Source organism: Lutra lutra, chromosome 12 (genome assembly GCF_902655055.1).
Source record: "Lutra lutra chromosome 12, mLutLut1.2, whole genome shotgun sequence".
NCBI classification, from domain to species: Eukaryota; Metazoa; Chordata; class Mammalia; order Carnivora; family Mustelidae; genus Lutra; species Lutra lutra.
In genome coordinates, this window is record NC_062289.1 from 75938563 (window position 1) to 76476350 (window position 537788).

The 537788-nt window shown below is 46.7% G+C and overlaps 2 protein-coding genes and 2 long non-coding RNA genes across 6 annotated transcripts; 1 reads left to right on the forward strand and 3 right to left on the reverse strand.

Moving 5' to 3' along the window:
- Window positions 1-9845: 9845 nt before the first annotated feature.
- On the reverse strand, window positions 9846-15702 carry LOC125081607 (uncharacterized). The gene is made up of 4 exons (XR_007121762.1): window positions 15619-15702; window positions 12855-12963; window positions 11964-12105; window positions 9846-9886 (listed from the first exon to the last, which is right to left on the reverse strand). It is a non-coding gene; the product is annotated as an uncharacterized LOC125081607 (long non-coding RNA).
- Window positions 15703-81897: 66195 nt separating this feature from the next.
- Window positions 81898-336232, reverse strand: MYO18B (myosin XVIIIB). The gene is given in 47 exon segments (XM_047697085.1): window positions 81898-82109; window positions 84376-85624; window positions 109979-110116; window positions 111477-111518; window positions 121202-121332; window positions 152400-152585; window positions 155199-155336; window positions 156303-156386; window positions 158698-158814; window positions 160073-160186; window positions 175543-175695; window positions 182176-182280; window positions 186604-186714; window positions 190457-190657; window positions 191450-191573; window positions 195603-195757; window positions 201333-201457; window positions 204988-205096; window positions 205413-205532; window positions 218707-218796; window positions 219832-219975; window positions 222199-222327; window positions 227044-227109; window positions 250132-250241; window positions 253573-253725; window positions 253728-253782; window positions 254565-254603; window positions 254606-254710; window positions 254712-254747; window positions 256833-256996; window positions 262560-262707; window positions 264739-264819; window positions 268436-268628; window positions 270486-270576; window positions 273770-273943; window positions 295601-295745; window positions 304660-304723; window positions 305047-305147; window positions 305947-306089; window positions 307419-307617; window positions 312235-312411; window positions 313654-313766; window positions 314466-314532; window positions 315085-316347; window positions 318665-318823; window positions 320539-320643; window positions 336057-336232. Coding segments are annotated over 45 exon segments (7638 nt in total). The 5' UTR covers window positions 320578-320643; window positions 336057-336232; the 3' UTR covers window positions 81898-82109; window positions 84376-84387.
- A 6381-nt stretch (window positions 336233-342613) lies between these two features.
- GRK3 (G protein-coupled receptor kinase 3) lies at window positions 342614-466195 on the reverse strand. Of its 3 annotated transcripts, XM_047696477.1 has the most exons (22): window positions 465982-466100; window positions 453508-453650; window positions 442479-442555; window positions 409137-409210; window positions 398111-398212; window positions 395867-395941; window positions 394804-394865; window positions 390755-390806; window positions 388730-388821; window positions 385490-385589; window positions 378126-378204; window positions 376323-376453; window positions 374081-374175; window positions 369750-369857; window positions 363249-363315; window positions 362226-362326; window positions 359307-359373; window positions 358142-358237; window positions 354963-355125; window positions 352617-352753; window positions 349407-349520; window positions 342614-348533 (listed from the first exon to the last, which is right to left on the reverse strand). In XM_047696477.1, exons 3-22 carry the CDS (start codon window positions 442540-442542, stop codon window positions 348372-348374), a joined length of 1941 nt encoding a protein of 646 aa, XP_047552433.1. In that variant the 5' UTR covers window positions 442543-442555; window positions 453508-453650; window positions 465982-466100; the 3' UTR covers window positions 342614-348371. The 3 variants fall into 3 exon arrangements, with proteins under 3 accessions (XP_047552433.1, XP_047552432.1, XP_047552434.1); XM_047696476.1 differs by lacking the exon at window positions 453508-453650 and having other exon boundaries at window positions 465982-466195; XM_047696478.1 differs by lacking the exons at window positions 453508-453650; window positions 465982-466100 and adding an exon at window positions 465392-465413.
- LOC125081723 (uncharacterized) lies at window positions 465438-469995 on the forward strand. The gene is made up of 3 exons (XR_007121784.1): window positions 465438-465566; window positions 468365-468451; window positions 469168-469995. It is a non-coding gene; the product is annotated as an uncharacterized LOC125081723 (long non-coding RNA).
- The last annotated feature ends 67793 nt before the right edge of the window (window positions 469996-537788 follow it).

Consider the following 537788-nt stretch of genomic DNA (forward strand, 5'->3'; position numbering starts at 1 on the left):
GGCTTGTAGACCAACTCTCCTAAACATTAGCCATTATTAATATTATTATTGCCGGGGGACTGGCCTCCAAACGTATTTGTAGAAACTGTTGACAGCCACAGAATCCAGATTTCACTGGTCTGAGAGAAGGAGGCTGCATAGACATTTTGCTCTGAAAGGGGAGTGATGTTGCCCCGAGTCTCCGTGGAACTCTGTGAGGAGTAAAGATGTGTGGCTGAAGCAGTGTCCAGGCAAAGGGCCACCCTCTTCACCCAGGAGCTGCCAAGGGTGTCTAAGAAAGGGTTTGCATCATATGGGCTCATGCAGTCACTGTTGTTGTGGAGGAGTTGTGTGGGAGAAAAATGCCCAGTGGGAGCCACCGTTACCCTGGCTGGCTGAAAAGCACAGGTATTGGAGGCCCATTGCCCCTAAATGACAAAAGTGCAGTTCAAGTTCCCTCAAAGTAGAGACCTGGTTGCCTTGGTTGCTTGTTCCCAGATCACAGCCTGTGCACAGGAATATTTAACATCTTGCAACTCTTGGGAGAAAGTGGGCTCCCAAAGTTCAGTTTGGGGGTCCAGATTCTTCCCCTCCATTCCCCTGCACTTTCACAACTCCGCACAAGCTGTTTCCTTCCCTTTAAATGTTCCCCCCTCTGCTTCTACCTATTGTGATCCCCTACCCTGCCTTCAAGTCTCGGCTCAAATGTCACCGCCTCTGGGAAGCCTTCCCTGAACACATCGCCCTACAATTAATCACCTCTTATAGATGATGACTTTGTACATTACTCACTGCTTGAGGGACACACACCTCTCTTATAACCTGTGCCGTGCTTCTCCTTTGTAGCTCTTGTCATAACGTATGCTTATATGTACCTTTTGTATATACCCTACACCAAAAGAATTTATTATGGTACTGTCTAATGTCTCTCTGATGTCACAGAGAATGTGTCTCTCTTGTCACATGGTTGTTATCCTTAGCATTCAGGGCATATAGCAGCTGTTTGATCAATAGCGAATAGATGAATGAGTGAAGGAATGAATGAATCAATGAATCAATGGATTTCACCTTCACTGTTCCACAATTTTACCCACTCCACAGAACGGATTTTCTCAGTCAGGGCTGGGTTTGTGTTGTTCTTGGTTGCTCCCTCTCCTATGATAGGCATGGGGGATTCACTGCCCAGATCCTTCTCCCTGTGCTGTTGGCAGAGAGCCCTCTGTCCTCATCCCCTTTGGGGATACCTCAGCTGCAGAGAGCCATCTTGCCCAAAGTCATGTCCTTCGAGGGGTGGCCCACACCCAGTGACTGAATGATGTGCAGAATAAAGGCCTGGTCATCTGGACCCCATTTGGGACAAGGTTGGAAGATCCCCCAAGCTCCAGGGTCCCTCATGCAGTTTGCCTAAGCCTGCTGTACCTGGCTTCTCTTTCCTCCACATCTTTCTTTGCTCTTCCATAGGTGTTCCTCTCGAGAGCTCTCTTTACTGCCCATGAACTAGGTCTCAGGGTCTGCTTCCTGAACATGACCTTCAGCATTTTCTGTCCCAGCAGTTTGGGATTGAAGCTACTTTGGGGAGTCTGGAAGAGTTACTAAATATTTCCCGAGTGAATAAATGAATGGATAAAACCCGTGTGAACGAATGGCTGCTCTCTCACTCTCTCCCACTCTAGACTGTGAGCTTTCCATGGGCGTGACTGCATCTTTCTCATCTTCATAACCTCGATAGCTAGCACCCTGCCAGGTATATAGCAGGTGCTCCATAAGTGTTGGAGGAAGGATGAATACATGAACCCAGATTTGGGGGAGAGAGCATGGCTGAATCAGCATAACCCTGTCTCCGTTTTCAGACCTTAAATTTAAAAAACTTCTCTCTCCCTCATGTCTTCCTCCTTTTCCCCTCCTCCTTTTTCTTCCTCTACCTCTTCTCCTTCTTCTCCTCCTTCTCCACCTTCCCCTTCTCTCTCTCAGCAGCTGCCTTGCAAAGGTGGGTTAGGAGCACCATTTCCAGAGTGGTCAGTTGGAATCGGGGCATTTTCCTCCTCCACTTGCCTTCTCAAAGGCCCTTTCAACACTTACTTGAGGAATAGAGGCTGGCTTGGGAACACAGCTGAGGTTGGCAACAACAATAAAGTCCTCTTTAAAAATGAGTCCCATTACCTGTGGCCAATTTGAGGCTTGCAGGCCAAAGAAATGGGTCTCAGCAGCCTCCTAGTCTTGGGGAATCAGCACAAATTGATTCTAGCAACTAACACTGCAGTTCTCCAAAGCACAGATCTGTGAGAGGGTGCACCTCCCTCCGCAGCCTGAGCCGGCTGGTCCAGCAACAGCCAGGGAAGTAGATGGCACCTGGGGTTCGGGGACAAACCATGGGCCATCTCCCACCTGTGTGATCCCGGGCAAATGACTTCACCCCGCCAAGCAACCCTCACCTCCCCTGGGAAATGGGGCCACTCCATGCCTCTCCCAGGCCAGAGAAGAGCTGGAGCCATCACAAGCTAAATTCTGAATTAGATAAATGGGGTCTGAATTTCAACATTGCCAGTTGCCCCGCTCTGTGACTTGGAGCAAGACACTCACCCTCTCTGAGCCTGAGCTATTTCATCTGTAAAATGGGACTAATAATGCCTTTTCTTAGAAGTCATTGAGAGAATTAAGACTCTATATAGCACATTTAGTGTTCTGCCTGACTCTGAGCGCAAGTTTAGTATAGGTTTGCTACTGTAATAATTTAGGTTATGGATGTGGTTCTGTTGCTGAGGTAATTATTTTGGAGTCTCTGTGGAGTCCACAAAGTGGCTGACAGAGGCTGTACCACATTCCCATTGCCGGCTGGCCCAGTTACTCCTTACCAACCTGCAACATTTCAATTTTTTTTCTTATATATTACACTTCAATTTTTTTTCTGATTACATAAGTAACACATGTTCATTGTAGTATATTTGGAAACCACAGAAAAGCACAAGAAAGCAAATAAATATTACTCAGAGATAAACACTGCTAATATTTTAGCTTATTTTCTTGCTGTCTATATTCTATGCTGCATTCACTTACACCTATGTATGTCAATACTACTGTATCCTCCCTTAAGTTGGGTCACATGGTGTCATAAATCAGGTTGCCACCTGCCTTTTTCACTTAATAGATTATGGACATTTTCCTGTGTGATAAAATGCCCTTCAAAAACATGAATTTTAGTCATTCCATAGATTCTATTTTATGGATGTATCTTGTATATTTAACCATTTTCCCTATTAAGGTTTTTCCTCCCGCAAATGTCAACTATTGGAAACAATATGGTCAGGAACATCTTTGTGTCTAAATCTTCCTTGACCCATTAGATTACTTCCTTAGTACAAATTCTTCAAGGGAATTCCAAGGTGGGAAGATATACATATGTTTAGGCAGGATTTATGCATCTAGGGCTCCTGTATAATTTTATTGAATTGCAACAGGAGAGGTGCCTGGTGGGTTCCGTTGGGAGAGCATGAAACTCTTGATCCGAGGTTGTGAGTTCAAACCCCACAATGGATATAGCAGTTACAAATATATATATATATATATATATATATATATATATATATATATATATATATATATACAATCAACAGGACCTCTAACTAGTCTGTTGCCATGATGCCTCCCAGAAAGGTTTACTAATTCGTACACTTTCTAGCTAGTGTATGAATATACTATATCCTCAGACCCCGCCAACATTATAAATAATAAACACAAAGATCAATAAGAGCACAAAGATCAATCCATACTGAATTCCAGCACAAGCTTCCTGGGGGACCATGGGCAAGCCATGTCCCTTCTTTGGGCTTCAATATCCTTATCCATCAAATGAAGATGTAAACTCTCATAGTATTCTCTCATCGCAAGTGAAAGAAGGTAAACTCCACTGGGTTAAGGCAATAATAACCATTTATTGGTTCTTGTAAAGTTTAGGGAGTAGGACTTCAGGTACAGCTGTCTCATACTCAAATGCTGTCACCCAGAATTGGTTTCTTCTGTCTTCCAGAGGTTTTGTTTTGGCTTGCTTCTTGGGTGGGCTCTCTCCAGGTAGCCCCCTCCAGCACTGCCAAATCTGACAGGGTCCCAGCTAAGCAGCACCTCTTCTGTGATAAAGTCCCAAAGTTCATTCTGATTGGACCAGCTTGAGTCACGTGCCCTTATAAACCAATCACTGTGGAGAAGGGGGCTGGACTAGGCTGATTGACCAGATCTGGCTCTTGGATTCCCCTGCAGGTGAGGCAGGATGGCTCCCCATGTAAAGTCCGGGGAAGGGTGTCACCAGAGCAAGTGGAAACGATGCCAGGGGAGCAAATCAGCCCAGACAACCTCTGAGGACCCTCTGATCCCGACACTATGGAAATTTGGGAAACTCTGGTTTCCCCTGGCACATTTCCTGAAGAGTTTTTGCACACCTGGTTTCTCCATGGCTAATGTATCCTGCCCATTAAACTCATGGGCCCCTTGTTTCAGTTATCTCTGCTTCTAGGGGCACTGGAACAGAGGGGAGGGTAATTACCATATAGATTTATGGACCTCTGCTCAACAAACAGGCCCTTTCCCTGCAACGGCACAAAGCCAGCCTCATAAATATTAATCAGAAGGAAACTGCAATCAACCCAAGTGGGAGAGGAAATGGTAAATTGCTTTTTCCTCTGTAGGACATAAAAGCAACGTTCATTGTTGCACAACCTGGGGCTGTCCAGTGGGTTGCCTGTGTCTCCCAGCTCTCAGTAATAACAATAACGATAATCATAATAGGGAACTACATGAAATGTGGTGCTTCACGTACATGTATTTTCACTCCTATTTTACAGATGATGAAACTCAGGCTCTGGCAGCTGCTGCCCAAGAAGACCACCAACGTGAAGTGAAGTCAGGATTCAAATCCAGTCTGCCTGACCTCAAGGTCTGAGTCGTTTCTGTTCAATGGACTGGGTCGGGTTTCTCCAGGAGGGAGGAACTCGACTGGCCTTTGAGTTTGGGGGACAGCATCAATCACGTTTCTCTGTTATGTCTTTGGAGCATCAGGGAGAGTAGCAAGGGAGATCCTGGCTGCTTTTGTACAAAGTCATCAAAATGCAGACACGCAGGGTGAAGGCTCTGGAAAGATGTACTCTATCTCCAGCTTTGGGCAGGAGCCAGATGCCAGGGTTTGACACTTTGTCCACATTCATGTCCCCCACAACACTGTCGCTTAGCCAGCCTCAGGCCCATTTTATAGGCAAGATATTGAGGCCGGTAGGGGTGATTTAGACTAGATCTTGATTTTCATTCATTCATTCAATGAACATTCAACTAACTGTTTAAGTAAAAACTGAGTCTTAGCCAACATCCTCTTAGCCAACTTACCTTGTTTACAGGCTCTCATTCACTATGTAAATCATGATGACCAACGCCAGCCACCCCCTGATGGCGAGTAGACCTCTCATTCCCTCTCCAGAGCCCTTGGCACCCCCAGCAAGCTGCACTCTTATTCCAAGTCAGTGGTGTCTGTTCCCAAACCTGCTTACGCTAGTTGCCCTTGTTCTTATAATTATACAATTTAATTAAGCAAACTGATTACATTAAATGTAGTGTGAAAAGAAGGGGCAATGTTTCTATGCACAGGAAAACGAATGGGATACCAAGACTCATTGAAAAGGAAAGTTCCGGGGCGCCTGGGTGGCTCAGTGGGTTAAGCTGCTGCCTTTGGCTCAGGTCATGATCTCAGGGTCCTGGGATCGAGCCCTGCATCAGGCTCTCTGCTCAGCAGGGAGCCTGCTTCCTCCTCTCTCTCTGCCTGCCTCTCTGCCTGCTTGTGATCTCTCTCTGTCAAATAAATAAATAAAACTTAAAAAAAAAAAAAAAGAAAAGGAAAGTTCCTGGAATTAAAAAAACAACAAAAACAAAAAACACAAAAATAAAACAAAACAAAAACCCAAAAGAAAAAACCCAAAAAACAACAACCAAAAAACCCAAAAAACTCCCATGATCCAATTAGGTGTGACAGGTGACCGTGAAGATTCAGAGTCAGTGCCTGTCACACAGCACTGGCTTTGTGAAAAAAACAAAACAAAACAAAAAAAAAACCTATGAAACTCCAGTAGCAAAAACACACTGAGGGAAAAATCCTCACCTTCCACCGTGAGAGTAGCAAATGTGTAACTGAACTCAAGGGTTTGGCTGCTTGGGGTGCATGAAATTGAACACAACCCAAGGAGGTGTTGAAATCAAGAAGTTTTTATTAGTTGTTACAAGTAAGGAGACTGAGAACTAAGTCCCAAAGCACTGACTCCTGGTGGGTTAGTGCAGGAAGCTTTCATTCAGTGTATTAGAGGGTGGGGGTGGGGGTGGGGAATTTGCATATACATTAAGGAACTTACATATACTCTATTACTTAGGCACAATGTTTCAATGGCCCATGCCTAGCAGGTCAATGTGCTAGCGCACACAGGGTGTGTTCAAAAAGATGGCAGCAAACCCTACCCGAAGGAGATCTTAGTATTATAATGAGCTAAAGGTGATTCAGGACAGCTTACAAGAGCTTCTGCACAGATCCTCGGCTCCAAACCCTGTCAAACTGGGGCACATAATGGGCTCTCAGGCAAAACCCCCAGCTGGGTGTCTCCTTGGCCAGCACTGTTGGTTCTATAGAACAAAACACATTCCTTCTCTGCTTTTCTCCCTTCCTCCTACCCCATCCTTTCCACTGAGAGCTTTCAGCCCTCTAATTTGAGTAACCTGCCCTTGCATTCTAACTAAAAAATCTGTGCCCACATCCTTGAGTTTATAGAAAAAAAAGTGTTAAGGGATCAATCATTTTCATTTTCAGCTTTAACCATATTCCCTTTCCTTAGCTGCCTAGTCACTTGTCCTATGTGGACGCCTCTGTATGCCTAAGATAACCAATGACAGAAGGACATGGGGAGGCAGGCAGATGAAGGAAATCAATACATCGGAAATGAACTTTTATTTGTCCTACTTCCGCCATCACAAACACTTTCTTCCTCGGGAAGGAAAACTGGTATCTAAAACTGCCAGGATGCCTAAGTCAAAACCAGGCGTCATCAAACTCAAAGTCAAAGCCAGGTGTCATCACCCACAGTAAAAGTCCTGTTGATGTCACCTCTTGACATTCCCCCAAACCATTCTTCCTTCCCGCCAATCCCATTTTCCTCCTTTTCCTCCTTGCCCTCTCATTCTCTCTCCCTTCCTCCCTCCTTTCCTGTCGGTCTCCCTTCTTCCCCTCCTTCTGCTTGCAAATATTTCTGGAGTCTACCATGTACCAGCTACTCAGTTGACTCTCGGGAAGCGCTAGTTAGCGGGGTTGAGGTGGTCCCTTCCCTTAAGAGGCAATAGCATAGCAGAGCAGACTAAAGGAATAAATAAGCAAACCAGACAATACACTAATAATTATAAATTGCGTTAAGAGCTACAAAAAAAGGAAAGTGGATAGTGAGCAAGATCAATGGAGGGGATTGTTCTTGAGGAAATTAAGCAAGGCTTCCATGAGGAGGTGGCATTTAAGCTGAAACGGAAATGATGAAAAGGTGACAACAGAGAGAAAAGTGAGGGAGAAAACATACTATGGAGAGGGGAATGCCATAGAGGAAGGCTTGAAAAGGGTGATAAATAAAATGAAAGCTGCTAGAGTGGCTAGGGTCTGAAGAATGGGGCATCATGGGATGATTTGGGCAGTCAGCAGGGCCTGAAGGCCAAGACGACGAGAGTTTGGATTTCATCACAAAGTCAATAGAAAGCCTTGGAAAGTTTTAAATAGGGAGCCAATGTTCTTTTTTTGAAAGAAAATTATTATTATTATGTATTTATTTTAGAGAGCTGTAGGTTCACATGCTGGTGTAAGAAATAAGACATCCTTTATCCCGTTCCCCCAATGGTAACATGTTGCAAAACTGTAGTGCAATATAACAACCCAGATACTGACATGGACACAAGACACAGAACATTTCTGTCACCACAAAGACCCCTCTTGTTGCCCTTTTTAGGTCACATCTGCTTCTCACCGGCCCCCATCCCCTCCTTCACCCCGGCAACCACTCACTTGTGCTCTGTCTCTGTCATTTTTGTCATTTCAAGGATGCTATATAAATGGAATCAGATAATAACCTTTTGATGTTGGCGTTTTTTTTCCCCACTGAGCATAATTTCCCGCAGACCCTCCGAGTTGTGACCATTGATAGTTCTTTCTTTTTATGACTTAGTACTATTCTGGATGTGGACAGACCATCGTTTATTCAACCACTCACCCGCAGAGAGACATCTGGATTGTTTCCACTTGGGGTTCTTGCAAATGCAACTGCTATAAACATTCATGTACAGGTTTTTCAGTGGGCATAAATTTTCATTTCTCTGGGACAAATCCCCAAGAGTGCCATTTGCCAGATCTTATGACATTTGCCTACTTAGTTTTATAAGGAACTGCAAAACTCTTTTCCGGAGCGGCTGTCCCATTTTTTATTCCCACCAGCAACGTATGAATGATCTAATTTCTCTGTATCTTTGCCAGCGCTTGGTGGTATCACCATTTTTTTATTTTAGTTGTTCTGGTAGGTGTGTAGTGATATCTCATTGTGGTTTTAACTTAACATTTCCCTGATAGCTAATGATGTGGAGCAACTTTTCATGTGCTTATTTGCCACCTTTATATCCTCATGGTGAACCAATACTCTTTGACAAATTTATCACTCTGTTTTTACTGAGAAGACCCTTGCCCCTAATAAGACCTGAGAGCAGGACCTGATCGATGGAAGATGTGAATAAACACTCCTTGGATGAACAAACTCAGGACCGGGGCCATCGTTGAAGTCTGGACATGGCTCAACCTGGGTCAGTGCCCCTCTTGTGGCACCGACCCCGCCACCCATGGCACAGATCTCACCTGCTCACCAGCACGCAACTGACGGTGTCAGTAAATCCCATCCAGAAAGGATTCAATGCCCAGAGACTTGCACTTGCTCTATAATTAGGTCTAGCAAAGCTTATGAATGTAGTCCCAGATTATAATCACTTTTTAATTATATTTACCTTTGTCTGCAGAGAGGTGAGATGTATTATTGGCTCTGGGAGGTAACAATTCAAATCTTCATCCAAAGAGGCAGGTACCCTGAGGAGGAGGTACAGGCAGAACCAAATAAATTAAAATAGATCTGCAGGCACAAAGCTCTAGCCTTCCTACTGTGTCTGGGATTTGGAGGCCAAGAGTTTTCTATTGGGGGGGGGAGTGGAGATGGGGACTAATAACAGAATTCAGTTCTTGAGTGCTGACTATGTGCTAGACACTCTGCTAAGTACTTTCCCTAAGAATCTTATTTAATTTGCAAAAGCAACCCTGGGGGGCTAGATACTGTTGGTATCATTCCCATTTTGTAGAGGAAACTAAGGAACACAGGCCAGTGGCTTAGGTCCCACAGCCAGGAAGAGGCAGGGCCAAGATTCAAATTCGACTCTGCCAGATGCTACAGCACTTGTAGGGAGCCCTGATGTTGTAGAAGGCTATGACCTTGCTCTCCTACAGCCAGACACTCTGATTACAACCATCCTTGGAGTTCCTAGCCCCATCTGCTCTCCCTCATTAGCTCAGAAAGTCTGGACAGGTCTTCCTGCACCCTCCTCCCTCCTCCCTTGCACAGGGACCACAGCAGAGAATATAGCAGGAGACACAAAGTCATATACTCCCACAGTGGCCTTCTTGGATCTCACCATCTTGGCTGCCAGCAAGTTCTTCCCAGAATGTTCTCAGCCCATAGGATCATGCCATGGTGATGATGATGATGGTGACAAAATGATAAAGCTGACAACAATAGTCACTTATCAGGCACTTTCCATGTTATGGAGGGCACGTACTGCATGGAGAACTGGGTGTGGTACATAAACAATGAATTCTGGTACACTGAAAAGAAATAAAAAAAATAAAATAAATGCTTCCAACCAACAGAGAACCAGAGTACCTTCTGTTATATACACATTTCATTAAAAAAAAAAAAGATTTATTCATTTGTTTGAGAGAGAGAGAGAGAGCACGGGAAGGGTCAGGGAAGAGGGAGAGGAATCCTCAAGCAGACTCCCCACTGAGCTTGAAGTCTGATGCAGACTAGAACCCATGACCCCGAGATCATGACCTGAGTCAAAATCAAGAATCAGACACCCAACCAACTGAGCCAGCTATGTTCCTCGGTGTGTATGTCATTTTTTCTGCTCCGGTAAAGAATGTGTTATGGGAGAGATGGTATGGGTGGGTTGGGTGATCTTCCCTTGCATGGTCTGGGCTGTTGAGGACTGACTCCTGCAGTTGCAACTCAGCAGAGACTGTCAGTTGATGCCACTAAAAGCCAGCTCAGAGTGAACTCCCAGCACAAGGAGAGTGGCACCCGTGCCCTTAGCATGCACCCCTGTCTACAGCTGATGTGAGGGCTGGGGTGTCAGAGCTGTCAAACTGGCTTTCTTATTTGAGCAGTGAATTCCCAGCAAATGGGGTGTGTGTATATAATTATGAGAGATGTAGATCCTGACATTAAAACAAACTGTCTCGAGCCCCCATCATCTCTAAGGATGGCAGTTCGGGAGGAAGGTGGGGGTAGAGCTGACATGTCAGCAATGATTAGGGAAGACATCTAACTCGGCACACCAGGGAACGCGAACAGCAGAAAAATAGAGGAGGAATTTAATAGTGCAGATTGTTTTTAATTACTTTAGCAAACGAACTGTCCTCGTGCTCGGGTGGCGTTGTTGGAGAAGCCACCCCCGGTGTTCCCAGGCTGCCTCTGAGTCACCACCAGCACGGGGGCTGGTCTTGAGGAGCCAGAGAGCTTTCAAGGCAGCACAATGCAACTTTCAAGTGATGTCTTCTTCCCAGGGAACTTTTTGCTTCAACTGTCTATGGGACATTCAGATGGGCCATTCACATCAGCAGCATGGTCAAGAACACAGATTGTGGAGCCAGCCTGACTGCACTTGAAGTGTGGTTCCACTATTTATTAGCTGTGTGATCTAGGCTAAGACAACTGTTAAGGACTAAATGTCCCCTCCCCAACCTCCAAAATTCATATGTTGTAGTCCTAACTCTCCATATCTCAGAATGTGGCTTGATTTAGGAATAGGGTCATTGCAGAGGTAATTAATTAAGATGAGGTCATGCTGGAGTAGGATGGGCTCCTAATTCAATGTCACTGGTGTCTTTATCGAAAGAGGAAACTTGGACACAGACACACAGGCAGAACGCCATAGGCAGATGAACACTAATCAGAGTGCTGCTTCTACAAGCAAAAGATTGCCAAAGTTTGCCATCAATCCCATAAACTAAGGAAGAGCCACAGAACAGGTTCTTCACTGCCCCTGGAAGGAACCCTGGAAGATCGAGCCAGGCATCTTGATCTCAGAGTTTTAGCCTCCAGAACTGTCAGACAGTATTTCTGTTGTCCTGAGCTACCCAATTTACAGTACTTGGTTACAGCAGCCCTAAGGCATGAACACAACAACTTTTCCTCTCTGTGCCTCTGTTTTCTCATCTGTAAAGATATTGATGGTATCTCGACCTCATGGTGATGTTTGAAGATTACATGCAATTTATATAAAACATGCCTACCACATAGCAAGCTCTCAATTACTATCAGCTGTCAATGCTTGAAAATCCTTTTGGAAGGGGGTGTTTTGAAAGGGAATTAGGGGGCCCACAGGTGACTCAGTCATTGGGTGTCCAACTCTTGACCTCAGTTCATGTCTTGATCTCAGGGCCAGGAGTTCAAGCATCACCCAGTGTGGAGCTTACTTTAAAAAAAAAAAAAAAAAGGTGGGGGAAGGAGAATTAGGAGAAGAATCCTACCCTAGAGAGGGTACCTACTGTTTAATTGGAGAGCCTTTCCAGACCCCTCATATGCCTTGTTTCATTTGCTATTTAGAGCAAGAAGGCATTTTAATCCCATTTTGCTGACAAGAAAGTTGAGGCTCAAGGAGGTGAGGTGACATCTTACCTAGAATCGCACAGGTTGTAAGGAGTGGATGAAAGATATGAACCATGGACAGCTAACTTGGAAGGCAGTAGCCACACCCTCTATCAGCTTAGTCAAGGGTCTTAACCATGGGCATGCAGCACTGAATACATCACTTGTGCTCCTGGGATAAGGGAAAGCAGGAAGTGACAGTAAGGGAACAAGCAGCACAAATTCTGAGAAGCCACTGAGGGTAAGGGTGCAGATCTGGGTTCTGGACTCAGGGCCAACACTTCCTGTCTATCTGACCACAGACAAGTCACTTCCCCTTTCCTTGAGCCTTAACTTTATTATCTGTGAAATGGGAACCATGATGGCTACATCAAAGGAGTCTGTAGCAATGTAGATGAAGCTCCTGATACATGAGAGGTACCTGATAAATCCTTATGTTACAAGGATCATTTGCCAGCTGTTTTATGGACTTGGATGTGGGTCTCTGCTTGATCATTTCATGGGCAGTCTCTCTGGGCTCTGTTTCCTCATCTACAAGATGGGGTGATTAGTCATAATCCTTCCAGGTGGTCACTTTTGATATTCCCATGTTGTTGATGTGTTCTGATTTTAAAGTCTTTGCTTAGAAAGAAATGTGAGGTCGATGGCCTCCAAGACCAAATCCTGTCCATCTGCAATTTCTTTGAGCCTCCACATATTTTTGTTCCAGTCTTGTTCGAGTTGTTGTGGCTGCAAAGCAAATTCTCCCAGAACTCAGCGATGGAAAGCAATGGTGTGTAAGCTCATGGATTCTGGGGGGTTGGGAATTCAGACCAGGGCACAGCAGGACTTGCCTGTCTTTGCTTTATGGTGCTTGGGGGCTCAGCTGGACTTGAAGGTTGGGGCTGCACCCATCTGCAATCTCATTCATTCATTACTCACCAATCTGTTGATGCAGATGATAGGTTGCAGCTTCTGCTCTTGTCTGAATGGTTTCTCTCTATGTGGTCTCTCAGCATTGGCTGGTTTGGGCTTCCTCAGAGCATGATGGCTGGATTCCATAGTGAAGAGAGATGGAGGGAGAGAGAGAAGTGAGGAACAAGAAGAGGGAGAAGAAGGAGAAGAAGAAGAAGAATAAGGAAGAGGAGGAGGAGCAGCAGCAGCAAAGAGGAGAGGGAAAGAGCAGAGAGCTCAGGGAGAGTTCCTTGGTATCCTTTTCATGATTTCACCCTGGAGGTCCCTTTGCATGTCTTCCACTTCCCTCTACTGATTGAAGCAACCACCTGCCCCTGCTAAGGTTCAAAGGAGTGGACATAGACCCCCTTCGAAGTGCAAGGAGTGTCAGTCACAGTATAAGAAGAGCTCATGGGAACACATATATTTTTGTTCTATGGACACACACACATATATCTATTTTTGGAGAATACAAGCTGCTCTTTCATCCAAGCTCTTTCATGGCTGTTGGGTTAAAAAAAAATCTCTCATCAAAGTTCCCTACAAAAGGCAATATTTGGATAACGATGGGCAGAAACCATGTATGTTTGGGCAACAGAACATTATCCCCCTAGGACCCAAACTCCCATGGTCTTTGATGGCAGGTGACCCAAAGGAGTTTATAAGAGGCAAACCATAATAGGACAGCTTCCTCGTGGCCCTAGAAGAGAGAACACCATGGGTTCCCTTTCCCTGATTATAATCAGTCCAAGGGAGGGAAGGACCCAGCAGCCCATTCCATGTTAGGTGGAAAACACTTCGATATCTGGAAAGAGAGAAGAGTAACAGCTCACAGACCCCCCACTGGACCTTCACCCTGTCCCTGCCTAAGGCCACTGAGAATTCATCCATGGAGTCAACAGACAGCTCTCCGCTATGTGAGCTCAGGCTCAGCCTACAGGAGCTGAGACTACTAGGGCAGCTTGGGATCATGTTGGGTAGAGAAAGTGTAACTCGATTCTCAGATACCTCCACCATCACTGTAGTGCGGACCCATATATTGTGACCTGGAAAACTCCAAGCTGGAGAGCAACTTGGTATGGCTGTTCCTGAGAAAAGGAGTAGGTTGAGGAGGCTTTCTGGAAAATCATCCAGAATGACACAATCATACTTCACTGGGGGCAGAGAGCAATCTTTTCAGCATTCATCTAAACAACAACAGTTTGAGGGGCTCCTATGTGCCAGGTCATGGAAATAATGGGGCAATCATGATTTGGCATATTGAGTGCTCTATTGGGGGAAGCAGAGTCCAGAGGAGACACCTAATTCAGTTGGGGGATCAGAGAAGGCTTTCTGGAGGTGCAAATGTCTAGGAAGAGTCTTGAAGTCGGAGGAGGAGTTAGAAAAGGGAAGAGGAGGTAGAGGAATGACAGCTCTAGGCAAAGGAGCCCACATGTGCAAGGTCCAGAGCCCCGGGTGACATGGGTCTTCAGCCCTCAGCAGAAAACACAGCTAAGCTTTTGCTCTCACCCCAACCGAGAACATCATGCCAGTAAGAGATGGTGGTGCTACCCGGTGGTAGCTCTCTCTACCTGGCTGGAGGCGGCAACATCTCCCCTCCATTAAAGAAGACTGGGGCTTCTGAAATTCCCTGGCACTGGGGTGGGACAGTGGGAGGCTCAGAAATGGATGGAAAGGAAACTGTCAGCTAGAAATGTGGTGGTGGGTGTGGAAAGGATGCCAAATTTTTCTGAGGCAACTGGCATGAGTTAGAACAGAGAGGCGAGGCAGAGAGGATGGAGGAGATGCAGCTGTGAAGAAGATGGAGGGAGAACCAGCTGCCCCCAGGATGTGTGCCTGTGTGTGCATGTGTGTATGTGAGTGTGTGCATGCAGCATGGGGGTGTTCGCTAGATGGGGTTCAGGTGCGCATGCAGTGCACACACGTTTCTCATCAGTCATTTCAAATGTGCAGGAGGACCCTTTGCTTCAGCAAACTGTTCTTTTTGTGGCTAGGGAGATGACCCCAGTTCTCAACCCAGCAAGACCATGGGGAGATGCCTCAAGCAGAAGGTAAAGAACAGGTCTGTACTGTTCCTGGGATTAAAAATAGGTAACATTTATAAAGCACTTGTTCTGTCCCAGGTGCTGTGTCAGTGAGTTTCACAGTTGTCTTGTGATCTCTCCACAGACTCCCAGGTGGGGCATGGACTGGCTGGAGAAGATCGCATCCCATCCCCTGCACATGCTCTATGATATTAGACCTCTGTCCTGAAACGGAGGGACCTGCCAGGTCCCTGAGAAACTTGTTTCTTATGGCCCTTTGACCCTGTCTTTGGTGCTTATGTCTCCTTTCAGACAAAACCTACACAGTCTATGCCCTTGCCAGAAAACTCTTATAGACACCTGAGCCCCTTCTAGCTCTCAAGCAAACACAGCAGCAGCCTTAGATCCAGGCCACACCTGGGAGGAGAAGGTTGATCAGTGACCAGGTGAGCTGGGACAACCTCTTTCCTCTCTTCTCTAGTAACCAAGAAAGTCCCTGCATCATTAGAAAAGCCCTGTGAGAGCAGGTGATCCTGTCATCAGAGCCATTCTGTAAGTGGGGATGCCAATGGTCAAAAAGGCAAAATCACCTGAGCATGGTCACACACAATTAGTAGTAGTAGAAGCTGGATGTGGACCTGGAAGTTCTGAGTCCATAGTCCATGTTCGCCTCCAGTGCCTTAAACAACACAATGTAACAAGGTTAAATTCAAGAAGGAAAGGAGAACCTTGGCAGTGACTAAAGCAGGAAGCAAAAAACCACCCATGGCTTTAGGATGGACAGGACTGTGGGGCTGGGTCTTCAAGACTGCATGGGAATTTGACTGGAGAGTCACTGTGATCAGGGGAGGAACAGCACATGCCAAAGTGTGTTACTGTGATGACGTGAATTGGAGAATTTGGTGTGGCTGGAGAGTGGGGTGAATGGGAATAAGATGAGGTAGGAAGCAGAGTCTAGGAGATGAGTCAGGAACCAATTTTAAAGAATATGGATGCCATGTTGAAGTGTCTGTGACACATGAGCAGCAAGGACCCACAGGAGTCCAGGGAAAACAGTGACTGATCAGGCTGGATTGCTGATGGGAATCAGGTTGTTCAATGGTTTGGAAGCTAAGGAACCAGCCTGCTGCATTCAAATCCCATATCCGTGTCTCTGAGTTGTGTATTCTTGGGTAAATTATGCAGCTTCTTTAAGTTTTGCTGTCTTCATCCATAAAATGGGGAAGATGGTAATAAAAATATACAACCTAGAGTTATGGAGAAGAGCAGATGATGTAATCCATGCTTGACATTCAACGGGGTGTCTGGCACATGGTGAGTGCTCAGTTAATATGACTGTCATTATTATTAGTGAAGGCAGTCTCTGGAGGCAGCATTCAAGTGGCATGGACAGGTGGATAGACAGGGGAAAGGGGTTTGGGGAGCTGCAGCAAAAGTGTAGACCAGTGATCATGAAGTCTGGTTCAAGGATGCAGCTGTGGGGACAAAATGTGGAGGGCAGAGGGAGGACTGGTGAGCATCATTTAAATAGAGGATTGAATAAACTAACATATATGGATGGGTTTTGTAAACTGTACATATTTGAGTATGATTACAATTAGGGCTATTTTCATCAACTTTATTTCTGGGCTCATCAGCTTCAGTTCTCTAGAGAGAAGATGCCATTTAATTCTCCCAGATCAAATATTTAACAAACACAACACTGAATAAACCCAGACTTGCCTATTTAGCATGCACTCAGTATTTTTAGTTGCTAAATACAACTCCAGAGATTTACCACCTTGGCTGACATGATTCTCTGCCTGAGACTATTTATCTGTACCAGGGACTGTAACACATTGTCATGGCCAAGAACACAGTTCTGGAAGTTTGACTGCCTGGGATTGAACCCAGGCTCTGCCCTTGGGTGAGCTACTCAACCCGTGTCCCAGTGGTAAAATGAAACGAATAGAATTACCTCATGGAGGTACTGTGAAGATTCAGTGTGATGGTAGAACAGGATCTGGAATGTGCACATATTCATCATTACCATTATCATAACCATCATCAACACCATCACCACCATCATCATCACCATCCCCATCACCACCATCATCACCACCATCACCATCATCATCATCACTACTACCGTCACTGTTACCATCATTATCACCATCACCACCATCATCACCATTATGATCAATCACCACCATTATCACCTTCATCATCATCATCATCACTATTACCATCACTATCACATCATCACCATCACCATCACCATCACTGTCACCATGATTATCACCATCATCACCATCATCATTATCATTACCACCATCACTGTCACCATCATCATCACCATCATCACCATGGTCATCATCACCATCACCATCACCACCATCACTATCATCATTACCACCACCATCATCATCCCCATCACAATCATCAGTGCCACTCCTTTCAGAATTTCTTTTGATTATGCAAAAATAGTTACTCTTCAGTAGAATATGTTACATTTATTAACTTGTAATGGGTTTATTACTGTTATTTGTAATTTAATAAATGTTTTACAAGGGTTTCTGATTTTAACTTTTAATATAATTTTTATTGATACAACTCATATACACAAAGCTTTTTGGGGGATCTTCAATTATTTTTAAGAGTATAAACAGTCCTGAGACCAATAAGTTTAAGAAACAAGAAGTAGTTACAACGTAACAGGCATGGAAGCCCTTGGAATTCCTCCTGGGTACCTGAGGTCAGAGGGCAGTGGGTTTCCTCACCCCACTCCAAGAGTGAAGATTTCCAATCCTGACCAGATGAGGCTTCCGCAATCACAGCTGAGTGGGCTGGATGTTGGGAGGCAGGCTTGACCCCCTCTGCAATCAATGACTCCAACACTGTGGGTTGAATGCCCTCCAGAAGCCACAGGCTAAACCTAAGAGTTGCTGCACCACTTTATAGGCCATTCATCTCCCCAGCGTCAGGACAAAGTGCCTGGCTTGAGTCCATGTGCTTGTCTGCTCTGGGAGTTGCTTTATTGTCTCTTTACTTTGGCCCCACAGAGCACCATTCTCCTAATTAAAGCAGCCTTATTCCAGAGGTCTCTGGAGAAGCAACACAGAGTTATGCCACAGCCTGAGGCTGATCCCTCCTCTTCATGGTGTCCTCTCTGGGAGAATGGTGGAAACAAAAGTTATCTAAGTACCTACGGGAAGGGCTCAGTCCTGACATATCTCTATGCATGAAGCAGAACACAGACCTCAGAGTCAGTTCTGGATGCTGCACATGAGTGGTATGACCTTGGGCAAATCACTGCACCTCTCTGGTCTGAAGTTGTACAGTGCAATCATTGTCACACCCGCTGTTGTAGGACTGTAGTAAGGGCAGAAGGAGAATCCTGTCTGACGGTCCTTAACATGCACTGGCACCTCACTCCCCAGTGCCTGATACTGTCCCTGGTAATGGACAATGACCACTACCTTTACAAACCTTCCCAACAGCCCCAAGGGTTAGGAAGAAGAACACAAAGCTTAGAGAGATGAAATTAACATGCCCAGTCACTCAGCTAGAAAGTGGCAGCCCTGGGATTTGAACCCAGGACTAATTCCTAAGCAGAATCCCATCAGTGGCTCTGAGTAGGATGGGGGTGCCCTGAATCTAGGAGTCGATAAAGCAATCTGCTTGGTGACCTCCTGCTGTTTCCAGCTAAGATCTCATCTTTCCTCTCTTTCACCTTGAGGCAAGTTGCTAATATTTGATAGGAAACTTGAGGAACAAAGCCGTGAAACACAGGATTTGTGTAATGATTTTGTCTCAATTTATTATTTTTCTGTCCCTGAATGGTGAGGAGGGGGTTTGCAGACAGTCTTTTTGACTAGAGCAACAGTCCTGTTGCAAACAGCTTTAAAACGGCCAAAGTTAATTCAAATAATTAAGAATTTTTTTCCTGAAGGATATCAACTGTAAGGACAAGGATTTAAAAAAAAAAATAACCATCCTATTTTGATTTGCACTGAATGAAGGGATGATATTATAGGAACCAGGTGCAAAATGAATAAAGGGGGAGAAGTGTGGGAGATGAGGCCTGGGAGGGACAATGGAATGAATATTTCTAAAATCAAGCTGCTGAATTAAGGAATCAGGAAAATGCCCCAATTATGGTAATAAATGGAGGGAAGAGAGACGTGAAACTTACCTTGAAAATGAACAAGGTAGTGGAAAATTTAACACCTTCCAGATCAAGAGCTTCCACTTATTTGGAGAGTAAGAGGTGCCTTTATCTCCCTGATATCACTTGGGAAAGAAGAGAAAAACTGTTAGATAAGGGGTGTGTGTGTGTGTCTGTGTGAGAGAGAGAGAGAGTGCACAACATACCGCAGAAATACAGAAAGAGGGAGAAAACCATGGACAGAAACAGAGGGACCAAGACAGAGAAAGAGAAAAAGATGGATTCTGTGAATGAACTGGGTCCAGTCTGGACAGGTGTCCGAGGATCTCTAAGCTCTCCCCCTCTGTCTCTCTTTCCCTGGCCAGCCAAGCTGTCCAGATAAGAGGCCCAGTAACTACCATCAGTATGGAGGTCCCTGACCCTCATCTCCTGCTCTCATCTGGGTATCCAGTCTGTATCTATGGGCCAGACTCCTGCCTAGAAAATGAGCAGACGCCCACCTGCCACCTGAAGGAAAGATATAGTGGTCAGGCCCGGATGAGGGAACAGAAGGTCCAAGTTCAGACCCAGCTCTGAAGGGGTTGCTCTGTGATCTTGAACAAACTTACTTAACCACTCTGGGCCTCAGTCTTCCCACCTGTAAAATGGGAAGGGTCTTTCGTATCCTTCCCCCCTCCCAGGGCTGGTGTGGGATTTCAATGAGATCATGGTTCTGAGCATGCTTTTTTTAATGCTTAAGAGAAAAAAGATACAAAAGTGAGAAATCCTTAAATTTTATCTGTGGGGGTGAAAGCCCACTTTTTTACATTTCCTGGATGATTCTCCAGTTCTCTTCTTCACTGTGAGGAGTCAATCTGGCCAGAAAGGGGATCATTGTGTTTGCAAGCTTGCAGGAGGAAAACGTTCAGAGAATCTATGTCTTGTTCCATTCCATGAGGAAAACCCCTTATAACACACCATGAAACTCAACAGGGAGAAATAAGACAATGATAATATAATAGTGATTACTTAAAAATAAAAAGGGGGTGGGGAACAGAGCCACTCAGATCAACTGGAATAACATACAGCTGAGAGAAGTGCTGTGTGGTTATTTCTCTCCCTCAAAACTTCCCAGCCTCATCCCGCTCACCTTCTTCTGACCTGGCCCATGGCCATGAGGTGATTCCTTTTGGGAATGGTAGACGGACACGACCTTCCATTTCCATCACATCCTCGGCCCTCCTTCCTCTTTGTCTGGAGATGGATTCTGCAGCTCATCAGGACACTCCCTTATCTTGCTTTGCTTCTGAGGCTGTTAGGAAACAAGCCCAGGGAATTAGCCAGTTGGAAGGAAACCCTACCAGCACCAACACGGTGGCAGGAGCCAGTCACCCCTCCCTGTCAGGACCATGGACAGCTGGTGGGCAGCCTGTGAGCAGCAGCTCAATAATGACTTACTAAATCAAAGAAGTAGATTCCTCCGAGAATCTTCTTCCTTACTGCCTCGAATTCCCTAGACACCGGAAATGGAATTGCTTCAGGAACTGGAACCTTCTAGATGAAACAGCTAAATTGAGATCAGCTGGGATCCAGGAGGCCCTGTGACCCTGTAGGCACATCTAGCAATAGTGTTCTCATCTCGGCTAGGCGGTCCCTCTCAATCAGTCCTCACACCTGCCCCCGCACCTTGACAGGTGGAGCCTGGAAGCATCATGGCCACATGGAGAAGGTGTGGGGGGCTCTGGAGGTGGAGAGATGAGGCGGGAATCCTGCTCCAGGGATAGACCTGTGTGTTGCACAGATCAGCCTTAATTTTCCCATCTACAAAATGGTGCAAGGGATTTCTACCTAGTTTTGTAGAGAGAAAGTGTATGCAGAATTGTCTTACCTTGTATAGGAAGTAAACACACACACACACACACACACACACACACACACACACACCAAAGATGACTACCAGTGACCCTTTTTATCAGGGGCCTCTGAGAGGTTTAGTGACTTGTCCAAATAAACAGGGTGGGAATTGGGTTTGCAGACTGGTGTGTAGACAAGAACCCAGGGTTTTCTCAATGAGGTGTGTATCCAAGCAAAGTCACTAACATTTCAGTGAGAAGTGACACTCTGTCTGTCTCCTGAGACCTCATGTGTGCACCACTGCCCATGCTCCCCAGAAAACATTTATTGCTGAAGACTGAGGTTCTGCCTTCATCCCCTTCATCAACCCTTAGCTGACCAGAGCCCCGTCCCTTGGAGTTCACCTGTCAGTCTTCTCTCCTTACAGCAAAATCCAGAGCGTTCTTTACAACCCAGTATCGACATTGAATAATGACAAAGGCAGGTGCAATGAATGTGAGACACGTAGATACAAGACATCAGAGAATACCAGGTCTGGGGCAAATCCCAGCTACTTAAATTAATGATCCCAGTGAAAAACCAAAAATATAATGGTCCCAAGTTAAAAATGTTTTGAAATGTAAATGCATTATTTAAATAAATGGTTAAAGATTAAACAATGCATTTAAATATATTTGAACAAATGGTTATTGTCATTTAAAAATTATTAAAGATGAATTATCCCATTTAAAAATCAAAAATTCAATTGCTCCAAATTAAGAATGATTTTAAAATGTAAATGCATTTTTTAAATAAACAGTGAGAGGGTTGCAGGAGAGGAGGGGGTGGGAAGGATAGGATGGCTGGATGATGGACATTGGGGAGGGTATGTGCTATGATGAGTGCTGTGAATTGTGTAAGACTGATGAATCACAGACCTGTACCCTTGAAGCAAATAATACATTATATGTTAATAAAAAATAATTAAATTTAAACATATTTGAATTAATGGTTGGATTTACTGTTATTTTAAAATTATTAAAAATGAATTATCCCAATTAAAAATTAACAGTATTTAACAGGGATAAAACATGTCTTGGGGCTCCAAGGGGCTCACAGACCACTTACGATTTTTGCTTTGGTTCAGCCTCTATACCAGGCAAAGGAAAATACAATTTGCCTATGGCAATAGAGTTGAGAAAGTGGCAGAAACCACAGTGGTTTCAAAGCCTTATATTTCTCTAAAAAAAGTCCAGTACTTTTTCTGCTCAAAAGGCTAACTAATTCACACTATTGTGTTAATGACTGACTGAGACTTTATGTTACTCTTAGAAAGGTAAGAATTATGGGAGAAGTCTATTCCCTGTGACACTATGTTGAGGGACATTTGAGAAAAGAGGAGCTGGGTGGCCGGTGCCATGTTACGTGTCATCCCCACAGCATGAATACATTTATTTCCAGGGAGAAAGGAGCCTCCTTACTGCCCACAGGAAGTATCGATGTCCATCACTTCTTATTCGTTCTTGGGCAAGAGAGGCTTCTCGAGCCCTGTGATTCAGTTCTGGGGGTGCAGCTCAGCAATTCCCTGCCACCCACCCCCTTCCAGGTCGTGGGCTTTCTCCCAGCACAGGAACGGACCTTGTAATGGATGCAAAACAAAGCAATTGGGATTTATTATGCTTTCTGCAGGAGAGAAGGAAATGCCATGCCCTCACTTTACTTCAATTCCACGAACTTTGCAAACACATGCTTGCTTATCTGGTCCTTTTGCAGAGGAAAATGCAAAAACCCAAGCTGGAGGAAAGTGTGAGGACTCCCCCCCTTCCCCCCCACCCCCGCCAAAAGTTTCCCTTGGTTCTGTCTCAGTGGCGTGTGTTCAAGGAAGCCAGACCCTGTTCTCAGACAGACATCAGTTTGTACAATGCATAGGTTTCAAGGAACATCTGTCTTTCCCTCTCAGACATGGAAAGAATAACATGATTCCCAAGAATCCATGCAAAGAGAGAACCAGAAAATGCAGCCCGAATTCCCAGCACAGTGCCTCCTTGGAAGGAGCTCCCTGCAATGAAGGGCAATGCTGTGAGTATAAAGCTTCATTGGAAAACAGCCGTGCCCATTCATTCAGCTACGATGGAGGCTGTGTCTGTGCTACAACCATAGAGATAACTAGTCATTGAAAAAATGTACCATCCAGCCCTTTGCAGAAGGAGCTAGATGACTTCCAACCTAGTGGAATCAGAGAGGTGGGCTCATCCTTAAGGAACAGGTTGCTTTGCTTCTCCTGGCCTCAGTTTTCCCATCTCTAAAATGGGGATAAGTAATTGAGCTTTCTTGTAAGGACCCCGTGAGGAGTCAAGTAGATAGTTCAGGGCCTTAAATATTGTTTCCCTCTCTCCCCGCTGTCTGTAGCCTCTTGGCCTCAGAATGAGGCTGAGGCTTCAGTCTCTCTCCAGAGATCTGGAGCAGGCCAGGCCAAGACCAGTTTTTCAGATGACAATACAAGAGTTGCCATTTGAGTTGTGGGGGAAATGAGCCTGGTCCTCTGCCAAACCCTTGACCTGCATGAGCACCATTCTTCTGTGTGGTGGTTCTATAGGTAAAGACATGATGGTTGGAGAGGTAAAGCCATACAGTGGCAAACCAGCCATGACCTTGAGCGAGTGCACTCTGATGCCAGAGGCAATAGTGTGTGGGTGGGTCCAGGGGTGGCGAGGGTGGGGAGGCTGCTCTGAAGCCGGAATGGGCAATTCACTATGGCGTATCAGCATTGGAAGGAGCTTGCAGATTCTAGATGGGTTCAACCCACCCATTGAGAGATGTGGAGGATGAGGTCTTGAGGAATGAAGGCAACTGTCCAAGGGGAGTCAGCGCCATGGCAGGACCTGCCAACAGCCCAGACTATGGGCTGCTCCCTCTGGGCCCTGCCCAGCTCTCTGCCTTGCTTCTTACCAGCCCAGCCCAGCCCAGCCCTCATTCTGGGCAGATGGGGTTTATCATCCCTCTCACCTCCGCACTGGCACCAGCGAGCTCCCTCCGCCTGGTCACCCTTGATGTGTGTATCACCACCCAAGAAAGCCTTCCTGAGCCTGCCAGGCTGGGCTGGGCCCTCTTCTGGTCTGTTGATGCCCCTGTGCTTCCCACATTTTGTGTCATGACGACCCATCTCCCCCATGAATGTGGTGCTCACTGTTTGTTGACTGACTGACTGACTGACTGACTGAACAGATGAAGGAATGCTGCCCATAGACCCCTCACCGGGCTGGGAGGAGAGTGCTGAGGTAAGCAGACAAGAGTTCATAAAGTAGGGACTGTGGCTAGCTTGCTTCCGTGCCTGCAGTCGTCCTTCATGCCTACGTCCTCCCACCGTGGAAGGGACACTGGAGAAGGGACACTGGAGAAGGGACACTGCCACCCACCCTCATGGAGCCTTGCACGGTGCCCTCCCTTCCTTGGGCTTGGGGTTTCCTCACTAATGAATCCCAGGGAATGTCTGCCTCCACCTTGCTGAGGGCTCCTTAGCAGGGGAGAACCAGCCATGCACTTCATCCTGGAGTGACTCTGGAGGGAACCACATAGTTCCATTCCCTCCGCTCTCCTGTTCTCCATCCAGGACTGCAAGGAACCGGGGCTATGTTCCCAGAGATAGTTTCCTAGGATTCCCCATAATACTATGGGAGAGGAGTAATAAGGTAGTCGAAACGCTGGCACCAGTGACCAGTGATGACCGCTCAGCTGACTCATTGGCCCTGGGAACATCTCACTGAAGGCTGAGACCTGTGGCCAGGACTGGGAGAGCTGGGGAGAAGGTTACATGGGCTATGCCTCTCAGTTACCTAGTGTGTGATCTATCTTCTCTGTGACCCAGCTTCTTCCTCTGTTAAACAGAGATGATAGTGATCATATTGTCAAAAGGATTAAGTGAATTACTCTTTGTAAAATTCTCAGAGCACTGCTGAAATACAAGCTCCCTAAAAGATTTTTCAGTGAATAAGGTAAGCGTTCTTGGTAGTACTAATGCTAAGTAGTAGTAATGCTGCTTAGTAGTAGTGTTTAGTAGAGTAGTGCTTAGTGGTACTAGTAGTGTTTAGCAGCAGTAGTGCTGTTTAGTAGTAGTAGTGCTTAGTAGTAGTACCACTACCAGTGGAACTTAATACTGCTTGCACTTAGTTGGACTATGAATATTTGTTGGATTGAATAAATGACTATAATTGATATTGGTAAAGGACTATATATAAGCTGTTTAGCAAATGCAAAGAGGCTTTCCACCCAAACAAGTTGAGCAATATACATTGTAAAGGAGAGTGTCTTAGGAGAGATGATGGTCTTTGTGGGTAATAAAGGTGGCAAGCACATTCATAACGCTTACTGTACTCTAGGCACTTTACACAAATTGACCTATTTAATCCTCACAACAATCTACAGTTACTCTCATTTTACAGATGCAGAGACTGAGTCAGAGAGGTTGAGTCACTTGCCCTGGGTCACACAGCAGGAAAGTTGGTGGAGCCAGACTTTGGACCCAAGTAATCAGGCTGCAGAGGCTATGCTTTTTACTACTGCCCTATAAGCTGCCTCTTTCAAGACACACCTGAGGAATTGTGGCTATAAACAAAACAACAAAGAACAACCAAATTTAAAAAACAAAAACAAAAAACCACAATGTCCCACGAAAATATCTATAGGGAAATGCTTGGAAAAAATACAGTCCCTCTTTGTCTCAGGACATGTAATTGGGAGAACACCAGGAAACGCTCCTCCCTCTATTTGGTCCTCAGTTACCCCATCTGGAATATGGGGAGGAGATTTCCTCCAGGGTCTCTTTCCTTCTGGGATCCTGTGTTTCTGCACAACTCCTCAGCTGCCCACTGCAAAGCTGGGAGCCTGGAGCTCCCATGAAATTTAGGTCACACAGGCTGAAATGCGCTGCTTGTTTTCCAGCAGGACCTGCTTCCCCACAGGCTTCCCACGTACCCAGCAAAACGGAAACCAGAGAGACTGAACCCTTTTATCAAAGGAGCAACTCTGGAGAAGCTCGGAGGCTGTGAAGCCTTGGAAAGGCAAAATCAAAGGCAAACTTTGAGGAAACACTTTGTGAAGCAGAAGAAAAATTCCATCATGCTTGCAACCGTGCTATCGACTCTACAGAACGTAATTGACTTGGAACAGAGAGAGGCTGTGTCTGTTCATGTCTCCATGCTGAAAAAGCAGACCCAGAAGGGAAGTCAGACAAATACCCAGGCAGTCTGTTTGTCAGATAATTGGCATAAAAATGTTGCATTTCCCTCACCTCTTGAATTATTTGGGTGCTTCAAGAAAAATCCTCCATCCTAAAATTTTATGTGGAAACGCAATTGTAAAGAAAGGTTCTTTCTCTCTCCCTCTCTCCCTTCCCCTCCTTTCCTTTCTCTTCCTTTTTTCCTTCCTTCCTTTCCTTTCCTTTCCTTTTACCTTTCCTTCTTTCCTTCCTTCCTCCCTTCTCTCCTTCGTTTGTTCCTTCCTTTCTTTCATCTATGCATCCATCATCTACCATTTTTTATCTATCATCCTTCTTTCTATCTATCCATCCATCTTGCTTTTTAGCTATTTATATAAATATATATTATATTCTATCTATCAATCATCTTTCTATCCATCCATCCATCCATCATCTATCCATCCATCAACACATCTACCCAACCAACTATTTTGCTATGAAACTATGTATTTGGATATATATTAGAAATATATTAGATTCTGGGATCGCTCTAGACCATGGTCGCCAGCACTGCCTGCATCGCCGCCCAACGTCGGCCAGTTCTCACCAGCTTTCTGCCCAAATACTGAACTGCGAACTTGTTTCCTGCGGTTTCCTGCAGGGCATCCGCCTGGACCTGGCCCGGGGTCCCGAGTGGTCGTAGCATGAATTCTGCGAGTACACCCTCTACAAGTCAGGCACATGCGAGGCCAACGCCTCCTGCTTCTCACCCTCTGGGGTTCCCACCCCAGTGCTGGCGGTTTGGGCCTGCTATGCTACTAGGCGCTGGACCTAACCCTCGCTTGGGTTTTCAGTGTTTCTTCCCCAGGGGCCTGCCCTTCGAGCTCTCAAATTGGGAAACCCTGAGTCACACCCCATGAGTCCACCTGCCACCCAGGAGGAAACTGTGCCTTTCGGAGCTATGGAAAACCCTCAGAGTGAGAGAAACCTGCATCGGCCCCCCCCTCCCAGGCCATCCCCAACCTTCAGTGCCAACACCCGCCCAAAACACGGAGGCTGATGCCCAACCAGAACCCCACCCTCAACTCTGCTCCTGGAAAGCTCCCCTGTGCTGGGGAACCTTGGGGGAGCCGCGTGGTCACGGCTGCCTTCCCAGATGGCCGAGACACGCACCGAGCGAGAAATCGCTCTAGACCACGGGTGACAGTGAGCCGAATCACTGCCCAACTCTGGCCAATTCTGTGTGGCCAGCGTTTTCAGGCCAATTCTCACGAGCTTTCCGCCCAAATCGATATCGACCCTGTGTGGCTCAGTCAGTTGGGTGTTTGACTCTTGATCTTGGCTCTGGTCATGATCTTGGGATCATGGGATCCAGTCCCACATAAGGGGGGAGGGAGGTCCATGCTCAGTGGGAGGTTTGTTTGGGATTCTCTCTTTCTCTCTTCCTCTGCCTCTCCCCCAACTTATGCATTTCCTCTTTCTCCTAAATAAATAAATCTTTAAAAAATATATTATACAAATTGAGGAAGACACAAAGAAATGGAAAAACATTCCATGCTCATGGATTGGAGGAATAAATATTGTGAAAATGTCTATGTTATCTAGAGCAATCTACACTTTTAATGCAATACCTATCAAAATACCATTAACTTTTATCAAAGAAATGGAACAAATAATCCTAAAATTTATATGGAACCAGAAAAGACCCCGAATAGCCAGAGGAATGCTGAAAAGGAAAACCAAAGCTGGTGGCATCACAATTCCCGACTTCAGGCTCTATTACAAAGCTGTAATCATCAAGACAGTATATGGTACTGGCACAAAAACAGACACATACATCAATGGAACAGAATAGAGAGTCCAGAAATTGACCCTCAACTCTATGGTCAACTAGTCTTTGACAAACAGGAAAGAATGTCCAATGGAAAAAAGACAGTCTCTTCAACAAATGGTGTTGGGAAAATTGGACAGCCACTTGCAGAAGAATAAAACTGGACCATTTCCTTACACCACACACAAAAATAGACTCAAAATGGGTGAAAGACGTCAATGTGAGACAGGAATCCATCAAAATCCTTGAGGAGAACACAGGCAGCAACCTCTTCGACCTCAGCCACAGTAACTTCTTCCTAGAAACATCGCCAAAGGCAAGGGAAGCAAGGGCAAAAATGAACTACTGGGACTTCATCAAGATAAAAACTTTTGCACAGCAAAAGAAACAGTCAAAAAACCAAAAGACAACTGACTGAATGGGAGAAGATATTTGCAAACGACATATCAGATAAAGGGCTAGTATCCAAAATCTATAAAGAACTTATCAAGCTCAACACCCAAAGAACAAAGAATCCAATCAAGAAATGGACAGAAGGGACGCCTGGGTGGCTCAGTTGGTTAAGCAGCTGCCTTCGGCTCAGGTCATGATCCCAGCGTCCTGGGATCGAGTCCCACATCGGGCTCCTTGCTCGGCGGGGAGCCTGCTTCTCCCTCTGCCTCTGCCTGCCATTCTGTCTGCCTGTGCTTGCTCTCTCTCCCTCTCTCTCTGATAAATAAATAAAAAATCTTTAAAAAAAAAAAAAGAAATGGACAGAAGACATGAACAGACATTTCTGCAAAGAAGACATCCAAATGGCCAACAGACACATGAAAAACTGCTCCACATCACTCAGCCTCAGGGAAATACAAATCAAAACCTCAATGAGACACTGCCTCACACTAGTCAAAATGGCTAAAATTAACAAGTCAGGAAGCAACAGATGTTGGTGAGGATGCAGAGAAAGGAGAACCTTCCTACATTGTTAGTGGGAATGCAAGCTAGTGCAACCATTCTGGAAAACAGTATAGAGGTTCCCTAAAAAGTTGAAAATAGAGCTACCCTACAACCTAGCAATCGCACTACTGGTATTTACCCTAAAGATACAAATGTAGTGATCCAAAGGGGCATGTGCACCCAAATGTTTATAGCAGCAATGTCCACAATAGCCAAACTACAGAAAGACCCTAGATGTCCATCAACAGATGAATGGATAAAGAAGATGTAGTATATACATACAATACATACAGCCATCAAAAATTGAAATCTTGCCATTTGCAATGACGTGGATGGAACTAGAGGGTATTATGCTGAGCGAAATATGTCAGTTAGAGAAAGACAATCATCATATGATCTCTCTGATATGAGGAATTTGAGAGGCAGGGCGGGGTGTTGTGGGGGTAGGGAAGGAAAAAAACAAAACAAGATGGGATCGGGATGGAGACAAACCATAAGAGACTCCTAATCTCATGAAACAAACTGAGTTTCTGGAGTAGAGGAGGGTGAGAGGATGGGGTGGCTGGGTCATGGACACTGGGAAGGGTATGTGCTATGGTGAGTGCTGTGAACTGTGTAAGATTGATGAATCACAGACATGTACCCCTGAAACAATACATTATATGTTAATAAAAAAGGAAATCTGAAAAAAATAAAGATAAAGATATAAAAGAAATATATTAGATTCTATCTATCTAACATCTTTCTATCCATCCATCCATACATCAACCCATCCATCTATCTTGCTATCTACCTATCTACCTGAATGTATAGTAGATATATATTCAATTCTTCCTTCTTCTTCTCTTCTTTCTTCCTTCCTATCTGAATATATATATTTCTATCTTTTTTCTTTTCCTCCATTGTCTACCTATAAAATCTAATATGTATATATAATATAAGACGATCTAATATTCATCAGAGAGAGAACAAGAGACAGAGCAAGAGGGAATCTATGTATCAGGCCCTGTGCTGGGCTCCGGGGATTTAGTGAGGTATGAGACAGATGTGATGAGGAAGAGGTGATCTGGCCTCACAGAGCCTATCATCTAGGGGATTATAGCCCAGCTGTGATATGCTCAGTTGGAGAAAACATGGAGGAGGGAAGCTGGGGGACCACAGTGGAAGAACCAAATCAGCCTAAATGGCTGGGAGAAATGGTAGTGGTCAGGGAAGGACCACTGGAGAAAGACATTATCCTACAGAGAGCACTGGACTAAAATTTAGGATCACCGTCTTGTGGTAATGTACATGTCACTCTAGTGACCTGAGAGTCCTCATACATAAAATCAACTCAACATCTCTCAAAGTATGTACCACAGAACGCTTGTGTTTTTGTTTTTGTTTTTTTTTTTGTTTGTTTGTTTGTTTTTGTTTTTGTTTTTTGGTGACATTTTGTGAAAGATTAGATTGCTGGTTAGCCAGGTATAGATCGCTGGCTAGCCAGGTATGAGATACTCACATGGGATCTTTATCCACTGAGAATGAAAACTACAGTTTATGATATAGTAATGGCTCTGACAAGTCATGCAGTTTAAAAAAAAAATTGAATTTAACTCTTCTTCCAAAATTTCTTTGATAATACATGTTTTTTTAATTTTGTTCAGTTAGCCAATGTATAGTACATAATTAGGCAGACTCTCAGTAGTCTATGATTCCACAGGATGTTTTTTGCAAAATGCAGAAACATAATTATGTTTTTAAGAACGTCTTGTGTGGGGGCGCCTGGGTGGCTCAGTGGGTTAAAGCCTCTGCCTTCGGCTCAGGTCATGATCTCAGGATCCTGGGATTGAGCCCCACATCGGGCTCTCTGCTGAGCAGGGAGCCTGTTTCCTCCTCTCTCTCTCTCTCTGCCTGCCTCTCTGCCTGCTTGTGATTTCTCTCTCTGTGTGTCAAATAAATAAAATCTTAAAAAAAAAAAAAAAAAAGAACATCTTGTGTGTGCATATTATTCTGAGTTTCAAAAGCATTTTCTTCATAATGCCCTGCTTAACTCTCACAAAACTTCTGGGAAGGTGATATAATAGCTCCTTCCTTTCTCTTTTTCTCCCTTCTTTCCTTCTTCTTTCCCCACCTCTTTCCTCAACAAATGTTTCTCTCTGCCTACCTGTACCAGAACTCACCAATTATAAAACACAAGGAAATTGAGGTCCAGAAAAAAAGATGATCAGCAGAAACTGGAATTAGAACCTCAGCAGTGTAGCCCAGGGGAACACCTGAGAAGCAACAGGTCAGAGCCAGGGGCCCACATCAGTGATGTATCCTATGGTCACCCCCTTTCTAAAGCCATTCCTGACTCTCTCTTCCAGGTAGAATTAACCCTCGACTTCTTTGTATTCCCCCCTTCCAAGGTTTATTTATTTAGAGAGAGTGTGTTCGGGGAGGGGCAGAGGGAGAGAGAGAATCGCAAGCACATTCTGTGCTGAGCATGGGCCCAATATGGGGCTTGATCTCACCATGCTGAGATCATGATTTGACCTGAAATCAAGAGTTGGACGCTCAACCAGCTAAGCCACCCAGGCACCCCACTTCTTTGGACTTTTATCTTACCTTCCTAAGAAGGATCACTAGCTGAAATCCCCCACAGGCTAGGGAGGCAGCCTAAATAAGCCCAACAGGTGTTCACCAGGTATAGGGCAATAGGGAATGTTGGGGACTGGGGCGGAGTGGAAAACTGAGTTCTTCCAGGAGAGGGTGGTTCTTACTCAGCTCTAGAAGATGGATATTGTATAGAAATCCAGGCCTGGTGTGGCCACATCTTTTGATTTTTCATGGGGAGCTCTAAATCTAGATTTTTCTGTGAAACCTCTTAACAAAGAGCCACCAATTCATTTTTTGTGAAGGCCTCAAAATATGCCACTATGCTGGATTTAACTCAGAGTCCACCTGCTAGAAATTCTTCCCCTCAATGAATATACTTCCATCCTAGCCCTTGGCACCCCTCATTATATTTACTAATTTACATATCTATTCCCTTCCCCACCCAACTGGGTTGTAACCCCCTTGAAGGGAGGGATTATGGTTTAATCATCTTTCACATCCCAGTGCCCATCACAGGGCTAGCACATAAAAGGGGGCACAGCAAACACTTACTGAATGAATGCTACCTTCCCTCCCTCTACTGCAGCTGAAAAATAAATATATAATAGTTTTTAATTAAAAAGAAACAGGATGAAATATGCATGAGAATCCTGTTCTTTGACAGGAGGCAGCATGTTAAGGAGAAAGATTTTCAAATTATGTTTGCCAGTGATGCTCCCAAAAGACTAAAAAAGTTTTCTGGGCATGCGGTCTCGCTGGCAAAATCTTGTTCTCCGTTCTGCATTGCGACTAATGCTCCCCGTGTTTAGATAGTTCTCAAGGCGCAAAAACGTTGCTTGTTAAAACCGGTTATCACCCTGTGGGCTATAAAGATCCCCGGGTAAGGAATTCAAACACCCCTGGGCTCACCCCTCACCAAATCTTCATCCCTTCGGGGAAACTCTGCAGACCTCTAGGGTTCTAAGGAACATAGTCCACAAACCATGGATGTAGTCTACAAACCACTTCCCAAGATGTGAAGACTGAGTTTCAGGTGGGGGAGAGATTTCCTTAGCACACACAGGGGTGTCTTCTAAGAAACCAGGACTCAGGTCCAGGAAGCTGGTCCTACAAAAAGATCAACAGGGTGGAGATGAAAGTTAAGGGCTTTGGGATCTCTCCAGCTAGGTTCCTAGCCTGGATCCATCCCCACTATCTGGATGACAATGAGTGTGACACCTACCCACTGTGAAGCTGCTTTTCCCCTTTGTAAGATGGAGGCAATGATGAGTACCTAATTTGCAGAGCTATTATGAGAAATAAATAAGATAACATACATAAAAGCACCAAGCAGGGTGCCTGGCATATAGTTGACACAATACCAAAAACTAATAATAAAAATAATAGAGATCATTGTCACCATATTAATAATGCCTTGAGCCTGTACAGAAATTCACAGCTCACAAAGGGCCTTAATACTCACTTTACCCTTAAAACCACCAATGAGGGAGCGATTATTCTTCTCATTGTACAGACACACGCCTCCCCGCCCCCAGCAAGAAAAGAAGAAGCTCCAAGGGATCTTGTCATTTGCCCAAGCTCACATGGTAGTTCAAAGGTGGAGATAGGATTTAGATTCTTCTCGCACAGGTCTGGTGCCCTTTTGCCTTAGAGTAACACCCCCATCTAGCTGGATTGATAACGCTTTCCACAAAAGCATCCTCGATCACAAATGCCTGATACATGGCATATGTGCCACCATTCTCCACTTCCGTGTTCATGGTGGACATCGTCAATTCATCGAGCCTCAAAAGCCTTCCCACAGGGCTATTATAAATGGGCAGCCATTTCCAGCAGATCAGTGTTGGGCTCAGAAGCAGCCACTCTGTGGCCATCCTGTATCCTCCGTCCCCTACCCTGGGCAGTCATCAGCCTGGAACCTGGGCTGCTATGCCATAAAGAACTTGCAGGTCTCCACGTTGTTTGGGTCACTGGGACATCTTCCTTTGTCCTCTGGCTCTCTGCCAGCAATGCCTGAGAAAAGGAGCAGCTATTATAGGAAAAAGCTATTTGTGCTTAAAAAAATCCTTTATCTAGGTGTTGAATCACATAATTAGGAGTCCTTCCCAATGGGATTTAGCACTCCCACCTGGATTGGTGGCCATTGTCCACACTCTCCCTGCTTCCCAGCTGAATTTAGCTTCCTGCCGGCTGCCTGTCCCCAGCAATTTCCTGTACTTGAATTAAACGCAGATGAGAGTCTGCTTGTCCCAAATGGGCCTCCTTGAGATGTATGCCTCTTCAGGGCAGGAGGAGAAAGAGAATTATTCATGACCCCTCGAGTACCAGAAGTTTTGTTTTAAAGACATATGGGCTTGGGGGAATGAAAAGAGCAATCTGAGACACACACTTCTGGGTCGGTGGTGGTTGTTCCCACTTCCTCCTTCCCTGATGCTCACAGCTTTTCTCTGTGTTTATTGTCTGGTTTGATGGGAAAAAAATATGATACGCTGATGCAGAACAAATGCAGACGTCACTTTAGGATCAGAACAGACGCAGTTCACTTCACAGTTACGGAGCTGTCACACGGCTGACAAGTCTGTCGTATTTCTGGGAGTTACAAACACCTTCCCCCAAGCCCCCTCAAGGTGTCTAGGTGTGTAAATATGTGTGTGTGCATGGGTATGCATGTGTCAGAGAAAGAGAGAGAGAGAGGGAGAAAGAATGCCCATTGTTATAATCACTCCTTTGCATTCAACCGGAATATTCTCCACCTCCTACCCTTGTCGCACTCACCAGGCAAAACTTCAACCCAGGTGAAGTCTAAGTGCTGGCCTTTTCTGCATTTGTGGCTACATAGGTCTGCGTGTTTGGAGAGAAACCATAGTGGACTTTCACTTCAATTCATGCTCACTAGCCTCGCCATCCCTCTGCATTTCCATGACCCGAGAGGCTTGAGGCCACGGTGCATAGTTCGTCTGCAACCGTGGCACCTGCCAACCTTCCCTGGGTGAACCTGCACGCCTACCCCTTCCGGTTCCCCTGGATGCCCCGCCTGGACCTCGGTTCCCTGCTCATACCTCACTAAGCACACCACCCCAGCAGTCCGTCCCTTTCTCTCCTGCATCATCAGGTTTTCTCTTTCTACCGGGTCATTCCCATCAGCAAGCAAACTTGTTGCAACAGCTTCCTTCCTAAAACAAAACAAAGCAAATGAAAATAACAACCACAAGAAACTTCCCTTGAGCCCACATCCCATTTCAGCCACCATCTGTTCCCTTTAGGAAAAAAACAAAAATCACTCCGAAGAGTTGCCCAGATTCTGCTAATTCTCTCTCCCTTGTTCTGCCTTGAGCCCACCCCTGTCAGGCTACACTAAAACTACTTCTGGCAAGGTCACATTGATCTCCAGTTTGCTACAGCCAAAGGCTATCCTAGGTGTTCATTCTATTTGACCCGAAGGAGGTCTTTTTTGCAATCAGTTGTGGCAATCAGTATTTGTTGCAAGAAGTTACACTAATTTTAAAATGGTTTCTTCTGTTTGTTTGGTTTTCAGAAAAAACAAGCTTCTGGTTTTCCTCATCCCTAGCTCGATGCACGATCCCCATCTCTCTTTCTCTGGTTCCTCCTTGCCTGCATGCATCTCAGGACTCAGGACTCTTCCCTTCTTGTATTCACTCCTCTAGAATCTCCTTCAGGCTTCACATACCAGCTCAGTCCACCCTGACAACTCCTACGTATACAGATCTCCAGCCCCAGTCTCTCCAAACCTGTTGGAGTCCCGCTCAGCATCTTCACTTGACACAGAATAGCATCCAGCCCAAGGGATCCACTCTCCCCACAGCTGCTCCTCCCCCATCTCACCCGTGGCAACTCCATCCCTCCCACTGCTCAGAGTCAATCTCATTGCTTCCCTTTTTCTCACTGTTCACAAATCCCTCAGGAAATCCCCACCTTCTAAATAATCCAGAAAATGGTGACTTCTTAAAACATCCACTCTGACTATTCTAGATTTTTTTTCCCAGTTTTAATGACATGTAGCATTGTATAAGTTGAAGGTAGGCAGCATAATTATTTGACATGTATATTAAAATAAACTCTTTTAGCAACTTTCAAATTTATGATACAGTCAGCATTAGCTAATTACAGATATCATATTGTACATTATATCCCCAGAACTCATTTATCTTATAACTAAAAAAACTTTTTTTTTTTCCTTTTGACCACCTTCACCTAATTCCTCTATCCCCACCCCATCCCCATTTTGGCAACCACAAATCTAATCTCTGTTTCTATGTCTTTTTTGAGATTTCACATATTAAGTGAAATCAGACAATATTTGTCTTCCTCTGACTTATTTCATTTAGCATAATGCCCTCAAGGTCCATTAATGTCATTGCCAATGGCAGGATTTCATTCTTTTTTATAGCTCATCAGTATTCCTTTGTATATATATACCACAGTTTTTTTTTTTTTAATCCATTGATCCATCAATGAACAGTTAGGTTTTTCCCATATCTTGACTATTGTAAATAATGTGGCAAGGGGTGTAGACTTCTCATTGGGATAGTGATTTCAGTTCCTTTGGATGAACGCCCCAAGATGGAATTGCTGGATCATATGGTAGTTCTATTTTTTAATTTTTTTGAGGATCCTCCACACTGTTGTCCAACAAGGCTGCACCATTTTACGTTCTCATCCAGAGTCTCACCGTGTCCTGTATTCTCTACATCCCTGCCAACAGCTGTGATCTGTTGACAGGTGAGAGATGACATCTCACTGTGGTTTTGAGTTCCATATCCTTGGCAATGAGTGAACATCTTATCATGTGTCTGTTGGCCATTTGATTTTTTTTTTTTTAATATCTATTTAGGTCCTTTGCCTATTTTTAATTAGGCCATTTGGATTTTTGTTTCCTATTTAGTTGTATGAGTTCCTTATATATTTTGAATATTAACCCCTTATCAGATACGTGGTTTTCAAGGATTTTTCTCCCTTAACCTGGATTATTGTAGTAGCTTCCCCCCTCCCCATGGTTCTCCTTGCTTCTGTCCCTGTCCCCACCATCTGCTGTCCACCCAGCAACCAGAAGGATCCTTTTATTTATGTTTGTATTTGAAGACTTATGCGTTTATTTATTTGAGGGAGAGCAGGGAGAGGGGAGGGAATCAGCAGAGGGAGAGAATCTCAAACAGACTCCCCACTGAGCACCAAGCCCACAGGGGGACTCAATCCCAGGACCCATGAGATGATGACCTGAGCCGAAACCAAGAGTCAGACACTCAACTGACCAAGCCACCTAGGCTCCTCTAGAAAGATCCTTTTTTTTTTTTTTTAAAGATTTTATTTATTTATTTGACAGAGATCACAAGTAGGCAGAGAGGCAGGCAGAGAGAACGAGACGGGGAAGCAGGCTCCCCGCTGAGCGGGTCTCGATCCCAGGACCCTGGGATCATGACCTGAGCTGAAGGCAGAGGCTTTAAACCACTGAGCCACCCAGGCACCCTAGAAAGATCCTTTTAAAACAAAATTCAGATCGTGTCATTTCTTCAATCAATATTCTCCAATGATTTCCTACCTCATATGGAGGCCGAGGTGCTATACCTGTTAAGAGATTTCTTATATACCTGCTTACTTCTTCCATTCTGTTACCTCTACCTCTTAGCCAAGTGCCTACTGCACTTTTTTCTAGAGATGCTTATGTCTTTTCTCACTTCCAAAGCTGGAAACTCTGCAGGCTCACTGCCCTTTCTGACTCAGTTCTACACCTTCTAATGTCTTTCCTACCCATTCTGGCTCTGAGTCCTTTCTTCTGGTACGGGAACTTTAAGGCACTTCTTTTTTTTTTTTTTTAAGATTTTATTTATTTATTTGACAGAGATCACAAGAAAGCAGAGAGGCAGGCAGAGAGAGAGGGGTGGGGAGAAGCAGGCTCCCTGCTGAGCAGAGAGCCTGATGTGGGACTCGATCCCAGGACCCTGGGATCATGACCCGAGCCGAAGGCAGCAGCTTAACCCACTGAGCCACCCAGGTGCCCCTACTTTTTTTTTTTTTTTAAAAGAGCCCACAAGTCCACAAGTAGGACCACAAGTAGGCAGAGAGAGAGAGAGAGGGGGAAGCGGCTCCCTGCCGAGCAGAGAGCCCGATGCGGGGCTCGATCCCAGGACCCTGGGATCATGACCTGAGCTGAAGGCAGAGGCTTAACCCACTGAGCCACCCAGGCGCCCCGAGGTGCCCCTACTTTAAGGCACTTCCTCCCTTAAGGAAAGCAGGATGGTGAGCACCAAGCCCTTTCAGTCAGATGGGGCTCAGGTTGAGTCCTGACACTTCCTAACTGTATCACCTTGGGCTGGCAACTTCTTCTCTGTGGGTCTCAGTTTACTCACCTGTCAAAAGGGGACAGGGATGCTCCTTCTTTCCCAGAATCTTGGAGGAATCTAATGAGATTTGAGCATAAAGGAGATGGATTTTTAATCAAATCCTGGCTCCATGGGGGGGATTTTTTAAAAAATGCCATTCACTGTGTGACCTTGGGCAAGTGTCTTCACATTTCTGACCCTCTGTTTGTTTAGTTAGAAAATAGGAATAAGCGTGAGTACTTTACAAGGTTATTGTTGAGAATTGCAGGAAAATATGCATATAGAGTACTTGGCTAAGAGCCTGGTACCTAGCAAGTACTCAATTATTATCATTATAATTTTTTTAAAGTTTTTGGGTTCAGAAGTCATGATACAATAACAGTCACCAAGAATGCTGGACAAATCCCTGGAACACCTGAGAGCCTGAATGACATGTGAATGGTATTAATGATAAAATCTTAACTTGGAGACATTACACTTCTGGGGCTTAGAATCTTCTGTTCTTCTTTGGGCATTTTGCTTCTCGAATAGCACTTCAAAAGCAAGCCAGACTTTTTCAGTTGTGAAGAAGGCAACCGCCAGAGAGCCTAGGGTAAAATATGAAAGCCTTTCTCTTCACGCTTATCCTGCCAGCAATCTTAAAGGGGGCAACACACCGCCCTTTTATCTTCATCTGTAGATGAATGTAAAGCACTCTGCTTGGGGCATGATGGATGGGGCAGGCTGCAGAGCACATCAGCTCCTCTCCAGAAGGCTGAGGCCCCCTCTGTTGAAGGCAAATACATCACTGAGAAGCTTGCAGAAAGGGCTAGATTTCCGCCTGAAGGGGGAGGAGAAAGAGGCTGAGCCTTTTCAATAATTAATTCCATTTAATCTTTTAAAAATTTTATTGTTCAACACATCGTACATACAAAACAGTGAAAATCTATACAGACAGTTAAAGAATAATAATTGCATGGAAACCAGTGTACTCACATCTTGGCTCGTGGAACAGAACCTTATTTATAATTTAGAAGCTCCTTACAGAAACCACTGCTCTAAATTCTGTTTTAATCATTTCTCCGCTCTGCTTTATAGCTTTGCCGTCATGGGCATGTTCCTAAATAATGATAACACCACAGTGGTCATAACAACAACAAAGGCAAAAATAACGGTAAGAGCTAAAACATTTGCAGATGTTTGCTCCATGCCAGACACTCTTCTAAGACTTTACACATATTCATTCTTTTAATCTTCACAAGAACTCTTTGAGGTAGGGGCTGTTGCAGTCTTCAAGAGCCCACAGAAAGGTTAGGTAACTCACAGAGGTCACACAGCTAGGAGAAAGGGATGCCCACTCATGAATCCATTGTTAGTTCCAGAGTCCATGCCTATGCTATTCTGTCTTTCAATAAAGCATTTAGCTTTGCTTGTTTTTGAACTTCATATACATGGTCTCAGAGGCTATGGGTTTGTATGGGATGAGCTCTTTGGCTTCATACGAACTTTCTGAAATTCATGGGTATAAAGGCACGTAGCTTCATAGCTGCCTCTAGCTTCATGCATTCATTTTCATAGCTGCGTACTATTTCAACATACCCATTTTGTTGATGGAGAGATGGGTTGTTTCCAGTTTCTCAATCTCTTTAGAAATCTGACCACAGTCTACGGCCATACCACCCTGAACGCGCCCGATCTCGTCTGATCTCGGAAGCTAAGCAGGGTCGGGCCTGGTTAGTACTTGGATGGGAGAAATCTGACCACATAGAATAGAATAGGATCCTCTTGGTTTTATAGACAAGGAAACTGAGGCCCAACGAGAAAAGAGGCTTTCCCTGGATAGAGCTGGCAGGCGCAGAGAAAGGCTTCAAATCTGGAACCGTCTGCCTTCCAACCTCTAGCCCTTGCTGCCATTCTGAGTTTAGACTTCCTTTGCTGAGCACAGATTGTCAAATTTGAATCTGTGGGGTTATGTTTAGCTCCCGCTTGCCCAGAGGAAGAAGCTCTAAAGCTTCTGTTGTCTTCCTTCTGGGAGAAGCGGTATTCATACATACAATGTGAATGGCAAATCCTGAGTCGAGTTTTGTGGATAGAAAGATGAATAAGGCACAGTTGGCTTTGGGATTTCTCTGATAGCAGAGAGAGAACTCAGAAATTCCTAACAGTAGTTAACATGTACCTTAGGTCTTAAAGAAGAGAGGAGTACAAAGAGATCTAAGATGAAAATGAAATCAGGGAAGACTTCCTGAGGAGGAAACTTTTAAGGCCTTGAAGACCGAATAGAATGTATTCTGTTGGGTGAAGCGGCACTTTTGATGGGAGAGCAGCATCAGTAAAGGGTCAAGACTTTGATGAGGTAGGAAAGTCATGGCGTATTCAGAGAGCAGGGAGAGCAGGGAGAAATTTGGGTCAGCTGTGGAAGAAAAGGGGTCCTGAAAGCTTGATGGTGAGTGGTCTTGGATGCCAAGCTAAGGTGTTTAGTCATAGCCTTATGAGTAATGAGGGTGGCTATCACTGAGGTTTCAAGGCGCGGGAATGGCACAACGGGACAGTTCTTTCAGAATAATCTCGTATCCAACGTGGAGGTCACTCTTGGAGGATAGTCACAAAGTTTCCCTTTAGAGAGAATGGAAGTCAGGGACCCCATTCGCAGAAGTGTTAAGGATCTAGAAGGGACTTCATACTTCAAATTCATACCGTATTCTCTCCCTTCCAGTATACTTACCTTCCATGTGTTTCGTTCCTACTCTGTTAGCCGTATGATTTGCAGAAAATGGTATCAATTCTCTGTGTTGTGGCTTCCTGTCTATAAAATGAGCATAAGAAAATCTCCTAATAAAGTCAGAGAGTTTTAAGACAATTAAGAACTCATATATGTAAAGTAGTTAGAACAATGCCAGGTACACAGTTGCATTAAAAGTTTAACGTGATTATCCTCTTCCTCCTCTTCCTTGTCTTCCTCTTCTTCCTCCTCACATTTTCACAAGACTTTGAAATACATTTAGTAATACTGAATATTTTTAATAGCTCTGTGGGATGGGTAGCATAAGTATTTTCCTCCACGGACAGATTACAGGTCTAATAGGTTGAGAGAGCTGACCAATATCACCAGAATCAATAATGGGCTTGCAATTTCAATCCGTGCCTTTCTATGGATTTCCAGTCATGACCTCTTACACCCACTCTCAAACTGGGGCATTGCCCCATGCCCTACCTAGAATGTGGCAATCCTTACAAATGACCACATGTTTGAACTCAACCACAGCTCAGTCAGCACATCGGACAGTGGCATAAATTCTTAAAGAATCGAGCACTTCAGCAACAGAGAAAAACATCCCCTCAGTGTTCATTCTAGCATGACCACCATCAGGCTTGCAATGAATTAAATAGCACCTTCGGGGGAGCCCGGATGCTTTCTTACTCACTTTATAATTCCGTAAGTCACCCCCACCCCCTACACTCTTACTTATCTTCGGGGCTAATTCTTTGCTCTGATCACAGTGGGAAGCCTGCGCCCAGTTCCTGAACAGTTAATTAAGGTCAAAACTCATTTCTACAAAAATAGCAGTGAGATTGAGGCTGCAGAGTGTACTGTATCCTCCATTATTCACGAAACGAGTACGTGTGTGAGAGGAGCCAAGGGGAAGATGAGAGAGGGAAATGGAAATTATAGGACATATTGGCAAACTCACAGTTTGGACCATTGGATTATAACTGCAAAAATTCTTAGTTGGGATTTCTGGGCCAAGAAATGGGGGGCCAGGATAAGCCCAGCTGGTGACAAGATCAGAGGACCACAATAAGGTCTGCCAGTGACTCCACCCCACCTCTACTGATTCCAGAGACTTTTCCTTAAATGTCTTTCTCTGTGGGTTCACAAGTGAGCAGTGTAAATGGAGTGATTTCTCTCTGCTTCTGCTTTCACTATTCTTTGGGATTTGGACCGATTCTGGCTACCAGGTTCTTGTTTGGTTGTTCCTGGTTGTCTAGTGGAAAAGGATCCTGAGCTGGAGGCTGGAGACATGGATACGATGTCAACTTGGTCTGGTGCATGAATGGTTCTTCCTCCCCTCTGGGCTTCAGCATCTGCATCTCGAAGAAGGGTTCTTCAGTGGATGGTGTGAGTCCAAGGGCAACCAGAGATAGAATGGTATAAGCACTTTGAAAAAGTAAATCAACACAAGGGAGTTCAGCTCCTATGCTGAGTTCTAATCATGAATAACTTAGCAATTACCCATATGTGTCTTTCTTTCTTAAATGAAGGTGAGTGCCTTGAGGACAGGAACTGCATCTCATTCATCCTTGACTCTTTAGCACAGAGCAGCCCTCCTTTAATGTTTGTGGAACAAGAGGCAGGATGGCCTAGCTGGTAAGTGCATGAACTCTGCTGTCAGAAAAACAGGGTCATGTCTTGGCTTTATGACATCCTAGCTGTGTAACCTTGACCAAATCTCTTAATATCTGTCATTCCCAGTTTGCCCATGTATAAAAGGCTGATGACTCCTCATTGAGAATGGTGAATAAGGCCAAGAATATAAAGCATTTGGGAAAATTTCTGGTATCTACCCGGTGCTTAACACGCCTCAGCTAACCTATTTATCTTCTGTATTTGAATTCTTTTGCTGTGGACCACCAACCGTTTCCATGAGGGACCCTATAATTGCTAAGAGGGAACTCTGTTGGTTTTGTGTGGCTATTCCAAATCTATTGTAGTATGAATGATTCATCAGCCAGTAGATATCCAGAAATAGCCAGTGAGACTCTCCAGAAATGGTAGAAAGGTAGACAGATCTCTGTTAGCTCTGCCGCTCACCTGCTGTGTGGCCCCATGCCAATTGATTTTCATTTCTGGGCTTAGTTTCCCTACAGGTAAAGAGGTGGCCAGGATTGACTTCTAAGCCCATTCTGCTGTACTAAGCACCATGAATAATCTCTGTGCTAAAAGGAGGTCATCCTTTCAGAAACCCCAGCAGCTGTTTCTAGGGAGGAGTGGAACCTAATAGAACAAGGAATGTTTGCTTTGGACAAAGCCAAGATGATCTTATGGGCATCAGCATTGATGAAGTGCCTGAAAGACACAATTCAAAGCAGAAACCGGAGACTAGTGTCCCACATTTCATTTGGGGAAATCTGAGGCTTTGGGCTCTCCCGGATCCCGCCCTCTTCCTCCCCACCCTTCCCTTCCACCTATCCCCTCCCCTGGCCAAGGATTCATTTCACTCACATAACACATTTCCCAAGCTGATCACTGCCTTTAAAAGAAATCATCAGTGACTGGATTTCACAAGGAGATCATTGCTGCTCTACTGAAAAGCACATGGAAGCCATTTTCATTCAGGAAGTGGAATGCTTGCTTAGGGAATCAAGAAAAAAGGTGGCTTTTCCTTATCCCCATTGAAAATTAGAGATAGTATGTCAGTCTTGGCGTTTTAGCCATAGTGGGAACTGGGGCTGCCTTTGCATGACCTCACCAGGAGCAGAGACTACACCAGACAAGACTCAGGAGACTTGGGTCAACTGTGCCTTTACTATTGATAAGCTGTGTGACTTTGGACTAGCGCTTTCCCCTCCCTGAGTCTGATACTGCCTGCTTTGATGCTGGCTCTTTCTGCCCAAACACAAAAGTAAGTAACAGAAATTGTCCGGGAGGGGTCAAATGTTCCTACTCCGAGTCCAGCCCTGCCTTGGATGCTGGGGATACAAAAAGATATAGTCTCTCTTTTTCCACAGCTGATGAGTGAGGAAAGCAGAGGTATAGAAAAGTAGTAGGTAATTGATTTACCATGAAACAATGCTGGGGGTACAGGTAGAGAAAGTACAGGTGCTGGGGTAGATTTGGGAAGGAGTGTGTGTGTGTGTGTGTGTGTGTGTGTTGGGGAGAGTCAGAGAAGCATTCCCAAAGGATGATGAGTATCTACATTGAAACTTTAAGAAGAATCATAACCACCATTTTTTGATCACTTAGTACATGACGGGTAAAGGGTGACCTCATTTAATCCTTAAAACATTTTTTCTGAGAGGGGTAGTATTATCATAGTCCTCATCTTAGGAACAAGGAAACTGAGGCTCAGAGAAGTTAAGACATTTGCCCAAAGCTGCACAGCTAAGAAATGACAAGGCTGGGTTTGAACCCAGCCTACAGGCTTCTGAGCCCATGCATGAACTGGCCACCACCCTGCCTCTCATAATGGAAGCTGGCCAAGCCACTGGGCAGCAAGAGGGAGCTCTAGGCGGGGCAAGACAGTGCATGAAAAGGTCTGCAGGTAAAGAATAGCAGTTGGGCTGAGGAACTGAATGCTGTGTCCACTAGCTGGAATGTAATGAGACAGAGGGGAGGATTAAGGCAGCAATTGGTGGTACCTGTTGTGGCCTGAGAAAATATGGTAAGAGGTGGAAACTTTGTCCTGATGCAAAGAGAAGCCTAAAGGGTTTCAGGCATCTGAGAACAATAGATAGAAAAAAAAAATTGCTGTTTTGAAAAACCATTCTGGCTGTTCTGCTGAGAACAGAGTGTCTGGTGCCACTTGGTGCAGATAGCCAGGATTTTGCCCAAGAGACAGTGAGACCACTGCCACAGAGGAGAGTGGTGTTTACCCATCGTCTCGGTCCCGTCGCTCACTGTCATCTGCTCTCCATGCATGACCCAATGAGCTTCTGCTGCAGCAGCGCCTGGTCAGACCTGAGATAGGAGGCCAGGGTTCCATGGAAGCCACAGCCAGAGGCCCAGGGGTGTTCAGTGGGAAGGGTCACCTGCTATTTCCCAGCCAGTCCCAGTCATGTTTGGGAGGAGTCCACTGAGAAAGAACTGGTGACAATGCAGAGAAACACCAGAGGGCAGCCAGCAGGCACTCCATGGTTTCAAGCTCCATCATTGTTTACCTGCTAGAAGGGTTGGTGTCAGCTGTTTGGAGCCTCAGTTTTATCATCTGTAAATTGAACTGGTGAAAGAAGGGCAATGTTTTCCAAAGTATATTTTTTAAAAAATGGATTTAGAAGGTGCTCCATGGGAAATAGATCTTGTAACCAAATACTTTTGGGAGAGGCTGCCTGCCAAGATCTTCTTTAGCAGACTCATATCACATATCAGCACATTAAAGGCTCTGACAAGTCCTGCAGGAAAAACATTTACGTTGTTTTGCTTGCTTGCTTTCTTTCTTTCCTTCTTTCTTTCTTTCTTTTCTCTCTCTCTGTCTCTCTCTCTCTTTTTTGCATTCTGCAACCATTTATTTAGCCAGTTAGTTGGTGAGTTAGTTGGTTTTATTTTAACTCCTCTGTAGTTAACATACAGTGTTACTTCCAGTGTGTCTGCCAATGAAAGGAGCCAACAAGATCTTGGGAATAAAAGGTAAGTGAGCTTGGGGTTTATTTTCCTGGCTCCCTCCCTGACATGTCCCTCTGAAGTGAGGCTGTTGGGGAACCCTTTCTGTAGTTCTACCATTTGTAAGTTTTACTGTTTCACTCTTTCTCTCTTTGCTGCCTTAGGCCTTGGAAGTAACATCCCCCAGTGTCCCTAGCCCCAGATACTACATGATATCCAGTAGGCTTCCTGAAACCATTCCTTTAAGCCCTACATTATAATGTATCCCCCATTCTAAATAGCCCCTCTTTATTAAAGTCTCCTGATACAGTCCAGTTTGAACATGCATTTGTTTTCAACCGAGACCCTGGCTAATAATACACAGTGTGACCCTGGAGAGTGGTGGGGACATGGTCGAGGCAGGGAATCAACCCTTGGGAGAGGAGGAGGAGGATAAGTAAAGATTTCACAGAGGTGGGGGCATTTGAGCTGGGTTTTGAAGGCTGAATAGGAGTTGTCTAAGTAGCTGTTCTTTTAGGAGGGATAGGCCTAAACAAAAGTAAAAGGATAGGATAGGAAGACACATAGTATTTGGGGGAACAGCTAAAACTTAAACGATGCTAGCTAGCTCTTCCTTAAAATCATCCTCCCATGCCTCTGAAACTGACACCTTAGAAGCTGTAGAGGCAAGCTATGGTCAGAAATTCTTAAGGATTTAGTGACAAAGAGGTTGCAGATAAAGCCTGGCTGCTCAGAGTTTGCAAACAAACAGCCTGTGTATCAGATCAGCCCCTTGAAGATCCATTACACTCACCAGGATCTTTAAGAAAATGAGCCAACACTTAAAAATTGAGAAGCTTTACTTTAAAATTCTGGTTTCTCTTAATTAAAAAAAAGAAAAAGAGAGTGTCTGGCAGCCATGTGCCTACCTTCCCACCTGTCAGCAACAGTTGGAGCTGGTAGGGTTCCTTCCCAAGGCCAGGAATAGGAGTCTGGGTTTTGCCACAGTCCTCACCACTCCCTACTGTCTCCTGACCAGGACTTTCTTTTCCTCCTGTCTCCCAAAGCTCTGTGAGAATCATCCACTGAGTGCTTTAAGAATTTAGACTGGTGACCCAGACTACAGAGGGTCCAATGGCACCTTCAAGTTGTCTTCTCCTGTTGCTACTACTTAGTTCAATAAGAAATTTTCAACACTCTGATCTGCCTTTCTTCAGACTCAGTGCCTGGGAGATGCTGGGGCGTGTTTTCGCCTCCTGTTTTCTGTGCAGTGTGCACACAGCCTTATTTTTAAGCGGGTGGAGAGTGGGTTTGATTTGCCTCTTATGATCAGAGCTGGTGGGATTTTAACAGACTGTTCTGGAGAAGAGCACATGTTTTTGATATACAATGCCATCCCCAGAGGTACTCAGAGCATCAAAGACAGCCCCCTCATGTTACAGATGGGAAAACAGATGGAGAGAGTGATAGGAGTCACACAAGGGCATGTGGGGAGTAAGAGGTGGGCTGGGGAAGAGAAAGGACCAGGTGCTTCAGATGGGACGTTTGTGTTCTTTTCACAATTAGGTAGATAATTGTTAATTCCCTTTTACAAGTGGAGGGATGAGTGCTTGAAGCCAGGGGTTGGTGTCAGAGGCCACGTGGCCAAAATATTACAATGGCTCCTAACTTGGGACCCCAGAGTCAAATGGGCACAGGTACAAATATTAATTCTTCTCCCTACAAGAGTATTAGGGTTCCCCACTGACTCGTCCCAGAGGAATAGTCCCCCTTTCTCAACTCACAGAATAAAGCTGTTCCGGACTTGAGAGGCTTATCTCGATGGGGACAGCATCTCCTCCCTGGAAGGGAGGCTGGTATCATGTGACAAATGCCATCAGACAAACATAACCACTTTTCTAGTTACTAGCCTTGTATGCTTGGTTAAGCCACTCCACTTCTCTGAGACTTAGCATCCTAATCTCTGAAATGAAAACACTGTTCCCTTCACAGAGTGGTTAAGAAGATTAGGGCAATGAGATCTGATCAGTGGTTCCAGGTTCTTGATCTGGAGGGTTTACCATTGCAGTGAATGAAGCAGGGGCTCTCACCATGTACCCCGAGGCGTCAATGGGTTTTAAAATCAATGGATGGAAGGGTCAGGCAGACAACAATAAAAAAGTATGTCAAGTCCACGTGGGCAAGTGGGGGTGATGGTTATGGTGAACTGGTAGCAAAGAGGAGTGAGTGACCAGATCTCTAACTTCTCAAAAGAAGGCAGCAGTCTGGATTGTATATGAAATTTCCTTATTTTAAAGCACTGTGCTGGCCAAACCAAAACATTTTAGCCCACAGGTCACAAGTCTTCGGCCTCTACACGAAATATCTACCAGCCCCACCCTCACCCCCAAGCCAGAGTTGCCAGAATTACCGAATCAAATATAAGATGCCAGGTCAACTTGAATTTCATTTCGTATTGAGATACAATAAATAATGTTTAGTATAAGTATATCCCAAATATTGCATGGGATAAATTTATGTTAAAAATTATTATTGTTAAATTTTTTGGTTTGAAATTCAAAATTTACTGGGGTTAGGGTTAGTGTTAAGGCCAGGATTAGGGTTAGGGTTCAGATTAGCAGCCCTGTTGTCAGCCAGCCCATTTAGCTCACCCAACAGAGAAGAAATGAATTGGCTCCGTATCTATCTCCTGGCTCATCCAGGACTTGTGCTAATGCTGCACTTTCATCAATAAACCCTTGATGCTTAGCCCCCTGTTCCACTTGGGACCCATCCTGTCCCCTTCTCTTACTGCCTTTGATGGATGGGAACAGCAGAGGCTCAGTGGAAGCCACCAGGACAGCCTGCCGTATAGTAGCCGCTCCCAGCCTCTCAACACAATGGCAATGCCCTGAACATCATCTGCCTTTTGATCCTCTGAGAGGTGAGGAAAGGCTCCTGTGCCTCCCAAAGCCAGAGGCTCCCCTTCTCTGGTGCCCATTAGAGATTCCGGAACAGGCTCTTTGGGACCTAAATTCCCCAGGTCACAGATAAGATGATAATATGATAAGATGTCATCTTCCTGGGATGCATTGGCTAGGAGTATCCAAACAGCCCAAGGCAAGGTTTTCCTTTCTCTGCCCAATACATACACATGCTCCTGGTTGCAAAAAGTGTTCTGTAGGCAGCTGGGTATCCTTCTTTCTTCTAAATGTCCTCTCTGGATGCCTCTGAATGCCCCGCCAATGAATGGTCCATTGTCAGGGGGAGATGAGCAGATAGCAGGTTACTTGTCTCCACTCAGTTTGCTTCCTTTGCAACTGATGACACATCCGTCCTCCCCACGTCTCCAGGGAGAAATCCAACCAAATGCCCCTTTGCACCCAGAACAACGTGATCAGGACTTCCAAAACTGCTTCTGCTACTGGGCATCTGATCATCTCCTCTTCCTCTATCTTGTTCCTCTGGCCCCATGAATCTGCTGCTTTCCCCCAACCCCCAATCCCAGACAGTTTCAAGTCTCTGCACAGAGTCTCTGGCCTCTTCTGCCTTCCATCCAGACTCAGCTTTGGCTGAGCCCCTGCACAGACCCTAAGGTGGGAAGAAGTAATCTGCCCCGAATCTTCATTTGTAATAAGCAGGCTCAAGTGACCCTAGAGCCCTACACTCTAAAACTCCCTGCCTCTCTCCACCCACAGAGTCCAGCAGGACCCAGAGCCAAAGACCGTTTGTTGGATTATCCACATGTTAGCTTCCAAAACTGTGATTTAATTACAGCATGGATGCCAAGGGCTTTGAAAGTCCCAGACTAGGTGTTTAAAGCACAGGAAGTAAGAAGGGCTTTGCTGTGCCTCGGTCTACCTTCAAGAATTGCTCCCAGGGACACATCAAATCTCCAACCCCCTTTCATCTTCCTTTTGCTTCTCCAGCTCTATAGCCAAGAAGTGGTGGTTTTTTTTTCCCCCAAATAATTATTTACACAGAAGGAGAATAATTAGCAGCCCAGGAAATGCTTCTTTGTTCTCAGCTCCCTGCCCCTGCCCGCCTCTCTTGTCTGAAGTGGTGCCGCTTGGAAGAGGGACATCAAAGCCTGTGGAGGAGGCTTTGCTCGGAGAGGGATTTTCTTTGTCTGCCTATAAAGCAAAGGAAGACAGTCTCAGCTTCTTTGCCTCTGCCCCTGACTGCTGCCATTTCTCTGGGCCTGAGGACCTCCCCAGTGACCCTGGAGAAGTTAGAATAACAAACTGCTTCTTCCCAAGGATGGTGGGTGTTTTCCTGCTTGGGTTCAGTCTATTACCCTGGACCCCGAAGGGTGTGTTCTACCTTCTTAGAAAACAGTAGGAAAGTAAGAGAATGGTTGGTCTGGAAAACACATACTCAAATGTCTTTTGTGGCCAGCAGGTCAGGAGCTGAGTGAAGCAGGCAAGTACAAGACGATGGCATCTGGGGTGACTCAGAACACATATGTCCCTCCTAAAACCTGTCTTGTCATTGCTACATGGCAATGGGGGCCAAGACAGGTTGACTTCCCATTTTTCTAAAGGAGCTGGATACTTGACTTTTCAGATGGAAATTTCTGGATTGCAAAACACTGTGCAGGCCAAATGAAACACCAAAAGGAACGGCTGGATCTAGCCCACGGCCCCCCAGTTTGCAATAACTGCTCTTCTTACAAATGAGGGAAACTGAGGCTCAATCAGTAGCAATGCCTTACCCTGTAGTACTAGTAGTACCAAGTACTTCATGACGATTTCCAGCACTTAACAGAATTTAACATGCTTGACACATGGTAGACACTTAAATAGCTGCGAACAAGATAATTAGTAACAATATTTACTTGACATTGATCACCTAGGATGTTTTAACAGTAGCTGGATGTTATAAGTCTCAGATGCACTCATCAGGACCCTTATTGCTGCAAATGAGAGAAACTGACTCAAAATAGTTTAAACAAACAAGGAAACAAAGATGTATGAACCTCCATATGTACAGGTGCATGATTTTTTGATGTGGCTGTCTCTAGATGTCCACTCCAACTGTCAGTTTGTTTTGCTATCCCCAGTTCTCCTTTCCTCATTGTACTTTTCTAAAGACAATGTGCTGATTCCACCCCTAGATAGCTGCAAGATGATAAAATCCACCACAGACAGCTTTAGGCTTGTTCCTTTCCAGCTAGAAGCCCTAGGAAGCAAAAGAGTTCCCTGCCCCAAGAATTGGGCAACAGTCCCATGGCTGACTCTCATTGGACCCAACGAAGTAATGCTTTATTCCTAAACCAATCCCTGTGGTCCCAAGGATGGGGTGCTCTGATTGGCTACCTCTGGGTCATGTGACCACACTCAGCGTGTGGATGGAAGGAGATGAAAGGGAAGTACATCAGCCCCCTCCAAATTCATGACCTGACAGTGGGAGTGGGGGGGGAGGGCTTGCCCCAAAGGAACATCAGTATGCTGTATGGGGAATGAAGACTGGACAGGCAGAAGCCACAGATGCCCATTCTATCAGTGTGAATCTTTACAGCAGCCTTGTGAAATTGATACTGTCCCTGGATCCATGTGACTACCCTTGAAGTGAGACCTGGAACACCTAATAGGTCTCAGTTCAGGGGAAACCATGTGAATTTCCTGAAGCAGAGGATCTCAGCGGGGGGCAATTTTGGGCAACAATAGGAACATTTTTGACTGTCACAACTGGGAAAGTGGTGCTCCTGGCATCTCACCAGGAGAGGCCAAGGATGCTGTTAGACATCAAATAATGCGCAGGACAGCCCCTACCACTAAGCATCATCCAATCAAAATGTCAATAGTGCTGCAATGGAGAAAGCCTGTTCTAAGAGTTAACCATGACAGAAACAGTAAGCGCATTTTTCAAAGCATCTAGACATGAGGAAGCCATGCCTCCCCTGAGACTTTTCCATTTCCTTACAGTAGGGTAGGGCAGAGGGAAGGAGCAGAGCTAATCTGACCTCCTGGAGGAGGCATCCAAATGGCAGTGTCCAAAGCAAGTTCAAGGTGGCAGGAAAAGGTTGTCATTTATGGGGTCAACTCAAGTTCTAGCAAACATGATCTTTGAGACTCCAAAGTGACTCACTGGCACGGTGCTGGGAAGACTAGAGAAATGGGGATCAGGGGAATCCATTGCAGGGCTCAACCTCTTTGCTGGGGTCCAGAGCCCTAGAGGGACTGGACAGACCAAGACAAGACTAAGGCATCTCAGAGACAGAGATTCAGGCCAAAGTTTATGGGAAGAAGCAGGACACTGAGCAGAGAGGGCAGAGGGCACAGGGAACAAGGCAGAGGCACGGGTGAAAGACTGGGTCAAGGGAATGGGTGCAAGAGAGTCTTAAATCCCATCCATCCACATGCAAGGTGGTTCCTTTAATCTGAGGCAGGAAGGGGCATAAGCAGAAGTCAAGTAGTTATAGATATGAGTGGAGCAAACATGTGAGGGTCAGCCCTTGGCATATCCTGACCAGCAGAGACCCAAACCAAAATATTTTTTTATAATATCTTTATTGTGACAAAATATGTATGACGTAAAACTTACATATCTTTTTTTTTAAAGATTTTATTTATTTCACAGAGAGAGATCACAAGTAGGCAGAGAGGCAGGCAGAGAGAGAGATAGAGGAGGAAGCAGGTTCTCCACTGAGCAGAGAGCCCGACACGGGACTCGATCCCAGGACCCCGAGATCATGACCTGAGCCGAAGGCAGAGGCTTAACCCACTGAGCCACCCAGGCGCCCCGTAAAACTTACATATCTTAACCACATTTAAATGTATGGTTCCGTGGCAATAAGTATATTGTGCGACCACCGCTGCTGTTCGCCTCCAAAACTCTTTTAATCTTGCAAGATTGAAACTCTGTACTCATTAAACACTAACTTCCCACTACCCCCCCCGACACACATAGCCCCTGGCACCCATCATTGTGCTTTCTGTCTCTGATTTTGATCACCCTGAGCAAATAACAAAAACACAAATACTGGATAATTTCACTTAGCATGATCTCTACAAGGCCCATATACTGTAGCTTATATCAGAATTTCTTCCTTTTTTAAGGTTGGATATAGACCGCAATTTGCTTATCCATTTATCTGTCAATGGACGCTTGGATCGCTTCTATGTTTTAGGTTTTGGGAATAATGCTGTTATAAACCCATGTACAAATACCTCTTTGAGATCCTGTTCTTAATTCTTCTGAATGAATACCCAGCAGTGGAATTTCCAGATTATGTAGTAATCCTATTTTTAACTTTTTGAGGAAACTCCATACTGTTTTTCATAGTGGCTACGTCATTTTATATTCTCACCAGCAGTGTATGAGGATTGTAATGTCTCCACAACCTCACCAACACTTTCCTTCCGTGTGTGTGTTTAGAGAAGTCATTCTAAGGCATGTGCGCTGATTCCTCACTGTGGCTTTTATTTGCCTTTCCCTAATGATCAGTGATTTTGAGCATCTTTTCATGTGCTCATCAGCCATTTGTAAATCTTCCCTGGAGAAATACCTATTCAAGTCCTTTGCCCATTTCTGAGTTGTCTTGTTTTGTTGTTGTTGTTGAGTTTTGGGGGGTTTTTTGAGTTTATTTATTTATTTGACAGAGAGAGATCACATGTAGGCAGAGAGGCAGGCAGAGAGAGAGAGGGAAGCAGGCTCCCTGCTGAGCAGAGAGCCCGATGCGGGACTCGATCCCCGGACCCTGAGATCATGACCTGAGACGAAGGCAGAGGCTTTAACCCACTGAGCCACCCAGACGCCTTAGGGGTTTTCTATATAGTTTAGATATTAATCTCTCATCAAATATAGGATTTGCAACTACTTTCCCCCATTCTGTGGGTCACCTTTTTACTCTATAATAGAGTAAAAATCGATGCACACAATATTTAAATTTTCATGATGTCCAAATGTCTGATTTCTTTTTGTTGCTTCTGCTTTGGTGTCATATCCAAGAAGTCATGGCCAAAGCCAATGTCTTAAGGGTTTTGTTCTGTGTTTTCTTCTAAAAGTTGTATAGTTTCAGAGTCTTGTGTTTAGGTCTGTGATTAATTTTGAATTAATTTTCATATGTAACATTAGGTAAGGGGTCCAACTCTTGCATATGGCTCTCTAGTTTTCCCACTGCCATTTGTTAAAAGTACTGTATTTTCCCCATTGAATGGTCTCAGCATCCTTGTTAAGAATCACTGAACCATAAATGTGAGGATTTATTTCTGGACTTCCTAGTCCATTCCATTGGCAGATATGTCTGGCACTAGGCCAGTACCATATTATTTTGATTACTGCAGCTTTGTAGGATATTTTGGGGGAAAAGGATGTGTGAGTACTTGAGTTTGTTCTTCTTTATCAGGATTGCCTTGGCTACTTGAAGTTTCTTGAGATTTCATATGAATTTTAAGATGAGTTTTTCTATTTTGGCAGAAAAAAAATCATTGGGATTTTGAAAGATATTAAAGCTGTAGATAGCTTAGGGTTGTATTTAAATCTGAACAAAATTAAGACTTAAACATATATCTTACATGAATATATATACCTATATGTATGTGTAGGTGTGCGTATGTTTGTGTCTGTGCGTCTGTGCAGTATGTGTGTTTGTTGTGCACATTTTTTGTATGTTTGAGTGTTTTTATATTTGTATCTTGATATAGTCTGAAAAGAATATTAAGTTGGTCTCAATCAAAGATAGCCCTGGCACACAGTAGGAAATAATAACTAATTTGCCAAGTTACTCTAAATGAGCAGAGAGCTCATTATTAAAGTTCAGAGGCTGATGTTTATCTAGGGTCAATCAATGACTAAGTTGTATTTGTGCTGATTTGATTATCTCATCTTAATGGTTTACTTATTCATCTAATCAATATCTTATTTCCTTGTTTAAGCTTTTAGCATGTGCTCAGTATTATACTATTGCTAAGGATATGGAGTGATCAACAGGACAGGCACAATTTCCTCTGGCATTTATTGATTTGGGGAGAAAGACACCAATGAAATGATAGTTAGCAATTTAGCTGATGGCTGCTGTCCTTACTAAGGACTGTTAGCTCATCTTAATGAAGTTGGCTGTATCTTTGCAGAGTGATAAAATTTACTTACATCCACCATGTTTTCAAGGATTATCTTTGGAATATTTTACCCTCTTCCAGAAAAAATATTCTTTGATTTGTTAAAATGTCATAATAGGCCTTAGTCAACCAAATCAAGAAATGAATGACTGAGAAAAAGAAAAGCCTATGTTGCCATCACCTTAGACTCAGACTCTGACCCTTTAAGGTTTGAGTTGGGCTCTTATAGTCACCATTTTCACAGGTGACAATCACAAAGACTGGAAGGAAAACACAGATATTCAAGCAAATTGGTGTTTACAGTTGAGGATAAACTGTAGACTCAGGGTGGGGGTTAAGGGCAGATGTATTTATCTGCTGATTTGAAAAATGGGAAATAGAGTCCCGCATTGACCACAGATGGGCAACAGCAACACAGTCCTGTGGGACACTGTGTAGAAAACGTGATTAGTACCAGGATCCCACATTCAAGTCCTGACTTACCCCCTCTTGCCATGTGAACTTTGTCATCTCACTTCATATTTTTGGCTGCCTCCATGATCTCCTCTGTGAAGTGGGGCTCATCATCTTTGCCTGCTCAGAGGGCAGTTTGAATCTCAACACAATTTTCTGCGGAAGTTCTTTTCCAACTTTGAGTGGCATTGGACATGTAAGGTGATACGTTCATTGTTCTCTTTGCACATTGGATTCTTCTCATTTCTGCTGCTTGTTTACACCTGTATTCTTGGCGCTTCTGCCATTCCACATGAGTAATTTCCGAATTAAATCTGCCACTCAGCTGGAAGGGTTTGAGTCTCTTTTTTATTAATCTGAATATCTTTCAAGTCAACATATGTTGTTTTCTAGTTGCACCAAGTGAATTATTCCAGGGCTAAAAATCAATGATCTTCAGTGTTAGAGCAGTGTCACAGCAGAGAATGCAGAAGGTTAGAGGAAATGTAGAATCATGGCATAGTCCAAGGAGAGGCACAGGACTGGGAGACCATGCCCTAAAAACCTACCCAGTGGGTTTGCATATGACCAATGCCTAGAATGTTGAGAACTGTGACTTGGCATTAGAAAGATGAATTACTGATGGAGGCTATGCTGTGTTTTTGCCTTGGGCCATCTCTCTACTCATATTCAACCCCTTGCTTCTATTCAGTCTTCTCTCTGCAGGGAACCTGGAATGGGTAGACCAGAATGTCAGGCATGGAGCAGGGAGTTCTGACCCAGTGTGGCATGGCACATACATTGAACCAAAGGAGGCTGTGTTTTCTCCAACAGCTACATTTTATTTACAAGAGATAAAAAGCAAGCTCAAACTAGCTTCAGCAAAAATAAAATTTAAAATGGGGTAGTGAGATTTTTTTTTTAGCTTATGTTGTTAGGAAGTCAAAGGAATGGAACCAGATTCAGGCTTGACTGGGGGCAGTGCTCTAGAAATATTTTTAGGGCTCTGCTCTCTCTGTCTCTCAATTCTTCCTTGTATTGGGTTTCCACTGCAATAGTTTCTCTGCATCTGATGGCCATTTGACCCCTTGGCCCACCAATCACCTAACAACTCAACATCCCCAGTGGAAAACAGAAGTTTTTCTTGAAACCCTTGCCAGGAAAGTCCCAGAAAGAACAGTGATTTGTCCAGTTTAGATCACATTCTCAACCTCAGCCAAGTCCTGTGGACAGAACCGGGCCACATCAATCCTATTGCTAGAAATGGTGGCACTGACCCCATGCTTACACTGAATGGGAAAGGTCAGAGATGTATCCTGTCACCAGAAGAAGGGGGGTAAGGGAAGAATGGAAGCTGGACAAAAATGACAAACATTCATCAGATCAAATAATGCTTCATGGATCCCAGATCCCATGAGATGATCCACACAATGCACAAAGAATAGTCGCATGTTCAAATCAGCTTTGAAAACATTACAATCTCTACTGCCTGTATTTTAAGGCCTTGAGGAGTCAGAGGGAAGAGATGTCTTTACATTTGTCTAACCCAGCATCTCCTAAGATGGTGTGACCACAGATTCTTCCTGTTTGTTTTCAAAATCAATTTTAAAATCAGCAACCAGATGGGCTAGGGAGGGCCAAGATTCAAATGCTAAGAGCGTTAAAGCCAAATTGTCTAAGACAGGAATGAAGTTGGTGTGATAGTACCAAGAGGACAGAGCTAGGCAGAGGCACGTTGAGAGTCAGCAGCTCAGGGAAAGTAAAGAGCATCAGATGGATGACCTTCCTTGGATGGTAGAAACAGAGGGCATGGGTGTGCTAGAGGGGCCAGGAAAGCTAGAAGCCAGTAGCTGAAAGTGACGCCTATTTGGGGGCCCACCTCACCTTGGACAGGAGAGCAATGTAGGAGAATGGAGCTGTGTGGTCCTCTGGGGAGAGTGAAGAGAAACCGTGGTCCTAGCAAGGACTCCTTAGCTGATGGAGCTGTCTGCTTCCAACACATGGCAGAACAGTCACTGAGAACTCAAAGCAAAACTCCAACAGCTTAATTAAAGCCAATTCTAATGGGACCAGAATTCAGAATTAGGACTTGTATCTGTCAAGATGCAGCCAGGAGAACAGAAAAATTGTATGGGTGTGAAATATGGCCTTGGTCCAAGGAACTGGTTATGCAGGTGAAAGAGGAGCTGAGAAGCTGGACAGGCTGTGGTGAGATATTCCTGAGAATAACACAGCAGGAAGCCCCAGCCTTTCCTGGCTGCATGTTCAAACTGGGGAGACAGTATTACCAGAGCCCAGGTTTGGGGCACCCCGCAGAAGCTGCCATCACAGTGGGCTAGTTGAGCAGAATCTGGGGCCACAGAAGGGGACCGAGTTGCCACTAGAGATGCTGTGTACATCTCCACATGTAAATGACCCTGCTTTTCCCTCTTCAGTCTCCCATCAGTGCCAGCCATTGCTGGACCCAGACAGAAGCCCCCTGACCCAGATGGTTCAAATGCACCGAATGTATGCTTCTTTGCAATTTACTGCTTTGCTGAACAGAGCAGGAAGAAGATGAGAGAGGTCACGGCCCAGCATAGGACCCTAGCTTCAAAATACAAGATTCTGTGGTTTCCTAGATGTTCACTTAGATCAAGGAATCAGCCAAATTTTCCTGTTAAGGGCCAAGTTGTTAATATTTTAGGTTCTGCTGGCCTTTAAGTCTCTGTTGCAATGACTCCACTCTGCTGTTACAGAGCAATTTGTTCCAATAAACTTTATCTGTGTAAACAACTACAGGCTGGATTTGGCATGCCAGGTTGTATTACCTGCGAATGTATGAGAGACAGTGATCATCTTAATATGTGACACCCACAAGGTGAAAGCTTGCCTCTCCCAATAGGAACAGAATCATGGGGCTAATAAAAGAACTGTTTAAAAATATTCTTATGTTTAACATTGTTTCTCTGAGGAGTCTGACATATAAAACTTTTAAGAGGCTGTCACAACAATCTACTACTTTGTTGCCACATGTGTCTTTAAGATGCCCCAATATGTTGCAACCTGCATCTCCACACCATCTCCAACCTTCTCTAGGACAACATGTAATTTCTCTTTCTAAGAGCCCCAGGCACAAGGGAGGCTGGAACGGCAGGAGGTTGATTTCCAATTGTACATAATGAACCACCCATCTAGAGTGACTCTCTCATTGGTTTGAAGAGGCTAATTCTGTCTCTGGAATCGTGAGAATAATTTTCATATACACCCCCTCTTGGAATTTGTGGATGGATTTAGGCAGGCAGTGGCAATGCATTCAAGTTGGAATTGGTCCAAAGTGGTGCAGACTCAGGAAGGCTGGACCCTCCCCCAAGCTCAGGGTGCAGCCATTGCCCAGCTGGAGCTCCCTTGCTTGGGGAAGAGGCTTGGTCCTACACTTTGACACATCCATGAAATCAAATTCCTGCCTTGAAGACAAAGTTCTCTGGAAAGTCTTTGTTTCTTAGCATTCCAAATATAAATAGAGCTACTCATTTTGGCATTCATGGACACCATCTCTTTCCAGCTCAGGCTGTTTTAGACTTGATGCCCCATCATCTTCATCTCCTTCCCCTCACATTTCAGCCTGTCTCCCTCTGTTCTTTTGATATCCTTTGTTAATACCTCCAAGATCCATCACCCCAGTAGCGATGGTCCTCAAGAGAAGTGTGTAACAACCAGTAAAATAGACTTGCTTGGTTGGATGAATCTTGGAATTTGTTGGCAACGTGACATCTACCACTCCTGGAAGCTAGGAAGTATCCTTGCCTAAGCCAACTTCAGAGAGGGAAACAGTCCCAAAGACTTTGTGAGGACCACTATTACATTCTCTTCCCTCTTAATGCTATTACCCTCCCTTTGACCATGGCCAGCCATATGAAGGAGGGGAGGACTGAAGAGAAGAGCCATCTTGTTTAGAAGTCTTGAATAGATACAACAAATCATATTTCTTACCCGTCCTATCAATCTTCAAATCTCAACTTTGTCCCTGAAACCCAGGATATCCCACCTTCTCTCTTTGTTTTCAGTTTCCTCTTTCCTCCTGTTCAAATCATATTTCCCCCCACTCCTTGGTTTCATGCACTGACAGATTATTGCTCTCAGGTTATTGTGTAATTTTTTTAAAGATTTATTTATTTATTTGAGAGAGAGAGCAAGCAAGTGGAGGGTGGGATGCAGAGGGAGAGGGTGAGGGAGAGAAATCCTCAAGTGGATTTCCCACTGAGCATGAAGTCTGACACAGGGCTTGATCCCAGGACCCTGAGATCATAACTTGAGCTGAAATCATGAGTTGGATGCTTAACTGACTGAGTCAACCAGGTGCCCCAGGTTATTGTGTTCTTATATAGACTAGCCTTCCAGCTACCAACTTCTCCAACTCACCTCCAGTCCCCTCATGGTTGTCCCCATCCCTATTCCCATCATGGTGTTTCTTGACCTTGAAGCAGGGTGGGGCATCGACTTTTACCATTGCTTATCTGTCTCCAACAATCACCAGCATTGAAATGGATCTTTCCTAGTACATTGGAAGAAGTTATTTTTGGACTGAAATAATTTTCTGAAAGCAATACAATTTTCAATAGCAGATACTCAATTTTTGCTTGTTTTGTGTCATCCTTGAGGGCCTTGAATAGTGTTGTGCATGGTGACAACAGTAAATAGATCCTGGAATTGCCAGATCCAGTTGATCCGGACTCTGCAGGAAAGAGTTCTACAATCGATTAATAATGTCTGCAGCAGGTGTAGGCTGGGAGAGTAGGGACATATGTGCTACTTATCTATTGTCCCTATGGTAGGTGTTCAACTATTAGTTTCTGAAGCTGAGGGAGAATATAAAGAGCTCAGAACCCTGAGTTAGAAATGCTAGGCTTTAAAATTAGCATTGCTGCTAATTAGCTGGACTGATATTGGGCAAGTTTCTAATCCACTTTGTACCTCCACTACCTTAGCTATTAAGGGAAAAGTTCAGACCAAAACAAAAGGATTTAACCTGGAGCCTCCAATCTTGTAGAAGCTTGTGAAGAAATTGATGGGCATTCCTTAGATGATGGCCTATGTTTCAAAAAGACTAATGAAAGGGCTGTAGCATGTAATGGTTCCAAGTGACTTTGTGGTCAGATCAACCCAAGTTTGGAGCCTAGCCGGGCAAGTTATAGAACTCCTCTGGGGCTCAGTTCCTTAACTGTGAAATGAGGATAAGTTAGTGACAGTCTAGTAAGGATTAAATAAGATAAGGTTTGTAAATCCCTTAGTTGGGACCCAGGTGGTATCCAATAACTCCTATTATTATTATTTATATTATTATTATTTAAAGAGATTATTTATTTGAGAGAGAGAGAGCGAGCAGGGGGAGGGGCAGAGGGAGAGGAAGAGAGAGAATCTCAAGCAGACTCCATGCTGAGCACAGAGCCCCATGCAGGGCTCGATCCTGCAACCCTGAGCCGAAATCAAGAGTCAGACCCTCAACTGACTGAGTCACCCAGGGGCCATGGTATTATTATTATTTTAGATGGAACAGGCCACTTATCTTTTAAAGGCGTCACATTAACTGAGTGCTCACTAGTTCTATAGATCCACGGTTATTCTCCAGGAAAATACATCCCTTTCAGATAATCAGAGCAGTTTAGTTTGCTGGCTGCATCCTTTAGAACATGAGACCCATGGGAAGGGGGAACATATCAAAGAGCCCTCTGATGTGGAAAAGGCTGGGGCCCCCAAGGATAGTTGCCCTCCAAAGCCCTTTCTTATTCTAAACCTCTGCTTTCCTCCAGGTGACAGGAAAACATCTCTACAGGGCTTGGCACACAGGCAGCCCTCTTGGCGGGGGGCAAAGCCATTCTGAGATTTTTTTGTGCTATTCCAACTCGGTGTACAGTTTGTGTCCCCTGTTGGGCCAATTACCGACTTAAAATGTTGTTAGGAAAAGGTAAGCTTGTTCATTATGTAGTGGCTAGCCCACAGGCCCTGTGGTTTTCTATTTATGCTGTTTGAAAAAACCATTCTTTCCCAGTCTCTTTGTGTGTGTGTGTCACCAAAAGGTCTCCAAATCACAGAGTCTTCCTTGGTGGCTGCCCATCTTTCCTCCCCATGCCTGTCACCCTCTCCCGCTCTGCAGGGAGTGGCCAGGAGCAGAGTGGCAGGGGACGGACTGTGGAGTGGGGGCTGTGGTGGCTGGGGGCCGAGATGCCCAGCATGGTAAGATGAAGGGAAGCCAAGAGCAGGGAGGTAACAATTGATTTATGGAACCAGCATTCTGTGGCTCAAATGGAGGGGAAATCTCATGGGCCATTGCCATGGGTAAACTCAAGGAAGACACTTGAAACCATCAAATAAAGCAAGAGCTCTCCTTTTGTAACAGACAGACAAGACTAGGAGCTAGGCTATCTGGGTCTGGTTATGGCCTGTTTGACCTTGAGCAAATAGCCAGTTCTTTCTTGCTCCCAGTTTTTCCTTCCACAAATTGAAATTGTTTGGTAAGATCTTCATTGTGCTTCCATCCAGCACCTTCAATCTGTGGGTTTACGATTCCCTGAATAAGAGCCAAGGGAGAAACTGTGTTCTTTGGTGGGTTCCTATTTTAGCTTCATAGAGACCCAATCTCAATACTTAAAAACAGAACCTCGATTTCCCAGATCTCCATACATCTTAGATAAATCCAGATCTCTTAAAGTACAAAACTCAAATCACTGACCCCTTGGAATACTATTTACTCATGTGCTCAATCAATCTTTTTTATCTTGTGATAAATATTTTATTGCAAGAAATGCATATGTAGGCACTTATTATTAATCCAAGTCCGCTATCAATCAGGGAATAGATTAATGCTTTCACTTTACTTTTACTAAGCATGCAGAATGAGCACATCTCAGGGGTAGGATTAGCTCCTCCAGGAGCATGGATTGCTTTCTACATCATCAGGTCAGCTTGACATCTGAGTCCTTGTCTCATAAGAAACCTGCTTCGTCAACCCAGCTACAAAGAGGCATGTATGTATCCTCCCCTAAACTGGATTTCCTAATTTTGTTTTTCTTTATTTTCTATCGCCTTTAAAAAAAAAAATCACTTGTTCTAAAGCACAGGGGTGCAGGTTTCCAGAGGTAATCTTATGGAGCCCAGATTTTTTGATCAGCTAAAAGATTACTATGGGGTTTCTCCAACTCCCCTGCCTCTCTTCTAGGCTCAGGGTGATCAGAAACATAGAGAGGGGCCCAAGTGCTTTGATCCTCTTGGAAAAATGAAGGCAACAATGTCCATGATGGCTTTTCCCCTTCCATCTAAAGGGAAAGATTTTTCTTTCTCCAAAGAGCAAGGCTCTCCTCCCTAGAATCACCAGCATCTCAGTGTTTACTGAGTTAATATGACAATGGTCTCCTTAGCAACCTCACTATCACAGGATTAGAGGAGACAAGCCCTTCTTCAATGCTCTAGATTACAACAACAACAACAACAACAACAACAACAACAACAACAAAACCAACCCAGCCTAGATCAGGACACCGCTCCTTCCAACATCAGTAAACAGAAGAAAATGAGGTTACCAAAAAAAGCCAGAAATAGAAGATATTTCCTCCCCCTGTAGCAAGGAAGTGTTATTATGCTATGGAATTGTTCTCTGTAACAAAGGGCCTGGCCCACAGAGGATGGTCGGTCTCATCTCTAAATGAATCTGGTGTTCTAAAGAGACAAGATGTTGGGTTTTATAGAATGCATATCTCTCAGCTTTTGACTGAGGCTCACAGATAGTAAATGAAAACTCCTAGCATGGAGTCTGGCACACACCAGGCAGTCACTAAGGATGCCTGATGGGTGTGAAGAGCTTATAATTTACTAGACTATATGGTCTAAGAAGACAGGGGATCAATCTGCCTTTTTCAGCAATCGATGCTTAGCATGAAGCCTGGCACATGGCTGAGGCTCAAAAGTTAGTGTTGCTTAAATACACTTTGCGTGTGTTATTACATCATTGAATCCTCAGTTAACAAAGGAGGTAGATCATACCACCACCTTACATTTTAAGAAGAAGAAAAATGAGACTCTGAAGCCAAGTTTCTGAACTCAAGTCCTATGATAAGTGGAAGAGCCAGGCTCTGTCCCCACATCCAGTTGACATTGGTGCCAAAGCTCTTATCTCTACGACACTGTCTCAGCAAACAGTTGCTCTGTCTCTGGGCTCTGAGAGGAACAGAACAAGGTTCAGTTTCTCACTGGTGCTCTCAGCCCTGTTTACCTGCCAAGTTGGAAGGAACAAGTGTGTTGTAGGGATTCCCCTCAAAGAACTTTATGCATTCTTGGTGTTTTGAAATTCCACAGCTCTGTCTGCCCACTCTCTCCGCCATCCCATGCCCCCTGAAAGTTGTCTGCAGATTTGATGCTTGAGCGATCCAGTTTCAACGCAGCTCATTCTAATTCATCCAGGAGAGAGCTCCCACTCTGTGTTGCTTTTCCAACATATGTTTATCCAAATTAATCATAGTAACAGGGGATCGCATGTCCCTGGCATGGGGCTCTGCTGCCTGGGCAGATTTTCCTGGCAAGGAACCTGAACACACAGAACTCCGGGAATGGGGTGGATGCACAGCTTCTTTTATTGTGCCCTGGGAAGGTGCTGACAGCCTCCTTGCATAGAATAGGATAACGGAAGAAGGTGGCAAAAATGCAGCTTTGAACATCTGGGCTAGGCAATGTCATTCATGACACAGGATGTTCCCTGAGAACCCCCAGAGAGAAGGTGACACCGTGAAACTGTCCCCCAGGGCTACAGAATTTGTGTACGACCCTGGGACTCCCCATTCTGTGCTGATGCTAATCAGTGACCTGGGAAAGCAACAGTCACCCAGACTAAAAGCTCCAGAGACATCTGGAGATTCTCCCCTTTCCCAATCTCCATGTCCAATTAGTTTCTGGGTCCTTTTGTATCACCTCCTCTCTGTCCAAGTTCACCTATTATCATCTCTTTCCTGGACTTTTGCCATAACATCCCTACAGCCCCCAGCCCTTCTTCATGCCCTTCTCGGATATATTATGTCCTTTGCAGCTGGAGTGATTTTTTTCTTTTAGTAGGAAAGTCTACTCAAAATCCCACAAAGGCATCTCACATCTTTATCATAAAACCAGATCCCGTAGCCTGGCGTTCAAATCCCTTCATGAGCTAGCCCCTGTCTAAATACGTGGTCGCACCTTTTTATACCTGGATTTACCCTTCCCAAGTCTCAATAGACTTCCTTATCTCCATGTTTATGCCCACGTGATTCCTATTATCTGTCATTGCATTCTAGCCCTCTGCACCATTCTTAAGAGTTGACACATTGCTTACCCTCTAGGGATACACTCCAGCTCCCCAGAAAAATTTAAGGTGACCATGAATCTGAAGTTTACTCCCACAAGGTTCAAAGGCTCATCATGTATACCCCTGCATCAACAGGAATATGATGCTAACAAGAATGATAGGAAATTAGAGCATGGACTTTTGATATAGACACACACAGCTGTAAATTCCAGTGCTGGCACCAGCCAAGAGACCACTGGCAAAGTGCTGAACCATGTTGAGCTTGGATTTCTTTGCTGCGAAGTAGGGCTAGGAATATGATCTACCTTCTTGGTTTTTAAAAATCATGTAACACATCTATCACTGTCTCTTGTTCACAAATGTGTTTAATAAACAGCAGTAATGATTATGAGGATAGTTGATGATGACAGTGACAAGAGCATAACCCGATTATATCTGGGGGCACCACATGGTCCAGTTTGAAGTAGCGTGATATTCAAAGAAACACAGACCAGCAATCAAAAGCTACTAAAAAGCAATTCCAATATTTATGCATCTCTCTTGGGGTCTTCCAATTCATAATCACAGCACCATGTTTAAAACACCTTTCCCCAAATTCTCTCACTCTCCTATTTGGTAGTTGACCCAAAGGGCGTCCTTCTCTAATTGCCCCACAAAGCTCAGCTCTAAACCAAAATTCAGCACCCAGGCCGCCAACTTGTCCTCTTCTTCTTTCTTTCTTGTTTTGCTCTTTTCCCCCTCCAGAAGAAATCTTTCCAACCCCACCTTTTTTGGTTCTCCCTCAGCTGCGTTCTTATTCTTTCTGCATAATGCATGTTTGGAAGGTAGAGGAGGGAGAGAGGGAATGCAGAGCAAACAGTGGCAAAATTTTCCTTATTTGGTGAGGGGAGGGAGTGGAGCTGATAATATACACCCATTATCCCCATGTTTCCTCTTAAAACAGGAGCAGGACAATAGAGGACACGGTAAAAACTATGAATCAGTGAATTGCCACCTCTATATTTGGTAACCAACTCTGTAAATGGAGATGACCTTTCTTATTCTATAAGAAGATAATGTGTGAAATTTATCAAAACCATCTCAAAGCAAACTGCAGTCAAGCTGGAAGGATTCCTAGCCCCCAAACCATGCCTTTCACCCTAACAAGACAACCTCCAGCATAGTCCACAGTGCTGAAGAGTGTGTGTGTGTGTGTGTGTGTGTGTGTATGTGTGTGTGTGTGTAAGGGGTATCTAGAATAGTGGAAGACAATACCAGCTATAGATTTTACCAACACAGACTAAAATAAACCAAAAATGCACTTAATCTTTCAGTTTAACCGTAAAAGTTTATCCTACAGGGGCGCCTGACTGACTCCACAGGTAAGGCACATGACTCTTGATATTGGGGTCAAGAGTTTGAGCCCCATGCTGGGCACAGAGTCTACTTAAAAAAGAATTCATCCTACAAAGACCTCAAACATGTATCTAGTGGTATATTCTAGGATATTCATTACAACATTGTCGAAGCAATGGCTGGAAAGAAGTTAAGAGTCCACCAAGGAGGAATGGTACAGGAATTTGGGCTGATACAAGTAAGCTTCCAAGGTGTATTTTTAAGTATTAAAAAATAAAAATACAGAAGCACTTATTTAATATGCTCTAGCTTATATTTTTATACATTTAAAATGTGTGTGTGTGTGTGTTTCAGGCATGCTTGCCTATGCTTAAAAAAATATTTTGGGAAAGATGAACAAGAAATCAGGGGGAGTGGTTTATCCCTGGCAAAAGGACCAGGGGTGGAAGTGGAAAGGAAACCTTTCTCATTGCATATCTTTTGGTACTTATTTTTTCCACAGGCAGATCTTACTTTATAATGAAACCTTTTCTTTTTTGGAAGACAACTGTACTCACTTGTAGAGAGACCTGGCTTCAAATCTCCTCTTTTTACTGATTAGCTACGTGACTTCAGCAAGCATGTCCCCCAACAGACCTCTGTTCTTAGTATAAAATGGGAACTGTGATCTATTTCTTGCCTGATCTGAGAATGAAGTGTTTGCCATGTACTCACAATACCCAGCATGCAGCTGGGAGATAGTAGACGCTCAATGCACTGAAACAGTCTTTCTGTTTCAGTCTGTCTCCAATCCTTGTTAATGACACAAGTGCCTGGCACTCTGTGTTCCCAGGCCTTCCATTTTCACCTCCCCTTCTCTCAGAGAGTACACTGCCCTTGAACTTAATAGCTATCCAAATTTACCTTCAATGAAACTCTCCTCAACATGGTTGTAATGTCCCAGATACTTTTCTACCCAACCTTAACCAACCTCGGACCCTACAATGAGCCCATTAGCTGCTGGACCCTCTCAAGGCCTGTTTATTACTACCCATGAGAAAAAACAATAATATCTGAAGTTTATTGGGCATTTTCTATATGCCTAATGCTGCTCTAACATTTGATTCATGCAAATACCCAGGGAGGTAAAGATCATCATTATCCTCATCGTGTAGATCAGGAAACTAAGTGTGGTGCATCGTGAGGTTGAGAAACTTGACAAGAATTGGAAAGTGGTGGTATTGTGTTGTTCTTCTGTCTCCTGAATTCCTACTGTGCCCTGTCCAGAAATGTGCAGATACGAAACCTGGAGATCTCCACCCCATCACTACCTTTTAGCAATGCTTACCCATTCAAATAGATTTGTTATTCTCTTCCTCATTGTCTTTCCAGCCAACACCTGCAGAAAATGTAGCTCCAGAAAGCAACCTTTCGCAGTTTCTCCAGACTGATGAGATGTGTCAGAGGTCTGAGAACACTTCTGGTCCACAGTCTACACACCAAAACTTCCGAGGAAGCAACCCTGTCCCCATGATGCCACAGTTCCAATCGGACTCCTGAGCCTGTATTGCATACTTGTGGTGTATAATTATGATACCAACAGCACATCTGTGAGCCTGTCTTCAGCCATGGATAAATGGCTCATTTTACCCTCACTGCCAGCCTGTGTTTATCCAGTGGTTCCGCAGGAGGGATTGTGCATTTGGCGATGACCCATCCATTTCCGTGTGCCCATTGTCCTGGTCTGATGGGGAGGTGTTCACCCTTGTTTGTTTATTTCATCATCTAACTTCCAACCAACAATAACTGGAGCTGTTTTTCTGAAGCTGTTTCTTGTAAGAATTGAAATCAACTCAAGTATTGATTCCGAATCACTTTGTAGAGACATCTGTGCTTTAAATTCAGAAGGACCAGTATGTTTAATCTAGATTTGGGCTTTGCAATGCAAAAGAGGATCTTCCATTGCTGGCACTTGCTGTCTACCAGACACTGCACTTACTACCTAACATGCATTTCCCCCACCGAATCCTCAGGGCAGCTTTGAGACAGGAACTGTTGTTATAGACAAGGAAACAGACAGGCCCAGGGCCACTTTGGAGATGTGGTCAGAACACAAACTCAGGCCCCTGGATTCCCAGCCCCAAGAGGATTCACATGAACTTCATTCAGTCACTCATTTCTCCAAAACGAATGCATTAGTGTCTCCCTGTGCCGGGCACTGGGGATTCAGCCTTGAACAAGACAGTCACAACTCTGCATTATGGAACCTTTATTACATTTAGTCTGGAGCATATTACGCTTGCAAAATAACCATCACCTTTTATTTGCTGAGCGCTTTAAAGTTTACAAAATGCATTCACGCCCATTATCTCATTTTGAATGAATTTACTGTATTCCCCGATGCTTAAATAAATGGTAAATGAGACCCGTGGCTTTGAAGTGGCCTGTTATTGACAGCATGCTCTCTTCCACTCAATCTTTCCTAGACCAGAGGCTTGTGTTTACTAGACAGAGGCAATTGCATTTAAATTAAATTACTATCCCTCCTTCATTCACGTCCCGCTTTGCTTTCTGCTGCTCGTAAAATCCTCCATGGGCCTCCAGATTAGTGACTTTGTTTTCTTTTGCCATTGCATTTGGACAAACATGTAGTTCTCCTGGTCCTGGACTGGGCATCACCTGAGAGACCTACAGAGTTCTGTATGACAGCTCAGAACAGCCCCCAGAGCCATCAGTCCCCCTCTCAGAAGTTTGCTAGCCCCCTCCATGTATATACCCATTCTTTCTTTTTTTTTTTTTATAGTGGGAGAAATAACAAACACTCCATCAAACAGTTGTGCATCATCGATGTGTCCATAGCCCTGTAAACCATGATACAGAATGGAGATTCCTTTTCTTACACAGAGTAATATGGAGCCATGGACTGGTGGATCCCTGCTACAAGTGTCTGTCTGTGTCTGCATTGCTTTCCTCTCTGCCAATGGAGAAGGACCCTGAAGGCAGATGATAGGAGCCCTGCTCTGCACTTTCACTCTGTTCCTGAGAATTCCCTCCAGATCTTTAATCCCCAACTAATAATAATAACAACAACAGTAGTAATATTACTACATGTAAATTGATGCCTTGATTTTATAATCTGGGGGATTCACCATACATTTATCTCATTGCTCTAGAGTTTGGGGGCGCTCCTTCAGCCTGCGCCTCAACGTCTTTGTAGGGCATTAGTCTAGCAATTATATTCTGAGTGCCTGCTTTACACCAGGAAAGCATTCCTATCCTCATGGATTTTACTGTAGTGGTGATACAGACGGCACACCAGCAGACCAAGAACTAAAGCACAGCCTAGGATTCAGGCCATAATGAAAATAAACAGGGAGCAAGGTATGAAGTCACCATGCCAAGCCTACTTAGGCTCTGCGAGAAGGGGGCATTTAAGTGGGGATCCAAGCGATGAGAAAGAGCCAGATGCATGGGCTTCCAGGGGTAGAGCATTCTGGGCACAAAGAAGGGCCTGCGAAAAGGATCAGACATAAGAAAATAACTGACAAGAAGCCAGAGCAGCAGGAGTTGGTGACTGAAAAAGTGATATCAGGTGTCAGAGAAGCAGATGGGGGCTGAAGAAGGACTAACTTTAAAATTTCTGGGTAGTCCAAAGAGTAGAAAGAAGCAGGTGATACTAATTTCATTAATAAATGTGATTTAACCCAACCCAACCCAAAAAAGTTATCATTTCAATTGGTAATGCACATAAAAAGTGATTAGTGATATATAATGTCATTATAACCTGGGATATATTGTAGGCCTATAGCATGTGTCAACTTGGACTAGCCACACTTGACATGCTCAGTAGGCATATGTGACCAGTGGTTACCATATTGAACAGAGCAAGGCTAGCTTGTGAAAGGTCTTGGTGGTGGTCAGTGATATTGGTGACTTCCCCTCCCTACCTGCAATAGATCACACTTCTCAGCAGTCATGCCCTTCTGTGGTTTTCCCCCACAGTAAAAAAGGGCCAACTGATAGAACACAACAGAAGTGATGCGGGCCTTAAGAGTTTGGCTTCAGCAACCTCTACCATCGGCTCCTGCTCTTGGACTTGGCCACCATACTGGGAGGAAGCCCAAGCAGCTGTGTGAATAGGATCACATGGAGGAGAACTAGGCACCTAGCTGATAGCCCTCACTGAGCTTCTGAATAGCACCAATTCTAACTGCCTGCAAGGCAAATGAGATCATTTTTAGACCTTCCAGCTATCCCAGGGTCTCTCCCATCCCATGTAAAGCAAAAGTGCACCGTCAACCCACAGAATTGTGAGAAATAATATACAGTTATCTTAAGCCACTAGCATTAGGATGGTTTGTGTCCTAGCATTCGAGAAGCAAAACACCTTGGTAATGATGTTGGGTTTTTCTGGGAATGAGCTGAGGAAACCTGGAAGAATCTTGAGCAGATGTGAGATTGGATCTGACTTTTTTTTTTTTAAAGATTTTATTTATTTATTTGACAGTCAGATCACAAGTAGATAGAGAGGCAGGCAGAAAGAGAGGAGGAGGCAGGCTCCCTGCTGAGCAGAGAGCCTGATGCGGGGCTCGATCCCAGGATGCTGGGATCATGACCTGAGCTGAAGGCAGAGGCTTTAACCCACTGAGCCACCCAGGTGCCCCGGATCTGACTTTATTTTGAAGCAGATTGTTCTGCCTGTTGGGCTAAGGGCAGACTATGAGACAAGAGCGGAAATATGGGATTTAGGTAGGGAAGCTCACAGCATCTAGACAAGAGATACTGGTATCTCTGACCAGATTGACAGTGGGGGAGGGTGAGAAGAATGGACTTATTTGAGATTGTTTTTTAATTTTACTATGTTATGGTAGTCACCATACAGTACATCATTAGTTTCTGTTGTAGTGTTCCATGATTCATTGTTTGAGTATAACACCCAATGCTCTGTGTAATGCGTATCCTCCTTAATACATAGGCAGTAACCTCTTCGACATCAGCCACAGCAACTTTTTTCAAGACACATCTCCAAAGGCAAGGGAAACAAAAGTGGAAATGAACTTTTGGGACTTCACCAAAAAACTTCTGCACAGCAAAGGAAACAGTCAACAAAACTAGGAGCCAACCACGGAATGGGCGGATATTTGCAAATGACACCACAGACAAAGGGCTGGTATCCAAGATCTATAAAGAACTTCTCAAACTCAACACCCAAAAAACAAATAAGTCAAAAAATGGGCAGAAGATATGAACAGACACTTCTCCAAAGAAGACACACAAATGGCTAAAGAGACTCTGAAAAAATGTTCAACATCATTAATCATCAGGGAGATTCAAATCAAAACCACATTGAGATACCATCTCACACCAGTTAGAATTACACAAGCAAAAATTAACAAGGCAGGAAATAAGTGTTAGAGAAGATGTGGAGAAAGAGGAACCCTCTTATACTGTTGGTGGGAATGTAAGTTGGTACAGCCACTTTGGAAAACAGTATGGAGGTTCCTCAAAAAGTTATTTGAGATATTTTGATGGTAGCATCAAATGACCCTTTGATGGTTTGGATAAAAGACATGATCTACAGCAGAGAGATCAAGATGTACGTGGGAAACGCTTTATAGAGAGACTTGAAGGACAATCCTGAGCCTTTCCCAGCTACTGTAATGCCCTACTTCTGGATAATTCTGAGCTTCATGCAAGATGGAAGCTGAAAGTACCTCCTTTCTTCTTCTTAGGCTGGCCTTTAGGGCATTATCCCATGTTTAATGAGCCAGGCCAACAATGCCCAGTGCCTGCTGCCTCAAATGCGTAAGTGGATGAGCCTGGGTAATTAGTAACACCTCGCCTAATTTTTTTTTTTTAAAGATAGCAATTTTTTTAAGATTTTATTTATTTATTTGACACAGAGAGAGAGATCACAAGTAGGCAGAGAGGCAGGCAGAGAGAGAGGGAGAAGCAGGCTCGCTCCCTGCTGAGCAGAGAGCCCAATGCGGGGCTCGATCCCAGGACCCCGAGATCATGACCTGAGCCGAAGGCAGAGGCTTAACCCACTGAACCACCCAGGCGCCCCTCCCCTAATTTTTTGATAGTCGCTGTATTTTAGTGGCTGAACAAAACACTCCCCCCAGAAGGCTGCTAAAGAACCACGATGGTGTTAGTCATTATAAATTGATACTCAATGAAGTCATAAGTACAGACATTATTAACTGGAAATGGGTTGCCTGGCAGAGTCAGGCACACTCATGGTGACCAAGCATTTTAAAATCTTTTTAATGGATTTATTTGGCTGGAACAGAGTCTTCCTCTCCCCAGGGAGAAATGAGGTACCCAGCCGTTGAGAGCAGAGCTAATTTATTATATCAGTTGCCTACTGCCACTATAATGTTGCATGACAAGCATCCACAGAGGTCTACAACAGTGAGTGTTTATTGCTTAGTGCCTGGGGTGATTGGCTGGGTGGCTCTGCTCTGCAGGTCATGGCTGGGCTCTCTCACCTGTCTGTGTATGGCAGTCATTGGGGTGCACTGCTTATATCTGGCCTCTAGAAGAATGTTAGGTTCAGCTACAAGGAGTACCATTACGTGATGACGTCCACCTGCTGGGAAGTTTGGGGTATCCCTTGGCTTTGAAGCCAAGGCCACATACATCCAGGACACCTTCAGATAATGACTGAACACAGTAGAGCCTGGCTATTTCTGCCCAATGCTAGACTCCATAAAGGGAAACCTTTGCTGCAGAGCTCCCTTTGAGGTTGGTTGGGACTTTATATGATGTGTATCACGATCTGAGTCTCTCTGCCCAATACTGCTTCCTTCTCTTTTTACATTCCGCAGGTGACACCTCTGAAGAAACACCTTACACTCGGAACTCCGCTTACGCATCTGCTTCCTACATGACTCAGGTGACACAGTGGGGGCTGGCTGGCTAGCTGTAGGCTGGTGTTGGATGGTCTTAGCTAGGATGGGTGGGGTGACTTGGCACTGCTGCATGTACCTCTTATCCACTAGTGTCTCAGTCTGGGCGTGCACCCATGACAATGACAGAGACATAAGAGAGCAAGCAGAAACATGCAAAACTTCCTCCTATGGACTGAATGTCTGTGTTCCCTCAAAGTTCTTATGTTGAAGTTTTAATCCTGACATGACTATATTTGGAGATGGGAATTTTACAGAGATAATTCAAGTTAAATGAGGTCATGAGGGTAGGGCCCTGATCTAATAGAACTTGCGTCCTTATAGGAAGAAACACCAGAGAGCTCTTCTCTCTGTGTATGCACGAGAAGAGACGGTGACCACTTACAGTCCAACAGAAGAAGCCCCAGAATGTCACCGCCACTTTGACACTGGATGTTGTCAGCTTCTAGAACCATGAGAAATAAATTTTTACTATTAAGTCACCCAGACTGTGATATTTTGCAAGGGCAGCACTAGCTAAGACACTTCTGGAGATCTAGTCTCAGAAGAGGCACACTGTAGTTTGTGCCTCATTCAAACGCCTAAAAAAAAGTCACATGGGGAAAGAAGGACTTTGCATGGAGGGAAGGAACTCTGAGGTTGATGAAGCAAGGGGATAGAGAGAAATGAAGAAGTGGGGCCATCAGTACAATGCACCAGACTCATTATCATGGGACAAACCATCCCAGGAAGAGGGAGGCTAGCCTTGAGCCTTTGCCCATGAATTTCCCTTCTTCGTATCTTTTCTTCTTCTTCTTTTTTTTTTTTTTAAAGATTTTATTTATTTATTTGACAGAGAGAGATCACAAGTAGACGGAGAGGCAGGCAGAGAGAGAGAGAGAGAGAGGGAAGCAGGCTTCTTGCTGAGCAGAGAGCCCGATGTGGGACTCGATCCCAGGACCCTGAGATCATGACCTGAGCCGAAGGCAGCGGCTTAACCCACTGAGCCACCCAGGTGCCCCTCGTATCTTTTCTTCTTGTACTCGAACCTTTGTGTCTTCACAAAGCCCCTTCTTCTGTGAAGTCCTTCCTGGTCACAGTCTCTGTGTCCTGTGTGCCCTGGATTCTCTCTGGGCAGAAATCGAAAGTCTTCAATGTACAAGTCAAGTGCAAATTCAAAGCAGGTCTTCCCAGGTCCAAAATGAATCTCAGATAAATGTTTGTGAAACAAACCACTGAATAATGATTGAAATACAACAAGAGAGGTAAATAAGAGTCCTCCATGTGAAAATGGAAACAATGTTTCTGCCTAATGCATGGAATTGCTAAGTAGAATTAAATAAGATACTCCATGTTAAGCAGTTGACACATCTCTGGTGTATTATGAGTGATCACAGCCCTAAATAGAAGAGCTAAAACAAAAAGCTGCTAGTAGGGAAAAAAAAAAAAAAGTAAGAGAATATCTTGATGACCTTTTCAACAGGCAAAGGTTTCTCTGAAGTGGTTTAGAAAGTATGAATCACAAAAAGGAAAAAAAAAAACTGAGCTTCACTAAAATTAAAATTCCTACTTATCCAAAATACACCTTTAAGAACATAGATAAGCAAGCCACAGACTGGAAGAAAAGACTGCAAAGCATATCTGATGAAGGACTTGCATCCAGAATATATTAAGAATTTGTACAACCTGATAATATGAAGACAAGTGATTCAATTAAACAAAAATGTGAACAGACACTTCCTACAAGAAAATATGCAAATGGCCAAGAGGCACAGGAGGAAGTGCTCACTGTCATTAGTCTTTAGAAACATGCCAATTAAAATCATAATGGGGTACTGCTACACTCCCACCAGAGTGGCTGAAATTAAAGGACCAGCAACACCAAATGCCGAATGCTGGGACCCTCCCTCGCGGCTGGTAGGAACGTGAAATGGCACAATCGCTCTGGAAAACAGTTTGGCAATTTCTCTAGATGTTACATGTACAGCTCACCAATCCCTTTCCGAGGCATCTATCCCAGAGAAATGAAAACAAGCGTCCAGGAAAAGCTTTGAAGACAAATGTTCACAGCATCTCCTTTCATAAGAGCTCCCCAAAGGGAAACACCTTAAATAGTCACCTACAAGAAAATAGATTAAAAAAAAAAAATTGTGGTATATTTAGACAATTAAATATTACTCAAAAAAAAAAAAAAAAAAAGGCCCATAAATGACTGGTTCATTCTGTAACATAGAGGAATCTCAAAAATGACTTGCTGAGAGAAAGAAATCCAAGCACAAAAAAGTCTGTTTTGCATGATCGCATCTATATGAAATTTGAGGATGGGCAAAACTGACCCTGTGATGATAGAGATCAGGATAGTGGTTGTTTGGGGGCTGGGGTAGGGGAGGGGGAACCTGATCAGGAAGGGGCATGAGGAAACTTTCTGGAATGTCTAAATGTCTCCTTTTGATAGGAATTCCTCAAAACAGATTGAACAAGATACTTCAGATCTGAGCATTTCTCTCTATGTAAAGTCAATCTCAATTACATAAGAAATATGAATTATCCAGCTGCCTGGCTGGCTCAGTCAGTTTAGAGTCTGCCTTCGGCTCAGGTCATGATCCTGGGGTCCTGGGATCAAGCCCCACATCGGGCTCCCTGTTTAGCAGAGAGTCTGCTTCTCCCTCTCCCTCTGCCCCTCCCCACTCTGGTTTTGCTCTCTCTCTTGCCCACTAGCTCTCTCTCCCTCAAATAAATAAAATCTTCAAAAATAAGAAATATGACTTATTAATATTATTGTCGTTATTGCTTTTCTCTGCACCAGGCACCTTGATTGACATGTTGACATCTTGTCTTGTAGTCAGTGAGGCCAGGACCCCATCCTCTTTGCTCCTGCTTGGCTCACTAGTGCCCAGCTCAGGGCCTAGCACCAAATAGATGTTCAGTGAATATTTGTTAAATAAATTCACGAATGAACAAGCAAGTGTTTGCAGAAGGAGAGAGCAATAGCAGAAGGAATGTCTGGCTTTGGAAAGCAGAGCCGGGAGAAACAGAGTTTCTGATATTTACAACCCTCCAGCCTCTCTGTTCTGGTTTGCTGGACAACTGGGGGCTCTGTTAACACTCATATCTATGTATTTACAAGACAGCCTGGAGGCTGCTTGGGAACTAATTCAGCATCTCAAGGAAATTATTTGCCTTTAGAAAAGAAGATGTAAATATTCCCCACTCGGCTGAACAGAATGGCTCCACTGGGCTCCCAAAAACAGTCCTTAAGAAAGTCCTTTAACTCACTGCCAAGGCTGGGAGAAGGATTCTAGGAAAGGAAGAGGAGATGGCAGCATCAAGAAGTCGCCGCACATCCCCACAGATTGTCTCCTTTACTCCTCATGATGATGAAGCCAACCAGGGTCACTGTCTCCATTTTGCAGATGAGAACATGGAGGCTCAGAGGTGTCCCAGGTGAGTGATGCTCTGCTGGCGTTAGCACTGAAACCCAGGCCTGCCTGGTCCTTGGTAGAGCTGGAGAACCAGGTGTCGTCCTAACTCTCACTCTGGATTGCTGTGTGCCCGGGGTCGTGGAGTTCTCTGAGCTTCGATTTCCTCATCTGTAGAAAGGGGTCCATGCCTTGCCCTCCCATCTAGGAGGAGGTGAGGCTGAGAGGAACCCCAAGGAAGGCAGAAATGGGCCTACTTCTCATCCCACTAGGGGACTGGGCATATCACCTGCTGGGAGGTCACCACAGGGAATGGGCACTTCTCTGTCAACCCTCTCGAGCTGCCTTCTCAATCTATTTAGAAGATCTTCACTCTGCACCACCTCCATGGCCACCACTCTGGTCTGAGGCACTTGCAGTCCCTCACATGGGTTAGAGGTCTCCACGCTGGTCTCCCCGACTCTTTTCCTTTGAAGTCTATTCTCCACTCAGCAACCAGGACGATCCTTATGAACCCGATGTCGGTTCCAAACACTGGAGTGGTTCTAAGGTGACCACCTCATCCTGGTGCACCTGGGACTTTCCTGGTTGGAGCCCCAAAAGTCCTGTGTGCCGGGAGCCTCCTCAGTCCTGGGCCAGTTGGGATGGTGGATCACCCTAATGGCTTCCAGATCTTTCTGAGTTAAAGCCAACATGTTCACAAAGTCCTCTATCACCTGGCCCCCATCACCTTTCTGTCCTTGTCCACCATGACTTTCCCCCTTGCTCACCCCACTCCAGCCATGCTGGCCTCCTTGCATTCATGCTGCCACCCCGGGGCCTTTGCACTGTCTGTTCCTTCTGCCTAGAATGTTCTTCCTCATTTTATGATTGGTTCCCTCCTCCTGTCAGGTCTTTGCTTCAGTATTTCTTTCTCAAGGAGCCTTGCTCCCCTCATTCCTTCTAAAATATTCTCCACATCCCTCTCAATGCCTCTCAGACCTCTCCCCTGCTTCACTTTTTCTTCCTCCTCACACTTTTCATTATCTAACATATTACATAGGTTACTTTCTTCTCTTGTCTACCATTTGCCCCTACCCCCGACTAGAATGTAAATCCCACAAGGGCATGGATGTCTTTCCACGTTCATCACAGCTGTATCTCTGGGGCTGGAACAGTGATTTATAAATCAACACACAGCACGTGCTTTATGAGTCCTGGTTGAGTGAATGAATTGCCTTAGCATCACCCATGAGTTGGGTCTCCAAGCTCCCAGTTAGGTGACGGAGACCAGCGAGTGTACAGAGGCTTCAAGCCGGGCTATAAGGGCAGAGGGAGACACAGGGGTGTGAGCCTGTGGCAGAGCCCCCCAACCCTTCCTGGAAGTCGGGGAAGCCTGAGAACAGGAGGAAGAAGGGCAATAAGGTGGTGGCCTGCCAGCAGCATCTGCTCTGCAGAGAAAGTCCCCGCATGCCCCTCCCCCCACTTCCTGCCATGCAAACTCCAGTCAGAGACTTAAGCAGTAGCTATGGTGGGCAGCAGTCCGGGGATCATGAACTGCATCCCTCACTCCGAACCATGAACTCGCTCCGACTAAGGAAGCTGATGAGCCACCAGCAGCAGGAACGATTTCCGTTCCCTCTCCCGTCTGGAAAGGACACCTTCAAGTCTGTATGGAGGCTTCTCATGCTGTGGCAATTTGGGATAAGCCACTCCACCCATTAGGCATGAAACTGGATTCCTTCCAAGTCAGGAGGGTCGGCGGGGCCCCCCGGGAAGCAGTTCCCCCCAGCCCACGCCACCTTCCAGGGAGCTGCTTGAGATCAGAACTGACAATAGGGGTGAATGGTTGTGATTGCTCATGCTGGGACCTCGCTTAGGTGGTCTCTGCCTGGGTCAGAGCCAGAACATCCATTCAGCCTCTCCCCACATGGGCCAGACGACCAGGCCATGGGACTGGGAGGAGGTCAGGGAGCACCAAGCAAGGGAGCTCTGAACTCTGATCCCAGCAACTTCGCTGCTAACTCTGTCAGTCACTCGGGCTTCCTGAGCCTCAGTTTTGTCATCTGTAAAATGGGCTCAGTGATCCTTGTGCTGGTGCTTCTGTGGACCAAACTCCAGAACCAGGGTTTCCTCTCACACTACTTATTATCCAAGGCCTAGAGGGGTTTAGTAAACTGTTAAGGTCCCAGCTTAAAAAACGGCAAAGACAGGACTAAACCCAAACCCGTTCTTAGTGACTGGGTGCATGACCTCCAGACGGAGCAGGCAGGGCTGAATTTGGCTAGAGAAAGATGGAGCAAAGTAAAGTGATATTCTCCATAGGCCCTGTCTACCAGCTGACCTAGTAGGAAGGCATTGTCTACACAGCCAAGCTCGTCCCAGGGTATCATTACCCAGAATGCCTGCCTTGGGTTCAAATCTCAGCTTCACTTGTCTGTTCTCATGTTCCTCCTGAACCTCAGTGTCTGATTCAGGAGAAGGACCCTTAAACCCTCTCTTCTGATTTTCACCTTCTCCTAGACCCCTTGTTCCTTTCCCTGACTCCACGCACTAAGCAATGAAGAACTGTGGTTTATTTAATCTATCAGAGACAGCCATAGTCTGTGGACTCAGTTTATCGGGGGCACAAGCCCACTGTGCCTTAAAGAATTGCATGCCCCAGCATTCTTCCACCTCCAGCTGTAGATCTCTCAAGGACAGCTGGAGACACAGTGAGGCCAAGGGCTTTGACAAACACAGCTGTGTCTCCTTCTACCCTCTGCGGCCAGCCTGAGCAGGAAGACCACAGACTTTCGATGACAGGAGGTGGGAGATGGTAGGATTGACATAAGCCACTCCACTGAGCTCTACAAGCTGAAGGCACATGAGATGAGCACGATTTTACCAGAGCCCAGAAGGGGCTACTGGGCCTTCATGCAGCTAGTCATAAAGCAGCTGCTGAGTCATTTTTTATTTTTTCTTGCACGTATGGAAAGGGCAGGGTGATTGATGGGGCAGTAGACCCCCAACACCTGTCTCAGAAATGATGCTTAAATATCACCGAGCACAGCACCTGGCTCCTCATTGACAGATGAGGAGTGGAAGGTATGGGTGGTTCTTAACAGAAGGTGACAAGGTCACCACCTCACCTTGTCCCCAGGGCCAATGCTTAGCATCTGTCACTATGCTCTGAAGGTAGCTGCCCACACTGACAGGTGAATAAGCAACCGAGACTGGGCGGGGTAGGAACAGAGCCTCGGCTATCCTTTCCTGAAGACAACAGCAGGAGCTTGGCTAAGCCATTAATCACATCTAGAGCCTTCCATGGTTATATCTGACATCCTCCAGCATCTGCCTCTCTCCACTGCAATGTCTTCCTTGTTCTTCCCACCTAACGATCCTTGGGATTTGGAAAGAATGGAAATCTTCCATTCCTCCACCCCAAACCATGCAGTCGGCCAAGGGCTTGGGGACAGAGCTGGGTCTCTGGCGGCCTGCCAAGGGTCCAGGCAGGGAGAGGATGGTGTAGACACAGAAGGATGACCCGTCACAGGTGACACGGGCACAGCTGATACATAACTGCAAGTTTATTACCCGTCTTCTCTCGTAAGCCATAAGCTTCATGAAGGCAGCCCTCTGCCCACCCCAGCCTCAGCTGGAAACAGAGCCCAGAACGTGGGGTGGTGGGAGGACCCATAATTATTTCTTAAACGAAAAAATATTAACTGGGTCTTAAACTCTGATCTGCCTTTGGACACATCTTTTCCCTCTCTGAGTCTCATTTTCCTTTACTATAAAATTACCCCAAGTCTCTCTTCTCGTCGTGGGATTCTAGGATTCTTTTAAGATCTGGGAACACTGGGGCGCCTGGGTGGCTCAGTGGGTTAAGCCGCTGCCTTCGGCTCAGGTCATGATCTCGGAGTCCCGGGATCGAGCCCCGCATCGGGCTCTCTGCTCTCTCGGGGAGCCTGCTTCCTCCTCTCTCTCTGCCTGCCTCTCTGCCTGCTTGTGATCTCTCTGTCAAAAAAAAAAAAAAAAAAAAAGATCTGGGAACACTGTTAAAAACAGCCTTGGGGCCCAGAAACAGGAGGAGACGTTTGGGATGGCTATTTAACCCACTTGGATCCGTAACTTCCAACACTCTCACCTCTCAAATAACTTTGGTTCTGCTGGCAGGGAAGCCAGCGAAGGGCAGGGCGGTGCAGGTGAAGCCTCAGCCTTGGGTGTGGGAGAGCCAGGTTTCTGAGCCCAGAGCTCAACGGAGCCACTGTTGACTGTGAGCTGACTACATGCCGGGCACTGAGCTCAGCGCTTTGGGAGACCGTGGACCTCGCAAGAGGCCAGCAGGCTGGTATGAGTCCCAGACCCATTGCACAGAAGAGGGAAGGAGGGCCCAGAAAGAAGGAAACAAGCTGAGCTCACACAGAGAGGATGGCATGGCCCAGGCCTTGCAGAAGTGGTAACTTGGGTGGGGCTTATTGCCCTGGGTCCCAGGCCGAGCAAGATGCTGATGTGACCTCATGGTCCCCCTGAGGATTTCTGCAGTTGGCTTGCAAGGAGGAGGGCCATGCTGGGTCAGTATCTTCTGCATCAGCCTGTGCTGAGTTGGGGGATCTGAGGGGCAAGGGCTTTCTGTTTCCTGCACAACAGTGAGGGAAGCTTTGCTGTTGTGACTTGACTTTAACCTTTATGGATGCACCGTTTTGCACATCCTTGAAGAATAATGACAGGTTTCTCCTTTACCCCAAGGTACTTCATAAAATAAATGTCCAGTAAATTTTGAAGAGGGAACTCATGAGATAATTTCATCTTTCTTTTTCCTTATCGAGCTTCTCATTCTCTGATACTGTATTTATTTTCGTGGTTACTGTCTGTCTCCCCAGGTAGGATGTTCCCTCTAAAAAAGCAGGAGGGGTCCCGCCTGCTCGCCATGGATCCCCCACGTGGGGAACACTGCCTGGCGGGTAGCAGGTGCCCCACGAATATTGGCTGAATTGAGGAATCCTGCTGGCACAGGAAGAGAAGCTCCTGGAAACTCACAGATTCCAGGCCCTAAAAATGTCGGCAAATCTCCAGCGCCAGGAAAGCAGCGAGAATCTGCTCTCGAGTTCTGTAACTGCTTTCATTCGGGGACCAAGCTGGGAGCTCGGGACGTTATTTACCTGATCGCTACATGAATAATGCTCATGATTAGCAAATTAAATTACCACCTACTTTGCATAGCACGTGTTACGGAGCTGAATTACGATCCCTACAAAAGGTGCCTGGGGAAGCCCCGAAGCCCTGATGCTATATTGACAGATGGGGTCTTCAAAGGGGCGATCATGTTAAAGCTAATCCGTTTGGATTGCCCGATCTGATCTGACCGCCATCCTTATAAGAGGAAATATGGACACACAGAGAGACAAGCAGGGATGTATGCAGAGAGGAAAGACCATGGGAATGCCCAGGGAGAAGGCAGCCATCTATGAGTTAAGGAGAGACCTTCGAAGGAACCAGGCCTACCAACATCTCCTCGGGCTCGGTCTTCAAGCCTCCAGAACCATAAGGCGACCCCCAAATCTGTGGTGATTTGCTACAGCAGCCCTAACAAGGGAGCACACAGAAGGAGCTCTGATTGGCTATCCCAGAGGGGCCCTGGGGACAGACGCACATTGAGGGCAGAACCTAGCCTATGCTGGTGGGAATCTAAATAGGGACGGCATCACCATTCTTCATGCGGACATAGCTAGCACAGCCTTTGCAAATAGGGAATAATAAGTGCATAAATAAAAAAAATTAAAAGTGCATTTATCTTTCAGGACTTTTTCTGAAGTTGTGGTGTGAGGCTCCACGTACAATGCTTCGCAAGGTGTCCAACGTAGCATGTGAATAACAAACACCAGCCTACAGTTTCAGTATGACTGATACTTCAAGGGTTTTTGGAGAAGCGGGTATCCAAGCTACAGACGTGCCTAGGCCAGTGGAGTTTGTGGCACACGTGCATACTGGTGTGGGCATGGCAGGGCTGTGTATGCGAGCAGGGGTATGGGGGGGTGCTGTGAGCAGATGTTCACAGGCGCTTGAATGTGGATCTGGGTGTACCTGGGTGGGGATGTCTTCATGTCAGTGTGTCACATGCATCCAAGGAATATAGGTTCCTTAACTTTTTCAGGGGCTTGTTCATCTACTCATCTACTCAAGTTTCTTGAAAGCTTGCCTACACATATGTGCACAATGTAGGTGAGTAGGCAGGCAAGGGGACTAGGATAGAGGTAAATATGGGAATTGAGGGAGAATGGAGAACGAGCACTTATTGCCGTTTGATGTATCATGGAGGACTTCCCAGAGAAGGTGGCACTTGAGTTGATGAGGTCAAATGAAGAGGAGCAAGGCCCTCGCGTGGAGTTATGGAGGGGGAGAGAAATAACAGTGTGTACTCAAAACTATAAACATTTTGGGTTGATGCTGTTCCCTGGAACCCTTCTCCCCGGGCCACCCCCATCAAACCTCCAGGGTCCCGTGATCACAGAACAGACAGGAAGCACGGAGGTCAAGGAGCTATCACTTTATTTTGTATAGACCAAGCATGATGGGATCCCATGCCCGAGGGATATGCCTCCGGCTGGACCCCTCTGGCCACTCAAGCACAGCCATGCTGGCTGGCTCTGGACTGAGGGCCCCTGGGCAGGCCTGGCCCGTCCCTCTCTTTCTCCAGACAGTGGTGGAGCCAGGAAGTCTTCCGGGGCAGTACATCTCAGGAGGCTGGAAACAAACGTAGGTCAGAGTTAATCAATGGGATGCAGGAAGGATGTTTGGGGCGGGGGAGCGGAGGCTCTGATGTCCCCTGTCTCTGGGGGGCATTCCTGCAGAGACACCACCCAGAGGAATGAAGGAGCATGGGCAGCAGAAGGGGAATGAGTGGAGAGACGCTTGGGACGGAGCTCCTGAAGGACCAAAGGGCTGAGTGCTGGGGCGCCTAATGCTTTCCGCTTGCGGCGGGTGCTGGGCCCTAAGCTGGAGATCCCTGGCATTTACTCACAGTGTTAATTTGGGGGATGGTGTTATCAGCTCCAATTTCATGCTGTGGACACAGGGGCTTGGCAAGGTCCCATGATTTGCCCCAGGTCTCACAGCCAGATACACGGAAGGTGCTAGCTTACAGGGATAGGGGTGGGCTTACTTGGATCTGAATCCCCTAATATATTGCCTCACAGGGGATGGAGCTATACCTCTATCGTTCAGTTCAAGCCTCCAGTGTGGATGTCAGGGTGGAAGATATTTTTTTTTGGCAGAGGCTCTGTTACCACGGTGAGCACTACTGGATGGGGGAAGGACTTGAGTTAAAAAAAAAAAAAATGGCAGAGACAAGATGTTCTGTGATGACTTCTGCTAAGAACTGTTCTCCTTATGGACGTGTGCCCTTTACTTGGCCTTTGAAACTGCTTTCTGTGTCCCCGAGAGCATAATAATGTAAATGAATATCACATCTCTTCCCGGTAATTGAGAGCAGAGAGGCCGTGTTAAGTCAAATTAATTTGCTCTGATACAGTCTGAGCCCATCTCCTCGGAAGGGGCAATTGCTTTTTGATGGGCTAAGGGTGCCTCTCAAAGTAGGAGGTCTATGGGTGTGGAGGCCGGTGGCTCGTTTGAGTCCAGGAGGCCTCTGGAAGGAAGGCTGGGGACCGAGGCAAGGCCTAGGCTGTGCACCTGCCTGCGGCTGCCCCATCCTGCCAGAGCCTACAGCTGCTTCAAGTTCAGTGCCCAAGAGTTTCCCGGAGGCCACATGCCATTATATTACTCAGTAGGACATTTGCCTTGTGTCTGAACCTGGAGGGAGGGACTTAAACCTCCTCCGTTGACGTCCAGCCTCCCCATACTGGCTTTGCCTTTCAGGGAGGAGTCACAGAGTGGAATACCCAGGACCCTAAGGCTTGAAATGTGCTCTGGGCGGGGTTGTCAGGGGCCAGCCCAGCCTCAGGCAAAGAGCACCGAACTGGGGGTCAAGGCAACTGGGTTGGCAGCCGACTCCCCAGGGAAATCTTGATCTTGAGGGTTCTCTCATTTGTTTTACCAGTGAGGTCAGAGTCGGGAAGTTCTGACATCCCTTTGAGTATAGATGGTCGGGGTGCCAACCTCACTATGGGCTGTCAACACAGGCAACTTCTTTAAAGATCCTGCTCTGTCACTGAGAAGACCCTGAGCTTATCCCTGATTGTGCTCAGGATAGGTTACCAAGGAGAAGTGTTACAGACACAAGTGGCGATTCCGGAGTTTCAAATGCCATTCTGCCTGGCTGACATCCTACAAGGGGCTTAACCTCTTTGACTCTGCCAAACTGTAAAATAGGAATCAGTCATCCTAATCACCTATGGGGATCCCTGTGGATACTGACTTGTTGGATATGTATGCCCAACAATTATAAGCCATTATGAGCAATGGATTCCTCTTCCTATCTTTAGTCCGGAGAAGTCCAGGATTAGCTCTGGGGTAGGAGAGAGGGCAGAGGGAAGTCCTACTTCTCTTCTCCCATTTGCTGCTCTGGGAACTTTGCACTGGCTCCCTGCTGCCGCCCACCCACGCAAGGGGGCCTCCGTTTCTCTCTGGATATGTAAAGCAAGAGTTGGATCCCACTCTTCCCAAAGCCCCTTCTTCCCCGGCCTGAGCCTTCCCCATAAAATTTGCCATCGTTAAGTGGACAGAAGGCCACCATGGCTCCTCTAGCTCCAGGCAGAATGGAGCCTCAGAAAGACAAAAAAGCCCAGCACCTTCTCTAGCACTGTCCTACAGGACCCTCTGCTTTCCGATGGGTCCGCATTTTAAAATCCTAAGGAACCAGGGGCACCTAGCAGAGAGCTTTGCATCTGGCAACTCATTACTTCCGCAAGAATCTCTAAAACCCATCTTCTCTAGAGAAATCACTCACAGCGAGGAAGGCAGTGGCAGCAACAGGTTTTCTCCAGGCTGCCAGACCTGGGCGGGCTGTTTGGTTTTCATTTTCCCAAGAACAGTCCCCGCCTGCTGCTTTTACCTGCACTGGCTCCTACTTCTGGAGATATTTCTTCATTATGCTCTCAACGTCCTCGTCTTTGCTCCCTGCCCCCGGCTCCCTGTGCTCAGGGGACGTTTGCTCGCCACCATCACCCTCCAACCGTGGGATTCGTGGTCGGCTCTTGATGCTGTCGGCACTTTTGAAGGACACGATGGAGCTGGAGGAGGAGGACGAGTCAGAGAGCTGAGCGGGGTCGTCCTTGGACTCCGGACTCTTTTTCAAAATGGTCTTGATCCCTGAGAGAAAGGTCCGGTCGGCCTCTTCTGTCTCAAAGTGGATGCGTGAGCGCCGCGGACTGTCTTGACCCTCTTTGGGGGCTCTGGCCAAGGACACGGGAGACTCAGGCTTCCGGATGGCTGGGAGGAAGTCGTCGAAATCCACTTTGGTCTTGCGTTCATAGTTGAGGCTTGGGACCTTCCAGGTGAATGGATCGTTGTCCAGGGGTTCCTCCATGAGGTGGGCAAACTGGCGGTTCTGGAAGATGAGGGGCTCCTTCCCCAGGTCTGGACAGCCTGCGTCGTCGAGAGAGGACTCCAGACAGCGCCTCCGAGGCCGCAGCGTGGGTGACAAGAGCAGGGACCTGGATGAGCTTGGGGAGCTCAGTCTTCTGCCGGAGCTCTGCCCCGATTCGAACAGGGACTCGCAGGAGCTGAACCGGGTCTTCAGCTTCTCAGGCGGCTGGGTGGTGCCCTCGGTGCTCTGGGAGGAGATGCATTTCAGGCTGGTGGACCGCAGAAGCCCACCTGATGTCCCAGAGGCACCCTCCGGTTCCAGGGCTGACTTTACCCCAAACCCCAGCGAGAGGGCTCCCTCGTCACTGCCCGCCCTGGCCCTCCGCAGCACGGAAGCCCCGGTGGTCTGGTAAATGGGAAGGGTGGGCCAGTCCTCCAGCCCCAGAGGGGAACCCCGGCCCCTCTGAGCTCTCTTCCTCCGGAGACCTTCCACAAACTCCGACAGGGCTGCCGAGGGACTGGGCAGCTTTTCCCTGGATGCAGGGGATGTGTCTGCACTCCGAGAAGCTGGGGAGGAAGACCGTATCCCCAGTCTCTGCGCAGGTTTTCTCTGCCCACCACACTCGTCCCCATCCCCTGGATGGTAGTACTTTGGCCGTCGGAGGCAGAGGGGAGAAACAGACTTGTCCCCCGAGGTCTGGCTCTGCGCGGTCCGGGCTCTGCTCAGGGCCGACGCCAGCTGGGACCTCTCTGCATCTCTGGACTCGTCCTTCATCCTGCGCCAAGAAGACACACGCGGTCAGTAGAAACCACGGCATTCACACGGTCTGGTGCCATCCGTGTGAGAGCCACTAAGCACAGGCACTAACACTATTTTTCTTTGGACACACCATCCTGACTACACTCTCAAATGAACCGAGTGATTTAATGGGCAAATTCGAGCCATGTAAATGATTTCTTGTTGCTTTCTGAAATGTAATTTCTGCCTATAATTAAACCCAGCTACATACGTGTGACTGGATTAAAACGGCAGTTAGGATGGCTGACATATCTGACATGATAGGACCTACCACACCAGGGCCTGCTGCGAAATAAGTGGTTTGCTTCTTGGAGACTTGAGGGGGACCTGCGGGGGGTTATTTATTTATTTAGGGCTCAGCCCAGAGGAGGGTCCCACCAAGTAGGGCTTCTGAGAGTCAGTGACCCAAATACGTCTCAGTGGGATGCTCTTTGGCGCCCCTGATTGATTTATGGGGTAGAGGTAAGAACTCTGTCCACCCCCCGCCCAAAGAGAAAGATTTTCATAAAATCGACACGAAACCAAGTCTAAACACAAGAGGACAGACGGTTTCTATTCTGGGACTATACCAGGCTTGGCTTTCATACAGAGGCATCTTGAAAGAGCTGAGCCAAAAACACTCCCCCTCTGAAAAGTAGGAGCCTCACGGCGAGGCAAAATTATAGACTATAAAATAAAGGGCATTTTTACAGGAGAGAGACCAGAGTCCATCAACTGTTCCTTTAATAAATAAAATCTAATTGTCCTCCCCTTCGGAGAAATGACCCCCTGCTCACCCATGGCAAAGTTATAATTTATGAAAAAGCGAAAGGGGTGTGAACATCAGAGCCTTGGCAAGCACACATAGCCAGGGGATGGAGCCTGAATATGACCAAGGGCCACGTGTATGCAGGTTTCTAGTCATTATTCTGCTTCTCTACACTGTTGCTCCAACTGTGGCAATGGGATTCAGCCCTCTACATAAGGGGGTGGGTTGGGATTCTGGAACAAGACTCTGAGGAAGGCTTCTTGCTCACTGAGGGGTGATAGCACCCTGACCACAAGGGACAGTTTAGAAGGAAAAGAGAGGACCGTAATGAACTAAAGGGTTTTTGAACTTGTTATGGAAGCCTGGTCAGTGGTCCCCGAAGGAGATATCCAGAGGGGGAGGAAGGTACAGATAAGGGAGCGGGAATCAGGATCATTTCTAAGGACATGTGTAGGGACCTAGACTCTGCTTTCCTGAGCTCCTGGGGTCAAATCTTCAACCATTCCATATGCTTCTCTCTTCTGGGATTGGCAGGAGCCTCTCCAGATCCTGGATCTACGGGAGGTCACCATGGCAATGATGCTTGGTCAAAGAGCTCCATGAGTGATAGTCACAGGCCTGGCTGTGTTCATCTGCTTCTGCTTCCCTTGGTCAGCTAGGTGGAGGGTCAAGGTCATGGTGGCGGTGGTGGTGGTGGTGGGACCACAGGCACAGGTTGGAGGCAGTGGTATAGGTGAGCTACTTCTGTCATCCACTCTCTTCCCCAGCCTCAGTCCTTCTCTTGTGGGGGCAAGCTCCCCACTCCCTTCCCAGCCTCCTGCTTTGAACTTCCCTCTTGCTCACTGCCCCAGCCACCCGAGTCTCCTGGTGCCAAGCCCTTCCAGCTTCTGATGTGGAAGAGAAGCACCCGCTCATGGTGCTGACACATGGGGAAGTCACAGGAATGAAAGAAAAGCTTGGGGCACGTGACTGGCCCCTAGCTTCTCAAACAACGGGAGTGAGATGAAGAATTAAGAACCAATAATAACTAATGGTTGTGCATCATTAATAACCAACAGTCCGTACTGATCCTAAATACACCTAGGAATCTTGGCATCTGGAACCTAACCCACCACTGGACTCCATGAAAGCCTCAGTCCAAGCTCCAGGAGGGATGAGCAGAGGAATGAGTGAGAAGGTGGCCTGGCAGCCATCCTTCTGGAGAAAGCTTGGTCCCCATGCACTAAGACAGCACCCATAGAGCCTCTGCCTCCTTTCCCATTTCTTGACTATCACCTTCCATCTCTGTCACTTCAGGACATGGTCTGGAGTGCCCCCTTTATGAGGACCTCGAAGTGTGTTGTCAATGTCATTACCTTAGAATCCCTTCCTGAGCACACGGCAAGGCGGATTTCTTGCTCCTTGCTTTTTTTTTTTTTTTTTTTTTTTTAAATAAACAGCTCGCAACTGCCAGGGGCAGTGGGCTGCTGCCAGAGCTGGCAAAAGTCATCTCCACCCTGTCTTGGCCCCAGAGGGAGGTGGATGTGATGTCTCAGGTGCTCAGTTGCATCCATTGACTGCCGTGTGGGGGATGGTGGCATCAGAGCTCCTGTCACTGAGTTTCCTGGGATGCTGCCATCCTGCACACCCCAGCTCCCATCTCCAGTGCTGGCTGTGGATGCCGGGGCAGGGCATGGGGAGAGGGTGGGAAGAGAAGTTAGGAGGAGGAAGAAGGGAGGTGGAGGAAGGTGGAGAGGAGGAAAGAAGAGGAGAAGGAAGAGAAGAAGAAGGAGGAGAAAGGAGAGGAGGAGGAGGAAGCAGAGGAGGAGGAAGGGAAGAAGGAGAGGAGGAGGAGGAAGTGGAGGAGGAGGAAGGGAGGAAGGAGAGGAGGAGAAAGGGGAGGAGGGGAGGAAGAGGAAGTAGAAAGAGGCAGAAGGAGAGGAGGTGGGGGGAACCCCTTCCCCCCAGCCCTGCTGTCAAGACCGTGCAGGCTGTCATCCCTGTACCGTCTGACTTGGCACCAAGCCCAGCACACAGCAGCTGCTCAGTAAATTTTGTTGAACTGAGTCAAGTTTAGCTTGGAAATAGGTTCACAAGGAAGAGGACCTAGAAGAATGGGGGAAGGGGAGGAGGAACAGAGGGAAGCGGAGGGGGGTGGGGGAAAGGAAGCAGGCAAGTGAGCAGCTGCAGTGTGAAGGGATGGGGGCCTGGAGAAGAGGGGGAAGATGGAGCTGATGGAGAGGGGAAGGAGGAGGGTGTCTGGGAGCAGAGGCGGGGGGTGGGGGGTGGGGAAGGGGCTTAGGCTGGCAGTGGAGGATCTGTCCTCCCCATCTTTGATCCAAGGCAGGATAGGCTAGGGGTCACAGGAGGCTGTCAGCAGCCCAGGAGTAGGGGTCTGGAGGTGCCAGGCGGTGAAAGCTGGTGTCCATGACACAAGCCACAGGCTCACTGGGGCCCACCTGTGGGATTCTCCGTCTCCACCAGACCTGACAGATCTGACTGCCTTCCCAGAGGCCCACCAGGAGCAGCACCTTCCATAAGGGATGCAAGCCAAAATGTCCCAGGCTTGGGGTCACTGAGCTCTGCTGAGGGGCCCAAGAGCCTGGTGCTCTGGGGGTAGGGGGGGATGGTGGGCTTGGTCCCACCTTCCTGGAGTTGTCTGGTGTGTTCAGAGCCTCAGCTGGTGGGCTTGAAACAGGAACATATGCCAAGATGTGTAAACTCCTGGGTAGCCAGACAGGACAGATGAGGAGAAGGAGGTGGGGGTAGAGCGAGAAGGGAAGCAGGAGCCATGGGATAGGGAGGGCCAGGGTAGCAGAAGAAAATGAAAGGAGTCATGGCTGAGTACTGGCTCCTGGATTTGCCACTCAGAAATCCACCCACACCTCTGCAACACCAGCATTTCCAATCCAAGTAGGAAGTTGCTTGCATCCACTGCTTTCTGTGTGCAGACCACAGAATTTCATGTGAACACAGACACCTCTTGCAGGTTTCTGGGGGGAGGGTCACAGTTCTGCCCTTTGAGTCAGATGATCTCGGTTTCTGACCCAGCTTTGGACATTTCAAACCAGCCTGCTGTTTTCATCCTGGTACCTGGGAAGACTCATTTTTCCCCCAGCTATCCTTACTGGACAGCTTGACTCAGGTGGAACTCTCCTCCATCAGCATCGCATGAAGGATGGCTGGCAGATAATCAAGATATCACTGTGCCTGCCTCCTAGAACCTTGGCCAGGGAGAGCCCTAATGGATAGAAGTTTCTCCCAGTCACTGGGAGACAGGTATGGACAAATGCTAGGCGGGGACACCCTGCTTCTCTAAGGAGAGACTCAAGTAATGTCTTGGGAACTTCTGCTGTCTGGCTTTAGTGCATCTGAAGAGGAATAATTCTCTAGCATACCTACCGAAAACCGCTAGAACTGAGCTTCTAGTCACAGAAGCATTGGGCTGGTCCCATAACTGAGTGGAGGGGTAAGTCAGTTGTCATTGAAACAGTTACCTCTAGGCTGGGCACCTGCTGTGTATCAGGCACACTGCTGGGTGTCCCGCATACAAGGCAGACCAAGCTGATGGGCTTCCTGCCCTCGTGGAGCTGATAGCCACGTTCGTTCATAATCTTTACAGCAAGTCCAGAGACAGGAATTAATGACCTCCAAACACTGCAAGGGGACCTGGGGTGACCTCCGCAAGCAGACACAGGCGGAAATGATAGAGGTAGGGGTCCAATCTCAGGAGAGCTGACCCCACAGCCAATAGCACCATTCTCTGCAGACTCCCTTTGAACCCTGTGATGTGATACAGAATTAACAGTGTTTCCTATGTTACCTTGTCCAGATAATATTTATCACCTGAAGCTTGGTCTGCTTCTGCCACTCATCAGCCTTGGGACAGTCACCTGTCTCTTTGCCTCAGTTGTCCTCAGCTGTGAAATGGGGGGAAATCAGATCAACCTTGGAATGTTGTGGAGGTAAGAGCTCCAAGGGACAGCAGTTTTGTCTGTTGTATTCACTGACATACTCTAGCGCCAAGAACAGCATCCTAGCACATAGTAGCTGCTCCACAAACATAGGCTCAATGAATGAGTGAAGTGTCAGTGCCCTGACACTTAATTAGTGTGTTTTGGATGAGTGGGTGAAGCTCTAGTGTCCGCCACCCACTAGGTACCCGGTTGATGTTTATTAAGAAAATTGATGAAGAGAATAGACATGAAAATACTCTAAGTATTGGTGGCTTAAACTTCTGAAGGTTTATGAGGGAGATCAGGATATGAATATCCAGAAATATGGAAATTTGCACCTTTTTACCTCCCAGGCTAGGAAAACGGGCTTCAGAGGCAGATGGGTCCAGGTTCAAATCCTGCCTCTGTTTGGGCCCAGCCAGGTCCCTTGTAGAGCTGGAACCTGCTCAGCTGGAGGAGTGGGGATGATAAGGCCCTGTCTCACAGGGATCTGTGAGGAATTAGAGAGGGTCTATGTGATGGGTAGAGTCCGTTCCTGCGAATGTCACCCTGATCCACCTCCACCTACCCCCCAGCACTTCATGCAAGGTGAAGGGTGATACACTTCAACGTGCTTGTATTACTTATTCTGATCAAAATGCTACTCCTAGCAAATGTATGTTTAAACATCTTAACGCTTGTTTGATTGTTTGTTTTTTTTTCTTAATGGCTCTGCCCATCATGGCTAGAGAAGGCCCCAGACTAAGGGTAAAAGTTCCAGAATGAACAGTTGCTATATATAACCACACTCTGAGCAGCACACGAAAAAGACAAGGATATCAAAGCAGTCTGTTAGGTGGCAGAATGAGCCAGCTGCTGGCTGGCTCGGACTTGGACTCGGACTCGGCATGGACCACACCCCTGCCCCCGCCAGGCTGTCCTGTGAACGAGGCTCCATCATTTTACCACATGAGTAGATGCTCCATGAATATCAGGTGGAAAATGAAAAAGTCACCTCTATACTCATTTAATTTGTATGCACAATCTCATCAGGATCAGAATCCTCACCCCACCTTACAGATGAGAAAATGGAGTCTCCTTCATGAGAAGCCATTCGCTCAAGGTCACCGGCTCAGTGGCAGAGCCTGGACTTGAACCTTGGTGGCCCAGATCTGTATGTCCTGCCTTTCCCTTCCACAACAAACCACATCCTCCAGGTAGAAAGGCGAGTGGAAACCTCAACCGGCTGAACTCCTATTTACATGTCTATATATTTCAACACCCACTGGGACTTAATGAACCAAAAAGGTGAGGTCCAAGTCAAGGAGAGACACGGGATTCATGGGCATTTGACATAATTACACAGCAAAAATAATCCCCCAGTCTGAGTCTGGGCAGAGCCTGGGCCTACTGGAGCTACAGGAAACTCGACACAGACTTAATGACACCATGAATCATCCCCCGAGATGTGCTGTCACCCCCATTCTTCATCCGCACCCTGAAATTCAAGAGGAAATTAAAAATGTATGGATGTTCTAATACTGGCGAGGCCCAGGATGGGAAGCCAGATATGCTTTTAAGTTGACCTGAAGGTTTTGTGACCAAGGCCAACACAACAATGGATAATCTGTAATAAACCTTGATACAGTGCCCAAGACTGCGTAATGTGGTAGGATCATGAGACATTTATTAAACCCCAACAGGGTGCAACTGAATTCTGCATAAACACTGCTGTATATTGTGCCTTTAGGCTTTGCAAGACACTCCTTGATTTTTATCTTTGCAATAGTCCTCTATTACAATCCACTATCATAATCTTCCCATTTCACAAATGAGGCTCAGAAGGATACATAATTTGCCTTATAATCAGTGGGAGAACATGGATTTAAGCCAAAGAGTCCAGCTCTGGGATCCATGCCTTCTAACTGCTCTACTCTCCTACCCTTTACTGCCCTATTTTACAGATGAGGAAACTGAGGCTTTGGAGAGGCACGTGGGCTTGCTGAGGAAGTAGCAGAGCCAAGGCTGTCCTCTCGGTCTGGCCATATAAGATGGCAGGCTGAGCTCCAGGGAGCAGAGGATGTGTTGCCTTTCCCTCCTGGAGAGCACACAGTAGGAGTGGAGACTGGATAAAACCATGAAGAAGAGTCAGCAGGGCAAAAAGTTCTGGATAAGTTGAGCCTTAGACTAAGTATAGCAGGAGGTTGGCAAAGGAGAGAGGTACCAGAGCCTGGGGGCTTGGCCTTTCTGGAGGACATTGGTGGTTGAGTGAGGCTTTTGGAAGGGGGATAGGGTTTGGGTAGGGATGTCAAGGAGGACATGCCAAGCATAAGAAGGAGATCCCCATCCCTCCCCCACCACCTCCTTCCTACTAGTTATGAGCTTATTTCAATATCCAAACCCTTGGCAAGTAAGGGCTAATAATCCAAATCTTGGATTTGGCAAGGAAACCAAGGCTGAAAAAGGCCATCCAGCTGGAAGACTCAAAGCAAGGAGGAAGCCATGGGGTGGGATAACCAAGGAAGCATGTTCAACCACAGTGAACCTTTTTACTCCTGGCCAGAAAGTACAAAGACTTGAGTCAGGAAACAGACTCTGTAAATACCTTATATTCTTGATAATGTAATGGTTTCTGTGAGACAAGATAACCCCCAAGTCTTCCTTGCCATTTGCTCTGATCTTAAGTGGGTGATGAGTCCTTGACACATGGGCAAAACCAGTAATTTGCCCTCAGTAGACACCCGTCCACCAACCTTCTGTACATCAGCAGACTTTTCCTTGGCCTCACCCATACATTCTATTGGGTGCTAGGTGCTAGGTACTAGGTACTGGGTCCTAGGTCCTAGGACAAGCAGTTTTTGAATGCAGTTGCCCATCAGAACCACCCCTAAAACTCTATTAAACACACACACACACACACACACACTTCAGTGCGATGAGGGGGAGGTGAGGGGACCATTCTACTTTCAAAGGAAATAAAGGCTAACCATAGATGTGAATAAAAGAGGGAAAACTGTGTGGGAAGAGAGGAGGTATATGGGAACTTTCTGCTTAATTTTTCTGTAATCCTTCTAAAAATTTCCCCCAAAATAAACTCTACTAATTTTTTAAAGAGAGTGATTAAAGAAACAAAACAACAAAATGCAATGGATATCCTTAAGAGAATACAGTGATACAGACAATTTTAGGAAATTGGGGGTAATGCGGGTGTTGGGATCTTGGATGTGTGTTAATTTTCTATGGTGCACGAGTGCTATGGTAGTTAGGAAATGTCCTTCTTAGAAGAAAGATGGAAAACTATTTTAGGGAAAACTATTATGATGTTTTCAACTTACTTTCACATTGTCCAGCAGAAAAATAAAAAATGTGTTTTGATGTGGATAGAAGTAGGAAGGGAGCTAAAGACAGAAATGAAGTTGACACACAAAACACTGGTCATTGTTAAATTAAGGTGGAGGCTAATAGAATGGATGGTGCCCAGATACTTCCGGAGTAGAAAAATATAAGAGGAAGAAAGAAGAGAGGAAGGACAGAAGGAGAGAAGAAGTGGAACTTACAGGTGATTTGGAAGAACCACTGTTCCATATTACAAAGAAAGAAAGAAAGAAAGAGAAAGAAAGAAAGAAAGAAAGAAAGAAAGAAAGAAAGAAAGAAAGAAGCAAAGAAAGAAAGAAAGAAAAGAAAATATTTTATTCATCCTTCAATGCTCAGCCCAACTGTAGACTCCTCCAGAAAGCCTTCTCTCACCTCCCAGACTGGATAGGGTGTCTCTTTTGGCTTCCACAGCCCCTGAGCTCCCCCATCATTATGTACTGAAACTGCCTGTTGACTTATTTGTAACCCCCAACAAGATTGCTATGAACTAGTTCCCATTGTTCTTCTATGAATCCTGGGTATCTAGAAGGAAAGTTTATAGGATAGAAAGAATGAAGGGATAGAGGGGTAGAGATGGGTGGGGGGTGGAAACATAGAAAGAATGAACAAAAGGGCTCCATCCAACTCCTCTGGCTGGTTCATTCACACCTTAGCAGCTCTGCTTCCCAGCCAGCCAATCCCACATCTCTGAGCTTAAAAACAATAGATCCCAAGCCAACTTCCGGCACACAATCTGGAGCAAATGTTTCATGTCTAAACCCAAGCCAAAAGGCTGGTTTCATTGCTACAGAATTCCATCAACTTCTAGAATAGCAGAATGGAAAGGGAGCTGAAACCCCAGCTGTCTTGGATGCCTCATTCTACACCTGGAACAACAACGAAGGAAAGAGAATATCTCAGGTCATATTCTGATGAGACAGTGAAAGTACTGGGTTTATACTTCTTTACCTTCTTCTCTTCTTTCTTTTTTTTTTAAAGGGAGAGAGAATCTCAAGGGAACTCCTCATTGAGCACAGAGCCCATCATGGGGCTTGATCTCACAGCCCTGAGATCATGACCGGAGCCAAAATCAAGAGTCAGATGCTTAACCGACTGAGCCACCCCGGTGCTCCTATACTTCTTTACCTTCTGATACAATTCCTATAGTGTTTGGAAAGAACAAACTGGATATGTAAGGGGATGAAAATCTCTAATTGGATTGGAGATTCAACTTGGGTTAAACATATTTAAATAAATTTTCAATGCATTCCTTCACTTTTCACAGACATTGCCTCAGTGAAACATGGTACAATGAAAATAACCATTAAAAAAATCCCAGACTTAGTCATAAAAGCACCCAGTTCCTTATGAAAATGCAGTTTTAAGTGAATGGAAATTATCTAACCAGCCATCCAGCCATCCAGCCACCCCTCCTTACATCCATCCAGAGTCATTTACTGAATCCATGATCCCAGATGCCATCAATACAAAGATCAATAGCCCTTGCAGTACAGAAGTCTCAAGTCTGAAATGGAAAGTAGATTCACCAAGTTATGACTGGAAGGAGATTTAAGTGAAGCATCATATCCTCTTAGGCATTAAAAGTAAGGAAAAATGTTTACTTAGCAAAGGGAGCAAAAAGGCTAGCTTAACATTTAATTTCTGGCTATGATAGATTAGCTTTTCTGGATCAGACAGACTAGATTTTCCATAGAAAATCTTCACTTAGCAAAGCTAGAAAAGCTAAGTTTACATTTATAGGCGTTGGAAGGCACCAAAGCAGCCAGGAGTTGAAGGGTCAAATTTTGGAAAGAGAGAAGTATGCTGAGGTGAGCCCGGTACTGTGGCATTTTTCGTCTGGAGTCATTTGCTGGTCTTGAGGAAGAAGAATTAATCCAAGGAAGATACACACTCAGATATCAAGACTTACATATAAAACTACATTAATTAAGGCAATTTTAAATCAGCTCAAAGATGGGCAAGTAGAAAAATGTAAGAGAACAGGGTCTAGAAAATATATAAAATCACCTGATGTACTGGAAGATGACATGGTGGTAAAATGTGAAATATATGATGTCTTTTTAAAATACATACACAAGACTAGTTGGGTATTTATATGCCAATGAATCTTAACCCCTACCTCACACCATAAAGAAGAATTCCTGATGAATTGTATATATAGATATAAAAGTTAAATCAATACACTGTTTGTCAAAAAACACAGGGGGATGTTTTCATAATTTAGGAGTAGGCAAATAAATCTTCAGTGGAATAGAAAAAACATCAACTATAAAGGAAAAATATTCTAAGTTCAATTACATTAAAATTAAGAATTTCTGTTCATTGAAATGAACTGTAAGAGAGTGAAAAAGACATTCCATCAAATGGATGGCTCAACATACCAAGAAAGGACTTATATCTAGAATATATTAAGGATTCCTACAAATTAATAATAATAGTAATAATAGAAGAGAAGAAACCCAGAAGAAAAAACGTAAGGGCAAAAGACTTGATCAGACCTTGCACTGAAAAGGATATCTCAATGAGCATATAAGCACATGAAAAGGTTTCTTCATCAGGAATGTGAAAATTAAAACCAAAAATATGGTTCCTCAAGTACAGATCCTTTACCTCTTTAGTTAGGTTTATTCCCAGGTATCTTATGGTTCTTGGTGCTATAGTAAATTGAATCAATTCTCTAATTTCCCTTTCCATATTTTCATTGTTAGAGTATAAGAAATCAACTGATTTCTGTATATTGGTTTTGTATCCTGCCACATTACTGAGTTGCTGAATGAGTTCTAGTAGTTTGGAGGTGGAGTCTTTGGGTTTTCCACATAAAGTATCATGTCATCTGTGAAGAGAGAGAGTTTGACCTCTTCTTTGCCAATTTGAATACTTTTATTTCTCTTCGTTGTCTGATTGCTGTTGCTAGGACTTCTAGTACTATGTTGAAAAACAGTGGCGAGAATGGACATCCTTGTCGTGTTCCTGATCTCAAAGGGAGGGCTGTTAGCTTTTCTCCATTGAGAATGATAATTGCTGTGGGTTTTTCATAGATAGCTTTTATGAAGATTGAGGAATGTTCCCTCTATCCCTATTCTCTGAATTGTTTTAATCAGGAATGGAAGCTGTATCTTGTCAAATGCTTTTTCTGCATCAATTGAGAGGACCATGTGGTTCTTCTCTCTTCTCTTATTGATTTGTTCTATCACATTGATTGATTTGCGAATGTTGAACCACCTTTGCATCCACCTGGTCATGGTGGATAATCTTTTTAATGTACTGTTGGATCCTATTAGCTAGGATCTTGTTGAGAATCCTGGCATCCTATGATCCTGCAATTGCACTACTGTGTATTTACCCCAAAGATAGAGACATAGTGAAAAGAAAGGCCATCTGTACCCCAATGTGCACAGCAGCAATGCCCATAGTCACCAAACTGTGGAAAGAGTCAAGATGCCCTTCAACAGACAAATGGATAAAGAAGATGTGGTCCATATATACAATAGAGTATTATGCCTCCATCAGAAAGGATGAATACCCATCTTTTGTATCAACATGTATGGGACTGGAGGAGATTATGCTGAGAGAAATAAGTCAAGCAGAGAGAGTCAATTATCACATGGCTTTGCTTACTTGTGGAGCATAAGGAATAACATGGAGGACATTGGAGATGGAAAGGAGAACTGAGTTGGGGGAAATCGGAGAGGGAGATGAACCCTGAGAGACTGTGGACTCTGAGAAACAAAGTAAGGGTTCTGTAGGGGAAGAGGGTAGGGGGTGGGTGAGGCTGGTGGTGGGTATTAAGGAGGGCATGTATTGCATGGAGCACTGGGTATGGTACATAAACAATGAATCATGGAATACCGGAAAAAATTTAATTTAATTTAAAAATGAAATTTTAAGAAAATATAAAAAAATGTGACCCTATCAATATCCACCAGAATAGCTAACATATTTTTTTTAAATGACAAAACCAAGTGTTAGCAAAAATGCAAAGCAACTGGAACTCCCATTCACTGCTGGTGGGAAGGTAAATTGGTATCACTGTCTTGACAATATTTACTAAAGTTGAAAATACACCTATGGCCCAGCAATTTTACTCCTGGGCAAACACCCAACAGAAATCTAAATCCATGCCACAAAAGATGTGTACAAGATGGCCCATAGTAGTGCCATCCATGATAGTGTTAAACTAGAAACAACCTAGGGGTGCCTGGGTGGCTCAATTGGTTAAGCACCTGACTTGTGATTTCAGCTCAGGTCATGATCTCATAGGTTGTGAGACTGAGCTCCACGTCGGACTCTGCATTCAGTGAGGATTCTGTCTGAGGATTTTCTCCCTCTGCCCCTAATACCACTACTCCACTCTAACTCTCTCTCAAATAAATAAATAAATCTTTTTTAAAAACCTAGAAACAACCTAAATGACAATTATCAACAGAGTGAATAAATCATTATTATATATTCCTACAGTGGAGCGTTATAGACCAGATTTTCTCAATAGTGATGTAATTGACATTTTGGACCAGATAATTTTGTGTGGCCAGTTCTGTGCATTGTAGGGTGTATAACAGCATCCTGGTCTTTTACAGTAGAACCTGTCTCTGTTATGATGACCAAAAATGTCTCCAGACACTATCAACTATCTCCTGGCAGAGCTTGGGATGCAAAATTGCCTCCAGTTGAGAACCACAGTTATGGACTACAGAACAAAGAAAACAAGGGAATTACCCCTACATGCAACAATGTGAATGAAGCTCATAAACATAACATTAAATGGGGGTACCTGGGTGGTGCAGTTGGTTAAGCCTCTGACCCTTGGTTTCAACTCAAGTTGTGATCTCAGCCCAGTGTCGTGATCTGAGTTCAGCATGGAGTCTACTTGGGATTCTCTCTCCCTCTCCCTTTGCCATTCCTGATCATGTTCTCTCTCTTTCTCTAAATTACAATAAATAATATATTTTTTTAAAAATCCACATAGTATTAAAAGAAAGAAGCCAGGTGCCAAAGAGTACTACTGGATACTTCCCCTTATATAGAATTTTAAAAAAACCAGTCATATCTAATTCATAGCATTAGAAGTCAGGATGGTGGTTACCTCTGAGGAAGGATGAGGTCATGACCTGAACAGGCTCAAGAAGGTTTTAGGGGCACCTGAGATGATCTGGTTTTGCTTTTGGTAGTAATTAAACGGGTAGGGCCAATTTTTGAAAATTTCATAAAGATGCAATTTCCTGGATGTGTATTTCAATGATAGGTCCATGTCACCAAAATAGAGCTCAATCTGAGAGCCACAGATACTTTAATCCAAATGGTTCTTACACAAACTTGCAGCTAAATTAGATGAGCCTCGAAGCTCCTGAGAGACCCACATATCTACCATCCAAGATCTGGAGTTTTAAGTAGAAAACAGCCCTCCTGCCCATGGAAACCTGTCCAGGACACATGCTGGCTCCAAGGCTGATTCCTGGGCAGAGCCAGACTTCTGGTTCCATTTGCACAGGCCTGGGTTCTGTGGTAAATATGTTTGCACTGACATTTTCATGCTTTCAGTTTCCACTAATCTTCCTAAGATTGATAAAACTGAATAGCACCCCTTTGTCTCAGGAAGACATAAAACCATATTCATGAGAGGTCTGTTCATTAAGTATCTTCAGGATGGATTAAAATGATCCTGAGCTCTGGTTCTAAGAATACAGAGACCAGTAAATAAATGTACTATTGAAATAAGATTAGCTGTGAATGCTTAACCTACTTTGAAAACGACCTGTTTCTAGCACTAAGTACCATCCATTCACATTTGCGTAATTAATGAACTAATTACAAACGCTTCTTATCTAATCATTTAAGCAGGCCTCGTGTGACCCATCCTTGCCTTCGCTTCTGTAGTAGACTAATTGCACTTTCCTGAAAGGCATACAACTTTATTTTAAAAACAATACCCTGTAATTTAGACCTTTTTACTAATTCAAGCCAGCCTCATCCTACATAAAAATCAACGGGGGGCGAAAGGAAGTTGATGTCTAAATCTCGTCCTTTTTAAACCAAGAACAGCAAGCCGAGAGTATGGGGCTGCAAATGTTTACAGAAAGCAAATTTTCCCCCAGAAAAAGGAAAAGTTGTAATGCCATCGTTTAGCCAAACGAACAGCGGTTGTGTTAAATCGGCACCAAAGCAAATGATACATACAACAGTAATTAGCGAAGATTACACAGTAATTAAAATCACGATGATTATGTGAGTGAGAATAATTTATACAATAATTTCCATGCTCACATTGCAATATGGTACAAGTCCAATAGCAACAGCGGAGAGCCATGTTTGGTAATAAATTCAAATCACAGCATCACTAATTACGTGGTGATAGATTGGTCATTGAAATTTAGGGATAAATAAAGTCTCTGACCAGGACACACACAATTTTATTTGGGCTTCCCAAGGCTACTCAGTGGGACCTCAAACACTTGAATATGTTTTTTCTTTTCTTACTGTCCTCTCCTTTCCTACTTTACCCACCTCCCTATCCTTCAACTCTGTATGCATAATTTTGTCCACTCCCATAATTCAGTTTTCCCCTTGGTGGAAAACATTTGCTTTGCTTATTTGTTTTTTATCTACTCATTATTATTCTGCTTCAGGTAATGTATCCCCTTATCCTTTGAGGAAACCCTTCCTCCCCCAGTGTTCCTGTGGTTTGGGCAGGAATAACTCCATCTCCCAGAACCAGGTGAGAACACCAACTTGAGCCTAAGGTAAGAGACTCCTTTGTTCTCCTTATTCATTCTGACTGGTTCAGAACAGACATGTGACTCCCTTTGGGCCAATAAAAGTCAAGCTCAAGATTCTGGTGGAACTGTTTTGAAGAGAGAAGCCCACTTTACTTTTGAACTCTGAGTGGTACAGGCATGAGCTAGAAGATCTTGGCTGCCATCTTGCTACCTTGCAAAAAAGTCAGTGTTGAGAAGAATAGGGCAGAGAGGTTGCTGAGGGATCAAATCCCCATGATCATTTTTGAATCCCTGGGTCCAATAATGCCCGAAGCTAGATCTACCTTTGGTTTCTAAGCTGCATGACATAATACTAGTTTTCATTTTGTACAAGCCAGGTTGAGTTGGGTTTTATGTCATCTATACCCCCCCCCCCCCAGCAAATCCCAACATTACACAGAGAAGTCCTGGAATCTTCATAGATCCAGCCCAGAGTTCAAAACCTCTGGATGATTCGACTTGAACATCCTCAAACACATCAGGTTCAACATATGTAACACTGTTCACTGACACTCCACTTTCACTGGCAAGGGATTCTTTGTTGTGCTCATGGTTTTCTGCTGCAAGTCTGGCTCACTTCCACAGTCTCTGGCACATGGGATTATTAGAACCCAGACACAGGTTTCCCTAGTCCTGCCTGTCAGTATCCCTGCCTCCCAGAACAGCACCACCTAGCCTGGCCAGGGAGGAAGGAAGGAGGGTGGAAGGGAACTCTTGCTTATTAAACACCAAGTTCATGTCAGGGATTCTACCAGCCACTGCTATAGCTGTTATTTCTTCTTCCTGCAAAGGGGATATAAGCCTGGAAAAGGGGTTGTCAGGTGGCTAATAACTTGGGATTGGAAACCAGGTCTACCACACTGCAAAGTCCATTGTTCTCACCTTACCTCTTTTGAAATGTGTCTTTAAGATCTCTGCCTGATCTGGCTTAACACTCACCTCTGCCCTCAGTCTTTATTCTGGGGGAGCTGCTGCCCAGTCCTTGGGTATCCCCCACTATATTCCATCAATGCTGGAGAGAGTCGAACAGTCTGGCAAGTCCACCCATGGTGTTGATATCAGCATCATCCTTCAATCCACACATCTAACTTCTGTCCACTGTCATTCATTTGCTCCATGAATATTTATTGAGTATATGCTGTGTCAGGCACTGTGCTAGGTGCTGAGGTACAAGAAGAAAAGGATAAGATTTGTTCCCTTAAAAGACTCACAACCTCATGAGGGAGAAAGACACCTGAGCAGATAATCTCAGCATTATACGGTGAGCACTATGGGGTCTGTAGGACTATGTAGTCACCTCCTGACCCAGCCAGGGCATCGGGGAAGCCTCCTGAGGCAAGGAATCCATGAGCTGAGTCTTGGAGGATGAGTAAGAGTTAAGTGAAGAAACAGAAGGGTGTCCAGTCAGAGGGAATATCATGGACAAAAGATCAAGGAGGGGGCAAGAGTGTAGTGGATGAGGGAGAGCTATAATCCATATGGGGGACCAAGTATGAAGAAGGGATGGAGGGAATGAGACCAGAAAGGCAGGCAAAAGCCACATCACGTAGGGCACTGTAAGCCTGCTAAGGTCTTGAATTCCATCCTGTTCTATTCCAGAGGGCAGGGATCACCAAAGTTTTCCTGTAAAGGGAAGACGGCAATAATTTTTGGCCTGGAGGCCATCTGGTCTCCATTGCAACTACTCATTTCTGCCATCACAGTGCAGGAACAGTGAAAAATAATATGCAAAATCAAAAACAAAAACGTGGACATGGCTGGTTCCAATAAAACTTTATTTATAAAAACAGGTCAAAGGTTAGATTTCGCCTCTAGGCAGGAGTCTGTTGACTCTTGAGGTGAGATGGGAAGCCACTGCAGCAAGACTTTTACTTTAAAGGGATCAGACGGGCTGAAGTGTAAAGGATGGACTGAGGGAGGATGGTATTGGAAGCTCTTTGTCAGCGTCTAGGACAGAAATGACGGCAGCCTGACTTACAGGTGTTGGCAGTGAGGATGGAAGCAGAGAGAGCCAAGAGTATTCGGAGGAGAGAAGAATAAGAAAGATCTGGGGATCTGTTGACTATGAGGATGAAAGAGAGGGGTTGATAGTCTGAGAAGACCCAGTTTGGGTGGCTTTATGAAGACCCAGTTTGGGTGGCTTTACCTCCAAATGATACTGATAACACAGAGTGGACGGGAAGGCAGAAACTTCCTCCCAGATATGTTGAGTTAAGACACCAGGGAGAGGCCATCTCCTCAGTGCAGACAATTAGATATGATGTCTCCATTTAAAACCTGGGAGAGCTTAAGAGCTAGAGGTTTAGACTGGGGTTTGCCCATTTACAGTGGGGGATGTAAAATCACACGGGGATCATCTGGGATCAGGTAGAGAGCAAAACAACCAGGTGAGGGCATTACCCCATGACCCCCCACATTTGGGGGCTGGGAGTGGGAAGGCAAAGACCAGGAAAGAGGTTTGAGGAGCCCCAAGGAGCAGAAACATCTACAAGGCTGAATGAACAGAGACATGTTTGACACTTTGCTAACTTCTCAGTCCAGAGAAAGACCAAGACCAGAGAACATCCCCGCCCCCTGCCCCATCTGTCCCTTCGGAAGCTGCTGACATGGTGAGGAAAGTTTCATGAGTGATAGTGGCCAGGCTCTCGGTGGCAGGAATGGGGGAGGGTATGAGTGCAGACAGTGTGTGTGGAACCCCACTTTGGAGAAGACTGACTCCAAAAGGGAGGAAAAGGAAGACCACAGTGGGGCTGCAGGGTGAGGAAGAGGGTCTACAGTGAAGGAGGGAAAGCCTGATGTACTCTGAAGATAAGGAGGAAGTGGGGGAGAGGTCCCCCACTTTCACACTTCTCTAGCAAGGGCAGAGGCAGGAGAGGTCAGGCACACGGTGGGGCCCAAGGTGAGCGGACCCGTCCCTGGATGGCCCTGGCACCACCTGCTGCGAGAGGTTAGGAGAGAATCTAAGCCAAGTGTGACTGCTACCACCAACCCCATAAACTTCTTCTCTGGGGACCACAAAGGTAATTTAGTGTCTCCATCTCCAGAAGCTCTTGCATTTATCAGCAGCAGCTGCATGGCTCCTGGACTGTAAATCATAAGGCTTTAGGTGTATTTCTCTTGGGTTGACGGCCCCTTATAAATAATGCAGAGAATGCTTTTATTTTTTTGGCAGAAGACTGCTTTCTCTCTCTCTTCTGTTTTTAAAGTGACCTTCTTTCTCAGTCTAATTTGAAATGTCCAAGAGAATCATTTATTGAGCCCTATGAGGTGCCAGGTGGCATGGGGCTGGGGATACAGGAGTGCTATTCTCTCCTAAGCAGAAAGGACACAGGGATGATCTGGTAGCATCCAGCCAAGTTTAAAGTGCAAAAGCCCTTAGACCCACCAAATCACGCACCCCCGTGCATAAGAGAGTGTGTGTGTGTGTGTGTGTGTGTGTCTGTGTTTTAAAGGCTTACAGGCTCAGAGTTAATACCAAGAAAATGCTGAAAGTGAAAGAAGACGACTTTAATGAAATAAACGGTAGCATGACTTGAAGATCTTTTGCGGGACTGGAAAAAAATGAGACCAGCCTAGGCGTACTGATAAAGAAAGATTGCTAGAATATACTGTAGAGGGAAAGAAGCACAGGGTAAGAATTTATGTGGCACATAAGGTACATCCTATGTGCATTGATATCTTTTAAAAGCCCACAAATACGTTCTATATTCTAGAATATATGTATTATACAACAAATGTACTACTGGTGCACATATGTTTAAAAATCCACAGGAAAAAATGTGGAAGGGTCATACCGAACTGGACAGTAGTAGATAACTTTAGGAAGGGAGCTGAGATTGGGGGCATGGTTAAGAGGATTTTAGCTTTAGGGGTACCTGGGTGACTCAGCTGGTTAAGCAACCAACTCTTGATTTCTGCTCACGTCATGATCTCAGGGCCATCAGACTGAGTCCCCATCAGACTCTGTGCTGGATGTGGAGCATGCTTGAGATTCTCTCTCTCCCTCTCTGGCCCTTACCCCTCCCCCACTTGCATGCATGTGCACTCTCTCTCTCTCTAAAAATATAGGATTTTGGGCGTGCCTGGGTGGCTCAGTGGGTTAAAGCCTCTGCCTTCGGCTCAGGTCATGATCCCAGGGTCCTGGGATCGAGCCCCATGTCCGGCTCTCTGCTCCTCAGGGAACCTGCTTCCTCCTCTCTCTCTCTGCCTGCCTCTCTGCCTACTTGTGATCTCTGTCTGTCAAATAAATAAATAATTTTTTTTAAAATAAATAAATAAATAGGATTTTAGTCTTTTCTGTTATATTTTAAGTTCTTGAAGGGAGGAAGAATTCATAGATGATTTGTGCAGTTAGAAAGAGCTAGAAGGCACCTGAGCTCTAAGCTCAGATTTCCTACAAATTTGGGTAAGATACTTCCCTCTGCAGACCTCTGTGTTCCCCATCTGCATAATGAGCAAAGCGGGTCAGATAATCCCAGTGGTTCCTTCCCACTCAGAAGTTCTCAGATCTTTTTTTTTTTTCCAAGATTTTATTTATTTATTTGACAGAGAGAGATCACAAGTAGACGGAGAGGCAGGCAGAGAGAGAGAGGGAAGCAGGCTTCTTGCTGAGCAGAGAGCCCGATGCGGGACTCGATCCCAGGACCCTGAGATCATGACCTGAGCCGAAGGCAGCGGCTTAACCCACTGAGCCACCCAGGCGCCCCAGAAGTTCTCAGATCTTAAAATTGTAAACATGTTCCAAGGACAGTGCTCAAAAATTTCAGGGCTTCCTGCCGTGTGATCTGGCACTCAGTAGGCATCTTCTGGATTGATGCTGAGTGTTGAATGATAATCCTCATGCAGTTTTAATATTAAGAACAGTTGTTTGCCAGTAAAATTTGCAGGATAAATGTCAGAGAGCCATGGTAGTGCAGGAAATCCAAATACAGGCTTTGGAGGGATTTGAATTTGGGCTTGAAGACTGGCTTTTCTTACCTTCTGTGGGACACTGATCAGTTACCCACCCTACATGAGTCACAGTCCGTGCTGAAATGTGACCTCAACTGGGCTCCACACTCAGAAATCCAATGTAGGGCTTCATCTCACGACCCTGAGATCATGACCTGAGCCAAAATCAGGTCAGATACTTTACTGACTGAGCCACCCACGTGCCTCCTCAACAGACATTTATTGAGCACCAACTGAATGCCAGCCCCTGGCAGGCAGACCTAAAGAAAACAGACAAGGAGCTTATGGTCCCTCCTTGCCTGGTGCCCCATCACTGTACTTGGTGCAGGCACCACTGCTCTGAGGTGTACTGGGCCAATCCTGAGGACTTGGAAAAGGAATAGGGAAGGAAAGGGGGCTAAGCTCTGGACAGGGCTGCCTGCAGGTGCCGAGGACAGACTCTGTCCAAGGCACAGCTATAGCAGTAAGGTAAGGCTGTGGGGCTTAGATCCCTCTTCTGTCACATGGGGGTAATGTCCATCTCCTGGGGTTCCTCTGGACATCAAGTAGATACCAACACTAACAAAGCAAATTTTCTTGAACTTGTTCTAGGTGCTGGGGGTGCTGAGTGCTGAAACATTTGTGCATCATCTCATTAACCTGACAACAACCCAGGGTTATTCACAAAGAAACATGCATAGAGAAGTTAAGAAATCTCTCCCCAAATCTCGCTGCTGTAAGGGAGCCAGCGGAGGGGAGAAATCCACCTGCTGTGAGCTCAGCCCATGTACCCAAATCCCCACAGACTCCCATCCCCCACTCAAATGGGTGACGAACAACTTAGAGCATAACCGGAAGGCTAAGGATCCTAATCATGCATGCTACCGCAGGCATGCCTTGGAGACGTTCGGGCTCCATTCCAGACCACCGCAATAAAATACCTCAAAAAAGCGAGTCAAATTCATTTCTGGGCTTTCCGGTGCGCATAAAGTTCTGTTTGCACTATCCTGTCGTCTGTTAAATGTGCAATAGCTTTGTCTTATTAAAAAAGCATAATTAAGTACGAACCTTAGTGAAAAGATACCTTGTTGCTAATAATGCTATCATCTGAGCTTTGAGTGGGTCATCTTGTTTTTGCTGGTGGAGGGTCTTGCCTCCAGGCTGATGGCTGCCGACGAATCAGGGGTGGCGGCTAAAAGTTGGGGAAGGCTGTGGCAGTTCCTTAAAATAAGACATCACAACTTTTGCCATGTCAATGGACTCTCTTTCATGAAGGCTTTCTCTGTAGCAGGTGATGGTGTTGGATAGCATGCTACCCATAGCAGAACTTCTTTCAAGATTGGAGTTTGTCCTCTCAAGTCCTGCCACTGCCTTATTGATGGAGTGCGTGGAACATTCTGAATGCTTTGTCGCCATGTCAACACTCTTCCAGCATCCTCACCAGGAGCACTTCCCATCTCCAGACACCACCTTCTTTGCTCATCCACGAGACACAAGTCCTCACTGCTTTGAGTTTTCTCAAGAGTTCTGATCCCATGTTTAGGCTCCACATCTAATTCTAGTTCTCTTGATTTTCCTACCCCATCTGCAGCTACTTCTTCCACTGAGGTCTCGAACCCCTCCAAGACCTCTACAAAGGTTGGAATCAACCTCTTCCATGCTCCTATTAACATTGCTATTTTCACCTCTCCCTGAACCAGGAATGTCCTTAAGAGTTATCTAGAATGGTGAACCCCTTCCAGAAGGTTTCGTTTACTTTGCCCAGACCCATCAGAGGACACACTATCTATGGAAGCTCTAGCCTTTCAAACGTATTTCTTAAATAATAAGGCCTGAGAGATAAAATGACTCCTTGGCCCACAGGCTGCAGGAATGGATGTTGTGTTAGTAGGCAGGAAAACAACATTAATCCCGTACATCTCCACTCTATCCGAGCTCCTGGGTGACCAGGTGCACTGCCAATGAGCAATGGTACTCTGAAAGGCACCTCTTTTTTTTTCTGAGCAGCAGGTCTCAACGGTGGGCCTAAGATATTCAGTAAACTGTGTTGTAAACAGAGATGCTGTCATCTAGGCTTTGCTGTTCCATTTACAGAGTGCAGGTGGAGTAGATGCAGCATCATTCTTTAGGGCCCTAGGGTTTGCAGAACAGGCAGTGGCTTCCAGTCAGAGGCACCAGCTGCATTAGCCTCTTATAAGAGAGTCAGCCCATGTTTTGCAGCTTGGAAGCCAGGCACTGACTTCTCCTCGCTAGCTACCAAAGTCCTCCATGGCATCTTCATCAGATAGGAGGCTCTTACATCAACACTGAAAATCCGTCATTGAGTGTAGCCACCTTCATGAATGATCTCAGCTGGAGCTTCTGGAGAACTTGCTGCAGCTTCTACATGAGCACCTGCTGCTGCCCCTTGTGATTCTGTGTTATGGAGATGGCGTTTTTCCTTAAACCTCGCGAACCAACCTTGGCTACCTTCAGACGTTCTTTCTGCAGCCCCTCACCTCTCTCAGGCTTCAGAGAATGGGAAGGAGTCAGGGCCTTGCTCTGTGTTTGGTTTCAGCTTCAGGGAGTGTTGTGCCATGTTTGATCTTCCATCCAGACCATGCATGCTTTCTCCAGATCAGCAAGAAACCTGTTTATTTTCTTTATCAGTCGTCTGTTCCCCAGAGTCATGCTTGTCATTTCCTTCAAGATCTCTTCCTTTGTGTCCAGCATATGCCCAAGTGTTTGGCACAAGAGGCCCAGCTTTTAGCCCCTTGGAGCTTTTGACATGCCTTCCTCACTACGCTGAATCATTTCTAGATTTGATTTAAAGTGAGAGACGTGTGATTTTCCCATTCCCTTGGACACTTAGAGGCCCCCGTAGGGTTATTAATGGGCCTAATTTCGATGTCGTTATGTCTCAGAGACTAGGGAGGCCCGAGGAGAGGGAGAGAGATGAGAGGGACGGCTGGTCAGAAGAGCAATCAGAACACACACATTTACTGATCAAGTTCACCGTCTTATATGGACATGTTATCCGTGGTGCCCCAGACTAATTACAACAGTAACATCAAAGATCATTGATCACAGATCATCATAACAAATATAATAGTAAGGAGAAAGTTTGAAATCGTGCAAGAATTACTAAATGTGACACAGAGAGGCAGAGCAAATGCTGTTGGATAAATGACACTGACTGAGTCAACAAACCTCTGGTTTGTAAGAAATGTGATATCTGACCATGCAATACCATGAACACAATAAGGTGAGGTATGTTTGTCCAACTGTTAATTACACAACTCAAATATTGTGTTAATGATCATTCCCATCTGGTTACAGCCACCCCCAATGCTGTTTCTGTTGCCTTCTACACTGGCTGATGGGGAAAAACAGGGGTATGTATTTATCAGGAGAGAAAAAGTCCTCATTCTTTGGGGTTCACAGAGGAGATGGCCCTTTCTCCATACAGGCCTTTGTTTTTAATTAAGAGCAGTAATCAGATAATCTTGCTTTAATTAACTCCCCAGATGCAGCCCCACTCTTAGAGCCTCTGATATTTTCAACGTCAAATTTTTCAGCCTAAGATTATCTGCAGGCATGCGTCAGACATTTGCCATTTGCCGAATATGCCCAAAAGGTTAGCGTGAACTTCCACCCCCTTCTTTTTGTAGAGACAGTGCCCCCACCTCCTTCAGAGCACACACATTTCAAGTCAGGAAGGGGTTGTCTGCATTTGTTCCTTGAGTCTGGGACTTCTTTTTCTACTTTATCACATTGGTTCTTCTGTTATCACAAAAGCAGTGTGCATTTCATCTTAATTATGCATCTGCTTAATCCATAATTTCTGATTTGTGGCCATTAGCTCCTAATTACAAGAGGGCTGCCCTTGAAAAGGAAAACCAAATGAGCTGAGAGAAATGAAGCTGGCAGAAAAACAAGAGTGAAGATGGATTTAAGTCCTAAACTAAGAGTGGCTCCCAAGGCCCGGTTGTCAGAGGAACCTATTGTTGGCAATCCTACAGATCTGCAAGAGTTTCATCTCAATCCGTAACTGAATCCATCTCCCTCTGTGGTGGGGAAATTATAAAACCTTGACATTCAGAACAAAACTAAATCTCTGAGGCAGAAATCATCCAGCCTAACTGTCTTGATACTGATTTGCCATTAAAAAAACTCCAAAATACAGAAATACTTAAATGAATAGATTTACAAAAGAAAACTTTAAATCCAGAACAATCTATAAATTGTAGACAAGTAGGACTTGCTTTAGATAGAAGGCAACTATAATAAATCCACAGTTATTTTTAAAAATGTTCACCACATGCTATTTAAAAATCATCCAGAGAACCATGCTTTAGGGAGGGGGGCATCAGATCCTCATCATTTCAACAGTTTAGAGCAGTAAACAGAATTATATTTCCTGTTGCCCAGATAAGGAAATGAAGGCTCGGAGAAGATAACCAACCTGCCTAAAGCTGTTCAGCTAAGAAGTGGCAGGGTCATAGCTCACACTGTCTGTGGCCATGTTTCTCCTTGCCTTAGCTGGAGAAGATGGAAGACATGAAAAACAACCTTCAAAGTATGTGATTCTTCAAGCTACCAGCCATCCAGAGGCAGCAGGGACATACTCTTACCTGGAGCTGAGGATGGGGCTACTGCTGGCTGACTGTCGAGAGGGGGTCCTCATGGTATCTGTACCCAGGGACAGAGTACAACTCAACCAAGACTGCAGACTGCCCTCTGGCTGGGAGCTGAGGACAGAGACGTTATCTCTGGAACCAAAAGACAGGATGCCGTCAGCACGATGACAACCACAGTAACAGCAATAACTAGATAGTCACCCCTAAGCTTCAGCCAGGCATGTGCTAAGTGCTATATATGTAAAAACTTCATCAGTGCTCAGAGTACCATCCCTGAGAGGTGGGAGCCAGTGCTGTCCCCATTACATAGGTGAGAGTAACGGGATTTGAGGAGGCCAACTTGGATCTTGCCAAGGTCACCCACTTAGCCAGTGATGAAGTTAGAATGCAAACACTGGTCTCTGTGATTCCAGTGCCCATGATGCTAACTGCTGCTCTTCTTTGGGGAGGTAAATACTCTGATACAGATGTTGAGACAACTCTGATTTTATAGTAAAATTTGGCATTGAATTTTACACCAAATGACATGTCCATGGACTATGTCAAGGATTAACTCTCTGCCTGCCCTAACCAGAATATCTTTATAGACAGAGACTTTACTTTTATGTTCCCTAGTTCTGAAATAAGGCCTTGTGTGGGCCTGTCATAGATGTGGGTACTCAATGATTATTTTATTTTCTGGTTTATATACTCATACAACTGTATCTATTGATATCTATACCAATATTGATATGTATATCATTATCTTTACCTATACCGTTATTTGTGTCTGTCTATAAATTCATTTGCTTGTTTATAGAACACTCTATGCAGGGCACCAAGGGAAGGAGCTGTAAACATAGAACCTAACATTGACCCTGTCCTCAAAACTCCATCGTAGCAGAGTACACACCTATAGAAATAAGCATAAAATAAAGGTGAAAATTATCAATACCACAGAGAGGGACACAAAGGAGGAGGATAAGGAAGGAGCATTGTTTTACTCCTTGGAGACATAAGGGAAGGCATTAAGTAATGATAGTTGAGTCACAACTTGTCTGAAGGTTCAGTCTTGACCATGAAGGACCTGGAGAAAGGAATTTGAACTGGAAGGAACAGCATACACATAGATATGGAGGTTGGAAAGGGACAGGGCATGGATGATATGGAAGAAGGAGTCCTAGATAGAGAGGGAAGTAAGGATCAGATATGTGTGGGTCTCAAATGCCAATCTATAAAGTCTATTCTGAGGCAATAGGGAGCCATTGAAGGTATTTGAGGGGGATGGTGGTAGGATATGTCATGGGCTCCTCTCTCTCTAAAACAAGTTGCACCATTCAATATCATGTCCCCAGTGCCATATGTTATGACCATGGAGTCTGAGCTATCATGGGCATTGCCAGTAATTCTCCAAGTGGGCATGAATGTTCTCTCTGCACACTGGACACAGAGAGCCAGGGGCTGGTTCTTGACTTTAATGTTAACTGTTCAGTTCTCCTCAGGGTTAACTTACATCTCTTTTCTGCTGCTGCTACAGTCCACTGCTGTCTGGACACTAGAAGGAGACACAAAAAAGAGCCTGTCATTCTTGTGCTGCCAGGGGAAGAATGTGGCCTTTGGTGTCAGACCAACTTGGGCTTGAGTCCCATTTCCAACCTTTGCTGCTGTGTGATCTCAGGCAAGTCACTCGCCTTCTCTGACCCTCTATATTCCTTCGTAAAATGTGTTTAGGAATGGGGCTGAGTGGTGGAGCACATGCTTCCTGTGAAGCGAGATAACCCCTATCAAGATCTCAGCATGGTTCTTGACAAATAAATAGTGTTGCTTAAAAGGCAACAACCATTATCTCTGCTCTTGCTTTAGGACAACCCGTACTGCTATTATTAACAGCATCATTACTGTCAACAGCACTGTGTTTGCCTTATGTTCTTTGTGAGTGCTAGCAAATCAGACAAGAGGGCAGGAGTCCAGCTTTCCAGGGCTTTCTGGGAAACTCCAAGACTAATTACAGGAGTAGCTATTCTGGAGGGAATGTCCCTTCATTCAACAAATACGCTTTCCACAAGATCTCATCTAACCATCCCGCCTAGGTCCATTTAGGGAACAAGGAAACTGGCACCCTTGTTCAAGGTCACACAGCATTGAATCCCAGGTCTGTAAGAGCTATTAACCTCATGCTCTTAACCAGAAAGTGGATGCCCAGTATGCAGGTGTAGGCACCAAACCATGACCTCAGATGCCTTAGATGCCTGAGACCTCATTTGAATCCTAGGTTCACAGGCCAGGGCCTCCCAGATTTATTCTTTGTGTGGAATCCTGGAGGATTCCTTCCTTAGAAAACGTGATCACTTCTCCAAGGGATGTACCTGTGTCTCTTTGGTCCCTACCCTCAAGGGCCGGTCAGTCTCGGGGCTTCTATTCATAACTGTCTGTCCCCACCACGACTGCAAGAGGCCCTTATGAACCAAGAGCATGTCTTATTCATCCTTTTGGCCCCAGGGCTCAGGCCAGACCAGATTTTCTCTCAGATAATGCTTTGAGAATTCAATGAATTTCAGCCATGGGCCAAATCCAACTGACAGATATCTTTATAAAGTTTTATTAAAACACAGCCACAGTGACTCATTTCCATTTTGCCCATGACTGCTTTTGCTCTACAGTAGCAGTGTAGTTGCAAGAAAGATCACAGGGCCCCCCAAAAATAACATACCACTTAGCCTTTTTTTTTTAAATTTTTTTAAAAGATTTTATTTATTTATTTGACAGAGAGAGATCAAAAGTAGGCAGAGAGGCAGACAGAGAGAGGAGGAAGCAGGCTTCCTGCTGAGCAGAGAGCCCGATGTGGGGCTCGATCCCAGGACCCTGGGATCATGACCTGAGCTGAAGGCAGAGGCTTAAACCCACTGAGCCACCAAGGAGCCCCCCACTTAGCCTTTTAAAGAAAAGTTTGCTGTGTCCTCTCCAGTGTCAGAAAAGCAGCTTTTCTGAATGATTCTAGGAGAGGAAGAATAACGACCCCCCAGAGATGTCAACATCCTAATCCTCGATCCCAAGATTGTTATGTTCCTGTAGCTGACTTTGATGATAGAAGGGTTACAAGTCAAGGTGTGTTAGTATTCTCTACCAAGTGGAAAAGGGAAGGAAATTCAGTCTCCCCCTAGAGTCTCCAGAAGGAAGATATCCCTTCTGAAACCTTGATTAGCCCAGGGAGATCAGATCCTCCTTGGGCTTCTAATCAACAGAACCATAAGGTAATAAAATCTGTGATGGTTTAAGACACTAAGTTTGTGACAATTTGCTATGGCACCTCCCCGCCCAAAAAGGCAATAGGACAAATGTGTCTTTGATGAGTGACCTTGAATCTTCTCAGGGATCTATGTGCCAAGTGTTGATGCGGTTTTTAACCAACTTAAGAACACCACTTCATGAACTGAAACCATCCATGGGAATAGGACCAAACTCTGATCCTGCTGGAGACCTGGGTCTTTCTATGGCTCTGCTGGGTGGGGGTTGTGGACAGAATAAGAGACGGAGGGAAAAGGCAACCAAATCCTAGAGGCCTCTCTGGGTGGCCCAGCCTCCCCTCCTTCCCTGTCTGGGATCTCAGTCTCCCCATCTGTGAATTAAAAAAGTTTAGGCCATGAGCTAAGGCCTCGTCCAGCTTGGAAAGAGAGCACTTGTCATTAAGGGAGGAGTCCTGGGGCTTATTTCTAAGGATCTCTCTTTTTTTTTTAAAGATTTTATTTATTTATTTGACAGAGATCACACCCACAGGTAGGCAGAGAGGCAGGCAGAGAGAGGGAGGGGGAAGCAGGCTATCTGACGAGCAGAGAGCTGGATTTGGGGCTCGATCCCAGGACCCTGAGATCATGACCTGAGCTGAAGGCAGAGGCTTAACCCACTGAGCCTCCCAAGCACCCTTCTAAGGATCTTTTATAGGATTATGGAACTTCTACTTCTGCTTCTCTGAATGCACACTGACTCAAATTTTAGCCCAATACCTGAGAGTTCATGGTATCACCTAGACCTTAAGCCTGGACACCCCCTCCCTTGAACTACTTGGGCATAGACCCCAGGCTAAGGACACTGGTTCCAGCTGACCAGAGAAACTAAGGATGTCCTTAGCCAAGGAAGCTAAGGACAAGACCCTTGGGAAGCAGAGGGGTTCAGTGAATAGGGTTCTATCTTCTAGAATGTTGATTGAAAAAAAAGAAAAATGGGGGCACCTGGGTGGCTCAGTGGGTTAAGCCTCTGCCTTCAGCTCAGGTCATGATCTCAGGGTCCTGGGATTGAGCCCCGCATCGGGCTCTCTGCTCAGCGGTGAGCCTACTTCTCCCTCTCTCTGCCTGCCTCTCTGCCTACTTGTGATCTCTCTCTCTCTCTGTCAAATAAATGAATAAAATCTTTAAAAAAAAAAAAAATGAAGACACCTGTGGCCCAAGCCATTGCATTGTAAATGGTGTGTCTTAATAGAGAGGCTTAGTTATACCCAGAATAAGTTTTCTCATGGCCATAGGCTGGGAAAATGAGCAAAGGCTGGTGGCAGTAGAGGTGGGATTTGGGCATGTTGTGGCGGCGGGGGGGGGTTTGCTTCAAGCCCATTTCCCACCCCAGGATTCCAGGACTCTGGATTAAAAGAGGCTGTGCTCACAGGTCCCTAATAGGTGTCCAGGAAACCTAACCTCTCCACAATCCTAAAGCAGCTTGCCTTGAGCTCTGCAGTAGCGAAGCTCTTTCTGACATACTTCATTTGACTGAACAACAATCTTTAATGCAATCCAGCCCAGAAAAGTCTTTAATGGGAGAAGATCACTAATCAAAGCACATACTGGTGTTAATTTGTGACCCGCTAGTCACCCTGGCTGATTCCATACGTGTGAGCCCCATGGCTGAAGTTAGCATTTAAATTCATCCCCTTCTGAAAGGGCTCTCCCCTCACCCCAGAATAAAGAGGCATTCACTTTGAGATGTCTTCTCTCTGCTCCTTCCCACCCACTTCCTGCTGTCCCCTTTGCTATGTGCCCCAGAGGCTGATCTCTATGGGCCACATCCATGGGGCCACCCATGTGTGGCCAGTAGGGAATTAGGATAGCCACTGGAGGGGAGGAAGGAAGAGAGGAACCTGGAGTATTTATTCTACCTACTGCTTCTCCTGGCATTGGCTCTAGCCCTCAACCAAAAGCCAGAGCTCCCCCTGCCCAACAGCCCTTGCTGGATATTCCCGGAAATGGCTATGAGCCCCTGAGTGCTGTACCATGTTTGGTGCCTCCTACACAGGGCCCATATCTTTGCAAATAGTCCCTTTATTAGACCCCCTCCTTTGGGACGTGTCTGGGGCTCCTGCCAGACTCTGACTATTGCAATAGCTAATCTCAGTGCTGGTTTCTGCCTTCACAGAAAGCACTGGGTTTTCTGAGCCTATATATATATATATATATTTTTTTTAACATATATATATGTGTGTGTGTGTGTGTGTATTTTTTTAAAAATGAGAAATGAGCAGACAGCAGGCGTGACCCATCACTGCTGTATCAACGATTATACCCTTTATCACCACGTGGGGAAAAAATGGTGAAGAATCTAAAGAAGCAATCTTGTAAGAGCCTAAGATTATCAGCAATCCTTATAAGTGCCTTCCAAGCCCGTGACTCTGGAAGAGAACCAGCCATGAGAAATAAAAAGATATCAGTATAAATGCTTCTTGAAAATAATCCTACATTTCTATAGACATTTTAATCTGTGTACCGGTTGCTTTTGCCTGTGAACCCATGTCACTGAATTTTCACAGAACTGCTGAGGTTAAAGTCAAGGTCTGCTGGGCGTTCTGCTTGTCAGCTTCTGATCTATTACCATCCAGGCTGAGGGTGGTGCCTGGCCCACACCCCATACCACCCGCCATCTTAGAAGGTCTCAACAAAACAGAGTATGTTTAAAATAAAGATGCTGGGTTGAGGAGGGTTTCTGGAAACCACATCACACCTTATAAAATGCAGAAGGCACGTAACAGCTTTACCTGTGGTGGTCTACAGCTTGGAGGTAGGGGGAGGGGAAAGGCATTCAGGCAGAAACAGGAGTTTTGTTTGGCGTGATCCTAAGACTCACTGAACCAGATGGGTAGAAATCCCCACCAGAGTGACTTCACAAGTCACGGATTATTATTGGTCCTGGTAGACACTGGAGTTTGTGCACCATGGTCTAGAGGCCTTGTGTTCTGGGAAACCTTACAGGGGCTTCCAAGGGTTTAGGGAAAGAGCCTGAGTAGGGAGACTTGACCTTGAACCTTCATCTCTGTACTCCATGCTAAGCTAGAATTTTCTATAAGAGTTTATGCTGGTGTAAAAAAAGGGGGGGGTGAGGAGGGTTCCACTGGTAAGGGAGTTTTAGGAAAAGTAATGTGAGCAGTTCCAAAGCCTGCCCTCCTAGGTAGCAGGAAGCTTTAGAGACTGGCCAGAGTCTGGGCCCACTGATAAATAAATCAACTCAGAATGATGCCCTCAGTGGCAGCGGCCACCTGTGGTGAGACCCACATCTTCCTACTTATCCTACTACAGCCTAATTTTATTCCAGTTAAAAGGATGTATGTTGAGAAACAAACAGCTTATATGCAACACAGCAACAAAAGACACCTTTCTAGAGCATTCGATTCTGACCGGGCCAGCTGGAATTGATGCACTCTCAGCTGACCTAGGAGTCAGAGGTCATCCGTTGACTTCTTCACACTGCCACCCTCCTGCACCCTAAACCCCCGGAAAGATGACAGGCAGAGCAGTGCAGACCCTGAGCCAGGCATAGACAAGGCTTTCAGCTGAGGCATCCCTCCCTCCATGAGTAATGAGCATGCTCCGGGCCCCAGGGGACCAGCTTAAAGGATTTCCCCATTAATCTGCGAGGATTGATGCCATGATCTAAGGCACAACACAGAGCCCGAGTGCAGGATGGCATGTGTTTAAATTCCACCACACGGGCCACCTGGCTTTCTGAACACGTAACCGCGTTTCCAGCCTGGAAGGCCTGTTACGCTCGGATCTAATTCCCAACATGGGGAAATGTGACTTTTCATAATTTGAACAAGTCTCTTAAAAAACCTTACCTCCAGCAGAAACACCACACATACACTCTCTCTTGCTCTCCCCCCAGGGTGGGTGCGAGTCCTAATTGAGAGCTCAGTTTGGAGAGGTACCTCGCTGAATCCCTCGGGCTCCCATCCAACCCACAGACATACCCCAGATGACGAGACAATTAAGCAGAAGTACAGAGTGGAGCGGAATGGGAAAGAGGACAGGCTCCTACCAGGGGTAGGAGCTGGGGCTCTGCTCTGGACGGTGCCTCTGCAGCCCAGCAAGGCATGGATTGCCTTTTATTGCTGAGAATCAGTTTAATTGCAGTGCAATTAAATGCGTTGAGACTTCTTTGCGGGCAATTCTCCCCCCCCGCCACCCCCACCCCCCCCATTCTCATGCTACGGGGGAAATCTCAGCTCTGCATCTCTTTTGAATCCAAGTTAGAGGGCAGCGAGTCAGGACAAAGTCCTCCTGAGACAGAAAATTGTGAAAATGCAGACAGGAAGCTGGGGTTCAGGTTTTCAGAGGGGATTCCCAGGGACCCGAGGTCTGGAGCTCAGAAAAGCTGGATGGGTATGAACAAGAGGAAAGAGGTAAAGGTACCTCCTGTCAAGGTGAAGGTGAGGGCAGGGTCCCTTTAAGGCTCAAGAGGAGCACCTATAAGCTGAGACCGGAGTGATGCCTGTGACCCTCCATGACCTCACCCCCGGGATTTCACTCCCCACGCAAGAAGATGCTCCCTGCTTCTGCCACACCTTCTGTTCAGCATCTACCCACACCTCCAAGCATGGGTCCTCTGCCTCTTTCCTATTTTGTTATTTTGATAACTTCCATTTATTTCATTGATAATGTTCATGTATTAGAAAAGCGATCTGAACACCCCAAAATCAAAGAATCCAGTTAAAGGTGGGCAGAAGATACAAACAGACATTTCTCCAAAGAAGACATACCAAGGTCCAACAGACACATGAAAAGATGCTCAACATCACTTATCATCAGGAAATGCTTATCAAGACCTCAATGAGCTCCCACCTCATACCTGTCACAATGGCTAAAACCAAAAGGACAAGAAACAACAAGTGTTGGTGAGAATGTGGAGAAAAGGGAACCCTCGTGCATTATTGGTATAGCCACTGTGGAAAATGGTAGGTAGGGTCCTCAAAAAATTAAAAATAAATACCCTATAATCCAGTAATCTCACTACTGGGTACTTACCCAAAGAACATGAAAACATTAATTCAAAGGCGTACATGCAACCCTTTGTTTATGGCAGCATTATCTATGATAGTCAAATTTTGGAAGGAACTCAAGTTTCCATCAATAGACAATGGATAAAGAAGCTGTTATACACATGTATACACACACACACACACACACACACACACACACACACACACACACACTGGAATATTACTCAGCCGTCAAAAAGGATGAAATCTTGTGATTTGCAATGACATGGATGGAGCTAGAGAGTATTATGCTAAGTGAAATTAGTCAATCAGAGAAAGACAAACACTGTATGATCTCACTCCTATGCGGAATTGGAAAAAACAACAACAACAACAACACACAAATGTGCAAAGGGAAAAAAGAAAAGAGAAAGGCAAGCCAATAAACTGATCCTTACCTCTAGAGAACGAACTGACGGCTGCCAGAGGGGAGGTGGGCAGGGGTGGAGGGATAAGTGTAATAGGGTTTAAGAGTTCACTTATGCTGACAAGCACTGAATAATGTATAGAATCATTCAATCACTGTATTGTACACTGGAAATTAATAGAGCACTGTATGTTAACTATACTGAAATTAAAATAAAAACTTGAAAAAAAAGAAAGAAAGAAAAGCTGGGAGCCTGGGTGGCTCAGTCAGTTAAGCGTCTGACTCTTGGTGTCAGCTCAGGTCATGATCTCAGGCTTGTGGGATGGAGCCCCACATCAGGCTCTGTGCTGAGCATGGAGTCTGCTTAAATTTATCTCTCTCCCACCCCCAGCTTGTGCTCGCTCTCTTAAAAAAAAAAAAAAAAGTCGGGGGGAAAGAAAAATAATCTCTGGCTGCAAATGAAAATGGTTCCAAAGTTTTGCTCATTGGTTAAAAAAACAAAAACAAAAACTAGTATACACAACTATTAATTCTCACTATAATTAATGTGAAAGCGCTAATGTCTTTATTAATGGAAAAGTCAACCCCAGCATCGAGTGGGTAATATTTTTTTTTAAAGATTTTATTTATTTATTTGACAGAGATCACAAGTAGGCAGAGAGGCAGGCAGAGAGAGAGAAGGAAGCAGACTCCCCACTGAGCAGAGAGCCCGATGTGGGGCTCGATCCCAGGACCTGGGATCATGACCTGAGCTGAAGGCAGAGGCTTTCACCCACTGAGCCACCCAGGCTCCCCTCGAGTGGGTAATATTGATGAGGGTTTGTAATTATAGACGCGAGTTCTTCCAGGACACTAATAAGGCCGCAGAGAGGTGGTGAACGGGACATCCTCAATGTAATCCTGAGTCAGGAAGCAGGGGCAACACCAGTAGTGGCCGTTTCACCCAAATTTGGTGGCCGCGCAAATTAGCAGGGCATGGTGGTGATACTTAGAATTGTGCATAGAAGCTATTTTTGCACAAACTTAGACTTCTCAAATGAAGCCCTTTACTTAGAGGCAAGGATGTGGAGAGCCCCCTGGGTCTCCATCTGACTGATTCTGAGCATGAACATCATTACGGAAAAGTCCGAGGTTATACATCTCTGAGCCGTTTATGACCAGCCCGGAACCACATCAAGGAAAGGACATGTTCACATTCTGAAATCTGGTGTGTAAAGTCCCTAACTTAGGGGCACCTGGGTGGCTCAGTCTGTTAAGTGACTGACTCTGGCTTCAGCTCAGGTGGTGATCTTGGGGTCATGAGCTCAAGCTCCCCAGTGGGCTCAACCCTTAGCACAGAGTCTGCTTAGGACTCACTCTCTCCTTCTCCCCCTGCCCCTTCACCCTGCTTTCTCTCTCTCTCTCTCTCTAAAATAAATAAATAACCCTAAAGAAATAAGAAAATAAAGTCCATAACTTCAGCAGCAATGCCTTCCATCAGTATTAGAATGTTGATGTGTTTCCTTCCGGGGCTTTTTTCCTTGACCAGGTATGGTCAGCTCTACCCGTTCTTCCTGCGGCTAACCCATAGCTGACTTACCCCACTGTTTTCCTCACCGCCCATCTCCCGCCCACACATCTCAGCAGCTTGCCCCTGCTTCACCCTATTAAGGGGGTGCGACAGGCAAAGGTCTAGGGTAGGACACTCAGCAGCCCTGGGTTCTCACTTGGTGCACGATGCTAATTTGCTGTGTGACCTTGAACCTCTCTCAGGGTCCTCGAAAGTGGAGAGAATTGCATTCATGGTCTGATATTGGGATTGTTCTGGCTGCAACAGGAATCATCCCGCACAGAGACAAAGACCAAGAGGGAGCAGTGGCCAATGCAGTCCATGCAGGTGTGTGTAGGGAGGGAGCCACATCTGAAAGTTAGGCTAAGACACCTTATTTCTTACCAAAGCAATGCAAAGAAAATGCCTTTTCCTGCTGCCCAGGCTTCGTGGCAAAGGCTGGGATATGGGGCAGAGAAACTGCAGCCAGCCAGACAGCTGTGGTTTCCAGAGAAGTAACATGCCAACGTTACAAAAGCAGCTCTGGGGAATAGGATGCTATGGGTCACCTGCAGGGGCTGAACAGTCCAGGCCCATGTGCCCACCTGGGACACCTCGAACTCCCTCCAGGTAGGCAGCCCACCCATGGCCTGTGGCAGCTCAAGATTTGAGTTGAGATGGTCGGAAGCAACCTGTCTTCTGGGAAAGGAGAGAAACCCTGACACTGAATTTGAGTGGTCTGGCCCGTTACCAGCTGTCTCATTTTTGCATCTCTGAATCAGCTGTTGCCTCTGTGAAGAGATGCCCCTTACGTGCACAAACACCGCTTAAACCCTGACAGCCCATGTGCACTCCTGGCACTGTTCTAAGTGGTGTCCATCTGGCACCTCATTTGACCCTCACTGACAACCTTATGAGGTAGGCAGTGGGTTCAGCATGTGAAAGGTCAATCTGTGCATCTAAGATAGTCAAAATAAAGCCACTTGAGTGGTTGGTCCAAAGTATTATGTCCATTTTGCATGTGAAGTAATGTACTTGGCCCCCAGAGGTTACCTCTCCGTGTCACTGTCGCTGGACGCCACCTCCTCTAAGGCTGCCTGCAGATCGGCGATCCGCCGGATGGATGTCTCCAGGTCTGTCTGGAGGGTCTGTCTCACTGCTGCGAGCTCCTCCACGTACTTCTCCTGGAGGCAGAGACCACAAGCACATGTTGGCCTTGGACAAGAAGCCATGCACCGGCCAGAGCTTCTGGGGAGGAAGACACACCCTGGGCTGCACTGCGTGTTCACCGAGCACCTAATACGTAATGGACACCCCCTCTCTATACAGATGGGCTGATGGAACCTCAGACAGATGCTTTGAATTTTATAGAGGACATGGATGTTTTGCGGGCCATGAGGGCATGACCCACAGACAGAGGCAGCAAGGGCAACGATGGACAAGCCAGAGGGGCTCCTCCCAGAGCAAGCAGACACCACTGCCATTTACTGAGATCTTTTTGTGCCTGGCACTGTGTCAAGCATCTCACCCTGATTACCTCCCTCACTGCTCGAAAGTCTGGCAAATGGGTCACTAGTCTTGCTCCCATTTTGCAGATGAGAAACTGAGGCCGAGGGAAGCATGGCACTCCAGCTTGGTGCCCCTGACGGGTGCCTCTGAGGGTTCATCCTCCTCTCTGATCCTGCCTTAATTCAATTCTGTGCAGACTCTGGAAAACCTCTGATTTCCATTTGCAGCCTATGTCATCCACCCCTACCATTTATCACAATGATCATCAACTAAGGATGATTCTGCCAGCCCCCTCACTCCCCAGCCCAGGAGACCCTGAGCAACGCCTAGAGACATTTTTGTTGTCACAGTTTGTCGGGGGTTGGGGGCAGTGTGCTACTGGCATGAGCAGGTAGAAACAGGGACGCTGTCTGACATCTTACAATGCACAAGACAACCCCCTCCACCAGGAATGGCCTCTCCAAATGTCCATAGTGCCCAGTCTGAGAAACCTTGGCTTAAACCTACAGGGGATCAATCAAAAGGCAGAGTAAGATCTCTCCCAGAGGATGCAGGGAGAAGCTGAAAGCAGCCTCATCATCTAACAACTGGGAATGGGGGATCACAGCGTGTCTCTTTGATGCCATTAGGCACACATTAACATTTGAAATAAAGATTGTTTCAGCGTAGAATGCTTCTGCAGAATAATGTTAAGCAAACGGAATAGCACAGGGACTATCATGCCCCCATCTATCTGCAAATAACACACATACAATCGGAAAAACACTTTGGAAGCTGGTGATATTTAAAGATGAGGAAGAAGAGGGGGATTATAGACAACATTTTTCTTTTAAGCCATTCTAATTATGTAAGGATTACTTGTTGACTCTTGTTTTATTTATTTTTGTTATTTTTTTAAAGTGGGCTCCAGGCTCAGCATGGAACCCAGCACGGGGCTTGAATTCAGGACCCTGAGATTGAGACCGGGGCTGAGATTGAAAGTTGGACTCTTAACTGACTGAGCCACCCAGGCACCCCTGTTTGATGAGGGAGCAGGAGGCTGGCTGAAGACAAAGCAAAAGCTGGCACCTTGCACCCCCTCTCCACCCATTCCCCTCGGTAATGTGTGTGACATTCCTCATGCACCCCTGACTGCCACAAGCAAGAAACAAATAGTTAACTTGCAGAGATCACAATCCTGCAAGACAGAGTCTCCCTTGGTTTACAAACGTCCTAGAGATCTACAAACAAAGAAGTTGCCTTATCAATAGCACAATTTCCAGAGGCAAATAACTCAGTTCCTCAAGCCTTAAATAAAGTTAAGTTTCTTCTAAACCCAAATCTCACTAACAAAGACGCTTGATAGCAGAAATGTGAATGGCTTGCCAAAAGACAACACTGATCAAGCACCTTGTAGGCCCTCTTTAGCATATGAAAGTTCCGTTGAAACCTCCCGCAAGGTACATAACCTGCCATCTCTCACAACCTGGGGCAGCAGCTCTTTCTGCCCACGGGTCCTGTCCCCGTGCTTTAATAAACCACCATTTTGCACCAAAGATGTCTCAAGAATTCTTTCTTGGTCATCGGCTCTGGACCTCAGCCCACCGAACCTCACCTAGGTTCTAGAATTTCATCACGTTGACTATTGCTTTAAGGAACATACTTATACCAACTGCTGAGAACGTGAAAGGGTGAAAATAGAAAGATTTAGGGTCAGATCTAAGTGCTGTTCCCAGCTGCCCATTTAACTCACTAGCTGTGCAACCTGGAACAGTTTACAGTGCCTCTGTGAGCCCATGATTGTTTTCTTTCTGTTGCAGATGAAGAAATGGAGGCCTGCAGAGTCAGAAGTCATTCCGGGCAATAACGTGCAGAGCCCGAATTTAAAGACCAGTCTTGCTGGTGATCTTTCTGTGGTTACATGTGCACACCCCTCAATGAAATTCAGGGAGGACCAGTGCTGCTTCCCCATTAAGGGGACACCCACAGCTCCCCTTTGCAGAGTGGCTGGTCTATTCATGGTATGGTGGGCCTGTGCCTTTCATCTGATTTTGAGGTTTTCCAATTTTAATGAGAGAGAGAGAGAGAAAGCAAGAGCAAAGACTGAGAAGGCTCAGGGCTGACTGGAGCTCAGAAGCAGCAGCGTGGAGAGAGGTGGGGGGGCGGTGGTGACAGGGGCTGGCAGTGCGCTGTAGCTGATTGAAGTTGCCAGCTGTGAAATCCCCATCTTGGTGCTGACAAGGTGAGAGCCAGTCCGAGGCAGGGCCCCCAGGCAGGAGGCCAGTGGACTGTCACAGGAAATAACACACACTGGGGGAATGGCTGGGGAGGCGTTTGCCTCTGGACGCTGGTGTGTCAGCTCCTAAAGACACCTAGAAAAATGACCAGGTGCAAAGTCCCCGGCAGCTTAGAGGAGCACTTGTCTGAGCTCAGCTCCCACCTAGGGCAACAGAATCGACCACGGTCTCCCAGGAGACAGGGCACTTGTGTCTTTGTAAAACGCGGAGATGCTAGCCGAAGTCCATGTCCGGACCGTTTTAGGCATGGGGTGAATGTTTATTTTGGAGCTGAGGAAAGAGAGAGCAGAGCGGCAGAACGGCCCATGTGAGGTCACGTAGCAAGAAGAGCAGAGAGCTCGGATGCACAGCCTGGTCTTGGGTTCTCAAGTGGCAGCTCTTTATGCCTCCTAAGCCCATGAGAAAAGAGCACTGGTGTCCCCTCCCAGTTGTGCCTGAAGGAGCTTTGCCCATGCAATGTCATGTAGGGGCAACAAGAAGTGCCTAAAGTCTTAACTCTTGTGGAGCCTCCTGGTGGGCAGAGGACAGGACCACCAGGGACAGGCATTGTGTCTCAGCGATGGACGGCTCTGGGCTGGAACAAAGCAGAGGAAAGGGGGAGCGGAGATGAGACAAATCCATAATATCTTGAAAGACAAAGGAGCCTCTAGAGCCAGGGTGCCTGGGTTCGAATCCCAGCTCTGCCCCTTACTGGCTGTTGTGACCTATAGCAAGTTACTCAACCTCTCTGACCTCCAGAGAGGAAAGGCTTTAGCCAACATTGTTACCATATCATTTTTTTCAGAGGAGAACGAGGAACAACTAGGGTGAGGAACAGTGCATCACTGAGGTTTTTGCCAAGGTCACAGGTGGAAAAGGACTCTGGCTCTGAAGGTATTTCAGTGCCCTGCAGAGGAAAGACATGGATTCGACCAAAGGCAGTGTAGGGGATGAGTTAATTAGACAGAGCAAGGAGAGCAGTGACAAGAAAACCATCCATAGTTGAGGGTATATGGACCAAGGATGGGGTCCAGGGGACTCAGATCAGGTCTGGGGGGAATACCCCAAGGAGATGGATTGGGGAAATCTGGAATCTGTGCAATCAGCAATCAGCTAACCTTTTCTGCTTCAACTTGAAAAGCAAACAGAGTCTGCTGATTGCAGAGACCAAGTCATTAAGGGAATGCAGTGCCCCAGACTGTCCCTGGGGAAGACCAAATAAGGCCCTGGCCAGAGACCGCTCAGGAGACACAGAGCAGGTCCACAAGGAGAAGGGGGCAAAAGGGAGGCACCTGCCTCTCTCTGGTCTGGGATTCCGGGTTCTTCTTCCTCCCTCGAGACATGTGGCTAATAATGCTTGGGTTTGAATTGGGACTGCCACAGGCAAACAGGGTTGTATTTTGAGGCCACATGTGAAGCTGGTCCCCTCTGTTATTCTCTCTCTTTAGAGACGTGAAGCATGAAGCAGTTGGGGGAGAAATTAGGATAAGAAACTATTCAGATAGTAAGATGTATACAGCAGAAACCCACTAATAAATATATCATATGCCCAGTTAGTCTATAACTACAACATTAGTGATATATGCATTGTAATGACACACAACGTCTTACCATATATATTATATATTCATTTCATGTAGACAAATATTCATATCCTTCACTCAGTCAGTAAACATCTATTGAGCACCTACTGTGTGCCGGTACTGACCTATGCACAGGTGATGCAGATACAGTCCTAACTTCCCTGGAGCTTACATTCTTGCAGGGACCTAATCTCTCTGTATTGCTGGGGTTGAGCGGGCACTCAATCTGGATGTGGGGATTGAATGAATGGTGTCACTGCATGAGTATAAACGGTGAATGAAGGAGGGGCCTGGATATTATACTCATGAATGCATACATGATACACACCATGCATACAGAGATAAATGCAGTGGAAGTAGTGTGTGTACTTCTGACCTCCCCAGCATTGCTTAAGAGAATCATTAACCCTTGTTAAACTCCCAAGCTACTCCCTGTAGAGCATGCCACTGAAAGCTGCCCATGTGGGAGGTCCTTCATATGATAATTATGGTGGCAATTAAAATAATCTCCTTTTGTGATGTTCAACTAGAGGCTAATATTTAGAACTGCTCCTCGTTTTCTTTGCCTAGGGCATCTTTCTGGGATGCAAATACACAGGACTCTCAGGTCAATTTCTGAGCCCTAGATGTTGGCTCTCTGTCCTTTCAAGGTGTACCCCAAGGAAATTATTTCATGTAGTTTATATTATAGATCAGACTATATTTTTATATTCAGTTTATATTATCAGATCAGATATAGATCAGAAACACTCTTGAAACATGATGAAAACTTACTTTGTCATCTTCTTCTGACTCACTAAAAACAAACAGAAACTTCATGTTACAGAGCGCAGCCCTAAAGAAACTTTAGACACACAAACACATATGCTATTATAAATATATATAAATACACACGAACATATGTGCAAATGTGTCTATTCAGATACAGATGCATGAACATTCCCAGTCTGACACATACATATGCTTAACTAATATTTATTAAATTATCACATGAACGTATTTATTTCTATTTTCTCACATGGGCAGGTCCTCTGCTAAATGTATGAGATGTCTCCTCTCACATGATCTTTATAAACCCTCAGAGTCAAGTGCAATACAAAAACATAAAAAGTAACATGAGAACATTCAACAAAGTAATAGCAGTGTTGGGACGCCTGGGTGGCTCAGTGGGTTAATGCCTCTGCCTTCGGCTCAGGTCATGATCTCAGGGTCCTGAGATCGAGCCCCACATCGGGCTCTCTGCTCAGCGGGGAGCCTGCTTCCCCCCCACCCCTCTCTGCCTGCCTCTCTGCCTACTTGTAATCTCTGTCTGTCAAATAAATAAAAATAAATATAAAAAAAAAAGTAATAGCAGTGTTATTCTCTCTGAGTGGTGAAATATCAGGTGATTTTTGTTTCCCTTTTTATACTTCTCCAGACCTTCTGCAAAGGATATGAATGACTTTTCTGATCAGAAAGTTAAGAAATATAGGATTTTTTTCTGTCTATGCTGTGAGGAACAATCCCCTGGACTGCCTGCTCAGCGTCTCCCACGGCAGCCTCATTATCCTTATTTTACAGATGAACAGGCTGAGCCTCAGAAAGGTTAAATCACTTGCCTAGGGTCATACAGTCAAGACGCAATGATCTGCAGCAGGATCCAGGTGTCCTGACCCCAGCGCACAACTCTCTTCTACTTTGCCTCTAATCGCTACTGCTTTATCCAAGGATGCTTGTGCCTCTAGAGGTGGGGGCAGTCTGCCCAGAAAGAAATGAGGAGGTGATGAGGAACTGCCACTGTTTCATTCAAATTGTCCCAGGGTTATTTTCCTGGGAAAAATGAGGCTGTGGGGGAATAAAAAGCCCTATGAATGTCCTGGCCAGAGTTCAAGGCTGTTTTGGCAATGGAGCGAACAGTAACACGAGTGTTCAGTCTCAATCTGGGAAAGGAAAGACTTGGGGTACCCAGTAGAAAACCCAAGACTATGCATGAGATGCTCTTACTTAGGATTGCAAAAGAGCCCAACCTTTAGCAAAAAGAGGGACTAGGGAGAAGGTAGTCATCACTATCCAAGGTCCTTTTCTTCATAATTCTCCTGCAAATTAATTGTTTGATTCTAGGTGTATCATGCTGTAAGGGACACAGAGAGACTCATCAAAGTCCTCAAAGTCACACAGCTAGAAAGGGACATACAGATGCAAACTCAGGCCCGCCTGTTTCCAGAGGGTCAGTCAATATCTGACAACTCCTCCCGCCCATTTCTACACCTGCGGCAGGCATGTCCAATCAATCACTGCATAGACCCAGGCACTCTAGGGCCACAGTCTGTTCTGTGAGCTACCAAGCTAAGCATTTTCTCCAGTGGCCCACCTACCAGCATCAACAGAGCTCCCAACACTGCCACAATTTATTCACCCCTCTGGAAACACCTCAAAAAGGACACAATAGTTGGTTGATTGGCAGGGGAGAGGGCTATTTCTCCTTGAAAACTGGTAAGCACTCTGTGGAACTGAGGACAGTGGAAGCCCACCACACTTCAGAAGAGATCCTGATGGGCGAGGAGGGGGGAAATGCAATGCTACCAACGACATGGGAGGAACACGGAAGTGAAACACCTATGTGAATTTTGCAGAGTTCTTAATCCTTCCTCACTTTCAGTTCTTCACCCCATAACAGGCCAGCATTATTTCCTGGAAAACAAAATAATGTCTAACTGTGTACATTTGGTATACCTAATGTGTGGGCACTCACTTGATACCTAACTCATGTCCTTTTTTCTAAGTAAAGACTCAGAAAGTATGAAGCCTGCAGGTACCGTGTAGCAAGAACAGCCTCATTTTTTCAGAAAATGAAGTTTGTAAACCTGATTTTTGTTGTTGTTGTTGAAGCTGGAAGGATTTAATATATAGTACCTTGGAGGAGCCCGTATCAGTCAGGAAAATGGAAATTGCTCTAGATCATTTAAATAAAGGAATTTAATACAGGGAATTGTTTATTCAGATGATGGAAAGGTGAGACACCAGGATAGATTAGCAATGGCAGGAAGCCACTGCCAACCTAGGGCCAGAAGGAAAAATTAGGGCATTGGGTCATCCAATGGAAGGCTGCTGGTGGAAGGCAGCTTCATGGAAGAGGGGCGTTCCTAATGGGATCTGGAATTAGAGTCTCAGCTTCTGCTGGGGATGGTCCCCAAGGCAGTGATAAAGACAGATCAATACCCTGGCTTCTCTCTTTCCCGTGTTTCAATCGGCCATCACTGCATATTATTGGCTGACCGTACCAGAAGGCAAGAAAACTAGAAAGCCCAGTTTCTAACAGTTTAGAGTAGAGCAGAGAAGGGGCAGAAATGCACCTGAGAGGAACCAGGAGAATCACTGGCATAGAGCACAGACCACATCCAGGTTCAACCCAGACTTTATGCGTCGAACTATATGCTTACAAGATCTGCCTATTTTCCTGTCTATCTCTATCTATATATACTTATAAGCATTTATATTTTACGTAGCTGTATGTACAGAGATGTGTCTTTGTGTGTGTGTGTGAGTGTGTGTGTGTGTGTGTGTGCATATACTTCAAGGAAAAAGTTACAAGAAATCCAGAATTAAAATTTTCAGGTGTTACAGCATCCAATGCTGGACTACAATCCCCTAGTCTATACTAATTATTTATTACCCCATAACATATTGCCTCAACACCCGGCGTTTTGAAACATCCAATATCACTCATTATCTCATGGTTTTCTAGGGGTCAGGAGTTCAGGAATGGTGTATCTGGGTGCCTCTGCCTCAGAGTCTGAGGTAGAACAGGTAACAGCCCCCACATATGTCCACATCCAAATCCCCACCATATGGGAATATGTGAACTCAAGTGGCAAGAGGGATTTTGCAGGTGTGATTAAATTAAGGATTTCGAGATGGAGAGATTATCCTGGTGGCCCCTAAATGTAATCAGAAGGGTCCTTGCAAGAGGGGGTGGTGGAGGGGACAGGTTCAGCAGGGAAGATGGCAGTAGTAATGGTGTGGTGACATCACGCTGGAGGGAGGCAGCCAGGAGCCAAGAAGTGCTGACTCCCAAACCAGTGGGAGGTTAAATTGTGTCATTGTAAGCTACCCAGTTTGTGGAAACTTTTTGCAGCAGCAAAGGACAACTCATGCAGGTCTGTCCTGATGGTACAGTGGTGACGGCAACCAGTGCATGGGCTGTCTGAAGGCTTAATGGAAGCTGGAGGGTCCCTTCTAAGAAGGCTCACTGACGTGGCTATCGGCCAGAGGCTTCAGTTCTCTGCCATAAGGGACTCCGATGAGCTCCTGGAGTGCCCTCATGACATGATGGCCGGCTCTCCCAGAGCACATGATCTAAGACAGAGTAGGGCAAATGCCAAACACCTTAGATAACCTGGCCTCAGGCATGATGGATCATCACAACTGACCATCTATTGGTCACACAGACCAACTCTGGTACAACGTGGAAGAGGCCATGCAGGGAGGTGAATGTGAGAGGTGGGGAGTCATCAGGCACCATCTTGGAAGCTGATGAACGTAGTAACGTTGCATCTTCTTAACCTATAGGCCCCATCTCAGTGGACTCTACCACCCACACAGGAAAACATCATAGCCATCCTGAACTTCCTCCGCTTTCTAAAAACACACCTGTTTATAGGTTGAATTGTGTGCCCCCCTCACCCCTCAAAACAGGTTGAAATCCTAATCCCCAGGACCCCAGAATGTTACTGTATTTGGAGACACCATCTTTACAGAGGTAGTCAAGTCAAAATGAGTTCATCAGCATGTCCTAAGCCAATATGACTAGCGTCCTTAGGAAAAGAAGTGAAACTTGGAAAGACGCAGAGATACAGAGCCAAAACCCCATGAAGACACATAGGAAGGAGTGCTACGTGTAGACAGGAGATTGCAATGATGCATTCCCAAGCCAAGGAACATCACAGATGGGCAGCAAACCACCAGAAGCTAAGAGAGATGCATGGAGCCCTTCCTTCTCCAGTACCTATGGGGAGCACGGCCCTGCCAACACACTGATTTCAGACTTCTGGCCTCCAGAGCTGGGCGACATTTCTGTTTTTCTAAGCCACTCAGTGGGGAGGCCCTTTGCTCTGCAAGCCCTAGCACAGATAGAGCATCATGCAATCTATTCTTTTTCTTTGAAAAACAGCATTTCTTTTCTTTTCAAGTTCCAGCAGGGTTGCCTATAGAGAATTTAGAAAATAAAGTGGCAGGGGGAAAAAAAAACATTAAAAATTGCCCTTAAGTCTGTTACTTGAGGACAACCCCCTTAATGACCAAGTTGCCATATTTCCATCCTGTGTTTGTTTCTGTATGTGTGTCTGGATACATCTATTTAACACCCACTCAGGTAAAACAGTCTTATGTTAAAGGCGGAATGGAGTTAGCCATGCAGACATGCAGGGAACCCCGGGACCCCCACCCCACCGCTCTCGCTTGCCCAGGATTGCCCATTATCTCGAGACAGAAGAGACTGGGACTCCAGACACCTGCTTGCAGCCCTCCTTCTCCCACTCGTTTCCTAACTAATTGTTTTAAAATGCCCCCCGCTATCACCTGTAGGCTCTTGTAGCATTCTGGAAAGTGAACATTTTAGGCAGCTTGCTTGGGCTGTTCGACATCGAGCTGATGAAGATCTGGCCCGCAGAGGTCTCAGTTGTGTGCACTTGCCATGGGCTTGCTCACATCAGCGATGTACACACCAGGTACCAGGTCAGAGCCGGAGGCCCTCAGGCAGTTTGCTGGGCCATTCCCTGGGTGGTGGAGGCAGAACTAGAAGCTAGGTCCTCTCTCTGTTAGAAAGTGAGCTCCTCTCTTTATGATTTCTCTTTCACACACTGTGGATCATGAACCATTTTTGCCTAAACACCAGCCCCTCCACTTGGGCAATAATTGTGCCAAGGCCTGGGCTCCAATGATGAGGAGGGGGCTTTGTAATTGACTCTTGGGGTCCTGAGATTCCTATAATGGGTGGGGAGTGGCGGAGGGCACAGACTCCCGGGGCAGACCCTAGACCCTTATACAAGGAATGTGGTTGAGGTTCTCTCTGAGCAACAGGATGGGGAGAGGGAGGCGACAGGCAGGAGGGTGCAGCGTGCTGTTGTGAATTACAAAGTTTGCAAGTTAAATTAAATTAAATTCAGATTTAAAGAGAAGAGAATAAATTAAAATAAGCCCAACTCTAAATTTCCTCACAGCTCTAGCTATTCAGAGCCCATAGTTTTCCCAACCCTAAGAGCCCCCCCCACCCAGCCTGAGACTTCTGATGCAGCATCTTCAGAATGGGGCAAAGAAGGACCACCAACCCCCTCAAGGTTGACACCTGCAGGGCCTTCACAGAAACCCCACTGGCCACAGACCAACATCCCAACCTGGAGTGAAATTCCAGACACCCCACTCCTGACTCCCCAGAGTCACCCACCCAATGGCTTCTTGGGAAAAAAAAAAAAAAAAAAAAAAGGAAGGCATTTCATTTTTCTGCTCAAATGCAAATATGACATATCTGTGCCACCCAATTTTCCTGACAGAGGAATAATTATATCAACATAATTAAGTCTCCAATGCAAAAATTATCTGTACTACATACATCGACACTATACTTCCCGCATCAGAGGGCCATTGTTCTAGGCAGTAATTACCAAGCCACCTTTGACATGTCTTATTTCAATTTAAATGGAAATGAAGCTCGTATGTCTTCTCAGCCCACTAGTCCATGTGATTGCAGAAATAGGGAAACTGGACTTTGAAATTTCTCAAGTGTCCACTGTTCTGCACCCAAAGAGGGTAGTGTGAGAACAGTTTATTCCATACCCTCAGCTCCCTACTCTGGGTCTCAAGTAGCTCATCAGTACAATGGGCTTATCTCTTGCATCTTTCCCCTGCTCTCTGTTTCTGATCATAGAGACAGTGTCCATCATCATCCCCTAAGCGTTCTCTTGCTGTCTTAAACTGCTGTCCCTCTCTTTTACCCAGCTCCTTGTCTGTGCTGTATCCTGGAAATCACTCAAGGGAGACTATCTATCATCTGATGTCTTTCCTGATTAAAAGGCCCCTGTTCCTCCTCATTTCTCACAGTCCAAACTGTGTGGTTAAACCTAGAGGGTCCTACATAGTCCCCCAGCCCATCTTCCAGGGTTCTTCTCTTTCTACTGCCCACACTCTGCACCCCACATCTTGGGAAGTCTCATGTTCTTCAGAGGTCCCAAACATCCTGTGTTCCTTCCTGCCTCTGTGCCTTTGCACCTACTTTTCCTCCACCTGGAATGCTCTTCCCTGCCGACAAGTGAACCCCTACTCATCCTTTAAGACCCATTTCAGAGTCACTTCCTCCATGATGCCTTCTCTATCACCTACAGTCTGACCCCAGGTCAGTCTTGTCCTCCACCTACTCTCCCCTCAGTTTCCTCATCTATAAAGTGGGAATGACTTTGCCATGGCTGTGCTGTGGGACTAGTTGGAGGCTCACGGGTGGAAGGTGCTTGCCACACTGCATACCACGTAGCAGGAACTCCATAAACATCAGCCCTCTTTCACGTTCCCAGAACAACCGGGTGACAGCCTGTGACGTGCGACAGGTTGACAGGGGCTCCTCTATTGTGCTGCTTTCCCACATCCCCCCACCTCCCCTGGCTCTCTCATGCTCCTCATTTAGTCCTCCAGGCCCCTCAAACCTACACTCCATTAGCCATACCAATTTAAAGCCCCAGCTGGTCCCCCAAATCCTCCCTGTCCTCTTCTCCACCAAAACATGCTCTTCTTTGTCCCACTTCACCATCAGCTCATGAGTCATGCAAACAGGCCCCAAAATCAGATAAAGTCATTATTGCCAACATGCTAACCCCCAGCCTGTCTACTATCTGGTAACATCTTGTCCAAGTTAGCATATTTATGTGTCCAGGGCATCCCAGGAGAGACTTGGCTCAGGATTGCAGACACTGCCTATGAGTCCAGGAATACAGCCCCTACCACCGGCCCCTGAATAAAGTCCTCCGGGCCAGCAATGACTGAAATGATTGTATTCCAATGGCTACACACAGGGAGAGGCAGCCCAGTGGTGAGATTGAGAAACACACCAGACATGAGAGCTGGACATGGGTTGCCCCCTCTGCCCTGACTCCCCAGCAGCCCAGAACCCGTGCTAGCGTCTGTCCCCCTCAACACCACAGCAGCCATCAGGTCCCTCTCCATCTGCACTTGAGACCGCTGTGAGACCCTGATCACGTCTTCGTGCTTTGTAAACTATGAAGAGCTCCATGCACACGAGATCATTATTTATCACATGGCCTCTTCCCCTCTCCAGAGATCCACTTCTCTTCAGGCACGTCCAATTGCTTCGTAATGATGGAAGCCCCAGCCGGCATCCCCAGTGAGCCAGAGAACCATCCCATGTGAACTCAAGTAATCAGAAACAAACCCTCCCAGGGACATCAACCTTCATTAATACAGTCTTGCTTTCCTAGAGGCACCCCCCCACCGCCCAAGACGTGATCAGACAGGACATGGATCAGAGCTGCAGGGACCGGTGATCAATGCCAGATTCCCTTCCCCAACCCCGGGGCCGCCCCATGCTTGGACCCCGGTCAAGTCCGTCTGGCTGTGAAATGGGTGGAGGTGGGAGCTGTTGTCAGAGAAAACAGTGCATGCGACATTAACAGGTAAAGACGCCAATAAACAGTGTGCGGCCAGGCATGATAATGACCGGAGATTAAGACAATGATTTCCGGACTAGATTGGCTTCCATCTGCTGAGGCGAGAGAATGTTCAGAGACGCTAACACTCTGGTCTCATCTCGAAGCAGTGGAAAGTTACACTTATTGATTGGGAAATCGACTTTTTGTTGTTTTTATGACTCTCATTTATTTGTGCTACTTCTGGGGGTGGGGGATAGTCAAGTGTTCATTGACTCCTTTAAGTCAAGGGCACGATGTGGTCTCCAGACAGGGGTTCTGGGTGGATTTTTATTTTCTGGACCAAAGAAGACTGTGCTAGAAAGAAGCGTTACTGACAACATTGATGTATTGACATCCATTGACAGTTGCCATGGACGTGGGGAGGGAGATCATTCCTTGCTCAGGGTGCCGGGAAGGTGGCTGTTCTGTGCATTTCAGCATGAACAGCAGCATCCTTGGCCGTGACCCAGTAGATACCAGCAGCACCCCCGTCCCCAAGTTGTGCCCATCAGAAATGTCTCCAGATATTGCAAAATATTCCCTGAGTGGCAAAACCCAATGCAGCCGAAAGCCAAGCTAAAGGCAGAAGGGCAGGCAAGAGACCTCGTTTTAGAAAAGACACAGACTCCGTATCAGACAGATGTGAATTTGAATCCTGAACAAACCACTTCCTGCTGTGTGACCTCATCTTAAAAGATCAGTCTCCCCCTTCCATGGGTTCAGGGGATCTGGAATAAAGAGAGTATAACAAAGTGCCAGCCACTCCCAGGGAGGCACCTGGGCCGGCAGCATCACTTAGCTGCTGGTTAGGAATGCAGATGCTCGGGCCGTGTCCCAGATCTGCTGACACAGGATCTACCTTTGAACCTCATCCCCAGGTGATCGGTGTGCGCGTGACATTCGCTTGAGAAATGCCCGCGTTATGATTGGGAGCTTACATTTCAGAGTCCAGGAGAAGGAATACACGCCCCAGTGCTAATCTTTCCTACTTCTTCAGCCTTGGGCAAGTCACTTTGTCCCTCTAAGCTTTTTTTTTTTTTTTTTTAATTGTGTTAAATAGAGGAAAAAATACTACCTCACTCATAAGGTCGAAAGTGCAGCTTTAATTAGACAAATTGTGGAGAGCATAGAAAGCACTTTGCCCCATGTCGGCCCCGTAGCAGACAGGTGGTAAATGTTTCCAGACGGCCCCCTCCTCCTTTCAACTGCCTCCCAGACTAGAACATTAGGAAGCCCGGGCTCCCTGTGGGGAAACATAGAGACGGGAAGGTCCCTCCATATACTTTTGTGATCTTCCTTTTGATGGAGTCTAAAATTATATCAGCCACTTGGCCACTCATGGTCCATTTATTCATTTATTGACTCAGCGGGAAAGAAAAACAACTAGGCGGTGTGCACTCTCTCCCGTGCCCTCCACATCTCAAGGTTATGGCCCAGCGGCATGTGCCTCTTGGATGAACAGGCTCATCAAATCCACCTCGCAGCGGGGGCCCACCGGCTCTTGCCAGCTCCATCCGACCCACCCTCCCCGGCACTCGGGGTCAGCTCGAGCTTCTGGTGGAGGGGCTTGGCTCATGGGGGCTGCCGGGACTGGAAAACAGGCCTCGCTGGTCCTTGTCAGTGCAGGCACCTGGCTCTTTGACTCTCTCCCCATGCCGGGGAAACATGTCAGCAACAGCCCCCAGAGGCTATACGAAGCATGTACTACCCTCCCCCTTCCTTATGGCAGCAAAAAGAGCCATACGTGCATAAAAAGGGAATCAGAAAGGAAGTGGCGTGTGGCCTGGGTGGGTCCACCCTGGGGAAGAAGCCTGGGAGGAGCTGGGGAGTAAGATGGGAACAAAGGGAGAGAATTCAGATTACCCATCAAATGGTAATGTCGGCATGAAGTTACACTTGGGGTCCACAGGTGGTCCACTGGTCTACTATGTGGCCAGTGAGAAGTGAGCAGCTGAATTCCTAAATGCATTTAATTTTAATTAACTTGAATTTATATAGCTCTACGAGGCGGGGGCTACCCCACTGGACACTGCCACTCCAGGGGCTTCATATACGTTGCAGTGAGATAGCAGTTAATCTAGGGGCGTCTGGCTGGCTCAGTCGGTGGAACACATGACTCTTGATCTCGGGGTCAGGAGTTCGAGTCCCACATTGGGCATAGAGATTACTTTTACAAAAATTAAAAAAAAAAAAAAAAATAGAGTCTGAACATCTGCGAAACCTCTGTGCTTCACCTGTCCTGACTGCTGGAGAGAAAACTAGAGATACTCCAAAGTTTCTAAGGGCCTTTGGGTTCAAAATTTCTGATTCTAATATGCCAAGAGGTGTTATTATTCTATATTCTAAAGACTCAAAGTAGTGAAGGGCAGATGGGCCCAGGAAACCCTACTGATTAGTACTGGTAGTCCCTACCCTCAGTTTTTAAAAGAGCAGGCTCTTGGTTTTGCATATGCAAGTGACCCATAGAGTCGACTCCACTGGGCAGTAGATATATGAGCACCTACTGGGTGTGTGGTTAACGTTTGGGCCCCACAATGGCAGAGTCAAGAAGAAAGGGATGCCTAAGAGGAGGAAGCACATGGTGTAGCTGGAGGAAAAGGGTATAGAAGCAGAGTAACCACATCCCTAGGACAGAGGCAAGAACCATAAGCTAAACAGGGTAGGCGACTGTGTGGTTAGAGTGTGGCTGGGAGGAAGTGCTGTCTCTCACTTCTCCCGGGCTCTGTCTCCCCATCTGTAATATAGCCAAGAAGCAGCATCTACATCAGAACTCCTGCATCTATACACGTTACATGTATATCCCGAATAAAAGATATAGAGTGGGGCCTGGGAGTCAGCACTTCTGCAGCCGTGTCTGCTTGTCTGTGAATCACGCTGTGAAAAGCAGGTGGTAGGTCACAGGGAATTTGCAAGAATTAACTAACATCAGGTATACGTGGTAAGCTGTTACATAAATAATAACAATAAAAAAAGCTAACAATAACTAAATATGAACTATATAAGACCCAACTTAAAATCAACCTCCAAGGGTACCTGGGTGGCTCAGTCGGTTAAGCGTCTGCCTACAGCTCAGGTCATGATCCCAGGGTCCTGGGACAGAGCCCTGCATTGGACTCCCTGCTCAGCAGGGAGTCTGCTTCTCCCTCTCCCTTTCCCTCTGCCTCTCCCCTCGGCTCACACTTGCTTTCTCTCTCTAATAAATAAATAAAATCTTAAAAAAAGAAATTAACTTCCAGCTAAAATCTGTAACGGAAAAAACAACAACAAAAACAACAACAAATCATGGGATCACAAAACAAGGCTCTGTTTATACTTGTTCTATGAAGAGGAATCCTTCCCCCACCAACCCCCCGCCCTGGTTAAGTACATCTTAACTATTAACATCATCACACAAACGTCAGAATTCTCCTGAAGATCCCATCTGAAAATCATGCCAGTTAAAATGCAAACATAATTATCAAACTTGAAATGTAGTATCCTTGACTTGCAGTCTTTCATGGCGGCCCAACATTAAGCCAGAACATAGACTGCTCCCTCTAACAACAGAAGTGTGTATACAGACTGTATACTTGAGGGTTTCTGGCCAAAGCGGTGTCTTATGATAAACATGGGGTAGGCTGAGCCAGGGAAGGCATTTTGGGGTGGGAGGGCTCTGGTAGAAATGGATGACAGCAGGACCATCCTTGGGAAACTGAGAGCAGATACACTTTCAAATGAGCTACAAAAAGATGTGTGTCACATGTCCCATCACTGTGGTGGGGGCCAAAGGAAAACCCTTAGGCAGCCTTCTTTACTCCCACCTGATTTTTACCAGGGGTGAGGAAGTGGGTACTAGGGAGACTTATTAGTTCCCTTTAAAATGTGTAAGACCCTCTTTTATCTCCTGACTTCCTTATAACCCATTTTATAGATGAGGAAGCTAAGACTCAGAGAAGATAGGTGACTTGCCCCAGACATAGTCTGGAAAGGCTAGAGCCAGGATTTAAATCTAGCTCTGCCGTCTGTTTCCCCTTCCACTTATCCTTCCAATAGAGCTTAGAACAGGAGTCAGCAAACCATAGCCTGTGGGCCAAATCTGGCCCACTGTTTGTTTTTTTTTTTTTTAAATAAAGTTTTATTGGGACACATATGCCCATTCACGTGTATTGTTTAAGGCTGCTTCTGCACAATGATGTGCAGAGTTTGGTGACAAAGAGTATAAGCTGCAAAGTCTAAACTATTTACTCTCTGGCCCTTTACAGAAAACACTTGCTGATCCCTGGCAAACAGCATCCAATTGCTACCTGGGCACAACCTCTGGAGGTTTTGCCAGGCTCCCGGGAAGAGGTGAAAACCACCTTATTTACTGAATTTCTTTCCTTTTGTTTGCTGAGAAGTGACATCAGTCTTTTTTTCTCCCCACCCACCAGCCATGAGCTCACAAAGGCTGGAGCCTAAAGGATTCCCCGAGTGTTTGTTTATAAGCCTCTCTCCAGCAGGACACTTTGTCTCCAAATCACTGCCAAACTTAATAACAGCATCGACCACGTCATCTCCCACCAAAAACATACGGGAAACTTAGCTCTGCGCCCAGCTGGGTGGATGTCAGCTGCGGAGAGCTGCAAATTGCCTAAACAAGGACAGATGTAGCTTGTTTTTGCCTTTCTTTTTCTATTTGAAAACTTTTCGGGGGGAAGATGAGAATGCCATTAGGGAAATGGATGTGTTGATTCTAATTATCTGAGTGGGCAGTAGAGGTGACTAGCGGCAGGATGGGCTCCGCGTCATTTACCTGGAATGCAGCCAAGGCAAAGCTGGGGAAAGGGGAGAATTCCAATGAAGCCAATGCCCAGGACACTGAACACAAATAAGGAGGCATCCATGAACCCACGGGTTACAAGGCAGGACGGCACATTGGGAGCAATTTTCTCAGAACTGTCTAACGGGAAATGATCCAACCATGGACCTAGGCTTCTATCTTTGCTCTGAAACTCAGAGTTGGTTGGTTCTCAAAGGGGATCTGAGGTGCTATCTGCTCTGGGTCTCATTCTTGCGGTGATGAGGTGATGATGATGGTAGTGATGATGATGGTGGTGGTGGTCATGGTGATAGTCATGGTAGTGATGATGGTGGTGGTGGTCATGGCAGTGGTGACGGTGGTCATGATGATGGTGGTGGTGGTGATCATGATCATGGTTGTCATGATGATGATGGTGCTGGTGGTAATGGTCATCATGGTCATGATGGTGGCAACAATGATAATGGTAGTGGTAATGATAACTGGGAACATGATGACAGTGGTGGTGGGGTGATGAGGATCATGATGGTAATGGTAATGATGGTGGCAGTGATGTTGATGATAATGAGGGGGCTGGTAGTAGTGGTGATAATGAGGGTGAGGTGATGGTGGTAGTTAGTGATAATGATAATGATGAAGATGATGGTGATGATGATGATAATGATGGTGGGTGGTGATGATGGTAGTGGTGATGATGATAGTTATGGTCTGGATGTTTGTGTCCCCCAACCCCAAATTCTTTTTTTTAAGATTTTATTTATTTATTTATATCATTTATTTAAATATTTATTTATTTGATATTATTTATTTATTTATTTAATCTTATTTATTATAATATCACAAGTAGGCAGAGAGAGAGAGAGAGAGGGGGAAGCAGACTCCCTGCTGAGCAAAAAGCCCTATGCGGGGGCTCCATCCCAGGACCCTGGGATCATGACCTGAGCCAAAGGCAGAGGCTTAACCCACTGAGCCACCCAGGTGCCCCTCCCAACCCCAAATTCTTATGATGAAAGCCTAATCCCCAAGATAAAGGTATTAGTAGGTGAGGCTTTAGGAGGTGATTAGGCCATGATGGTGGAGCACCTCATGAATGGAATTAGTGCTTTTATAAAAGAGGCTCCAGAGAGCTCCCTAACCCCTTCCACCACTTGAGGACACAACAAGAAGGTGCCAGCTACAAACTAGGGACACGGCTCTTACTAAAACATGACCACGATGATGCCTTGATCTTGAACTTCCCAGCCTCCAGTGTTGTCAGCACTAAATTTCTGTTGGCTAAATGCCACCTAATCTGTAATATTTTGTTGTAGTAGCCCAAATGGACCAAGACAATGATGATAACAATATGTTCGCTTTGCATCAGCCACCACGACAAGCATTTAAACACACTGTCTCATTAAATCTTCCCCACAACATTGTGAAGGGGTTGCAGTGACTATACCCATTTTATAAGAGAATAGAGACACAGAGAAAGTGAGCATCTGGACCAAAGTCACACAGGAGGAAAATGATGGAACTAAGATTTGCATCTAGGTCTCCTTACTTCCATATCTTGTCCTTCTGTCAAGCTCTCTCTTCACTCAACATTAATTTTTTTTCATGCCTTGTATGTGCCCTGCAATGTTCTAGAGCAAAGGTGAACATATTTTTTTTTCTGTAAAGGGCCAGATAATAAATATATTTGAGATTTTATGTGTGAAGTGGTCTCTGCCACAGTCCCCTCTGCCATTGGAGTGTGAAAACAGCCATAGACAATACATAAATAGCTGTGACTATATTCTAACAAAACTTTATTTACAAAATGGAACAGAAACAGAAGACAGGCCAGATTTGGCCTTCGGATTACGGTTTTGCTCACCTCTGGTTTAGATCTCGGGATAGCCAGAGAGTTTTGTGGTGTGGCCTCAAGGGCCAGTGTAAGAATCCGGAGGGCTCTACTTTGATCTAACACAAACTTGCATTAGCTTTGGATTTAAAGGTGGGTGGAACTTTGCTATTTAAAAACAACAACAACGGGGCGCCTGGGTGGCTCAGTGGGTTAGGCCTCTGCCTTCGGCTCAGGTCATGATCCCAGGGTCCTGGGATCAAGTCCCGCATTGGGCTCTCTGCTCAGCAGGGAGCCTGCTTCCTCCTCTCTCTCTGCCTGCCTCTCTGCCTACTTGTGATCTCTCTCTGTCAAATAAATAAATAAAATCTTAAAAAAAAAATAAAAAAATAAAAACAACAACAACAACAACAACAACAACATGGTACTCTCTGGCTAACTCCTTCCTGCCTCCCAGCTGAGAGAAGCAAAAGGGTGCATCTCCCCAGAGATAAGGTGACACATCTGGAATCCACATCTGGATTTGCGGGAGGTACAGAATCCACCTGGAAGGCACCAGAGAAAGGGAGGGATCTACAGGGACTCTGTCACCTGCTGAGGCAGTCATTTCTCAGCACGGCAGTTTAACAAGAGGTGGAATTTCCCCCAGTCTGAGTCTGAGGCTGGAGAAGCCTCAGATGGGAAAAAGGAGCCTAAATAACTTCCAGTTTGAGATGCTGTGACCCTGTGCAGAGGTCCTGGGGTGCAGGGACGTGCTCCTTCCAGAGGAGGCTGACCCCACGACACACCCAAACCTCACAGATCCATGACCACCAAATTCTAGCCTTACACACCGTCTCAGCAGAAAGGGCCTTAGAGACGATCCAATCCATTTAACAGAGAGAGAAAGTGGGTCCCGCTCAGGGAGAGGCATGACCCCAGGTCACACAGCCTGGAAAAGGCACAAGTGGGGCTTCTGAATCCAGGCCCCCTGACTGCCAGGCAGGTTCCTCCCGTGACAGAGCTGCTCCCTTGGGGAGCAGGGAAAGGAAAATCAGGCTGCCCACTTCTGGCCTCCTCTCCCCTTTCTTTGATCTGTCCTACTTAAGAGACCTCCCAACTGCAGGAGTCACAGAAAAGATGTAACACAGAAACGGGAGAAAAGTCGAGGAAGAGCCAAGAGAATAAGTAGAGAAGAGAAAACATAAAGAGAACCTGGGGCAGAGCAGAGGGTCGAGGCACACAGACATGGCCTCTGCAGTGGGCTTCCAAGGGCTTCTCTCTAGAATCCATTCCCTGTCCTTCTGGTTTTCCTTAGGGGAGCTCTTCTTCCCCTACTTTCCATCAGCATGGTTAGGCTAGGGCTGACTCTACACCAGGATTCAGGGCTGGGCATGTCTCCCAGAACCATCCAGTCAGAGAGACTACCCTTTGGCCCTGATGCTTACTTTCGGGATGGGCAGGGACCCCAAACCAGGCCCATCGGAATCAGTGAGATTCTATTTCTGGACTTCTGAGTTGTTGGGTACAAGGGACCATCTTATTCCTGAGGCTGGTTTGCTGATCATTTTTCAGCATGACTGCTGCCCCTCAGAAGGAAAAGCCTACCTGAGAATGGGGCTGGAGAGGACGGTTCAGCCAGTGGTGTCCTGGTAAATATTTAAGACTGGCTGGGGGAGGGCGGAAGGAGGGAGCCCTGTTTGGAGGAGCATTTGCCAATTTCCATGGTATAAATTCTCCTTCAATTGCTAATGTCAGTCTTCCAAACTGACATCCTCAAGCACACAGTTAGGAAAAGATAGGCACAATTAGCTCTGGTGAGCTGATGTGAGTTGACCCTAGCATACTACCTTCAGTCTGTCCACAACATCTGAGCCCCTGAATTCCACTGAACCTGAAATCAGAGGTCTCTAGACTTCTCCATTTGATGAACCCATATATTCCCTTTCGCTTAGGCCAATTAGAATTTTGTTTGTCACTTACAACCAAAAGTGCCATAATTTAGACCAGTTCACTCATCTTTTCCTGCTATGTTACACTTACAATTCCAAACCAGCCAGTTCTCCCAGTAAAAACCATTTTCTTTCCCACTTCATCTATCCTCAAGTTCGGAGGTCTCCTTCTGACTTCTCAATATTTAAGCTCAGCCAAAATAAAAAAGGGTCCCCAAAAGAGATGAATCAGATGATCAAGTCTGATTTGGGGACCCCTCGATTTCTTTGGGACCACTATCTTCTGAAGATGTCCAACTGTGCCAACGATCGTGCTTTCAATCATGAAGATTAACCTTCCCAAGCCTCCCTGACATGCAATTAAGTGAAGCATAATCTCATCTAAACAATTTGAACTGGATCTATTTGAATAATTTAATGTACACCTGCCACATTCAATCAATACTTGCCCCCCCTTTTCTTTTTAAAATAATTAACTTTGCGCAGTTAAGTTACTCTAATTTCCAGCAAGTCCGAAGTGACTAAAGTTCAATCGGTGAAGTCTCGGGGGACAAGATTAGTATCTACTCTTCTGTTCACCATCTCAACACTCCATGCATTATTTGTAATTGGTATTAGCAACTTTAAATTCTGATTAATTACAGGAGAGCCTGTTCTCAATGCAGAAACAAAGCCACAAGTCGGGGAGTAATAGACCCAATTATTCTGAGGTAGGCTTTCCGTAATAGATTTTATTATCAAGATATCTCATCTCAGAGGCAAACGCTAAGAAGCTCATTTCATTAGACGCTACCACCTCTTGAACTGAGACAAGCACATTCATTGTTTGGGATAAAGATAGCTTGGAAGAATTCAGTCCCAGATACGTGTCCGAGGCTAGTGGCATGGGTTCCCACATCCCTTTCGGGACCAAGTTTCTTTTGGAGAGACACTTTTGTGGGGAGACAGACAGAAGCCTGTGGTGCCTGGAAGGGGGCAGTGACATAAATACCCACATCCCCCACCTGCCAGCTCACCGAGAATGCAGGAGGCCATGACGGGTGGCAAGTGAAGCAGTCTGAACAGGGAGTTTATAAACATGTTGGGCCATTTTGGATCACACTGAGATAACGGGGCGGTAATTAGGAGAGCTATCTCCCCGTCAGGAGAGCCATAAAAGGTATTATTTACACCCTGCTCATGGCCCCAAATGCCCTCCATATGGAATGCCTTTTTAAATACTTCAGTTCCCAGCCAAAATAATTCATCTTTATGCTCTGAAGTTCACAGTCATTTCCTGGAGGAAAACACACAGAGGCTTTTTTTGTTTTGGTTTGGTTTTTGTTTTTTAAGATTTTATTTATTTATTTGAGAGAGAGAGAGAGCACAAACAGGGGGAGTGGCAGAGGGAGAGGGAGAAGCAGACTCCCCCTGAGCAGAGAGCCTGATGCGGGGATTGATCCCAGGACCCTGGGATCATGACCTGAGTTCAAGGCAGATGCTTAACTGGCTGAGCCACCCAGGTGCCCCTCCCCCCCTTTTTTGTTGTTTTTTTAAAGGAAATCCTTAACTTGGGCTTTGGTAAATACTTCCTGGCAAAGTGATGGGAGGGGGCTGTGTTCCCTACTACAGTTTGGAAATATGGGTCTTGGGGTGGCTAAGAAAACCCAGCAAGAGAAAACAAGAACGAACATGAAAACTAAGGCCTTTAACAGATGGGGTCAGATTCTCAGAAGACAGGAGGAGGCGGACAAAAAGGAATGACAAAGGAGCTCGCATGACCTACAGAGCAAGGACACAGGGTAAACCACTCCAAAAAGAGTAGATGGGGTCATACCCATTTGATAAACGATGCCAAAGAAGAGCTTCCGATGACAGAGATCTGATGGTGAAGTCATTTCACTTAAAAAATAGTCCATGAATGATGAGATTTGATTTAAGAGCCTTTGGACCCCAAAGCTACCCTCTTTCCACTCAACACCACAACCTCCAGCTGGGGCACAGTGACCCCACGACAAGGAGACTCCAAGCGATTGGTGTGCTAGGAAGGGTTCCTACCAGTATGCACACGCTAACTGCTAAATTTTCCAGAACTTTGCAGGCCGGTTGTCCAACACAACCACCATGAAGAATTAAATGGTACAAACTTCCAAGTCAATAAATCATATCAAAAACAAAGGTAACTACATACTTAAAATGCATGGCTTCCTAATTATTTTAGGACCTTTTTACTACCATCCGTGCTTTTAAAGTGTTTGGTCTCTATCCTACATGGGGGGGGGGGTGGCCTCCCAATCCCACATTCAAAGACATCATGTTGTTGGCTTGCAATCAGCCCTGGTGGGAGATTGGAGAACACTACACACCAGGACTCACATACCCTGGAGAGCTTGTTGTTAAACTCTTACTAGCTCACAACTGGGACTGGCCCAAGCTTTCCTTCTGGGAGCACCTTCCCAGATCCAAATTCACTCCAACCTCTTGATCACATCAAGGGGAGGTCTCCTCCTTACAGTGAGTAGGGAAGCCTTCCCCACTCCCACTTCAGAAGGGAGCCAAGACCCTCATGGCTCGCCCATTGTCTGTTTCAGGACTTACCTTCTTTTCCCTTCGCACCCCTCCACCCCAAAGGTGGAAAATACACCCCCAAATAAGACCCAATAAATAATTCATGGGCCATAAATAATTGATGCTGGATTTAACAGAAGTAGAGCCGTAAGTGGTTGTCTATTAACTATTTATGATTTTGCCCGGGCGGCTGACAAGCCAGGCTCGGTGAGGAGATCACACCCATGCTCCCATGTTTTATTTAAACATTATTAAAAGTACACAGTCTGCAGCAAGGCCTTCCATTCTGCTCAGAATTAACTTCTGCTGTGGGCTGAACTTGGGACCGGGTTTTACTGGCATCACTCCTGTCCTTTCCCTGTGAGCCTAGGGAGTTAAGCTGCTGTCCTCCTCCTGTCCCTTGAATGCCTCTCCTCCTGATGTGCATGTCCCCTCCTCCAGTTTTCCTGTGACCTCAGGGACATCATGTCACCCCCCTAAGCCTGTTGGGTTATCTGTAAAGTGGGGACTATCATGAGCCTTGCTTTCAGAGTTACTGAGGGTCACATGAGAACAATGATCTCAACAGGGATGCTTTTGTTTCCCAGGGCACGTTTGGCAATGTCTGGAGATATTTCTGATAGTGATGACTTAGAGTTGGGAGGGGGGACAGTTCTAGCATCTAACAGGTAAAAGCTGGGGAGGCTACGAAATACCCTACAAGGTACAGGCCAGTCCTCCCCAACAGACAATTATCCAACCCCAAAAGTCAATAAAGCCTAGACTACAGAATCGGAACCAATATTACTTTTTGTGACTCATTTAAAAAAAAAAAAAAACTACACTTCAATGTGGAAATATTTTGTGTCTAAAACTTACTGAGTAGGAGAATGGGTTTGAGTTGGTCAGATCTGGGTTTGGATTCTGACTCTGCCACTTGCTGGGAATGTGACTCTGGGAAAGGGGCTCAGGGTCTCTGGCTCTTGGTCCCTTTATTGATAAAATGGGGATAATCTGCTCACAAGGAGAGAATGAGAGAACCTGTGTAAGTGCTTAGCCCAAGGCCCAGCACTCAGTGATACACAAACACTAACTACCCCCAACATCACTACCATCAACCATCATGTGCATGGGATGGGATGGGGAAGTAGAGCTAGCAGATTCAGGATAAAGTTTAAGTAGAAGAAGAATCAGAGTCAGAGGAGGAGTGAGAGATGAAAGGAGAAAGAAAATATTGTGATATCTATTAAGTCCCTACTGCGTGCTATCATTGGCACTTTTAGATAAATCGTCTCATTTGATCCTCACTGCCACCCAATGAGATCGGCTGCATGATATCCACGCCCTCCCATTGTAGAGATGGTGAAACTGAGGTCCTGCCATGTTAACTTAGCTGCCCAAGCTCTCCGACTCCAAGTCCGGTGCTCCTTATACCACCTTGTAAGTAAGCTAAAGAGTGTCCCCCCAAAATTCATGACCACTAGGAACCTCAGAATGTGACTTTATTGTAAACAGGGTCTTTGCAGATGTAATTAGTCAAGAGGAGGTCATATGGGATTATGGGTCCTAAACCCAATTGACTAGTGTTCTTAGAAGAAGAGGAGAGGACAGAGAGGCAGAGAAGAGAGAGAAGACCATGTGGACACAGAGTTATGTTGCCTCACAGAAAGAACACCTGGAACTTCCAGAAATTGTATGAGGAAGAAAGGATTCTCCCGCACGGCCGGCCTTCAGAAGGATCAGGGCCCTGCCAACACCTTGATTTCAGACTCTGGCCTCCAGAACTGTGAAATAATCAGTTTACATTGTTTTAAGACAACCAGTTTTTGGTAATTTGTTACTGTAGCCCCAAGGAGCCATGCATCCTTGATGCACCCCCACACATAAGTCAAAGCAATTATTTGGGGGAATGAGAGAGGAAGCGAGAGAGACAGAGGTGACATGTCTGCACCTGCACAGGTGGGCAGACAGGTGGGAGCTGAAGAAGAGCAAGGGCGGCAGCAGAGGAGGGCAGGTGCAGGGTGGGAGGAAGGGATTCTGCGGCTGCCATTCAGCAGAGGAGCGGCCATGAGAAAGAAGGAAAAGAGAGAAAGGAAGGGGAGGTTAAGAGTCAGCATTTATGTCCCTGTCTGTGGTATGTTGCTGCCCTTCTGGAAATCTGGACATTGTCTAACACCCAGCAGGCATTTGCTGAACATTGCTGAATGCGGGTGTGCAGAGGCCACAATGAACAGGATCAGACAACCGTTCCCCAAAGCTGCCAGCCAATACCGACACATCATTGAAGACACCCAAGTGCTCTTCTCCGTATTTCCTGGTTATACCAATCCACTTCCTCCTCTGCCCACACGTCCCATCTTGTATCAGAATCATTTAGGGGCACCTGCATCTCCTCCTCTTGATCTTGAGATCTCCAAAGGCACATTTCCTGGGCCATTCATGTTGGCATGATGGGGTGAACCCAGGGGGAGGTGCGAAGAGGCAGGAGGTGCTTCAGCCAGTAAAGGGTGGGGATAACAGTAAGGACTTCCTGGAGGTGGGACCTGACTTGGGTTTGAAGGTTGAGTAGGCAGGGAGAGGGATGCATGGGAACAAAGATGGTGAGTCAAAAGAAACATGGCGTTGGGTCCTTTCTTCCTTGAGTAGAACATGCACAGTCATAAGAGGCAGGCAGCCAAAGGCAGAAGGATCTGCAGATGCTAGATCTCAGAGGCTCTGGGAAGAAGCTGGGCTGTGGTTCTGAAGGCAGTAGAGAGTCATGGAAGATTTCTTAGCAAGAAGAGTAACCCAGGAAGACATGTGCCTTCTGGAAAGATCTTCTGCAGGGATGAGTCAGAGTGGAGGCAAAGTGGGGAGACTGGTTGGAAGGTAACTGTACAGCCCCAGACCAGAGGAGATGGGGCTTAATTAAAGAGAGAGGAAGCAAGGATGGGAGGAAGATGGGAGGGGATGGATTTTTAAAATACCCAAATAAGGTAAAACAACAGACCTGGCCATTAATCTGTGAACCAGAGAGAGACAGGCCACTGGGATTTCTGGCGTGGGTCACTGGGTGGTCACTAAGAGTAAGAGGAAGTCCAGTCTATGTTTTTCAAGGCCTGGGAAGCTTTTGAAAAACTTGCCCTTCAGCTCAGGGGAAAGTTGAGGGTAGGGAGTCAGGCCAAGGTGCTGGAGGGTAAACCCAACAGGTGTGGCCGCCAGAACGGGTGCATCTGGGGGAAAGCAGGGAGAGGGTAGGCCCTCCTGTCACCATCAGCCCTTCCAGCTGCCTTTGACCTCCCTCGGTTACCCTGTCCTGGGGCTGAGATGGTTCCCCTGAGCTCTGTAACTATTGAAAAACAACAGGACATAAATCCACAGATGAGCTGTCTCATCGCTCCCATGACAAAGGGACTTGAATGATTTAGAGCCAGAATATTCTTTTTCTCCATAATGGCTCCTGGAGTCGCCAGGAATAGTACATTTACTAAAATTAATGGCAAAACCTCATTTTTCTTTTTTCCAGGAAGAGAAGTTCCATCGGCAGGGTAATTGATCCTGATCTGGACGTGCCGGTGCGCCAGCTAGGGGTGTAAATCATTCACATGAAACAACTCGCAGCCCTTTAAACCAACACCAACAGTGACAAATGGTGTAGTCTGGGACAGGCGGAAGGGAACATGAAAGGGAGATCCATCAACATCCTTCCCGCTTCTCACCAGGGCCCAGCGGGTGGGATCTTTCTGGGGGTCTCCCATAGCAGAGCCATTTTTCAGTAGGATTGGGCCAGAAAGGCAGGGTGGGGTCACGGTGACAGCTTTAGAGCTGGACACATGGGGACACCCATCCCACCTCTGCCACTCCCAACGCCACAGCCCTAGGCCAAGCACCTCATGTGTCTCTCTCTCCACATTCTCCGCCTACTGGACTTGGTATCAGTGTGAAAGAAAACCACATCTGCAAAGGGCCTAAGCATAGGATGGATGGACTAGATAGATGGATGGATGGATGGCTGGATTGATGGACGGACAGATGGACCAATGAATGCATGTATGCATGCATGCATGCTTGGACTGGGACATTAGAGAATTCATTCTATCCCTCCTGGGGAGATTTGGACTTAAAACATGGAAAGTGAAAGGGGCAATGCTTTACTCAAAGAAATGGCTTGTGGCCACAATGGCCAAGGGGTCAGCTGGCCTATCCAAGAATCCCCCCAACCCCACTGCACAGACACCTTGCTTTGCTTGTGAATACTCAGAACTGCCATCACAGAGGGATGCATAAAGTACACAAATAAGGGCCTTTGCGATATCTCTCCATTTGGTGTGAGCTCCTTGAGGGAAAAGTTATGTCTTTCTTGTCCCCTGCTGGATTCCCCAACACTGAGTACTGGGCATGGCCCATGGGAAAAACTGAGGATACATAGCTCATGAAGGAAAGGACCAGAATGCTGACTGCCTTGCAGGCTTTCAGTAAAATTTATTAGAGAACGCACGGCATGGGGAGGCTGTTCCCTTGTCTTACAGGGGACAGAGGAGGGCAGATCAGTGGCGTGGATGTGAACCCAGAGAAACCTGGGGAAGTAGGATGCCACACTGATTGGGGGCGGGTTTCCACAACTGGGCACTCCCACTGAGCTGCTTTTTTGCCCATACTGCAAGCTTTCACAAAATGGGAGCTTTAAGAATCCTTGCTGCTTCCTAACAATGCCCACTGCTGAGCCATGCCCTTAGTTGGTGCTGAACAGACACATGTTGAATGAATTAGTGAATAAATCATACAAGGAAAAGAGGACATCCTGTCTTCTCCCAGTGGAAATATCCCAACCCCATAGGCAAGAGGTGTATTTGAGGGCAAATAGGTTGGTGAGTGTAGGATATTCACCATTAGGAAGGGTTGGCCAACCTGACATTATCCCCTCCGAGCCTTGCTAATCGACAGATTCACTGAAGAAACAAGAGTAACATGATCACTGCAGAACACCAGCTGGGCGGGGACATGCCCTCTGGGTAGAAGGGTGGCCCCCTAAAACCAAAAATCCTCCTAGAACCTGTCCAGGTGACTTTATTTGGGAAAATAGAAAAAGTGTCTTTATGGTTCTCATTAAGGTAAGGATCTCAAGATAAAATCCACCTAGATTCGGGGTGAACCCTAAATTCAATTATAGGTGCCCTTCCTTATAAGAAAAAGGCAGAAGGGTATTTGAGACACACAGACACAGAGACAACAACCATATGAAGACAAAGGGAGATATGGGAGAGATGTGGCCACAAGCCAAAGAAGGCCTGGAGCCATCTGAATTTGGAAGGACGGGGAGGAATTCTCCCCTGGAGCCTTTGGTGGGAGTGTGGCACTGCCCACACTTTGGTTTCAGACTTTTGACCTTCGGGCAAATTTATTTGATGAGAGAATAAATTTCTGTTGTTTTAAGCCACGCAGTTTCTGCTACTCTGTTACGGCAGCCCGAGAAAATACACTGCCCAACCACAGATAGGCCAAAATAAAGGGAAGATTTCAGTCTTGGTAAACTTATGCAGCATCTTGCAATCAAAGCAGAGAATGATGCAGGTCTCCTGTCAGCATACACACAAGCTTTGAGTTTTACAGTGTTTTTTGTTGCTGTTGTTTTGTTTTTATTTTGATTCATCTATGGGGGTTGCTCTATAATCTTTTCAGTATTTCAGGGCCTTTGAAGATCCTAACTTGTCCCTGGAAATAGGGATAGGGAAAGGAAAAGGAGAAGGGGAGGAAGGAGAGGAGAGAGAGGAAGAAAAGGAGAACAAAGAAAAGAGGAAGAAAGACACTGTTTGATCCAGCCGCCCGCCTGGGTGTCTGGCCAGTTAAAGAAGACATCAGAGGAGACAGGCTGGGATGTTCTCTCGCTCCCAGCCAGAGCGGGCAGGAGGGGACTTCAGCTGCATGAGAAACAGGGCCGGTGAATGAGGAAGTCATCCTGTCAACTGAAGGAAAGAGCCTTTCTCTCTTCCTGGCTGTGGGAGGTGGAGAACTGCCAGTCATGGCTCTTGGACTTTGTCTGGGAACCTGGGTCTCTGTGCAGAGCCTCACCTCCCCCTGCATGACAGCCATGCTGATGGCTTGTCAAGGGCAAAGCTGATGAGAGGGGCCCTAGCTGTGGCAAGCAGTGGCCCGAGAAATGCACTTGCTACAGGCAGACAAGCTGGTGAGACCCATCACAAAACCAGAGTGGACAAGGCAGGAAGGAGATAAAGACTGTGATTTAGAGACCTTCTGGCCAAGCCTCAGCACATGCTGGGTTGTCTCAGTGACGGCTCCCTGGTGGTGGGCAAAGGGAGTGCCAGATGTCTCCCAGGTCCCAGAAGCAGGAACCTGGAGTCTTAAGGATATGGGACCTCATGGGGAAAAAGAGCAGCCAGCTCCCTCAGAGGCCCTGTGATCCCTGCAGGAAACTCTCCACAGAGTGTGATGGGAGAGACTTTCCCACTGGATAGGAAACATACTTTTATCTCCCCCTCCTTTTTCTTCCCTATGAAATTTAGTAAGATCCCAAACTCTGCATTTTATTGATTTTTATTTTTTTATCATTGTACTTCCTTTTTTCTCTGTCCTGATGGGAAGAGATTTTTAAGCACTGCTTGGACCACACCAGGAGCAAAGCACGGTTTAGCCAATAAAAGCACAGACTACAGGGTTGGACAGGCCTGAGTTTAGATTCTTACTAATCGGGCAAGTGAATGTACCACTCTGAGCCTCAGTTTGGTATGTTGATGGGCCCTTGCCTCAGTTTCCCCATCTGTAAAATGGGGACAATATTCTGACTTTACAGGGTTGTTAGGAGGATTTTATGATATGGATGGTAAGACTCCATGCAAGGTAGACATTTAATCAACCTTGGTTCCTTCCTCTTCCCAAGAGGCTGCCCTGCCTTTGGAGTGGAAACTGTGAGGAAGGAAAAGAAAGTCTGGAATTTGAAATGCACACGCGCTGGGCGGCCATCCAGCAGCAGTGAATGCCACTGGTCCACTTTGGGCCCGCCCCCAGAGTCCACTGCCAATGGCAACATCATTTCCTTGCCCAACCCCTTCTGGTTTCTCCCTGCTTTCCAAAGGCCCCAAGCAACAGCCCAGGTGGAGGCTCCCATTCAAAAGGCGGGAGGGCACTCCTGCACCTGAAATCCTCCATCAGATGACAGCCAGCATTGGGGACAGCACTCACCAGCTCCATGCACCTGCGGCTGGCCTCCGCCTCGCGTTGCACCAGCTCTTCCATGTCCGCCTTCAGCTCCTCCAGGCGCCGTTGATAATACTGGCTGCTCTCCCGCTGCTGGGACTCGGACTTGGCAGCCTGCGTGAGCTCCTCACCCATCTTGATCAGGCTGTCCCGAAGCCGGATCACCAGGACCTGGAGTCGGAGTGGAGAGCACACACCCATCTTGTTATTAGAGGCCAAGGGCAGGAGACAGGGGGCTCCGGGAAGAGTAATCCTGTGCTCAGTCTCTCTGCATTCGTATAAAGTCATCAGGATGATCATTCTGATTTCTGCTACAGAAAAGAAGAATTTACTTTAAAAACCTAGTCAATGATAACTGTTACACTGAGAGGCAGCCTTGCATACGGATAAGCGCCCTGGTTTGTTTGTTTGTTTGTTTGTTTGTTTGTTTTTATAAAGATTTTTATTTATTTATTTGACAGAGATCACAAGTAGGCGGAGAGGCAGAGAGAGTGAGAGAGAGGTGGAAGCAGGCTCCCTGCCAAGCAGAGAGCCCAATGCAGGGCTCGATCCCAGGAACCTGAGCGGAAGGCAGAGGCTTAACCTACTGAGCCACCCAGGCACCCCAGCACCCTGGTTTTGAATATGCTGTAGGTTCAATCCTCACCACTACCTCTTCCTGGCTGTGTGACCCTGGGCAAGTTATTTAACCTCTCTGAGAGACAGGAATGATAATAGGATTTATGTCCCAGGGATGCTGTCAGAATTGAAAACGTTAAGTTCTGCAGACGGCTTAGCTCAGTGCCTGGCACACCAGGCATTCTAGACAAGGGTTGGGAATTATTAATATTTATAGCCCTCATCAGCCCTCATCATTTTATGAAGCTGTGCAGTGGGGAGCACACCACATTGGGAAATCAAAACCCCTTCCCCAGCATGGGTTTTGGGTTCCCTATTTGTAAAACAAGGAGGTTTGATCAGATAATCTTCCATGAATGAGCCTCAGCTCTTATGCTTTAAGGCATTTTCCCTTTTCTGGGTGTGTATAGGAGGGGGACAAGCCAAGAGGACACAATGAAACAGTAAAGAGAAAGGAGCTGTGGGCATCACCATTGCTAGAGAAAACAAACCCAAGTACTGTTGTGCAGAATTCATTAGTTGGCCAACAAGCCCGGAGCCAATCGATTCTGATGGGCAAATACTTGAGTGTTGACCTAAAACTGAGCCTGCATGAATATTTTAGGCCCTTGCTCATGACTCTGAGCCCCTCATCAGATCAGAGCCTGAATAATGGTCTAAAAGAAAAGCTTTACTATTCAATTGCCCTTCGCCTTTCGAATGGAGTTTAGCAACAATTTCAAAGCGCAGCAGGGGGGTTAAAAGGAAGATCAGTTCACAAATGGTGTTCCCAAGGTACCTCATCTCAAGGACCTGGGATTCTACTAAATTCAGATCATGATGGCAGAGGAGGGAAGTGAATTTGGACATAGAATCTGCCACTGAAAGTTTTTTTTTATTGTAATTTTATTTACTTCTCTGCTATCACTTGATTATGCTAGAATCAAGCTAAAAAAATCTGATAGAGCCCAACATTATGTACACTTAAAATGTAGGAGATCAAAGTGTTCTGAGGTGATCTGCAGAGACAACTATGCCTTGAGGAATCCCTTGAGCAATTCTGAGAAGCACTGAGGGTCAAGGAGAAGAAGAATCTTTCTCTGTTCCTCATATAAAGCATCCTTCTTAGAGACGAAATGCCCAGCAGGGGATTGGGAGAAGGTTTCCAAGTGAGGAATGCAGCCTCCCATTTTCAGATGCACCATCATCCTGTGGCTCAGCCAGCTGACTGCAGAGAAATTATAGCCTGGGAACAGTGAGGGTCCATTGTCAATCTAGTCTGTCTCTGACACTACCTAGCTGTATCTTGAACAGGTCACGTGACCTCACTGGGCACATCTTGTAGTTTATTTGGTGGGACCGATCCTACCTGCCCCATGGGTTTGCGATGAACTTCCAGAGGAGAGAGAGATGAGAAACAGCTTTGACAATGGTGAGGTTCACTGGGCCATGGCTCGTGTCACTGGCCCACAGAGCTAAAGGTAAATGTAATCACTGAACCTTGCCCCAGCCTGTCTATGTATTACCTGCCTTTCTCAAGGTCCAGCAGCAATGTCACCTCCTCCTGGAAGCCTCCCTGATTCCCCAGCTTGAAAAGATCAACATCTCCTAAACCTCCCAGCCCTCCCTCTGTATTTATGCACATATTTCACACACATCTCCTACAACACTCTATGTTTCTGGAAAGCAGAATCTGCTTTTTTGTACCTCCACCCGCCATGCACCTAAACCAGAGCCTGGTACATACTAAGAGCAAAATATATTTCTGCTCAAAGCGAATGTTGCATGCATAAGTGTATGAGAGGGTGGATGGAGATGGGCAGGACAGGATCAGTGGATAAAAACGTGGACAGACAGAAAGGTCAAGGTCTGAAGAAAGGGAAGGATCAGAGGAAGAGAAGATAGTGGAGAAAGGAAGGAAGAAGAGACAGAAGGGGGATGATGGATGGAGGTAGACAGAGGTGGATGGAGGTGGGTAGGCTGGACAGATAGGTACTTACGGGACCATGTGTCTGAGGCAGGCAGAAAGGAGGGAGTTGGGGGGAAGGAACACTGTTGGGAGATGGTAGAGGAATATGGATTCAGAGAAAGGCATGAGCAGATGAAAGGATGGTCAGAGGATGGACAGAGCATTTACAAAAGCCCCACTGCTTTCAGCCTGAGTAACACCTGCATGTCCGCCAATACCTCAAATCTCTTAATCTGCACTTTCTGGAACTCCGTCTTGTTCTCCAGGTCACAGATGACTGCCTCCTGCCTCTTGACAATGGCTCGGTCCACGGTGGACTGCTCCAGGTACTCAATGCGCATCTGAGCCACCTGCAGCTGGGGGCGAACCCGAGACATCCATTGGCCACCTGCTGGCCCCAAGTCCCAGCATCAAGACACATGCAGGACTTAACCCCAGGCCCATTCATACCGCCTCCTTCTTGGCTCTGGTGATATGTGTTCAAGGGACAAGCACAGACTGTCAGTACCCTCCCAGCACCCCATGCCCTGGGGTCGCTGAGGCTGGAGGTGATGTTTACCATGTGTCTTCAGCATCCAACACAAAACTTTCAATCAGCAAGCTTTGGAATCCCAGCACGCAACCAAGTGTGGGCTTGGGAGCCAAGCACATTCATCAGAGTTCAAAGCCAGGCTCTGCCCCTTTCCAGCAGGAGGTACCTGGGCAGTTCACCTCCTTGAGCTCCTTCTTTCATTTTTGTGTGTATGAGGACTGATTGCCATTAGTAGCTGGTATATAATAAGCACCCAGCAGAGGCCTCGTGTTGCCATTATTTTTGTGCTGTTGGTGTTACTCACACCTAGGAACATTTGCTCGAGGCCCTGTCACATCGGCAGAAACCCTAAACAGGTGCACACAACAGTTCAAGAAGGGCTTTGAGAATTGCATGGATAAGAGCAACCCTCTAGCTAATGAGTGAAACTCAGGGGTGTTGGAAGAACCATGGCTTCAAAGGAAGATTTCACAAAGGATGAGGATCCTGTCTCACACAGACCATCCCTTTGTCCTTGAGAACATTTCTCAGAGGAGGAAAATCTTGCACAGAATGGCTGATGAGTTTCACTGCATAGGGCATGTCTGGAGGCTGAACTGGCATGAGCAAGAGTCAGTGTGTGTGTGTGTGTGTGTGTGTGTGTTTCCACTCAATTCATTTGATGCACAGCTCAAGTTGAGTGAGTAGATGGATGGATGGATGAGGGATAGTTTTCCAGGATCCAAACGGGGAGGTCCCAGAAAGACCCCTTCCTTTCCTCCCCACCACAAGGGCAGCTCTGAGCACATACTTGTTCTTGAAGTTTGTGCTTCTCCTTCTTGGCTTCCTCCAGCTGCAGCTGCAGTTCTCGGATCTGTCCAATGTCAGTAGCAGACTAGTGAGACAAAAAAAATAAAAAATAAAAAAATAAGTCACCTTGAGGCTTCACTGGGGACCTACCGCTGGCAAGCCCTTCTCCCCACTTATACCCTCCAGATGTCTCAGAGCTTCCGTGATAATAGCTCGTTTCAAAAAGTTACTGCTTACATCCTCCCCATATCGTCCATCTCAGTGTCTGCGGAGTCACTCCCGTTATATAAGCCCATGGCTTTGGTCAACCGCCCAGCACACTATCAGACACTCTTGAGAGCCCAGCTGGAAATGGCCTGGCCATGGCACCAGGGCCAGATTAGAAGGGAAGGGGACTCCCAAGTGTCAGGTGACTGGGATTCTAGACTTGGATACTGGCCTTGGCCTCTCTGTCCCTCAGTATCCCCATCTGTAAAATGGGCTGAGAGTCTCTGCTTAGCCTCTCTACCTGGGCTTTGTTCAGAGATGAAATGAGGCAGTGGAGACTATAAACATCCTCTAAAAAAAGGAGAACCAAACTGTTCCTCTGAAGAGAGGAATTCCAATGGGCAGGAGGGCCCCACGCTTTCTATTTTCCACCTGTCTTTATTATTTAAATTATTTATGACACACATATGAGTATACTGTTTCTGTAATTGATCCAATGCAGAAAGTTCCCTTTGACCCAAAATAAGTGTGAGTCACAAAGGCAGAAGAGGGCATAGGTTATTTCTGTGATGACTGTTCTAATGTCAAGGATATAATTGGTTATTATTTTAAGATTTTATTTATTTATTTGACAGAGAAAGAGAGATCACAAGTAGGCAGAGCAGCAGGCAGACAAAGAGAGGGGAAGCAGGCTCCCTGCTGAGCAGAGAGCCCGATTTGGGGCTCGATCCCAGGACTCTGGGATCATGACCCGAGCCAAAGGCAGAGGCTTACCCCACTGAGCCACCCAGGTTCCCCAAATTGGTTGTTTTTATTATCATTATTCCTTTTTTGTCAGAAATTCCCCAGATCCCATCTCAGTAGGATATATTTGAAGTCTGGCAGGTAAGGTTATCATGGATCCCCTCTGGGGTATAACGTGGGGAAGATGCTCCTTACTCTTGGAGGGAGCTGCTCTCTCCACCCCCCAGTTATCAGAAACCTGCCAGGGATCCCCATCACTCATCGGTCTGTTTAACCCCAAAGCCTCTGCTGCACCCCATCTTACCACCATGCCTCCTGACTGTGTCCTGGGTCTGGCTACCTACCCACATCTACTCCATTCCCCGGTACAAGCCAGCTGACCCTCTCCCTCTTGTTCTGGTCCCTAAAACATTTGCTGATAATTCCCATCACACATAAAATAAAATCCAAACTCATCTCAGCTTGCGAGCCCCCAGTCTGGCCCTGCTCTGCTGGCCTCCCTGAGCTCCTCCTGGATCATACTCCCCTCGCTGGCCTCCTTCCAGCCTCTCAAATGGGCCATCTTAGGCCCTTTGCCTGTGCTGTTCCATCTGCCTGGAACACTTCGCGCAACCGTCACTTCCACCCAACCTAATTAACTCCTGTGCCTCATTCAGATCTCCATCTGAGAATCACCTCCTCGGGGAAGCCCTCCCTAACCTCCAACCTAGGTCAAGATTCACAGAAACATGCTCATTTCCTTCCCAGACTCTAAGCTCCTTTTGCAAGTGCCCCGCTCTGTTCTGGGTGATTATATGAAGAGGTCTGCCCAGCCCATTCACCTCATGTGAATGCAGGGACAGGACGTGCTTTTCTCAATCCAGTATCTTTGGCATTTCATATGGTAGCAAATGCATGGTGGGGGCACAGTAAATATTAAACAAATGAATGGATATAGAAATAGATTATGGAGAGGCAGATGAAGAGATGAAAGGATGGATGGAAGAACGGGTGAGTGGGTGGAAGGATGGATGGATGGGTGAGTGGCTGGGTGAGTAGGTGGGTGAATGGGTAGAGGTATGGGTGAATTGGTAGAAGGATGGGTAGATGGGTGGCTAAAATGAGGACAGGTGAATGGGGGACAGATGAGCAGATGAATGGTGGATGGATGAATATTTTGATGGGTAGTTAGAAGGGTATGTGGGTGTGTGGATGTATAGATATATGTATACATAAATCAAAAATTTTCCTGGTGGAGATGCCTTCCAGGAATGCACACCCATCTGAAGGTGACACCTGCCTCCATTAGGACATGAAATTTCACCATCCCCATCGCTGTAGCATCTATCCCACCCAGGTCCTAGGATCAGAGAGCGGCCCAATCACATCCCCTTTCTTGACATCTTCCCCGGGCCCCCCACGCCCGCCCCAAGGCCACTAAGCCTCCTTCCACTCTCCATCGCCACCTGAGCAATGAGGTCCTTGTGCTTCTGCATGAGGTCATTCAGGTCATCCTGGTCCTCGTCAATGCGCTTCAACAGGTCCGCTCTCTCAAACTGCAGCCGGTACAGCTGCTCGTCCACCTGGGGGAGGCAGGACAAGGGTGAGGGGGGAGCTAGAAGGGTGGCTGGGATGGGGACACCAGGGGCCTCAGGAAGAGCCAAGTGGGAAGGCTTACCTGTGAGTGTGTCAGATGAGTGACCATGTACTAGAAAGGATGGTCATGGGTGTGTCCATGCATGATATGTTTGTGTGTGGGCACACATGTGACTATGTGAATGCATGTGTGCCTGTGAATGGCTAGACATCTGTGTAAGCCCACATGGGTTCACATTTCACGCCTGGGACACGCACGTGAGTACAGACCTCTCTGAGTACAGATTCTCTCTGAGGACCAGGACTCTGTTCTGTTCACAGGTCTATTCCTCTCCCCACCCCGCTGTACCAGGCCTGTCTACAGCAGGTGCTCAGGAAATATGTCTTGGGTGGTTGGGTAGAAGTGATGCATATTTTATCTAAGAGGGCATTGATCCATGTGTCTGGTGATTTTGGAGGTGAGGGCGTGCATTCATTTATGTGCGTGTGTGCATATGAATGTTTGTGGGCAAGTTCCTCTTAACCTGGTGCCAACAAAATCTGGAACAAAGGGGATCTTGAGACAAACTTTCACCTATAAATCTGTGGCTACACTTAAATTTTAGGATTTTACATGTGGAGTAAAAATTTAAGCTCACCTTGTATGCACAGATGGGTGACTTAGAAAGGCGCATCCGATTTCTGCCAATATATTAGATTCATAATATGTGTTCACTTCCCCCATTCGGGGGTGAGCACATAGTAGGTTCATAATAGATGGCTGGTTCCCTTATAGGAGTAAGCCTAAGTGGGCCTATGAGAGATACGCTCATCTCCATTTATAAGAATGAACATACACCGGTTCAATTATAATGATCAAGTCCCATGTAATGGTGGTGAGCACACAGTAGGACTACAGCAGGTGCCTGGGAACCACTTACAGTGGTGAGCACACTGTGGGACTACTATAGACATTTTTGTTCCCAGGTAGGGTGCTGAGAAAACAACAGGTTCCTACTGAATACATCCCCACCATGCTGAGCACACAGTAGGTCTACCTTCGCAGAGGTGAACACACAGTCAGCCCTCATATATGCCCTTATACCTTTATAAGGCTCTCTTCATAGTAGGATGTCTGCGCTCTCAGGAAGTCCTCAATAAGTGTCTTTTGTCCCTCTTACACTGTTGAGCACAGAGTGGGCCCATGCTAGCCCCCACAGCCCTGCGCTGGCCCGGGGCCCCACAGTTCCAGGAAGGGACAGGTACCAGGTTCTTGCTCCGGGTCATGTTCTCCAGCTCACTGTGCATGTTCTCCAGGTCCACGGTCAGTGCCTTCTGCGTCTTCAAAGCATCCTCACACTTGGCTTCGCTCTGCTCCAGCTGTGCCAGGCAGGAGGATGAGAAGAGAAGAGAAGAGCCTCATAAGGCCGCCTCCTTGAATGCCCTTCCCCTCTGGCTCAGCCCCTCTCTGGTGGCACAATAATTTACAGACGGTCCCCATGTCTTTGCAACTATTCATCAACCCACAATGAGGGGAAGTGACTGCGTTTGCATCTGAGGCAGCCAGATTCTGAGCTACTCAAAATTGAACAGGCGCTGTCCCATGAAATAAGGCTAGTCTGCTTTGGTGCCAGGAGCTAGGCCCCAGCCCCGCTCAGCAAATATTTGCTGACACCCACTTAGTGTGTGCTGTGAACAGTCACCCTGGCCCCTGGCCTACTGTGGGAGAAGGGGAGTCAGAAAGGGACAGCCTCACTGAGCAGCAAAGGAAGGAAGACATGGAGACACTGAGAATACAAGATGAAGTCAGGGAAGGCTTCCTGGAAGAGGTCCTTGAAAGTCAGTAGGAAGTTGCCAAGGAGATATTTCCTTTATTTATTTATTTTTTTAAAGAGAGAGAGAGAGAGAGGGAGAGAGAGGGAGAGAGAGAGAGAGAGTATAAGCTGGGGGAGGGACAGAGGGAAAGGGAGAGGGACAAGCAGATTCCCATCTAAGCAGGAAGCAGGGAACCCTGACACTGGACTCGCTCCTAGGATCCTGAGATCATGACCTGAGCCAAAGTCAGACTGAGCTATCCAGGTGCCCCCAAGTAGACATCTCTTAACCAGGTTTCAGCATTGCAAACCCCCTTTAAATGGTATGTGAACTTTTTGCCATGAGAGCATTTTCTCAAAGATTAAGAGCCACTGACCTAAACAAAGTTTTTCTTTCCCACTCTTTTCTTTCTCATCCATTCACCTGCCTGTACCTAGCCAGCCTCCTGTCTTAGCAGAGTGGGGCCATCTAACAGGTCCAAGTACCTACACGACCCCAGAAGATGGTCGCTCCCCACTGGAAAAAAACACATTCGGTCACAATTCCTAAGTCCATGCTACAGTTGGCAGTTTCCCCTGGATTTCCAAACCCTAGAATCCCTGAGCAGAACACAGCCTCAGAAATAGCCTAAAGAGAATGTTAAGGGTTCAGAGAGGGACAGTGCCTTGCCTGAAGTCACACAGCTAGGTACAAGGAGTGAAGACAGTCGCTTGTATTGTCCAGACCAGCTGATTCTCACAGCCAGGCCACTGCCCCACCAAAATTAATAGTAAGGTTGGGGCTCCCAGATAGGAAAAAAAAAAAAAAGGCAAGCTAGAGTCCCCATGAAATGACGTGCATACAATCTCTGGTCCCTGAGGGCACCAAGCAAGTGGGAGGGCCCCATTGATCTATAAAAGGAAAACAACTGAGCCATTGCCGAGATCACCGCAGGACAACTGACCAAGGTTTGGAGGGCTGCTCTATGGGTAGAGCCCCTTTGGGGTCATTTTCATCTCCTTCCAAACTGGGCAGGGAATGTCTTCCACAGCATATTAGGAGCTCAGCCCCTATGTTAGAATAATAACAATGACAATGGAAGGCGGGGAGAACGGAGGTCACCATCAATTTGAATACCTCCTGCCAAGCACCTTGGAAAAGGTTCCAATTTCATTTTGACTTGTAATCTTCATCTTTGAGCTGTGAGGTTCATACTGCTGATATCCCCATTTTACACACGGCTTTCTCACACGAACCTCTAGTTCCAGCTCCACCTCACTGCTGACAGCCAAGATCCACAAACCCTCCTCCCCACCCAGTTTTCCAAGCCCCCAAGAATGATGTATTCCCACAGCGGGCTCAGTTCCTTGAAGCCCATTCCCCTCCGTGTGGGGGCTGGGACACACAGAGAGTGATGCTGAGCAAGGGGAGCACCACGGACAGGGTGAATCAGAAGTCAGGTATAGTCTCATCATCCTGCAGGCGACTCCAAGGCCTCTGGCAAGGCAGGGAGGTAGCAAGGAGGGCTCCCTGCAGCCAGAGGCCTCACTAAGCTAAGACCTGAAAGACACAAAGAGACAGCTGTGTAAAGACTGAGGAGGAAGAAACAGTGCCCTGAGTGGAGGCAGCAGCTGGTGCAAAGGCCCTGAGGCAGGAACAAGAACAAAAGTGGAAAAGGTGGCCAGTGTGACTGGACAGCTGTACAGAGATGGGGAGGGGGCAGGATGCTGAAGGAATGGATTGAGTAGGGGTGGGGGGTTGGCACATTAGTGAGGCTACTGAGCAAAGTGCAGGTTCATTTTCAGTCTGCAGGGAAACCACTGATGGAGGAGGAGGCAGTTAGCACAATCCACCTTGGCTGCTGCAGGGAGGATAGGTTTCAGTGGGCAAGACTGGAAATGGGGCAGCCAGTGAGGACACACTGTGGGGTGTGCCGAGAAGGAAAGGTCTGGGCGGGCAGGAGCAGGTGGGTCATCATGGGAGATGAGGTCAGGTGACTAAGAGTGGAAAGAAGACATCTCACTGGGTCCCGCTCCCAGGCAAGCTGCCAGGCTCAGGGCCAAGAGGCAAGTGAGAGCCACCGTCAGTAACCGAATAGTGAAGCGCCGAATACGAGGACAGCACTTTCCATCTGCTGAGCCCTTCCTTGAGCTAAGGGTTTTGGCAGCGTGATGCCCCGGTCCTCAGAGCCTCCCTGGAGCAAGAAGGCTCTGTTTGTATCTCAATTTTCTGGGTGGTAGATGATCAACGATTAAGAAATAATCCTTCCTTTCCCCCATCTCCCCGAAGTAAGCAGAGTGGGGACGAATCATCCCCGAGCGGAGATGGACATGGCTGTCAGTGTTCTTCTTAGCTCCTCTGGGTTAGGGATAGGATTCTCTTGGCTGTGATGGGTCTTGGCATTAACAGTTGTACCTGCTACTGTTGTCAGGGACCATTTTCAGGACACTGTGCTCTCTCCGTCTTGCTTTGTAAAAGCCCCACAAGACCTCTTGGGATCAGGGCACCACCTTTAGGAACCACCTGGTATAGGAGGACACCAGGGCTTGCAGAGGGGAAAGGACTTGCCCACAGTCACACAGCAGATCAGCGGAGAGGCCTGGCTGGTCCAACCCCAGAGTCCACACTCTTTCCTGCTGGGCTCCCCTGTGCCTCCTGAAAAGCCCCTCTCTGGAAGGTCTAGGCTACAAGGGAAGGCCGGATTATAATAAAGGGAAAGCTCCTTTGCAGAGCAAACTGTTGGCTCAGTGGCTTGGTGACACCACGGCAGCCACCCAGGCAGGGTTGTGAGATCCAGGACCAGGCTGGGGACTGCAGAATGTGAGGCAGAGCAGTCAGAGACAAGAGACAGGACTCAGGAGGCTGAATCAAGGAATCAGTGCAGTGGCGCCAAGGAAATGGGCGCCATCCTGGATAAACAAGATCACCCCCGAGGGAGGAGGAAGGAAACCAACACTTACTGACCCTGGCTGAGTGCCAGGTCCCACCCCATGTGGGGGTCAGAGCCTGGGCATGGAGCCAGACCTGGAGGCTCGGCCTCTCTCAGGGGGTCTCGTAATCTCACACTTCAGTATTCTCGCCTGTAAAATGGGGAGAGTCCCACCATAGGGTCTATGTGATCCTGCATAGTGAGTGAGTGGAATCAGGGGCGTGCTCGGCACCATGCCGGGCACTGAGAAAACCCGAGAAGAGTAATTGCAGTTGTCTCTGCTGTCTGTCTTAAAAGTTGGGGTTTTAACCCCATCACAGAGGCCAGGAGAATGAAAGGAAATGGAGCCGTCGAGCTCCCACTGCTGGGATGAGGCAGGGCCTGGGCTCCCACCATCTCAAGGAGCAATTTCAGGCTTCCTGGCAGATGGAGTGGGGGGCAGGGGAGGGTGCCAATCCCAAAGGGGCACAAGCCAGGAGGATCTGGACAGGCAAGACGAGAATCCCAATCACCAACCCCCACCCCCACCCAGCAGCCCCAGATTTCTACTGGGCAGGCTCTGGGCTGCTGCTGACAAGCCATCTAAATGCTGAGATTTAAAAATCTCAATTTATGACACTTTAGGGAGTGGGAAGAAATACAGGGCCATCTTGGGCTGATTTTCCATTATGGATGACCCGCTGTAAGAATAACTCACTGCATGTTATTTCCATATGGGGGCTGTTTGAGTGACATTTTTATGAAGTCGGGTGGCAAGTCATGCTGGGGCTGAGAACAGACCCTTTAGGGGAGTGACCTGGCCTACTGCCTCTCTGCAAATGCCTTCCCTTCTTGGGGGCTCTCCAGGTAGGACAGTCAGAGAGCAGAAGGAACAGGGCAGCCAGACTCCCCTCAGGAAGGGTTATTGGGTTGTGCTCCCCAGTCCTCATTAGCCAGTGTGACAATGAGGATCCTTGGGGGGGACAGAGGACACCTCACATCATTTGGTTCCAAGTCACCATCCATCCCCAAGGATGACCCCTCCTGGGTGTCTTGTCAGACCTCCAAGACACAGGGTGGAGAGCGTTAGGGGGATAAAGTCTCTGGTGATTTCCATCTATTTCCAGACCTGGCATGGTGCTGACAGACCGGTCAAATGACTTACTAAGGGTCTCACAGGTTCTAAGTCACAAAAGAGGAAAATGTAACCCAGGGCAGGGGAAGGGTCTTGCCCAGGGTCAGAGGCAAGTCAATGGAACTCTGAGCCTGTGCTCTTCCTGGGCCCCCACATAGCCCACTCTGCACACAAGTCTTTCCCTCCTGCTGAGTTCATCTCTCGGCATTCTCTCACCACATCCCCCTCCTTTCATTCCCCAGGAGGGCAATTGAGATTCCCATCACATAGACATCAACTACAACCCGGTGAATAGCATTACTTTCCTATGCAAAGCCATCTGCCTGCTTTAAATACCTGGTGAAAATGTTTGCTTTGGACTTATTAAGCTACTCAATGAGTGGGCCAGACATACGGAAGGAGGCAGGGAGAGGGAAAATGCTGGTATTACAGCTGAGCGATTAGAACCCTGATTTCAGGATCTGGTTGAACAACATGAGGGATTTAAGGATCCCGTATCCCAAATGCCACGGGAAGCCTTCTAAGAAATGGTGTCATTGGCAGGCTAATCTCAACACATTCCAGGCCTTGACATCCCATCAGGGCACTCGAAAGAATTAACTTTCAGTAGGAAGGCCTTCCCTGAAGGGAATTACCAGCATCTCAAACTTTAGAAGGCCCTGATATTGAACAAATTCATTAAGTGCAAACATATTAAAAATGTCAGGCCAGGTCCACCAATGGTCTATCTGGCTCAGGAGCCTGATGACGGTGGCCCCAGGGGGAAATTTCCTAAGACCATCTGGTGGTTACTCTCTGTGTCCTTGATCAAACCATTTGAGCATCTATTAAACATTCCATCATTTTCCTTACATTGTGCTAGAGGATCATTATTTATTGATACACCAGAATGCTTTCTGAGTATTTACTGTTTCCATCTTCTTCCGAGTAAAAATAATCATTATCAGTAGCGGGATAACCACTTTCTGAATGCTTACCGCGAATATGTTAATTGCAACATGTAACAACTCTGTGAAGCAGGTACTTCCATCACCGTTTTATCAATGAAGAAATTGAGGCTCAGAGAGGTTAGTGAACTTGTCAAGATCACACATCTTCTAAGTGGTGAATGGGGCCAGGACCTGAACTGAATTTTAAAGCTACAGCTTTTTCTTATAAGCCCTGTGGCATGAGCTTCCCACCTGCTGAGTTAAACAGACCCCCTTTTACTCGTTTTCAGTCTATTTCTTTGTGGGTTTAAGAGTCCTTCCTCGGTGACAGACAATAACTAAATTTGCTGTAGTGAGCATTTCATGATGCACATAATTGTCAAATCGCTAGGTTATACAGCTGAAACTAACATACAATACCCCTAATGTATATACAAACACAATATACTAATATTGTGTGTCAACCACACTTCAATAAAAATGAAATTTAAAAAAGAGTCTTTCTTAATAGGATCTCAGGACTGCCCAGGTATTATGTGACTGGAACAGACCTCAAGAATTTCCTTCCTGACTTCACCTGTGATGGCAGTGGATTTGGAGTACACCGATGTTCTCCAAAGAGAGAAAGAAAAATAAAGAAACCTTGGAAAAGCAAGGTAAAATACACATAAAACACCTTCTCTGCTCCCATCCTATCATACCCTCATTTTTTATCATATTTCCAACACCCCGTTGTTCCAACACCCCACAGCTCCCCTAAATGTCAGAGTGCCTCCGGTCTGTCTTCTTGCTAGATAGTGGGTACCCAGAGGCCCCCCGGGGGCTTGCTCCCCTCTGGGTCCCCACGTGGTAGGGGCTCCACGCACATGCCCTGAGGGACAGGGGAAGAGGTCAGCTCAGCACATCACAAATCTGTCCCAGTCTGAGGGGCTGCCTCAGCCTATCGCCCAAGCTGCCTGCTGCCCATGCTGCCTGAGCCATCCCTGAACACCCCCTCAGGAAGTCACCCCTGCCTGGCCATCCCCGGCTCCTCTGAGCTGGCGTCCAGACAGCCAGCTCCCCAGGAAGGACAAGGGGCAGGCCATGCAGGCAGGACCCTCCCCTGCAGGAGGAAATGACCCGGCTAGGGAGAATGACCACAAACTCATTCAGCAAACCTCCAGGGGCTGGATCCCGAGTCCAAGCTTGAGCCCCTAGTGGAGGGGTGGGGAGGAGGGAACTTCCTGCCACCAGAACATACAGCTAACCAGAACACTCTCTACCTAACCAAGTGATTTTAAATTTGGATTCCAAGCTAACTGAGGCTGACTGAGTGGACCCCCTCACACTTAAGAGCTCTGTTCATAAAATGACAGAGCTAAGAGAAGGCAGCAGTGGACCCCGAAGTTTGTCCCCAGAGCAGGACAAAGTATTTGCAAGATACATAACCAGCAAAGGGCTTGCATCCCAGGATATCCTACAAATCACTGAGAAAAATAGCCAACAGTTTGAAAGAGGAACACACGGCTTCATCAGGCAGAAGTAGCCCTCCAAAAGGCTTATCCACTTTGAAAAGGCAATCTACCTCTTTACTCATCAGGGTGAGGGAAAATGGAACCTTCCCGACACCTCCTCCTGCAAAATGGCTAAGATGTGAATAAGGAACAAACCCTGGGGCTGACCGGCATGGGACACCAGTGGGGCGCATGTTCCACTGGATGGAGGAAATGTGCCTGCAGATAGTTGGTAGAAGCACGTGGTTACCTCAGCACAGTTAACGAAACACGCATACCGTGATCCAAAGACACTACACTTCTAGGTCCACACCCTACAGAGAAGCACACACACACACCTCCCTCCCAAATAAAATAACATGGGGGAAAACAGGCATGTAGTAGCTGTATTCATAATCACCAAGATCTAGGCGCAAGCTACGTGTCCATTGACAGCAAAATGTCTCAACCGTGATATAGTCTCAGAAACAGCAAGGAGGACGAACAAACTACTACCTACAATAACATCACGTAGTTTTGTATCCATCCATGGAGGGGTTGGAAAAGAAGCAAGACCCAGGCCAGAACGCGTGGACAGTAAGGATTCATTCGAGGAGCAACAGGAGCAGATAATCGAGAGAAGTCAGTCAAGCTGGTATCTGGTTCATCACCTCCTTCCTTCAACCTATAGGCACCTTCCTTCATCTTACAATTACTGAGTGCTAGCGACGGTGGTCCTATGATGGGCCACTCCCCTCCCTGCCACCCCTCCCACCCTTGTTTGCCTGGGATGTCTCTGGTTTTAAAAATCAGAAATCCTATGTCCTGGGAACACCCCCAGACCGGCACTACATCTAACAGTTCTGGAATTGCAAAGACAGGGGCTCCCATTCCAGTTTCCCCAAATGGAAAAGCAAACACAACCAGTCCGAATTCTCCCAAAATGTCAGCATCCTAAAATACAGAGAAGGAGAGATTGAGGATCTACAGGCTTGCAAAACCTGAATGAAAGCACTTTTGCATCCAGGGTTGGATCCTGAACATGGAGAAAAATAGCTATGAGGAATATTAATGGGACAACAGACAACATCTGCATCATTGGCAGTTAAGATCAGGGGTCAGCAAACTTTTTCTCCAAGGACTGGAGAGTAAATATGTTTGGCTTTGCTAGGCCAAGAAGAGAGAGAGAGAGAGAGAGAGAGAGAGAGGTACTATCCTTTCCTAACCACTTTAAAATGTAGCCATCTAAAAACATGAAAACCATTCTTAGGTCTCAGGCTGTGATAAAAAACACAAACACAAACAAAAACAAAAAACAAACAAAAATCCAAAAAACAAAAACAGACAAGAAACAAGCTTGTTGGATTTGGGCTGGATTAGGCCTGCAGGCCACAGTTCAACTCCCGAACATGTTATCAGTATGAAATTTCCCATGTTGATGAGAGCAAAAGGGCATCCCGTCCGTAACTCTTTTCCCGATAATTCAGCAAAAGGTAATTTGGAGAGAGGATGATAAATCGAGTGTGGTAAAATGTTAGACTGATGAATCTGAATGAGGGCTAAACACGGATCCTCTGAATTATTCTTACCACTTTAGTTGGAAATTCTTTCAAAATACGTTATTTAAAAAAACAAAAAACAAACAAAGAAAAAAAACCAGTTCCTCCCCAGCCCTGTTACTTTGGGCAAGTCTCCTATACACCGAGCTTCCTCCTACACACAAGGAGCATAATACTAGCTCCCTCCTGGGGAGAGCGAGGGCTCACCCCGTGAGCTCCCACCCGTCTGCAGAGCACCTGCAGTCTCCAGACCCACTCCTACACTCTGGTCCCAAACAGAAAAGGCCGTGCTCACATGCTGTTCCCTACATTCAAGTGGGTTGAGGGGCTCAGATTAAGTCACGGCATCTCAGGGCTTGGCCCCGTGCCTAGCGCAGCATAACCAATGGTTGCTTGCCATTGATGTCCTCGTTGTCAAGATGGCTATGATTATCCTGGTGGATGGCTTGCCGCTCTGGGGTCTGGCCCTCCACGGCGCTCGATGGTAACAGGTCCTTTTGGGGAGACGCGTAGACGTCACTTCCTGCCTACAGCAAAGCCAGCTGTCCCCCGCTTCATTCCTAACAGCATGGGAAGTGTCAGTATTTGTGGGTTGAACAAGCCCTCGATAACCATGTTCTCACCCAATTACACTTCGGTTTTTATCTCCTCTGACAGGAGGTTATGTTAATATTGAATCAATTCACTCCAACATCATCTTTCAAAAGGGGAGGAAAAAAAAGCCTCTTCAGATAAAATACCCAGGCCACCTGCCCTGTGGTTCCTGGCTGGGGAGAAGCATTCCAAAGGTGCTCACTCACATAAAAGGCTCCCATCAGAGTCATCTTCCCAGAGCGGATTCATTATTTTCAATGTCTCGTGGAAGCACGCGTGACACGTGGTGACAAACATCCCAACGAAAGGCACCAGGGAAGAGTCAAGGGCTATCAGTCTTCTGCACACCAGCAACGGGAGCTCGGGTTGTTGCCTGACCATGGCTGGGAGTTCATCATGTAGACAACACACCAGGCCCGTGGGTCCACAGGAAGGAACACAGAAGCTGAGCCTGAAACCCCCAGTGGAAAGGCCTACAGGAGCATCAGGGCTTTCCAAAGGGATGTGAGGGCCCAGAGGGGGCAGAGGGCCAACAGGAGACACATTCGCGGTCTGTGGTAGCACGTGCTGAACTCCCAGCTGGTAAAGTCTGTGGGTTCAACTCCTGCCTTCATCTCTTACTACCTTCGTGACTTTGGACAAGTTTCTTGGTATTTGTACTTAGTCCTGCCCTTGCCTTTAAAGGAGCTGGAAGGTCAATGGGGGACCCAGGCAAGCAAAGGCAGTGATTGTGAGAGACTGATGTGTGCTATTCTAGACCTAAACCCTGGAGACCATGAAAGAAGGGAGGTGGGCTCTAACCCAGCCCTGCAAGGGTCAGAGATGGCTCCCAGGGATGATGCCCCAACCCAAGCTAAGAAGAGAACTAGATCTTCAGCAGGCAAAGAGTTTTCAGAGGGGAGAGGCAAGAGGACACAGCATAGACAAAGGTGGGAAAGGTGGGACGGGTGTGAGGGACCCCAAGCTGTCCCTTAGCAGCTGGTCAGAAGCATCGGGAGCATGGAAGTCAGGCTCTGCCACCATAAAAAAAGGCCACATTGAGGAACCTGCCCTGGATTCTGAGGGCAATGGGAAGCCACTAGTAGATTCTGAACTTAAAGAGCCAAGACTATACATAAATTTTAAAAATTCTCTCTGTGGGGACACCTGGGTGACTCAGTTGGTTGAGCATCCAACTCTTAATTTTGGCTCAGGTCATGATCTCAGGGATGTGGGATCCATGCTGGGCTTGGAGGCTGCTTGGGATTCTTACTCTCTCATTGTCTGTCCCCCGACCTGAATTCTCTCTCCAAAGATCAGATGGCAGTAAGATGGCATGGACAAGGCCAGAGGCCAGCAGGCAGGACAGAACCCCAAGGAGAGCTCCGCGGGGGAGGTGGCTGATAAGGGGGCAGGAGAGGAGAGAGGATGACTGAAGAGCTATTTCGGGGTACTTGTTGATAGCTTTGTGTTCCACAGAAAAAATGTGAACATAGTCCCAGCTTGAAGTAAGTAAATTTGAGAGCTGGCAGGGGTGGGAGGGGTCTCCATTTAACAATAAAGCAAATACCATATTTCTTTTGGGAAAGAGACAAAGGTCAGAGGCATGAATCAAATGAAGGGGGAAAAAAAAGCCACTGCCACCCTGGAGAAAACAGCCTCCTCCACGGTCCCGTCGGAGTCAGGTGCCAGCATCTGCTTCTCGCAGATGTTATTTATGCTCTGCGGTTATCTCAATTATAGATCTTCGTGGTTGGGATTGCTTCTGTCTCCAGATTAGTTTGTTTCCAGTGGAAACATTCCATGGGAATTAATTAGTAATTGGCTCCTAGAGAACAGGTGTCACCAGAACCACCCCACACGTCGCCTTGCCTACCTGATCTGCAAGGTCTGATAAAACTGTGTGCCCAGAAACCCGTCTTCCAGCGGCCAACATCTGTGACAGGGACATGGGAGCCCATGGGGAGCTCGCCAATTTAAAAATCATTGTCTTCGAGTTTTTAATTGAGAGAATTCTTTCAAATCTGTGATCTAGTGTTCTTTCTATCATGCCCCTTTTTTGGGGGGAGGCAAAGGAGGCCGCAAGGTAGGGTGATTTGCTCAAAATCACACAGCTAACCAGGTCGTGGAGGCAGGATTTGAAGACGGTCTACCTTGCCTCCAGAAGGCTTCCATGTTTTATTACAGGGTCTTAACCTGCAGGTGTTATCTGAGATACCCAAGTCTCCCAATGGAGGGAAACTGGGTGGAATGAGGTAAATGATTACCTTGGGGTTCTAGATGGTGGGACAATGGACAGAGAGGATGCCTGTCCGTAAGGGCAACATCCAGAGATTCTGGAAGATTCTCTGTCTAAGGGAACTCTCCCGTGCTGCTGGTTCAGCCTGGCATGGGGTACCTCAGGGCTTCAGCTGGGACCTGAAATCCTGCCACGTCTTATAAGCACTTCCGACCACACTCATCTCTGCTTCGTAACTCTCCGTGGCTCCCCATTGCCAAACCATTCCTAAGCCAGCTGCCAGCATCACCCTCCTTGCTCCTACCCTCCCACACTTGATATTCCAGCAATACCTTGTCAGGAGGCATCACTCCCTTGTCTCCACGTGCTTCTGTCCTATGCTCTGCTGCGTCCTCCCGCTAACCAGCAATTCATTTGAAATAAAATCCCCACCTGCTTCTCCTTCTCCCAGGGTGGCTTAGCTGACCATCCAGGCTAGGAGAAATCCTTTGCAAGTCCCTATTCCAGAACCTTGTTTATTGCCTTTAATGCCCATATGAAGGTGTGGGATGTTCCTACTTATTTGTATCATTGTTTGCTTGTCTTCTTTGCCATCAGATATAAGTTCTGGGATGCCTGAGTGGCTCAGTCAATGAAGCGTCTGCCTTTGGCTCAGGTCATGATTGCAGGGTCCTGGGATCGAGCCCCGTATCGGGCTTCTTGCTCAGCTGGGAGGCTGCTTCTCCCTCTCCCTCTCCCTGCTGCTCCCTCTGCTTGTGCCTGCGCTCATGCTCGCTCGCTCTCTCTCTCTCTCTGTCAAGTAAATAAATAAAATCTTTTAAAAAAAGATGTAAGTTTCATGAAGGAGGGTGTCTGACTAACCATTATATACCTGGATGAAGCCTATCACCTGACACACAGTAGGTGCCTCATTAAGTCATGAAGGAAGGAAGGAAGGAAAGAAAGAAGGAATGAAGGGATGTATGAATGAAGTTGCTCAGTGCCAGACCCAGAACTTGCAGCACACTCAGCCCCAGAGTTAGCTCCCTCTCTCTTTCCCCTCCTGTCTCCTCTGTCTGCCTCTGTCCTCAGAGACTTCAGGTAAAGGACAAATACCATCCCAGGGAGAGGAAACAGAGTGATGCCCAATGTCATCACCGCTTTATTTGATTAGCTCTGACTCCGGCATCCGGGACATGTGTGCTGGGAGCCAAAGCAACTGTACCCTGACCTCTGGTCCACGCGATCCCATCCTTATAACGATTTCCATGACAACAGCAACAGAAAGCCAAGGCTGTGAATTCCCTTTGATAGGAGCCGGATGCAGAGATGGGGAAGAAGGACTTTCAGAAGAATGAAGCTCTTTGATTCAGCTGGAAGCGCCTTCATTAAATACCACTATTTTTCAAGAACACACATTTTAACCCTACAGAGGGAGGTTTCTCATGAATACTTAAAAAAGGAAGAAGGAGGAACAAAACCATCATGGTTCCTTTTCAAGAACAATCACCTGGAGGGAGGGGGAGGCTGGGAGGCTGTGGTACTCGGAATATTCGTGGGGAGGCAGGAAGAGAAAAGGGGCTTCATGAATCCAAGAGGCCTGGCCCCTGACCAGGGACTCCGATATCTCTGCCCACGTGAGGCAAGTCAAAAGGCTAAGGGTCTTCCATCCAGGAGGACAGCCGACCAGACAGGCAAAAGAAACCTTAGATCCTACAATTATAATTGTGAGCCCTGGATATGAATCCCAGCTCTGCCACTTAGCTGCTGTCGCTGCCTTGGGCATGTCGCTTTCCAGCTCTCAACAAGATTTCCCCATCTATAAAATGGGCACATAGGAGAGGGTATGAGGATGGAGTGAGGGGACGCACGGAAGCCTAGGTGATTCTAGTTTCCTGACGTGGCCATGAAGATAGCAGAGTTATCAACTGTCTGGGTTTGTCCAGGTACTTTCAGCCCTAAAACCAGGACCATCAAGGATAAGCCAAGATGGTTGGTCATCCTAGCAGAGTGTGGCTGCTAAACAAAGGAAAATCAGAGTGAGGGAGACAGAAGAGACCCTCAAGTGAGCCTCTGGGGTATTTGCTCCAAAAACCCTCCAGTCTAGTCTAGTCATGAGAAATGCTCCACACAAACCCAGACTGGGGGGGACACTTTCAGGATACCTGGCCGGTATTTCTCAAAACTGTCAAGGTCATGAAAAGCAAGGTAGGACTGGGAAACTGTCCTAGACAGAGGAGACTGGGGAGACAAGACAGGACAAGCAGATACAGGGGCATGCCCTATGGATCTTGGAACAGGAAAATGAGCTAATGGAGAAACTCATGAAATCTGAATCAAACCTAGAATTTAGTTTAGGGAAAAAGGTGGAGGCAGGGCTTCTCCCATAGCCTATAATTTCTGAAAACCTGAAACCTTTCATTTTTATAGACAGGAAATGGACACCAGAGACAGGAAGTGAAGAAGGCTCTAGATCTAGTTTCTTTTTTTTTTTTAAGATTTTATTTATTTATTTGAAACAGAGAGAGATCACAAGGATGCAGAGAGGCAGGCATAGAGAGAGAGGAGAAAGCAGGCTCCCCGCTGAGTAGAGAGCCCGATGCGGGCCTCGATCCCAGGACCCTGAGATCATGACCTGAGCTGAAGGCAGAGGCTTAACCCACTGAGCCACCCAGGCGCCCTAGATCTAGTTTCTAGACTGCTGCCTCCCACTGCCTTCCCGGGAACCCGCTGACCCTCATTAGCTCCAGAAGGAAGAGAGAAAAGCACTGGTTCTGGAGTCAGGAAATACAGGTTCAAGGCCCAGCTTTGCCTTCACTGGCTGTGTGACCTTGGGCAAACCTTTTACCCTCTCTGTTCCTTCATTTCCTCATTAGGGGAATGAGCCCACTGAATTCGACAGACAGGCATTTATTCAGTATTTATTACACGCTGTGGACTGAACAGGCATCACTGACACGCATAAAGCATAGTCTTGCTATCAGGAAGTATAGTCTTGCCTTAGAGTCCAAAAACTACAGGTAACCCATCAGAGCTTCTGGGGTAATCTCTGTGAAGATACACAGGCACAGCCATGTGGAAGGGCTGAGGCCATGTGAGAGAAGGCCAGAGGAGGAGGAAGAAGGGAGGGCAACACTCTGAGAAAGTGAGGTGCTAAAGGCAGCAGGAAATGCCTTCTGTTGCCCCACACCTGGCTTGGGCGCACATGGTTTCATCTGCAGGAGGCATGGGTTAGAAGTAACACCAAACGCATGGGCACAGTGTCCCCAGTGGGGCTCTGAGCTTCCCTGCATTGTTTCCAGCTTCCTGTGGGGACGGGTAGCAAGTCCTGAGTCCCCACTCTAGGACCTCGCTCCCCAAGTCCCTCCACGCCACTGTGGGTTCTGACCCACTCACATCTCTCAACACCTGCCACCTTGGGCCATGCTGTCTGTACTTGGCACAGCCCGAGCCCATCCTACCTCCTGAGGTCCTTGGTGTCTGCCTGGCCTCACCGCTCATCTGCTTCCCTTCCTCCTCTGAAGCAGCCGGGGAGGGTGGAGCCCTGAGTTGGAATCCTTGCTCTGGCACTTTCTAGCTGTGTGACTTTGGATGGGTCTCCTCCCCTCTTTGCCACCTCCCTTGGGGAAAGGAGATGCTCTCTGGAGAACTCTATGGGCCACCCAGTATAGCCTAAGTGGGACACGGTGGGTGCTCCAGAAGGTGACAGCCAGAGATCAACATCATTACCATTCTAATCGGCGCTGGTGGTGGTGCTGGTTGTTTGAGCTCTTGCTTTAATAGTACGATGACTGGTTGTTTCCTACACAGCCTAGGCAGCCCCACATGCATGCACACAGAGACACGCACGCACGCACGCACACTCGTGCAGTGCACCCAGCCATTCTGCTCCAGGCCTCTGGTCTGCCCACGTCCTTGAGATGCATTCTGCCTCAATCCTGAGGAAGGGAACTGGACTTGACAGTCATTTATAGATCCCCTCCTCCTCATCTACCACCTCCGTGTGACCCGCCCAGCCCCTCAGTGTCCCCCATCTCCATGCAGGTCTGTGAACGTTGGTGTTGCGGCCACACCAAGAGCCATCGTCCCCCCTGCCCGGCTACAGCATCCTCCCAAGCCTGGCCCTAAGGGGCCCCCACGACCCCTACCTGGCTGTGCACTTTCTCCAGCTCCTCTTTGCTGACTGAAGTCTTGCTGTCCTCCATGTTCCCCAGAAGAAGCTGCACATCTGCCAAGAGCGCATGTGTCCTCTTGAGGTCCCTCCGAAGACGCTTCTCCACGTCAAAGTCTCGATGGCCAATCTGGAAGCCAAGGGAAGGCTCTTGTGAGCTAAGACTGCAGAGCAGTGGACAGGGTCCAAGTTCTCCGGAACCAAGCTTCCCCTGGGTTCAAATCCTGCCTCTGCCTCTCACACCGTGGGACCTTGGACAAGACCCTTCTCCTGCCCAAGCCTCAGTTTCCACATCTGCAAAATGGGAATGGCATCAGGTACACGGGGCTGCTATGGGAATTAAGCTGGTGTTTAGCAGAATGCCTCACTCACAGTAAAGGCCCACGAATATGAGCTGGGCTCATCAATGTTTTCCCAGCCTGGAAACGTCCAAATTCACTGGGTCTCATCTTGGGCCCCCAAGTCGTCAGTATGGCTTCTCCTTGCCTTGTCAGAACCCACAGGTCAGGTGAGGCCCTCTGGTGACAGAAGTGAGGACAGCAGTTACCCTGCCAGGGCTGAGAGTGGATAGGGCCAGAGAGCTCCCGAGGGGGTTTGCCTGCCATTTCTGTGGGTGCTGCGTCCCAGAGTCCCTGAGCTGTATAGTGCAGTACACTGTCCTTCCCCACATATATGTTGCACCTCATTAAGTACTCAGTATTTTAAAAAGAGCCAGGCTTCTTTTAGAGGTCTAAATCAAGTTTTTCTGTCCCTTGAGCGGGTCTCCTTTGCCAAGTTAAGGCACAAGGTCATTTTCTGCAGAGGGGTGTTACCCAAAAGAGAGCACCTTCCTTCACCCAGAACCCTGGACGTGTAGACCCTCCAAGTGGGCAGCTGTCTCGTTGCTCCTGCAGAAGCCGCATCCTGGGTGCCAGGAGGGTGACAACTCCTAGGGGCTGAGATGAACAGAGGCAGGTGCAGGACCACCCAGAAGCCCGACACAGAGAAGTGACAGGCCGCCCTCTCCCCTGGAAATGACGCTGATGCTAAAGCCCTGAGCATCTCCGAAACTCGGAAAGAGCCCCTCAGGAGACCGGAAGAAAAAGAGGGGGTAGTTTTCCAGAAAATGCAGTGTAGGTATGTCAGCCATGGGACCCAATTTCTATACACCTGGATACCCGCACCTCTCCAGAACCATTTCCTGGGATGGTCACAATGCCCCTGGAATATTCTAGGAAGAAGGTGGGGTTTGGAACAGGGTAGCCCAGGTTTTAAACCCTGGCTCATCATTTGCTGGCAGTGGGTTGGATCATGCCACCCCTCTGAACCCCACATTCCTCGTCTATAAAAATAAGGCAATAAATAAATAAATAAACTATCCTCCATGTTGAGATAAGACAAGGATCAGGCACGATAATGGATCAGAGAGCACTTTGTATGCTGTCAAACGCTTTACAAATATAGAGAATTATGAGTATTGTCTGATGACCTAGAATGCACTCCACTAGATTTTGCATTCCTATTTCTCTGCTCCCGATTTTGAAATCTTTGAAAAATGAGTTGGTTCTTCAAATCCAGCCTCTTTGTCCTGAGGTGTGTTTCTTTAAGTTTTAAATGCTGGTCTAATACATGTGTGTGTGTGTGTGTGTGTGTGTGTGTGTGTGTATACATTACACACACATACACACACATGCATGCACATAAAATATAATCTTACCTGCTGAGCTAAGATCAGAACTGGGCATTGTGCCCGGCCCTTTGTCACATGTTATTGCATTTAACTCCTGTGACAATCTCTTAAGGATAGACATTATTATTATTTTTATTGCCTTTATAAAAGCAGAAATAGCTTACATTTACAGAGAGCTTTCTAAGTGTCAGACACCACTCTAAACCCTTTACGGGAGGTAACACGTTTGGTCCTCTTGAAGAATGTGTGACGTATAGTGTTGCTGTTCCCATTTTACAGATGATGGAGCAGAAGACTGCAGAGGGACAAGTAATTGGCCCAAGATCCCACCTCTAGGAAGTGGCAGAGTTTGGGTAGGAATCCGACTATCCTGACCAGAAAGAGGTCATTTCAGTGGAATGGATGATAAAAGAGGTCAGTTTTGTTCTTTAATTTAAGGGAAGGCATTGTGCAAGCACAGGGGATTGCCAGCCAGCTCAGGATCGGATGGGATCAGAAAGAGTCTTGGGTAAGTGGGAGCCCAGTGAGGTACGGGAAGGGCATTTCAAGAAGAAGCCAGGCCAAGAGCAAAAAAAGAAGGCTGAGAAAGTCTTGTATCTCTGGTTCCAGTGATGAGGATGAGGGCATAAAACATGGAGGTGGGGCAGGTCACAGAGCAAGAGAAGTTACCTGGGGCCAGCTCATGTCTTGTGATCTAGGTGGGATTCTTATGTAATGTCTCAGGAAAATGGAGGCACAGCTGGTGAACTTGACATAGAGTAAGTGGCCTACTTAAGGTGATGGTGTGGTTATGCAGCAAGGATTTGAACCTGGGCAGCTCAGCCTTAAAATGCAAAGTTTCTAACCATTACACCATAGTGCCTAGGGGAACATGAATCCTGATTCACTAATTTGAGCCCAGATTCTGCTTTCAATCAGTGTACTCAGCATCTCTCTTATTTTTTATCTGTTCTTTCTCTTTACACATCCCAGAGTATAAAGAGCATTCATTCTCTGCGGGGCAGGTTGGCATCAGGGACATCCTTTGATGTTAGCATTGACCACAGCTCAGATACTACAACCGACTACCAGGAAGACCCTGAAAATGCTGGCACCCTATCTCCTTTCCAGAGGGATCTTTGCAAACAGAACTCACAACAAAAATGTCATACAAGTCGCCCTCCCCTTCATAATGAATTGTTACAAGAGAGTAGGGCAAAAAAGGAAAGAGAGAGGGAGAGCTCATTAGGTTAATGGGAAATAAATGTCATTTTGCAAGTTTGCATTCTGTAGCACAAAGATTCAAATTTGGATAAAGCTGGTGAATAATTAACCAATAAATCTAAATGATGTTTAGTGTTGTTGTGGGAAACTATATTCAAATCTCAGCTGTTTCACCATTTATCATAAAGCCAAATTGTCTGGGGCACTTATTAAATGTCTGTTGTCAAGGATCTCTCTGAAAACTTTAAAAATACAATCTGGAAACGCAGGCAGGGCTAAGCAACCACTTTCTAGATGAGGAGACTGAGACTGAGGGAGAGAATGGGGAATATTCTGAAAAAAATCAACATGTTCAACAAAGGGTTGATTCTAATTAACTGGACCTTAACCATTTTTAAGCAGCATAGTGCTTACAAATACAGGCTATCAAATAATACAGACTCCATTTCAAACCCGCATAGGCCACTAACAAGCTATATGATCTTGAGCAATTTGCTTTAGCTTTTGAGCCTCAATTCTATCATTTATAAAAAGGAACTAATAATGCCTTTCCCACAGAATTGTAAAAATCAAATACAGTATGTTAGAAAACATGACAATTAAATAGGTATCTATGGGACCCCTGGGTGGCTCTGTTGGTTAAGCATCTGACTTGGTTTCAGCTCGGTCACGATCTCAGGGTTGTGGGATCAAGCCCCATGTTGGGCTCCATACTCAGTGCAGAGTTTTCTTGAAATTCTCTCTCTCTCTACCTCTGCTCCTCCCCCAGGTTGTGTTCTCTCTAATAACTAACTAAATAAATAAAATCTTTGATATCTTAAAAAAAAACTTCAATAGCAAGAGAGGAATAAAAGCAGCAGCAAAGAAAGGGGACAATAAGCCAACAAATATTAAATGCAAAATAAGAAAATAGAAATAATTTTATGTATATCAGCCATTCCAATAAATGTAAATGAATTAGATTCTCCTATAAAAAGTCTGAGGCTAAAACACTGAATTAACAAACCATATTCACACACACACACACACACACACACACACACTTGGAAATGTTGGACATGAAAGAATTTTAAAAAGTCTTACCAGGGGCTCCTGGGTGGCTCAGTGGGTTAAGTTCCTGCCTTTGGCTCAGGTCATGATCTCAGGGTTGGGAGATCAAGAACCATGTTGGGGCTCCCTGCTCAGGAGGAAGTCTGCTTCTCCCTCTGCCCCTTCCTCCTCTTATGTGTCTACACTCCCTCACTCTCCCAAATAAATCAATAAAATCTTTAAAAATAAATAAATAAATAAATAAAGGTCTTGCAGCCAAACTAACTAAAAGACACCAAGCAAAATAAAATAAGGCAAAAATCATTCATGGAGAAAAGAGGGACCATATCACACTCAAAGGAACAATCTACCAAGGAAATAAAACAATAACAAACTTAGCTTCACCTAAAAACATAATCTCAAAATATATACATGCCCCTGGAGAAACTCTTGCCCATGTGCCCAGTGAGACATACATAAAAATAGGCATGGCAGTTTTGTGTCTTAGAACAGAAACAACTAAATAACCACCAGCAGAAGAATGTGATTAAAAATAAAAAGAATATTGTGTAGCAGTTAAGATGAATGAATAAGAGCTCCATGTATTAACTTGGACTGGTCTCCAAACACGATACAGAAGGCAACAAAGTAAATTGCAGAATCATGTTTACTTTATGTGTTTCAAGTTCAAATACTTATGCCGGGGAATCCCACGCTCCAATCACAGGATGATAGTCTCCTCTGGGAAGCAAGGAAGAAGGAAGGGGGGAGGAGTGGGAGCGATAGGAATGGGAACCAAGGAGCTGCCAACTGTTTTTGAAGTGTGTTTTCTTTCCTCAAAAATATCTGAATCTGATATAGCAAATTTTTAATTTATGGGAACCCTGGGTGCTTGGTGCATAAGCATCAGTTATATTATTCATTCTACTTTTCCATGTGTTTGGCAAATGTCTTAATAAAACATTAAAAACTACCAAATGTGATCATTTATTTAAAGGTTCCAGCTTGGTGACTAACATAAAATTAGCATTTTATTCATTTCAAGTCACCTTCTGTTTCCACAAAAAATGTTTCATTTCAGCAACATCTATAAAAACCTTTCTGGATTACCTGCTTTGTTTCCTCCAGTGGGCCATGCTGAACAGAACGCCTCTTTCGCCCAACGACTGGCCGCTATTGTTCTAGAACCAAATATTGGTCTGGGCTCTGCATTAATTTTAAAGAAAGATCCCCAATGGTTCTGCACCCAATGGCCTGGTTTGCTTGGCTGAGACACTAGAAAATTCAGAGCAGGAAGATGACAAAGCTTTCCTGTGGATTCCTTCAGCTTCCAACCCTGACACTCAATGCTACCGTGGTCCTGCTCTAGGATTCACTCACTTAATCAATTAAAAAAATTCAGGGGCACCTGGGTGGCTCAGTTGGTTAAGCATCTGCCTTTGGCTCAGGTTATGATCCCAGGGTTCTGGGATCAAGCCCTGTGTTGGGCTCCTCGCTCAGTGGGGAGACTGCTTCCCCCTTCCTGTTCCCCCTGCTTGTGCGGTCTCTCTCTCAATGCCAAATAAATAAATAAAATCTTTAAAAAGATCCATATTGAGCACCTATGTCTAAGTCCTGGTTTGAAGAGGGGCCCACATTTCTCTGTGCTTAACATGAGTAACTCTGCTGATAGACAGCGAGATCATTGCTAGTTAAACAACTGTGTATGCCCATTAAGAAAAGACCTTAAAACACACTCCTGTGATACTTTAAAAGAAATCACAGAAGCCACAGGCATCTCTCTCTGGTGGTGGGGTTTTATGCAGTGGCAGCTCAGGCAGGGTAAGGAATATTTGGGCGATGGAGGAGTGATTCCTCCCACCTGGGAAATCAGGAGCTGGCACTAGGCTCTGCTGTCTGCTGGTTGCTTTATTTACAGCTGTAGATTTTTTTTTTTTTTTCAAAGGGGAAGGTTGATTTTTGTGCTCAAGGGACATTCGGTCGTGGCTATAGACATTTCTGGTTGTCACAATGAAAGGGGGACGGTATGCTGCTGGCATTTAGTAGGGGGAGGCCAGAGATGCTGTTCAGCATCCCAGGGAGCATGAGACTGCCTCCCTACAACAAAGGATGGTGTGGCTTGAAATGTCCACAGTGCCACAGTTGAGAACCTTGGGATACGGCCATGGCAACCTTCCCACAGGTCTCTGCCCTCGAGTAACTCAGAGTGGTTCACTAGCTCACCCAAAGCCATGTAGACACAAGGGGCCCCAGCTAGGGTCTCAAGCCCCATTTACTTGACTCTGAGCCTGGTTGCCTCTAGCAACAGTCTTGTTCTCACAGCTGTGAACATAGTTGCCATTCACATTCACCTCCTTAAAGCAAGGGCTGCTTACCCTCCCTTCCTCCCCAACAGCTGCTGAAGGCAAGGCGATCTCGTCTGTTCCTTCTGGCTTGGCATACTCTGTTTATTCTCCTGGTCCTTCCAAGAACGCTGCTGTGTGTGGACCCCCAGAAAGTCTCCTTTGAAGAGCCAGTGAGGGTGGACAGGGCCAGAATCGATGGGCCAGAGGACACTTGGAGGAGCAGGTGGAGGCTGGCTGAACTGACTGGCCTCTGGCTCTTCCTGAAGACTTACTGAGCTGTCCTCCCTCCTCCAACCCATCTCTCTGAACAAGGCCTGGAGGCAGGGAGTGTTCTCTCAAACACCTGCTGGTGCTTCCCTCTTACCTGATCACAGAGGGTTCCAATCAAGCCTTCCAAATCCTGCTTCTCATGGAGGACCATCTGCTTCTCCTCGTACTCTTGCTCCAGCTGCATTTCCAGCTGGCGGAGCTGCAGGCACAAAGGGCAGACACAGACAGAGGAGAAATGAGCTCCATCTGGACAAAGTCCACAAGACAGGGAGACCATCTGGAGGAGGGGGGAATGTGAAGTTCGCAGCCCCTTTCCACAAAGGACGTCCTAGCGGTTGGGGGGGGGGTGTCTCTGTTGGAGAACTCAGGAGCCTAAAATCTTGGGAACCTGACAGCTATGGGCAGAGCTGGCCAGTGATGGCGAGCCCCCTGCCACTCACCATGAAGCTCTCGGCCCCAGTTCTCCACCCATTCTCCAACAGTTGTTTTCTTCCTATGCCATGACCTTGCTTGGATATTTGCAAATCTTGGCACTCTGACTTTTTAAGGCTTTGGGCAACATTATAACCAACGTATTAAAATGTAGCCACCTTCTTTATCAAATAGACTGTGGATCCATTAAAAAAAGAAGAAGAAGAAGTTTGCATTTGCCATTACTTGGTGTTGTGGATTACATGTTCAGATCTCTCCCAAATTCCTATGTTGAAATTCTAACCCCCTGTGTAGTATTATCTGAAGATGTAGGCTTTGGGAGATAACGGGGTTTAAGTGAGGTCCGGAGGGTAGAGCCCCCGTGCTGGGATCAGGGCCCTTAGAAGAAGAGATCACAGAGAGCTTGCTTCTTCTGTCTCTCTCCACCACCTGAGGATACAGCAAGAAGTCAGGTGTGTGCACGCCAGGAGGGGGACCCTCACCAGATGCCCAATCTGCTGACACCTTGATCTTGGACTTCCCAACCTCCAGAATGGTGAGAAATGAATGTTTGCCATTTCAGCCCCTGGTCTGTGATACCCGGTTAGAGCAGTCCAAACAGACTAAGACATTTGGCTCTGGGCAACTCCTTTCACGGCTCTGATTTCTCTCATCACTCAGCAAAGGCAGCTGTTCCCCGCTAAAGTGAATATCCCACCATAACCACTTTTCACCCTCTCTTCCCCGCCAGCCTCTCACCTGTATGCTGCCTGGCCCACCCCTTCGTCCTCCCTTTCCATGCTGTATCAATGACCCTATTGCCCAGAGGGGCAAACTGAGTCTGAGCGTCGATCTGAGGCCCCTTCTCCTAAGTCGGTTGCCGCCAAGAGCAGTTGGCGTTGTATCTCTTTTTTTTTTTTTTTTAAAGATTTTATTTATTTATTTGACAGAGAGAAATCACAAGTAGGCAGAGAGGCAGGCAGAGAGAGAGGAGGAAGCAAGCTCCCTGCTGAGCAGAAAGCCCGATGTGGGGCTCAAACCCAGGACCTGGGATCATGACCTGAGCCTAAGGCAGCGGCTCAACCCACTGAGCCACCCAGGCACCCCAGGCATTGTATCTCTTGACCCTGGCTCTTTTGCCACCCCAGAGAGCCATCCCAAATCCCATCCAGGTCATTAAAACAATTGATTTCCTGCCATGGTGAGAGACAGATGGAGCAGAGCAGCTGCTAGATGAAGTTCACGTGAGTGTCTGCCGTCAGGAGAAAGTACCTTTCTCTGACCTCGCTCTCTCCCTTTATAAATCTGTCCATGGAAAAGCCTTGGGGGGGCCTGGGTCACATCTCCACCTCATCAGGGCCTCAGCTCAAGGCACTCATGATGCTTTGAGGCACTTTTAGAATGCACCAGCAGTTGTGCAACCTTCACACGAGGACATGGGGCAGGGATGGAGGGCTTCCATCTCTTGACCCATGGAGGGCAAACAAAGTAGTAATTGATGGTCACTTATGTAGAAAGCAAGTCCATTTCAAAACTTTAAGAGTGAGAGACACAAGGCCCTCTGCTTGTATCTGCTTTTAAAGTGCAGCCTGGCAAAGCTAAAACACATTTTGAAAAATACACAAAATAATAAAAACTCTGTATCCAGCCGGGCAAAGCTTTCTGGAGTGTGTTCTGCAGGACATCTCCCCATGGTATTCACAAGCATGATGGGTACGTAGGTGGAGGAAAGTCCATGCTAGGAGTGTGGGACCATGGGGCTAACAGTTCTTCGGTGCAAGACTTATCAGAGCCTTTGGCAAATTCGTGTGCAGGAAGAGCTCAAGGATGTAGCATTGCCCAAGGCTGACTTCTATCAGTGCTTCCTAAAGTGGCCTTCCATGGTCTAAACATTTGCAAAAGAAAAAAAAAATTAAATCTAGCATTTTTAGTAAGAGACTGGGCTTTGGAGTGAGACAGACCTAAGCTTCAAGTCCTAGCCTGGCTACTTCCTAGTTGGGTAACTTTGGGCCACTGGCTTCACCATTCTGAACTCTGGTTTCCTCATCTGTGAACCAAGACCATAAACCTCGCAGTGTTCTTCAGAGGAGCAAAGAAGCTGATGGACATCAAGAACCCAGCCGGGTGCACCGAGCCCACTGGGTGTTCAAAGAATCCCATTCATTTCTCCCAGATATGTGAGAACAGAAAAAAAGCTGAAACTGGCTCCTCGATGCAAACTCCCAGCACTTTATAATTTACAATAACTCCCAACACTTTACAGTTTACAAGCTACTGCCCGTTCTTTTACAATAGCAGAGGAAGTTAGAACATTTTCTATCATTGCTCCCATGTCTCAGATGAGAAAACAGAGCCTCAGGGAGGTTCTAGAGACTTAACTCAGGGACGCACAGATCTGGATGAGTCTAAAATTGTTGACCCTTTCTTTCCAAGGGTAGGGTACTATAGCAGTCAGATCTGCTTGAGGATGTGCTCAGTGAGACCACCATCTCCTGCCGAGGTTCTGATAATCACCAAGATGCCCTTCAGTCGTGCCCAGGAGGATGCCCAGCTGTGGGCTCTGTAGGGTGCCAAGGCCGCATGCCCTCCTTCTCTTGGATGGATGAATCACACCCAGGAGCCAGGGAACCACCACGCTGGTTCACTAGCTCTTCTGAAGGGCCCACTGCCCGGAAATCTGCTATTACTTGTAAGTTTCCAGCAAACAAGGATTCCATTTACCAAACTGTGCATTGTTTCCCCATCTGACATCTCCCTGAGTCTTCACTGTGACCCTGCCCTTAGTCACACTATCTTATCTTATGGATGAGAACAGTGAAGCTCTTTAGCAAGGTTATGTGGTTCCTCCAATGCCCCACACTTGGGAGTTGATGATCTTGGGACCTGACCCAAGCGTGACTTGACCCCATGATTCCGATTAAAGTAGCAGCATGGGCTTTCTCATGTGTCTTATACATTGGCTCCGAGTGATCAGCACTGGATACAGAGCAAGGAATCAAGGGCTAGCATGGATTTCAGTAGCAGTAAAGGTTTTTAAATCACTTTCCCAAGATGGCACAGTTGTTAAGGTGGAAGGACAGAGATCCAAAACAAGAGTCTGGGAATTCCAACACCCAGGCCCTCAAGCCCTACAGTCTAGAGGTCTTCCCCAGACAGACCACCGAGGGAGCCAATCATAGGAGTCAGCTTTGAGAAATGCTCCTCTGCCCCTTCTTGGGATCCAAATGCAGACCAGACGATGAAGGACCTGGAGGGATCCCCCAGTGAGAAAGCCTGTTCATTGAGCCATAACCCACAGCTTTCCAACCACTCCACTTAAAAGATTCATCTTCTATTCACATCAGTCAATGCATCTCTAAGGATGTTTATCTCAGCGTTGGTTAGAGTAACAGAAAATCCGAAAATCCTCAATGCCCGACTATGGGAGACTTGTTGAACAGATGACAGCATGGGCCTAAGGTGGACTGCTTCTAAAGCTCTTCAGTGAGCTTCAGTAAGTGAGATCTGTGTTTGCCGACACGGAAAGAGGCCCAGGACACACCGCTGAGTGAAAATAGCAGGCTTCAAGAAAGCATGACCCCATTTAGGGAAAACGATATCTCAATAAATATGTATGTGTGTGTGTGTGTACAATGACAGAAAGCTATGAAATGACTTCTAAAATAGTAATAATGATGGTTTCTAGGTGGTACGATTGCAAGGATTTATTGCTTTCTTACCCACTGTTTGAAATGTCTGTAGAAGCTTGGATGAAGTGTAGGAAATGATTTGCAAAGGAAATAGCCAGAAGAAACAAGTCCCCTCCTTGAAACCTGTAAGTCCTTAAGTCCTCACCCAAGGTATAAAGTCACATGGCATTATGGGCTTTTGGCAGAAATCTTGGGGTGATGATGCTTGACAGTTCCAGAGACTTCTGGAAGTTCTAGAACCATATTAAAGATATGTAATTCTGCTCTAGCACCCCTGACAGTGAAGATCTTAAGTGGTTGCAGGAATGGTCTATCCCCAGGCCCTAGAATCCACCCCTCCCCCCACCCCACTCGAAGGAAGATGGCACCAGGACCAGGTGCTAGACCAGGGCCTGGCAGGGCCCATAGTGCTGTTCACATACCCGCTTCTGGCAGGACTGGCGGACATCTTCCAGCTCTTCCTCCTGGTCCTCACGGTCCTTCTGGTGCATCTGCTTCATCCGCTCGATCTCCAGCTCAAACCGCTGGCGGAGCTGGGGAGCAGCAAGGGCAGAGGCTCATAAGGATGACCCATACAAACCATGTCAGCTGGGTATCCCACCTGCATTTTTCATTTCTAGAGTGTGGGGAGCCATTTCTAGAGTGTGAGCCAAGTCATCCCCCAGGGGCCCGGGAAAGTCAGAAATGATAGATAAATAGCCCACGCACTGCCACATCCCTTCCTGCTGTCATTACAAGCCATCACTAATCCATCACACTCTTTCCCACTGAATTTCAATGGAAGACTCCTTCAGGGTCCTTCTCAACCCTTTTAACATGAAACAGATGTGTCATCCCTGGAGCAAGCCTCGGTGAAGGTTTTTTGGATGGATGGATGGATAGATGGATAGGTGGGTGGATGGAAGGTTGAACAAAAGTTTATTCATGAATACAGGAAACCCTGCAGAGGGAGATCACTTGCCCAAAATGTCACCTTGGACAATCCACTTTGCCTCTGGTTACTTGGTGGAAAACGACCATCTCAGGATGCTTTTACGAGAATCCAATGAGATCGCCCACATAAAACACCTAGCACATTGCCTGGCACACAAATAAGACATTCTCTTTTGAAAACAGACAGGAATGACAGCCCCCTCACTTCCTGGAAGACAAAATTAAGAACTGTGTGCCTATGAAGGAGAAAAGTCTTTTAAATGAGAACCTCCAAAACTTGCTCAGAGCCTATAAAGAGCCACAGTGCACAGTGTTTAAAACTGTGTGACGTTGCATAGAAGGTTCTAGAATTGGAAGCAGATGTCATGGGTTCTTGCTGCCCTTCAAGGTGTTCCTTTCTTGATCTTGGTAATTGAGGGACTGACCCAAGCTCTTGCTTCTCAAATTCTGTGGCATATTAGCCCTAAGTAATGCAATTTTTAAAAATTTCTATTTCAGGGCTTCACCTTAGACCTACCAGATCAGAATCTTCAGCGTACAGGCTCCAAGAATCTACACTTCCAAGCTTCCATTTATCTGTACTCTAATGCCTGGTCATGGTGCAGCATTTGGAACTCTATACCTCAGATGGGTTACAATGTAGAAACTAACTTTTTGATCACTTACCACACCACCCAGAGCCTCTCACCAAACCTTCAGAAGATTACAATTGCTGTCCCTCATGTGGAAATTCAGTTGCAAAAACAGTGTTGGTCTTTTAAAATGTTGACAATAGGGGTGCCTGGATGGCTTAGCGGTTAGGCATCTGCCTTTGGTCAAGACATAATCCCAGGGTCCTGGGATCGACCCCCGCATTGGGCTCCCTACTCAGTGGGAAGCCTGCTTCTCCCTCTCCCACTCCCCCTGCTTGTGTTCCCTCTCTTGCTGTCTCTCTCTCTCTCTGTCAAATAAATAAATAAGATCTTTAATAAAATGAAATGAAATGAAATAAAATAAAATGTTGACAATATTCTCTACCATGCAGGACCGAGGTGGAGAGGCAAAAGGATAACGTAGCACAGAGCCCTTATTCCAGTTCCTGGCATGAAGTAAGCTCGCTTTAAATGTCAACCTCCTTCCTCGCCTCCTTTAAAATGACAGAGGTTATGGGAAGATAATCCAAAACGAGGAGCTTAAGCCAGTAAATATAATATTTCTTTTTCATTTTTTTTCGAGCCTCTTGGATAGTCCTGACATCTGCAATACCATTTATGTCCACCTTATATGAGTTAACATAAAATTCCCTGGAAAAAGTGCTGTATTGTGATCAATAAATATCTCCCAGATGTCTACAAGGGTACAATGTGGCACGAGGTTCTGGGTGAAGCTGAAGATAGATTCGAGCATTGTGTCAGCCTCGCCTTCTGTGTACACTAAGGATGGAAAATTAGGAAGGATACACTAACTTTTGAGTCTCTCAGGTCACAGGAGTACATTTCTGCTCCTGAGTTCCGAGGGGTCCCCTGGTGGTATCTTGAAGAACTCACAGAATTTTCCAAAGCCCTTGCTTTATTCTTGACTTCAGGTTGCTATCAAGCTGTGCCATCCTCCAAGTCCCTTAAAATAATCTACACAGATTTCACCTCCTTCATGAGCCTCCGTGGATTCCCAGCTGGAGCTGGGGGAAGCCAGGGGATGGGCAAGGCTCCAGTTTCACTATATGGAGGACGAGACCAAAGTCTAGAGAAGACAGAGGGCTTGCTTAAGGTCAAAGAGACTGAGCTGCCTTAAGGACACCTTGTCAATGTGAACATATTCCAGCTCCTTGAATGCCACAGGACTTTCCTGCCCCAAGGCCTTGGCACAGGTTCTTCCTCCTGAAAGGAACTTTCTCGGTGCCAACTTGGACCCATCCTTCAGGAAATGTCTCTTCCTCCAGGAAGTCTTCCTTGATTGTTCCCCCAATCCTGCTTCCAAGACTGAATACGCAAATTCAACTTTCTCCTGATACTCAACATGACTATAAACTTCCAGAAGGCAGAAAGCACATCTGTCTTGTTTTGTTTTGTTTTGAGAGAGAGAGAGTGGTGGGGAGGGGCAGAGGGAGAGGGAGAAAGAGAGACTCCCAGCCAGGTTCCAGTCTGAGCATGGAGCCTGATCCAGGGCTCAATCTCACAACCCTGAGACCATGCCCCAAGCCAAAATCAACAGTCAGATGCTTAACTGTCTGAGCCACCCAGGAACCCATGTCTTGTTTACACCTGAATTCTTAACATCCACACCTTGCATGATGCAAAGTAGGCACTTAATAAATTCCTGTAGGCTGAGTGAGTTAAAGGAACTCGGTTTTCTGAACTGCTTCAGACTCTGTCCCTCCATGCCTGCCACACCCGGGTCTCAGTACTTAATGGGTTTCCTGCCAGTGGAGTGAGGGTAAGTGAGAAGCCAGACCAGACACCCCCACCTTCTCACTCCCTCCCTCCATGGAACCAGAGCTGCTCAGAGTTCATCTGCTTTCCATATTCGTGCTACCTGGTCAGATTTTCTCGAAAAGAGGGTCTCCGCCATACAACCGCTTTGAAATCATTGCCACTCATGAAATGCCACATGAGAAATTTCTTTCCAGCTAAACCTCAGGAAAAGCTGGTTTGTTTTTTTACCTTGGGATAGCAAACATCACAAAACTCACATTTCCTTTTTCTCTCTGGCCACCAGGAAGTTTAGAGCTGAACCCATTAAGGGTATAAGATCACATGCTTTCTGTGTCTGCATATTAATTCACCATCCCCAAACCTCTTTGGTGTCTATTTGAGTGTGTTTTTCCAGCTTAGATCATTTTATTTATAATTTTTCTGTTTTAGGAGGCACACGTTCTATAAGCCGCTTCGAATTCTTTGTGGCATGAAACGGGCACATCAACAAATAAGCCCACAAAGAAAATCTTCATTGGATACTTCACTGGTATTAATGTAGTCGATATTCCTGCCTTCTTCCCATTAATGATTTTCTGTTCCCCAAAGATGAGAGTGCCAGTCTTCCTGGAAGTAGCAGGTGCTATGGGAGTCAGAGGGCGCGTGTTCCAGATCCAATCCCCGGCACCCCCGCTGTGTTTCCAAGCCTCAGCTTCTACATCTATGAAGTGGGGATCACATTGGTTTCTGGCCCTGGCAGGATGGGAGGAGTGGGCTAGATCAGGAAGGCTCTGGATGCCAGACCTGGAGGTTGAGAGGGTTTCGGGGCTAATAGGGAACCACAGCAGAATAAGGAGCAGCTGAGTGAGGTAAGGTGCTGGCATTGCATTTCAATAACCCCCTTCTGCACTGGAGCCAGTCTGGGACAGGGCCTAGGACAGAGCTTTCCTACCTGCTCCAGCTGCTTGATGGTGTTTTCTTGCTGGTTTTGGATTTTCTGTTGCTCAAGGGCGCTGGATTCCAGCTTCCAGAGCCTCTCCTTCAAGCCAGCGACACAGCTCTCCCCCAGGGAGGACAACCCCAACAGCTCCCGCTTTTGGGCCTGCAGCGTCTCCACCTCCTGCTTCAGCTTCGAGGTTTCCTGCTCCTTTTGCTGCAGAGACCAAGGGGGGGTGGAGATCCAGAGTCACGTGATCATGCATCCCATCCACCGTGGGACAACTTGCCATCCCTACCTCAGCCTGGAAACTCCGGCAGGAGCTCCTGTGGGACACCAAGGGCTGCTCCCTGGGACAGCTCACACCAGTAGGGGCGGGGGCCTTTGTAGGGGAGCAACGCCACGGCCCCCAGAGTTAGACCTCAAAGCGCATAAAGGGAGTGTTTGCCCATTTGTGAGCTGTGTATCTGCCGAGAGGCAAGTGACATCTCAAGGAATGCCACACTGGGGCAGTGAGCCGAGGTGTCCAGAAATGACTCATCCAGGTTAGAAAGTCAACTCCAGGATCAAAGAACTTGGGGCTAGATCAAGAAATTGCTGAATGCCAGGATGAGCTCTCTCTTGGGGGTAGCAGGGATAAGGATAAGGAGCAAATGAATAAAGTGCCCATGTCATATTTTAATAAAATCCCTCTGCACGGGAGCCTGCATAGATAGGAAAGGGCGCTGGATGAGGTGACAGGGACTCATTCTTTCCCAAGCCTCTCCTATCTCCCAGGTAGGTACCTTGAAAGTGCTCAGATCCTCTGACAATCACTCTTTCAATGACAGTTGTCTTAAGGCACCCCGGAACCCATGACTCCAGCTGGCTGGCAGACCAGCCTACCCCTGCTACCCCACCCCAAGGTTCTCTCCCTGTCACTATTTACCTTGGGTGAAAGAGGGGGCTGTTTTCCTGGAAACCAGCAACTAAAAGCCTAGAGGGCTCCATGCCCTTCCCATCCCTTACCTTCAGCTGTTGCTGAAGCTGGCCTAGTTCCCACCGGATGCTGGTGTTCTCCTGGGTCACTTTCTCCCGAAGACCCTTCTCAAACACAGACTCCCCCAGGGCCTGGGCCAGCTGCATATCAAACCTGTTCAAGCAGAGGGCATGTCATGGCATTGTGGGGGGGGGGGTCCCTGGGGCATGAGGGGCGGGCAAGGGCTGGACAGAGGCAGTGAACTTATCGGCAACCACGAGAGAGAGAAAGAAAAAGAGAGGGAGGGAGAGAGAGATGAGAGTTTGCACTCAGTGCTTTTATCTAAGGTTGTGGATGGGCAGGAGGAATCTAGAATGTCAGAGGGCAACTTTTAGGGCTCAGATAGAGCTTCTCCAAATATAACAGAGACTTGTATAAAACACGATAAAATACATAAGTGAAAACCAGGGTAGAATAGATAATAGAACAGATAACAGGAAAAGAAGAACATACAGAAAGATAGAAAAACCTCATCTATCGGGTTTCCCCATATATAGGCTTGGGGTCTAATAGTCACTGATGGGGGAAGGAATGGAAGTATATATTTGCACAAACAAGAGAGAGTCTATACTGTGTCTCCTATAGGAGATTGTCTGTCTCCTGTAGCCATCAGCTATATCAGAGCCCAGTGATTATTGATAAAAGGCTGGACACTACTACATTTGGTCTTGTCTTCATTTGGTTCCCCAGTGAAAAACACAGAGACTCGACGGTCCTCTTCAGGGCTGCCCTGGGAATCAGGAAATGCCTCATTTGGGGCCCACCTGCTCCTCCACGATGGTGACTGCCAAGTGTGAAGCACCTCCTGGATTTGACATCATTCTATGCAGTTGCCTTGAACTTCTACCCCTCTCCTAGATGAGGAAATCAGTAGAGGAGGCTCTCTGCCAAGCCTCAATAAGGTATGACCTTGGTCACTTGCCCTCGGACCACACGGAAACCCCTATGGAAAGTTCCCTGGGCACGGCCAGCCTGGCTGAACGGGGCGTGGGGTCTGGGCCCTAGCGGGAAGAAAGTCTCCCCTGTTACAAGACTATCCAATGTATCTTAACACCAGATGGTCATTCAAAGCCTCAGACTCCCAAGAGAGCCCATCATGGGAGGATGAGGGAGTCCTCCTGTTGGAAGAGCCCAGGAGCTTTCTCATTGGCTGATGGTGACGTCATTCAAGGCCACCTGAAAAGGGAAACATCGTGGTGGTAACAATGGTGTGGAGTCCCAGAGTGCCAGGCTCTGCACTGGGTCCATGTAGTAAGGATTCAGCAAGAAACATGTGATGATATGGATTTTACAGAAGAGGAAGCTGAAGTTCAGACAGGCAGAGTGATTTGGCCCCAAATGCCAGGCAGGGTCCAGGTCCGTTGCTGTCTTAGCTAGCCCCCCATCTAACTGGTACAGTTGGGGACAGACAGTGGGGGATAGCCAGGGAAAGAGGGTTCCAAGGAGGCCCTGGCCTAACAGGCCACCTAATGCCAAAGAATGGCTCCTACAGAGACCCGAACTTCTGGAACACATTGACCGACAAACTGCATGAGGCCAGATGGATTCCCACACCCACTTCACCCCACCCAAAGCAGGCCTGGGTTCTAACCTCCAGTGAGTGTGTGAGTCGGTGAGCCCAGCCCAGGCCTCACCGCAAGGAAGCAGGCTGGGAGTTCCATCGGCCCTCTGTGACCCGTGGAGTAACCATGGCAACAAGAAGCCAAACCCAGATGGAACCACTTTGGGTGGCTGTGAACTTAGATGCCACGGTGGGGAGATAGGGGAACTGTGGTGGACATCAGTCCACCAGGGCCCAGCAAACTGAGGCGGCGGCTACCTCTACAGTTTGATGAGACTTAGAGAGATAGGAGGAAGGGTTGCTCCCTTCTAGATCTTTCCCCACTACATTTTGCCTGACTTCCCATCATTAGAGCAAGGCTTCTATCATCCATCGGCTCCCTGCTAAAATGTTGGTCCACTGAGACAGATAATGACTGCTGTTTGCAACGAGCTTCAGAACATGAATTAACGTCTGCCAGGAGAGGGAGAGGGAGCACCACAGGACACGTAAGTCTCAGGGGGAAACAATATAAGTATGAAGAAATGGGGATTTTCCCAGGGGAGCCCCATCAGGAGGGTCTTGAGTGCCTAGAATGGAGGATTCTGCCCGAGGAGTGTCAGGGAAAGACCAGAGAGATGGAATTTCCAGGTCGCAAAAACTCCATGGAAAGTTCCCATCCTCATCGAAGAGTGAAAACCCTCCACAATAACTCCTCAGAATAGGAGCAGAGGGTCACCTGGGTGGCTCAGTTGGTTAGGCATCTGCCTTCAGCTCAGGTCATGATCCCGGGATACTGGGATCTAGCCCTGTGTCAGGCTCCCTGCTCAGCAGGGAGTCTGCTTCTCTCTCTCCCTCTGCCCCTTCCCTGCCTGCTCATTCTCTCTCTCTCTCTCTCTCAAATAAATAAATAAATCTTTTTAAAAATATTAAAAGAACTGGAGCAGAACCCACAGATGAAAGCTGATATTGTCATAACTGGCAGAAACCCTGAGGGGAGGCTGGAGTCCCCATGTCTGCATTTACAGATGGGGTCTGCAGGAGTTATTCTTTTTTTTTTTTTTTAAGACTTTATTTATCTGACAGAGAGAGAACACAAGTAGACAGAGCAGTAGGCACAGGAAGAGGGAGAAGTAGGCTTCCTCTCAACCAGAGAGCCCAACATGAGGCTCAATCCCAAGACTCTGGGATCATGACCTGAGCCAAAGGTAGACGCTTAACTGACTGAGCCACCCAGGTGCCCCTATAGAAGCTATTCTTCAGCAATAAGTCCAAGAACTCCTTAGGAACCTCAGCCTTTCTCTGGCCTAGAGAAGAGATACCATTTGACAAGGTCACACAGGACATGGCCAAGGTAGGACAAAGCCATTTTCCCCACTGCAATGACAAGATTCAGCCGAGTCCCCAGGAACATGAAAAAGGAAACAGAGTCAGATATCAATAAAAGATTAAAGAAACCTCTCTTGTTTTGGAAGGCCATTGCTAACAACCCCCTCAAAGATCTTTTTTTTTTTTTTCACATGAAGAAGCCAGCTCAGAAAAGCTCCAAGTGAGAGAAATAATATTTAATTACACAGACCAAGTTCAAAAGAGAGAAATAATATTTAATTACACAGACCAAGTTCAAAATCTATGCCACTCCCATGAAAATATAACTCAGCTTGCCCCTTCTTACATCTCTCGTAACATTTTTCTGAATTTTCTTCCCAGACTGTCTAAAAGAGGCTGTGTCTCATCTCTTTGTCTCCTATGAAGTCTCCATTGGAGGTCGTCTAACTCAAAACGGGACTGGGCTTCCAACACAGCAAGCGTGCCCAGGCTTAAATGAGCTTGGGCACTGAGGTTTTGCAGACGGATGCTCCTGGGTCCCCATCTAGTTTCTACCATTTGGGGAGCATGGGAACCAGAGTGCCGCTTCAAGATGGGCATCATGTTCATGCACAAGGCTCCATCTGTCTGTGCCAGAGCTGTTCATGTGATCTGAGAGCTGAGGCCCTAACTGCCGAGAGCAGTGAGTGGATTTTTAGCCTCCCCATTCTGTGGCTCCGTGTCCTACAATGGGGCTAAGAATCGGACGTCAGTCCATTGGGTCGACCAACCATATCATTTAGTCCTCACTGGTATGGTGTGTTCTGCCCCCTGACCCGAGGATGAGAAACTGAAGCTCAAGGGGTTGAAAGATTTGTCCAAGGTCAGACAACTGGAAAAGGGCATGGTGAGGTCTTAAACTGGGGTAGCATGACATCAGGGCTCGCTCCCCCAACCACCATGCTAGGGTGTCCTCACCCTCCAGAACCAATTCCTCACTTGATAATCAGGGATGTTGAGGCCCCGAGAGGCCAAGAAAGCTCCCCAAGGTCATGTGGCTGTCTGGGTAACAGGAAGGAATCACTTCTTGCTGCATATGTGGGAGAACCTTCTAGGAATAAGATGTGAGTGGTGGGGAGGATATTAAGGGCCAGACAAGGGCATTAGGCCTTGTGGATGAGGAGCCCTGATGGAAGGGAGGGGGCCTGAGGAGGAGAACCTGGAGACCCCAGAAGACCCCCGCACCAATATAGCCCACCCTGGAGCCCCCACGAGGGGAGTGTCATGCAACTCACTTCTTCTGCTTCTTCTCAAGCTCGTGATTTCGGCTCTGATGGTTCTCCAGCTGAAGGCGGGTGTCCTCCAGGTCACAGGTCAGATGGTGGCACTTCCTCTTGTGTTGGTGGGCCATTTTCTTGGCCCCCTCATAGGCGCTCTGCAGCTCCACAAGCTGTGGGAGTCACAGAATGAATTACCCCACTGGGTCTGCACTTGAACAGACTTTCTACTTGGTACTTCAAGTAGCTGCCATCACTACAGTGAGTGTGGTGGAGAGAACAGGTGCTAGGGTCAGAGACACCCAGCCAGGACCACTTTCTGCCTGTGTCTCCACAAGGAAGCTGCTTCTCGGACCCTGTCTGCTCAGGGGGAAGATGGGGGCAGGGGCGATTGCATCCAACTCTTGGGGTCGTGTTGAAATTGCCCCCATAATAATTCTGCCAAAGTGTCCACAGATTCTACCCAAGCCCTGCCTCAACACGACAGCCCCGTGAGCCTGCAGTATGAATACCCTCCTCCGTGGGCTTCATCTCTGAGCCATGTGGAGATTAGCCAAGAAGCAGTCAAAATGGTACATCTCAAGGCTCTACCCAGGAACCCCATGAGACAGTCTGTAAAGGTTCAGGCCGTAAATGGCACTTTCGACGGCCCAAATTACACGGCAATACACATAACCATAAACAAACAGAAAAGCAAAGCCTCTTGCCTCTTCCTCAAGGAAAAGCCCTCCCAAATGTCCTAGTTTAAATCTGGGAAAGAGGACAACTCAGCACACTTGCTTTGAAGAAATGGCCTCATTAAAGAATTTCTTTAAATAAGCAAAACTCTGAGTTAATGAAGCCTGTAATTCTAAATTCAGTATTTGAAGGCAAATGGGATGTTTTCTTATATTCTGTAGCTCAGAAAAGGTTGCAGCTTTATTACTTCTTAATGCGGCATGAATAACTCCCCCCTTCCTTGGGGAAACTGACCCGCCTTTATAATTTGTTACTAAAGAACTCCGCAGTTCCCTTGTAGTTGGGTTTATCCACAGCTCAGGATGACTTTGAGGACTACAAAATAATGTCTGGCTTGGAAGTGACCACAAAAACCATCATCAGCAGGGAGAATCCTGACCTTCCATTGTTTATAAAACCCCCATATGATCTCACCCTGGCCCCCCTCTGCATGGTGGTCACATAATGCTTTTCTCTCAGTGAGGAGATACATTTAACAGCAGGACAGGCAAGTAGGACCTCAATTCTCAAGGTGGTCATCACTGATGGGGATGGGGAACCCAGAAGTGAGCAGATAATTATAATACATCATGATGAGGTTTATACTTGGGGACACAATTCAAGGGCACCCAACCAGTCTGTATCAGGGGAGACTTTCTGAAGGGAAGGACATATAAACTCACATCTTAAGGATAGTTGGAGGTATCCAGGTCAGGGAAGGAGAATATTCTAGGAAAAGGTAAGTATGTGCAAAGGCCCAGAAGTGAGGAAGACTAAGGCAGTGCAAGGGAAGAGGATAGAGAGCCCAGAAATAGACTCACAGAGATATAGACATTTGATCTTTCACAAAGGGATAAAGGTGATACAATGAGCAAAATAATCTTTTCTGCAAATGATGTTGAGACAACTGGTCATCCACATGCAAAAAAAAAAAACAAGAAGAAGAAGAATCTTGACATAGACCATACACCCTTCACAAAAATTAACTTAAAATGTATCACACACCTAAAATGTAAAACTATAGGGCTGCCTGGGTGGCTCAGTGGGTTAACCCTCTGCCTTCAGTTCAGGTCATGATCTCAGGGTCCTGGGATTAAGCCCCGCATCGGGCTCTCTGCTTAGTGGGGAGCCTGCTTCCTCCCCTCTTTCTCTGCCTGCCTCTCTGCCTACCTGTGATCTCTGTCTGTCAAATAAATAAATAAAATCTTAAAAAAAAATAAAAAATAAAATGCAAAACTTTAAAGCTCCTGGAAGATAATTTAGATGAAAACCTACATGACCTTGGGTTTGGCAATGACTCTTTAGAGATATACACCAAAGTCATGACCCATGAAAGAAAGAATTTAAAAGCTGGACTTCATTAGAAGTTAAAAATTTCTGCCCCGCAAAAGACACTGTCAAGAAAATGAAAAGACAGGGGTGCCTGATTGGCTCAGCTGGTTAATCAGCCTTCAGTTCAGATCATGGTCCCAGGGTCCTGGGATTGAACCTCATGTTGGGGCTTCCTGCTCAGTGGGGAGCCTACTTCTCCCTCTCCCTCACCCCACCCCCTGCTTGTGTGTTCTCTTGTTTGCTCTCAAATAAATAAATAAAATCTTTTAGAAAAATAGAGAGAAAATGAAAAGACCAGCTATCAACTGGGAGGAAATATTTGCAAAAAAACATATTGGACAGATGACTGTTCTCCAAAATATACAAAGAACACTTAAAACCCAACAAGAAAACAACTCAATTAAAAAAATGGGCCAAAGACCTTAAAGGATAGTTCTCACAAAGAATAAAGACCATGAATAAGCCTTTCAAAAGGTGCTCCATGTCATATAGCCCAAGGGAATGGCAAATTAAAACAAGATACCACCATGCACCTATGAGAATGGCCCAAATCCAGAACACAGACAACACCAAATGCTACCAAGGATGTAAAGCAACAGGAATTCTCACTCAGTGCTGGTGAGGATGCAACATGGAACAGCCACAGTGGGAGACAACTTGGCAGTTTCCTCCCAAACTGAACATGCTCTTCCCATATGATCCAGCAATTATTCTCCTTGCGATTGACCCAGAGGAGTTGAACGTTTCTGTCCACACGAAAACCTGCACATGGGTGTTTATTTCAGCTTTACTCGCAATTGCCAAAACATGGAAGCAACCAATATGTTCTTCCATAGGTGAGCGGACACACTGTGGTCTATCCAGACCATGCAATATTCTTCAGCTATCAAGCTAGGAAAACAGAGAAACTTCAATGCCTACAACTAAGTGAAAGAAGTCGATCTGAAAAGGTGACACACCTTATGATTCCAGCTATGTGACATTCTGGAAAAGGCGAAAGTATGAAGGGATGAATCACTGAGGCAGAGAGGATTTTTAGGGTAGCAAAACTCTTTTTTTTTTTTAAGATTTTCTATTTATTTGACAGAGAGAGAGAGAGAGGCAGCAAGAGAGGGAATACAAGTAGAGGTAGTGAGAGAGGGAGAAGCAGATTCCCCACTGAGCAGGGAGCCCGATGTGGGGCTTGATCCCAGGACCCTGGGATCATGACCTGAACTGAAGGCAGACACTAACAGACTGAGCCACCCAGGCACCCCAAACTCCTCCTTAAAACTACAATGGAGGATCCATGTCCTGACACATTTGTCTAAACCCACAGAATGTACACCAAGAGTGAACTCTACTGTAACCTATAGACTTTAGGTGATAATGAAGCATTAACATAGGTTCATCCATTGTATCAAGGGCGCCCCTCTGGCAGGGGTTGTTGACGAAGGAGGCAATGGTCTAAGCAGGGAATGTATAGGAAGATACCCTCCGCTCTCTCTGGCTATAAGCTTTGAACAAGTGAATATGCTTGGATTCAGCATGCTAGAGTCATTTATGAGAGCTGACTCCCCTCCCAATTCCACACAGTGCTCTCACAATGGTAGGCTGAGATTGGCCTCAGTGGAAATATTTACACCATGAAAATTGGCCATTGGTAAATGCTAGACATCGGGGTGTTTAGTTTCAAAGGCCCAGTTACCAGCACACCACTAGTTAGAGTGTAGGCTGGTTAAAATGTAGTCTAGGTATCACTGGAGACCATTCAAAACAGGCAAAGAGACCAAAATATCCCTATATTTGTCTAGAAAATATTAGATATGAATACCTGATATTTGTGATGTCTGGCTGCACTTTCAAGAAAGAAAGGAAGACTTCAGGATATCCTAAACACAAAGGACACAAAACAAGAGCCATGATGGGTTTGGCAGCCATGGTGGGGGAGAAAGAGAGCAGCCAAAAGATCCAGAAATGTCACTAAGGAGCATAGCACCACAGCTGGGCTTGAACGCTCAGACAGAGACAAGAGACAAAGCCTTGGGACTAAGGAAAGTGGAGGTTGGAAAGAAGACCCCTGCATTAAGTCATGACCCTCAGAGAGCTGCCCCTCAGGGTAAAGGGGCAGGAAAAGCTCCACCCACTGGTCTGGAAGGGAGTCAGAAGGCCTGGTGCCAGGCTGGCTCTGGATGGATGAGAACATGTTCCCCTAAGAAGTCAAAACCCTAGATCTGTGCCTCAGGTGGGTTGAGAGCTCAAATTGGCACTTTGCCCTTGTTGCCAAAGTCTGCAATGGAGAGAAAATTTCAGAATCTCAAAGGCTGCTGCAGGAGACAGAGCAAAAATACTCCTTCTAGAGAAAAACACCCACAACCCTATAAACATAGAACTGCCATGAAAATCAATACAACATTTTTTTAAAGTTTAAAAGCAAGAGCTAAAATAACTAAACAAAAAATTAAAAATAGAGCCACCCTATGACCTGGCAATTACACCACTGGGTATTTACTCCAGAGACACAGATGTAATGAAAGGAAGGGCCACATGCACCCCATGTTCATAGCAGCATTGTCCACAGTGGCCAAACTGTGGAAAGAGAAGAGATGCCCTTCAATAGACAAATGGATAAAGAAGATGTGGTCCATGTACACTATGGAGTATTATGCAGCCATCAGAAAGGATGAATACCCAACTTTTGCATCAACATGGATGGGACTGGAGGAGATTATGCTGAGTGAAACAAGTCAAGCAGAGAAAGTCAATTATCATATGGTTTCACTTACTTGTGGAACATAAGGAATAACATGGAGGACATTAGGAGAAGGAAAGGAAAATCGAAGGGGGGGGAAATCAAAGGCGGGGGGATGAACCATGAGAGACTGTGGACTCCAAGAAACAAACTGGGGGTTTTAGAGGGGAGGGGTGGGGAATGGGTGAGCCTGATCGTGGGTATTAAGGAGGGCACGGATTGCATGGAGCACTGGGTATGGTACAGAAACAGTGAATCTTGGAACACTGCATCAAAAACTAACGATGTATTTTATGGTGACTAATATAACACCATTAAAAAAAAGAAAAAATAATAAAATAACTAAACACACACAAAATTCACCATAAGAGTCGGAGGAAGAAAAAGGAACATTCCATCACACAGACCACCTGGGAGCCTGTGGTGCAGGAGAAAGAGGCATGTTGATGATGAGCTCACAGTCAAAATTTCCAAAACACTGAAGGAAACAGTCCACCCTGAGAGTCAGCGTAATGTGCAGTAACAGCACAGTCTGAAAGAGGCTGAAAGATCTCTTGGCTGCTGTGGGGCAGGTAGGTGAGGGGAGAAGCTGGAGGCAAGGAGACCAAGTAGGAGGCTGTTGCTCTGATCTAGATGAGAGATGGAGATGGGAGATTAGAGGCAAAGGAAATGGATAAGATTGGACAATTCTGAGGGCATATGGCAATCATTCTATAGAGGAGAAAGATCTGAGGCCCAAGGTCCAAGATTCTTTATTCCAGAGTATTCTTTCCCCATGTACAACACCCACATATGGACAAAATGTTTCTCATCTCCCACAATGACCAGTATTTGGAGTGGAGGTGGAAAAACATGAAATGGAGGTGCCCTCTTTCTCCCTCCCCAGGTTCAGCCAATACCTTGAACGGTGCTGCTAAGAACCTCCCCAATCTGGCCCTTTGGGGACCCAGATCTGCTACACCTCTTACCTTCTGCTCCAGCTCTTTCCTGGATGTCAGCTCTGAGTCCAACCTCTCCTCAAATTGCTGCAGACGCTTCCTGAGGAACTCGTTCTCCATCTGAGCACAGTCAAAGCGCATCTGCCATTCATCCGCTATTTAACAAAGTCGGGGGTGGGACGAGGCAGGAGGGGAGGTTAGGTGAATGAGGGTGGTTCTCTCACACTATCTTAGCTCTTTGCACATAATTTTGCAATATAGAGTTCCTGAGGCCTGACCTTGGACTTCAGGTTAAGAAATTCTGTCTTAAGTCCAAGTTAAAAAACAAAAACAAAAAAATCAAAAACCTCTTCTTCCAGGCAGCCTGTCCTAACCACCTCTAGTTGTCCAAAATTATTGCCTGCTTGCTATTCTAAGCTCTGTTGCCTTATACTGTTTAATTTCTCTACAAGCATACACATACTTTTCTTTTTCCAAGGGAATTCCACAACCATCTATTCTGGAGAGCTATTTCAGTCGTTTGTAGATTCTCAACACCCTCTAGAAGCATCCACAACACACAGAAGTTTCCCCCATACATGTTGATACAAGTTCACCAATTGGAATCATGTTTCTGGCCAACCACATTGGGTGACAGTACGTAAGCAATGACTACTGGTTAAATTAATTAACAAATAAATCAATGAACAATAATTAAAGGGTAATGAATAAGGGGCAATGAATGTATAGCAACAGAGACATTGGTCCTAAGATATCTCTATGAGATAAGAGAACAATCCCTTGATTCAGTAAAAATTTTTAAAAAAAAATCTCTTGCTGGTATGATGAAAACTACTTGAATAGAAGGGGCTAGACCAAGGTTATGGTGTCTTTAGATTATCTGAGTAATAGAATAATTCCCTTAAGGTAATGGAACTGTGGGAAACATTCCACATGTGGACAGCTGAAGATAATGACCATCCACTTCATTCATCCATCCATCCATCCACCCACCCAACCATCCATCCATCCATCCAACCATCTTTCCATCCATCCATCTATGCATCCATCCATCCATAAATACATCTATCCATACATCCATACATATATACATATGTACATTTATCCATCCATACATACATATATACATATATGCATACATTCATCCATCCATCCATCCATCCATCCATCATACATTGTTCCTTCTACCATGCACTGAAATGCCCACTGAGCACACTGCTGCACATGAGGCACAAGGGATAATGAAACAAATAAGAAACCACACTATCTTCCAGCAGAATCTAGTACAGGAGACAAACATACAAAAAGACAACTACAACCTAGCATGATCAGATCTCTCATAAGGGAAGCTTATAGAAATCCAGAAGAGAATTCAAACTCACAAAAACAGCAAACTATTTTGTACATGATTGTGTCTGAGGGACTTACTACAATGCCTAGCATATCATAAATACTTCATAACTTTCACTGGATGGAGGGACGGATGGATGGATACACAGATGGATGGAAGAATGGATGGATGGACAGGTGGACACATGGATGGATGGAAGGATGGATGGAAGGGTACACAGATGGATGGATGGATGGATGGATGGATACATGGATGGATGGAAGGATGGATGAATGGATGAGTGGGTACATGGACGGATGGATGGAAGGATGGGTGAATGCTCAGAAAGATGGTAGGACTGAAGTCTTAGAGGAGGTGACTCCAATAGGGACTCCCACATAATGAACTCAAATAGGATGATAAAATTATAAGGAGTTAGAGATTGTTCAGGTTTCCACCAAGGTAAATAATACCATGGCAGAAAAAGAATCCTGTCTCCCCACCAGGGGAAAAAAAATAACCCTCAAATAGCAAGCATCTGGAAAGGAAGAGAAACCAGAAAGCATTTGTGCAGCCTTACTCGTACTCTGCGTTATGATGCACCACAGAGCGAGTGGTAGGCATGGTCAGCACAAGCAGATGAGGAAACGGTTCTCCATGCCTCAAGGCTGATTTCCACCTCTAGCGTCCCTCCCGGGGATGGGGTATGGGAGAGGCATTCTTAATCCATACATATAATTCAGCCCTTCATTATCCACTTTTCCTAGATTTATCTGACTTCCCCATGTCTACCGCAAATTTCTGGAGTGCGGGGCCCAACTAAAATCCTTCTGTCACCCCCTCCCCTGGTGGCCTACCCAGTGCTGTCCGCACACCATAAAAGGTCCTCTCCAAACACTTCACCACGTATGGTGGAAAAACAGCCATGTTTTCAATAATTGATACTCTGGCTTGAGCCATTGAGGAGGTTGTTGTGGGCTTGCTGGGGTGTGATTAAAATGTTTTATGGCTCCTTTCAACTTTCCTATATTTTAGAAATTTTCTGTAATGAGTATGTATTGCTTTCATAATGAAAAACAAAATATTTGTGGATTTGGCTTCCTGGAATGAGCATCCAGGGCTGAGAGCCTATATAGCATTGTGACTAATACGCTCGTGGGCTAAGCACACCTCCCCCTCCCTTTCAGCTCCCAGATCTTCCCAGAGAGAAACAAACTGGGCCATCAATCACAGTCAGGATGAAACTGGGGCCCATGGTCTCCTGGGGAACTGTGCTGTCCCAACCCATGGGGTGTGGGTGAACCCATTTCCCACTCACTGCTTGTACCCTCCTTCGCTGGGTGCCGCATCCCAGAGAATCCCAAGCTCCCCTGGTAAATGCCTGCCCTGGGGGTAGCCAGGATGAGAGGAGGCCAGAGCAGAGTGAAAAGCAAATGCACTTTACCTCTTCACCGCCTCATGACCCCTGTTCCTCTGAGTGTCCCTGACATTTCTAGGGCACGAATCCTCTGGGGGCACCAAAGGGATGATGTCAAGGTGTTTTAAAAGTTGACAGATGCTCTGGGCGTTCTTCTCACCTGACTCATTTAGACTGAGGAGAGGAGCTGACAGAGATGTCACTGTGCCTCTCGAACCATAAGACGTGGGTTTTGGGGTAACTGCGTGAGCCAGGCATTAAGCAGAAAACCTGGCTCTGTGGAGCACACCTGTCGCTGAGTGATTCAGGGGCCTCATGTTCTCTCCAGTACCCCCTGAGTGCCTGGCGCTGCTTTTAAGTTGGGACAGGAGTAGTTTCTTCTCCAGAGTTTAAGAACACAGATAATGACCCCACTATTAGTAGCATCAGCCGTTAAGAGTAAGTTAGCCATGAACATGGCTGAACGGTTTCCATCAATCACCTCTGACGACATCCATTCAAAAGACGAGCAAACTGAGAAGCACATTTCTTGCCCCAAAGCCACCTACCTGGTAAGGGACAGAGTCTAGGATCCAACCCAGCAATGCAATTTCATTGACTCCACTTTTAAAAACTGAAATACCTTGCTCAAAATTTATATGAAAAATATTCATGTAATTCTAAAGGTGCTTTGCCATAGAGTCATTTTTTTTTAACATTCTTAGTGTTCTTACTGAAGTGTACACATCATGTTGATAATTTGCTATTTGGGCTATTGTTGGGTTCTCTGACTCATGTCTGCTCTAGACCAGAAGTTCCGGGAGGGCTGGGCTATGTCAGCCCTAAAGCAGTGTCTTGAGCATAGTCAGTGCTCAGTGTGTATGAATGAATGAATGAATGAAACAAAAAGGTGGCATTTTCCACCCACGTCTAACCGCAGGAGTCGCCGGTCTGCTCACCTCCTCCAATGTGGCTCCTTTCCAAGTCATTCAACTGAATTTTCTGCTGGGCTTCTTCCAACTGCTTCTGCACTTCCCCCAAATTCTTCTGGACTTGCTCATACTTGCTCTGGAAGAAAGACCTCAACGTATCAAACTGGAGCTCGATAGAGTCTGGGCCTGGCGGTCTCCCCCCGTAATACCCCCATAGCCAGGGACTGTCTGGCCCCTGCATGGTGCTCATTCAGGGCACCTCCAAGGCCAAGCCTTAGGAAGACCCAAATGTCCTCCAGGACCTTAAACATGGGAGTCTGCAAACTAGCGTACCTTGCGCAGGCTTACCGCTCTCACACGCAGGCAGATGGCAAGGGGGGCAGGCCCAACCACTCCCAGCCACCATGCGTGGCCACAACCACACCCTCCAGCAGCTCCCAGGGACTATTCACCTTCAGCTCCTGGACCTCCCGGCAAGCGCGCAGCCGCTCTGCCCGCTCACTCTCCAGCACCTGGCAGGCCACGTCCCCTTTGAAGTGTTCATCAGCAAGCTCTGTGGTCAAGTCAGCAATCTGAAATGGGGAGGGTTACAACAGGGTCACTCATGGGAGGAGGGCCACCAACCCTTCTCCCCACAGGCACCCTCCACAGGACCCCCCAGGGATAAATCACCAGCTCTCTGTGTCATGAGATGGTTAAGAGCGTGGATGTCAGAATTGTATTGGTCTTGATGAGTGAGAATTCTTGGCCCAACACTCACCAGCGTTGTGACCGTGAACCAGGCAGGATGCCCACCCGATTCCCAGTTTTCTCAACTTTACAGGGTGGGAGATAACTTATAGAATCATTTTGAGAATTAAAGGAGATCATTCACATAAAGCTTAGCACAGGGCTGGCACATAGTAAGGGCTCAATTTAAAAAGTTGTTTTAGCAGAAATTCTCCTTACCCATCCTTCAGTGAATCATTTTGCTGGACAGACCAACAGGCTCCCCTCAGTAAGACTCACAGATGCCCACCACATAGGAAAGCACTAAGCTACAAAACCTCTCTTTGGGTACGCCTGGGGGGCTCAGTCACTTAAGCCTCTGCCTTTAGCTCAGGTCATGATCCTGGAGTCCAGGATCCAGTCTCACACTGGGATCCCTGTTCAACGAGGAGTCTGCTTCTCCCTCTGCCCCTTCCCACTGCTCATGTGCTGCATGCACACTCTCTCTCTCAAATAAAGAAAGAAAAGAAAACCTCTTTATGGCTCCCCTCTACCAGGGAATGGCCATTCCCTGTTGTGTGTTCCCCACCCATTTATTCCAAGTGCATTTCTGCTACAATTACTGATTAAATTAACTATTACATACACCTAAAAAAATATGACCAGGCAAGGCATTTCCATAAAAATTAGGGGGAATGCATTGGAAGAAATGAATGCATGCGAGCTGCTTCTTAAAACGCTTTAAATTCTAATTCAAACATCTACTTTTTCAAATAGTTGCAGGTGTGAAAACTACAGGAAAAAACAATTAATAAATTAGGTTTCTGCCAGTGAACTCCCTCACCATTTGCGCTGCCCTAATGAAATCAAAAGGAGAAATCACATAGTCACGTGTTCAGGGCATGGTCTAAGAAAGGAAGAAGTGGGTCGTGAGTCAGGCGCTCACACTCTACAGGCTGTGGTCTTACCTCAGAAGTACAGTGAGTTAAGGCAGTTCTGTTTCAAGGCAAAAACATAAAAACACTTATATTTTAATGAATTCCCACTTGCACCGACGTTTTTCCCATCAACGACCAACTAGAGATGCCAGATGGGTCAAGACTTCTGTGCTACTATTCTCCCAAAGTGCAGCCTTCCAGGTTCAAGGATATTCCAAAGCAATGAGGAGAGAAATGGTTATAAGTGGAGCATTTATGATGAAAAGGCTCAGAAATGACCTTACACAGAAGGATAGTTCGGGAAACGGAGACTCCTTCCATGGAGCACAGTGGTTAAAAGACAGGGAAAGAAAAGGAAAAGGAGGAAAAGAAGGAGGAGGAGGAGGAAAAGGAGAAGGGGAAGGAGGAGGGGGGGAAGAGAAGGAGGAGGAGGAAGGTACGAAGTTCAAGTCCAGACACAACAACTAACATATTACGTGACCTTGGACCAACGTCTTCCTCTCTGGGGCTGTGGTCGGCTGAGCGGTAAAATGCATTGCATTGGGGAAGTCTATCATCCTTCTTGCATTCCCATCTGATGCCATAAATGTTGTACATGAAGATGTCTAAACACTTCCTTCTCGCATAAGACCCAGTGCGTGGCACCGAGAAACGACTGCGGGCTATTGTCACAGACGCTAAGTGGTCCTTACAGCATGGAACCCAGCTGCCGCCCCAGCTAGTGCCCATCAATACCATCAGCTCACAGGTGGCCTCAAAAATCATTCCTCTGCCCCACGGAGGAGGAGGATGAAGATCTATACATTTTGACTTGGAAAAAAAAAAAGTCCCCAAGATATATTGCCAACAGTGGAGAGCGGGGTGGGGGTGGGGGGACGGAGAAAAGCAAAGTTGCAGAAAAGAATGTTTGGCATGTTCCCGTTTTTGTCCTCTTTGTACTTGCACCGTTATCAGGGATTTCTTCTTTCCCCCTAGAAGGGTGGGCTCACTGGGGACTCCTATTTCCTTGTAATGCATTTCTCCACTGTTGATTTTTCAAACCACTTTTGTAATCGGCAAAACACAAAACCAAATAAATTATCTTTTAAAAAATAGTCCCCAAAAACTGAGCTACAAAAACAAGGATTGCTGCTCCAGAACATTCTAGGCCCCCCATCTTTTTTCCCCCTCCTCCAACCCATGGGCTTCCCATCTTGGTGACCACACCAGTGTGGGCTTAGACTGAAATGTGTATTTCAATGGAAACGGGGAAGAAGGAGGCTTAGGGAGAGCATTCCAAAGTCACATAGCAAGTGAGTGACAGAGCTGGGACTTGAGCCCAGATGAGTCCTGTCGCAAACCAGGGGCTCTCCAAGGGCAGAGCCCTCCTGGCTGTCTCTGGGGTGGGGCTTCCTGTTGCTGTTCCTTACACTGGTATCTTTAATGTGTTCTGGGGAAACACATTTGCAGTCCCCTGGGGGTGGTCCCCTGGGGTGGTCGTTAGAATGTAGAGCCCAGTCTAGGATTCCCAGAATGCCCACACCACTGCAATCTTCGGTGGGACCCAGGGATCCAGACTTCAACACGTTTGTTATGCTTAAACGCAACCAAGTTTAAGAATTACTGCCTTAGAAATTGCCAGAATCTCTTCCTAATCTTGGCTTCATGCTTGGCTTTAGATGGGTTAGACTGGCTTATGTAACAGGACACAGCAACACTGGCCCTAGAGGAATGATCATTTGCAGTGAGCACTGAATATGGGCTGGAGCAACCTGGGAACGTCCCAGATCACGCCCTAATGCCCTGCGTCCCCCATCCCTGCAATCAGCATTGATCCCAAACACCAGGATTGTGTTCTCCCCACCTTAGCCAATTAGTGTGAAATTTAATTTGTTCTAATCAGCCTGAGCAAAGGGAGCACAAAATTAATTTAAGGCATTAATTTTGAGTTCTACACAACCCAAGTCTAGAGCCCCAAGGACACTTAATGCTTTCAAATTAGGGACATGGCAGACGCTTTTCACAGAGACAAGTAGCCCCCGACCTTCTCCTGTCCCCACCAAACCCTCTCCCTTCCTACATTTTGGGGCCCAAGGGCTTTATCCGTAGAGGTGAGGGTTGGGCACCATGCCCAGAGCTATTAGGCAAATATAAAATGAAAACCAATTTAACGAGAGGAGAGCCTGGTTGGCAAACCCAGAAGGATCCTTGCAGATTACTCAAGGACCAATTAACTAGAAATTATTCCGAAAACCTCCCTGGATCCACCATTTAAGCCAAATCATCAGAAACTCTCTTTGTCCTTAGGGACAATGACTCCAAAGGTCTATCAAAGAGAAGGGGACAGAAATGAATGAATTTGCAGTATATTTTACATACAGTCAAATAGAAATAATATCTATCCCTCTCACTGGCATCATTTGCAGTTTGAGAGAAACAGTGGGTAACCATAAATGTTGATGGACATTGAATGCTAAGCACACACGGGACCCTTTGGGCTGTCATTGTCCCTTGTCATTCATTATGTGAGCACAAACTGTGTGCAGGGCTCTGCCTTCACAGATCCGCCTGCCAAGCTGGGGAGATAAAACCACATGTAGAACACCCACCTGTCTTAACCCAGCCTTGTCCTTGGCTCTTATATTCAAGAGCTCTCAAAACTCCTCAAATGATCTTATCTATAGAGAGCAAGCGGTGGCCTTTCACTGTCTTCCCAGTAAAACTTCCCAGTTTCAATTTAAAGAAAACAATTGGTTCATTACAAGCCCTTATAGCAGAAAAAGCTCATGCTCACCGAATGCTGGGAGAGACATTTCTGTCATTCCCTGTTCACAGAACAGAAAACTAAGGCATTGAGTCATGAACTGATTTTGTTCAAGGTCATGGCTGTTAGGTCCCACAGGGAGTCCAGCATGAATCCCAGGTTCTGAGTCATATTTACAGCGCCTCCCTGTCCCCACATCCACCATCTGACTCAAGGTCCCACACCCACTGGGGTCAGCAGTGCCCCTGGAGAAGACCCAGAAGGAGTGGATGGGGGAGGGGGACTGATGCAGCCAGCTAAGGTGGGGCTCAAAGGCAAGATCAACCACGATTGAGGGACATGCCCAAAAAGAAAGCTTTATGGACCCCTGGTGGAAGGGAACCCCCATCCCTGTCAACCTGGGTGATTAAGAGAGAAAATGGAAAATAAAATCAGAAAAAGGGGGGAGGGGTTAATCAATAGGGAAAGGTTCTGTCCAGCCGCAGAGCCGGCTGGCTGGGGCACTGTTTGCTTGTCAAGGAGATTAAAGCCATGGTTTCAATCGCATGGTGTCTGCCCTCAGAGCTGCCTCAGGCATTAGGGGACCTTCAGAATAATTCTCTAGCTTAGTGGCGGCCTCCAGGGTTCCCCAAGGATTCACTCTGGGCACCAGGTCCAAACCTCCCTGTGTATTTCTCTCCCCAGCTGGACCCACCTTAATCATTGTCACTACTCGGAGAGTGCTCACCCTGGGCCCGGCACAAGGTAACCCTCAGAAACTTCCAGGAACCAGGGAGAGGTAGGTACTGACATCTCCGCGTTCCAGATGAGGACCTGAGGCGCCAGGGTACAGACACTCACCTGAGGACGCCCGGCCAGCCAGCGGCAGGGCTGGATGTGAATCAAGGCAGCCTGGCTCCAGGACTTTCTCTCCTAGACACACTGTCAAACTGCTTATTGGGGGCTCAAAGAATGCATAATAATGTATGCAGGAGCCAAGGAGGAAGGGAGGGACCCACAGACTCCAGCGTGTCGGTGGGCATGTCAGTGGGCGTGTCGGTGGGAACAGGCCAAAGGGCCACGCTGAGAGCGGTGTCATGCCTCAGAGCAGGACACATGGGGTGACACATCATCGACAGGCCTTGTGGGGAGAGGGTCTTCCATGAGCTTTGGAAGAGGTCTTCAAAGTGCCATAGCACCACCCCCCTAATGAGGAAATAACCCCTGGGATGCTGTCCCCCACACATCCCATCTTGAAGATGTGTTTTGGTCCGGCACTCCCCTTCAGGATGGTGTGTAAACCTCTAACAAGATTCTCCAGCTCCTGTGATCTGGGCCAGATTCAGGAACTGACCCCATTCCATAGCCTCCCTGCGGGCATGAGGCCCTCCTGCCACCAGGACTGCAGGGCTTGGCTGGAAGGAGGAGCCACTGCCTGACCCGATTCCCAGTTGGAGGAGCTGCTCCTCCTCTCTTGCTGCCTGTTTGGAGTCAGCCAGACCCAAGGTCAGAGCCCAGCTCTGCTACTCACTAGCTGTGTGATATTGGACAAATCACTTTCCCTCTCTGGTCCTCACTGTCCCCTTCTAGAACACATGAATACTAATCACACCTTCTTTGCACTTTGTTGGGAAGGTAAAATGAGACAAAACAGGTAAAGGATGGGTCACAGTACCTGGCACAGACACACTGTTCATTGTTACTTTTTTTTTTTTTTAAAGATTTTATTTATTTATCTGACAGAGAGAAATCACAAGTAGGCAGAGAGGCAGGCAGAGAGAGAGGAGGAAGCAGGCTCCCTGCTGAGCAGAGAGCCCGACGTGGGGCTCTATCCCAGGACCCTGAGATCATGACCTGAGCCGAAGGCAGCAGCTTAACCCACTGAGCCACCCAGGCGCCCCTCATTGTTACTTTAATTACTTAATCCAACAATATTTCATTCATTCACTCCATTGACATTGAATGCTTTGAGGGGTATAAAAAGAGCTAAGATGTAATCACATACGTGTTAGCGGTGGTGGTGATGGGTGAAGACGGGCTGTGTACGACGGGCAGCAAGGGCCCAAATCCACCTGCCCCTCATCTACCTTCTGCTCCTGGACCTGACCTTAACTCATCCAGTTCCCCAGGTTTTCATCTGTATTACAAAGTAGGTAGAGAAAACAAGATGGCCCCCATCTTGACTAAGGCACACGGAATATTCCAGCTGTGCACTCCTCTGTGGGGCCTCAGCTAAGCCCACTGTGATCATCCATGACTATGTCCAGACTTTGGCCAGAGGACCTCTGCAGCCAGCTTTCTGCTGGAAGGACACTCTCCCCAGCATGTTCCAGGAGTTCAGGCTCAAGAGACTCTAATATCCCAAGGTACCCAGGCTTTCTTACTCTTCTGGGAATGACAGGCCTGCCACATCCAGTCCACAGAGGCACAGAGGTGTAGCAGAGCACCAGGAGTCAGAAGACTTGTTATACAACCTAGACTCAGTCACCACATGAGCACATGACTCCTCGAAAGTCTTTTCCCTTCCCTCCTAGAGATTAACTTCTGCTGGCCATGATAGTGACTAGCCAGCACCAACTCCCCGGCTCTTTGCAAATACGCTTTCTGAACCTAAACCGAATCCTGGCGAATGCCGGTGGATTCTCTCTCAGCTATTCCTTACCAAAAAGCGAAACTTATCAAGCTGACGAGACTAGACATCCAGAGTGCACAGACCTGTCTTTGGCTATAAATAAAGTCTTCAGGAAAACCCAGAAGATATTCCAGAGAAGGAAGAAAACACCCCATTCTCATTTTTCTCCATGTGCTCCCACAGCCTTATAGGAAATCCCTGTAAGAAGAGAGACCTGCTTTCGGATGAAAATAAAAAACCCCACTTGGCATCCAGGCAGAATTTTTTGCACACTTGAGGAATATTTATAGCTTGCTTCCTGGAGGCGTCTCATCTCCTCTTCGGCTCCTTCACAAATGAAGCACTTAAATCATTTTGCAATAATGTTGTCTTTTTAATAAGCCTAGTCAAATGGAGTTTCCACTGATGAGGCATACTATGTTTTAGCAACATTTCTGTCAATTGTTCCCCCCCCTCTTACAGAGACAAGCGGGTGGGGTGCAGAGGCCATGAACGGGACCAGGGGTATCTTCGGGATACATGACCCGAAGAACTGTCTGCCTCCCAACCATCAACAGAAACTCTTCTAAGACAGTAGAAGTGCAGGAAAGGAAGTACATTCCACCTGTTCCTTCAAGTGTGGTCCCCAGACTGGCAGGTTCCACATCACCTGACAGCACATTCAAAATTCCGAACCTCCAAAGCCTCCCCACACCTGCTGACTCAGAATTGCTAAGGCTGCAGAGCAGCGTACTATATTCTAACACATCCTCCAGGGGATTTCGACACGCTTTGGAGTATGAGAACCACTGCTTTCACATGGCATGACTCTGCGTCAAATTCACCTTGGGGCTGGTTACAAAGAAGCAGTGAAGGACGCCCATCCCCAAAGATTCCCTCCTGGGTCAAAGCTTCGGGAGATGGCATGGGAAATCTGCAATGTACACAGCTCCCCCCAGGTGATTTGGATGCTCTGTAAAGTATAAAAGCAACTGGTTAAAAAAAAAATCATAGTAGCTTTTCGGGGGAGGGGAAAGAATGAAAGACCTTTCTTCAAATCAAATCTCACCTGGGCCCCAGTAGGCTACATATCACCAAATCTCAGCTGCCTCTGATGATAAGATACACCATTATGGAACATAAGAAAAGAAAGTGCTGTCAATTTTTAGTGCCAGATGCTAGAGATTGTCAAGATGCATCACAATTACAGAGACACAAAAAGGTGGAAAATAGCATGCATCTGGAAATCAGTAAAATACAGAATGAAACCAAACAAGTGTACCTATTGCCACTGATACAGGTTTGGGAGTTCTGGAGTCCTTTGACCTCTTCTTAGTGCTTTGGCAGGTCTCTTCAGAGACAAAACTTCAGAAAATAGATCTTCTGATTATTGCATCCAGAAGGGCAAGCCAGAGCAGAGGAAGAGATCTATGCCACGTATATCCAACAACTGGACTTATATCCACAGTATATAAAGAGTTGCTACGAATCAATAAGAAAACCAGTAGACAATGGCCAAAAGGCTTGAAAGACCACTCTGCCAAAGAGGATGACAAATTTTCAAACACATGCGAAAGGGCACAAATTAAAAATCATGACGTGAGAGTCCTGCACGCCAACAAAACCGCTAAATGAAAAGGACAATACCATGTGCTGATCAGAGTGCAGGGCAACTGGAATGCTCACCCACTGCCATGGGAGAGCCAACTGGTATATACAATTAAGCAAACTGTTTGTATCAATTAGAACCCAATATAGAAAGAACTCAAAAACTAGCAATTCCATTCTGAGTGCATTCCTAACAGAAAGTGCATGATACATGCACCAAAACACATGTGGAAGGATGTTTACAGCAGGCTTATTCATGACAGCCCAAAGCTGGAAACAACCAAATGCTCATTTAGAGTAGAATGAATCAATAACACTCTATACACATGGCATATTATACAGCAGTGACAATGAATAGGCCCCAACCATCCACAACCTGGATGATTGTCACAAACAATGTCACATGAAAGAAACCACACAAACACAACCACACACATTTGACTGTATCTAGGAAAAGTTCAAAACTAGGAGAAAAAAAAAAAAAACCACCTAATCTACATTGTTAGAAGTCTGTTCAGCGGTTACCCTTGCAGCGCAGTGGCTTAAAGGGCTAGGGGTGGGGGTGTTTTGGAAGGAGCCAGGAATGTCCTGTGTCTCCATACAGGTGTTGATTGCTTTGATGTGTTCAATTTGTGAAAATTCACTGAGCTGAAAACTTAGCGGGTATGTACTCTTTTGTATGTTGGACCTTAACTATAAAGTTTAAAAAGAAGCAAGAGGAGGGGGTGGGGAGAGAACCTGGGTAGGAGGATGAAGAAACGGTAACACTCAGTCCATTTAAATGTGCTTCCTGAATAAAGCTCTGCTTTCCCTCCTAGTTGAATTTTTTAGGGAACTGATGTCATGCCCTTCCTTGGCTTGCAGTTCAAAACAATGTCCACAAAAGCACTCCTAGAGATCCCCTCCTCTATTTAGTATACGCACATTACTGACGTTGTACTTTGCCAGGTTACTTAGTGCCCCTTTTCATGTGGACTCATAGAAGAAGCTTCTCTAATATCTCAATACCGGGGAAAATTAGTATTATCTCAAGCAACAGATGTGTGTGTGTGTGTGTGTGCACGCGCGCGTGCCTGTGTTTAACCTGGGGACAACGTGTTTTGGGGATATCTTGCTTCCCTCTTTGCTGTGGTTGCTAGGGAGCTCAGCATCAACATTTCAGTTCAACTTTCATGGCTCCATTCACCCATCTGGTGTCTATTCTGCACAAGGGCCTGGGCCACTGCAATGAGCAAAGACACACCCCTGCCATTAGGGCTTTACCTTCTAGCTGGGACACAAGCATGCATTGGGGGGTGGGGGGCAGGAGGTGGTGCAAGAGAGGGGCAGTTAGGACACACCCATCAATGCAGCGACAGGAAGCCCAAGGCCCGGGGATCACACATCAGTAGGGGCCAACCCATCCTTAACAAAATGTTAAGCCAAAAGGTTTCTTGGAAAAAGTACCACCTGAACTGGGTGAAAAGGAATGAGCAGGCATTACATGGGTAAGAAGGGTGGAGGGCACAGCCCATGCTAAGTCTGTGAAGTGAGAGCAGGTCTAAGGCTCATGGTAAATTTCTATTTCCTAAGTCTTCCTCTGGTCTGATATGCCCTTCAACTCTTATTTCCCATTGCTCTGATGTTCTTAGCTTTTAAATTTTCTCTTATTTTTGCCAGGCCCTATATGTCTTTTCATACCCATGTATAATACAGAGACACAAAGAACCTGAGTAGAATATTTGGGGGGCGCTGACACTCTGAAGGCTTGGTTCAGGTCTCAGAAGCCTGGCCCCTCCCTTCTTTCTCCCAGCACTGGGCAAGCTGTAGCTCTAGATGCTAATGATATTCACCTCATCATTCTCTCCAGTCTCCCCTGGCAGCTGAGGCACCCCAAGCCCCCAAGTCCGACTTGACAGTTGGTGATGAATTACTGTATCAAATGTCAGCTCAGTGGGAAGGAGTATCTACAGGGAAGTCACTGATATTCCCAGCCCATGCACTCTCTGATTTCTTGCTTCTGCTGCTCTACCATTGCTACTTGGAGCCAAATGCAAGAGAGGTCAGGCTGCGTGCTCGATACAGACTTGAATGAGACCGTGGAGCAGGGCGGGTACTTGAGCGTCATTTCCTCTCCTACTTTACAGTTATTTTCCCCAAGAGGGCATAGACCCATGGTGCAGCCTTTCCACCCAGCCTCTCCTAACTCTGTGTGCTGTAACTGTCCCTTCCAGGAGTCCCTGCCTTGTCCATGGGAGTCAGAGAGAGAGAACCTCTGGTGGGAAGAGTGGACACAAATGTAAGGGGAACGAGAAATGGTGGAAAAGAGATGACCACCACCCCAGACTTCATTCCATGTCCCCACGTGAGCTAGCCAGGCTCAAACTGGGCTGTCAAAAGAAGAAGAAGAATGTGTCTTGTTGCCTTGATCATGAACCCAATTATAGCCACCACTATCCACATAGAAAATCAAACAATATTACTGGTAATAATAGCACCACAGGCTCACAGGTGTGAAAAGCTCCAGTTTTTGCTCTAAATTGGCAAATATTATCCCATGTTGCCTCAGGAACTTTGCACTTGCCACTTCCATTCTTTTCCCCAGATCTGTGCACAGATGGTGACACCAAGTGATTTACCACTAGACTCAAACATATCAATCTAGGGAAGCCGTCCTGGACCACTTAGGTAAAAAAAAGAGCCCCCCGTCTGACTACCACCTTCCTCTGCTTAATATCTATAGCACTTGACCATCCAAAAGTAGTTTGCTTGTTTATTTACTTGTGGTCTGTCTCCCTCAATTGGCCTGGGGACCTTGCAAGGACACAGATTTTGCCATCTCCCTAGCTGGATCTGAGGTACCACCCCAGGCTCCGAATGACAGTTGGTACTAAGGAGGAGATGGGCATAGCACTCACCCTGGGCACAAAACTTCAGGGAGTACCAAGAAACTCAGAAACCAAGATAAATAACATTCTAATGCAATATTTAAGAAAGTCAAAATTAATGCCAAAAATCTTTGATGAATAAAACATCAAAAATTTAAATGGAGACAGGATCATACTGTGCCGACCGCCTCACTGGCGTCACCTTAATCCCAGCCCACCCGTCCTGCGTTTATTTGAAATTTTGGTATTTGGCTCATCATGGATTTTTTTGCATCAATTTACATTTTAAAAGATCCTGCACTGAAATATGATTTATCTTGCTGACTTTTTGGCACCCCTTTAAATTTCATGCCCTACGCAAGTGACTTACTAGAGTCCTAGCCCTGAAAAACTAAGAGGAACAGCTAGTTTCTGTGAACAGCTCTTCCTTGATCTACCCACAGCTCCACAACCACAACCACGTTATACTCTATGCATTTGTTTAGGACTCTGGAATTTGCAGTAGTTCCGTTGGGGGCAGGGACCATCTGACTCCCGTCCCCATCCCCAGCCTGTGAACTCAACACCCAACTAAGGACAGAAGACATTAGCCAGGTAGTCATACCCCAGCCCCCAGATGTAACTTCCAATCACATGTCCCTTTCCATCCCCCAGAGGGGGCCAAGCTCCCCAAATTATGATTCCCATGAAATATCTTCACACCAAAACCATACAGCAGATGCCCCACTCCATAAACAGTATTGTCCTGCATACTTCAAAGGTAATATGTCCAATACCATATTTTAAGGATTCTCCCATAACTTAAACCATTTTTCTTCAGTGTTATGTTTTGGAGGGCAATCCATGTAGATTCGTCTCTAGTTGAAGAGTCAGGACATGTTTTCTATAAAGAGCCAGACAGTAAATATTTTTTAGTCTTTGTAGATAATAGAGTCTCTGTGACAACTACTCAGCTCTGCCATTGTAACATGATAGCCACCAGAGACTACATGTGAATGAATGGGTGTGGCTGTGTGCCAATAAAACTTTATTTACAAAAAAGAAATTGTGGCCAATGGGGTTCTGCCTGTGGGCCACAGTTTTCTTGCCTCTGTATTCATTTCTACTTCTAGCAACTCAATTTTTTAAAAGATTTTATTTATTTATTTGTCAGAGAGAGAGAGAGCAAGCACAAGCAGGCAGAGTGGCAGGCAGAGGCAGAAAGAGAAGCAGGATCCCCGCTGAGCAAGGATCCCAATGTGGGACTCGATCCCAGGACTCTGGGATCATGACCCGAGCGGAAGGCAGAGGCTTAACCGGCTGAGCCACCCAGGCGTCTTAGCAACTCAGTTTTTAATCTAACAAAATATGTTCATCCTTTCTGTTATTGATAGACTCCCACGTGGTGTTAATATTTTTTCATGACAAAGTCACTCCTCTATACTTCTCATCTTTTCTTATGTAAGTGAGACACATTTTCCAGCATATACCCAAGATAGAATGGCTGGAGCAGAGCATAGGGACAGGATTAACTTTCAGAGACAAGGTCAAGTTGCTCAAGAGTGAAGAGATCAATTTACACTCCCAGGGCATTATGACAATTCCTGTTGCTATACATCCTTGCCAACACCTGGCTTCCTCAGACTTGGATTTTGCCAATTCAAGGTGCGGTGCGAAACGGTACCTATTGTGGTGTTAATTTGCATTTCCCGATTGCTAGTTAAGTTAAGCATCTTTTCGTGAGTCTCTTGGACATCTGAATTTCAGGACACTGGAACTCTTGAAACAAGAGTTCTCCTCTTGGGACTTGCCAATTCCTCTTTTTGCCCATTTTTTTTTTCCTACTAGAGTGTTTTTCTTTACATGTACAAATACTCTTGGCCAGTTATATGTGTTGCAATTTTCATGGCCCAGTAGGTGGTGTGTCTTCATTTTATGCTTTGATAAACATTCCTGCCTGCCGCCTGGACTGACCTCTTTGGCAAGAAGTTGATTACTTTAACATAGTAAAATTTATCCATTCTTCCTCGTGATTTGTGCTTTTATGACTATGTTAGAAATTTTTCTCTTTGGAGTTAGATGATACAGGTTTGAATCTCAGTGCTACACATGCTAGGTGTGTGAACTTGGGAAGAGACCTAATATCTCAGAGCCTCAGTCTCCTCCTCTGCACAATGGGGACAAGGACAGCATGCCCCCACAGGGTTATTCTGAGGAGGCTTGTAAAGCACTTAGCACAGTGTCAGGCATGAAACCACCCCCCATCAACAGACCTCACCCCACACAGGAACCCCACAAGGATAGATGGGTTACCTTGCTCTCTAGCAGGTCTGCATTCTGCCGGAGTTCATTTCGTGACTTCTCTGATTTTTCTAGCTTCTGTCTCAGCATTGTAAGCTCCGCCTACAAAAGCAAACACCTTACCAGAAGCCATTCTGGACCAGAAGCTGAGGTTCCACGTAGGGTAAGAGCAACTGGGGAAGAGAGTGAGTGATTCTGCCAGCGCATCTGTGATAATGTCCAGATGCTAAATTCCTACAGGGGGCTTTTTACTTTCCCCATTTCTAAATATCAACATCCCAGTCTAGGGGCAGAACACAAATCCTCAGAATGAGTCCATTGCTTGACCCAAGACTGGGGATGCCTGAATGAGATGGTGGGCTTGGCCCTTCACCCACCAGAGACCACTATCTTGCCAATGGCTCAGCATTATGCTTGTAGTACCACCATCAGGAGCAGGAGCAGCACAAATGCCTACCCACAGCATGGGATGAATTGTGGAAAGAACTATGGGATGAACTATGGGATGCACACAGAAAGGAGTACTGGGGTGTCATGGAGAGAGAAGAACTGGGAAGACTTCTGTGAAACTGGACATGGCATGACTGTCAAAATACATTTCTAAGTGCAAAATACCAGTGACAGAAGATTATAAACAGTATGCTACATGCTACCTTTGGTGTAGGAGAGAAAGGAACTCTGTGTGCATGTGTAAATTGATACTTTTGCAAAGATAAACAACAACAAAGATAAACCAGAAACCAATCAAAATGGTTACCTGTAGAAGGAGGGCACTACCAGGATAGAAATGACAGCAAGGGGAGTGTTTCCTGAGACACAAAGAGATCAAGGACTCAAGGATTCCACCACTGAGTCTCCCTGGGATGGACCATAAGTCTTCATGTACCCCTGGGTAGTAATGGGATATCTGCCTAGCACCCACAAGCCTAGTGTGTAGCTGGACACAGGAGGGAAGGTGGTCTGTGTCTGTGTTGATGAAAGCAGAGGGATATCTGGAAGGGGGCAGCAAGGGCTCCTGGGAAGAACACTTCTAGATCAAGAACCTGCAAGGTGGGACACTGGGTCTGGATGTAAGGACTAACACGGGGGTGTGAAGAGGGGTGGCCACCCTGCACCCTGCCAGCCACCTGGACTGACCTCCTTGGCACGGAGCTGCTCATCCCCAATGGTGGCACTCAGCAGGGGCCGGAGGGAAACGAGGAGCTGCCACCACGACCAGTCCTTGACCTCCAGGAACGCAGCCATGTTCTTCTGGATGCACTGTGCAGCAAGGCGGCGAATCTGCAGGGAGAAGAGACCAGAAACTCGAGGGGCCCTTCCCAACCCAGGGAAGGTGAAGGAAAGAGAGCAAGGGGGTGGCAGCAAGAGGGATGGAAAAAGCAGGTTCATAGTTAAGGGAAGAGATTGGCTAACTTTAAAATTTTTAAAACTTCCTTTCAGGAGCCTGGGTGGCTCAGTCGGTTAGGCATCTGCCTTCAGCTTGGGTCATGGTCCCGGGGTCCTGGGATCCAGCCCTGCATTGGGGGTATGCGTCTCTCTTTGCCCATCCCCCTGCTTGTGCATGTATGAGTGCTCACTTGCACACTCTCTCTCTCTCGCAAAAATAAATAAATAAATGATTTTTTTAAAAAAGATTTTGTTCAATGGTACCATAATAGTGCTGGATGGTGACAGGCGGTAACTGCACTTGTGAGCACGGCATAATGTATAGACTTCCATCACTATGTTGTACACCTAAAACTAACATAACACTGGGTATCCACTCTACTCCAAAAAAAATAAATAAATAAAAAATGTTGTTAAATTAAAAAAAATTTTTTTTGAAAGCCTCTTTCATCAAGCTGGGCTCTGGGTGTCAGACAATATGTCCCAATTTAATCTTGCATGACCTAAGAAGAAGTAGAGGAAGAGGGGTTGAAAATATGATACGACACAGTCACATCTTGTGCAGAGCTGAGAATTCAAAAGTCACCATGAAAGGAAAATCCTTAAACATCCCCCAAAATTGTCCATAAGACACAATGGCCATGATTATGTCTCAAGGAAATATTTAGGGGCTAGGTATCACTTTAAGTGAATTTAAACACGAATTCTATGCTTCTCAAACCTGAGTGTGTATCACAAGCACAGGGAGAGCTCCTTAAAGCACACATGCTGGGCTCTGCCCCCAGAGGGTCTGATTCAGTAAATCAGGTCAGGGCCCGAGAATCTGACTGGCTAACAGATGCCATGTTGACTCAGATGCTGTTGGCCTTGGGACCACTGCTGGAGGACCATGGGCCAAGTTCATTAGTGTCTCAGGTGGGAACCATGCTGACTACCAAGCCAGGAGATGCATCACTGACATCCCCATCATGAGAGCCAATGCTTATCCAGCTGGTATGGCTCTCCCTGCAGACCAGGTAGCATGCTGAGCACCTTATAGACTTAGCTCAGTCCTTGCCACGGCCCTGGGAATGTAGGAGTTACTCTCATTTCCATTCTATAGGTGGGGAAACTGAGGCACAGCGTGGCCCAGTCACATGCTCCACACCGCTGCCCAATGGTGGAGTTGGGATTTGCACCCTTGCAGCCTGGGTACAGACAGAATCCAGGGTCTTCATTAACCTCTACTCTAAATCATTCTAAGGGCATAGGCTATGGGTGAGCAGTGGGCCAGTGAATTTGCCCACAAAATGTTACTTATTAATGTTCTTTCCTTTGCCTGCTTTTGCCAAGGGTGTATACGTGAATTTACAGATTTACAGGAGGCTCATGTAATGAGACCGCATGCTAGCTGTAGTACTTACTAATGAAGATACTAAGGTAACAGCAGCTAGCGTCTGTGGAGCTCAATGGCACGTACCATGCTAAGCGCACATGACCCCATTTCACCTTGACCCCAGCTACTGAGTGGTGAAAGCAAGATTCAAGCATACTTCTTGTGCATCTCTAGAGCCCTGCTGCCTTTTCTCCACTGCCCAAGCTACAGAGAAGAAATTCAGTCTCCAAAGGTCTCCGACGATAGTGGCCCAGGGTTGCTCAGGACTGAAGACTCCTAACTGGCCCTTTGGTCCCCAAAGCCTCAGTGCCCAGGTCCTGTCACACCCTGCCTGCTGACCCATGAAAGCCAGGTTCTCCAGAAATGGGACCGGTGGAAACCACAACTGACCCAGCAGGGCTTGGACCACCCCATAATAATCTAGATCAAGTCTGACATCGTTGGTAACTTGATGTCAGTGTCCTAGAAAAAAATCACATCTTGCAAAGTGTCACTTTTAAGTTCCACCATTCAGGGCGAGCCCATGGGTCCGCAGCACCGGCACCATCTCAGGAGACCTGCAGAGCCTCATGCTCACCCCAGACCCGTCAGATCTGAAACCGCATGTTAATATCCCATGTTAATATTCCTGCAGGAGCATGAGTGTGAGACACCTGTGATCACAGTCCCCAGATCAGCTCAGACGCTGCTTTGCCGGGACCTAGCACCTCTGCAGGGCGGACAAGGCACATTGGCTACCATACCTTCAGCTTCTTGAATTCCTGCCGAGAAAGAAAGCCCTTACAAGCCGCCTGGAATAGAAGGATCCTGTGAGACGCCAGCTTCTCCCGCTGCCTCTCAAGCCTGGAGACCATGCCTGCCTTGAGGAAAACCTGAGAGGAGGGAAGGTGACAGGTGACTCCTCTTGGGCTGAATCTGGGGGGCAAGGCTGTAGCCACTGAGAAGCCAATTCTCTTCCCTCCACCCAAGATACCTACTAGCAGGTGCCCATGACGGAGGGTCTAAATGATCAAAGCATTTTGCCTCTTGATGGCTCCTTTTTCCTTTCTTCTAGACCCTGTATGCTCAGAGCATGGCCCCCATGAGTGGCATGGTCACCACTGGTAAGCTTATTAGAAATGCAGAATCTGGGACCCCACCCCAGGCCCGCTGAATCAGAGCAACATTTTAACATGAGCCTCAGGGAACTCAGGCACACATTCATTTGAAAAGCCACAGCTAGGAAGGATCTGGCCTAAATATCTCTGTCCAACAGAATGTCCTGGAGAGTGCGAGGAAACACACAGATTCCCAGGGTTTGCCCCAGGAAAGGTGGAATACAGGGGTTTAGTATTAGGCCTGGGAATGGGCATTCCTTCTGGTAAGGGCCCGCTAGCCCTTTGGGAGAAGCAGTACCTTTGGAATATTCGGCCCTGCCTTCTATGGAGGGGCAGGGAATGTTGGAGGCAACGAGGGCAGCCCTTTGTGGCCAGGAGAGGAGCGGGCCAGGCTAGTGCCTCCCACAGAAGGTGCTCAGGCATCTAATGGGAAAAACAGCAGGCGGCCCACGATTTCCAGGCCACTGCTCATCAATAATGGATGGAGGCCCCTTGACAACAAAGTGACCGATGCCTCCTTGGCACCCTGCAGGGCCATCTTCCATTGACTTCGGGGCACACAGAAGGATTTTCGGGTCATCTGACGCTCTGGGGCCTGGCGGGCTCCGGCCAGCATAGGCGGGCAGCCACCATCAGCCTCACCTCCCAGAAGCAAAGTAAAGCCTCCTTAACGGCCAGGGAGCTGAGTCAGTGACAGGAGCAGGAGTCCCTTCTCAGAAGCCCATCTGCTGCCCGTTTCTATGACCAGCCCTGCGTATTTCTTTGCCAGAGGTGGCTTAGCACCCCCAAAGTTGTTCAGTGTCTCCAAGGAACTGATCCATCTGTGACATTACTATCTTAATCAGCAATCATATCTTAATTAATGATATTCTCAAGCAATCGGGCATATTATCCACCAGGATTGTGGATCGGGACCAACCCCTTGATATATGCAGGGAAATATTTCATGTGTATCATCTTATATGGTAGTTATGGCCATCCCCCACATTTCATGGAAGAAGAAACTGATGCTAATAATGGTGTTTCCCTCCACCAGCGAGCGGCGACAGGGAGAATATCTCCCTCCACCTGACTCCAGACCTGACAGTTACCACTGAATGTAATTAACATTTGCATGGTATCTACGTTTTTCAAACCTCTTTCTCCTATGTCCCATTTTAATAAAGAGCAACCTTATGAGGACTCTCTTGGCCCAGGGAGAGTTTATGTAATTGACTCCAGCCACAAAGCCAAGGTCTCCTCTGGCACCCCATTCTCATTGTCAACACGAAGCTTTGTTTCCTCCTTCGCTATGATGCAGACCCCTGAAGTTTGGGGTTGAATTGCAATTTGATTCTAGGTGGAACAAAGGGTCTCCATCAATTGGCCATTCCCCTAAACCTATTCACTGTAATGGAGACCACTCCGTTTATCCCACAGTGAACCCTTCCCTGATGGAAAAATGAGAATTTGCACGCCCAATCAGTGTGAGCTGTTTTGCAACCTTTCCTGGCCTTACGGAACACTTCCAATCAGCCAGAGCCACCAAGGCAATTAGCCTCTTTGAAATAAAGACACGATTGACTCATTACCTATCAGATTGCCTCAATAATGACTGTATTAATTTCACAAGCTAGCGAGTCCCAAAAGCTGCTATAAAAAAAAAAAATCAATGATCAAAATGATGACAGCTCTAGTTCGTATATTACAAAAGGCGGCGGGCACTGCCAAAACCACTATTGATTAAGTATGAAGCTTTCATTAAAAAGATAATTGGAAACGACCATACACAGAGCGGGAGTAAGTCATTGGCTGTGCAGAATCTTATCTTGAATTTTCTTTTTCCTTTTAAAGAGCATTTTGCCAACCACAAGGCCAACAGCACGTGGGTTTCCACCTTTCTCATAAATGTCATGGCCCTCAGCACAGGCCTTGATAAGGCCCCAGGGGCTGAAAATCACAAAGAAACATCTAAATTATTTGCTTTTCGTGGGTCCAGTGGCTTATCGGACCCAAGCAGAGTGCAACGTCCCAACAGCCCCACATTTAAGGAATCTGTAGGGCCCACTACTCCAGCGAGCTGTTTTTCCTCAAAAAAATGCGGAAGGCCAAGGTTTAAAAAATCTAATAGGACCATAGCTCCCATATCTGGGACTGCTGAGAAATTAGCTCCTGCCCCAGCCTTTTTCCAGATTAGAGGAGATTCATTCTTTAAACACTACAATGTCAGCTTATTTGATAAATGTCTCGCCCCACTCACAAATGCATTTCACAAGTAAGTGACAACTGACTGATTTCCACAGCCCACTTGGGGGGCAGAAAGCAGTGGCTCCGTTTTATAGATAAGGGGACAGAGGTTCAGAGAGGCTAAATCACTCACTCGTGATTCACAGAGTTAGGAAGTCGGGGAGCCCTGGTGTATGGCCCAGATGCACCTGTTCTTTCAGGACCTTCCCACCTATAAAGTGTCTGACCTTGCCATGCCTAAGACTTTCATGTCCCCTGAACGATCACAGGCCGGCGTGGCTTCCAAACGATACACTGACTTCAATTTGCTCTTGACCGTTTCTTAATGAATACCAAGTATTACTCGAGAACAATGGCTTTTTTTTTTCTTGTTATTGGGATGTTTTGGTTTCTAGATTTCTTGTCCTCGCCATGTGAAAATATGTATGAAGACTTTTCCTCCTCTACTTTCCTCCCTGTTCTACAATAGCCACTGGGATGATAGAGGCTGATTTTTATATTCATGAAAAAAAAAAAAAAACTGCGTAATTATCCAGACCAGTGGTTCTCAAACGTGAACATGTGCTGGGATCCCCTAGAGGGCTTGTTACAAGTCAGACTTCCGGGTCCCACACCCCTGGAGTTTCAGATTCACTAGGTCTGGGGTGGGGGAGGAGAGATGGGCATCTGAGCCTTGATGTTTCTAGACAGCTCTCAGGGGATGCTGCTGCTGCAGTGGCTGGTCCAGGGACCATATTTTGAGAATTTCTGGCCCACAGGGATGACATATTTGGAGTCAAGAGCAAGTGCTCTGATTCTGGACTATAAAGACCTGTGTACAGGTAAAGACTATGTGATACATTTCCACTAATAAATAACAGAACTCACAGTGTGTTGAAAAGACCCTGGGATTCAGGGCGATACCAGTTTTCATGGGAGCTGTATGTTTCAGTACTCCTAGCTAACTGGAAGGGCTTGAAAAGGGGCTTACTTTCCAGAGATCCAGTAAAGAAGGGATTTACAAATTATCTCACAGGAAGTTTCGAGGGAAACGAGGAACAAAACAAGAAAGGCCAGGAAAAGCTCCTGGCCTCAGGCAGAAGCCCAGGGACGCACAGGTTTGTTCCCTCTACAGGAAAGGTCTGAAAAGGTCCAGTTGCTGCCAAATCTTAGTGGGATAAATCAGACTGAGACACACTTGCCACCCATTTTATCAGGAGCAAGAGGCCTGCAGGGAGAGGCTTGTGTGTTGACAGGGCAAGGAATTGTATGAAAGATTGTGAGCTCTCCAAGGAAGTGAGTGCGATGGGACAGGCTACTCTGGGTTCCAAGAATGGCTAATGGGCAGTGATGCCACCATGGTGGGCTTTTGGAGATGTGGGCCCTGCCCCTAGCACCTTGCATAGCAGCTGGATATAGTGATTCACAAGGTTTATGAGTTGGTGTTTGTCAATCAGAAGATGAGCAGGAAAGCGAATGGAGCAATTTTTCCCTTGGTCTATTCTCTCTCTCGTTTCTACTCCTGAACTTTGACCCTTCTCCCCTGCCTACCACATGACTGTTGAGTTCACAATCTCTATACCCTACTCCCCAAACTAGAGCCCATGTAACACTAGTTCTGGGAGATGATAAGGGGTCTTCCGCAAAGACAAAAGGGTGAGAGTCCCATGGTCAAATAGTTCGGGAAGCCCTAAATACCATATTTTCCTTCTCAAAAGCTGAGAAGACATACGGGCATATGGGGACTCTGTGAAATTCTTCTCTAAATGTTGAAACGTTATGGGAAAGGGTTTTGGCTCAACACCATTTGGGAAATGCTCTTTCTCTCAACATTAAAATCACATGCCTTCTCGTGGAGCTCCAACTTTTCACTTACTGCTGCTAATCAGCCGGGATTATAGGTTGGTTATTGTTGGTTGCAAAGTCAAAGTTACAGAGCTCTGAGTGAAGCTGAGTGTTTCTTCTCACGTTTTATGGCAAGTCTTCCAAAGGCTCTGAAAGTCATACTAAGGAGCAAGATGTTAATGCTTCCAGACCATTGAGGTCCCTGGGAGGGGAACGAACCTCTAACAAATGATATATCCCAAGTTATTTCCTCCCATATTATACCTATGTTATCTTCCCGGCCTTGTCAGATAAGCAGGGCAGAAAATGGCCAGCCCTGTCTTCAGTTTGCTGAAAAGTAGGCCCACAGAGCTAGCGGATGGTGAAGTAGGACAAGAATTAGGGCTCATCTGGGTCTGCGACAGGATGAACAGGGTGACCTAAGAAAGTAGCTTTACTCACCTGGCTGTGCCCAATGACCATGGCCTTCTTCTCCAGGTCCAGGGTCTGAAGGAGCTCCTCCACAGCCTGGAGGAAGGAGGACAATTAAAGAGAGACAGAATGAGACAGACTCCCATGGGAGGTCAGGCAGGCTGGCTGGCTGGCTGAAGCATTGGGAAAGAGAGAATGAATGGTTCCACATGTCTGGGAGTCCGAGCAGCAGAGCCTTACCCCACCCGGACCAGCGCAGAAGATGAGCATGTATTGAGCACCTACTGTGTGCCATCCTCTCTGCTGGGACCCTCACAGACACCACCTCCTGGCATCACCATGGCAACCGGAGGTGGGTCCTCACACCACCATGCCCATTTACAGAGGAAAAAAAACAAAACAAAACCCAAAGACGCAAAAGTCAGTGAAAGGTGTGTCTGCTATGGAAAATAGTATGGCAGGCCCTTTAAAAATTAAAGACAGGATTACTGTAGGCTCTAGCAATTCTCCTCCTGGGTGTCTACTCAAAAGAAGTGAAAGCAGGAACTTGAATAGATAGTGGGATGTCCACATTTGTAGCAGGGTTGTTCACAAAAGCAGAGAGGTGGAAGCAACCCAGGGTCCATCCACAGATAAATGGAGACAGAAAATGTGGGATATACACCCAAGAGGATATTAATCAGCATTAAATGGGAAAGAAATGGAGCACCCAGGTGGCGCAGTCAGTCGGTTAAGCACCTGCCTTCAACTCAGGTCATGATCCCAGGGTCCTGGGGTCAAGCCCCACATCGGGCTCCCTGCTCCATGGGGGAGCCTGCTTCTCCCTCTCCCTCTGCCCCTCACTCACACCCTGTCACTCACACACTCTCTCTCACCCTCCCTCTCTCAAATAAATAAAAATCTTTTAAAAAATAGATAAAGCGACAACTTTTATGTTATGTTATGTATATTTAACAATTAAAAATACAACAACCAGGGGGGAGGAGTCAAGATGGCGGAGAAGTAGCAGGCTGAGACTACTTCGGGTAGCGGGAGATCAGCTAAATAGCTTATCTAAAGATTGCAAACACCTACAAATCCAACGGGAGATTGAAGAGAAGAAGAACAGCAATTCCAGAAACAGAAAATCAACCACTTTCTGCAAGGTAGGACTGGCGGAGAAGTGAATCCAAAGCGACGGGAAGATAGACTGCGGGGGGAGGGGCCGGCTCCCGGCGAGCGGCGGAGCAACGGAGCAAAATCAGGACTTTTAAAAGTCTGTTCCGCTGAGGGACATCGCTCCAGAGGCTTAACTGGGGTGAAGCCCAGGCGGGGTCAGCGCGGCCTCAGCTCCCGCAGGGTCGCAGAAGGATCGGGGGTGTCTGAGTGTCGCAGAGCTTACCGGTATTAGAACGGGGAAGCTGGCTACAGAGACAGAGCCGAGGAGTGACTCTCAGCTCGGAGTTGCCTTGAACTGGTCACAGGCTCGGTCAGCTCGGAGCGCGGCCGGAGGCAGGGTGACGAGAGTCATTGGGCACTGTTCTCTGAGGGCGCACTGAGGAGTGGGGCCCCGGGCTCTTGGCTCCTCCGGGCCGGAGACCGGGAGGCCGCCATCTTTATTCCCGTCCTCCGGAACTCTACGGAAAGTGCTCAGGGAACAAAAGCTCCTCCCGAAAGCAAACCCAAGCGGATTACTCAGCCCGGCCCCGGGTAAGGGCGGTGCAACTCCGCCTGGGGCAAAGACGCTTGAGAATCACTACAACAGGCCCCTCCCCCAGAAGATCAACGGGAAACCCAGCCAGGACCAAGTTCACCTACCAAGGAGAGCGGCGGAATTCCAGAGGAGAAGAAAGCAAAGCACGGAACTCATGGCTTTCTCCCCATGATTTTTTTAGCCTTGCAGTTAATTTAATTTTTTTTTTCTTTTTCAATTTTTTTTTCTTTTTCTCTTCTTCTGCTAAATTTTTTTAAACTTTTACCGTTTTCTTTTTTTAACGTTTTTAAAATAGTTTATCTAATATATATATATTTTTTTCCTCTTTTTATATTTTTTCTTTATCGGCTTTCTTTTTTTAATACTTTCTTTTTTTTCTTTCTTTCTTTCTTTCTGAACCCCTTTTTATCCCCTTTTTCCCCCCTCACAATTCGGGATCTCTTCTGATTTGGCTAAAGCATATTTTCCTGGGGTTGTTGCCACCCTTTTAGTATTTTACTTGCTCCTTCATATACTCTTATCTGGACAAAATGACAAGGCGAAAAAATTCACAACAAAAAAAAGAACAAGAGGCAGTACCAAAGGCTAGGGACCTAATCAATACAGACATTGGTAATATGTCAGATATAGAGTTCAGAATGACGATTCTCAAGGTTCTAGCCGGGCTTGAAAAAGGCATGGAAGATATTAAAGCAACCCTCTCGGGAGATATAAAAGCCCTTTCTGGAGAAATAAAAGAACTAAAATCTAACCAAGTTGAAATCAAAAAAGCTATTAATGAGGTGCAATCAAAAATGGAGGCTCTCACTGCTAGGATAAATGAGGTAGAAGAAAGAATTAGCAATATAGAAGACCAAATGACAGAGAATAAAGAAGCTGAGCAAAAGAGGGACAAACAGCTACTGGACCACGAGGGGAGAATTCGAGAGATAAGTGACACCATAAGACGAAACAACATTAGAATAATTGGGATTCCAGAAGAAGAGGAAACAGAGAGGGGAGCAGAAGGTATATTGGAGAGAATTTCCCCAATATGGCAAAGGGAACAAGCATCAAAATTCAGGAGGTTCAGAGAACCCCCCTCAAAATCAATAAGAATAGGTCCACACCCCGTCACCTAATAGTAAAATTTACAAGTCTTAGTGACAAAGAAAAGATCCTGAAGGCAGCCCGGGAAAAGAAGTCTGTAACATATAATGGTAAAAATATTAGATTGGCAGCAGACTTATCCACAGAGACCTGGCAGGCCAGAAAGAGCTGGCATGATATATTCAGAGTACTAAATGAGAAAAACATGCAGCCAAGAATACTATATCCAGCTAGGCTATCAGAGAAAATAGAAGGAGAGATTAAAAGCTTCCAGGACAAACAAAAGCTGAAAGAATTTGCAAATACCAAACCAGCTCTACAGGAAATATTGAAAGGGGTCCTCTAAGCAAAGAGAGACCCTAAAAGTAGTAGATCAGAAAGAAACAGAGACAATATACAATAACAGTCACCTTACAGGCAATACAATGGCACTAAATTCATATCTCTCAATACTTACCCTGAATGTTAATGGGCTAAATGCCCCAATCAAAAGACACAGGGTATCAGAATGGATAAAAAAACAAAACCCATCTATATGTTACCTACAAGAAACTCATCTTACACCCGAAGACACCTCCAGGTTTAAAGTGAGGGGGTGGAAAAGAATTTACCATGCTAATGGACATCAGAAGAAAGCAGGAGTGGCAATCCTTATATCAGATCAATTAGATTTTAAGCCAAAGACTATAATAAGAGATGAGGAAGGACACTATATCATACTCAAAGGAACTGTCCAACAAGATCTAACAATTTTAAATATCTATGCCCCTAACGTGGGAGCAGCCAACTATATAAACCAATTAATAACAAAATCAAAGAAACACATCGACAAGAATACAATAATAGTAGGGGATTTTAACACTCCCCTCACTGAAATGGACAGATCACCCAAGCAAAAGATCAACAAGGAAATCAAGGCCTTAAATGACACACTGGACCAGATGGACATCACAGATATATTCAGAACATTTCATCCCAAAGCAACAGAATACACATTCTTCTCTAGTGCACATGGAACATTCTCCAGAATAGATCACATTCTTGGTACTAAATCAAGTCTCAACCGGTATCAAAAGATTGGGATCATTCCCTGCATATTTTCAGACCACAATGCTCTAAAGCTAGAACTCAATAACAAGAGGAAATTTGGAAAGAACCCAAATACATGGAGACTAAACAGCATCCTTCTAAAGAATGAATGGGTCAACCAGGAAATCAAAGAAGAATTGAAAAAATTTATGGAAACAAATGATAATGAAAACACAACGGTTCAGAATCTGTGGGACACAACAAAGGCAGTCCTGAGAGGAAAATATATAGCGGTACAAGCCTTTCTCAAGAAACAAGAAAGGTCTCAGGTACACAACCTAACCCTACACCTAAAGGAGCTGGAGAAAGAACAAGAAAGAAACCCTAAACCCAGCAGGAGAAGAGAAATCATAAAGATTAGAGCAGAAATCAATGAAATAGAAACCAAAAAAACAATAGAACAAATCAACGAAACTAGGAGCTGGTTCTTTGAAAGAATTAATAAGATTGATAAACCCCTGGCCAGACTTATCAAAAAGAAAAGAGAGAGGACCCAAATAAATAAAATCATGAATGAAAGAGGAGAGATCACAATGAACACCAAAGAAATACAGACAATTATAAGAACATATTATGAGCAACTCTACGCCAACAAATTTGACAATCTGGAAGAAATGGATGCATTCCTAGAGACATATAAACTACCACAACTGAACCAGGAAGAAATAGAAAGCCTGAACAGACCCATAACCAGTAAGGAGATTGAAACAGTCATCAAAAATCTCCAAACAAACAAAAGCCCAGGGCCAGACGGCTTCCCGGGGGAATTCTACCAAACATTTAAAGAAGAACTAATTCCTATTCTCCTGAAACTGTTCCAAAAAATAGAAATGGAAGGAAAGCTTCCAAACTCATTTTATGAGGCCAGCATCACCTTGATCCCAAAACCAGACAAGGATCCCAACAAAAAAGAGAACTACAGACCAATATCCTTGATGAACACAGATGCAAAAATTCTCGCCAAAATACTAGCCAATAGGATTCAACAGTACATTAAAAGGATTATTCACCACGACCAAGTGGGATTTATTCCAGGGCTGCAAGGTTGGTTCAACATCCGCAAATCAATCAATGTGATACAACATATTAATAAAAGAAAGAACAAGAACCATATGATACTCTCCATAGATGCTGAAAAAGCATTTGACAAAGTACAGCATCCCTTCCTGATCAAAACTCTTCAAAGTGTAGGGATAGAGGGCACATACCTCAATATTATCAAAGCCATCTATGAAAAACCCACCGCAAATATCATTCTCAATGGAGAAAAACTGAAAGCTTTTCCGCTAAGGTCAGGAACACGACAGGGATGTCCGTTATCACCACTGCTATTCAACATAGTACTAGAAGTCCTAGCCTCAGCAATCAGACAACAAAAGGAAATTAAAGGCATCCAAATCGGCAAAGAAGAAGTCAAACTATCACTCTTTGCAGATGATATGATACTATATGTGGAAAACCCAAAAGACTCCACTCCAAAACTGCTAGAACTTGTACAGGAATTCAGTAAAGTGTCAGGATATAAAATCAATGCACAGAAATCAGTTGCATTTCTCTACACCAACAACAAGACAGAAGAAAGAGAAATTAAAGAGTCCATCCCATTTACAATTGCACCCAAAACTATAAGATACCTAGGAATAAACCTAACCAAAGAGGCTAAGAATCTATACACAGAAAACTATAAAGTACTCATGAAAGAAATTGAGGAAGACACAAAGAAATGGAAAAATGTTCCATGCTCCTGGATTGGAAGAATAAATATTGTGAAAATGTCTATGCTACCTAAAGCAATCTACACATTTAATGCAATTCCTATCAAAGTACCATCCATTTTTTTCAAAGAAATGGAACAAATAATCCTAAAATTTATATGGAACCAGAAAAGACCTCGAATAGCCAAAGGAATATTGAAAAAGAAAGCCAAAGTTGGTGGCATCACAATTCCGGACTTCAAGCTCTATTACAAAGCTGTCATCATCAAGACAGCATGGTACTGGCACAAAAACAGACACATAGATCAATGGAATAGAATAGAGAGCCCAGAAATGGACCCTCAACTCTATGGTCAACTCATCTTCGACAAAGCAGGAAAGAATGTCCAATGGAAAAAAGACAGCCTCTTCAATAAATGGTGTTGGGAAAATTGGACAGCCACATGCAGAAAAATGAAATTGGATCATTTCCTTACACCACACACGAAAATAGACTCAAAATGGATGAAGGATCTCAATGTGAGAAAGGAATCCATCAAAATCCTCGAGGAGAACACAGGCAGCAACCTCTTCGACCTCAGCCGCAGCAACATCTTCCTAGGAACATCACCAAAGGCAAGGGAAGCAAGGGCAAAAATGAACTATTGGGATTTTATCAAGATCAAAAGCTTTTGCACAGCAAAGGAAACAGTGAACAAAACCAAAAGACAACTGACAGAATGGGAGAAGATATTTGCAAATGACATATCAGATAAAGGGCTAGTGTCCAAAATCTATAAAGAACTTAGCAAACTCAACACCCAAAGAACAAATAATCCAATCAAGAAATGGGCAGAGGACATGAACAGACATTTCTGCAAAGAAGACATCCAGATGGCCAACAGACACATGAAAAAGTGCTCCATATCACTCGGCATCAGGGAAATACAAATCAAAACCACCATGAGATATCACCTCTCACCAGTCAGAATGGCTAAAATTAACAAGTCAGGAAATGACAGATGCTGGCGAGGATGCGGAGAAAGGGGAACCCTCCTACACTGTTGGTGGGAATGCAAGCTGGTGCAACCACTCTGGAAAACAGCATGGAGGTTCCTCAAAATGTTGAAAATAGAACTACCCTATGACCCTGCAATTGCACTGCTGGGTATTTACCCTAAAGATACAAACGTAATGATCCGAAGGGGCACATGCACCCGAATGTTTATAGCAGCAATGTCTACAATAGCCAAACTATGGAAAGAACCTAGATGTCCATCAACAGACGAATGGATAAAGAAGATGTGGTATATATACACAGTGGAATACTATGCAGCCATCAAAAGAAATGAAATCTTGCCATTTGCGATGACGTGGATGGAACTAGAGGGTATCATGCTTAGCGAAATAAGTCAATTGGAGAAAGACAACTATCATATGATCTCCCTGATATGAGGGAGAGGAGATGCAACATGGGGGGTTGAGGGGGTAGGAGAAGAGTAAATGAAACAAGATGGGATTGGGAGGGAGACAAACCATAAATGACTCTTAATCTTACAAAACAAACTGAGGGTTGATGGGGGGAGGGGGTTGGGAGAGGGGGTGGGGTTATGGATATTGGGGAGGGTATGTGCTATGGTGAGTGTTGTGAAGTGTGTAAACCTGGCGATTCGCAGATCTGTACCCCTGGGGATAAAAATATATGTTTATAAAGCTGTAAAAAAAAAAAAAAAAAAGAAAAAGAAAAAAAAAGAAAGGATGAATACCCAAGTTTTGTAGCAACATGGAGGGGACTGGAAGAGATTATGCTGAGTGAAATAAGTCAAGCAGAGAGAGTCAATTATCATATGGTTTCACTTATTTGTGGAGCATAACAAATAGCATGGAGGACAAGGGGAGATGGAGAGGAGAAGGGAGTTGAGGGAAATTGGAAGGGGAGGTGAACCATGAGAGACTATGGACTCTGAAAAAAGATCTGAGAATTTTGAAGGGGTGAGGGGTGGGAGGTTGGGGGCACCAGGTGGTGGGTATTGTAGAGGGCACGGATTGCATGGAGCACTGGGTGTGGTGCAAAAATAATGAATATTGTTATGCTGAAAAAATTTAAAAAATTATTAAAAAAAAATACAACAACCAGTGGAAGTTCTTTCTCCAAGGTTATAAGTCACATGGGGGCAGAGCCTGATTAGAACTGAGGTCTGTCAGGCCACATTGCACCAACTATGACTTAACCTCCCTGCATGCCCAGGATGGCTCCAGAGGTCCCTAGGCCACTAGGAATATCACCTGTTATATCCCTGAAGTTTGCTGGGACAGCCTGCCCAGGACTCTACCCTTCCCCCATTCTACCTGCCAGAAACAACCTCACCTTCACAAATATTTCCTGAGTAAATGGCATGGCTCTTAAGTGTCTGTGCCTGACCCAGAGTACGGATTGGAGGAGGCTGTGTTTTCTTCATTTCTTATTTCCTCTGCTTCACCTGGTACTGTCTTAGGCACACAGTAGGAGCTCAATAAATATGATGATGGAGAGACCAAAGAGAGGAACCATCCTTGGGAGGTCATGGGGGAGCAGAAGGAGAAGGGCAGGCCCATGCAGGAGACCTGAATTCACTCAGAGACATTTCCTGAATGCAGCCTTGGCCAAATCACAGCCATATCGTAGGATTTTCCTTTGTCATCAAGATATGTGGGTTCTGAAACGGCCTTGCCAGAAATGTGTACCCTCAGGAAAATACAGGTCACACCTGCTTCCTTGGTGCCTGTGATTCCCCTCTACGCCACCCTTCATGGACCTTCCATTTACTGAAAATCACAGTCTGTTTCTGGAATAAACGGTCAGAAAAGTAACCGCACATTCAAGAAACAAAAGGTATTCAGGGCTCGTGTAATTTACTAGATAAGTTTCAGTTCCATGGGTCATCGGCACCACAGAAAATTTCCTAAGATACTATTAAAAAAAAAAAAGCTTATTAAAAGTCTGGTCCAAGCCTATCATCTAAGAGCAATTTTCCTCCTCTGACCTCCTGGAAGAACATTCTGTAATGCCCTTCCCCCCAATTCAGTGGTTTTACTTATTACATTTTAGCCAAAAATGTTCCCAGGGAGCAGTAGGCAGCAGAATGCATAAAAACCAATATATCCAAAACACAACATCTTTTCTCTCTGCACAAGAGCAAAACAAAATAAAAATTGACTGAAAATAAGACGGATGGATAAAAAATAAATGAAACCTACAGCCAATGAAATTTTTCTGAGTCGACCTTAGTGTTAACACCCAGAGTAGATGTTTGAAGTGAAAAAAAAAAAATCAGGATTTGGAGGAGGCAGATCCACCTGGACGGAGATCCTGACTGGTTTTACCACTCATAACTGTGTGACCTTGGACAAGCCCTTTGCTCCAAGCTCCAGACTCCTCTTCAGAAACAGGAGGGAGAAATACCAGAATCTGTTCTGGAAGGTTCTGTGGTTGTTCCTGCAGAAGACTCCATGTCAAACCTGCCACATGCTAAGTGTTCAACAGACATGAGGAGTTAGTCCTACTAAAGTCCTTGAGTGAGTCCTACTGGTTTAGTCTTGGTCTAAACTTAGCAGAACACAAACCAAGAACACAAACCAAGCCTCCTTTTCTCAAGTGTGCTCCCAATCACCCAATATCCAAGGATTCTTTCCCTTCTCCCCACTTTCTTAGAGCCCAGTAGATGCCTGCATAGCCAAGATCAGGCCTAACAAAGGCATTCTGTCTTGTTCATCTCATTTTATAGGTAAGAAAGCTTATGACCCAAAGGATAGAGTGAACAGGGAGCTGCAGGCACTGAACCATCCTTCTTGCCCTCATTTTCCTTGCTGCCAAAATGGTGCTAAGATGCCCTGTGTAGTCATACAGGTGCTGGCCCGGTGAACTAAGACTCTGTGTAAATGTCTTTGGAAGTGATCTTACACTTGATTGCTCTTATTGTTATCATGATGAATATTACTCTTAGATTGAACCATATGAAATTGGCCCTCTTTTAGGTCAATTACCAGTGATTGGATTTATTTCTACACAATGTCCCTCGCTACCCAGCAGCCAGCTGATGGATGACAGGGCAAGAATTTGAATTACTGTAACAGAGTCCTTCCTTGTCCCTCCTCTTTAAGGAATCAGCTCTTCCACCCTCATTATCCAGACCCTGGAGGTTATCCCTCCCCACATGGAATGCAGAGTAACATGTTGGCCATTTCGCTCCAAGAAAAGTTAGCTCTTGCGCTTTGAGTCTGAGTATGGCTCTTGGTGCTTTCCACATAACTCATTTTATTTCCAAACCTCTGCAACAGATACTACTTGATGCCTGTTTTGCAAAGAAAGCGAGGTCCCGTGTGATGAAATCACGTGCTAGGGAATGGCGGAGGGAGATACAACTCCAGGGAATCAGATTCCTGAGCTTGTTCTCTGCCCTCTGATGCTGGGATCCTCTCCAGCCCCATTACTCACTGGCCATGTGACCCTGAGCATGCCATACATCCTCTCTGATCCCCCATGTCCTCTTCTCCAAGGATGGAGTGGAGCTTTAATGAGGCCGCAAGGTAGCATGTAGGAGTGAGACTTAGAGAATGGTGGAGGAAGGAGCTTGAGAGATCCTCTGTTCCTCCCAAAAAACAGTAATAGAAATGGATACAGGCGAGAGAAGTAGCAGGCTGAGATGACATCAGGTAGCAGGAGATCAGCTAGATAGCTTATCTGACCATTGCGAACACTACAAATCCAATGGGAAATCGAAGAGAAGAAGAGCAACAATTCTAGAAACAGAAAATCGATCACTTTCTGAAAGGTAGGACCTGCTGAGAAGTGAATCCAAAGTGACGGGAAGATAGACCGCGGGGGGAGGGGCCGGCTCCCGGCAAGCAGCGGAGCAACGGTGCACAAAATCTGGACTTTTAAAAGTCTGCTCCACGGAGGGACATCGCTCCAGAGGCTAAACCAGGAGGAAGCCCACGCAGGGTCAGCGTAACCCCAGGTCCCACAGGATCAAAGAAGGACCGGGGGTGTCTGAGTGTCTGTCGCATAGCTCGCAGGTATTAGAGCGGGGAAGCCGGCTACAGCGACAAAGCCGAGGAGTGAGCTCTCAGCTTGCGGTTACCTTGAACCGGTCGCAGGCTGGGTGAACTTGAAGCACGGCTGGAGGCCATGGAGACGAAAGCAACCGGGAGCTTTTCTCCAAGTGCGACCAGAGGCCAGGGAGACGGGGATGGTTGGGCACTTTTCTCTGAGGGCGCACTGAGGAGCAGGACCCCGAGCTCTCGGCTCCTCTGGGCCGGAGATTGGGAGGCCGCCATCTTCATTCCCGTCCTCCGGAATTCTACGGAAAGCGCTCAGGGAAGAAAAGCTCCGGAAGGCAAACCCGAGCGGATTACTTAGCGCGGCCCCTGGTAAGGGCGGTGCAATTCCGCCTGGGGCAAAGACACTTGAGAATCACTCCAACAGGCCCCTCCCCCAGAAGATCAACAAGAAACCCAGCCAAGACCAACTTCACTCACCAAGGAGAACAGCAGAATTCCAGAGGAGGAGAAAGCAAATCTTATCTGGACAAAATGACAAGGCGGAAAAACTCACCACCAAAAAAGGAACAAGAGGCAGTACTGAAGGCTGGGGACCTAATCAATACAGACATTGGTAATATGACAGATCTAGAGTTCAGAATGATGATTCTCAAGGTTCTAGCCGGGCTCGAAAAAGGCATAGAAGATATTAGAGAAACACTCTCCAGAGAGATAAAAGCTCTTTCTGGAGAAATAAAAGAACTAAAATCTAACCAAGTTGAAATCAAAAAAGCTATTAATGAGGTGCAATAAAAAAATGGAAGCTCTTACTGCTAGGATAAATGAGGCAGAAGAAAGAATTAGTGACATAGAAGACCAAATGACAGAGAATAAAGAAGCTGAGCAAAAGAGGGACAAATACTGGACCACAAGGAGAGAATTCGAGAGATAAGTCACACCATAAGACAACACAACATTAGAATAATTGGGATTCCAGAAAAAGAAGAAAGAGAGAGGGGTGCAGAGGGTATACTGGAGAGAATTATTGTAGAGAATTTCACTAATATGGCAAAAGGGACAAACATCAAAATCCAGAAGATGCTAAGAATGCCCCTCAAAATCAATAAAAATAGGTCCACACCCCATCACCTGATAGTAAAATTCACAAGTGTTAGCGACAAAGAGAAAATCCTGAAAGCAGCCCGGGAAAAGAAGTCTGTAACATACAAGGGTAAAAACATTAGATTGGCAGCGGACCTATCCACAGAGACCTGGCAGGCCAGAAAGAACTGGCATGATATATTCAGAGCACTAAACGAGAAAAACATGCAGCCAAGAATACTGTATCCAGCTAGGCTATCATTGAAAATAGAAGGAGAGATAAAAACCTTCCAGGACAAACAAAAACTGAAAGAATTTGCAAATACCAAACCAGCTCTACAGGAAATATTGAAAGGGGTCCTCTAAGCAAAGAGAGACCCTAAAAGTAGTAGATCAGAAAGAAACAGAGACAATATACAGTAACAGTCACTGTTAGTCACAAGCAATACAATGGCACTAAATTCATATCTCTCAATAGTTACCCTGAATGTTAATGGGCTAAATGCCCCAATCAAAAGACACAGGGTATCAGAATGGATAAAAAAACAAAACCCATCAATATGCTGCCTACAAGAAACTCATTTTTAGACCCGAAGACACCTCCAGATTTGAAGTGAGGGGGTGGAAAACAATGTACCATGCTAATGGACATCAGAAGAAAGCTGGGGTGGCAATCCTTATATCAGATCAATTAGATTTTAAGCCAAAGACTATAATAAGAGATGAGGAAGGATACTATATCATACTCAAAGGGTCTGTCCAACAAGAAGACCTAACAATTTTAAATATCTATGCTCCTAACATGGGCATATGCCCATAACATGGGCCAACTATATAAACCAATTAAGAACAAAATCAAAGAAACACATCAACAAGAATACAATAATAGTAGGGGACTTTAACTCTCCCCTCACTGAAATGGACAGATCATCTAAGCAAAAGATAAACAAGGAAATAAAGGCCTTAAATGACACACTGGACCAGATGGACATCACAGATATATTCAGAACATTTCATCCCAAAGCAACAGAATACACATTCTTCTCTAGTGCACATGGAACATTCTCCAGAATAGACCACATCCTGGGTCATAGATCAGGTCTCGGACGGTATCAAAAGATTGAGATCATTCCCTGCATATTTTCAGACCACAATGCTCTGAAACTAGAACTCAATCACAAGAGGAAATTTGGAAAGAACCCAAATACATGGAGACTAAACAGCATCCTTCTAAAAAATGAATGGGTCAACCAGGAAATTAAAGAAGAATTGAAAAAATTCACGGAAAGAAATGATAATGAAAACACAACGGTTCAAAATCTGTGGGACACAACAAAGGCAGTCCTGAGAGGAAAATATATAGCGGTACAAGCCTTTCTCAAGAAACAAGAAAGGTCTCAAATACACAACCTAACCCTACACCTAAAGGAGCTGGAGAAAGAACAACAAAAAAAGCCTAAACCATCAGGAGAAGAGAAATCCTAAAGATCAGAGCAGAAATCAATGAAATAGAAACTAAAAAAAAAAACAATAGAACAAATCAACAAAACTAGGAGCTGGTTCATTGAAAGAATTAATAAGATTGACAAACCCCTGGCCAGACTTATCAAAAAGAAAAGAGAAAGGACCTAAATAAATAAAATCATGAATGAAAGAGGAGAGATCACAACCAACACCAAAGAAATACAAACAATTATAAGAACATACTATGAGCAACTCTATGCCAACAAATTCGACAATCTGGAAGAAATGGATACATTTCTAGAGACATATAAACTATCACAACTGAACCAGGAAGAAATAGAAAACCTGAACAGACCCATAACCAGTAAGGAGATTGAAACAGTCATCAAAAATCTCCAAACAAACAAAAGTCCAGGGCCAGATGGCTTCCCAGGGGAATTCTACCAAACATTTAAAGAAGAACTAATTCCTATTCTCCTGAAACTGTTCAAAAAAAAAAAAAAATGGACGGAAAACTTCCAAACTCATTTTATGAGGCCAGCATCACCTTGATCCCAAAACCAGACAAGGATCCCATCAAAAAAGAGAATTACAGACCAATATCCTTGATGAACACAGATGCGAAAATTCTCACCAGAATACTGGCCAATAGGATCCAACAGTACATTAAAAGGATTATTCACCACGACCAAGTGGGATTTATTCCAGGGCTGCAAGGTTGTTTCAACATCTGCAAATCAATCAATGTGATACAATACATTAATAAAAGAAAGAATAAGAACCATATGAGACTCTCAATAGATGCTGAAAAAGCATTTGACAAAGTGCAGCATCCCTTCCTGATCAAAACTCTTCAAAGTGTAGGGATAGAGGGCGCATACCTCAATATTATCAAAGCCATCTATGAAAAACCCACTGCAAATATCATTCTCAATGGAGAAAAACTGAAAGCTTTTCCACTAAGGTCAGGAATATGGCAAGGATGTCCATTATCACCACTGCTGTTCAACATAGTACTAGAAGTCCTAGCCTCAGCAATCAGACAACAAAAAGAAATTAAAGGCATACAAATTGGCAAAGAAGAAGACAAACTATCACTCTTTGCAGATGATATGATACTTTATGTGGAAAACCCAAAAGGCTCCACTCCAAAACTGCTAGAACTTGTACAGGAATTCAGTAAAGTGTCAGGATATAAAGTCAATGCACAGAAATCAGTTGCATTTCTTTACACCAACAACAAGACAGAAGAAAGAGAAATTAAGGAGTCAGTCCCATTTACAATTGCACCCAAAACCATAAGATACCTAGGAATAAGCCTAACCAAAGAGACAAAGAATCTATACTCAGAAAACTACAAAGTACTCATGAAAGAAATTGAGGAAAACACAAAGAAATGGAAAAATGTTCCATGTTCATGGGTTGGAAAAACAAATATTGTGAAAATGTCTATTCTACCTAAAGCAATCTACACATTTAATGTAATCCCTATCAAAATCCCATCCATTTTTTTCAAAGAAATAGAACAAACAATCCTAAAATTTATATGGAACCAGAAAAGACCTCGAATAGCCAAAGGAATATTGAAAAAGAAAGCCAAAGTTGGTGGTATCACAATTCCAGACTTCAAGCTCTATTACAAAGCTATCATCATCAAGACAGTATGGTACTGGCACAAAAACAGACACATAGATCAATGGAACAGAATAGAGAGCCCAGAAATAGACCCTCAACTCTACGGTCAACTCATCTTCGACAAAGCGGGAAGGAATGTCCAATGGAAAAAAGACATCCTCTTCAATAAATGGTGCTGGGAAAATTGGAAAACCACATGCAGAAAAATGAAATTGGAGTATTTCCTTACACCACACACAAAAATAGACTCAAAATGGATGAAGGACCTCAATGTGAGAAAGGAATCCATCAAAATCCTCGAGGAGAACACAGGCAGCAACCTCTTTGACCTCAACCGCAGCAACTCCTTCCTAGGAACATGGCCGAAGACAACAGAAGCAAGGGCAAAAATGAACTATTGGGATTTCATCAAGATCAAAAGCTTTTGCACAGCAAAGGAAACAGTTAACAAAACCAAAAGACAACTGACAGAATGGGAGAAGATATTTGCAAACGACATATCAGATAAAGGGCTAGTATCCAAAATCTATAAAGAGCTTAGCAAACTCAACACCCAAAGAACAAATAATCCAATCAAGAAATGGGCAGAGGACATGAACAGACATTTCTGCAAAGAAAACATCCAGATGGCCAACAGACACATGAAAAAATGCTCCACATCACTCGGCATCAGGAAATACAAATCAAAACCACAATGAGATACCACCTCTCACCAGTCCGAATGGCTAAAATTAACAAGTCAAGTAATGACAGATGCTGGCGAGGATGTGGAGAGAGGGGAACCCTTCTACACTGTTGGTGGGAATGCAAGCTGGTGCAACCACTCTGGAAAACAGTGTGGAGGTTCCTCAAAAAACTGAAAATAGAGCTACCCTATGACCCAGTGATTGCACTACTGGGTATATATCCTAAAGATACAAACGTGGTGCTCCAAAGGGGCACGTGTACCCAAACGTTTATAGCAGCAATGTCCATAATAGCCAAACTATGGAACGAACCTAGATGTCCATCAACAGATGAATGGATAAAGAAAATGTGGTATATATACACAATGGAATACTATGCAGCCATCAAAAGAAATGAAATCTTGCCATTTTCAATGACGTGGATGGATCTAGAGGGTATTATGCTTAGCAAAAAAAGTCAATCGGAGAAAGACAACTATCATATGATCTCCCTGATATGAGGAAGTGGAGATGCAATGTGGGGGCTTTGGGGGGTAGGAAAAGAAAAAATGAAAGAAGATGGGATTGGAGGGAGACAAACTATAAAAGACTCAATCTCAAAGCAGACTGAGGGTTGCGGGGGTGGGGGACGGGAGAGGGTGGTGGGGATATGGACATTGGGGAGGGTATATGCTATGATGAGTGCTGTGAAATGTGTAAACCTGGCGATTCACAGACCTGTACCCCTGGGGATAAAAATACATTATATGTTTATTAAAATAATTAATTAGTTAATTAAAAAAATGGATATAATTTTTGAAAGCAACAAGGTCAATACTCTGGAAATTGAGCAAGGGGATACAACAAATGGAGACGCATTTGTTAAAAAACAACAACAACAAAACCCAGCTATTCAATCTCAGTTAAGAACAGCAGGAGATTGCAACAATCTCCACCAGGGCTGTCCCAGTCCCCCACCAAGCCCTCACACTATGGTAATGCGCCCAGGGAGAGGCAAGCTGTAAAAACTAGTGGCTTTGTTGCCAGAGGGGGCTCACTTAGAACAGGAAAATTCCACACCCAGGATCATTGTCACAAACAGTAGTGATCTTGGCAGCAAAGAAATGGAGAAGGTCAATAGCACAGCAAGCCTGAAATTGTTATCTGGATTGGGGCAAGCAATGAACATTGACCCGCCATGAACTTGATGAAGACACATGGGGAACGGACAGCCCTGTGGGCCTTGACAAGCCCCCACATGTTCCTGGCCATCTGGAGGGTCACACACAGGCTTGAGGCTACACGCAGGCTCAGGTGAGACTGAGAGAACCCCCAGCTATCAACACATCCCTATCTAAAGGCAAGGTCATGTACACAGACAGAAAATCTGTGAAAGAGCCAAAGAGTCCAATCTGTGGCACAATGGTGAGTGTCTGACCATTGACTACAGTTCTCAACCCACACATAGCTCCATCTGTATCAGGGAAAGCCTCACAGATTCGCAGTGTTTGATTACAACCTGTGCCATCCGTTACACTCTGCTGACAAAGGGGCAGCCCCTGAGAATCCAGGGTTTATAATAAAAACAGGAATGAAAAACCCAAGCAGAGACATCAATAACCTCATACAGTGGGGAAGACAGACTCCATAAATCTAGCCCACGTACATTACTAAATAATTGGGGAAAGATCAGAATCTGGAGATACTATTATGTATTATCTAAAATGTCCAGTCTTCAACCAAAACAAAACAAAACATACAAAGAAACTGGAAAGTGATGGCCTAAGCTCTCAAGGAAACAAAGGAAAAAATTAGTCAGTAGAAACCCTTCATGGGCTTCGATGTGTGACTTAACACAGACCTCCAAGCAACTATCATAATGCAGAATTCTCACTCATGCCTGGCTCATGATCCATTACAGCAAGTCCTAATAACTGGTAGAGGTTCAGAGGTTACCAGGTCCTCCTGGGCTCTGTGGAGTGATGACACATCCTTCCCCTCCACCGTCCTAGGCTCAGATTATGAGTCCTTGAACCACGTGGGAGAAGCCCAGTTCATGCCTCCACTTACAGAGCCCCATTGTGTCCTAGAATATTGCAAAGAGTTTTCTCTCCAATATTCAACAAGGATGCATCCAATAAGCATGTGATCTGACTTCTCACATTAACCTGGTCATGCCAGAAAGGCAATGAGAGACTCCAGGAATAATGGGGAGTCAGGGATGGGAATCCTTCCCCAAATCACACCTTGGCAAGGGTGGTGTCAAGAATCTGTGTCTGTGGAATCGAATGCTCATTCGGGGAGCCATTTGGGTGCTGGGAGCACAGCACCTCTCTCCTGAAACACACAACATGACCTAGTGGTCACCATGGCCCAATGGTTGCCATCTATTGTGTACCTTCTAGGTGCCAGGCACTTTGCTATGCCCTAGGAGTGTTGTCTGTGTTCATACAGCTATCAGATATAAAAGGGATAAGGATGAATGGAGAGATGGCATAAACAAGGATTTGAGTACAAGTCTGTCTGATTCTAAACTGCATGCTTTCAACCACTGAAAAATGATCAAATCAACCCATAAGGATGGGACTATGTCTCTATTATTTAACTGCATATGCTCATAACTGTCTATAGAATGCTGTGTGAACACACACACACACACACATACACACTCACACAGTTGGGTTGATTAACACTGAATGGAGGAGTACGTGGGTCACTCAGTTGGTTAAACATCTACCCGGAGTCTCGGGATCAACCCCCACATTGGACTTCCTGCTCAGAGCAGAGCCTGCTTCTCCCTCTGTCCCTCAGCTCACTTGTGCTCTCTCTCCCTCTTTCTCTCTCTCTCTCTCTCTCTCTCAAATAAATAAACAAAATCTTTAAAAAAGTAAATGGAAAATGTGTACAATTATTAAAACAGAAAACCCCAACTTGAGGAAGACAGTAAGGTGGGCAACAAAAGAATAGTGAATATATTGCAGGGGCTAAGGCCATGGGAACGCCTCAATAATGGTTCAGCACTGTTCAGTGGACAGCTCCCCTCCTAGCCTTGGGCTCCTAGGGGTCCCTCCCCAGCAGAGAGGGGCTCCCACAAATTCAGAGGAACCTGGGGGTGTCCACAAAGGTCTGAAATGGAACAAGAGTGGCTGTCATCAAGAAGATAGATGACATCACTTAATTGTGTTCTTCAGATCACACCCGCAGGGACAGATTTTGTTGGTTAAATCAATCAACACTTCAGCACTCTAAGGAGAAGAGGGCAGGCCCTGGGATTTCCTTACATTGATCGAGGAGACTTGGCAAGTCCTGCCTGAGCAGCAGAGAGATCTAAGAGACCAGAATCTGGGACATGGCCAAGGTGAGCTGACAGAACCCCTTGAGTGACCTGCCTGAGATTCCACCATTTGTGGTCATTCTGGGTGGGCTTCAGTGCAGGCGGCTGCATAATCTTAGCTAGACAGGATAATCTAGGGGAGAGGAATGAGACCCAAGGTGATCAGATAGGGGGACAGGATCATTTTGGAGAACCGAGCATGTGCCTGGGTGTCTGGATGGGACAGGGACAGCCTAAACATCTGGAGATCAGAGTGAGGATACTGCTCCCTAGACCAGACCACAGAAGATCAGAGTGGACAGGACTTCCTTCATCATTTTGCTTAAGCCAGTTCAAATAATGAAGATCAGATTTCTAGGCCATGCCCCTACCAATAACTTCTCAGCTGACCATCACTGACCACCAGATAAAGCCCAGATTATCTTGTCCTGCCAACAAGGATCCATGGTCTGGCCCCTGACAATACACTCAGTCTCTCTTCTTGACGCATGGCATCCTTTGTGCTCCAGCCACACTAAACAAGCCATGCAACCTCACCACTGGACCTTTGCACACGCCATACACAGTATGGGTTGCCTTCACTCTTTCTCTTACCCATTCCTCCAAATTGTCCCATAGGGCTCAACTCAATCATCACCTCCTCTGAGGAGTCTTCCCTGAATAACCCCCCACCCTGACTGCAAACATCGAACATTTTAGTGGTGTTCACTGGGGTGTCCCAAAGCCATTGCTCTGCATAGAAAGAGCCTGTCTGAGTCTTTCCCTCGCCCAATGAGACCATGTTCTGTCCATTCCGGTATCTCTGGCATCCAGCACAGGGCCTAATGCAAAGCAGACACTTGGTGAAAGCTGAACGGAATCAAGGATAATGATTTTAAATTAACATATTACGGATGGTACATTCTGTACAGAAATTCACTAGACCCCCTGCCTATCCTCAAAGGGCTCCCATTCAAAAGTCTTATGTGAACACAAAAAGATGCTCCACCTCATGGATCATCGAGGAAATGCAAATAAAAACCACAGTGGGATGCCACTTCACCCGCCTTCGGATGGCTCCCATCAAAACCAAAACCAAAACAACAGAAAACAACCAGTGCTGGCAAGTGTGTGGAGAAATTGGAACCCACGTGCACTGTTGGTGGGAATAGAAAATGGGGCAGCCGCTGTGGAAAACAGTGTGGCATTTTCTCAAAAAATTAAACACGGGATTACCATATGACCCAGAAATCCCATGTCTGGGCATATACCCAGAAGAAATGAAAGCAGAGTGTCCGAGAGCTATCTGTACATCCATGTTCTTAGCAGCATTTTTTACAATGGCCAAAAGGCGGAAGTGACTCAAGGGTCCATTGACAGATGGATAAGGAAAATCCTCCATAGATACACACAACAGAATACTAATCATCTTTAAAAGGAAGGAGGTTCTGACACCTGCTAAGATATGGATGAATCTACGGGAATTCTGTGAAGTGCAATCAGCCAATCACAAAAGGACAAGTACTGTGCGATTCTACTTATACGAGCTAGAGCTATCAATTGCATAGAGACAGAAAGCAGAATGCCAGTTGCCAGGGGCTGGAGGAGAATGAGGAGTCCGTGTTTCATGGGGGCAGACCTTCAGTTTTAGGAGACAACAGAGGTGCTGGAGATGGACGGTGGTGATGCTTGCACAATGAAATGAATGTGCTCAATCCCACTGAACCAGACACTTAAAAATGGTTACAATGATAAATTTGAAGCCGTGTGTACTGGGCTACAATAGTCAAAATAAAGAAAAAAAGAAAGCAAGCCTTGCGTGCAGAATCTGAAAGCCCGGGTTCAAATCCCAGCTCCATCAGTACCTGGCTGGGCGGTGATGGCCTCAGTTGCCTCTGCTGCAAAATGGGGATAATTCCCAGAGTGGGAAGACTCTATCTTTTGAGGTCTATTTCAGGCGAAGCATCTGAAATTTTTTCACTTCGTGCCTGTGTTGCGATGAGAGTTTGCGCATACGTGGTACAAGGCATGTGCTCTTTTTGTTCAAGGGACACAAAGAATCCAGCAGGTGCCCACCAAATGAGTGCCCATTGTTAGGAAAGAGTCCCATGGGGGTGCCACGTATTAGACCCACAGGGGACCTCATCAGGGCCCCTTTCACACCCTGACAGTGAATTCTCTCTGCTGCCATCTAGTGTCTGATGACCATATTGACCTTTCCTCACTGTCAAACTTGTCTTCTGAAATCCTGAGGTCTTAACTGCTTTGCACACAGAAGCTGACAGTTTGCCCACCCAAGCACGTGTTCATGTATAATTCATGGTGTATCACATTGCCTGGCAAATGAATATTTATCAGCTTTTTCATAAGAGGCAGGGTGGTGTTTCCTTTTGTTGCTACCAAAATTCTATGCTGTAGCAAATGAAATTTGTGAGCAAATAAAAAGAGAATGAGAAGAAGTGAAAACTCCCAACCAAGTCCATTCCACTTGTAATTTTCCATTTTCTGAGGCCCTCCAGCATGCGTATGGAGGTGGTTTCAGTTTGGCTACAACAGAGGACCGCTGAGTCGTCCAGAATAGCATGTTACCATATGCTCTACCTATTGCCCCCGCAGAAAAACTCCCCACACCCCACATCGGGGCTGTTTTTGACTGCAGAAGAGCCTAAGACCTTTTCCATGGCTCCATCCAGATGCTCAGAACACAGATCAAGTGGGGCGTGACCAAGGACAAGGAACCCCACATGAAGATTGGTACAGACTGGCTGGTGGCATCAAGTCCAGCAGCTTCAGGACTTTCTAAAGGGGCTGCCACCAAGGGAAGGGATTTCCCTGCACCACACCAGTCGGGTCTGATGTCCCCTCCCTATGGTGAGTTAGGAGGGCTACGTAGAAGGCCCTGTCTTGTCGGCAGAAAGGGACCTGTGCCCTGGTCTCTACCGCAGCAAAAAGCCATAAAGGACCTAAGAATTGGGACTCCATTTACTCTTCTTGCCTCGTGACCACCCGACTGAGGGTTCCAGTGCTGATGATCTCAGACCATACATGGGGGCACACTCCCCTGCAGGTGGAGTCTCAATGGGGTTGTGAACATGAGGTCTGTGTGGCTCAGTTGCCATCCCTCTGGTCTTGCAAGAGGGTCCCGATCCAGTACTGACGTTCATGATGATGATGATAGTTCATGTACACTGAGCCCTTGTGATGTAGCCCCGTGCCCAGCCCATGAACTCCACCACTGCATGTAATCCTCAAAACACTCTCTACAGGGAGGCATTATTGTCTTGCCCACTTTACAGAGGAGAAGACTGAGGCAGAAAGATGCCATAGCTCGCTTACATTCACGCAGCCCCAGTCGGGAGCGAATGGTGGCCCTGTTTGACTCTGGAGCCCTGCTCTCTCAGCTGCCCCCCTGGAAGCCACAAACATGGGTTCACAGACAAAACCCACAAATGCTTGGCTTTGTTCATGTCCCTGAGGTTCCATTTTCTCATCTGGAAGAGGGACACAATGGCTCTCAGTTTACAGGGTTGTCAGGAGGAGGCAGGCTTTTGCAAATTCTAAAGAGCTCTGTGATCATCAACCGACCAGTGGCCATTCTTAGCAAAAATATCTATCCATGGCTTGACACTAGCATAAAGACAAGGTCCTAGCCATGGGAGTTTATGGTGGAGTTGGAGAAAGGAGACACACGGGGGCAGAAATATAAAGTGATGCGTTTGTATTCATTCATTCATTCATTCATTCAATGGACAATTTATTGAGCCCTTGCTCTAAGCCAGAAAGCGTGTAAGAAATGAACACAATTTCAGAGGAGGGAAGGGCTACATGCACATTAGAACAGGATGATGTGAGGAGCTCTGAGCCAGCATCTGAATAGCAAGATGGCACCAGTCAAGAGTGCTCCAGACAGAGGGAAGAGCTAGTGCAAAGGTCCTGAGGCAACATTCATGATGATTCTCTAAGATTGGGGGGCTCTGGTGTGAAGTACTTCCCTGAACACTGGGGACTGAAGTTCTCTTTTCATAGACTACCCTGGGGTTCTGGTGCTGAGTGGAACTCCTTTTGGAAAGTGTGGCTTTTCATCTGGCTTGGGGCCCTTCTAGTGTGCATGCGCTCTTCTCATGGCCTTAATAGTGTCCTCCCCACACTTCCTCACGCAGGGTTTCACGAGGTCATCCCTAAGTGACAGTGCAGGGGGGTGCAGTCTGGAGCAGGGGCCTGAGACAAACCTCATTCCGCCCTCACTTTTGCCCCAAGGCCCAGGTCTCTTGATCCCTGCTGGTCCAGATGCCCCTCCAGGCAATCCCTCTGGAGCAGAAGCACCCAGGGCCCCGCACCCCCTCTTGTCCCACATACCTTCCTCTCATCTATTCCCTCGGAGACCAACATGAGCTTCTTCATGAGGACAGGGTCCAGCACCTGGAATCGCCGGCGGAACTGAGGGAGCCCCATGTGGTCAGCATAGCCTGGTGGGAGGGGAGATGGGGCCAGGGCCAGAGCAAGCAGAAGAAACAAGGAGTCCAAGTGAGAAGGACCAGCCCGGGTCCTGGACTCGCAGGCAGCCCCTGCCCTGTTCCCAGCTTGTCAGTGAACTTGCTGGGTAGACTCACTTCTTGGGGCCTCAGTTTCCCCACTTGTCAACTTAACAGATTGGGTTCAATCAGCATTTTACAAATGTGTTCCCCAGTACCCAAACCCTATAAAATGCTCCATTGAACATTTGAAAAAGCAGCACTCTCATCTGCCCCTGGAGGGTCACACTGCGTGCCAATGTCAAAAGTCTCCTTGGACCGCTGTGGGAAGATGCCAGATCGGCTTTGCTGAAAACTTCCTTGACAATGGGAAACAATTTTTTTTGTCCACCATTTATGACCACCCCACAGGTTACATGGATAGGCTGCATTGGGTATTTTCAAAGGTTTGTTTGTTTGTTTTAAATCTAGCATGTAGGATGGACATGTGTACCCTTCTGGAAAGCTCCCGAGAGGTGACATTAGAGCAAGTCCTCTGAAGGAGCCATAAGAGATCTGCCACAGGATTGGGTGTGGAAGACAGAGGGGGCCAGAGAGGGGAAACCAAGGCGTCTCCTTGGTCATAGCAAAAAACAGCATTTAGTGAACACTTCTGTGCACCAGACGCTAGATTAACAACTTCCTTGCATTATAGACACTGAGGGGCCTCCATCATTGGACCCATCTTATAGATGTGCAAATTAAGGCCCAGAGAGTTCAAGTCACCTAGCCAAAGTGGTATGGATAGTAACTCCCCTGGATGTGGTTCAGACCCGGACAGTCATCCAGTAGAGAGTAGCCAACAATAAAGTCAAAGACGAGCAGGGACCTGATCTCAAAGAAACATGAAGTCAAATTCTAGGCCTCAAGGTTTGGACTTGGTCCTGGATACAAGGGGGGCTCAAAAGACCCCCTCACTGGCAGATGGGCGATGGTAGAGAAGGTCTGGCAAAATCTGACCCCACTTTGAGACCTTCGCAAGAAGCCCAAATGCATGAACCATGAGGCAGAGTGATGGTGGTGGGTACGTGTGGTGAGTCCAGGAAGACTTCCTGGGGGAAGAAACCTCAGGCCAGGTTCCCAGGAGGCTGACCACTCAGAGACGGGGACTGGGAGGTCACAAGCACGCCCATTTGGATCAGACTGATCTGGGCTCCCTTCCCATTTCTGCTCTATGAGCCCTCTGACCCGTCATGAATGACCCCAGCTCGTTGAGGTTCAAGTTCTTCACTAATATCAGGTGAGAATAACAGGATCTGGTCACAGGGTCACCATAAGGAATCCAATGACGGGTGTGTATAAGACACTAACACGCACTGAGGCTTTCCCACATCTGGGCAACTCTTCTATGTTAGTCTCTTACTAACTCATCAAGTTGCCTGTCAGCTCCCTGGGACCTGAGCAATTAGGGCAGAAAGAGAGCATGATCAAGGAACTTGCCCGGGTCAGCCACAGCTACGCCCAAGCCGACCGGCTCCAGGGTCTGACCCTCCCACCAGGCTGTGTGTGGGAAATGTCGCACTGGATTATTTCAAAGGTTTTTTTAAAAATTTGCTATATGCCAGGCACTGGGCTAAGGGCTCCGTAAGAATGACATCAGTCAGTAGATGTCTTAATGCTGTGCCAGCATGTCGTAGACATTCAGTACTCAGCATGTACATGTGTGTCATGTGTGCACTTGGATACACACACAGAGACATGATATGTGTGTGATTCAAATTCATAAATTTTGGATAGGTACGTGTATCTGTGTGCACACATACATTTCTCTTATACGGCATAAAAGAGGAGACACTTGGAGCGGGGAAAAAATGAGGAACTGACCAGGCCTCGGAGGCAGACAGCGAAAGTGCTATCGTGAGACATCAAATCTTTATGTGGTTGGAAAAATTTCGTCCTGCCCCAGGCAGACTGCACTGAGAAGGCAGAGGGCAGACAACGCAGGTGAGGACCAAGGCTGAGATGATGGGTGATGGCTGGCCCAGGCAGGCACACGGGGGTTCTAACCGGTAGTCCAGAGTGTCTGCAAAGGCCCAGTTCCTCCTGCCAGCCAGCCAGGACAGAATCAGTTGGGCATGATTGTGACCATTCTGCTCTTCTCCTGTGACATTATCTGTCACCCCTCGCCTGTGGTCATGCAAGCAGGAGGGAAAAAAAATCAATGAGACGCTCAGAAAAGTGAGGGTCTCTCCTTTGCTTCCAGCTGCTTCCAGCTGCTTCCAACTTCTCTGTCAAATTCCTGATGCTCCAGGTGCTGGCTATTAATGCGGTGGGAGAAGGGGCCATGGCCAGGCGAAGTTGACCACAGAGAAGTTCAGCGAACAGGTGCTCAGCTTCCCAGGCTCCCCACCAGCCCTAGCCACCCCATCCTCTGCAGAGACCGTGCCTGGGCCATTTCTAATGTCAGAAAGGAATCCGAAGGATTCAGCACAAACTCAGCTCTCGAGATGAGCTGTACGGACAGCTCAGGCACATGCTTGCTTTCTAAAATAGAGACCTAAAGATTTCATTCCTCTGATTCAACGCCCATCTTCCCCCGGCCAACCCCCTCACCTCAACCCACTGAAAACCAAACCTCCAAATGTGGGTGGCCTGCTTATCAGCCACAAGTGCCCTGTGCATCTTGAACCCCAGTCCCTGGAAATCCAAGCTCTTCCCTGCCTCTGGGCCTTTGCATCTGCTGAGCTGCATATTCTACCTCCCAGACGCCAGCTGCTTACTCTGTATCATGACCCAAGTAAGAGGTTACCTCCTCCTGGAGGCTTGCCCTGGTCTCCCCAGGGAAAGCAGGAGCTCCCTCCTCTAGGCATCTGGGAATTCTTACATCCCCCGGATGGCAATGCATGTCCCTGTCACGTGTTCCCGCCTGAGTTCTCAAACCAGGCTGAGCATCTTGAAGACCAAGGTATTGTCACCGTGGGAATCTCACTCTCCATCCCCACATACAAGCTCCCTGGATACCTGCTTTTGAAAGGAAGGTGGGCCAGACATAGCCCGAGCTTTCCAGGAGCACACATGTCACTCAGGAGATAAGGTGGGCTTTGGCTCTACCCTGCCCCCACCACGGTGTGACCTTGAGCATGTCCTTCCACCTCTTGGAGCTTCCTTTTTCCCATCTGTAACCACAGCTTCCCTTTCACGGGCTCATTATTTTACAGAATAAACAGGACGCTGCGTGGAAAGCTGAGGCATGTAGCACATAACGCTCCCGTCCCTTGGCTACTACCAGTTTGCAAGCTTGTCAAGGACTCAGACACCAGGTGCTCACTCCCTGGCTTTCTCTTACCTGTCCTGTGCAGACGCAGTGACTCCAGGATGTGGGAGCCGGCAAGCTGCACCCTCAGCGCTGGGATGTCCAAGGGCAGGGGCTCACCTGTCCCTGGCTTATCTCCGCCAGGCTGCAATGGGGTCAGAGATCCCTGCCGCCCCCGTTCGCCACCGCAAGGCAGTGGACGAAGTATAACTGAGACCGTCTGATCACGCTGGTCAATGCATCCTAGGACCAAAAGGAGACGGGGTCAATGGCCCGCTGCCCTGGGGTACGATGGACAGAGACACATCCCCTAGCATCCACTCAGCCTAGCCTGGCATCTCTGGGGGTCCCCAAGTTCTATGCCAAGGATCGCCTATCTACAGCCTGGTTCACACTCAAGAGGAAAAGGGGAACTTTATAACAGCCCTTGTAACAGATGGGGAGACTGAGGGCCCCAGGTCCCACAGACCCCTCCCAGAAGAGGCGAGCTAGAACCCAGGACCCGGGCCTATAGGCTTTTCCTATAGAATACATTGTGAGGTCTTTTTCAAAACTTGCTCTTCCCGTGGTCCACCTTCTGGACTCAGCCTGACCACTGACCAGTCACAGCGCCCTCATTTGTTACTGGATGGATGTGTCTGGGTCACCTGTTTCCAGCCAGTGCTAGATCCTGCCGCCCTCCCCCAAGGAGAGACTTGTGATGAAAATAGGCATCTGAGAGCTGAGGAAGGCAGGGGGACTGGGTCAGCTGGGATATCTGTCACTGTGGTCAGGACCCTAGGAACCTCCCACAGCTGCCCAAGGCAACGCAGAGCAGCCCAGGCTTTGGTCTAGGACGCGGATAGATCAGGGACTTGATGGAGGACGTCTCTTTGCTGCCCTGAACCTCAGCCCCTCCCTGCAGAGCGCAGTGTGAAACCTGCCCTCCAGGCTCGCTGAGGAGGAGAGAGGCAGAATGCAGGCTGCTAACTCATCCTGGAGGAGGGCACGGCTATGGCTCCATGGGGACAGGGCTTCCCGCTTACCATCTGTAGCTTGATCTGGGAGCACGGGGGCTTTCCTCTTCACGGGCGGCCAAGCTGCTGGCAAATGCCTCCTCCACCGCGCAGCTCCTCTGCAGGGCCTGCTGTGAGGTGCCCTCCAGGCCGCCACAGGCCCGGCACAACGGTGGGCAGCTTGGCCCGCGACTGGAACAGGCTCCTCAGCTCCTCCTGGCGGGGAGGTGGGGAAGAGGAAAGGGACTTTAGGGGCTCATGGGAATGGGCCCACCTTGCTTCTTGCAAACCTGCTTCCTGAACCTCCTCTCCTATCACACCTCCCAGATGCCACTTAACCCTCAGTCCCTTCTTGCCGGACAAAAGCATTGGCTTGGTGGCAAACACCACCTTCTTTCTCCAGGCTCCTCCCTCCCTGATTCTCCAGCAGCAAGAACAGTGAAAGACCTACTGGATGTCAGTCGTCACTGATGCGCCTGGGGGAATCCCACCGAGCCTGTGCTCGCTTAGGGAGCAAAGGCACCTGGGTTCTCTCTAGAGCAGGCCCAGCACACAGTAGGTGTTTATGCCACACATTTCATGCGAGAAGGAACAACTCACGGGCTGAAGAGGCAGTTCTGGCCCTGCAAGCTAGCATCGGTGAAGTGCCCGGCCTGATGCCCAGCGGCAGACAGGGCCTTCCCTCGGCACCCCCTGTAACACACAGCTATAGGGCCAAGGCTTCCCAAGTGTCTGTTCTGAGAAATCTGAGATGCCTTGCCTTCTTGTTTGGGCTAATAAGGACGAAGAACTCCGCGGAGGTCCTGTGGTGCCCTTGGACAGGGCTGCGACCCAGAGAAGGCCTCGTGGGCCTCCCGGGTCCCAACAGCCCCCTCCCCTCCAGTGAAAGCACGTAGGCAATTTCCATCACTGTCTGCCATCCAGGCCAAGCCCCAGCCCCAGCCCTGCAGCCCCACTATCTGCCTCCCTCTATGCCTCCTCAGACTATCCAAAGGATCCAAAGGTATTTGGGGTGGTTAAATTCCTGGCAGAGGGCGAAGATTCACAATGGCTTGACTACACTGGTATTGAAATGAAAAGCTGGGGCAGACCTGGGGGAGCCCCCCCCCCCCGGAAGCAGGAGCTCTGAGAGGGCAGGTCAGGGCCCCGGAGGAGGTGGGCACCACCCGCTAGTACAGGCAGAGGAGGCTCCTTCATAAGCCCTCAGCTATGTTATGCCACCAGAACCTCCCATTTCTCCGACTGTGAAACTGAGGCCCACATCGTGCAGCTTAAAAGCCGTGAAAGCAGAAGTTGAACATTTGCCTGACTCCAAAGCAGTGTAGTATTCGCTGGATCATGCAGCCTGGTCCAACACACGCTTCTTTTATGGGGAAGGAAGCCAAACAAGCAAACAAACCCAAAGGAGAAACAGTGACTGCCCACAGTCACCCAGGTGGCGAGGGGCAAGGCTGGGACCTGACTCAGGTCCCCTAGCCCTCCATGCTCATGGACCTTCCTTCAGCCCCACCCCACCGCGTGCTCTCCCTTCAGGAGCTGCCCTTGAACCCTCCTGCACCATCGTGGGCTGAGAACTTCTGCAAGGACCACGTATATAGACTCAAGTCGGTCCCAGTCCTGCCGCTGTGATCAAAGGAGGGCCACTTTACCGACTGGGGCCTCGGTTTTCTCATCTGTGTAATGGGGCTAAGGAGGCAGTGTTGTTGTAAGGATTAACAAGATACTTAGCGGGCGTTTATCCTGACTGTAGGGCATGCTGCCATGGGTGGTCAGTAAGGATCACCTCCCTCTTCCGGCACCCCACCCCACCCTCCAGCACCTCCCTGGTGCCCTCGGCTTCTCTCTGGTGTCCTAGCTCTGCCCCTGCAGGGTTCCAGCAGCGAAGTTGGGAGGATCAGCCTACAAGCTTGCGGGTACAGGCACACACCCACAGAAGCATTTCCAGTAACTGTGACCTGCAAGCCACCCTCGCCGCCAGCATTTTCTGAGCAGGGCCATCAGGGAAGGCGGTGTGCTTTTTTTTTTTTTTTAACACCACCAAACTTTATTGCTTCTGTTTTATGACCCCCCTAGTTCTAGGATGTCCATAAAATCGTTCCAGTCACATCATCTCCCAGCTACTTAATGAAAGGCAAGCAGCCAAAGGAAGAAGTCTTGGCTTTCTGGCCTTTGTCCTGTACCAGCCCCAGGGTCCCATCGGATCTTGGGGACAGGGCTGCTGGACAGACCCTCCATCACCGAATTATCGGGACGGCACAGCCCCAGTGGGGAGGCCGGACCAATCCCCGCCGGCCGGGCTCACCTTCTGGACTGCTGCAGCACCTGGGGGGCGTCCAGGGCCGAGAGGTTGGGCTTGGCCCTGTGGAGCCAACCCGAGAGGTCATAGCGGACCGGGTCCTGGCCCAGCTGGTGGAAGATCTCGAACTGCAGGGGCTGCTCACAGGACCGAAAGGCAGAGGTCCCTGAAAGCAGACATAGCCTGTGAGTGTTGGGGTGTAGGGTGTGGGGGACACTCTGCGATCGCTTGGCATCACTAAAAACACATTTTTTTCCACTTAAGTATGTTTCCAGAGAGCCAAAGATCACAGTTCTGGGCACCCACCCCTCTCCTCTGTATGCATGTCTGTGCGTTCTTTCCAACGCTGACTCGATTCCTCCTTGCTTTCTTAAACACAAGATACCTCTTTTCCCCACATGCCATCAGTGCGCACAATCGTCATGATTTTTTGCCATACCTGCATACTGCCTGGGTTATTACTTACTATTTGTTTAAATCAACACACATTCATAAACATGTAAGTCCCTTTATAAAGAAGCATTGCATGGCAGGTTGGGTGTGCACGCTGTATTTTCTGATAGTCATGGAAATAAAAACATAATCATTATGCATTTTGAAAATATTGGTGTGCCACCGAAAATTGTCTTGAATGGTACCAACCGAATAAACACACAGCACACTCTTGGAAGATGCTGACACACGCTTGACTGCAAGGGACAAGGTGGGAGAAAGGAAGGGGTTTGGAGGAGTGAGAGCGGGCCTGTGTTCAGATCCTACCACTACGACTTACTGTTCTGTGGCAGGGGTCAAGCTTCTTCAATCTCTGACCCTCAGTCTCTTCCTCTGTAAACTGTGAATACATGCCTCCCAGGGTGGCACAAAACTTAAAGGAGATAATGTGCGTGACATACATTAGCATAGTGCCTGGGCCTTGGTTGTCACTTAGTAAGCCCTAGTGGGTGTCACAACCTTTTCTTACATTCAACCTTGTGCCAGTGTCTGGGGCCACAAAGCCTTTGTGTCCATATTCCTAACACCAGCACGGTGCCTGGTACATGAATGGAATCCCCGAAGTGCTTGTGGAAGGAAGGGAGGGAGAGAGGGAGGGAGGGAAAAGGAGGGAGGGAAGGAGGGTGGGGAAGATAAGAAACAAGGGAGGGAGGGAGGGAAGGAAAGTAAGAAAGGAAAAGAAGAGAAGGAGGAAGGGAGGAAAGAAGGGAGGGAGGGATGGAAGGAGGGTGGGGATGGAGGGAAGGAAGGGAGGAGGGAAGAAAGGAATCCTAGTAAATAATCAATCACTCTAATTGCAGAGACGCTCTCGGGTTGAGTAATGGTCCCAGACCAATTACTCTCAGGAGCGGTAGTATTGTTTCGGTTCCTGTCTGTCTTCTGAATTTCTATGAGTTCCCATCTTCCTACTGTCAATGCCCCAGCACATTCTAGGGTCCTGAGTCCTTCCCTCCCATGCAATTTGCCACCTCTCTGCTGCAGGGAGCAAGGAAACGAGAAAGCCACATTTCTCAGAATTCTGTACGCAGCAAACGCCGTCTGGGAGTCTGAGGGCTTCTGATGCGTGAGTGATGTGGGTGCTGTAGGGTGTGTAGTCTCTTGGAGGTCCACTGTGGTCAAGACCCAGGGCTGACCGAAGTTATCAGCAAGGGACACTTCTGGTGAAGTGACGTATCCCTTCATCTAGCACTTCCGTGAGGCCTACGGAGCCCACGGTCCCTGCCATCAGGGGGCCACCTTCCAACAAAGCAAGGGAACAAAGTGGCCGCCTCACTCTGGTGCGTCCATCCACGCTGCCTGTAGGATGTCCATGCTATCTGTTTGCATGGCCACCTCCCTGCGTGGACTGGAAGCGGCTTGAGGGCAGCAACTGTGTTTACGCATCTTTACGTCTCGCAGCAAGCACAGAGCTGGGCTTTGAGTGAAGATCCCAAGAGCATTTGGAGAGGGGAGACCAAAGGCAAGAGAGAAGAAAGGACGTCCATGTAGACTAAGCCCCAGCCAGCCTCTGCTGGACACATGGCCACACATGAGGTCACGAGATCCCACTCTGGTTTCTGAAGTGAGCATCGCTGGGGCTGGTTTTCTAGAAGGTGACACTGAGGTTCAGAGATGAGCCCGCTTGGCTGAAGTGGCACAGCACATAGGGACAGAGCCAGGATGAGGACATAGGTCTGCTGGTCCGAAGCCCATGTTCCTCCCCAGTGCTGGCCTGACAAACAGAGGCATCCTATGTCCCAGGAACAGCCTCAGGAGACCACTCCCAGGCTCCCAGGGGCTCTGCTCAGCCCTCTCACCCTCCTCTTTCTTCAGGAGGTGATTTCCACCAGTTTTGTTCATCCAAGCATTCATAGGCTTCATTTGATCTCAGTAGCCCCATGGAAACAGCTTGAAGACAGAGTCTGACCCACTACACCCCTCTCAAGACTCTGTACCATCACCTCTCCCAAGAGCCTGACACCCCCAGACAGGGGTAGGGGGCTTCTTGGGGCCCCTGCACCCCTGGCAACCACCCTCTACATCTGCTTTGCAGATGCCTTTCGCCTGACTGTCCACTGCGCCTGGGCCCCATGAGAGCTGCCCGCCAGCCCAGCAAAGATACTTAGCAGAGACGTAACAGCAAAGCACTGGGTTCTCCAGAAAGCCCCCCATGTTTTGCCTGACTGAACATTCTCATTAACTCAGAGCTAATCAGAAAGCCCCACAGACAAAACATCTTTTTTTTTTTAACCGAAATATCTGATTTAATGGGTCTATCTCTGTCGGGCCAGGACAAAGGACATCAAAGTCTCCCTCCAGGAATGGACAGCATCAGACCACCCTGCTCAAGGTGTCTGGAATTGGCAAGTCGGGCCTCACAGGAGGAGAAGAGGGGGCCACAGATGTCTCTCCCCAGATCCCCTCCAGCCCCAATCACACCCCCCTGTTGCCTTCTCCTTCTGAGCCTCCTCTGGGTCACCTTCCTAAAAGTCGGGATCCAGAAAACATTCTGTTGGAGAAACCATCTCATCTGCTTCTGGATCATGGGGTTTTGCCATATTCATCTATTCTGCATCAAGGATGTACTGGAGCTTTCTCCAGGCCAGGGCCATTGTGGGGCAGAGGGGAGAGGAGTGGCCAGGCCCCTGCCCTCATGAGCTGACGTTCCTGTGAGGACAGGTGCATTCCGTCTGGAGGGCTGCAGGGGAGACTGGAAAAGCAGGAGAAGAGAGAAGGGGGTGCGGGCTGGAGAGGTCATTATTTTTCACAAGGCATCATCCGTCCTCACACAAGCCCCCTGAAGCAGGTGTCACTATTATCATTTTACAAACAGGGGAGGTGACTTCCCAGAAGTCACATTCTGAACTCCTGGAGGCCAGAACTACCCTGTGGGTTTGAGGTGGGATACTCAGCCCAGAACATACATACACACATATGTACACATACACATACATGTGCATATATGTACACATACGTGTATACATATATATCATATTTGACCTGAGAGTGGATTTTTTCTTCTGTTGCTTTTTTGCAGAAATTAAAACATTTGTATGGACCCCTAAAAGCGCTGTGCCTGGCAAAGTCAGCCCTGGGCCAAATCCTCTAGGATGAACTTGGGTACTGGTGCTCTGAGCCTGTGCCAGGGAGAACGGCCAGAGCCCTCGGATGCTGCCGCTGTTTCTGCTCAGAAAATCGGGTCCTGATGCGAGTGCAGGAAGGCTCCATGGACGTCCTGGATGGAGGCCTTGGCAAGTCCCTTTGGGGTATAGGCTTTTGCCATTACCTGCCCAGCGGACCACGGCAAAGAGAGCCATCATGCGTCTTCTGCCAAATATTCTCCCAGTTTCCCGTACACTACTCCAGGTGGACGTTTGCCCCAAATATTCCATCGAAATGGTACTCATCTTGGTTGTCAGTGACCTCCATGTGGCCAAATCATTGGCCACTTCTCAGCCATGCCTCACCCTCCCTCTGCCTATGGCTTCCTTCCTAACCCACCCCCTCTGTATTTGTGCACAGCCGAACACCAAAGGATTACCCCGGCCACCCCTCCTCGGTTGCCTTTCCTGGTCACTAGCCTCATCCCTGGGCCTTGACATTGGAATGTCCCAGAGCTGACCGCTGGGCCTTTGTCTCTGCCAACCTGGATTCCCTGCATGATCTCAACCAGAACTGTGGTCCTCAACCTTTTTACGGATTTCTTCATTTTATCTTCCATCTCCTCTGCTAGAATGTCCACCCCAGGGGGCAGAGATATCTGTCTTATTCGGGATGGATCTCCTGGCCCAGGACAGTGGCTGCCACGTGTGAGGGGCTCTGGAAACACTGCTAAATGAGTCACATGGTTGTGGGGGTGGAAGATCTCAGAGCCCATCTGCCTTCCAGAGAAGCCTCCGGGCATCTGGGTGGAGTTGGGGAGGCAGGGTCTTAAGAGATTCTGTTGCGGACAGAGATTGCTTTGTATCTGCCTGCTGACTCCCTCTGGGGGATCTCAGACCTCTCTACAAGCATCTCTCTGGAGCTCAGGGTCCTCACCCTGGGGGGTAAGAACACCAGCCACCAGACTGGTGACAGGATTCAATGAAACAGCATACATGAAGCTCTGAGCCCAGAGCCAAGTGTGGAGAACAGACAGCTTTCTTCCAACCCCTGAAGTGCCGGGGATTAAACGGTCTTCATCGCCATCAACAGCCCTGTGCTCATCGATCGGCACTCATGACACTCCACGGCCAATAACAAAGCTGATAATCTCTCCCCCAATCACTATCACAGAAATCCTGGTGAAAGGGAGGCAGGGGTGACCCCCCTCCACCCTCTTCATGTAAGCACTCTCCCTGGGGCTATTCAAGGTTTGCTTAGAGTTGCCCTCAGTGATGCATGGATAGCCAGACTTGAACTTGATGCTGAATGAAGCCAAATTCCAAAGTCAGAGTCCAGGACCTCTGACCTTGTGGTTCCATCCGGATGTCTCCATCTTGCCTCTTGATGCTCCCTTCCAGTTCAGCCCAAGGCCAGTTGCCCTGGGTTCATACCCTCAGAGTCTGCCCAGCTCCTCTCTCACCTCCCAGACTGCCTTCCATACTGCTGCCTGCAGAAACTTTCGAAACATGAATCTGACCTTACTTCCTGCCACATAGAGTCCTTCATGGCTTCTCAGAGCTCTAGGGTTGAGGCTAATGTTTTTTTTCGTGTGGCCCACAAGCGGGGCCTCCAGTGGTCTGAGCCTAGGCAACATCTCTGACTTTGCTATCCTGCACAGTGTCTCCTCTTCTCTGGCACATTTGTCTGCACGCCTCTCCCCCAGACCCCCTGGCTTCTGCAGGAATTTGGTCTGTCTGACGCGCCATCAAGCACCAGGGTCTGTCATCTTGGGGTTAAACCCAGGCTCCTCTGTTAGCTTGTCCACGCTCTCCCTACATCCTCCCCCGGCTGGCTTGCCACTGCGTAGCACAATGCCCAGCACACAGTAGCCAGTCAACACATTTGCTGACCACACTGATCACTGATCAATGATTGATTGGTAAATAATTGATTATTGATTAATTAAGTGACTGATAAATTTCATTCACTGATAAATGAATGAAAGCACATACAGGCATGTGCACAGACATCTGTGCACTCAGAACACCTCCCCCCACCATCCCCCGCATACAAACCTTGTCAGAACTTTCTCTGCAGCAGACAAGAACAGATTCCAACTCCAGGCTGGATGCAGCACCCCTTCTCCCTGAGTCCCCTAAGCCTGACTCCCTTACCTTCGGCCGCAGCACCTTTCTTCTCAAAGGCCGCACAGAGACGCTCCAGCACCACGTTGTCACTGGAGCCCTCCACCCGGACCTCCTCGTCCAAGAGCCAGAAAAGGCCCCTGGCGTCCTCAGCACCTCCAACGGCCGGTAAGCGGACCTGGTGGAAAATCCAGGATCACTGGGGAGCCCTGATCCCTGACGGAGGCCAGAGTCCTGGGCTTCTCTTCCCACCTCTGGGAGTCAGGGCCTCTAAGACCCCCAGCATCACGACCCAGACATACCAGCCCAGAGCCGTGCTCCCAATGCACCCCCCCCCAGGATTCCCAGTGAGGAAACCTCAAAACTGTTACAACCCCTCAGTTTCAGGAGGTCTGAAACCAGCCTCTGTCCTCATTTCCTGTGTGACCTTGGGGAACTTACTGCCCCACTCAGAGCCTCATTTCTTTTTATGTAAAATGGAGACTGACAATACCTTCCTCAGAGAGCTGTAGTGGGGAATTAACAAGGGAAAGCACTCTGTAAATTACACATTCTACATACACAAAGGCGGCTCTGTATTTGTGCACAGCCTAACACCAAAGGATTAATTCCATCCACATCACTTCTGAGAAGTCTGCATTTTTTTAACTAAAATCTTAAGGAGAAGGGGAGGGCCGAAAGAATGTTCTAGAGGAGAAGGTGAACTTGGTTCAGTAGCACGGAATTCAAAATCTGGCCATGAGCTTCAGAAGCCATCTAGGTAACTCTGAAGTTTTGTTCCTGGGAACCAGAGAGGCCTAGAGAAGCAAAGAAGCTCGTTCGAGGGCCCCAGTGAGTTGGCGTCACCGAAAACAGTACCAAGTGGTTATGGAGGAAATGTGCGTGAGACACGGTGCGACCAGCTTGGTGACTGGGACTCAGCAACTTCCCAGGATATGAGGATTTCAGCGCTAGAGACAGCAAAGTCCCTTGGCAAGCCGGGACAGTTGGGCAACCCTGACTGGGAAATACTGCCCCCGCTAAGAGGCCCAGAGAGGACACATCCTGGGTCACATGGAGAGGCACAGGGGCAGAACGGGGACCGGATCCCAGATATCCTGAGCCTTCACCTTGCCTTTCTTTAGGGGGCTGAAATTCACAGCCAGTCCGTCCTCAGAAGGTGGCTGTTCCCAGCCACCGTCCAAGTATCCAGGGGACCCCAATCCCTCCCTCCTCACATTGTCCAGGTTGTCCCTTCTGGCCTGCCTCTTCCAGGTCAGGAAGCATGACACGGAGGGGGAGCCAGTCCAGAGGGTGCCAACGGGAAGCATAAACAGACAGTGACCAGACAGGGCTCATGGACAAGGCAGCTTTGCAGGAACAGGTGCGTCACTAGGAGCCAAGAGAGGGCTTGGAAGAGAAGGCCAGGGGCAGCCAACAGGAGACAAAGAAGGAGAAAAGTGGCAGCCTGGGCTATCACGTGGCAGGAGAAACACATGACCTGTAGGCCAAGCACCTGGCAGGGTGCTCTATGCTCCAGATCTCCTAAACCTTCACAACCATCCCAGGTCATGCTATCATTCCCACTTTAGAGACGGGAAAAAAACTGAGAACCAGAGAGGCAAAGGGATGCACTCAGGATCACTGACATTGGACCCGAACTTGGCAAGTCAGGGAAATGGTTCAGGGCCATTCTGAGAGATGGCAGAGCAGAGGTGCAGGTCTGGGGTCAGCCCAGAGGGTTCTTGAGATGGAGAAAGTAAAGGCTTGGGTATGCCCCCACATACACAGCCCATAAATGCGTGGACCCCTCATCACTCCACCATTCTCCATCCCCCCCAGCCCCTATTCTCCCAGTCTCTGCAGACACAGCATCTGCGGCTGAACACCTGGCCTTCCCAGGCAAGTGGCCACCAGGCACTGGCCCCGAGCCCCCTCAGCGCACCATGAGCTGCCAGGCACGTGCCAGCTGAGCCCATCTCAGACACCAGGCAGAGAGGTGGTTCTCAACCTGAGGGGGTTTGGAGAGTAGTTGCCCCGGGCCACATTCTCGGGCCAGGCTGGGAGTGGATCGCCAGCTTCAGGGTCTCTCCCAATCCCTAGGTGATTCTAGGGGAAGACAGCACCGATAACTTGCGGCTTAAGGACTCAAGTCATCTGGGATTTCAACTCAAAGCCTCGTGGCATCTAAGAGCCCGGGTGGACCCGGGCATGCTGGACCCTGCCTTACCTGGGAAGGGTTCTGGTCCACCACAGCCACTGTGGTCCCCGGGGAAGGCTCCGGGAGGTCAAAGGGCACAGGAATACCTTCCTGGAAAGTCACAGAAGTTCCATGTTAGTTCCTTCCATGAGCTGACGAGGGTGGAAAACTTCCGGAGGAGAAAAGAGAAGTAAGGACTTTCACCTCCCCTTAAGCTTTATAATTATCATCATTATTATTATTACCATCATCATTTTAAAAATATTCTTTTAAGTAAGCTCTACCTCCATCGTGAGTCTTGACCCTGAGATCAAGAGTCACATGCTCCACTGAACAATGGCAGTAAAATATCCACGACATAAAATCTACCTTTTCCTGGGTCATATAGTTAGTGGCATTAAGTTCACTCACATGTTGTGCACCTGTCACCACGTCCCCACCTCCAGCACTTCTCTATCTTGCAAAACCGAAATGCTGTCCCCATTAACCACTGATTCCAGTTCTCCCTCCTCCCCCTCCAGCCCCTGGCTACCGCCGTTGCACTTTCTGTCTCTATGAAGTTGACTGCACTTAAGTGTCTCGTGTGAGCGGAGTCCCATAGGACTCGTCCTTTTGTGACTGGCTTATTTGCACTCCCTACAATGTCCTCGAGGCTCATCCATGTTGCAAAATAGATGAGAATTTCCTTCCTCTTTATGGTTGAACAGTAGCCCATTGCGTGGACAGATCAAACCTGTTTACACACACGCCCCGCCCCCCGGCCCCAACGTGGACACTAGGGTCACTCCTACTCTTTAGCTATTGGTAAAGCTGCCGTTTGGCTAGGTGTATGGATTATCTCTTCAAGACCCGGTCGTCAACTCTCCGGGGGGTAGATAGCCAGAGGCAGATTTGCTGGATCACAGGGTAATTCAATTTTTTTTTTTTTTTCAGACGAACAGCATACTGTTTTTCACAGTGGCTGCACAGTTTCGTATTCCCACTAGCCAGGCACACGGGGTCCAATTTCCCCACATCCTTCCCAATGTTTGCTGCTTTCTGGTTTGGTTTGGTTTGGTTTGGTTTTTTATCATTACCATTCTACCGGGTATGAAGGGCTATCTTGATGTTTTGATGCACATTTCCCTAAATTTCAGGCAATTATTGCCCATTTGTCTATCTTTTGAAGAAAAAAATGTATTCAGAACTTTTGCCTTTTTTGCAATCAGGCTGTTTGTTAGCTAGTTTGTTTGTTTTAAAGATTTTGCTTATTTATTTGATAGACAGAGATCACAAGTAGGCAGAGAGGCAGGCAAAGGGGGGCGGTGGGGAAAGCAGGCTCCCTGCTGAGCAGAGAGCCCGATTCGGGGCTCAGACTCAGGACCCTGATACCATGACCTGAGCCAAAGGCAGAGGCTTAACCCACTGAACTACCCAGGCGCCCCTAGCTTGCTTGTTTTATCTTCACCCCTTAGCCTTTGCTTGAGAAGAGAGGTTATAGACCAACATTCCAATAAATTCCTGACATCGCTCATTCTGCCGGCCCATCAGCAATAGCGGTGAGAGCTTTATCAGGAGCTAATCATTCAGTCCAAACTTTGCTTTTATTTGCTGAGTTACTAATGAGCATGGGGCTGATAACTGGGTGCTGGAGGGAGTGAGCACACACTATGGTTAATGACAGTCGCCATTCAGAAGTCAGCATGCGGATGTCAGTCACGGCATCGTTTGAGATGGTGTAATGGTGGAGCGTAATGAGAGCGGACGTAACCAGTGAAATGTGCGATTACTAAAAGTTGCCAATGGAATGAGAACACGGCAATAGCCCGCTGCTGTGAGGAAAAGAGACAACAACAAACCCGTGTGTAGGGACGGATCAGAAATCTGCAGAGAAGATGATATATGGGCAATTAAGTGGTATAAAGTACAGACAGCAGGAAGAGGGCTTTCCTGTGGGTGTTGGGGTTAAAGGAGGTTATGTTTGCTGCTTACGGATATTTCTATGTACTTCCCAGTTTTTAATAAAGAACATGTATTGCCTTGATCACCAGAAATAAGCGAAACAGAAGCGCCTGGGTGGCTCTGTCGGTTAAGTGTCTGAGTCTTGGTTTCAGCTCAGGTCATGATCTCAGGGTCCTGAGATTGAGCCCCATGTCATGCTCTATATTGGGTTTGGTGCCTGCTTAAGAGTCTCTCTCTCTCTCCCTCTGGCCCCTCTCACCTCTCTTTGTCTCTAAAAACCACAACAAACCCCCCCCCCAAAATCCTCTCCCCTTCTGTTTATCTCAATTTCTCCCATCAAGAACTGAAACCTACTTCCCCACACATTGGCTCAGGGCTCAGCCCTGGACTTGCCATGACCCACTGAATACAGAAGGGACATTGTCAGTTCCAAGACTAGGACTCAATGGACCCCGCACATCTCTGCTCATCCCTTGGAGCCCTGCCCAGCGCCATGAGAACAGCTTGGGCTAGTCTGCTAGAGGATAGGACAGTCCTGGTGCACAGATGAGTCATCCTAGCCAAAGCCTGCTCAGATCCGCTCATAGCCAGCTGACTCCCAGACACAGGAGAGAACTGGCCAGCACCATCAGAACCACCTACTGCCCTATATCTGCCCAGAGACGCAAGAACTCACTCAGCCAAGACCAGAGAACTGCCCAGGAAACCCGAAGTAAGCAATAACAAATGATAATATCTAAAGCCACTATGTTTTGGGGTACTTCATTATCTAGCATTATTGTGGCAACTGATAGATGATACAGGAATATTGCTATTCCTATTTTACATGGGATGGAACCAAGAATCAGAGAGAGTGAGTAACTTTCCTGAGGCCACACAGCCAATAAGTGGCAGAGTTAAGGTCAGATCCCAGGACTCATCATTGGCATCACTTGTTTGAGTTTCCTCCATGTTGATGTTTCTTGCTGTGTAAGCTCCAACCAAAAAAATTTAAAAATGACCATAATTTCAATACCCATTACCCTCTTGATAACCAAGATGGCCATTTCCAACGTCTTGCTATTAGCACTTGCTGGAGTCAGAGGTGTCCCCTTCGGAAAGAGAGGAGGGGGTGGATAAGATGGGGCCGTCCTGGGTGCACCTGTGTCAGCAGAGTTCCACTTTTCCCCCGGTTGGGGCAGGGTGTGTGCGTGATTACGTTCATTTGGATGAATTTATTGGGCTGTATACTACTGGGGTGTGCATTTTCTGGGCAAATGTAACATTCTCATTTAAACTTTTTCAAACAGGAAGAGAAGGCTGGCAGGAACGTGTCTGCATGTGTTTTCTGGTTCACGCTCTAAGCGTCCCGAGGGTAGATCCGAGGAAGGAAGTGCATCTAGGGCATTGTTAAGTGTTGTCACTCTAGGATCCAAAGGCTGGGTAAACCCTCCCATCCAGAATTTTCACCCACACCCAGAGCACAAAGGGTTTTCCGTGGGGAAGCTGTGAGCCACAAGGTGTAGTGGGGGGGTGCATGTAGCTTGGGCAAAGTAGACGAGGGAGAACAGGTCACCTCAACAGGGGGACAGCTGGGGGAACAAGGCTTGGGGAGCCCCAAGTTCCCTGGTGTCCATGGACTGTAGGGAGCCGTGTGTGGAGACAGGGGAGTAGCAGAGGTCCGCAGAGCTGGGAGCCAAACAGTTCACTGCGGGGGGCAAACGTGATGAAGCCAAGGGTGACTGAAGAACCAGACTGTTCCCCACACCCTGGCCAGCCGCACGCCCTCCATGGAGCCCAGTCCTACCTGCCGGTAGCGCTCCAGCGTGGACACGAAGGTCCGCTGGTAGAAAAGCAGCTGCAGGCGCTCGTGAGCGTAATTGCGGCAAAGCTCTTCGAAGGTGGCTGCCCGGTCCTTGCACTGGTGCCGTGGGTTCTGGAAGCCCGGACAGTCCACCACCATGATGGAGGCCATGGAGAGGTGGTGGGAAGAGAAGGACCTGGGGAGAGAGAGGCAAGGCCTCAAGACCATGTGGAATCATAGAGCCCAGCCGGCCCATGTCTCCCATTCCCCCATTGCAGATATGGTGAAACTGAGGCAGCACACTGGGTGGGTGTGGGGAATCCAGCAGATCTGGTGCGAGACTGAGGCTCACCGCTTACGGGCTGTGTGACCTGGGGCAAATTACTTAACCTCTCTGAGCTAAGGTTTTCCCAACTGTTAAATGATGGTTCTTCCAAGCCCTCACTGCCTTGGATCAATCTGATGAATCTGTCGGGGTGGACAGAGGAGGGATTATTGGCATCAACATGCAGGAGTTGAAAGCTGTTGGAGACAGTCACACAAGGGCTCCAACCTTCCCTCTGCGACAGAGCGGCTGTGTACCTTGGGAGAGCTGCCCAACCTCTCTGAGCCTCAGCCAAGAAAAAGTCAATGATGGCCACAACCCAGAAGGACGCTGGGAAGGCTGGAGGTGATGAGACAGGCTCTGAGGGCCAGGTTGGCGGTGGGGTTCATGCTCAGTAAAGGTGGCCTGTTATTATTATTAATCATGATGATTATCACGATCAGCCCTAGGCTCTGCAGGGCGCTTAGCTCTTCTGCACAACCTGCCAAGGTTTTCCTCCTATACCGCAAGGCCAAGATCAGCTGCCACACACAGATGCGTGAAGACTGTCAGTTAATGCTCAGAAAGCCAGACATCTACGAGGTGCTCGTAGGTGGTGGGGGAGTGGGTTCTATATCAGCGAGAGGCGGTTTAAAGGATGCGAAGCAGCAGCCACCCTCCGGAGGCTGAGGCAGCTTCTTCTGCCAGCAGTGCAATTCCCACCCCCAGGACACCTTCCTCTAAGCACGCGCGAACCTCTTCGTTTCTAGATGCTATGTCTGTGGCCTCGGATGGCAATTGCTCTAGCAACAGGAGAGCAAGCGGATTCCGTGTCCCAGAATCACCAGAGAACCCCAGCTGCCCTGCACCAGACCTCGGACCTGCTAGCAGGATGTGGAAAGCCTGAGGATGCCTCCCGCCTTTGGGCAGGAGGGTGGGAAGCCCTTGTGGTATTAGACACCTGACTCCTGCCTGCTGCAGCCTGGTAGACACATTTCAGAGACATGTCCTGGCCCACTCCAAAAAAAAAAAAACAAAAAAAAAAAAAAAAACAAAACAAAACACTGGCACCCCACCCTTAGCAGGAAATTTTATTTTTTTAAAAGATTTTATTTATTTATTTGACAGACAGAGATCACAAGTAGGCAGAGAGGCAGGCGAGGGGCGGGGAGCAGGCTCCCTGCTGAGCAGAGAGCCCGATGCGGGGCTTGATCCCAGGACCCTGGGATCATGACCTGAGCTGAAGGCAGTGGCTCAACCGACTGAGTCACCCAGGCGCCCCGAGGAAATTTTAAAAAGAAATGGACAAGAGCGGCACAGTGGGTTATTCAGAGAAACATGGAGTCCAGAGCTCTGGCTGCCTTCCAGCCCCACCTCTCTTCACCTCTATTAGCTCAGCTGTATAATGGGCTGGCGTGCAGAGTCAATGATACAAGACGGGAAACCATGAGCTCCAGCTGTTGTCCTTACTTAGCAGGGGGCCCCCAGACTGTCAGATTTTATTGTTGGTAGTTTGTGATCACTATTAGGAAGAACTGTTTACATGCATTATCCCTTTTAATCCTCGCCATGACCCTGGGGTACAGAGCTCTTTTACAGGTGCAGAAGGTGAGGTCAGGGCGTTGAACATTTGCCTTTGGGTGGCCAAGGGGGAATTTAAACCCAGCTCCCCAGCTCAAAACCTCACTCTTCTCCAGCCCCTCCAAAACCCCACTGTGCTAAAGTGCTCATTTGTGTATCTGCTGTTACCTGTTGATGAGTGAGATCACGGCCGCAAAGAGCTCTTGGTACAGGCCTGAGGCCATCCCCTCCACACACTCTACGCCTGTCATCTTGAGCCCTGGAGAGGGAGAGGGAAGGGTGGGCATCCATGGTTAGGACCTTTCCTGGGGCCAAGGGCAACATTCTCCAGACATCGCTGGTGGCCTTAGAGAAACCCCCTCCCTCACATACATCCCTCCACTGCTGAAATTACGTACCCACACTCTTAGAACCAAGTTCAAGTGCCTTATCAGGACTGATGGGGTTCTGGGTCACCTGGCCCTCCCTCTTCTCCAGCAAGCACTACTGCTCATCCCCCGGGGAACAGCCCAATGTCACCACTTCAGGGAAGCCTGCCTTGATTACCACCCCATTAACCCAATTCCCAGTCCTACCTTGCTCCTTTCTCTTTAATCAGTTTGTGACTGAGGTATGACCAACCTACCAAAAGCCATACCTACCTATTTATAGGTATTTATACATCGTATAAATCGTACAATACATAGATATCTATACCTATATATAGGTATTTATACATCGCGATGAGCTTGAAGATGTCAACTCTAAGAGATTCCTCCCTCCTTCTTTCTGCCTATGTGTGTGATAAGAACACTTCACATAAGATCTACCCTCTAAAAAGTCTCAACAATGGACAATACAGCATGGTAACCAGTGGCTCTATGCTGCCCAGTAGACCTATTCGTTGGCTGGTCATCTTAGTCGTCTACTTTTTCATCTGCGTTCTAGCGTTCATTCATCCTGCGTGAATGAAACTACGTACCCGTCAATCATTCTCTCCCATTTGGCCCTCCCCTGAGTCCCGGGCAACCGCCACTCTATTCTCTGCCTCTGGGAGTGTGATTATTTTAGATCCCACATAGAAATGGGGACATGAAATAGATGATCCAGTCGTAAAAAATGAAAATCCACCCATTCCCTACAATGTGGATGAACCCAGAGGATGTTACGCTATGTGTAACAGGCCAGACCCAGGACAAAGTCACCTTGCTTTTAAAGCACTCTGAGTTCAGTATATTTTTATTTGTGTGGTTAGTTGTTCATAATGCCCTGTGCCCACCCTGCCCCGTGCCAGGCTGGGAGCGCCCCGAGGATGGGGATCGTCTCTGGGTGTGTTGGCTCCCAGACCCCAGTGCCTGACACGTAGTAGGCACTCAGATAATGTTTGGTGTTTCCCCCTTTCTGGAGGGAAGTTTGGCAGTTCTGTGTCAGAAGCTATCAAATATTCGTATGCTTGGACTTCATAATTTCACGCTAGGGCTTTTATCCTAATGAAATATTCAGAGAAACAAAGATTTCTGGGTACATATGTTCTCCCAATTGTTGATTAAATTGGATGAAAATCGCCTTTTTTTGAAACAACCTGAATATCCAACAATAGCAAATGGGTTAGACAATTTGTCGTCCATACAAAGCAGTGCTTAAAGCCAGGCATGGACGAATATGGAATGAGAGGGAAAAGAGTCTACCTGTCACGTTAGGAAGAATGAAAATGCTTTGCAAACGATTAATATAGTAATGGTCTCGATTTTGTTTAAACACAAAGGCGGCCTGTTAAAATTAGCCAGCCTTGATGAGGGTGCATGGAACAAAGCAGAACAAGAATGTGGGAGGGGTGGGTCACATCGGAAATCCTGACCCTTAGGTGTTGCTTCCATTCACAGCATCGGAAACACGATTTTCACATCTGCACTGTGGCTGGAGACAGCAGTCCTGCTTGTACATTCCAGGCAGCCCGCTGCAGCCCCAAAGCACTTCCCTTCCTTCTGTTAGCTCCACCCCCACCAACCTGGGCTGTTGCTAGGCAACCCACAGCCTCTCAGCATCTCTCCTAAGCCTGCTGGTCCCCTGTCTGCTTCACACCTACCCTTGATACCTTGGCCCGAGAGGTAATTAGTGTTAATGTCTGAATGCGTGTGCACGTATGCTCATGTGTCTGTGCACATCTGTGTGTTTCCTGCAGTGTGTGTGTGTGTGTGTGTGTGTGTGTGTGTGTGTGGTGTGTGTGTCTGTGCATGTGCATACATGCCTATGAGGTGTGTGTCCATGGGCATGTTGTGTATGTGTGCTATGTGTGTGCTTGTGGGGTGTGTGCGTGTGTTTCAGAGAGGAGGAGGAACCAAGAGTGGACTACAGCTCATACCTGGACCTAGAAGCAAACAAAAGGCTTCCAAGTGACATTAGCCACCAAGCTGAGACCCCTAGAGTGGAGCAGCTCTGAGGAACTAAGGGGCCTCTGAGAGATGAGTCCCACAACCACAGTTCAAAACAGTGCGACCCACTAATTAATACCAGACTCCGAGGTCTCTGGGACAACCACCCAGAGACTCCTGGGGCCCCAAGGGGGTCCCTCGGCCCTCACCTCCTGCAGCCAAAGCATCTGATGGGTGATGGCTACAGATTTGGAACCTAGCAGATCACACTCCTGCAGGTGCCATGCAAGGCCATTCAGCTTTCTCCCACATCAGTTCAAAGCACCCCCATTCCTCCAGCCACCTAGGCTAAAATCCTAGAAGCTGTCCTGATCCCTCTTTTCCCACCTCCTCCCTCAGGCCCATGCTATCCTCTCTATGTATGAAGCAGACTTTGACTGTGTCCCACCCAACCCAGTTCCACTACCATGTCCTTGTGCAAGCACCAGCATCTCACCAGGCGATTTTGTTAGGTTCCCATGTGGCCTCCCTTCTCCGAGTCATTCCCCAGGCTTCCCCCTGCCTGAGCCATTCAAGGAACAAGTCAAATCATGGCATTCCCTGCCTGTGTCCCTGCATGGTCTCTCATGGGTCTGAGCATAAAAACCACAGTTTGCAGAGTCCTCCCTGAGCATTAAAACCATAGTTTGCATAGTCCCCCCCATCACCTCTCATCTACTGGCCTCATCTACCAGCCTCCCAGGACCTCTAGCCATCCTGGCTTTATTTCTGTGCCTCAAACTGGAAGGCCAGTCTTCCCCCGACAAGGTAGGGGCTCAACAGATGTAATCGCCAATGGAAAAGCATTGGGCCCCTTGGTACTGCTCATCACAGGCCACCCTCCCAGGTTTCAGCAGAACCTTCAGAACCCTGGACAGCACCAGTTGGCCATAAGAACCATGCATATAGGAACCAAGTCCACTTCTGCCCACATGGGCCTCCCCTGCACCTAGAAGGTCCGCATATAACAGGTCCTGATGAGTAAGTGAAGGCATGATGGAGCTTCCATAGGGCCTGAGCTGGGGGGTACCCAGCCTACCCAGAGAGGCAGCAGCACAGCACCTGAGCTGGTCTCCTCTTCCTCAAGGCTCCGTCGGCTTGGCCCAGATGTCACTTGCTCGATGATCTGTCGCAAGTGGTGCTTGAAGGTGGCCGTGTTCAGTTCCTCGTACTCACAGCCCAGGGCCTCAGCTGCGTGGTTTGCCCACTCAAACCGCATGAACTGCTTCCGGCCCACTGTGGGAGGAACACAGCACAAGTATGGTGGTAAAGTCCTAGGTATGGAGTGGGTGGGCTTCCAAGAGGACCTCAGGGGTCTCACCACCTCCCACCCTCTAGGCTACCCACCCTCAGCAGGGAGCCTCAACACCTGGCCTGAGCCGGGGTCAGGTTTCCCAAGAGACATGCTTATCCTACTTCTTCACAATTTGCATTGTTCACTTTTTCAAAGCAATTAAAATGATCACGAGGACCCTCTAAAGGTGGAATTAGAGAATTGTTAGTAAAAGTATCCACTCCTGTATCCACCTACCTGTCCATTCACCCACCCACTACCATCTGCTGCCACCTACCTATACTACTGACCCAGCCACACATTCCACCATCTCACCACCCACCCATTTATTCAAAACACACACTTGTTGAGCTCCTACTATGTAACAGGAACTGGTTAGCCACTGGGAAATCAATGATGAGCAAGACAGACAAGGTGACTGTCCTCCTGGAGTTTACAATCTATTGAGAGAATAAGACAATAAACAAGTAAACAGATAGATGAATAAGATAAATTCAGGTGATAATATTATAAAGTTTTTCCCCTTAAGGAGAAAATAAAACCAAGAGATGAGGTCAAGAGAAGTTGAGAGCATCCCTATGGATCCATGGTTGTCATAGAGGGCTCTGTCTGAGGATGGGATATCTGAACTGGGTTATGAAGGGTGAGAAGGAGCTGACTACCTAAATAACCAGGGAAGAACTTTAGGGGTCAAAAGGTGATACCGTGCAAAGGCCCTGAGGCAGAAACAAACACAGTGTATCCAAGAAAGACCAAGAAGTCCAGGTGGTTGGAATGTAAGGGGGAGATGAGGAGAAATCAAATGAGATTGAAGAAGCAATGGGGAACCACTTTATGAACTATTATAACGCCATTTAAGATTAACAACAAAGATTATACAACCCGAAAAATGCTTACAGCCAAACATTAAATAAAAAACAAATTAGGAAACTGTACTAGAGAATGATGTCAACTCTGTAAACCATTCTAAATTATAAAATAAAATAGTAAGGGAAGCTGGGGTGTCTCAGTCGGTTGAACATCCAACTCCTGATTTCAGCTCAGGTCACGATCTCAGGGTTGTGAGATCAAGTCCCACATCAGGCTCTATGCTGAGTATGGAGGCTGCTTATGATTCTCTCTCTCCCTCTGCCACCCCCACCTTGCTCTCTCTTCTTTCTCTCTTAAATAAAAAAGTAAGTAAATAAAATAGTAAAAAGGAAATATTTCCAAATATTAACAGTCATAGCTGGCTAAAGGGATTTTGTATTTTCTAAATTTTCTTCCAGAGTTGTGTCTTCATTTTGTAATCCAAATAAAAAAAAATTAATGGCTGATTAAAACAAATAACAGTGCCATCGTTAAAGAATTTCCTCCCATTGTTTATCTCCCCATAAATGTATTTCCTTCTTTGAAATAAAAATCAGAACTGCCAACAGATTTTTCAATCCATCAGAAAGAGATAAGGGCCAAGTTCTTCAAGATAACCTCTTGAAGAATCAGCCTGGTTTAAGGCAAAACTGGACATCTGGACAAGGACTTTGTGTGGGACTCACTACTCAAGGAAAAGGAGCTCTGGCCCCAGGTCACTGAGGGGCCACAAACAGCCATGCTTACTGACAACTGCCTCAGTGCCAGCTACTCAGCTCTGATCATCACAAGAGATGATTCCCATTTCACAGATGATAATACTGAATCTCAGGAAGTAACACAGCTAATAAAAAGTCCTGCCACTTGCAAAAATGATGAAGGAGGTGATGATGGTGGTGAAGGAAGCAGTCACCATTCATTGACCCCATTTTATTCAACATGTCATCTTTGTGCAGCTCAGGGTTTCTGGTGTCAGAAAGTCTGCATCAGAGTCCCAAGTGCAACCCGTGAAAAAAATCAGTACATGTTAGCTGTGATTACTTCTTATCATCATCATCATCATCATCATCATGAAATCCTCACAAAGGCCATCTTGTCATTTTCATTTTACAGATGAGAAAACTGACTCAGAGACATCGCCAGAAATCAGAGGGACGCGAAGTACTAGAACTACTATTTCACCAAAGTCAATCCATCAAATACCTCTTTTAGGAAATCTGCCATATCTTTGTGACCCTAGATCAGACTTTCTTTAAAATGGACTCATTTATCTTTTTCACTCAACTAAATACATTGTGAAAGGGAATTTTATAGTATTATCTTAAATGAGAACCCCTCTGCTGGAGGGAGTCACTGAGAGGATGGTTTCAACCCCTCCCATGTGAAACAGACATTCGGCCCCTGTTCCCCTGGGGAGCCATCTTTAAGGTTGGAACCTTAAGGGAGTGAGGTGTTGTTGAGACCATCTGGACTAAATATGTGACTCTGTATAAACTTTTAAGATTCGGGGTGGGGGGTGTGGAATTGTACAGGGCGGGCCAGTGGAGGCAAGCCTCGTGTACAAGTTCCCTTGCTAATTCCACATGCTGCCTACCAATCTGGAGTGGTCTACTACTTTCTTTGACCTCCCCTTCCCCTCTGTGAGCTGGGGTCAATTCGCAGACCAACACTATTATCACCTGTCACAAACAGAAAGTAGAAATAAATACAATATGAGCACAAAAGTATCTTTAGATTCTAACTAGATACAGTTACCTGGGAGCCAGAGTTCTGGTTCTCTCTTTGTCAAAATCCAAGATTAGCAAGTATTAGAGATTTTAAAGATGTTATCCCTGAATAAGACTTCTTTCTTCCTGTGTTGGGGGTTGCAAGGGAATTAAAATAAGAGATAGTGTTCTAGGTGGGTGATGTCCTGTCGCTCTCCTGACGTATTGACCCTCTTCTGCCACTCTCCAAAATATTCCCCCCCGCACACCACCCACAGTGACCTTCTGTACCTCTCTGAGCTGAGGAGAAGTCAGGAAGGGAATTGGCAATGGCTCTTTGTGAAAAGAGGAGCAGCGAACGGACTCAACCCGACTCCAAATCCTGCCTGACAAGGGGGATATTTTCCCAGTGTGCTCACTGAGGACACCCTGCTGGGGAAATCCAGGAAGCACACAGGGAGCTTTGCCAGGAAAATGTACTTTGTTTCCAGTTCCCTGAAGCCTGGCTGGTTCACAAGATTCAACCCCATGGGTTCTTCTATCTTTCTTCAGACACAGGTGGAATCCAAAACCTCTTCAGTGGGGCCTGAGAAAGGGACAGAAACATGGACACTGGACCAGACAGAACCTGAGTCCCTTTCCTGCCTTCTACCATTCCCAGCTCTAGTCTTTGGGCAAGTTGCACTGCCTTTCTGGGCCTCAGTTTCATCTTCTATAAAATGGAGTCATAAAACCCCAAGCATTTCCTCATTGGTATGCAAGGATGGGGTGACAAGTTTACACTTACATGGAAGATTCCCAACAGAGTGCCTGGCCCTGAGAAAGCAATCAATAACATTCTAGTCCCATCTCTACCTGTGAAACCCAAGCAGGCACCACTCACCCAACAAGGACTGCTTCATTCTGGCAGCCACAGGGACTCCTCCTGCAGATCTGTCTATCTGTGGCTTCGCAAGAGGATTTGGGGGACGGATGACAAACCAGCACACTCCAGATATGGGCCATGCCCCAAGGATTCTGAGCCAACTCCGCGGAATGGTGGACACATATTGGCTCAACACCTCCCACCAACCTACGCCAATGCCAAGGACAAAGCTGTCCTCCGAATGCTGCCGGGGTTGGAGATCCCTGCCCATGGGATGCGCATGGACACGATGGCTCCCTCTCCTGAGAAGCCATCACTTGATGAACAAGGACAGCCATCAAGCAATGGCACGTGCCATGTGCCAGGCACTGTGTTAAGTGCTTCCTTTGCCTCTTCTTTACTTTCATCAAAAGCCTCTGAGATCATTCAAAGGTGGGGAACAGACCCAGCAAGGTCTAGCTTCTGGTCCAAAGCCGCACAGGGAGTAGTGGCCGAGCGGCGGGATTCCCAGGCTCCTGTGCGGATATTCAGACCGTGCGGTAGCCGCCTGCTGGTTTGCTCCAACACAGTCTGTATATTCATCCTTCTATCCAGATTAGAGCCGGTGCCAGGAAGTGCTCAATAAACATTTGTCAAGTGGGTGATTAAATGATGGAAGGAAATCAAGAAAGGAATGCACATTTCTCGATGATGGCCAGCCCTGCCTACTTTCCCTCCCTGCTTCTCCATTAAGACTGGGGAGACAGCATCTCTGTTCCCCTCTCCCCATGGCACTTGCCATCGGAACCTTTGAGACAGCCTTTTGTACTGGAAAAAGATCAAATACGAAACCAAACAAAAGTGAGGGAGGCTGAGAGACAGAAATGGAAACAGAGAGCCAGGACGGAGCTGGCTCCGAGGAGCGTGCTCTTTGTGGGGCAGGTTTGTGGATTTCCTCCTGCCTCTAGCCCGCTCCACAGGGGATCACACACCCAATCCAGGTGCTTTCCCGCCACCCACTAGGAGGTAAGGAGCCTGTGCCCAGAAAGATGCCAAAGCTAAATGCGGAGATCATTTCAGGCTGGTGTATTTGGCTGCCCTGGCGGGAACCAGGACTCCGAGTCAGGTAGAACTACAGTCTGGCTTCTGCACACGTCATGCAGGTATCTTCTCCCTCTCCTGCAAGCCCTGCACAGGACGTGTGCTGTTGAGCAGTAGGAAATGTTCCCTGGCAGCCCACCCGTTATCCCGCCTCTGTCTCAGCCACCCAGGAAAAAGAAATCAGAATGCACATGTTTGACAGCATCACAAAGGGGGCCTTAATATCACATCAGCCAGCAGCATGAGCTGTACACCTAGCCCATGCCAGGCGCTGGGCGGAGCGCTGAACACTGCTGCCTCATTTAATCCTCCCCACCGCCCTGCGAGGTCAACAATAACATCACCCCTTGAATTACGAGAAAACTGAACCTCAGGGTGACCTTCCAAGGCCATGAAGCTGGTGAGAGGCAGGGACAGGATTTGAATTCCAGTCTCCTGACTCCGCATTCAATATTCTAAGCACAACGCCGTGCAGAGGGGTCTTTTCTCATAATCAATATTGATTTCAAGTCAGAGTCTAGGGCAAAAACTCCAGGACCCTTAAAATCCCCCTTGGGAATCTCACATTGCCCGTAGCATACAGTACTGTAAATTATCTTCACAAGTCCAGCACAACAAGTTTTCCCTCGGGCAGAACAAGGAAATGGGTGGCTTGCTTTTGGGGGCCGTGACTTACAAAAAGAAATGCACCCGTAACCTCCAGCCTCGCATTTGCTTTGCACGCATGGTTGGATTTACATAAATACAACGCATGTATGATTGGAACCACCCACCCCTGAATCTGTTCTCTATTATAAAAAAATTATGTGCAAATGCCAAATCTGTTCTGATTCTTAGTGACAGATGGTCCATGCATCTCACCATGGCCTGGAGGACACACACCCGAGAGTGTCTATGCTGAGGGAAAGGACAGTTGTGTGACCTTGGCTGATCGTTCGACTACCTGCGTTGTTAGGTCTGCAGGCTGGGAATTGTTAAGCCTGATTTTATAGGAGAAGCTACTGAGACACAGGAAGGGATACTGCCCTGCCCTAAGTCACACAGCATGTAAGTGGCTGACCTAGAACTTGAGTGGAGGTCTCTGATCCCCGGGTCAGAGGCATGGGGTTGGGGCGGTTCTGGTACCCTACATAGCCCACTTTAGATCTAGCTGGAGCATACACAGGGGCTGTATGTAGGTCAAGTCAAAACGAAACGGGGACAAACTTTAGATGGCAACATGCGGGTTTGTGGGGGAGACCTGCAGCAGACCTGTCACAGCTCTGCCATAGCCCTGGGGCTTATTGTGCTCCCTCCTCACCAGGGCGTTCTCTCCCAATAGTGCTTGCTCATGCAAGCGGAGGCTGGAAGGGCCATGGAATTAAAATCCTCAGCCCTCAATCAGTGACAGCAGGTGCCCTTTGAGCAGGATAACTCTGGGTGTGTGTTCTATGCTGCCCCCCCCCCCCCCCCGAGGTCTCTGGCAGGACTGAACCACAGTTTGCCCACAGCAGTGGCTAACTTGGTAACGTACCCTCCGCGGCAGCCTTCCTTCCCCTCTTCCCCTCCCCAAGCTTCTCCCAATACTTCCCAAGATCACCTCCCACAGGAACCGTCTTGGCCTTGAACCCTTGCTTCAGCAGCTGTACCCACGTCAGGTGCTAAGACTCGGAGAGGGTTTGAAAGGCTGATCACACTTAGCAAAGTTTGGTTTCGATTTCCCTTCAATTTTTGAGGCCAAAGGACAGTTCTCTGAAAGGCACCCAAGGCTTGACAGGCTGCTATTTCTTTGTGTCTTTGTCTGTTCCTCTGTAGACGTTTGCACATCTGGGGAAGGCCTGGCTCCAGCCAGTGTGCCAACGAGGGAAGGGCTGAGTCAGAAACTCTCCATGTGGCAGAGTGGTATGGAACAGAGCAAAGCAGCCATACAGCTGGGGCTCAGTTCCCCAAAGGGGCTCCTCATAGCCATCGTTCCATAGAATGTTCATCCATGTCAGTGGGAAGAGATGAATCCTGTATCATATCAAGTTGGTCTTTGTTTGCTGAAACAACTTTCTTAACTGCAGGACTTCTCAGAGCCTTGAAAGCATGTCTGATGAATCTCCAAGAAGGGAACATTCTGTTCAGACCAATTTGGCCTCAGACCGCTTTTAGGAGCATCTTGAAGGTCTAATGTCCCACGAGACCCTAGTTTAGAAAACGCTGGTTTAGGAGGAACCCTGGACCAACAGCCTTTCCCAAGTCACTCACCCAAGGTCACTCTGCTGGTAAGAGGCAGGCTGGGATCTGAATGGAGAGGCTGCACAAAGGAGCAAATGAGACACAGAAAGAAGGAAGGAGGAAAGGAATGCAATGGGACCAGTTTCTGAGTTGCTCAAATCCACCTGCATATATTCAGTACAAAAAAGAGAGAGAGAGAGAAAATAATAACAAGACTGCTTTCCCCCGTGCACCACGAGTTCAATTGCTATCAATTACTGCGGCCTCCTGCATTTAATAATAACCAAGTTATTTCCCCTTCCAACAACTTCCAACAATAGCCGTGCTGTTGCTGAATTACTGAGCATTACGTGACATATTTACAACACTGGTGCATCTGGGTCACATTTCCTCACACAGAGGTTTACAGTTTGGAGGCCCGAGAAGAAGGAGGCCACCTGCAGGGAAGAGATAAGCCTAAAAGTCTAGAGATGCTAGAAGAAAAAACAATAGACACACTGCCTAGGTTTAAATCCCTTCTCTCCCACCTAAAGCCCTGTGACATTGGGGAGGTCCTGCCACCTCCCAGAGCCTCTGTTTCCTCTTCTGTAAAATGGGAATCTGCTCCCAGGAAGTTTTGGGAAGCCTCAGTCAGGTTACAATTGCAGGTCACTTAGCACAGCGTCTGTTCAATAGCGATCAATCGGCTCCTGTAATGACGATCACGCTCTGAGATTTCTGCTCTTAAAGGGAACAAATGGGTCAGCCAGAGAAACCCCAGGAGCCCATTCAATTCAGGTGGCTGTGGCTTCCCGCTCAGGGGTCCCCAGCAAAGTCCTATTGTTGGGATCATGGAAAAGGCAACCCTCTTACAGACTGGAACATCAAAGCCCTTCCCGCTGCTGCTGCTGCTTCTTTTTTTTTTTTTTTTTTTTTTTTTAAGATTTTCATTTATTTACTTGAGAGAGTGAGAGAGAGCACCTAAGAGCATGAGTAGGGGGAGGGGCAGAGGGAGAGCGAGAAGCAGACTCTCCACTGACCAGAGAGCGAAATGTGGGGCTTGATCCCAGGAACCTAAGATCATGACCTGAGCTTGAAGGCAGATTGTTAACCCACTGAGCCACCTAGGCGCCCCTGCTCTTCCTTCTTCTTATGGCTTCTCTTGAAACTCCTTGCTGCCTCCCCTCTGCCCTCCCCACCTGATCCATATATTTGGCTTTGGAGAAAGTTGCCATCTGCCCCAGGACCTTTGCCTGCCTGCCTAGTCTGTGCTCCCTTGCAAGGCCTGGCCTATAAGCCATCTATAACCCAACCGGAATCACTCAGAACCCAACTGGGATCACTGCTCACACCCTAGAGGACAATGCACAGACCACTCCCAATGATCTGGGGAACATGAGCAGGTGTTTTGGAAAAAGAAGTCTCACCAGACAAATCACCTGGGGTAGCATCAGATTAAACCAAGGGAAATAGGGCTGCATTCTCGAGGGACTTCTCAGAACCTGGAGTATGCCAATGGGTATGGGGAATTTACAAGAGAAGAGGGCATGGGTAGGAGTCTCCTGAGCTAGTATGATCAAGAGGCTGGAAGGAAAAAACAGACATGGCATCTTTGGAGTGGTGGGAACCATGGAAAGAAGCGGGAGGCTGGACATCCAAAAACAGATTCAGACTGGCTGCGAGATTTTGAGTACGAGATGTCCTTTCCGAGCATCAGTTTCCACATCTGTGAAATGGATGACTCCTCTCCCAGAGGGTTGTTTGAAAGATGAAATGAGACACTAGATGTGAAGCTGGCTGAGAATGTCCCTAGCGCCGGTGATCTGAGCAGGGTAGGGGGAAGGCATGACAGGTCGATTACCCTGGGGAATGCTAGGAGCAAAGGCTCAGGGGCGGGGCCAGCAGCAGGTGCCTGAGTGCCTGCCTGAGCCACACAGCCAGTGAGACAGAAGCCAGGACCCAAGCAGTCTTGATTGGCCCCAAGCCAAATGCTTTCCTCTACAGTCAAGTGTCCCTCAGCAAGACAGGAAGAACGGGTCACTCCACCTATCACACTGTCCCCTCTGGAGCTGCTTCCTGGGGCCCCAGGAAAGCCAATGAACAGCTGGTGCTTCCCCAGCGCTCACCCCATGTCCAGCCCGGTGCTGAGTAAGCACATGATCTCACAAATGCCCCAGCCACGTGAAGAGCTCTCCTTACGATCTGCATTTATTGATGATGCCATGGACTAGTCCACATCACGTGGCCTAAAGAACAGGAAGGAAGGCTTTAAGGATGGAACTCCTCGGCCCCAAACTGGGTTGCTCCCCTCCCCAAATCCACCACCTTAGATAACTTACTTGACTTCTCCAAGCCTCCAGGGACTCACCCATAAAATGGGTACAACCTCCCATACAGGGCTATGAAGATCTAATGGAATAACCAGCATGCAAATCACGTCTGGCAGAGAGTGGATTCTCAACAAAGAGTAACCGTGAACAAGTCCGTAGGGTGGTCGCGACTGTATCCGCGCTATTGATGCACGCCTTATGGGAATGGTGAGTCTGGGCATGCGCAGTGGAGCCATAGCGATCTTCTCCCCTCCCCCTCCCGCCCCAGTCCCAGCCCCAACCCCCACCTCCCACGCCCCACCCCCAGCTCTGCCCCAACAACAGGTTAGTAGGTTCTCTGGTGATCAAGGCTTAAAGAGAGCCCAGAGGGCATCTGTTCTAACCCCATGAAGCAAGTCCTTCCCCTCTCTGAGCCTCAGTTTCTGCATCTGTAAAATGGGGCAATAGCACTCACTCCGTGAAATGGCTGAGATGGCCAAAGCTCTTAGAGTTGTGCCTCGCACAACGTAAGCCAGAGATAAGCATCAGCTGCCCTGTTATTATTTACGGGAAACGGAGGCAAAGAAGGGGGGAGGGGAGGACAGGCCTTGGCAGGGCCAGCCGCAGGCTAGTGGCTCGGCCTCTGCGAAACCTGGTTGTCCAGGTGTTCCAGCCATCCCACTCCGGCCACCCCAGGCATGGGGCCACCGGCGAGCAGAGCCTTGTAGCCGTGGCCACTTGGGGGTTTTGCCCGGCTTTTTAAAACTATAATTGTTTACATCCCTGAGCAACCATTTCAGCTTAATGAATGAATTCAATATGCTCCAAAAACGTGGAATAAATCCTTGCCTGTGGCCCAGAATAGGCCCGGCTGCACCAGCTGTCGGGCAGGGAGCCAAGCCACCAGCAGGGGTGCGGCTGAAAAGGAGGGACTGTGTCTGCACAAAGGCAGGCGGGCGGGACTGGCCTGGGGCAGGGACAAGCCTGGGGGATGCTGGGTCCAAGGGCAGATCAGTGCAAGCATATCAGTGCAAGTTCTAGGTTGTAGGGCCCAGTCGCCTCTTAATCAGAGCCCTATGTCAACCCAGCTTCACCCCTTCAGTTGGTACCTTGCAGGTGGGAACACAGAGGTCCCAGGCTTTGCTTGAGCCACTGCACCTTGACTAGGTGACATTCTTCTGTCTGGAGCACCCTCCCTACTTTCTTCTCAGTTTTGGAGATTTAGCTCAAGGTCCCCTAGAAGGGTGGGACCCCTTGGATGGGGCTATCCACTTTGAACTTAGTGTCTCCTGCTTACCGTGTTCTCTGAGTATCTTCTGTGCACTTGTCTGGGTCCGTCTCCCTCAATCAGACTAAAATTTTTTCTTGGAACGTTTGGGTGGTGTCCCAGGGCAGCCAAGGCATTGAAGAGAAGACAGGGAAGGAGGAGAGGAGGAGGAAGATGGAAGGAGGAGAGGAGGAAGGGCTGAGCAAAATGAACTCAGAAATGACCCAGGAACCCAGAGACTGGGATTCTGGACCTGTCTCTCCCACAACCTCACTGTGTGACCTTGAGCAAGGCCCTATCCCTCTCTGATCCTCCATCCCTGCCTGACCCAAAGAGGGGCTCAGGCCGGCACAATTGTAGCCCCGTCTAGGCAGCTGGGTCTCTGTCCTCACGGGGTGTTCACAGATCAGGCAGGTGGGATGCCTTCCCTGGTTTCTGCCGGGGTGGACCCAGGCTATGAGTGGCCGAGCTTACCATCTGAGGCCCTCTGCAAGGAGGAAACATACGGGCCCAGACTGCAGCTGTCCTGCTCCTCCTGACTCAGTGACTTGATGTCCCTTTGCCCAGATCCTGAAGAAATGAACAGTCCTGGTCTCCTGCCACCTGGGGCCCAGACACCAACCCAAATTAATAATAATAAAAAAATAATAAATTAAACCTCCCATTGGCCTTCAGAGCAAAAGGAAAGCAAAGCAATGGGGCCGTCCAGGCAGGCATCACTCATCCTGGGGCGACTGGGAATTCTGAACATGATTGTCGCTTTTGTGAAGTAATGAGGGACAGTAGGCAGAGTGACAGTCTCGGGCTTTCTAGGGAGAGGGCTCATCATCTCTTATGGCAGAGAATCCCAGTCTCAGTGCTCCCGGGAAAAATACAGAGGGAGTGCATGGACGCTGAGCTCAGGTGTGCAGCTTGTCTCCTTAGGAGCAGGAGGCAGGGGGGCTGTGGGCCAGGCAGGGAGAAGCCACTGCCAGGGGCAGGGAGCCCGGGCAGGGTGCGGGAACTGCAGATGGGGGGTCCTGGCTGACGCCACCCAGAACCTGATGTACTTCATCTGTGGAAACAGAAGTGAGTATTCACAAGCAGAGAGGGGACAAGAGTGGTGGACAGAGGAAGTGTCCCCAGAGTGGACTCAGTAAGTCCTTTGAGAAATGTCAAGCCTTCCACTGCCCTTGAGGGACACAGGGCCCAGCAGAAAGAAGGTCCGGCTTTGTGCCACTTAGAGCTATGTGACCCTGAGCTAGTGACTTCACCTCTCAGAGCCTTAACTTCCCCACTTACAAATGGAAAGGAAAACAGAAGTGCCTATGCCACAGGCTTGAGAAGGTTCCATGAGCCAACCTGGGTAACATCCAGGGGATGTGAACTGGGCCGAGTACATCCAAAAGTCAAGCCTTGAACACACCCTTCCATCCAGCAATTCTGTGTCCAGGAGACCATGCTTCCAAAATGCTCGCTCCCAGACACCAGCTCTGCCTATGAGCATGTCCAGTGCGGCGCTGTCTAGAACACCAACACTGAGAAAGCCACCTGAATGGCCCACAGGAGGGCAGCTACACCTATGGAGACCCCCCTCCCCATAACGGGCAGATCTCTGCAGTCAACAAAGAGAAGTAAGGACTTCCCGATAACCCAGTTGCCGGTCCCCACCACTGCAGACCGGGCTGTGGTCGGAGGAGGCCCACGGGACTGCATGTTCCTACCCCAACCTCCCTTGAGTCTGCCGTGACTTTGAATCAAAAAATCCCAGAGAAGAAACAAACAGAAACAGACCTTGGCCTGTGAGAGCAGCGAACTGCCCTATATGACACCATCGTGGTGGGACATGCCATTATACCTTCGTCACAATGCAGAACAGGCAAAATGGCACGCATGAGCCCGAGTGGAAACTCTGGCCTTGAGCTAATAACACCAGGTCCGTCTAGGTACATCCATTGTAATTAATATCCCCTTTGCACCATGACCAATGATCCCTTTGAGGGCAGAGGGACCCTTTCTCCTCTATTCTTTGGCATGGTTTCCATTTCTCATAGGAAGACAACTTTACAGTGGGATGTTCTTGATGGTTTATAAACCCAAACCAGTAAAATGCTTCGGGTTGATGGGATCCCTGTATTGGCTCCCACCTGCCTTCTGCAAGTGGGGTCTCGTGCTAGCGTGGGGAGCCTCTGACCCCCTCCTCCAATCCTTGGATGCATGGCTCTGGCTGCTGGATATCAGGGTGTCCCAGCAGAAGGCGGGGGAGTGGGGGGGCTGGGCTTCCGTCATGACTACTATTGTCTCTCTTTCCTGTGTCTCCCCCACCCCCGACCAGGGCTCCCCAAGTTATGACCCCTTTCATTCCGGGGCTGACATCTTTATTAGAGCAGGCGGGGAACCTGCCATCTGATTGGCAACCTCCCTTCATCATCCTATTACGACGCCCCTCCTCGGGTTATATATGGGCTTGGCAGTGTCATATATTAGGCAGAAGGGTCAGCAGCAAGTGGACTGGCAAATTTAGTGAAAAAATAATAAATTAAACCTCCCATTGGCCTTCAGAGCAAAAGGAAAGCAAAGCAATGGGGCCGTCCAGGCAGGCATCACTCATCCTGGGGCGACTGGGAATTCTGAACATGATTGTCGCTTTTGTGAAGTAATGAGGGATAGTAGGCAGAGTGACAGTCTCGGGCTTTCTAGGGAGAGGGCTCATCATCTCTTATGGTGACGGGACCACAGCAACCCTGAAAGAAGAGTCCGCGTCAGCCTTGCGAACTCCAGCTTTGCTGGGGAACCCACCAACTCCTCCTCATATGGGAGTGGACAGACTTTCCATTAATAATCATACTAGCATTAATAACCACGATGACGGAGTTTCACGTATTCAGATTAAGTGATGGGAGCCTCACAAGAACCCTGGGAGGAAAGAACTATTATTATTCCCATTTTACAGATGAGGACACTGAGTCTCAGAGGTCAAGGGAATGGCCGAGATCACGCAGGAAAACAGGGATTGAACACGGATCAGCCTGGTCCCAGGACCCACACCTTTAGCCTCCATTCTGAGCTCTCCAAGCTTGATCTTGCTTAACGGGGTAACTTTCCAGATGCAGGAACAGGGAGTGGAGACTGAACAGAGACATGAATAGCAATTAGATGGAGCTCAGGAGGAGCTCTTAGGGGAGATGTGAACGTAATGAAAGTAGGGAACAGAAGTGTCTTCTTGCCACCTCGGCTGGGAGCTAGGAAGCCTTGGCTGTTGGATTCTACAGGCTCTGTGATTATCCTAACTTCCAACAGCCAGAACTTACCACGTGCCCAGCGCTGGGTTCAGCCCTGGACATACAGCATCTCCGTCCATCTATATGGTGGACCTGTGAGGTCAATGCTCTTTTCAGTCCCACTGTATAGGTCAGAAAACTGAGCCTCAGAAAGCTAGTGACTTGCTCAAAGCCACTGTGGCACACTGACTGCAACCCTATCTCCCTGCCTACACATTCTAGAAACTTGCGGCTGCCCCTCTCCCAGGGTGGTGCCTGGCTCCCCTGGCCCTTGAAGCTGTCAAAGGCTTATCACCCATAGAACACGGCAGAAGGGACACTGCATGATATCTGAGGCCAGCTCGGAAAAGGGGATACAGCTTCCAGGTTGCTCGCTGGGAACTTGCACTTGAAGCCGCCATGCCAAGAGGAAGTCCAAATGAGCCCATGTGGGAAGACTGGAAACCGCACAGGAGAGGGAGATGCCCAGCCAGTCCCCGCCTCCTCCAAGCCCCTGCTCCTTCCCTGCCAGCCACCATGAGACTGCAGCCTCAGGATCAACCTCAAACTGGAGCCACCAGCTGAGCCCTTCCAAATGGCGGACCCACCAGAGCCTCGGGAGATAGTGAAGTGCTTGTGTGTAAGGCATGGGGCTTGCGGCTGACTTGTTACATAACACAGTAACCTGGCCAGCCCCCAACGAAGCAAGAGACGGAGTCCTCGCTTTGACGTGAGCCCACCTGCTCTGAGCACTGCCCTTGCACTGCCCTTGGCCCTCAGGAACTTCTGCTGAGCCATGGAGAGAGCACTGGACTGTGAGTCCACACCTGGATTCTGGTTCAGAACACGCTGTTCATTAGCACAGATGGCTCATTGTACACCCTTGGTGAGGAGCATCCTCTTAAGGCTCATGTCCTTCATCCACCAAAGGGGCTCTCACCTACCACCCAGCCCACCTTGCGGGCTGGCTTTAATGCCAGTGGAGACTGCCAAGCAACCAAGATACTTGGCACAAAGAAGGAAGTCCCAGCTCGCTGAATGCTTCCCATGTGCCACACCCACAGACCCAGAAGCTGAGGCCAGAGAGGGGAGATCACTCTGCACAAGTTAAATCCCATAGCCAGGAGGTGGGGAGGCCTGGATTCAAAGCCAGGGCCCTGCTCCTCCCTTTACCCTCTCTCTGTCCTTATCAATCAAGTGAGCTCCAGAGAGCATCCATTTGCTGCCACATGAAGCCCACGGGCACTGGCTAATTGTTGTATGGGCCACTTTTTGCCAAAGGGAAGAAACAGGAGGTTGGATGAATGGTTTCCTGATGGCTCCCAAGGGATGGCCCAGGCCAGGAGCCTCGGTTAACAGCAAACCAACCATGATGTCGAATCACCCATGGTTTTCTGCCTGCCAGGCGGAGCCAGCCCCCAAGCGTCCTCCCACTGCCTTCCCAAGGGACCATTCTGGGACAGCAAGTCTGAGAGACAGAGGGGAGGCGGAGATGCTGTGCAGAGCGGGGGAGATCCGCAGTCCCTCTTCCCCCAGAAGAATGCATCTCCTAAGACCCAACAGCCAGCTGGGGCTGACCTCTGCAAAGAAGTCACTTGATAATGAACCAAGCAAGCCAGGAGCTACCTTGCCTGTCCATGGGAGGTGGCCCAGAGTCAGGCCATTAGTAGCATTGCCACCTCGAGGGAGCCCCCAGACAGCTCTAGAACATCCTTTCTCCCTCCTCCCCTCCCCTCCTCCTCCTTCCTCCTAGGCTTAGGCAGGTTCCATAACTTGGCCAAGGTCACACCCCGCTGATAAAAGGCTAAGCTGAAATCCAAATCAGAACTGGCTGATGGCGAAACTCCCGTGTCCTTTCCCCTCCTAATCCTGGGGGAAGGCAAGCCTCTAACTTCCAGGCTGTCCAGGGCACAGCTGATGACAGGAGAGTTCCCAGCTCCCCTCCACAACCCCCTAGGCAGCCAGCCTCTTGGGGTAAAGGCCACCACAGAGGCCAACAGGACCGTGAAGGGGGTCGGGGAGAGGCATGGTGGGAGAGCTCTGCAGGAGATCAGGGGGCCCGAGGGGGCCTGAGGCGACTTTAGGAAGAACAGGATATGATCCTCCCCACAAAGGAGGAGGCTCAGGGCCCGAGGGTGACGCCTGGCGTGTGTGATGTAGGTGCTGAAGGCTCAAACAAACCAGAAGCCATGAGCACACTGGGATCCCACGGTGATCTGAGGGTCTGGGGCCCCATCAGCCTGAGACTACCCGCACGTGCTCAATGGCCTTTCATGGGGCAACCAGGTCTGGGGGCTGTGGCACGGGCTTGGCCCCTGGGATAACGACCTTTGGTCTTTGTCCCCAGTCCCTGGCACACGACTCCAAAGACCGTTGGCATTTCTGAAGGGAGAAGGGTCTTTTGCACACTAATGAATGGCTGGGGTCTGGTTGGGGTAGGGGTGTGGGGGAGGTACTCCATAGCTTCAGGACAAGAGCTGGTCACCAGGAAGACCAAGTCATGAATAGAAATTTAGAACTTTAAACCTTGAACCCTGGACCTCTGAGCAGGGGAGAGGGGCTAGAGGCTGAGTAATCAATCATCAGTGGCCAACGACTTCATCAATCATGCCTAAATAATAAAACCACCGTAAAACCCCTAAACTAACACATTGAGGAGCTGGGGGGTGGGGGAAGGCACGTAGGGGAGGGGAGCCCCTCCCCCATGCCTTGCCCATTTGGCTGTTCCTGCCTTGTATCCTTTATAATAAAGAGATACGTGTAAGTAAAGGGCCTTCCAGGGTTCTGTGAGCTTCTCTGGCAAATTATCAAATCTGAGGGGGTGGTGGGAAGCCCCCAACTTTATAGCGGGTCGGTCAGAAGTACAGATGGCCCAAATATGTGGTCCAGGTCTGAGGTCAGACAGGCCTGTGGGACTAAGCCCTGTGAGACTAAGCCCTTAACCTGGGGTCTGCACGTACTCCAACATCTGCATCGAATTCAATCGAATTGTAGGACACCCAGTTGATGTCTGGAGAATCAGAGCATCAGCTGGCCTAAGGAAAACACCACACATTTGGTGTCAGAAGCAATTCAGAGAGTCCTGCTGAGAAAGTGACCCCACCAGCCCTCTGGGAGCCTGTGAGGACAGAGACAGCAGTGTACAGGGCAAGAGAGGCACGACCTGCGGTCCCCGAGTTTGGGCCCAGAGCTTGGGCAGACCTGGGTCCAAATGCCACCTCTGAGTTTAGTTGTGTACGCTGGGGGATCGGGACAAAGCTCTGGCCAGCCTCAGTCAATCCATTTGTAAGATGGGAATCGTAATGGACCTCTCTCTTCCCAGGCTGTTATTCTAAGGTGGCAGTGACCCTGTCTAGAAGCTCTCAGCCCAGGGCCCAGAAAAAACAAATCAGTTCTGCATTAGCAGATGACCCTCACGGCCCATTGCAAAGGTGAGGACGGCGGAGGGAGATTTGCAGGAGACCGACCGGCCAAGCCTCCAAGCCTCGCCCTGGAACATACACACTGTGCAATGTCTCTTTCTCTGAGAAAAAAGAGTTCTTCTCTGAGAAAATCTCTTTCTCTGAGTCTCTGTTCTTTACTCCATCAGAGGGAGAGGCATGACGGTGAACACTTCTGGGCCCACACTTCACGAGCCAAGTCCTGTGCCCCACACTTTTGGGCACCAACTCAATCCCCACAATGAGCCTGTAAGCCGGGGGCCACTATTGACTCCATTTTACAGAGCAGAAAACTGAGGCTTGGGGAGCACCCAGCAGGCTGACTCTGACTCCTGCCAGCGGCACTGTTGGTCCTCACCGGATTTCCGAATGAATCAGGTCTGATCAAGAGGCATGACCGAGGTAGCCGTGCTTCTGAAACGGCCGAACACTAAACCGATATTTGTGGTGGCTGTTGTCGTTGCCCTAACAGTTCAAAAACCCCGGGTCCGGTTATGAGCCCTAAAATGTCCCCACATGGACTGATACTGGTTTTTTTTAAAATAAGATCAGGGCTTTCAAAATAAGGAAGCCAGGCGCACTGGGAGGAGATCATCATTTTAGTGGAAAAAAAAAAAAACCCTGATTAATGGAAATGATTCTTAATATATTTCAAAATGATCTGTTATGACACAAAGCAAAGACATTTATATATGACTTTGAAATTCTTAATAGCTGATTTTAGAGCAACCTATTATGAAATCTTCCAGAACAGAATATATAGTAAGTAAATCATCGGGCAGGCCTCCCAGGCAGACTGATGGCAGCTCCTCTTAAAATAATTTATAAGGTGGGGAGGGGTGGGGGGGAGGCTGGGAGAAATTATTGCCATAATCATGTATTAATAAAATATTTATATATGTGACTTTCCCCTTTTATCGTTACAGGCAGCTCCAGGTACGGGCCAGGTCCCTGAGCCCACATCAGAGGGGGAGTCCCACATGCCCCAAGGGGAGAAACCCCATGGACAAATCCCTCTTGTGACCGATCAGTGGGCCAGGGGACTCTGTTAGCCTCTGCTTTGTGGTATTGGAGGTTGACAGGGGAAATCGGAAGGCAGGTCCCACCCATCTGCAGGCCTTGCCGAGTGCTGGGGTGGGGGTGGGGGGCAATTCTGTGTCAGCTCAGTGCAGCCAAGAGGCAACCCACTGGGCCACCTGGAGAGAGCCACCTACACTGGGATGGATAACAAAATCCTAGACTCGTCTTCTACTGAAGGATAGCCTTGAACCAGCCCCTACTGATGACCGATCCACCATCCCTTGCCTGGTCCATCCCAGAGCTGCCATCCTGTACACGTCCCGGTCTGGCACTGTGGATCCCTCTCCATGCCTCTCTGCTGTTTCTGTCTACAGGCACCCACTCAGCTCGAGCGTGGGACAGATAGGAAGTGGGGGTGTTAATGTCTCCAAGGAGAAATCTTCAACCGGAGAAGCAAGAAGTGGTGAGTAAATATCCCGGCTCCCTCGTCTCCTGGGTAATGCAACCGGGAACCGTGTTTCTCAGAGTCACCCGAGGTCCCCAGTAGAACTGGGTTCTGGCTGCCCGAGGGTGACGCACTCACTAAAGTATCTCCTGCCTTCCCTTCCCTGTCTCCCTCCCGTACTGCTGATACCCTCCCAGAAGGACATGTGCAGCCACATCTTTGTCTCAGGATCTGCTTAAGGGGACCCAGTCCAGGTCAGCCTCCTCTCCCATATTCCATTTGATCTTCCCACCAACTGCATTCTGTGCCCATTGAAAGAGGGGCCCACCGAAGCTCAGACTATTCTGATGTTCAATCCCAGTTCATTGCACCAAGAGCCTCAGCTTTCCCTTCTGTAAAATAGGCTTGCTTCCTTCCCAGCCCATGGATGTCCCGACTCTGAACCTTCAGGGCTTTCCTGCTCTGATCTCTGCATTCCCACCCTCTACCCAGTCAATGCACAAAGCTGGCTGATGGTCCCGGTTAGAAAGCCTCATGTCTGCTAATAAGATGATAAATTCACAAGAAGGCACCCCATTGTCACAGCCTCTCATATCCCTCCCTCTGCTGGGTCTGGGCACAAAGTGGATGTTGGCCCTTTTCAGGGAGGGGGATGTGTTATGGGCTGAATTATGTCCTCCCCAAATCCATATGTTAAAGTACTAAGGCCTAGGACTTCAAATTGTGACTGTATTCGTTGATCGAGGCTTTAACATGATAATTAAGGTAAAATGAGGTCCCTGGCGTGAGCCCTAATCCAATGCGACCGGTGTCCTAATCAGAAGAGGAGCTCGGGACACAGGTGCCCAGGCGAGCGCAGGGCCAGTCACTGCGGGAAGGCAACCCTCTGCAGCTCAGAATAGAGGCCTCGGGAGAAACCAACCTGCTGGCAGCTTGACCTTGAATTTCCAGCCCCAGGACTGTCAGAAAACAAATTCGCCAAATTAAGAACCTCGAATCTGGCCCAGCGGCAGAATGTCACATCTGATAAAACTACGACCAGAGACAGAGGTGACTTGCTTAAGGCCACACATCAAGTCAGAGGCAGGGCCAGATTCCTAACATCCTCTCTCTGCCATGGTTGGGTCCAAGGGGGACGGGAACTTTGGAGGCATGAAGCTCCCCAGTAGCTGTGATCTTCCATGGGGATGGTGTAGGATAGGGATGGGCCAGCTTCTTCTGTAAAGGTCTATATAATAGTAATTATCTGAGCTTTGCAGGCAACACCATCCTTCTCTCAAATCCTCAACTCTTCCATTGTGGCAAGAACATAGCCATAGATATGTAGATGAAGGGGCACGACCGTGTTTCGATGAAACTTTAATTTATGGATCCTATAATCTGAATAACATAAAATTTTCACACATCCCCAACTATTACAGATAGAAAGATAGGTAAATAGATAGATATTCATCTAATTGAAATAACTACTTTTAGCTTATGGCTGTCCAAAAGCAGACAGAGGACTAGATTTAGCCCCATAAGCCATAGTTGGCTGACCCTTCCTGGAGACAAAGCCAATTGTAGGGGTAGAGATTTTACTAGATCATTAAGAGCTCTGCAGGGAAAGAAAGGCAGCTCAGGTTGGAGATGCAGCCATGTTCTCACACCATGGTGTGTCTGACAAGGGAGCTGAGAGTGAGACTCTAGAGTCCCATAAGCAAAATCGTAGTGATGCCCCAGTACCCAATGTGTTGAGCACGTGGCCCACGACTCATTTTTGGAAAGGCAGGTGGCATTTGATTTTTCACCTTTGCTCAGTCAAGCATGTATGTCCCTAGTTTGGGCCACCAGGGCGATCCCTACCTTACTTATTTCTGACTCAGCTTAACTTCTAGAAATTTCCAAAATCAAATCGGTGGGCCAATATATGCAGCTCACGTGTATGAGAATCAAAAGAATGAAGCCCAAGGCTCAGGAGGGTGGGGATGGCTGGAATGATGTGCCAGCCTATTCCAGAAGTCTGCTGCCCACAGACAAATGACCCAGAATGTCAGCCAGAGTCAGCACACAGCCCCAGAGGACAGACCTCAATTCACATGCTTTCATTCAACAAGTAAATCCCAACTCTGGGCCCCAAGGAAGTCACTCCCTACTAGAAAGTGCTAGACAAAAACATGATCACAATACAAGTCACCATGACTCTCATGGAGGCGGGAACAAGGTTGCTCTTGATCCTCACTGTCTCCCCGGAACCCTTTACAGTGCCAAAAGAGACCAAAGAAATTGGTAAGGGAAGTGAGGAGACTTGAATGCCAGGTCAAGGAATATTACTTGAGTTAGCAGGCAAGGGAGAGCCTCAGGAGGATTCTAAACAGGGGAATGGCAAAATAAGCCTATGTTTTTTAGAAAAGAACCCAAGGATCACAACGAAGATAGACTGAGGGAAGAAAGTAGACATTAACAATGAGACTACTGCAACTGTCCCAGCAAAAGAAAAAAAAAAGACTGGCAAACAGTAAGAATAGAGAAACAAGGACAGAAACGCTGTCACAGAGATCCTCTACAGGGCAAGGTGAATAATGATTGGCTAGGGAGGGGTGAGGGCAAGAGGAAAGACCTGAACAACTTGGAAAACCAAGCTGAAGTAGGGATGATCCGTAAACAGATGATTCAGGGCAGGGAGCAGACTCAGGAGGAGAAGGATGGCTGGGTGAGCTTCAGCACATAAGGTGGAGGAGCATCTCCAAAATGTCTAGGTAGAAACACAGCACCCTTATTGCTTCGACTCAGCTATCTCTCAGGTGTTCTAGAGTTTCTGTGCTCAACGCAGCGGCCGCTAGTTACATATGACTATTTAAATTCATGTTAATGAAAATGTAATGCGATGAAACATTCCAACCCTCAGCTGCATTAGCTGCATGTCAGGGGCTCAATAGCCACAGGCAGCTCAGGGCTGGTTCTGGACTGCACAGCTGGAGAACATCTCCATCACCACAGAAAGTTCTAGAAAGAACAATTCTGGTCTACGAGGTTTCCTTGAAAAACCTAGCCCCATTTCCATCTCACTGTGCCTGGTCCCACAGTCTCCCAGAGAACAGTCCTAGAGACACAGAAGATGACAGATGGATCCTTTCCCCCCTCATGGAGAGAAGGGCCTTGTCAGGCACCTGCCAACACAGACAGCTGGCGGCGCAGGTGAGCTCGGCAGGAAGCACGTACCTTTGCAGGCCCCCGCTGCGCCGAGGTGGTAGATGGCTGCCAACACCCGCCAAATGGCTCGCTGCTCACCCTCCGAGATGTCCAGCGTCTCCATGGCGCAGCGGAGCTGGGCAAAGGCAGCCGCCGCCTTCTGCTTGTCTTCAGGCTGAGAAAGGAAGGGAGAGAGGAAGAGGCCATGAGGGTGGAGAAAAGGCAAAGCTCCAACTCAGGGCTCACGGTTGGGGGAACATGCGATTGCTTTATTAGCACAGTAAATCACCCACAAATAGGCTGTGCCAAAATGACACTCAGGGCTCCGAATGCAGGGAAAGTTCTAGAAATTGCTTCTATCTGACTTTGGAGTGCGCTGTCATTTTTATTCATCCGTGTGTTCGTTTGGGAGATGTTTTTTGGTTTGAGGTTCTGCTTGGTACTGGGCTCTGAGGATGCAAAGCCAAAGAGAGCCCAGGACTTGACTTGGAAGGCTTCTCAAGGGAGCAGTTGAAGGAGACATAACTGGGGTCCGGGCAGCGATGGGATCTGCGAGGGAGGAAGGCGCTGATGAATCCCGCCCAAAAGCGTCATAGAGATAGTCACAGAAGGCAAACAAACCTGAGATTGAATTTGGAAGGTGACTAGGCATCACTGACCAATTTAATGCAATAAGTCCGGACAAGCAGAGGGAATGACAGGACCGAAGGAGATCTGAGGACACAACATGGAAGCCTCTAAGTGCGGGCACAGAAGGAGGTATTTTTGGAGGTGGGACTGACAGAGAAGAGAGAGCTCGAGAAGCTGGCAGGTGTCAGTTGGGAAGTTCTCACCCATGACATTAAGGGCACGGGCTTTAAATTTCAGCCCCAACTGGCAAATACGCACACCCATCTGCACTCGCGCACCTGTGGCAGATATCAGTAATCGATCAGGAGCCCGCAGCAAGCCAGTGGGTCCCCGATTCTTCTCAGGACACCACTCCTTGCAGCCGACACCAACAGATCTGTCTCAGCAACTGAAGTGGAAACCATTTGCTATCCACAGTGCAAGTGATGGGAAACTGACCAAGATTTTTAAGCAGGAGGAAAGAGAAAGTGACATGATCAGATGTTTATGGGTTGTAGGGTGTTGTTTTTTTCTTTTTCAGATTTATGATCCCAATTATGTTTGATTGAATATTAAAATTAGTCTGAAACTCCTGCACACACCATCTGGCCAAGGAGACTCAGCCCAGAAACCTGCTGGGCTGTGAGGAAGTGAGCTGGGGACAAGAATTCTTTTGTCACTAATCCACCCGCAGATAATGAGGAACTGATTTGCACTTGGCCCTCTTACAGAGTGTGGGCGAGGAACGGTAGGCTGTTAAAGCTGGCAGGTTCTTGAAGTTTGTGTAACCCAATGCCCAGAGAGGGGAGAACACCAGCCCAAGGTCACACAGCAAATGAATATCAGAAGATGCAGAGCTAGAATCAAGCTTGACTGATTCTCAGTCCAGGCCGCTTGTCCTCTCCACTCAAGCCACTTCTAACTAGGAAAGAAGTCTTGCAAAGATCCGCAACCAATTGGGACGGCGTCAAAGCATGCAGTGACATTGAGAGATTCGCTGGGAAAATATTTCAATTAATAGCAAAAGCATGTTCCACTGATCCATCATATTTCTGGGCCACCACAGGACCACAAAATCCCTAGCAACCAGGAGCTCAACCTAGCAACCACAGCTGCTCCGCTGCAGCAAATGGAGGGAAGGAAGGCATCTTACCAACATGTTCTTGGTTATTTATGAGATTTCAAAGCAGCAGTGAAAGGACACCAAAAGGACAGTGGCAACACATTTATTATGGCTCCCACTGTCAGCTCTGAGCATTTGACTTTAAATTACAGGCGGACTCCATCATCCGCCACTTAGCTCATGTGAAGAGAAGGAGAAACTTTCCCTAAAGCTTAATCTGTTTCTTTTCCTCTCCCTCCCCTCCCAACCCCCCACCCCCTCCCCACGGCTCTGTTGCAATAGAAAATACAGAGAGACAAATGTATCTGTTTCTGATCCAAACAATTAGGATCAGGAAGATGTTTCCAGTGCCTTGAATTTCCAGGGAACCAAACACGCTGCCTAATGCTGGGATGTAAGCCCCTCCTTTCATCCTTCCATCCCAGTCATGCACAGAGAGATCAGTGAAGCTAGTGCAATAAGTCAAGCCACAGCCCAAGCGTCTGTTCACAGGAGAAGGAGTAAACAAAGGGCCGTGTGGCTGGGGCACAGTGTTGGAGAATCACTTGGCAGCAAACAAGAATGAGCTGCTGGTGGGTGTGACCGCAATCCCGAATCCCACGGACCCGGGTTGAGCCAGAGAAGCCAGATACCAAAGGCTCTGCCCCCTGGGACTCCCATCTCTGCAATGTTCAAGCATGGGCCAAACTAGCCTTCGGTAAGACAAGTCAGGTTGATGACTCTAGAATGAGAAGGACACACCTGCGGGCAAAGAAACTCGAGGGAGTCTTTGTCAGAATGAGGCATGTTCTAGGTGTTGATCTGGGGTGTGGCTGCAGGTGTGGATAAGAATATAATCATCACTGAGTTGGAAACTAAAAATTAGTGTGTTGTATACGCTTTATGTCTCACCTCAATTCAAAAAAAAAAAAAAAATTAGGGGCACCTGGGTGGCTCAGTCTGTTTAGCGTGTAGCCTTCTGCTCAGGTCATGATCCTGGGGTCCTGGGATCGAGCCCCGAGTTGGGCTCCCTGCTCAGCGGGGAATTTGCTTCTCCCTCTCCCTCTGCCTGCCACTCCCCCTGCTTGTGCTCACTGTCTCTCCAACAGATAAATAAATAAAAGTGAAATAAAATAATGAAAAAAGAGAAAAGCCAACTCACACCGTGCCCAGAGTTTATCTGAGGCAATCAAAGACTCAAGGTCAACCAAAGACTGCAGGTAATTTAGTGAGGAAAAAAAAAAAAATCCAGAATGCTCTCTCTACATTAGACTGGGCTGTGCTTAGAGCACCCAAGAGATTCCTACAATGCAGAGAGAGGCCAGCTTTGGATTTGGAGGCAGACAGAGACAGATATCCCCCAGACTCTCTGCTCCCCAACACGGTGACTTGGTCCAGATCTCCTGCCCTCATCCTGGGGCTCAGTTTCCACCCCCTGTAGAATGGAAATCGTAGCCCACCCTCCTCCCAGAGCCACTGTGAGGAATAAATGAGTCATGTGTAAAAGCATACAGCATAGTGTCTGGCACAGAGTGGTGCCTAATAAATGCTGGCCCCCGTGCACCGCGGAGTATTTCCCACTGTACCTTTACCCAAGCTGTTCTGCTTTCCCGGACACCCTCCCCAACTGCTGCTCAAGGGCAAGTCCAGCACTCCATGGAAGGTGAACCGGGCATGGCCCTGCCCTCAAGAGGCTCCCCTTCGAGGGGGACAGCCGGAGTGAGGGCAGGGGTGGCGGGAGGGGGCTGGGAGCCTCTGGGGAGGGTCAGAGGCTTCCTGGAAGTAGTGGTGCATGAAGCAGACAGAATGTGCTGGTGGGCGGGTGGGAGGGGGGCGCGGGGAAAGGGAGTGTCTCCAAGCAGAAGGATGAGCGGCTGGGGGAGTGTGGTGCTTAGATCATGCTGGCCTGTCTCACTGCACGAAGGGCAGTGGGGAGCCTCGGGGTGCATCTGGGAGCTGCTCTCTGATGGAACCCAGGGCTACTGGAGGCCTCCCCAGCCGCCGAGGGGAAGCTGGTACGGGAGCACCGTCCTCCCTGAAGCCAGCCCTTAGAAGGAAAACGCTGAACATGCACTTGATTCTCTTGCAAAAGAAACATCCATGCCCACAGAGGTGGGTGAACCTCATGGAGAATGTGGGGTGGACAGGACCGGTGATGACCCGGAGCCTGGATCTCCCCAGAGCTGAGCCGTTCTGCTGCATGCTCAATCTGATCCATTCACACCCTCTCTGGGCACTGGGAGCCATTTAAGGAGGGAGAAGAGGAAACATGGCTTGAGCACCTGCTACACTGGGCACTTCTACTCTATAAGGTAGGTGTGGGTCTCTCCGACTGACAAAGGAGGAAACTGAGGCTCAGAGAGGCCCTTGGAGCCACCCGACTGGGCAGGAGAAAATTCACTACTTGCCAGAAACTCTACTGTCCCCACTGCTAGGAGCAGATGGAGGAGCTGGGTATGGCTCTACCCATTCCCCAGGTGCAAACACTGAGGATAAATGACCCAAGAGGGCATGGTGGGTCGGACCCCAGAGCATGTGGCCTTCAGCCACTACACAGAATCAAGGTGACAGAGGTGGCCAGGCAATAGTGCCAGATTCGGGGTCAGGTCCAGCCCTCCCTTTGCCACATCCAAGCTGTGTGCTCTTAGGCAAGTAACTTCACCTCTCTGAGCCTGGTTACTGCTCCTGAAAGACAGATGTGATAATAATCCCTTTGCTCAAAAGACCATTAGGAGGATTCAAGGAGGGCGGGCTCTGGGCAGAGCCCCTGGCAAGAGGACACGATCTCCCATCTTCCCATTTGGAGACCATTCCTCCACAGTTGACAACTGAGTCATAAAAAATAAATGTGCCTTGGGCCAAAGCCTGGAAGGTAACAGCCAAAAGCACACTGCTGGGAGGCAAAGATGATTATTATTATCACTGCTGCTGGGCACTTAAAAAAAATCAGGCTAGGTTGCAGAAAAATAAATTATAGAGAAGAAGAAAATAATATGAAAGCTTTGTGATTTCAAATATGTCCCAGTGCCCTGACAGATCTCAGATGAGTTCCATTTAAAAGCTGAAAGTGGCAGGAAGCAAGGGCACAGGGCAGGGACCAGGAGCTGGGAGTGACAGTCTGAGTGGAGGTGGAACCTGGGGCAGGAACCAGCCCACAGGGCTCAGTGCTTCCGGCCTAGGCCCCCCTCCAGCTGACAGTCCCCCGCGCCTCATTCTGGGTTCTGCAGCCACACTCCACCTTCCCCTTTGTATCAGGTGCTCCGAGGACCAGGAATGCTGGCCTCACTGCCCCTGGTTGACCTCACTCAGTGCACACCAGACCAGCTCATGCTCACCTCCTCCAGGCAGCCCTCCTGGATATGCCTCTACCCCTCCCAGCCTGACCTCAGCCGACACACACCTCTAATTCAAGCACCTGTCATTCTGGCTTGGAATGATCTGCTACTGTGGCCATTGAGTCCTTCGCGACCGAGACCCAGCTGAGTTAGCTCTCTGTCAGCGCCTGGGAAACCATGAGATCAATAAATACCCATTGATGAGTCAATGTCAATGAGCTGCTGCTGGTTAGCGCCCCTGAATCAGAACCGTGGACACCGAGGTAGACTTTACCCACCCATCGCACCAGCCCCACGGTGCTCCTAATCCCATGTTCAAGGACCCCAGAGGCTAGGCCAGCTGAAGAAGAAGAGCCCCAAACTCTCAAATTCACTTCTCCGGGCTCCTCTGCAATTCCCAGCAAACCACCCCTCCCCAACCCAACCAGCTCCCAGGACACAGGCATTGGATCCAAAGAGAGACACAAGATCCCCAAATCCCCAGAAAATGTCTTTGAAGATGCAGCGGGATAAATTAAATTGCAATTAATATAGTTCTGCCCACCACGGCCGCAAAATTTAAACAATTGAAAAGACGCGATTTTAGCCAAGTTGTGAGGGGGACTGCTCGTTCATTTATTCACTCAACAAACATTTATTGCTGTGTGCCCAGCTCAGTGCCAGGCCTTGTAAAATACATAAGCAGTGAAGCGAACACAGAAGACCTCCATCTTCTTGGACCTTAGGATGGTGGAGAGACAGACAATAAGCAAACAGACAGCGTGAAACATGATGAGAGATTGTCATCAACGGAATCACACACACACACACACACACACGAGCAGTGTGTGTGTGTGTGTGTCTCTCCCTGGACAGGGGCCTGGGAAGCAGGGGATAGTAATACTGGCACAGAGGCCCAGGATGGATGCACAAAGATATTTATCATCTCATTATTATATATATATTGTATATATTTTATATAGAGAGTATATTGCTGTATATATATTGTGTATATACACTATATATGTGTTTTTTTAAAGTAATCTCTACACATAACAGGAGCTCAAACTCACGACCCTGAGATCGAGAGTCAAAAACCCCACCAACAGAGCCAGACGGGTGCCCCCAAAATAAATGTTACATTAAAGATATAAACTAGAGGATAAAGATAAGGTCAATGAGACAAAAACAAGGTGTGGACTGCCAAGGGGCCTGGACTAGGGGCCTCATGGGTCCCTGAAGCCTTGCCCCACCAACTGGTCCCAGGTTGCCATACAAGGTAATAGCGAATAATAATCCAAATCATAATATGATAATACAATCTGAGTGTCCAAGTATTTGATGGACCTCCTCTCATTTAATTTGGGAGCAAGGAGGACCTTAAGACAGATTATGTCAGAGCAGAACTGATCTGAGTCTGTGGGACCAGCTAGGAGGAGGGGGAGACTCAGCCAGGGATGAAGTGAGCTATAGATTTGCCAGTAGAAATGCAGCACATATAGTTCAATTTGAATCTCTGATAAATGATGGGTATCTGATAGAGCAGGAATGCTGGCCTCATTACCCCGTCCAACTTCAATCTCCAGCTCACCTCCTCCAGGAAGCCTCCAGGCCTGCCCATGCAATATTTGGGGCATAATTATACTAAAAAAAAAATATTCTATGTGTGTCTGAAATTCAAATTTAACTGATCATCCTGTAGGATTTTTTTTTTTAGTTTTACTGAGTTATTATGGACAGGTACAAATTGTGTATTTTTAGGTGTACAATGAGATGATTTAGTATAGGTACACATTCTGAAATGACTGCCACAATGAAGTTAGTGAAGACATCCATCACTTCACATAGTTACCATTTTTGTGTGTGGCGAGAACAATTAAGATCCACTCTCCTAGGAAATTAGACGTACGCAATAATCACAGTTAGGAACTATAGTCCTCTTGCTGTACATTCGGTCAGTTACAAGATGAAGTTCTGGGCATCCTGTATATTTGTGTGCTTAACCTGGCAACTTGGAGAGCTCGTACTTAGCAACTCCCATTCTTGGGGGTATTTCCTGACCACCACATGCCCTTACTGAGATAGTACTGGGATCACCCAGCCCCAGAAAACTAGCCCAGGCTGGGATCAAAGAACAGTGAGCTTTCAGATTTTATTTTTGTTCTTAGAACACTGAGGAAAGTTTCCCTGGATACCTGCCAGGTAGCAGAGAGAACAAAGGAACACACTACCAGTTTCCGTAAATCAACTGGTCTAAAGAAAACACCCCCCAGAAACACACAAAAAAAGAAATCTACTTCAAAAGCCTGCCTGACACAGATTCCCGCTGTGACCCATTCCTGTGTGTGCAGACTGTTAATAAAAAGTCAGGCTGAGGAGAGCACACAAGGACCAGAAGCTGGAGCTCTTCTCCTCAAAAACAATCCTCTTGCACACTCAAATGGATACATTTGGCCAAAGTTCATGAACACAAATGGGAAAACCTGGTGCCGGGATAGCCTCTCATCCGGGGCAGTCACTGTCAAGGTCTGGAGTCCTAACAGTTCCCCAATCATGGGGAGACAGGGTCTGGAAGAAAACCATACTGTGGACTCCTGCCAGCAAAATGGGGTGTCAGAGGAAGAGTGGGTTAGCCCCCAGAATTTAAAGATGGAACAGCTACATCCTCTTACTCCTACTGCAGAAATCAGCTCCATGTCAGTGGTCCTTGGGGTGGGGGTGGGGGGTTCCTGGACCAGCACCAACAGCATCACCCGGGAACCTGGGAAGAATGCAGATTCCAAGGCCCTGCCCCAGACCTGCTGAATCAGTAACTCTGGAGAGTACCCAACAATGTGTTGTGTGTGTGTGTGTGTGTGCGCGCGCGCGCGTTTGTGTGTGTGCGTGTGTGTGTGTGTCTGTGTTTATGTGTAGATAGCTTCATTAACGTGTAATTGACAAAAGCTAAACGACTCATCCTTAGAAGGTATAATCTGACAAACTTTGATACATATCCTCATGAAACTATCACCTTAATAAAGACAATGAACATATCCATCAATCCATCACCTCCCAAAAGTTCCTGTTTATCACCCTTTCTCCCCTCCTCCTGCCCCATGCAGTGCACAGACAACCACTGCCCTATTTTCTATCACTGTTGGTCAGTCCACAATTCATAGAGTTTCGCATCTGTGGTGAACTCCTATTCAATCCTCAAAACCCTATTCAATGTCCCTGTAGCTAAGAAGCCTTCTCTGACTGAGACCAAGTAGCTCTTTCAACTATCCTCTGGTGCCCACAGCATCTTGGGCAAGTCTGGCATATTCGTATCTCACACAACTGCACTAATACCCGCATCCCTCTCTCCCAATTGAGTAAAAATTCATGAATGGAGACCATAATCCCAACGCTTACCACAGGCCTGGCGCAGGAGCTGGTGGGAGGTGTGGCGGGGTGGGGGCAACTCAGAAAACAATTGGTAAGATATAGACAAATGAATAAAAGAATAAGCAAACAAGTCAACACCTTGCTTTTATTTTTAAACAAGAGACTACCATCTCTCCAGGTCCTACTCACAGAGCGTGTCTTCCAGGAAGCCGTCCCGGACTGCACCTACCCATGTGACTCACCAGTAATATCTATTTAATTGTACCAGATTGATGGATCTAGGCCAAGCCCTGTGCTCCACGTTTTGTGTACATCATTTCTTTTACCCTTACCCCGACCCGATGAGGCAGATTCTACTGTTCACATTATTTGCCCAAAAAGGAGACAGGTGTTCAGAGAGGTTGGGTCTGAGGTCATGTAGCTAATACGAGTCAGAGGCAGGGTTTGAGCCCAGAGCCTGCACGCTTACCTCTCCATATGCCACCTTCTGGCTCCCCTTACGTGTACAAGTCCCAGTTACCCTACAAGCCCAGGCCCCACAAAGGTAGCCCTTGCATCCCCCACATGACCGGTCCTTGCCAACCGTGTCCCCCACGAGCAAAGGAGAAGAGTCATGCAGGGAACCCCTCCGTCACGCTCCCATCCTGGCCACGGGGACACACACATCCTCACAACCCTCAGAAGGACCTCCTCCTTACCTTGGGCCATATGCCCATGCCGAAGGAGTGACTCTCCGCCATCTGGTGCAGGTACAGCTCCGTCCTGGAAGCAGAGGAGGGACTGGAAGTCAGGGAGGGGCTGCCCACACCAGGGGCCTGGCAGAGCGCATAGTCCTCATGGTAGAGGGCTCCCTGCCATGGTCCGGATGGCCCCAGCGCCTGCGCCAGGTCCTAGTCCCATTTCTGGAATATTCTGCACTCCTTGCCCTTCTGTGGCCCTTCCTAAGTGCCAGGAAGCCCTGACATGAAGAACATAAACCACATATACCCAGGGGACAAGAAGCTAACGTGCTCCGGGGTCATATCTGAACAACCGACCTGAATGAGTTCTGGCCACCTGCAAAGTTCAAAGATGCCATCACTCACCTGAGATCCAGGTCCAACCCTGCCAGCATCTGGGAGAAAACCTCGAAATTGCTTTCTCCTTCTGGCTGCCGGGCCACACAGCTCTTCTCCAAGAGCATTGTCTGCAATAGGAATGGACACGATGTGACTGGCCCGCAGGGTACACCAGACGGCGGCCCCGTTGGGGCGCGCCCCTCTGCCCTGATGCACTCTTGGGGGCAACAGCTCACGGCCGCACTCTGTCAGACACCTCCATGTGGAACCTGCGCCCTCCTTTTTCCCACTGATTCAGAGCCCGTTTGGGGACTTGACTACTGCTGTAGACTCATTCCGATGAAAGCATCCAAAGGTAATAACAATTAAATGGAGCCACTCTCTAACATATTTGTATTTAACAGAAGCTTACCAACCTGACCCAAGTGGTGATTAACAGGGGAACTGCAGGGCTGGGACAGAAAAAGGACTTATTTGGCATCGGTGAGTTTTCTTTGAGTCTGGACATTATCTCAGCTCAGCATACAAACCATCCTTCTAATAACCTAATCCTATTTTCTGCTCAAGCAGCATGTTTGAGGTGGGAAGGGGAGCAGCATGGGTGATCGTGGAGATAGGAGGTTACACACAGCAGGGCCACAGAAGGCTGGCGAGCGTCTGTTTAATTTCAGCTTATGCTTTTAAGAGCCAGCTAATGAGAGGCTGGGTTACATATTTACCAATGAATATTTCATCCCTGCAACATTCGGAGGTGCAGACGGGCTAGCAATGCTCCGGGGTGCTGAGGGAGGATGGGGCCATGGCTTGGGGATCCACAACCATTAGGATACATGCCAGGGTCCCAGGTGGAGGCGTGACCTCTGCTGGGTGGAACTGGGACACTGCAGCACCCAGGGCCCTCCACCCCCGTCCGCCCAGAGCACCCACCTGGAGCTGAGCGGCTGCAACTCGCCCTGTGGCATTGAAGTCCAGCGACATCACCATGGCGACCCGGGTGGCATTGTAGCTGTGGCCAGTGGACACAGAGCCAAAAGCCCGGAGAACTGTGAAGGTAGCTCGGATCTTCTCCACTGTTGGAGGCATGGGGCAAGGCATCACCTATGGCCCAGGAGCTGCCACCCCACCTCTCACAGGACTACCTTCCCTGCTGGCAGCTGCACTGGTCCAAGCCCATCTGGCCCCAAGCCCCAGCAGGCTCCCCACCACCTCTCCAGCTCAGCACTAAACCACACACATTTCACTGCTGCCTGGGCTGTGTACTGCAAGCAGGGTGCAGGAGGAGCAAGACTGAGTCAAGGAGGGGAGACACACAGGGCCAGGATAGATACAGCCCGATGACAGGGGCTGCCTGGGCCTGACGCAGAAGGGCAGAGCATGAACATTCTCAGACCTGCTCTGAGGGAGCTCACAGGGTAGCAGCAGCCTTGAAAAGCCCTCCAGTCTCTCCACAACTATTTATTGGGTACCTACTATGTGCTAGACACTGTGCCAGGCACCTGGGTACAGCCAATCCTGACTCCCACCCCCCAACACATGCACTCACAGCAGAACTACATTTTGAGAAAGCCAAGACTAGTGCCTCTCCCCATTTTATCCCCAGCCCCTAACATGAGTCAGGTGAAGAGCAGGTGATTGATAAAGGCTTGGAACAACTGCAGCGAGACAGCAGCACACACAGTAGTAAGGGGATTTGAATATGGGCTCTGCCTTTGCTAGTTATCTAACTTGGGGCAAGTCAACCTCTCTATGCCTCTGATACCCCATCTGAAGATGGGAATAATCATTGTACCCACATCTCTCCTTAAAGCCTAGCTGACACATCATTACCTCAAGGAAATCTCCACTCGCCACTCCAAGGAAATCCCTCCTCCCCTCTCTTCTTCCTCCAAACCCCCACCTCTCTCCTAACAATCTCTGCTAGCGCTGTGTGCAGAACATTCAAGTTTGGAATATATATGAAGTTCGGTTTCCCTTCTGGTTGTCAAATCCTCATGAGCATAGGCCCTGCCCTTCTGTCTTTACTTACTGTGTTCTCTGTACAGTTGAGCAGGTTGTGCACTGCACAAGGACACCTTTTCTAAGGGGCACATCATTTACATCATACAATCATAGGTTTATGTATTTATTAGGATGATTTCCCAGCACACAGCAGGCAAGCGTTTAGTTCTAACAATGTCAGTATATGATGATTGTTCTGCACATAGCTGTGAATGTCTTGAGGAAGGTTGTCCAATGAACCACAGGTGGCCCTGCCCAGAAGCAAGGACAGGGTCTGCCCATCAATGCTCAGTGAATGCTAGCTGAATGGACATAAGGAGGAGAAACCCAGTGCCCACTCCATTCTCCCCACCCTCCCCCACAACCCACCCCCAACACCTGTCCCCTGGAGACCACTATACCTGAGACCCTGCCATCCACACCACCTGCCATTGCCACCAGGTGCTCCAGGAGCTGCTCACAGCAGGTGGTCTTCCCAGCACCACTGCGGCCCAGGGCCACGATGCTCTGGTCTCTCCGCTGGCTCAGTAGTGCCCAGTATGCCCGCTGCACCAAGGAGCCCAGATGGGCTGGCAGGCCTTCCCTGCGGCCCTTGGGCACCTGCAGGAAGATATCCTAGGCTTCAGTCTTCCCACCCCGCCAGTGCCGAGGGAGCATTCCAAGAGGTGTCCCACCCCAGCCTTGAGCCCAGATTCGTGTCCTGTCATCCTACCCCAGCCTTTTCAGAGGAGTCTTTAAGGTAACCAGCAAAAGCCCAGCCTTGGGGTCTAGTCTTGCCCTGACCCACTGTGAGTCCTTCAGCAGCCTTTGAGCCCACTCCAAGTCTGGATCTCCTCTCTTGCTCCCCAGAGGCTTGTGTTAACTCATTATTGGATAGTACTTGCCCGGAATGAGGCAGCTTGATAAAATGGCAAGATTGATTAGTAATGTCTGCCATGGAAACAGAACGAGGCATGGGGTAGCTAGTGCTATGTATACCATGTATTTGCCATAACAGTTTTAGGTAATACCTTAGATCCTTCACTCCATTCAGCCATCCACTCAGCCATTCATTTACTTTTCATTCAATTAAAAAAAATTACTGAGTGTCTACTACATGTGAGACACTGTTCCAGGCACTGGGGGGCACAGCACTATACAAATCGTGGAAAGGAAAGCCCAACCAACCATGAAAAGATACCATTATATACCTATTAGAATGCCTAAAAAATTAAAAAACTAATTTTTAACACTCACTACCAAGTTCTGGCGAAGATACAAAGCGACTGGACTTCTCATACAATGCTAGTAAGAAGGCTAAAATGACACGGTCACTCTGAAAAAGAGTGAGATGTATGCTCAGCATCCAACCCGGCAATCCCGTTCTTAAGTATTTACCCTAGAGAAATAACTGTGTGTGTTCACCAAAAACCTTCAATGGCACCGGTTTTATTGGACATACATTCAAAATCACTGGAAATTAGGAACAACCATTGACAAAAATTGCCATTTAACGAGGGAAAGAACGTAAGCAGCCATGGCCGTTTGAGCACTGAAAGTCCCTGTTCCAGAAAGCCCCTCCATCCTGGGGAAATCAGGACAGCTGGTCACCCAGTGAGTGGATAGGCCAGGGCACACACGCCATATAAGAACCACGGGCCAGTGGCTGCAGTGACATGGGTGAACATGAAATGCATCGTGGGACGTAGAAGAAGCCAATTCAAAGGTGACTGGCTGCACCATTCCAATGACATGACTTTTCAGAAAAGGCCCAACTCTAGGGACAGAAAAAAAAAAAACCCAGATCAGTGGCTTCCAAGGGCAGGACATGGGAATGGAGGGTGACTATACAGGGACCAGAGGACTAGGAACGGCCCTGTAATTGATGGTGCAGTTGGTTACCCAACTACCCGTGTGTGGATGAAACTTACAGGTCTGTAGGCTGGAAAGGCTGAACCAAACCGTATGTAAATTATACGTTAATGAATCTGACTTAAAACAAAACAACCCTGCCCCATGGAGCTTGCTTTCTGCTGGGAAGAGCCAGATGATAAAGAAAACAAAGAATTAAACTAGATCTCATGGGAGACATTGTAAAGCCATGAGCCTGAATGAGATCACCAAGGAAGTGGGTGTTTAAAGAGGAGGAGACAGGGCGCCTGGGTGGCTCAGTGGGTTAAACCTCTGCCTTCGGCTCAGGTCATGATCTCAGGGTCCTGGGATAGAGCCCTGCATCGGGCTCTCTGCTTAGCGGGGAGCCTGCTTCCCTTCCTCTCTCTCTGTCTGCCTCTCTGCCTACTTGTGATCTCTCTCTCTCTGTCAAATAAATTAATAAAATCTTTTAAAAAATAAATAAATAAAGAGGAGGAGACAAGAGGGGAGGAGACAAGAGGTGTGGGACAGGCACCGGGTCTTGGGGAGGTCAGGGAGACCAGCCGTGAAGGAGGCTGAGGAGGAGGGCCGGCAGGACAGAAGGAAAACCAGGACAGGGGAGACCTGAGCTCAGGAAGGGAGGGTCTGCAGGAGGAGGGGGGCGTGGCTATGCCAAATGTTCTGGGGAGTAAGGGTGGGGCAAGTAAGGGGAAACCAGAGACTGGAGCATTTGGCAAAGTCTGCTTAGTGTGGCCTTTGGGTGGAAAGCAAGAGGCTGACAGGAGGCAGAGTGGTCAGTGGAAAGGGCATGTGGAAAGGGCACACACATCCAAAATGGGCAGGGCAGTGGGCCCGGCTGGAGGAGGACATCCAAAGCTTGGCATGACAAGTAGGTGAATACGGGGCCCAGCGACACCCCATCTACCCTCTCCACTGCCTTAGCAGGGCCAGGGGCTCAAACCCCCACATGGCGGCTCTTCCCTTCACCTAGACCTTTGGCCTGGGGCTGAGGGCCGCCCCAGTCGTCGGCTGGCCTCCCCTCCCCAAGACACCCAGACACAATAATGAGTCCCTGTCCTGACACAAAAAACAGGGCCCAGCAGGATCCCCAGAGCTGGCAAAGGTGGGACACGCCCCCACACTGGCTGGACATGGCCTTCAGGCTGGCCTTCAGGTGGGCCTTTAGGCATGCCGCAGGCAGAAGGTTCTAGGATCTGAATCCCAACGCTGCCTCCCACTCTGGAAACGCTGAAGTTCAGGGAACAGGCTATCCCACCTGTCAGCCCCCTCGGGGGCGGGCGGGGGGCTAGAAGGGGAGGATCCTCCTAATCCAGGCCCCTCTGTGCATAAACAGGTATGCATATGCACACGTGCCTTTCATGTTGGCACATAGGCATGCTCACGGGCACACACATCCAACCGTGGCAGAGGCCACAGTTACACAGAGCTGTACCCGTCTACACTGCACACATTCACACCCATGCTCACACCCACGCACCCTGCGCCCCCAGGCACACACTCAACTCCCAGCCATCCCCAGTGAGAGAGCCCTCCCCGCCAGCGTAGCCCCAGTGCCCGCCCAGCCCATCTTGGGGGTGGCCCCAGGCCCAGGCTCACCACAGGTCACTGCTCCCACCTGGTGGCCATTGGAGGAACCACATGTGACTCAGCCAAAGTGTAGAAGGGGGTTTCAGGTTTGGGTTTGGGAATCTGGACCTTTGAGGGGGTCCCATCCCCATCCCAGAGTAACAGGGGCCTGGAGCATCACCTAACTCCTTACAAGGCATATTCCCAAAGCCTGCACTTTCGGCTTCTCAGCCCAGATTCTGTAAAGAATGCCTCAGTCCAGAACAGTCAGCGAGAATCTGGCTCACTGTAGGGGTCTGTACAAAATCTCCCAGAGGCTTCCAAGGAGCAAGAGGAACCATGCAGCTTCTTGGGAGGCTCGGAGGCCTGAGGCTGCACAAGCGGAAGCATAGCCCTCACAGCAAGGGAGGGGAGGGTGCACAGGCCCCCAGACAGCGGGGCTGGGGAGCACGTGATGGGGTGGTGTGGTGTGTCCTGGAGAAGAGGGGTCTTGAAGGGGGATTCAGAACCACTAGCCCTTTTTTTTAATGGAATTTAGCATCATTCAGGGGCTATGGATAGATTTGTCCCTTGGCCCCCCAAGATGTAGCTTTTCATCCCCAGTTAACAGACGAGAGAACAACAAGGCCGAAGAAAGGTCGTGATCATTCCAAGGCACTCAGGGGGCATTAGAAGCTGTGCTAGAGGCTCATGCTTTCCCTAATCACGAAGTCCTCGCCACGGTGCCCAAGTAAGACCTCCAGCAGGTGTCCTGCCTGCACTAGATCCCATTTCCATCAGCACGGAAGACCGTCTCCCACCTCTGCTGAAGACCCCCTCCCCCAGAAGCTGGCATCATGCTCAGGGGAAAAGCCAGAATCCTTACAGCCATGTGGAAGACCTGCTGTGATCAGTCCCCGCTGGTCCCGGCCTCCCCACTCTCTCCCCAACAATCAGCTGCTCTACCCACCATTGTCTTTGTCAATGGGGGCCTGTCTTCCCCTTCCAGAACGGAAGCACCACAAGGACAGTCTATCTGTCTTCCTCCCTGCTTTTGTCCCCCCATGCCCTGCATGGAAGAGACTCTCCCTCAGTATCTCAGCAGCCTGGGGAACCAGGAGGCTATCTGGCTCAGGTGGCCAGGGTGTGGCTGCAGACATCGCCACAAGGGGGCGCTGAGAGATTGCATTTTCTGGGACAGTCTGCCAAAAACCGGCCATTTCTCCACTTTGCAGGGAGGAAAAAAAAAGGAAAAGCAGAATCAATCGGGGCTTCTGGTTCCCGATTTATGTGGGTGTCTGGAATTCTCGAATGTGCAGTATGGGGTTTGAGGCGCAAAAATACTGGCGGCCTGGGTTTCACCCCCAGCTCTCCCCCTTGCAGAACTGGAGGGCTGGCCCCGCAGATCTATCTCGTCTGCAACAGGCAGCAGGTAAAGGTCCTATCTTTTCAGGGATGTGTGAGTATTAGCTGAGATAGTCTGAAAAGGTACTTGAAGTAGCATCTGGCCCAGAGCTGATATTCGTTCAATATTTCTGTCATGATTATAGTCTTTAATGCCCCTGTTTGTTTCCAACCCTGATTCATCCATCATTCCCCTCTCCGGAGGGGGGCTCAGGTGGTCCTTGGTGCCCACGATGCCCACAATGCCCCAGATCTTCTATATCTGGCAGGATGAGACTCACAGACAGGTTTGCAGGGGGCTCCAGCTGCCCCCTCCTCTCCCCTGAGATGCAGAGGGGACACCACCCCACCCGTCAGGCGCCCTTGCCTTGCCCGTGTCCCCATGGTCCTGCTTACCTTGCCTGCAGAGGGCGCTGGGGACCCTGGGGACTGGAGGACGATCAGGTCTGGCCCCTTGAAGGTGTGGGGCAGCTGCGCCCGGTAGCGGTGGAGAAGTGTGTTCAGGACACTCGATTCATTGATACTGACCAGGGAGGCCAGGTCCTCAGCCTGGTCCAGCTCAGGGGGGTTGGCCTGTGAAGCATCACGCAAAGTGTCCTGTGGGCCTCCATACTACTGCCATCACCCCTACACACACACACGCACGCACACACACACGCACACATGCACGCTCGCACGCACACACGGTCCCAGTGACCCTCTCCCTGGAGAGCTGTTTCCCTCAGACCAGGACAGAAAGTGAGGACTCTGGAGAGAGAGAAACAGAACCATACAAATGAAATAAGGACAACCCTGCCATCACTGCCCAGGGAGGGGAGAGGCTCCAAAGAGAGCCAGCAAGATTAGGACAGCCTCCCGTGTCTCAAACACCACAAGAAGGGGGTTGTTCCAGAGAAAGCAAGTGTGCGTGCCTATTACTCCTTCTCTGGGTCTTGCCAGGGAGTCCTGCAGGTGCTCTGTGAGACTCGGGGATGAAGGCCAGTGGCCAAACAGCCCCATTTCTCTGATAGCCCATCACGCATTGATCCTTTGGAAATATGCCCAAATTCTTCCGGAAGCAAGGGATGACTATAGCTTCTCCTTGGGGCAGCCATTCTAAAAGCCTTCCTACTATTCTTTCCAGCTTCAGAGAGTTTTCTGGGCCCAGTGCTCTGGAGTTTGGGTTAAGCCTGGGCTCCTTGCAGGTCAGCGGACACGGGCCCACTACAAATTGTAAATACCAGCAGGAGTAGAGGTCCTGGGGCCGGCAGAGGGCAGAAAAGGAGGAATAATGAATGAGACCCAGAAGGAGCTGCTGGAAGAAACATCTTCTTGAGAGGTGGAAGAGGACTAGGACAGGACCCTTTTTCCCCATCATTAGACTCTAAATCTCAAAAAGATTTATGGTGTATTACAAAAATTATACGAAATGTAGTTGGGCTTCTCAACCAAAAGAGAAGTTAATACCCCCAAATAGTAGGCCATTGAAACCTAAGCTATAGCTGCACATTTGGCTCTGAGTTCCCTGGCAGCCAGGGTGAAAAGGGAAACATGCATTGTAGTACGATTTGCAATGTCCATAAAACGAAAGCAAGCACTTTCTTGTATCAAGCAGAACTCCCAGTTCTGACACACATGTCTGTTCTTGTGTCCTCGCTAAGAGAACACTGGGATAGAGCAATGACCCCATGACAATATACTGGGAGGAGAGCAACAGAGGTCAATGATGGTTTTCCTTACCACTCCCTCCAGCATGTGCAGTCAGTTACAGGACCTCTCTTGCAGGGCTGGGGAAAGAAGGTGTGGAACAGGCGGGGAGGGGGATGTAGGGCTCACCCTATGAACATGCTCCTCGTCCACCTCGGTGATGGTTTTGTCAGCATCGATGAGAAGTCGTACCCTTCCTGCCGGCAGGTCAGCTGTTCCCTCATCTGGCTTCAGCACAGTTCCTGGTGACAGCCCAGAGAGAGAGAGAGAGAGAGAAAGGCTCTAAGCCGAATGGTCAGACCACAGAGCTTATAGAAGGATCAAATTATGACCCTGAACCTTTTGAGGACAGAAGCTGAGTCTGGGTCACTTGGGCTTTCATCATCTGGCTCAGTGCCAGGCTCAGGGTAGACATCCTGATACTGAGGTGCACTGACCCATCTTGTATCTAGACTTGGGAGGGGAGACAATGCCATACGGGCTGCCACTTCCCATTCCAGGGTCCATGGCAGACATCACTAATCAATCACTCTGCACAGCTGTGTTCTGACGGGGACGCATAATTGCTTCTCAGTAGAGTGTGGTCACAACAAATTGACAAAAGTGGGCTCGTGAGGGGAAATCTCTTTGGCCATTTGCACTATGCCTCATTGCCTCAAGGAACCCTAGAGGAGACAAACAATGCTCAGGGCATTAGTGACTCCGTTAAATAATGAATTCCCGAGGGGCAATTGCCTTTGGAACGATCAGCTGCGTGGGTCAAATGACACTCAACTCTTCCCAATCCAAAAGCCACAGACTCCTATCCTATACTTGCCCCTCCCTTCCTGCACCCACCCTCCCCGCAAACTGTGATTTAGCAAATATGACTAGCAGTGAAGGGGACGTGAGAAGAAAATACTTAGACCCTCCCCTACTTAGGTGCTAATACCCCTGATTACCAAGAGTAAATCCATCCTTCTGAACCAGCCAGACTTTCTCTGCCTCATACCATCTGTCCTCGGGAGCCTGAGAGCAAAGATCACATAAATCAGACCAAGAGGACACTGCCCGCCCCACCCCCCAACACCGAGTCAGCAGAGAACCTTTTACATGGGAGTTTCTCACTGTGTGATCTGGGACCACTGAAATCAGAATTTCCCCAAGGGAGAGCAAGGAGGGGGCTGTTTATTTGCAGGGAAATGCACTGGCCCTATCCCTGGCCTTTTGAATGGAGGCTCTGAGGCACGGCCCAGGAATCTGCATTTTGAGCACTCTACAATTTGCACAACCCCAAGTTTGAGAAATACCATGTGACACCATGAGTGGACATCTCCCACCCTTGGGACCGCCTTCATGCTTCCTCCAGGACAGGGATAATGGGGGCCTCCAGACCCCAGCATATCGAAGCGTATCGAAGAGGAAGTGCTATGCCCTCTTCTTGAGTGGGTCGTCCCTCTCCAATTCCCTGTCCATCTCTTAACCTGCCATATTCACCCCCAGGGGCAGGTCTTTCCCATCCCTCTCTCTCTGGAGGGCCCCTCTTGCCCCGCCCCACCCGCCGGGGCTGCAGTCCCTCACCTGATCCGAGTCTTTGCTCCCCTCTGGCCGGTCTGGCCCCTCTTCACTCTCCTTCTGAGTCTGAGGCCTTTCTGCCTGGCCCTCCGGAGCAGAGAGTCTGGGTCCTTCCGGCTCCGTCTCCAGGGCCTCGGCCCCATCGTCTGCTCCCACACAGGACTCCCCAGCTTTCTGCCCTCTGCTTTCCGGCTGGCCCTCCTTCCCAGCAGGCACTGGGGTCTCTCTGCCTGCACCCACCTCCTCGGGGGCTGTACGACCCTTCTCTGTTTTCCCCCCAGCTTTACCTGCCTCTCCAGACTCACCCTGAGGTTGCCCTTTCTTGACTACCTTAGCCTGGGGCTCCACTGCCTTCCCAGGCACACTCTGAGACTCCCCCACTTTCTCTACCTTTCCAGGAGCTTCCCCCACCTTCCCTGACAGCCCCTGCCGTTGGCTCACTTTGTTCTCCTTGCTCTGTGGTTCCTCTGTCTTCTCTGACTTTCTTGGGAGCATACCTTCTTTGTCCTTCTTACTCTGGGAACCGTCCCACTTGCTCCTTCTGCCCAGGGAAACTCCCCACTTTCTCACCTGGATTTGGGCTCCAGCCCCCTTCCCTTCACCCTGCTCCTTGGAGAGATTTCCCTTTGCCATCTTGTTTGGGGGGTCCCCTCCCCCTTTCTCTGCTGTCTCCTGCCTCTCCCCTTCGCATGGCCCCTCTCTCCCCTGGACCTCACCCCCTTTCAGCCCTTTGGTCTGGGGGGCCCCGCCACCTTTCTTCCCTGCACTTTGTTTAGTTGGTAGCACCTTTCCTGGGTCCCCAATACCCTCAGTCTGAGTCTTCTCAGCCTTTGGGGCTGCGTCCTTAGTGCCATCCTGGGGACCACGAGGAGTCCCAGGAGTCCCTCCCTTTTTTTCCCCTCCAGGGTCTGTGGCCGGGGGTGCGGTCTTGCAGGTGGGAGCATCAGGGGGCTGGGTCCGCTGCTCTGGCTTGGCTGAGTCTGGGTCCAGCTTGGCCACCATCAGCAGCACGTCACCCCTCCGCACACCTCTCTTGAAGGGCAGGGGTTTTTTGGCCGGTGTCCCCCCGGTGCCAGATTCCTGAGGCTTCTCGCCATTGATGCTGGTCATTGGCACGGGGTCTGTGGGGCTGACCCCCTCGGTCTCCTTGGCCGGAATGTTGGAGTTCTGCGGAGAGCTTGACTGGTTGCCTTGGCTAATTTGCTGGTTTCCGGATTTGGTGCCACTGTTGGACCTGCTCTTGGGTTGGCTAGTGGAAATTTCTGGGGTCTAGGAGAGAGAAGCCACAACCACACTTAGCTCCTTGCTGACCTGCAGAATTTGGGCCAAACAAGATAAGCAACCCTACCCTTCCTCAATCCCACCCATGGACTCTCCTCCTTTGGATTTTGTTAGTTACCCAACCCTCCAGTCCGCTCTGCAGGGAAGGTGGTGCCCCCAGAATCACTGAGGCCAAGAGGCAACTCACACACGTCCATTTTACAGATGAGCAAAGCAAGGCCTCGACCCCACAGGGTGGTGGGACCTAGAACCCAGCTCTCCCAACATTCACTATGGGTCTCTTTCTGCCTCGGGGTGGTCCCAGCCTCTTCCGTCTCTCCCTGGCTGCCTGGCTTTCAGAAGACCAAGTCGGCTCTCTCAGCTTCGTTCAACCTCCCTGCAAACTGGGGACAGAGTCTGATGGCTCCTTGCAAGGATTACATGAGGACCTTGTGCCGGGTGGGGCACCAGGTCTGCTAGGGTAAGGAGAGAATCCAGTTAGCTACCGCTTAGGACAAGAAAATTAAATTGGCAAAAGCCAGTCAGGGCTCACAGCCACGCAGACACATGAGCTCCAGCCCCAGGAACGTCTTGGCCCACGGTCCAGACACCTGCTGTGGTCTGAGGCTTGTCCGTTCTGTGTCCTGGCTCTGAGTCTCTGGCTCGGTCCTGGAGTGACAGTTTGTCCCCATCCTATGCTCAGCTCTGCTTCTTCACTTGTGCCCCTTGACATGAGCACGGCCTGCAGCCTTGTGGGACACTTGCCTACCCAGGCCTCTGTGGCCACACTAGCCACCTTGCTCCCTAGATTGGCCCTTCCCGAGGCAGCTTGCCCGAGCAGAGAACACATAGACTCCTGTCCTGGCTCAGCCTCTGTCTGGCCTCATGACCTTGAGCAAGTTGCTTGACCTCTCTAAACCTCAGTCCCCGCCTCTGAGAAGTGGGTGTAATCCTATCTACCCCATTGTGCAGAGGAGCTCAAGGGAGCCCGTGAGCGGCAAAGTGAACCCCATCTCGTAGTAAACAGCACACGCTCACGACCTAACCACAGTCTCTGGAGGTTGACTTTGGCCCCACATGTGCCCGGCTCAGGCAGGGTGGGGACAGAGCCCATCCTCCCTGTAAGCTGCCCCCAGAAGCCTTGGTAGGGATATTTCCACAGTTGCTGCCGTTCAGCTGCTGGAGAGCCTCTTGGAGGCAGGGAAGCCATTGTAATCTGACAGGTGCGGGCATGTGGGGGGCTGGACAGGCTCACAACAGCTGAACAGGGGTGGGAGGCAAAGCCAGGCTGGTCACTGGGCACAAGCCAACTCCAGCCCCCAGGGCCACCAGAATGCTCAGCCTAATCATTGCAGTATTTGCTCCATCCCAAGGGGGTGCTGGAGAGACAGGAGGAGATGCCCTGTCTGTCCGACAGTAATATACCCAAGCCCACCTGCCTGGTGTCCAGCCTCATCATCCTGCCCGGGGTTCCCTGGCTAGGGAGAGAAGGGAGGGAGGCTGCACTGGCTACCATCAGGGTTGAACTTGCAAGTCCTTAAAGTACAGGGGCTGTATCTTATCCTACGACAGCTTCCGTTCTGCAGCACTATTCAGAACAATTAGGGGATTTAGCAGACACAGACCAATCAAAAATGATGCCAGCTGCAGCTGAGTACGAGGTCCCTACTTGTGCCAAGCATTAACCCTCTAATGATTGGCATGTGGCCCTTCCGAGTGACTCAGGGGAGGGGCAGCTGGAGGGCGCTGGGTGGCACAGCTGGGGTCGTGCCTGTTTGCCCCCTGCTATGGAGAGGTTTCCGTATTATAACAACCAATACACCTATAACCAACAACTGAACATAACCAGTCACTCAGGATCTTTTCCATGTAAAGTAAGCCAACTCCACGTCCTTAGCTAACATCAAGCTTCCTCTTTCTGCAAAAGTAGGAGTAAAAAGATCCCCACAATTGCACATCAGCTCATAGCCTTCATTCAGTCTTTAAACAACCATTCGTTGAGCTCCCCTCTAGGCCAAATTCTACAGGAGGGGCTCCATATATGTCACCATGCCAACCACAATTAAGGCAGACTCAGAGGGTGCTGTGGGAATCGGAGGAAGGAAGGCAATAGCAGAGCTTTCCAGAGAAGTACTATTTGAGCTGGGTTTTGAAGGAAGCATAGGAGTTCAGTAGATCACCTGAAGAAAGGACATTCCTCCAAGTGGGGAGAACAGAAGCGAAGGCAAGATGGTGGCTGACTTGGGAGGCTCATAGGACAGGACAGTGGGGGTTGACTGGCATCCCCTGGCACCCAGTCCCCTTCCCCAGGGTGGGGGGCACTTACCTCTTGTTCTGGAGAGGCGAGTGCTGCCTCTTTCCTCAGCCTTGCTTCCTTGGACTCTTTCTCAGTCTCCCGGACCAGTTGCTTAATGAAACCCCCTGGGATGACAGAAAAAAGGGGAGGGGGCGAAGACGGTGGAGGGCTCTTGTCCTCCTCCCGAATCTGTGTTTGCAGAAGCAAAGAAGGGAAAAGCTCAGTGAGTGAACCAGTGGGAGCAAGCAGACCTTTGAGAAGTTGGCGGTGGAGCCCAGGAGGGAGCCAAGGGGGACATACATGACCAAGCATGTGTATGAAGCAGATGAGGTTGGGCATGGTTCTGGGATGCCTTGAGACAGCGCATGGAAATGGAACGCATGAGCAGCAGAGGCCACCTTGTCCTTGTAATTTCTGCCCAGACCGAATTTCCTCATTATGTGAGTTCGGCCCATCAGTTCCCTTCCTTGTCTTGGAACAGACTCAGGGAGGACCCGGTCTGTAAGGAACTTTTCCATTGTCTGAAAGGGGATGGACCCCAGGAAACCAGGCACATTCCCCACCTCAGCTTGCAGTTAAAATACCAGACTGATCACCTACGGCACACCAGGAAGGTGGGAGGGTAAGGAATGGTTTATAACCATTCCTGACCCAGGGCTGTGGCTTCTTAAGGGTCCTTACACCAGGATCCAGACAGCCAGGGGCTCCCCAGCACTGGCTCCTAAAGCTGGCAGGCTGGATGCTGGCATTTTACACCAGAAACATAGCCTCAGCCCAAGCTGGCTGGAGTTGGCATGTCGCTGAGTCTCCTGCATGGACTGCAACAACATAGGGACTGAGACAATGGGGCCTGCTCCTGCCAACCGGGCTGTATCTTTAACTGGCATCACTGTGACCACCCAGGAGGGGGCAAAAAATCTGCAGGGCCCTCCGTGGTAGAGCCACACACTGATTAAAATAAGGTCCTTATCAAGGTCCTCCTATGTGGCTGGCAAAGACTTGGTCTCTGCAGCCGCCTAATAGGAAGGGGACTCTTGAGGGGACAGGAAAGACCAGGAGACAAAGCAGAGGCTAGGGGTTGAGGCTGGTTGATGCAGACCTCTGCCCAGGGAGAGAGAAGCAGGGAACATGCGAGGCTGGGCTCCCATGGACTCCACGCCTCTCCCTTCAACAGGAACTGAAAGCCATGTCATTAGACAGAGTGAAGCTCAAGGCACCCTCAGCGGGTGTCAGCCTCTGCTTCCTGCCGCGCTGTTCTTGACACTGCACCCAGAGCAGTCTGGGAGGGGCAAAGGCAATCAGGAGGCAGCCAGAGAGAACTTCTCCACCAGCCCACCCCTCAGGCTCCAATGCATCAAATTGTACAGGATGCGCGGTGAGGGAGATGGCAGGCATCAGAGAAAGAGACAGCCCTTTGTGGTATCTTGTGAGAAGAGACGAAGGGGAAAAGAATAACGGGAAAGAAGGGCCCGTTTCCAGTTCTCCATGGTGACAGGAGGTAGGGACCACAGAAGCTCATCCCCACGGCAGAAGTCTGGCAGCCAACATCTCTGTCTTCCCCCCGCCGCCCACACAAGCTCAGTGCTCGTGGAAGCCACCATGATGATCCAGACAGGACAGCTGGTCTACCCTCATTCCCCGCCCGCCTACTGAAGAACCGGAAGAGACTGGGCAGTCATGGGAGGAGTTCAAGGAGTTCATGAACTGGGTTGGAGAAGCCATGGCTAACTAGAGGTGGCCAAGGGGAATGGAGGGGGGTGCCTGGATCATGTCACAGGGAGGGGCTGGATGCCAGCTTCCCCACTGACGTGGGAGGGGACAGCCTGAGCCACCCATGCTCTGACTTGTCCTCTGACTGGGCAGTCAGCCCCATGGCTGTTGCCTGAGCCCTGAACGTTACTTTCCTTCTGCTCCCACAGGGCGAGGCGTGACGAGATGGCCATGCTGAGGCGATGTCAGGGCTGAGATGGGATGACACGGAGCTCTCGGCCGGACAGCACAAAATGTGGCTTTATGGACACACACACAGCACATGAGACAGACGGAGACACAGGTGAGGGTGGGGGACAGAAGAGAGATACAGGTTAGCTCTTGGACACAGCCCTCCTCCCACCCCACCTCCCAGCGCCACGAACCAAGGTCACACAGCTGGGCACAGCCCACTGGGAGGACGCCAGTCACCATGGAAGTTGCCAGCGGCTAAGTGGACAGCGCCCCCAAATCCTTTTCCTCTTGATCCCACACTTTGACTTGTCATTGAGACATAATATATGTCAGAAAATACAGAAGTATACAGCTAAGCGGCTCTTACCCAAAGACCATATCTATGTAACCAATATCCTGATGGAGAATAAAAACTATCATTTTATTTATAAGATCGGGCCGATCTAATCTATGGTGATGAGGGTCAGAGGAGTCATTAGCTTTGGCCTGGAAGGGGACACAAGGGAATGTCCTGGGGGGATGGAAGTGTTCTTTATCTTGATCTGGGAGGGGGCCCCATGAGTGCATCCCACGTAAAAATTCACCCACCAGTACAATTAATCCCCTGGAAGGCAATCCCATCTCAATTCAAAAATGAACAGAACAGGGGTGCCTGGCTGGCTCAGTCAGTTAAGCGTCCCGACTCCAGGTTTGGATTAAGTCATGATCTCACGGCTCGTGAGATCGAGCCCTACACTGTGCTCGGCAAGAGGGGGTGTCTGCTTGAGATTCTCTCTCTCCCTCTCCTCCGCCCCTCCCTCCCCACTCCACCCTTCACCTCTGCTCAAAGGCACTCTCTCTCTAAAAGAAAAAAAAATAATTAAAAATAAAACATTCCAGTCCCCCTCACCTTGCCTCATGCCCCTTCTTAAGTTACTGTCCCCCAGAGGAGAACCACTGTCCTAACTTTGATACCATAGAATAGCGTGTTTCTCTTTTGTGAGGAAGCAGGTGGTGTCACAGTCCGACCATAAGCATTAGGAAAAGACAGGCGCCCTAACTATCAATTGGCCCCATGCTTTGGGGGGAAACAATTTAGCATGGTTAGCATCATACCGAGAGCATTTTTTTTTTTACAAAGGGAGCTCATTTATTGTCAACATTCCCAGTGTACCCCCAAAATAGAAAAGAATCCCCCAACTCAACCCCCGCCCACACACCCCCAGCATCATATTGAGAGTCTTGATAAATGTTCATAACTTTTTTTTTAATTTTATTTTTTATAAACATATATTTTTATCCCCAGGGGTACAGGTCTGTGAATCACCAGGTTTACACACTTCACAGCACTCACCATAGCACATACCCTCCCCAATGTCCATAACTTCACCCCCCCTTCTAACCCCCCTCCCCCCATCAACCCTCAGTTTGTTTTGTGAGATTAAGAGTCACTTTAAGGGGGTAGGAGAAGAGTAAATGTTCATAACTTTTGACATAGAAAGTCCTCTTCTGGAAAACAAGTTTGAGGAAGGGATCCTAAAGTGGAAACTTTCATCCCTGGGTCCCTCATAACACCCAAACCAGAGACACGACCCCGGCATGCACTAACTAGAGAAGGCCAAATAAATCCCAGCCCATCTAACTTGAAGGAATGTGGCGAATCCATTGAGAAGGGTACATAGGAAACATTTTGCAACAGCTCCATGGAACAGTCATTTCTAAGGTCAGCCGTTACGATCCGCTCATTCGTAAGCATACAGTGTGCCCATCTTTTTTTTTTTTTAAGATTTTTTTCTTTTTAATTTGACAGAGAGAGATCACAAGTAGGCAGAGAGGTAGGCAGAGAGAGAGAGGAAGGGAAGCAGGCTCCCTGCTGAGCAGAGAGCCCGATGCGGGACTCGATCCCAGGACCCCGAGATCATGACCTGAGCCGAAGGCAGCGGCTTAACCCACTGAGCCACCCAGGCACCCCACAGTGTGCCCATCTTTGATGAGCTTACAGAGTTTTGCAGCCGAGACCACAATCCCATTACCCCAAGGAGACCCTTCCAGACCATTTGCAGCCACTATAGCTGTACCCTCCCTTAGTGCAGGGCTACCCCAAAATCTCTGTCCGTTGTTATCAATTGCCCTTTTCTGGACATTGGCTATAAATGGGATCTGAGCATCTGCAGTCTTCTTTGTGTCTGGCTTCTCCCACTGTGCAGATCGTCTTTTTTTTTTTTTTTTTTAAGATCTTATGTATTTATTTGACAGAGAGAGACAGTGAGAGAGCGAACACAAGCAGGGGGAGTGGGAGAGGGAGAAGCAGGCTCCCCACCGAGCAGAGATCCCCATTCAGGGCTCGATTCCAGGATCCTGGGATCATGACCTGAGCCAAAGGCAGATGCTTAACAACTGAGCCACCCAGGCCCCCCTGCAGACCACATTTGGGGCTCATCCGCGTGCCTGTGTATCAGAGCACTTTACTCCTCTCTGTTGCTAACTGGCATTCCATTGTGCACATAGCTTGCATCTTGTTTATGGGGTCATGACAAATAGCACTGCCATGAGCAGTCCCATAAACCTCGTGTGCCATAGGCTTTCATTTCTCTTAAGGAGATCACCGGGCATGGCGTGGCATTGCTAAGCTGTGGGTGGGTCACGTTGTGTTTGACTCTTTTTAAGGACCCGCCAGGTTGTTTTCCCAAGCAGTTGCCCGGTGGGCCACCCTGCCTGCAGCGTGTAAGGCTTGTTCGGGAAGCATACACGGAAACCCTGGAAGGTTCTCACATCGTCGGATGGAGATCAGAAGGCAGAGCCCAACATCATGCGCACGAAACCGTCCAAAACGGGCAAAACCCAAGACACTCCACGGAAAGCGAGGAGCAGGAGGAAATATGCCAAGATCTTGGTGGAAGTGGTCATGAACGAAGGGATGGGGGTCTTCTCCTCCTCCTCCTTCTGACTATTCTCACTTCGTGCTGGGCTTGCCTTTGGAGTGGTGTCCCTCCCCGACCCCTCCCAGCCCCATGCTGGAAGATGTCCCCCCTTCTCATCATCCCAGAGTTTCCAAAGCCCTGGCTGGCCTTCAAGTAGCCACTTTCAGCGACTTATCTGTACGATGGCTTTGCACAGAGTTCAAGGTGATCCCGCCCACTGCTTATCTTGGAAGCTGGAGGGGCAGACCTGGGGGGCCGGACGGGTTGGGCTGGAGGCAGCTCCCACCAGCTCCTACCATTTCCCGGGAGCCCGCTAAGGCCACTTCTTTCCAACTCCACATTCTGTGACGTCACCTTAACCGCTAAGAAGTTGGCTCTGGGAGGGTTTAAGTCCCAGAAACTGGCAAATGCGTCAGATCAGGGCTTTGGTTCCAGGAGCCGCCCATCAAATGTTTACCAGCACAGGACTGGCTGAGACCCTCACACACACACACACACACACACCCCTGTGGGGCCTGGGCGAGAGGAAATCTCAAGATCCAAAGATCCAAGAAGGGACATTTCAGCTCTAATGAGGTTATGAACCAACGAGGAGACCCTGGGAACATGTCCCAGTGCAAAGAGCCAAGTCTTTGCCTTGAGAAAAAACTCCCCACTGTATGGACTCCCCGGCTCGCAGAGACAGAGGAAGCTGGAGAGTGCACAATAAGGTGAGATCCCTGTGGGGGTGGGGGGACCCTAGGGAGGCCCCCAAGTGACTCACAGCCAGAGTCCACTCTGCCACGTGCCTGGGAAGTAGAGCCCAGGTTATGAATAGCCCTGACGTAAGGTAGATACCCTGTCCACTGTCCCCTCCCCTTCCCATCCTGCCCAGGCCTGGCCAGCCCAGTGGCTGCTTCCCAAGGATCACCCTCAGCTTCAAGGCTCCAGGGAGAATCCTGGCTGTCAGTGTGAGCTGTCCTCAGCCCAGGGCTGCTGGCCTGCCCAGAGGTTCCACAGCACAGGGGGACAACAAGAGGGAGCTCCGCGTGGGGCCATCACTACCCACGTCTGGCCCCTCGGAGGCACCAGGCCAGTCCCAGTGACCCAGGGCCAGGAGCCAATGCCACTGGGGAGGCTTTGTCAAGCCTTAATTTAAGTAAGTGTTCTTATCACCACGTTCCCTTCCAGGCCTAAAACTCACACCTGCCCCATCAGCTGCCGTTTAAAATGATGAGGAAGCCCCAGGAGCTCAGAAGCCATGGTATAACGTCTTCAGTCACCCCTTAGGAGTGGGGGAGGCTGGGGAAAAGGAAAGGTGATCCCCAAAGCCAGGGACAGCTTGACACAGTTTTTCATGAATGCATGCTAGATCTGAGGGGCCCCAGGAGGCCCTCAAGGCTTTCCCTCTCACCCCCTAAATGTCCAGTCCTAACACAGAGGTCAGCCCTCCAGTGACTTCCCCTCTCTCAAAGAGCAAACTCCCAAGTCTTTATAGAGGCTCAGGTGGCCCCCACAACCATCTGCCCTAATGCCTCTGCCTCTTGCTACTCCCCAGCAGTGACATTGACCTCTTGCAGGCACTTCTACACAGGTTCCCACCTCAGGACCTTTGCACATTCTGTTCCCTAGGCTCCAGATGCTTTTCCTTCCACATGGTAAGTCTTTGCTCAGAGTCATCCTGTCACTGATCCTGCCTTCACTGTTTAAATGAAGGCATAACTCCCATCCCTCCCACCGCACCCCTACCCTACCCCAGGATTGCCCATCATTTTATCCTGTTCTCCCCCCTCCGCCCCACCCCACCACTGCAATTTATGGCTAATTTACCAGTGTCCATCATGCTATAGATTTTTTGTTGTTGTTTAGTTTCTGACTCACCCTGCAGAACATGGCCCAATGAGGACCAGAATTTCCAACTGTTATGTACTCTTATGTGGGTCCAGTGCCTAGGACAGTGCCTGGCACATACTTAGCTCTCAGCAAATGTTTGTTGAATGAATGTAGGAGCTCAGGAACAGGTAATGATGAGGAGTGTGGCTGAGAAGGGACAGAGGAGGACCTTGGCAGCAAGACTGTGATGTGGATTTCTGACATCCTCCTGTGCTGTCTGTATCCACGGTGGGGGGGCACAGGGGATAGCCGCATGTTATCATGGCCCAAGTTCGTGTCCTGCCACCACCACTACCCTGGGGGAACCCAGGAAATTCTCCAAGCCTCATTTTTCTCAGCCTTAAAACAAGAGGAGGACACCTATATACTGAGCATGTTCTTAATCACCAGTAATTGCCCTCGATCATATTTTTCATATTTTTTGACTCCATGGGTCAAAGCTGGCCTGGAGAACCCAGCCCAGGATAATTCTCCAGCATTGAGGGAGAAGCTACTATATGCCTAGCAATGAGATAGATCGTTACACCCAAATTGCCCCCAGTTCCCCTTCAATTCCTACTGGAACTTGAATTTATTTATTTTAAAAGTCATTATCATGTATCAAAAGCTTTTGCACAGCAAAGGAAACAGTTAACAAAACCAAAAGACAACTGACAGAATGGGAGAAGATATTTGCAAATGACATATCAGATAAAGGGCTAGTGTCCAAAATCTATAAAGAACTTAGCAAACTCAACACCCAAAGAACAAATAATCCAATCAAGAAATGGGCAGAGGACATGAACAGACATTTCTGCAAAGAAGACATCCAGATGGCCAACAGACACATGAAAAAGTGCTCCACATCACTCGGCATCAAGGAAATACAAATCAAAACCACCATGAGATATCACCTCACACCAGTCCGAATGGCTAAAATTAACAAGTCAGGAAATGACAGATGCTGGCGAGGATGCGGAGAAAGGGGAACCCTCCTACACTGTTGGTGGGAATGCAAGCTGGTGCAACCACTCTGGAAAACAGCATGGAGGTTCCTCAAAATGTTGAAAATAGAACTATCCTATGACCCAGCAATTGCACTGCTGGGTATTTACCCTAAAGATACAAACGTAGTGATCCGAAGGGGCACGTGCACCCGAATGTTTATAGCAGCAATGTCTACAATAGCCAAACTATGGAAAGAACCTAGATGTCCATCTACAGACGAATGGATAAAGAAGATGTGGTATATATACACAATGGAATACTATGCAGCCATCAAAAGAAATGAAATCTTGCCATTTGTGACGACGTGGATGGAACTAGAGGGTATCATGCTTAGCGAAATAAGTCAATCGGAGAAAGACAACTATCATATGATCTCCCTGATATGAGGGAGAGGAGATGCAACATGGGGGGTTAAGGGGGTAGGAGAAGAGTAAATGAAAGAAGATGGGATTGGGAGGGAGACAAACCATAAGTGACTCTTAATCTCACAAAACAAACTGAGGGTTGATGGGGGGAGGGGGTTGGGAGAGGGGGGGTGGGGTTATGGATATTGGGGAGGGTATGTGCTATGGTGAGTGCTGTGAAGTGTGTAAACCTGGCGATTCGCAGACCTGTACCCCTGGGGATAAAAATATATGTTTATAGATTAAAAAAAAAAAAAGTTCAAGGCAAAAAAAAAAAAAAGTCATTATCATGTTCATTCCCACAACAGCACCTTGTGGTTGGCATCCTCCCATAGAGCAAACAGTGACTCAGAGAGGTAAAGGCACTTGCCCAGGGTCACCCAGCAAAAAGGTCAAGCTGAGTCCCTCCACCTCCCCGAGATGTCCCTCCCACCCATGCTCTGCTCCCATCTCAGCCCCAGGCTGGTGGTGAGAATCAAGGGCCAATCTGGGGCCACCAGGTTGGGGCTTGGAGGTCCCCTAGGTTGGGGAACCTACCTAGGTTGGGTAATCCCAGGAAGTGGGTTCAAGAAGGTACATCCTCAGGTAGCTGGGGGTATGCTCTATTTGGTCAGTATCTGTTGGGTGTTAGTCACAGCACTGGGTCTGTTGTAGTTTGAGGAGCAAGGGGGTTCAAGGTCACACAGGAAGGAGTGGGATGACCTCGTTGGCTAACCTGCTCCTTCTGCTCAACCCTGAGATCTCAGCCCTTAGACCCTGGAAGGGAGGCAACAAAAGCTAGACCACTGATGACAGGCCCCCACAAAGATCTGGGCACGGCTCTGTGCTGAGAACGTGAGTGGTCATGTCACGACTCCCACAAGGCACCCTGTTCTGAGGTGGGTTCTGTAAGCGACCCCATATCAGTCAAGTGCCTTGCTTCCAGCCAGTAGGGGCCAGGCGGGGGCAAAGGAAGGTGCCCCAAGCTGGGTGTCATCCATTCACCCCTTCAGACCCATCCTCCACCCCTTCTACCTACTGGCCTCCAGGTAGGACCAAGTTCATGGGAATCACCCAGTGGCAGAGATCAGAGGGCACCTGCGCTCTCGGCTCTCGGCTCTCAGCTTTCCCTGCTGGGTGCCCACGGGCTGGCTGCCTCCCTCCCTCGAAGGTGCCCTCCCAAAGTCCCCACTCCTGTCCTGGCCTGCGGCATCTCCCACACCCAATCACCTACCCCCAGCCCTCTTCAGTCCAGAAGGAGAGAAGAGTTCCTCCTGTTGCTGGTCCAGCACGCTGTGCTCGGGCGAGGTCCACAAAGTTTCCCATAAATGGCCAGATAGGAAGCTGGTCAAGCACTGGGGTCACAGCGTTTCCCTTGCAACTACTCAGCTCTGCCTTTGCACCCCAGAAGCAGTCCTGGGTGATATGTAAATGAAGGGGCGTGGTCATTTCAATGCAACTTCATTTTTTAAACCAGGCAGAGAGCTGGATTTGGTCCTGGCCAAATCGGGAAGGAGGAGGTCAAAGTTCCAACATTCATACCACAAGCTTTCTGAGGACCCCCACAGGCTCTCTTTCCTCATCCCTTCTTCCGAGGCAGCCAGGTCTGGGGCCATTCCCCGGATGGAAGGGCCCCGAGTCTATGCAGGTTGCTGGGGAAGAGAAGAGTGGAGGCTTTGTTCTTCTATCTGGGCTTCCTAACATTCTGCTTCCTTCTTTAGCCTGCTCTGTGCTCTGGGGTGCTGACCACTAGGGTTGCAGACCTCAGGGCTCTCTGGCTCTCTGGCCTCCTGCTGAATTTGGTCAACGGAAGGCTCTGGAAGGAGATCTGCATATGGTAGGGACTAGAGGTAGGGTCTTTATTGCCCTACCTGTCCTGCTTCCTCCATCTCAGGCCCCAGTTTTGGCAAAGGCTGTGTTTCTCCATCTACAGCCATAAGCCCCTTGGAGCAGTCCCTTTTCAGGGACAGACTGCCATTAGCCCCCAGGCTCCTCTATTAACCGTCTCTGCCCTGCAACCAGCCCAATGCTAGTAACCCACCACCGCTTGTCCCCTGCTTCATTGGTTTCCTTAACCCTGCACACACCTCTTGGAAGAGTTCCTTCATTAAAAAGTCTCTCCACATTACCACCTGTGTATGCTGTCATCGTAGGACCCTAGCCAATACAGCCAGGGGGCAAGTAGGTTTCAACTCATGCATTAATTCTGACAGATGGTTAGTTGCCTCCTGGGGTGTTATATGGGAAGGACTCTGAGCTTTTATCTGGGCTCAGTGGAAGAAAATGCTCTGATTGATTATTAATGTCTGTCCCAGGCATGGAAGGAGGGAATGAGACACCATTGCTACCTATTTGCCAGCTGTAGGCTTAAGGGACAAAGTGACTCTCTTGATTCATGCATGATGCAGCCAAGCTCACCCAGACCTAGAGTTTGATGGCCACAGAGCCACGTAGTAATGAAAAGAGACTTTGCCCAATACAGAGACACCCTCCCCTCATCAGAGCAAGGGAAACCCACATCTAACAAGTAGCTCATTATCCTAGAAGATGAGAAGAGAGGGTAGGGGAGGTGATGAATGAGAAAAAAAGGAGGTTAGCAGTAGGAAATAGAGAGAGTGAAGAGGAAGGGAGGGAGGGAACAGCAGGGGAGGCATTGATGGAGAAGACAGGGAGGCAGGGGGTGGAGAATGCAATGCCCTGCCCACTGTCCCCTGTCAGAGAGCCTCAGAGGACCAGCCCTGCTCACAAGGAATCTCCTGGATGGAAAATCAATGAATCCTTGCTTGGTCATACCCAGTGATGGGGAGCTCATTACTAAGTAAGACATTCGGGGTCTGCTCTCATTTTGCTTTTCTTCTTTGAAACCAGAGCTGCAAAGCCCTCAGAGGCCATAGAACCCACCTTTTCCGATCCTGGCACACAACAAGTGTCCTCATCTCCCTGTTCCCTGGGATCTGTCACCTTTTCCTCCTACCCACAGAGCTGCCTTGTCAGGACAGCCACATGCGGGCCTCAGTTCTCTTCTCTGGAGTGGCAGATAAGGTTTTCCATGTGACCCATATGGGGTCTGCCTCCAATTTTCTCATCTGAAGCCTTCAACCATTTCACAGGTAAGAAATTTCTCACGGCTCCCAGAACCTTCAGAATGCTGGCCACTGTCCCCTGGAAGTTTTCTAAATGGTTCTCTGCAACAGAGTGGACACTTCTGTTCACAAAGGCTGGCTGGGGTGAACACAGCAGACCTCCTGTCCCTTGGTGGGCTCACCTCCCCTTTAGAGGTCTCACAGCTAACCTCAGGCCTCACCTGCCTTCTGTGGACTCTCTTAGGGCTGCAGTCCCGCCACCTGTCAAATGGGGGCGCCAGCCTTTCTTGTCCATTTCACAAGGCGGTGGGATTACTGGATGCTCTGTACACCTGTGAGCGGTGACATTCCCAGCATCCCTATTCCCCATTGTCCACAGTCTTTCAGGTTCCTGGACCCAACTCCAACTGCAGGGGGCGTTCCCCACACAACACCAAGCTGTTCTCAACACCAGCAGGGTGATTAAGAGTCAACTCCATTCAACTCAATTCTGACACCATCTACTGGAGACAGTTTGACATTCTGCAGGTAAAGGGCTCAGTCCCACAAGACCACCCTCCACTTCGGACACCAGTCCTGAACCCAAGTTGTCACCTGTGTTTCTGACCATCTCTGGCTATAAATCAGAAGTTCCCATGACCCCCATCTTGTTTCTGATACATTTGCCAGAACAGCTCAGAACTCAGAGAAATTTTTGCTCCCCAAATCACCCATTTATTATGAAGGGATAGAAGTCAGGATGGAAGAGATACTCAGGGCAGGGGATGGGGAAAGGGTGGGGAGCCCCAAGCCTGATCTAGGGGGCACCACTCTCCCCAAATTTCCATATGTTCATCAACCAGGAGTTCTCCGAACACTATCCTTTTGGGGTTTTATGGAGACTTTGTTACATGGGTACGATGGATGAAATCATGGGTCATTGGTGATTGAACTCAGTCTCTCGTCCCTCTCCTGCCTCAGAGATCAGGGGTAGGTTCCAATCCTCTAATCCCATGGTTGTCTCCACCGGCCACCGGCCCCCATCCTTAGGTGGTTTTCAAAAATCATGGTGTTAGCATTAACAAAAGCCACCTTTATCACTCTCAAGACTTAAGGAATTCCAATAGTTTCAGAGCTGTGAGCTCTGAACTATGAAGAAAAACCAAATATTTATAAGAAATATATTTTGGTCATCTGAATATGGCACCCAGGTCTTAAATTCTGCAAAAGCTCTGCACCTCAGGGGATGACAAGCCAGCACCCACCCGCCCTTTTACCCCTTGCTTCGACCCACAAATCAAGCAGTGAGTGTTTCTTGGAGAAATGAACAGAGAAAAGTCTGGGTCCCTCCAGCACATCACCACTTCCCTCTCCATATCTGTGGTTGTCCCACTGACCTAGGCAGGCCCCATGCCCTTGCCAGCCACCATATAGCCTGATGAGATGCTGGACCTTACAGACCGGCCTCCTGACCTCATGCAGGGACAGCCAACAATGTCTCTCCTTCATGCCAGCACCAGCTGATCTGCAGTTGGGCACTGCCTGGAGTGTTACACTGAGAATGATCCTGCACTAGCAGAAAGGCATGTGGTGATTGACTAGTAATGCCTGCCATGAGCACAGAAAGGGCTAGGGTTGGTAGGTCTGCCAAGTATTTGCCATTTGCTGTCTGGTGTTCTGCTGGCTGCAGTAAAGCAAGAAGCTGGTCACACTTCTGCCAGGGGAGTGGGGGGCTCCCCTGACTGCTTGTAGGGTCCAGTGCCCCATTGATGGGCTATTTTCCTGCCCCTGCTATGTTGCCCTCTGGAGCTAGGCTGTCAAATAAAGCAGCCCCTAGCCACACGTGATTTAAATGACTGAAATGATTGAAAAGGAACTCCAAGGAAAACATCACCTTCCAGGTCACACTGGCCATATTTCAAATGCTCAATAGCCACAGTTGGCTGGCAGCTACCACAGTGGACAGGAAAGGTACAGAATATTTCTATCCTTGCAGAAGCTTTATTGGATCACACTAGATTGGATCAGTGGTTTTCAGTAGGTGTGATTGTGCCCATCAGTGGATGTTTGGCAATGCCTGAAGACATTTTTGGATGTCACAGCTAGAGTTGGGGGGGGGGTTGGTTTGCTAGGGGTATCCACCAGGGAGAGGCCAGGGATGCTTCCAAACATCCTACAGGACAGCCTTCCCACCCTGCACCACACACAATGAAGAATCATCCAGACCCAAATGTCAATAATGGATTGGTTGAGACACCATTCTCTAAAAAGTCCCTATCGAGCAGAGAGAAGCATTCAGGGTTTGGAAACAAGGGCAAAATAGTCTTGGTTTGAATAATAAATAGCAAAGAATGATAATAGAAAAAAAAAAAGAGAAAAAGCTGACCCACCATTGACAAAAGAGAAGAAATTCCTGGATCCATCATCACTTAGTAGCTCTGTGCCCTTGGGCAGTCACAAAACCTCTCTGATTCTCAATTTCCTCGTCAGAAAAACTGACACTGCAGTAGACCCTTCCAAAGGATTATCAGTGGATCCAGTGAGGTCATGAGTGTGAACAGGCTTTGTTACCTGTCTGTATGAAACAGTATGGTGCAATTTACTAGCAAAGCTCCCGTTGTTTATTACAGTAGACTGAAGATACAGTCTCCAGCAGAACAGAAGAGTCCCGGTTTCATTTCATTCTGCACGACATTGGGGGCACTTAAACCTCGAAATCCCACTTCTGGATCTGTAAAATGGGGCTGATAACTCATGCACAAACTCACAGGGATATCCAGCACTGATGAGACATTTAATCCCATTGAGCAAGTGCGTCTCTCTTTCTCTCTCTCGCTCTCACTCTCTCGCTCTCTCAACTCAACAGCTAATCCTGTTGCCCTCCATGAAATTGAAACTCAAGCCCCAGCTGGTACCCATGAAACAGCTGAAAATGCATTCAGTCTTTTATGGGCCAAGAAAAATTCCCTTGGGACCCCGGCCCTCGAAATTCCTGTTTCCCTGAGCGTGGGTATTGGCCAGGTATTTGGTGAACCCACATTGCAAATTCTGGAGGATCCTTTCTTCATTGCCAGAGACTGTAGTTCTTAAAGGGAATGAAGCATTTGGGAAAGGCTCAGTGCGAAGCAGGGCAGGAAAGGAAAATCACGGAGCTGGGGGAGTCCTGTCCAGGGGGAGGTGATTCAGATGAAGCTGATGGTGCCCTTGGATCCTTCAGACTGACTGATGGGTCTGTGTGTGTGTGTGTGTGTGTGTGTGTGTGTGTGTGTGTGTGTGTGTGTGAGAGAGAGAGAGAGAGAGAGACAGACAGACAGACAGACAGATATCTGCCTTGATAGTAATGCAATGCCCACTGTCCTATAAGCTCTCATCCCAAAGACATTGTTTGGTGAATAAAGATCATATTTGTTGGCCTCTGTTGACTTAAGACATATGATTTAATCCTTTCCTTTGAGGCTTGGATGATACTGAGGGAGAAGACTTTGGGGGCAGAGGTAATAGGGAAAATAGGGCTATTAGTCCCAAAATGAGGACCCCTAGGCTGGTCCCCAGTGCCAGCCTTGAGGGCAGGGACTGGCCGTTCTAAAGCCACTGCTGACTCTGCAAATCTGTGTGTCCTTGAGCAAGTTGCTTCCCCTCTCTGTGCCACAGACCGGATTGGGTCTGACAGCACCCAGGGGCCCTCCCTTGTCTCAAGCTCACTTTGTCCCTTTCTCAAACCATTCCATTTCACACAGTTTCACACAGTACAAGGGTACCACGAAGAGACACAGGAGAACTGTAAACACATGTCATTAAGTGAAAGCAGGCAATCTGTAAAGGCCCCACTGCCGTCTGATTCCAAGTATACGACATTCTGGAAGAAAGCACCACTATGATGAGAGTAAAAAGATCTGTGGTTGCCCAGGGTTGGGAGGGGTAGGGGATGAGCAGATGGAGCACGGAGGACAGGGAAGGCCCTCCGTATGCTACGGCAATGATGGGTCCATTTTGCCATTTGTCCAAACCCCTAGAATGTCCGCCACCGAGAATGAGCCCCGACGTCAACTATGGACTCCGGGTGACGACGGTGTATCCCTGCAGGCTCACCCATTGGGTCAGTTGTCCCACTAGGGCATGGGATGTGGAGAGTGGGGAGAGGCTATCCATGTGTGGGGACATGGGGTTTATGGGAAATCTCTGTACCTGTCCCCCAATTTTGCTGTGGACCTGAAATGGCTCTAGAAAATAAAGTTTATTAATGAAAAAAAATAGCAGGAATTAATATCGCATGGCATGTTAATGAACTGGAATTAAAATGTAAACGTAAAAGAAAATCAAGGAAAGGCCATATACCACAGCGGCCAACCACCTATTTAAAAGACACCACTCACGGGTGCCTGGGTGGCACAGTGGGTGAAGCGTCCTGCTCTTGGTTTCAGCTCAGGTTGTGCGTGAACTCAGGGTCATGAGATCGAGCCCTACGTCGGGCTCTGTGCTCAGTGTGGCATCTGCTTGGGATTCTTTCTCCCTCTCCCTTTGTGCCTCCTGCTCATGCCTTCCCTGCCCCCCACTCCATTCACTAAAATAAATAAATAAACATATTTTTTTTTTTAAAGAGAGAGAAAAAATGACCATTCAGACAGTTGTTTCTAACTACCAAGTAAGCCAGGCCCCACTGAAGGGCTGTCTCGTCGTGGCCCAGTAGAAACAACCAGAGTTCTCGTTCTCTGGCCACGCCAGGAAGTCTCTTCGTTTTGTGGCCTTCTGTTCTCATCCTGAAATGCCACCAGAAGGGTTCAGTCTTTCTCCCCTGGGTCCCACCGGCCTTCAGATATTTTGCAAGAATGAGGCCTGAGCAGCCCCCTCTAGGTTTTCTCAGCTCGCGCCTGAGGAAAGGGGGGTCTCCGGCTTCAGTGGGCCCCAGAGCCTGCTATGAGGTATGAAATCTGTGGGTTTCTGGGCTCCTGCCCCCAAGACTATTCCATAGGTCTCAGGCGAGCTGGGGAATCTGTGCTTTGGAAGGTCCCCAGCGAAGGCTGACGGCCCACACTTGGAGAAATGCTGCCCCAGAGGTTGGGTCCCAGAAGACGGCTCCGCGATAGGGCCACCCAACACCCTCAGGTTTGGAAGGGGACACCAAAGCTGGGGAGTGACTTGTCTGAGGTCACTGACTCGGCAGAGCCCAAGCTGGGTGACTCAAGGTGACCAGGCCTGTGTGCAGGTGGCCCCAAATACTTACTCACTGGGGACAGGCAGCTCCTCAGAAGTCAGGAGACTGAGAGACTCTGCCTTTGCTCTTCCTCCCTCTCTCCCCACCCCCAGGCCTCCTCTCTCTGTCATATTCGAGAACTCATTCATAGCCTACTCGACCCAGGTCTTCCCCAAGCCCACCCTGGACCTATCACGCAGAGACGGGAGAACACAGCTCGGGTCAGCAGCAAAAACAAGACGCAAGAAACTACCACCATGTCGGACACGGGAAGCTCGCGTGGGCCCCTCTGTGAGCTGGGTTCTTAAAAAGGGTAGGCATCTTCCTGGCCGGCCACAAAGAAAAAGGAACAGCCCACATTTCCAGACCCTGCGGAATGGGAGCCCAGGCCTCTGCCAGCTCAGGGCCAGACTGGACTTTATTCCCCCAGCCGCCTCTGGTAGAAACCCTGCACCCAGGCTCTGAGGCCCGGAGGTCCCGGCCCCACCGGGCAGGCCAGATAAAGCAGGTCCTGGGATGGACTGAGGATCAAGTCAGGGCCGCCTGAAACCCAAGCTTTGTCTTCCAACCAGCGCGCCCCTCCCCCACCATGCACATGCTTATTGAAAATAAAAGGCCACCACCACGAAGGCTTGTCCTCACCAGGGTGCGGAACTTGGCCCCCCGGAAGAGTCGGCTGCCTGACCATAAACTGACAATCTGTGAAGTAGAAACCACTGGTAGGGGAGGGAAAAATAGGAACCCCGAACGTGGCGGGGTTGAGATTACACCCCAGAGGGTATCCAGGACTCTAAACGTAGTTTTTAAAAATGATTAGCAGATGGCTAGGGCCCGACAGACAAGGGGGAGCCTCAGAAGTGTCTGCTCACCCCAGCATTTTGTTCTAAAAAAATCCTGCAACTTAAGACTCTTTGTTTTCTGAGTAGGCAGTACGGGCCGTCGGAGGCCGTCCAGCCAGAGCGGCCCCAAGACGGCAGACCGCAGGTCCCAACGCGTGCCGCCCCAGTCCCCCAAAAGCACATTCTGGAAAATTATGCCCGTCAGTTCCCAAGGTGCCCCTCATAAAAACTAGTCCCACTGTACCTTCTCCGTGCAAGGCCACAGGTCACGGGAAACACAGCAGCCTAAGAGCTCTCCCCTGGGGGCAGCGCAGAGACCCCACCAAGCCTGGACAGCGGGGGCGAAGGAGAAATGTCAGGAACACCCTCACACACATCCCCTTCCCTGACTGCTCCTTCCCCATCCTCCCCACACCCACCCTCTGCGCCAATGTGACGGCAGCAGCTGAGCCGACAAGTCATTTCTAAAATTAGCCGGTGAGCCCCAGGTCTGGCCAGGAGACGACAGCCTGGGGTGGCCGCAGACCAGGCATTGGACAGCATGGACATATTTGGTGGCGCGGAGCAGGGGAGGGGACAGCACATTCTCACCCGTCATCCCTGTCCCCGACAGGCCGCACACTCCCGGCTCTGACCCACACTGATAACCAGAGGCCGCGGGGGTTAGGGGGAGGAGGGGAGCGTGGCTCTGCCTTACAGCTGGACTCGGGGGAAAAAATAACTTGAGCCAGTTCTAGTGTCTCTTGGTAAACAATCAATGTGTGTAAACATGTGTCACCCGCCAGATACCCCCACCTACGGGCTTTATACTGACCTCATTCACTATTCCTGACATTCCTGACTATTCACTATTCCTGGCTCGAGGTAAGGGTTTCCCCACTCTCGTTTGACCCACAGGGCACGGACTGAGGCACAGAAATGTCAACCAACTGGCCCAAAGCCAGTGGGAAATCAGGATTCGAACCCAGGCAGTGCTGGCTCCAGAGAGCACAGTCGTAAATGCTGCAGCAAACAGGACACTAAAAAAAGTACCGTGTCTGCTGCCCAGGAGAAAAGTAAGGACATCGATAGGTTAAAAACATCACATCCACACAGTTAGCAAGGGACTCTGATCTAGAACTTTCTGATTCCTAAAGCCAGGGTCATTCCATTCAAACAAGGCATGCTGCTTCTCTTTAGAAACATTTTAACCAGAAGAATGTTGTTACTTTTCCATCCCTCTTGCTGATACAGCAAGATACTCTCAAGGTACTTCCTTCCTTCTGGGAACTAAGTTTCAGCATTTTATCGGAAGTTTGTGGAAACAGTTTCCTTTGGATAATGAAATGTGAACCCACCTCCTGGCGTTTTGCTGTCCTGTTAATCTTGTGTATCTTTCCATGGTGCTCCGTCCTATGCGGTGGGGTGGTCGTGTAGAAATGATTCCGAGTCTCCATCAGCCTCCATCTGCAACACTGTTTACGTTGACTTGAAGGGCACTGTCCTGAGGGCCCCTGGCATGTCCACTTATTACCCTGGGAAATGTGGTGCTGAAAAATGCACCCGAAAGACCAAGTATCACTCTGCCCGCGCTGTGATTTAGGGCAGGTCTTGTAAGCATCATTTTGTTCCCTGGCTGAGCATTTGCCTGCTGGTCTCCAGGCTTTGCTCCCCAGGGGGCAGGACAGGATAAAAAAGTGAAGGCCCTCTTACCAAAGCCCCCCACGGAAATTGGCCCCATCTGGCATGGACAGCCCAGGTGGAAGCAGGTCCATGGGGACACAGACTGAGGAACCATGGGGACACAGACTGAGGAACCATGGGCATGTGCACCTGTCCCGGGGTGGTCAATTTCTCCCCCTGGAGACCAGGCCTCGTCTTTAGCCGGCCAGTTCTGGATCCACAAAATGGCCAAGCGATGGATTGTGATTTTTTTTTTTTTTTAAGATTTTATCTATTTGAGAGAGAGAGAGCATGAACACAAGCAGGGGTCGGGTTAGAGTAGAGGGAAAGGGGGAAGCAGGCTGAGTGGGGAGCCTGGCTCAGGACTCAATCCCAGGACCCTGAGATCGTGACCTGAGCCAAAGGCAGAGGCTTAAACCACTGAGCCACCCAGGCATCCCTGGCTTGTGATATTTTATTGGGGCAACTAACTTAAGCCTCCTGATTATCCTTAACTTCTTTTTTGGGTAGGACCCCTGTTGGTGGCCCTTCTCTTTTGTCCCTGGGGATACCACATTCTAGTCATTATCTACAGACAGCCCGTGACTCAGGGACCCCCCAGTGCACTGCATCTCACTGCACACTAGGTGACTGTTTCTGCCTAGCTCCTGATGGCTGAGTGCCATACCCTGGCCTCTCCCATTTTGGGCTCCTATCATCCCCACTGTTCTCAGAAAACCATGTGTAGGGGTGTGTGTGTGTGTGTGTGTGTGTGTGTGTGTGTGGTGTGTCCTGATAAACTGGAGAACAGTCCCATGCATCCGAGTGTCATTGAGCGATCATGAGAATCACCCCATATAACTGTCGCAGGGCCTGTGTTGTGTGTCATGGTCCCCACAGAGATGAAAGGGACAGTCTCTCTCTGTCTGTATCCTTAAGTGGCTGGTACACAGTAAGTGCCCCATAAACGCATATGAAATAAATAACCAAATGTATGGAAACTGGACCAGAGCAGATGTCCCAGGACCTGGCCCCACATTGTGCGTTCTCTAGATGTCTGTCTGTCTGTCTGTCCATCTCCCACCTGTCTGTGGTCTCCTGTTCATCCCGGTCACCCAGCACCAGGCCAGGCCCTGAGTAGGCGCTCATGGAATCTCTAGTGGACAAAGCAACTGGTGAACAGAAGACAACAGCCCAGACTGTGGAGGTGGGAGAGATCCCTGTAGAGAGACCCCTGAAGCCCACCTCCTGGCCAGAGTCTGGAGCTGGTGTGTCTACACAGAGCTCTGGATGTCAGGGAAGGACACAGGCTTTGGAGCAAGGGAGCAAGGCCCAATCCTAATTTCGAAGAAATGTCCTCACCTCAGGGTTCCCTTCTATGAAATGGAGATCCTGATGTCACTGTCTGGTCCAGTCCTTCATGGCCCGTGGTAGGTGCTCAGTGAGTGTTGAATGACTGAATGACCTAACGTAGATCTGTAAAAGTTTTCCCCAGCTCTGCACCACCTGCAGAGGAGAGCCAACATTGACCTTCTTAGTGATGCTGGTGTACTCTCACAGGATGGCCTCGTGGTGTCCTGCTGGCCCCCCAGCATGTTTTCCTCTCCTTGCACTCTCCATGCTCAGGAGAGCCAGGCTCGGTGTGTCCTTGCCACCATTCCACAGCCCAGGAGAGTAGTCCGGAATGCATACACTATCCCATATCTGGCCTGGTTGGCCTCTCTGCTTTTTACTATCTTTCCCCAAAACGTCCATCAAGCTTAGCCATAGCCACCCAGTCCCACTGTCCAGGATTTACTCTCTCCTTCACTTTTCTCAAACACTTTGCTGCCCTAAATAAAGAAGTAGACAGAAGCGAGCTCAAAATGGGAAAGTTTATTCAAGGATAGAAGAGGGATTGCAACTCAGGACAAGCAAATGGCAGCAAGCTGCCAGCGAGTAGGGTTGGGGGTTTGGGGTGGGTTCCATGGACAGGCAGGGAACATAAAGAAGGGACAGTTCAAGGAGGGTCTGTTACAATCAATGACAAAAGGAAGGCTGGCTCTGAAAACTCGCTGAGTAGATGGAACCCATCCAGCCACACACACAGAGGTCCATTCAGCCCGCTTGGCGAGACCAACCTGACCTGCATCACCTCGGTTCACGCCTCTGGCAAAATTTCCCACAGTAGACAGGGGACAGCTTCTGACCAACAGCTTATCATCCAAGGAAACTGTAACACAATCAGTCTTCCGTAAGTCGGGAAAATCGATCTCTTAGCCTTGAAGTTGTAGCTTCCCTGGGGCACAGGCATGAGACTCCTTTTCCCTACTGCACTTCTATCTTAGACTGTGATTTTTTTCCCAGCTCAATGAGACAAAGCAGCCAGTGCATTTCCTTCCACCAGCGTACCATCCCCACTCATCTCTGCTGCAAATGTGAATGCTGGGAGCACCCCTCTCTTTGATCTAGGGCTTTCTGTGTTGCACCTATTACCGCCAATTCCTGGCTGTGGCCATGGCCAGCTGGCCAGTGGGTGATCCAGCCTCCAGACTAACAGCTACCGCACCTGGGCCCCACAGGGCAGGCTGGTTTCCCCGGGGGAAGTGGACTCTGAAATAGAGTGTAACGACAGAACACTATTAAGGAGTTCTCTTGGTATCTGTGTCTATGGAAGGATGGAGAAGGAATCAGGATCGAACAGAGGGAAATGTCTAGCTGTGACAAGGGCCCCCAAACAGCCTGCGGCAACCCCACTATGACCTCAACAGCTAGTTTGTTCCTAAATTGGGACCACGATGGCCAGGCATTTGCACCTCTGCCTGGATCAGTCACTGGACATGGGCACCCTGGCAAGGGTGTGGTGTCAGGCTCAGTAGCAAAGGCACCCTCAAAGGGGCTGATGACTGCAGCCCTAGCACAGGCAGGAGGTCCTTCAGTGAAGGAGGATCTGGACAGCACAGGACACTGTCCACTGGACTCTCCCTGGCCAAGGTCCTCCATGACATATTTGGCAAGGTGGAATGACTCAGGACCACATTCAGCGCCGTGGCTGCTGGTGGACACAAGTCTCCCGTGCTCACCCTACAGTCACTGGCCAAAGCCATGGGCAAAGTGGACCCTGAGATGAGTGGGAAGTTCACAGGCATGGTGTTTCATGCCCCCACCCCCACTGTGCCTCATGGGTCTGATCTGCTGTCTAGAAAAATCTGTTCTATACTTCGACATCAAGGATGAAATGAAGCAGGTGTCAGAGGTAGCCCCAGGGACCACGCAAAGAACTGGTCCCCCTCTTGGACTTTTTTAAAGATTTATTTTATTTTATTTGAGAGAAAGAGAGAGAGGAAGGGAGAGACTGTGAGTGGGCGAGGAGCAGAGGGGGAGAAAGAATATCAGGCAGACCCCACACTCAGTGCTGAGCCCGAGGCAGGGCTCGACCCCACGACCCTAAGATCACGACCTGAGCTGAAATCAAGAGTTGGACATTTAACTGGCCAAACCACCCAGGTGCTTCCCCTCGCCCCACTGCCCTGGGAATTTTAACACCTGCTCCTCCACCTTCGGGGCTGGCATTACCTCCAATACCCCTGTGTCAAGCTCATGATCCGGCATGACAATGAATTTGGCCACAACAGCCGCAGAGCAGACCTCATGGTCCACACAGCCTCCCAGGAGTTAAGAGCCCTGGCCACGAACTCTAGCAACAAAATTTCACCTTTATGGAGTCCCTGCCCCAATATTGTCCCCAACACATGGAGAATTTCCCATCATCTGCACCAGGGATTCGAAACTGGGGATGGTCTGAATCCCTTCAAGGGACGTTTGGCAACATCTGGTGACATTTTGGGTTGTCCAGACTGGCTGGTGGGGGGTTATGCACTGGCCTCTGGCAGGGAGAGGCTGAGAAGGCTGACCAACACCCCACAGGGCACAGGAGGGGCCCCAAGAGAAGGACAATCCCCAAATGTGCTCAGGCCGACAAACTTCTGTGGAGTTCCCAGCCCAGGTCCCTGAAGAAGGGGAAGCCCTGGCTCCTGTCCTCTTGTCCTTACCCATCATGCTGCCATGAATCCATGCCACATGCATCAGGGCAGGACTGGGAAGGAAGTATTGGGACGAGGGCTGGGAATGCAAGATTGAGAGGGGAGGGTAGCAGTCAGTTATCCGTGAGGCAATATGGAAGAAACCTTTGGATGTGGCAAGCAAGTGCTGTCCATGTTCCTCCCATTGAACCTTTGCTGGAAACCTGGAGGATATTTTGGCTCATCTCAACCAACTCTTGTAAATTAGAGGTGAGAAAATGGCAGAGCAACCAGGCTGCCCAGAGACGTCGGCTGGGAGTGGGGTGGCTAGCACTTCCAGGCCTGGAGGAGGAACAGCTTTCCAGCAGCTCTGGGGCACGGCTCTCAGTTATGGGGTTCATCAGGCCCCGGGCTCCCCACTGCCTATGAAGCTGCCCACCCGCTCCGGAACCCGGCCTCCTGTCAACTACTCTGTTAAATGGTTTTTGAGTTGGCAAACCCAAGTGCATTCTGGGGGAAAAAATAGCTCTGGGAGTCAATCCTGCCTGCCTTCTTTTCTGAACCAGCACCCCACAAGAGATGCTTTGAGCTCTAGGGCAGGGAAAAGCTGGCCTGCCCCTGACCTGCGGACCCCAGGTGGGCAGGTCTGCCCAGGCCGCTGGGGTCCTGGGGCCACCGCCTCCTGGGATTTTAGGTTTAAACTGACATGTACCCCGGGATCTCTCAGCTCATCTTCATGGGAGCAGGGATGGACAGTGAGGGATCTGCACTTCCCAAGGGACTCCAAGGTCACCCTGGAGTATGCTGGGGGTGGGGGGCCAGTATAGTCTAGACTAACTGTGGAGGAGATAGATGCCCCCTCCCCCGGGTCTCCTTGTGGCCCAACTGTCACAGGCTCTTTCCCCACAACACGTCTTGCAGGAGCCACTGGGTCTCCAAACCCCCCTGAGACCATGAAGCGGGCTGTGCCCTTAACAATCCAAGCAGTCCGCAGGAATGAGGGTCAGCGATCCCCTTCCTCTTTATCCAACCAGCCTCTGCATGGATTGTCCTCAAAGTCAGGAGTCTTTAAAAGGTATCATGTCCTGATGTCTTAGCAGCTCGATAAAGAAATGCAGGTTTTAATGGGGGCTGAGGGAGGACAGCACATCAAAGTACGTATCTTTGTACAGAACCTTTTTATTGAGATTTCATAGAAGCAATTTATCAACACAGGAAACCAGCATTGCTGCTCCCAAGCAGCCGTGAAAGACGGTGATACCAAAGGACAGCACGAGCCCTGCGCCGGGCGGGAGCCCGCAGGCGTGGGACAGCATCTCCAGTGGGCTGGGACCTCAAACGTGCACGAGTAAGTGGATACCGAGAGAGGGCTGCACACCTCCACGGGCACAATCAGGGTGAAGAGAGATCACAACGAATGCTAATTTCCCAGGTACAATAGCTAGATTTACAGCATCTAATTCACCAGCTTCATCTTGTAGAGCCGCGCTCAGCAGGAAACGGTTTTGTTTCTTTAAGGGCTTGACGCTTGGCCGGGAACAGAGAGAGAATGGGGCCACCCTGACGGCTACACAGCGAGGAAGACAGGCAGAGAGAAATGTCAGCATGTGAGGAGGGACACCCCCCTCCAAGACCCTCCCAGGGACTGGTCGTTCTAGTTCACGGAAATCCTAAAGGGTCCGTCCGCTCGAAAATAAGACCACTGCCAAAGGTTTGACCACATGTGAGGGCACTGGCCTTTATGACCCTATCTTCCAAACCATTTGGAAACAGCTGTGCATCAGGGGTGGGGACAGGGAGGTCACGTTCAAAGGCGCTGCTCCTAGAGGTGGTGTTTTAAAACACGGCTGGCCCCGTGCCCCATGCTGAGGACCAATCTCTCATTTAGTCTTTGACACATCAGGCTGACAGCCAGCGGCAAGACGGGGTGTGGGGAACGGTGCTCCGTGGGTGGCCCTGGGCTCTGGGAGTAGAACGACCGGGAGGGAGGTGGGTCTGCCGCGATGGCTGAGACGGGGCCGCGGCTTCCAAGCCAACATCCAGAGGGAGATGCATTACTGAGATTCTTTGATACCAAAGCGTTGGGGGCCTTCCGGAGAGGTAGATGGAAGCAGTATTTCATGGCATGTGTGCAGTCAGGTGTGGCCAGGGAAGTGCACATGACTCTCGGTGCAGAGCCCAGGATGAGCTTTTGTTGCAAACAGTCCATGGCAGTGGGGGGTGGGGAGGGAGATGTTCGCCCCGGGGGCTGTGCACATTATTCCCACTTTATTTCATGGAGCACAGAAAGGGCTGCTGTTTCTTTAAATAACAAACTATACAAAGAAAAAGGAGCAGAAAGAAGGAATGTCTCTGACGAAAACAAAGGTAAGGATTCAATAAATAATATAAAATGCTTTTGTGCTAAAATAGAACTCTGTTTTTTAATATATATATATATATATAATATATATATGTTGTTCGGCAATCTTTATGTTACTCAGAAAAAGCCAAATCTCTTGGAATTAGTTAAAACATAGAAAAATACGATTTCACAATAGAACTTAAAAAAAATGGCCAGTGTTTAGCTTACAAACCACTTAGAATATATACATCACGGAATATACTCAGGGAATTAAAGTTCGAGTCCTTTTGTAATTTTGAGTGCACGGTTAGAAATAGTTCTCCATTCCCTACCCTTACATCAAAGATGTTTTAGATCAGGACAAAATAAAATACGGAAGCAGAACGACCAGTTTTCAGAGATGGTTTTGAGATCGTGGTGTTGGGGAGTTTGGGGTAAGAATGTGAGTTGCTGAAATTTTAAAACACAGTTATTGTTCCTGTAGGTTTTGATGACATGCCTATACTATGAGCTCACTTTCTATAGTGAGTGTGAGCGCATTTCATTAAAGGTAATTAAATATTTGGGGTGTGGCATTCACCAGTGCTCCCCTGGCTGCGTCAGTGAGAGGCCCCGCATCAGCCACCACAGGGAGGGCATCCTGGTCCCTCAGCTCTAAAAGGGCAGGTATGTTAGTCTTTGAGGGGGAAAGAAATCTCAAGTCCATTACAACGCGAGGAAACCGTAGTATTCCCGAGTTCGACTTTCATTAGTTAATAGGAAAAGAACTCTTTTTCTAAATGTGGCCACATGAAAAGAAAAAAAATTCATATTCATAGGAATTTAAGTAATTGAGGAATTCAAACCTCTGGAGTCAACCTTTCGTGGGAGGAGGGGAAATCATGTTAGGTCTCCAGGGAAAAATGTTTTCCAAACATTTCAACTATTAAAGCTCCCTCTGGAAGTGGGCATGGCTTAAACAGCAAGCTGGGTGTCGCTGGTCTGGGGAATCTTATTGTGGCCCCAGTGGATGTGTGATAAAGGTCTGTAGCTGGCCACAGGGCCCCCAGGGGGGCCACCCAGCCCCCATGCCTGGAGCTGCTGGTGGCCGCAAGGTGCGCAAAGATGGGGTGAGGGGGGACGGTTAGCTCTGGGTGCCAGGTGCCTTCCTGGAGGGTGCTGGAGGGTACGCAGGGCCCTTATGGGAAGTCGATGGGCTATTCATAATTCCAGTGGCTCCATTATCGAAAATAAAGTGACCATGTCTCCACAATCATTACTATTCAACTCCCTCTGTAAAGAGGGAAGGAATCAGCCAACTTTAGTCAGTCATTTCTTTGGTGCTTCGTGTAAAGGGAGTGATTATTTTATTTTTTTTAACCTGCAAGTTACAGCCTTCCTTGCCCCATTTCTACCATTGTTCTTGTCTAGGAGACACCCACTCCACCTGCCCATGGCCCCCCCAGCCACCACCTGTCCTATGCTCCCGTGAAGCCCACCTCCTCTCCGGGCACAAACGTCGCCAGTCCTCGGGGGTGTGGAGATAATTCAGCAGGCGTTTCCAAATGACCCAGGAACACTTCCCCGAACAAAATTACTAAGAAAAAAAAAAATCACGTATGATTAAGTCCTACGGAATCAGTCTTCTCTTACCCCAGCACATTTCAAAGTACCTTTCATAGATTTACAGCAAGTGAAAAAGGGCCTGACTTTGAGAATTTGGCTTTCTTCTTGATGTGAAAAATCAATTCCATCGAAAAGTCAAATGCTGGGTCCAACCGGCCTGACTACAAATTCCGAGTGACATTTTTCAAATCATCAGAGAAAGATCACACTTTGATCTTTTTCGTGGAGTTAAAGCTCCCTGTGAATGGGTAAAGGATATCCTGTAAGGGCCCATGAGGGCCTTAAAACAATAGTTTCTGGTGTCCACAGGACGCATTTCAAATCACATGTCAAGCTAGGTCTTGCTCCAAACGGATGGCTGTGTGCTGCTGCCGTGGGCTTTCCTGAGCGGGATGCCTGCTTTCCTCCACATCTGGTCCCTCCTGTTCCACACAAATTTTGAAACTGTCACATCCGTGGATTGGCCAATCAGAGGCATGAGTAGCGAAAACATTTGCTTTAACAGTGAAACGGCTAATTTCTAGAATTTTTGCTGAAAAATCATCCTTAAAACACAATGCAGAAGGGAAAAAGCATGCCTCCCGGTGCCATGAAGGGGCAAATGCACCGGAGAGAATATTCTCGCCTGGAAAAATAACCTTGGATTCACTGAAGTTTTTAGCTTCTTCCATATACGTTGTAGAGTGGCTTAAAGTCATCTTTTAGACTTTGCTTGATTAATTCCCTTGATTCATGAAGTCAAGACATTATAACTTTATAAAAATAACATCAACTTTATCTTCTTCAAGTGAGAAAACATATGCTGCATCTTGTCCTTTTTTGTGGTCTGCATGTTGAAGGGTCAGCCATCAAGGAATGAGGTCACACTCTTAGAACGTTCTAGAACAGCTCTGCAGAGCAGCGGCCTTCTCTGGCCTTGCAGGCACGAGTTCCTGGCACAGAAGGGTCCGGAAGTGTTTTCCGAGTGGCAGCGGGGACGCTGGCCCTATCAGACGGCTTCGGGGACAAGCACAGGTATCAGACCCACCGGACGAGACCCCAGTGCTTGCAATTTAGGCTTGAGGCAAGTCTTCCAATTCCTGTTTCCTTTCTGAGGACAGATGAGCCTCCTGTTCTTCTCCAGAGCAAAGATGGTGTCTTTCAAAGAGCTGCAGGCTCGCATGGCTAATGCCCTAGGTGGTAAGTGGGAAAGACTAAGCCCAGACCCCAAAGGAGTCTGTGTCCTCCTCAACAGGAGGGTGTTGGCTCTGTCTGGCAGAGGCTCAGGGCACGCCCATTCCCAGCCTGTAAGTGCTGAATGATGGGCGCCTGGGATGGGGCCGCGATAGCAGTGACTGAGGTCATTAACCATGGTCATTAACCACTCACCCTTTATGAGGAACGACTACCTTTCTGTTGCCAGTGGTTTTGTAAAAAAAACAATGTGAATGCCATTCTTCCTTTTTAAACCAGGGCAAGGCACGTAAAGAGTGCCTCTGTCCTCCTCTACTGGAAAGAGCCGAGTAGAATGCATGTCTTGATTTAAACCCCAACTGATAGCTCAGATGGGTAGTGGACCTCCACATTTCTCTTCCAAAGGGAGCCCTATGAAATAAAAAACTCTCGGTAATCACCTTCCAAACTCCCAAAATATAATTTTCCCAATGACCACAGTGCATGGAGATCTGTGCAGGATGCAGGTAATGATGCTGTCATCTATGTTGTCAACAGTTAATTGAGGAACATACAACAGGATTGCACGAAGAGTAAGACAGATATGGGGACTTTAAAAATCACTGTTATTATTTTCAGTCAGGTGATAGAGAGGACTTCACTGGGAAACACACTGGTTCTTCTAGCCCAGCATTTATTTGGGGCATGAAAAGGCTGTCGGACGCGTCGTGGGAGAACCGTGGGACTCCCCACCCGGGGCCCAGTACCACTCACTAATGACAGGCAAAGGGTGAGACGGAAGTCATCATACACAGTTAACTCATTTCAGCACATTCATTCTTCAGCATTCTTTTGTCAACAACATTCATCTTAAATTATACTACAGCGTAAGACAGGGCAATTCCTTCCTTCCTTCACATGCTGGTTGCAGGTATGTGTCCTGGGGGCAGGAACGAGGATGACCGTGTCCTACAACTGCTTATTGTCGGAGCCCCACACAGACTCAGCCCCAAGCGTCCGTGTACGCCCACACATGTGAAAGTGCGATTTGTCTGAAAATCACTGTTGCCCTGAAAGTTTAACCCCCCCCCGCCTGTCCTTCAGGATCCCTGTGAAGCCTTCCAAGCATCCACTGTTGAACGCTGTCAGCAATGAGCGACCCCCAAGTCCTCTGAGGGCATGCTCCCTCTGTTCCCTGTGGGACCCAGGCAGGGACCTGGGTGAGGCCGCAGCAGGGCGGGGGCCCGAGAGCAACCTTCTCAGAAACTATCCTCAGCTCGCCACGTGGGGCATCAGGAGGTTGGTTGGTGCTGAAGCGCATGGAGGAAATGCACGCTGACCTCCCAGGGCCCAGGAGCGCGAGCAGACACGGAGGAGCCCAGCAGAGGACACAGGGCAGCCCTCGGGTCACCTGGCACCTGCTATAGGGGGCTGCCCTCCGTCTTGGCAAGTCTAAGATATGTTTGCTATCAGACATACAGACATTTTAAGTCCGAGGTTCACGTCTACCCAAACAGGTGTGCAAGAAAGGAAGAGAACTTCTGTTTGTCTCTTCAGTAGTTTCGAGCGTGGACAGAGTCATGTGCAGGAGGCACTCAGGAGGGGTGGGAGGCCGGCCGGGCCCAACCATGGGCACAGCTCCTACAAGGAGCACCTCGGCGACCTGGGTCCTGCCAGCTGTGGAAGGGCCCCAGGGACAAGCGGACCAAACCTCTGACCCCCGGACTTCTCCAAAAGGCTCCCCATTAAGGGCTGAAAGCCCCCAGTGCGGGCTTCCTTGCGGCCCCGTCTCCCCGGGGCCCTCCCGTCCAAGGCGTCAGAGTCCATTGCTGTTCCTGTGGCAGAGAGGCGGCTTGGAGAGCTCCACCACGCTGGGCCGGGACTTGTTGAGGAACTTGGGGGCGCGGCGCAGCAGCCGCTGAGCCTCTGTGAAGGTTTCCGTCAGCTCCTTCTTCCACTGCACAAACTCGGGGTCGCTCTACAGGGGGACACAAAGGGAGAGGTTGTTACGGGCGCACCTGGCTGGCCCGCAGACATGGCGCCTCCGGTCACGACCACGCCAGACCGCTTCCCGGGCCGCCCACAGGGAGCAGGGCCACTCTGGCTGGCCCTCCAGGGGACCCTGCCCAAGTCCCACCCTGAGAAGGACCGCCTATGACTCGTTCAGAGAGCACCTGCGCTTTCCGATTTCTAAAACAGTTCAAGTCCATACAGTAATACCAAAGGAGAGCTCTGTCCCATGAACACACACCCCACATGTGCATTGGAGGGATGGTTACTGGACACATGTCTCAGTTATCTACTACTGGTCTAGCTCTCTGAAGACACTCATTCGTGCACAAACACACCCATGCACACACCCACCCACACCTGCACACACCCCCCATTGCACCTGGACACACACACACCCTGGACACACATACCCCAGTATCCCAGAGGATTAAATTTGGGCTACAGTAGAATTCTGGAGAGAGAAAGAGGGCATCTCCCCGGAGCGAAGTCACTTCGCTATCTGTGTTTACTTAAACACCCAGGTCCCAACCTCAAATATGCTGAGTTCTAAGAACCGGAAGACTAGCTAACAGGCCCCTACTGAACACTGCACAGAGTTTCCAGACAGGGCAATCAGATTATAACACGGACTTCCTCTCCAGCCATTTCCCGACATTTGCTTCTGTAATGTCAACTGTTAATTTGCTGAGACCCTCGTGCCCAGGGGCTTTCCTAAGTAAGTGGTAAAGCATGGATTCAAGAAGCTGTCCCATACGCAGGTGGCCATCTCCGTGGACAGGTACACAGTTGCTCTAACTTCCAGTTAGGGGAAAGTTTTTTAAAAACACAAGAAACTCACCTCACATTGCAAGACAAATTGCTTTCCTCCTTTTATCCTCAATAAAATGCACTTTTTGTCTTTAATCTGAGTTTCTTCCACAGACAGAATCTGTTCCATTGTCAGTAAATTTTGCTAGCCATAAAAATAAAAAAATGACAAATTATTTTGCATTATTTCCCAATTTCTTAAGCTAAGTTAATAAATAATATGGAAACCTATTAGCTTAAAAAGAGTTTTTTTTTTTAAAAATCAGCCTTTTCCTTTTTTTTTTTTTTTTAAGACTTTATTTATTTATTTGACAGACAGAGATCACAAGTAGGCAGAGAGGCAGGCAGAGAGAGAGGAGGAAGCAGGCTCCCCACTGAGCAGCGAGCCTGATGCGGGGCTCGATCCCAGGACCCTGAGATCATGACCTGAGGGGAAGGCAGAGGCTTAACCCACTGAGCCACCCAGGTGACCAGCCTTTTCCTTTTGTTGATGATATTCTAGAAATGAGGGGGAAGGGCTACGAAGGGACAAGCACAAAATTCAAATGATGGCATCTCGAAGGAAACTCCAAAGGACAGTGTCTCTGTAAGACAACAGCACAGCTGTTCCCTCAACACAGAATCGATCTGCAAATGGTTGTGACTCGCACGTGTCCTCTCCATGTCACACACACCTCTGAATTCTATTGACCAAGTTGTGAGGAAACAGTGAAGTGCCGTGTAACATGAGCAAGGGGGGAGCAGCCGAGCTCCTGACACGGCAGCTCGGGTAAGGTCTGGCAAGGCTGGCTTGTGAGTTAATGATATTTCAAAAATATCAAAAGGATGTTATAAATACAGGCGACATCCTTAAAAGATGGTCATGCCAGGTCTAGAACACGATTGCTTACGGTGAATGCTATCGTGTCGTAAGCACCTTACCATTTATGTTTTTTGGGATAAATACTCAGGACTCCTAAATGAAAAACAACACTATCATAAATGCTCGCGTTTACTGTTCCCTGATTTATACCTATTAATCCATCCATCCATATACACTGGGCAGCTCTCAAACAGAACACCGAACTCTGACTTTTAAAACCAAGCTAACATACTGCATCCAATGTTTAAAAAAGGGAAGACTTTCTCTTTTTTTTAAGTTTTCAAATATCCTGTAAAGTGAGATAATTTCATTTCAATGCACACCATGGTGACTGTCCAGGAGATGGCAGACTACGGTTGGCCAGGGGACAACATGGGTTTGAACTATGTGGGTCCACTTCTACGGGGATATTTTCCCCCATAAATATAGCACAGTTCTATAAACGTTATTTTCTCTTCCTTGTGATTTCCTCAAGAATGTTTTCTTTTCTCTAGCCGACTGTACTGTAAGAATACAGTGTATAAATCATGTCACATGCAATTTCTGTGTTAACCTGCTGTTTATCTCATCAGTCAGCCCTCTGCTCAACAGTAGGCTATCAGCAGCTAAGTTCTTGGGGGAGTCAGAAGTTCCACATGGGTTTTTGATGGCATGAGGGGCCAACACCCCTGACCCCATGTTGTTTAAGGGTCAACTGTAAATGTGTAATATCCCCTGGGACACTTAGTATCTGGAAACATTATATATTCTATAATAATAATATATATGAATTACAGTTTGGTTGCTAAGTTCATATATTTATAAAATATGATATATATTATATTATATTATATTATATGTTATACATTATATAATACTCACCAGCACCTGAGTTACAACTCAAGACCCCCAAAGAAACTTATTAAAGCAATTCAGAGCCTAGATGTATTAGTTTGAGGAAATGACTCCCATGGCACTAGTAATGGTGAGAAGTCTTGTTTATCTGAAAGGAATGGGCTGCGTAGTAGCAATCACTCATATTTAAATAGCAACCTTGCCAGTGGGGACTTATTTATTTTTTTTCAAGCATTTTATTTACTTATTTGAGAGAAAGACAATTGCATGTGAGTCAGGGAAGGAGCAGAAGGCACAGGAGCCCCAGGGACAAGCAGACTCAGGGCTTGATCCCACGACCCTGAGATCATGACCCTGAGCTGAAAGCAGGAGTTGGATGCTTAACTGACTGAGCCATCCCAGCACCCCTTTAGCAACGGAGATTTATAAAACACATTCCAAAATCAAACAAACAAGATCAGAGCTTACTGCTCTCTACACTTCTCACCACCAGACAACTGATGGGCAGGATTCTGACCCATCTAAGACCTCAGCTATGTTTGTGACATCTGGGACCACTGCCCCGATTCCTTGGCCCTGGAGGACTAGCCATTCCCTCCTAGGAGCAGAAGCACTGCCTTTTCCTTGGGTCGCCACCTCTGGACAAGCCCTCTGCTCCCCCATGCAGTAGGTGCTTAATAAATGCGGCCTGTTTGGCTTCGAAGGACAGTGCAGATTAGAAATTTCTTCTTATCTTATTCACAAACATGAGTCCTCCAGAAAGGACCTGAGGGGCAGTGGTATCTTCCTGCCTATGGCATGGGAGTCCCTTACACTTTTCCAATGAAACTGAGACCAAAGGAAGTGTGGTTTGGCGACCTCTGCTCTGGGCCCAGCATCACAGCTTACACCACCTAGCTCATTTCATGTGAGCCCAACATGGCGGGGGGCGCACATGAAGGGGAGACTGAGCGCAGCCACACCCCCAACCCTCAGGCTGTGTCGTGGACGCCAGACCTTCTTCTCTGAACCCTGGATTCAAGCGCCAATGTCTGACTCCAAAGTCCTGGATTTTTTTTTTTTTTTTTTTTAACTCTCTTTTGATCTCCCTGACTACTCTCCAGCCTCCTTCAAATCTGTTTTGACCTCACATTCTATTTTCGGACTTTATAAAATCTTTCTTTGTCTCTAAGTTTATTTATCTATTTATTTTTAAAGATTTTATTTATTTATTTGACAGAGATCACAAGTAGGCAGAGAGGCAGGCAGAGAGAGAGGAGGAAGCAGGCTCCCCACTGAGCAGAGAGCCCCATGCGGGGCTCGATCCCAGGACCCTGAGATCATGACCTGAGCCGAAGGCAGAGGCTTAACCCACTGAGCCACCCAGGTGCCCCCGACTCTAAGTTTAAAAGTTAGAGTTTGAACATCCCAAATCTCCTGTGCACAAGTTCAAATAGACACCCAGAGCTCAGCAGGGTACTTGGTTAGACGTGCCAGCCCTCTGAGAGAGCCATGCGACAGCGAGGACGCTGCCAGTTGGTGCCAGGATGGCTCCACTGGACTTACCCGGGACTCGCCCTCTCCTCTCCACTCAAGTCTGTTGGGAAAGAGGTAAAAATACCGACGCTGCCACTGAGTCAGGAACGGGTTCCCCAGCTTCAGCATGTACCCGTGCATGATACAGTCCCTTCCTAGAGCGTAATCTGGGGAATACAAACAACCCCAAATTAGACAGGCTTGGGCACAGACGGGCTCTGCTCTTCTCAGAAACAAACAAACAAGAATGACACGCTCTTTGGAAAAATCAGGTTTCTATGAGTGGAGCATGTTGTGCAAACCGTTGTCCCAGTTTTGAGACCCAGGTGAGCGGGAGATCGGAAGAGCGGGTCTTCGCTAACATAGTGAATGGCTGTTTCTCCATATTGGGAGACATTCATGAAGTTCCCTTGCGGCTCGGAGAGGGTACAAACAGTGTAATTCAGTTCAAGCTACGCCCGAAGAACCTTTGTCTTTATGTGGGACTGGGGTTCTCCCCCTCAATCCTGTCAATAACAGTAAGGGGTTGACCAAGCAGCCAAGATAACACAAGGCTTGAAACTGTTTATTCCTTAAGGCTGTATTTATCCCTCCAGTACACGCTTACCTAGACAGACCAAGCTAACTCACTCTCATGCAGTCCCGATCATATCGTTAGAGTGAAGTACTGTCTCTCTCATTCTTTCTCTTTCTCTCTTTTTTTAAAAAGGTTAATTTTAAGTGGCTGGCTCTGGTTTCTTATTTTAAAGGAACACTAAAAACATTTGGAGAACACTAAAAACCATTCATTTACTCCTCCCCTCATCATTCAGCAGCTCTGAAGGGAATGCCTGGTGCTGGGCATGTTCTGGGCACCCTGGACTCAGCAGTGCTATGGGACAGGAGACAGAACTCCTGCCTCCAAGAGCTAACGTTCTAACAGGAGACCCAGATGGCAAACAGAGAAGTGATACCCATGTTGTCTGGCATATGGGGGAAGGAGGAGGCCCCAGGAGGGAGAGGACAGGTGATCGGGTGGGCTCCCCGGAATTGTCATTTTAACGCCAAAGTGTTTACACAGCTTAAGTATACGGAAGGTGGAAGCATTACAGGTTCACCTCAGGGACCTAAGCCTGGACTGTACTGTTCTGTAAGGAGACTCCTGAGATCTTCAACCAAGAGCCCAGTGATATATGAAGATTAAGTTCATGAATCTGCTGGATGCAAGGATATACTTCGGTAAGGTCATTAAGACATGCCTCTTTTTTCTAGGTCCAGTTTGTCAAAATACTGGTGACACCATGGCCCTCCCTGGAGCAATTGATGTAATTTCCTGTATAAAATTAGCTACAGCCAACAGCCCAGAGTGATGTCAATGGGCACGCAAAGGAACAGCTTGGAAACAAAGCCCCTCTCTCTGCAGAATGGAGGGGAGCACAGTTACGGGGCTGCTCTGTTCCCTTGGGGTACGCCGGCAGCTTTCACATGGGAGGAACCCTTCAGGACTCAGGCACAAGTTTCTGAGTGGGTGATGGACACAACCGGCCAGCCCACATCAAGCCATTCCCATTCAAGTAACTTATTAACACAAAGGAACTGCTTCTGGCAGATGACTCTTATAATAGAATGTTAACCTCAGAACAGTCTTTGCCTAGAAGGAAAGCAAATAATATCCTCATCATCAACCAGGTACATTTAAATATCCCAGATTCATTAGAATCTTAGGAAAATGTAGAGTGACAACATTTGGTGACTCAAGAAGGCCGGCTGGTTTAACACCCAATGTGAGGCACTCCACTTTGGAAATCCCAACGGGGCACTCAAATGTTGTAAAAAAAAAAAAAAAAAATGTGGTTTGGCAATTCCTTAATGTGCTTGTGAAACAAATGTCATTATTCCCATTTACAGTGCTGAACAAGAGACACGTGTGCGAGGTTCCTCACCAGTGACAACTACTTCATACTTTGTGGGGCCCAGAAGAAAAGGAAAAGGCGGGGCCCTTGTTCAAACATGATTGAGAATGTCAAGATGGTGAGGGGAGGGCGTTCAACCCAGTGGGGTGCCTGTGAGGTGGCCAGGGTCACGTGCCTACAAAGCTGGGCCTCTTCCTGGCATGAAAATACTGTGTCTTTAAGAAAGACACTTGCCAACTCGCTCTAGAAGCTCCAAGAGCAGAGGACACACGACACCCTACTGCTGACCACCTTAATTTATACATTGACTGAAGACTTTGAAATATTACACTGAGCTTTTCCAAGCCACACGCCACTATTTATGGCCTTCCCCCCTGCCACCCCTGGAAAGTACTTTACGACCCAAAAACTTTTCCGGCTTTACGAGACATTTTTACAAAATTCATCGCGTTGAAAATATTTTGAGGCACACTGGCTATTTTACCTTCTTCGTGTCCAAGTTGCTTATTTTTAGCTCTCTTTCTGGCCTCGATTTTATCCGTGTCTGCATTTACTGCTTCATAAACTGTTTCTGCTACTTCCTGCTGCCAGCGCTCAGAGATCACCAAGGGGAAGTTCTTGTAGAGATCTTGGTCGCAATCAAGAAGCTTATTATTTTAAGAGATCAAGATAGTTATGATTTAACATACTTAGCAAGGCAACAGCTTCAGAAGTACCCTAACTGGACGTGGGGCGATAAATGGACCACAGCATACAATCCTTCAGAGATGGCTCATTCCTTGTCACAAACGTCTGCTGCTGATAACCAGCGTGCTAACTGGGGACACCTTCACCTTAACCTTAAGGCCCACTGGAAAGGACAGTCAGCCCGTTCTCTTATACCAGCTTTGTTACATTTTTGCCAATGAAAAACAACATGTACAGGGCTTTATTTAAAGTACAGAAAGATCTGACAGCAAAACAGAATGTCAAGGATGGCGAGGAGACTCTATTTGCCAAAGCAGGCAATTACATTCCGTACTTTGAGAAACAATTAAAAGGGAGAAGGTGGGAGGGTTTTCTCACCACCCTCAATTCATCTGAAAAGTGAGAGGAGCAGAAGGGAGAGGAGGCTGAATTTTCCATTCATTCCATGAACCTTCCAACCTTCCACGAACCCAGGGTAACAGCGTGATCAAACGTGCAACCACGGAGCTCGGGAGACGAGGGGGTTTAGGCAACTTCGCCTTTAAGAGACACGGGAATAAAAATTACACTTAATAATAGCATTTCTCTTCCAAACTACTGCTCAAAATCCTTCATTCTTCCCCCTGGGCCGAGAGGCCACACTCTGAAAATGAGCAAAGAAAGTGATTTTATGCCTCTGAGCTACAATTCTGTGGCAGAAAGGTGAGTGATCTCACTGAAAGAGCGGAGCACGGCTGTCACTCACAAGCACAGATCTCTTGAGAAACTTGATTTGCTTGCTCCTTTGCCTGAGAGATGAGTACTGGAGAGATGTTACAGCAGGAAAGTTATTGACAAGAAAAAGAGCAAGAAGAAGCACTTGCCCCCAAGACTTAAGCAAATCAATCAAACACGGAGGGCTCTCTACCTGCCCTCAGCGACCTGTTAAGATCACGTGTTGATTCACCGAGCTCTCCTCTCCTCTTCCCACTTCCTTCAGAAGCCCAGGATGAGCCCAGAGCTGAAGTCCTCGGTGGCCCAGAGCATGAATGCTGGAGGGGTATGCCCAGCCACGCATGAGTGTGAGTGTGTGTGGGAGGGGTGGGGGGTGCTAGTACAGCAGGCCAGAGGGGCACCCTGGGATCACGGCCCCCGGTATGGATTCTGAAGGGTTTGCCAAAAGTAAAAGCATACTCCTTTCCAATGTAGCTTCTGGGAAGGGCCAACTCTGCTTTGTATACGAACCATTCTACTTCCTAGAATTTCAGAGAGCCCTGACTTTCTAGGACTTAGCATAAGTGGTTGAAAATGAATAAAACAAGGAAGAAAATATGTACTTATCTGAGGTGATATTTTTTGTTGGTTTTGTTCTTGTTTTTTAAAGAACAGTATATTTATTTGGGCTGCTTGTTTAAAAAGATCAAGAATGAGTGGTTTCTTAAGAGGCAGAACCTCTAGGGGGACTAGGCTGTCCCGGGCTCCTCACTTCCCTCTGGACCCCTGGCCACAAGCGTGCTCTAAGCGTGCTCATCCTCAGCTCTTGGTCACAAAGAACGAAAACCACATCGACAGGACCTCCTCGCAGAGACTACAGGCCAAGAGGCTTAAAGTGGCTCTCTCCTACCTCAGAGAAATCCGGGCATCAAAACCGGTCACAGGTGACAAAACCAGGGCATGAGAGGTTACCCAAAGTCACTCAGCGAATAAGGGCAGATGTGAGCCCAGTCTGACTCCAGAGCCTTGATTATGGTTTATGAAATTTAAAGTATGAGCAATCTCTTCTCAACATCAAAAATGTCTGTGGGCTCCCACGTCATGGCCGTGGTGTTTTTAGCACCCTTTCATAGCAGTACCTCTGCTGACAACGTTCTATGGGGACGACAGTAATCCTTTTAGGTGACTTTGGAAATGATCGTTCCCCGGAGCACCGCCGGCCGCCTGCAGTCTGTCCAGGTTGCAGACTGCGCCTGGGGGTGTGCACGTCGGGGCACCAGGCACACTGCAGCCCCCGGGAGAGCCACTGTGCCAGACCACAGAAGTGGCTTCTCTCTGCTTCCCCTTCGCCTCGGCTTCACCTCCTGGGAAGCTAGTCCCAGAAACATCCCGGCCACCCTTCCTTCCTGACACCGCATTCCAACCAGCTGCCGCTCCTCGGGTCCCAATGCACCTGGTGTCCTCCTGGGGTCTCCTGCAGCTTCCCTCCTCCCCAGCCACTCGGTCACCACTTCTGTTCCAGCTCTGTGTCCCTGGCCACGGCTCCCCACAGGTGCGTGCACCTTCTCGAGGGTGAGCTGCTTGGCAGGAAAAGTGAGGAGGTCTGACACAACCAGGGTATAATGAAGCAGCTGAGAAAAGACAGGGAGGCCTTGGGGGACGCTGAGAAGGTGGGGGCAGATGTGAGCCCGACACCGTAGTGACACACTCTGACTTAACAGCCTGAGGGGGATGATTTTCCCTCGTGACTCACCGTCTGTAATCATGCCTTGTCTACTGGGAAACATGATGATATGAACAAAAGTTTGAAAAATGCAGAGGATTATATAAAAAAAAAAAGCACACAGTGATTATTTCACTTTTGATTGACAAATGCAAAATGACTCATGCTGTTTGCTCTTTTCATCTGAACACAGACAGATCTGAATACTTAAAAGGATTAAGATGGCTGGCTCTTTGGCACGAGGCAAAGTGTGTCTGCTGTCACATAGTTGCTTTTCTCTGCTTCATATATGCTCGAGTTCTAGTTTAATTGCAAGTATATGCAGATCCGTAAGAAACTGACCACTTACCAGTCTGTCAAACATAAAATGATTAGTCCACAGAAAGCTTTCATTGTTTCTAATTTAGGTCCTTGACATCTACATTCTTCATGCATGCGGGTGTTCACTGATAAGTCACATTCCACAAGCAAGCCAATGTTAAGACAATCACTCAGTCTGATGGCCAAGAAAAACATCTCCCCACCCCCCAAAACACCCAGGGTGAATGTCACACGGGTACCTTGATGCCTTTGGTATCCTCTTCATCAAAGGAGCCAATGTCAAAGGCGTCGGCAGCATTGACTTCTCCCCGGGGGGGAATCAAAGGTGGAGGGTACTAGAAGATCCAAGAAAGCAGGGCTCAGTTATCAGATCACCTCACGGCCCATCCCCACCTATCACTCTACAGTGTGCTGCACTCTCTGAGCATTCCAGCCGCGGTCCTACACCTCACCATGGGTCCTTCACAAATGGGCTTGTGCAGAGAACGAGCTTGTGCCTGCAACAGCCCTAAAAGAAGCCCCCAGAGTTTAGAAAAACTTAAGGGGAAAAAACAGATTCATGTCCAGGGTCTTAAAGCATTACTGAATATAATGAAATCTCCAGACTGTACATCCCGCCAGCTCAGCTTTAGGAAAACACCGTGTCTCAGACAATGCGGCACCACATTCCACTTGCTGGAGCCTCAGTGTGCAGGGGCGGGGGGGCGCGGCAGAGGGAGTGCTCCACACCCACAGAGGGGCCCCGCAGAGGGGCCGAGGAAAGGCCAGCAGAGCCGCAGCCCGGTCTCTCGTTCACAGCAGGTGGGACTAACATAGCATCACCCCTTGACAGCTGGAGATGATGCAGAAATGAACCCAAAGCTGATCAAGATTAAAAGAAAAATTTTTAATGTGGGCTGTTCTCCTGTACCAACAGAAATATGAAAAAAATACCTTAAGGGAAGGGATTCTGTTGATATCCAATCATTGATCCTTAAGTTGTGTGGTGCTGGGCTAGAAAGTATGTGTAGATTCGTGACCCACGTTTCTCGTACATTTCTACATAGGTCCTTATGAAAATATAGTCACTGATTCAGATAGGAAGTCAAAAAGATGAGAGAAAGCTAAAAACATCTCAGTTATACAGACATCTGCATTAGATAACAGCTCCATTTCAGTATTTATTAATGCATACTGCAGATATTTTGAAAACTTTTAAACTAGGGAAACAGAGAGAAGTTGGCCCAGAGGAAATCAGCGGTAATGGCAGCCCATGGGTGGAAGGGCAAGAAGGACTCGCACTGCTGTCAGGGGAACCTGGGGGCAGGGCCAGGGGCGGGGCCCCGGGGGGATGGACCCAGGAAGTGGGGACCAAGACCAAGCACAGAGGTGGTGGTGCCCAGTGTGAGGTTCCAGACAGAGTACCTTTTGTAAGTAGACTTGCTGCCAGTCGATGCCTTTGAAAAAGATGTGCTCCTTCACTTCCTGTGCCCTGTGGAAGAGGCACAAAGGTGGTAAGGGTGCATTTGCAAACCTAAGGATGTTTTCCAAAAACTGTCTCCTGGGAAGAACACAGAGGAACGACTATTTTCAGTTCTTTCACTAAGCAAGTAAAATATGCTTCCTTCAAAGCAACACAGGAAATACTGGATGTTGAGAAATATCGTATGGGGTGGAAACTAGGAATATTATCTCATGTGGTAATTTACTCCAGTTTGAGAGAACCTAGGAGGTGTCACAGATAGATACATAGGGGTCTGTCGCCAGGAGAACAAATTCAAATAAGACTTAAATTAGAGATCTCCACATTGAGGAGATTTGCAGCAAATGTCTACGAGGCATGCAGATCAAACGATAGGCATATGAAGCACCAAATATGAATTCAGAAGCAAACTAGAAATCTAGGAACATAGCGTATGCAAGACCTCCTCAGATACTGAAGAAACAAGTTTTCCCAGAGACCATCCTCAAAGCTCAGTTTGTGCGGAAGACAAGGGGCTATATACCATGAGGAAAGCCTACACGGGGAAAGTGCATGGTCCCTATGCCCACAAGGGACTCTCCGCCAAGGCCTGCCCCGGGTCCCCCCGCAGCCCTGTCCCCTGTGGCAGAGCCCCAAGGGCTGGTTCTCAGTTCCCTTCCTCTGCTATCATTCCTTGGGTGACCTCACCCTGCCAGGCCTATAAGTGCCCTGTGCCTGCAGACAACTCCCAGATCCATGTGGCAAGCGCCGACCTCATCCTGCACGCCAGGAGGCCCACGCACCCAGCACCTGCTCAGTGTCTCCACTTGATGCAGCGAGAGGTCTGTAGAACTCCTGACTTACTCCCACGCCTTGTTGTCTAAACCCAAAGAGCCGGATCAGCCCCAATGCCCCACTATACTCCGCAGCCCACCCCTGGGCAAGTCCTGGGGCTGACTACTTCTTACCGTCTCCCATCCTCACTGAGATCCGATTCCTGGTGAGGACAGCATGGTCTTTGATCATGAAGGAGATGCTAAATGTCCCACTACCACTGCCACCATCCAGGTCTCCTCCACCCCCTCCCTGAATGACCCTAACTGCCCCCTACCCGAGCCTGCCCTCCAGCCACACATCGCAGCCCCACCGGCCCCATGCCAAGCCCACATCATCCTTTCAACCCATCTCCCTACACCCCTGCCCAAGACTCTCCAGAGGCCTCCTTGATGCCCTTACAGCAAAGTCTGGGGACACGGCCTACATTCAGGACCTGCCTGAGCCCACTGCCTGTCTGACCTGCTCTTGACCTCCCTCTCCTAGCTCTCCAGCCTTCTTGCTCTTCTGCATCATGGAAGCTTGATGCCCCCCTCAAAGCCCTACCCTCACTGACCCCTCTGCCTTGGGTCCTTTCCCCTCTCCTCCTAAGGCTGGCTTCTCAAGGACAACACTGCCTTATTTATCTCATTCACGCTCTTCTCTCGGTCTGAGGTCATCTTTCTTATCTGATCATTTCTATAGTTGCTCACCCCCACCCAACAGAAGCTCCAAGAAGACAGGGCTGGGTCGGCCCGTGTGGACCACCTCAGCCCCAGCAGTTAGGACGATGGCTGACACTCAGGGGGTGCTCAGTAAGTGTTCAATAGATGGATGAATGAAATCTAAGTCAAAAGGTGTCCTTTTGTGTTTTGGATTTGTTCCTTCCCAACAATCGCTAAAATGATGGAAGAGGAACACGGAGTCATAAATGTACCACAAAGAGGGGTGCAGAACCATCAGTAGCATGATGGGTATGGACAGAGGAGCAGAGACTATTAGCAAGAAATTGGCAGAGCTACTGCCTGGGGCTCAGAGGTGCTGAGTTCCAGGCTCAATGCCATGTATGTGGCAGGGGGGAGGGGAGGGGGATGGTGAGACATGGGCTGAAGACAGGCTGAACTCCGTAGATGGAACCCTTCATGCATGCACGCCCACACGCACACACCATACTTTCTACCTCAATATCCAACCCCAAAATGCCTGCAGCTAGGTGTTTATTCCAATGGAGTGGGGGTGGGGGGACTCTGAAAGGTTCTATTTTGAAGAAATTTAGCCTGCTAAAGATTTTAAAAAGCAATCAAAGGAGGGATTAGAGATTTAAGCCCACATACAGTAGAACAGGATCAAAGAAAAGATACAGGGAATACACAAGGTCAGAAGCATTGATGGCCATTCTAGAAATTTCAACAGAAACCTAAAAGGAGTTCTATGAGCTAACCAAGGAAATGGAGGAGAGGGACTGTCAAATAAATAAAAAAAACCAGCAAGCTGAAGAAAATGAGCCTCCACAGTACAAGGAAATCTCAGTGCCTGACATCAGGAGAGGTAACTGGGCTCCATGACCAGCTTTACTGCACACAATAAAGCAATATATCTCCAAAGTTCTGGGGGAAAATCATTATCAATTTAGAATTCTATATCCAGCCAAAGTATCAGTCAAGTTTGAGGACTGCAGGAAGGCGTTCTGGACACCTAGCAGCTAGAAAGCACGTTTAAGATGGCAGCCAGCCAGTTACACGTGAGAGAAAACACATTAAGAACATGATCAGGATACTGAACAGCCGTCACTGCAAATGTAATTAGTAAAACTTCACCAAATGAACTGCGAGATATCCGGATTCATTTCCACCATCGTCAGGATTGATTTTTAAAGTTGAAAAGCGAGAGACTCCTTCAAGTCGTTAATTATGAAACACAAAGGACAACATACATACTTCCCATTGGATTATTCCCCGCTCCGGATCAAAGTGGGAGATTTTTAGGGGCTAGGAATGAATTGTGATGTATAGAAACTAACTGTCCTGTGCTCTGGGTGTCGGTACTCAAGAGCTAGAATAACAGCCTACCCGCCTCCGTGGCAGCCGAGCCGCTTACTGGCGTCTCTCTGGAGCAGGCCTTCTAGAAGGGACCGCAGTTCCGGGGAGAAGGCCTCTGGGAGCTCCACATTCTGGGGGAGAAAAAAAAAAAAAGCACGATTTCCAAGATGCCCTGACACCCAACCAAATGTAAAGTCCATTTCTTGGACAAGGACAGTGTTAAAAACTGCAGACGCACCGTGAATTAATATTTACTCTAAAGAAACGTGAAACTGTGCTAGTCACAATGTGGGACTTGAACTTACAACCCCAAGACCAAGAGTCTCACACTCCACTGACAGAGCCAGTCAGGGGCCACAGATGCTAGTCATTTTCAATGTCACTCACTAAGCTGGGGTCAGGTCCGGAGAAACAGGTCTCCTGCTCTTCTGCGCCTCAGCAGTTTTTCCTTTTCTTCAATCTTCTTACTTTAGTTTTTGATTTTCTGCATCTTTCTCTAATTGATGGGTGGCAAATTCTGATTTCTACCTTGACATCTATTTCCACTGAACTGTCAGGAATTCTAGGAACTCGATCTCCACTCATTTTTTTTTTTTTAAGATTTTATTTATTCATTTGACAGATGGAGATCACAGGTAGGCAGAGAGGCAGGCAGAGAGAGAGGAGGAAGCAGGTTCCCTGCTGAGCAGAGAGCTGGATGGAGGGCTCGATCCTAGGACCCCGGGATCATGACCTGAGGCGAAGGCAGAGGCTTTAACCCACTGAGCCACCCAGGTGCCCCATCCACTCATTTGTTTTTAAGAAAGCAAATTTTTCAACCGGTTGTTAATGGAATGAGACGTGAAAATAATATTGTGAATAAGAATGGAGTTTTTCAGAGTGCCAGGCTGGCTAACTCTGAAGCATGTGACTCTCGATTTTGGGGTCTTAGGTTCGAGTCCCATGTTGTGGGTAGAGGTTACTAAAAAAATAAAGAAGAAGAAGAAAATAAAAATCTTAAAAAAAAAAAAAAAAAGACCCACCACCAAAAAACAGAGTTTTCAATCTCCTTACCACGGTGAGGGTCATTCGGTCTATCTCATGCTTGTCTTTGGTTTTGTGTTGTCTGAAAGGGCTGTGCCTGTGGAAATGAACAGGAAATGAACAGCTGTGCCTGTGGAAATGAATCCTCATGTTGAGGATGTGGTTATCAGGTAACTCGGTGCATGTCCCTGGCTCGTATCTGGGGGGAGTACTGTATTCTGATAGTATTCATCCAAAACTACAGAAATACAAAACCCTACACATTTACCATTTACCGAGAAAGGCTGGTGTTGGGGTATGTTAGTGCCTGAAAGGGTTGGGGGCGTGCTTATGCTCGTGTGAACTGTCTGATCCTCACGTCAGTGAAATCACGGTACTAAAATAGGCTTCGGCAAATATATCCCCAGTGATATTTTAAAATATCTTTAAAAAGAAAACAATCAGCCAGCCGGTACTCATGAAAATGAAGGCCATTTATATAACATTTGTCACTTTAGTGTTTGGAGAGAATAACTTTCATAAATTTTATCTTTTTCTTTTTCTTTCTTTTCTTTTTTTTTTTTTTTTTTGGAAAAATGGATATTAGTCCCTCAAACAACCCAAAGAACTGTGGTGCAACCAAAATGAACACGCCTCCCCCACTGGAAACCAGTAACCAGGCGATGCCTTCCTCTGATGATGACAGACATACATGAACCCTGTGTCCCTGGGGTCCTCCAGTTCTGAGAACTGCTTTCTCCTGTTGTACTTAGAGAGAGCCCCTAACGTAGGGGTCAGCAGACCTGAGCTCAGGGTTGTGATGGGGGTGTTTACTGGCTGCGGGCCAGTCATGGAAACCAAGAGTCTCGATGTCTTCGTCTGTCGATGGGTGTAGGGCCCTGTACTTCACAGAAACGGCGAAGGGAACAGACACCATGTGTGCTGGTGGCAGCCGAGACCACGGCAGTGCACAGCCATCATTCAAGAAATTAATAAAGATGAATCTTAACTTAATAAAATGAATGTCTGCTTGATAAACTAATGAAAAACAAACTATTCTTAGTCTTTACCCTGTTGTTAAAACCCCAGAGAAGTTGGCTTTCAAAGGGAATCTTATCAAAAGAGACTAGTAAACACGCCAATTATGGAATCCTGGTCTTATTTATTTATTTGGAAATTGAAAAAGGGATATATGTACATGACTGACTTTTCTTACAGTAAGACATGCCTATAAAATGACGATTCCTCCAATTTTATTTTTAAGCCGCATATAACACCACCAGAGGCAAGATAGTGTCAAATATTGAAAGTTAACTCTATAAGGTGGGTTGGAAAACTGAGCACATAAATGAACGTGATTCAGAGAAAAGAACTCCTCCTTGCACTACTTACTGCTCCCTCTCTGACCATCCCCCTGAATTAGTGAAGTGAGGCACTGAGTCATCTCTCAGAAGGGATTATTCCATTTCAGAGCCTTGATGATCTCAAATAGTTTAATGTTCATTTTTTACAAGAGAGGGAACTCTAATGCTTTGTTTTCCTTCTTACCATGCAATGTAATACAGAGTAATTTCAATCTCTTGAAAGCAGTAATTTGAAAAAATCTAAAACAAGGTGAATGAGCGCCAAGTGAACAAACAAGCACTAATCTCTAAACCAGACTTTGGAAATGTTCTGTTCACCCTAATTGTTTCTAAAAAGAAAATGTAAAATTACTGCATTTAAAAAGCAAATCAGATGTAACAACAAATGGTATGTTATTTTTAAGATATTGTCATTTAAAAAACCATTACTTGCATCATGCTCTGATGCCAAAGACAGGGAGACATCCTCATATTCATGGTTCAAGAGAAAAAGGGTGACAGTTCATGAAATCTTACTAAAGCTTCAGTCTCCGCCGACATGGCTGCCTCCACCCCACGTAGGCCCTGAAGGCGTGCAAAGGGACTGTGAGCAGATCTCCTGGCGCGGGGGCACGTCCTGCCGGTTTGGCTCCTGCACACGGTGCCCGAGGACCCCGTCCCTGCTGTGACCCCCATGCCTGCTGCTGGAGGGAAAGCGTGGTACCCCAACCCTTACAGAGAAGAACCGCTGTGTTCCAACAGAAATGCTCTGTGCTAAATTTTAAAAATCTTTCATGAGACCTGAGGGAGGCTCGCAAGGAGGAGCGGAGTTAAATCGGCAGGGCCAAAAACATTTCCAGCACATGAGCCCGGCCACTATGAGGCCGCTGTGTACACGCGGCTCTCCTGCGTCCGACTCCGTAGGAAACCCTCAGACGTGCTCTTCAGCGACCCGGCTCTGGGCCAGCGCACGGACAAAGTGCGCGCTCTCAGGTTTGAAGTCTCGAGGCACATCTGTTTCCGAGGCAGGCTTGATGATTCCTTGTGAACAAACCAAAGATTCTGTTTCTATTTTGGAAACTGTTACAGAAACCCTTCGAGAGCAATAATCTCCGCTCGGAGGGAGGCACGTGGTGCCCACAGAGCCTGGGAGGCTGCAGCTGCTCCCCAAGGCAGCCGCTTGAAAGAGGAGACGGTTCAGGGCCGGCTGACAGCTTGCGGTGCGGGCTGGCCTCTCCGCGCCATGCACGCAGCGCTCAGGCTCGTCGTGGGGCACCGCGGGAACAGAATCCCATGTGTAGCGGTCAGATGTGGCTTCCGACTCACGGAGTGAACGGGCGCAACTGCAGACCTTCCCTGAACAAGCTGGGGAAATCGTCCGAGACGGGAGAAGGGATGGGAAGACACGCACCAGGGTGCGCGCAGGCGCCGCAGATCAGGGTCACGGCAAAACAAGGGGCTCAAGGGCAACACGCTTGAAGAGTGATTCAAAACTCTTAGGTCAAAATTCAGTTTTAGAGTACCAAACAGATGACATCTCGCATCGGATATGAGTTTTGAACCTAAGCCAATAGCTGCCCAAATATTTATAAACATTCCCTCTTTTCCCCGCTACAGGAACAAACTAAGTAACCTGGGGCAGAGCTCAGCTGTCCCCAGACCACCAGCCAGGCTCTCTCCCCGCGTCTGACACCTTCGGGGACTGACATCAGAAGTGATGCGGTTAGGATCAAAACTATTGCCACCTCAATTCTTTTCTGTGACAGACACCTGAAATCTAGATGGAGGGTCAGGACAGCAATCCCACACACTGGCAACATGAACATCTTCAATACCCCGTCCACCCCTGTGAGTCCAGGGATGTGGAATGCGATCTCAAGACTGGACACCTTGCCCACATCCAGATTCCGTCCTTCATGTCTCTGTGGGGCTCTTCCAGGTGCAAGGCAGTGTGAGGGAGGCAGACGAGGGCTTCGGCAGAGGCAGCCGGACACACTGGCCTGTGGAAGAAGCATTCGACCGCAGAAAAGAGAAGCAAGAACCATCTGCTGGTGACCCCTGTTCAAGCGCACCACTCCGCTGCGGGGAGGAAGGAAGACACACGCCTGGAGCAGACTCTGTCCTCCTCTGCGCTGCTGGTCTTCTGGGCAGGGCAATGCTGTGCTGGAGGCAGCAGGGCCCGTCCTGTGTGTCGTAAGATGTTTCACAGCACCCCTCACCTTCACCCTCTGGATGTCAGAAATAGCCCTTTCCAAAACTGTGACAAGCAAAAATGTCTCCAGGTGTTGCCAAGGAGCACCCCTCAGCTTCCATATCTGAGCACCCATTGGAAAAGCACAGCAACCACCACCCACCGATCAGCGTAGCAACATCACTAGGCCACTTGCCTCCTTTCTGGTCCCAGGCCCACAGGTCCTGGCCTTTTGCCTGGATCCCCACCCCTGTCTCCCATCTCCCTCCTCCAGGGCTACAAGCGTGATGCTGTGAGCACCTTCTTCTGACAAACCCCAGCTATGTCTCTCCTCTACGTAAAAGCCTCCAGTCTCTGGGGCCTCGAGAACAAAGCCCCTGCTCCCCCCACCCTAATGCATAGGCTCTCCCTTCTTGAAAGGCTCTCCCTGTCTCCTCGACCTCCTCTCCCAGCATGACCTCCCTGCCCAGGTCACCACTGAGGAAAGGCAAACTGCCCCATATTGTCTGCTCCCCACAGGAAAACATGTTTACTTTGCACCAGTCTTGGAATTGCCAACCCTTTCCAGGCCCCCTTCAAAGAGCATCACCTGTGTGGAGTCAGCTCTGCTCTCCCAGGTCAGCCCTGGGACTCATTTCTGTGCCCCCTGGGACACCACAGTCTGCCCTGCTCCTGTGTGTGGACATCTTTACTCTCCTGCAAGCTCCTTATGGACCGGACGTGGCTTCCTTCCCCCCTCCCTTCCTCTTCCCAGCACATGAAGCACAGTCTCCTGCATATTCTAGCTACTCAATAAATGCTTACCAGGTCAACTCTAAATCACTTAAATCAAAAAACATTCTCCCTGACCTTTGGTTTCTGTGCTCTACCCTTTCCTGCAAATGGCTTCTGAACAAGCAAGGCAGAGAATGGCAGACGATCACACATCGTAGTGGGAAAGGTTCCTCTAGTCCTGTTTCTATTACACACCGGAAGGTTTCTTTGCATGCCAGGCTCAATAGATGGTCGCCAGACAGTGATGGGGACCTTACTGCCTGTAAGGCACAATGTAGCACAGCGCTCCTTCAAAGGCCTGAGTGGCCACTGTTGTGTTGAACTGACATCATCCCCTCCTTAAAGCGCCTGCTCTTGGGAATGGTGCAGCATGAATATAACCCTTTGGGAAGACGGGTCCTCAGCCAGCTGGAGCCAACCGTTAGGGCTCCCCTAAGCCATATACCCAGTTCTTCCAACCTTTCCATATGAGCCACAGTTTCTAGATCTTTCACCATTTTCCTCTCAACCCATCCTCAGGAACACCTTCTGGATGTCTTCCTGTCGGCGAACACCCCTCTTGACAGGAGCCGCAGCAAACACAGTGACTCCACTGAGCCGGATCGAGGACCCGTGAGGAATGACTCCCTCCTGATTCAGTACTGGGAAGCTGACCTGAGGCCAGATACGGCTGGGTGCACTTTACTAGCCACCGATCACACTGCTGGCATATCGTTAATAACTACATCTTCAGATCTTTCAAAAAACGGTGTCATGCCCAATCATCCCCGAGTGACATGGTGGGCCTTATTATAAACAGACTAGAATCAAACGAAACAAAGACATGAACCAAGCCCTAACTACACAGGTTGGCAGGTCTCCCAGGGACATTTTACTACTGACTTTCCAATCTTGACTGGATGTAGCTGATGTTTTCTCTGCTCCATGGAATTTTCCTGTCTCAAAATTCTGGAAGTATGGATTCTGCACCTCCCGTCCCATCTCCAGGGGGGCCCAAACAGAGACCCAAAGCATGTCTCTGTGCGCTCACCTCTCACAGAGAGCCTCCACCGGGTGGAAGGATGGCTCGCGTGGGAAATGGTTTTCTCTGGCCTGTCTTGCAGAAACTCTGTCTAATTAGGTCAGCAAGTCTGATGATGGGAATTAGGGCCATCCAGGCTCCACAAATACAGTAATTCAATTAAGGACCAACAGGATCTGACTCTCTGGGCAGTAACATGATTTTGGTTCCCTAGTGAAAACAGTGAACAGAGAACAACTAGATTACCGGGGTCCTGGGGAAGTGGCCAGAGTGCTGGGAACCTAATTTGAGGGGAAACATGGAATCCAGCCCCTTTGCCGAATGTGCTGATTACGGTAAGAAGATGTGGCAGTGCTCAACGAGCCTTCCCAGTGGAAATACCAAAAGCTCAGCAAACGGCCAGACCTGTGTTCACAACAGAAATAGGAGAAGGAGGGTCTTGACCAGGAAATGTTAACATCAAGTGTTTTTTGTATCCTTGTGGACGAGGATGACCAAAAACATGTTTTCAAAACTTAAGATTTCCATTCCAGTTGGCTGAAAATTCTTAAAATTAATGGGAAAATGTGAACATAATCATCGTGCTCAACATGGGGACACGCTTTGAACAGTGCTTTCATTCCCTAATCCTTTCATTCTGTTTCACCGTCTTTGGTGGTGATTAAATTAATTAAAACCATGAAATTAGGCAGTTTCGTTTTTGTGTTTTACAAAAGGCGAATTAACTTCAGCAGGGTTCAGAATACCTGCGCACTTCTAAAATCCGTTCACTTTGGGTCTCAGTCCTTTCTTATAACCCTCAAAACACTTACCGTTGGCAAGACATTCATGAGTAACTGACTCCTAATGAGAAAGATTCTCCTACTTCCTTCAATGATCCACATTTTAAATAACTCTTATGCCCCAAATAGTGGGGACCTATCCTAAATCAATATCCAAAATATCCTAAATCAATGGGCCCATTTCAAAGCAGTCTTCTTTTAGGCTTAAATGTGCTGACATTCCTACAAGGTATGAAACAAAAATATGAAACTGTGAGCTTTTGCCTAAAAGTTAATGGGAGCAAAGCTCTCGGTTTGAGAAGGCAGGAAGAGCCCTGGTCATCGTCTAGGTTAGCGTGTGTGATTTCAAATGATATTAGAGTCTAACACTGTCTAACCGGTCTGGGTTCTGATCCGAGGACAAGCCGCGGTGGCAGTAACAGAAGGATGCGTTTCACTCACCCTCGCAGGAGCTTGAAAAGCATGCAGCCCAGGGAGAACCAGTCGGCACTGCTGTCATACGCTGTCCCCTTCTGCAGGACCTCAGGAGCCATGTACCCATGGGTGCCCCTAGGGAGAGGAAAGGGCACACACAGTTACCAGAGCACGCCCACCTTACAGATTAGTAACAGCTCAGCCAAGAGGCTCAGATGTCATTTGTTGAACAGCAGCAACTGTAAACAAAGGGGAGGGGACAATGGGGATTCCACACAACATGATTCATGGAACAAAACAACCTTTTCTGTCTTAATTCCTATTAGTATAGGAATGAATATAAGTAAGTTACAGTATGAGATAAATTTGAAAACATGCAAGCTCCATCCCGGAGGGGAAATCTGAACCATGTTAGTCTTCCTGCACTACAGCTATGAGGGGGTCTCCTGCCAGTCCCAGAGCTCTTGTGAGGCCATGCAAGGGGAGTCAGGCTGGGGGAGGGGGAAGATAAGCAGGTGCCTAGAGGTGGTGCCCTGGACCTGAAGGGATGGGGACACCCCTCCGGTGTGACGCCACCTCCATGCTAAGGGCCTGAGCTGGCACACGCTGAGGGTGGGGGCTACTTACTAACACAGCGAGTGATAGACCCCAAGGGGGTGGGGAAGAAGTGGGGGGTACACGCCGACAGGTACAAAAGATGGAGAAATCCCATGCCTGGTTTTGAGGGCTGCCGACTGATCAAAGGGACCCACTAAGCAAATGAGAGGTTTTCAGGAAGTTGAGAATATTTGGGAGGACCAACATTTTTTTTTTTAAAGATTTTTTATCTATTTATTTGACAGACAGATCACAAGTAGGCAGAGAGGCAGCCAGAGAGAGAGAGGAGGAAGCAGGCTCCCCGCCGAGCAGAAAGCCTGATGTGGGACTCAATCCCAGGACCCTGAGATCATGATCTGAGCTGAAGGCAGAGAATCCACTGAGCCACCCAGGCGCCCAGGAGGACCACCATTTTATCTTGATTTGCACTATTCTGCAACTCCGAATCCTTCTTGTTACTCTATTCGCCGCCCCTCCTTAGGATCTGAGCATGTTCTGTTCCATGTGAAAAAGCGAGAGGCAGCTCCTGGGGGGCTTTCAAAGACGCAGCCCGGAAGGGTCCCTGCGAAAGCTAAGCCCTCCCACCTGTCCACCCTCAATGATCTTCCTGGACAGGATGGGTGCCAAGAAACCCCTCTACCATGCAGGGTTTACACGCGGATTCCACGTACATAAGGGGGTTAGAAGGGTGCTGGCACGAAAGAACAACTCGATCCACATCAGCGGTGTGAATCTCTAGTCTTCTTTTATTAGGATCACGTCTAAGTTATGCTCACTGAAAATCTGCTCAGAAAGTGATCCTGGATCACTCACAATCATTTCCGATCCAGGATCAGCACCGGGACCAGTGCTCTTGGTCTAAAGAGTTCTCACTTTGGAAGACGGCTCTGCAGCAGCGAAAACGGGTGCTGGTCCATCACAGCAGACCCAGCACCTGGATGAGCTCCACCGTCCGGACTCCAGAGTCAGACTGCATCAGGCTGGCCAGTCACGCTGAGAGAGCACGGGAGGTTTCTGGGAGGGGCATCCGAACCACTCTCGGGGAAGGGCTCACTTCAGTGCTGCCCAGAAAGACCTTGGTGGTGACCTGCGAGCCTAGGATTCCCGGGACCAAAACCCACTTCTGGGATGGGAAAAGAGTGCGAGAACCAACACGGGGCAAAGCTGACACCGGACGTAACCGGAGTCATGTGGCTTTCTGATTTTGCCTGTACGGCAGCGACTGCTGCTTCCCGACATCTCCCCCTGAAGATCCAAACTACTCTGAATCCCGAAAGAATGCCCAGAGGTTCTGAGACACTGTGGCAGGAGACACAGCTTTGTGTTCTTGGAGAAAACAAGCTGCAACCCCAACCCAGCACTGGTAATAAGTTCAATCCCAAAAGTCTTTCTTTGCTTTCTTAGTAACTGAAAGTTAACTTCCAGGGTACAGTAATTCCTGAGCCCCTGAACGGACCCACTCAGTCGAAGCCCAAATCGGGAACCTCAACCACTCAACTATTTAAAGGTGGACCAGCGGGGTGAAGTCGGAGATCACAGCTACAGCTTTGGAAAGACTTGAGAAACCATGTCCACGGTGAAATTCTGGCCAACAGCGCTCATCGGGTCCGGAGTTGACCATTTCCTAGCCTCGGGGAGTTCACCCATGTGGGGTAAGGAGTCCACGCTCTGGAGTCAGACAACCAGACTTCAATTCCAGCCCCACCGTGTGCCAGCTCTGGGACCCTGTTCAAGCACCTCCATTTCTCCGGACTTCAGTATCCACGCCACAAAGTAGATTACTCCACCAGTAACCTCTACTGTTTCTGTGATGATGTGAGCATATTCGAAGCAGCCAGCCCTGTGTGCCAGGAACAGAGGATGTTCAGCCAGTGGCGCGGTGAGTGCTGTGGCTGCTGGCCCCACTGCCATCCACATACCAGTCACTGCCTACATGGCCAGCTTTAGGGGTCCCCGAGGCGCTGCCAATGCCAGCCAAAGGTGCCTAAAAGTTTGTCGCAGTCATCAGTGGACTTCACTTTCACAACACTCAGATGAAATAAACGCCACCGTCATCTCCTCTTTAGAGATGGGGGAGAAAGGAGGCACAACTTGAAGTGGATTCAAACCCAGACCTGCTGCCTCGAAAGCCTTTGTTCTTGGCCAGGAGATGACGCACTTGTAGAACAGTGGCCTTCCTGTCATCATGCAAGCATGGAAACCAATCTTCCCCGATCCTACCTCTTTCCATAGCTGCTGGTGGAATCTGAGAACAGCCCACCTCTCGGAGCTGGCAGGGGAATTACACTAAGTGGGTGCAGCTCTATAAGGAAATAAATAACCCCATCACTGAGAGTTCATTCCTTTGCAAGATTAATTCTTCTGAGCTTTCAGATGCGCCTTCTGTGGTGGCTACACTAAAACTGAAAACTTAGCATACCAAACAGCCACCGCATTAAAAATTCAAACCACCCTCTTAAAAAATGCCTGATGAATTTGCTGAGAGAAGCTCATGCAACCAGAGGTTCTGGCCTAAAAATTGTAAAGTGCTGGCAAAATGCCAATGCCATTATCACTGGACCCCAGATTCTGCAGGAAGGGAGAAACCTGTTTACAGAATCTGTGTTATTCACCATGCACCTTCGCTCAGGGCTTTGAAAGGCAACCCTGACTTCACGTAGCCCCTCGCAGGTACAGCAGTACTGAACCACTTTACCTCTACAGCCAAGAAGGAGGGGCCTAGGGTTGGTTTTCTGCATGGATGCGTGAGGTGAGACCCCCTGGGAGTTTCTTCAAGCCCATTCAAAATGGAGATGAGTGTTAGCTCAAGATGGACAATAAAATGTACTTTTAAAGGATTTTAGTGCTGAGAGTGATACATTTACCACTCCCCCCAAAAAGAATAAAGAAACACTCATCTGCTTTTCCATAAAATGCACACATGTCTGTCCCTTCCAGCCAGATAAACTGAGACCAAAGGAACAGAAATGAAAACCAGTGTGTGTTCCCTCCTGCTTCTGCAGAGGCCTGGGACAGCGGCTGTCCATCCCCGGAGGAGGGGGTGCAGAGGGGTCAGGTGCTGGCCGAGGGCTGGGGGGCAGGGGGCTCCCTCTGCATGGTCTTTGAGGGCTGGGGAGCAGGGGTCTCCCTCTGCATGGTCTGTTGGAAGACTGATGTACTTAATGCTCAAGTCTAACATGGCCTGCAAGCAGATGATTTGTGTTTTTAATTAAAAACAAAACAAAACAAAAAAAAGGTTCCTAATTTCCCTTTGGAGAAAAAAAAAAGCCATTTTGAAAATGAAGGAGAAAGTAGATGGAGAGAGATGCTTGAGCCCTGGGCCTCAGATGCCCCTGCACCTTCCCAGGCACATGGGCTTCCCTTTACCCTTAGGACAACTGCGGGGACTTAGTATTGCCTCTGCTTTGTAGAGGAGAAGGCAGAGGGTCAAGCAGGTAAACGGACTGACTAGGGTCACATGGCAGGCATGGGCTCGGGTCTGCTGCGGAGCCCCCTCTCTCCCCCACGGGCACCCCAGCCCCCTCGATCACGCCGTGGGTCCATCCACGCTCCCCGAAGACAGAGGAGGCACAGCCCGCTTATCTGCGCTCCCATAACCAGAGATATGGGACCTGCCCCGGCCCAGCGTGATCACATACGGACAATCACCTCCGGCAAGAAAAAGCTGGGGGAGGAAGTGAGTGGACTGAGGGCTGGGCCCATCAAGGCATCGCTGCAGAGAAACAACAGTCAGCACTGAACAGAGTCGCTGCGCTACTCACACACTCGCATGGGGCTTCTTTTTGGAAAAGTCACAGGCGAGACCGAGATCAGATATCCTGACATGTCCGTGTTCATCCAAGAGAATATTTGCAGGCTGAAGAGAAAGACAAGATGATCTTCAGGAGGTCCCAAACTGTCATCAGCTTTGAGAATTTCTACAACCATAGGCATGTGGTATCTTATCGTTATACCTAAACAGGAACACTGCACTACCACCTCCAAGCTGGGCATGATACTGAAAGTCACACTATCCGCGTTTAAATCTCACAGGAAAGTGGCGATGACAGACACAAAGGAGACTACTCCTGAGATAACGAGACACAAAGCCAGGAGCTTGGCACTTGCAGGGGTGATGGGCACAGTTCATAAGAGTTAAAAAATACCTCTTTCCCCTGCTGGGAACAGCGGCCCAGCCAGAGCCATGGGCCTCTCCACAAAGGGAGCGAGCCCACCAGCTTCTCGGCTTCTGTGAACCACAAAGGCCTGCGGGAATGAGCCCACGAGGCACAGGACAGAAAGGAATCTCACGAGAATGTACAGCACGGACCTAAGAAATCAACACGTTCCAGGGCGCCGCACCAACACCGAGGAGAGGCATTTCTGCTTCTGAGAACAAACTCAGAAGCCAGGACCTCACTGGATGACCCAGGATGACTCTGACCACAACTCTGATGAAATGTATCTACTGGCTTAGATTTAGCCGGCATAATCAGGGAAAACAAAGCTTCTCTCCCTCATATATACTGAATTACAGTCATCTTAATATTTTTCTGCTGGAGATCAACTATTGTTTTGCTTGAAATAAAAATAAATGGCATGCTATTATAAAGCCAAAGCATGAATAATCATGAGTGAGTAGAATTCAGTTTGAATAGAAATTAAATAATACCACTGCCTACTAAATAGCTTCCAAAACAAAACAAAACAAAAAAAATACAGCACAAAGATGATTAGAGACCGGTTACAGATCTAAATTAAAATGTATTACAATAGTGCTTCGTGGGCCTTCAGCATGTAGTTTATTTCTCTGCAAAACTCACAGGAGGAAGCGAAATTTTCATGCGCCAACCAGTGTCTAATTATTTCTAATTCAACGAAAATACATTTGTTTCTCCTTCATGCTCAGATGAAAACTAAGGGGAAAATTTTGTAACCTTGCAGAAAGCTTTAAATTTTACAGAGTGTTTTGTGACAAAGTAAGAGGCTCAAAAATAAAATATAATATTTTAGGCTCTTGGGAAGGCAACCTTACAAAGTGAAGACAGCTAATCAAAACAGAGCAGCTCCTGAGAGAAAGGAGTGTAATCTGCACATCTTAGTCAGCTACACTGGATTCAATGGAGAAGGAATCTGAAAGAGAAGGCAAACACCTCCCCCCGAGTGTTGTTACCCTGTTGAGAAACTGTCTCTCCTGTCATTTTCCTTCTCATTATTATGTGCACATTTCTGTATTTGCAGGATTAGTTCTACGTTTTGTCGAAGTCCCTTTTATCTCTGCCCCTGTCTTTTCGCGATGACTGTCACCACGGAGGTACTGAGTAAAGTCCTAGTTCCCATATCAATGCAAAACCCATGACTGAGCACCATGGTCTGGAAGGGGGAAACTTGGAATAGACTCACTGCATTTTTTTCCAAGTCCAGAGAGAATAAGAATGGAGAAAGCCTAGACACAGCCTTCTGGGGCTCCACAGTTCAGGGACCTAAAAATCTGTTAGTGATTTTGAAGATGGTCCTAAAACAATGTGAAACCCTCAGAATGGCCTTTAGGGGAAATTCTGCCTCCAACAAGCTAGTGCTCTGGCCACTCCACGTCTCGGTTCACCCATGTATAAATCCCGGAAGACGCACGTTCTCTGCTTTTCATCATCGTCCATCAACCGGTTCTAACACAGAGCCATGGCCAAACCAATTGCTAGGTGAACATTAAGTGCATGACAATTAATTGTCACATCAGCAATGCCAAGAAACTCCTACCTTGCTTGCCATTAATTCATTACAATTTTTGAGTTAGTGTATGTGCTGCCCCAGGCAGGGGAGCAGGCGCTGAGCTAACAGCGACGACTAGGAAGGAAAGAAGTCCCTGCCACCGAGTTTAGAGTCTGGACAGATGGACATCACACAGATGTGACCTCACCAGGGCTGAGGGGAGGGAAATGGCAGGTCCCATGAGAGATAAGAGACCATCTGGAGACCCAGGGCCACAATACCTACTGTGCAGGTCTGGGAAACAGAGTGCTTTACCTTCAGATCTCTGTAAACCACAAACCGACTGTGCATGTGCTCCAGCCCCAGGATGATTTCCGTGGCATAAAACCGCATCTCCTTCTCCGAAAACACCCCATGTTGTGAAAGGTGATAGTGCAAATCGCCTCCTGGAACCGGAGATGCAGAGGTTAACACAGACTGGGTCAATTCCCAGGAAACAGAAATTGTTGCCGTCCTAAATAGTTAGGACGCGGTTGAAAAAAAGGGCAAATTTTGCTTCTGCTTTGTCTGTATATCTGTCTTGGACTTCTGTAGTTTGACAAAACACTTTAAGAAGTATAGAGGCATCTCAAACATTAGAAGACTTTCATGCAGGGATGGCCGGGACAATATACAACACAGCCATCCCTGTCAGACCGGGAGCCCAGCTCCCAGATGCACCTGCATGGGGTGGGGGGTGAGGCAGCTAGCTTTTCTGCTTTGAGTATTTACATCCTAATAACTGGACCAACCAGGTAATGATCCAGCAGATGGCTTAGCCACTGGCTCCGTGGACAGTAAAGAAGGTAGCACACAGAGCAACAAAAAGATCATAATGATAGATATTTGGGAAACAGACACAGTAAAATCTTAACTGGTGAAACTGGGAGGTGAGTATTGGGGTGTCCCCAGTAAAACTCTTTCCATTTTTGACCTATGTTTGCAATTCTTCATAATAAAATATTGGAAAAAGGCAATCATCCTATGGGCTCAAGTTACAGAGACAAACAATGCCATCAACAGGGTAAAGGAATGTTCTTATAAACTGTAAAGGAACAGCCTCTACGGACCCAGAGGAGTTAATGCGTGGCCAACTTTAGGGCCCCTGCTTTGGCTTACATAGCTCCCCTTTCATACACAAGTGTTCCCATATAACCACTGGCAGATCAAGATATCAAAGATTTACGGCGTCCCAGAGGCTGCCTGGTGCCCTTCCCTGTCAATGCCTCAGCAACCGCCCTGGTTAGGCCAAGAGGTCTCCATTCTGACCTCTCACCATCCATTAGCTTTGCCTGTGTTCAGTGTCATGTACATGGAATCACACAAGAGACATGCTCTGGTATCTGGCTTCTTTGCCCATTATTATGTCTGGAAAATTCCTCCATGTCGTTGAATAGATCTGGTTTTAAATCAAACCCTCAGAACATAACAGAACTTTAAATGAACATCCAAAAACAAAAAAGTAATTCATCTACTGTACTATATGCATTCCATTTCAAACTCGTTACTAAAAACGCTTTGAATATACCGTGTCACTCTCTAGTATGAGAAAACTATTTTTCTAGATAGAACTTTCTCTGCATTTGCAGGGTCATCATTCATAGCTTAAAAGATCAATGGCTGGCTGGTCTCGGCTCAGTGTACAGAAGATGGGGCCTGAAGTCATGCTGGCCCACAGCCAGTCCTTCAAAGTTGGTTTCCAAATACACTTCTATCTTTGGCCCATGTTCTTATGAGGCATTTCATTCCTAAAAGTTGAGGGTCAGGAAACAAGCTAATTAAAGATCTAGGCCAGCTGCATTCCAGAAAATGAAGTTCCACTGTGCGTATTTCATGAAAATCTTTTCCAGAAGATGCAACTTCCTGGTGAGAGACTAGGAGGGCCAGAGGGCAACGGCGGTCAACATTTTAAAACGAATTCTGAGGGAAACCTGAGGAGTAGTAAGGTTTCCTTAAACTTCAGGAGGAACCCCATGACCTGAAAGACCCAAACCGCCAGGGCTTCCAGGTCAGCGTGCGCTGAGGTGTACGTCCTGGCGAAGTCTTTCCCTGCATTCGGACTTTCTGCGTGTCACTCACCGTTCATCAGATCCAAGATGAAGCAGAGCTTATCTGGAGTATGGAAGGCATAGGTCATACAGACAATGAAAGGACAATCCTAGAGAAAAAAAGCAAGGGTTTATAAGAAAAACAAAAGCTGGCCCAGGAAGCACGTGCTATCTGCTATCAAACACCATCCATAGATTTCCCTATCCACACTGCTGCCCTGTATGTTGAACACAGACCCCTCTGTGGTAACCTTAACGGTCCCAGCAAAACAGATCTGATAATGGGACAAAATGCATAGAAACAGAGCACTAAGTGGAAAAGATGAATTCAAAGATCTCCTCTCTCAGATTCACTCATTACCCTTTTATCTGTGTCCTCTTCAAAGGACCCAGATTCTACAGAAAAATATTGCTGTCTTGCTGGTCTTTTTGTTGGTCTACAGTTTTGTTCTGGCTAGTCAAATACCCATGTCAATCTCGGATTCTGACGTTGGAAGAACCATACTACAGTGGGAGGAAATTATCCACATTATTGTCTTGAAACACTGAGCGAGCACAGAAGGGAATTCAAGAAGGCTTTTCAAAAAGGAAAAATATACTAGGGTCAGGGACTGAATAGCTCAATTGTAAAGACGTCAGTTTTCCCACAAGTAATCTAGAGGTTCTCTGCAATTCTAATTAAAATGAAAATCAACAAGCTGATTCCAAAATGTATGTAAAAATATACACAGCTAGAAAAGGAGAGGCATTCTAGAAGAAAACCAAAGCTGGAAAAGTTATGTCACCAGGTATCAAGACTTATTATAAAGCAATAGTAAATCAGGGCGCCTGGGTGGCTCAGTGGGTTAAGCCGCTGCCTTCGGCTCAGGTCATGATCTCAGGGTCCTGGGATCGAGGCCCGCATCGGGCTCTCTGCTCAGCAGGGAGCCTGCTTCCCTCTCTCTCTCTCTCTGCCTGCCTCTCTGTCTACTTGTGATCTCTCTCTGTCAAATAAATAAATAAAATCTTTAAAAAAAAAAAAAAGCAATAGTAAATCAGACAGTGTGGTAGTAGCCAAGGACAGACAAACTGACCCACAGAACAAAACAGAGCATCCTGAAATGGGGGAAAGGGTGGCCTTTCCAATCACTGACACTGGAGCAACTGAGCATTTGTACAAGAGAAGGTGAACAGCCACCCCTACCTCCCACCACACATTAAAGTCAACTCCAGGTAGACGAAGATCTAAACAGAAAACAATGAAGCTTCTAGAGGAAAACAAAGCAGAGTATCTTCATGACCTTAGGGTAAGTAAAGATTTCTCAGGCCACAAAAAAGCACTAACAGTAAAAATGTTGCTACACTGGACTTCAAGGAAATTAAGAACTTCTGTTCTTCAGAACATACTTTTAAGAAAGTAAAAAGGCAAGTAACAGGGTAGGAGAAGGTATCTGCAATCCATGAACAAGAAAGGACTGATATTTAGAATATATGAAGAACCCTGGCAAGAAAAAGGCAAACAACCCAACAGAACAATGGCAAAAAAACAAACAAACAAACAAACAAAAAAAAAACAGCAGTGAATAATAGTAACAATAGTAATTAATTAATTTTTTAAAAATGGGCACTTGCCATAAGAGAGTATCCAATAGCTTCCAAGCCTCTGAACAGATGCTGGACCACAGGGGTCCCGAAGGAAATGTGTTATTGCAATATGTTATCACTAAAACCCACGAGAATGGCTAAAATTAAAAAGACTGACAATACCAAGTGATTGGAAAGATAGGGCGGGAATGGAATTCCCATGGATGGCTTCTGGGAGCTCACAGTGGTACAGATGCTCTTGCAAACCGGTCCTAGCTGCCAAAGCTGAGCACAGTCAGCAAATCCCATGAGCCAGCATTTCCAGTCTTGGGTTTACTGCTCCCAGCAACCTGGACTTCTGTGCACCAAGGAGAATGGCCTGAGAATCCTCCTCGCAGCACTATTTGCAAGAGCCTGACCTGGGAAGTGACCCGGCTGTCCATCGATGTTAGGATGGATGCACGCATCCTGGTCTGTCTGTGCGGGGGAATACTGGACAGCCACGGCTGGCATGCGTTTTTGCAAGGGGCTGTTTTCCCTTTCTACGGGGTTCATGCAGGCTCGGTCCCGTATTCTTTGTTTATTTTCTATACAATCCCTTAAGAATGTAAGAACCATTCCTGGTTCTTACATGGGCTGCACAGAAACAGAGGCTGCAAGGCAGATGTGGCCCATGGGCCCTGCACAGCTTGCCAGTCTCTGCTATGTAGCCGCGGGACGCCCTGCTGCTGCGTGCAATGACTCAGAAGGATCTCGCACGCGACACCGGGTGACAGAGGCCAGGCATAGAACGTTCAGACAAAGCCCAGACACAGGCAGAGCTAAATTACAGTGTTAGAAATCCAGACAGTGGTTAGCCTGTGCGAGGGGTAGGTGACCGGAAGGGGCATGAGGCTTCTGGAACACAGGTCACTTTCTGTCCCTTGACCGGAGTGCTGGACAGGGAGTGTGTTCCCTTGTGAAACTTCGTCAGTGCTAAGCTGGATCTACGACTAGGTCTGTTCAGGCTCCTCATATACAGTGTACACTGGGCACTCACCTGATTCAAATAAAAAATGGCCAAAAAAAAAAAATCTATATCCACTTTCTTAACAGAAACAAAATATTTAAATTCCACAGAAAGCATTCAAGTTTCAACAGAATACTCTGCATACTGAATTTGCATTGTCCAAACCTCTGTTTTAAGGGCAGACCAGTAAAACTGAGTTAATACCTTCCTATACCAGAGATTCGTGAACTTGAATTCAATTTCCATGTATTTTCCGGAGGACATCACTCCAGAACAAGTGACGAATGTCATTTTGTGATCACCTAGTTTGCCTCAAAGCACTGTTGAGGTGGTGTTAGTGACTACTGATTTCAAGCCTGATTTTGCTTTAAATAGGCAAAATAAAAGTGCTTTCCTTTTTCTGTTAAAAGCCATGTGGGGAAAAAAAAAAAAAAAGCCACGTGGCCTTCCTTGGCGGGTGGGGGGTTGCCATCCCTCTCAGAACCACACAGGGAACCACCTTTCTCAGAGCCTGCTGAAGATGGCTCACTCTGCTCCTTCCTTAATGGGCTTCCCCACACACTCCAGTTCCTGATCTGATGCACTTCAGATGTTGTGTGGAGAGGCTGGTAGACCCACAGTTTCAGACGGCCAGAGTCCTTCCCAGCTAGGGACAGCAACTGTACTCACTCCACCACGGAGACAAGTGGACCCTGCCCAGGGGTATTCCTGAACAGGATGGGACAGGATCTTCTAACAGGAGCTCTGAGGAAGTAGCGAAAGGTTCACTTAAGATCTTATGTTATGAAGATGGAACATGAACAGACTGTTGTTCAGAATCACAGGCCGAGGAGGAAGGGCCCTTTAAAAAATAAAAATAAAAATCACCTGGTCTACCTTATTTTTAAGACAAGGAACCTAAGGCCCTAAAAAGGGGAAATGACCTGCTTGAGGTCACAAAGAAATCTGGTAGGCAGCCAAGATCTCAAGCCCATGTCTCCTGACCTCATCCAGTTCTACGGATGCTGGTTGCCAAGGCAGGGTTTCTGCAGCAATGGAAGGGGAACGCTCAGCTCAAGGGTCAGAACCAGGTGTCTCCAACCTGACCGCAGCCCCTCACTTCTCAAGTGCTGGGCAGACACCACCCTGGGTGTCGTGTGAAGCCCGAATCAAAAAGGACCAAATATGGACCAACTCGACAAAACAGACAGCCATTTAATGACGGTGCACGTAGAGTTCCCAACGTAATCATGGTTAAGATGTTTTGCCTTGATTATCAATTAAAGGCAATCAATAAGGACTAGTGGGTCTTCTGGAGGTAGCCCCTCAGCGAGGATTTCCTGCAGGTAGTGAGCAAAGTAGCCTATGTTCTGTAGCGAATCTGTGACACCGTGATCAAATACACCATGAAGTAGTTAAAATTCCCCACTCTGCAGTCAGAGGAAGGCTTCTGTGATCTTCCTGCTGCAAACCCTTTGTTTCCAGCTGCTGTAAGATTTCCTTAAATCCTAAGAGCAGGCCTCAAAAGTTCTTGTCGGTTTGGTCTCTCCCCGCTCTCCAGCTTCAACACGTTTGACTCACGCATCACTTCAGACCCCAGCTTTGCTGACCTTCCATGAAGTCCTCGAACCCTCCTGAGGTGCTGGGGACCTAGATGCACGCTGGCATGTCCGGTGACTTCCAAGGGGCATCTGCTGTCACCTCCACCCTGGTAAATGCCTCCTGAGCACTGGGTCCTGTCAGCCGGCTCCTGCCATGGGTCCTAATTATCTATACACTTCTGAGGATCTGGTGACGAATATCACCTTCTCTCATTCTGTGCAGCTCTAAAGAACAAGGACCAAAGTCATGTTTTGGGGACCCCCGCGTCCTGCAGCAGAATGCCTTGCACAGTCTAGGCCCTCCAATATGGTTTAAGGAGTGAATGAGGAAGATTTCCAAGGACAGAATGGGACAGTTTCAGGAAGGGGCTAACTGCTCTTTCCCAGGAATGGACATACTTATCCTGGTTCTGAAACTTGAAGATTTCCCTTTTTACTATTCTAGAATTACAGAATCAAACCGGGAACAGTACTTCCCACTGCCTCTTTGAAAGGTCGGGGGAAGGAACACTCAATTTGAGATTGGAAGGAAAAACAAAAAACTTCCAATAAAAAGAAAACTATAATGAGTGACTTCAGTTCAGTTTCATGCCAACACCCTGGGAAACCATGCTGATATAGGCTAATCTGAAGTTTAACCTAGTGAGGCCATTTTAAGTGAAAGATCATTTAAAAAAAAAACAAAAACCATAAAACGTGGCCTTTGATTAACAAAAGAAAGGAAGGAAGGAAGGAAGGAAGGAAGGAAGGAAGGAAGGAATGAATTCCAAATAGCTTTATTACAACTCTTTTGGTTAAATTATATATATATTTTTTTAAACTTTTATTTTTAAGTAATCTCGACACCCAACGTGGGATTCGAACTTAAAACCCAGATTAAGAGCCACATGCTCTCTGACTCAGCCAGCCAAACACCTGTTGGTTCAATTATGTATTGTTAAGTAAAACAAAACAAAAAAACCATCAAAATTCCCCCAAAACGAAAACAAAAACAAAAGCCAGGTGTGATTCTTGAAAAAAATTTAAACAGTTCCTGAAAGTTAGCTCAAAGCAGTAGACCAATATAAGCCCAGTTTTTCATTTATTCCCTTAGAGGGTAAGACAGAGGAGGTACTGTATTCCCCTCCACCTGGAAAAAATAGAAATAAAAATGCAACATGAAAGTTGCATGTATATTTTTCCAACACCAAAAATTTCTTTTTCCATAGGCTTTCTTGAGAATAAATATCCAAAGTGTTGGAGATAACTCATTAAAAATTAATATTTTAATTACCACTTAAAATCTGGAGTAAGTGTACATCCATGTTTGAAATGTAAGACCCATGGCATTCCTGACAGACACGAGGAACCAATGCCATTCGAACCGATTCCAATACAGTGCGCAAGCTGTTTGGTGTCCACTCCAACTAGCTGAAAACGTGGTCATACACACAGGACAGCTCTTGTTTGAAATGCTTAATGTCCATATGGTGGGAGGGAGAGGCACACAGATAGAAATTGTGTATAGCTATGGCATCTTCACTTATTACAGTTGAGCTAAATTATGATAATCTTTTACTTTAGTAGCAGATAACCTTCCTAAAACCACTTAAAACTCATGCTAGAATAATATAGAACACAATACAATAAATATAGGTGGAAACAAACAAAAAAAACCACAGGGCCTGTCAGGTGATATTAAGAAAGGAACAACAGGGGTGCCTTGGTGGCTCAGTGGGCTAAGCCTCTGCCTTCGGCTCAGGTCATGGTCTTAGGGTCCTGGGATCGAGCTCTGCATCGGGCTCTCTGCTCAGCGGGGAGCCTGCTTCCCTTCCTCTCTCTCTGTCTGCCTCTCTGCCTACTTGTGATCTCTCTCTCTGTGTCAAATAAGTAAATAAAATCTTTAAAAAAAAAAAAAAAAGAAAGGAAGGAACAACAGGGGGCGCCAGGGTGGCTCAGTCAGTTGGGTGTCTGACTCTTGATTTCAGCTCAGGTCATGATCTCCGGGTCCTGGAAAAGACCCCCGTGTCAGCCTCTGCACTCAGCAGGGAGTTTGCTTGAGATTCTCTCTCCCTCTGCCCCTCCCCCTGCTTGTGCGCTTGCGTGCTCTCTCTCTCTCAAATAAATAAATTAAAATCCTTAAAAAAAAAAAAAAAGGAACATTAGCCAGGGAGCCCACAGACTCTGTGAAAGGGATTCTCTGATTCACCATTAAAAATCCGATTCCTTCATCCTCTGGGTGAGCTTGACCCTATTTAGAACCCAGCTGGGGTATTTGGAGGCCACGCCTCCCCAATATATCTCACTGCACATAAACCTTCTTGTCTGGGTGTTTAACCTTAATTCACATGTGAGGTGCTCAGCAGGAGTCGGGCCACTCCACCGTCATTTCCTGCCTTCCCTTCAAGACCCTGAGTCCCTGATCTCCCCTGGATGCCGGATGGCAGGACTGCTTGTGCACGCCGGCATGCCCAGGCTGGACACTGAGTTTTTATGGGTGTCTTTATATACCTCTGTTGAAATAAATAAGAGCCAAGGCTTTGCTCATGGGTCATACCATTCACTGCAAAAGAAGCCAGAACGGGACACTATTTTGCAAGAAGACACAGGGTAAAAGTTTTGGGCACACAATGAGCTAAAAATACCAGTTGACAGACAAATACAATGTCCAGCAGGTGGAAACCTCGTCTTGGAAATGGAAATGAGCAAAGTGCACAGCAGGTAAAAAAGCAGCAAGAGAGAAAGCGATAAAGCCACCGCCTAGTGACTGGGGACAGGCCCAGATGCAATTCAGGCCTGAGTGACCCGTGCTGTTTCAACTCTCGGTTTGTTTATAGAGGACAAGAGCTGCTTTCCCCGTGCTCTTCCTTCTCTAGGTCAGTCCTCCATCTCGCAGTGGCTTCTTAGCGCGACTCAAGTGATTCCGTCACTGTTGCCATGCTTATCCTGCCCTGTCTGCAAGCACATTCCACGAAAAAGGAAGCCATAAACAGCCGCTGAAGGGAGAAGCCGTGGGTGGGGATGATGATGGTCGCTAACACTTCTCAAACTCCCAAATTAAACAGAGATAATATGAGAATTACACACTATTTATATTAACTTAGTGCTGCTCTTCCCTGCTAGAAATTCTAACCCACCCAAGAATTGGCTAGCTGCATAATGTGCTGGAAAAGAATGCCTGTATCTTAAATAAATTATCCTGATATAGAAAACCAACCCACCCATGCATACAGAAACGAGCAGTGCTCAAAACGGAATACTCACCCCTGTGCTCACAAGAGACAACATAATCCTCTCATTTAAGGCTAATGTTTCTCCTTGTTTCATCTTGATCCTCTTCTTATCCAAGCATTTCATTGCATACCTAGAAACAAATGTTATTGAAAAAACTATACTGCAAATATATCTAAGCTGCTTTAAACGATACACGTTGTACAGGGGAAGTTGCTCAAGACTTGGGAAGTGTCTGAAAGAAGCAAAACGGTATCCAAATGTCATGCAAAGAAAATTTTTTTTAAATTTTGCATGTATTAAGAAAAAAAGTCAGTGCCCCCCCCAGCAGGCAGAGCATACTTCCCCATTCCTTAGGTAAGGGCTGCACACAGTGAGCCCCTTTCTAAGAGAAGAGCGTGGAGGAGAAGGGACAGGGATAGTCCAGTGGAGGAACGTGACGAACATGACCTCAAGCGAGCGGTCAAGGTCAGCATCAACAGTGATGAGCCATGTTAATGATGGACACACATGATATGATGTGATGAGAACAGGGTCTTGGCGTCTTGCTTCCAAAAGCCCACAGCCCCAGTATAACCCTGAGGAAAGTGTGCCTAACCAGGATACCATTCTACGGTACCCCTGACCGGGACTCCTCAGAGCCACCCAGGCCATCAAAGACAAGGAAAGTCTATGGAACTGTCACAGTCTAAAGGAGCCTCAGGAGACGTGATGACTCAAATGGAATGTGGGATCCAGGAACACGAAGAACCACTGGGTAAAAACGAAGGGAATTTGAATAAAGCAGAGATTTTAGTTAATAATAACGTATTGTATTAGTTCATTTGTTGTGACCAGTGTAAGACAGGGAGTCTGAGGAAGGCCAGGGGAGCGCCCTGTGCTTTGTACTTCCTTTCTAAACTGAAAAACTATTATAAAAAAGAAAGGTTTCTTTAAAAAAAAAAATCCAGCAATAATTACGCGATATTTCTATCATTACATGAATAGATGTTCCAGTCCAATAAGAGCATAAAGTAGAGGGATATAAATAAATTCGGTGAGATAAATTTTGCACGTATCGTTGCTGCCCAGTACTACTATGTGTGTAGTGTAGGGGTGAGGGGATATGTGTGTAATACTTAGCATTTAGGAACTATGGTTTTTAGCAGTGGTCAAGATTTTGCAAGAGTAAAGAGTGCAAGACTAAAAGACTGACAACCAACAAAATGAAAAGGGAAAGCGTATGCTCAAAAAGGCACATTCTAGAAAGCTATTTTATTGATTTTTCTTTTTTTAAGGACTCTCCATACCCAACGTGAGGCTCAAACTCAAGATCCCGAGATCAAGAGCCACACGCTCTTACCGACAGAGCCAGGCAGGCTCCCCTGATTTGATTTAGTCTTCATATTTAAGTTATTATATTTCAAATAATAAAAATAATCAATATTTTTATATGATAGTTAGTGGAGAAGAAACAGCTAACAACTTAAACTTTTTGAAAACTTTGAAGAAACTCTATTAAGGAAATACAGACCTGTTAGCTGGCATTCTCTATAATCACAGGTTGACAACAGCAGGATGATTTTTTAGCAGAAAGCTGAAAGGAAATCTTTACAAGGGTTTCAGGGGCTTTAGAACTCTATGCACGTGATTCTAAATCCCCACTGACGGACGACTTTCTAAGGCCCAAGCACGTAATACGGATGGTTGTCCAGCTGTGACAGGACCCAGAGAATCCATCTGTTTCTAGCTGATCAAAACTTACAATGTGAGGACTTAGAGCAAAACAGAGATGGATGTTCAAATCTGCTAATTTTATCTCCTGTTCCAGGAATTCTGTATAACAAATGCACTGAGGGAGACATTAATTGCTTAATTACAGGACTGCATATTGGGAACATATGAAAATGAACAGTCAGTGGAATGGAGTAAGTGACAAGCACATCACTTAGGATCAGAGCCCACCGTGGGACTACGGAAGAGCAACAAGAGACCCGGGCACACGGTTCACTGTTCACTAATGTTCACTAATAGTGCTCACTAGTACTGACCACAGAAGAAGCAGCGGTCTGCATGCCTTACAATATATTGTCTCATCCACCTCTCACGACAAGGAAGTATTTTCCTGACTCTACAGACCAGGATGCAGAGGCCAGGCGGAGGCACAAGCTTCCTGTAAGGTGGCTCTGACCTGGCCGGGGGCCGCCCAGACCCGCACTTGGGACCGACGGCCTGTCCTGTCTCTGCAGCGTACCAGACTTCATGTGCCCGAGTGCCAGACACTGAGTTCACCCCGCACGGGCCCCACAACAGGAAGAAGACCAGCGGGCGCACGTCAGTGAAGGTAAACTTCAGCCACCACGTGATAAAAGTCATGCCCACGACCGGAACTGTCTGAAAAGCAGGAGGGTGATTTGTCAAGGTTGTCAGTGCCTGGTCACAGGGAAGACCTGAGCGGAGATTGAGTGACAACTCTGGGCAGTGCTGGGGTAGCAGGGGGAGGCAGGCACTGAAGTCGGTGACCCGAATTATTCCTCACACCAAGAGTGGGGTTATCAAGCAAGCTGCACGGATGATTCCACTCAGCCGTGGCTCTAACATGCCCATCACTTGATCACACTTGCAGTTCAGTGTCTATCAAACCACAGTTTCCCATTCTCCTTTGCTTCCAGATATATGTTCACTTAAACAAACTCCTTCTATATTTAAAAACAAAACAAAACAAACACACAATACAAAACCTCCTCCCCCTGCACTCCTTAAGAACTCCGACCTTTAACCTCCTGGAAGAGGCCCACACCTGGTCCGTGGGCACGTAACTGACTCACGTCAACCTCCTCCTGTAAGATAAGCAACTAAGACCATGACAGAGCCCCATGACCATGACCCTTGTGGCGGGCAGGATGTCCCTCTCACAGGCGCTCGAGCTTCCCACCGAGGGAGCCGACACCTGGGATGCTTCGCCACCCCGAAGTGCATGTGCTAAATCACAGGTGGGTCTAAGCAGTGACCGGACCAGGAGGCCGTGCATAACGCCCCTTTTTGGTCACCTCCAGATCCCAGGCTCCTTCACCCATGGCCTGAACCACAGGGGCTCGCGACACACAGTTCCTGGTTAACCTCCCTTTGAGCCCGAGGCACTGGAGGTTCTAGCTGATCTCATTTATAATGCTTAACAAAATACAGCCTCTTTTCTCTCTGAAGGAAGGCACTCCAGGAGTGAGACGATGGGCTTCCGAAAATCGATGCAGGCATGTTCTGTTGATGCAAGCATAAGACCCACGGAGAGCTTACATTTTTCCAGTGTCTGCTTTCCTGCAACCATACACTTCACCAAATCCTCCTCGTCCAATGATCCTGTGCACGCTGAAATCATTCATGGTCAACTGTGAATTCCAAACACAAAATGGAACAGAGTTGCATTAAAATTATGTTGTTGTTTTCATGTAAGACATAGTTATGAAGCAGCAGTTCTGATATAGGGATCTGCCCTCTCCGCGACTGACTGCTCTAAGAGATGAGATGCGCAAGGTGGCAAGACTTTCTTGAACCTCCTTCCGCTCCGCTCCCAAAATCTACAAAAGGGAGGCAAACGGGCAGACAATAGAGTGGGAGTCAAGTTAGATTGTTTTTCCGATCTCCTAAATGTTAGGTGATGAGAAGTATACCCTGAAGACAAGGGAGTGTGAAATTTCTAGTCAAAATGAGAGTGTCCTTAGCTACTCTGAAGCTGGGAGTTGGGGAACAGCTCAGCAATTCCAGGAATGCTCATGGTAGGTAAACAAGTCTACATCAAAGGCATCTATATTTTCATAAGACTGGGCCATATGATCAGAAAACCCAACGGACACGGGCCATGTGAATTTTTCATCGATAACATCACGGAATAGTGAGGACTCGTGCTGGGCACGTGAGCGTGAAACAAGACACTGAGGACAAGGAGAGGACAGAAAGAGGCTTCACTCATAAGCCTCTCCTTGTGTCAGCACCTCAGCCATGCCCCGCTTCCTAAGCAGGTTTAATAGTCTCAGATGGCACAAAGGCAGACGGTGAGCCTGACGTTCATGGTGGTTTATGTATCCTGGCAAGTTACGGGTCAGACTCCTGAAGGGCTCCCCCAGTGCTCGCTTCGGCAGCACATACACTAAAACTGAAGGGCTCCCCCAAACAACCCTTCAAACACCACGTTTGCAGTCAGGTAACTGGGCCCAAAGGCTTCACATCTGACACTCAGGGGACAGCAGGATGAGAGCACACCAGGTCTGCTGAAGGAGAACACGCATCAGAAAGATCCATGGCAGACAGAAAGAATTTTTTGGAAAAATGTGTTACTGCCCTCTTGTTTCTAAAATTCTGCCAGGAAATGTGAAAGAAAGGAGAAGTTAAGAAAATAAATAAATAAAGTGCTTCTCCCAATGGTACCAGCCAGTAAAAAACTTTAAAAAGATCCAAAAAAGCAGGGAAAAAAAAATAAATCCAATTATTTCTTTTTCTCTTCTCAAACCTATGTGAAGGGAGGACATGAAGAAGAAAGCAAAAGAGGCTACACCAGGGAAGGAGGGTTCTAAAAATGAAGAGAGGGACATCCCAGGAATTTCTGATGTTGAAAGCTGAAAGCAGATGAGACGTTCACAGGAAGTGCGTTACAAAGGAGCCTGTCTTGGAGGATGGCTTTTTTCATTTTCAGAAATGATCAAAGAGGAGATGAACCCTCGGTCTAATAAAGGATGTCATCTTTTTTTTTTTAAAGATTTTATTTATTTATTTGACAGACAGAGATCACAAGTAGGCAGAGAAGCAGGCAGAGAGAGAGGAGGAAGCAGGCTCCCAGCTGAGCAGAGAGCCTGATATGGGGCTCGATCCCAGGACCCTGGGATCATGACCTGAGCCAAAAGCAGAGGCTTTAACCCACTGAGCCACCCAGGTGCCCCAGGATGTCATCATTTTTATTACAAGATTATACCTAACACTACGAACGAGACGGAAGGCTTTAGCAGGACGGCGGGAGCCAAGGGCATGTGGGAAGCACATTACGTGGTGGCCTGGTCTCTTGGCTACTGTCTCTGTGGAAGAGTCAATCGCTGCTTAAAATACCCTTTCTTAAATAAATAAACACATTCTTACAAGGCTCTGAAAAAAGAGAATGAAAACCCAAATTGTTTACGAGGACGAGTTCTCCGTACAGAGTTGTACGGGCGACATCTGTTTAGACAGCGGATTACCCGTGGGAGTGAGCTCCAGGGTATAAAGTATTTTCTCACGAAATTAAGCCAGAGGAAGTTTTTATTTAAAAAAGGGAAAGAATAAGAGGATACTCACATGGATATTTAATTCTACGTTTTTCCACTGACAGAATCGAGTGAACTTGTCACTAGAAAAGAAGAGAAACAGTCGCTGAAAAGTCACATATCACATTAATCGATCTAAAGAGCAATACTGAAGGACAGACGAGGATGGCTTTCCTTGTGTTGCTTCTCGACCAGAGGTACGTTTCCTTCAACACCTTCTCACAAAGCCTTCGCCGGTCTTCGTGGCTTTGTTTCATGATTCAGGCACAAGATGTAGTATCTCCCTTAAGCTGTGATGGCTGTTATGGTCACGTCTACCTGAATCAGCAGCACCCAAGAGAAGGCCTAACGAGAGCCCCACACATACTGCCATTTTAATAATGTCTATTATCATGTCAACATGCATGCGATCGGTACAGAATTAGTAATGAGACTTTCTACATTCTTGTTTTTACATTAAGTCGTGAAACCCAGTGCGTATTTTACACTGAGAGGCCATCTTAATTTACACTCAGCCATTCTGAGTGCTCAAGAGCCACAAGTGACTAGTGGCTCCCATACTGGACCACACAGCTCTAAATGACAAAATATTTGTTAATAAAGACAATAGCAGGAAACACTCAGATGGAGCTTTCCATGTGCCAGGCCCTGTTCCTTTCTCCCTCTAGCGACAGTATGAGCAGGTCTGATGAGCAGGAATGGTAATGCCCATTCTGCAGCAGAGCAGACCACGGCCCGGCCAAGGTCACACAGTGACAGAAGGGCTAGGGCTGGATCTGAACCCGGACCAAGTACTGATGCTCAGAGATACAAATGCTGTAGGAGAAAAAGTCCTTAGGCGAGAATCACAAAATGCGGTAGGCCCACTGAGCAGATCTGCTCCCACAATTTACTCAAATGCTTGGTGAGTACTTTGCTTTCCCTCTATCTAGAAAAATATCTACCTCCACAGCTATTTAATTAAGTTGTTATTTTCATTACATTTATTAGTGAGCAACACCGTCTGTAATGTTTGTTTTTAAACATTTTTTCAGAAACAAATAATACATTATATGTTAATAAATGGAATTTTTTCTTTCAGAAGAAATGCATTCTAGATTGAATACTCTTCAAAGGCAAAGAATATTCTTGGTGACCTCTGGTATTTTACCTAGTCCCTGGCGCAATTCCTTACATGGGCACAGTATCAAGGGTCCTATGGATGAATGAATGAATGAATGAATAGAAAGGAAAGGAAAGGAAGAAGGGGAGAAAGGCAGAGAGTACATATGAAGCACGTGGTCCAGGAATTACCACTATTATTATCAGAATGCCTAAGGCATCTAACTATCCTAGTTGCCTGGGGAGGTTCATTTAACATGCCATCTAAGATCTTTGAAAAATATTTCTGAGGTTGAAAAGCAAAAGCAGAAGAAGTCTTTGTAATTATGCAGCATCTTTTGTCAATGAATCTAAAATGACGTTTACAGAGTGTTTCATTGATCTCCCTATCATCTCTGTGAGGTTGGTAAAACAAATTATATTTTGAGCATTTCTGAGAGTTATTTCAAACAGTTTCTCTGTTTTTTTTTTTTTTTAAGTATGATGAGCGCAAAAGGCAAAACACCACTCCAGTGTTCTCTATACTTATAAATCCGAACTGTCACTTTGAATTCCACTTGCCGTGCTGGGCTAGATCATACACGTTCTCCCGGATTCTGGAGCTCAGAGCTGGCAATGGAGGGTGGTGATCTGACATGTTCTATAGATTTGCAAACTAGCTGGGGAGGATTAACAAGAGTCAAAGAGAACTGTCCTGATGACCAAGAGAGAGTCAAGAGAACCAAATCCCAACACATACCCTGCCTCAAAAGAAAATCCCCCCTTCCCCCGCCCAGCGCGCGCACACACACACACACACACACACACACACACACACAGAGGACACCTCCAAACATACATTTTGCCAAATACAGGTTTTCTGTAGCCAGTTCTTCTTTAGGAAGTACAGACGGCCCCGGGGTGTCCAGGCTCAGTTGTGTGTCCATGGAGGTGCCCTGAGTGCTGTTTCCGGTCAATACCTAATTACTAGAATGGGCACTTCTTGCCAGAAGAGGCACTGGGGCTGAGAGCAGAGCAGAGGCTGGGCAACACTGGGTACCTGCCAGCCAGTGCCCCTGCAGACGACCTACAGCTACCTCAGAGGGAAGGTCAGAGGTTAAGGATATAGAAACACCAGGGGTGCAGTGAGTTGGGGGGCGGGTAGAGTAACCCCAATCTGTGACTCGGGCTTTGCTGGGCAGTTGAAGTCCACAGCTGGACCAGGGCTCACAAACCTCATCTGGAAGAGGACAGCATCCTTCCCAGATTCAGCACGGCCTGGAACTTAGCCCTGTGTCCCTGCTGGCCTCAAGTGAAGGAAAGAATGAGCCCTGGCTGCAGATTTCCCCTTTATTATCACACTGAGAAATCGCCTTCCCCGCGAGGCCTTCAGAGAGTGTGGCTAGTTCTGATAAGGCTGAAAGCTAGGAAGTTCTGTCTGGGGAGCGTCCATGCTTTTCAAAACCCACACTTGAAACTCTTGGGTCTGACAATGGAGTTTTTAAATTCTCATTCGAGAATGTATTAACACAAAAAGAACATCAAATGGATAAAAATGAAGAAATTCGCTTTGAAAATCATTTACGTAACATGGTTAATGGCTTCAGAAAATCCAGGGTACCTGCTTGCCTAAAATACGAACAGCTTGTATTTCTTGTGGCAATAAGAGCGGAAGGCTCACCCGGTGGGACAAAAGGACATGCGGGTTGACCAGATGGTCAGTCAGCAAAGAAAGAGCTACCAGACCCCCTCAGACCCCCTCCCCCACTTTAATTTCCATCCCCATTTCTCCCCTCTTCCCCAGTGATCACCGAGAAGCTCGGCTGACCCAAGACCTGGGAAAGGTCAGATTTTTGAACTAATAGTACCCGAGGGCAGGCCAGACCCTGCTGAAACACAGCCAGCCTCTCCCCTCAGCGTGAGCCACTGTTTTCTGGCAAAGTCTCCAGGCGACTCAGCAAAGGGTAATAATCATTTGTATGCATATTAGTTTCCCCAAGTACTGATTCCAGGATAAAATTATCCCTTGAACTCTAGTGGCATCATAAGGCAACTGTTTTTTTTTTCTTTCTTTCTTTCTTTTTAAATGCCTTCAGTTCTGTGACAACTTGGGAGGGAGAACCACAGAGAAGCAGCGTTTGTTCTTACGGGGCAATTACTGAATAGCTGTGGGCCGCTCCGGCACCGAGACACGATCGTCATGCCGACTGTCTAGAAATGAGCCTGGTTTGTGGAGAAGAGCACAGTCAGTGAGAGGGCGGATTCCGCTGAAGAGAGTCCGGTTCCAGCGGTGCTTCATCTCGGGGGGATACCCAGAATCCCAGCCAACTGGCTATAGGGTACTGAAAAGGCCCGCGGGCTGGCAACGTTGACAGGCGTCACTGAGTACACTCAGGGCTTTGCATGACAAACCTACTTGTATAGTTTGAATAGCTCCAAGGGACATATTCATTAGGGATAGTCATAGTACATGTGACCACAGACATCTGCCTAGAAACCTCAAATTCTACTACGTAAAGAATCAAGTAGAGGTTGTCCCACCGTAGGGGATAGGATGTCAGAGGGCAAACGAATGAATGAGACAGGTTATAGAAGCACGCTTGCCGTCCCAAAGGTGTCCCAATAAGATACTCTTAATACTGTGGTTCCATGGTCTATTTCATCTCTAAGCCATTATGAAGCTAAAGAGCTGCAGGTTCAAAGAGACATCAAGATATGCAAGTCCTACATAGTAAGGTAAAGTACTGAGGGGACAATCTAACGTGAAGGCTGGCACATAGTACATGCTCAGTAAGTAATTGTCGAATGAACAAATTGACACCCATTTTAAGGACAGTGCTCATTGGCTAAAATGAGGTAAACCTACAGAATATAAGATTTTATATATACACACACACACATACTATTACTTTAATATATAACCACTATTACTTTAATATAATATTACATGTCAAGTATGTCTCTCAAAAAAATGGTATGTACATACATGAAGTTTCATACCTTTCCATAAATTTTTGGAAAATGTTGCCTCGAAGACTTTCACAAATTTCTTCTATGTAGGGCTGCAAGGGATGGAAAAGAAATCCCGCACTGCATAAATAGGAATCTAGAACACATACTGACGAGACCCGGATGACCTGCATCTCCCACTCTTGCACTTGCCCAATTTTCAGTAATGGATCCATCACCGTGACTATTAGTTACCTATAGCTCAACTATGTGCTCTGTGATGGTTCGGACAGGTCCATCCTGTTTGCCACTGCTTCCCTATTTCCTGGCATGGTTCCTGCAAAGTCACAGACGCTCCCCAAGGGACCATGGCTGGTTGTCCAGGTATGTGACCGGTGCAATCCCATAGGCCTCATGCTCAGAAGAGCCCAGGCCTTGGTTTTGTGTCCTTGGAAAGTCGCCATCTTGAAATTCTTAGTTTCTGAACAAGGGGCCCCAAGTTTTTAATGCTGTACTGGGCCCTGGAAATTATGCAGCACATTTTGTAAATGACTAAAAGTACTGACAATCAGCACTGACATTGAGTTTTAAAGACTAAAAGCTAATGGATCCATGGAGTAAATTTTTTTTACACAGAATCACAGAGCTAAAGGTAGCCCTCTTCTCATTTTGCATATGAGGCTGCAGCACTGTGGGCACGTGTTTTCCCAAGGTCTCAGAGCAAATTCACAGCTAGACTAGGATGAGGGCGCCTGGTTCACGGGTGCCTCCTGCACCACGTAAGTCTGAACCACGCAGGTCCACTTACATGTTGACTTTTTACAGACAATACTATAAATGTATTTTCCTTATAATTTTCTTAATAACATTTTCTTTTCTCTAGTTTACTTTATTACAAGAATACAGCATAGAATACACATGACATATAAAATATGTGTTAACCGACTGCTTATGTTATCGGTAAGGCATTCTGGACAACAGGAGGCTATCAGTAAAGTCTGGAGGCGGGAACCAGAAGTTACATGTACATTTCTGACTGCGTGGGGGGTCGGCGCCCCAACCCCTGAGCTGTTCAACGGTCAACTGTATTTATTTTGAAATAATTTTGTCTTACCTGGAAAAGAGTTGATGTCACTTGTTTCTTGGATAGGTGACTTTGAACATGCTCTACGGCTTGCTTTGAGAACGGCTTTCCAGAAAAAAAATTAAAAAAAAAAAAAACACATTTTTTCCCCCACAAATATGAGACGTAACAAACCTCTGTAACACCGTAACATCATAGCATATAATTTAACACAATTACTAAGCAGGAACCTGTGGTAATTATATATATATATATATATATATTTTTTTTTTTTTTTTAAAGATTTTATTTATTTATTTGACAGAGATCACAAGTAGGCAGAGGAGGCAGGCAGAGAGAGGGGGGAGCAGGCTCCCCGCTGAGCAGAGAGCCCAATGCGGGGCTCGATGATCATGACCTGAGCTGAAGGGAGAGGCTTTAACCCACTGAGCCACCCAGGTGCCCCTGTGTGGTAATTATATTGACATGCATTCTTTAAACATCAGCTGGGTATCTGTGGGCAACGCAGATGCTTGCTCCTCTGAGCTCCCAGAGTTCTTAGTCAAGAAGGAGGATGAACATGGGGGCACCTATCAACATACCTAATCACACAAGAGTTTGAGACTACTGTGGTTAAAAAAAAAAAAAAAAGAGGGGGAGGGGGCACCTGCATGGCTTAGATGGTTAGGCATCTGCCTTTGGCTCAGATCATGATTTCAGGGTCTTGGGATCGAACCCCACGTCAGGTTCCTCCCTCTCCCTCTACTACTCTCTCTGCTTGTGCTCTCTCACTCTCTCTGTTGAATAAATAAAATCTTTTTTAAAAAAGTAAAAAGAATCTTATTATCACCTTACTAAATATATACATCGCTCAATTTGTTAATGATGGGGTCCTGAAACTATAAAAATTTCCACTATATAAGAGAAAACAAATGCATGAAAATCCATTTAAGAATTAAAAGCCAGGGTGCTTAGAAGGATGTAGGTTAAGGAAAGTCTTGCTGTGACCACAGCAGAGGGGAGCTAGCTCTAAAAAAAAAAAAAAAAAAACCAGAGCTTACACCTATAAGAACAACACACTCCCTTCTCCCTCCAAACTTCAAATTAACACCTTTAGGAATGTGCCACAAGAGGAAAAGCTGAAAATGCCCATCATTCTGCCGAAAGCCCTCTAAGCTGCTGAGTGACATAAAAACGAAGTTTCAGTGGCACGCCTGCGGGACATCTGGCATTTGCCAAGGTTCAGCCATTCTCCGGCAAGGTAGCAAGGCACGGAGCATCAGCTGTCAGGACTAGCTCCGGAATTCTGTCTACTACAAGTACGTGAGGACAACAGAGAAATGCATGGCCAAGAGGTGCCACCAGCCACGGTTATTTGGGTGGCAGTAAGAACCGTGAGTGACACAGTAAACACAGACACGCTAAAATAAACCATTATCATGGCCAGCGCTGTCCACTCGAACTTCCTGCCATGACAGCGATGCTGTGTATCTGCGCTGTCCAACGGCGGAGCCCCCGGCCACGGGCAGCTATCAGGCACTGGAAATGCGGCTCGCAAGGCACCGAGGAGGGAAATGTTTAACTCCATTGGATTTTAATTAACTTAACCTTATATCAAAATAGCCACCTGGGGTGAGCAGCTCCTGTACTAGACATGGCAGGCGACGACCGTGAGGCCATTCCTCCAGAAAACTCTCACAGAGTGAATTATGCAGTGAATTTTTATTATTAATTCTTCCCACTCACTCCTGGTGGAATACTTTCCTAGGAACCTCGTTTACCCTAATGACTGAATGGACTGTTTCTCTGGTTTACAGGGGAAAAAAAAATATTCACACCATTATTTAACTGTTAATAAAATTAACATAATAATTATTACTCTTCCTCATTAATCCAGAGAAACCATCTAAGATTTCTATTGATCAGTATTTGATTTGCCTAATTATGTAAAGTAGAGCCAAATTAACAATAAGAAAGCTGAATTTCTTTTAGCAAGTTTGGAATTGAGACGAGCCTTTCTTTCCATTCATCTGCATGAGCTATCAATTTTATTTTCACCTTTTTCTTTTTTTTGACCGTGAAAGGACCTGCTTCTGGAAATATCCTTGGAGTAGCTAGAGCAACAGCTTCGCGTCAGCATTACCAGCAAACAAATGACAGAAGATGAGATGGGGGTCCTGTACTGGGGGAGCACTGTTCAATTTCTTAAACTTCTTCCTCCTACTTCACTTTCTAGAAACACCGCAAGCTGCCTCCTGTCCAAACAACAGGCACAGAACAGAAAGAAGCACTTACGTGTGAGCAAGACAGGAGCTCCTTCATGATGTAGGTGTCATAAATTTGGCGGCTTCTGCAAAGGCGGTCTTCCTCATTTTCGAGCTTCTCATATTCTTTTATCTGGGGTTTTCAAAGTTACCATTGTTAGGTATGTCTTCCCAGAAAACTCACTTTATTAAAAGATATTACTTGCCTGGGCAAAAACCACTTCCACGGGAGATTAAGCAAATTGCTGAGCTGGCTACTCCACAGGAAACAACTATTTCTAATGTTGGAATAATGAAGTTGGGATAATTTAAATGCAACGTGAAACATACAAATGGGTTTTTTCCTATGATGAACCTCGTCACTTAAATTTAGAAGCACAACATTAGGAAACAAACACTGCCATGGTTACAATTATCTTACAATATACCAGGCAGGGGCCATCCGTCCTTGCCAATTCTCCTCTCCAGAGCAAATACCACTTAAATCTGGTTGTAATTCCGTTCTAAGACTTAGGATGGGGATTGTTCTTATTCAACTACAACATTACAAATGTATATATATATATACATATATATGTATATATATATATATATATATACATAGTCAAGATTCCTGCAAAGAGATGTTTTAAAAAATCGGTTGGATATTTTAGAAAGGCATTAATCCAGAGATGAAAGCAAAGGTTTTTTGGGTTGGAGGCTCAGCTGTACAATAAAGTATTAATAAACAGGTTACTTCAAACAGTATATTCCGGTAACTTAGGGAAGCCATGTTAAGACAGGCCACTAAAAATGTGCTTTAGAAATACTTGCTTTCTGTAGAACTGGTCCCAACCCTCTAATCTGATAACAGAAGCTCCTCGACTGGAGAAGTTGCTTTTATTTATTTACAGACATGCTCATAATCCAAAAGATAAGAGAATGAGGACACAAATGAAATACGGAGTTAGCAAGAAGACTGAGGCAAAGATCTTCAAATACAATGATTAATTACTATTGTCTGACTTATTTTGGGGAACAAAGCATTTTCAACAGACAGAGAGTTGCTGACACTGACTTTCATAATATCTGAGTATTCTTTATTCTGGGATGATAAAATAGAAATGAAAGTTACCTTTTTACAGTAAGGCTGGGCTTGATAGGTTTTAAATCAAAACCAGTAAATCCTATAAGAATTGCTGATAAAGAAGGGGCACAGTCGGCAGGGTGTGGGGTGTGTAAAATACCAAGGCCCCAGATGAGGGCCAGCTGGCTCACACATAGAGAAATTACTGGGGCCATATTACTGTCCTGAATTGTTGTCATCGGTGTTACCATGAGAGTCACAGGTCTGTGACTGCCGGGGCTTAAACCGGAGTGTTGTTGGAACAGACCAAAGTCTGTCATGAAGGCAGGCGGACTGGAGTAGGTTCTAGGCCATCCAGCCAGAAAAGACTCTTCTAAGGCAGCAGCAATCCCCTGCAGTGTTAGCATTACCAAAGGACCTGGGCTTCACCCCCATGAGTTAATTCAGGACACAAGTCTCAGGAGTTCAAACACCATGCCAGACACAAATATGGTAGCTGGGCGGCAACAGAAGCCAGACACCAAAATCCGAAGTCCAGTCAGAAAATAAACAGAGAATCTGGCCGGGCTGACTTTTGTTGTTTTAATTTTAGGTAGGTCCAAAGGTCAATGCAGAATTCTGGGATAACACAGGTAAACGTTAGTGAACCAAAGGAAACATTTCTGCCTAAACAAGCAAACAAACCCAAGAAATAGTAAGACTTCATGGAATTATTATCCTTGAAAACAAATGTAAAGGAACACAAGATCTGTGTTCCAGGGGGCCTAGGACGCAAGCTGATACCTGTTTAAACAAATGTTGATAATACGGAAGTTTTCCATGAAATGTAAAAATCCAATGCCATGGAACATTCTAGTTTCTTGGGCAAATGATACTTGGACCCACAATATGTGCTTTACTAAAGAGACTAGTGCCACATAAACTCCAACCTGAACAACAGCAAAGGAAGAGCCTAAGGTGTCTGAATGACTGTGGCTGTAATTCAAAATCTACTTCCTGTTATCAGGAAGACCACTAATCAAAGAACACACAGCCCTATCAACCAGCCGTAGATAGGATGGTCTTACTACAATCTGTGCTTGGAAAACACCACCTCTAATTGGGCAGTTAGGTTGACCAGGTCACCTGAGCAGGCAGAGGCCAGAGTTCAAGGTGAAAAGTCTCCCCTTGGGCAGAAAAAGACACATTCACTTGGCAACACAGTGCCTTTCTGCTTGAGTGGTTCCAAAGCTCACGGCTGAACACGCAGCCTGAATGAGAGGAACCCTCAGAGCAAGCACTTCTGATCCACCGCTACCACATCTCCACTCTCTCACCACCATTGTAGGGAGATGGCCCTGCAAAGCCACTAATGGCCTCTGCTTGCCCAATCAAGGGTCTCTCTCATCTGTAGCTTGAATGACTCCCCAGCAAGCATTCAACTGGTCTCTTTCACCTTCTTCTCTGTCTTCTGTGATCTGCACTCTCCAGTGGTTTGTGACGCTGGCTCCTCTTCCTCAGTCTCCCTTGGCTTCTTCCTCCTCTGCTGGACTTCTAAATACCAAAGTCCTCAGGACATGGGGCCCAGGCACCCCTTTTTCACCTGTTATATATTCCCCTCAGGTAAAACTACTCACTCCTACAGTTTCAAATACGAATTCTATTCAGATGTCTAAGTTGGGATCTCTAGTACTCACTTCTTCCCCTGAGCTCTAGACTCTAAACATCTAACTATGTATTTGCCATTTCCATATCCTCTCTACTCCCACCAAGCATGCTCGTCCCCTGGCCTTCTTTATCATGAACATGAGAAAAACCATCCTCCCAACTGCTTAAGCCAAAAAAGGAATAATCATCCTTGATTCCTGCTCTTTTGCTCACAACCCTGCTTCTACCTCCCCCTATATCCAATTAATAATCAACCAATCATATTGGCTTTACATTTTATCACAAACCCAGGCTCTGCTTCAGATAATAATCTGCCTTAAAGAACTGCCAAGGGAACAATCTTCCTGAGAAAACAACTGTAAATTCTGGATATATATAAAACCTAACCAGCAAACACTAGTGAGTGACCAGAAGTACGTACATAATGGGGAAGGGACATGGACCAGAAGCTGGAAAGTCAGAGAGGATATTCCTGAAAATCAAGAGCCAGACAGGCAGAGCTCCAAAATTCTGCGTAGAAACTCTTTCAGTATCCCTGCTGGACCTCATGATGACATGTGAGCACGGCAGACCCAAAGCAGTCCAGCGAAGGTTAAAACAATTGAACGAGATTCAGCTGCAACCCACTGTATAAAAAGACAAAGCTTTGAAATTTGAGTAAGCCGAGTTAATTGCTAAAACAAAAAATCAATACCCTCTGAAGAAGCGTATGGAGTTTAGAGTATCTATAATGTATCAATCCTACTGTACAAGATCATTCTACATATCAAGAAACAGGAGTTCAAACACCACCAGTTCTCCCCATGCAAGAGAACAGACCATAAACGAAGACCATTCCAAGATGACTCTGATGTTCGAATTATCAGAACAGGATTTAATGCAGCTATTAGAACTAAACAATGAAGTATGGATCACTGAAAAAAAAATTAAAAAAACTATACTTAAAGACACAACAGAAAATATGCATGTAATGAATAAAAATATAGAAATTGGCAGCAGAAACATATTAATTATGAGAAAAACCAATAAATTTTAGAACTAAAAAACACATCCAAAGTAAAAAATTCAATGGATGGACATAATAGTGGAGTAGAGATGCCAGAAGAGTCAAAAAATTTGAAGACAGACCCATAGAAACTATCCCATCTGAAGAACAGAAAAATTATTTGGGAGAAAAATTGAATAGGGCATCAGTGATATTTGGTATAATATCCAAAAATCAAACATACATCTAACTGGAGTCCCAGAAAGAACTGAGGTAGAAAAAATGCTTTAAGGGTAATGGCCCAAATTTTACCAGATTTGGTGAAAGATACAAATTTACAGATTTCACAAAAGTCAGAAAACCCCACAAAGGATAAACACAGTATGTAAAATCACTCCACTATAATACAGAGATTGTCAAAAATGGGGGAGGGGTGGTAAGCAAGACACTTTTATGTTTGTCTCAAAGAAACAGACTTTATATATAAAAACACTGGTTGAAAGTAGAAAGGAAAAGATATATCATGAAAACAATAAGCAAATGAGACTGAATGGCTGTAATAATATCCAGTGAAGTCATTTTCAAGACAAAGACTATCACAAGCAATGAAGATGGACATTTCACATGAAAAGGTGTAAACATAAATGCATATGCACCTAATAACATAGCTTTAAAATACATTTTTTAAATGACAAGAAAAAGAATAGACAATTCTACAGAGTTGGAGATTTTATCATCCCTCTCTCAGCAACTGATAGAACAAAGAGATCTAAAACCAGTAAAGACATGGAAGATCTATCACATCAATCCCCTTAATCTAGTTGATATTTACAGAATATTCACTTAACACTCCCATCTTCAATTTTCCATGGGCTTTAGAATAAAACCTGAATTTGTTACTCTGGTCCCCAACCCTGTCTCCCTTGTCAACCTGATCTTATCTCATACTACCCCAATCCTCTCATCCACTATAAACATACCATTCTGGCCTTCTTTCAGTTCCTCAAACATGCCAAGTTCTTTCCCACCACATCTGGGGCTATGTCTTAGCCACATTTAGTGGAAAAATGCTCTCTCTCCTACCCTGCTCTCATCTTCTAAAGACTAGCCTCCTTGTCAGTCAAATCTGTTTCCATGCCCGTTCTTCAGAGAGTTAGTCTTTGACCCATCATTCTGCAGTGGCCTCCAAGTCACAACACATCACATTGAGTTATGAGTCTGCTTTCAGTCCCTGCACGGCAGTTATTACTTTCTGATACATTTCCTGTTATTTATTACTTTTTGTCGTCTGTTTCTCTCAACCAGAATAGAAGCTCAAGGAGAGCAAGGGAGTTGTCTTGTTCATCCAAGCAATGTCTGGCACTGGTGTTTGATAAATATTGGTTGAAAGAAAGAAGAAAATCCTATGGAATAACTTTGCCTCTGATCTTATAGTTATTCTCTGTTTTCCATGATTTATTTCTAAATTTTTTAGATTTTTTTAAATTTTAGATTTAGATTTTAGATTATTTCTAAATTTAGGCATATGTACATATTTTTATAAGCTGCCTCTAAATCTAGATGGAACAAAGAAGTAGAACCAACACACCAAGTCATAATTATGTGTCAGTCACTATTCTGGTAAGCTGATTTTCATGCACACAACCTTAAGAGACAGGCACTGTGATCCCCCCTCATTCTTAGCTGTGGAAACCCACGTAGATAAGCTAGAAATTTTGTTTGCCCAAGTTTACATAGTTAGTAAGAAGTGGAGTCCAAGTCCAAGCCCAGGTGGGCTGAATTTAGAGCTGGCACTTTTAACCACTAAGCTGCAGCCTCCCATATACCTGAAGAGCATGCTATAGATAGGGTTTAGAAAGGGACTGTCCATCCGGCATCCTATCTGAGCCTCACACTTAGTCTGTGAAGCATCCAGAGATGATTCCTAACCTCATTTCCACAGACGAGGCAAAAGAAGCTCAACCAGCAAGTGCCCCCGTGTGTGCTCCTCAGGTACAAGGACGGTGTATTATTCACATCTGTAAGGTCCAGGTCTGAAGTGTAGATGCTTCAGAGATGGCTCAACCACTGGCCCCAGGTCCCACAGTAAGTGACAGGCACAGCCGCACCAGAGGCTAGCTAGGCCTTCTGTCTAGGAGTCAAATACAGATGAAGATGAAGACCAATTACACCAAAGAAGCAGAAGGCATAGAGTAAGTATTACACAGCGTTACAGACAACAAATGGGTTGCAAACCATCATGGAAGACTGGGCTAGTTGACCAGAGAGACTTGTTAGCAAATATACAAAGTGAGCTAGACCTTAAATGAAGCTAGGCTTTCCACAGGCTGAAAAGGCAAAGAAGCATTCTAGGCTGGAGAAAGGACATACAAAAAGAAACAGAATGGGCTCAGCGGTTAGTGGGAGTTGTCTGTAAGAAGGTAGAGAAAGATAGAGAGGAAAGTAGGTGATGACTAATTTAGAGATGTGTAAATGTCAGACTAAGCTATGGGGCCTTTAACACACTGGAAATGGGTAACCACTAAAAGTCTGGGGACCCAGGAAAGTGGAAATACAACATATAAAATATGAATTTCAAGATAACAGACAAAAAAGTTTTCTAGGGATTGGGATCATACAACAACCATCAGAAATAATCAAACTGATAAAACCAAGGACGCAGAGAAGAATTATTAAAAACCTCAAGGCTTAAAGGTGGTACTAATTTAGAAAACTGCATTTGAAGCCCCAAGACTGGATGGTGTCTGTAGTATATGTGCTGCCGAAGCGAGCACTGGATGGTGTCTTCAAAAAAAAAGAATGTAGAGCAAGCTGCTAAGGAGCTTTGGGTGTTGTCCTTCAAGAAGATAATGTGATAAGCCAGATCCATCGTGTGCCCAACCAGAAGACAGGTGTGAAGAGCTGGGAGCAAGCCAACCAAGAGAAACTCTAATGTTTAAAGTTCAAATGGAAACACATCAGTAGTATTCACCGCCATATTGGCAAGAAGTGCTTAAGAAGTCCCGCAAGTAGACCGCCCATCTGTTTCAGCCTTGTAAAAATTATCTGTTAAAGATTTCTCTGTATTTGACAAGGAAACTTAGTACTTGCTGAAATTGGGAGAGGTGAGACTTTTAAGGACAGAGAAAGAAACTTCTTTTGACAGATCAAGCTGTGATACTCATCCAGATTACAATTCGGACCAAAATAATAAAAGTCATTTCATAGTGAATAAGAGCCTTTTGGATTTGGCTTATTTTGTATGCGTGATGCTAGATGTACATCCTATTTTGCCCATTCTCCCTGGAAATACATTAATATAGTTTTAAAAGTATGGAAAATATCAAGTTTACAAGGACATTAATAATCCAGAGAGAATATCCCTCCAATGTTCAAACTTGTACAAAGACTACTAGTATCAGTCCTAATTATGCTTGGCTTTCTTTGGACCATTTAAAATGCTTTAGAGGATGCCTGGGGGGCTCAGTGGGTTAAGCATCTCCCTTTAGCTCAGGGGTCCTGAGATCCCGGGGTCCTGAGATCCAGTCCCCCGTTGGGCTCGCAGCTTGGTCAGAAAGCCTGCTTCTCCATCTCCCTCTGCCTTTCCTCACTGCTTGTGCTTGCTCTCCTCATGCTCTCTGTCTCTGTCTCTGTCTCTCTCTCTCTCATTCTCTAATAAATAAATAAATAAATAATTCTTAAAATGCTTTAGGATAAGGCTACATCATGCTCATAATAGCATATGTCATTTCTTAAATATATTTTAAGCTAAAACATTTCCTAATTTCAGTTCTAATTTCTTCTTTGACCCATAAGTTACTTACAAGTGTATTCATTTCCAAACAGTTAAGCGTTTCTTAGTAAATTCTGTTATTAAATTTTTTTTTTAAAGATTTTATTTATTTATTTGACAGAGAGAGATCACAAGTAGACAGAGAGGCAGGCAGAGAGAGAGAGAGGGAAGCAGGCTCTCCGCTGAGCAGAGAGCCCGATGCAGGACTCGATCCCAGGACCCTGAGATCATGACCTGAGCCGAAGGCAGCGGCTTAACCCACTGAGCCAACCAGGCGCCCACTCTGTTATTAAATTTGAGTTTAATTCTATTGTGGTCAGAAAACACTCTGAACGATTTTGATCTTGAAATCTGCAGGAACTTTCTTTAGGACCTGGCAAATATTTTCTTTTGGTGTATCTTCCATGTGTACTTTAATGAAGGCAAATTCTATTTTTGCTGGGCGCAGCATTCTATATATGTCAATTAGGTAAAGTTTATTCATCACTTGATTAAGATTTTCTGTATCCTTACTAATTTTTTTTAAAGATGTTATTTATTTATTTATTTGACACAGAGAGAGAGAGATCACAAGTAGGCAGAGAGGCAGGCAGAGGGAAAGGGGGAAGCAGGCTCCCCGCTGAGCAGAGAGCCCGATGCGGGGCTCAATCCCAGGACCCTGAGATCATGACCTGAGCCGAAGGCAGAGGCTTTAACCCACTGAATCACCCAGGTGCCCCTTACTAATTTTTTGTCTGTCTGTTCTATAAACTCTTAAAGAGTGTGTGCTAATGTTTCCCACCAAGAATGCAGAGCTGTCTCATTTTAGATCTGTCAGTTTTGGCTTTATATATTTTGAAGTTACATTATTTGTAACATACAAGTTTAAGATTGTGATCCTGACCCCATTATCATTATGAAATTATCTCTACCTCCAAGTAGCATTTACCATACACTTGGTCTGATACTGGTGTTGCTGTACCAGCTTTGCTTTGGTTGGTGTTTATCGCTGTATATCTTCTGCCATCCTTCTGTTTGAAGTATGTCACTTGTTAAGCAGTATGTAATGGGGTTTTGGTGATTTATTCAGGCAGACAAACTCAAACTTTTACCAGGGAGCATGCAGTCCATTTACATTAAATGTCATTACTTATTAGAAGGATTTATAGTTACCATCTTATTATTTTCAATTTGACTCATCTATTTTATGTCCTTTTATTCCTTTTTTAATTAATCCAATATTATTTTATTCCATTTTCCCTCTTTTAACTTGTTAGATATACCCATTTAACCCTATTAAGAGTTGCCTTTAGAGATTACAATATGCATCCTTAACTGATTACAAGTAAATGCAAATTACCACTTTCCCTATCCAACTCCCCAATAATCCTAGGATCTTTAAAACACTTTAACTTCTTTAACCCCTTCTTACCTACTATCATACATTTTAGTTTTATGTACATTTTAAAATCTAAAAACATTATTGTTTTGCGCGGTCAACATTCATTTTTATTTTATGTACATATTACCCTTCATGATGACCTCATTCCTTCCTACATTTCCATCTGGGATTATTTTCCTTCTGCCTAAAGTATCTCTTCTTAGTATTTGTTGTAATGCAGGTCCACGACTGACAAAATTTTTTTTCTGTTTTTCTCTGAAAACATCTTTATTTCACCTTCATTCTGAAGGAAATTTTTGCTGGGAATGGAATTCTAGATTGGCAGGGTTTAGGGTGTTGTTTGCTTGGTGTCGTGATTTAGACGGCCACTTCACTGTCTGGTTTGTCTCGCTGCTGCTGTTGTGTGTTTTAACCATTTCTTCTAAGACGTCATAGTCAGTTATATTATTTGTTCCTCCTTTAAAAGTAATGTGTCTTTTTCCACTCTCTCTCGTTGCTTCAAAGACTTTCTCTTTGTCGGTTTCTATGCTGTTATATTGATGTCAAAGACAGTTTTCCTTCATAGCAATTCTACTTGGGGTTTTCTAAGTTCCCTGAGTCTGTAAGCAGCTCTCATCACTTTGTAAAATTCTTCTATTATCTCTTCAAATATTGTTTCTGCCCCATTCACTCTCTTCTTCTATATATTCCAGTTCTACATATGTTAGTCCTTTTAGCCACATTCCACATGTCTTCAATACCCTCATCTATTTCTTTCTTATAGGCTTTCTTCTCCATGTTTCAGTGTGAAATTATCTACTGACCTGCCTTCTTATTAATCCTGTCTTATGTTGTAACCAATTTGCTATTGATTCTAGTCCTTAGGTTCCAGTTTTAAATATTACACTTGATGTCCCAGATTATCCATTTGGTTCTTCATAATAAATTGGACTGAAATTCACTATTCCTCCATCTGTTTTGACTACCTTTTCCTCTATTTTCTTAAACACATTATTTATGGTTTGGGGTTTTTTAAATTATTTACAGTTATTTTTAAGTACTTGTCAGCTAACTTCAATATCTGAGCTACCTGTGGGTCTACTTCTATTACCTTATGAGATATGTGATCTTGTATCTTAGATGTCCACTATTTTTTTTCTGTATGCTAAACATTATAGGGTCTCTCTATATAACTTCCACCTGCAAAAAAAGGACAGAGGCCTCTCTTGTACTCTGCTACACGGGTGGAGAGAGAGCTCATCACCCAATATGGGATGGGACTGGGCTGGGTCTCCATTTTTGTAAGACTCAGTCTGCCTCTGGTTTGCCCTTGTTCCTAAGGCATGGCTCTCCACGGAGTGCACTGAAAAGCCTTTGTCTGCACTAGACTCAGTTTTGCCTGCAGGAAGTTTTCAGAATAGCTCGTTGGCCTCCTTGACATAATTCTTGAGAGGGAGACTAATCACACATTTGGGGCTCCTCCAGTTTCATTTGTTTCTTACTCTAGCCCCAGAAACCTCTTTTGGCTTTTCTGTCTCCCAAAAGCAGCCTTCTATCTGGGGCCAAATCTGGACACTTGTCTGCTCACTACACCTGGAACTCAGTAGCTGCCCCAGGTGATAAGTAGCTACAGATTTTTAGTGTCAATCGACCGCTCCCTAGGGTTTTCATCTCTTGCCTGTTCTGTTTTCAGATTCCACCACAGGTCCAGATTTCAAGACAGCAGCGTGAGGCTGTGAGGCTTCCAGAAGTTCGTGGCCTATGTCTTCAGCTCCATTCCAAATGTCTTACTGGGGAAACCAGCTGTGTGCCTGAGAGTCCCCTTTCCCACCACATCTGCAATTTGTCACTCTGGCCCTGTGTAACCAGAAAACGTTCGTGGTTTCTCTTTCACTCAGTGGAGGCCCTCTGCCTCAGCTTATGTCTCCAGAATCAGCAAGCTTCTGCAGAAAATCAAATGGCTGCTGATCCTCAGTGCCCCTCCGAATGATAATCCCTCCTCTGGAGGTTTAACCCAACTATTCCTCAGTGCTTCCAGAGCCCTTGAAAATATGATTTTTACAGACTTTGTCAGTCTCTAGTCCACTACAGATTATACTTTGTGCTACTAATTGGGGTCAATGAATTTCTACATATTAGTAAGATACGCAGTAGTCTTGATATTTTCCAAAGTACAGTCTACATATGCTTTTACAATAAAAGCATCAGTAAAACAGTAACTTCTTACCTCTTCATAAAACTTCACCTGAGGTACAGCTTCATTAATTTCATTCAAACAAAAATCTTTAAATAGCAAGAAACCTAAAGGAAAAGAATAAGAAATTTCAGGGTGGGCAATAAATTGAAATTTTACCCCACAGGGTGTTTTCAAAGTAGTATGTTTATATTTCAACCTCTTCATCCCCTACCTTCAAAAATAATAATAAAGATTTGGGGGCACCTGGGTGGCTCAGTTAGTTAAGTGGCTAACTTGATTTTGACTCAGGTCATGATCTCAGGGTTGTGAGCTTGAGCCTCACCTTAGGCATAGAGTCCACATAAGATTCTCTCTCTCCCTCTCCCTCTGCCCCTCCCCTCTCCTCCCTCCCTCTCAAAAATTAACAGTAATAATAAAGATTTCAAAGGGGGTAATTATACCCTAGAAGAAAATACTCCACATAAAGTAAGAGTACCCTATACCTGGTTCCTTGCTTTGGGTTCCTTCCCTGCTGCCAATGCCCGCCCCCCACTTTTCAAAACTACATGATAAGCAGTGCCAATAGTCACCACTGCTTAGAGCCACTGGTCACTAAAGCAAACGGAAGAATAACCAAAGAAATAAGAGGTACAGGTAGTGTGGAAGTGTTGGTAAAAGTCATCATAAAGCTAGTAAATACTATGCACACAGAAACAGGACAAAATCCCTCCCCACATAAAAAAAAGACAGAAGGACTTTCATGACCTTCCCAGGCTTTCCTCTTACCACTTACTACCTCGAAATACCAAACACCCTGTGCCAGAGCAGACTACCCACTCCCAGATTATTCTCTGCTCCCCTTTCACCCACCAGCACCTTACACCCAGAACACAGACTCCATTGCACAGTGCCTGGTACACGGAGGAGTCCGAGGGATGTTTGCAGAACAAATGCATGTTGACATAACCCTTCCAACATGGCTCTGTCAAGGTACTTAGCACACTACAACTAGTTACCTGATTTATAAGTCCCTCCTGCGTTTGCAAACCAACTGCCTAGCCTAATGCCCAGCACATAGTCAAGCCTAAATGAACACATGAAGTTCACTGTGACAAGCTGATACCAAACTGAGGGTAGAGATTATAGAAGGTCAAAAACAAATTTACAAGCCAAAAAAAAAAAAAAAGTCAAAACAGGGGTCAACTCTTGGTTTTAGCTCAGGTCGTGATCTCAGAGTCATGAGATCAACCCCAGCATAAGCACGTAGTCTACTTCGGATCCTCTCTTCCTCTCCCTCTACCCTCCCTGCTCGTGCTCTCTCTATCTCAAATAAATAGATGAATCTTAAAAAAAAAAAAGTCAAAAGAATGAAATGACTGCTGGAAGAAACAGAAGTCAAAGGAGGGAACTAGAGGAAAGACTCAACAACAAGTCTAAGAAGTAAGGAGAAGGTAGACTAGAGTTCTCTAGGTAGGACAGAGAGAGCCAAAAGAGGGAGCTTTGATAGGTTTTAACTAAAGTTAGCCAAAGAAAACATGTAACTTGAACCTGTCCATTACTACTCCATTAATTCCCCTCCATAGTTCCAGGAGGATGACCTCTGAAAATAGTAAATGTTCACTGAGAGGAGCTAGAATAAAGTATTAGGACTCCTTAGTTATATCGGCAAGGCCAGAATAACCAGGGTCGGGTGTGGACTGGCGGCAGGGACATGGGCACACTCATTTCATCTCCAGGAACTGAGGACAGACTGACATATGAAGCAAGAAGAAAATTCAAAAAGCAAATAGAGTTGATGCAAATTTCTACCTATTTGCACATCTGTATTTTCATTTTAAATAAGAGACATGGTTACCTTTTCATTCTCATGCATGTCAAAGTATGTAATTTCAAATTTCCCTTGTCATTTCTTCTCTGACTCATGAGTCACTCAGAAATATGCAGTTTGAGTTCCAGATATTTTGGGCTTTTCAGGTATTTTTCTGATATTGATTTCTGGTTATTTCTGCTGTGGTCAGAGAACATATTCAGCATGATTTCAATGCTTTCAAAATTTATCGAAATGGCTTTGGCCCCAAATTTGGTCCATCTAGGTAAATGCTTCATGGGCACTTGGGGGAAAAAGTATATACAGTACAATGTTCATTAAACAAAATACAAAGGCAATGAAGCTGAGTTGGTTGGTCTGGCTGTTCAAGTCCCTCATCCAAATCCTTAATGATGTCTCCTTATTCTATCCATTACCAACAGAGGACTGTTGAAATCCCCATCAGTAACTGTGGATTTGCTCATCTTTTTTCGGTTGTGTCACTTTTTGGTTGATGTATTTCTTTTTCTATTTTGAGGAGAGATAACTAAAATGAGAATTTGAACTGAGGTTATTTTGACCATACAAGAGATGTTCTTGTGACATCTAAACGACAAATGAACTAATATGCCACATATGGACCACTGCCTTTGGGCTGAACTTGGAATCAAGGGGAAATGGCTCAACATGCCCACCGTGCTCTCTGGAATCAAGGCCTTAGGCTCTCCTCCAGCCTCTCAGACTGTTCTCTCCCAAGCTCCCTGCGCTGAGGCCACATGTCTGCATTCCAGTTCCTCTCTAATACCAACCCTGATCTGCTCTCAAGGTTATCAACTTGCTTTCCCCACTTCCTAAAACATGCTCCCTAACCTTGTGGACCTGCAGAGCTCAGCTCAAATGCCCCCCTACCCTTAGGCCTTCCAGCATTCTCATTCATGTTCCTTCTGTCTCTGAGACACACATGGACACGCTTTTATAGCACTTGTGACTAGCAAAAATTATCACACATATATGTTTGCTTGTTTCATATTATATTGACCTCCCCCACAACAATGTAAACTGCATATGGGAAGGCCACAAAGGTCTTATTCTCTACAACATATGCAGGACCAAGAACATGATAGAGAGGGACTGCAGAAGGAGAAACAAGGGAAGGAGGAAGGAAGGGGACATGGGAGAGGAGGGACAAGTAAGGAAAAGGGAAGAGGGAGGAAGGAGGGAGGGGAGGAGGGGGAAAGAAGGAGGATGAGGGAGAGAGAGTTGAATGAATGCACATCTAACTGCAAATGCTTCTACCTGCTTCTTTAGTGCAATTTCCATTGTCAATGCGTCGGGTGAGCAGAAGAATGACTAACATACTGCAGGAAAAAAAGCCCCATTATTTTCCTCATGTCTGCACACAAACTGAAGCCTTACTTTCTGTCTCAGCAGCTACTAAAATGGAACAGCAAGAAGAAAGGTGTTTTGCCTTTTGGATAAACTCTAGATCACTGTGTTTCAGGCTGAGAGCAATTTCCCTTCTATAGGCTTAAATTACACACAAAAACCCCCAAATGAAGCATCTCTCAGATTAGAACAAAAGCTAAAGGGCAAAAATAAGGAAATAATTTGAATAACAGGTTCACTTCATCAATGGTTTTTCTCCAGATTTTAAAGAATAAAGAATAGCGACCCAACACCTGCCTTTACTAGATAACTGTGGAACGTGTTTACCCTTGTTTCTACATTTGGGCCACTGCAAACTGCCTGCATACTGATTAACTTTTGAGTATATATAACATCCAGAAAAAGTAAACTATCCCAATTTGTCACCACAATACTTTGCAAAAATTAGGAGAAAGAATTATACTGTAAAATACCAAGGAGAATTTTTTATAATATGCAAATATAACTTTTATACTGCATTTTATTAAATATCACTTAAGAATGTTTTAAAGTATCAAATATGAATTTCTATGAGAAATTCTGAACTGTTACTTCCTTAAAAATTTTCAAAGGAGAAAGAAAAGTTATGAAAAAAATTCTTGGGTGGCTGGGTGGCTCAGTGGGTTAAATGCCTCCAGCTCAGGTCATGATCCCAGGGTCTTGGGATCGGGCCCCACATCGGGCTCCCTACTCAGCGTGGAATTTGCTTCTCTCTCTACCGTTCCCCCTGCTCATGCTCTCTCCCTATCTCACTCTCTCTCTCCCTCAAATAAATAAATTTTTAAAATCTTTAAAAAAAAAAAAAGTCTTGCAAGAAATGGTATTTGTCCTAGGTATTGCCAAGGAGACTCAAACACTGGGAAGGATAGTTTGTGTAATTGCTAGAAATTTCTACCAATACTGACTGATTTGACTAGGCATTTCCCAAGTCTTTACTAAGAGCCACTGTGCTATACATTAGGGATATAGTGGTGAAGACAGAGTCTTTTTCCGTATTACGGATTTGGTGTAAGGGACAGACAAAAAAATAGTACACAAAGAAAATAAGTGCAATTTATGTAAATGATATAAAGAAATTTCAAAAGTACTGAGATTGATGATTAAAAGAAGGAAATGCATGTCATACAAAATGACAATAAGACCTCCCTGGGCTGTGAGATGAACAAATTACAAAGCATTTCAGCTTAGAAAAGGCTAAAATGTTTAATCTTACTCCTATTCAATAATATATTAGAGGTCTTAGCCAGTACATTAAGGCAAGAAAAGGAAATAAAAGCTACTCAAAATGGAAAGGAAGAATTAAACCTGATTCTATTCAGGGCACCTGGGTGGCTCAGTTGGTTAAGTGTCCAACTTGTGAGTTTTGGCTGAGGTCATGATCTCATTGGTCATGAGACCAAGCCATATGTTAGGCTCCACACTCAGCAGGGAGTCTGCCCGAGATTCTCTCCCTCTGCCCCTCCTGTCCCTAATAAATAAATACATCTTTTAAAAAAGTTTTTTAAACAAAACTGATTCTATTCATAAATAAGCTGCTTATCCACATAGCAAATCCTATCTACGTTACTAGGAAATGTAAGTGAATTTAGCAAGGCCCCAAGCTACAAGGCCACTAGATAAGAATTAATGACATTCTGATATACTCAGATCACACAATTTTAAAACAAGTCCATTTGCAATAACATCAAAGAACAAGCAATACTTAGGAATAAATAAATAAGAGATATGTGACTATTACGTTGAAAACTATAGAATATTACTGGTAGAAATTAAGGTAGACCTAAATAAATAAAAAGACTTACTCAGTTTAATGATTGGAAGATTCAGTATTGCTGAGATGTATATTCTCCCAGGAGTGATCTTTAAATTCAATATATAATTCCATTATAATCTCTGGAGGCTTTTTTTTTTTTTTTAAGATTTTATTTATTTGATCACAAGTAGGCAGAGAGGCAGGCAGAGAAAGAGGGAAGCAGTCTCCCTGCTGAGCAGAGAGCCTGATGTGGGGCTCGATCCCAAAACCCTAGGATCATGACCTGAGCTGAAGGCAGAGGATTTAACCCACTGAGCCACCCAGGCGCCCCTCTGGAGTCTTTTTAAAGAAATTGACAAGCTTTGATTCTAAATGTGTATGGAAATGCAAGAAACCTAAAATACCCAAAACACCTTGAAAAAGAGAAAAGAAGTCCAAGGACTACCTGATTTCAAGATTCATTACACAGCCATGGTAATCAGCATGGTCTGGCATAAGACTAAATCTGTGGAACAGAACTAAAGATCCAGAAAAACACCTTCACTTGGATGGTCAGCTTATTTTCAACAAAGGCACTAGAGCAATTTATTGGGAAAAGAAACTCTTCTCAATGAGTGGATTGGGAAAATTTATATCCCAATGAGGAGGGGAAAAAAGGCAAACCTTACCTCTCCTCTTATAAATAATTAAATTGAGACTGATCATAGAATTAAATGTAAAAGGCAAAATTATAAAACTTCTAGAAAATGTATAGAATATCTTCACAGAAAATACGTATGCAAAGATTTCTTAGACAGAAAATGAAAAAAAAATAATAAATTAGACTTTATCAAGTTTTAGCACTATGTTCATCAAAAGACACTTAAGAAAACAGACCAGACACAGACTGCGGATAAAATATTACAAAATTTAAATCTGAAAAAGGCCTTGCATTCAATTTATATATACTTTTTAATAAAGCCCCTAACAAATCAATTTTTAAAAGAAAACCACCATAAAAAAAAAGTGTGTATAAATTTGAACACTTCATAAAGGAAGAGATAGGAGTGGCCAATAAGCACTTGAAATGGACTCCATGTCATTGGTCATCATGCACATGTAAGTTAAATCACTTTGAGATACCACTGCACAACTATCTGAACGGCAGAGTTTAAAAAAGACTGACAATACTGTATGCTAGCAAACAGAACTCTGATTCACTGAGGAGCATATACAATGCCTTAGACTCCTCGTGCTTCTGAGTCAACAGGCAAAGAAGGGAGTTGCTTGCTGGCTGGGGTGACTGATCCTGACGGACACCTCCTGCACCATGGAGGGAAAGAAGACTATGTGTGGAATACAGGAGATCCCCTCTCTTAATATGACCATGCCCTGTCATTAATGTCAACGGAAAACTAAAACAACACAATTTAGGCAGGACTGCTAATGGCCCAGACCCTTCAGGAATGAAGGCTAAGTCACCAACACCAGTTACAATGTGTGATCAGTTACAGAAACGACGACTGTAACTGTCATGAGTATTTCCTCCTTATTGCCTGTGTATGTGTGTATTAAACAAGTAACTTTGTTTTCTTCTCCCCCCCCCCATTATGCCCTTACCCAGTAACATAAGGTGTACTAACTTTGTAGCATAGTAAATGTTGTTAACTCTACATTGTGGCATTTACGATACAGGATACCAAGGAGAAGAGTGAACATTCCCTATCATTTCGCACCCTCCTCTGGGGAAAGGGTTAGCGCATTTTGGTTATATGCAGGTAGTCGTATCATCGTTGGGTGGGGGGTATGATCTTATTATCTCTATTAGAGAATTAAATACAGTCTAAGGAGATGCACAGATGCCAAATGACAAAAGATGGACTTGTGATGGCAATTTTTGTGTTAACTTAGGGTAATTGGGGATACAATTGACATCTAAATTGGTGAACTGCTGAGTAAGCAGACTGCTCTCCACAGTGTGGGTGGGCATCATTCAATGAGCTGAAGTCCTGACTAGGAAAGAAAGACCAGCCTCCGTGAGGAAGAAGAAATTCTCCCAGCGGACGGCCTCCAGACTTTATCTGCACATCCGTTCTCCTGGGTCTCGGGCCAGCCAACCCACTCTGTGGATTCAGACCTGCCAGTCTCTACAATCACAGGAACCAATTCCTTATCATTAATTTCTCTCCCTAAACACACACATACATACACACACACACACACCTATTGGTCCTGTTTCTCTGGAGAACCCTTGACTACCACAGATTTTGAGCATTCTATAGAATGTATACGCACTCAGGAAAATAGTCTGAATGTTTCGTATAAAGTCAAACACACCTGTAACACACAACTCAGCAACTCCACTATTAGGGCATTTACCCAGCGGTAACACATGGCTCCAAAAAGATGTGTACATGCATCTTCATAGCAGGTATATTCATAATTTATTTGAAATAATCCAAAGTCCATCAACTGAGGGATAAATAGTGATATTTTCACACAATGGGTTCCTAGTCAGCAATAAAACCCCGAAAGATATAGCAACATAAGTAAATGCCAGGCAGTTTGCTTGTCCAAAGGCACCAGACACAAAAGAGCATATGCTCTGTAATTCTCTGTGTATGAAGCTCTAGAACAGGCAAAACTAATCTACAGTTAGAAAAAAGGAAGAAAAGGGGGCATGAAATTGACTGGGAAGGGCATAAGGGAACTTTTTGGGGGCAAAATGTCCTGTAGCTTGATAGAGATGTGGGCTTGCGCATTTATCAAAATGAAATTGTGAACAGTAGTACAAGGAAATTTACTTTAAACAATATTAACTCTAGCAAGTAGGTCTGCATTTCCTAGCAACATGAGTTGGCAGTTCTGAAACTACTCATGGTGCATTCTAGGCTTATACAAATGAGCAACTACATTGAGCGTACAGGAGCCTTCTTGAAAAAAAGGTAACACGGAGAAAAAAACAGAAAGGATACTGTAGTAATGGATTAGAATGGTGTATCCATTTGAGCTCACTGTTTTTACCAGAAAGACAAACAGATACACACATACACACACACACACACACACACACACACACACACACCCTTGTTCTTTCACTGAGAAGACCTAGAGTCAATGAACATGTCTAGTGCCCGCGTTAAGGATTCTCAACACCATTTTCTATTAAAAGGAACTAGAGACCCTTGAAGAAAAGCTACTTGATTCTAGGGCAGGGACAGTGAATACCAAGTTGAGCTCCAGATGTCTTATTTTCCTAGACAGTAAGACAGTAAGAAAGGCTCAAAGGATGATGGGGACATATCAACAGGACACAGGAACCAGCTTGAAGAGGCTCCCACTAGCAAAACTACACCAACTAGGATATCGAAACCAACAATACAGCAATGGATTCAACCACAGGCTAAACAAAGGATCCAAGGGCCCATACTGATAGACAGCCTGGGGTGGGGGGGATAGGAAAGAAAGAAAGGGAATAAGGAAGGGAGAAAGGGGAGGGAAGAGATGGGGAAGGAAGGAAGGAAGAGGAGGGAAGGAGGAAGGGAAAGCTCTTAGAGACAAATGCCAACTAAAAACTGTAGAAGGAATAATGGAGCTCGAACGTCAATGGGTGCTAAAACAGAAGGTAATAAAAGTTTGATGAGAATACTCACATAGTCTCAAAAGCAATTTCCCATATATTACTTACTCCTTACAACAGGAAAGCCTGTAACTCCACAGTGGAGAACCCTTGCACACACCCACATTAGGCAAGGGATCAAAACTGATCTCACCCAGCATCAGGATGCAACAGTATCACACGCACTGCAGATAGCGTATGTCATCGGAGGTCTTCCCAACAAAATGCAAATTCCGAAACCAACTGCTATGGGACAGTAAATGAAGCAAAACAAAGGGCCATTTTACAAAATTGGCCTGTACCCTTTAAAAATATTAAAGTCAAGAAACCCAAAGAAGGCTAAGGAACTTGGCCAGATTAAAGGAGCCTGAACACGTAGTGACAACAAAATGCAAGCGTGACCCACGACCAGATCCCAGACCGGGAAAAATCAGAGCCAAGATGGACATTCTGGGGTAACTATTAGACTCTGGATCTAGTCTGCGGATTAGACGACAGTATTGCCCTGGTGTTCAGTTTCCTGATGGTGAACATCGTACTGTAGTTATCTAAGGGGATGAATGACCTCGTCCTCGACACACGCAGACTGAAATGCATAACGGTCGAGGTATGAGGTAAATTACTCCCGTGTAGTTCAAAAAGAACCACAAAAGACAGAATGATAAGGCAAATGTAGCAGAATATATATCACAGTGAAGCCATTTAAAGGGTACCTAAGAGTTCTTTGAAATGTTCTTATGAGTTTTCAAGTTTGAAGTTATAGCAAATTAAATGTAGGTAAAAATAAAGAGTTACAAGAAAAAAGGCAAATTCATAAAAATAACATGACTGAAATTCTATACATTTATTGGAAAAGGAAGTTATGTTAAAGAAAAGCAACTGAAATTTGGCCTTTTAACAATTAAAATTTTTATGTGACTCATAATAGAAATTATTGTTATAAACCTGGCTTTTCAAAGATTGATTCCTTTCATAATTAGCAATTTCCTGTCACCTTAAAGCTACAGGGTTCCTTGAAAAACACAATACAATGGGAAAGCTAATATAATTGAAACAGAGCAATGCTTATTATAAGCGCCACTATCATTAAACTTAATTCAGAGAGGGGGGGGGGGAAGGTGGTTTAATGTAGCAAATTAGAGCTCCATGTTCCAAGAGTTCTCTAAAATATTTTTCCCTAATGGTGTGAAGACTATCACTTCATGTACTGCATTTCTTTATGTCTTCAGAATAAACCACACTATGCAGGCAGGCATATCAACTCCCATGTTTCTGGAAATTTCCTTCAACCCCTTGAAGCACCTCAAAGCAATTTCCTTATAACTTGTCATCCAATATCACAACACATATCATGAGGTAGCCCCATCGACCACACTAGATTGTATACAAACCAGGACTGGAAGCGAAACATCAGACCTCACAGCTTAACCTTCCATATGAACAAATTAACGAACAGGTGCGGGGTCTTTAACAGGAGGGCTTTTATTCAGGTTTAAAAGGACAAGGCCTTGGATTAGTTAATCTCCACATTTCTTCAACTCTGGGATTATATTACTCTAGATAAAATGAAACTAATCACATTATAAAGGCATGGAATGAATGGTGAAGAACACATAAAGGTAACTAGTAACGACAAAGTCAAAGAGAAGAAGAAAATCCAACAAAGCAAGCTGGCTAGTGGCTAGTTAGAAAAGCCCGTAAGAGCACCTGGGGAAGGAAAAGAAGTCAGTAATACGATGATCCAAGGACAAAAGTAAAATCAACCAAGGTCATGAATGCTTGCCAGAATTCTGCTGTGCAGCCTAACAATCAAATTATTTTTTAATGAATAAAGTTTAGTTTCAGGATTTAGTCAAGAGGCATTCAAATACAACATAAGAAACCATTTAAAATACTGCCTTGAAATAATAATCTTTTCTGAGAGATAATGGAATCAAAAGAACCCTAAATTATAATTTGAGAATTCAACTAATTAAACAGATTTATTCATAAATTTACTGTATACCAACTATTGGTAGAATACTTCTACATACTAGCAACAAATAATGGGAAATTTATGGTAACACTAAAAAACAGAATGTGTTGAGAAGGAATCTAAGTAAATATCTACAGATTTGTATGCTGAAAGTTATAAAATACTCATGAACAATACTGATAAGGATTCAAATAAAGGAGAAGAGATAGCATATTCATAGATCAGAAGACAATATTGTTGAGATGTCAACTTTCCCTATATCGATCTATAGATTCAATACAATCCCAGTCAAAACCCCAGTAGGAGTTTTTATAGGAATCAATAAACTGGTTCTAAAATTTGTATGAAAAAGGGAACAGGGGCGCCTGGGTGGCTCAGCCGGTTAAACCTCCGCCTTCAGCTCAGGTCATGATCCCAGAGTCCTCGGAGCCTGCTTCCCCCCCTCTCTCTGCCTACTGTGGTCTCTGTCTGTCAAATAAGTAAGTAAAATCTTTAAAAAAAAGAAGAAAGAAAGAAAGAAAGAAAAAGAAAAAGGGAACAAAAACAGAAACAAAACCACCTGACTTTTTTTGAAAAAGAAGAATGAAGTGAGAGGGTTACGCTAGCTGATTTCCAGACTTCTTATAAAGCACAGTAATCAAGGCAGGGCATTGTTGGGAGAAAAAGACACACACACCGGTCAGTGGATGAGAATGGAGCCCAGAAATAGAGGTGTACATGGTCAGCTGATTTCTGACCAAGGCGCACAGGCAATGCGATGAGGAGACAAAAGGTCTTAAACAAATAACGCTGGAACTACTGAGCATGCGCAGAAGTGTGTGACTGCTACAAAATTAATTCAAAATGGATCAGACACTTGGACAAAAGTCCACAAACTATAAAATCTGTAGGAAAATAAACATACACAAAACAACCTTTGCAATCTTGGGTTAAGCATAGAGTACTACGATCTGACATGATTTATGAAAGAAAAAAACTGACAAATAGGACTTAACTGAAATTTACTACTTCTGCTCCTCCCAAGTCATGCTTACAAAAATGCAAAGCCAAGCCACAGATTCAGAGAAAATATGTCCAAAATATGTATCTGATAAAAAACTTATAACCTAAGTGAATAAAGAATCTCAAAATCCAATAATGAGAACACAAACAACACGGTATTTTTTTTTTAAGATTTTTATTTATTTGACAGACAGAGATCACAAGTAGGCAGAGAGGCAGGCAGAGAGAGAGGAGGAAGCAGGCCCCCTGCTGAGCAGAGAGCCCGATGTGGGGCTCGATCCCAGGACCCTGAGATCATGACCCGAGCCGATGACAGAGGCTTAACCCACTGAGCCACCCAGGCGCCCCCAACACGGTATTTTTTAAAAAACTGAAAAGATTTGCACACTTTACCGAAGAAGAGAAGCCCATGAAGAGATGTCCAACATCAGTAATCAGTAGGAAAATGCAAATTAAAACCACAATAAGATATTGCTATATTTATCAGAATAGCAAAAAAAAAGGGGGGGGGGCGGGGACCAGCACCAATGCTGGTAAGGATATAAAGCATCTGGAACTCTCATGGACTGCCGGTCAGAAGACAACAAGTCCTTTGGAAAACATTACTTTAACGTTAAACATGCAGTTGCCATTCTACCCAACAATCCGCTCCTAGCTGTTTACCCAAAAGGAAAGAAGGATAAACGTCCTTATATTCACAAAAAACCTATCACAGATATTTACCCTAGAGACAATTCTCCCAAACTGGAGATAACCCACGTGTTCTCCAACTGGTGAATGGACGAACTATGATGCAGCCACAGGCCAGGCTCCTGCTTAGTGACACTTAAGAATCGGCTATGGACCCAGCACCACAAGTGCATCCCAAACGCGTCACTCCAAATGGACGTGTAGGACCCAAAAGCCTACAGCCTCCGTGGCTGCACTGAGGTCATTCTGGGGAAGAGTAAGCACAGGAATGAAGGTCAGAACAGTGGCTGAAAGGGGGTAGGGAGTGGGGAGTGAAGGGACACTAGGAAATCTGGGGAGGTGGTGAACTGCGCTGTGTCTTCATTTGGGTAGTAGTTACACAACTTTATGCACTTGCCAAAACTCAGAAATCTGTATGCTCTGGATGGTGAATTTTGCTTTATTTAACTTATACCTCAATAAACCTGACCCCCCCAAAAGAGTGGTGTGAAAGAAGAGAGAGAAATAAGGCTGAGTGCTTACAACAGAGCCGGGAACAAGGCTCGAAAGACGTTGCTGGACAGTGGCTGTAAGGAGGGGCCACAAATAGGAACCTAGAATTTCTGGAAGCCAACGCCTGGTCACTTGCCTCGTCATCAAAGTCTATTGGACTTTTTCATAAAGCAGAAGTTTATATGGAAGAGAAAATCATTCACACCCAGAGGCATGGAAGCAAAAAACAGAATTATGAAGGTTTTTGGTAACACTGAGGTCACAACGACAACCCTCACACACCCAGGATACACAACACCCTTTACAAGTGAAAATGAAATCATAAATGATAGATAAGCAAACTCATAAATTTAAAAAAAACATACAGATATTGAAAACTCTACCAAAGGGTGTCATGTTCCTCCAGGCTCAATATTACCAGCCCAAATTCCTAATGAATTTTCCCTTTCATTTCTTTCAACAGGAATAAATAAAAATTGAAATAAATTTTTAGCTAACTATATTTATCTATTTCATATAAACCATATGTTTATTTTTATTTGACTCTATCACACTGGAACTTTCACTTCTTAATTTAGAAGTTTACAGGAGAAAATTATAAATGAAATGTAATTTAGGAATACTGTCACTAGTTAGGACTTCTAAAATCTAAGTTATCCATCCCACCCCTGATGTAAATTCATAAATACTTGTAGATTAATTAATGGGCTCCTTTATTTGGATACTGGAGTGATCTGGGGCCCTGAATATCAAGAATCCAGCAGACAAAAGCACAAATGAATGTAGCTAGAGAAAAATTCATGGAATGTTCTAAGCAACCGACTCTCAACTCAAAAGGAAATAAAGGAAGTCAGAATAGAGAGGAAAACATAAAAATACCGTGACAAGAAAACCCCATCTAGAGTCTTCTAATAGCTAGCTTGCTTTCAGTTTTTTTTTTAAACCATTTTATTATAAAATGATAGTAAAGAATGAAAGGTCACCACACTCACATTCTTTCCAGACTGTGGTTGATTTTTTCGTTTGTCACAGTTCTGTGCACATCTCAGAGTAAACAAACTGATAATTAAAGTGATATTCAAAATAACTGAAAATGAAATAAAAATATTATTTTAGTAAGCCAACGGATAGATATTTCCCAAAGACTTCTGCAGGAGTGCTGGTTAAAATTGGCATAATGGAAACTGTGGCGTGAGTACACACACCACAGATGAGACATGGCTAGGATAGAATGGGTGCCTGGGTGTGGGTGTGAGAGCAGGCATCCATGCTGAGTCTAACCATTATGCTAACAAGGAAGAAACAGAGTTAGAGCCAACCAGTCTATACATGTGTGTCTACTTTGTGATCCCTCCTGAGGCTGTGTACTTAGGATCTGAGCACTTTCCTAACGTACAGAAGTATAAACATTCATTTAAAACAAAGGAGAACCAGGGCACCTGGCTGGCTCAGTGGGTTAAGCCTCTTCCTTCAGCTCAGGTCACGGTCTCAGGGTCCCGGGTCCTGGAATGGAGCCCCGCATCAGGCTCTCTGCTCAGTGGGGAGCCTGCTTCCCCGTCTCTCTCTGCCTGCCTCTCTGCCTACTTGTGATATCTCTCTCTCTGTGTCAAATAAATAAATAAAATCTTTAAATAAATAAATAAATAAATAAATAAAACAAAGGAGAACCAACCACTGAGTATTTCTGGCATGATGCTCTGTGAAACGAAGGGCTACTCAAAGCGATTATAATCTCACTGGAGGTATGGACAGACGGCCTTACTGCACTCCATTAGCTGATGCCCAGTTGGCTGTGCAGAGGACAGAGGCATCGCCTCCTTCAGATACCTGCCCCCAAGCTCGCCGGGCTCCCCGCCTAGCCTCCAGGCCCCTTCCCAATCCCTGTGGCTGCTGCTGCCCTCCATCTGACCACGCAGCTCTCATGCTCTTGAACTTCTCCTGGCAGCTGCAGGGAACATACAGCCCCACCCCTGGCCCGGCCAGAGTACAGCGCATGCCTTCAGACGCACTTACTCCCCAACACTTCTCCCGGTGTCCGCTCCAGGCTGGGCAGAACCATCCTTCTTCTCTGCTCCTGCGTTCCTGGGTCTGTATCACTTTCAAGGCATGATCCCACTGCACTGCAGCTATCCGTTTTTATTTTCTAAATGGGTGAGACAGCACCAAGTTTGGAAAATGGACTGAAAGGTATGAAGTGAAAAGTTCCCTTCCCAACCTGTGTCCCATCTTCCCCGCTGTGCGCCATCACCATCTCCCCCAAGCTAGCTGCTGCTGTTGGTGCCCTTGTATCTCTTCCAGGAGCTTAAGAAATCCGTGTGACTTCTTAACCCTCCATCCCCCAGCTCGGCGCAGAGGACTGCAGGTCCTAAGGGACAACCACGCCACACCACAGGCTGAACTTAGCACATGGAAGGCAGCCTCCCACTAACCTCCAACACCTGCTCTGTGCTGCTACCAGATGAGAAAGAAACTTCATATGTGCGGAGCCCCTGACATCTGGGGTCTGTTACAGGCACCTGTTACCTTCTAGTACAACAGAAAGGCAGGCACAGAAAGGAACCCTTATTTTCCACCACATTCTTCACACCGCCTGCATCAGTCTGTGCTTCCAGAACACGACACCTTGGAGACCTTGCTATCCGAAGCCTGAAGAGCCCCTGAAGAGCCCTTGCGGCTGCCCAGTGCTCCATCCTACAGAACGCCATGGTTTGTATAACTCGCTCCCTCATGATGAACACTTGGGGTGTTGCAAACCCTTCGCTCTTACAAAACTGCTGCCCTAAGTAAACGTCTCCGTGCGTCACTTCGCGGGTGTTCAGGCGTAGTGGTAGGACACGTTCCTCAGCATGGAAACTCCTGAGCCAGAAGGGCTACACTGCAGACCCGGCCACATGGGCCCCCGGGAGTGGCACCTGCCTGTCCTCCCCCAGCAAGACACCTGGCCTGCCTGACACCCCCACCACACCAAAACCAGCCACTACCCTGCTGGCTCTAGTGCCAACTTGAAAGATAAAAGAATAACATTTCCGGATAACCTTCATTTGCATTTCTCTTACTTTTTAATAAAGCTGGAAGTCTTTCTGTATGGTGAGAGGCTTTCTCTTTTGTAGAGACCTGTCTTTCCACAACCTTTGTCCACTTTCACCCTGGGTTAGGGGTCTTTTGCTTATAGTGTGCAGGGCCCTCCTGAATGGGGGTTCACCAGTCTATGGCGGCTATCCGAGGAATCCTTCTGGCTCTCCACCTCTCGGGTCCCTGGCCCTGGCTGGGTGATCTATGTGCCCATTTCTGGCTCATTGTCACCTTCTGGAGCTCGCCTGTTACCTGGGACCAGCCTTTGGGACAGGCCCCCGGCACCACAGCAGGAAGGAGCTACACGGCTTCCTGCGTCTGGAAGTAGCTGCTGTCCCCACACCTGAGGGCCCCACGAGGGCAATGGCCTGCACTCATGGACCTGTCTCTCTAATTCCCAGCACAATGGCCAGGCCTTAATCAGCTCGATAAACATTTCATAAGTTGACGACTAAGGGGAAGGGGATATGGTTTGTGGTACAGTTACGCAGTTTCAGGAAGAAGTGAAGAACAGGCCAGGCGTGGAGAGATCACCGGGCCAGAGAGAGGTGGGGAAAGCACGCCCAGGGGCTCAGAGGTCGGAATTCCAGCTGCCATAAGGAAACTGAGACTTCGGATCTGGGCAGAACAAGTTCCTTCGGGAACGGGATGGAAGGGGTGCTGGACTGCCCCATGGAGGCTTGGGTGTGCAGAGAGATGGACTTCTGCCCGCGGGCTCAGTGGCCGCCAAAAAGAACACCGGAACCAGGTCTTTATCACTGGCACAACACTTGGTGTTTGCTGAAAGCTTCAAGATGCCAAAAAGCCTGCGGGGGCATAGTTTTTTATAGAAGTAGGCAGTTGTTCCCTAAAAAATTCAAACTCAGCTCTCAAATCCAGGTCTGAGGATTTTTTTTTTAAAAGATTTTATTTATTTGACAGAATGAGAGAGAGGGAGAGAGGGTCAGAGGGAGAAGCAGACTCCCCACTGAGTAGGGAGCCCGATACGGGATTTGATCCTGGGACTCCAGGATCAGGACCTGAGCCAAAGGCAGCTGCCCAACCTACTGAGCCACTCAGGCACCCCAGGTCTGAGGATTTTTGAGCCTCTTCTTCCTCAACACAACAGGCACTGGGCAAGCGTTCTGACCCCTCCCCTGTCTCACGGCCCTCTGCATGAGGACACTCACCTGCCACCACGCCAGCCCAGACAGCCCTTCGTGTCCTCGTCCCATCCCCAAAGCCGACCTAAGATAGGTACTCGGTGGGGACCCCTATGTCCTAATAGTGCCCGCTTACCTCCACCCCCCTGAATATCTGTGTAAGCATGCAAAGGTGTTATCAAAAGTCTTCAAGGCTCAGAAGAACAGACGCACGACCGCAGACCGCCAGATGGTCAGGCTGCCACCAACCCGCCAGGGCAAGAAGGCCCACAGCCCGCTGGGGTAGAACCCTGAGCAACTCGTGGTTGGAGCTGCTTTTCATACTTAATGTGCAATTTAGGGAATGTGAAATGAGCACTTAGTAGAGCAAGGAGATGGTATCTGTGATTACTGTGTCCCAATTCATTTTACCTTCTAACCAGCTGACTAGTTTGTCAACTAAATGACACAGGTGCTTTATAGAGTTACACACTATGTCTAATTTTTGACAGGTGGTGACATCAGGGCCTTAAACCATCTCCCAGAAGTGGGGCTGTCGCTGTGGGAAGCAATACTGGCTTCATCAGTGAATGCTCCTCCCACCATGTGCGCAAGGAGGGGGACAGAGGGGACAGCTGCACAGCTGCTGCTCTGTGACCCACTGACTCACAACAGCTGTCCGACCGAGCCCTCCCTCCACTTCTGAGGGCCAAGGCAAACACCCGGCCCCATGGTGCACAGACACCCACAGGGGCCACAGTAGAGGGGACCGAGGGGCCGCTGGGCATATGATCAGTGGGCCGTCACTTCCCCCCAGCCCCCTGGGTACTGTCGCCGCACTGAGAAGCAACCACATCATGTACAAATAGACTCTTTACCCAAAATGCTGCAAGTTAGAGTTTTAGAGCAATGGCAGTTGAGAGAATTTTGCGCTAAGGCAGAAAGCCAACCAAACAGAAAGGCAGTTCCTCAGCTGTGTGAAATACTGAACTAGATGCCTGAGAGTCGCAAAGAAGGAATGGCATATCAGGGATGATCTCTGGTCTCAAGAAATTTAAACTCCAGTGAGGGAACCAGCACGAAAGAGGGACCCAGTAGGACTACACCTACACAGCAAGTGCCAAAGGCATGTCACATGTGGGGAGTACAGCAAGAACATCAGAAAATGGATGGTTTATAGTCAGAAATCAGGGGGGTTGAGCTGATCCTCCCATGGGTGGACCTGTGAGCACAGCACCGACCAGACGAAGGCGCTCCACAAAGGGGGACAGAACGCAAAGGGAGGTGTAAGGGGATAGCACATAACGCTGGTCACTGAAGGTGGCACCACGGGAAAAAGACGAGGGGGAGAGGCTGAGGCCCACTGTGGCAACATGAATGACAGCAGCAAGCACAACTTCATCTGTCGTGGGGGCTGAGGGCAGGCGCAGAACGTGACAGGACCCGATGACCGCTGTCTCCAAAGCACCTTCTGATAGAAAAGGGAAGGAACGTGAAAATAGGAGAGTCAGGCTTGAAATCTGCGGGTCTGGGTGTCATCCTAGCTCCCAGCTCAGGTGGTAGCAGTAGCAATGGGAAAGGAGAGGGCGGCATGGAACACAGACAGACGGGGCCACACAGATGACACAAGTGGGGACCCTGGGTATCCAGAGAACACCTGCGGTGTTGTTCCCATCAATAGAAAGCGGCGAGTGATGGAGACGGTGAAGGTGTTCGGGGACCTGTTCGCATGAGAAGTGAATCCCACCGCCTCATCCTGACAATGAGGAACAACATCAGGAAAAAACCAACCCCTTCATGCATGGAAGCTCTGACACAGGGTCACCTCACAAGACGCACCTTACATCCTTGGGAGACCAGTCCACACACCACGGTGACCAAGGGCTGGCACTGCGGAGGGGCCGATGCCAACTCTGTTAGGTCAATTCCAGCTCAGCCCCTGCTGGTCTGCAAGATGCCTGCTGAGTCACTTCACTGCCAAGCCAGGAAGTTATTTTGAAGACTGACATCTGGACGGAGAGCACTGAGCACCTAGGAGCTTGCTAACGGCTGTCCTCGTCTCCCAACAGTACTAATAACAGCTCTTCCCAGGGCTCCTACTTCTCCCCTTTGCCTGAGCCGCTCTGGGCCTGCCAGAGACTGACCACCACTTTCCAGCACTCTGTGAAACCACGACAATGGCAGTACACGCCTAGGGTGTTCCCGGTTGTTCAGGTCCAGAGAGTTAACCCATCCTCCCACCTAGAGCCAAATATTTCATTTAAAAAATAAAATTACACTGCAGGGCCTAAGACAGTAACAGAAAATGGGACAAAATGAAAGAAGCCACTATTTTCAGACATAAAAGGGGCTACGGTCTGGAGGAAAAGGGAGGTAAAGAGGAGGGCTCCAGGACAGGCCAGCTCTTGGCAGGGAGGGATACCTTCTGAACAGTGTTACTGGGAGGGGGCCCCAAGCACCGGGATTTCAGGGAATCCACGGAGCCTGGAAACACCAACAACATAAAAATTAAACGAAGGAGTGGCAAAATAACATACTAGAACACACTCAATCCAAAAGAAGAAAAAAGGCAACAGAAGAACAAAGAGGAAGACTTAAATCTAACCATACTGATAATTATTTTCCCATAAATGTAAATATTTAGACAGATATTCTAATTAAAAGGCAGAGATGAGAGACCAGATAGACCATGCGAACACACGAACACCAAAAGGGGGTGTGGTTATATCAATATCAGGGAATGCAGACATCAGAACAATGTAGCGGCAGGATGAAGGAGGACATCTCCTAAAGATAAAGAGGGAATATTCATTCAATGATATTAACCATTGTTATACACATACCTTTCCCCAGGGTGGGGGGGGGGGGTAGTAGTTCCTCTCCAGCCACTTAACAAAGCAGGAGGACAGCATCTGTAAAAATGTCCACAAGCGGCTTTATTCCTAATGGCTCCAAACTGGAACCCCCGCCCCCAGTGTCCATGAGCACTGAGGTTCGTGAAGTCCAGAGGATGACATGCTATTCAGCAACAAAAGAAACCAAGTCCTGGACAAGCCACAGTATGGATGGCTCTCAAGGAAGGACACTGGTGGGACCGATAAGCCAGACACCAGAGAATGCGCTTGGTTGGAGTCTGTTTAAATGTTCTTCTGGTAAAGGCCAGAGCAGATCCGGGACTGCCTGGGGCTGGGGGGAGCTGAATACAACGGAACAAGGATGCACTCTTTAAAGTGATGGAATGGGTCCGTTTGCAAGGGCTTTGGAAGGAGCCACATGGGTGTACACTTCTGTCCAAGGTCAAACTCAATCCTTAAGATGCACGTTTCATTGTATGCATATACTTCTACAATTTTTTTTTTAAAAGAACAAGAGCATATGGCATGGTTAGCTGTAAACAAAGAAACAAAAATCAGTAACAACATGGCATCTCCTGAGGAAATCAGGTATATTCTGAAAATCATAAATGAGAAGAAATGGGGACAAGGGGGGGCCCAAATCCATGTTCCCAGTAAAGCCATTCTGTTTCAAGTTCTTTTCGACCACCAATTCTGAACCCATTTGCTGGCGTGAGCGTGGGAGTCACAGAACAAAATGAGTTCCAATCGTCTTAAATAGTCACAAACGATTTGGCAAGCAAATGGATTCTGAGAGCAACTCTGAAGGCCAACATCTGTAAGTCATACTTTCTTCCACATTCTGAGCAATGAAAATTTCAATTAAAAAAATTTTTTTTTCCGTGGAGAATAAGTACATCTTACAAGGTAAGGATGTTTGCTTCCTGGGGCGTCTGGGCAACTTAGTCAGTTAAGCCTCGGACTCTTGGTTTCCACTCAGGTCATAACCTCAGCGTCATGAGATCGAGCCCCGTGTCAGCCTCCACACTAAGTGTGGAGCCTGCTTAAGATTCTCTCTCTCCCTCCATGCCCCCCCCTTTTCTTTAAAGATTTTATTCATCCACTTGACAGATAGAGATCACAAGTAGGCAGAGAGGCAGGCAGAGAGAGAGGAGGAAGCAGGCTCCCTGCTGAGCAGAGAGCCCAATGCGGGGTTCAATCCCAGGACCCTGGGATCATGACCTGAGCCGAAGGCAGAGGCTTTAACCCACTGAGCCATCCAGGCACCCCTCCATGCCCCTTTCTTAAAAAGGAATTTTTGTTTGTTTGTTTCTTTAAAAAGGGGCCCTAGAGTCTTAGTGTTCCACTGTTAAAAACAGTCTCTCTGAGAGAGCGGCACAAGTCAGCCTGCCCCACCGTGGCTGGGATTTCTTTCTCTCTTAAGCCAAACCTGAAGAATGTTCTCCCACTCCTCAGGGAGCAGAAAGTGATCAGCGTGGTGACAAAGCTCTAAGCTCACCTGCAACCAGACAACATCAGGAAAAATGCAGAGGACGTGTGACAGCAGCCCCCAGCAGGTAGCCCAGTGCAGATCAAGCTCCCTCCATTCCAAGGTGCAGGAACAGACCTATTGCCCTCTGACCTCAGCCTCCTATCTGAGCCTTTCCTTCACCTTCTGGCCCTACCTGAACCGGAGGACACTGTGTCCCCCGCAATCCCTGGTCCCTCCCACACCCGCTTTTGTGCCACAACGGGCTGCATTACAAACCCCATCTTCCAGGCTCTAACTCAGTGACTTCTTACCACCTCCACCTACCCGACTCGTCCAAATGCCAGAATCACCTCCTGCTTCCACCCTTGCCTCCCCAGCCCGTTCCCATGGCAGCTCGTCTGCTCTGTGAACGCCTCAGTAAGCGTATGCCAGCCCAGTGCTCAGAGTCTCCCACGACCCAGCTCAATCCGAGTAGAAGCCGACGCCTCACAATGGCCCACAAAGCCTGTCCAACCTCCCGCACCTGGCCTGCAGCCCCCAGGCACCCAGGCCACCCTGATCTGAAACCGCCGCTAGCAAGCCTTGATGAGAATGTGCGGCCCACAGCAAAATTTACTGCATCGGCGACAAGAGTTTTAGTGGTAGATTTCAAACAAAACCCTAATAACCACCTCAGAGCGTATCACTACCCTTCCTAGTTGTGACTTTGACCTGAAGTAGAAATACTGACAAAAATCAAGAGTAAGATAGAAAATCCTCAGAAAAAGCATTTCCAAACAGCTAAAACCAAGGGATATCCTGACAGCAAACTACCATCTGAAATTTCATAACATGGTTGGGTTGTTTGTTTTGCCTTTTTTTTTTTTTTTAAATCCTAATAGGATCCCGTCATCGCCCTTACTGTCCGTTCAAAAAGCTGACAGACAGCTTGGCCAGTAAAGGGGATGTTTCCTAGACCCTTGGCATTCTCTAGCAATCAAGAATAAGAACCCACATTTGCTAATATTGCTAAAGCATGTGCATTTTCCCCTTAAAATATGTGGATCCTGCCAGGGAGAAAGCTACACTGTTGAGTCAGCTGCAGATGCTGGCTGGTTGGCTACGCTTCCCTCCCTGCTAAGAGAGTAGCCGCCCCACATTCACCTTGGGATTCACACTCGGGCCTCAGAAACATCACCAGGAGCCACCTAGGGGAACTGCAGGGACTCTCCGGTAGGAGTAAACACACTTTGGGTGCTGACATGCCACAAGTCTGTGGGAGTCCCATGCATCCTTTTGCAGAGAGCTGGCTGGGGAGGGAAGCCCTCTGTGGCCTGACGTGGTCTTCGTCTTTCCCATGTGCCTTGTTGTTTGAAGAGATATTTCCAGCAAAGCGCTGGATCAAAACATATTCAACTGTGAATGTCTCATTTTGCAAAGTACATAACTACATCTGCTACAGAAAGATCTTTGTGCACGGTCCCCAAATTCTGGATTTTAGTATCATTACATATTAAATAGGAACTGTACAGTTGATATGTTTTTTTTAAAAAGGGGGGGGGGACTCCATCTGCATGCTAATTTCCACTCTAACTTTTCCTGGTGCAAGGCGGTTGTGAAGGACAGAACTCCTAATCAAGGCTTTCCCTCCGTGCCTTTGGCCATGTTCTCTTACCCAGCAATGAAATGCTCGGGGCAGTGCTTGACACATGGGCAGCCATCACCATCCCAAACTAAACGGATTTCCTACTAAGCCAACTCAGAAAAAATCAGGGAGGGGCGCCTGGGTGGCTCAGTGGGTTAAAGCCTCTGCCTTCAGCTCAGGTCATGATCCCAGGGTCCTGGGATCCAGCCCTGCATAGGGCTCTCTGCTCAGCAGGGAGCCTGCTTCCGCCTCTCTATATGCCTGCCTCTCTGCCTACTTATGATTTCTGTCTAATAAACAAACAAATCTTTAAAAAAAAGAAAGAAAGAAAGAAAAAATCAGGGAGAATTAAACAGCAACCATTTAAAAGATCATGGCTTGCCAACCTGCAGATCAAGGGTCTAGCGGCCCTACCTGAGCATTCCCAGTGTCTAGTGATTAGCAGACGGGAAAGGATTGGGTCATTCCGATAAAATGGAGCTGTTCTGAATTTTTCTTGGAAGTAACCATTCTAACTGATCTTAAAACTTGGATGATGGCTTTAAAAAGGAAAGTCAGTCCTAGTAAGTATTTTCCCACTCTCTCCTATGTCCCACATTCTCAGAGTGGTAAAAGGCCACAGGGCAGGGCAGGTGGCGTCCCCCAGCTCGGGCTGGGTCCTGCTGGAGGAGCCGATCCCAGATCCCGGCTGCTGGAGGCCAACACGGGTGAGAAAGCCAGCTGAGAAGACTGCCCGCCAGCAGGTTTTTTTTTTTTTTTTTTTTTTTTAGATTTTTTTTTTATTTATTTATTTGACAGAGAGATCACAAGCAGGCAGAGAGGCAGGCAGAGAGAGAGGAGGAAGCAGGCTCCCCGAGAGAGCAGAGAGCCCGGTGCGGGGCTTGATCCCAGGACTCTGAGATCATGACCTGTGCCGAAGGCAGCGGCTTTAACCCACTGAGCCACCCAGGCGCCCCCGGCCAGCAGGTTTTTAAGGAACAGCCTTTCCCTCTTCTCCAGTGTCTGTCTTCTCTGGACAGCATTCTTATTAGAAACCCAAGTTGGTAATGTTCATAGTTGGTGCCCCTAACCTTCCAGGGTTTCCTCCCTCCGCAGCCTGTGCCTGTTGCTGCCTTGGCCTTTTCAGTTGAAAATCCAATTAGCTGTGCTTAGTCAAGTGTTTATCTCTGCTTTCTGAAAGTTTAAATGGATCTTTAACTCTTTCACTTGCTAAAAGTCTCCACAAAGGCAAGGATAATTGATGCAGAACTGAATGGGGCCCTGGGTTTTTCTTCTCCATGGGGGCTGGCTGGAGAAAGTTTTGTACAGATAAGCTAGGGCGGGAGCCTGACTCTGCCACTGTCAATCCGGCTCGCACTTCCAAACAAAGTGGGGAGCAGAGAGGGAACACACAAGGATTGAAGATGCTTCCCAGGCTCAGAGTCCCCTTGTCACAACTGAATGCAAGAGTGCTCAATTTGCTAAAATTTGACCCTGGCCTCTGAAGAGAGAGTTGCATAGTTACACTTTTTTTTTTTTTTTTGGCAGATTTTAACCATTTTTATGTTTTGAAGCACAGAACACTTCAAACAATACTTTTATAAATTTAAAAAAATGGCAAATTTGTTCTTTGAAATTAACAAAAGAGTAATCCTAAAATGTTTTATCTGTGTTGCTTGGTTGTGTGTGTGTGTATGTGTGTGTGTTTACTATTTCTGTGGTCTTACATAATTATCGATTCTTTTTAAATAGGTACCTATATCTGTGTTCACTTTTGTTTCTTTAGAAACTGCTCAAAAACCTTTTTCAAAAGGTGATAGTTTCTATTTTTCTAATGTATTCTTTTTATAATGAAACATACTTTTGTTCCCAAAGCCCATATCAAGTATATTTCTTATGCCTTAACCCCAGATGCCAAATAGAATTTATGCATTCTTTCTATATAAATGTTCTCAGAAATCATGCTAAATATATTCAGGACCAACCTAGGAAATATTTAAGAAATCAAAGTGAAAAGTAAACATTGAAAAGGAAAGGCACCAGAATGCAAAGAAATAAAACTGTTTTTATTCTGAGACAAGATTCTCTATGGGGATATCCTAAGGAATCACAGGCACACACACATCTCCCAGAATTAATAACCTAGTTCAGCAAAATGGCAGGATCCAAGACCACTAGACAAAAACCCATTCTGTTTCCACATACTAGTGATGAACAGCCAAAAATGAAATTAAGGAAAAAATTCCATTCAAAATAGCATCAGAAAGAGTAAAATACTTGGGAATACACTTAATGTGATGTAGAAGGCTGAAAGCCACAAAGCAGTGTTGAGAGAAATTAAAAACGACCTAAATAAACATGGAGACATTTCATTTTCATGGATCGGCAGACTTAATGTTGTTAACGTGGGAATTCTCTCCACATTGATCTGTAGCTACAACACAATCCCGGCAGGATTTTTTTTTTCTTTCAGAAATTGAAAATCTGATGCTAAAATTCATATGGAAAAGCAAAGGATCCAGAGCAGCCAAAAGTAATTATGAAAAGAAAAAAAAAAAAAAAAAAAAAAAGGACGAAAGTAGGTGGATTTTTTTTCACTATAAGGAACTCTCAAGTTGCATTTCTATTTTTTTTTTAATTTCTTTTCAGCAGTATTCATTGTTTTTGCACCACACCCAGTGCTCCATGCAATACGTGCCCTCCTTAATACCCACCACCTGGCTCCCCCAACCTCCCACCCCCCACCTCTTCAAAACCCTCAGCTTGTTTTTCAGAGTCCATAGTCTCTCATGGTTCACCTCCCCTTCCAATTTCTCTCAACTCCCTTCTCCTCTCCATCTCCCCATGTCCTCCATGTTATTTGTTATGCTCCACAAATAAGTGAAACCATATGATAATTGACTCTCCCTGCTTGACTTATTTCACTCAGCATAATCTCTTCCAGTCCCATCCGTGTTGCTACAAAAGTTGGGTATTCATCCTTTCTGAAGGAGGCATAATATTCCATAGTGTATATGGACCACATCTTCCTTATCCATTCATCCATTGAAGGGCATCTTGGTTCTTTCCACAGTTTGGCGACCATGGCCACTGCTGCTACAAACACTGGGGTACAAATGGCCCTTCTTTTCCCACGGAATGGGAGAAGATATTTGCAAATGACAGTACAGACAAAAGGTTGATATCCAGGATCTATAAAGAACTCCTCAAACTCAACACACACAAAACAGATAATCATGTCAAAAAATGGGCAGAAGATATGAACAGACACTTCTCCAATGAAGACATACAAATGGCTATCAGACACATGAAAAAATGTTCATCATCACTAGCCATTAGGGAGATTCAAATTAAAACCACATTGAGATACCACCTTACACCAGTTAGAATGGCCAAAATTAGCAAGACAGTGGGTGGATTTTTATTTCCTGATTTCAAAACTTACCATGAAGCCATAGTAATCAAGACAGTGTGGTACTAACCTACGGCAGAAATCAATGGAACAAAATTGAGAGTTCAGAAATAAATCCTGCAATTTATTGTCAATTAATTTTCAACAAAGACGCCAAGACAATTCAATGTAGAAAAGAAGCTTTTTTTTTTTTTTTTTTTTTTGAGAAAGAGAGAGCACATGAGAGGGACAGGGCAGGGGAGTGGCCAGAGGGAGAGAGAGAATATCAAGCAGACTCCATGCCCAGCGTGGAGCCCTGCTCAGGGCTTGAGCTCATGACCCTGCAATTGTGACCTGAGCTGAAGTCAAGAGTAAGACGCTAACCACTGAGCCACCTGGCACCCCAAGAAATGTTTTTTCAACACATGTATTCAGACAATTGGATATCCACATGCAAAAAAAAAAAAAAAAAAAAGGATGAATTTTAACCCTTACCTCACATCACATGCAAAAACTAACTCAAAAATCAACCAAAGTCCTAAAGGTAAGAGCTAAAACAATAAAACTTCCAGAAGAAAGGAAGAAAATCTTCACAGCACTCAACTAGACAGAAAAGTTCTTAGATACGACACAAAAGTACAATTTTTAAAAATGTATTGGTTGAGTTTCATCAAAATTAAAACCTTCAGCACTTCAGAAGTTACCATTAATTAAATGAAAGGGAAAGCCAGTCACTGGGAGACAATATCTGTAAATCACACATATGATAAACAATATAAAGACAATTTCTTAAATGGACAAAAGATTTAAATAGGCATTTCACCAAAGAAGATATAAGGAGGCTAATCAGCGTAAACATGTTCGGTGTCACTAACTGTTAGAGAAACACACATCGAGACCACCATGAAGTAACCATGAGACCCGCGAGATTGGCAATGACCAGAAAGACAAGAGCAAGGGTTGATGAGACGACAGTAAGCCCGGAACTCTCATAAACTGACAGTGAGAATGAAAAGTACTACAGCCTCTTTGGAAAACTAGCGCGATTTCTTAAGAAGTAAAACAGGAGCATACCAAACGTCCCAGCAATTTCAAAACTCCTTGCCGTATACCTAAGAGAGATGGAGACCTATGGCCACACTTGCACATGAACACCTCCGGCAGCACTGGTTTATAACAGATGGTAGGAATAATCCAAACGGATAAGAGAATTTGTGGTCTATCCATACGATGGAATATTAATTCAGCCTCCAAAGGGGGTGAAGGACTGGCAGGCACAACACGGTTGAACCTCCAAAATCTGACACTGAATGAAATGAAAGAAGTCGGATGCAGAAGACTACGGGCTAGACACCGCAAATTTCCACTCCCATGAATGGTAGTCCGTGTTACCAACTGAGATGTTCCCTAGCAGGAGGTGACGTAATGTTACAATAGCCATGTGTTCTTGGAACACGAGGGTAACATTTGCATACTTAGTGAATTAAGTGCCTACTTTGGAGTCTCCTTATAATCAGAAACACCGCCCTCTAATTAGAGTGGGTAGACAAACAGAGGAGCTAAGTAGATTGTCGACAGACGGATGGAATTTATCAAAGCCCATGCACCTCACTTGCATATTATGAGATTACTTCAGTGTATCTTACAGAAAGAAAACGGTAACAAAATCTTTATCAGAATTGATAATTTCATTTGACTGCCTTTCAGTAATAACTAGTATCCCTTTAAAACCATTCTTTGGACAAGCTGAACCAAGAACACTGTGTTAATACCTAAATGCAGAAGTTTTACTGACAGCAAATTAGGGACCAGGGTAATTGATGTCCATTACGACATACAATTTCCGGATAAGGAGGAGAAGGAAGATAAAGCAGCCTGTCACATTTTTTACTCTGAAAACTGGCAATTAAAAACAAAGAATTAAGCATTTATCCTGCTGTATCAGTTTTTTCTCGCTGTGTAATGAATCACCACAAACTCAGTGACTTAAAAACACCACCCATTTCTGAGCTCACAGTTCTGGAGCTCAGAAGTCCTGGTGGGCCCCATTGGCTTTCCTGCTCAGGGGCTCACAAGGCTGAAGTGTTGGCAGGCCAGGACTTACCTAGGGGCCTGGGGGGATCTGCCTTCAACCTCATGCAGACTGTGGGCAGAATTCAATTCCTGCGGTTGTAGGACTGCGGTCCTGGTTTCCTTGCTCAGCACCCAGAGGGCACCCACAACCTTCTCCCTCAGCGCCCACCCCGCCTCCCCCGCACCTGCAAAGTTGGGAACGCCATGTCTAATGGCTCCCAGCCTGAGGAAATGCTCTGCATTTTAAAGGGATGGTGTGAGTGATAAAGCCCACCCCGAACACAGCCTTGATTTCCTCTAAAAAATCTCCTTCACTGGGTTGCTCGTGGGAATCATGCTGGGAGGCCAAATTCACAGGAGCTGCCTTCAGATTCAGCCAAGCACATCTACCTTTCCAACATAAACCATACTTATTTTTTTTAAGATTTCATTTATTTTAAAAAGAGAGAGAGAGAGAGCATGCATTTGAAGGGCAGGAGCAGAGGGGGAGGGACAAGCAGACTCCATGCTGAGCACAGAGCCTGATGCAGGGCTTGATCCCACAACCCTGAGATCATGACCTGAGCTGAAATCAAGAGTTGGACGCTTAACGGACTGAGCCACCCAGACATCCTCCTACATGCGCTATATTTAAAGGCAACCAAATAGCCTCAGTTGATGAGCAGAAGTAATAAAGATGGAGGGAATGGCATAATTAGAAAACCCCCATTTGGCAACTCCCTAAAAAAAATAAGCGATTTAGGCAGCTAGCATCCAGGAAAATGAAACCAACGGCAGATGACAGCTTGATGGGGAACTGCAGAGCTGACCATACCTGAACCCACTCTAGAGCCAGGACTACCAAGCAACACCTACGTGTCACGTGCCTCTGCCTCGAAGTACACAGCACCACCTGTGAAGCACTCTTGCCGAAACAGTCGAACCAATCTAATAAGCTGTTAGAGCTAGCTTTCAGCTTACAGGAAATACAGAAAATAGAAGTGCAATTTAAATGATCTCAGGAAGAAGCGAACAGAAAAATCCAGAACGTGGAACATTCTGCAATACAACTGACCCAGTTTCTTCAAGAAGTCAATTACCTGCGTGGGGAGAGGGGAGGTGAAGGGCAGCGTCACCTGTTCTTGGTTAAAAGACACATTACTGCCAACTACAATATAAGAACAATATTTGGATCCTGATTCAAACCAACCAAAAGTAAATGGACATTTTTTAATTAATCAAAAAAAAACTGACTATAAACTCAGAATTACAATAATCATCATCATTAGATATTAAACTAAGAATCATCATCTTCATTGGTTGGGGTAGAGATGAAGGTTGTATAAGAAAACACCTATCATTTTTAGAGATGCCTATAGGGCTGAAACCCTATAAGGGGCTTGCTAATTGCTTTAAAATATTTTGGCGCACACAGAGAGGGGATGGACGAGGCTGGGAGAGCAGAATGTTGCAAAAGAATGAACATGGGTGATGCATACATATGGGGAACAATTAGTCCACTTTGGGGCATGACTCAATATTTTATAATATATACAATTCCATCAGAGCCTTCACTCATGGAGCATCTGTTAAGAACCAACCACCGTCTTAAGGGTGTCACAGACATTTCTCACAACTGCCTTATTTAGTAGGTACTATTCTGACCCCCACTTTTATAGGTAAGGAAACTAACGACATCCCACCTGGTTTGGGGTGGAGCCAACAGGTCAGCCAGTCAGCCTTCATCTCAACAAAGCCTCAGAGACCAGTGAAGGAGAGATTTCTACCTTTTCTGTTTCACAAAGCATTTTCGCACATGCTTGCAGGCAATCCCCCAAAACCATGTGCTTACCATCAGCACCAGGGAGGGTGGAAGGTGCTGGAAGGCAGAAAAGGAGCTGATAGCCAGGGGATACAGGGGGAAAGGGAAACAACAGAACCACAGAAAAGTAAGAAGGCGGTGACACATGGAGACAGTCATGGAAAGGGGCTGATGGAACAGACAGGAAAGACAAAGGCAAAGGAGGTGCGGGGTGCTGAAACGGGAAGATGGAGGACCTACAGAGCTGGCCCCCTTTCCTTCTGCCCCCACCCCAACACCAGCCAAAAGGAGAAAGCCGGAGAACAGGAGGAGAGGCCAGACAGACACTGATCGGGCGGCCATGCCAGACGTAACTGCACATCTGTGTTTGGCCAGTTGACCACGTACTCTTCTCTCCCCGTCCCGTCCCCCAGGCAGCTACTGTTCTTTCCTGTGACCTTCCAAGTTCAGACTCAGCTTCCCCCGACTGGCTCCATGCTCACAAAGGGGAAGGAAGGGAAGAGGAAGAAATTATTTATTCATCTAAGCACCTTTTAAAATTCTTTAAAACTGTTTAATGGCGATAGAATTCACAGGCCACCAGTGTCCCATGAAGCCGCCCGTGGGACAGAGCCTGTGTAGCTGGGCCTAGGGTGCAAGGCCGCCCTCATGCCAGTAAGGCACTCAGGTCAAGGTCTCCTGGGGCCAGCTACCTGTAAGGTTTGGATCAAAACAATGGGAAAGGCATGCCTGGGGGCCTGCATGTGTGTTGGAGGGACGGCAGACAGGAAAGGTGTGAGGATCAGAAAACACAACGGAAGAAAGAATCCTCAGGACATCTTACAGACTGGCCTGAGAGCTCAGGGGATAGCAGGTTTGCCACAGTCCTCCAGTATGCCTTAGTAATGGGGAACCACCTGCTCCAATTACTGGTCAAGACCCGCCTTCCTCCCATGCCAGCATTATTTATAATAGCCAAAAAGTGGAAATAATCCAGACGTCTGTTGACAGACACAAGGATACATAAGACATGGCACAGCCATATAGTGGAAGACCGCCGAGCATAGATAGGAATGAGCTCTTGGCACACGCTGTAACATGGATGACCTTGAAAATGATTTGTGAGGAGCCGCACGCAATGGCCACTTATCATCTGGTTCCATCTAGAATGAATGCCCACCACGGGCAAATCTATAGAGGCAGAAATTAGACGGTGGTATCTAGGGGTGGAGGGGGTAGAGTGCTAATGGGTATGGAGCCTCTTTTTGGGGGGTGCTGAAAATGTCCTAAGATGAGGCTGTGGTGTGGGTTTGCACAAGGCTGTGAACACACTAAAAAGCACCGAACCGTATTCGTGACAGGAGGGTGTTTTATGCTGTGTAAAACAGATCTCAGTAAAGCTGCAGATCGCTATTTTAAATTCAACTAAGGAATAAGTCGTTCCTTTTTTCCTTTCCCTCCCAAAGATAAGGCATTTCTCTCTTATTATGGGGAGAGTTTTATTTTCTGTTCTTTAGCACAAAAGCAGAAGCAAAGGGGAGCCTTTATACAGATGGCAGTTAACCAAACACCATGAACACAGTGAGAAGCAGCAATAAAACATGAGATGAAGGTCAAACTCTTTCCACCACTCTGTTCCCATACCAAATCCCGATGACTGGGCTACTCTCCATCTGCTTGTCTGGAACCCAGCACCCAACTTTTGACCACTAGACTAAGGGGGTTACCACAGAAGCTGTATTGCCTTAGTAGATGGCTAATTTGTAAAATAGACAAAAAGTTTACCAAAATCCAAGACCTTCTGCATCAGCTTCTACTTTACTTGAACACAAAAGAGCATCATAACTCTTTCTAAAAAAAAAAAAAAAAAAATCTATCTGGTTCTTATGGGGTGACCCTCTCTACTGTACATTTTAGAATCGTTGTTTCCCTCCCAAGAGCCTTTACAGAATGACCAGAGAAGGAGGAGGACAAATGAGAACAAGTCACCTCACCAACCTGAGTCTCTGTGTCCTAACCTGTAAATGACGGGGCCACCCAGACTCACTGCAAAGGATATTCAGTCTCAGTGGGGATCTGAGTTCCAGGAAACTTTAGTACAAACACAGTTTCTTGAAGTTTTAATAAAGTCACATCCTCTAGGGTTAAAATAATTTAAAAACCATGACACAGTTCCTCGGCAAACCTTCTCTGAATAATTGTGGGAGGCAAGTAAGGAGCAAAGGAAGGGAAAAAAAGCTTCCCATTCTGTTATATTCAGCTAAGGTGATTTCATGTAAAATCCTAGAATTATCTGTTTATCATATTCCTATGGGCAGGTCAACAATGCAGCCAGCTGGCAGGCCAAACGATAAATCCTATCCTACTGAGAACAAAATCTTGTTCAGGAAATTCCTGGACAGCAGGAACTGATTTGGGGGCATAAGAAAAAGAAAAATAGGTAGGTTCCAGCTCTTACATAACCCAGTGGACAGTCACCTCTGAACACACTGGCAGTTCTGTGGAAGGCAGGCGAGAACATGATAATCTATTGCTTTGCAGGCCTTGAAACCCCACACTCAAGCAATCCCTGCTCAGTCCTAATTTCTCCAGGCACTAACTGCTGATCATCAGAGAGCAGGCCTCTAGGTATATCCATACATCTGCATGGGCCAGGACCAGCACTGGGCAGAGCTGGGTACCAGCCAGAGAGAGATGGCTCCTTGACCTCTAGGCACACAACAGGGTTAGTCCTAGTGACCCACTAAGTAAGATGGAAGGGAGCCACGGGGATAAGAGTGATTGACATGGAGCTGACAATGACAATGACTGGGCAGCATGCAAACACTATAAATTAGCCCATGAAAAGTAATAAGATCATGTAAGCCAGCCCCATGCTTTAGAAGGAGATGGCCAGCCACAGGGTTGCAGTATGTTACTGAAGACCCATGCCAGTTCCTTGTGATCATCGTAAGTACAAGAGCAGTGAGGGAGGCTGGGGACCTCAGACTTGAGTCCGAGTATAGAGTGTTTCTTTCTGGTTACCAACTATCCAATCCTTTGATTCTGGCAACCTCCCAACTGCCTTAAAACCTCGAATCAAACTAATGTGTTTCCCAATAACTTATGCACAAGACATTACCAGGGATGTAAGGAACCACTCAGTATCTTATTATTACACGAAACCTCCTTCCTCCCCAGCTGAGCTACAAACCACCCAAAGCACTATGCATTTATACACAACGGGAATGCCACCCGAAACCACCACTGAGCTCATGGTATGCCAAGTGAGAAAGTGGCACTTACCAATCCTCTGATTAAAAATCTTGTCAAAGGTGATTTCATTTCTCTCCTGAAGATACTTCTGCATCACACTCCGGATACTGAAAGAGAAGAGGCACACGTTTTTAGCGGTGACAGCTTGTATCATGAGAAATCATCCCCACCGTGGACAACAGGTGGCTGCCTGAACTCAAGGCTGCTGGTCAACCAGAGAGCCCTCATACTGACATCCACGACCGCATGGAGGGCTGATGGCATGGGGGGCATCATGGCTCCAGCTGGGGTCCTCTCCCGGGACTCAGGGCCGACCTGACGTGTGGACTCTTGACCAAAAATAACTTAAGGACTGACTGTGGAAAGCTCGCTCTCAACACCACCGTTTGTCAAAATACACATGAGCATGTGCACACATGACACATTCTGCTAATCAATTAATGAGCTTCTTTCTAAAACAAAAGCAAATGTTCCCTGGATACATGACTGAGATTTTTTTTAAAAACCACACTTCTATACATCAACAATAAACAGTGAGAAAACATAATTAGAAGAAAGATTTCACTTAAGATAAAATAAGAAACACCAAATGCCTTGAAATAAATCCTTCAAAATATGTGCAAGAACTTTGTAGGGAAAATTACAAAATGTGCTGAGAGACATAACAGAAAATCTTAATAGATGGAAAAGTACACCACAGTTACGAACAGAAAGATGGAATACTGCAAAAATCCAACATCTACCCAAAGTTATCTATAAAATCATTTCAACCCCAACTCCCAACACTATTGCAGAGAGTTCTTCATAGAACAAAGAAATGATTATGTCTTTATAAACTGTATGCAGAACAACACGGGATCAAGAATAGCAAAAACGTGTACAAAGAAAGAATATCGAGAACAGGGCTTACTCTGAAGCTAAAATGAAGACAGGATAAATTAAATAATGAAATGGAATAGAGAGCATATAAATACGGAACTTCAAGATACAAGGCAGAGAAGGCAGAAAAATGGAGAAACTAGGGATTATTCAACAAGTGAACCAAAAGTGAATATTCAAATGGAAAAAGTAGAACCTGCGTCTCTATCATCCACTGCTGGGGAAAAAATTGGCAGCAGCACCCCCCCTTTAAAAACTTATTAAAACAAACTATTTGAGGTATAATCTATATAATTAAATGCATATTTATATGCATCAATAGATTTTCACATATACCTACCATCTTAATCAAGATATAAAATACCTTTTAAAGATTTTACTTATTTATTTGAGAGAGAGAAAGAGCATGAGCAGGGAGGAGGGGCAGAGGCAGAGGGAGAGGGAGAAGCAGGCTCCCTGCTGAGCCAGGAGCCCCACGAAGGGCTCCATCCCAGGAACCCGGGATCGTGACCTCAGCCGGAGTCAGACACTTAACTGACTGAGCCCCCCAGGTGCCCAAGATACAGAATATTCCTATCACCCCAAAAGATGCCCCTTTGCAATCAGTCTCCCCAAATTCTAGGATCCAGGTAATTACTGATCTCCTTTCTGTTAATGCAGATTACTTACTTCAGTACTAGAATTTTAGATAAATAACATCATACAATATGTTGTCTTGTGTGTCTGGCTTCTTTCACTTGACATAAGCAAGTTTCCTCCATACTGCTGTGCACATAAGAATTTAGTTCCCTCTTATTGCCAAGTAGTATGGCATTGTATGAATATTCCACCATTTGTTTGCCCGTTCATCTGCTGATAGACATTTGGGTCGTTTCCAGATTGGGGCTATTATGAATAAAGCCTCCTTAAATATTTGTGCCTAAGTCTTTTTATGGGCGCATGTTTTCATTTCTCATGGGTAAATATCTAGGAGTGAAATTGTTGGTCATGTGGTTAATTATATTTAACATAATAAAAAACGGCTGAATTATATTCCAAACTGTGTGATGTTACATTCCCACCAACAATGTGTGAAATCCCAGTTGCCCCAAATCCCTTGTCAACACTTTGGTTGTCAGTCTTTGCTGTTTTAACCACTCTGTTAGGTAGTGTAGCAGTAGCTTATTTTAATTTCCTTCTCCCTAATGAATGATGATGTTGAGTACGTTTGGACATTATTGGATTACTGGAGTACTTATATCTTCTCCTGTAAGGTGTGCAGTGAAATCTTTTACCTACCTTTTAATTGAGTTGTCTGTCTTATGACTCAATTGTAAATTTTCTATGTCCTGGAAACAAGTCCAGTGTCAGATTTATGTGATCATAATGTTTCCTCCTAGTCCACACCCTGCCTTCATTGCCTTCATGAAGTCCTTCCAAGAGCACAAGTGTCTAGTCAAGGAGATCCAATTTATTATTTCTTTGGTGCACCACATTAAGAAATCTTTCACATCCCAAGGTCAAAAAGATTTTTAACCTAACATTTTCCTTTAGAAATTTTAAAGTTCTAGCTTTAAGGGTTAGGCCTAAGATTCATTTCAGGTTACTTTTTGTGTATGATGCAAAGTAAAAGCTCAAGGTTCTTTTTTCCCCTTATAATACCTAGTTATTCCAGCATTCTTTGTTGGGGGGGAAAAAAGTATCCTTTCTCCACTGAATTATCCTGGCACCTTTGTTGATTCAACACTAAATCTGGGTAGGTCTGTCTCTCGGATATCCTGTTTCATTGATCTGTATGTCTACCCTTCCATCAACACTACATTGTCTTGATTGCTAGAGGTTTAGAGTTGTCTTGAAATCCAGTAATCCAACTTTGTTTTATTGCTTTTGTGGGGGGGTTGGTTTGTTTGTTCATTTTTTTGGCTAACCTAGGTTCTCTGCATTCCCATTTAGGTTTTTTCCCCAGAAATTTCTTCCCAGAAAAAGCCTGATGGGGCTCTGATTTGGACTGTGCTGAATCTATAAATCAGTTTAGGGGGAATTAACCTCTTAATAATATGAAGTGTACAATCTACAAATATGACATACTTCTCCATTTACTTAGGTCTTCTTTAATTTCTCTCATTGCTACATTGTAGCTCTTAGTATAGAAGTCTGACCCTTTTCTTGCATCACTTTCTCTGCTTTTGATATCAGGATATGATTCATAAAAGGAGATGGGGATAATTCCTTTCTCCTTTATTTGCTAAAAGAGTTGGTGACTGTCAGTGTTAATTATTCCTTAAATGTTTGATAGAACTCATCAGTGAAACCATGTGAGTAGAATTTTCTTTGTGGGAAGGTTTGAAATTATACATTCCACTTCTTTCACAGATGTAGGACTACTTACATTTTCTGTTTCTTCTTGTATTAGCTTAGATAACTTGTGTCTTTTAAGTAATTTGTCCATGCCATCCAATCTGCCTAATGGTACTCAAAATAATGATTTTGAGTAAGAGAAGCCAGATCAAAAGAGAAAGACAGACAGAGACAGCGAGAACACAGGGTTTGATTATGAAGAGGCAGGAGCCAATACTGAGGGGATGATGTATATGGTAAAATAATACACATACACACATATATATTTGGTCTCTGTCTCAGTTCTTGGCAAAGAACTCCTAAAACCCTTGGAATTTCTTAATGATAGAAGTATCTTATTCATAATAAGCCCTTTTCAACCCTCCCTGAGTTAATGCTAATGGAGGTAACTCTTGGTAGGCCCGTAGACAGCTTCAGGATGGAGCTAGTTGCCAGAGGAACCAACCATGTGATTAGAGGTTTGGAAATGTTCTCCCTACCACTTGACACCTGAGAGACTAGAGATTGAGTTCAACTACCAATGACCATGATTTAACGAATCATGCCTACATAATGAAATTTGGATAAAAGTTCTAGAACGATGAGGTCTAGAGAGCTTCCAGGCTGGTGAACCCATAGATGTGCTGGGACAGAGGTACTCCTGGGAAGCCTTCCACTCCACCCCTTCCCAAGACCTTGCCCTATGTAACAGGCCCTTTGAAGTTCCTGATTTATATCCTTACAATAAAATGAACCATAAGTATGCACCTTCCTGTGTTCTGGGAGTCGTTCCAGAACTATCAAACATAAGACGAGGGTCACAGGAACCCTCAAATTTGCAGCCAGACAGGCAGTAATGCAGGTAGGACCCCATTTGCAGCTGGTATCTGAAGTGGGGCAGTCTTGTGGGACTGATTCCTTAACCTGGGAGTCTGTGCCAACTCTAGGTGGTTCACATCAGAACTGAATCAAACTGCAGGACAGCCAATTGGTGTCAGAGAAATGATAATTGTTGGACGGTGACACAATGCATGTGTTTGTTATCTTAATTTTGGTAATGGCTTCACAGGTTCAGACAAAATTTGCCAAACTGGACACCTGAAATATGTGGTTTGTTTTGTGTGAATTAAACTAAAAAAAGTTGGGTTTTCTAAAATTACATCACAAGGAGGTGGTCTGCAAAACCTTGAGTGTTGGGAATTCTCTACAACATCTGACCCTATTTCTTTAGCAAAAAAAAAAAAATTCTAGAAGGAAAAATGATGGATGGGAACCTATAGTTCAAATAAATAAATAAATAAATAACAGGCATAATGGATGGATTTTCATTTAAAACTCGATCCAAATAAAAAGAAACTTATAAAAAATTGGAGAAATGTGAATATAGACCAAATATCTGGTGTTAAGTATTACTTTTTTAGCAATGGCCATGTATTACACTATATTTTTATATTTTAAGAGTTCTTATCTTTCAGTGGTACATATAGAAATTTGACAGATGAAATGATATATTATGTCTACATCTGCTTCAAAATAATCTAAAGGACTTAGGTGGTATGGATGAAACAAGACTGGCTATGTGTTGATCCCACATAAAGCTGAGTAATGGCTACATCAGTTTCATTATACTATTCTCTCTGTACATGGTTAAATTTTTCATTAAATAAAGTTTTTTTAAAAAAATCAAATTCTGGGGGCACCTGGGTGGCTCAGTAGTTTAAGGCCTCTGCCTTCCGCTCAGGTCATGATCTCAGGGTCCTGGGATCTAGCCCCGCATTGGGCTCTCTGCTCAGCAGGGAGCCTGCTTCCCCACACCTTCTGCCTGCCTCTCTGCCTCCTTGTGATCACTCTCTTTCTCTGTCAAATAAATAAATAAATAAAATCTTTAAAAATAAATAAATAAATAATAAAAAATCAAATTCTGGCCTCCAGACTCGTGAACCATTTCTTTACATACCTCCTCATCAAAATAAGGCCGACATACTTTATATAAAACCCTGTATACTGATTGGAGGCCTAATGAATTTTTTTTTTTTTAATTTAATGCCAAAGGTTTGGAGATACATCAACTCTACCTGTCATGACCTCCTGGGGTTCTGCCATATAAATACAAGGTAAGTATAATAAATATTATATCATAATTTAAAATTTTTTTCTGCTACTAAAGTTCTTGAAAGATCTATACTCTCCTGACCAACAACTAGGTAGGCTAAGTCGTACCTGAACATCTCACTAGCAGAGAAACTACATAATATTTATGACCTAGTTAGCCAATTCCCATTCTTAAAAGCCTCTATATTCTCTATGAGGTTTAAGTCTGTTTTATTCTGATGTTTAAAACAAAACGCATTTAAACAAATATCTCTAATGATATGTGACGTATCATCTAAAGAAAAAAAAGAGGGTGATAAGGTAGTTGTGAAGATAAGGCAAGATAAGAGACTGCTTTGTAAGAAGTCTGATACTAATGAGTGATTACCATTGCTGACCACCAAGAAACCCGAAAGGCAGATTTTTTAAAAGATGAGATGACTAAGCAGTCAAACAAAGATTCAATTCCCCCAAAAGGAAATTGCTTTCTTTTATATGTAGTTACTAAATATTTTCCACTAACTGCTCATTAAACACCCAAAATAGAGCTACATTATCCAAAGTCACAATAAAAACTCCACCACTAGATTTAAAACCACTGCATTCTGCCAGATAGAGGCTGAAGAGGTCTGTAAAAGTATCTGGTGTGGTTTAATGTCAACTCTTCTCAAGGTTCCTTGGTTCACCAGATCTTTGGCAGCGAATTATTGCATGTAATTTGCATAACATTAAACATTCCAGCATGAGGCAATCTACATTTAGACAATCACAACCCAATTATACTAAATGTGAATTTAAGTTCCTTTGTATTTCTTCCTACAATATTTTGACAATCCATAACAGCTTTTAATGCCTTCTTCTTTGCAATATATTACCTGATATTAAAGTGACACTAAAACATAACTTGAATGTCACTGGTCAGAAAAAAAACCATCAACTTAACAAAAGTTGTCCCTGGAGAGATACAATTAGAAGGATGAACACATTTACGGGGTCAGCAGCTTACCTAATCAAAGCTACTAAAATCTCAGGATTTAAACCGTCCCTTCAAATCGGTTACAATGATCATGTTGGAATCCATTCACCTCCATTCTCCAGAATACTTCTGAACCAGCAACAGCACAGGGCAACATCATTCTATGGCTAAACATGGGAGGAGGGATTGAGGCCAGGAGGGTCTCCAGCCGGGGTTAGACCATCATCTTTGTTTCCAAGAGCAATTTTCCACGCCATTATCTCATTTACAAGATTCCAAGGGCTTCTCATTTCGCCCACCATCCGAACTCCTTAGTGTGTTACAGAGAGCATTTCCAAAGGGGCCCCAACCCACCTCATCAACCACATCTGGCCACTGTCTTTCTCACAGAGCAGCCAGCTTGATTCTTGTCACCGCTCAATGATTCTGTAAATGCCATTCCTCCTACTGCCTCCTTTATACCTGCAAACCTCCTGCCTATCCTCCAGGATCCAGGTCGGGTCACGGACACTGCGACGCCTTCCCCAACTCTTTGTCAACTCTTGCAGCGGTAAGTCGCTTGGATTTCCCCTGCATGTCCTGTGGCATGTGTCCTGTGGCATGTCCTTCACGTCCTGCTGTACCACTTGCCCCAGTGTCCAATCAATATCTATGTATTTCCATGTTCTTGGGGAGGAAAAGCAATGCATTCATATGTTCGTGTAATCATTCATTCATTCATTCTAAAGGCATGAATCGAATCCTTTCTGTGAGACAGCCGGCCACTGTGGGTGACACCAGGGATACTTGACAATTGACAGTGAATCTTCCCTTGTCTCTGCCCCGGAGGAGCCCTTGTCTACAGGGGAGACAGAGGAATTAAACAGGAAGCCCCAAGCCAATGTGCAAGTAAGCTTCAATGGGGCTGCAGAACCCAGCCAAGTGAAGCACAGATCCTGAGGGACCACTGGCAAAGACGAAATGAGAGAGGGACGAGTGGAACCACTCGAGAAGGATCTTATAAGTCATGGCAGCCTGTACCAAATAATTGAACCAAACAGACAGAGGACAGCAGCAATTAGACACACATGCACGCGCCCCAAATCACAAAAAGCTTCCACTTTTAGACTCATTTATTTTTCTAACCATGTGAAAAACATACCTTCATTACCACCCGTGAGATTAATGTCAGCTTTTCACAGCTTTTTTAAAGCAAACACTTCCTTTCCAAGGACTGACAGATGACATTCTGTTTCTACCACTGGTAAAAACGCTGACTCACTGGATACAAGTCGCCTGTACTTCCTCGTTCCCTGAACGCCACCCAGACCTACTGTCCCCGGCTCTTCCCTCAGACGACGTGAATCAGTCTGGGACCTCAGGGCACAAGCGCATCTAGTCTGGGCAAACAGATTCACAAACTAAAATACACTCCTCAGGAGATCAGCCAGTGTAATTTTTCTTTGACCTGTCTTTCAATTTGGTATATGGTACCTACTGTCCTATGAGAACGCAGCATGATCATATCCTCATATCTACTGGTCTTCTCCTTTGGAGTTTGCAGGTTTGAGGGTTGCTTACAAGAACCCTTTATTATACTCCACAGTTAAAAAAAAATACATTCTCTCATATTTTTAATGTTCTTATGATCATCTCACTGAACACTCTGGCAATTTATTTTTTTGTACAATGGAGAGGGATTATAGCTTTGATAGCCGGTAATAACACACCATTCTCTCCCCAACAGACACAAAATGTCACCTTTATTCATAAACCAAATTCACATATATTAATTGTGCATGTATACACACACACACACACACACACACACACACACGGCTTTGTGTATGGGGGCTAGGGTTGTGTGTCTGTGCCTACATCAAAACCATAGTTGTAACTGCTACAGCAATGTTTCCTTTTGATGGAGCAGATTCCCCGTTATTGCATTTTTTCAAAATGGGGTTGGTTATCTTTGCCCATTCTTCTCTTCTAGATGAGGAGAAACTGACTCTGAAGTTCCTTGAAACTCTCATTTGGATTTTGATTCAACTGCCTTGGATTTAAAGACTCTTTTGAAGAGAACTGATATCTTCCCAAATATCAGTCTTCAAAGGGTCTTCCTTCCTATCAAAGGGTCTTCCTTCCTATCTAGAACCATCCTGTTGCTCTTCATTTATCCAGGTTATCTTGGTCTTTTTTTATTTTTTAATTTTTTTTAGATTTTTCTACTTATTTATTTGAAAGGGAGAGAGAGCACAACCAAGGTGGGGGAGGCAGAGAGAGAGAGGGAGAAGCAGGCTCCCCATTGAGCAGGGAGCCTGATGTGGAATTCGATCCCAGGACCCCGGGATCATGACCTGAGCCTAAGGCAGACACTCAACTGACCGAACCACCCAGGTGCCCCCAGGTTATCTTGGTCTTAATAAAGTTTTGTTTTTCTCCATACTGGGTCTTGTCAGTAATTATGGTAGTTAGTGAGGTCTGGTTTAGAGCAACACATTGGAAAGCACTTATTTTAAAATAATTATTTTGAAATGTTTTGACAAATTAATATTCAAATAATTTAAAAATAGAAAGCTGTTAAAGTCATTTCAGTAAGAGAGACTTCGCATCACAGTTTCATTAGGTGCTGGAAGGATGCTTATAGGGTAGATCATCATAAACGGCAAGGGTTATTATGTTTTTCCTACTAAATTTAAAATAGCGGAGCTATGATTTAAATGAGAGTCATGAAGTTCTGTGCAGTCTTTTGCACTCAGGGTGGGTGGTGGTGGTAAATGGATATCGTTTTCTAAGGTTTCATTTCTTACTATGCTTTCTCTCTTAGAAAAATCCTTCTTGTGTGTGTGTGTTTTTTTCCCCCTTCATCGTTTGTCAGGTCAACAGGTCGTAAATCTGTCCACACCACTTGGATTAGTCAGGACTCTGGCTACAAGTGAACGGACTAAAACCCTACCCACATCTTTGCGATCGGTGTCATGAAGTCTCTTTCTGAGTCACCTACTGCGATTTCCAAAAAGCACATGGTCCTCCCCATGCCCCCTGCCTCGGCTAAGTTGTTGGAAACACAGTCCGTCTTGCATCTGTGTGCGTGCTCCCACAGGAGTTTACATCCTAAGTCCCCAGTGCTCTTACCCTGACACGGGGTCAGCTGAGGTTCCCAGCAGCCCTGCAAGCTTTCAGTGGTGATCCTCCGGTCTTGTCAGCTACTTTGTTGCTTTTAAACATTATGCTAAACATGGTCAAACGTGCAAAAGAGTATAGTATAGCGAGCCCCGCCCCTCGTAACTGGCCTGCTGCTTTTATCCTCACCCGGACTTTTCCTTCGGTTTTCTTTTAAACACTTCATATATTTATTTTGACAGAGTGAGAGAGGGAGCACAAACGGGCAGGGGGTTGGGGGAGAGGGAGCAGCAGGCTCCCTGCTGAGCAAGGAGCCTGACGAGGGGCTCAATCCCAGGACCCTAGGATCATGACCTGAGCCGAAGGCAGGCGGTTAAGCGACTGAACCACCTAGGTGTCCCCTTCCCTCAGTTTTTAAAGTATTTTAAAGCTTGAAACCACTGACTGCATGTTATTCTACACTTACTACTGCAGTTTGCATTTCTAAAGATTAGGGATACATTCCTTACATAAACACAATCTATTATGACTCTCCAACACCCCCTCCCCCCAAATAATAACCCCTGAAGATCTACTACCCAGTTTCCATTCAAATGTCCATAATTCTTTCAGAGGTGTCTTTTGAGCCAGGATCTGATCTAATCTAATCAAGATCACACATTCATTGGCCTGTTCTCTCTCTTCAATCTGTTGTAATCCAGAGCTTCCCCCTCTCTCCACCACCCACTTGTTATCGTCACACCAGTGGCTTACTGAGGACACCAAGACAGCGGTCTGGAGGAGGGTTCCCATTCTGGATTTATCTGTTGGCTTCCTCCTAAGACCTAACTGTTCCTCTAGCTCCGTATTTCCTGTAAGCTCAACCTTTACCTCTAAAGACTGGATTATATTCAAGTTCAACGTCTGGGAATGAGAATGTCCTTGGTACTAGATGGTCTTGGTATTTCATATTGCCTCACCTAAGATGGTACATAGGCATTTTTTCTTAGTGATGTGAAAATTACTTAGAAAACAGTTGGTGACAGTCTGATTTCTCCTTTTCAAATTCCCCATGACATTTCATTTAATGGGTTCATACTCTGATGACCTTTGCCTACATCAACACTTTCATTAAGAGTTGCAAAATGAGGGCGCCTGGGTGGTTCAGTTGGTTAAGTGACTGCCTTCAGCTCAGGTCATGATCCTGGAGTCCTGGGATTGAGTCCCGCATCAGGCTCTCTGCTCAGCAGGGAGTCTGCTTCTACCTCTGACTCTCCCCCTACTCATGCTCTCTCTCTCCCTCTCATTCTTTCTCTCTCTCAAATAAATAAAATCTCAAAAAAAAAAAAATCCTTTAAAAAAAAAAAAAAAAAAGATGGGCGCCTGGGTGGCTCAGTGGGTTAAAGCCTCTGCCTTGGGCTCAGGTCATGATCCCAGGGTCCTGGGCTCTCTGCTCAGCAAGGAGCCTGCTTCCCCCTCTCTCTGCCTACTTGTGATTTCTGTCTGTCAAATAAATAAACAAAATCTTTAAAAAATAAATAAAAATTTTTAAAAAAGAGTTGCAAAATGATGACTCTTCTATCTCCATTATTCCTGCCAAATGCATTTGCTGCACTTCTTCTGTGAGGAAGAATTATGTCCCATCAAGGAGGACTTTCTGATCATCCTTAGATCCACCTCTTACAGGAAAAGTAAGAAAAGTGTGAAATTCTTTACCTTTTTGATTGTCAGTTCTCAGGGATGAAGTTAGTAGCATATTTTCACTGCCAGTGGTGATGGGTAAGATGTTCTGTTTTGATCTGTGCTGTCTGGGGCTCTCCCTTTCGGATACCATGGATGTATTTAGCTTTATACTGACACTGTAAAAAAAAAAACTACCTCAAACTTGGGGGCTTCAAACAACAGAAGCATATCATCTCACAGATCTGCAGGTTAGAAGTCTGGATGGGGTCTTGCTCGGTTAAGGTCAAAGTGCTGGCCCAGCTTTGTTCCTAGTGGAGGCTCTAGGGGAGCATGCATCTCCTTTGTTTGTGAGCTCCGAGAAGCCACCCATATTCCTTGGTCTGTGACCCCCCCGTACCGCCAAAGCTGGCTAACGGCAGACACAGACAGTCCTTCTCATGCTGCCTCGCTTGGCCTCTGACTCGCCTTGCTTCCTTGCAGTGGTTTTGGGCACAGCTGGGTAACTCAGGATAATAATCATAGGTTAATAATCTCTTATTGTAAAGTCTGTACACCAGCTGCCTGAATTGCATCTGCATTCCTTAATACTTTCTTGCCATATAACGTTCACATACTCACAGGTTCTGGGGACTAGGTTGTGGACATTTGGCAGGGGGGAGGCTATTCTTCTGCCCACCACAAAGGTTTGAATATAACCGAGAATATTCATCAACCGCAGCCATATTCTTTTGATAGTCACACTGTCCTGCCTTTGGCCAGTGGGGACCCCTTCTTCTTGCCCCTGTACTGGTTAGATCTGGTACCCACCGCAACTCTTAAATGGCTCCTTTTCCTGATACAACAGGTAACAGAAGCTCTAGGCTCTTCTTGCCCAGGCCCTGCCCACACCCAGAGGCAGGTGTGTTTGTGAAGGGTACTCACATCGAGGGGATAGCAGTTGTCTCCCGCGCTTTCCCATGCCTGCAGCTGAGACATCCATATATGTGATCAGACCCCCCTCCTCAAAAAAAAATCATGAATTTAAAATGACTTTCCAATTCAAATTTAACCAGGGTTTTTACTTAGCTTTTGTCTTGTACTCCTGCATCTCTTCATTTACATTTAAAATCTTGGTTCTTATTACCCGGCTGTATTTATATAGTCTAAATGAAATTCTTTAAAACTAACAATAACAGTAACACTTCTGAATACAGCCCTATTTATCCTTAAAACATACAGGACCATATTTGGCATCACCTCACAAAACTGAAAACGTCCCTGTCTTACGTCTGGGGTCAAATCTACAGGCCCAAACATACCCAGGTCAGCACACTCACTGCCAAGGCGCTTGTGATTACGAACACAGGGTTAAGCAAACAATGGTTTTATGATGCATCATACAGCAATTCAAAAGACTGAAAAGCCTCTCCACATTACCAACAAGGACAAGTTGAACATGTCTCAGTAGGTACAGAGGGGCAAGTTGAAAAGGGACTCACTACTGTATCCCTGACAAACACAACCCCATCCCAGGATGATGTCAACAACCTTTCTGTGTGAAGGTTAAATGTGCAACCTGTTTCATCAATTTCCTATCACCACTTAGAACGTTCTGCTAACAAGGTTAACATGAAAAATCCTTTATGTGGCTAGAATAAACAGTCAAGTAGGTTCAAGCCAAGGATATGCATGTACCTGCTGATGGGCAGAGAGAGAATTTTGCTTTTTGTTTTTTAAGATAAGAGTACCTGTGAAATTACAAAAAGCTGTCTGGGGTCAGGAAACATTAAGAAACTCTCACATGCAGCTTTTCTCAATTTATAACATGGCCATCATTAATGATAACTAACTCTATTACTGGACATGAAATTTATGACATCTTATCTTTTAAGGAATTATTCATGTATTTATTATTAAATCAACATCTCCAATGAAATTACATGTGAGCTCCTGGAGTACCTTATCAGATCCCTAGAGTTGATAACCCTTACTGGGTGAAGACAATTCATTTTCAAATATTTTATTTATTTATTTATTTATTTGTTAGAGAGAGAGAGCGAACAGAAGTAGGAGGAGCGGTAGGCAGAGGGAAAGGGGTAAGCAGGTTCCCCACTCAGCAGGGAGCCCGATGTGGGACAGGATCCCAGGACCCTGAGATCATGACCTGAGCAGAAGGCAGACGTCTAACCCACTAAGCCACCCAGGCATCCCGACAATTCATTTTCATACTGTGTTGGTAATATCTGAAATTGACACTGTTCTAAGAATCTTCTTTTCTTAGATGATTCATATGGCAAAAGATAGTCTGTAGGTGTCTATTAAAAGGCAGAGTTTTGAGCCCTTTGCTATCAAGGTGATCCTGAGCAATTAGTTTCTCTCTGAACCTGAATTTCCTCCTTCTAAAGGAGATGATGAGTACTGTAGAGCCATTTCCAAGAATCTGAAAATAAGGAAGAAAGCCTGCCCTCTGAGAGTAAAAATGTTAAATCAATACGTAACACAAAGGGCAGAGAAATGCCAGACTTTTCCGGGGCTGGCTATCCCAGGCTGTGGCTTCAGTCACTGTGTTACCAGAACCAGAGGAGATCTGCCCCCCAGTGAGAACAGGAAGGACAGGTCATCACAGAAGCCGTCATTGCCAGGGAATTCAAGTACTGCACAGCCGGCATAAGGCCATCCCGTAGAGAAGGGACTTGGTTCCAGCTACTGAAACTGATGAGTCTCAGGCTAGACCCTTCTGACCCCTCAGGCCACAAGCCCGTTCGGGCTGCACTACCTTCTGCAGAACAGTACATTTCCACGAGGGAAACCCCCAGGACAGAATGCTCTGGTCACACAGCCTTCAGGCATCTGGGCTCCTGGGGGATTAGTGCTGAGCATAAAGTATCAATTTGATATTCTAGTTAGTTTTACTTTTCAGATGGATCTACTAGGTGAATTAGTGCATTGTGGGGGAGTGGGAGCCTCTAGCTTCATCAGATCCTCAAAAGGGTCTTTAACTATAAAATAAGAACCACTGGGCAAGAGGGAAAACATGGGTTAGCCAGGCAGACTGGGCTGATTGACATGCATTTTACTGTAAGACACAGATGTGCTCAATGCAGTGAGCCTAGTTTCTGGGCCTGAATGGCTGAGGGCCGTCCCAGAGACCACAGGAAAGACACTCGTGTCTAAGGAGACAGCCCAAATCGAAAAAGCTCTGGAGCATTTTCTTTTTCTTTTTCAAATTTCTACCTAATATAGAGGATAATCGTAAAAACTAAAAACAGAATATACATGTAAAAATATAAAGCACTGCATACAAGTATTAGTGAGGTTTTTTCTTTTTACTCTCAAGCAAATCTATCAAATAAATATGAAATAAATGATCAGATGTCGCTATAGACACATACAGATCTAAACATTAAGTCCGACAAGTGGATCGCCATCGTGATCATTTCAGTATTGACCCAAGTCACGCCCCCGTTCTAGAGAGAGCTTCCAAAGAGGAGAAGGCTGGAATCACTGAGGCACTTCCAAAGAGTCTTACTGTTTCTGTCTGTTGCACCGTCACAGACCCTACCCCTAGATCCCTAGATGGTCATGAGATAACCACAGACCACAGCGCTTGACCTCAAACTCTAATCTCACATGAAGGATTTCCACCATCTACCTCATTAAACTTTTCCAGCACAAAATGGCCAGGAAAACATAAGCTTTTCTTACAGCACAACCTGATCTTTTTTTTTTTTTTTTAATAATTTGAACACCCGTTCCCCAATAAGAAGGGCCCTTTACTGAAAAGACAGAGACACAGAGACACTGGCTGGTTTTCCTTATAGAATAAAAAAAACCAAGCAAATGATTGAACCCTAAGAAATCTGTGACCACAAAAACTGTCACACTTCTTTGGGGGGTGGGGCGTGGGGGAGATCATGAACCTAAGTATATCCGCTCTCATGCATGACTTAGAAACTGCTAATGTGCAGAAAACACCTTCCCCTTCTAGGCCAGTTCTACTTGTGACATTCTGCATAAATAATCAGCTTTCCTCTACTGCTGGTGGCTACCAAAGAGAAGGAAGCAAGTCCTAAATGGAGCACAGAAGACAGCACAAAAGCTTTACACTCTATTCTCTACTTAATGTCAGGAGGACAAGAGCTACCACGTAATTAGGGTGTCGTTATAAGAAAAGAAATAGTAAACACAGTTAAGGGAAGAAGGAAAGATGAATACGAAAATCCCTTGACCTTGCCTGTTGGGGTTAGTTCTGCTTCTAAATGGCGTCTGGGCACCTCGCCTACCACCCCCTCCCAATCAAATAGCAAAAGTCTCGTGTCTTTAAAAGAAGATACATCTGAAATGTCATCTCAGCTTTAGAACATTCACAATGCAAAGTGAAAGCCTGCAGGACTCAACAGCTGTGTAAATGCCTTCCCATCTAAGTCCGAGTTCATTTTTAACTTAAGCCCTTATCAAATGCAATGCAGATACAAAACATTTAGAGTAACCTGAAAATACAACCAGAGTGATCTTTCTAGGGAGATAACAAAGAGCAATGGACTGACTTCATGACACAAAGCACAAATACCGAGAGCCTGTTCTACAGTCCAGTTTCACTGCTGAGCACGCAGACTCTCACTGCTTTCCCCGGCAAACTCCTAATGGAGTTGTAGGTGTAAGTTTTTGAATATATGAAACATAAGCCCTAAAATCCTCAGAAAAAGACTCTTGCAGCATAATTAAAGCTCATTCTCTTCCTAAAATATTTTAGCCTATACTTATCTAAGACGTATACAGGGCCTGGAACTTACTTTAGCCCTTGGCAACTGGCAGTCACTGTCATAATACACGTGTGACCCATCCCAGCTTCCAAATTCGGACTTAGTGGAAATGTTAATCCCCTAATCAAACGCACGTAATGAATGTTAAATCACTGGAGGAACCAGAAATGTCCTCCCCATAACAGAACTTTAGAGGGACTCACACATACACTTGAAATAAGATTTTTCACTAGTTTTGCCATAACCGAATTAATTATAGTAATTTTACAGGTATCTTTGTAAACTTTAGTATTCTCATTTAGCCAGGTAATGTTCAGACTGATAAGCAGAGATTACAAAGAGCACATGCAGACTTCAGCTAGATTTGGGTAGTGACTAAAGGAATGGGGGGGGCAGCTTCCCAGGAAAGTCACTGTGGGATAAGAGAGCTGCCTTCAGATACTGGAAAACCTGTCCTTTTTACAAGGGATTAAACTTGTTTTGCATAACCACAAAGGACAGCAAAAGATCAGCTCACAGAATGAACTGCAAAAGAGCTAACACCACAGAGCTTCCAAAGATGTTCCTCAAAGATGACCCTGCCTGGTGTCAGACAGGGACGTCACCCATTCAATGCATGACTGAACTGGATGCCCTCCAAGATCTTTTCAAACATGAGATACTACAAAGCTATGTTATTAACATGCAATCTCTTACTGTCTAAGGAACACTGAAATGAATCACCTTATGCTCAACACACTGAAGCTAGCTGCTTTTAGGCTATGATTTTTGGTTCATTTTACTAAAGCAAAGACCTCTAAAGGAGGAGCTAACTCTTCTAATTGCTTAGTTATCTGTATTTAAGAGTAGCATGCTTATTAGTGCTATGTACTAAGGCCAACATAGACCAGAGCCTGATGGATAGATGATAGGTTAATGGAAAGATGGATGGATCAGGGTGGGGCGGGGGGGGGGGATAGATGGATGGATGAATGGATGGAAGGATGGAAGGAAAGAAGGACAGACAGATGGACAGATGGATGGATGAACTGAAGAAAGAAAGGATGGAAGGATGGAAGGATGGATGGAACAAAGGAAGGAAGAATAGATGGAAGGATGAGTGGATGAAAGGATGGATGAATGGATGGATGGATGGATGGAAGAAAAAGAGGATGATGGGGGGGAAATAGGGGAATGAGGGAAAAAAGAAAGAAAGAGAACTGAGTGAGGCATCATGTGTATAAGGTTCTTGACACACAGTGCCACCACAAAGTTAGAGGGAGAAAACTTGGAAGAAATCTAGGAAACTCACTTACTTATGTGTCTAAGGGTCAACAATTGCTCTTTGCTGCCTGGGTCAACAAACCAACTTTTCAGAAGGCCTGTCTCCCAAGCTTGCCTCCTCAGAGCATATGACCCAGGGGGTTCCACACAATGCTGCTTTATATCTACTACTATTATGTACTTTCTTAAGGTGCCACATTTCGTGCTACATATAATCCCTTCAGCAACTACCTGTGGTGTAAATAAAAGAAAAATCCCCCTTTAATATTTCATCCACTCTTCTTCTGAGTTACCAATGTTTGCAATTAATGTTCTCTCTTGTTTAGAACTATACTGGGTGGATAAAAAAAAATGCTCACAAGAGACAAATGGGGGGAGGGCATTTTGTGATCAGAAATGAAAAGATACGTCTTGTACAGACAGAATTTAAGTGACTTACCCAGGGCCCTTGGCAAGTTGCCAGCAGAATCAGGTCCATAGTTCCTGGTTCCTGATCTAGAACTTTATCATAGTAGGGCAGGTAGTAGAGAGGACCCAGTGATGTAACAGGTGACCTCCAAGTTCACCAAGGATGAAGCTCTGGCCTAGGGACTTTCATATAATTACCACTTCCTACTCCTGAGACCCCGGAAGCAGGAAATGGCAGCAAACAAGAGCACAGGTCCAAGGCTGGGTCAAGGCTGACGGCCACAAAACACCAATCACAGAGTAAATGAACAGTAAAGTAATGTTCACTGTCCTCTCTATATACCGCCCTATATAGAAAGTTCTACAGTCTGCAGATGGTCCATGCTGAAGCACAGATGACCCAGGAGAAGACTTCCAAAATTAGAGGAAACATTTACAAGCTATGGGAAGCCAAGGTATTACTTCTCCCCCTGCATTTTATTTTAGACCCACAGAGCAGTCAAGAAAGGCCCAGGGGTTGTAAGTGCTGATCAATGGCAAAAATAGAAAAGAATAAAGACGTGAGAAACAGCAGGAGCAGAAACAGGTCCAGAGACATCCAGCCTAGTTAGCACGGAAGTTTCTAAACACACAAATGATTTCTCGACGATGGAGTGAAAGTTGCCTGGCCCATGGTCTCCATTCCCTCACTGCCAACATCCAAAGAAGGGTAAGGACAGAGGAAACCATCCCACACACACAACCCGTTTGCATCAAAATTTTCAGCATTCCTCAAACACTCGGAGTATTAACAAAGGAGGATTGTTGTGATTGAGAAAGTGATTTTTTTTTATTGCAGATAAAGTAAAAAATATTGTTTCACCCCTTTACCCTTTTCCCCAAGATGGAAATTTCTGGGTGGGGGGGAGGGGGAAGACAGGGGCTGCTCTTTTTTCCAAATAATAAGGCACACAGAAATCCTGTTTGGGGCGGGAAGGGCAGGGAGGGCCCTGAGGCAGTCTGTTCTACAAACTTCTCAGAGGCAAGGTTGCACTTCTTGGGTCAAACGGAACAGGGATTTAACCCTCGAGCTCCTCATGGGAAATAAGGAAGAAACTGCTTATTCACTTAGTCATAATTACCGCCTTCCCAGGTCCCAGAGGAATGGCTGTTCTCTTGTCAGTCTCTGAGGACGGTCCTGACTTTTTCAGATGCTGCACCCGCAGCTCATCGACACAGCCCATAAAATATATTTTCCCCAAATGCAGAAGTATCACTGTGTTGTCTGTTCCTTGCAAAAGAAGAGATGAGGGTTGCTCCTTATTCCTGCTGGCCCCATGGCACAGAAAGGAGGCAAGAACCCAGATTCTGGGTAATCAGGGCTTGACTACACCTCAGCTGTTTTTTGGCTGTCACCTGGGTAGAGGCTGCCACTACTTACCAGGCAGCACACTGGTGGGGCACAAATGGCACTCGTTCCGCAAAGTGCCCTGGGAGAGAGGGCAAGCTCTCCGTACATGATAGTTGTTCTAGTCCTAGTTCGTGGAAGTAAAACTTGTCTTTCCCTTATCAGGGCTGCAGGGACCCCAAGCATCCTGCTCTCCACAACTTTGAGTTTCCTACTCTGCTTTGCCACCCACTGTCAGATAAAGACCTACACTCCCCTGCTTCGAGCCCCGACGCCCTATCCAACAGCCCCAGTCTTGTCCAAACACATGTTGGACAAAGCCAAATTGAGCATGCTGAAAGGCACCGTTAAGACACTGCCTCTAAGAACACATTGCATCTACAAACCAGGGCTGCCTGAACCGCAGAGACCCACTGGGCACTCGATTCAAAACATTTCACAATGTTTTAGGCAGCTAGTTCTAGGTCCAAAGCTGATTGCACTGAAACATCTATTTCTAAGAACTGACAACTACACACAGCACTGTAGTCTTCAAGTCACTGGCACAAACTGACTCTGAACCAAGAATGAAATAATAGCAAAAAGGTCAGAACAAATTATATTCTGAATGTGTGTACCTTAGTGGAAAAGAGGCAAGAACACTGCCACCGTTTTATACATAGAAATACTCCTCCCAACCACAAAGAACACTTTTTTTCCTGACTGTTCATTCTTTCATCATTGACTTTTCAAGTTCAAAGCTAGGGGGCAAGGGAACATAGAATCCCCTACAATCAAAACAGAGAGGACTAGCTCAGAGCCACCAACCACCACTCACAGATTGGAGTTAGGGAACTTACTGAAGAAACTCCACTCCCACAAAAGAAGGAAACGAAGTTACTTTTCAAGATCAATTCCACTTGATAGTTTTACAAATAGTAAGTATACTATTACCATGTTACTATGGATACTATGGCTAGATAGCTCCTCAAAGGGAATAACTAACAAATCATTGTAAAAACACTTGGCAAACATGAATTCTATGATGATAGAATCATGAAAGCCATCCCAATACCACTTGTCTGTGGTCAAACAGAATCTTCAAGAAACTGCACTTGAAAGTAAACATCTTTCTTGAACCAATTGTGTATTTCCCACTAGACCGCACAAGCCCCTTGAAGGACAAGGCTGTGGTCGGGTCCATGGCATCCCCAGGCCTGGCTCAGAGAAACAGCTCTACAACCACCTACGGAAGTCACGTAATAAAAGGTGTCCCAGAATATCCTTAAGGATATTCTAAATACTCCAGGTAAGTTACAAAGAATCCCACAAATGTTGTTTTCAGAACGTCCTATCATACTGTATGAATACTTTGAAAGGACAAGCTTTGCAATTAATGATCCAAGATTGTCAATGTCCCCTACAGGGACATAAGATGGAGGGGACGGGTCAAGTTCATGTTACTCAACCTCTTTCAACTATGTGTGACTCCAAGCCAACCGAATTTCATTCTGTTTGGAAAAGGTTGAGAAGTAACAAGCCTCAAGTACACGTGGTCTTGATGATCCACGGCTTTAAGATGTTGACCCTCTGTGGGTCTTCGCTTATGGATTAACCTCTATCAAATGAAAGGACGTCTTCCCTCACATGGCATAGGGTAACGGGCATGCACATCTGAATGCTCATGTTTCTAACTGGATCTGCACAGTGAACCCATGGGTCACGGGTTAGTATTCCCAACAGATCCCATTATCAGCTACATTAGCTCAACAAATGTTTCAGTAAACTGAAGCAGCTATGTAATCAGCTGTTACAGGATTTACACTCATCGGTTCGTTAATTAAATAATGTGTCAACATAACAAAATGGTTGCCTCTCGCTATCTCAGAGGAGCGAAATCCCCCCGGGGCGGAATGTTCCATCTTCTGAGAGTCTCCTGTAGATAGGCAGGGGATGGCAGACCCAGCGTTTCATTAAAATTAGCTAGAGATTATGTAGTCCTGTTGCTTTTCTGCTCAAAACTTTGTTAAGAGGCAAAGCAACTAAAAGGAGGAAGCATATAGCATATACTCCAGTGATTTTGAATAATAGGACTGGAAAGAAATCGTCACTTGGGATGGGCCAATGGCAAGTGTTATGCTCCTCATTCAGATACTAAAAATACAAATCTAAACATCTTTTTCAAGAGCACCAAACACTGGTGATCACAAGGTTCACTCCAAAATGCAGCTGAAATAGAAACTCTTATCAGAACCTAATTAACCAGGATCCTTTACCAGCAAGGTGAATCATAGTCTTGCCAGCCGATATGAAAATTAACTTTCTTACCATATTGATAAATCCCCCCAACCACCCACCCCTACCCCAAAATCCAGCAGGCAGGCCACTACCTGCTATCCGCCGTAGATAAAAATCTTCAAGATGTTTTACTTGAAAATCTCAATGTGACACAATCCTAACAGAGCAGCACGAGGAGTAGCTATTACTATGTTAACGGTCACATTACAAAACTAAAACCAAAGCCACTGAGATAAATACAAAACAAATTAGAATCCTTGGAGGAGGCTCCAAAAACCTAATTTAAGAATCTATTTAAAAAAAAAAAGCAACAGAATAATAATTACTAAGCGCTGCTTCCTAAAATTACTCTCCTCTTAATATTTCTCAATTCTAAAATGTCATGAGAAATATGTTCACGATCTTCCAGTTCTGCCTTAACAGAAAGCATTACCAAAGAACACCACTGAAAAACAAAGGCATTCATACAAGGAAGTGAATATCCTAAAGATATAAGTATGTTCTCAAGAGTGACACTAAAAAAGCAGAAGTCATATTAAGTTAAAAACACGAAAAAAAAAAGAACAGAAGTTCCTAATTTTAATATTACATATCACCCCCCCAAAACTGCCGATGAGTTAAGATCTGTCGATTTTATAGAGAGAGACTATATATTTAGGACTCCCTGCCCTTTATGAAGAGTAGAAAAGGCAAAAGGAAAAAAAGGAATTAAGCACTGAATAGAACATTCATAAAAATGCAGCTTTTTAAAAATGAAATTCAGGTTGGGTTTGGGGGTTCTTGTTTTACGTAGCTTCCGATTTGCCAGAAATTTCAAACAGCACTGATTTTCAGTGAGCTTCATTCCGATATGTTAGACTCTGGAATCGGAGTGTTAATTTCACAACCCTCCAAAAGGTCTGTACTCTTCCTTGATTTTCCCTGGTTGACATTCTTTATCAAAGAGCGCACCCTGTAAACCCAACAAGATGCATGGGGCTAACAAAAAGGGCAGGAAATACAGAAATACCTAGCACGCATTCACTTACACAATTTGGCTTTTCACAACAACTGACTGAAAGGGACTGATATTTTCTGTCTTAGGGCTCAGGGTCATGAATGGACTTGTAAGAATCATCAGGAGATCACTTAGAATTAAAAGAAAGATTTTTTTTCTCTTATGTCAAGGTAACAATTTAAGCAATCTTGGGTGTATAGTGCTTGAAACACTAACGCTTTCAACAGAGAACAGCTTTGGTTTAGACTCTAATATTTTACAAAACTGCATGGTTTCCGATTCACCATACAGAAGATGCCGTCCTTTATCAACAATTCTACCAAGAGCTAGTTAGCACATTCACTGTACAACTCATGATGGTGTTAATTAGAAAAGAAGCTAAGGGGGAAAAATCAAACCCTAATCCTTTGATACACTGTTTGAAACTCTATTAATCTGATGAACGATCTTTTCTAGGTTGGTGCCAATGACATGAACCACTAAAGTCTTTAACTAGTTCCATCCATAATAAATCATGTGCGATATAAAATCACAACTTGGTATAGCCCTCACCAAACCCCTCGACAATTCAATCGGGCCCTTCTCTGGTCTTTTAAACAACAAATTCCTGTCTGGAATCAATCAACCAACGTGCGTTTAAAGTGAATCCCATTTCAACCTTTTAATAAAGTACCACCAGGGGATCTACAAGTTAGGGAAAGCCGCTTAGCAGCAAAAAGAAAACTGTGTGGGTCACAAGCCACTCATCACTGCCTGGGGGCACAAAAGAGGAAAGGAAAGGATAAGAAGCTGAGTAGAACGGACCTCAGGAAGAGTAAGCACGGAAAACTGGGCTTTAAGTACTTGGGACAAAAGGCAAGGAGCCTGCACTCCCCAGCCAAGGAACCCACGGTGAGCTGAGGAGAGGACGCAGTTGGCAAAAAGGGGCAGCAGGAACCAAAGAAGAAACGACCAGAATGCAGACCAGCGGAGCCAGAGGCACGGGGCAGAAGGGGCCCATAAGGATGGAGCTGGAGGGGTGACAGAGAAGGGGCAAAAGGGACAGGGATGCGGCTGGAAGAGGAGGCACGGGGCAGGAGGCAGCCATGGCAGAGGAGCACTGACGACCTTAGGGATGGGACTGGACCCAGAGACGGGGATGGGACAGGAAGGAGCGACAGGGATGGAGCTGGTCCAGCCAAGTCACAACCACATCCCGGCAGCCCGTTGCTGGGGCGCTCCTGCGCTCCCGGCGCTGCGCTGGGCACTCTGGGGCGCTCTCAGCTGGAGTCCCCCCAGCAGCCCTCTGAGGCCCATTTCAGAGACAGAAACGGCGAGGCCGGTTGGTGGGGAACGGCAGAAGCCGAGCGCCGGACCCTCCCGGACGCAGGGGGTCGCTGGCGGCCGCGGGGGGCGGTGGCGCGGGGGGCGGCGCGGGCCCCGGCGGCCGGTACCTGGGCTCCGGCAGCACGATCTTCTTGCTGGCGCGGGCGGCCGGGGTCGCCTTGCTCTTCTCCATCGCCATCAGGTAGCTGACATCGGCCAGCACGGCCTCGAGGTCCGCCATGTTGGCGAGCGGCGGCGGCGGCGGCGGCGGCTCCTCGGGACCCGGACGGGACGCGCTCCCGCCGCCGCCGCCCGCCGCGCCCCGACGTGGGGGGGCCGCCCCCGGGGCAGCCCCCCCCGCGCGCTCCCGCCCGCGCGCCCCCGCGCCCCGCTCGGCACCCCGCGCGCGCCGGAGACTCGCGCCCGCCGGGGTCGCCGCGCGCCGCCCCACCCCGCCCCCCCGCGCGCGCCCGCCGCCCCGCGCACGCGCCGCCGCCCCCGCCCCTTCGGCCGGGGGTCGGCGGGGAGCGCGCGCCTGGCCGTCCGAGCCCCTAGGCGCGCGGGCGGAGCTGCCCTGCTAGGCACCCCTCGCCTCCTGACCGAGCGCCCGCGGGCACCGTCCCGCCCTCCCCTCGGGGTGGCCACGGGGGACTTCCTCTCCTCCTCCTCCTTCTTCTCCTCCTCCTCCTTCTCCTCCTCCTCCCCACTTCCCGCCCCCAGCTCCCGGCGCGCTCACGCCCCCTCTCCCCCGGACCCATGCCGGCCCGAGGGTGCGCTGGACCCGACGCCCAGCACCCAGGGGGGCAGCGGGGAGCCGTCGGCGCCATGGACACGCTAGTTCTCAAACCGGACAGCGTCAATCAGCATTCCTGCGGGAGGCCTGGGGCGACCCCAGAAAAGCACGTGCCCCACCTGTCCCCGAAGAGGATACCAAAGCTGTGGTTCTGGGCCACCCTGGAACAGCACCCAGCCGGCCGACCCCCCAAGCCTTATTCCTGACCCCCACCAGCCCCGCTGGACAACCCGGAGAAACCTAAAAGCTGGAGAAAGTTGTTTGTCTCATGCCTAGCGGGGCGAATTGGGGGGTGGGCCCTGAGAGCTCCGGTGGGAGCTGCCCTTAGGGAGCCCCCTGATGGGGGGTCAGGGTGGTCACCGCTCTCTTGCACTCAGGTGAGAGGTTGGAGTTTGGATGTTAAGGTGGTCGCTAAGAATCAGAATTAGAATTCGGGCTCTTGTGGTTTTACCATCAGTTCAAGAGACAATTGGGAGCACCCCTGTGTGCACAGGCCCGCCGCGAGGGTGATTTAGGGAAGTGGAAAAGCGAGAGCCCAAACACCAAGGCAGGAGGGAATTTCCAGCTTCCTGATCCTCAGTCTCAGTCTCCGTCTCCGTGTCTGGTCACCACCACCCGCCCCAGCCTGAGGTTTTCGTTTGCTTCTTATTTTCCCCTGGGGGGTACACACAAATCCAGTTCAGAACCCATGTGGGGTGCTGGTTGGAGTGGTTGTTCAAGGACACCCAGGAAGTGCTAAAATGACCTGAACTGAGAATTAATTTTTTTTAATTCCCTTTTTAATTCCCTGAATTCATGCCCATTGGTCACGTTGTGCCAGGAGCCTAGACTTGGTACTAACATTTGAGTAAATGTCCTGTCGATAGCTTACACGGTTAACAGAGTTCACCAGAAATGGTTCAGGTCACACTATAGGCAGTAAATATAATGTCACAGCCAGAAACAACCTCATTTGGTCATCATGAGAACTGCTGCCCTCTTTTGTTCTCTCCCTCCCTCTATTACCACATCACAAACACCCCCCATCTGTTTCCCAGTTATGTCTGCCATCCTAATTGGCCAGTTTTACCAGATATTTCTCAAGATTCAAGGCATGATATTGGTAAAGTTGTCCAGAAAAGGATAAGAGAGACGTAAGGGGTAGGAGTATGAGTCAAAGGAGCTTGGTCAGGCAGCAGAAGCCAGCACAAACAAGATACACTAATGAGACAAAGATTGGCATGAACCAAAGATCAAACTTAAGGTCTTCTACCCACTACTTTTTTTGGGGGGGGGGGCCTAAAAATGGGAACACAGAATGTCTTGTCAAAGGTCACCCCGGAGGGAGGGGGCAAGTTCCCAAAAAAGTGTAACACATTTTGGTGACTTAATTAATATAATTTCTTTCAGTATATCTTTTGATCCCTTAAGCTTTCACATGATCGGAACCTGAAATAGATACATACATCTTATCTACTTTTCCATGGTCCTTCCAAGTACTGAGATTTTCAACCTTGCCTCTGGCTTCAGTTCAGAATTTTGGTGGCCCCATACTTGTTTTGTTTAGGGGGGAGGGTTGGGGTGCGTTTGCGAGCGCGCGTCTGTGAGTGTGTGTGTGTGTGTGTCTGTGTGTGAGTTTTCAGCATGGTGTAGTAAACTTGGAATAAGAGACACACCCAAATTCAAATCCCGGCTGGGCTCTGATATTTTACCTCTCTGTGCTTTATTTTCCTCATTAGTATAGTGGATATGAAGACACAGATCCCAGGGTTGTTAAGACCAAGGAGATCATACACACAAAAAGGCCACCTTGCCTGACATCCACAGTAAGTCCCCAACAAGGGTCATGGCCCTCACTCTGTTTATTTTGCTTCATTTTACCCTGACATGGGAGAGAAGATACTGAAACTAGTTATTCACAGTCAAGACATTTGGAGCAGGAAGACCCTTTACCAAAAATAACATCCCCCTAGGGCTTTTCTAGGAACCAAAATGGGCATAAATGATTAGCCTTTATAAACAAGAGCAATTACTCTTCTCAGAGAAAGAACAGGGAGTCCAAAATTGGGTCCCCTAACGGAGGCCCCTTCACCATTGAAGGGAGCTGACTGGAGCACCCAGGGGTATTTTTCCCTGGTATTAATAGTGTGCAAACCTTGGTTCCCTGGCTCCCTCCTTGGCTTCCTCCACCCCCTCCACTCTTTCTTTCCCTACACTCTCTTAATGCCAAACAGCTTTTTGTGTTCACTGCAAACAAAAGGCGCTAATGACAGTGATGAAGTTGTCATTACTGACCTGCTAGATCCGTGTTGCTAAACACCATGGCTAGCCTGTAATCATTACTATGAACAGAGAAGACAAATAGCAATCCATTTGTCCTCAGCCAATCAGGCTCCTTTGCCAATAATGACGATCCCACCCTCCTCCTCCCCCAGAAGACTGAAATGGCTTTGGGTTCCCGCTGTCTGTGATAATAGATAAAACTCTCCAAGGAAGGAACGAGGTTCACAGTGTTCTCTTTTCCCTTTTCTATGACTTCCAGGATTCTGGAATCTGTAGGGGAGACGAAGGCGTGGAACTTTATTCTCTCCAGTGTTAATTTCAATCACCACTTCAAAGGGAAAAGCTAACTAGAGAACCAACTGGTCTTTTTTGCTTTAGATTCTGGGCTTTGCTGGGACTACCTACTCACAGTGAGAATCCCCAGACTAAGGGGGGGTGGGGGTGGACCGGTGAGCTGTGAGGGGTGTTCCAGGAAATTAATCAAGCACACATAAAAAAAAGTCAACTCTAAGACTCACATGAGATGATTTTGGGAGCCAGCAGAACATGCCTGACCTTAATTCACTAATAGCCCAATATTTAATTCAGTCACTGCTGAGAGAGACATGATTGTTTTGTAAACAATACGGTAAGTATACTTGCTACCGAAGAAGCACCACACACGACTGGCATTGGACCAGGTTTCTTGCCAAACTTCTCACTCTGTAAAGTCTGCAGGAATTTCTAGCTACCATCCCTTATCACCTGTAACCTTGATCACAGTCCTACTCATCACACGCATCCCACCTGCATTTCCCGCTATTTTATCAGCAAAGCTCCAGGAACTTTAAACAGAGCAACCCTATACTTGAAAAGATCTGTCAGAAAGTATGACATCAAGCTTTGGTTTGCTTGGCCCTGAAATGATGTTCAATACAGAAATAACTAACTTTAAATACTCAGGTGGAAACTCATTTCTCTGCCAGGGCTTGTGGTCAGGGAGTGCCTCTAAAGAGAAGTGGAATTGGGGCACCTGGGTGGCTCAGTGGGTTAAAGCCTCTGCCTCTGCTCAGGTCATGATCTCAGGGTCCTGGGATTGAGCCCTGCATCGGGCTCCCTGCTCAGCAGGGAGCGTGCCTCCCCCTCGCTCCCTGCCTACTTGTGATCTCTGTCTGTCAAATCAATAAATAAAATCTTTTAAAAAATAAAAATAAAAAAATAAAGAGAAGTGGAAGAACGTTGTTGTTCAGCATCTGGGCTCAGGAGCCAGATAACCTGGATTAGAACCCCAGTGCCAGGACTTTTCAGTTGTGTGACCTTAGATAATTCGCTTCATCTCTCTGTGCCTCAGCGCTCTCTGAGTAGCATTAATGGCATTGCCAGGAGAACAATGTCGTAACACATGAAAAACACTCAGAACAGTGTTTGACACTAGAAAGCCCTCGAAAAATAGTATCACTGATATCCTCATTGCCATTGGAGTAGCTCTGTATCATGCAAGACATGATGAGAAGAGCCTGGAAGGAAAAAGCCAGGCTGGATGGGATCCCTCCCCCCAGCTCTGGTGTGGCTGGACAACTGGAAGTAAGCCTCTTACACTGTTTAAATATCCCTTTCCTAGTATAGGGATTGAATGAGCTGGTCCCCGAGGTCCCATCAAATTCTAAAGTTTTCTGGATTTATTTAATCCTACAGTGAATCCCTTTGCAAGGTGAAGAATACCAGTGCCCCTCAATTACATATCTCGCGAGTTTTGGTTTTACGGTACCAAACAATACGCGGCGCGTTAATCCTTACTGTCGTCACACCCCACAGGTGAGGCGAGCAATCCATCAGCAGGTTTCCAGAAGCAAGCATAACTGTATTTTTCCACCAGCATCTGCACTTGGCATACTGACCTGCCTCAATAAACAGATGTCGAATGAATGAATGAATGAATAAGAAATTGTGGGTTGTTTGCCTCAAAGAGCCTTCCACCAGAAATCATCTGAAGGGAGAGAAAAATGCTGTTGGAAACTCAAGCATCTGCTAACAAAGGTGCATCCTGGTAAAGGAAGGGCCCTAACCCCGCAGGGTCCACAGTCAGTCCTGCTGCTCCTAATGGCCTAGAAGGGCTCTCAGGCAGTTTAAGAGCCCAGATGTGCTTAGGCTATACGAAGGCAGGTCTGGAGACTTCAGGCCTGGGCTGGGAGAAAGGTAAATGCCTTTGCCTGATAGCAAGATTTGGAGGAGGGAGTAGGGCAGAGAGTAATGAGATGGCAGAGGCCAGGCCCTCCATGGGATGGGCAGCCAGCAAAACGCCCAAGTTCCCCGGTCCAGGGAACATTCAAGAATAGGAAGTCCGCTCCTCTGTCATCTGTGTTAAGTGTGCTATCACGCACAGTAATGTCATGCTTTTCCGGTGACCCTGACAACTTCATGGCTTGTATTTGTGGGTCCTTTGATGCTGGCTTTGGGGATGTGGGGAGTCAGGGCCCACCCTGGGCTCAACACCAGTGGTAAAGGAACAGCCGTTAAGACCAAGAGAATAAGAACTTAGCAAAGGCAGGAACACAGGACCAGCAATGACATTTGGAAAGTGGGCTCCCCACATCCTCTGATACCCAGGGAAGTTCTTGGCTTTTCCATAGGACCAGAAAGCCCATCTTGTCTCCCTCTCAAGCAGTGAGAAGGTGACCTCTGGATATGTAAGTTACAAAAGACCAGAGTGTTACTGCATTGCCAAGTGCTCTCTGGCCCTTCCCTCTACAGTTCTGCCGGATGGTGTGTGAGCCACTCAGCTGGGAAATTATACCAAGACCAACCCGGGAGAGACCACCATAGATCTTAGTCTGCTAAGAAAAATCCTACTGACCTCCCATGTCACGCCGTACAAACACAAATCATTTATGGTACGTCGCAGTAAGCCAGGGGCTGCTGGAGACTGTGAATCTCTTCCCCACCTCTCAGCTTGCATCTCATTCCCATCCCAGCCAGTTCTGGGTCTTCTCTTTCTGCGGGAGGAAATAGCTCCCCAAACTGGTCTCATTGTGTTAGAACTCATGTGTGTAGACTTCAAAACAGGGTGTAGACTCAGCAACAAAATCATGGTACTTGGGCCAGCCCTGGCATAACCCCGACCCAAGAGGACCCTCTCACCCCAGAAGCCACCAGAAAGGTGGTCTCGTGCTCCTAAGGAGACCCCTAGGTCAGCACTCCCAGACACACAGGCGCTGAGATTGCTCATGTGCAAGTTCAGATTCGGAAGTCCGGGGCCGGGCCTGAGAGTCTGCATTTCTCACAAGTCCTGCCCTCCATGGCCTCCGGGAGGCCTCACCCCAAACCTACTGAAGGGGAAATCTATGCTGCAACAAGAGAGCTAAGGGATTCCCATGGTTCAAATATGAGAAGGTCACCGTGGAACCTTTGGTCCAACCACATGGGAGAAACCCAGAGTAGGGAAGAGGCAGATCAGCTGAGCCCAGGCGGGCAGCCCCGAGAGAGAGGAGGAGGAAGGAGAAAGGCATGTCTGAGAGGTCAGCAAGATAAGATTAGGCTGGGCCTGGGATCCACAGAGGGGAATTTAAGCTATCGTAGGGGTAGTGTGAAGCCAGTGGAAGGTTTCAAAAGACAGGAGTTAACCACATCAGAGAGGCTTTTGGAATAAGACTCTTCCGGCTGGAGATACCACACAGGTGAATAAGAGGGGCCCTAACATAGTATAGGCTAGCATCTGGGACACCTGCATGAAGATGGCTCCAGTGGGTGGACCAGAACATCACACGTAGAGATGCTCTAGATGTGTGCCAAGATAGAGGGGAGTCCTCCAGGCTGATTTGAGGGTCTCTAAGGCAGTGGTTAGTACAAAGGGAAAGTCCTCCTTCCCTTCTCCTTGGAACGTTCAGAACAAATATGTCTTACTCTTCATCCAGAAGAAGCCCACAGCTTGCCAATTGTTTATCTTGCTTCCAACCCGCCCTTCCTTCAATCCATCTGACACTTCCCTGCCCCTGTTCAAGAACCTTCAATAACTCCCTATGGCTTGCCAAATTATCTTCAAACTCCTCTGCCCACACTTTTATGCTCTACCTTCTATTTCTGCCCCATTCATGCCATACTCGTTCATGCATCCATTCATTCAACAAATATTTTACTAAGCACCATCCATGTGGCATCACTAAAAAGAAATCACTCATCTGCTGAGACACAGAATCAATCTCAGGAGGTAGATAGCCACACTGAAATGCTCTTCCAAGGAAGCCACTCTAGCTGTATAAAATAATAATAGCAGGTAACAATTAGTAAGTGCTGACTGTGTGCCAACTATCACCTTGAACGCTTTGTGTGACTATCTCATTAAGTCTTCCCCAAACGCCCATGATGAAGATGGTTGGCCTCATTTCAAACATAAGAGAGATGTCAAGTCACTGGCAAAGCAAGTACAATGATTAAATTAATAGGACTTGAACCCAGGTGATCTGAGCCCAGGGCTGTCTCCCCTGACTCTTGTCTTCTAAATGACATCCTTGAACTCTAAGTGATGGGGCTGCTTGGTCAAATAAGATAACATAGTACATGTTCAAGGGTGTGCTAAGCTGTAAAGTCCCATGAAAAATATTCTTTCCAACTCAGTTCTTGCTACTCCAAGTCCGCTCCCCAAGCCTGGGTCACACTGGCCAACCCAATTCTAACTGCAGGGTTTTTTCCTCCTGGTTCCTTTGCCTAGAATGCTCTCCTTCACTCACCTTAGTGTGAATTTGCTGGAAGGTCAACTCTCCCAGAAATGTCTGAATTTTAAACCATATCCTTGATCATAAAATAGAGGACTTTGTCTCTCATTTGCATGGCACTCAGCAGAATTTTCTGTGTGTGTATGTGTGACTGTCTGTGTCCGTGTGATGTGTTAGGAAGAGCAGGTGTTTCAAAACCGAAAACCACCCAGCTGACCTTATTGGCCTAGAGCCATTTCGGGGTTATAGCAGAGTTGACAGTAAAGAGGATGGACGTACGTTGATGTAAATCTCAGTTTGAATCTCACTTTTGTCATTACCCATATGATCTTAGCCCAAGCAACTTCCCCTCTGTGAATCTCAGCTTCTCCTCTCTAACTGAGGGTGATAAGCTATGGTAGAAATTCTTCTGGGGATTAAATGAGATGAGAAGGCACCCAGGTAGGGCTCCACAGGACCCGAATGAGTGAAGTCCACATCGGTGGGGTCAGGCCTGATCACCTCTGTGCCTAGACTTGCTGATACCCACACACACTCCTAGGACCCCCGCTGCCCAAAGTTGTTTCCGTAAAGAGCCAAGAGTGGAATCCGGCAGACCACAAAAAGTCCTGGAATTCTGGCCACACTCAAGTCTAGAATGCTCTCCTTCAGAGAATCACATTCTCCGAGCCAATGCTGAAGCATTTAAGACTTAATTGGGGATTGGAACGGCTCCAGCCCTGAAGCTCTCCTTCCTGCCAATGTCACCCCCTGCCGTGCCAGCCTTCCGACCTTCATGGAGTCTGTTGGCGTCACCAAACCTGATCCCTCCAAGAGCCAACATCAATCTCCTGGAGAGACTCCTAATCCAGCCACCAGGAACCCCAAAGCTAAAGTGGTCATTATTAAAGAGGAGTCCCTCCAAGGAGCCAAGTCAGGTCACAGATTTTAAAAATTATATGCCCCCCATTCATTCTTAGATTCCTCCACTTAGATCAGTTGTTTATTTAGCAAGTATTTCTTGGGGCCTACTGTGTGCAAGGCACTGAGATGGCAGTGGGAGCTGGAAGGATACCCCCTTATCTTCACAGAATAGCATTCTAACAGTGGTACTCCATAGGCAGTTAACTGACCACTTAATTAAAATCGTGTGATGTGGGTGAGGGAAAAAAAAAAAGAAAAAAAAAGATCGTGCGATGTGCTGGAAGGACATAGATGTCTGACAAGTAGGTGTGGATACAGGAGGGCCTCTCAGAGGTGGTGGCATTTTAGCTAAGAACTGAAGATAAGTGGAAAGAGGAGGGGAGAAAGCTTCCCAGCAGAAGGTGCAGCTTGGGCAAAATCCCTGAGTAGAAGGAGCATGTATGAAGAGAGCAGGGGGATGAGGTGTGAGGTGAAGCCTGAGACAGCCTGACACGGGGCAGAAGTCCCACCCTGCAGGGCCATGGAACCCACACCAGAGAGCTGGGTCTGTGACCTGAGAGCAGTGGAGAGCCACAAAAGGCATTAAGCAGGGATGTGACCTGATTTGGTTGGCCTTGTGAATGAGAGCGCTGGCAGCTCTCTGGATAATGACCTTCCCCTCCCTTTTCACATAGTCCAGAAAAAGGCCTGGGTGAGGGCGCGGGGTGGAAGGGGAGAGGCTGAATTTTTCTGGAGGACTTTCCTTATAAACAGCTTTAAATAGGAACGAGAGGAAGCAAACAAATGATAGCTCTGTCCATCCAGGCCTTAATTTTTCTAAACAAACAAGAATGATGAACAACATCGGGGCAAAGTGTTTCCACCCTCGAGGCCTTGAAAAGAAATAAAATTTCTGTTTCGCCTCCTCCTCGGAAGCAACAGGGACCAGTGGGCGCCATGGAAATAGACACCACATGCAAATGGTAACTTTGTGGGGCTAATCATCCAGGGGTGGGGAGGTGAGATCTGGGGTCATGGGCAAGATCTGGGTGTTGGGGCTCACGTGACAACATCTGACCTCTCCCCTATGCTCCCCTGTCTTTGTTGCTCCATCAGTCCAGCTTCCATCCGTATGGACACCCAGCACATATTAGGAAACTCCCACAGCTGAACCCTTGTCCAGAAATGTTGCTACAATGAAAAGCCCCCTCGGGAGTCTTTATGACCACTCCAATCACACTTAGAACACAACGAATGTGCAAGAGAGAAAGTGATTTCCCAAGACTGAGGGATCACAGTCCAGACATCATGGAAGTTTGGCTCCAGAAGCCTTCATCTGCTGGTCACGAGGTGCAGGACTTCGGCACCTCCCCAGGGAGTCTCCCCCCAAACCTAGAGATGCTGTGGTTGTTTATTACCAGGACTCAAACTGGGCAAGAGCTGTTGGCTATTTGGATTGGTTATTTCACTCGTTATTCTGTGTCTCCACACAACAAGGCTTTTGCGTTGGTGAGTGCTAGATCGTCATGTGACCATGAACTTCACAGCTGAGAGCAACATGCATTTTGCAGCTCAAAGCTCTTGTGGGTCAGGGGTCTGGGTAGGGATGAGCAGGGTCCTGTGTTTGGGGTCTCAGAGGTCTTCAATCAAGTGTCCCCTGGGGCTAGAGTCTCATCAGAGCCTTGACTGGAGAGGGATCTGTCTCCAAGTTTATGGAGGTGCTGCCAACACGTGGTTCCTGGTGGCCTGTCAGGTTTAGGGCCTCGCTTCTTGCTGACCATTGGTCAGAGGTGGCTCCTAGAAGCTATGCCCAGCTCCTTGGGACTTGACCTCCCCAATGGGGCCACTGACTTCATGGATCTCATGCTTCTCAAGATGGGCATTATAATTTTATAGTCTCCTTTCCCTTGCATGGTGTACTAGTTAAAAGCCAAGCACAGGTCTGCCCCACACTCCAGGGCAGGCCACTGCCCAAGGGTTGTGAACACTGAGAGGTGTGAATACCAAGAGGTGGGATCACAGGAACAACATAGAACCTGTCCATTGCATGACCACTTCTTCCTCGGTTTGGGAGCATGAAATCCTTGGTCACTGGTTCAAGCAACTTGCTATTTATTATGGGAAAAAAGTCTATGGTTTGGCTAAAATTTATACTATGAGTAATGGAAAAGAACTAGTTCTAACAAAATAGGACACAGGGGAGTCAAGAATTGAGTGAGGGTACATGCTGAGACTCAGAGGTGATGCTTGATGGAATCACACCATCACACATGGAGATGAGGTCCGCAGGACTGTGTCCCTAAACACTCATCTGGTTGGTGACAGAGTGAGTACTAGCCATGGTTCAGCACAGGGACCCAGGAGCCAGCATGTTATATATACAGCTTGGGTCTCAACTTTCCTACACTCTGGTTGAGGGACCTTAGGCAAATGCTCTGACCTCCCAAGGCTCCTGGTTCTTTATTGAGAAAGTGGGAACAGCAACAGGAGTGTCATGCAGATTGGAGATAACCCACATAACATACAACGATGCACAGAACAGTGTTTTATGTTAGAAGGGCTAAAATTAAAAAGTACAAACAAAACCAAATGTTGACAAGGATGCAGAGCAGATGGAGCTTTTGTACACTGCTGGTGTGAGTATGAAATGGTTTGACCATTTTGGAAAACTGGCAGTAGCCACTAAAGTTAAATATATGTTTACCATATGACCGAGGACTTTTACTCCATGTATGGAGTAAAATATGTAGATTTCTGTGGCACAGAAATCTACATATTTAGATTTATAGATTTCCTACAGAAATAAGAGCTTCGTATGGATATAAAAAAAAAACTCTGTACGCAGATATTCACAGAAGCTTTACTCACAGCCCAAACAGAAGCAATCCAGATATCCATCAACTATGGAATGGATAAATTGTAGCATGCTCATGCAATGGAATACTACACAGCCCTGAGAAAGCCCGAGCCAGTGGTGCGTGCAACCTCATGTGTAAATCAAAGGTAATGCTGAATTAAAGGGGTCAGACACAAAGAGTAACTGTGTTATGAAACCTTTTATATGCAACTGAAAAAAAACAAAACTAAGAGCCCGCTGGTATCTGTCTAAATAGAGGTCACCTTGGATAGGGGCTGGCTAGAGGGGGAGGAGGAAGCCTCCTGGGGGCAACTAATGTTTCACATCATGAACTATTTATGTACTTGATCTAAGTAAATAAAAATAAAGTACTTGGTGTTGACACTTAGTTCCAATCCCCAACCCTTCTTGGCTAGAAGGCAGCGGGCTTCAGGAGAGAGGGCATCTGTCTTGTCCAAGCCCAAAGTTCTCCCACTCGCTGATATTGACCAGGGAAGCAACATGTGTGCGCATAATCATGTGATTTACTATCTACTTGAACTTGATCAGAAGCAGATGAAACCCGCCTGGAGTTCTCAAATGCAAAACAAACCAAAAAACCGCTTTCTCTAATGTGTCTCTTTCCTTCATGGAGCGTCTTGCCCACAGAGTCCCACCTGTGACCCTAGGAGGTCTGCATATCTGCCTTCTCTCATTATCTCATGACAATAACACTGGGGACATTTGCTGTCCTGAGTTCCCATATTTAGCCGCCCTTCCGAGTGAAACCCCTACTGGGGGTTTTCTTCTAAGGGTGTGCAAACCACATCATGCTCTTGGGACCACAACAAGGTCAATGGCAGATGTTTCCCCTCCCACATCTAGCAGGTGTTAAAATAACCCAGTTTCCATTACTTGTCTTCGGGAGGGAGCTTTTGACACAGGGCTGCTTCCCCTCACTTATATCTAGCTACTTGTTTCTACCTTATTATTAGACCTCTTTTTTCCCCTTTGACTCTCCATCACTTAGTGCAATGTAAGCCCTCAGTAAATGCAGCAGTGATCACTGCTTGGCAACAAGAGCAGCGTGGTCACTGAGAAGTCAGCCCCACTGTGGAGCAGAAATAACCCAGGCAGGTCGATGGCTGCCTCTCTGAACTTGCCCTCCACACCCTCTCCCTCTGACACACTTGACTCCAATTCAAGGTGTAAGGAGCAACTTTGATGATTAATTCTGCTTCCAAAATTCCTTGATTGCAAGAAGAGGTTCCCTAGAGCAGTGATCTTTTAAGCTGTGACTCAAGGCTGGTTGGTGGTAGGTCACACAATACATTTAGACAGAGGCAAGTCACATCTTAAAACTAAGTAAGATTAAAAAAAGAAGAAGAGGAAGAAGTAAGATAGAATGGAATAAAAAAATCATCAGAGAGTGAGTCACAGTGTAAGTTTTGAGCATTGTTTTATGAAACGCTTGTTTCAGAGGTGCATATGTGTGCTGGTGTGTGTATGTGGGTGGGTGTGTGTGTGTGTGTGTGTGTGTGTGTGTGTATACTATCCCACTTTGTAAAATGTACTTCTTACAGTGGGCCAGGATCAAAGGCTTTGAAAGCCCCTGAGCCAGATCATGTATGCCCAAGCATTCTGGTCACTGCAAATATAAATTCATAATTCATTGGCTTCACTCAAGTAAACTGTAAAATTGAGTCCTTAAAACAAAGGCCAGTCCCTCCTCCGCGGTTGCTCCCCTCAAGGTACAACCACTCCATCAGAACCACCCAACAGCAGCCTGAAAAATCACTCCCAGGCTGCCTGATTTCATGTCGAAATGGAAATTGCAGCCACAGTGATCAATGCAAATTGTTTTAGGGGAAGACGCTCTGACTTCTTGGGTGGATAAAATGCACTCTGGAGAAGAGGATTTGAGAGCATGGCCTTTTAAGAGACAGCTCAGTCAGAAAAGGCTCCTTCATAAAGCCAAAATGATAAGGCTGTGAGATTAAGGGCCAGACACTTAACTTCTTTGGGCTTCCGCTTGTCTGATGATAAAACAAGGAGTAAGTGGGGCTGGAAAGGAGCCGGGAGACGAAACACTTCCTTTTCTCCCTTTCAGATTTCTGTGTTGCCTCATTTCCAGTAAGAAAGTGCTGCTTTTTCAACTTCCAAGTACAAGATTTAAAGTTAACATAAAAGGAGACAACTGAGTTGGGTTGTGGTCCCTCAAGTTTGGAAACTCATGTCCCCTTTTAATAAAAATGGAAATTATATGTGCTTGGGCCACCTTTGCAGGCTTTGCTCGTCCCCATGCAACTAAGGATGTCCCTAAGGAGGAAGGGAGGGAGGGAGGATGGGAAAGAAAGAAGCAAAGCTAACTTGAGCCTGAGGTCAAGGGGCATAGACTTTCCTGAAGATTTGGAAGAAATGTGGGAGGAGGGGGTTACATCAGACATCACAGAGCAAAACTACCCAAATATCCTCCTGGAACCTCTCTGCTCATTCTCCTAATTCCTTGACTTCTGGGACGGTGTTTATCTTATTCCCCACCCCAACCCTCTCTGCTGGATTTTTTCTGTGTCCCAGACTGCTGGGACCCAGAGGTACCAGGAGCCCCCGGTTTCTCCTTGTTCTCCCTTGAACCATCTCTGCCTCTCCCTGGTCCTGTTGGCCAACAGAGACATCAAGCCCACCTCTAGACCCTAGACCTCAAGACCACCTCTAGAATGTGGGGCATTCACAGAGGGTGGCTGCCATGGACTTGCATGACTTCCCATAGACTCCTACATCAGCCCCTTTCACGGACTTCCCATGTCATCTGGACACACACTGTTGCCAGATTTCCCTGCAAGCCCTGGTCCTTTACTTGTGCCAGTGCTTGTAATGATGCTTAGTAACCAATGTTTACTGAATTCTCTCCATCCACAGCTCCCCTTCATGGGACTTTCTTTCCCAGCATCTTCTGCACACACGGGTGTTCTGATTCCTATAATATAATCCGTATTCCACAAGGCCGTGTGTTTCCACTTCCGTAACTGACCCTTCAGTGATGTACGCAGGTTCTGGCCCCCCGGCCTCAAAGACAGCAGGTGCAAGATGAAGGTGGAGATGTCAATAAAGAACCAGACCCTACAGGACCTTGAAGCTTGGGTAAGGAGCCTGGGCTGAATTTTGAGGACTAGGAAGCCATTGACTATGTTATGCAAGCACTTGGTATGACTATGTTTCTGTTTTTAAAATGAAGAGCTGTACAGAGGATAGCTTAGTGGGGAGTCAGAGAGGCTACAGGGAACCCAGGGAAAGGGCCATCACATACATCCCTGAGTATTTATTTTTATCAACATAGCTGGAGTAGCCAGTCAATGAAAGTTAAACTTTAATCATGGCATGAAAGGTAATAAATCACTCGTTGAACCAATATTTACTATTTCCGGGCCATGGTCCTCGAAGAAATGTGAATGGTCACTTCTTTTTCCATCCGGGATCCAGAATGCCCTGAAATAGTGACAATAAGGATCAGGTCGACAAGATGAATGGAAAGCTGGCTAAGTGGCACCAAGAACCACGGGTGACAATAGCCATGGGGTAGCACCAGCAGCCAAACTTGCAGGGGCTGGCTCATCAGCAATGGTTGGAAAATGTTCCAACCACTGCCGTGTCAGCTCTGTTCTGTCCAATGTCCAGAGCAGTTTTCTGAGATCACAACTCAAGGCAACATTACCTTTCTGAAAATTAAGCCCAAAAAGATGCACCTCCATCTTTCCTTCTCTGCTAGGAAAAGAAAGAAAAATGAGAGATGAGAAAAAGAAAAATGGGTTTGGATCATATAGTCTGGTTCTCAGTTAAAAACAACAACAACAACAAGATACAGCTGCCTTCAGCATCTGTCTTGTGCATTTCTGCTTTGGGGCTTGTGTTCCGTGAGAGCATTTTGATTGGGTCAGGGAGTCCCTCAAGCCTGGAGGGGCATATGGATCTGAGGTAGCAGCAGTGAGAGGAGGAGGGGAAGTTACCCTTCAGCCTAAAGAAAACTCATTCTCAATTCTTCTGACATTTGGGGGACTATCTTTATTCTCATGTCACAACAGAGAAGTGGAAGGAACTGATAATGTTGAACTCTAATGGTCTGGAGTGTCCTTTTGTTCCCCCCAAATGGATCCTCCCAGATTATAACTGGGAGAAGAAGCTCCCAAGGGTCATGGAAATGCAGAGTACACAGACCCTGAAATATCAGGCAGAAATTAAGTAACACATGCACCAAAGCTTCTAATTAGCTCTTCCATTATTTTCTGGATGAAGATGCTTCTCTTCTTTTGTTTCTATTTCTCTGCCTCTCTCTCCTTCCCACCACATCACTCCCCCGTAGAAATACTCTATGAATACACCAGATAGCATCCCCAAGCAACAGTCCGGTCCTGCTCCTTGTCACTCTGCCCTCGCCCCTGGAAACTCCCAGCCAAATCCCCTATCCAATGACCACATCACGAGTCCCTTCCATTCCCCACCCCTTTCCAAAGGACATTGCTGCCTCCGTTTGGCATCTCAGGCTTTCCCCTCACCCTTTTTTTTTTTTTTTTAACACAGTGCCAGTCTGTGTCAGGCACTGTTTCAGGTGCTGGAGACACAGGGACAGCAGAATGGGCAAGAGCTCTGCCCTTGTAGAACTCTTAATTTAAAAGGAGACAGAGATAGCAGGTGAATAAATGTACCAGGCACCGTTAAGTGGTAAAAAGTGCTGTGGAGGAATTAAAAAGTGACAGGTGGAGTGCTAAAGAGGGAGATCTCTCTAACTGGGGGATCAGGGAAGGTCTCTCTGTGGAGGAATTGAGGCCTGTGTAGGTGCCAGAAGGAGGAGAAGCCAGGAGATGAGCACTCTAGACATAGAGAATAGCAAGTGCAAAGATCCTGGGTCAGGAATGAGCTCTGAGAATTTAATGTTCGGTCAGCTGAGGGGGATAGGTGGGAGTCCAGCTAATAAGATCTGAGAGGTGGACAGGAACCAGGTGGCATAGAGTCTTCTAGAACCTGTTAGAAATGACGGAAAGCCATGGAAGGATTTTGGCCATGTGTGGGAAGGTCTATATTTCTTTTATGGAATATTCACCATCTTTTTGCCCAAAGCCTCCTCATAATTAGGCTCTTTGGTTGTCAAAATAAACAAATACTTCTGTGTATAGATTACTAAGTGCTAGGAATTCATACTGGGCCTCATAAACTCTACATTTTAGAACTAGAAGTAGTATCTGAAAATCATCTATCTTAATATCATTTATTACTTCACATTTTCTGATTAAAATTTTCATTTTTTATTTTATTTTTGATACAATAAACAATAACAAAAAATTTATTTGATTGTAAGAATAATAATGTTGATTCCATTGAGGATAGATAGTTCGGGTATGAATAATGAAAACTCAACTCGTTGGCTTAAAACCATAAGAACTATTTATTAACCACCTTTTGACTGAAAAGTCTGACACTATGTCAGCTTCAGGCAAGGCTTGATCTAGCTGCTTGACAATAATGTCAAGGACCTGCTCTTTTCATTTGTTCTGTTTGCTCTACAATCCATAGTGTAAGTCTCCTCCTAAGGTTGGCTTTCTTTATAATTGCATCTCCCATGGCTATGATCTTACTTGTTATTGTCTAATGAGAGAGAGCCACATCTATTTTAACTTGCCCAGCTAAGATCCTGAGATTAAATTTGGACCTGCTTGAAGAATGCATCCATACCTGAACCAATCACTGAAGCCAGAGGGATGCAAGGACCTCATTTGTTTAGCCCAGGTCATCTGCTCTACCCCGAGACTGGGGTAGGGAGTGGGGGGACTGGAGTTAACTTTTGCAGAAGCACATCAACTAAGATTAGAAAGGAGATGATTCTCTCCCCAGCAAAAATCAGAGTCATATTGTCAAAGCTGGGAATCATTGGGGGGTGGCTGAATTAGACCTTCAGATTGCTTGTCAAAAATGAACCTTCACATGCATGAATCTTATAGAACCTCTTGTTTACTGAATTAACTCAAAGGAAACATCTTCAACTGGTATTAAGGGAGCCATCAGGAAGGGGAATTTTATTAGTTGCTATATGCTAACAGCTATAACAAATATTCCCAAATCTCAGGGACCTAAAACAAGGTCACTTGTCAAAGTGGTCCAGACTAATGTGGGTTGAAAGTTACTCTGCTCCACATAGTCATTCAAGGACTAAGGTTTCTAGCGTCTGAAAGCTCCTCCAAGCCCAACGGCCTTGGGAAACTTTATTGTATTTTCTACATTCAATGGGCAGATGAGGAACGAACACACAGAGAAGTCACATCCACCCTTAACTGGGTTGGCCCAGAGATAACCTCTTACATTTTTGGTCTCATTCCATTGGCTGGAAGTAGTCACATGGTCTCATCTGCATCCAGGGGAGCTGGAAAACGCCATGTAGCAGGTACTCAGGGTAGAGGCACGTGGATATTGGTGAGCACAGGCACCTTTCCAACAGCATGGCATTGACCACAGCTTCTAGAATCTCTGCAGTTCACTCGTGTGCACCTTGTGGGAAATTTAGAGACCCCACAAACACCTGATCTGAGATTTTTATAACTGATCCACAACAGGAAGTGCACAGTGAGATGGGGTAGATAATTGTTCAAGAAACATTCGCTCCCTCTCCCTTCTCTGCGGAGGGGGTGGAGCCTATTTCTCCGCTCCTCTCTGGTGAGTTACACCACGTGACTTTGCTTGGCCAATGGAATGAGGCAGGGGTGACTGAACGCTAATTCTGAGTCTAGACCTCAAGGGACCTCCCTACATCTATTCTTAAATAAAAAGCTTATTTTAAAAAAGAATATAGTCAGGGACATCCCTGGAGGATAAAGGAGGAAGTTTAAACATAGATTGTAGTCACATGCCTCACTTTGTGTGACCCTGGGGAAGTCAGCTAACTCTCCAGAATTTCAACTTCCTCCTCCCACAAAATGTGAGCGCCCTGGTTTCTTTCTCCCAGGGAGGTGAAAAGATGTAAAGGAGACCCCCATACACAAGCCAGAGAGCATAGAGCAAACAGGCAATTATGGCTATGGTCAGCATTGTTATTTCTTTTTCAGTAGGAAAAATACATGAGAAAAATCCCACCTTCCTGACCAAGAATAAAGAATGGAATAATTGCCCCCCATAGGTTGTGCATGCTGAGAACACAAAACAGTTTGGGTAATGGTTGAGATAAAGGTATGGATATGTGAGTTACCGGAGAGCAGTAGACAGTTCCTGACTCTTCCTTCCCTCCCAATTTAGCCAGATCGTCAGTGTTGACAGAGTGGACTCCCCACCCCACCCCACTTGAGGTGAGACCCCACGCCTTGTTTTGGCCAATGCCTATAAGCAGAGACCTTGCATACACTTGTGTTCTGTGACTTGTCCTCTCTCCAGGTAGCCACTGACACTTCGTCCTGGTCCCAAAGTGACAGACACGTGGAACTGCCCTGAATCCAATGCCCAGACCCAGGGGAGAGAAAGAAATAAGTGTTGTCTGCGGCAGACCACTGAATTTTGGGAGTTGCTAAGCAGCTTAATCACAGCAGTAGCTGATTACAAGTGGGTTGTTACAGAAACACTTGGGTGCCATCCACGTTTCTAGGTTTTGTGTTACATTGACTCCATGGAGAGGAAATTATTCTCGTTGAAAAAGCAAGTGGAGCCCCTCCAAAGTCAGACCACCGGAGTGGAAGAAGAGCTGATCTCCCGTGCAAAACTTGCGTCTTGGGCTGCTTGAGAATTTTTCTATCACAGTTTTTACTTGGAATGCCTCCATTTCTCGTTGATTATTTTTTCTTTATGGTTATTCATGGAATAGTCATTATGTGTTAAAGAGAGCAGACACTTCATGAAAATAATCCCTAGATCATACAGTACTCTTGCAAAGTTAGCATCATTGTCCCCGATTCACGGAGGAAGAGAAGAGGTCCCAGAGGGCTTCACTGAGACACACTGCTGCTAAGTAGAAGCCTTCGGGCTCAAGCATGCCTTGGGTTTCCACAGTCCTTCTTTTTTTCTTTATTATAACTGTTATAAAAGTAAACACGCATTTAAGAAGTGGATGCTGGAATTATGGGCTGGGATCAGAAATGAATTGCTGAGCTTGAGTTTGGAGACCCTGACAGCTTGGTGAGGGAGAGAACTTCAGATAATAAGACTTCACAGTGGGACGCCTGGGTGGCTCAGTTGGTTAAGCAGCTCCCTTCGGCTCAGGTCATGATCCCAGCGTCCTGGAATCGAGTCCCACATCGGGCTCCTTGCTCAGCGGGGAGCCTGCTTCTCCCTCTGCCTCTGCCTACCACTCTGTCTGCCTGTGCTCATGCTCTCTCTCTCTCTCTCTAACAAATAAATAAATAAAATCTTAAAAAAAAAATAAGACTTCACAGTGATCAAGTCACCACCTGATTCAACAGTGACTGTCCATTCACCACCTGTTCCATGCCAGGACTCTCAGGTGCTGGAGATGCAAAACAACACCTGTCTGAGTTTTGTTTTGAGGATGATAGAGATCCACAGAAAATATTTAAGCTATGAGATCAGTAAGAAGGCTACTGCAGGAGTCCAGGAAAAGTATGATGGTGACCTGGATTGTGAGAAGGTGATTCAGAGGGTATCTAGGAAGTGAAAATCAATATGGCTGGGTCATGAGGGATTGGAGAGGACCAAGAAAAAGGAAATGATAAAGGTGACCCATAGATTTCTGATTTGGGCAATTGGGTGACACGTAATGCTGTTTTCTTAAATGAGGGCACTGAGGGAGAAATCGACTTTTCTGTTTCTTTGAGAGGGAGATGATGAACTCAGTTTTAGATAGGTTGATTTACAGGCAGATGCCTATGAGAAATTCAAGAAAGGAAGGGTGCCTGGGTGGCTCAGTCACTTAGGCATCTGATTCTTGATTTCTGTTCAGGTCATGATCTCATGGGTTGGGGGATCAAGCCCTGCATGGGACTCCATGCTCAGTGGGGAGTCTGCTTCTCTCCTTCTCCCTCTCCCTCTGCCCCTCCTCTCTCTCTGTCTCTCAAATAAATAAATGAATCTTAAAAAAAAAAAAAAGAAAAGAAAAGAAAAAGAAATTCAAGAAAGGATTCTAGAAGCAACTGGACATGTGGGACTAAAGTGCGAATCTCTGTTTATCTCTGTTCTGATAAAATGGTCCCCATTCTAACTGGGTAAATAAATATCCAGGTCCTGATTTCTTAGGGAAAGTTCACCCTTGATGAGTTTGAAATAGCCATGCTGCTTTGTTTTCTGAAATTCAAAGAAGAATTTTGATACATCTGTCCTAGTATATATCACTAAATGAGAACCATCATGTTAGTGTTTCTTTTTCCTAAGCATTTTATTATGGAAAATTTCACATATGTACCAAAGCAAATAATAATAATAATAATAATTCTCCTATACGCCCATCATGAAGATTCAAGTCACTATTCATGATCATTCCCCTTTCCTTTGTACCTCCCCTCCCCCAGACTGGATTATTTGAAACAAAGTCCAGACATTACATCATTCCATCCATGTACATTTCAGTATGCAACTGTGAAAGATAAGGATTCTCTCTCATTTTAAAAACGTAGTCATATGGGGCATCTGGGTAGCTCAGTGGGTTCAAGCCTCTGCCTTAGGCTCAGGTCATGATCCCAAGGTCCTGGGATGGAGCCCCGCATCGAGCCCTACATCGAGCCCCATGCTGGGCTCTCTGCTTGGCAGGGAGCCTGCTTCCCCGCCCCCCTCTTTCTCTGCCTGCCTCTCAAACACTTGTGATCTCTGTCTGTCAAATAAATAAATAAAATCTCTTTTTAAAAAAGTAGTCGTATGTCATTATTAACAAAAAACTTAACAATATTTCATTAATATTAGCAAAAATCCAGTCAGCATTCAAGTTTCCCCGGTTGTTTCTCTGACCACCAAACTTGTTTTTACAGCTGCTTTGATTGGGTTAGGATTTAAACAAGGTACACATTTGCATTTGATTGATACATCTCTTTAGTTCCTTTTTATCTATAGCGTCTCTCTCTCTCTCTTTTAAAAATTTCTCTAGCAATTTGTTTATGAAAAAACTGGGTCTGTGGAGTTTCTCACATCTGGATTTTCTTGATTGTATCCACATGGTGTCTTTTAATGTTTCTCTGTCCTTTGTAATTCCTATAAATTCGTCATAAGATTTATTAGAGTTTTGGCCTAATTCAGGTTTGAGTTTGGGGCGAGAATATTCCCCAGGAAGCTGAGTTATTCCATCAGAAGGCACGTAATGTCCACTGGTCTCCTTTTGGGAGAATCTAGCAGATTTGTGATGACAACTGCTTAGATCCGTGATTTCCTAGGGCATTTGCAAAATGGTACAATTCTAATTATAATACTCCTTCATTACTCTTCATTGATCAGTTGGACTACTTCTGTGAAGAAAGCTTTTTTTCATCAGCTAGGTCATTACACTAGGTAAGGTGAGTAGCTGCCTGAGGCTTTTGTTTACTAATTATCACAGAATAATGATTTGGTTCTCTAACATCCTCCAAAAGGAGCCAGTAAGTTTTGGGTTTTTGGTTTATCTGTTTACTTGTTTTGTATAATTTTTAATATCATCATGAATTCAGGGACTTTGATATATTTGATGGATTTTAACGCATTGTAATTGTTAATTTTTTAGTTGCTCAGGGAGTCCAGATGGGAGTGGGGGCCAGTAAGTGTGTGCCTGAGTCTTTTGGATGCACCCACAGTAGTCTATGACAGTTTCCTTGCTTTCCAATGTAGCAAGATGTCTTGCTCTCATCTTGTATATTTCTGCCCAGTCCTGGAATCAGACATTTCTCTAAGGAGCTTGCCAGGAAATTGTTCCTAGAGGCCACAATCTAGGTCATTACTATTGGGTTGGTCATTATTTCCAGATATTTACAGTGACCATAGCTGGAAAGTACAAGAAATTTCAAAGAGAAAATAATCATGAGCTGATACTATTTCCAGTTCATTCATTTGGTTGACTTTATATTTTTGTATCTTTTCCCTCCGGCTGAAAATTTTGGCTCCTAACAACCTTAACATAAGAATGCATTGAGTTTAGGGGTGCCTGAGTTCCTGGGGTGCCTTGGTTAAGCATCCAACTCTTGGTTTCAGCTCAGGTGATGATCTCAGGGTCATGAGATCAAGCCCCACGTTGGGGTCCCTGCTCAGTGGGGTGTCGACTTGAGATCCTGTCTCTCCCTCTCCCTTTGGCGGTCCCCCTGCTCATGCTCCTCTCTCTCTCTCAAATAAATTAATGTATCTTTAAGAAAAAAAAATGCATTGACTTTATGGTTTATTCATTATGCACATACCTAACATAGTTTTGAAATAACAATACCAATGGTATTACTAATAATGTGATAATGAGAATGGTTTAAGTATCGGGGTTGTTGTGCGGTTTTGGGTTCTTTTTTGTCTTTGGGGCATTTCTCTCTAAGAGTGTACAAACAGATGAGTTTTAAAGTTACTTGTGAGTGATTAAGTCACCAAGTCAACACACAGCCAGGGCCACTGTTCCCACTTTGCTTTTGATTTTAAAGAGTTATTTCGCAGTTTCATTTTGACTTTATAATTACGAAAGAAATACATATAGTTCCCACATGAAATCTACCAAACAAGATATTTTCAGATATTAGTATTTTTAAATATGTCATCCACACTTCAGACCACTTTTTAGTATCTGGAAACCCTTAGATTCTATCTCCTAAAGGAGAGAAATAATGCTAAGTGTCATTCAGACTGTTAGAAATGATAGGCTATTTTTTCTCCTATGAAAAGGAAAAAAGAAAAATATTCAACCCTGCAACTTGGAGCCGTTTTTATTTCCCCTAACAAGGGCCTGTCTGTCAATTTTCTACAGTTTCAAAGCCCCACTGCACAGCCTGAATGAAAACACAATGTCATCGCGATTACTGAAATCAATTAAATGTCAAGGTTTTTCCATTTGCATGCAGCTTCCTTTAGAGAAGAATGCTTTTCAGAAAATCTTTATTCCCTTTAGAATTTTTTTCCCCTTAAAGCCTTTATAATTAATGTGACAACACAAACCCAGTCATGTCTGTAACTTCCTTCCATAGATACACAAATAGAATGTTCTAAGCATCCAAGAGTGAACTTGCTTCTTGTTGTTCTTTTTTTTTTTTTTTTTTTTTTTTGTAGGACTGGCACAGTCCTGGCTAGAAGACTTGACCTCATTGTTGGGAGCTTTCCCCTTCTCTCCCCTCATCACTGGTCGTCTGTCTGTCCTATTGACCCGCTCAGGGTCTCAGGCACCAAGCCTCTCTCCCCTTTCTACCTTGCATCCTTCTTCCTCCAGCATCATTCATGATAGATGTCACCAGAAGTCCAGCTCCCCTGCTACCACACTATCCCCTCCAACCATACTCAATATGGCCACCAAAACAATCTTTCTAAAAAATCACCAATCCCATAACCTTAAACTCCTGTTTAAAAATTATTGGCTTTTGGTTGGTTGAAAAAATTTTGGTTGGTTTTAAAAATGTTTGGTTGGTTTTAAAAATTATTGGCTTCCCATTGATTGAGGAACAAACTCCAAAATCCTTGGATTGCTTTAATCATCTTTCATAATCTTGCACCAAATTCATTTTTCTTTTGCTTGTCCATGGAATTCCCTCTGTGCTTTTCCAACCTCATGTTCTCAGACCATATCATGCATTTTTATTCCTCTATGCCTTTGCTCATATTGTTTCCTTACCCAGAATCTCCTTCCCTGGCATAGCCACCTAACCAACTCCTACTCATCCCACAGTACCCAGTTGGTTGAAGAATTACTTCTCCTGTGAATCTTTTTCATCTCCCCATCTCCCACCCAAACTAATCCTTCTCTCCTTCTTGCTTCTGTTACATTGTTGCCAGGCTTTATTTTAATATTTATCTTTCCTAGCTGGGAAGGGGTTCACATGTCCTCCTCTTCCTATGAACAACTGTTAACCCAACAAATTAGTTAACCTGTATGAAATAGACACATTTCTGGAAACACACAGACTACAAAAACTAACTCAAGAAGAAATAGAATATTTGAATGGACCCACAACAAGGTAAGAGATTGAATCAGTATTCAAAACCCTCTTAACAAAGAAAAGCCAGGGAACTGATGGCCTCACTGGTGAACTCGACCGAACACTTAAAGAAGAATTATGATTAGTCCTTCCCAAACTCTTCTAACAAATAGAAGAGGAGAGAACACTTCCTAATTCATTCTAAGGACCAGCATTGTTACCCAGATACCAAAGCCAGACAAAAACATCACAAGAAAAGAAAACTATATGCCCACTTCTTACCACAGCATGTGAATGATTGTGTCTCACCCACCTTAGCACCTAGCACAATGCCTGGCACAGAGTGAGAAACATTAGAAGCTTCTTTATTCATGAGCCATTTTTTTTTTAATTTGTCAGAGAGAGAGAGGGAGAGAGAGCAAGCACAGGCAGACAGAATGGCAGGCAGAGGCAGAGGGAGAAGCAGGCTCCCCGATGAGCAAGGAGCCCGATGTGGGACTCGATCCCAGGACGCTGGGATCATGACCTGAGCCGAAGGCAGCTGCTTAACCAACTGAGCCACCCAGGAGTCCCTATTCATGAGCCATTTAAAGCATAAATGTGGACATGTTTGAACGGGTAGAGATTGTCTAACTTGAAAGGGTTTGAATCCTCAGATATTGTTAAATGCTTATAATAATTCATCAGGAAAAATCTTTTGGAGGACAGGAGGAGAAGAGGGAAGGAAGGAAGGGGATAGTTTCTCATCTCATCACTGTGGCTATAAAACCCCTGTGTTAATTACCAGAATGTCCATGGATCACTGTCATTACAATTTAACCATGTAAGGCACCATCATTTTCCAAACAAGAAGGCTGGTCCTCTGTGATTCTTTTCCAGAAAGTTAGAACAGTCCTTGGGTGTGAAACAACATGATTTCTACAACTCACTCTACAGTAACATTTATCCTGGTATACAGGTATCCTGTGATTCCCAGTTTTGTCAAGAATGTTTACATCTTCTCTCCAGCTTCTACTAGGAAAGAAGCACAACGAACCTTCCTTGATAAGCAGAGCACAAAGTATCAGGATTTCAACAGAAATACAATAGACACATTCATGCCCATGGATTTATACACAAACGACATTTTGGAACACTGATATCAGCCTCCAGAGTACAAAGGTGTCGTTTTCACTGGCTGAGGTTTTACAGAAAGAAGATAATCTCCCATCACTCCAAAAGTAAATCTATCAATTCAAACACTGCTGTGATTTCCCTTCTTCAGATTCCCCAAGGGAGGGAGTTGGGGGTGTCCAACCTGAAACTTGACTCAAGGAGGTAATGAGTTGTCCTCTTCTTGCAGGAGTGGCTGGCAGAGATGAGCGGACAGCACGACAGCATTCCTTGTGTATTTCTAGAATACAATAGATGACAATAGAGAGGAAGTACCACTGAATTTACTCTGGAAAGAGGCTTGGGGTCATCAGGCAGATCCTTCAATGGGTTCCCTGGGGGTTGGGAACAGAATGGAGAGACGAATGATGGCTGGTTTTTATTGTTGTTCTATTTGTTTGGTTTTTGAAAAGTGCAGAACATTGAGGTAGGATGACAGTGGCATTACTAAGGAGTTATTAGAAGCTGTAGGGAGAGATGAGACAAGTGTTGGTATGAAGGTTGTATTTGCTTTCTTGTATGCCATGTGAATTCTCTCTCCAGAGTTCCCATAACAATTTCAGTAAAATAGTCTTTTCTCATTAATATAGTATGCAGTTAGACCTTGGTTTGATTGTTTTTTAAGACTGAACCTAAGGGCTGAGTTGGCTTTATGGTGGCCTCACAGTGACAGCTCTGCTCTCCATTAGGACCTGCTCATACTTGAACCACAAGCATAATGCTTGACAGACCAGCTCAATATTTTTAGTTGCAAAAATAAAAGGACCCTAGCTTAAAATTATGTGGAGAACAAAAGGAATCTGTTGATTCATATAGGAACTAGTTTCAGGAACAACTTGATCAAGGCACTGACTCCATTTCTTGAAACTCTCTTGATTCTGCCCTCTTCCATATGATAGTTTTCTTCTCAAAGTCACTTTCATTACAGTTACGACATGGCTAGAACAGTTCTTTACATCATATCTTCCTGAGGAAAAGAGAGGGCTTCTTTACCTCAATCGCTGAACAAAATTCTGGGTTTCGCTCTCATTAAAGCACCTTGGGCCACATGCCTACCTCTGAACCAATCCCATGGCTAAGATAACTGCCATGTTTTCACTGGCTTAAGCTGGGATCTTGTGCCCATCTTTGAGGCAATCAGGCGCAACAGAAGTACCCTCCCTCCCTTCCTTCCTTCACTCCTTCCTTCCTTCCTTTCTTCCCTCCTTCTCCTTCCCTTTCTCCTCCTTCTCCTTCCTTTCTTCCTTCTTCCCTCCCTCCCTCCCTTCCTTCTTTTCTTTCTTTCTCTTCTCTTTCTCTCTCCTTTTCTTTCTTTCTCTCTCCCTTTCTTTCTTTCTTTTCTTTTTTTTAAGATTTTATTTATTTATTTGACAGAGATCACAAGTAGGCAGAGAGGCAGGCAGAGAGAAAGGAGGAAGCAGGCTCCCTGCTGAGCAGAGAGCCCAATGCGGGGCTCGATTCCAGGACCCTGGGATCATGACCCAAGCCGAAGGCAGAGGCTTTAATCCACTGAGCCACCCAGCCGCCCTCTTTTCTTCTTTCTTTGAGAGCCAGTTGTTAAACATTTATCAGCACGCCACTAGAAGGGGACCAAAATTTATTAAGCACCCAGTGCATGCCAGGCACTTCATGTAGACTACCTCTTTAACTCTCGTAGCCCCCACACCCATGGGAAAAACTTCATGAGGCTCAAAGAGATTCACTAAGTTGCCCGATGTCACCCACCTAATGTCACCCAGCAATTAGGAGATGAGATTGGTATTCAAACCCAGGACTGACAGAATCCAAGTTCCATGACCTTTTCCCACTGCCACACTTGCTCTCTGCATTTGGAAAGCCAAGTGTGGTAAGAAGGCACAAATATAGCTGGGTCATAGCCATGAAGGCAGGATGGGCAGCAGAAGCACTAGTTCTTCTTGTTTTCCTGCCCATCAAAACTCCTACCATGGGGCAGCTGGGTGGGTCAGTCGGTTAAGAGTCTGCCTTCCACTCAGGTCATGATCCCAGGGTCCTGAGTTGGAGTCCCACATTGGAGGTTGGGGGGAGGGGGGGAGTCCCTGCTCAGCAGGGTCCCTGCTTCTCCCTCCCCTGCTACCCCTGCTTGTGCTCTCTCTCACTGTCAAATAAATAAATAAATAATCTTTTTCTTGTTTTTTTTTTTTTTAAACTGCTATGATATTCTCAGTTGCCCTTAAGATTTTCCAGCTCACTGTCAATACAGAGCTGGCCTCGAGCTTCCATTTCACTCCCCTGGTGGCTTTACATTACATGAACTTACAGCCAAATTATTGGAGTTGCCAAATGTCCATTTAATTTGGGTGCTGAAGGTCAATTACATAAATTTACTGCTGCACTAAGCGGCTAGATGGACATATCATGAGCCAATTAGAGGACATTTCCATGCTGTTTGATCAGAGGGAAACCCTGTGTTCCTGTCACGGACACTGTTATTGCTAGAAGGTTCCACATAACCTAATTCAGGGGCCACATACACAATTTCCTGCAAAAGCACTGCCTCCCTGGGTCATTCATGGTTGATCTTTCCAAAGGCCTTCCTTCTTTCTCCTTCACCAAGAGTAAGTATCTCTCAGCAGGGTCCGCAAAAGCAACTCACAAGAAACAAATGATGAGGTCCATTACCAAAGATGTTTCGATTAAAAGCAACATGCCCTTATTAAGATAAATTGAGGGTTCAGAACTGTGATTTCTTTTTTAATGGTCCCCACGATGTTGAGGCAACTCATGCCCCTGCCACTTATTGAAGATTGAGTTGGGCTGAGCTTATTGGTTTTCCTGGGACCACAAGGATGCCCTTCTCACTCCACCATGATTGACTTTTAATCTGTGGCAGACAGATTAAAAACTGTTTCTGGCAGAAACAATTCAGTAATAAGTCAGACTCTCTCTGCAAGGATCTCTCTGGACCCTTCCTGGGAATACAATTAAGCATGAATTTTCCCTATAGCGTGACTCCCCATCCCTTAAATTCTATTCTGCAACACTCGGTGAGCTCCGGTTAAGTACGTGAGGGTAGAAAGGCACCTCCAGCTAGACACCCTCCCAGCCAAAGTGGCTGGAGGCCTCATTTACAGCTTTCAGCCTTTGGGTCAGAGTGTTTTTAAGAGAAGCGAACTCCCACTCTTTGGAAACCAGTGGCAATAATCAAGGAAGGGGGATTTCAGCCTGAAAGGGGTGTGGCTTGCCGCTCAGAAGAGCTGTGTGCACCCTACAGTTAGGGAATAAATCCTAAGAATCTAAATGAGTTTTGTGCTTAATTTGTGGTGGGGATTTAGCCAAGTCACTCCTGTCCAGACCTGGACCTCAGATTTCCTATCTATGAAATATGAGTGTTGGACATAACCAGGGGTTGGAAAAATCAAATGACTTCAATGGCATAACAGTTAAGACAAATGAGTTCACAGAACTGAACTAACAACTTAGGGAAGCCAGAGCGCGCACACCCTAGGAAAAAGAAAACTGGTGGGCGCCTTGGTGGTTGTCATTGGGCGTCTGCCTTTGGCTCCAGTCGTGATACTGGGGTCCTGGGACTGAGTCCCGCATCCGGCTCCTTGCTCAGGGAGAAGCCTGCTTCTCCCTTTCCCCCTCCCTCTGCTTGTGTTCCCTCTCTTGCTGTGTCTCTCTCTGTCAAATAAATGAATAAAATCTTTAAAAAAAGAATGAAAGAAAGGAAGAAAGAAAGAAAGAAAGAAAGAAAGAAAGAAAGAAAAGAAAACTGGTAACAATATCAATGATTGTGGAAGTAATAATAATAATAGTTAATACAATGGAACATTTACTACCCCAGGTGCTTACCCTGAACATTTATCATGTATTAGCTTGACGTGCTTCTCACAGCACTCCTAGGGGGTGGACCCCATCTCCATTTACAAATGAGGAAACTGAGGCACAGAGATGTTTAAATTTTTTTTTTTAATTTGACAGACAGAGATCAAAAGTAGGCAGAGAGGCAGGCAGAGAGAGAGGAAGGGAAGCAGGCTCCCCGCTGAGCAGAGAGCCCAATTCGGGGCTCGATCCCAGGACCCCGGGACCATGACCTGAGCCGAAGGCAGAGGCTTCAACCCACTGAGCCACCCAGGCACCCCCAGAGATGTTTAGTAAGTTGCCCAGAGTCACACAGCGGATGAGGGAAAAAGAAGTCTCTGTGGGTAAGACTTGGGAACAATTGTCTAGTTTCTGACCTCTGGACCAGGTCTCTAAAATCCTTCCATCCCTAACAATCTGAGTCTCTATAAAAAGTAGAATCTGAACATAATAGTTGCTCAGTCAAGTTTAGTCAAATCATCATCTAGGAGTCAAAATTCTAAGCAGCAGGTAGCATTTATGGAGCGTCATTTGCCAGATCCCATGTTAAGCACCTACAGGTAATCATCCGTGAACCCGCCCAACCCCCTTTTACAGAAAAGCTGAAATTCAGTAGAGGAGGGATGGGGTCAAGGTCACAGACCTAGGAAGTGGCAGAGTTAGGACTTAACTACAAGCCTAAATATGCTATAAAATCAAGTAGCCCTCTTCCCCACCCCCGCCTGCTCTTTTTATAAATGAAGTTTTATGAGAACAGAGACACACGTTCAGTTACATATTGTCTGTGGCTGTTTTCCTGCTACAGACCAAATGGCCCACAAAGCCTGAACTCTTTACTGCCTGACCCTTTACAGAAAAAACTTGCGGGTCCCAGTCCCTGGAAGGGCACAGGAAGAGACTGCGGAAGGCAGTGGAAGCAGAAGAGAAGGGCATATGCGGACTCTGTCAAGGTCAGGGTGGGACAGAGAACGGGGGGGGGGGGGGGGGGGGAGGGGGGGGTGTTATCAATGGCATTTTTACAAGTGGGTAGATAAAAAGATAAGGAGTTTGAAATTTTGAAATTTGGACAAAGTTCGGCTCAGGCAAGAAGGCTTCAGAAACGGGAGGGAGCAAACTGGGCAGTAGATGGCATTTCCACAAGGCAAAGATTGAGATCCTGCCCCTGCTGCTTTCAAAACAGATGCTGTTGCGGTTCACACCGCTCCTCAGGGCTTCCTCAGAAGAAGCCCAGCCATGGAGTGGAAGGTGCTGGAAGTCCAAGGATCAGGAAACTGGATTTCAGATTGGGGTGGGGGGTGGTATGGGGTAGGGGACAGAGCTTTTCTTTCATTCCCTTATTCCTTTCCTTAGACATTCATGAAACACCTGTTGTGTCTGGGCATCAGTGGGGAGGGGATGGGGGCAGAGAATGTTAAGGAGAGCAGGGCTTATGAAAACAGGAAAAAGGTAGAGAGAGAAGGTGTGAGAGAGAGAAATACAAGTGGTGGGGAAGGGAAAGCTAGCAGCAAGAGAGACATACAGATACAGAAATAAGGAGGGAAGGAAAATAGCAGAGGAAATGGGAAAATAAAACGGACACACCAAGAGTGCCTGGGCGACTCAGTCCCTTGAGCATCTGAATCTGACTCTTGGTTTCGGTTCAGGTCATGATCTCAGGGTTGTGGGATGGAGCCCCATCTCCTGGCTCCATGCTGAGAGTGGAACCTACTTGGGATTCTTTCTCTCCATCCCCCTGTGCTCCTCCCCGGCTCAGTAAATCATTACCTACATTGTTTCCCTGTGCGATGTGATGTGATGTTCTGTTTGGCCATTGTTCACAGATTTTTTTTTAAAGATTTTATTATTTATCTATTTATTTATTTATTTGACAGAGTGAACGTGGGGAGGTGGGGAGGAGGCAGGGTTGGAGGGAGAAACAGACTCCCCACTGAATGGGGAGCCGGACCCGATCCCACAACCCTAAGATCATGACCCAAGCGGAAGGCAGGTGGAAGACGGATGCCTAACCCACTGAGCCACCCAGGCTCCCCTGCTGTTTGTAGATCTTAAGCCACTCTCAACCTGGAGGCATTCAGAGGCTATGGTCTGCTCGGTTCTAAAAGAGGGAACTCCATCTCTGACGGACCACCGGGAGTCTAAAATATTGCCTGACGGGCACAGGTAACACTAAACTTGGACATGAATGAGGCCACTGCCAGAAAGTTTCCCACTCTGGGTTTCCAGGCAAAGAATTTAAAGAGCTCAGTTGTCTCAGGAGAAAAGGTTTACAGACAAAGAACAGTGTAAGGTGGTGTGGAACTACATGCTATGAGAGCCGGAAGAAACCAATGAGGAGGAGGAGAAGGAAGGTACAGGATAAGGGTGATCCAGCAACAAAACTAACATTTGTTGGTTTACTACATCTGGGCGTTATGCTAGTTGTACCAGCTTCATCTGTGAACTCTCCTAAAATCGCCATGAGACATATTACTCCATTTCTCAGAGGAGAAAACCAAGGCTCTGGAAAGAAAACTACTCACCCAAGCTCCAAACTCAAGCAGAGCTGGGATTTGAACCCATCTCTCCAAGTCCTGAGACTCTAGGTCCTTCTCTAAGTGTGGACCCTACATCATCACCATCACGATCAGATTCCCAGGACCCAACCAGATCCACTGAATCAGGACCTCTGCGGGAGGATAGCCTCAGATCTGCCTTTGACCCAGGTGCTTTCTACATCTTCTGAGGTCTGGGGATTAACTATATGGGACTCACGTTCCAAACCAGTTCTTAAACTGTGATCTATGGACAGCTTTCCAAGAGTCCATGACCCACTGATAATAGACTGGAGTCTTGTTCAACATGCACCCACCCCCTTTCTTCTCCTCTGTTGGGCAGTGTCTTCCCCACTGACTTTTTTAAGACCTTTTGATTTAATTCAGGCCATGAGATGTGAGTGGAAGGGATGGGATAGTCTCTGAACCAAGTTTATGTGGTGTGGCTTGTCTCTCGAGTGTCTGCCATCACTGCAAAAAGAACACAACCCTACAAGGCAGGTGGCCTTTCCAGCCTGGGCTCCAGAATTGGAAGCATGAATGGTCCCAAAGCCTAGAACCAAGCACAGCCAACCCATAATCAGAAACTGAAACACCCCATCCAACCCACATACATGCCAGTGACTTGAGCAAGAAAGGCATGCTTTCTGTCCACCATTGAGTTTCAGTAGGATTTGTTATGCAGCAAAAGCTGACCAATACACCTAAGTACATACCCTATATCATGTGTCCATTTTTATATTGTGGGTCCACTTTTCTAGACAGAGGTTACATATATCTTTCAACAAATTCTCAAAAGATCAGGGATCCCCAAAAGTCTCTAGAACCAGAGATTGACTTAAAGATCTTCCCCATTCTTGGGGAAGCATCAGGTTCCAGGACTTGAGCTGAATAAGTTTTCACTGTCTCTCCTTTTCCTCTTAGAAGACAAATGTTTATCCAAGCCTTAAACTTTAAGGGGTCCAGAACGAACATGCTATAGGAGTTTTGAAAAGGGTGTCTGGGGGATGGTCTTGGGACTCATTCTCGAATCCTTGGACTCTTCAAACATCACAAAATACCAAATAAGACAAAACAGGAGGAATTATTACAGCACAGGGAGTCATTTTATAAGATGTTCCTCCTCTAGAATCTTACTACTTACCCATTCATCTCTCCAGTGGAAAGAAATTTCTCTCCATCTCTGGGAAATAAATATAAACAGCTCAGTCAATGTTTTGCCAGAGATGTGAAAAAATTAAAAATATCATGCCCTTGTCTGGGTTGGCTTCCATATACATAAATATATACAGAACCGACATTCAACACCTCAATCATGAAAATTATGTTAACATGTCACAGGACATTAATTTTTTCAAGATCATTGGGTAATATTTTTAGGAGTTTGTGAGTACACAATTTTTTCTTTCTTTCTTTCTTTCTTTCTTTCTTTCTTTCTTTCTTTCTTTCTTTCTTTCTTCTTTCTTTCTTTCTTTTCTTACCTGCACTTGATGAAGTAACAGCTCCAAGGACCCTTGGTAGAAGCCACAAGGCCCCTGAGGAGGTATGGAATGACCTAGCCAAGGCTCCCTCTATTCGTTTTACCTCAGTGCTCATATATTATCCCAAGTTGGAGGCCAAGCAAGCCAATCTGTTAGCAATTCATTTTCCTGCACTGGCCTCATCCCCTTGGCTGTTATTGGCTGAGTATTTCAACCTGGATGGATGGGTTCTGGCCAGTCAAGGGGAAGCAACTGAACTTGAACCGAGTCCCGCTGGTGGGACTTCTGATTCCCAGCATGACCTGCTGCCTTCAAGGAGAGCAGGATTCAGGCGGTTGTTTGGGAGGTGACAGGGAGGAGAGTGAGGAAGGGCAGGTATGTTTGCACCCCATAACCCAGGGCTGAGGGTAGACTACTGGAAGGGTTTCTCAGGAGTGTGGGAAGAATTAGCAGCGCTTCTCCCTGCTGTCCCCTGAAAATGGCCATGCTCTCTGTCCTTCTGGGTTTTGTGCATCTTTTTTTTTGTCAACTCAATCAGACAAGCTGAGCTTGGATCCACACCTTCTTTGGAGATAGGACCTGAGAGAAGTTAGTTATGGTAAACTGAGACCTGAAGGCACATTGATGTGCTCGCCAACCAGGATGTTCACCCAAGCCTCAATGCCAGATGATTATGCTGGGGTTTGGTTTTGAAGGCATGATGGATTGTATCACAGGGCTGACAGCACCTGGCTCAAAGCCTCAGCCTTCTCATCCTGAGACCCATCTTCCCACACCCTGCTGACAGCATCTAGGGATCTACCACAGTGTCACCTGATACACTCAGTGTGGCCCTGGGGTCCTTCCTACTGACACCATCTAGGGACCCACCACAGCATCACCTGATTCAGTGTGGTCCTGGGGTCCTACCTGATTAACGAAGACAGTCCTATCACCTGTGAAATTTCAAGAGTTTAGAGTGCTATCCCAGGAGCCAGGGACAAAGGCCAGCTAAATTTTTTATCATACAATGTGTATATATGTATCTGGGCACTATGGGAACACACAAACGCTACATGTAATTGTCCCATTTGTAGAGCGTATTCATTGCAAAGAGATGTCCCAACATGTTAATAGTGGTTGTCTCCAGGTAGAGGGATTTGGAAGGGTTGCTCTTCTTTTTGTGATTTTCAAGGTTTCAGTGAAAATACGTTGGCTTCGTAGTCAAAATTCTGTTTCTTTTCATTTTGAATGGCCAGTCCAGGAGGCTCAGTACAGTCGTTTAAGGACTTGGATCAAATTCCCATCTCCTCGGCTGTGTGACTTCCCAGGACTTCAGTTTCTTCTTGTGCCAGATGGAATTTATAGTAACAGTGTCTGCCCCTGAGCTCAGCTGCTGTGGACAGAGCTTCTAATGGCATCCAAGACTTGGTAATTAGCTATTATTGGATCATTATAGTGGCGACCGTGGTTAATGTTCTTGTAACTCACCTCACCATCTAATAAGTCACCTGGGAAATGATATTACTGAGCACCTGCGGTATGCAAGGTAGTGAGTGATCCAGACCTGGGAGACCCACACATCTTGATGTCTCCGGAACCTTACAGCCACCTTGGAGAGATATGCAAACCCTCTGGGGGTAGAGGGTAGCAGGTGCTCAGGAATGTCATCTACTGAGATGCTGATTGGTACCTAAAAGCCGGAGGTAACCCTGCAGGGGCTGGCGGGGCTCAGAGAGTTGGGGGGCTGCATGTCGGAGGAGAGTGGTACCTGGGCACAGGGCTGGGAGTGGTCTCAGAAAGCAGATCATTCTCCCAGTCTCTGGCCCTTCCCACTCCTTACTTCTTATGGGCTCACATTTCCCACCACTTGGCACCTCCCTCCCATAAGGTGATATAAGCTTCCCAGGAAGACCCTACGAAGTACAGCATCAAGACTCATTTTACAGATGGGGAAACTGAGGCTCACAGAGGTGGTTACACAGCCACACTCACCCAGTTAGAGTAAGTGGAGGAGTTGGGATTCAACCCCAATTCAGAAGCAAGTAGGGCATGCGTTTTAGAGCTGGGACCACCAGTAGCAAACCAGGACAGAGCCACACGGCTGCAGATGGGAGGCATCTCCTTGCCTGTTCAGGGACCAGAATCTTCTCTCCTCCACGGTCTTCTGTGGACTATTCAGAACTGTATCTTGGTCCCTGATTGTAACAACCTAAGGAACTGTAAGAAAATAAAAACAAAAACGAAAACCAGGAAACACCTGGGGCATCTGGCTGGCTCAGTGGGTTGGGTGGCCGACTCCTGACTTCAGCTCAGGTCATGATCTCAGGGTCATGAGATTGAGCTCCACATTAGGTTCCATGCTCAGTGGAAGCCTGCTGAAGGATTCTCTCCCTCTGCCCCTGCACCTGCTTGTGCTCTCTCCCCTTCCATTCTCACTCTTGCTCTAAAATAAAAAAATAAATCTTTAAAAAAATAAACCTCACACACACAAAAAACCCTGGGAAACACCATCCACTTAAAGATGGAAACTTACTGCACATTGCAGTGACCAGAGGGGATTTCTAGCACAATGTTTGTAGGGGGAGGGGTACAATTCTAGGTTTGATTTTTTTAATATCATATTATTTCGATTTTAGGATTAGATAGACCTGGGTCTCAGTGAGACCCACTCACTGAACCACAACTGAGTAAAATTTCCCACTGGGAAGGGACAGAGGGAGGAAGTTAACATTTATTTCTGTCTCATTGTCTGTGCTAAATGACAGAAGTGTGTCATCTCGTTAAATCTTCACAACCACTCCAAGATGAAGCCACTATTATGAACCCATTTTATAGATGGGGAAACAGAGATTCAGAAAGGTGAAATGATTTGCCCACCCTCCCCATCCCTATGTTGCACTGCCTCCCTCTCTCCAGAACAAACTGGGGGTGGCACAAGGGGAGGTGGGCCGGGGCATGGGCAAAATAGATGAAGGGAGTTAAGAGGTACAGACTTCCAGTTAGAAAATAAGTAGGTCACAGGGATGAAAAGTACAGCATAGGGAATGCTGTTGATTAATATTGCAATAATGTTGTATGGTGACAGATGGTACGTACCTACATTTACTGGGATGAGGACTGATATATAGAATTGTCAAATCGCTATATTGCACAAATGAAACTAACACAGCATTGTATGTCAACTCAACTTCAATGCTGATAGTATGTGTGTGTGTGTGTACACACACACACACACATATAAAAAACAATAAAAATACACAGGGAGAACAATGCCCACTTCACACGGGCACACAGACCAGGGGTTCAAACTTGACTTCGCTCCTTGCCTACTTCGGATAAGTATTTTCTCAGACCTCCCTTCCCACATCCACAAGACCAGGGTACTAATAAGTCTGTAGCAGGTTTGTCATGTTATTCAGGGGCAGGGCATATCTATGAAGCACCCAGCACAGTTCCTGGCACAGGGGGTCACGTGATAGATGTTGTGGATGTGGCTGTACCCAGACCTTGAACACAAAAGTGGTGGTCAACAAACTTTAATCCTCGCCACACCCACCCTTCTGGCTACAATATGGGGAAAGTCAGCAGCAGGAAGAGAAGCAATTTTTGCTTTCAAAAAGCTCACAGCCTTGACCATGAGAGCAGAAAGACCATGGAAACGGGAAGCGGTGAAAAGAAACCATCTCTAATTGTATGAGTCAGGATGGAATAAAGGAATGCCAACTCCAATTAGCTTTTTAAAATGCATGTATTGGTCCATAAAATGCAAGCGTCCATTGAATTTTAAACTGCTGGTGTAGTGGCTAAGAGGTTGGGATCGCACGCCCTCAGGTCGAGTTTGATCAGGGGATATCAACACTATGAGGTGCAACATCTTTTCATTACAAATGATCTGTCATGTTGCCTTTACAATTCTGAAATGCAATTCACAGATGATATAATCCACCTATCACAGAATTTAGTAGAAAACCAATACAAGGTCCTGTCTGTATTACCAAGGAAAGAAGACGGAATAGACACACATAAAAATATGCAGGTCAATTTCTTCGAGTAAGTATCGAGTAGCAGAATTACCAGATCATGTGGTAATTCTATTGTTCATTTTCTGAGGAACCTCCATAGTGTTCTCCATGGTGGCTGTGCCAGTTTGCATTCCCACCAACAGTGCATGAGGGTTCCCCTCCCCCCGCATCCTCCCCAACACTTGTTATTTCTTGCGACTTTGATACTAGCCATTCTGACAAGTGTGAGGGGATAGCTCATGATGGCTCTGATTTGCATTTCCCTGACAATGAGTGATGATGAGCATCTTTTCATGTGTCTGTTGGCCATTTTTGTATTTTCTTTGGAAAAATGTCTCTTCAGGTCCTCTGCCCCCTTTTAATTGGATTGTTTGGTTTGTGGTGTTGATTTGTATCTGTTCTTCATGTATGTTGCATAGTAATCCCTTATCAGATCTATCATTTGCAAACATCTTCTCCCATTCAGTAGGTTGCCTTTTCATTCTGTGAGTGGTTTCCTTCACCATGTAAAAGCTTTCTATTTTGGTGTCATCCCTATAGTTTATTTTTGCTTTTTTTCCTTTGCCTCAAGAGACATAAATATGTTGCTGAGGCTAATGTCCAAGACATCAATGCCTATGTTTCCTTTTAGAAAGTTCTATGGATTCAGGTATTACATTTAGGGTTTTAATCCATTTTGAGTTTATTTTTGTATAGGGAGTGAGAAAGTGGTCCAGTTTCATTCCTTTGCATGTTGCTGTCCAGTTTTCCCAACACCATCTATTGAAGAGACTTTCTTTTTCACACTGCATATTCTTGCCTCCTTTTTCATAGATTATTTGGCCATATAATCATGGGTTTGTTTCTTGTCTCTCTATTCTGTTCCATTGATCTATGTGTCTGCTTTTGTGCCAGTACCCTACTCTTCTGATCCAGTAATTCCACTACTAAGTATTTACCCAAACCCTATATTTGTTGCAGCATTATTTACAGAAGCAACCTAAGTGTCCACTGATAGATGAATAGAAAAAGAAGATGTGGCACATGCACACACACACACACACACACACACACACGCACGCATACACACACAGTGGAATATTACTCAGCCATAAAAAAGAATGAGAGCTTGCCATTTACAACAATGGATGGACCTAGAGGATATTACATTAAGTGAGATATCAGACAGGGAAAGACAAATACCATATGATTTCACTTACATGGGAAATCTAACAAACAAAACAAATAAACAAAGAAACAGGCTCATAAATACAGAAAACAAACTGGTGATTCCCAGAGGGAGGGAATGTGGATGGATGAGCAATACAGGTGAGGGGGATTAAGAGGCACAAACTTCCAATGGTTAAAAAAAAAAGTCACAGAAATGAAAAATACAGCACTGGGAATATAATGAACAATATCATAATAAAAGTTGTGTGGTGGTGGATGGTGACCACACTTACCATGGAGAGCAGTGAGTAATGTATAGAATTGTTGATCAATATGTCACACACCTGAAACTAATATAACATTGGCTGTCAACTATACTTTAGTAATAAAAATATATATAATAAAATATATATTATATGTAATAAAATATATATAATATAATAATATATGATAATATATATATATATATAATAAAAAATACACATGTCAATACATAAGTGTTCAGGTACAACTCCACTTAAAGACACAATGAAGTCAATAAAAGTTTTCACATTTAAGAGATGTGAAACAATATTTAGTTTCATGTTGTCAACAGAATTAGTTTATATTTAACATATGAGAATCACGGCACCATAAGGATGTTCCTACATACAAACATATCCCACAGAAAGTTCCTAAATGTCATTTCCCTATCTCAAGTTTTTCATACCCAAATTTCATGGAACGGATGCATCTCTCATTGGGCACTGACAAGTATAGAGGAAGAAACAGTGTGTCTGTCTCCAAAACTCAATGCAACATTTTAAATAAAATGCTGGACAGAGCACTTCTGATGTTACACTCTAAACACAATGGGTAGAACATCAGGATCAGAGATGGAAAAGCAAGTCCCATGTCAACCAGGAGTAGGAGTCTCATGTCACCGCTGCTAAGAGAAGCCATGTTGTTATGAACTGTGCTGCTGTTTATTTCCCTTTCCATCATGTTTGTTGAGATATAATTTACATACATGAGCCTGCATCCATCTTAAGTGTGTAATTCAGTAATTTTTTAAAGGATTTTTTCTATTTATTTGTCAGAGAGAGAGCACAAGCAAGGGAAGCAGCAGGCAGAGGGAGAAGGCGGCTCCCTGCTGAGCAAGGAGACACATGTGGGATTCGATCCCAAGACCCTGGGATCATGACCTAAGCAGAAAGCAGACACCTAACCAACTGAGCCACCCAGGTGTCCCATGCAATTCAGTAATTTTTGACAGATATGTGCATGTGGGAAAGCGTTGCCACAGTCAAAGTAAAGTATACATCCATCATGTCCCAAAGCTGCTTGTGCACATTTGCAGCCCATTCCTCCTCCGCTCTCAGCCCCAGGCAGCCACCAAATCAAAGCAATTATTTACTACCATGATACTGATTTTGTGATGGGAGTGTAGGCTTTCTACAGCCTCAGTGCGTTTGACACTCACATACAGAACTTTAATTGTGTTTTGGTTGCATTTTAGGAAATTGGTTGGGGATTTGGTGTTGATGTGGAACGTGATATAATGTTTTGTTTTATTTTATTTTATTTTGTGGAACTCAACACAGGGCTTGAACTCAGGACCCTGAGATCAAGACCTGAGCTGAGATCCAGAGTTGGACACTTAACCGACTGAGCCACCCAGATGCCCCATAACTTTCTTACCTTCAAACAATGGAAACTAAGACTTCTGCTTCCAGGAAGATGAAATATATGTACTTTTTCCTAGTCTTCCCATCAACTACAACCAGAAGCCCTGGATATTATACATAAGACAAACATAAGACTTTGAAAAGTAGAGAGATGAGCTAAGGACCTTGGGAATTGGGGAGGGATTTTTCTTGGCTTCAGATATCCCAGAGTTGAGCTCAATAGCCTGGCAACCTAGAAACAAACCAACAGGTCCAGACAAAACAAACAAACAAAAGACAAAACAAAACAAAAAAAACTCCAATAAAAGCATGCTCTTTCTACGCAGGACAGGAAAGAGCCAGCCTAGCAGGACAGAAGACGTTTAGACAACAACTGCTCTCCTGCTCCCAAACATGGAAAAATCCATAGCCACCTCCACCCCCACACCAGCAAAGACTGACAGGGAGCCTAGATATCTAGCTTTATGAAGCTGTGAGAAGGTGCCTCAGGAGTCCTGCTGGCTTAGTGTTTGAGGGGTCCCTGTAAGGAGCTAGGACTTCAATCTTCACCAATCAGCAGGCAGCCCCTTCCCAGACTTCCACCTCCAGCTGGCAGAAATGAGATGTCCCTCCCCACCCCATTGGAGTGACCCTCAGAAGAAGCCTAAGGAAGAAGCAGGAAAGTCACCCCATGGTAACAAGGCCACGATCACCTCAGTGTCAGTGGACACCATCCGGGGAGCTGGAACCCACCCTCCGGAAGTAACAGGAGCCCTGCCCTCCTCAGGTGTCAATGGCAGGAAGTCTGGCCCTCTACTGACTCTGGCAGGGACTGGGTGGCATCCCTCCCTACCACATGCCCTGCTAGGGCAGTGTCAGACAAAGCCAGCTAAAACCAAAGCTTCGAATACAATTCAGAGTCTCAGAACATAATACACACATGTCCCGGCTTTAGGCAAAAATCACTTGTCATAGCAAGAACCAGAAAGACCGCAAAAGGAATTTAAAAAGGCAACCAAGAGGTGTCAACACCAGGAGGACGTGAGATGCTAGGATGATCAATCTCACAATGATTTTAAAGAAGTCACGATGCAAATGTTTCCATATGCAATTATGAACATGCTTGAAACAAGTGAGAAAAAAAAAATCAACAGAAATCCTCAGCAAAGAACTAGGACATCTCAGCAAAAAAAGGGCAGATATGAAAAAGAAACAGATGGAAATTTTAGAACAGAACAATATAATCACTGAAAGAAAGAGCCCCAGTGGGTCAGCTAACAGTGGAATGGAGAGGACAGGAGAAAAATAGGGGACTGAAGTACAATGTAATAGAAATGACCCAGTCTGAACCATAGGGAGAAAACAGACTAGAAAATAAACAGAGACTCAGGACCTATGGAACTGTGACAAAATGTCTAATATTTGGGTCATTCAGAGACTGAAAAGAGGGGAAAGGCAGTGAGCTTGAAAATGTACTCAAAGAAGTAATGGCTGAAAACTTTCCAAATTTGTCAAAACACATAAATGTACAGATGCATTCAAGAAGCTGAGTGAACCAAAGACACAGCATCATTACATTTCTGAAAACGAAAGGCAAAGAAAAAAACTTGAAAGCAGCCAGAGAAAATGTTCATGCAATTCACGTTCATTGTGTGTCAAGCAGTTGTTGGTTCATATTTATGTTTGCATGGTTTTCCAGTGTATGAAAACCCCACGGGTTTTTTAGAAGATTTATTTATTTATTTGAGAGAGAGAGAGAGAGAGCACAAGTGGGGAGGAGGGGCAGAGGGAGAGGGAGAGGGAGAGAATCCCAAGCAGTCTCCCTGCTGAGCATAGAGCCCAATATGGGGCTTGATCCTGGGACGCTGAGATCATGACCTGAGCTGAAACCAAGAGTTTGATGCTTACCTGACTGAGCCACACAGGGGTGCAGATTTATGACCCATTAAGGGAGTACATGATTTGCTCCTGTTTTTAGCTCTTAGAAAAGCTTTTGTGGAGATACTTGAGCAGGTCTTTGGTGAACATAAGGAGGCATTTCAACTACATATGTTGGAGTGAAATTGTGGGATCATAGGGGAGGTGGTTATGTTCAGCTTTAATAGAAAGTGCCGGACTGCTTCCAAAGATTTCCAGTTGGTCCACACCTTGGAGACAACCAACAACATTGGACAACTTCCCAAACTTGCCCTAGGAGCTGTGCTGTCTTCACAAAGTATTGATTAACTGGTCAAAAAGGATGTTGGGGGTCCTAACTCCCTCTCTACTTTCACCTCTCTTGCAAGCCTCTGTTTGGCTTCCCTTTAGACAGGTGCCCTGTGGGATGGGCAGACAGCTGTCAGCAGCTCCAGATCTGCATTCTAGTGCACTGAGCCTGGCAGAGAATGAGGCATTTCCCTCCCCTTCTTGGGTCCCTCTAACCTGGGCTGAGGAATGAAACTTCCAGGGCTGTTCATCCTGCCTCCATTCATTAACCATGATGGGGGAAGAGTACCAACTGTCATTGGCCAGACCTTGGTCACATGCTCATCTGGGGATGGTGGAGCAGTCAACTTCACCTGCAGTAATTATATGAGGAATGAGGAAAAGGATTGCCAAGAGAAAAAGGTGCTGCTGTTGCCAGAAGTGTCTCTGGGTGGGAAGAATGCCACATATCCACTCAAAGGTCTTGTGCTAAACCATGTGATGGAGTCAGAGTTCTCTAAAGAGACTGGAAATATGAAGGATTTGGGGATCAGACTCCAAACAGAAGTTAAGAGGTAAATCTTAGAGGATGACATTTATGAGGTGTAAATATAAAGCTTTATACTTAGGTCTTAAAAATTGCATGTGTACAAGATGGATTTTGCAAAAGCTCCTATATCTGAGTAAAATAGGTGGAGTTTTGATCAGACCAAACTCATTGTAAGTCATGAGTGCATTGCCATGGATATAAAAGCTAAAACTTCTCAAGGCCAAGTTAACAGAGGTATGGGGTCTAAATGAGGGAGGTGATGATGCCATACTTGGAAAACTGAATTTCATCTGTTTTTCCTCAGACGATAAAGGACCACAAAAGAGAGTATCCATATAGATGGAAGGAGCTCAAAACCAGTTTTGTGAGATGTGAGTAAAGAAACACTTGTGAGAAAAAATTAGCTGTGTTCTGTAAGACCAAAGGATATAAGCTTAGAGATCTAGCTGTTAACACAAGGATGAAGTTCCTGCCGATTGTCTGTAGACATTTTCCAGGTCAAAACAGACTGATTGCTTTAAAGAATGTCATAGTTTGGTTTTGGACACCAGAACGGTATGGATACCAGTTCGGCTTTTCCCGAAATGTGTCCCATGAAAAAGAGGTCAAATCTCCTGGGGAGACACAAGTCGCGATCACTAAGCTCTCCTTCTCAAACTCACAATGAACATATGAAAGGCACCAACAAGGCATTCAAACAAGGAGCCTTGATTGTGTAGGCTTTCATGAGGCTGATGCTTTCCAAAAGCATTTGACCAAATTATCTTCCTTTTTCCTCCTTAGTAACATCTACTGACATCCCTTAGCACTAATGTTCTGTCAAAACCAGTTCGAGAAATACTGGAGAACTTGGTGTTTAGAGTTCTAGCTGATCCAGAGACCCATGCCTTGTTGGGAATGGACAAAATCAGTAAGGACCATTCATTTTCTTATTCTCTCTCTCTCTTTCCTTCCCCTTTTACAAGCAAGAAAGTTTAAAGCCCTAGCTCTACTGCCCCATTCCAAACTTCTTTCTGAGTAAGGTTCACAGTTTGCAAGTAAGTAACCACAGGATGCATGTCTGCTTGTGCTAGAGACTGTGTTAGCTGCGTAACAAACCATCCTGAAAAATCAATGACTCAGAACAATGTTCAGCTCACGTATCTGTGGGTTTACCAGATGGTTATGTTTAGCTGGGCAGTGATCAGAGAGACACGGGTAGCAGATTGGCTGGGTTTGCTTGGGTTGGAATGGCTTTGGTCAGGACAGCACCTGTCCATGGCATATGTCTCCCATCCTCCAGCAGACTAGCTCGGGCTTATTCACATGGGAGTCGGTCAGGGTCCCAAGAGAATGAGAAAAATCCTGCAATGTGTCTTGAGGTCTGGGTCAGAGCCTGTGGATCATCTCTTCTGCCTCAATCTTCTGGTCAGAGTAGGTCAGGACGGCAGCCCACATCCAAGGAGCTGGAAGATTGACTCTTCCTCTTGACTGCGGGGCCCTCCAAAGTCTCATGACTTTGAATATCCTTGAACTGGGATATTAATGTAGTCAATCCCATAGCCAAGATCGAGGGAAAAAATTCCAGGGAGTTTGACTTCCCCTTTGACTGCCATCCCTGGCCAGAGAGTTAGATTCCTTTTATCCTTTATCTTTCGCGTGTGTAATATTGATTATGTTGGACCCCCAATCAGGAAGAAGACTTCAGGCACCTACCGTATATCAGGCATCATATTATGTGCAGAGGTAAGAAGTTAATATGCAAAGACACCACCCTCAAGTCAAGTGGGAGAGTCACATGCCCAGAAATCAAGTGATAAAAACCTCAGATGAGCAAGACTCGAAATTTGGTGGCAGCCCAAAGAAGAATAGGGTTATCTCTGTTCAGGTCCGACAGAGAAGGGAACACAGAGGAAGAGCTTTGTGAGCTGGGATGAATGAGACGTTTCCCCAGGACAAGCAAGGCAGGAAAGGCATTCCAACAAGAGGAAACAGCATCCACAAAAGCATGGAGGTTTCAAATAGGAGGCGGAGTTCACTAAACACCAGGTATAGTGTAGGTGGGAGCCAGAAAGAAATAATGGGAGGTAAGTCTAAAAGCTAGGGAGAGTAGAGGGCTTTGGATTCTCTGCAGAAAAGTTCAACTTTACCCTCTGGGCCCTGGGAAGAGTCCTGGGGAGAGAATTAAGATAGGAGGTGGGGGGAAGAAGGGAGGTGACTTGGTCAGATTTGCATTCTAGAACATTCTAGAAGGATTTGGTAGGTGGGTGGTGGAGCAACCAGACTAGGAGCTGGGCAGGGAGAGAGGAGGAGTTCTCTCTGGAGCTGTCACATTTCAGATGCTGGTGGGACATCGGGTTGGGGATGGGGATCCCTCCTCAGAGCAAAATGCAGGAGACTGGGAGTCCTGAGGCAGGGAGAGGGCCCACAGGGAAACAGTCCCATCCTCTCTAGAAGTTTCCCACTTTTTTCTGCATCTCTCAACTGGCATTTGTCTCTCTTCCCACACACACACCCTGGAAGTGAGAACCCGAATCTCCCGTGCATGGGTAGGGAGGGAGGTGCACCAAAAAATCCCACAGCAGGAGAAAGGATGTGCTTTCTCATGCGCAATCTCTAAAAACTGCCAGAGCCTCGGATTCCGGCCAAGCGTCCTTTCTCTTCTTGTTCCCCCCTTGCACACACGTGCACACACACACACATATACGCACCATCTCCCATGGCCCGGGATGCCAGCATTTTGACATCTCTGCGCAAATCTGTGTTTTTCACTCAGGGCCCTCTGTCGCTGACTCCACTATAAATCTTGTTGTGTTTCCTTGCCATATGGCATAATTAATTACTTCAAGGCACAAAGGACTCCATTGCTCCGCAGGCTGGGAGCCAGCTGGCTCCGTGAGAAGCTATTGGCCACCATGAGGCATGGCCAGGCTACTGTACCCTGTCACCCAGCTCCCACCACAGGACCTGGAGTGGCCGAAACCCCCACTCCTTGTGGCAGTGCCTGGCAGCAGCCGGGAGGTGGCAAAGCCCTTCCAGGGGCACGGGGCGTATTTCCATACTCTTGGGCCACACGCCGCCTATTCCCATAGAAGGGAGTGAGTGTCTATGAACTCAGCCTTGACCTCTAACGTCATTAATCTTCGTCATGTAATCACGGAGTCGAGAACACTCAGTGTATTCCGGTCAGACCGTGGTTTGTTGGACTTCCAGATCTTTAGAGGGCAACTTGGGGTTGGGGGGGATAATTACAGCGGCTAAAGAGCCATGGAAAGCTAAGACATGGAATGAGCACCCCCCAACACATGGGCACATGGGCCCTCCGCATCTATAAACAAGCAGGATCCGACAAGCACCTCGTTCCCTTCCAGCTCAAGCATGCCAGGACTCCTTCGACCAACCAAGAAATATTCAGTCCCCGTGCTAAACACCAAAGACACAACTCTGACAGGACAGTTGTGACCCATTCGCATGGAGCTTGCTCCTGAAAGACGGAGAACCATATAGGCGCTTGCTCACTCTCTCTCTCTCATATACACAATATACACATAAGCCGACCAAATGATCACAAGTGCGGGGAATCAAGTTAAATGACATCAGGGGCATCAACTTCAGAGAGAAGTATCCCAGAAGACCTCCTGGAGGAGGTGACTTTTGGTTAATCAGATTCATTGAGATGTAATCCACATACTGTAACATTCACCCTTTTAAAGTGTCCAACTCTGGAGTGCTTTAGGATTTTAATGTATTTGTAAGGTTGTCTAGTCATCGTGATGATCCAGTTCCGGAACATTTTGTCACCCCAAAAGGAAACCGTGTACCTGTGAGCAGTCACTCCCCAATCTCCCCTCCTCCCCTTCCCACCAGCAACCACTAATCTACTTTCTGTCTCTATGAATTTGCTCTTCTGGACGTTGACGATAAATGAAACCACACACTATGTGGCCTTCTGTAAATGGTTCCTTTCACCTAGCAAACGTTTTCAAGGTTTACCCACATTGTAGGCTGTGTCGGTAAGTCACTCCTTTTTACTGCCAAATAATATCCCATCAGATGGCCAAAGCGCATTTCATTCATCCGTTCACCAGTTAATGGACCCTTAGGTTGTTTTCACCTTGGGGCTATTATGAATGCTGCTAAGAACTTCCCTGCACAAGTTTTCATGCGGCAACTTTTTAACCTTGACAAGGTGACATTTAGCCTGAGATCTGAAGGGTAAGAGAGGGCCAGTCAGGTAGACTGTGGGGGGAAGATCGTTCTGGGCTGAGGGACAGCCGAGGCCTGGGTCTGGACACGAGTGAAATCCAGGATCCCTGGTATGTCCCGTAGACTTTAAAGGAATGGAAAAAGCATCCCAATGCAAGCGGTGCAGATCTGATTCTGCTGACCCGTGACTGGTCTCTTCCTAAGCCCTGTGATCTGTATTTCCTCTGTGTAAGGGTCCACTGTCAGCTCAGAGGGAAATATCGTGGATGGGACATATTGAGGTGACATCCCGCAGGCCCCACATTTCAGGGAAAGTGTAGGGTCCATGGGCAAGAGGGAGTTGAATGGAGGAATTCAAGGTGGCGACACAATGTGGAGGCAGAGGGGTTTGAACGACAGCTCCTGGCACCGGCTTAAACTCATATGACCGTCGCTCCCCCACCATCCCACAAAATGCAGCTGGGCTGGTTTGCCACAAATATCCTCTCTTGATTTCCAGATCACCGTGGCGACCACTGAGATCGTTTTCCCTTAGGGCCCTTCCATTTGGTCCCCACCACCCCTAGCCTTACTGAAATACAATTGACACAACATTATGTAAGTATAAGGTGTACACATTTTGATCTGAAACACTTGTATATTACAAAATGATTACCACCGTGCCAGCTAATACCTCTATCAGATCACATAATCACCGTTTTCTTTTTCTGTGGTGAGAACATTTAGGACCTACGCTCTTAGCAACATTCAAGTCTGTGATGCAGTATGAGAAATGATTATCCCTGCATTTGTTTCTAAGCTGGCTTCACCTGGATCAACCTGGCACTGTTTGCAAGGGGGTGGAGCTCACACCAGCTCAGATGTCCCCGGAGAAGTTTCAGGGAAGGCAGTCCACTAAGTGCTGCTCCCCAGAGGGTTTTACGGGAGTGTGTTAAGACAGCAACAGGAGCATAAATCTGCCTACTCAGCAGAGTAAGAAGTGGAGGCTGAGAGGAGGGAGGACCATAGAGCCAAGATCTAGATCATAAAGCCACAAAGGGAACATCTGGCTCTTGAAAGTGGATTCTGGAGCTCTTTGCAGCAACCCGTTGGTCCATCAAGTACACTCCTTTTCATAGCTAACAAATCTTCACAGAAGACCTGGGCTTCTTATGTCTTTCTGCTCTATGGTTTTTAACATTTCACCTCATAGTCCAAAATGGTTGCTGCAGCACCAGACATCCCTTGTGCATCACAGATGGGAGTCGGGGGGGACTTGAGGGGGTAAATGGCAAAACTACCCTGACCTTCCATTAAATTTACTTCTTTTTTTTTTTTTTTTTTTTTTTTTTTTTTTTTTTAATTTTTTTATTTTTTTCAGCATAACAGTATTCATTATTTTTGCACCACACCCAGTGCTCCATGCAATCCGTGCCCTCTACAATACCCACCACCTGGTGCCCCCAACCTCCCACCCCCCACCCCTTCAAAATTCTCAGATCGTTTTTCAGAGTCCATAGTCTCTCATGGTTCACCTCCCCTTCCAATTTCCCTCAACTCCCTTCTCCTCTCCATCTCCCCTTGTCCTCCATGCTATTTGTTATGATCCACAAATAAGTGAAACCATATGATAATTGACTCTCTCTGCTTGACTTATTTCACTCAGCATAATCTCTTCCAGTCCCGTCCATGTTGCTACAAAACTTGGGGATTCATCCTTTCTTTCTTTCTTTTTTTTTTTTTTTTTTTTACAGCTTTATAAACATATATTTTTATCCCCAGGGGTACAGGTCTGCGAATCGCCAGGTTTACACACTTCACAACACTCACCATAGCACATACCCTCCCCGATATCCATAACCCCACCCCCTCTCCCAACCCCCTCCCCCCATCAACCCTCAGTTTGTTTTGTGAGATTAAGAGTCACTTATGGTTTGTCTCCCTCCCAATCCCATCTTGTTTCATTTACTTTTCTCCTACCCCCTCAACCCCCCATGTTGCATCTCCTCTCCCTCATATCAGGGAGATCATATGATAGTTGTCTTTCTCCGATTGACTTATTTCGCTAAGCATGATACCCTCTAGTTCCATCCACGTTGTCGCAAATGGCAAGATTTCATTTCTTTTGATGGCTGCATAGTATTCCATTGTGTATATATACCACATCTTCTTTATCCATTCGTCTGTAGATGGACATCTAGGTTCTTTCCATAGTTTGGCTATTGTAGACATTGCTGCTATAAACATTCGGGTGCACGTGCCCCTTCGGATCACTACGTTTGTATCTTTAGGGTAAATACCCAGCAGTGCAATTGCAGGGTCATAGGGTAGTTCTATTTTCAACATTTTGAGGAACCTCCATGCTGTTTTCCAGAGTGGTTGCACCAGCTTGCATTCCCACCAACAGTGTAGGAGGGTTCCCCTTTCTCCGCATCCTCGCCAGCATCTGTCATTTCCTGACTTGTTAATTTTAGCCATTCTGACTGGTGTGAGGTGATATCTCATGGTGGTTTTGATTTGTATTTCCCTGATGCCGAGTGATATGGAGCACTTTTTCATGTGTCTGTTGGCCATCTGGATGTCTTCTTTGCAGAAATGTCTGTTCATGTCCTCTGCCCATTTCTTGATTGGATTATTTGTTCTTTGGGTGTTGAGTTTGCTAAGTTCTTTATAGATTTTGGACACTAGCCCTTTATCTGATATGTCATTTGCAAATATCTTCTCCCATTCTGTCAGTTGTCTTTTGGTTTTTTTAACTGTTTCCTTTGCTGTGCAAAAGCTTTTGATCTTGATAAAATCCCAAAAGTTCATTTTTGCCCTTGCTTCCCTTGCCTTTGGTGATGTTCCTAGGAAGATGTTGCTGCGGCTGACGTCGAAGAGGTTGCTGCCTGTGTTCTCCTCAAGGATTTTGATGGATTCCTTTCTCACATTGAGATCCTTCATCCATTTTGAGTCTATTTTCGTGTGTGGTGTAAGGAAATGATCCAATTTCATTTTTCTGCATGTGGCTGTCCAATTTTCCCAACACCATTTATTGAAGAGGCTGTCTTTGTTCCATTGGACATTCTTTCCTGCTTTGTCGAAGATGAGTTGACCATAGAGTTGAGGGTCCATTTCTGGGCTCTCTATTCTGTTCCATTGATCTATGTGTCTGTTTTTGTGCCAGTACCATGCTGTCTTGATGATGACAGCTTTGTAATAGAGCTTGAAGTCCGGAATTGTGATGCCACCAACTTTGGCTTTCTTTTTCAATATTCCTTTGGCTATTCGAGGTCTTTTCTGGTTCCATATAAATTTTAGGATTATTTGTTCCATTTCTTTGAAAAAAATGGATGGTACTTTGATAGGAATTGCATTAAATGTGTAGATTGCTTTAGGTAGCATAGACATTTTCACAATATTTATTCTTCCAATCCAGGAGCATGGAACATTTTTCCATTTCTTTGTGTCTTCCTCAATTTCTTTCATGAGTACTTTATAGTTTTCTGAGTATAGATTCTTAGTCTCTTTGGTTAGGTTTATTCCTAGGTATCTTATTGTTTTGGGTGCAATTGTAAATGGGATGGACTCCTTAATTTCTCTTTCTTCTGTCTTGTTGTTGGTGTAGAGAAATGCAACTGATTTCTGTGCATTGATTTTATATCCTGACACTTTACTGAATTCCTGTACAAGTTCTAGCAGTTTTGGAGTGGAGTCTTTTGGGTTTTCCACATAGAGTATCATATCATCTGCGAAGAGTGATAGTTTGACTTCTTCTTTGCCGATTTGGATGCCTTTAATTTCCTTTTGTTGTCTGATTGCTGAGGCTAGGACTTCTAGTACTATGTTGAATAGCAGTGGTGATAACGGACATCCCTGCCGTGTTCCTGACCTTAGCGGAAAAGCTTTCAGTTTTTCTCCATTGAGAATGATATTTGCGGTGGGTTTTTCATAGATGGCTTTGATAATATTGAGGTATGTGCCGTCTATCCCTACACTTTGAAGAGTTTTGATCAGGAAGGGATGCTGTACTTTGTCAAATGCTTTTTCAGCATCTATGGAGAGTATCATATGGTTCTTGTTCTTTCTTTTATTAATGTGTTGTATCACATTGATTGATTTGCGGATGTTGAACCAACCTTGCAGCCCTGGAATAAATCCCACTTGGTCGTGGTGAATAATCCTTTTAATGTACTGTTGAATCCTATTGGCTAGTATTTTGGCGAGAATTTTTGCATCTGTGTTCATCAAGGATATTGGTCTGTAGTTCTCTTTTTTGTTGGGATCCTTGTCTGGTTTTGGGATCAAGGTGATGCTGGCCTCATAAAATGAGTTTGGAAGTTTTCCTTCTATTGCTATTTTTTGGAACAGTTTCAGGAGAATAGGAATTAGTTCTTCTTTAAATGTTTGGTAGAATTCCCCCGGGAAGCCGTCTGGCCCTGGGCTTTTGTTTGTTTGGAGATTTTTGATGACTGTCTCAATCTCCTTACTGGTTATGGGTCTGTTCAGGCTTTCTATTTCTTCCTGGTTCAGTTGTGGTAGTTTATACGTCTCTAGGAATGCATCCATTTCTTCCAGATTGTCCAATTTGTTGGCGTAGAGTTGCTCATAGTATGTTCTTATAATTCTCTGTATTTCTTTGGTGTTCGTTGTGATCTCTCCTCTTTCATTCATGATTTTATTTATTTGGGTCCTCTCTCTTTTCTTTTTGATAAGTCTGGCCAGGGGTTTATCAATCTTATTAATTCTTTCAAAGAACCAGCTCCTAGTTTCGTTGATTTGTTCTATTGTTTTTTTGGTTTCTATTTCATTGGTTTCTGCTCTGATCTTTATGATTTCTCTTCTCCTGCTGGGTTTAGGGTTTCTTTCTTGTTCTTTCTCCAGCTCCTTTAGGTGTAGGGTTAGGTTGTGTACCTGAGACCTTTCTTGTTTCTTGAGAAAGGCTTGTACCGCTATATATTTTCCTCTCAGGACTGCCTTTGTTGTGTCCCACAGATTCTGAACCGTTGTGTTTTCATTATCATTTGTTTCCATAAATTTTTTCAATTCTTCTTTGATTTCCTGGTTGACCCATTCATTCTTTAGAAGGATGCTGTTTAGTCTCCATGTGTTTGGGTTCTTTCCAAATTTCCTCTTGTTATTGAGTTCTAGCTTTAGAGCATTGTGGTCTGAAAATATGCAGGGAATGATCCCAATCTTTTGATACCGGTTGAGACTTGATTTAGGACCAAGAATGTGATCTATTCTGGAGAATGTTCCATGTGCACTAGAGAAGAATGTGTATTCTGTTGCTTTGGGATGAAATGTTCTGAATATATCTGTGATGTCCATCTGGTCCAGTGTGTCATTTAAGGCCTTGATTTCCTTGTTGATCTTTTGCTTGGATGATCTGTCCATTTCAGTGAGGGGAGTGTTAAAATCCCCTACTATTATTGTATTCTTGTCGATGTGTTTCTTTGATTTTGTTATTAATTGGTTTATATAGTTGGCTGCTCCCACGTTAGGGGCATAGATATTTAAAATTGTTAGATCTTCTTGTTGGACAGTTCCTTTGAGTATGATATAGTGTCCTTCCTCATCTCTTATTATAATCTTTGGCTTAAAATCTAATTGATCTGATATAAGGATTGCCACTCCTGCTTTCTTCTGATGTCCATTAGCATGGTAAATTCTTTTCCACCCCCTCACTTTAAACCTGGAGGTGTCTTCGGGTGTAAGATGAGTTTCTTGTAGGCAACATATAGATGGTTTTTGTTTTTTTATCCATTCTGATACCCTGTGTCTTTTGATTGGGGCATTTAGCCCATTAACATTCAGGGTAAGTATTGAGAGATATGAATTTAGTGCCATTGTATTGCCTGTAAGGTGACTGTTATTGTATATTGTCTCTGTTTCTTTCTGATCTACTACTTTGAGGGTCTCTCTTTGCTTAGAGGACCCCTTTCAATATTTCCTGTAGAGCTGGTTTGGTATTTGCAAATTCTTTCAGTTTTTGTTTGTCCTGGAAGCTTTTAATCTCTCCTTCTATTTTCAATGATAGCCTAGCTGGATATAGTATTCTTGGCTGCATGTTTTTCTCATTTAGTACTCTGAATATATCATGCCAGCTCTTTCTGGCCTGCCAGGTCTCTGTGGATAAGTCTGCTGCCAATCTAATATTTTTACCATTGTATGTTACAGACTTCTTTTCCCTGGCTGCTTTCAGGATCTTTTCTTTGTCACTTAGACTTGTCAATTTTACTATTAGGTGACGGGGTGTAGACCTATTCTTATTGATTTTGAGGGGGGTTCTCTGAACCTCCTGGATTTTGATGCTTGTTCCCTTTGCCATATTGGGGAAATTCTCTCCAATAATTCTCTCCAATATACCTTCTGCTCCCCTCTCTGTTTCCTCTTCTTCTGGAATCCCAATTATTCTAATGTTGTTTCGTCTTATGGTGTCACTTATCTCTCGAATTCTCCCCTCGTGGTCCAGTAGCTGTTTGTCCCTCTTTTGCTCAGCTTCTTTATTCTCTGTCATTTGGTCTTCTATATCGCTAATTCTTTCTTCTGCCTCATTTATCCTAGCAGTGAGAGCCTCCATTTTTGATTGCACCTCATTAATAGCTTTTTTGATTTCAACTTGGTTAGATTTTAGTTCTTTTATTTCTCCAGAAAGGGCTTTTATATCTCCCGAGAGGGTTGCTTTAATATCTTCCATGCCTTTTTCAAGCCCGGCTAGAACCTTGAGAATCACCATTCTGAACTCTATATCTGACATATTACCAATGTCTGTATTGATTAGGTCCCTAGCCTTTGGTATTGCCTCTTGTTCTTTTTTTTGTTGTGAATTTTTCCGCCTTGTCATTTTGTCCAGATAAGAGTTTATGAAGGAGCAAGTAAAATACTAAAAGGGTGGCAACAACCCCAGGAAAATATGCTTTAGCCAAATCAGAAGAGATCCTGAATTGTGAGGGGGGAGAAAGGGGATAAAAAGGGGTTCAGAAAGAAAGAAAAAAAAAACTATTAAAAAAGGAAAGCCGATAAAGAAAAAATATAAAAAGAGGAAAAAAATATATATATATATATATTAGATAAACTATTTAAAAAACGTTAAAAAAAGAAAACGGTAAAAGTTAAAAAAAAAATTTAGCAGAAGAAGAGAAAAAGAAAAAAAAATTGAAAAAGAAAAAAAAAAAAAATTAAATTAACTGCAAGGCTAAAAAATCATGGGGAGAAAGCCATGAGTTCCGTGCTTTGCTTTCTTCTCCTCTGGAATTCCGCCGTTCTCCTTGGTAGGTGAACTTGGTCCTGGCTGGGTTTCCCGTAGATCTTCTGGGGGAGGGGCCCGTTGTAGTGATTCTCAAGCGTCTTCGCCCCAGGCGGAGTTGCACCGGCCTTACCCGGGGCCGCGCTGAGTCATCTGCTCGGGTTCGCTTTCGGGAGCTTTTGTTCCCTGAGAGCTTTCCGTAGAGTCCGGAGGACGGGAATGAAGATGGCGGCCTCCCGGTCTCCGGCCCGGAGGAGCCGAGAGCCCGGGGCCCCCCTCCTCAGTGCGCCCTCAGAGAACAGCGCCAAATGACTCCCGTCAGCCTGGCCTCCGGCCGTGCTCGGAGCTGACCGAGCCTGCGACCTGTTCAAGGCAACCCTGAGCTGAGAGTCACTCCTCGGCTCTGTCTCGGCAGCCGGCTTCCCCGTTCTAATACCGGTAAGCTCTGCGACACTGAGACACCCCCGATCCTTCTGCGACCCTGCGGGAGCTGAGGCCGCGCTGACCCCGCCTGGGCTTCACCCCAGTTAAGCCTCTGGAGCGATGTCCCTCAGCGGAACAGACTTTTAAAAGTCCTGATTTTGCTCCGTTGCTCCGCCGCTCGCCGGGAGCCGGCCCCTCCCCCCGCGGTCTATCTTCCCGTCGCTTTGGATTCACTTCTCCGCCAGTCCTACCTTGCAGAAAGTGGTTGATTTTCTGTTTCTGGAATTGCTGTTCTTCTTCTCTTCAATCTCCCGTTGGATTTGTAGGTGTTTGCAATCTTTAGATAAGCTATTTAGCTGATCTCCCGCTACCCGAAGTAGTCTCAGCCTGCTACTTCTCCGCCATCTTGACTCCTCCCCTAAATTTACTTCTTTTAAGGCATTTTTCTTGAAGTTCCATCTAATACCTTTGACTTAAATCCCTTTATATGCTCCTATCTGCAAGAAAAGCTAGGAACATGTTGATATAGCCAGGAATGTGTCTGAGCCCAGCAGCAGAGAGTGGTTGTTACTCAAGTGGAAGGGGAAGGTAGAAGAGAGGAAATTAATAACCCCCACAGCAAGGTCTTAGTTTGGCCGCCCTTCTTGGAGAGAGCTCCCCTGCCCACCCTCTCCAAAATAGCACCTTTCAGGCTAAACCTCTACTCTGATAAATGTTCCAGAGAGTGTATCACTCTCTGAGATACCTGTATAATTTCCTCATTAACTAACTGCCTCCCCCCACGAGAAAGTAAGATACAGGAGAGCAGAAACTGTATCTGTCTTATTCATCTGCTTCAGCCTGGAGGTTGACTTGAATGGCCCCCATCCTATAGAAGGACCATGGGCCTTTGATGAGATGCTGAGTACCAGCATGAGCCCAGAGCCTGGCATGAATGCGCTGGGACCGACTGGCTTTTGCTATGCCCTTTCCCTGTTGCTGCCATTGGCATGGCCATGGGACTGCATTCCGGCCCATGGGATAGTGTCAGAGTGACATGAGTCACTGGACCCTAAGCCTCTCATGCCATTTCCATGCTCTCTCTTTCCTCACTGGCCAACGAGTGAGTGGAGGCTCCTTGAATATAGGGGAGCTATAGCGTAGAAGAAGTCTGGGTTTCTGGAATGACTTTGAGCCACTGAGGTTCTGGGCTGTTTGTTACATGCAACATCCCATGCAATGTTACATGCATGTCACATGACATGCAACACGTCATTAGCCTTTGCTGCGTCAGAAACCGCTCCAAAATGCACCTTAATGCAACATCTTTTATCGCGAGATTCTTTGGGTGGCCTCTGCCATTTCCTCTACCAGTCTCACTCAGTTTGTTGACATGGCTGCGCTAGGGCGGGGGGGGGGGGGGGGGGGGGCTGGGCCGGAGGGTCCAAGATATCCTCTCAACATCTGGCCGCGGGGACTAGCTGCCTCAGGAGCCACCCCTGATTTCCTCCACGTGGCCTCTCCTCTACTAGTAGGCACAGCCTGGTGGTCCCACGTTCCAAGAGGGCAAGAGAAATGAGACCCAGCCTCAGGAGGTACACTACCTTAGCCGAGCCATATCCTGTCACAGATTCAAGAGGGTGGAGATGCAGACTCCATGTCCCGAGGGGAAGAGTAATGAAAGCCCATTGCCAAGGGACCCAGAGAGACAGGACTCCTTGGGGGTTATTATTATACTGTCCACCCCAAGGAGTTCATTCACCAGATGCACGCAGTCGCATTTCTGTACCTCCCCTTCCCATTCTTGTTTCCTGCCCCAGGTAACTCTGCTTTTCTGCCGGGCTCTCATAGGCACACTTTTGGTGGCAACAGGGAAGTCAGTGGGAATTGACTCAGCAGGATATAACTGCATTGACAGGAGCAAAGGGAACTGCCCTCCCAGGCTTGGCTGGGGGCCCGGAGCTCAGAGGAAAGGTCACGCACTCCTGCTGGCTGGAGGTCTGAGTCAAATAGCTGTTAAACCAAACAAATGAACACCCACCTCCACCACTGCCCACACAGATGTGACCGATTCTTTCCTTGAGAGAGAAAAGAAAAGACTTTTCTTTGTTGTTTGACATTCTGAACTCTGCTGCATAGAAACTAAAAATAATACCCATAGGGAGAGTGCTGTATGCTTTTCCTATTGCTCTTTGCACTCAGGACAGCATATGACATCCACGGACACCTAGATGAGAGAGGAAAGAGAACTTGGGACGTGAGCAGCAGGGTCAGGCTTCAGCTATTGGTCTTCCAAAATTGAAGCTTACATTTTTATGAATTTACCTTTTATAAATCCATTCATCTATACCATCCCACCTACCCACCCACTCATCCACCCATCCATCTCCCCTTTACCCATCCATCTACCTTTCCATCTATCCATCTATGCCCATCTACCCATCCATCCACTCATCCATCCATCCACCCACCCAACCACCCATCCACTCATCCACCCACCCAACCACCCATCCACTCATCCACCCACCCATCCATCCATCATTCCTTCCATCTGTCCATCCATTTTTCTATCCTTCTTTCCTTCCTCCCTTCCTTCCATCATGGATCCATCCATCCTTCCTTCCATCTGTCCATCCATTTTTCCATCCATCCATCCATCTTCCTTCCTTCCTCCTTCCTTCCTTCCAACCATTCTTCCATCCATCCATCCATCCATCCATCCATCCATCCATCCAACATTTATTGAGTGCCTTCTATGTGTTCAGCACCATGCCAGGAATTCACTGGTGAACAAGACCCATTAGGAATCTGTCCTGGTGGAGTTTCTAGTCCAGAGGAAGTTCAGACAATAGCCAAGGAAACAAAACAATAAATATTAGAATTGCTTTTTGGGTGGACATATTAAGCCACTATCGAGGGGATCCAATTTGAGCCCTTCTTCTGAGTCTGGCGCTACTGTAAGCACACAAATATTTTCTCATTTAATTCTCATTACTATTTTAAAAGGTTGCTACTATTAATATTCCTGAGTCAAAGGAACGCAAGCAGAGACTCAGGCTGGTGAAGTAACAAAGTCCTATAGCTGGCAGGTGGCAGCACTGGGATTAGAACCCAAGTGTGTCCACTGGCTATGGCAAAGCACTGAGTGGTGAAATCACCACATCTGGGGGCTTCTGCCTCTGTTCATTCTGTGCCTTGCAGCCACATCAGGGCCAAGGTGCCTGGGGTCTTCCTGCACAGTCACCCTTTTGCACCTGCTCTTGGTCTGATGACTCAAGTCTCTGGGAACAGGATAAACATTAACCCAGCTTGTCTCTGCCAGGCCACAGGACAGCCACGCCTCCTGCTGAGCTCATATCCCTGCCTCCCAGGGTGTCACCGGCCACAGCTTGGGCCCTCCATGGCTATCAGCACATGCAGCCACAGAGTCTTAGAAAAGTTGCTCAGAGATGTAAATGAGGCTGGTATTAAAAGACAAAGTGTGGCCACCCCCAGGGGTCCTCAGAAGCATCAGACACACTTCCTGCTTCCCCTGTCCACAAGGCCACAGACCTGCTGTGTGACTCTGGGCAAGTTCTGCCTCTCTCTGGACCTCTGTTCCCTGTGTGCATGGCTGATGGGGCTCAGACCCTGCTGAACTCATTCACCCAGATGTTGTTGAGAACATACCATGTATGAGGTTTTGTGTTAGGCCCTGGGGAGTGATGAAGCATGAACATCCTGTTACAGAGAAAAATCTCGAGGTGTCATGGGAAGGTAAAACAGGCCAGCTTGACCTAGATTAAAGGCCACAAAGGACTCCCCAGGGAAGTGACATTTCAGCTGAAACTTGAAGGAGGACTGAAGATAAGTAGGTCCAGATACAGAAAAGGGCATTCCAGGCCAAGGAACCGGCAACTGTGAAGCTTCTATGTGGGAAAAAGTCCTGAACCAGGGAAATTGCCAGAATAGCAGGACAAACCCAGGGAGGTTAGGGGTCCCGGGGGTCAGCACCCTAGAGATAGCACTGGGGTAGGGACCTGGAGCAGAAGGAGGTGTGCAGTTACTGAGCTCCCCAGGGGCCAGAAGTTCATGCGATAGACACCATTTGTTGGTCTGGGGGCAGCCCAGAGGGAGGTCAGGTGGGACACCGAGGTCAAGAAATGAATTGACCTACTTACCATGTTGCTGTAAGTGGAATCAGTAGGAGAGCTTGGGAGGATAGGACAGGGACTAATAGTTTGAACTGGAACCTAGAAATTGACACTATGGGAGGACAGGGTTCAGAACTCGGTGTGAGCAACGGTAAAATTCATCTATCCTTCTACCATTGGCTAGGGCCTCCTATTGACTCTGGGATCTGGCCTTCAGCTAGAGCTCTATCAAGTGCAGGTATCTAAGAACTGGATGTGAGAGAAGGGAATTTGTTGGCTTTTGTTTTGAACAACCCAGGGTCAGACCTTCAGGTGTGGCTTCATCCAGGGGCTTAAATGATGCAATTTCTCTCTCTGTTTCTCAACTCCACTTCCTTGAGACTGGCACCATCTAGCTCCTTCATCAAAACTAGTTTTGGCTGCTCTACATTCCATTCATTCTTCTTTCCTCGGAAAGCATCAGAAAAGAGGTCCCAGGCTCTTCTCTGCACCTCAAGTCATGCAACAAACGAACTGGGACCATGAGTGGCCAGAAGGATAGCAGGTGCTAACTGCTTGGGTTAGGTCACATGTTCTACCTCCAGCATCCAGGAGGTGGAGTCAACTCTCTTGAAAGCGCAGAGAATGATGGGATGAGTGTGAGCAAATGGGAACCCTCACCCTAGCAAAAATGAGGGCACGGTTGCTATATAAAAGAGGGGGCCAGTAAACTAGATGAAAAGAACCTCACGTTTTCACCACATAGAGGGGCCCTGAAATTTCCCCTGAGGTGAGATCCTCCTGGAGTCTTCCTGGGGAGTGGAGAAGAGCTGTTGCAAACTTGCTAAGATTTGAGACAAGGAGTAACATGATTGCCAAGGCGCAGGGCTGGGCGTCAGTCAGGAAGATGATGGGAAGAGTAGGGAAGGAGCAGAGTCACCAGAAGTCAGAGAGATAGAGGAAGTGCACGCACGGATTGTGTTCTGAGCATGCAGGTATGATATCAAGGACTCGGCCTCCCACCTGGAGATGGAGATAGGCTGGGAACAGGGGAAGCTCATGCTCCATCCCCCTCCCTGCCTTGTACCCTGAAACAGCTGAGTGGGGAGCATCTCTCAATCACCTGCCAGCATCCCAGAGCTTCTGTGGGATTCAAGCATCCTAGGGTGGGGGTCTGAAAAGATCAGTGGACGGGGGTCTGAAAAGATCGGGAGACCCAGTGGGTCTCCCTCTGGGTGGGCTGTGGGCTGCCCAGGGCCTCTGCGGTGGCGGGAGCCAAGTCCCCATGAGCAGGAACACAGCCGGGCACCTACACTATAGGTGACACAAGGCGGTCTTTGGAGGCCTGAGGGCTGCCTTCCCAGCTGTCCAGCCCTGGACTCATGATCCCGGCATCTCCTGGGCAGCATCCACACTCCCAGAACTCTTCGACATCTGAGTCCCCTCCCTTCCTGGGACCTCTGTGCCTGAGGGTGACCACGTGTCCTGGCTCACCTGGGCAGCCTCAGTTTACGGCTTGTCATCCCTGTGTCATTATTCACGGTGCTCCTTTCATTCTTGAGGTGTCTCCGTTTGGATGATAAATCCCAGTCATCTGATACACCTCTCCATTCCAAACTGACCATCCACTTTCTTTGTCACAAGAGCCTCATTGATTCTGAGAGCTCTTAAAACGTGAATCCGAACTATCAACAACCAAAAACATCCATTCCCTCCCCAGGTGGTGGGGGCGGGGGAGGGTGTTTGTTTATCCCCAGGCCCTGGGGGAAGGGGGGAGGGCTACAGGCGGGCCCGCACAGGTGAACTGATTCCTTTTAAAGCAACAGAGAAAAGCCATTCCAATCAAAACAGTTCCAGTCCCAAGGGCTTTCCTGCATCCACCCCCTCCACATTCCTGTCCTCATTTGTCCCCACAATAAACCCCCTGTTTTCAAGGTAACTTGCGTGGGGCTCTTTTTCCTGCCACAAAAAGATGTGTACCTAAAATAGGCCAGGGCCCGGGCCTGTGGCCAAATTTGGATGAAAAACTGGGTCAGGCAGGGGAGGGAGCAGCAGGCTGGGATGCTTGAGGATTGGGCTACACAGTTCCTGCGCCATTGGGGCTCTCCCATGTGCCAGGCACTGAGCTGCACATTCGACAGCCACGAGCTCATGTAATCCTCCGCTTGCCTTAGGAGGTGGCTGCCATTATCTATAGTTGACAGAGGAGGAAACTGGGGCTCAGAGAGTCAGCACTGGGGGCTCCCATCCCAGTCTTCTGACTCCAGAGTCTGCACTTTGGAGCACAGGGTAGACTTCCAAACTATGGGAGGCTAACTAGAGCTCTTCATCATCTGGCAGCCCAGCCTGGCCCAAGCTGGAGCTCCTTGGCACCAGCGTGTCTGAAATTCCCTTCACCATTTTTTTAAGTGAGTTTGTAGGGAATGTGAAACGGCCACAGGCCAGGGTTTCAATTTAAACAGCTTTAAGTGAAAGGAGGCAATCTTTGATTGCTTCAGGTATAGCTGGATCCAGGGCCTCATGTGATGTCCTCCCATGTGCCTGGCACTCAGTTCTCTATCTTTCCTCTTCCTTCACTGTGTTGTTTCTCTCTACAAGGCAGGAGAAATGGCCATAGGCAGCCCCAAGCCTCTTAGCTATGGCTTGTAATCACAGGGGGAAGGGGTTTTCTCTTCTTATCTTTCTTTTTTTTTTAAATACAGATTTAAAAAAATATTTTCTTTAATTATTTATTTAAGAGAGAGAGTGAAAGAGATGTGTGGGAAAGGTAGAGGAAGAAGCAGAATCCCTGCTGAGCAGGGAGCCCACATACAGCCCTCGATCCCAGGATCCCAGGGCCCTGAGCCGAGGGCAGAGGCTTAACCAACTGAGCTACCCAGGCACCTCCTTCCTGTCTTTCTATAGTTCTCTATCTTGCTTCCTCCCCTCTTTTCTCCTCGCTGATATAGGAATCCAAAGAAGGGTGTGGATTGACTCTGCTTGGCTCACAGGGTCATCCCAGGACCCAATACTGGGTCTGAGAGGATATGACCATGGTGTTAGGATCAGCTCAGCCTGGTCACAGGCTTTCCACCCGTGAGGAAGGTGGTAGATTATGATTAACAGCCTAGAGGTGCCTTGCGGGGTAGGGGAGGCATGTTTCCATCAAGGAACAGAGGCCGGTGGTCAAAGACAGAACTCCCACTGTTCTTAGAAAGAAAGACACGTTCCTGGGATAACTAGTTTCAAAGTTTTTAATACGCTTGTCACTTCTCTTCCCTGAGGGCAGCTTTTGATCTGTACAGCCCTGGACATCTGTTAGTCTGGGGGAGATTAGAATTTATTCCAGGAAAACAAAAGGAGAAAAACCGAGGCGATGTCCAGCCTTTGGCATTCGAAATTAGATGATGTCCCAGACGACAGCCCGAGAGACTCTCTGGGTTCCTCATCTATCAGCTTATTGATAATTGTGTCCGAAGACTGAGAATATGGCTTTCCCATGAGGTGGACAGTCTGTTCCATCTACCTAGGACCCCTGGACCAACTCTGTGTATAGAGAGGAGAGGAAGTACATAAGCAGAAGAAAGCTCAGACCGTTTTTCTGACTTTAGGGTTATGGGGAGAAGCAGCAGCCCCACGGACGAGTCCTGCCCCCATGATGCTTCTCGGCTACAGGCTTCAGTGATGATATTTCTGAGCCCTTGCTGTCTCCCAGGCACTGCGCTATGCAAGAGCTCATTCATTTTTTTTAATATCCCTATGAAGTAAGCTCTTCTATCACTTGGGACTCTTGATTGCAAGCAAGTTCTATCAGCTTGAATGTGTTTAAAGCAAACAGAGGAAGGTATTAGATGACATATCTGGGACAATCTGATGATTAATTTGATGTGCTCACCTGGCTTGGTCACGGGGTGCCCAAATATCTGGTCAAACATTATTCCGAGTGTTGTTGGCAAGCGTGATTTTGGTTAAGATTCACATCTGAATCTGTAGACTGAGTGAAACAGATACACTCCGTGTGGGGGGCCCTTCCCTGATCACTCGAAAGCCTGACTAGCTCAAAAAGGCTGACACTCTCTGAGTAAGAGGGAACTCCTCCTGACTGATTGCCCTGAGCTGGGACATCAGTCTTCTGCCTTTGGACTTGAACTGAAACCCTGGTTCTCAGGCCTGCTGGGTTTTGGACCGGAACTGACACCATCAGCTCTTCTGGTCTCCCTGACTGCAGAGATTTCAAAGCCTCCATAACTATATGAGTCTTATTTTTTTTTTCCACGTCTATCACTATCGATCAACAGACCGTTTATCAGAACCAATACGGGGTGTGTGTGTGTGTGTGTGTGCTTCCATGTGTCTGTGTATACAACAAACACACATCCTATGAGTTCTGTTTCTTTAGAGAACTCTAATACAGACATCCAAGACACATTCTGGGTAGGCTTCAGGTATGGCAGGACCCAGGCACTTTCACAATGTCAAGAGGCTCTATCATCACTTGCCAGATCTTAGACAGGATTTCTTTCCATGGTATGCATGTTAGCGGAACTGGCAACACTGGTTCATGTTTCTTTTCTTTTTCTTTTTTTCTTTTTAAGATTTTATTTATTCATTTGACAGAGTGACAGAGAGAGAGCACAAGCAGGCAGAGTGGCAGGCAGAGGGAGAGAGAGAAGCAGGCTCTCTGCTGAGCAGGGAGCCTGGTGTGGGACTTGATCCCAGGCCCTTGGAATCATGACCTGAGCTAAAGGCAGATGCTTAAAGACTGAGCCACCCAGGCACCCCATGGCTCATGTTTTCTAAACGTCACACTTTAAGAAAGAAAGAACATCTTCCTACATTCATCTGATTGGCCTTGCTTGGGTCAAGTGTCTTTTCCTGAACCAATCATGTGGCCAAGAGGACGTGCTGTGTCAGGGCACCAGGATGGACAGAACACATGGAGTAGGGGAGAAGTCCTACAAAGCAAAGTTGGCCAGACTCCCCCTACAGATCAGGTGGACACTGTTATTATGTCCACTTGTGAGAGGAGGAAACTGCCTTGGGGTATTTCTGGGACTGGCCGCTCACAAGCCTCAGAGCATAATTGCTAGATTCAAACCCAGGGCTGGTCATGGGCTCTATCCACTAACCTACCTACCCTCTAGCCCCTGAGTCCTCATTATAAAGCCAAAGTCCTCTGGCACTCCAACTGCTGGTCCTCATATACAGTGCCCACCTTGTACCTGGCATAAAGTCAGGGCGCAGGAAGCGTGAGTGAGCGCCTCCCGTGCCCCTGGGCAGAGCCCTCAGTGCCTTGCCACGCACAGCTCTTCAGCATGCCTCATCAGAACTTCCTCTGGATTCTTCTCCCCACCTCAGCGACAAGGAGGAACCAAGTGACAAGCTGAGTCTGCCGGGGACTGGCATCGGTCTGCACACATCCGTTCCCATCCGCTGATGCATTTTCATTCCATTCGAGAACTGCCTATTTTGGGCAGCTTGAGAACAGGTGTTTCTTAATGACCACAGTTTACCACGGGTATTTTTAGTCCCCTCATCTCGGTAAATTGTTGGGATTTTGTTGGTTCTCTGGGGAACAGACAAAACATCTTCTGTCCAAGCCTCACATGAGATGCTGGCAGTGGGTGAGCATAATGATCAGGCATTAGTGATCTGTGGCTGCATATCCAATTGCCCCAGAACTTGGCAGCTTAAACGATAAACATTCATTGTCTCGCGGTGGCTGTGGGTCTGGAAGGCAGGAGCACCTGAGCTGGCTCCTTCTAGCTCGGGATCTCTCAGCGCAGTCGCCAACAGGATGTCACCAGGCTGAAGTCATCTGAGGGTCTGACTGCAGCTAGGGGACCTGCTTCCAGAAGGCTCCGGTGCCCAGCTCTTGGCCACAATCCCAGGGTCCTCACCGAGTGGGTCCCTCCATAGGGCTGCTGGAGTGTCCTGACCACACAGTGACTGGCTTCCCCAGAGTGGTGATGCTCACGAGGGCAAGGAGGGAGTTCCAGGGTCTTGTCCTTGGAAGTGACCCCCTGCCCCCATCACTTCTATCTTGTTCTGATCATTACAAGGGAGTCCAGAAGCCCTGCCCACCCTCAAAGTTTCTACCCTTTCCAAGGAGGATCAAAGAACGTGGGGACATGTTTTTCAGCCGAGTAGGCACTATGGTAGAGCACACTGACCCCAGTGCTGGCCCCTTTCTGGATTCCCACTCTTCCCAAGTGACCCTTGCATTTCCTTCTGCTAAGGGATAGAGTACATACAGTTCGCTACCCTTTGATGTCGATCTTGATCCTGTGGCTTGCTGAGTTCAATGGGAGGAGGTGGGAGCCACATGTGCTGGTTCCCAGGCTAGGTCCCAAGAAGCTTGGACTGTTTCTGGTCCCCTTCTTGCACTCCTGCCATTGCCGGGAGAGGAACACCTCCCACCAGCCCACAGACCCCAAGGGGCACCCGAGAGACACAGGGAACAGAACTCAGCTGCCCTGCTGAGCGCAGCGTGGCTCAGCCAGCCTACAGCAGACACATGAGCCAGATGCACACTTCTTGTTCTGTGGCACTGAGATTTTTTTTTTTTAGACTGTGCTGTGCTGAAATGTTATTTTTCTTTCCATAAAGGGACACCCTTTCCCAAGGAAGTGATACAATTTTGCACATTCAATGGCTGTCTGTGCTTGGGCTTCCGGTTCGTTCAGCAGGAAATGGACCACCGCTGGTGCCTTTTCCCTGGGTGAGAGTCCCTGCACGCATGGGCTCCTTGATGAGGATCTTGGTCTTGAACCCCGGGGCAAGCTGCAGGCACGGCAGGAGGCAGCTTGGGGAGAAGAAAGGGAAGCCACACTACCACGGTGCTGGGTTTTGCACCGATTGGAAATGCAGCTCGAGGGGTCCCCTGGGGAACGGAGAGAACGTGGGGGTTCTGCTTGACAATGACTTTGCTGGAGCAGGGAGCACAAGGCAGATACCAGGATGTTCCTGACAAACATGGTTGTCTTGCTGGGGCCGTATCTGGGAAGAAGACAGTCTGCACCTCCTACAGCACCGAGATTTGGGGATCATTTGTGGGCAACATGACAGTGGCCTGACACGTGTATGTAGGCTTGGGGGGTCAGCCAGTCCTGGATCCCAGGTCAGCACTATCACTCACCAGGCTTGTGGCCTGGGTCAAATCACTTCACTTCTCTGAGCCTCAGTGATCTCATCTGTAAAATGGGATGATAACACCACCTCTCTTGGAGATTTTGTGATGATTAAGATCATGTCTATAAAGGGCTTAGCAGAATGTCTGGCTTTGTCGTGATTGTTACTAACAAAATACTCTAGGCCTATTGTCCCAACACAGATGTGCAGCCTAGAGTATGATTTGATCCTTGAGCTCAAGCATCTGCTATATCTCCCTAGTTCCAAGTTCCCCTGAGTGATCTCAAGGTTTCTTTCCTCCTCCTCCCATGCTCATTGGCCACTCACCCTCACTATCTTACTCAACATCCAGGACAAATGTCTGATGCCCATCTTGGACTCAGAGCACCAGCCATGCACATTCGCTGAGACGTTTTCCACACCGGACCCCTCTTTGTGCTGGCTCAGCTCCTGTGGGACAGTTGGATCTAGAATCTAGACCCCCTGGGTCTAGAGTCAAACACAATGGGTGGGCTCTGAAGTCTGGCTTTACCCCTTTCCAGCTGGGCAACTTCCTGAAGTGACTAGACCTCTCTGTGCTTCTGCTGCCTCATTTGCAAAGTGGGGATCAGGTATTCGTGGGAACTGACCTTATTGGGGAACTGCGGGGATTTGATTCCAGCACACAGTTAAGTCATATCCCTTCACCTGGCATGTTAAAAGTGCAAATAATAGTAGTGAGCTCATATTCCTCTCCATAAAGAGTTTCCCCAGCTGTCACTGAAGGGGCTGGACGTGCCCTGTAGCGTTCAGGGTGCCAAACTGGGAGCAGACATTAAAGGGTTCCCATGGGTGGGGGGATAAGGTAGAGAGCCCCCATTTCCACCCCAACACTCTCTTATCTGCTTTGCATATTGGAGTACGTTCTGCTAGATTACCTAGAAAACAGTTACTTTTCTTTACTGGAAACTGGAAACCATTGGATCAGACCCTCTTTGGGATTTCATGGCTGGGGGGCTGATGCAGGGCTGAGCAGCTGGCGTGAGGGGCCGCCCTCTTCGCTGCCATACAGCCCCCCAGGGACTTCAAGGGGCCAAGGCAAAGCCACTCTCCAGCTGGACATGGCCCAGTGCCCGCTCCACTCTGCCACCCCCAGCACACCCCCTCGCTAATGGTTCTCCTCCTCCAGACCTCGCCACGCTCTCTTTCCTTTTGTATATTTTAAACCCTGCTTCTTGGCTCCCAGCCCCAGAGCCCTGGAGGAAAACAACGCTGGGCTGGGAGGGTGGAAATGCCCTTAAATGTAAAGATACAATGCAAACCAAGTCAACTCTCTGAGCTAAAAGCCCAGCAGTGGGCATCAGAGCCGGGGCAGTGGTTTGAGGGTGGCTCTCTATCCCCGCTTCTTTTCTGATCTTTTATTAAGGGCTTGTTTTGTTTCTGTGGTTGCTATGCTACTGGGAGCATTTGGTGACTGTTTCTGAGAGGCCACGTGGAAGACTGTTTGTATCCGTTCTACCCTGGAGGCAAGAACTTAACAGGTGGCCAAGCTTCAGGTTGGGGAAGGGGGTGAGGCTATAAAGGGGTCTTCGGGAGGAAGCTGACTGGCCTTGGAGGTCTGTGACAACCGCCACAGGGACCCAACCCAGGGACACGGCCCAGAGAGAGTTCCACTGTCCCCGAAGGCTGTGTGATCTGCACAAAGCCTCTCCACCTCTCTGAGTCCCAGTCTTGGAACTGTCCAAGAAGAACCTATACCTGAACCATCTCACCAGCACAAGGAAACGGAAGAGAGGAAAGACAGATGTGATCTTTGCCGAGGGTCTAATATACGGCATGAATCACCTCCTTAAATCTTCACAAGGCCCGGTGTTGCAGACGTGGAAGGGGAGACCCAAAGAATTGCAGTGACTTGTCCAAAGCCACACACCCCGGGAGAAGAGTCTGTTCTGTAATCCACTTCACAACTTCTCTGATGCTCCATTTGTAACAGCAGAAGGACTCTGGGAAGCGCTTACAGGACCTGGCTCTGTCCTAAGTGCTGCCCCTACAGTAACATTATCAATGCTTCCCACGGTCCTGGAAGGTAGGTATTGCTCTTCTCATTTCTAGGAGTGAGAAAATTAGGGCTGCTGGGGCACCCTGCCCCGTCACCTAGCCCAGAGGTTAGAGAGCTGGGATTTGAGTGTACTAAAGCCCCTCTATTACAGTGTTCTCTCTCAACGGCAGAAGCCCGGGGGCCACTCAAGAAGTTGGATAAAGTATTCCACAAATGGGGGCGCCTGGGTGGCTCAGTGGGTTGAGCCGCTGCCTTCGGCTCGGGTCAAGATCTCAGAGTCCTGGGATCGAGCCCCGCATCGGGCTCTCTGCTCAGCGGGGAGCCTGCTTCCTCCTCTCTCTCTGCCTGCCTCTCTGCCTGCTTGTGACCTCTCTGTCGGGTAAATGAATAAAATCTTTAAAAAAAAAAAAAAGTATTCCACAAACGCACGGGTGCTCACCGCAGTGTGGTTTAGTGTAACACACAAGGGAAGCAGCATCAACACCTGTCAGGATGGGACTCAATCAGCAACTTGCATTATGTCTGCGGTAAAGCCCTCCACACCAGTTACCGGGAAGGAACTAAACCTATTACATGTTACAACATGATGGGTATGAACACATAGCCAGAGTTGGAAAAAAATGAATCCGGATAAAGACAACACAGGGTGCCTTAAGGCAGGGGAGGGAAGGGAATGGTTGGGGGGAGGGGCGCAGCCCTATATCTGTACCATTGTCCTTCTCGTGAAAGAAACATCTGCAAAAAGAAAGCAACAGATGTGCTTTGAGCAGTAGAAAGACTGGATGGCATGGAGCCCCAGGACTAGACTGCAAAGTTTCCAAGGACCCCTTCTGAAGAGGCGTGGGTGCACGGGAGAAGTCCACCCCATCCCTCAGTGGACCCCCACCCAAGAGTACAAGCTGTTGGCCTCCCTTATTTAAAGAAAACACCTCCTGCCCCTCTGCATGTTCCCCAACTCCACACACTAGCCAGAGAGGGTGTTCTCTGGTGCCAATGAGATGCCGTCACTCCCTTGCTCAGAACCCTCCCATGGCTCCCCAGTGCCTTCAGGATCAAGCCCCAGCTTCTTTCTGTGGTCACCGTGTACCTCCATACTCTGGGTGCGGCTACTTGGCCAGCTTTACCTCCCACTGTTCTTCCTCCTGTGCCCCACAGACACCCCAATTCACGCCTGCAAAACCACCTACATTTCCTTTCCGGGAACAAAATTTTTCTCACCTGGATCATTTTGCACTCGTGACCCTCTTATTCTGGAAAGCCCTCCCGCCACTGCCAGCTTTGTCTTTGTGCTGCCCAAAGTCAGACTCCTCACCCAGGTGCACAAGGCTTCAGGGGGTGCCGGGGGTGGGTGGGAGGGTGGGGGTGGGGCGGGGGTGTGGCCTGAAGCGCTGGGTTCAAAAGTTGGGGGCTGGGCCCTTCCCCACTTCCCCTCCATGACTTCCTGTAGTCTGTTTGCTGGGTAACAGCTTGCTTGTTAAATTGAGGGTGGAAGTCAGCTCTTCTCACTCAAAATCAAATCTATGCCCCTCCCCCAAAACAGTTGAATAAAATGAAAGGACAAACTGACACTGTCCTCTTGTTTAGCCCACAGCCATCCCTCTGGCCGAGCACAGGGGTACCTGTCCAGGGGCACAGCCCTCCCTGCCCATCCCTCCCCCTACCCTCTCTCCAGGACTTCAAGCCCAAAGACCACAGGCAGTAAATGCATCCCAAATTCCCTTCTTTTGTGTCTTTCCAGAACTAAGGGAAGGAAGCAAGGTCAGGCTGCTCATGTGTGGCACACACATTGGTCTACAGAGTCAAAAAAATGAAAAGCCCTTTTTCTCCTTGTGATTCCATAGCATAAGGGTTGCTATATATAAAATATGTAAAAGAAAATCTCATATATATGTACCAATAATTTTTTATTATGTTATGTTAGTCACCATACAGTTATATGTACAGACTAAATGTGTGTATATTTGTGTGTGTATATGTGTGTGGGATAAGTACCCATGTTTTGCTGTTTGCCCAATACCAAAGCCTTTGCCTCCGGGGCTCAGTTTCCCCCGTCTGTGAGATGAGAGGCTTGGCCCCCTCCTGCCTGGGTGGTTTATCTGAGTCTGTCTCATGCAGGAGGCAGAGGCAAATGCCCACCTAATTGTTCCCCTTCCCATCTGCAGCCCTGCCTGCAACCCCATCCATTATTTTAAAAATCTCTTTAAAAACACGTGTCCCCCCAAGATGCGTCTCCCTCATCCCCCAGAGCATCAGGTTCTCAACCCCACCGCGATTTTGCCCCCAGGAGATATTTGGCAAAGGCTGGAGACCTGGTTGGTGGTCACAAGTTGGGCTGCTGCTACTGCCATCTAGCCGACAGAGGTCAGGGAGGCTGCTGAACTTTGCACCAGGCACAGAGCAGCCCCCTGGGGCGTATGGGGAGTACGGAGGCTAAGCAGCCCTGCCCTGGAGGGAAAGCATTTCTTGGACACTGTTCTTTACACTCTCTAGACTGGAACAACTGGAACATCCTGGTGTCCCGAGGTAGGAGGAGCATTGAGAGTCTAAAAGAGAGAAGTTAGGTCACTTTTCAGCAACGAGGCACCTGGCTCTGAGCCCACACTTCTGAAGCATAAATAAGCCTCATGCTCCCTGTTTTCAGATGAGAACACTGAGGCTCAGTTGCTTGAGGCACACAGCTACGAAGTCACATCTCACCGTGTGACAGATCTCACCGTGAGTCTCATCTCACCGTGTGACAGATCCCTGGGGTCTGTGCTCTGGAAGGGACTACTGGGGGATCGGCACTGACTCAAGGAGGAGGAAGCATTTCCAAAGGAGCCTGAACAATGAGTTGACCTCAAAAGATGGGGATGGGCACATGTCAAGAGAGCAAGACCAGTTTTTCCTCCTGGTGCCTGATTTTCATTAGACCGACAGTCTGAATTTCCCATGGCCTTCTGCCTAGACGTGAGTGATTTGAGGGAGACTGTCCTATTGGTTGGTCCCCGATCTCGGGGTCTGACCATTCATTCTTTCACGCATTCATCCTGTAAATATCTATCAAGCCTCAAGCATGCATGTACCAGGTTTTGGATATATGGAATGTAAAATTAGACCTGGCTCTTGCCCTCATGGACACTTGAATCAAGGAGGGAATGGAGATGAATCAAGGAATCAGACAAAGAAATACAAAACAGCATGTGTGATTAGGCCTTCAGGAGAGAGGTGAGCAGAGTGGAAAAGCTGGTGTCATCAGAGGATTGGCCTGGCCTGTGAAGCCAGGGAAGACACTGAGTGGAGGTCTGAAGACTGCATGGGACTCATTTGGCCAACGGGAAGCCCTATGGCTGGAGGGTTCATGATGGGTCCAAAGGACAGAAAGAACTAGTGTATTTACATAGGAGGAGGCTGTGGACACGAGGCAGGGATTGGTCCTTGAAGGTGCTGTGAGTCGGGGATTAGGGTCTTCATTCTGAGAGCAATGGGGAGCCACAGCAGGTTTAAGCAGGAGGGCGTCGTGACCGCAGGTGCATTTGGAGAAGATCCTCTGACAGCTCTGTAGAGCATAGACTGCAGTGCAGAAGGAGCATGGGGAGACCTTTGAGAAGGCTGTTGGGATTGTGTGAACAAGGGAGGATACCGACCTGGGTCCAGGGATGGCTGACAAGTGGGTGGGTTTAACAGAAATTCAGAGGGTTGAAAGAATGATGGAGATTCAGAAGAACAACACAGAGAAATCACACACCCTTTCCCTTCCAGGCATTTCCTTCAGGACAGTTTGGTCAAAGCTTCCTGATGCCAAGTCCATCATCACCGAACTACTTCCTTATGACGGGAGCAAACCCTTGGTTTTAAGAATATGTCGCCATGCCAACCATAGCC

What these genes read in the sequence shown, in the direction of transcription:
- GRK3 (XM_047696476.1), bottom strand. Translation starts at nt 466,094, where the DNA reads ATGGCGGACCTCGAGGCCGTGCTGGCCGATGTCAGCTACCTGATGGCG. An exon ending in AGGTGAAGTTTTATGAAGAG is followed by an intron (nt 398,213 to 409,136) that starts GTAAGAAGTTAC and finishes TGAAAACCCCAG; the next exon opens with ATAAAAGAATATGAGAAGCT. An exon ending in CATCTTGGATCTGATGAACG is followed by an intron (nt 376,454 to 378,125) that starts GTGAGTGACACG and finishes CTCCGGTTCCAG; the next exon opens with GAGGCGATTTGCACTATCAC.